Genomic DNA, 576,716 nt, shown 5'->3' on the forward strand with positions numbered 1-576,716 from the left:
CATTCCACTCCACTGCACTCCACTGCACTCCATTCCATTCCATTCAATCACTTTCCATTCACCTCTATTCCACTTCACTCCACTCCATTCAACTCCACTAGCCTCCCCTCCACTCCTCTCCAGTAAACTCCATTCCATTACATTCCACTGCATTCCACTCCATTCCATTCCATTAATTTCTTTCGACAGCATGTCGCTCATGGAGGCCGTAGTGCATTGGCACAATCTCAGCTCACCTTTCATTTCATCATTCCATTCCATTTAGTACTACCCCATTCCATTCCACTCCACTCCATTGCATTCCATTCCATTTCATTCCATTCCATTCCATTGCATTCCATTCCACTCCATTGCATTCCATTCCACTCCATTACACTCCACTCCATTCCACTCCACTCCACTCCTCTTGATCTCATTCCATCCCATTCTATTCCATTCCACTCCACTCGACTCCACTCCTCTCCACTCCTTTCCATTCTATTCAATACCATTCCCCTGCACTCCATTCCACTCCACTGCACTACAGGTCACTCCACTATATTCAATTCCATTCCAGTACATTCCATTCCTTTCCATTCCATTCCTTTTGTTCGACAGTGTCTCACAATATCTTACATGCAATAGTGCAGTGGCACAGACTCTGATCACATTTCATTTCACCATTTCATTCCATTACTTTCCATTCCATTACATTTCTTTCCACTGCATTCCATTATATTCCAATCAAATCCATTGCACTCTCCTCCACTCCACTCCACTGTAGTCCACTCCATTCTATTCCATTCCACTTCATGTCTTTCCATTACACTCCATTCCACTCTAATCCACTCCACTCCATTCCACTCCACTCCACTCCATTCCACTCCATTCCACTTCATTCCATTCTATGCCATTCTATTATATTCCTTTCTTCTCCTCTCCACCCCACTTCTCTCCATTCCACTGCACTCCACTAGACTCAATTCCATTCCATTCCCTTCCATTCCTTTCCTTTCCATTCCAGTCTACTCCACGACCCTCCATTATATTCCATTCTTTCTATTCCTCTCCATTCCATTCTATTCCTTTCTTTCAAAAGGATCTCACTCTGTTACCCAGGCTGGGATGCACTGGCACAATGGCAGCTCACATTTCATTTCACCATTACATTCCATTCCTTTCCATTCCATTCTCTGCATTCCATTGCATTCCAATCCAGTCCACTCCACTGCATTCCTTTCCATCCCATTCCATTCCACTCAATTCCACTCAAGTCCACTCCAGTTGTCTCCACTCAGCTCAATTCCAAGACACTCCACTGCACTCCACTCCATTCCATTCAATCCCATTCCACTCCACTACTCTCCATTCCACTCCACTCAATTCCATGCCATTCGAACCCATTCCCTTCCCCTCCATTCCACTCCATTCCACTCCACTCCATGGTACTCCACTCCAATCCATTCCATTCCAGTCCACTCCAATCATCTCCACTACACTGCAATCCAATACATTCCATTCCATTCCATTCCATTTCACTCCTTGCATTCGATTCCATTCCATTCCTTACAAATCCGTTCCATTCCATTCTCTTCTTTCAACAGGAACTCACTCTGTCGCCCAAACTGGAGAGCAGTGGCACAATCTCAGCTCTCATATCATTTTTACATTCCATTCTATTCCATTCCATTAAAGTCCATTCCACTCCACTCCAATCTAGTCCATTCCACCCTAAACCACTCTTATCCACTCCACTCCATTGTAATCCATCCCATTCAATTCCACTCCACTCCACTCCATTCTATTCCATTCAATCCAGTTCCATTCCACTTCATTCCACTCCACTCCACTCCTCTCCATTCCATTGCAATCCATTCCATTTCGTTCCATTCAAATCCTTTCCATTGCACTTCATTCCACTCCAATCCACTCCACTCCTCTCAACTTCACTCCACTCTACTTCACTCCACTCTACTCCACTCCATTCCGTTACATTCCCTTGCAATCCACTCCATTCCATTCCATTCCTTTCTTTCTACAGGATCTCACTCTGACACTCATGCTGGAGTGCAGAGGCACAATAATAGCTGACATTTAATTTCAGTATTCCATTCCATTCCTTTCCATTCCACTGCACTCCACCCCATTCCATTCCATTCCACTCTATTCCAGTCTAATCCACTCTACTCCAATCAACTCCATTCCATTACTTTTCGTTCCACTTCATTCTTCTCCACTCCCCTCCTTTCAAATGCACTCGAACTCAGTCCGTTAAATTCCATTCCATTCCATTCCACTCCACTCCACTCCATTCCATTCCACTTCGTTAGTCTTTGTTCCACTCTATTCCACTCCACTCCACTCCATTCCATTCCATTCCACTCCATTCTGCTCCTCTCCATTCCATTTCACTACACTCCATTCCACACCTCTACATTCCACTCCATCCGTTTCCATTCAAATCCACTACACTCCACTGCAGTCCACTCGACTCAATTCCATTCAATTCCATTCCACTCCACTCCATTCCATTCCTTTCTTTCGACAGGATCTCACTCTGTTACCCAGGCTGCAGTGTAGTGGCACAATCTCAGCTCACATTTCATTTCAAAATTCCATTGCATTCCATTCGATTCCATTCCACTCCATTCCACTCCACTCCACTCCATTCCACTCCACTCCTTTCTATTACACTCCATTCCATTCCACTCCACTCCACTCCATTCCATTCCACTCCAAGCCATTCCATTCCACTCCTTTCAACTCCACTCCATTACATTTCTCTCCACCCCACTGCACTCCACTACACTCCATCCCATTGCATTACATTCCATTCTATTCCATTCCATTTCACTCCATTCCACACTGCTCCACTGTACTCCATTCTATTCCATTCCATTCCGTTCCATTCCATTAAATTCCATTCCTCTCCATTCCATTCTATTCCTTTCTTTCAACAGGATCTGACTCTGTTACCCAGGCTGGAGTGCAGTGAAACAGTGTCAACTCACATTTCATTTCACCATGGGATTCCATTCCATTCCATTCCATCCCATTCCTTTCCACTCAGCTCCATTCCAGTCCACTCCACTCGACTCCACTCCACTCCATTCCATTCCACTCCATTCGGCTCCAGTCCCCTCCACTCGACTGCACCCCACTCCATTCCACCACACTCCACTGCAATGCGCTCCATTCCATTGCATTCCCTCCCATTCCTCTCCACTGCTCTCCACTCCACTCCACTCCATTCCATTCCATTGTATCCCATTCCATTCCCCTCCATTCCACCCCAATCCACTCCACTCGACTCCACTCCATTCCATTCCATTCCATTCCATAACATTCCGTTCTACACCATTTCAATCCATTCCCTTCTTTTGACAGGATCTCACTCTCTCACCCAGGCTGGAGTTCAGTGGCACAATCTCAGCTCACATTACACTACACCTTTCCATTCCATTCCCTTCCATTCTATTACATTCCATTCCATTGCAGTCCATTCCATTCCACTCCGCTAGACTCCATTCATTCCATTCCATTCCACTCCATGCCACCCCCCTCCACTCCATTCCATTCTGTTCCTTTAAACTCCATTCCATTCCACTCCATTCCACTCCTCTCCACTCCACTCCATCCCATTCTATTCCTTTCCGATCCACTCCATTCCACTCCACTCCACTGTACTCCACTCCATTCCATTCCATTCCTTTCCTCTCCACTCCACGCCACTCCATTCCGTTGCATTCCATCCCTTTCCATTCCACTCCATTCCACTCCATTCCATTCCAATCCACTGCACTCCACTCCTCTCCTCTCCATTCTTCTACACTCCACTCCATTACGTTCCACTCTGTCCCATTCTGTTCCATGCCACTCGACTCCATTCCACTCCACTCCACTCCAATCTACTACATTCCATTCCATTCCATTCCATTCCATTCCGTTCCATTCCATTCCATTCCACTCCGTTCCATTCCATTCCATTCCTTTCCATTTACTCCATTCCATTCAATTCTCTTCCTTCGACAGGAGCTCACTCTGTCACCCAAGCTGCAGTGCAGTGGCAAAATCTCAGCTAACATTTCATTTAACCATTCCATTCCATTCCATTCAGGTCCATACCACTCCACTCCACTCTACTCCATTCCACCCAAAACCACTCAAATCCACTCCACTCCTTCAGAATCCATAACATCCGAATCCACTCCACTCCTCTTCCCTCCACTCCACTCCACTCTATTCCATTCCATTCAATCCCATTCCTTTCCCCTCAATTCCACTCCATTCTATTCCTCTCCACTGCACTCCACTCCTCTCCACTCCACTGCTGTCCAGTCCACTCCAGTACATTCCTTTCTGTCCCATTCCATTCCACTAAATTCCACTCCAGTCCACTGTATACTATTCCATTCCATTCCTTCCATTCCATCCAATTTCACTCCCTTTCATTCAATTTCATTCCATTCCACTCCATTGCATTACATTCACTTCTTTCAACCGGAAATCACTCGTCACCCAACAGGAGTGCAGTGGCTCAATCTCAGCTCACTTTTCATTTCAGCTTTCCATTCCATTCCATTCCATTCCATTCCATTCCATTCATTCCATTCCATTCCATTCCTTTCCATTAATTCCATTCCATTCCATTAAAGTCCATTCCATTCCACTCTACTCTACTCAATTCCACCCAAAACCACTCTAATGCACTCCACTCCATTGGAATGCATCCCATCCAAATTCTCTCCACTCCTCTTACCTCCACTCCACTCCACTCCATTCCATTCCATTCAATTCAGTCCCATTGCATTCCACTTCATTCCACTCCACACCACTCCACTGCACTCCACACCACTCCACTCCACTCCATTCCATTTCATTCAATTTCAGTCCATTCCATTCAATTCCATTCCATTCAATCCCTTTTCATTCCACTTAATTCCACTGCACTCCACACCACTCCACTCCACTCCTCTCCATTCCACTCCATTCAACTCCATTCCACTCCATGCTATTCCATTCTTTTCCATTATACTCCATTACATTCCAATCCACTCCACGTCCCTCCACTCCATTCCATTCCATGCCACTCCATTTCACTCCCTTTAACTTCATTCCACTCCACTTCTCTCTACTTCACTGCAATCCACTCGACTCCATTCTATTCCATTCCATTCCAATCTTTCCATTCCATACTACTCCATTCCACTCTACTCCATGCAGTGCATTCCAATCTTTCCATTCCATACTACTCCATTCCACTCTACTCCATGCACTGCATTCCATTCCATTCCATTCCATTCCATTCCATTCCATTCCATTCCATTCCATTCCACTCCATTCCTTTCCTGTCCATTCCATTCTATTCCTTTCTTTCGAGAGGATCTCACTCTGTTACCCAGGCTGGAGTGCAGTGTCACTATCTCAGCTCTCCTTTCATTTCATCTTTGCATTCCATTCCATTCCATTCCATTCCACTCCACTCCACTCCATTCCTTTCCATCCCATTCCATTCCACTCTATTCCACTCCAGTCCACTCCACTCGACTCCACTCCACTCCACTCTAGGCAATTCCATTCCACTCCATTCCACCCCACTCCACTCCACTCGACTCCACTCCATTCCATTCCACCACACTTCACTGCACTCCACTCCATTAAATTCTATCCCATCCCATTCCCCTGCACTGCTCTACACTCTACTCCATTCCATACCATTCTATTGATTCCCATTCCATTCCCCTCCATTTCACTCCACTCCACTCCATTGCACTCCACTCCACTCCTTTCCCTTCAATTCCATTCCATTCCTCTCCACTCCTCTAGATTCTACTCCACTCCATTCCATACCATTCCATACCATTCCATTCCACTCCATTCCATTCCATTCCATTCATTTGAAAGGATCTCACTCTGTCACCCATCCTGGAGTTCAGGGGAACAATCTCAGCTCACATTTCATTTCACCATTCCATTCCATTACATTCCACTCCATTCCTTTACACTACACTCCATTCATTCCATTCCATTCTACTGCACTACACCCCACTCCAGTCCACTGCATTCAGTCCCTTTCCACTCCATTCCATTCCACTCTATTTCACTCCTCTCCATCCCACTCCACTCCATCCCATTCTACCCCTTTCCTTTCCACTCCATTCCACTCCACTCCACTCCAAAGCATTCCACTCCATTGCATTTCATTATATCCCATTCCATTCCACTCTACTCCATTCCACTCCATTCCATTCCATTCCATCCGATTCCACTCCACTCCATTCTACTCAATTCCATTCTTCTCCAATGCAGTCCACTCCTCTCGGCTCCACTCCTCTCCACTACACTCCGTTAAGTTCCATTCCATCCCATTCCATTCCACTCCGTTACAATCAATTCCACTCCACTCCACTCCAATCCACTGCATTCCCTTTCATTCCACTGCATTCTATTCAATTCCCTTCTTTCGACCGGAACTCACTCTTTCACCCAAGATGGAGTGCAGCAGAACAATCTCAGCTCACATTTCACTTCACCATTCCATTCCATCTCATTTCATTCCATTCCATTCCGTTCCATTCATGTCCATTCCACTCCACTCCACTCTACTCCATTCCAATCATAACAACTCTAATCCACTCCACTCCATTGGAATCCATCCCATCGAATTCCACTCCACTCCTTTCCCTCCACTCCACTCCACTCCATTCCATTCAATCCCATTCCATTCCACATCATTCCACTCTACTCCACTCCACTCTACTCCACTCCGTTTAATTCCATCCAATTGCAATCCATTCCATTCAATCCCTTTCCATTCAACTTAATTCGACTGCACTCCACTCTACTCCACTCCACTCCTTTCCATTCCATTGAATCCCAATTCATTCCACATCATTCCACTCTAATCCACTCCAATCCACTCCACTCAACTCCTCTCCACTCCACTCCATTCCATTCCATTGCTATCCATTCCATTCAATCCCATTCCATTCCACTTAATTTCATTCCACTCAACTCCACTCCTCTTCATTCCATACCATTTCATTCCATTGCAATCCAATTTCATTCCATTCCATTCATTTCTTTCAACAAGTTCTCACTCTGTCACCGAGACTGCAGTGCAGCGGCACAATAAGACCTGACATTTCATTTCACAATTCCTTTCAATTCCATTAAATTCCAGTCCATTCCATTCCACTCAACTCCACTTCATTCCATTCCCTTTCATTCCACTCCATTCCGATCCACTCCCCTCCACTCGACTGCACTCAATCCCATTCAATTCCTTTCCATTCCACACTATTCCACTCCACTCAAATTCACTCCACTCCACTTCACTCCATTACATTCCAATCCAATCCATTAGACTTCACTACCCTCCACTCCACCTGTCTCCACTACATTCCATCCTATTCCATTCTACTAAATTCAGCTCCTCTCCATTCCACTCCACTCCACTCTTTTCCATTCCACTCCATGCCATTCCATTCAAATCCACTCCAGTCCACTCAAGTCCATTCCATTCTATTCCATTCCACTCCGTCCCATTCTATTCCTTTCTTTCGACAGGATCTCACGCTGTCACCCAGGCTGGAGTGCAGTGGCACAATCTCAGCTCACATTTCATGTCACCATTGCATTCCATTCCATTCCATTCCACTCCATTCCATTCCATTCTATTCCATCCCACTCCTTTCCACTCCACTCGACTCAACTCCACTCCATTCCTATCCACTGTAGTCCATTCCATCCCACTCCATTCCACTCTACTCCACTCGACTCCACTCCACTGCATTCCACCACACTCCACTGTACTCCACTCCATTCCATCCCATCCTATCCCATTCCACTCCACTGCTCTGCACTCCACTCCACACCATATAATTCCATTCAATCCCATTCCATTCCCCTCCATTTCACTCCAATACTCTCCACTCCACTCCTATTTCCTGCACTAAACTCCACTCCATTCCATTCCATTCCACTCTACTCCATTCAACTCCACTTCACTCCATTCCATTCCATTCCATACCATTCCTTTCCTCATCATTCCAATCTATTCCTTTCTTTCTTCAGGATCTCACTCTATCACTGAGGCTGGAGTTCGGTGGCACAATCTCAGCTCACATTTCATGTCACCATTCCATTCCATTCCATTCCATTGCATTCCATTACATTACATACCAATGCATTCCGATCCACTCCACTCCACTCCACTGCGTTCCATTCCATTCCATTCCACTCCACTGCACTCCACTGCTCTCCACTCAACTCCAGGACATTCAATTCCTTCATATTCCATTCCACTCCATTCCACTCCCTTCCACTCCAGTCCACTACAAACCATTCCATTCCATTCCATTCCATTCCTGTCCATTCCACTTCATTCCATTCCATTCCATTCTATTCCATTTCATTCCCTTTAATTCCACTCTAGTCCTTTCCACTCCATCGCATTCCATTCACTTCTTTCGACCAGAGATCACTCTGTCACCCAAGCTATAGTGCAGTGTCTCAATCTCAGCGCACACTTCATTTCACCATTCCATTCCATTCCATTCCATTCCATTCTTTTCCATTCCATTCCATGAAAGTCCTTTCCACTCCACTCCACTCTACTGGATTCCACTCAAAACTACTCTAATCCACTGTACTCCATTAGAATACATTCCATTCTATTCCAATCCACTCCTTTTACCTCCACTCCACTCCAGTCCACACCATTCCACTCCATTAAACCCCATTCCATTACACTTCATTCCACTCCACACCACTCCACTCCACTCGACACCACTCCACTCCACTCCTTTCCATTTCATTTCATTGCAATCTATTCCATTCCATTCAATTCAAGCCCCTTTCATTCCACTTAAATCCACTCCACTCCACTCCACTCAATTCCACTCCAATCCACTCCATTCCTTTCCATTCCAATCCTTTCCTTTATGCTCCACTATATTCCAGTCCACTCCACGATCCCCACTCCATTCCATTCCTCTAAATGCCATGCCATTTCACTCCCTTTAACTCCATTCCACTCCACTTTTCTCCACTGCACTGCACTCCACTCCATTACACTATATTCCATTCCATTCCAGTCCAGTCCAGTCCATTCCACTACATTCTACTCTACTACACTGCACTGCATTGCATTCCATTCCATTCCATTCCTCTCCACTAAATTCTATTCCTTTCTTTTGACAGTATCGCACCCTGCTACCCATAGTGGAGTCCAGTGTCACTATCTCAGCTCACACTTCATTCCGCCATTGCAATCCATTCCATTCCATTCCATTCCATTCTGCTCAACTCCACTCCATTGTTTTCCATCCCATTCCAATCCACTCCATTCCACTCCACTCCACTCCACTCTATTCCACTCCATTCCATTCCACCACATTCTACTGCACTCCCCTCCATTTCATTCCATCCCAACCCATTCCATTCCAATGCTCTGCAATCCACTCCACTCCATAACATTTTATTCAATCCCATTCCATTCCCCATTCCACTCCACTCAACTCCTCTCAACTCCACTCCACTCCACTCCTTTCCCTTCAATTCTATTCCAATCCACTCCACTCTACTAGAATCTACTCCACTCCATTCCATTCCATTCCATACCATTCCATTCCATTCCATACCATACAATTCCATTCCATTCCATACCATTCCATTCCACTCTATTCCTATCTATCCCTTTCATTTGACAGGATCTCACTCTGTCACCCATGCTGGAGTTCAGGGGCACAATCTCAGGTCACATTTTATTTCACCATTCCATTCCATTCCATTCAATTCCACTCCACTCCACTACAGTCCATTCCATGCCACTCCACTTCACCCCACTCCTGTCCACTCCATTCAGTTCCTTTCCAATCTATTCCATTCCACTCCATTCCATTCCCCTACACTGCACTCCACTTCTTCCCATTCTATCCCTTTCAATTCCACTCCATTCAACTCCCCTCCACTCCACTACATTCCACTCCTTTCCTTTCCGTTATATGTCATTCCATTCCACTCTACTCCAATCCACTACATTCCATTCCACTCCACTACATTCCATTCCACTCCATTCAATTCCACTCCACTCCATTCCTCTAGATTCCATTCCACTACGATGTAGTCTGCTCCTCTCCACTGCACTCCTCTCCACTACACTCAGTTAAGTTCCATTCCATCCCACTCCATTCCACTCCATTCCAATCCGTTCCACTCCATTCCACTGCACTCCAATCCACTATATTCCATTCCATTAAATTCCACTCCACTCCACTCCCATCCACTACATTCCATTCGATTTCATTACATTTTTTCCATTCCATTCCATTCCATTCCAATCTCTTCCATATAATTCCCTTCTTTTGCCTGGAAGTCACTCTGTCACCCAAGCTGGAGTGCAGCGACACAATCTCAGCTCACATTTCACTTCACCTTTCCATTCCATTTCATTCCATTCCATTCCATTCCATTCAAATCAATTAGGTACCACTCCACTCTACTCCATTCCACTCAAAACAACTCTTATCCACACCACTCCATTGGAATCCATCCCATCAAATTCAAATCCACTCCTTTCCCTCCACCCCACTCCACTCCACTCCATTCCATTCCATTCCATTCCATTCCATTCCATTCCATTCCATTACATTCCACATCATTCCACTCTACTGCCCTCCACTCCACTCCACTCCATTTCATTCCATGACATTGCAATCTATTCAATTGAATCCCATTCCATTCCACTTAATTCCACTCCACTCCATTCTACTCCACTCCACGTCATTTCATTCCATTCAATCCCATTCCTTTCCACATCATTAAACTCTAATCCACTCCACTTCACTCCACTCCACTCCATTCCATTCCATTCCATTGCAATGCATTCCATTCAATCCCATTCCATTCCTCTTAATTCCACTCCACTCCACTTTACTCCACTCCACTCCTCTCCATTCCATTCCATTCCATACCATTGCAATCCACTCGATTTCATTCCATTCCTTTCTTTCAACAAGTTCTCACTTTGTGACCCAGTCTGGAGTGCAGTTGCACAATAACAGCTGAAATTTCATGTCACCATTCCTTTCCATTCCATTGCATTCCATTCCATTCCATTCCACTCCACTCCCCTCCATTCGACTCCACTGGATCCCATTACATTTGTTTCCATTCCACATTATTCCACTCCACTCAACTCCACTCTGCGCCACTCAACTCCATTCCATTACAATCTATTAGACTTCACTACCCTCCACTCCACTCGACTCCACTTCATTTCATCCTATTCCGTTCCACTCCATTCAGCTTCTCTCCACTCCACTCCACTCCTTTCTATTCCATTCCATCGCATTCCATTCAACTCCACTCCACTCCACTATATTCCATTCCATTCCATTCTATTCCATTCTATTCCATTTTATTCCATTCCATTCCATTTCATTCCACTCCTTTCCATTCCTTTCCTTTCTTTTGAAAGGATCTCACTCTGTCACCCAGGCTGGAGTGCAGTGGCATAATCTCAGCTCACATTTCACTTCAAATTTCCTTGTATTCCATTCCATTCAATTCCACTCCGTTACATTCCATTCCTTTCTTTCGACAGGATCTCACTCTGTCACCCAGGCTGGAGTGCAGTGGCACAATCTCTGCTCACACTTCATTTCAAAATTCCATTGCATTCCATTCCATTCCATTGCATTCTTTCCATTCCAGTGGATTATATTCCATTCCATTCCACTCCATTCCATTCCATTTCATTCTTTTGACAGGATCTCACAGTGTACCCAGGCTGGAGTTCTGTGGCACAATCTCAGCTCAAATTTCATTTCTCCATTCCATTCCATTCAATTTCATTCCATTTCATTCCATTCCATTCCAATCCATTCCATTCCTTTCCAGTCCATTCCATTCCATCTCTTTCTTTCGACAGGATCCCACTCTGTACCCAGGCTGGAGTTCAGTTGCACAATCTCAGCTTACATTACATTTCACCATTCTATTCCGTTGTATTCCATTCCATTCCATTTCACAGCATTTCATTCCATTACATTCCACTCCATTCCACTCCACTCCATTCCCTTCCATTATACTCCATTCCATTCCACTCCACTCCATTCCATTCCAGTACACGCCATTCCATTCCACTCCTTTCAACTCCATTCCACTCCACTTCTCTCTACTCCACTGCACACCTTTCCACTCCATTCGATTCCATTCCATTCCATTCGAATCCATTCGATTCCATTCCCCTCCATTCAGCTCCATTCCACTTCATTGCATTCCATTCCATTTCATTCCATTCCTCTTCCTTCCATTTATTCCTTTGTTTCAGCAGAATCTCACTCTCTTACCCATGCTGGAGTGCAGTGGCACAGTCTCAGCTCACATTTCATTACACCATTCCATTCCATTTCATTCCATTCCGCTCCACTCCACTCCACTCCATTCCTTTCCATCCCATTCTTTGCCACTCAATTCCACTCCAGTCGACTCCACTCGACTCCACCTAACTCCATTCCATTCCACTATAGGCCATTCCATTCCACTCCATTACACTCCACTCCACTGCATCGACTCCAATCCATTGCATTCCACCAATCTCCACTGCACTCCACTCCATTCCTTTCCATTCTATCCCATTCCACTCCACTTCTCTGCACTCCACTCCACTCCATACCATTCTATTCAATCAATTCCGTTACCCTCCATTTCTCTCCTCTCCACTCCACTCCACTGCACTCCACTACACTCCATTCCATTCCACTCCACTCCAATCGACTCCAATCCTCTACACTCCTTTCCATTCCATTCCATAACAAAGCATTCCACTCCATTCCAATCCATTCCTTTCTTTCGACAGGATATCACTTTCTCACCCAGGCTGCAGTTCAGTGGCACAATCTCAGATCACATTTCATTTCACCATTCCATTCCATTCCATTCCGTTCCATTCCCATCCACTCCACTCCGTTTCTCTCCATACCACTCCATTCCATCATATTCCATTCCACTCCTTTCCACCCCATTCCGTTCCACTCCACTGCACTCCACTCCTCTCTACTACACTATTCTCCTCTCCATTCCTTTACATTCTATTCCGTCCCATTCTATTCCACTCAATTCCACTACGTTCCACTCCACTCCACTCCAATCCACTCCAATCCACCACATTCCATTCCTTTCCATTCCATTCAATTTCACTCCTTTGCATTCCATTCCATTTCATTCCAATGCAATCCACTCCATTCCATTCCATTCCCTTCACTCGTCCTGAAGTCACTCTGTCACCCAACTGGAGTGCCATGGCAGAATATCAGCTGACATTTCATTTCACCTTTTCATTCCATTATATTCCATTCCATTCCATTCCAATCCATTCCATTCCATTGCATTCCATTCCACTCCATTCCATTCAAGTCCATTTCACTCCACTCCACTGTACTCCATTCCACCCAAAACCACTCTAATCCACTCCATTCCATTGGATTCCATCCCATCCAATTCCTCTCCCTCCTCTCCCCTCCAGTCCACTCCTCTTCCCTCCAATCTACTCTTCTTCCCTCCACTCTACTCCACTCCACTCCCATTCATTGCATTCCATTCAATCCCTTTCCATTCCACTTCATTCCTCTCCATTCCACTCCACTTCACTCCATTCCATTCCATTACATTGCAATCCATTCCATTCCAGTCCATTCAATCCCATTCCATTCCACTTCATTTCACTCCAATCCACTCCACTCCACTATATTCCATTCCATTCGGTTGCAATCCATTCCATTCCATTCCATTCCATTCCTTTCTTTTGACAGCATCTCACTCTGTCACTCAGGCTGGAGTGGAATGGCACTATAACTGCTGACATTTCATTTCACCACTCCATTCCATTCCACTCCATTCCATTATATTCCTTTCCTTTCAATTCCACTCCAATACACTCCATTCCATTCCATTCCATTCCATTCCTCTCCATTCCACACCACTGCACTCCACTCCACTCTATTCCACTCCATTTCATTCCACTCAATTCCAACCACCCCCGTCCACTCTACTCCACTTGATCCCATTCCATTCCATTCCATTCCAGTCCATTCATCTCCACTCAACTCCATTCCACTCTAATCCACTCCATTCCATTCCACTCACTTAGACTTCACTCCACTCTCCTCCACTCCACTCCACCCCATTCCATCCTATTCCATTCCACTCCATTCAACTCCTCACCACTCCACCCCACTCCACTCCTTTCCATTCCACTGCATCGGATTCCTTTAAACTCCACTCCACTCTACTCCACTCCACTCCATTCCATTCCATTCCATTGCACTCCATTCAATTACTTTCCTTTCTTTCGACAGGATCTCACTCTTTCACCCAGGCTGGAGTACAGTGGCACAGTCTCAGCTCACATATGTTTTCAAAATTCCATTGCATTGCACTCTATTTAATTCCAGTGCATTTCATTCCATTCCATTGCATTGAATTCCATTGCATTCCATTCCAACCAATTCCATTCCATTTCATTCCTGTTACAGGATCTCACTCTGTACCCAGACTTAAGTTCTGTGGCACAATCTCAGCTCACATTTCATTTCACCATTCCATTCCATTCCATTTCTTTCCATTCCAATCCACTCCGTTCCATTCCATTCTATTCCATTGCAATCCTTCCATTCCTTTCCATTCCATTCCATTCCTTTCCATTCCAGCTCATTCCATTCCATTTCTTTCTTTTGACAGGATCTCACTCTGTACCCAGGCTGCATTTCTGTGGCACAATCTCAGCTCATATTTCATTTCACCATTCCATTCCATTCCATTTGATTCCAATCCATTCCATTCTATTCCATTCCATTCCTTTCTATCGAGGTCTCCCTTTGTCACCCAGGCTGGAGGGCAGATGCAGAATCTCAGCTCATATTCCTTTTCACCATTCGTTTTCATTCCATTCCTTTCCATAACATTCCATTCCATTCCATTCCACTCCATTCCATCCCAATACCCTCCATTCCATTCCACTCCACCTTACTCCATTCCATTCCTCTCCATGCCATTCCATTCCAATCCTTTCAATTCCATTCCACTCCACTTCTCCCCAAACCACTGGACTCCACTCCACTCCATTCCAATCCTTTCAACTCCACGCTATTCCACTTCTCTCCAAACCACTGCAATCCACTCCACTCCATTCCATTCCATTCCATTCCATTCCAATCCATTCCTTGCCACTCCTCTCCACTCTATTCCACTTCACTCCATTCCATTCCTTTCCATTCCATTCCTCTCCATTCCATTGTATTCCTTTCTTTCTACAGGATCTCACTCTGTTACCCAGGCTGGAGTGCAGTGGCACAATGTCAGCTCACATTTCTTTTCACCATTGCTTTCCATTCCATTCCATTCCACTCTTCTTCACTCCACCCTATTCCTTTCCATTCCATTCCTTTCCACTCAATTCCACTCCAGTCAACTCCACTATACTCCACTCCACTCCATTCCATTCCTCTCCAGGCCATTTCATTCCACTCCATTCCACTCCACTCTACTCCACTCGACTCCAATCCACTCCATTCCACCACAATCCACTGCACTCCACTCCATTCATTTCCATCCCATCCTATTCCACTCCACTGCTCTCCACTCCTCTACACTCCATTCCATTCCATTCAATCCAATTCCATTCCCCTCCATTCCATTCCACTCCACTCCACTCTACTGATCTCCACTCCACTCCATTCATTTCCTTTCTATTCCATTCCACTCCACACCAATCGACTCCACTGCAAACGACTCCACTCCATTCCTTTCCATTCCATTCTATACCATTCCATTCCAATCCATTGCAATGCATTCCTTTCTTTCGACAGGATCTCTCTCTCTCTCACCCAGGCTGTAGTTTAGCGGCACAAAATCATCACACATTTCATTTCACCTTTCCATTCCATTCCATACCGTTCCATTCCATTCCATTCCATTCCACTCCACACCACTGCACTCCATTCCATTCCACTCCTCTTCACTCCACTCCTTTCCATTCCTTGCCACTCCATTACATTCCACTCCAATCCTCTCCTCTCCACTGCACTCCACTCCATTCCATTCCATTATATCCCATTCCATTCAACTCCCCTCCACTCCATTCCACTCCATTCCATTCCATCCCATTCCATTCTACTCTATTCCAATCCACTGCACTCCACTCCACCTCACTGCACTCTATTCCATTCCATTCCATTCCATTCGACTCCATTCCATTCCATAACATTCTTTTGACAGGGTCTCCCACAGTCACCCAGGCTGGAGTGCAGTGGCACAATCTCAGCTCGCATTTCATTTCACCATTCTATTTCATTCCATTCCATTACACTCCATTCCATTCCATTCCAGTCCACTCCACTAAATTCCATTCTATTCCACTCCATTCCACTCCACTCCACTGCACTCCACTCCAATCCACTCCACTCCACTCTATTCCATTCCATCCTATTGCAGTCCACTCCATTCCACTCCACTCCACCTCTTTCCATTCCAGTCCATCACTTTCCATTCCACTACATTCCAATCCAATCCAATCCACTCCACTCGACTGCACTATTTTCCATTCCATTCCATTCCATTCCACTCCATTCCATTCTATTCCTAACTTTCGACAAGGATCTCACTGTGTCGCATAGGCTGGAATGCAGTGGCACAATCTCAGTTCACATTACATTTCACCATTCCATTCCATTCCACTCCATTCCATTCCATATCTATCTTTTGACAGGATCTCACTGTGTCACATAGGCTGAAGTGCAGTTGAAGAATCTCAGTTCACATTACATTTCACCATTCCATTCCATTCCAGTCCGTTCCAGTCCATTCCACTCCATTTCACTCCACTCCACTCCCATCTACCCAATTCCATTCCATTCCACTCCACTCCAATCCACTCCAATACCCTCCATTCCATCCCATTCCATTCACTCCACTCCACTCCAAACCACTCCACTCATACCCACTCCATTGCATTTTATTTCATCCCATTCCATTCAACTCCATTCCTCTCCCCTCTATTCCACTCCAATCATCTCCACTCCACTCCAATCCACTCCACTCCATTCCATTCCATTCCATTCCATTCCATTCCTTTCTTTTGAGAGGATCTCACCCTGTCACCCAGGCTGGAGTGCAGTGGCAAAATATGAGCTCACATTTCATTTCACTATTCCATTCCATTCCATTCCATTCCACACCACTCCACTCCACTCCACTACATTCCACTCCATTCCACTCCACTTCCCTTCACTCCAGTCCACACCTCTTCATTCCACTCCATCACATTCCATTCCACCCCATTCCACTCCAATCCACTCCACTCCACTCCACTTCACTCTACTCCACTCCATTCCATTCCATTCCATACCTTTACATTCCATTCCTTTTCTCGAGGATCTCACTCTCTCACCCACGCTGGAGTGCAGCAACACAATGTCAGCTCACATTTCGTTTCACAATTCCATTCCATTCCATTCCATTCGAGTTCATTCTATCCCATTCCACTCCACTCCACTTCACTGAACTCCACTCCATGGAAATACATCCCATTCCATTTCAGTCCATTCTAGTGCACTCCAGTCCACTCCACACCACACCATTCCATTCCATTCCATCCCATTTCATTCCACTCCATTCCACTCCACTGCACTCCACTCCACTCCACTGCACTCCACTCCACTCCACTACACTCCAATCCATTCCATTGCATTCCATTCAACTCTACTCCATTCCATACCATTCGTTTGACAGTGTCTCACTCTCTCACCGAGGCTGGAATGCAGTGGCACAATCTCAGCTAACATTTCATTTCACCTTTCCATTCCATTCCATTCCATCCTACTCCACTCCACTCCACTCCGCTCCTTTCCATTCCATCCAATTCCATTCCACTGCATACCATTCCACTCCACTCCACTCCTTTCCATTCCCTTCCATCGCTTTCCATTCCATTACTTTCCACTCCAATCCAATCCACTCCACTCCACTGCAAAAATTCCGTTCCAATCCCTTCCACCCCACTCCATTGCATTCCATTCCCATCTTTCACCAAGATCTCACTGTGTCACATAGGCTGGAATGCTGTTGCACAATCTCAGTTCAAATTACATTTCATCTTTCAATTCCATTCCATTACATTCCATTCAATTTCACACCATTCCACTCCAATCCAATCTACTCCATAATATTCCACTCCACCTCACTCCACTCCACTTGACCCCAATACCCTAAATTCTATCCCATTCCATTCCTCTCCATTCACTCCACTCCAATACAATCCACTCCACTCGTCTCCACTACATTCCATTCCATTACATACCATTCCATTCAACTCCATTCCTTTCCACTCCATTCTACTCCACTCATCTCCACTCCACTCCACTCTGTTAAATTCCATTCCATTCCACCCCATTGCATTACATTCTTTCTTTTGACAGGATCTCACTCTTACACCCAGGTTGAATACAGTGGCACAATCTCAGCTCACGTTTCATTTAACCATTCCATTCCATTGCATTCCATTCCCTTACTTCCATTCCAATCCATTGAATTCCATTCCATTCCATTTCATTTCATTCCACTCCACTCCACTGCACTCCTTTCCACTTCACTCAACTACATTTCATTCCATTACACTCCATTTCACTCCACTCCACTCCACTCCGTTCCATTCCATCCCATTTCTTTCCACTCCATTCCACTCCACTCTAATCCACTCCACTCCACTCCATTTCTCTCCATTCCATTCTTCTCCATCCCATTCCGTTACACTTCATTATACTGTACTTCAATCCAATCCACTCCACTCCACTCCACTGCACTCCACTCCAATCCACTCCATTCCATTCCATTCCTTTCTTTTGACAGGATCTTACTCTGTCGCCCAGGCTGTAGTGCAATGGCAAAATCTCAGCACACGTTTCATTTCACCATTCCAATACATTCCATTCCATTCCTTTCCATTCCATAACACTCCATTCCCTTCCACTCCACTAAATTCCATTCCATTCCCTTACATTCCATTCCACTACACTTCCCTCCACTCCATTCTACTGAACTCCAATCCATTCCATTCCATTCCATTACACTCCATTCCATTCCATTCCATTCCATTCCATTCCATTCCATTCCATTCCATTCCATTCCATGCCACACCATTCCATTCCATTCCATTCCATCCCACAGCATTCCACTCCACTCCACTCACCTCCATTCCATTGCATTCCATCCCATTTGATTCCATTCAATTCTACTACACTCCTCTCCACTCCATTCCACTCAAATCCACTGCACTTCATTGCACTTCATTCCATTCCATTCCATTCCATTCCACTCCAGTAAACACCACACTCCACTCTTCTCCATTCCTTTCAATTCCATACCATTCCATTCCGTCAATTCCATTTCATTCCTTTCTTTCGAAAGGATCTCACTCTGTCTCCCAACAGGAGTACAGTGGACAATATCAGCTCACGTTTCATTTTACCATTCCATTCCCTTCCATTCCATAACATTCCATTCCATTCCAGTCCACTCTATTCCATTCCATTCCATTCCATACCATTACATTCTATTCCACTCCATTCCGCTCCACTCCACTCCATCTCATTCCACCCCATACAATTCCACTCCAATAGACTCCACTCCTGTCCACTCCACTATACTCCACTCCATCTGATTCCATCCCATTGCGTTCCACTCCTGTCCATTCCACTGGAATCCACTCCACCCCATTCCATTCCCTTCCATCCCATCTCTTTCCACTCCATTCCACTCCACTCCACTACACTCCACTACACTCCTCTCAGCTCCATTCGATTCCATTCCATTCCACTCCATTAAATTCCCTTCCTTGTTTTCGACAGGATCTCACTCTGAGAGCCAGGCTGCAGTGCAGTGGCACAATCTCAGCTCACATTTCATTTCACCATTCGATTCCATTGCATTCCATTCCATTTATTCCATTGTATTCCATTATATTCCATTCACTTCCTTTCCATTCAACTCCACTCCAATCCACTCCACTTCCCTGCATTCCATTCCATCCCATTCCATCCCACTCCATTCCACTCCACTCCACTCCACTCCGGTCCTCTGCACTCCATTCCAAGCTGTTGCATCCCATTCCACTCCTCTCCATTCCACTCCTCTCCATTCCACTAAACTCCACTCCACTTTACTCCACTCCACTCCACCCGACTCTAATGCAATCCACTGCATTCCTTTCCATTCCACTACATCCTTCCTTTTGACACGTTCTCACTCTGTCACACAGGATGGAGTGCAGTGGAAAAATCTCAGCTCACATTTCATTTCACCATTTCTATTCCATTCCATTCCATTACACTCTACTACACTCGACTCCTCTTCACTCCATTACATCCATTCCATCTCATTCCATTCCACTCCATTCCACTCTAATTCAGTCCACTCCACTCCTCTCCACTCAACTCCATTTCACTCCATTCCTTTCCATTCTACTCCACGGCACTCCACTCCTTCCACTCTACTCCATTCCATTATACTCCATTCCATTATACTCCATTCCATTCCATTCCTTTCTTTCTACAGGATCTCAATCTGTCACCCTGGCTGGAGTGCAGTGACACAATCTCAGGTCACCTTTCATTTCATCATTCCATCTGTCTCCATTCCATTTAATTCGATTCCATTGCATTCCACTGCATGCCATTCAATTCCATTCTACTCCCTTTCACTGCACTCCACTCCATTCCATTCCATTCAATTCCATTCCATTCCACTTCACTCCACTCCTCTCTAATCCATTCAATCCCATTCCGTCCCATTCCATTCCAATGCATTCCACCACACTTCACTCCACTATATTCCACTCCACTCCATTCCATTCCTTTACATCCCGTTCCCTTCTAGCCATTCCACTTCACTACACTCTACTCCACTCCAATCCAGTTCACTGTATTCCATACCATTCTTTTCCATTCCACTCCATTCCATTCCATTCCATTCTTTCGACAGGATATGATTATGTCCCGCGGACTGGAGTGCAGTGGCATAACCTCAGCTCACATATCATTTCACCATTCCATTCCATTCCATTACACTTAATTCCTTTCCATTCCACTGCACTTAATTCCTTTCCATTCCACTCTAATCCACTCCTTTCCATTCCATTCCATTTCACTTCATGGCACTCCGGGGTACTCAAATCTACTCCACTCCACTGGGTCCCATTCCATTCTATTCTATTCCACTCCATTCCAATCCACTCCACTCCACACGACTCCACTCCACACCACTCCACTCCACTCCATTCCACTCCATTCCATTCCATTCCAATCCATTTAATTCCAATCCATCCCACTCCACTCCACTCCATTCCATTCCATACCGTTTCACTCCATTGCACTCCACTCCACTCCACTTCACTCCAGTTCCCTCCATTCCGTTCCATTGCATTCCATTGCAATCCATTCCACTACACCTCACTGCTCTCAACTCGATCTCATTCCATCCCAATCCATTCCACTCCACTCCTCTCCACACCACTCAACTCCATTCCATTCTAGTCCGTCCCATTCCATTCCACTCCCTTCCACTCCGTTCCACTCCATTCTGCTACACTCAACTCCACTCCACTCCACTCCACTCCATTCCATTCCATTCCATTCCATTTAATTACACTTCATTCCATTCCATTCCTTTCTTTCGACAGGATCTCAAGCTGTATCTCAGGTAGGAGTGCAGTGGCACAATCTCAGCTCCACCTTTCCATTCCATTGCATTTCATTCCATTCATTTGTACTCCATTTCATTGCATTCCATTCCATTTATTTCCATTCCATTCCATTCCACTCTGCTCTACTCCACTCCACTCCATTCCATTCCACTCTACTCCACTGCACTCCACACTACTCCACTCCACTCCATTTGCTTCCATTCCATTCCTTTCCCTTCTATACCATTCTATTCCTTTCTTACAACAGGATCTTACTGTGTCACACAGGATGGAGTGCAGTGGCAAAAACTCATCTCACATTTCATTTCAAAATTCCTTTCCATTCCATTTCATTCCTTTTCATTCCGTTACATTCCATAGAAATGCATTCCATTCCATTCAACCCCATTCCACTCAACTCCAATCAATTCCATTCCATTTCATTCAATTACACTCAATTGCGCTCCACTCCACTCCACTGCACTGCACTCCGCATCAATCCATTCCATTCCTTTCTATTCTATTCCATCACACACCATTCTCCTCCACTCCACTTCACTCCACTCGACTCCTCTCCACTCCACTCCATGCGATTCCCTTCCATCTCATTCCATTCAACTCCACTCCACTAGACTCCACTGCACTCCTTTCCATTACATTCCATTCCATTACACTGAAATCTATTCCATACCTTTCTTTCAATTCCATCTCACTCTCTCACCCCGGCTGGAATCCAGTGGCACAATATAAGCTCACATTTCATTTCACCATTCCATTCCACTCCACTCCACTATACTCCACTCTTCTCCATACCATTCCACTCCATTCCATTTCATTCCTTTCTTTCGACAGGATCTCACTCTCTCTCCCAGGCAGGAAGGCAGTGGAACAATATCAGCTTGAGATTCATTTCACCAGTCCATTCCCTTCCTTTCCATTCCGTAACATTCCTTAACATTCCATTACAATACACCCCACTCTATTTCATTCCATTCCATTCCACTCCAGCCCACTCCTCTCTACTCCACTCAATCTCATTCCATCCCATTCCATTCCAATGCATTCCACTACACTTCACTCCACTCTTCTCCACTCCACTTCATTCCATTCCTTTACATCCCATTCTACTCTAGTCACTCCACTCTGCTACACACTACTCCACTCCAATCCACTCCACTCTATTCCATATCATTCCATTCCATTCCACTGCATTCCATTCCATTCCATTTTTTCGACAGCATCTGATTCTGTCCCTTTGGCTGCAGTGCAGTGGCGCAATCTCAGCTCACATTTCATTTCACCATTCCATTCCATTCCATACTATTTAATTCCATTCCATTCCACTCCACTCCTTTCCATTCCATTCCATTTCACTCCATTGGACTCCAGGCCACTTCAATCCACTCCATTACCCTCGATCCCATTCCTTGTCATTCCATACCACTCCATTCCACTCCACTCCAGTCCACACCACTCCACTCCAGTCCACACCACTCCACTACATTATATTCCATTCCATTCCATTCCATATTATTACATTCCATTAAACTACACTCCATTCCTTTCCAATCCATTCCATTTCACTGCATTGCACTCCACTCCACTCCACTCCATTCCACTGCCCTCCACTCCCCTCCATTACATTCCATTGCATTCCTTTGCACTCCAATGCATTCCACCTCACGACACTCCACTCGATCCCATTCCATCCCATCCCATTCCATTCCATTCCACTCCACTCCACAACACTCCACTCCATTCCATTCCATTCCATCCCATCCCATTCCACTCCATTCCACTCCGCTCAACTCCACTCCACTCCATTCCATTCCATTCCATTCCATTTCATTCAATTCCATTTCTTTCTTTCGACAGGTACTCACTCTGCATACGAGGCAGAAGTGCAGTGGTTCAATCTCAGCTCACACTTCATTTCACCTTTCCATTCCATTGCATTTCATTACATTCCTTTCTTTTCCATTGCATTCCATTCCATTCCATTTCTTTCCTTTCCATTCTACTACACTCTTCTCTACACCAGTCCACTCCACTCCATTCCATTCCACTCTACGCTATTCCATTGCACTCCATTCCACTCCACTCCACTCCATTCCATTCCACTCTATGCTACTCCACTCCACTCCACTCCACTCTATTCCCTTCCATTCCATTCCAACCCCTCTATTACATTCTATTCTTTCTTATGACAGGATCTCACTCTGTCACACAGGCTGCAGTGCAGTGGCACAAACTCAGCTCACATTTCATTTCACCATTATATTCCATTCCATTCCATTCCATAGCAATCCATTCCATTCCATTCAACTCCGTTCCACTCCACTCCACTCAATTCCATTCCATTTCATTCCATTACACTCCATTGCCTCCATTCCACTGCAATCCACTGTGCCACACTACCCTACACTCCATTCCTTTCCTTTCTATTCCATTCCATCTCACATCATTTCAGTCCTATCCACTCCACTCCACTCCAATCGACTCCACTCCTCTTCACTCCATTCCATTTGATTCCCTTCCATCCCATTCCATTCAACTCCACTGCACTAGACTCCACTGCACTCCATTCCATTCCATTCCATTCCATTCCTTCCCATTCAACTGAAATCTATTCCATACCTTTCTTTCAACTCCATCTCACTCTGTCACACCGGCTGGAATCCATTGGCACAACATCAGCTCACATTTCATTTCACCATTCCATTCCATTCCATTCCATTCCATTCCAATCCATTCTTCTCCATTCCATTCCATTCCACTCCATTCCATTTCATTCCTTTCTTTCGACAGGATCTCACTCTGTCTTCCAGGCAGGAGTGCAGTGGCACAATATCAGCTCACGTTTAATTTCACCATTCCATTCCATACCATTCCATTCCATTCCATTCCATTCCATAACATTCTATTCCATTCCACTCCACTCTATTTCGTTCCATTCCGTTCCATTCCAATCCAGTCCAGTCCACTCCACTCCACTCCATCTCATTCCATCCCATTCAATTCCACTCCAATCCACACCACTTCACTTGACTCGTCTCCACTCCACTATACTCCTCTCCAACCACTTCCATCCTATTCCGTTCCAGTCCAGTCCATTCCAATTGACTCCACTCCACTCCATTCCATTCCTTTCCATAACATACCATTCCATTCCACTCCACTCTATTTCGTTCCATTCCATTCCACTCCTCTCCACTCCACTCCACTCGACTCCATCTCATTCCATCCCATTCAATTCCCCTCCAATCCACACCACTTCACTCCACTCGTCTGCACTCCACGATACTCCACTCCATCCGCTTTCATTCCATTCCATTCCACTCCAGTCCTTTCTACTCGACTCCACTCCACTCCATTCTATCCCATTCCATTCCACTCCATTCCACTGCATTCCTCTCCACTCCACTCCTCTCAACTCGATTTGATTCCATTCTGTTCCATTCCAATACACTCCATTAAATTCCATTCCTTGATTTTGACAGGGTCTCACTCTGTGATCCCGGCTGCAGTGCAGTGGCACAATCTTAGCTCACATTTCATTTCATCATTCGATTCCATTGCATTCAATTCCACTTATTCCATTGTATTGTATTCCATTCCATTCCATTCACTTCCATTCCATTCCATTCCCTTCCATTCCATTCCACTCCACTCCACTTCACTTCATTCCATTCCGTCCCATTCCATTCCACTCCAATCCACTCCACTCCAATCTACTGCACTCCATTCCATTCCATCACATCCCATTCTACTCCTCTCCATTCCACTCCACTCCACTCCACAGTACACCACTCCACTTCACTCCACTTAACTGCACTCCACTGCATTCCTTTCCATTCCACTCCATTCCTTCCTTTCAACAAGTTCTCACTCTGTCACACGGATTGGAGTGCAGTGGGACAATCCCAGCTCATATTTCGTTTCCCCTTTCCTTTCCATTCCATTCCACTCCACTCCACTCCTCTTCACTCCATTACATCCATTCCATCTCATTCCATTCCACTGCATTCCACTCCACTCCAGTCCACTCCACTCCTCTCCACTTCACTCGATTCCACTCTATTCCATTCCATTCCACTCCACTGCACTCCACTCTACTCCATTACATTCCATCCTCTTCCATTCCACTCCATTCCATTCCATTCCTTGCTTTCGACAGGATCTCACTCTGTCACCCAGGTTGGAGTGCAGTGGCACAAAACCAGCTCACATTTCATTCCATCATTTCATTCCACTCCATTCTAGTTCATTCAATACCATTACACTCCACTCCATTCCATTCCACTCACTTACACTCCACTCCACTCCACTCCATTCCTTTAAATTCCATTCCATTCCACTCCACTCCACTACTCTCTACTCCACTCTATTCCATTCTATCCCATTCTATCCCATTCCATTACAATGCATTCCGTCACATTTCACTCGAATCCACTCCAATCTATTCGATTCCTTTACATCCCATTCCATTCTAGCCATTCCACTCCACTACATTCTACTCCACTCCAATCCACTCCACTCTATTCCATAACATTCCATTGCATTCCACTCCAGTTCCATTCCATTCTGTTCTTTCGACAGGATCTTATTCTGTCCCGTAGGCTGGAGTGCAGTGGCACAATAACAACTCACATTTCACTTCACCATTCCATTCCATTTAAATCCATTCCATTCCACTCCAACTCCACTCCTTTCCATTCCATTCCATTTCACTCCATTGAACACCAGCCCACTCCAATCCACTCCACTCCACTCGATCTCTTTCCATCCTATTCCATTCCACTACATTCCACTCCACTCCACTCCACTCCACACCACTCCACTATATATCATGAAATTCCATTCTATTTAATTTCAATCCATTCCACTCCACTCCACTCCATTCCATTCCATTCCATTCCATTTCACTCCATTGCACTCCCCTCCACTCCACTGTACTGCACTCCACTCCCTTCCATTCCATTCTGTTGCATTCCATTGCACTCCATTACACTCCACCTCACTCCACTCCACTCGATCCCATTCCATCCCATTCCATTCCATTCCTTTCCATTCCACTCCACACAGCACCTCTCCACTCCAATTCATTTCATTCATTCCCATTCCATCCCACTCCATTCCACTCCACTTCACTCCAATCTAATCCACTCCACTCCATTCCATTCCATTCCATGCAATTCCACTTCATTCCGTTCCATTCCTTTCTTTCGACAGGATCTCATGCTGTATACCTGGCAGGAATGCATTGGCACAATCTCAGCTCACATTTCATTTCACCTTTCCATTCCATTTCATTTCATTCCATTCCTTTCTTTCTGTTGCATTCCATTCCATTCCATTTCTTTCCATGCCATTCCACTCCACTGTGCTTTAGTCCATTCCACTCCACTCCATTCCATTCCACTCTATGCCATTCCATTCCACTCCATTCCCCTCTACTCTACTCCACACCACTCCACTCCATTCTCTTCCATTACATTCCATTCCATTCCACCCTATTCCATTCCATTCTTTTCTTACAACAGGATCCCCTCTGTCACACAGGCAGGAGTGCAGTGGCATAAACTCAGCTCAAATTTCATTTCACTATTCCATTCCATTCCATTCCATAGCAATCTATTCCATTCCATTCAACTCCATTCCACTCCACTCCACTCAATCCCATTCCATTCCATTACATTGCCCTCCATTGCCCTCCACTCCACTTCACTCCACTGCACTGCACTCCCCTACCTTCCATTCCATTCCTTGCTATTCCATTCCATCTAACACCATTTCACTCCACTCCACTGCACTCCTCTCCACTCCACTCCATTCGATTCTCTTCTATCACATTCCATTCAACTCCACTACGCTACACTCTACAGCCCTCCATTCCATGCCATGCCATTCCATTCCATTCCATTGCATTCCATTCCATTCAACTGGAATCCATTCAATTCTTTCTTTCAATAACATCTCACTCTGTTAACCCGGCTGGAATCCAGTGGCACAATATCACCTCGCATTTCATTTCACCATTCATTTCCATTCCATTAAATTCCACTCAACTCCAATCCTCTACACTCCACTCCTCTACACTCCACTCCACTCTGTTCCAAACCACGCCACTCCATTCCATTCCTTTCCATCCCATCTCATTGCACTTCACTCCTCTCCACTCTACTCGACTCCTTTCCATTCCATTAAATCTCATTCCATTCCACTCCATTGGACTCCACTCCACTCCATTCCATTGCATTTCAACCCATTCCATTCCACTCCTTTCCATTCCATTCCGTCCCATTCCATTCCATGTCACTCCACTCTACTGCACTCCACTCCATTCCATTCCACTGCATTCCACTCCACTCCACTCCAATCCGATCTATTCAGTACCATTCCATTCCTCTCCACTACACTACACTACACTCCTCTCGATCCCGTTCCATGTCATTCCATTCCACTCCATTTCAATCCACTCCAGTTCACTCTGCTAAATTCCATTGCATTTTATACCATTCAATTCCACTCCATTCCACTCCACTCCACTCAATTCATTCTACTCCATTGCATTGTATGTCATTTGATTCCACTCCACTCATCTCCACTCTACTTCACACCAATCTAATTCATTCCATTCCATTCAATCCCATTCCACTCCACTCCACTACACACCGCTGCATTCCACTCCTGTCCACTCCACTCTATTCCATTCCATTCCACTACATTCCATTCCATTACTTTCGTTCGACAGGATCTCACTCTGGCACCGAGGCTGGAGTGCAGTGACACAATCTCAACTCACATTTCATTTCATTGTTGCATTCCTTTCCATTCCATTCCATTCCATTCGACTCCACTCCACTCCATTCCATGCCAGTCCATTCCCTTTCAGTCCGTTCCATGCCACTCCCCTCCACTCTATTCCACCACATTCCATTCCACTCCACTCCATTCCATTCCATCCCATTCTGCTCCACTCCTTTCCTCTCGACTCCACTCCACTCAACTCCATTCCATTGCATTCAATTCCACTCCAATCCACTTCACTGCACTCCACTCCTCTTCATTCCACCCCATTCCATTCCATTCCATTTCATTCTTCTCCATTCCCTTCCATGCCTTTTTTTGACTGGATCTCACTGTGTCACCCAGGCTGGAGTGGAACAATCTCAGCTAGCATTTCATTTCATCACCCTAATCCCTTCCATTTCATTCCATTCCACTCCACTTCATTCCATTCACTTCCATTCCTCTCCATTCCACTTCATTCCACTACACTCCACTCTATTCTATTCCATTCCATTCCACTCCATTCAACTACGCTCCACTCCAATCGACTCCAGTCGACCCCATTCCATTCCTTTCCATTCCACTTCATTCCACTGCACTCCACTGAACACCACTCCACTCAATTCCATTCCATTCCATTCCTTTCCATTCCTCTCCATTCGAATCCACCCCACTCCACTACATTCCATTCCATTCCATTCTGTTCCATTCAGCTTCTTTTCATTACATTCCTTTCTTTCGACAGGATGTCACTCTCTCACCCCAATGGGAGTTCAGTGCCACTATCTCAGTTTACATTTTATTTCACCATTTCATTCCGTTGCATTGCATTGGAATTGGAGTGGAGTGGAGTGGAATGGACCTGGATGGGGTGAGATGGAGTAGAGTGGAGTGCAATGGAATGGTGTAATGAAATGTGAGCGGCTATTGTGCCACTACATTCCAGCCTGCATGACAGAGTGAGATCCGTTTGAAAGAAATGAATGAAATGGAATGGAGTAGAGTGGAATGGAATGGAATGGAGTGTAGTGGGGCGGAGTGGAGTGGAATGGAGTGGAAAGGAATGGGGTGGAATGAGATGGTGTGAAGAGGAGTGGAATGGAGGGGAATGAAAAGTAATGGAATGGTATAGAATGGAATGGAGTGGAGTGGAGTGCAGTGGAGTGCAGTGGAGTAGATTGGAGTGGAATGGAGTGGAAATGAATGGAATAGAATGGAGTGCCATATAATTAAATGGAATTGGATGGAATTAAATGGAATGCAATGGAATTTTGTAATGGAATGTGAGCTGGGATGTTGCCACTGCACTTCATCCTCGGTGACAGAGTGAGATCCTGTCGAAAGAAAGGAATGGCATGGAATGAAGTAGAATGGAATGGAATGGAGTGGAGTGGAGTGAACTGGAGTTGAGCTGAAGGGAGTGGAATGGAATAGGATGGAGTGCAGTGCAGTGGAGTGGAGTGGAATGGAAAGGAATGGAATGGAATGACATGGAGTGGAGTGCAGTGGAGTGGAGTCGAGAGTAGTGGAGTGGAGTGGAATGGATGGAAATGGAATTGGATGGAGTGGAATGGAGTGGAGTGGAGTGGAATGGAGTTGAGTGGAGCAGAATGGAATGTAGTGGAAAGCAATGGAATGGAATGGAATGGAATGGAATGGAATGGAATGGAATGGAATGAAATAGTGAAATGAAATGAGAGCTGAGATTGCACCACTTCACTCTAGCCTGGGTGACAGCATGAGATCCTTTTGAAAGAAAGGAATGAAACGGTATGTTTTGGAATGGAATGGAATGGAATGGAGTGGGATGGAGTGGAGTGGAGTGAGGTTTAACGGGGTTTAATGGAATGAGATTCAATGTGATGGAATGGAGTCAAGTGGAGTGGAGTGGACTGGAGTGGAAAGGAACAGGGTGGAATGGGATATAATTGAATGGAGTGGAAAGGAATGGAATGAAATGCAATGCCATGGAATGGAATAGAATGAAATGGAATGCAATGGAATGCAATGGAATTTTAAAATAAAATTTGAGCTGAGATTGTGCCACTGAACTCCAGCCTGGGTGATAAAGTGAGATCCTGTCGAAAGAAAGGAATGGAACGGAATGGAGTGGAATGGAATGGAATGGAATAGAATGGAGTGGAGTGGATTGGAGTGTATTGGAGTGGAGTTGAATGAAGTGGAATGGAATAGGATGGAGTGTAGTGTAGTGGAGTTGTGTGGAGAGTAGAGTAATAGAATGGAATGGAATGGAATGGAATGGAATGGAATGAAATGGAGTGGAATCCAGTGTACTGAAGTCGAGTGGAGTTGACTGGGATGGATTGGAATGGAACTGGATGGAATGGAATGGAGTGGAATGTACTTCAGCTGTGTGCAATGGACTGGAGTAGAATGGAGCTGAGTGGAATTGAATGGAATGGAATGGAATACAATGGAATGAAATGGAATGGAATGCAACGGAATGGGATGGTGAAATGAAATTTGAGCTGAGATTGTGCCACTGCACTGTAGCCTGGTTGACAGCATGAGATCCTGTGGAAAGAAAGGAACAGAATGATATGGTGTGGAATGGAATGGAATGGAATGGAATATCATGGAGTGGAGTACAGTGGAACGTGTGGAATGGATTTCAATGGAATGGGATGGAATGGGATGGAACAGAGTGGAGTGGAGTGGAAAGGAGTTTAATATAATGGAATTGGATGGGATCGAGTGGTGTGGAGTGGAGTTGAATGGAGTTGAATGGAATGATATGAAATGCATTTCAGTGGAGTGGAGTGGAGTGGAATGGAGTGCAGTGGAATGGAGTGGAATGGAATGGAATGGACTGGAGTGGATTGGCGTGGACTAGTGTGGAATGGAATGGAATTAAATGGAATTGAATAGAACGGAATAGTGAAATGAAATGTGAGCTGAGATTTGGCCACTGCACTCCTGCCTGGGTGACACAGTGACATCCTATCAAAAGAAAGGAATGGAATGGAATGGAGTGGAGTGGAATGGAATGGAATGGAATGGAATGGAATGGAATGGAATGGAGTGAAATGGAATGGAATGGAGTGGAACGGAATGGAGTGGAATGGAATGGAATGCAATGGAATAGAATGGAATGGAATGCAGTGGAGTCGAGAGGAGTGGAGTGGAGTGGAGTGGACAGTAGTGGAATGCAATGTGATTGAAAGGAATGGAATGGAGTGTAGTGGAGTGGAGTTGAGAGGAATGGAGTTGAATGGGATGGGATGGAATGAAATGGGGTGGGTGGAGTGGAGACGAGTGGAATGGAATGGATTATAGTGGAGTGGAGTACAGTGGAGTGGAAAGAAGTGGAATGGAATGGCATGGAGTGGAATGGAATGGAGTGCAGTGGAAAGGAGTGGAATGGACTGGAATGGAAAGTGATGAAATGGAATGGAATGGAGTGGAGTGCAGCTGAGGAGAGTGGAATGGAGTGGAATGGAATGGAATCGTGAAATGAAATGTGAGCTAAGATTGTGCCACTGCACTCCAGCCTGAGAACAGAGTGAGATCCTGTCGAAAGAAAGAAATTGAATGGAATGGAGTGCAATGGAATGGAGTGGATAGGAGTGGAGTGGTATGGAATGGAGTGGAATGGAATGGAATAAATTGGAATGGAGTGGAATGCAGTGTAGAGGATTGGAGTGTAGTGGAGTATAGTGGAGTCGTATGGAGTGAAATACAGTGGAAAGGAATAGAATGCAGTGTAATGCAAAGGAATGGAATGGAATGGTGAAATATAATGTGAGCTCAGATTGTGCCACTGCACTCCAGCCTTGGTGACAGATTGAGATCCTGTTGAAAGAAGGAATGGAATGAAATGGAGTGGAATGGAATGAAATGGATTGGAATGGAGTTTAGTGGAAAGGAGTGGAGTGGAGTGGATTGGAGTGGAATGGAGTCGACTGGAATGAAGTGGATTGGAATAGGATGGAATGCAGTGCAGTGGAGTGTAGTGGAGTTGAGTGAAGTGGAGTATAGTGGAATGGAGTTTTGTGGAGTGGAGTCAGTGGAATGGAATTTAATGGAAAGGAACGGATTGGAACTGTGAAATGAAATGTGAGCTGAGATTGTGCCACTGAAGTGCAGCCTGGGTGACAAAGTGAAATCCTGTTGAAGGAAAGGAATGGAATTGAATGGAAAAGAATGAAGTGGAATGAAGTGAAGTGGATTGGAATGGAGTGTAGTGGTGTGGCGTGGAATGGCCTGGACAGGAAGGAGGTGGAATGGGATGGAGTGGAATAGAGTGGAGTGGAGTGGAAAAGAATGGAATGCAATGGAATGTCATGGAATGGACTGAAATGGAATGGAATGAAATGGAAGGCAATGCAATCTAATGGAATTTTGAAATAAAATGTGAGCTGAGATTGTGCCACTGCACTCCAGCCTGGGTGACAGAGTGAGATCTTGTCGAAAGAAAGGAATAGAACGGAATTGAGTTGAATGGAATTGACTGGAAGGGACTGGAGTGGATTAATGTGGAGTAGAAAGGAGTTGAATGGATTTGGTTGGAGTGGAATGGAAAGATGTCGGGTGGAGTGGAGTGGAGTGGAGGTAAATGGAATGGAAAGGAATAGGATGGAATGGAGTTGAGTGGTGTCGAGTGGAGTGGAGTGGAATGGAATGGAATGGAGTGGAGTAGAGGTTTGTGGAGAGTAGCGGAGTCGAGTGGAGTGGAGTGGAGTGAAATGGTATGGAATGCAATGGAATTGGAATGTGAAATGAAATGTGAGCTGAGATTGTGTCACTTCACAAAAGCCTAGGTGACAGAATGAGATCGGGTATAAAGAAAGGAATGCAATGGAAACTAGCTGAGTGGAAAGGAATGGAATGGAATTGAATGGAAAGGAATCCAAAGATGACAACAAATGTGAGCTGAGATTGTGCCACTGCATTCCAGACTGGGTGTAAGAGTGAGATCCTGTCTAAAGAAAGGAAAGGAATGGAACGGAGAGGAAAGCAATGGAATGGAATGGAATGAAGTGGAGCAGAGCAGAATGGAGTGGAGTGGAGTAGAGTGGAATGGCGTGGAATGGAATGGGATAGAATGAAACGGAGTGGAGTGGAGTGGACTGGACTGGAATGCAATGGAATGGAATGGAATGGAATGAATTGGAATGCAGTGGAATGCAATGGAATGGAATGCAATGGAAAGTAATAGTGAGATGAAATGTGAGCTGAGATTCTGCCACTGGACTCCAGCCTGGTTGACAGAGTGAGATACTGTCGAAAGAAAGGAATGGAAGGGAAAGCAGTGGAATAGAATGGAATGGAACGGACTGGGGTGGAGTGCAGTGGAGTGGAGTGGAATGGAGTAGAACGGAATGTAGGGGAGTGGAGTGGAATCTAGTCGAATGGAATGGGATAGAATGGAATGGAGTGGAATGGAGTGGAGTGGAGAGAAGTTCAGTGGAGTTGAGGGCAGTGGAATGGAGTGGAATGAAATGGATAGGAATAGAATGGAATAGAATTATGAAATGAAATGTGATCTGAGATTGTGCCACTGCATTCCAGCCTGGGAACACAGTGAGATCCTGTCCAAATAAAGTACTTCAAAGGCATGCAGCAGATTCGAATGAAATGGAATGCATTGGAGTGGATCGGAATGGAATGGAGTGGATTTGAATGGAGTGGAGTGGAGTGGAATTTAGTGGAATGTAATGGGATGGAATGGAATGAAACGGAGAGGAATGGAGTGAAATGGAGTGGAATGGAATTGGATGGAATGGAATGAATTGGAGTGCAAAGGAGTGGAGCGGAATGGAGTGGAATGGAATGGAGTGGAATGGAGTGGAGTGGAGCACAGCAGAGTGGAATGGAATGGAATGGAATGGAAAGAATGGTGAAATGAAATGTTAGCTGAAATTGTGCCACTACAATACAGTGTGGGTGACAGAGTGTGATCCTTTCAAAGGAAAGGAATGGAATGGAGTGGAGTGGAATGGAATGAAATTAAATGGAATTGAATGGAATGGAAAGGAGTGGAGAGGAGAGGAATGGAGTGGAGTGGAATGGAGTGGAATAGAGTGGAATGGAATGGAATGGAATGGAATGGAATGGGATGGAGTGGAATGGAATGGAGTGGAATGGATTGGAGTAGAATGGAGTGTAATGGAATGGGACGGAAAAGAATGGAATGGACTGGAGTGGAGTAGATTGGAATAGAATGGGATGGAATAGAATGGAATGGAGTGGAGTGGAGTGGACTGGAGTGGAAAGGGATGGCATGGAATAGGATAGAATGAAATTGAGTGGAGTGGATTGGAGTAGATTCGAGTGCAGTGGAGTGGGAGGGAATGAAATGGAGTGGAATGCAAAGGGATGTAATGTCATGGAATGCAATGGAGTGGATTGGAGTGGAGTGGAGTGGAGTGGAATGGAGTGGAGTGAAGTGGAATGGAGTGGAATGGAGTGGAGTGGAATGGAGTGCAATGGAGCGTAATGTAATGGGATGGAATGGAAGAGAGTTTAGTGGAGGGAAATGGAAAGGAATGCAATGGAATGCAATGCAATGGAACACGATGGAATGAAATGGTGAAATGAAATGCGAGCTGAGATTATGCCACTGCACTCCAGCTTGGGTGACAGACTGAGATACTGTCGAATGAAAGGAATGGAATGGCAAGGAGTGGAAAGGAATGGAATGGAATGGAGTGGAAAGGAGTGGAGAGGAATGGAGTGGAATGAAATGGGATGGAGTGGTATGGAATCTAGTGGAGTAGACTGGAGTGGAATAGAGTTGAATAGAATAGGATAGAATGGAATGTAGTGTAGTGTAATTGGATGGAGAGGAATGGAATGGAGTGAAGTGGAACGGGGTAGAGATGAGTGGGATGGAGTGGAGTGGAATGGAGTGGAATACAATTGGATGGAATGGAATGGACTGGGGTGGAGTGGAGAAAAGTGGAGTGGAATGGGTTGGAATAGAATGGAAAGGAATGAAATGCAATGGAGTGGATAGGAGTAGAGTGCAATCGAATACAATTAAGGGTAGTGGAATGGAATGCAGTAGAGTGGAGTGCAATGTAATGTGATGGAATTGAAGGCAGTGGAGTGAAAAGGAGAGGAGTGGAATGGAGTGGAGTGGAGTTGAGGGGAGTTTAGTGGAGTGGAGTCGACGTGAATGGAATGGGATGGAACGGAAAGGAATAGAACGGAATGGTAGGAGAAATTTACTGTGAGCTGAGATTGTCCCACTGCACTTCAGCCACTCAGACAGAGTAAGATCCTGTTGGAACAAAGCAAAGGAACGGAATGGAGTGGAATGGAATGGAATGGAGTGGAGTGCAGTGGAGTTGAGTGGATTGGAGTGGAGTTGAGTGGATTGAAGTGGAGTGAAGTGGAGTGGAGTGGACTACAATTGCGTGGAATGGGAAGGGATGAAATGGAATGGCATAGAGAGGAGTGGAGTGGAGTGGAGTCGAATGGAGTGGAACAGAAAGGGTTGGAATGGGATGGAGTGGAGTGGAGTTGAGTGGAGTCGAGTGGAGTGGAATGGAGTGGTAGGGAATGGAATCTAATGCAATGGAGTAGAATGGGGTGGAGTGGGGTAGAATTGAAGCTGAGTGGCATGTAGTGCAGTCGACTGCAGTGGAATGGAGTGGAATGGAATGGGATGGAATGGAATGGATTTGACTGCAAGGGATGGAATTGGATGGAACGTAGTGGAGTAGAATGTGGTGGAGTGGAGTGGAATTGAATGAAGCTGAGTGGAGTGGAGTGGAATGGAATGGAATGGATTGGAGTGCAAGGAAGTGGAGTGGAATGGAGTGGAGTGGAGTGGAGTGGAAAGGAGTGGAATGGAATGGAGTGGAGTGGAGTGGAATGGAATGGAGCGGAATGGAGTGGAATGGAGTGGAATGGAATGGAGCAGAATGGAATGGGAAGGATTGGAATGGAATGGAGTGGACTGGAGTGGAGTGAAGTGGAGTGGAATGGCATGGTATGGAATGGAATGGATTGGAAAGAATGGTGAAATGAAATGTTTGCTGAAATTGTGCCACTGCACGCCAGCCTGGGTGACAGAGTGTGATCCTTTCAGAAGAAAGGAATGGAATGTAATGGAGTGGAATGGAAAGTAATGGAGTGGAATGGAATGGAATGGAGTGGAATGGAATGGAATGGAATGGAGTGGTGAGGAGAGGAGTGGACTGAAGTGAAGTGGAATAGATTGTACTAGAATGGGATTGAATGGAATGGAATGGGATGGAGTGGAATGGAGTGGAGCAGATTGGAATAGAAAGGAGTGGAATGGAATGTGATGGAATGGAATGGAATGGAATGGTGTGGAGTGGAGTGGAATGGAGTTGTTTAGAATAGGATAGAATTGAGTGGAATGGTGTGGCATGGAATTGGAAGGAATGCAATAGAGTGCAGGGGATTTGAGTGGAGTCTAGTGCAGTAGAGTGGAATGGACTGGAATGGAGTGTAACGGAAAGGGATGGAACAGAATGTAACGCAATGGAATGTTTTGGAGTGGAATGGAGTAGAGTGGAATTCAGTGGAATGCAATGGGATGGAATGTGATGGAATGTAATGGAATTTAGTGGAGTGGAATGGAGTGGAATGGAATGGAATGGAATGGAATGCAAGGAAAGGAATACGATGGAATGAAATGGTGAAATAAAATGTGAGCTGAGATTGTGCCACTGCAGTCCAGCCTGGGTGACAGAGTGAGATACTGTTGAATGAAAGGAATGGAATGGAATGAAAAGGAATGGAATGGAATGGAGAGGAATGGAATGGAATGGAGAGGAAAGTAGTGGAATGGAGTGGAATGAAATGGGATGGTGTGGAATGGAATCTAGTGGAGTGGATTGGAGTGGAATGGAGTTGTTTAGAATGGGATAGAATGGAATGTAGGGTAGTGGAATTGGATGGAGTCGAATGGAATGGACTAGACTGGAACAGGGTGGAGTGGAGTGGAATGGAGTGGAGTGGAATGGAGTGGAATACAATTGGATGGAATCTAATGGACTGAATTGGAGTGGAGTAGAGTGGAGTGGAATGGAGTAGAGAGGATTGAATTCGAATGGAGTGGAGTGGGGTGGAGTGGAGTCTAATATAATTGGATTGGAGTGGAATGAAGTGGAATGGAGTGCAATGTAATGGAATGGAATTGAAGGCAGTAGAGAGAAGTAGAGTGGAGTTGAATGGAGTGGAATAGAGTGGCGTGGAGGCGAGATTATTGTATGGGAGTGGACTGGAATGGAATGGAAAGGAATTTAAAGGAATAGAATGGAATGGTTGGAGAAATGAAATATGAGCTGAGATTGAGCCACTGCACTCCAGCCTAGCACACAGAGTGAGATCCTGCTGAAACAAAGGAATAGAAAGGATTGGAGTGGAATTGAATGGAATGGAACGGAACGGAGTGCAGTGGAGTGGAGTGGATTGGAGTGGATTGAAGTTGAGTGGAGTGGTGTGGAATGGAGTGGAATGGGAAGGCATGGAATGTAAAGGAATGGAGTGCAGTGGAGTGGAGTGGAGTCGAAAGGAGTTGCAAGGAATAGGATGGAATGGTAAGGAGTTGAGTGGTGTGGAGGGGAATGGAATGAAGTGGAGTGGAGTGGAGTGCAGTGGAGAGGGTTGGGATGGAATAGCGTGGAATAGAATGGAATGGTGACATGAAATGTGACCTGAGATTGTGCCACTGCCCACCAGCCTGGGTGACAGAGTGAGATCCTGTCAAAAGAAAGGAATGACAAGGAGTGAAGTAGAATGGAATGGAATAGAATGGAGTGGAGTGAAGTGGAGTGGAGTGGATTGGTGTGGAATGGAGCGGAAAGGAATGGGATGGAATTGAATCGAATGTAGTGTAGGGGTGTGGAGTGGAGTGTGGTGGACTGGAATGTAATGGAATGGAATGGAGTGGAATGAATTGAAATGCAGTGGAATACAATGGAATGGAATAGAATAGTCAGATGAAATGTGAGCTGAGATTCTGCAACTGCACTCCATCCTGGGTGACAGAGTGAGATCCTGTCGAAGGAAATGAATGCATTGGGATGGAGTGGAACGGAATGGAATAAAACGGACTGGACTGGAGTGGAGTGGAGTAGAATGGAGTGGTATGGAATGGGATGGAATGAAATTGAATGGAATGGAGTGGAAGGGTGTGGAGTGGAGTTGAGTGGACGGGAATGCAATGGAATGGAATGGAATGGAATGAATTGGAATGCAATGGAACACAATGGAATGGAATGCAATGGAGTAGAGTGGAGTGGAGTGGAGTGGAATAGAGTAGAATGGAGTGGAATCTAGTGGAATGTAGTGGGATGGAATGGGATGAAAAGGAGTGGAGTGGAATGGAGTAGAATGGAATGGGATGGAATGGAATGGATTGGACTGCAAGGGATTGGAGCAGAATGAAGTGGATTGGAATGGCGTGGAGTGTACTGGAGTGGAGTGGAATGGAGTGGAGTGGAGTGCAGGGGAGTGGAGTGGAATGGAATGGAATGGAAAGAATGATGACATGAAATATTAGCTGAAATTGTGTCACTGCAATCCAGTGTGGGTGATTAAGTGTGATCCTTCAAAAGAAAGGAAGGAGGGGAGGGGAATGGAAAGCAATGAAATGGAAAGGAATGGAATGGAATGGAATGGAAAGGAGTATACAGGAGAGGAGTGGATTGCAGTGGAATGGAGTGGAATAGAATGGGATGGAATGGAATGGAATGGGATGGAGAGGAATAGGATGGGAGGAATGGAATGGAGTGCTGTGGATTGGAGTAGAATGGAGCTGAATAGAACGGGATGGAAAAGAAAAGAATGGACTGCAGTGGAGTGGAGTGGAATGGAATGGGATTGAATGGATTGGAATGAAGTGGAGAGCAGTGGAGTGGAGTGGAATGGGGTGGCATGGAATTGGATGGAATGCAATTGAGTGGAGTGGATTGGAGTGGATTCGAGTGCAGTGGAGTGGAATGCAAAGGAATGGAAAGGGATGGAATGGAATGTAATACAGTGGAATGGAGTGGAGTGGAGTGGAATGGAGAGGAATGGAATGGGATGGAATGGAATGTAGTGGAGTGGAGTGCAGTGGAGTAGGCTAGAACGGAATGGAATGGAATGGGATGTAATGGAGTGGAATGGAGTGGAGTGGAGTGGAATGGAGTGGAAATGAAAGGGATGGAATGGAATAGAAAGGAGTGGAGTGGAGTGGAGTTTAGTGGAGTGGAGTGGAATGGAATGGCATGGAATTTAATGGAGTAGATTGGATTGGAGTGGAATGGAGTGGAGTGGAATGGAATGGAGTTGAATGGAATGGAATGGTGAAATTAAATGTGAACTGAGATTATTTCACTGCACTGCAGCCTGTGTGACAGAGTGAGATCCTGTCTAAAGAGGAATGGAATAGAATGGAGTGGAATGGAATTTAATGGAATGGATTGGAATGGAGTGGAGTAGAATGGAGTGGATGTGAGTGGAGTGCAGTGGAGTGGAATGGAGTGGAATGGAATGGGATGAAATGGAATAGAAGGGAGTGGAGAGCATTGGACTAGAGTGCAGTGGAATGGAGTAGAATATAATGGGATGGAATGGAGTGGAGTGGAGTGAAGTGGAGTTGAGGGGAATGGAATGGAATGTAGTATCATGGAAGGGAATTTAATGGTGAAAAGAAATCTGAGCTGAAATTGGGCCACTGCATTCCAGCCTGTGTGACAAAGTGAGATCCTTTCAAAGGAAGGTATAGAATGGAATGGGATTAAGTGGAGTGGAGTGGAATGGAGTGGAATGTAAAGGGATGGAATGGAACGGAATGGAGTGGAGTAGAGTGGAGTGGATTGGAGTGGAGTAGAGTGGAATGGTGTGGAGTTTAATTGTATGGAAATGAATGGAGTGAAGTGGACTGGAGTTGAGTGGAGTGAACTGGAGTGGAGTGGAGTGGACTGGAATGGAATGAATTGGAATGGAATGGAATGAAACGAAAAGGAATGGAATGGTGAAATGAAATGGAATGGAATGGTGAAATGAAATATGAGCTGTGATTTTGCCGCTGCACTCCAGCTTGGGTGACAGAGTGAGATCATGTCGAAAGAAAGGAATGGAATGGAATAGAATGGAATGGTGTGGAATGGAGTGGAGTGGAGTGAAGCATAGTAGAGTGAAATGGAGTGAATTTGAGGGAAATGCAGCGGAATGGGATGGGATGGATTGGAATAGAATGGAGTGGAGTTAAGTGGAGTGGAGTGGAGTGGAATGGAATGAAATGGAATCGGATGCAGTGGAGTGGACTACGGTGGAGTGGACGGAAATGGATTGGAATGTAATTGAATGGAATGGAGTTCAGTGGATTGAAGTAGAGTTCAGAAGAATGAAGTGGAGCAGAATGTAATCTAATGTAATGCAACTGAATGGAATGGAATGCAAAGGACGGGTGTAATGAAATGTGAGCTAAGATTGTTCCACTGCCCTCCATCCTTGGTGAGAGAGTGAGACCCTGTTGAAAGAAAGGAATGGAATGGAATAGATTGGAATGGAAGGGAATGGAGTGGAGTGCAGTGGAATGGAGTGGAATGGATAGGGATGGAATGGACTGGAATGGAGTGGAGTATAATGGAGTGGAGTGGATTAGAGTGGAATGGTGTGGAATTGAATTGGATGGAATGGAATGGAGTGGAGTGGAGTGGAATGGAGTGGGGTAAAGTGGAATGGAGTGGAGTTGAGTGGAGTGAAATGGAATGCAATGGATTGGAATGGAATAGAATGAAATGAAATGGAATGGAATGAATGGAATGGTGAAATGAAATGTGAACTCTGATTGTACCGCTGCACTCCAGCCTAGGTGACAGAGTAAGATCCTGTCAAAAGAAACGAATGGAATGGAATGGAGTGGAATGCTATGGAATGCAGTGGAGTGGAGTGGAGTGAAGTGTAGTGGAGTGAAATGGAGCAGAGTTGAGGGGAATTCAGTGGAATGGGATAGGATGAATTGGAATGGAATGGAGTGTAGTGGAGTGGAGTGGAATGGAATGAAATGGAAGGGTATAGAGTGGAGTGGACTGCACTGGAGTGGTGGGGAAAGGATTGGAATGGAATTGAATGGAATACAGTTGAGTGGATTGTAGTAGAGTTCAGAGGAGTGCAGTGGAGCAGAATGTAATGAAATGCAATGGACTGGAATGGAATGGAATGCAAAGCAATGGACAGGAGAAATGAAATATGAGCAAAGATTGTTCCACTGCACTCCAACCTCAATGACAGATGAGACCCTGTCGAAAGAAAGGAATGGAATGGGTTGGAATGGAAGGGAATGGAATGGGATGGAATGCAATGGAGTGGAATAGAGTGGAGTGGAGTGCAATGAAGTGGAATGGAGTGGAGTGGATTGCAATGGAGTGGAATGGAATGGGATGGAAAGGAGTGAAATAGAGTTGAGTGTAGTGGAGTGGAGTGCAGAGAAATAGAATGGAATGGAACGGAAAGTAATGGAGTGGAGTGGAATGGAGTTCAGTTGAATGGATTTGAGTGGAATGGAGTTGAGTGGAATTGAGTTGAATGGAATGGAATGCAATGGAGTGGAATGGAATGGTATGGAATGCAATGGAATCGACTGGAACGAAATGGTGTAATGAAATGTGAGCTGCGATTGTGCCACTGCACTCCATTCTGGGTGTTAGAGTGAGAACCTGTCGAAAGAAAGGAATGGAATTGAATGGAGTGGAATATAATGGAATGCAATGGAGTGGAGTGGTGTGGAGTGGTGTGGAGTGCAGTGGAATGGACTGGAATGGAATGGAATGGAAAGGAGTGGAGTAGACTGAGGTGGAGTGGAGATGATTGGAGTGGAGTGCAATGGAGTGCAATGGAATGCAATGGAATGGAATTGAGAGGAGTGGAGAAAGGTGGAGTGGAGTGGGGTGGAATGGATTGGAATGGAAAGAGATGGAGTGGAATTGAGTGGAGTGGAGTGGACTGAAACAGAGAGGGTGGAATGGAATGGAATGGAGTGGAGTGGAGAGGAAAGGAGTAGAACTTAATGGAATGCAATGGAGAGGAAAGGAATCCTATAGAATGCAATGGAATGGAATGGTGAAATGAAATGTGAGCGGGTGTTGTGCCACTCCACCCCATCTTGTGTGATAGAGTGAGAATCTATCGAAAGAAAGGAATGGAATTGAATAGAATGGAATGGAATGGAGTGGAGTTGTGTGGAGTGGTTTGGAGTGGAGTGGAATGGAGTGGAATGCAATGGGATGGAGCTGAGTGGAGTGGAGTGGAGTGGAATGGCATGGAATGCAATGGAATGGAATGGAATGGAGCGGTGTGGAATTGACAGGAGTGGAGTTTAATGGAATTAGGTGCAGTGGAGTGGAAGACAGTGGAGTTGAGTGGAATGGAGTGGAAAGGAAAGGGATGGAATTGAGTTGAGTGGTATGGTGTTTAGTGGAGAGAAGCGGTGTGGAATCGGGTGGAATGGAGTGGAATGGAATTGGATGGAAATGAATGGAGTGGTGTGGAATGGAATGGAGTGGAATGCACTGAAATGGAATTGAATCGAATGGAGTGAAAAGGAGTGGGTTGGAGTGGAGTGGAGTGGAATGGAATGGAATGCAATGGAATGGAACGGAATGGAATGGAATGGAATGGTGAAATGAAATGTGAGCTGGGATTGTGCCACTGCACAGTATCCTGGGTGACAGAGTGAGATCCTGTCGAAATAATGGAATGGCATTGGATGGTGTGGAAAGTAATGGAATGGAAGGGAAAAGAATGCAGAGGAGTGCACTAGAATGGAGTGGACTGGAGTAGAGTGGAGAGGAGTGGAGTGGAATGGAGTGGAATAGAATGGGATGCAATTGAACGGAATGGAGTGCAGTGGATTGGAGTGGAGTGGAGTGCTGTGGAGTGGAATGGATTGGAATGGAATGGGACGGAAAGCAATGGAATGAAGTGGAGTGACGTGAAAAAGAGTCGATTGTAATGGAACGGAATGCAATGGTATGGAATAGAGTGGAGCGGGGTTGATTGGAAAGGAAAGGAATGGAATGGAATGGAATGGAACGGAACGGAACGGAACGGAACGGAACGGAACGGAATGGAATGGAATGGAATGGAATGGAATGGAACACAGTGGAATGGAATGGTGAAAGGAAATGTAAGCTGAGATTGTGCCACTGCACTCCAGACTTGGTTACAGATAATTATCCTGTCGAAATCAGGAAATGAAACGGAATGGAGTGGAATGGAATAGAATGGAGTTCAATGGAGTGGAGTCGAGTGGATTGGAGTGGAATGTAGTGGAATGGAGTGGAAATGGATGGGATAGAATGGAATGGAGTTCAGTGGAGTCGAGTGGAGTGGAATGAAGTGGCACAGAATGGGAAGGAATGGGATGGAGTGGAGTGGAGTGAAGTGGAATGGAGACGAGTGGAGAATAGTGGAGTGGATTGGAGTGGAATTGAATGGGATGAAATGTGATGGAGTGGAGTGTCATGGAGTGTCATGGATTTGAATGGAGGGAAATGCAATGAAATGGAATTGAATGGAATGGAATAGAGTGGAGTGAAGTGGAGTGCAGTGGCATGGAATGGAATGGAAAGGAATGGAATGAAGTGGAATGGAATGGAAAGGAGTGGAATGGAATGGAAAGGAATGGAATGGAATGGAATGGAAAGGAATGGAATAGAGTGGATTGGAATGGAATGGAATGGAATGGAATGGAATGGAATGGAATGGTGAAATGAAACGTGGGCTGATATTGTGCCACTGTACACCAGCCTGGCTGGCAGAGTGAAATCCTGTTGAAAGGATCGAATTGAATGGAAGGCAGTGGAATGTTATGGAATAGAATGGAATGGAGAAGATTGGATCAGAGTTCAGAGGTGTGGAGTGGAATGGAGTGCAATGGAATGGGATGGAATGGAATAGAATACATTGGAGTGGAGTGGAGAGGAGTGGAATGGAATGGAATGGAATGAGAAGGAGTGGGATGGAGTGGAAGTGGATTGTAGTGGAGTACAGTGGAGTGGAATGCAGTGGAATGGAATGGAAAAGATTGAAGTTCAGTGGAGTGGAATGGAGTGAGATGGAATGTAATGCAGTGGAATGGAATGGAATGGAATGGAATAGAGCTGAGTGGAGTCGAGTTGAGTACAGTGGAATTAAATAGAATGGAATGGCATGGAATGGAATGAAATGGAATGGTGAAATGAAACTTGGGCTGATATTGTGCCACTGCACTCCAGCCTGGGTGACAGAGTGAGATCTTCTCGAAAGAAAGGAATGGAATGGAATAGACGGGAATGAAATGGAGTTGTATAGAATGCTGTGGCGTGGAATTGGAGTTAAGAGGAGTGGAGTAAAGTTGAATCGGTGGGATAGGATGGAAAGGAATGGAATGGAGTGGATTGGTGGGGAGTGGCGTGGAATTTAGTGGAGTGGAGAGTAATCGAATGATATGGAATGGAATGGAATGGAGTGGAATGGAGCGAATGGAACGGTGAAATGAAATGTGAGCTGGGATTTTGGGACAGCATTGCAGCTTGGGTGATAGAGAGAGATGTAGTCGAAAGAAAGGAATGGAATGGAATGGAGTGGAATGGATTGGAATATAATTGAATGGAGTGGGGAAGATTGGAGTATACTGGAGTGAAGTTGAGTGGAATGGAGTGGAATGGAATAGGATGGAATGGAATGGAGTGGAGTGGAGTGGAATGGAGTGGAATCGAATGGGATTCAATGCGATGGCATGGAGAGAACTGGAGTAGAGTGGAATGGAAAGGAATGGAGTGGAGTGGAGTGGAGTGGCACTGAATGGAATGTTATGCAATGGAGTTGAGGGGAGTGGAGTGGAATGGAATGCAATGGAATGGAATGGAATGCAATGGAATGGAATGGAATGCAATGGCATGGACTGGAATTGAATGCAATGCAATGGAACGGAATGCAATGGAATGGAATGCAATGCAATGGAATGGAATGCAATGGAATGGAATGCAATGGAATGGAATGGTGAAATGAAATGAGAGCTGAGATTGTGCCACTAAACTCCAGCCTGGGTGACAGCATGAGATCATGTCGAAAAAAGCAATGGAATGGATGGGGTGGAATGGAACGGAATGGAGTGGAGTGGAGCGGAGTTCAGTAGAATTGAGTGGATGGACTGGTTAGAATGGAATGGGATGGAATGGAATTCAATGGCGTGGAGTAGAGTTGAGTGGAGAGGAGTGGAGTGGAATGGAGTAGAATGGAACGGAGTGGATTGCAGTGGAGTGGAGTTGAGTGTAATGCAACGGAAAGGAGTGGAATGGAGTGGAGTGGAGAGCAGTGGAGTGGATTGGAGTGCAGTGGAATGGTTTTTAATGGAATGGAAAGGAATGGATTGTAGTGGAGTGTAGTGGGCAGAATGTATTGGAATGCAATGGAGTGGAGTGGAGTGCAGTGGAGTGGAATGGAATGGAATGGAATTCAATGGAATGGAATGGAGAAATGAAATGTGATCAGATATTGTGCTATTGCACTGCAGCCTGTGTGACACAGTGAGGTACTGTCGAAATAAAGGAGTGGAATGGAATGGAATGGAATGGAATGGAATAAAATGGAGTGAAGAATAGTGGAGTGGAGTGGAGTGGAATGAAGGGCAGTTGAATGGAGTGGACTGGGATGGGATGGAATGGACTGGAAAGAAGCAGAGTGGATTGGAGTGGAGTGGAATGGAGTGGAGTGTAATAGGATTGAATGAGATGGAGTGGAGAGGAGTGGAGTGGACTGGAATGGAGTGGAATGGAATGTGATGGAATGGAATGGAATTGTGTGGAGTGGCATGGAATGGAATGGAATGGAATGAAACGGAAAGCAATGAAATGGAGTGGTGTGGAATGGAATGTAATGGTGAAATGAAATGTGAGGTGAGATTGTGCCACTGCACTCCAGCCTGGGTGACAGAGTGGCCTCCTTTCATAAGAAATAAATGGAATGGATTGGAGTGGAATGGAATGGAGTGCAATGCAATGGAGTGGAGTAGATTAGGGTGCAGTGGAGTGGAAGGGAGAGGAGTGAAATGGAATGGAATGAAATGAAATAGAATGGAGTAGAATGCACTGGAGCTCAGTGGAGTGGAGTGGAGTCGAGTGGACGGGAATGGAGTTGAATGAGTGGAATGAAATTGGATGGAATGCAATGGAGTGGAGTGGAGAGGTGTGGATGGAATGAATGGAATAGAATGGAATGTAATGGAAAGCAATGGAATGGAATGGAATGGAATGCAACGGAATGGAATGGTGAAATGAAATGGGAGCTCAGTTTGTGCAACTGCACTCCTGCCTGGGTGACAGAGTGTGACCCTGTTGATGGAAAGAAATGGAATGGAATCGAGTGCTTTGGAAAGGAATTGAAACAAGTGGCGTAGAGTGGAGTAGATTGGAGTGGAGTCGAATAGACTGGAATGGAATGGAATGGAATTGAATAAAATGGAATGGAATGGAATGGAAAGGAATGGTTAAATGAAACGTGAGCTGAGATGTTGCCACTGCCGTCTAGCATGGGTGAGAGAGTGAGACCCTGTCAACAAAAAGGAATGGAATGGAATGGAATGGAATGGAATTGAGTGAAATAGAATGGAACTGAATGAAATTGAATGGAGTGGAGTGGAGTGGAGTGGATTCGAGTATAATGCAGTGGATTAGAGGGAAGTGGAATATAATGGAATGGAATGGAATTGAAAGTAATGGTATGCTGAAATGAAATGTAAGCTGAGATTTTGCCACTGCAGCGGAATGGAGTGGAGTGGAGTGGAGTGGAATAGAGTTGAATGGAATGCAATGGAATGGAATGGAATGGAATGTACTGGGGTGGAGTGGAGTGTAGTGGAGTTCAGTGAAATAGAATGGAATGGAATGGAGTCGAATGGAGTGGAGTGGATTGGAGAGGAATGAATGCAGTGGAATGGAATGGAATGGAATGGAATGAAATGAAATGGAGTGAAGGGGATTGGAATAAAGTGTAGTGGAATGTAGTCAAATGGAATGGAATGGAATGGAATGGAGTAGAGTGGAGAAGAGTAGATTCGTGTGGAGTGGAGTGGAAAGGAGTGGAATGGAATGGGATAGAATATAATGGTGTGCAGTGGAGTGCTGTGGAGTTGAGTGGAATGGAGTAGAATGGAATGGAATGGAATGGAATGGTGAAATGAAATTTGAGTTGTGATGGTGCCAATAAACTCCAGCGTGGTTTACAGAGTGAGATCCTCTCAAAATAAAGGAATGGAATTGAATGGAGTAGAATGGAATGGAGTGGAGTGTATTTGAGTGGAGTGGAGGAGAATGGAATGGAGAGGAATGCAATGGAAAGGAATTGAATACAATGGAATGGAAAAGAATTGATTGAGATGGAATGGAATGGAATGCAATGGAACAGAATGGAATGCAGTGGAATGGAATTGAATGGAACGGTTAAATGAAATGTGAGCTGAGATTGTGCCAGTGCACACCAGCCTGGGTGACAGAGTGAGATCCTGTCAAAAGAATGTAACGGAATGGTTTGTAGTGGAATGGAATGGAATGGAGTGGAGAGAAGTCGAGTGGAGTGGGGTGGAATGGGGTCGAATGAAATGATATAGAATGCAATGGAATGGCATGGAGTGCAGTGGAGATTAGTGGAGTGGAATGGAGTGGAATGGAATGTGTTGGAATGGGATGGGTTGAGTGGAGTGGAGTAGACGGGAGTGGAGTGGATTGGAGTGGAATGGCTTTGAGTGGAGTGGAGTGGATTTCAATGGGGTGGAATGGAATGTGATGGAGTGGAATGGAGTGGAGTGGAGTCGAGTGGAATGGATTGGAGTGGAGTGGAGTGGAGTGGAATGGAATGGAATAGAATGGAATTGAATGGCATGGAAAGGAATGGAAAGGAATGGAATGGAATGCAATGGAATGGAATGCAGTGGTGAAATGAAATTCAAGCTGACATTGTGCCACTTCCCTTCAGCCTTGGAGACTGCGTGAGAACCTGTGGAAAGAAAGGAATGGAATGAAATGAAGAGCAATGAAATGGAATGAAATGGTGAAATGAATAGTAAGCTGAGACTGTTCAACTGTAATCCATCCTGGGTGACAGTGTGATATCCTGTCGAAGGCAAGGAACGGAAGGGAAAGGAGTGCAATGAAATGGAGTGGAATGGAATGGAGTGGAGTGGAATGTGGTGGAGTGGAGTGGACTGGAGTGGAGTGGAGGAGAATGGAATTGAAGAGAATGGGATGGAGTGGAATGGAATGCAATGGTGTAGAGTGGAGTGGAGTGGACTGGAATGGAATAAAGTGGAATGAAATGGAATAAGGGAATTGAGTGGAGTGGTGTGGAGTGCAGTGGAGTGGATTGGAGTCGAATGGAAAGAAATGGAATGAAATGGAATGGAATGCAATGCAACGAAATGGAATACAATGGAATGCAATCGAATAGAATGGTGAAATGAAATGAGAGCTGAGATTGTGCCACTTCACTCCAGCCTGGAAGACACAGTGAGATCCTGTCGAAAGAAAGGAATGGAATGGAAGGGAGTGGAATGGAATGGAATGGAGTGGAGTGGAGTGGAGTGTAAAAAAATGCAGTGGAATGTAATGGAATGGAATATAACTGAGTAGATTGGAGTGGAGTAGAGTGCAGTGGTATGGAATGGAGTGGAATGGAATGGAATGGAATGGAATGGAATGGAATGGAATGGAATGGAATGGAATGGAGAGGAGAGGAGTGGAGTGGAGTGGAATGGAATGGAGTCGAGTGGACAGGTGTGGAATGGAGTGGAATGACATGGGGTGGAATGGAATGGAGTGGATTGGAGCGGAGTGTAGTGGAATGGAGTGTAGTGGAATGGAGTGGAATGGAATGGGATAGACTTCGATGGAGTGGAATGGAGTGGAGGAGAGTGGAATGGAGAGGAATGGACTGCACTGTGAAGGAATGGAATGGCTTGGAATTGAATGAGGTGGAGTGGAGTGGATTGGAGTGGAATTAAATGTAATGGAGAATAAAGGAATGGAATGCAAAGGAATGGTGAATTGAAATGTGTGCTGAGATTGTCCCTCTGCACTCCAGCATGGGTGACAGACTTATACCCTTTCAAAGGAAAGGAAATAAAGAGAATTGAATGGAATGCAATGGAATGGAATGCAAAGGAATAGAGTGGAGTGGAGGGGAATAGAATGGAATGGGATGGAGTGGAGTGGAGTGGAGTAGAAGGAAGAAGAAGGGAATGGGATGGAATGGAATGGAATGGAGTGGAGAGGAGGGGAGAGGTGGGGTTTGGAGTGGAATCGATTAGAATGGAATGGGATTGAATGGAATGGATTGAGTGGAGTGCAGTTGAGTCGAGTGTGGTGGAGAGGGATGGAGTGGAGTGGAGTGGAATGGAGTGGAGTGGAGTGGAGTGGAACGGAATTGAAAGGAATGGAATGGAATTGAATGGAATAGAATGGAATGGAATACAATGGAATAGAATGTAATGGAGTGCAATGGAATGGAATGGTGAAATGAAATGTGAACTGAGATTGTGCCACTGTACTCCATCCTGGCTGACAGAATAAGATCCTGTCAAAAAAAAAGGAATGGGATGTAATGGAGTGGAATGTAATGTAATGGAGTGGAATGGAATAGAATGGAATGGAATGGAATGGAATAGAATGGAATGGAATGGAATGGAATGGAATGGAATGGAATGGAACGGAATGGAGTGGAGTAGATTGGAGTGGAGTGGAATGGAATGGTGTAGAATGGAATGCAATGGAATGGAATGGAATAGAATACATTGTAATGGAAAGGAGTGGAGAGGAATGCACTGGAATTAAATCGAATGGAATGGAATGGAAAGGAATGGAATGGTGAAATGAAACTTGAGCTGATATTGTGCCACTGCACAACTAACTTGGTGACAGAGTGATATCTTGTCAAAAGAAAGGAAAGGAATGGAATAGAGGGGAATGGAATGGAATGGAATAGAAAGGAGTGGGGTGCAGTGGAGCAGAGAGGAGTGGAGTGGAGTGGAATGGAGGGGGATGGGATGCAAAGGAATGAATTGGAGTTGAGTGGAGTGGTGTGGAGTGGAGTGGAGTGGAAACGGATGGGATGGAATGGAATGGAGTGGAGTGGAGTGGAGTTTATTGGAGTTGAGTAGAATGCAATGGAAAGGAATGGAATGGAATGGAATGGAGTGGAATGGAATGGAATGGAGTGGAGAGGAGTGGAGTGGAGTGGTGGGCTTTGGAGTGGAATCGATTGGAATGGAATGGGATTGAATGGAATAGATTGCGGGGGAGTGGTGTTGAGTGGAGTGTGTTGGAGGGGTAAGGAGTGGAGTAAGTGGAACGGAACTGAAGGGAATTGAATGTAATTGAATGTAATATAATGGAATGGAATTCAATGGAATAGAATGGAATAGAGTGCAATGGAATGGAATGGTGAAATAAAATGTGAGCTGAGATTCTGCCACTGCACTCTATCCTGGGGGAAAGAATAAGATCCTGTCAAAAGAAAGGAATGGAATGGAATGGAGTGGAATGGAATGGAATGGAATGGAGGGGAGCAGAGTGGAGTGGAGTGAAGTGGAATGGTGTGGAATGGAATGCAATGGAATGGAATGGAATGGAATGGAATGGAATGCAATGGAACGGAGTGAAGTGGAATGGAATGCAATGGAATTAAATCGAATGGAATTGAATGGAAAGGAAAGGAAAGGTTAAAAATAGACTTGAGCTGATATTGTGACACTGCAACCTGCCTTGGTGAGAGAGTGATATCTTGTCGAAAGAAAGGAATGGAATGGAATAGAGGGGAATAGAATGGAATGCAATAAAATGGAGTGGAGTGCAAGTGGATCAGAGAGGAGTGGAGAGGAGTGGAATGGACGGGTATGGGATGCAAAAAAATGGGTTGGAGTTGATTAGAGTGCGGTGGAGTTGAGTGGAGTGGAATGGGATGGGGTGGAATGGAATGGAGTGGAGTGGAGTTTAGTGGAGTAGAGTAGAATGCAATGGAATGGAATTGAATGGAATGGAATGGAATGCAGTGGAACGGAATGGTTAAATGAAATGTGAGCTGAGATTGTGTCACTGCAGTGCAGCCTGGGTGATGGAGTGAGATCCTGTCGAAAGCAAGGAATGGAAAGTCATGGAGTTAAATGGATTCAAATACAATGGAATGGAGTGGAGAGGATTGGACTGGAGTGGAGTGGAATGGAGTGGAATGGAATGGATGAAAAGGAATGGAGTGTAGTGGAGTGGAGTGAAATTGAGTGGAATCGAATGGGATCCAATGGGATAGACTGGAGTGGAGTGGAGTGGAGTGTAATCAAATGGAATGGAATGGAATGGAATGGAGTGGAGTGGAATCAAATGGAATGTTCTGCAATGGAAAGGATTGGAATGGAATGGAATGGTGAAATGAAATTCATGGGTGACATAGAAAGACCCTGTCAAAAGAAAGGAATGGAATGAAATGGGCTGGAATGGAACGCAATGGAATGGATTGGAGTGGAGTGTATTGCAGTGGAGTGGAGTGGAGTGGATTGGAGTGGAGTGGAGTGGAATGGAGTGTAATGGATTGGGAAGGAGAGGAATGGAATGGAGAGGAGTGGAGTGGAGTAGGGTGGAATGGAATAGATTGGAATGGAATGGGATGGAATGGAACGGAGTTCAGTGGAGTGGAGTGGAATGGAGTGCAACGGAATGGAATAGAGTGGAGTGGAGTGGAGAGGCGTGCAGTGGAGTGGAATGGAAGGGAATGGAATGGAATGGAGTGGAGTGGAGAGGAGAGGAGTGCTGTGAAGTGGAGTGGAATGCAATGACATGGAATGAAATGGAAAGGAATGGAATGGAATGCAATTCTATGGAATGGTTAAATGGATTCTGCCACTGAACTCCAGACTTGGTGGAAGAGTGAGATCCTTTCAAAGGAAAGGAATAGAATACATTGGGGTGGAATGGAATGGAATAGAATGGAATGAAGTTGAGTGGAGTTGAGTGGAGTGGGATGGAGTCTAAGGGAATAGAGTGAATGGAATGGGATGTGATAGAATTGGATCGAGTGTAGATGAGTGGAGTGGATTGGAGTTTAGTGGAGTGGACTGAATGGAGTGGAATGCAACGGGATGGAATGTAGGGGACGGGAGTTGAGTGGAGTGGATTTGACTGGAATGGAATGGAGTAGATTGGAGAGGAGTGGAGTGTAGTGAAATGGAATGGAATGGAATGGTGAAATGAAATGTGGACTGAGATTGTGCGACTGCACTCTAGCCTATGTGACACAGTGAGATCCTGTAGAAAGTTAGTAATGTGATGGAGTGGAGAGAAATGGAAGAGAATGGAATGGAATGGAGTGCAATGGAGTGGAGTGGAGTGGATTGGAGTGGAATGGAGTAGAATGGAAAGGGATGCATTTGAATGGAAAGGAGTGGGGTTGAGGGGAGTACAATGCAGTGGAACGGAATTGGATGCAATGGAATGGTGAAATAAATGTGAGCTGAGATTGTGAAACTGCACTCCAGTCTGGATGACAGAGTGAAACCCTGTTGAAAGAAAGTTATGGAGTGGAATGGAGTCTAATGGAATGGACTGGAATAGAATGGAGTAGAGTGGAGTGGAGTGGAGTGGAGTGAAGTGGAATGGAGTTGAGTTTAGTGGATTGGAGTGGAATGGAATGGAATTTAAGGGAATGGAATGGAATGGAATGGTGTAATGAAATGTGAGCTGATATTGTGCCACTGTATTCCAGCCAGGGTGACAGAGTGAGATCCTGTTGAAAGAAATGAATACAATGCAATGGAGTGTATGGGAATGGAATGGAATGAGGTGGAGTGGAGTGGAGTGGAGTAGAATGAAGAGGAATGGAACGGGATGGAATGGAGAAGAGTGGAGTGGAGTTCAGTGGACGAGAATGGAATTGAATTAAGTGGAGTAGAGTGGAGTGTAATTGAATGGGATGAAATGAAATGGAATGGAATGGTGAGATGAAATATTAGCTGAGATTGTGTCACTGCACTCCAGACTGTGTGACAGAGTGAGATCCTGTCGAAAGAAAGGAATCCAATTGAATGGAGTGGAATGGAATACGATGGAATTGAATGGAGTGGAGTGTAGTCGAGTGGAGTGGAGTGGGGTGGAGTCGAGTGGAGTGGAATGGAGTGAAATGGAATCGGATGGAGTGGAGTGGATGGAATGGAGTGGAATGGAGTCGAAAGGAATGGGATGGAATCCAATGGATTGTACTGCAGGGGAGAGGAGAAGAATAGAGTGGAATGGAATGGAATGGAGTAGAGTGGAGTTGAGTTCAGTGGAGTGGAGTGGAATGGAATGGAGTGAAACGGAAAGGAGTGGAATGGAGAAATTAAATGTGAACAGACATTGTGCTACTGTGCTCCAGCCTGTGTGACAGAGTGAGATGTTCTGTGAAATGGAATGGAATGGAATGGAGTGGAGAGGAGTCGAGTGGATTGGAGAGGAGTGGAATGGAGTGAAATGGGATTGGATGGTATGGAATGGAATGAAGCAGAGTGGATTGGAGTGGAACGGAGTGGAATGCAATGGGATTGAATGAGATGGAGTGGAGTGGAGTGGAGTAGATTAGAATGGAGTGGAATGGAATGGAATGTAATGGAATGGGGTGGAGTGGAGTGGATTGGAGTGGAATTAAATGGAATGGAATGGAATGGAATTGAATGGTATTGAATGGAATGCAAAGGTGAAATGAAATGTGAGCTAAGATTTTGCCACAGCAATCCAGCCTTGGTGACGGAGTGACAACCTCTCAAAGGAAAGGAATGGAATGGAATGGAGTGGAGTGGAAAGGAATGCAGTGGAATGGAGTGGAGTGGAGTGGCGTGGGGTGGAGTGGAGTGGAGTGGAATGGAATTGAATGGAATGGAATTTAATGGAAAGAAGTGGAATGCAATGGATTGGAATGCAATGGGATGAAAGGAATGGAATGGAATGATGAAATGAAATGTGAGCTGAGATTTTGCAACTGCATTCCAGCCTTAATGACAGTGTGAGATCCTCTCGAAAGAAAGGAATGGAGTATAATGGGGTGGAATGGAATGGAATGGAAAGGAATGGAATGGAGTGGAGTGGATTGGAGTGGAATGGAGAGGAGTGGAATTGCATGGAGTGGAATGGAATGGAGTGTAGGGTAGTGTAGTGGATTGGAGTGGAATGGAATGGAATGGATTGCGATGGAATGGAATAGAATGGAATGGGATGCAATGGAATGGAATGCAATTGAATGCATGGAAGGGAATGGTGAAATAAAATTTCAGCTGAGATTGTGCCACTGCACTCCAGCCTGGGTGACCACCTGAGATCCAGTCAAAATAAGGGAAAGGAACGGATGGAGTGGAATGAAATGGAAAGGAATGGAATGGAGTGGAGTGGAGTAGAGTGGAGTGGAGTAGAATGGCTGGAATGGAAGGGGAATGAACGGAATGGAAGGGAGTGGAGTGGAGTTCAGCAGAGTGGATTGGAGTGGAATGCAGTGGAATGGAATTGGGTGGAATGGGATCGAGTGCAGTGGAGTGGGATTGAATGGAATTGAATGAAATGGAGTGGAATGAAGTGTAAGAGAGTGGAATGGAATGGAGTGGAGTGGAATGGAATTGAATAAAATGGAATGGAATGAAATGGAATGGATTTAAATGAAATTGAATGGTGAAATGTAATGTGAGTTGAAATTGTGCCACTGCTCTCCAACCTGGGTGACAGCGTGATATCCTATTGAAAGAAAGGGATGGTATGGAAAGGAGTGGAATGGAATGGGACGGAATGGAATGGAGTGCAGTGGAGTGGCGTACCATGGAGTGGAGTGGAATAGAGAGGAAATGAAAAGGATTGAATGGAATGGAGTTGAGTGGTATGTTGCAGAATGGAGAGGAGCAGTGTGAAACGGGGTGGAATGGAGTGTATGGAATTGGATGGAATGGAATGGAGTGGAGTGGAGTGGAGTGGAATGAAATAGAGTGGAATGCAATAAAATGGAATGGAATGGAAAGGAGTGAAAAGGAGTGGATTGGAGTGGAATGGAGTGGAATGGAGTGGAATGGAATGGAATGGAATGGAATGGAAATGAATGGTGAAATGAAATGTGAGCTGAGATTGTGCCACTGCACAGTATCATGGGTGACAAAGTGAGATCCTGTCTAAATAAAGGAATGACATGGAATAGCGTGGAATGGAATGGAATGGAAGGGAAAGGAATGCAGAAGAGTGAACTAGAGTGGAGCGGAGTAGAGTGTAGTGGAGTGTAGTGGAATGGAGTGGACTAGAATGGGATGCAATGCAATGGAATGGGGTGCAGTGGATTGGCGTGGTGTGCAGTGCAGTGGAGTGGAATGGAGTGGAATGGGATAGAACGGAATGGAATGGAATGAAGAAGAGTGGAGTGAAGTGAAATGGAGTGGATTGTAAAGGAATGGAATGGAATGGTATGGAATGGAGAGGAGTGGAGTCGATTGGAAAGGAATGGAATGGAATGGAACAGAGTGGAATGTAAGGGAATGGAATGGAATAGAATGGAATGGAATAGAATGGAATGGAACGGAAAGGAATGGAAAGGAATGGAGTGGACAGGAGTGGGGTCAAGTAGTGGAATAGAGTGGAATGGCTGGAATGGAAGTGGATTGAACGGAATGGAATGGAGTGGAGTGGAGTTGAGTGGAGTGGATTAGAGTGGGATGCAGTGGAATGGATTTGGATGGAAAGGGATCGAATGGAGTGGAGTGGGATGGAATGGAACTGAAGGGAATGGAGTGGAGAGGAGTGTAAGAGAGTGGAATGGAATGGAATGGAATGGAATGGAATGGAATGGAGTGGAGGGGAGTGGAATGGAATGCAATGGAATGAAATGGAATGGAATGAAATGAAATGGAATGGGGAAATGTAATGTGAGCTGAGATTGTGCCACTGCACTCCAGCCTGGGATGAAAGAGTGAGATCCTATTGAAAGAAAGGGATGGAATGGAATGGAGTGGAATAGAATGGGACGGAATGGAATGGAGTGCAGTGGAGTGGAGGACAGTTGTTGAGTGGAGTGGAATGTAGTGGAAATGAAAGGGGTGGAATGGAATGGAGTTCAGTGGCATGGTGTGGAATGGGGTGGAATGGAGTGGAATGGAATTCGATGGAAAGGAATAGAATGGAGTGGAGTGAAGTGGAATGTAATGGAGTGGAATGCAATAAAATGGAATGGAATCAAATGGAGTGAAAAGGAATGGAATGGTGAAAGAAAATGTGATCTGAGATTGTGCCACTGCACTCCAGACTTGGTCACAAACTAAGATTCTGTCAAAACCAGGGAATGGAATGAAATGGAGTGGAATGGAATGGAATGGAATGGAATGGAATGGAATGGAATGGAATGGAATGGAGTGCAATGGAGTGGAGTGCAATGGAGTGGAGTGGATGGAAGTGGAGTGGAATGGAACGGAGTGGAATGGAGTGGAATTGGATTGAATGAAATGGAATGGAGTACAGTGGAGTCGAGTGGAGTGGAATGAAGTGGGACAAAATGGGATGGAAAGGGATGGAGTGTAGTGTAGTGTATTGGAGACGAGTGGAGAAGAGTGGTGTAGATTGGAGTAGAATGGAATGGGATGAAATATGACGGAGTGGAGTGGCAAGGATTGTGGTGGAATTGAATGGAGTAGAATGGAATGGAATGGAATGGAATGGAATGGAATGGAATAGAATGGAATAGAGTGGAGTGAAGTGGAGTTGAGTGGAGTGGAATGGAATAGAATGGAATGGATTGGAATGAATAGAGTGGAGTGGAAAGGAATGGAATGTAACGGAATGGAATGGAATGGAGAAATGAAACGTGAGCTGATATTATGCCTCTGCACTCCAGCCTGGGTGACAGAGTGAGATCGTGTCAAAAGGAAGGAATTGAATGGAATGGAGTGGAATGTTATGGAATGGAATGGAATGAAGATTGGATTGGAGTGCAGTGGTGTGGAGTGGAATGGAGTACAATGGAATGCAATGGAATGCAAAGGAATGCAATGGAATGAAGTGGAGTGGAGTGGAATGGAGTGGGATGGAATGGGACGGAATGGGATGGAGTGGAGTGGAGTGGAGTGGAATGCAGTGGAATGGAAAGAAATGGATTGAAGTGCAGTGGAGTGGTCTGGAGTGGGGTGGATGGAATGGAATGGAATAGAATGGAATAGAATAGAATGGAATGGAATAGAATGGAATAGAATAGAATGGAATGGAATAGAGCTGAGTGGAGTGGAGTGGAGTAGAGTGGAATTAAATGGAATGGAATGACATGGAATAGAATGAAATGGAATGGAATGGAATGGTGAAATGAAAAGTGGGCTGATATTGTGCCACTGCACTCCAGCCTGGATGACAGAGTGAGATCTTCATGGAAGAAAGGAATGGAAAGGAATGGACAGGAATGGAATGGAACTGTATAGAAAGCTATGGCATGGAATTGGAGTGCAGTAAAGAGTAATCGAGGGCAATGTGATGGAAAGTAATGGAATAGATCGGTTTGGTGTGGAGTGGAGTAGAGTTTAGTGGAGTGAAAGGTAATTGAATGGTATGGAACGGAATGGAATGGAATTGAATGGAAGGAAGTGGAATGGTATGGTGAAGTGAAATGTGAGAAGAGATTTTGCAACTGCATTGCAGCCTGGGTGATAGAGAGAGTTGTTGTCGAAAGAAAGGAATGGAATGGAATGGAGTGGAATGGATTGGAATTTAATGGAATGAAGTGGAGAAGATTGGAGTATACTGCAGTGAAGTTGAGTGGAATGGAGTGGAATGGAATAGGATGCAATGGGATGGAATGGAATGGAAAGGAATGGAATGGAGTGGAGTGCAGTGGAGTGGAATAGAATGGGATTCATTGGGATGGCGTGGATTGGACTGGAGTAGAGTAGAATAGAGTGGAATGGAGTGGAGTGGTAATGAATGGAATGTTATGGAATGGAATGGAATGGAATGGAATGGAATTGAATGGAATAGTGAAATGAAATGTGTGCTGAGATTTTGATATTGCACTGCAGCCTGTGTGACAAAGTAAGATCCTGTCAGAAGAAAGGAATGGAATGGAATGGTGTGGAATGGAATGGAGTGGAATGGAGTGCAGAGGAGTGGAGTGCAGAGGAGTGGAGTGGAATGGAATGGAGTGAAATGGAATAGCATGAAGTGGAATGAAATTTAGAGGAGTGGAGTGGATGGGAGTGGAGTGGAATGGAATGGGATGGAACAGAGTGGAAAGGAGTGCAGTGCGGTGGAGTGGAATTGAATGAAATGGAATGGAGTGGAGTGGAATGGAATGGAGTGGAATGGAATCTAATTGAATGGAATGGAATTAAATGGAAAGGAATGGAATGGAGTGAAATGGAGTGGAATGCAATGGAACGGAATGGTTAAATGAAATGTGAGCTAAGATTGTGCCACTGCACTCCAGTCTGGGTGAAAGAGTGAGAACCTTTAGAAAGAAACGAATGGAATGCTGTGGGGTGGAAAGCAATGGAATGGAATATAATGGAATGGAATGGAATGGAATGGAATGGAATGGAATAGAATAGAATGGAGTGGAGTGGAGTTGTGAGTAGTGAAATGGAGTGGAGTGGATTGTTGTTCAACGGAATGGTATGTACTAGAATGGAATGGAATGGAGATGAGTGGAGTGGATTGGAGTGGAATGGAGTGGAGTGAAAGGAGAGGATTGGAATGGGATGGAAAGGAGGGGATTGGAGTGCAGTGGGGTGGGGTGGAGTATAAGGGAATGAAATCGGTAGATTGGAGTGGAGTGGAGTGGAGTGAAATGGAATGGTGAAAAGAAATGTGAACTGAGATTGTGCCACTGCATTCCAGCCTATGTGACACTGTAAGATACTGTCAAAAGATAAGAATGGAAAGGAAGGGAGTGGAAAGGAATGGAATGCAGTGCAGTGGAGTGGATTGGAGTGGAATGGAGTGGAATGGAATGGAAATGACCTAAGATTGTGCCATTGTACTCCAACTTGTCTGACAGAGTGAGTCCCTGTCAAAAGAAAGGAAAGCAATGTTATGGAGTGGAAGGGAAAAGAATGGAACTGAAAGGAGTGGAGTGAAGTCAAGTGGAGTGGAGTTAAGTGGGAAGGAATGGAATGGAATGGAATTGAATGGAGTGGAATACAGTGGTGTCGAGTGGAGGGGAGTGGAGTGAAATGAAGTGGAATTGAATGGAATGGAATGGAATGGAATGGAATGGAATGGAATGGAGTGGAGTGGAGTGGAGTGGAATGGAACTGAATGGAATGGAATGAAATGCTATGGAATGGAATTGAATGGAATGGAATTGTGAAATTAAATGTGAGCTGAGATTGTGCCACTGCACTCCAGCCTGGGTGACAGAGCGAGATCCTGTTGAAAGAAAGGAATGGAATGGAATGTGGTGGAATGGAATGTGGTGGAATGAAATGGAATGGAATGGACTGGAGTAGAGTGGTGTGGAATGGAATGGAGTGGAAGTGAATGGCATGGGGTGGCATGGAATCGAATGGAGTGGAGTGGAGTGGACTGGAATGGAATGGAATGGAGTGGAATGGAGTGGAGTGGAGTGGAATGGAAACGAATTAAATGGAACGGAATGGAATGTTAAAATGAAATGTGAACTGAGATTGTGCCACTGCACTCCTACCTGGGTGACAGAGTGAGATCCTGTAGAAAGAAAGGAATGGATTTCAATGGAGTGGAATGGAAAGTTATGGAATGGAATGGAGTGGAATGGAGTGGAGTGGTGAGGAGTAGAGTGGACTGGAGTGGAGTGGAATGGAAAGAGATGGAAAGGAATGCAATGGAGTGAAGAGGAGTGGAGTGTAGTGAAGTGGAGTGGAACCGAATGGAATGGAATGGAAAGGAATGGTGAAATGAAAGCTGAGCTGAGATTGTGCCACAGCACCCCAGCCAGGGTGCAGTCGAAAGAAAAGAATGGAACAAAATGGATTGCGATGGAATTGACTGGAAAGGTTTGCAGTGGAGTTCAGTAAAGTGGAGTTTAGCGGAGCAGAGTGGAGTGGACTGGAATGGAGTGGAATAGAATGAGATGGAATGGAATGAAGTGGAGTGGTGTGGAGTTGAGTGCAATGGAATGGAATGGAGTGGAATGGGGTGGAATGGAAAAGAATGGAGTTTAATGAAGTGCATTGCAAAGGAGTGGAATGGATTGGAGTCGAGTGGAGTGGAATGGCGAGAATGGAATGGGATGGAATGGAATGGAATAGAGTGGAGTTGAGTGGAGTGGAGGGGTGAGGAATGCGGTGGAATGGAAAGAGATGGAAAGGGATCGAGTGGACTGGAGTGGAATGGGTTTGAATGCAGTGGAATGCAATGTGATGGAATGGAATAGAGTGGAGTGGTGTGGAGTGGAGAGGACTGGAGTGCAATAGAGTGGAATGGAATGGGTGGAATGGAATTTAGTGGAGTGGACTGGAATTGAATGGAATGGAATGGAATGGAATTTAATGTAAGGGTGAAATGAAATTTGACCTGAGATTGTGCCACTGCAATCCAGCCTGTGTGACAAAGGGAGGTCCTGTCAAAAGGAAGGAAAGCAATGGAATGGGGTGGTATGTAATGGAATGGAATGGAAGGAAATGATGAAATGAAATGTGAGCTGAGATTTTCTAACTGCACTCCATCCTCCGTGACGGAGTGGGATCGTGTCAAAAGAAAGGAATGCAATGGAATGGCGTGGAATGGAATGGAATGGAACGGAATGGATTGCAGTGGAGTGCAGTAGACTGGAGTGGAGTAGAGTGGAGAGAAGTGGAGTGGAATGGATTGGAATGGAATGGGATGCAATGGAATGGAATGGAGTGCTGTGGATTGGAGAACAGTGGAGTGGAGTGGAATGGAGTGGAATGGAATGGGACGGAATGGAATGAAGGGAAGTGTAGCGGAGTGGTGTGGAGTGAAATCGTGTGGAATGGAATTGAATGGAAGGGAATGGAATAGAATGTAGTTGAGTGGATTGGAGTGGTGTGACATGAAAAGGAATGGAGCGGATTGGAATGGAATGTAATCGAATGGAATGCAATGGAATGGAATGGTGAAATTAAATGTGAGCAGAGTTTGGGCCTCTGCACTCCAGCCTGGATGACAGCATGAGATCCTGTTGAAAGAAAGGAATGGAAAGGATGGAGTGGAATGGAGTAGAAATGAGTGGAGTGGAGTGGAACTGAGTAGAGTTGAGTGGAGTGGAATGGCTAGAATGGAATTGGATGGAATGGAATGGAATGGAGTTGAGTGGATTAGAGTGGAGTGGAGTGGAGTGGATTGCAGTGGAATAGAATGGGATGGAATTGGATTGAATGGAGTGGAGTGGAGTAGTGTGGAGTGGAATGGAATCGAATTCAATGGAATGGAGTGGAGTGGATTGGATTGGAATGGAGTGTAAGGGAGTGGAAAGGAATTGAATGGAGCTGAGTGGAGTGGAATGGAATCGAATTAAATGGAATGTAATGAAATGGAATGGTGAAATTAAATGTGAGCTGCTATTGTGTCACTGCACCGCAGCATGGGTGACACAGTGAGATTCTGTCAAAGAAAGGAATGGAATTGTATGGAGTGGAATGGAATGGAATGGTGTGGAATGGATTGGAACGGAATGGAATGGAATGGAGGGGATTGGAGTGGAGAGGAGTGGAGTGGAGTGGAATGGAATGGGATGCAGTGGAATGGATTGGATTGGAGTGGTGTGGAGTGGCGTGTTTTGAAGTGGAGTGGAATGGAAAGGAATGGAGTGGAAGGGAGTGGAACTGAGTGGAGTGGAGAGGATTAGAGTGGACAGGAGTGGAGTGGAATGGAGTGGAATGGAAAGAGATGGAATGGGAGGGAATGGAGTGAAGAGGAGTAGACTGGAGTGGAGTGCATTGCAATGGAAAGCAATGGAATGTAATTGAAAGGAATGGTGAAATGAAATGTGAGCTGAGATTTTGACAATGCAATCCATCCTCAGAGACAGAGTGAGATCCTGTTGAAAGAAAGGAATGGAATGGAAAGGAGTGGAATGGAATGGAAAGGAAAGGAATGCAGTGGAGTACAGTAGAGTGGAGTGGAGTACAGTAGAGTGGAGTGGAGTGGAGTAGAGTGGAGGGAAGTAGAGTGGAATGGAGTGGAATGGAATGGGATGAAATGGAATGGAAGGGAGTGCGGTGGATTGGAGAGGAGTGTAGTGTAGTAGGACGGAGTGGAATGTAATGGAATAGAACGGAATGAGATGGAATACAATGGAGTGGAGTGGAGTGGAGTGGTGTGGAGCAAAAGCAATCGAATGAATTGGAATGGAATGGAATGGAACGGAATGCAATGGAATGCAATGGAATGGATTGGAAAGGAATTGAACAGAATGGAATGCAAAGGAATGGAACGGTGAAATGAAATGTAAGCTGAGTTTGTGCCACTGCACTACAGCCTGGGTAACAGCATGAGATCCTGTTGAAAAATAAGATTGGAATGGATGCAGTGGAATGGAATAGAACTGAGTGGAGTGGAGTGGAGTACAGTAGAGTTGAGTGGAGTGGAATGGCTAGAATGGAAATAGATGGAATGGAATGGATTGGAGTGGACTGGATAGATTGGAGTGGAGTGGAATGCAGTGGAATGGAATGGGATGGAAAGGGATCGAATGGAGTGTAGTGGAGTGGAGTTCAGTGGAATGGAATGGAATTGAATCGAAAGGAGTGGAGTGGAGTGGAGTAGAATGGAGTTGAATAGAGGGGAATGGAAAGGGGTGGAATGGGATGGAGTGGAGTGGAGTGGAATGGACTGGAGTGGAGTGGACTGGAGTGGGGTGGAGTGGAATGCAGTGGAATGGAATGGAATGGAATGTAGTGGAGTGGAGTTCAGTGGTATTAAATGGAATGGAATGGAATGGAAAGGAATGGTGAAATGAAACGTGAACTGATATTGTGCCACAGCACTCCAGCTTGGGTGACAGAATGAGGCCATGTCAAAAATAAGGAATGGAAAGGAATGGAGGGGAATGGAATGGAATGGAATAAAATGGAGCAAATAAATTGGATTGGAATGGAATAAAATGGAATAAAATGGAGAGGAGTGGAGTGTAATTGAGGAGGGATTGATGGAAAGGAATGGATTGAAGTGGATTGGAGTCGGGTGGAGTGGAGTGGAGTGCAGTGGAATGGGATGCATTGGAATGCCATGGAGTAGAGTGAAGCGGAGTGGTGTGGAGTGGAGCATAATGGAGTGGAGTGGAATGGAATGGAATAGAATGGAATGGAATGGGAAGGGATGGTGAATTGAAAAGTGAGCTGAGATTGAGACAATGCACTCCAACCTGGGTGACAGAGTGAGATCTGCTGAAAGAAGGGAAAGGAATGGAATGGAGTGGAAAGGAAAGGAACGGAATGGAATGCAGTGGAGTAGATTCGAGTGTAGTGGAGTCGAATGGAGCTGAAAGGAATGGGATGGAAGGTATTCGAATGGAATGGAGTGGAGTGGTGTGTAGTGGATTGGGGTAGATTGGAGAGGAATGGAGTGGAGTGGAATCCCATGGATTGGAGTGGGGCGGAGTGGAGTGCAATGGAATGGAATGGCATGGAAGGGAATGGAATGGAGTGAAGTGCAATAGAATGGAATGGAATGGATTGGAATGGAATGGAATGGATTCGTATTTAATGGAGTTGAGTGGAGGGGGAATAGTGGAGTGGAGTGTAATGGAAAGGAGTGGAAAGAAACGGGATGGACGGAAATGGAGTGAAGTGGCGTGGATTGTAGTGGAGTGGTTAGGCAAAGAGTGGAATAGAAATGGATGGAATGGAGTGGAGTGGACTGGAGTGAAGTGGAGTGGAATGGAATGGAATGGAATGGAATGGTGAAATGAAACGTGAACTGGGATTGTGCCACTTCACACCACGCTGGGTTACGTGACATCATGTCAAAAGAAAAGAAACGAAACGAATGAAGTGGAATGGAATGGCATGGAGTGGAGTGAAGTAGAGCACAATGGAGTGGAATCGAGTGCAAAGAAGGGTGTGGAATGGTATGGTGTGCAGTGGAATGGAGTGGATTGGAATGGAGTGGAATAGAGTGGAATGAAGTGGAATGAAATGGGATGAAATGGAGTGGCGTATAGTGGAGTGCAGTGGCATGGAGTCGAATGGAATAGAATAGAATGGAACGGAATGGAACGGAATGGAGTAGATTACAGTGGAGTGGAGTGCAGTGGAATAGAGTGGAACGGAATGGGATGGAAAGGAATGGAGTGGAGTGGAGTGGAGTGGAGTGGAGTGGAGTGGAATAAAATTTAAATGGAATGGAGGGGAGTGGAGTGGGGTGGATTGGAGTGGAATGGAGTGGAAGGGAATGGAATGGAATAGAATGGAATGGAATGGAATGGAGTAGGGTAGAGTCGAGTGGAGTGGTGTGAAGTGGAATGGAATCGGATGGATTTGAATGGAATGGAATGATGAAATGTATTGGAAGGGAATGGTGTGCAGTGGAGTGGAGTGGAAAGGAGGGAATGGATTGGAATGAAATGGGATTGAATGGAATGGATTTAAGTCGAGTGGACTGCAGTGGTGTGGATTGGAGACGACTGGAATGGAATGGAGTGGAGTGGAGTGGAGTGAATTGGACAGGAGTGGAATGGAATTGAATGGAATAGAATGGAGTGGAAAGGAACGAAATGGAATGGAATGGAGAGAAGTTTAGTGGAGTGGAGTGGAGTGTAGTGGAGTGGAAGGAGAGGAATGGAATGCAAAGGAAAGGTTAGAATGCAATGGAAAGGAATGGAATGCAAAGGAAAGGAATGGTAAAATGTATTGTGAGCTGAGATTATGTCAGTGCACTCCAACGTGAGCGACACATGGAGATCCAGGTGAAAGAAATAAATGGAATTGAATTTACTGGAATGGAATGGAATAGAATGGAGTGGAGTGGACTGGAGTGGAGTGGAATGGAATTGAATGGGATGGAATGGAATGGAGTGGAGTGGAGTGGAATGCAGTGGAATGGAATGGGATGGAATGGGATAGAATGGAGTGTAGTGGAATGTAATGGAATGGAAATGAATGGAATGGAGAGGAGTGGAGTTGAGTAGAGTGGAGTGGAGTGGAATGGAGTGGAATGGAAAGGGATGGAATGGGATGGAGTGGAGTGGAGTGGAATGGAGTGGTATGGAATGAAGTGGAATGGATTGGAGTGGAGTGGACTGGAGTGGGGTGGAGTGGAATGCAGTCCAATGGAATGGAATATAGTGGAGTGGAGATCAGTGGTATTAAATGGAATGGAATGCAATGGGATGGAATGCAATGGAATAGAATGCCATGATGAAATGAAACGTGAGATGATATTGTGCCACAGCACTCCAGCCTGGGTGACAGAGTGAGATCCAGTCGAAAGAAAGGAAAGAAAAGGAAAGGAGGAGACTGGAATGGAATGGTATAAAATGGAGTGGAGTGGATAGGAGAGGAGTGGAGTGGAATTGAGGGGGAATTGATGGAAAGGAAGGCATTAGAATGGATTGGAGTGGGGTGGAGTGGAGTCGAGTGCATTGGAAAGGGATGGGATGGAATGCAATGGAGTGGAGTGGAGTGGTGTGGAGTGGCGTTTAGTGGAGTGTAGTGGAATGGAATGGAATGGAATGGAGTGCAGTGGAATGGGATGGTGAAATGAAATGTGAGCTGAGACTGTGCCACTGCACTCCTGACTTGGTGACTAAGTGAGATTCTCTCGAAATAAAGCAATGGAGTGGAACGGAATGGAAAGGAGTGCAGTGGAATGGACAGCAGTGTAGTTGAGTGCAGTGGAGTGGAATAGCTTGGAATGGAAACAGATGGAATGCAATGGAATGAAGTTTAGTGGAGGGGAGTCGAGTGGAGAGGAATGGAATGGAATGGAATGGAATGCAATGGAATGGAAGGGTGAAATCAAAAGTGAGCTGAGATTGTGCAACTGCACTGCAGCCTTCGTGACAGAGTGAGATACTGTCGATAGAATGGAATGGAAGGGAGTGGAAAGGAATGGAAAGGAGTAGACTGGAGTGGAGTGGAGTGGAGTGGTGTGGAGTGCAATGGATGCTTGAATGAAATGTGAGATGAGATAGTGCTACTTTAGTCTGTCCTGTGGAGCACAGTGAGATTCTGTCAAAAGAAGGGAATGGAATGGAGTGGAATGAAATGGAATGGAATGGAAAAGAGTGGGATGAAATTGGATGCAAAGGAATAGAAAGGAATGCAGTGGAGTGGAGTGGTGTGGGGTGGAGTGGAATGGAATGGGATGGAATGGGATGGAGTGGATTTGGGTGTAGTTGGGTAAAATGGAATGGAATGGAGTAGAGGGGAGTTGTGTGGAATGGAGTGGAGTGGTGTGGAATGGAGGAGACTGGAGTGGAATGTAATATGATGGAAAGTAATGGAGTGGAGTGAAGTTGAGTGAACTGTATTGGAAGGGAAAGGAAGGGAGTGGAATGGAGTGGAATTGAATGGAGTGGAGTGGAGTGGAATGGAGTGCGATGGAATGGGATGGAGTGGAGTTGAAAGGAGTTGATTGGAGTGGAGTGGATTGGAATGGAATTGGATGGAATGGGTTGGAGTGGAGTGGATTGGAGTGGAATGGATTGGAGTTGCATGGAGTGGAGTGGAGTGGAATGGAGTGGAATGGAATGGAATGGAATGGAATGGATGGGAGAGGAGTGCAGTAGGGTGGAGGGGAATGGAATGGAATGGAATGGAATGGAATGGAATGGAATGGAATGGCATGGAATAGAATGGAATGGAATGGTGATATGGAATGCAAGCTGTTAATGTGCCACTGCAATCCAGCCTGGGTGACATAGTGAGATCCTGTCAAAAGAAAGGAATGGAATGGAATGGAAAAGAGTGGAATGGAATGGAATGGAATGCACTGGATTGGAGTGGAGTGGAATGGAGTGGAGATGAGTGGAAATGAATGGAACGGAATAGAATGCAACGGAATGGAATGTAATTGGATGGAATGGAATGGAATAGAGTGGAGTGGAGTGAAATGGAATGGTGTATAATGGAATGGAATGGAGTGGAGTGCACGGGAGAGGAGTGGAGTGGAGTGCGGTGGAATGGAATGGAATGGAATTTAGTGCATAAGAGTGTGTGCAATGGAATGGAATGAAATGAAATGGAAAGGAATGGTGAAATTAAATGTGAGCTGAGATTGCACCACTGCACTTCAGCCTGTGTGACAGAGTGAGATCCTGTTGAAAGAAAGGAATGCAATGGAATGGAGTGGAATGGAATAGAATGGAATTGAAAGGAGTGTAGTGTAGTCGAGTGGAGTGGAGTGGAGTCGAGTGGTGTGGAATGGAATGGAATGGTTTGGAATGGAATGGAATGGAATGCAGTGGATTGTAGAAGAGTGGAGTGGAATGGAGTGGAATGGAATGGGATGGAATGGAATGGAGTGGAGTGGAGTCAGTGGAGCAGAATGGAGTGGAATGGAATGGAATGGAATGGAATGGAGTGGAGGGGAGTGGAGTGGAGTGCAGTGGAGTGTAATGGAATGGAATGGTGAAATGAAATGTGAACAGAGATTGTGGAACTGCACTCAAGCTTGTGAGACAGAGTGAGAAGCTTTCAAAAGAAAGGACTGGAAAGGAATTGAATGGAAAGGAAAGGAGTGGAGAGGAGTGGAGTGGAGTGGAGTGGAGAGGAGTGGAAAGTAGTGTAATGGAATGGGATAGAATGGAATAGAATGAAACAGATAGGAGTGGAGTGGAGTTAAATGAAGTGGAATGCAATGGGATAGAATGAGATGGAGTGGAGTAAAGTGGATTTGAATTGAGTGGAATGGACTGGAATGCAATGGAATGGATTGGAGTGGAGTGGAGAGGAGTGGAGTGGAAATAAATGGAATGGAATGAAAAGGAATTCAATAGTGAAATGAAATGTGAGCTGAGATTGTGCTACCACACTCCATCCTGGGTTACAGAGTGACATCCTTTCGAAGGAAATTAATGCAATGCAGTGGAGTGGAATTGAACGGAAAGCAATGGAATGGAGTGGAGTGGAGTGGAATTGGGTGGAGAGGAGTAGAGTGGATCGGAGTGGAAGTTGTTGGAGTGGAATGGAATGGATGGGAGTGGAGTGGAGTGGTGAGGATAGGAATGCAAATGGATGGAAAGGAATAGAGTGGAGTTCTTTGGAATTGAACGGAAAGCAATGGAATGGAGTGGAGTGGAGTGGAATTGGGTGGAGAGGAGTAGAGTGGATCGGAGTGGAAGTTGTTGGAGTGGAATGGAATGGATGGGAGTGGAGTGGAGTGGTGAGGATAGGAATGCAAATGGATGGAAAGGAATAGAGTGGAGTTCTTTGGAGTGGAATGGACTGGAGTGGAATGGAGTGTAATGAAATGGGATGGAATGGAATGGAATGATGTGGAATACAGTGGAGTGCAATGGAATTGAATGGAATGGAATGGAAGAGAATGGAATGGAATGAAAGAGAATGGAATGAAATGGAAAGGAATGGAATGGAATGCAATGGAATGGAATGGAATGGAATGGAATGCTGAAATGAAATGTGACCTGAGATTGTATCACTGCACCCCAGCCTGTGTGGCAGAGTGAGATCCTGTTGAAAGAAAGGAAAGCAATAGAATGGAATGGAACGGAATAGAATGGAATTGAAAGGAGTGGAGTGGAGCTGAGTGCAGTGGAGTGGAGTGGGATTGAGTGGAGTGGAGGGGAATGGAATGGAATGGAATGATATGGTGTAGAATGGAATGGAATGGTGAAATGAAATGTGAGCAGAGATTATCCTACTGCACACCAGCCTGGGTGACAGAGCGAGATCCTGTAGAAAGAAAGGGATGTAATGGAATGGGGTGGAATGGAATGGAATGGGGTGGAATGGAATGGAATGGAATGGAATGGAATGGTGAAAAGACATGTCAGCTGTTAATGTGCCACTGCACCCCAGCTTGGTTGACAGAGTGGGATCCTGTAAAAAGTAAGAAATGAAATGGAATGGAATCTAAAGGAATGGAATGGAAAGAAATGCAGTGGATTGGAGCGGAGTGGAGTGCAGTGGATAGGAGTAAAGTGTTTTGTAATGGAGTGGAATGGAATGGGATGGAATGGAATGGAGGGGAGTGGAGTGGAGTTAAATGGAGTGTAATGGAATTGAATGGAAAGAAACGGAGTGGGATGGAGTGGAGAGGAGTGCAGGGGAGTGGAGTAGTATGGAATGGAATGGAATGGAATAAAATGCAATGGCACGTAATTGTTAAATGAAATATGAGCTGAAATGGTGGCACTCCACTCCAAACTGTGTGAAAAAGTGAGATCCTGATGCAAGAAACGAATGGAATGCAATGTTGGGCAAAGGAATGGAATGGGATTGAATGGAGGGCAGTGGAGTTGAGTGGAGTAGAATGAAGCGGAATGGAATGGAAAGGACTGGAATGGAATGGAGTAGAATGGAATGGAATGGAATTGTGAAATAAAGTGTGAGCTGATATGGTGCCAGTGCACTCCAGCCTGAGTGACAGAGTCAGATCCTGTCGAAAGAAAGGAATTGAATGCAATGGAGTGGAATGGAATGGAATGGAGTGGATTGGAGTGGATTGCAGTTCACTGGAGTGGAGTAGAGTGGACTGGAAGGAAGTGGAATGGAATGGAATGGAAGGGACTGTGGTGGAGTGGAGTGGAGTGGAGTTTGTTGAGTGAAATGGAATGGAATTTAATAGAATGGAATGGAATGGAAAGGAGAAATGAAATTGGAGCTGATATGGTGCCAGTGCACTCCACCCTGGGTGACAGAGTCAGATCCTATCAAGAGAAAGGAAAGTAATGCAATGGAGTGTATTGGAAAGGAAAGGAAGGGACTGGAATGGAGTGGAGTGCAGTGGGGTGGAGGTGAGTGGAATGGAATGGAATGAAATGGGATGTAATGGAATGGAATGGAGTGGAGTGGATTGGAATGGAGTGGAATGGAGGGGAATGGAATGGGATGGAATGGAGAGGAATGGAGTGGTGTAGAGTGGAGTGGAATGAAGGGGAATGGAATGGAATTTAATGGAATTTATTGGAGTGGAGTGGAGGGCAATGGAAAGGAATGAAATGAAATGGAATGGAATGGTGAAATGAAATGTGAGCTGAGATTGTGCCACTGCACTACAGCCTGTGTGATAGAGTGAGATCTTGTCGGAAGAAAGGAATACAATGGAATGGAGTGGAATAGAATAGAATGGAATTCAATGGAGTGGAGTGGAGTCGAGTGCAGTAGAGAGGAGTCGAGTGGAGTGTAAGGGAATGGAATCGAATGGGATGGAATTGAGTGGAAAGAAGTGAAGTGGAGTACAGTGGAGTGGAATGGAGTGGAAAGGATTGGGATGGAATGGAATGGAGTGGAGTAGAGTGCAATGGAGTTGAATGGAATGGAATGGAGTGGAAAGGAGTGGAGTAGAAAGGAGTAGAGCGGAATGGAATGAAATGGAGTGGAATGTAATGTAATGATATGGAGAGGAGAAGAGTGGAGTGGAGTGGAATGTAGTGCAATGGAGTGGAGAGAAGTGGAATGGAATAGAATGGAATGGAGTGAAGTAAGTTGGAGAGGAGTGGAATGAAGTGGAGTGGGGTGCATTGGAGTGGAATGGAATGGAGTGGAGTGGAGTGAGATGGAGTGGTATGTAATGGAATGGAATGGAATGGATTGGAGTGTAATGGAGTGGAGTGGAGTGGAAAGGAAATGATTGGACTGGAATGGAGTGGAATGCAATGGAATGGAATGGAATGGAATAGAATGGAACTAAATGAGGTGGAGCGTAGTCGAATGCAGTGGAGTGGAGTCGAGTGGAGTGTAAGGGAATGGAATCGAATGGGATGGAATGGAATGGAATGCAGTGAAGTGGAGTACAGTGGATTGGAATGGAGTGAAAAGGAATGGGATGGAATGGAATGGAGTGGAGTAGAGTGGAATACAGTTGAATGGAATGGAATGGAATGGAATGGAGTGGAATGCAGTGGAGTGGAATGGAGTAGAGCGGGATGGAATGAAATGGAGTGAAAAATAATGAAATGATATGCAAAGAAGAGGGAAGTGGAGTGGATTGCAGTGGAATGGAGTGGACAGAAGTGGAATGGAATGGAGTGAAGTGCATTGGAGAGGATTGGAATGGAATGCAGTGGAGTGCATTGGAGTGGAACAGAATGGAGTGGAGTGGAGTGGGGTGAGGTGGAGTGGTATGAAATGGAATGGAATGGAATGGTTTGGAGTGTAATGGAGGGGCGTGGAGTGGAAAGGAGAGCAACGGAATGCAGTGAAATGGAATGGAGTGGAGTGTTGTGGAGTAGAGTGGAATGTAATGGAGTAGAGTGACATGGAATGAAGTGGAGTAGATTGTAACGGAATGGAATGGAGTGGAGTGGAATGGAATGGAATGGAGTGAAGTGCAATGGAAAGGAGTGGAATGGAGTGGAGTGGAGTGAATTGGAGTGGAATGGAATGGAGTGGAGTGGAGAGGAGTGAGGTGGAGTGGTATGAAATGGAATGGAATGGATTGGAGTGTAATGGAGTGGAGTAGAGTGGAATGGAAAGAAATAGAGTTGAGTAAAATGGAACAGAGTGGAGTGGAGTGTTGTGGAGAAGAGTGAAATGTAATGTACTAGAGTGGAATGAAGTGGAGTGCAGTGGAGTGTAATGGAATGGAATGTAGTGGAGTGGAATGGAGTGAAATGGAATGTAGTGGAGTGGAATGGACTGAGTTGGAATGGAGGGGACTGGAGGCGAAGGGAGTGAAATTGAGTGAAGAGGTATGGAATGGAGTGGAATGCACTGGAATGGACTGGAATAGAGTGGAATGGAATGGAATAAAGTGGAGTGGAGTGGAATGGACTGGAGTGGAGTGAAAAGGACTAGAATGGATTGGAATGGAATGGAATGGAACGAAATGGAATGGATTGGAAAAGAATGGAATGGCATGGAATGGGTTGGAGTGGAGTGCAATGGAGTGGAGGGTATTGGAAAGGATTAGAATGGAATGGAATGGAGTGGATTGGAGTGGAATTGAGTGGAATAGATTGGAAGGGAATTGAGTGGAGAGGAATGGAATGGAATAGAGTGGAGTGGAGTGGATTTAAATGGAGAGTAGTGGAGTGGAAAGGAATGGAATGGAATGGTGTGGAATGAAATGCTATGGATTGGGATGGAATGGAATGGAATGTAGTGAAATGGAGTGGGACGGAATGGAGTGGAATTAAACGGATTGGAGTAGAGTGAAATGGAGTGAAGTGGAGTGGAATGGAGCGGATTTAAATGGAGAGTAGTGGAGTGGAAAGGAATGGAATGGAATGGTGTGGAATGAAATGCTATGGATTGGGATGGAATGGAATGGAATGTAGTGAAATGGAGTGGGATGGAATGGAGTGGAATTAAACGGATTGGAGTAGAGTGAAATGGAGTGGAGTGGAGTGGAATGGAGTGGAGTGGAATGGATTGGAATAGAAAAGACTGGAGTGTAGTGGAACGGAGTGGAATGAAATGGAGTGTAATTAAATGGAATGGAGTGGAGTGGAGTGGGGTGGAGAGGAATTTAATGAAGTGGAGTGGAATGGATTGGAATGGAATTGAGCGGAGTGCAGTGGATTGGAATGGAATGGCGTGGAGTGAAGTTTAGTTGAGTGGAGTGGAATGGAATGGAATGGAGTGGAGTGGAGTGGAATGGAGTCGAGTGGAGTGGAATGGAAAAGAGTGGAGTGAAACTGAGTGGAATGGAATGGAGTGCATAGGAGTAGAATGGAATGGAATGGAGTGGAAAGGAATGGAAAAGAATGGAGTGAGATGGAATGGAAAGGAGTGGAATGGATTGCAATGGAATGGAGTGGAGTGGAGTGGAATGGAATGGAATAGAGAGGAGTGGAATGGAGTGTTTTGGAACAGAGTGGAAAGGAGTGGTGTAGGCTGGATTGGAGTAGAGTGCAGTGGAATAGAATTGAATGGAATGGAGTGGAGTAGAGTGGAATGGAGTTGAGTGGAGTGGAATGGAGGGGAGTGCATTGGAATGAAGAGGAGTGGAATGGACTGAGTGGAGTGGAATGAAATTGAGTGTAATGGCATGCAATGTAATGGAATGGAATGGAGTGGATTGGAGTGGAGTAAAATGGAGTGGAGAGGAATGGAATGGAATGGAATGGCTTGGAGTGCAATGTAGTGGAGTGGCATGGAACGGAGATGAATGGAATGGAATGGAATGGAATGGAGTGGAATGGGGTGGACTGGAAAGGAATACAGTGGAATAAAATGGAATGGAGTGCAATGGAGTGGAATGGAGTGGAATGGAGTAGATTGCAGTGGAGTGGAGTGGATAGGAGTGGAAGGGAATGGAATTGAATGGAGTGGAGTGGAGTAGAATGGAGTGTAATGGATTGGAAGGGAATGGAGTGGAGTGAAATGCAACCGAATGGAATGAATGGAATAGAGTGGAGTTGAGAGGAATGGATTCAAATGTAATGGAGAGGAGTGTAGTGAAATCCAATGGAATGGAGTGGAATGGAATGGAATGGAATGGAGTGTACTGGAATGCTGTGAAGTGGAATTGAACGGATTGGTACGGAGAGGAGTGGAGTGAAATGGAGTGCAGTGGAGTGGAATGGAGTCAAATGGGATGGAACGTAATGGAATGCAATGACATGGAGTGGAGTGGAATGGATTGGAGGGGAATGGAGTGAAGTGGAGAACATTGGAGTTGAAGGGAATGGAGTGGAGTGTGGTGCAGTCCATTGGAATGAAATGAAGTGGAATGGAATGGGATGGAGTGGAATAGAGTGGAGTGGAGAGGAATAGAATGGAGAGGAAACGAAGGCAGTGCAGTGGAGTGGAGTGGAGTGGAGTTGAATGGAATGGATGCCAATGGAGTGGAATGAAGTGGAGTAGATTGGAATGGAGTGTAATGGAATGAAGTGGAATTAAATGGAATGGAGTGGAGTGGAATGGAGTAGAGTGAAATGGAATGGAGTTGAGTTGAATGGATTGGAATCATATGTAGTGGAGTGCAGTGGAATAGAAAGGAATGGAGTCGGTTGGAGTGGAGAGGACTGGAAGCATTGGAATGGAGTAGATGGAGTGGAGTGGAATGGAGTGGAATATAAGGGAATGGAATGGTGCAGAGTGGAATGGAATGGAGTAGAGGAGTGGTGTGGAGAGGAGTGGAATGCAACAGAATGGAGTGGAGTAGAATAAAATGGAAAGGAATGGAGTGAAATGGAATGGACTGGAGTGGATTACAGTGCAACGGAATGGAGTGGAGTGGAATAGAGTGTAAGGGAATGGAAGGAAGTGGAGTGGAGTGGAATGGAATGGAAGAGAGTGCAGTGCAATGGAATGGAAAGAAATGGATTGGAAATGTGTAGAGTGGAGGGGAGTGGAGTGCAGTGGAATGGAATATAATGGAAAGGAGTGGAATGGACTGGAATGGAGTGGAATGGAATGGAGTGGAGTGGAATGGAATGTAGGAGAATGCAATAGAATGTAACAGAATTGAGTGGAATGGAGTGGAATGGAGTGGAGTTTATTGGAGTGGAATGGAGTGGAGTGGATTGGAGTGCAATTGAATGGAGTGGAGTGGAGTGGAATGGAGTGGAATGGAGTCAAATGGAGTGTAATGGAGTAGACTGGAGACTAATGGAGTTGAATAGAATGGAATGAAAGAGGTGTGTGGAATGCAGTGGAATGAAAGGTAGTGGTTTAGAGTTGAGTGGAATGTAATGGAGTGGAATGCAATGGAGAGGAAAGGAATGGAAAGGAATGAAAGAGAATGAAGTGGAGTGAAAGCAGTGCAATGGGTTTGAATGGAGCGGAGTGAAATGGAGTGGAAGGGTATGGACTGGAGTGGAGTGGAGTGCAGAGGAATGGAATGGAATGGAACGGAGAGGAGTGGAGTGGAATGGAGTGGAGTGAAATCTTGTGGAGTGGAGTGGAATGGAATGGAATAGAGTAGCGTGGAATGGAGTGGAATGGAATGGAGTGGAATGGAGTGGAGTGGAGTGAGTGCAGTGCAGTGGAATGGAATGGAATGGAGTGGAGTGGAACGGAATGTAGTGGAGTGGAGTCGAGTGGAGCGGAATGGAGTTGAGTGGACTGGAATGGAGATTAGTTGATGGAAATGAGTGGCATGGAATGAAATGTAATGGAATGGAATGGAGTGGAATGGAATGGAGTGGAATGGAGTGGAGTGGAGTGGAGTAGAATGGAGTGGAGTTTAATGGAATGGAGTGGAATGGAATGGAAGGGAGTGGAGGGGAATGGAATGGAGTGCTATTGACTGGATTGGAGAAGAGTGGAGTGGAGTATAATGGAATACAGTGGAATGGAGTGGAATGAGGTGGAGTGGAATGCAGTGCCATGAAATGGAGGGGAGTGGAGTGAGGTGGAGTGGAGTTTAGTGGAATGTAGTGTAGTGGACTGGAATAGATTCGAATGGAATGGAATGGAGTAAAATATAATGGAATGGAATGGAATGGAGAGGAGTGCAATGGAGTGGAGTGGAGGGCACTGGAGAGAAATGCAGTGGAGTACGGTGGACAGAAGTGGATTGGAATGGAATTCAATGGAATGGGATGGAGTGGAATGGAGTGGAGTGGAGAGGAATGGAGAGGAATGGAATGGAATGGAATGGATTGGAATGGAATGGAATGGAATGGAATGGAATGGAATGGAATGGAATGGAATGGAATGGAAGGAACAGTGTGCAGTGCAGTGGAATGGAATGTAGTTGAGTTGAGTGGAGTGGAATGGATTGGAATGGAGTGGAGTGGAATGGAGTGGACTGGAATGGAGTGCAATGGAGTGGAATGAAGTGGCAAGGAAAGGACTGGAATGAAAAGACATGCAATTGAGTGGAGTGGAATGGAAAGGAATGGAATCGAATAGAGCAGAGAGGACTGGAGTGGATTGGAGTGAAGAGGAATGGAGTGGAGTGGAGAGGAATGGAATGGAGTGGAGAGGAATGCAATGGAATGGAGTGGAATGAAATGGAGAGGAATGAAATGGAATGGGGTGGAGTGGACTGGAATGCAATGGAGTGGTATGGAATTGAGAGGAGCGGTGTGGAATGGAATGGATTGGAGTGGAATGGAATGAGAACACAGTGGTATGGAGTGGAATGCAACAGCATTTAACGGAGGGGAGTGGGGTGGAGAGGAGTGGAGTTAAGTGGAATGGAGTGTGGCGGATTGGAATGGACTGGAATGGAATATAATGGAGTGGAATTGAAAGGAATGGAAGGGAATGGAATGGGGTGGAGTGGAATGGAATGGTGTGGAGTGGAGGGGAATGGAACGTAGTGGAGTGGAATGGAAAGCAGTGGAATGCAATGGAGTGAAGTAAATAGAATGGAATGTATGTGATTCGAGTGTAGTGGAATGGAGTGTAGTGTAGTGGAATGGAGTGGATTAGAGAAGAATTGAATGGAATGTAGTTGAGTGGAGTGCAATGGATTGGAGTGGAGAGGAATGAAGTTGAATGGAATGGAATGGAATGGAATAGAATAGACTGTAATGGAGTGGAGTTGAGTGGAATGGAATGGAGTGGAGTGGAATGGAATGGAATGTAGTGGAATGTAGAGGAATGGAATGGAGTGCAATGAATGGAATGGAGTAGCATGGAAAGGAGTGGAATGGAATGGAATGGAAGACAGCGGAGTGGAATAGAATGGAGTGGAATTGAGCAGAGTGGATTGTAGTGGAGTGGAGTGGAGAGGAATGGAGTGTATTGGAGTGGAATGGAAAGGTGTGGAGTGGAATGGAATAGAACGGAATGGGGTGGAATTTAATGGAGAGAAATGGAATAGAGTGGAGTTGGGGTGGAGTGGAATATTGTGTATTGGACTGGAATGGATTGGAATGGAATGGAGTGGAATGGAATTGAGTGGACTGCAGTAGACTGGAGTGGACTGGAGTGGAACGAATAGGAATGGAATGGAATTAAATGCAGTGGAGTGCAGTGGAGTGGCATAGAATGGAATGGATTCGAGTGGAATGGATTGGATTGGAATGTAGTGGAATGGAGAGGAATGCAGTGGACTGGAAAGGAGTGGATGGACTGGAATGGAGTGGACTGGAAAAGTATGGAGTGGAATGGAATGGAATGGAAAGGAATAGAATGGAATGGAGTGGAATGGAATGAATAGGAATGGTACGGAATGGAATGCAGTGGAGCAGATTTGTGTGGAATGGAGAGGAGTGGAGAGGAGTGCGTTGGAATGGAACACAATGGAATGGAGTGGAGCGGAGTGAAATGGAATCTAATGGAATGGAATGGACGGGAATTTATTGGAATGGAATGGAATGCAGTGGAGTGGAGTGGAATGGAGTGCAATGGAATGGAATGAAATGGAAGGAATGAAATGGATTGGAATGGAAAGGAATGCAGATGAGTGGAGTGGAGTGGAAAGGAATGGAATGGAGTGGAGTGGAATGGAATGGAGTACAATGAAGTGGAATGGAGTGGTGTGTACTGGATTTGGGAGGAGTGGAGTGGAGTGGAATGGAATGGAAAGGAATGACAACTGAGATTGTGCCACTGCATTCCAGACTGAGTGACAGAATGAGATACTATCGAAAGAAAGGAATGGAATGGAATGCAGTGATAAGTAATGGAGTGTAATGGAATGGAGAGGAGAGGAAATGACTGGAGTGGAGTGTTGTGCAGGGGAGGGGAATGGAACAGAGAGGACTGGAGTGGATTGGAGTAAAATGGAATGGAATGGAATGGAATGGAGTGTGGTTAAATGTAATGGAATGAGGTGGAATGGTGCGGAATAGAGATGAATGGAAAGGAATGGAGAGGAATGGTATGGAATGGAACGGAGTGGAATGGAATGGATTGGATTGGAGTCAAAAGGAATAGTAGAATGGACATGCATTTAGTTGAGTGTCATGGAATAGAATTAGGAATAGAGTGGAATAGATTGTAATAGAATGGAGTGGAGTGTATTGGAGTGGAGTGCAATGGAGTGGAGAGGAATGGAGTGGAGTGGAATGGAATGGCATGGAATGGTGTAGAGTGGAATGGAATTGAGTGGAGGAGAATGGAGTCGAATGGAGTGAAATGGAATTGAACGGAATGGAATGGAGTGGGTTGGAATGCCGTGGAGTGGAACAGAGTGGAGTGGAGTGCAGTGGAGAGCAAAGGAACGTGGTGGAGTGGAGTGGAGTGAAATGGAATAGAGTAGAGTGGAATGGAGTGGAATGGAATGGGGTGGAGTGGAAAGTAGTGTAATGGAATCGAATGGAGGGGAGTGGAATGGAGTGGAATGGAATGGAGTTGAATGAAGTGGAATGCAGTGGAATGGAGTGGAGTGGAATGTAATGCAGTGGAATGGAGTGGAGTGGAATGGAATGAAATGTAAAGGAGTAGAATGGAGGGGAATGTACTGGAATGGAGTGGAATGGAATGGAATGGATTGGAATGGAATGGAACGGAGTGGAATGGAATGGAATGGCATGAAACGGAGTGGAGTGGAATTGAATGGAGTGGAGTGGAGTGGAAAGGAGTGGAATTAAATGTAATTGAAGGGAATGAAGTGGAGTGGAGTGGAGTAGACTGAAATGGAATGGCATGGAGTGGAATGGAATGGAATGGAATGTAGATGAGAGGAATGGAGTGCAGTGGAGTGGAATGGAAAGGAATGGAATGGAATGGAGATGAGAGGAATGGAGTGCAGTGGAGTGGAATGGAAAGGAATGGAATGGATGGAGATGAGAGGAATGGAGTGCAGTGGAGTGGAAAGGAATGGAATGGAGTGGAGTGTAATGGAGTAGAGTGGAATGGAATGGCATGGAGTGGAATGGAAAGGAACGGAGATGAGAGGAATGGGGTTCAGTGGAGTGGAATGGAATGGAATGGAATGAAATGCAGATGAGAGGAATGGAGTGCAGTGTAGTGGAATGGAATGGAATGGAATGGATTGGAGTGGAATGTAGTGGAGTGCAACGGAGTAGAGTGGAGTGGGGTGGAACGGAATAGAGTGGAGTGGAGTGATGTGGAGTGGAATGAAATTGTATGTAATGAGGAGGAGGGGAGTGCAACGGAGTGGAGTGTAATGGTGTGAAGTGGAATGAAATGGAATGGAGTGCAGTGCAACGGAGTGGAGTGGAGTGGAACAGAGAGGAATTCAATGGAGTGGAATGGAATGGAGTGGAGATGAGAGGACAGGGGTGGAGTGGAATGGAATGCAGTGGAGTGGAATGGAATGGTGTGGAGTGGTGTGGAGTTCATGGAATGGAATGAAATTGAATGGAATGGAGTGGAATGGAGTAGAACAGCATGTATTAGAATGGAAGGTAATGCAGTTGAGTAGGTTGGAGTGCAGTGGAATGGAGTGAAAAGGACTGGAAAGTAGTGGAATGGAATGGAAAGGAATGGAATGTAATGGAACGTAATGGAATGAACTGGAATGGAGTGGAATAAAATGGAATGGTGGTGAAAGCAATGGAATGCAGTGGAATGGAAAGGAATGGCTTGGAATGGAGGCGAGTGGAGGGGAATGGATTGGATAGGAATGGAAGGCGTAGAATGGAACGGAATGGTGTGGACTGGAGAGGAATGGAATGTAACAGAGTGGAATGGAGTGGAATGGAGTTGAGAGGAATGGAGTGGAATGGAATGGAATTGAGTAGAATGGAATGGAATGGAATGGAGTGGAGTGGAGTGGAGTGGAATGGAATGGAGTGGAGTGGAGTGGAATGGAGTAGAGTGGAATGTAATGGAGTGGAGTGGAATGTAATGGATTGGAGTGGAATGGAATGGAGTGGAGTGGAGTGGAATGGAATGGAATGAAGTGGAATGGAATAGAGTGGAGAGGAGTGCAATTGCTTGGAATGGAATGGAGTGGAACGGAATGGAGTGGAGTATACTGGAGTAGAATGGAATAGAGTGGAGTAGAATAGATTGGAATGGAATGGAGAAGAGTGGAGTGCAGTGGAATGGAATGGAGTGGAGTGGAGTGGAGTGAAACAGAATGTAATGGAATGGGATGGAGTGGAATGTTGTAGAGTGGAGTGGAATACAGAGGAATAGAATGAACTGGAGTGGAACAGAGTGGAGTGCAGTGGAGTGGAGTATAATGTAATGGAGTAGAGTGGAATGGAGTGTAACGGAATGGAGCAGAGTGGAGTGGAGTGTAATGGAATGGAGTAGAGCAGAGTGGAATTGAGTGGATTGGAGTGGAATGGAATGGATTGGATTGGATTGGAGTTGAGTGGAGTGAAATGGAATTAAATGGAGTAGAGTGAATGGATTGTAATGGAATGTAGTGAAGTGGAAAGCAGTGGAGTGGAAAGGAGTACAGTGGAGTGAAATTGAATGGAGTGGAGTGGAGTGGAATACAGTGGAATGAAATGGAATGGAATTGAATGGGATGGAGTGGAACGGTGTAAAGTAGAGTGGAATGCAGAGGAATAGAATAGAGTGGAATGGAACGGACTGGATTGGAGTGGAGATTAATGGAATGGAGTAGAGTGGAATGGAGAGGAATGAAATGGAGTGGAGTGGAGTGGAGTGTAATGGAATGGAGTGGAGTTTAGTGGAATGGAGTGCACAGCAGTGGAATGGAATGAAATGGAGTGGAGTGGTTTGGAGTGGAGTGGAATGGAGTAGAGTGGAGTGCGGTGGAGTGGAATGCAATGGAGTGGAGTGGAGTGAAGTGGAGTAAGTGATGGGGAACTGAATGGAAAGGGATGGAGGGAAATGGAATGGAGTGGATTGGAATGTAGAAGTATAGAATGGAGTGGAATGGAATGGAGTGGAGTTGAGAGGAGTTGAGCAGAGTGGATTGGAATAGAATGCATTAGAGACGAACGGAGTGGAATTGAATATTGTGGCCTATAATAGAACTGAGTGGAGTGGAAGGGAATGGAGTGGAATGGAGTGGAGTGGAGTGGAAACAGTGGAGTGGACTGGAATGGAGTGAAATTGAATGGAATGGAATGCAATGGAATGGAATGGAATTTAATGGAATGTAACAAAAAGGAGTGCATAGGAGTGAAATGGACTGGAATGAGTGGAATGGAATGAAGTGGAATGAATTGGAGTGGATTGGAATGGAGTGGAATGCACAGGAATGGAGAGGAATGGAATGCAATGGAATGGAATGGAATAGAATGGAGTGGATAGGATTGGAATGAACTGGAATGGAGTGGAATTCAATGGAATACAGTGTAATAGAATGGAAGAGAGTTGAGTGGAATGAAGTGGATTGGAATGGAATGGGATGGAGGTAAGTGGAATGCAATGAAGTGGAATGGAGTTGAGTGGAGTGGACTGGAATGGAGTGGAGTGGAGTGGAATGTAGTGGATTGGAGCTGAATTGAGTTGAACGGAATGGAGTGGAGTGGAATGGAGTGTAGTGAAACGGAGTAGATTGGAATGGAATGGAATGGAGTGGAATGGAATGGAATGGAGTCGAGTGGAGTGGAATGGAGTGGATTATAGTGGAATGGAGTGCAGTGGAGTGGAATGGAATGGAATTTAAAGGACTGGAGTGGAATGGAGTGGGGTGGAATGGAGTGGAGTGGAGTGCTTTGGAGTGGAATGGAAAGGAGTGGAGTGCAGTGGAGTGGTGTAGAATGAAATGGAATGGAACGGATTGGAGGGTAATGGAGTGGTGTGGATTGGAATGGAGAGGAATGGAATATAGTGCAATGGAATGGAGTTTAGATTAGTGGTGTAGAGTGGAGTGTAATGGAATGCAGAACAGTGGAATGGATTGGAATGGAATGGTGTATAGTGGAGTGTAAGGGAATGGAATGGAGTGGAGTGGAGTGAAATGGAATGGATTGGAATGGAGGTTAACAGAGTGTAATGTGGTGAAGTGAAGTGGAATGGATTGGAGTACACCAGAATGGAGTGGAATGGAATCGAATGGAATAGAGTGGAGTGGAGTGGAATGGACTGGACTGGAATGGAATGGAATGGAATGGAGTGGAATGGAATGGAATGGTATGGAATGAGATGGAATGGATTGCAAAGGATTGGAATGGCAAGGAATGGAGTGGAGTGGATTGGAAGGAGAGGAAAGCAATGGAATTGAAAGGAATGGAGTGGAGTAGTGTCGAATGCAGTGGAGTGGAGTGGAATGGTGTTGAGTAGAATAGAATGGAATGGAGTGTAATGGAATGGAACGGAATGGAATGGCGTGGAGTGGAATGGAATGGAGTGGAGTGGAATGAATGGAATGGAATGGAATGTAGTGGAGTGGAACGGAGGAGAGTGAAGTGAAGTGGAGTGGAAGGGAGTGGAGTGGATTGTGGTGGAATGAAATAGAATGGAGTGGAATGAAATGCAATGGAATGGAATGGGCTGGAGTGGAATGCAGTTTAGTGGAATGGAGAGTAGTGGAATGGAGTGGAGTGGAGTGGCGTGAAATGGAATGGAATGGGATGGAGTGGAATGGAGTGGTGTGGGTTGGAAGGCTGAGGAATAGATTGGGGTGGAAAGGAATGGAGTGGAGTGGGGTGGAGTTTAGCAGGGTGGAGTGGAATAGAGTGCAATGGAATGCAGTGGAGTGGTGTGAAATGGAATGGAATGGGATGGAGTGGAATGGAGTGGTGTGGGTTGGAAGGCTGAGGAATAGATTGGGGTGGAAAGGAATGGAGTGGAGTGGGGTGGAGTTTAGCAGAGTGGAGTGGAATAGAGTGCAATGGAATGCAGTGGAGTGGTGTGGAGTGGAATGACATGGAATGGAGTGGGGTGGAATGGAGTGGAAGGGAACGAAGTGGAATGTAGTTGAAGGGAGAGTAATGGAGTAGAGTGCAGTGGAATGGAATGGAATGCAGTGGAATAGAATGGAATGGAATAGAATGGAATGAAATAGAATGGAGTCGATTGGACTGAAATGCACTGGAATGGAGTGGAATGGAATGGAATGCAGTGGAATGAAAAGGAATGGACAGGAATGGAATGGAATGGCATGGAATGGAGTGAAGTGGAGTGGAGTGGAAAGAATGGAATGGAATGAAATGGAATGGAGTGGAGTGGAGTTCAATGGAGTGTAAAGAATTGGAATGGAGAGGAGTGGAGTGGAATGGAATGAAATCGAGTGGAGTGGAGTGGAAAGCAATGGACAGGAGTGGAAAGGAGTGGAGTGGAGTGAAACGTAAGGGAATGGAGTGCAGTGTAATGGACGGGAAAGGAATGGAATGGAGAGGAATGGAATGGAGTGGAATTAAATTTAATGGAATGAAGTGGAGTGTACTGGAGTGGAATAGAATGGCATGGATTCATTTAGAATGACATGGAATGGAGTGGATTCGAATGGAAAGGAATGGAGTGGAATGGAATGGAGTGGAGTGAAAAGGGGTGCAATGGAATGGAGTGGTGTCGAGTGGAATGACAGGGAATGGAGAGGAGTGGAATGGTGTGGAATGCAATAGATTGGGGGGAGGGGAGTAAAGTGAAGTGGAATGGAATGTAGTGGAGGTTAATGGATTGGAACAGAATGGAACAGAGTGGAGTGGAATTGAATGGAGTGGAGTGGAATGGAATCTAATGGAATGTTGGGGAGTGGAGTGGAAAGGAGTGGAGTGGAGTGGAATGGAGTGGAATGCAGTGGAATGGAATGAAATGGTGTGGCGTGGAGTGGAATGTAGTGGAATGGAGTGGAATGGAGTTGAATGGAATGGAGTGGAGTGGAATGGATTGCTGTGGGACGGGGAAGAGTGGAATGGAATGAAATGGAGTGGAATGGCATGGAATGGAACGGAGTAGAGTGGAGTGGAATGAAGAGGGTTGGAGTGGAATTGAGTTGAGTGGAGTGGAACGGAAGGGAATGGAATGGAGAGGAGTGGAATGCAGTGAAGTGTAATGGAGTGGAATGGATCGCATTGGAGTGGAATGGAATGGATTGGAGTGGAGTGGAGTGGAGTGGAGTGGAGTGGAACGGAATGAAACGCATTGGAGTGTAATGGAGTGGAGTGGAATGAAGTGGAATGGAATGGAGTGGAGTGGAATGGAATGGATTGGAGTGGAATGGAAAGAAATGGAGTGGAATGGAATGGAGTGGAGTGGAATTCGATGCAATGGAATGGAGTGGAGTGGTGTCGAATGGAACGACATGGAATGGAGAGGAGTCGAATAGAGTGGAACGGAACAGAGTGGAATGGACTTGAGGGGAGTGGATTGGAGTAGAGTGCAGTGGAATGGAATGGAATGGAATGGAGTGCAGTGGAATGCAGTGGAGTGGAATGGAGTGGAATGGATCACATTGGGGTGGAATGGAATGCATTGGAGTGGAGTGGAGTGGAGTGGAATTTAATGAAATGCATTGAAGTGTAATGGAGTGGAGTGGAATGGAGAGGAATGGAATGGAGAGGAAAGGAATGGAAAGGAATTGAGTGGAATGGAATGGAATGGAGTGGAGTGGAATGGGATGCAATGGAATGGAGTGGAGTGGTGCTGAATGGAATGACATGGAATGGAGAGGAGTGGAATGGAGTGAAACAGAACATAGTGGAATGGACTTGAGGGGAGTGGATTGGAGTAGAGTGCAGTGGAAAGGAATGGAACGGAATGGAGTGTAGTGGAATGGAATGGAGTGGAGTGGAATGGAATGCGATGGAGTAAAGGGGAGTGGAGTGGAAAGTATTGGAGTGGAGTGGAATGGAGTGGAGTGTAGTGGAATGTAGTGGTGTGGAGCGGAATGAATTTGAATGGAATGGAATCGAATCGATTGGAGTGGAATGGAGTGCAGTGGAATGGAGTAGAGTGGAACGGAATAGAAAAGATTGGAATGGCAAGGAATGGAATGGAGTGGAGTGGAGTGAAATGGACTGGGTTGGGGTGGAAAGGAGTTGAGTGGAGTGGAGTGGAATGGAATGAAATGGAGGGGAATGGAGTGGAGTGGAATGAAGTGGAGTGGAATGCATTGGAATGGACGGGAATGAAATGGAATGGTATGGAATGCAATGAAAGGGAATGGATTAGAAAGGAATGGAATGGCATGAAATGGAGGGGAGTGGAATGAAATTGAGTTTAGTGGATTGCAAAGAGTGGAATGGAACATAATGGAAAGGAATGGAAAGGAGTGAAGTGGAGTGGAATGCAGTGGAGTGGAGTGGAATAGAGTTGAACAGAATGCAATGGAATGGAGTGGAGTGGAATGGGGTGGAATGGAAAAGAGTATACTGGAATGTGGAATGGAAAGTGAAATGGAATGGAATGGAAAGTGGAATGGAATGTGGAAAGGAACTTGGAAAGTAATCTGGAATGGAATGTGGAATGGAACGTGCAAAGGAATGAAAGGGAATGTGGAAAGGAATGTGGAATGGAATGTGGAATGGAAACGAATAGAATGTGCAGTGGAATGTGGAATGGAATGGAATGTGGAATGGAATGGAATGTGGAATGGAATGGAATGTGGAATGGAATGGAATGGAATGGGGAATGGAATGTGGAATGTAATGTGGAAAGGAACGGAATGGAATGTGGAATGGAATCTGGAATGGAATGTGTAATGGAATGTGTATTGGAATGGAATGTTGAAAGGAATAGAATGGAATGGAATGGAACACTGCATGGAATGTGGAATGAAATGTAATGGAATGTGGAATGGAATGTGGAATAGAATGGAATGGAATGGAATGGAATGTGGAATGAAACTTGCATTGGAACGTGGAATGGAACTTGGAATGTAATTAGGTACGGAACCTCGAATGGAAAGTGGAATAGATAGCGGAAAGGAATGCGGAATGGAATGTGAAAAGCAATGGAATGGAATGGAATGTGGAATGGAATGTGGAATGGAAAGAATGGAAAGTGGAATGGAATTTAGTGGAATGGAACGTGGAATGGAATGGAATGGAATGTAGAATGGAATGGAACGGAATTGAATGTGGAATGGAATGGATTGGAATGTGGAATGGCATTGAATGGAATGGAAAGTGGAATGGAATGGAATATGGAGAGGAATGGAATGGAATGGAATGGGACGCGGAAGGGAATGGAATTTGCAGTGGAATGGAATGTGGAATAGAATGGATTGGAATGTGGAATGGAATAGAATGTAAATTGGAATGGAATGGAATGGAAAGTGGAATGGAATTAAATGGAAAATAGAGTAGAATGGAATGGAAGGTGGAATGGAATGGACTGGAATGTGGAAAGTATCGTAGAATTGAATGGAATACAGTGTGGAATGGAAAGTGGAATGGAACGTGGAATAGAAAGTGAAACGGAATGGAATGGAAAGTGGAATGGAACGAGGAATGGAACGTGGAATGGAACATGGAATGGAACGTGAAATGGAAAGTGGAATAGAACATGGAATGGAATGAGGAATGTGGAATGGAGTGGAATGGAATGTGGAATGGAATTCAACGAAATGTGGAATAGAATGTAGAATGGAATGGAAAGCAAAGTGGAATAGAAAGTGTTATGGAGTGGAATGTGGAATGGAATGGAATTGAATGTGGAATGGAAGTGAACTTAATGTGGAATGGAATGTAGAATTGAATGGAAAGCATTCCGTAATAGAATGTGGAATGTAATTGAACGGAATGTGGAATGGAATGTAGAATGGATTGGAAAGCAAAGTGTAATAGAATGTGGAGTGGAATGAAATGTGGAATGGAAAGGAATGGAATGTGTAATGGAAGGTAAAGGAATGGATTTTGGAATGGAACTTGGAATGGAATGGAATGGAAACTGGAATGGAACTTGGAAAGGAATAGAATGGAATGTGGAATGGAATGGGGAAAGGAATGGAAGGGAACGTGGAATGTAACGTGGAATGGAATGGAATGTAACGTGGAATGGAATGAGTAATCAAATGGAATGGAAAGTAGAATGCAAAGTGGAATGAAATGAAATGGAACATCGAATGGAACGTGAAATGGAATGTGGAATGTGGAATGGAATTGAATATGGAAAGGAATGGAATGGAATGTGGTATCGAAAGGAATGGAATCTGGAATGGAATGTGGTACCGAATCGAATGGAATCTGGAGTGGAATTGAATGGCTTTTGGAATGGAATGGAATGGAAAGGAATGTGGAATGGAAAACGGAATGAAATGGAATGGAAAGTGGAATAGAAAAGAAAGGAATGTGGAAAAGAACGTTGAATGGAAAGGAATGGAAAGTGGAATGGAACATGGAATGGAATGTGGAATGGGACGTGAAATGGAAGGGAATGTGGAATGAAATGTGGAACGGAAGGTGGAATGGAATGGAATTGAACGTGGAATGGAAAGTGGATTGAAATGGAATGGAATGTGGAATGGAAAGAAAAGGAATGTGGAATGGAGTGGAATGCAATGTGGAATGGAATGGAATAGAACGTGGAATGGAAAGTGGAATGGCACGTGGAATGGAACGTGGAAGGGCACGTGGAATGGAACGTGGAATAGCACGTGGAATGGAATGTGGAGAGGAACGTGGAGTGGAACATAGAATGGAATGTGGAATGCAATGCAATGGAATGTGGATTGGAATGTGGAATGGAAAGCGGAATGGAACAGAATGGAATGCGGAATGGAATGTGAAATGGAATTGAAGAGAATGTCGAGTGGAATGGAATGGATTGTGGAATGGAATGGAATGGAATGGAAAGTGGAATGCAAAGCAGAATGAAATGGAATGGAATGTGTAATCGAGTGGAATTGATTGTGGAATGGAAAGTGGAATTGAAAGGAATGGAATGTGGAATCGAATGTGGAATGGAATGTGAAATATGACGTGGAATGGAATGCAATGTGGAATGGTATGGAATGGAATGTACAATTGAACGTGGAATGGAATGGAATGGAATGTGTAATGGTTAGTGTAATGGAATGAGGAATGGAAAGTGAAATGGAATTGAATTTGTAATGGAAGTTAAAGTGGAATGGAATGGAATGGAATGTGGCAAGGAATGGAAAGGAAGGTGGAATGCAATAGAATGGAATGGAATGTGAAATGGAATGGAATGTGGAATGGAATGGAATGTGGAATGGAATGGGATGGAATGTGGAATGGAATGGAGTGGAATGAAATGCGGAATGGAATGGAAAGGAAGTTGGAATGCAATGGAATGGAATTGAACGTGGAATTGAACGGAATGGAACGGAACGATGAATGCAATGGAATGGAATGAAATGTAGAATTGAAAGGAATTGAACAGGGAAAGGAATGTGGAATGGAAAGTGGAATGGAACGTGGAAGCGAATGGAATGGAATGTGGAATGGAATGGAACGGAATGAAATGTGGAATGGAATGGAAAGGAATGTGGAATAGATTGGAATTTAATGGAATGTGCAATGGAATGTGGAACGGAATGTGGAATGGAATGGAATCGAATGTGGAAGGCAATTGAAATTGGAATGGAATGGAATGAAATGTGGATTGGAATGGAATGGAATGGAATGTGGATTGGAATGGAATGGAATGGAATGTGAAATGAAAAATTGGAATGGAATGTCGAAAGGAATGAATAGGAATGTGGAATTTAAAGTGGAATGGAATGGAACATGGAATGGAATGTGTAATGGAAGGTGGAATGGCATGTGGAATGGAATATGGAATGAAATGTACCATGGAATGTGGAATGGAACGGAATTGAATGTGGAATGGAATGGAATGGAATGTGGAATGGAATGTGGAATGGAATGGAATGGAATAGAACGTGGAATGGAATGGAATAGAATGGAACGGAATGTGGATAGGAAAGGAATGGAATGTGGAAATGAATGGAATGGAACGTGGAATGAAATGTGGAATGGAACGGAATAGAATGTGGAATGGCATGTGCAATGGAATGTGGAATGGAATGTGCAATGGAATGTGGAATGGAATGTGCAATGGAATGTGGAATGGAATGGAATGGAATGTGGAATGAAATGTGGAATGGAGTGGAACAGAATGGAATGTGGAATGGAATGTGAAATTGAAAGGACTTTAATGTGTTATAGAATATTGAATGGTATGTGGAATGAAATGGAATGGAATGTGGAATGGAACGGAATGGAACAGAATATGGAATGGAATGGAATGGAATGTGGAATGCAATGTAATGGAATGGAACGGGGAATTGAATGGAATGTAATGGAATGTGGAATTGAATGGAATTGAACGGGGAATGGAATGTGGAATGGAAAGTGGTATGGAATGTGGAATGGAATGGAACGGAATGTGGAATGGAATGGAATGGTACATGTAATCGAATGTGGAATTGAACATGGGATAGAATGTGTAATCGAATGTGGAATTTAACATGGGATAGAATGTGGAATCAAATGTGGAATGGAACGGAATGGAATATGGAAAGTAATGTGGAATCGAGTGTGGAATGGAAAGTGGAATGAAATGGAATGGAATGTGGAATGGAACGCGGAATTGAATGGAATGGAATGTGGAATGGAATGGAATGAAATGTGGAATGGAACGAGGAATTGAATGTGGAATGTAATGTGCAATGGAATGGAAAGAAATGTGGAAATCAATGCAGATTTTAATGGAATGGAATATGGAATGGAATTTAATGGACATTGAAAAGGAACGTGAAATGGAAAGGATTGGAATGGAAGGTGGAATGGAATGGAATGGAATGAGGAATGGAATGGAATTTGGAATGGAATGTGGAATGGAATGAGGAAAGGAATGGTATGAAATATGGAATGGAATGTGGATTTGAATGGAATGGAAAGTGGAATGGAATAGAATGGACTGCGGAATGGAATGAGGAATGAAATGTGGAATGGAATGGAATGGAATGGAAAGGCATGTGGAATGGCATGTGAATTGGAATGCAGGGGATTGTGGAATAAAATGTGGTATGAAATGCAATGGAATGACAATCGAACGTGGAATGGAATGTGGAATAGAATGTGGAATGGACTGCGGACTAGAATGTGGAATGGAATGTGGAATGGAATGGAATGGAATGTGGAATGGAAAGTGAAATGGAATGCAATGGAATGTGGAATGTAATGTGGAATGAAATGCAATGGAATGAGAAGGGGATGTGGAATGGAATGTGGAATGGAATGTGGAATGGAATGTAATGGAATGTGGAATGGAATGTGGAATGGAATGAAATGGAATGTGGAATGGAAAGTGGAAAGGAATGTGGAATGGAATGTGGAATGGAATGGAATGTGGAATGAAATGTGGAATGGAATGTAAAATGGAATGGAATTGGATGTGGAATGAGATGTGGAATGGAATGTGTAATGAAATGGAATGGAATGTGGAAAGGAATAGAATGGAACGTTGAATGGGTTGTGGACTGGAATGGAATGGAATGTGGAATGGAATGCAGAATGGAATGTGAAATGGTATGTGGAATGGAACGCAAGGGAATGTGGAATGAAATGTGGAATGGAATGGAATGGAATGTGGAATAATATGTGGAATGCTTGGAATGGAATGTGGAAGGGAATGTGGAATGGAATGTGAAATGGAATGTGGAATGGAATGTGGAATGGAACACAATGGAATGTGGAATGGAATGTGGAATTGAATGTGGAATTTAATATGGAATGGAACGGAATGGAATGTGGAATGGAACGTGGAATTGAATGTGGAAAGCAACCTGGAATGTAATGGAATGGAACGTGCAATGGAACATGGAATGTAATGGAATGGAATGTGGAATGGAATGGAATGGAATGTGGAAAGGAAGGTGTAATGGAATTCAATGGAATGTGGAATGGAACAGAATGGAATGTGGAGTGTCACGTGGAATGGAATACGGAATGGAAAGGAATGGAAAGTGTATTGGAACGTGGAATGGAATGGAATGGAAAGGGGAGTATAATGTGGAAAGGACTGTGGAATGGAACGTTAAGTGGAACATGGAATGTATTGGAATGGAATGTGGAATGGAATACAAGGCAATGTGGAATGGAATGTGAAATGTAATGTAATGTAATGTGGAATGTAATGTGGAATGGAATGTGGAATGGAATGTGGAATGGAATGTGGAATGGAATGTTTAATGGAATCTGGAATGGAATGGAAAGGAATGGAGGGGAATGTGGAATGGAATGGAATGGAATTTGGAATGGAAAGTAGAAAGGAATGTGGAATGGAATGTGGAATGGAAAGGAAAGGAATGTGGAATGGAAAGTGAAATGTAATGGAATGGAATGTGGAGTGGAATGTGGAATGGAATGTGGAAAAGAATTTGGATTGGAATAGAATGGAATGTGGAATGGAATGTGGAATTGAATGTGGAATGGAAAGGAGAAAGGAATGGAATGGAATGTGGAAAGGAATGTGGAATGGAATGTGTAATGGAATGGAATGGAATGGAGTGGAATGTGGAATGGTATGGAATTGAATGGAATGGAATGTGGAATGTAGTGGAATGTGGAATGGAATGGAATGGAATGGCTTGGAATGTGGAATTCAATGTGGAAAGAATGTGCATCAGAATGTGGAATGGAACGAAATGGAATGTGGAGTAGAATGTGGATTGGAATGTGGAATTGTACGTGGAGTGGAATGTGCAATGGAATGTGGAATGGAACGTGGAATGCAAAGAAATTGAAAGTGGAGTGGATCTTGGAATTGAATGGAATGGAACGTGGAATGGAAAGTGAAATGGACTGTGGAATGGAACGTGAAATGGAAAGTTGAATGGATTGGAATGGAATGTGGAATGGAGTGTGGAATGGAATGTGGAATGGATTGCAAGACAATGTTGAATTGAATGTGGAATCAAATGGAATGGACTGTGGAATGGAATGTGAAATGGAATGTAATGGAATGTGGAATGGAAAGTTGAATGGTATGTAATGGAATGTGGAATGGAACGGAATGGAATGTGAAACGTAATGTGGAATGGAATGTGGAATACCAAGTGGAATGAAATGGAATGGAATTTCCAATGTAACATGGAATGGAACGTGGAATGGAATCGAATGCAACGTGGAATGTAATGGAATCCAAGGTGGAATGGAATGTGGAAAGGAACGTCCAATGGAAAGTGGAGTGGAAAGTGGAATGGAATCAAATGGATCGTGGAATGGAATGTGGTATGGGATGTGGAATGGAATTTAATGGAAAGTGGAATGGAATTTGGAATGTAATGCAATGGAATTTGGAATGGATTGGAATGGAATCAGGTATGGAATGTGGAATGGAATGTGGAATGAAATGTGGAATATAACGTGGAATGGAAAGTGGAATGGAACCTGGAATGGAATGGAATGTGGAATGGAATGGAATGTAATGAAATGTGAAATGCAATGGAATGAAATGTGGAATGTAAAGTGGAATGGAAAGAAACGGAACGTGGAAAGGAATATGGAATGAAACCACTAATGGAAAGTAGAATGGAACGTGGAATGGAATGGAATGAAACGTCTAATGGAAAATAGAATGGAAAGTGGAATGTAATGGATTGGAACGTGGAATGGAATGTGGAACGGAATGTGGCATTTAATGGAATGTAAATGGAACATGGAATGGAACGTTGAATGGAATGTGGAATAAAATGTTGAATGGAATGGAATGTAATGTGGTATGAAATGTGGAATGGAATGCAATGGAATGAGAATGGAATGTGGAATGGAATGGAATGGACCATTGAATGAAAAGTGAAATGGATTAGAATGGAATGTGGAATGGAGTGAGGAATGGAAAAATAATAGTAAGTAATGTGGAATGGAACAAAGAATGGATTGGAATGCAGCGTGGAATTGAATGTAGAATGGAACGAGGAATATAACGTCGAATGGAATGTGGAATGGAATGGAATGGAATGTGGAATGGAATGGAATGGAAAGTGTAATGGTATGTGGAATGGAATGAAATGGATCGTGGAATGGAATGTGGAATGGAATGTGGAATGGAACGGAATGGCATGTGGAATGGAACGGAAAGGAATGAGGAACGTAATTGAATGGAACGTGGAATTGAATGGAATTGAATGGAAAGGAACGTGGAATTCAATAGAATTGAAATGGGAATGGAATGTGTAATGGAATGTGCAATGGAATGGAATGGAATGTGGAATGAAACGGAATGGAATGTGGAATAGAACAGAATGGAAGTAATTGTCCAATGGAATGTGGAGTGGAATGTGGAATGGAATGGAATGGAATGGGACTTTGAAAGCAATGGAATGGAACATTGGGTGAATTGCAATGTGGAATGCAACGTGGAATGGGATGAAATGGTACGAGGAATGGAATGTGGAATGGAAAGTGGAATGGAATGTGGAATAGAATGGAATGCAATGTGCAATGGAATGTGGAATGGAATGTGGAATGGAATGGAATGGAATGTGGAAAGGAATTGAACTGGGAATGGAATGGAATGGAATGTGGATTGGAATGGAATGGTATGGAATGTGGAATGGTCTGGAATGATAAAGAAAGTGAAATGGAATTTGGAATGGAATGTGGAATGGAATGAAATAGAATGTGGAATGGAATAGAATGGAATGTGGAAAGGAATGTGGAATGGAATGGAACATTGGATGGAATGTGGATTGGAACGTGTAATGGAATATGGAATGGAATGTGGAATGGAATATGGAATGAAATGGAGTATGGAATGTGGAATGGAACAGAATTCAATGTGGAATTGAACGGAATGGAATATGGAATGGAACGGAATGGAATGTGGAATGAAATGACGAGTTGAATGTGGAATGAAACGTGGTATGGTATGTGGAAAGGAATGGAAGCAACGTGGAATGAAATGTGGAATTGAATGTGCAATGGAATGTGGAATGGAATGGAAAGGAATGTGGAAGGGAAGGTGGAGTTGAATGGAAAGGAATGTGGAATGAAATGCAATTGAATGTGCAATGGAATGTGTAATGGAATGGAATGGAATGTGGAATGGAAAGTGGAATGGAAAGAAATGGAATGTGGAGAGGAATTTGAAATGGAAACGACAGTAATGTGGAACTTAATGTGGAATGCTATGTGGAATGGAATAGAATGGAATGTGGAATGGAATGGAATGGAATGTGGAATATAATGGAATGGAATGGAATGGAATGGGAAAGGAATAGAATGGAATGTAGAATGCAATGGAATGGAATGAAATGAGGAATGGAATGGAATGGAATATGTAATGCAATGCAATACAATGAAATGAGGAATTGAAAGGAATGTAATGTGCAATGGAACGGAATGGAATGTGGAATGGAATGGAATAGAACATGGAATGGAATGTGGAGTGGAAAAAATGGAATGTGAAATGAAATGGAATGGAACATGGAAAAGCATGTGGAATTGAATGTGGAATGGAAAATGGAATGGAATGGAATGGAATATTGAATGGAATGGAATGGAAAGTAGGATAGAACGGAATGGGAAGGAATGGAATGCGGAATGGAATGGAATAGAATGTGCAATTCAGTGGAATGGAGTGAAATGTGGAATTGAATGGAATGGAAAGTGGAACGGAACGGATTGGAATGTGGAATGGGATGGAATGGAAAGTAAAATGGAATATAGAATGGAATGTGGAATGGCATGTGGAATGGAATGTGGAATGTAATGAAATTGAATGTTGAATGTAATGTAATGGAATATGGAATAGAATGGAATGGAATGGAATGTAGAATGGAAATGACTTGAATGCGGAATTGAATGCAATGGAATATGGAATGAAATGGAAAGGAATGTGGAATAGAATATGGAATGGCATGGAATGGGAAGCAAAGAGAAATGGAATGTAGAAAAGAACGAGGAATGAAAAGAGGAATGGAACGTGTAATGGAAAGGAAAGGAACGTGGAATAGATTGGAATGGAACGTGGAATGTAGTGTGGAATGGAATGTGGAATGGGACGTGGAACAGAATGGAATGGAACTTGGAATGGAATGTGGTGTGGAATGTGGAATGGAATGGATTGGAATGTGGAATGGAATGCAGAATGGAATGTGGAATGGAAAGGAATGGAATGCGGATTGGAATGCGGAATGGAACAAGGAATGGAACGTGGAAAGGGATGTTCAATGGAATATGGAATGGAAAGATGAATTGAATGGAATAGAACGTGGAATAGAACGTAGAAAGTAATGGAATGCAATGTGGAATGGAACGTAGAATGGAACGTGGAAATGAATGTGGAATGGAACGTGGAATGGAATGTGGAATGGAATCTGGAAGGGAATGTGGTGGGGAATGGAATGGAATGGAATGTGAAATGGAACGTGCAATGTATAGTGGAATTGAATGTGGAATGGATCGTGGAATGGAATGTGGAATGGAACATGGAATGAAATATTGAATGGAACGTGAAATTGAATGGAATGGAATGTTGAATGAAAAGTAGAATCGAATGGAATGTAATATGGAATGAAATGTGGAATGGAATGGAATGGGATGTGGAAAGGAATCTGGAAAGGAAAGTGGAATGGAATGGAATGGAATGTGGAATGGAACGTGGAATGTAATGGAATGGAATGTGGAATGGAACGTGGAATTGATACTGGAATGGAACGGGGAATGGAATGGATTGGAAAGTGGAATGGAACTTGGAAAGAATGGAATGGAACTTGGATTGGAATGTGGAATGGAAAGTGCAATGGAAAATGGAATGGAACGTGGAATGGAATGTATTGAAATGTGGAATGGAATGGGATGGAACTTTGAATGCAATATGGAATGGAATGTGGAATGGGACGTGGAATGGAAAGAGGAGTGAAATGGAATGGAATGTGGAATTGAATGTGGACTGGAACGGAATGGAATGTGGAATGGAATGGAATGGAATGCGGAATGTAAAGGAATGGAACCTGAAAAGGGTCGTGGAATGGAACATGGAATGCAGAGTGGAATGGAACGTGGAATGGAAAGTGGAGTGCAATGGAATGGAATGCGGAATGGAAAGGAATGGAATTGAATGGAGTGGAATGTGGAATGGAATTGAATAGAATGGAATGGAATGCAGAATGAGATGGAATGGAATGTGGAATGGTATGGAATGGAATGGAATGAGGAATGGAATGGAATGGAATGGAATGTGCAATTGAATGGAATGGAATGAGGAATGGAATGTATTGGAATGTGGAATGAAATGGAATGGAAATTGGAATGGAAAGTGTAATAGAATGTGGAATGGTTTGTGCAATGGAATGTAATGGAATGTGGAATAGAACGGAGTGGAATGGAATGTGGAATGGAATGTGGAAAGCAATGTGGAATGGAATGTAATGGAATGTGGAATGGAATGGAATGAAATTTGTAATGGAATGGAAGGGAAAGGAATGGAAAGTGCAATAAAATCTGGAACGGAATGTGAAATGGAATGTGGAATGGAATCAAAAGGAAAGTGGAATGTAATGGAATGGAACTTGGAATGGAATGGAATGGAACGTGGAATGGAAGGTGGAATGGAACATGGAATGGAAAGTGCAATGGAATGTGGAATGCAATGGAATGTAATGTGGTATGAAATGTGAAATGGAATGGAATGGAATGTGGAATAGAAAGTGGAATTCAATACAATGGAATGAGAATGGAATGTGGAATGGAATGGAATGGAATGTGGAATGCAATCAGGAATGGAATGGATTGGAATGTGGAATGGAATGTGGAATTGAATGTGGAATGGAATGGAATGAAATATGGAATGGAATGTGGAATTGAATGCGGAATGGAACGGAATGAAATATGGAATGGAATGTGGAATGAAACGTGGAATGGAAAGTGGATTGAATGGAATGGAACTCGGAAGAGAATTTGTAAAGGAAATTAAGGGAATGTGTAATGAAATGTGTAGTGTAATGGAAAGGAAGTGGAACGGAATGGAATGGAATGTAGAATGGAATGTCGAATGGAACGGAATGTAATGTGGATTGGAATGTGGAATGCAATGTGGAATGGAAAGATTAATGGAATGGAATGGAATGTGGAATGGAACATGGAATGAAATCGAACGGAATGTGGAATGGAAACTGGAATGGAATGTGGAATCAACGTGGAATGGAATGGAAGGGAATGTGGAATGGAGTGTTCAATGGAATGGAATGGAACGTGGAATGGACTGTGGCAGGGAATTTAAAAGAATGTGGAATGAAAAGTGGATTGGAAAGTAGAACGGACTGTGGAATGGAATGTGCAATAGAGCGGAAAAGAATGTGGAATGGAATGTGGAATGGAGTGAGGAATGGAACTTGGAATGGAATGCAATGGAATATGGAATGGAACGTGTAATGGAATGGAATGGAACGTTGAAAGGAACGTGGAATGGAATTGAATGGAAAGTAGAATGGTATGTGGAATGGAACTTGGAATGGAATGGAATGTAGAATGGAACGTGAAATGCAATGGAATTGAACGTGGAATATAACGTGGAATGGAACGTGGAATGGAATGTGGAATTGAACATGGGATAGAATGCGGAATCAAATGTGGAATGGAACGGAATGGGAAATGGAATGGAATGTGGAATTGAATGTGGAACGGAACGCGGAATGCAATAGAATGGAATGTGGAATGGAACGGAATGGAAAATGGAATGGAATGTGGAATTGAATGTGGAAAGGAACGCGGAATGCAATAGAAAGGAATGTGGAATGGAACGTGAAATTCAATGGAATGGAATGGAATGGAATGTCCAATGGAATGGAATGAAACGTGGAATGAAATGTGGAATGAAATATGGATTGGAATGGAATGGAATGTGCAATGGAATGGAATGGAATGCGGAATGGTATTTAGTGGACATTGGAATGGAACGTGGAATGGAATGGAATGGAATTTGGAATGGAATGTGGAATTGATAATGGAATGAAACGAGGAAAGTAATGTGAAAAGGAACGGGCAATGGAATGTGGAATGGAAAGTGGAATGGAATGGAATGGAAAGTGGAGTGGAACTTGGAAACAATGGAATGGAACTTGGATTGGAAGGTGGAAATGAATGTGGAATGGAAAGTGGAATGTAACGGGGAATGAAATGGAATGGAATGTGGAAAGGAATGGAATGCAACTTGGAATGCAATGTGGATTGGAATGTGGAATGCAAGGTGGAATTGAACGTGGAATGAAATGGAATGGAACGTGGAATGGAATGTGCAATGGAATGGAATGGAATGGAAAGGAATGTGGAATGGAAAGGAATGGATCATGGAATGGGACGTGGAATGGAACATAGAATGCAACGTGAATTGGAATGTGGAAAGGAAAGAGGAAAGAAAAGTGGAAAGGAACGTGTAATGGAATGGAAAGGAACGTGAAATAGATTGGAATGGGATGTGGAATGTAATGTGGAATGGAATGCGGAATGGGACGTGGAACGGAATGCAATGCAACTGGTAATGGAATGTGGTAGAATGTGCAATGGAATGGAATACAATGCGGAATGGAATGCACTGGAATGTGGAAGGGAATGGATTGGAATGTGGAATGGAAAGGAATGGAACGTGGAATGGAATGTGGAATGGTACGTGGAATGGATTGTTTAATGGGATGGAATGGAATGTGGAATAGAATAGAATGGTACGTAGAATGGAAAGTGGAATAGAACGTGGAACGGAACGTGGAATGGAATTTGCAGTGGAAAGGAATGTGGAATGGAATGGAATGGAAAGTGAAATAGAATGTCAAAAGGAATTTGAAATGGAAAGTGGAATGGAATGTGGAATGGAATGAAATGGAACGTGGAATAGAATGGAAGGAACGTGGAATGGAATGGAATGGAACGTGGAAGGGAATGTGGAATGGATCATGGACTGCAAAGAGGAATGGAATGTGGAATGGAACGTGGAATTGAACGTGGAATGGATCGTGGATTTGAATGTGGAATGGATCATGGAATGGAAAGAGGAATGGAATATGCAATGCAACGTGGAATTGAATGGAATGGAATGTTGTACGAAATATGGAAGGGAAAGGAATGTGGAATGGAATGCAATGGAATGAGAATGGAATGTGGAATGGAATGGAATAGTATGTGGAATGGAATGTGGAATGGAATGGAATGGAAAGTGGAATAGAATGTGGAATGGAACGGAATGGAATGCGGAACGGAATGAGGTATGGAACGTGGAATGAAATGTGGAATGGAACGTGGAATAGACTGGATTGGAACTTCGAAGAGAAAGTGGAATGGAATGGAAGGGAAAGTGGAATGAAATGTGGAGTGTAATGGAAAGGAATGTGGAAAGGAATGGAATGGAATGTGGAATGGAATGTGGAATGGAACGGAATATAATGTGGAATGTAATGTGGAATGGAAAGTGGAATGCAACGGAATGGTATGTGGAACGCAACCTGGAATGAAATATAATGGAAAGTGAAATGGAAAGTTGAATAGAATGAGGAAAGGAATGTGGAATGGAATGTGGAATGCAATGGAATGGACAGTGGAATGGAATGGAATGGAATTTGGAATGAAATGTGGAATCGAATGGAATGGAATTTGAAATGGAGTGGATTCGAATGTGCAATGGAATGTGGAATGGAATGAGGAATGGAATGGAAGGGAATGTGGAATGGAATGGAATGGTATGTGGAATGGAATGGAATGGAATGGAATGTGGAATGGAATGTGGAATGGAATGTGGAATGCAACGTGGAAGGGAATGTGGAATGAATTGTTGAATGGAATGGAATCTGGAATGAGATGGATTGGAATTTGGAACGGAATGTGGAATGGAAGGTGGAATGGAACGGAATGGAATGTGGAATGATATGTGGAATGGAATGGAATGGAATGTGGAATAGAAAGTGGAATGGAATGGAATGGAATGTGGAATGGATCGTGGAATGGAATGGGGTGGAATGGAATGGAATGTGGAATGGGATGGATTGGAATTTGGAATGGAATGTGGAATTGAACGTGGAATGGAACGTGGAATGGAATGTGGAATGGAAAGTGGAATGGAATGGAATGCAATGTGGAATGGATCGTCGAATGTAATGGAATTGAACGAGGAATGGAATCTGCAATGGAATGTGGAATGGAAAGTGGAATGCAATGGAACGGAATGTGGAATGGATCGTGGAATGGAATGGAATGGAATGGAAAGTGGAATGGAACGTGGAATGGAATGTGGAATGGAACATGGAAAGGAATGTGGAATGGAATGTGGAAAGGAACGTGGAATTGAATGGAAAGGAACGTGGAATTGAGTGGAAAGGAAAGTGGAATGGAACATGGAATGGAATGGAAAGGAACGTGGAATGCAACGTGGAATGGAAGGCAGAATGGAAAGTGGAATGGAATGGAATGGAATAGAATGGAATGTGGAAAGGAATGTGGAAAGGGATGTGGAATGGAACCTGGAATGGAATGGAATGCAATGGAATGTATTGTGGAAAGGATTGTGGAATGGAAAGTGGAATGGAATGTGGAATGTAATGGAAAGGAATGTGTAATGGGATAGAAGGGAATGTGGAGTGCAACGTGGAATGCAGTGGAATGGAACGTGGAATGGAATGTGCAATGGAATGTGGAATGGAACGTGGTAAAGAAAGGAATGGAAAGGGACTGGAACGTGGAATGGAATGGAATAGAATATGGAATGGAAAGTGCCATGGACAGTGGAATGGAAAATGAAATGTAAAGTGGAATGAATGGGAATGGAATATGGAATGGAATGTGGAATGGAGTGTGGAATGGAATGGAAGGCCATGTGGAATGGAAAGTGGAATGGAATTGACTGAAATGTGGAATGGATTGTGGAATGGAATTTAATGGAAGGTGTAATGGGATGTGGAATAGAATGAAATGGAATGTGGAATGGAAGGGAATGGTATGTGGAATGGGAAGTGGAATAGAAAGTAGAATGGAATGGAATGCAATGTCCAGTGGAACGAAGAATGGAACTTGGAATTGAAAGTTGAATGGAACGTGGAATGGAATGTGGAATGGAGCGTGGAAAGGAATGTGAGGGGAATGTGCAAAGGAATGGACTGGAATGTGGAATGGAATGGATTGGAATGGGGAATGGAATGTGGGATTGAATGTGGAATGGAATGGAATGGAATGTGGAATGGAACAGAATGCAGAATGGAATGGAATGGAAAGTGGAATTGGATGGAATCGAATGGAAAGTGGAATGGAATGGAATGGAATGCGGAATGGAATTGAATGTGGAATGCAATGTAATGTGGAATGGACTGGAATGGAATCTGGAAAGGAATGGAATGGAATATGAAAAGGAATGGAATTGAATATGAAAAGTAATGGAATGGAATGGAATGTGTAATGGAATGGAATGGAATGTGGAATGCAATGGAATGGAACGTGGAATGGAATGTGGAATAGAATGTGGAGTGGAATGGAATGGAGTGTGGAATGGAATGGAATGGAAAGAAATGGAATGGATTGGAATGTGGAATGGAATGTGGAATGAATTGTGGAATGGAATGGAATGGAATGTGGAATGGAATGTGGAAAGGAATGGAATGGAACGTGGAATAGTACGTCGATTGGAACACGGAATGGAACGTGGAAAGGAACGTGGAATGGAATGAAATGGAATGTTGTATGGAATGGAATGGAATGTGGAAAGGAATGGAATGGAAAATAGAATGTAACGAGGAATGGAATGGAATGGAACGTGGAATGGAAAGTGGAATGGAACCTCTAATGGAACGTAGAATGGAATGTGGAATGGAATGGAAAGGAACGTGGAGTGGAATGGAACGAAACATGTAATGGAAAGTAGTATGGAAAGTGGAACGGAATGTGGAATGGAACATGGAATGGGAAATAGAATTTAAGGAGGAATGGAAAGGAACGGAATGTGGAATGCAATGGAATGGAATATGGAATGGAGTGGAATGGAAAGTCGAATATAATTTGGAATGGAATGGAAAAGAACTCAGAATACAATGGAATGCAATGGAAAGTGGAATGGAACGGAATGTGGAATGGAATGTGGAAATGAATGTGGAATGAAACGTGGAATGGAACATGGAATGGAATGGAATGGAATGTTGAATGGAATGTGGAATGGTATGGAATGGAGAGTGGAATGGAATCTGCAGTGGAATGTTGAATGCAATGTTGAATGGAATGGAAGGTGGAATGGAATTTTGAATGGATGGAATGGAATGTGGAATGGAATGTGGACTGCAATGGAATTCAGTGTGGAATGGAATGGAATGGAATGTGGAATGGAATGTGGAAAGGAATGTGGATGGGAATGTGGAATGGTACGGAATGGAATGTGGAATGGAATGTGGAATGGAATGTTGAATGGAACGTGGAATGGAATGGAATTGAACGGAATAGATTGTAGAATGGAATGTGAAATTGAATGTTGAATGGAACGTGGAATGGAATGGAACGGAAAGTGGAATGGAAGGTGGAATGGAATGAATTTGAATTTGGAATGAAATGCGGAATGGAATGTACAATGGAAAGTGGAATGGAACGTGGAATGGAATGGAATGGAATGTGGAATGGAACGGAATGTAATGTGGAACGGGATGTGGAATGGAATGTGGAATGGAATGTGGAAAGGGAAGTGGAATGGAATGTGGAACGGAATGGAATGGAACGTGGAAAGGCAAGTGGAACGGAATGTGGAATGTAATGGAATGGAATTTGGAATGGAGTGGAATTCAATGTGGAATGGAAGGTGGAATGGAATGTGGAATGTAACGTGGAATGGAATGGAATGGAATGTGGAATGGAATGGAGTGGAATGTTTAATGGAATGGCATGGAATTTGCAATGGAACATGGAATGGAATGCAATGGAATGTGGAATAGAATGTGGAATGGAATGGAATGGAATCCGGAATGGAATGGAATGGAGTGGAATGGAATGGAATGCGAAATGGAGCGTGGAATGGAACGTGGAGTGGAATCTGGAACGGAATGGAAAAGAATGTGGAATGGATGGTAATGGAATGTGGAATGGAATGTGGATAGGAATGCAATGGAATGTAATATGGAATGCAACGTGGAATGGAACAAGGAATGGAACATCTAATGGAACGTGGAATGCAGCATGGAATGGATTGGAATGGAACATGAAATGGAATGTGGAAAGGAATGTGGAATGTGTTGGAATGTAAAGTGGAAGAGAATGTGGAATGGAATGAATGAGGAATAGAATGCGGAATGGAACAGAATGGAATGCGTAATAGAATGCGGAATGGAACGGAATGGAATGTGGAATGCAATGTGAAATGGAACGTGGAATGGAATGGAATCGAATGTCTAATGGAACGTGGAATGGAATGGAATGGAACTTGGAATGGAACATGGAATTGAAACAGAAATGGCATGTGGCAGGGAAAGTGGAATGACATTGGCAACGGAATGTGAAATGGAAAGTGAAATGGAACATGGAATGGAACGGAATCGAACGTTGAATGGAACGTGGAATGGAGTGGAATGGAACTTGGAATGGAATATGGAGTGGAAAGTGAAATGCCATGTGGCATGCAAAGTGGAATGGCATGGGCAATGGAAGGTAGTGTGGAAAGTGGAATGGAATGGAATGGAAAGTGGAATGGAATGTGGAATGGAACGGAATGGAATTGAATGGAAGGTAGAATGGAAGTTGGAATGGAATATGGAATATAACGTGGAACGGAAAGGAAGGGAATGTGGAATTGAACGGAGTGGAATATGGAATGGAATGGAATGGAATGTGGAATGGAATGGAATGGAATATGGAATAGAATGTGAAAAGGAGTGGAATGAAATCCGGAATGGAATGGAATGGAACGCAGAGTGGAACATGGAAGGGAAGGTAGAATAGAACGTGGAATCGAATGTGGAATGGAGATTCGAATGTAATGTGGAATGGAAAGGAATGGAATCTGGAATGGAATAGAATGGAATGTGGAAAGGAAAGGTGTGGAATGTGGAATTGAATGGAATGGAATGGAAAGTTGAATGGAATGGAATGGAATGGAATGTAGAACAGAACATGGAATGGAAAGTAGAATAGGATCATGGAATGGAATGTGGAATGGAACGTGGAATGGAAAATGGAATATAATGTGGAATGGAAAGGAATGGAAAATTAATGGAATGAAACGGATTTGAATGTGGAATAGAAAGAAATGGAACGTGGAGTAGAATGGAAAAGAATATCGAATATAATTCGGAAGGGAATGTAAAGGAATCCAGAATGGATTGGAATGGAATGGAGTGTAATGGAATGGAATGTGGAATGGAAAGTGGAATCAAACTTGGAATGGAATGCGGAATGGAAAGGAATGGAATATGGAATGGAAGAGAATGAAATTTGGAATGGAATGTGTAATGGAAAAGAATGTAATGGAATGGAATGGAATGTGGAATGGAATGGAACGGAATGTGGAATGGAATGTGGAATGGAATGGAATGTGGAAGGCAATTGAATTGCAAGTGGAATGGAAGCGAATGGAATGGAATGCAGAATGGTATGGAATGGAATGTGGAATGGAATGGAATTTAATGGAATAGAATGTGGAATTGAATGGAATGGAAAGTGGAATGGAATGGAATGGAAAGTGGAATGGAATGGAAAGTTATGTGGAATGGAATGGAAAGGAATGGAATGGAAGGTGGAACGGAATAAGAAATGGAATGTGGAATGGAAAGCAGAATTGAATGAAATGCAAGGTGGAAAGGAATGGAATGGAATGTGGAATGGGATGGAATGGAAAGTGGAATGGAATGGAAAGGAACGTGGAATGGAAAGTGGAATGGAACGGAATGGAATGGAACATGGAATGGAACGTGCATTGGAACGCAGAATGGAACGTGGAATGGAACCTGCAATGGAATTGAATGGAATGTTGAATGGAATGGTAATTAACGTGGAATGGAGTGGAATAGAATATGGAATGTAACGTGGAATGGAATGGAATGGAACGTGGAATGGAATGTGGAATGGAAACTCTAATGGAAAGTAGAATGGAACGTGGAATGGAATGGACAGGAACGTCCAATGGAAAGTAGAATGGAACGTGGAATGCAATGGAACAGATAATGGAATTGAATGGAATGGAACACAGAATGGAACGTGGAATGGTACGTGGAATGGAACGTGGAATAGAAAGTGAAATGTAATATGCAATGGAAAGGAACGGAATGTGGAAGGCAAAGGAATGGAATATGGAATGGAATGGAATAGAATGTCGAATATAATTGGAAAAGGAATGGAAAAGTAATCAGAATGCAATAGAATGGAATGGAATGGAATGGAATGGGATGGAATGGATTGGAATCAGGAAAAGAACTTGGAATGTAACGTGGAATGGAATGTGGAAAGGAATGGAATGGAATGTGGAATGGAATGGAATGGAATGTGGAATGGAATGGTTTGGAATGGAATGGAATGTGGAATGCAAGGGAATGGAAAATGGAATGGAAAGTGGAATGGAATGTGGAATGGAATGGAATGGAGTGGAATGGTATGAAATGTGGAATGGAATGGAAAGGAATGGAATGGAAAGGAATGGAATGTCATGTGAAATGGAATGGAATGGAATAGAATCGAATGTCTAATGAAATGAAATGGAATGGAATGCGTAACGGCATGGAATGGAATGCGGAAAGCAATGGAATGGAATGGAATGGAATGTGGAATTGAATGCAATGGAAAGTGGAATTGAATGGAATGGAATGCAATGCAATGGAATGGATGGTGGAATGGCATGTGAAATGCAATGAGGAATGGAAAGGGGAATAGAATGGAATAGAATATGGAATGGAAAAGAATGTGGAATGGATCGTGGAATGGAATGGAATGGAAGGTGGAATGCAAAGTGCAATGGAACGTGGAATGCAAAGTGGAATGGAACGTGGAATTTAACGTGGAATGGAACGTGGAATGGAACGTGGAATGGAATGGAATGGAATGTTTAATGGAATAGAATGGAATGTGGAATGGAATGGAATGGAATATGGAGTGTAATGTGGAATGGAATGGAATGGAATATGGAACGAAATGTGGAATGGAATGAAATGGAACGTGGAATGGAACGTGGAATGTTACATGGAATGGAACATATAATGGAATGTAGAATGGAAGGTGGAATGGAATGTGGAAGGCAATGTGGAATGGAATGGAATGGAATGGTATGCGGATTGCAAATGAATAGAATGGAATGGACTGTGGAATGGAATGGAATGGAAATTGGTATGGAATGGAATGGAATTTGGAATGGAATGTGGAATGGAATGGAATGTGGAATGGAATGGAATGAAATATGGAATGCAAGGGAATGTGGAATGGAATGGAATGGAATGAGAACTTCAATGGAATGGAAGGTGAACTTCAATGGAATGGAATGTGGAATGGAATGGAATGGAATGTAGAATGGAATGCGAAATGGAATGAGGAATGGAATGGAAAAATTTGTGGAATGGAATGGAATGTAATGAGGAAAGGAATGTGGAATGGAATGGAATGGAATGCGAAATGGAATGGAAAGCAAAGTGGAATGGAATCAAATGGAATGTGAAACAGAACGTGAAATGAAATGGAATGGAATGCGGAATGGAATGTTGAATGGAAAGGAATGGAATGTGGAATGGGATGGAATGCAATGTGGAATGGATTGCAATAAAATGTGGAAGTGGAACGGAATGGAACATTTAATGGAAAGTGGAGTGGAACGTGGAATGGAATGTAATGGAATGTGTAATAGAATGTGGAATGGAAAGTGGAATGGAATGGAATGCAACGTGGAATGGAGTGGAATGGAATCTGGAGTGGAATTGAATGGCTTGTGGAATGGAATGGAATGGAAAGGTATGTGGAATGGAAAGCGGAATGAAATGGAATGGAATGTGGAATAGAAGGGAATGGAATGTGGAATGGAACGTGCAATAGAATGAAATGGAAAGGACTGGAATGTAGAATGCAATGTGGAATGCAAAACAATGGAATGGAATGGATTCTGGAAAGGTAGGTGGAATAAAATGGAATGGAAAGTGGAATGGAATGTGGAATGGAATGGAATGGAAGGTGAATGGAACGGACTGGAACATGGAATGGAAAGTGGAATGGAATGTGCAATGGAATGGAATGTGGAATGGAATGGAATGGAATCTGGAAAGTAACGTGGAATGGAATGGAATGGAATGGAAAGGAATGGAATGGAATGGAAAGTGGAATGGAATGTGGAATGGAATGGAATGGAATATGGATTGGAATGTGGAATGGTACGGAATGGAATGGAATGTGGAATGGAATTTGGAAAGGAATGGAATGGAATGAAATAGAATTTGAAATGATATGTAGAAAGGAATGCAATGAAATGTGGAATGGAAAGGAATGGAATGGAATGTGCAATGGAACTTGGAATGGAATGGAAAGTGGAATGGATCGTGGAATGCTACGTGGATTGGAATGGAATGGAATGGGATGGAATGTGGAATGGGATGGAATGTGGAATGGAATGGAATGGAATGGAATGTGGAATGCAATGGAATGGAATGTGGAATGGTATATGAAATGTAATGGACTGAAATGGGGATTGGAACGTGGAATGGAACGTCAAATGGAAAGTGAAATGGACTGTGGAACGGAATGGAATGGAAAGTGGAATGGAACGTGTAATGGAACGTGGAATGTAAGGTGGAAAGGAACGGAATGCAATGTGGAATGGAATGGAATGGAATGTGGAAAGGAATATGGAATGGATTGGAATGTGGAATGTTTTGTGGAATGGAATGGAATGGAATGTGGAATGGAATGGGGGATGGAATGGAATGGAATGGAAAGTGGAATGGATAGTGGAATGGAATAGAATGGAATGGAATGGAATGGAATGTGTAATGGAATGAGGAATGGACAGGATTGGAATGTGGAATGGAGCGCAATGGAATGTGGAATGGAATTGAAAGGAATGTGGAATGCACTCTGGAATGGAATGGAATGGAAAGTGCAATGGAACGTGGAATGGAATGGAACGTGGAATGGAACGTGGAAAGGAATGGAATGGAATGCGGAATGGAATGCAATGGTATGTAGAGTGGAATGTAATGTAATCAAATGGAATTTGTAATGTAATGGAATGGAATGTGGAATGGAATGGAATGGAATGTGGAATTGAAAGTGGAATGGAATGGAATGGAATGTGGAATGGTATATGAAATGCAATGGAATGGAATGTGGAATGGCAATGAGGAATGGAAAGGAAGGGAACGTGGAAAGGATTGTGGAATGGAATGGAATGGAATGTGGAATGGAACGTGGAATGGAACGTGGAATAGAACCTGGAATGGAATGTGGAATGGAATGGAATGGAATGGAAAGGGATGTGGAATGCAACGGAATGGAATGTAATGGAACGTGGAATGGAATGGAATGGAAGGTGGAATGCAACGGAATGCAATGGAATGGAATGTGGAACGGAATGGAATGGAATGTTGAATGGAATGGGGAATGAAACGTGGAATGGAAAGGAACGGAATGGAATGTGGTTTGGAAGGCAATGGAATGGAATATGGAATAGAATGCAATGCAATGGAATATTGAATGGAATGGAATGGTATGGAATGTTTAATGGAATGGAATGGAATGTAGAATGGAATGGAATGGAATGTGGAATGGAACGTGGAATAGAATGGAATGGAACGTGGAATGGAATGAAATGGAATGTGAAATGGAACATGGAATGGAAATGAATGGAACATGGAATGGAATGGAATGCAATGTGAAATGGAGTGGAAAGGAAATTGGATTGGAATGGCACGGAACGTGGAAAGGAATGGAATGGAATGTGGAAAGTAATGGAATTGAATGTGGAATGCAATGGAATGGAATGTGGAATGGAATGGAATGGAATGGAATGTGGAATGGAATGGAATGGAATGGAATGTGGAATGGAATGAAGTGGAATGTGGAACCGAACGTGGAATGGAATGGAATGGAATATGGAAGGAATGGAATGGAATGTGGGATGGAATGTGGAATGGAATGAAAAGGAATGTGGAATGGAATATAATGGAATGTGGAATGGAATTTAGAATGGAATGGAATGGAATGCTGAATGGAATGGAATGGAATATTGAATGGAATGTGGAATGCAATGGATTGGAAAGTTGAATGGATTGTAATGGAATGTGGAATGGAATGTGGAATGGAATGGAATGGAAACTGGAATGGAATGTTGAAAGGGATGGAATGGAATGTGAAATGGAAAGTGGGATGGAATGGAATGGAATGCGGAATGGAATGTGTAATGGAATGGAATGTGGAATGGAATGGAATGGAATGGAATGTGGAATGGAATGGAGTGGAACATAGAAAGTAATGTGGAATGGAATGGAATGCAATGAGAAATGGAGTGGAAAGGAACTTGGATTGGAATGGCACGGAACGTGGAAAGGAATGGAATGGAATGTGGAAAGTAATGGAATTGAATGAGGAATGCAATGGAATGGAACGTGGAATGGAATGGAATGGAATGGAATGTGGAATGGAATGAGGTGGAATGTGGAACCGAACGTGGAATGGAATAGAATGGAATACGGAAGGAATGCAATGGAATGTGGGATGGAATGTGGAATGGAATGAAAAGGAATGTGGAATGGAATATAATGGAATGTGGAATGGAATTTAGAATGGAATGGAATGGAATGCTGAATGGAATGGAATGGAATATTAAATGGAATGTGGAATGCAATGAATTGGAAAGTTGAATGGATTGTAATGGAATGTGGAATGGAATGTGGAATGGAATGGAATGGAAACTGGAATGGAATGTTGAAAGGGATGGAATAGAATGTGAAATGGAATGTGGGATGGAATGGAATGAAATGCGGAATGGAAAGTGTAATGGAATGGAATGTGGAATGGAATGGAATGGAATGGAATGTGGAATGGAATGGAGTGGAATGTAGAAAGTAATGTGGAATGGAATGGAATGGAATGTGGATGGAGTGGAATGGAATGTGGGACTGAATGTGGAATGAAGTGAAATGGAATGCAGAATGGAAAGTAAAGGAATGTGGAATGGAATTTGGAATGGAATGGAATTGAATATTGAATTGAATGTGGAATGCAATGGATTGGAAAGTTGAATGGATTGCAATGGAATGTTTAATGGAATATGGAATGGAAAGTGGAATGGAATGTTGAATGGGATGGAATGCAATGTGGAATGGAATGGAATGTGGAATGGAATTGAATAGAATGGAAAGTGAAATGGAATGTAATGGAATGTGGAATGGAATTTGGAATGGAATCGAATGGAATTTTTAGTAGAATGGAATGAAATGTGGCATGGAATCGAATGGAATGTGGAATGGAAATGAATGGAATGGAATCTGGAATGCAATGGAATGCATTGGAATGGAATGTGGAATTGAATGGAATGGTATGTGGAATGGAAAGAATGGAATGGGGAATGGAATGGAATGGAATGGGGAATGGAATGTGTATTGGAATGGAATGGAAACTGTAATGGAATTAAACGGAATATGTAATGCAATGGAATGGAAGGAGGTTTGGAATGCGGAATGAAATGGAATGGACTGTGGAAAAGAATGCAGTGGAATGGAATGTGAAAAGGCAAGGAATGGAATGTGGAAAAAATGGAATGGACTGTGGAAGAGAATGGAATGCAATGGAATATGAAAAGGAATGGAATGGAATTTGTAATGGAATGTGATATGGAATGTGAAATGGAATGAAATGGGATTGAATGGAAGGTGGAATGGAATGGAATGGGAAATGCAATGGAATGGAATGTGGAGTGAAATGGAATGCAATGTTGAATGGAATGTGTAATGGAATGGATGGTGGAATGCAATGGAATGGAATGGAATGGAACGTTAAATGGAAAGTGGAATGGAAAGTGGAATGCAATGTGGAACGCAATGTGGAAGTAAAGATAAAGGAAAGTGGAATGGAAGGGAAGGTAATGTCGAATGGAACGGAATGGAATAGAATGGAAACTGGATTTTAATGGAATATAATGCAATGTAATGGAATGGAACGTGTAATGTAATGTGGAATGGAAAGTGGAATGGAATAGAATGGAATGTGGAATGGAGTGATATGGAATGGAATGGAATGACGAATGGAATCTGGAATGGAATGGAAAGTGGAATGGAATGGAATGGAATGTGGAATGGAATGAAATGGAATGTGGAACGCATTGTGGAGTGGAATGGAATTGAATGTGGAATGGAATGGAATGGAATGTGGAATGGAATGGAATGGAATGTGCTAAGAAATCTGGAATCGAATGGAATAAAATGTGGAATGGAATGTGGAATGGAATGGAATGAAATGTGGAATGGTATGGTATGGAATGTAGAATGGAATGGAATGTAACTTGGAATGGAATGGAATGGAACGTGGAATGGAATGCAATGGAATGGAACAGAAAGTGGAAAGAAATGGAATGGAATGTGGAAAGGATTGGAATAGAATGTGGTTTGGAATTGAATGGAGTGTGGAATGGAATGTGGAATGCAATGGAATGGAATGTGGAATGGAATGGAACGGAATGGAAATTGTAATGCAAATTGTAATGTCATATAATGGAAAGTGGAATGGAATGGAATGGAAGGTGGAATGGAATGAGGAAAAGAACGTGGAATGGAATGGAAGGAATCGTGGAATGGAAAGAGGAATGGTATGTGAATGAAACGGGGAATGGAAAGTTTTATGGAATTGAACGTGAAATGGAGTGGAATGGAATGTGGAATGCGATATTTAACGCAATGGAATGGAATGTTGAATGGAATGGAATGGAATGGGGAATGGAATGTGGAATGGAACGTGGAATGGAATAGAATAGAAGAGAATGGAATGTGGAATGTAATGTGTAATGGAACGTGCAATGGAATGGAATGGAATGTGGAATTGAACGTGGAATGGAATGGAAAGGAATTTGGAATGCAATGGAATGGAATGTGGAATGGAATGGAATGGAATGGAATCTGGAATGGAATGGAATGGAACGGAGCGGACTGTGGAATGCATTGGAATGTGGAATGGATTGAAATGGAATGTGGAGTGGAATGGAATGGGATGTGGAATGGAATGGAATGGAATGGAAAGGAAAGTGGAATGGAATTGAACATGGAATGGATTGGATGTGGAATATATTGGAATGAAATGTGGAATGGAATGGAATGGAACGTGGAATGGGATGGAATGGAATATGAAAAGAAATGTGGAATGGATTGGAATATTATGGAATGGAATGGGGAATGGAATGCAATGGAATATGGAAAGGAATGGAATGGAATGGAATGTGAAATGGAAATTGAAAGGAATGTGGAATGGAAAGCAAAGTAATGTGGAGTAGAATGGAATGGAATGTGGAATGGAATGCGGAATGGCATGTGGAATGGAATGGAATAGAACGTAGAAAGGAACATGGAATGGAACGTGGAATGGACCGTGGAATGGAACGTGGAATCGAACGGAATGGAACGTGGAATGGAATGGAACGTCTAATATAGTGGAACGTGGAATGCAATGGAATGGAACATGGAATGGAATGGAAAGTGGAATGAAATTGTACGTGGAATGCAGTGGAATGGAACGTGGAATGGAATGTGGAGTGGAATGGAATGGAATATGGGATGGAAAGGATTGGAATGTGGAAAGGAAAGTGCATTGAAATGGAATGGAAAATTGAATGGAATGAGGAATAGAACGTGGAATGGAATCGAATGGATCGTGGAATGGAACATGGAATGGAACGTAAATGGAATGTGGAATGGAACGTTGAATGGAATGGAACGTGAAATGGAGTGGAATGGAACTTGAAATGTGATATTTAATGCAATGGAATGGAATGTTGAATGGAATCTAATGGAATGGGGAATGGAATGTGGAATGGAACGTGGAATAGAATGGAATGGAATACAAAGGAATGTGGAATGTAATGTGTAATGTAACATGCAATGGAATGGAATGGAATGTGGAATTGAACGTGGAATGGAATGGAAAGGAATGTGGAATGTAATGGAATGGAAAGTGGAATGGAACAGAATTTAATGGAATGTGTATTGGAATGGAATGGAATCGAGAGGACTGTGGAATGCAAGGAATGTGTTACGGATTGAATGGAATGTGGAGCGGAATGGAATGGGATGTGGAATGGAATGGAATGGAATGGAAAGGAATGTGGAATTGAATTGAATGTGGAATGCATTGGAATGTGGAATGCATTGGAAAGGAAAGTGGAATAAATTGGAATGGAATGTGGAATGTAATGGAATAGAATGTGGAATGGAATTGAATGGAACATGAAAAGAAATGTGGAATGGAATGGAACGATACGGAAAGGAATGTGGAATGGAATGGACTGGACTCTGGAATGGAATGAAATGGAGTTGAATGCAGTGTCGAATGGAATGTACTGGAATGTGGAAAGCAATGGAAAGTAATGGAATGTGAAACGGAATGCATGGGAATGTGGAATGGAACTGAACGGAATTTAGAGTGGAATGGAATGGAATGGAATGTGCAATGCAATGTGGAATGTAATTGAATGGAATGTGGAATGGAATAGAATGGAATAAGCAATGCAATCTGCAATGGACTGGAATGAAATGTGGAGTGGAATGTGGAATGCAATGCAATGGAATGTGGAATTGGAAGAAATAGACTGGAATGTGGAATGGAAGGGAATGGAATGGAATGGAATTTAATGGAATGGAATGGAGTGTGGAATGGAATGGAATGCAACATGGAATAGAATGGAAAGGAATGTGGAATGGAATGTGGAATGCAATTTGGAATAGAATGGAATAGAATGTGGAATGGAATGTGGAATGGAATGTGGAATGGAAAGTGGAATGAAATGTAATGGAATTTGGAATGGAATGTGGAATGGAATGTGGAATGGAAGGTGGAACGGAATGTGGAATGAAGGTGGAATGGAATGGAACGGAATGTGGAATGAAATGTAACGCAATGTGGAATGAAATGGAATTGGATATGGAATGGAAAGTGGAATGCAATGTGGAATGGAATGGAACGGAATGTGGAATGGAATGTGGAATGGAATGGAATGGAATGTGGAATGCAATGGAACGGAATGTGGAATGGATTGTAGAATGGAATGGAATGGAATGTGGAATGAAATGGAATGCAATGTGGAATGGAATGGAATGGAATGTGGAATGGAAATGAAAGTGGAATGGAATGGAATGTAAAGTGGAATGCAATGGATTGGAAAGTGGAAAGGAATGGAATGTATTGTGGAATTGAATGGAAAGTAATGTGGAATGCATTGTGGAATGGAATGGAATGGAATGTGGAGAGGAACGTGGAATGAAACGGAATGAGGAATGGAATGGAATGGAATGGAACGGAATGTGGAATGGAATGGAATGCAATGTGGAATTGCATGGAATGGAAAGTGGGTTGGAATGTGGAATGGATTGGAATGGTTTGGAATGGAATGTGGAATGGAATAGAATGGAATGGAATTTGAAAAGGAAATAGAATTGAATGTTTAATGGAATGGAATGGAATGTGGAAAGGAATGGAGTGGAATGTGGAATGGAATGGAATGGAATGTGAAATGGAATGGAATTTAACGTGGAATGGAATAGAATGTGGAATGAAATGGAATGCAACGTGGAATGGAACGTGGAATGGAATGGAACGTGGAATGGAGTGGATTGGAACGTGGAATGGCATGTGGAATGCAATGAAATGCAATGTTGAATGGAATGGAATGGAATGTGAACTAGAATGTGGAATGGAAAGTGGAATGGAAAGGAATGGAATAGAACACAATGTGGAATGGAATGTGTAATGAACAGTGCAATGGAATGGAATGCAAAGTGGAATTGAAGGTGGAATTTAATTGAAAGGATTGTGGAATGGAGTGCAATGGAATCTGCAATGCAATCTGGAATAGAATGGAATGAAATATGGAATGGAATGTGGAATGGAATGGAATGGAATGTGGAATGGAAAGAATGGAATAGAAGATGTAATGGAAAGCAACGGAATGGAATGTGGAATGGAATGGAAAGGAATGGAAAGTGGAATGGAATGGAATGGAATGGAATGAAGTGTGAAATGGAATGGAATATGGAATGGAATGGAATGGAATGGAATGAGGAATGGAATGGTATGGAAAGTGGAATAGAATGGTATGGAATGTGGAATGGAATGGATTGGAATGGAATGTGGAATGGAATGAAAGTGAATGGAAAGGAATGTGGAATGGAATGGAATGGAATGTGAAATGCAATGTGGAATGCAATGTGGAATGGAATGGAATGTGAAATGCAATATGGAATGGAATCGAATGGAATATCAAATGTAATGGAATGCAATCTGCAAAGCTATGTGGAATGTAATGGAATGGAATGTGGATTGCAATGGAATGAAATGTGCAAAGGAACCTCGAATGGAATGGAAAAGGATGTGGAATGTAACGTAATGGAATGTGGAATGGAATGGAATGCAATATGGAGTGGAATGGAATGTGATTCAATATGGAATGGAATGGAATGCAATGCGGAATGGAAAGCAATGTAACAGAAAGTGGAATGGAATAGAATGCAAGGTGGAATGGAATGGAATGGAATGTGGAATGCCATGTGGAAGGGAATTGAATGGAATGTGGAATGGAATATGGAATGAAATGGAATGAGAAATGGACTGGAATGGATTGGAATGGAATGTGGAATGGAATGTGGAATGGAATGTGGAATGGAATGGAATGGAATGTGGAAAGGAATGGAACGCAATGTCGAATGAAATGGAATGGAAAATGTAATGGAATGTGGAAAGGAATGGAACGGAATGTGGAATGGAATGAGGAATGCAATGTAATGGAATGCAATATCGAATGGAATGAAATGGAATGTGGAATTTAATGGAAATTAATGGAATGTGAAACGGAATTGATGGGAATGTGGAATGGAATTGAATGGAATTTGGAATGGAATGGAATGGAATGGAATGTGGAATGCAATGTGGATTGAAATTCAATGTAATGTGGAATGGAATAGAATGGAATGAGCAATGCAATCTGCAATGGAATGGAATGAAATGTGGAATGGAATGTGGAATGGAATGGAATAGAATGTGGAATTGGAAGAAATAGAGTCGAATGTGGAATGGAATGTGGAATGGAATGGAATAGAATGTGGAATTGGAAGAAATAGAGTGGAATGTGGAATGGAAAGGAATGGAATGGAATGGAATTTAATGGAATGGAATGGAGTGTGGAATGGAATGGAATGCAATGTGGAATGGAATGGAAAGGAATGTGGAATCGAAAGTGGAATGCAATGTGGAATGGAATGGAATAGCATGTGGAATGGAATGTGGAATGGAATGGAATGGAATGTTGAATGGAATGTTGACTGCACAGTGGAATGGAATGGAATGGAATGTGAAATGCAATGTGCAATGGAATGGAATGGAATATCAAATGGAATTGAATGCAATCAGCAAAGCTATGTGGAATGGAATGGAATGGATTGTGGATTGCAATAGAATGAAATGTGCAGAAGACCCTCGAATGGAATGGAGTAGAATGTGGAATGTAATGTAATGGAATGTGGAATGGAATGGAATGCAATATGGAATGGAATGGAATGGAATTTGGAATGGAATGGAATGGAATGTGGAATGGAAAGGAATGGAACAGAAAGTGGGATGGAATAGAATGGAATGGAATGGAATGTGGTATGCAATGTGGAATGGAATTGAATGGAATGTGGAATGGAATGTGGAATGAAATGGAATGAGAAATGGAATGGAAAAGATTGGAATGGAATGTGGAATAGAATGGAATGGAATGGAATGTGAAATGGACTGGAAATGAATGTTGATTAGAAGGGAAAGGAATGTGGAACGGAAAGGAATGGAATTGGAAATGGAATGGAATGGAATGTGGAATGGAATGGAATGCAATGTGGAATGGATTACGAAATGGAATGGAATGGAACGTGCAACGGAATGTGAAATGGATGTTGGGATGGAACGTGGAAAGGAATGCAATGCAATGTGGAATGAAAAGGAACTCAAAGTGGAAGAGAATGGAATGGAATGTGCAAAGGAATTGAATGGAATGTGGAATGGAATGTGGAATGGAATGGAATCGAATTTGGAATGCAAATTGGAATGTAATGGAATGGAATATGGAATGGAATGTAGAATGGAATTCCACGGAATGTGGAATTTAATGGACTGGAATGGAATGTGGAATGGATTGTGGAATGGAGTGGAATGGAATGGAATGACATGTGGAAAGGAATGGAATGGAGCAGAATGTGGAATGGAATGGAATGCAGAATGGAATAGAAATGATTGTGGTATGGAAAGGAATGGATTGTGGAATGGAATGTGGGATACAATTGAAAGGAATATTTAATGGAATGGAATGGACTGTGGAATGGAACGTGGATTGAAATGGAATGGAATTTGGAATGGAATGTGGAATGGAAAGGAATGGAATATGGAATGGAATGGAATGGAATGTGGAATGGATTGGTATAGAACGTGGAATGGAACGTGGAATGGAATGTGAAATGGAATATGGAATGGAGAGTGGAATGGAATAGAATGCAAAGTTGAATGCAGAGTGGAATGGAATACAATGAAAGTGGAATGGAATGCGGTATGGAATGGAATGGAATGTGGAGTGGATTTGAACGGCTTTTTGAGTGGAAAGGAATGGAAAGGAATGTGGAAAGGAAAGCGGAATGAAATGGAATGGAATGTCGAATCGAATGGAATGTAATTTGGAGTGGAACGTGGAATGGAATGGAATGGAGTGTGGAATGAAACGTGGAATGGAGTGTGGAATAGGACGAGGAATGAAATGGAATGGAATGTGGAATGGAATATGGAATGGAAAGGAATAGAATGTGGAATAGAATGGAATGGAATGTGGAATAGAATGTAATAAATCGTGGAATGGAAAGTGGAATGGAACATGGAATGGAACGTGGAGTGGAACGTTTAATGGAACGTGGAATGGAATGGAATGGAATGTGCAATGGAATGAAGAATGGAATAGAATAGAATGGAATGGAAAGTGGAATGGAATAGAATGGAATTTGGAATGGAATGCGGAACGGAATGGAATGGAATATTGAATGGAATGGAAAAGAACGTAGATTGGAACGTGGAATGTAACGTGGAATGGAACGTGAAATGGAAAATGCAACGGAATACGCAATGGAACGGTACGGAATGTGGAATGGAAATTGGAATGTAAGGTGAAATGGAATGGAATTGAATGGAAAGGAATGTGGAACGGAATGTGGAATAGAATGGAATTGAATGGAATTTGAAATGGAATGGAATGGAAAGTGGAATGGAATGGAATGTGGAACGGAATGGAATGGAACGTGGAATTTAATGTGGAATGGAAAGGAATGGAATGTGGAATGGAATATGAAATGGAATGTAATGGATCGTCGAATGAAAGGTTGAATGGAACATGGAATGGAAGGTGGAATGGAACTTGGAAAGGAGTGCAATGCAACGTGGAATGAAATGGAATTGTAAGTGGAATGGAATGGAATGGAATGTGCAATGGAATTGAATGGAATGTGGAATGGAATGCGGAATGGAATGTGGAATGGAATTGAATGGAATGTGGAATGGAATGGAAAGGAATGTGTAATGGAATCGAATGAAATGTGGAATGGAATGTGGAATGAAATGGAATGGAATGTGGAATGGAATGTGGAATGGAAAGGAATGCAATGTGGAATTGAATGTGGAATGGAAAGGAATGGAAGGCGGAATGCAACGAAATGGAATGTGGAATGAGAAGGATTGGAAAATGGAATGGCAAGTGGAATTGATTGGAATGGTAAGTGGAATTTAATGTGGAATGCTTGGAATGCAATATGGAATGGAAAGGAATGGAATCAGAAAGGAATGTGGAATGGGATATAATTGAAAGTGGAATGGAATGTGGAAAGGTATGGAATAGAAAGTGTAAAGGAATGTGGAATGGAATGGAATGCAACGTGGAATGGAATGTGGAATTGCATGGAGTGGAATGTGAAATGGAATGCGAAATTCAATGGAATGGAATGTGGAATGGAATGGAATGGAATGTGTTAATGGAATAGAATGTAAAGTGGAAGCGAATGTGTAATTGAATGGAATGGAATGGAATGGAATACATAATGGAATTGAATGTGAAATGGAATGGAATGGAAAGTGGAATGGAATGTGGAATGGAATGGAATGGAATTTGAACTGCAATGGAATGGAATGTCAAAAGGAATGGAATGGAATGTGGTATGGTCTGTGGAATGGAACGTGGAAGGAAACGGAATGGAATGTGGAATAGAATGGAATGGAAATTTGAATGGAATGTGGAATGGAATGGAATGGAATGCAATGTGGGATGGAGTGGAATGGAATGAAATGGAATGTGGAATGGAATGGAATGTGAAATGGAACGTGGAATGGAATGGAATGGAACATGGAATGGAATGGAATCGAAGGTGAAATGGAATGGAATGGAACTTGGAATGGAATGGAACAGAACGTGGAATTGAATGGAATGGAATGTGGAATGTAATGGAATTGAAAGTGGAAATCAATGGAGTAGAGTGTGGAATGGAATGGAATGGAATGTAGAATGAAATGGAGTGGAATGCAGAATGGAATGTGAAATGAAATGGAATGGAATGTTGATGCAATCGAATGGAATGTGGAATTTAATGTGGAATGCAATGAAATGGAAAGTGGAATGAAATGCAATGGAATGTGCAACGGAATGTGGAACGGAAAAGAATGGAATGTGGAATGGAATGTGAATGCTTGGAATGGAATGTGGAATGGAATGGAATGGAATGTGGAATGGAATGTGGAATCAAATGTAATGGAAAGTGGAATGGAATGTTGATTGAGATGGAATGGAATGTGTATTGGAATGTGGAATGGAATGTAACAGAATGCAGAATGGAATGTGGAATGGAATGGTATGGAATGTGGAATGGAATGGAATGGAATGTGGAATGGAATGTGGAATGGAAGGCAATGGAATGGAATGTGGAATGGTTTCTGGAATGGAACGTGGATTTGAATGGAATGGAAGGTGGAATGGAATGAAATGGAAAGTTCAATGGAATGTGGAATGGACTGGAATGGAATGCAACGTGGAATGGAATGGAATGGAATGCAATGCAATGTGGAATGGAATGGAATGGAATGTAATGGAACGTGGATAGGAATAGAATGGAAAGTGGAATGGAATGGAGTGGAATGCCACATGGAAGGGAATGGAATTGAATGGAATGTGGAATGGAATTGAATCGAATGTGGAATGGAAGAGAATGGAATGGAAAGATAGGTGGAATGGAACGGAATGGAATATAGAATGGAATGTAGAAAAGAATGCAATGGTATGTGGAATGGAACGTGGAATGGAATGGAATGACACCTGGAATGGAATGGAACGGAATGTGAAATGAAATGAGGATTGGAACGTGGAATAGAATGGAATGGAATTTGGACTATAAAGGAATGGAATGTGGAATGGAATGGAATGGAATGGAATGTGGAATGGAAGGGAATGGAATGTGGATTGGAATGGAATGCAATGTGGAATGGAAAAGAATTTGGAATGGAATTGAATGGAAGGGAATGTGAAATGGAAGGGAATGGAATGCAATGTGGAATGGATTTGAATGTAATGTAATGGAATGTGGAATGGAATGGGATTCAATGTGGAATGGAATGTGGAATGGAAAGTGGAATGAAATAGAATGGAATGTGGAATAGAATGTGGAATTGATTTGAATGGAAATTGGAATGGAATGGAAAGGAATGTGGAATGGAATGGAATTTATTATGGAATGGAACTTGGAATGAAATGGAAAGGAATGTGGTGTAGAATGTGAAACGGAAAGGAAAGGAATGTGGAATGGAATATGGAATGGAATGTGGAATGGAAGGTGGAGTGGAATGGAACGGAACGGAATATGGAATGGAATGGAATGTATTGGAGTATGGAATGAAATGGAATTTCGAATGGAATGGAATGGAATGTAGAATGGAATGTGCAATGGAATGGAATGGAAAGTGAAGAGCAATGGAAAGGAATTTGGAATGGAATGGTATGGAATATGGAATGGAATATGGAATGGAATATGGAAGGGAATGTGCAATAGAATGGAAAGGACTGTGGAATGGAATGGAATGGAATGTGAAATGGAATGTGGAATTGATTTGAATGGAATGCCAAATGGAATGCACAGGAATGAGGAATGGAGAGTAATGGAATGTGGAATGGAACATGGAATGAAATAGAATGGAATGTGGAATGGTACATGTAATGGAACGCAATGGAACGTGGAATGGAATGGAAAGGAATGTGCAATGGATGGGAATAGAACGTGGAATAGAACGTGGAATGGAACATAAAGTGGAACATAAAATGGAGTGGAATGGGGAATGGAATGCGGAATGGAATGGAATAGAATGTGGAATGGAATGTGGAATGGAAAAGAATGGAATGTGGTATGGAATGTGGAATGGAATGGAATGGATCTGGAGTGGAATTGAATGGCTTCTGGAATGGAATGGAATGGAAAGGAATGTGGAATGGAAAGTGGAATGAAATGGAATGGAATGTGGAATGGAATGGAATGTAATGTGAAATGGAATGGAATGGAATGTGAAAAGCAACGAAACGTAATGAGGAATAGAATGTGGATTGGAATTGAATGGAATGTGGAATTGAATGGAAAAGAATGGAATGTGGAATTGAATGGAAAAGAATGGAATGTGGAATGGAATGGAATATAATGTGTAATTCAATGTGGAATGGAATGGAATGGAACGTGGAATGGAACGTGGAATGGAACTTGTAATGGAACGTCGAAAGTATCGTGGAATGGAAAGTGGAATGGAACATGGAATGGAATGTGGAATGGAATGAGGAATGAAATGCAATGGATAGTGGAATGGAATTTAATGGAATGTGGAATGAAAGGTTTAATGGAATGGAATAGAATGTGGAGTGGAATGCGGAATGGAATGGAAAGAAATGTGCAATGGAATGTGGAATGGTATTGAATCGAACCTGGAATGGAAATTGGAATGGTACGTGGAATGGAATGGTATGGAATGAATGGAATGTGGAATGGAATGCAATAGAATGGAATGTGGAATGCAATGGAATGGAATAGAATGTGGAATGGAAAGGAATGGAACTTGGTATTGAAAGTGGAACGGAATGGAAAGGAAAACGGAATGGTATATGAAATGAAATGGAATAAAATGTGGAATAGAACGTGGAATGGAACGTGGAAAGGAACGTGGAGTGGAACGTGGAATGAAACGTGGAATGGAATGGAATGGAAAGTGGAATGGAATGTGCAATGGAAAGTGAAATGGAATACAATGGAATGTGGAATGGAATGTGGAATGGAATGGAATGGAATGTGGAGTTGAAGTGAATGGTTTGTGGAATGGAATGGAATGGAAACGAATGTGGAATGGAAAGCAGAATGAAATGGAATGGAATGTGGAAACGATTGGAATGCAATGTGTCATGGAACGTGGATTGGAATGGAATAGAATGTGGAATGTAACGTGAAATGGAATGTGGAATGGGACGTGGAATGGAATGGAATGTGTAAAGGAATGGGGAACGGAATGTGGAATGGAATGCAATGGAATGTGGAATGGAAAGTGGAATGAAGTGGAATGGAATGTGGAATGCAAAGGAAAGGAATGTGGAATGGAACTTAATGGAAGGTGGAATGGAACTGAATGGAATGTGGAATGGAATGGAAAAGAACGTGGAATGGAACGTGGAATGGCACATGGAATGAAACGTGGAGTGGAAAGTGGAATGGAATGTGGAATGGAATGGAATGGAATGAAGAAGGGAATGTGGAATGGAAAGTGGAATGGAATAAAATGGAATGTGGAATGGAATGTGAAATTGAATGGAACAGAATGTGGAGTGGTATGTAATGTATTGTGGAATGGATTGGAATGGAATGGAAAATGGAATGGAAAACTGAATGAAATGGAAGGGAATGTGGAATCGAATGGAATGGATTGTGGAATGGAACATGGAAGGGAATGGAACGGAATGTGGAATGGAATGTGGAGTGGGATGTGGAATGGAATGGAAAGGAATGTGGAACAGAATGTGGAATGGAATGAGGAATGGAAAGTGAAATGGAATTGAATGTGGAATGGAATGTATAGTGGAAAGGGATGAAACGGAATGTAGAAAGGAATGGAATGCAATGTGGAATGGAATGGAATGTGGAATGGAATGGAATGTGGATGGAAAGGAATGTGGAATGGAATGGAATGTGGAATGGAATGGAATGGAATGTGGAATGGAAGGGAACGGATTGTGGAATGCCGAGGAATGGAATCTCGAATGGAGTGTGGAATGAATGGAAAGGAATGTGGAATTGAATGTGGAATGGGATGAGGAATGGAAAGTGGAATGGAACCTGGAATGAAACGTGGAATGGAATGTGGAATGGAATGCAGAATGGAATTTAATGGAATGTAATGGTGTATGAAATGGAATGGAATGGAAAGTGGATTACAATGGAATGGAATGTGAAATGGAATGCAATGAAATATGGAATTGAATGTGTAATGGAGAGTGGAATGGAATGTAATGGATTGAAATGGAATGTGTAAAGAATGGAATGGAATGTGGAAGGGAATGGAATGTGGAATGGTATGGAATATATAATTGAATGGAATGGAATGGGGAATGGAATGTGGAATGGAAGGGAATGGAATGTGGAATGGAAAGGAATGGAATCTGCAATGGAATGTGGAATGAATGGAAATGAATGAGGAAAGGAAGACAATGGAATGTGGATTGGAATGGAATGGAACGTGGAATGGATTCTGGAATGGAATGAGTAATGGAAAGTGGAATGGAACGTTGAATGGAACGTGGAAAGGATCGTGGAATGGAATGTGGAATGCATGGTGGAATGGAACGTGGAATGTAACGTGGACTGGAATGTGGAATCGAATGGAATGGAATGCAGAATGGAATGGAATGGACTGGTATGTGAAATGGAACGGAATGGAAAGTGGATTAGAAAGGAATGGAATGTGGAATGGAATGATATGAAATGTGGAGTAGAATGTGTAATAGACAGTGCAATGGAATGGAATGGAATGGAATGGAATCTGGAATGGAGTGGAATGGTATGTGGGATGGAATGTAGAATGGAATGTGGAATGGAATGTGGAATCAAATGGAATGGACTGTGGAATGGAATGGAATGGAATGCAAAGTGAAAAGGAATGGAATGGAATGTGGAACAGAATGGAATGGACTGTAGAATGGAATGGAATGTGAAAACGAATGGAATGGAATGTGGAAGAGAATGGAATGGACTGTAGAATGGATTGGAATTTAATGGAATGTGAAAAGGAATGGAAAGGAATGTGGAATGGAAAGTGGAATGGGATGTGGAATGCAATGTGGAATGGAATGAAATGGAATTTAATAGAAACAGGAAAGGAATGGAATGGAATGTGTAATGCAATGGAATGGAATGGAATGTGAAATGGAATGGAAAGGAATGTGAAATGGAGAAGAATGGAATGTGCAATGGAATGGAATGGAACGTGGAATGCAATGTGGAATTTAATTAAATGTAATGTGGAATGGAATGGAATGGAATGTGCAAATTAATCTGGAATAGAATGGAATGAAAAGTGGAATAGAATCTGGAATGGAATGGAATGGAAGGGGAATGGAATGGAACGGAATGTGGAATGGAATGTGTAATGAAATGGAATGTGGAATGGAAAGGAATGGAAGGGAATGGGATGTGAAATGGAATGGAATGGAATGTGGAATGGTAGGTTAAATGGAATGGAATGGAATGTGGAATGGAATCTGGAATGGAACAGAAAGTGGAATGGAATGGGGAAAGGAATGGAATGGAATGGAACATGGAATGGAAAGGAAGGGAAAAGAATGAAATGGAGTGAGAAATGGAATGGAATGGAATGTGGAATGGTAGGTTAAATGGAATGGAATGGAATGTGGAATGGAATCTGGAATGGAACAGAATGTGGAATGGAATGGGGAAAGGAATGGAATGGAATGGAACGTGGAATGGAATGGAAAGGAATGAAATGGAAAGTGGAATGGAATGGAAAGGAAAGGACTTCAGAATGGAACAGAACGGAATGGAATGTGGAATGGAATGGAAGGGAAAAGAATGAAATGGAGTGAGAAATGGAATAGAATGGAATGAGGAACGAAATGTAATGGAATGTGGAATGCAAAGGTATGGAATGGAATGTGGAATGGAATGGAATCAAAAATCATGGAAGGTGGAATGGAATGGAAGGGAATGTGGAATGGAATGTAGAACGGAATGGATTGGAATGGAATGTTGAATGTACTGCAATGGACTGCAATGAAAAGGAATGGAAGGTGGAATGGAATGGAAGGGAATGTGGAGTGCAATGTGGAATGCAATGGAATGGAATGTGGAATGGAATGGAATGGAATGGAATGTGGAAGGGAATGGAATGGACTGGAATGTGGAAAGATATGTAATGGAAAGGAATGCAGATGGGAATGGAATGGAATGGAAAGCAATGTAATGCAATTTGGAATGGAATGTAGAATGGAAAGTGCCATGGAATGGAAGGTATGGTGGAATGGAATAGACTGGAATGTGGAATGGAATGTGGACTGGAATCGAATGGAAAGTGCTATGGAATGTGGAATAGAATGGAATGGAATGTGGAATGTAATGAAATGGAATGTGGAATGGAATGGGGAATGGAATGGAATGTGGAGTGGAATGGAATGAGATGTGGAATGGAATGGATTGTAATGTGGAATGGAACCTGGAATGGAATGCGGATTTGAATTGAATGGAATGTGGATGGTATGTGGAATGGAACGGAACATAATGAAGAATGAAACGTGGAATGGAATGTGGAATGGAATGTGGAATGGAACGTGGTATGTTATGGAATGTGGAATGGAATGGAATGCAAGGTGGAATGGAATGGAAGGTGGAATGGAATGTAATGGGATATGGAATGGAATGGATTGTAATGTGGAATGGAAGGTCGAATGCAATGGAATGGAATGTGGAATGGAATGGAATTTGGAATGGAATGGAATGGAATTTGGAATGGAATGGAAAGGAATGGAAAGTGGAATGGAGAGGAATAGAATCTGGAATGGAATGGAAAGGAATGTGGAATGGAAAGGAATGGAATGGAATGTGGAAAGGAATGTGGAATGGAATGCGGAATGGAATGGAAAGGAAGGTGGAATGGAAAGGCATGGAATCTGGAATGGAATGGAATTGAATGTGGAATGGAATTTAATGGAATTTGGAATGGAAAGGAACGCAGTGTGGAATATAATGGAATGGAATTTGGAAAGGAACTCAATGGAAAGTGGAATGGAATGGAATGGAATGGATTGGAATATGGAATGCAATGGAATGGAATGGAATGTGGAATGGAATGCGAATTGGAATGTTGAATGCAATGTGGAACTGAATGGAATGGAATGTGGAATTGAATGAGGAATTGAATGCAATGTGATGTGGAACGGAATATAGAATGGAAAGGAATTTCATTTGGAATAGAATGTGGAGTGGAATTGAATGGAATGTGGAATGAAACGGAATGGAACGTGGAATGGAATGTGGAATGCAGTGGAATGGAATGTGGCATGGAATGGAATGGAATGGAATAGAACATGGAATAAAATGTAATGTGGAACAGAATAAGGAATGGAAAGAAATACAATGGAGTAAGGAATGTGGAATGGAATGTAATGGAAGGTGGAATGGAGGAATGGAATGGAATGTGAAATGGAGGAATGGAATGGAATGTGGAATGGAAAGGAATGGAATGCAGAACTGAATCGAATGGAATATGGAATGGAATGGAATGGCATGTGGAATGGAACTGAAATGAATGAGGAACGGAATTGAATTGAACGTGGAATTGAATGGAATTGAATGGAATGGAACGTGGAATTCAATGGAATTGAAATGGGAATGGAATGTGTAATGGAATGTACAATGGAATGGAATGGAATGTGGAATGAAACGGAATGGAATATGGAATAGAACAGAATGGAAATAATTGTGCAATGGAATGTGGAGTGGAAAGTGGAATGGAATGGAATGGAATGGGACATTGAAAGCAACGGAAGGGAATGTTTCATGAATTGCAATGTGGAATGGAACGTGGAATGGAATGAAATGGTACGAGGAATGGAATGTGGAATGGAAAGTGGAATGGAATGTGGAATAGAATGGAATGGAATGTGCAATTGAATGTGGAATGGAATGTGGAATGGAATGGAATGGAATGTGGAATGGAATGAAAGGCCATGTGGAATGGAAAGTGGAATAGAAAGTAGAATGGAATGGAATGCAATGTGCAGTGGAATGAGGAATGGAACTTCGAATGTAACGTGGAATGGAACGTGGAATGGAATGTGGAATGCAGCGTGGAAAGGAATGTGGAGGGGAATGTGCAATGGAGTGGATTGGAATGTGGAATGGAATGGATTGAAATGTGGAATGGAATGTGGAATTGAATGTGGAATGGAATGGAATGGACTGTGGAATGGAAAGTGGAATGGAATATGGAATGTAACGGAATGCGGAATGGAAAGGAATGGAAAGTGGAATTGGATGGAATCGAATGGAAAGTGGAATGGAATGGAATGGAAGGTGGAATGCCATTGAATGTGGAATGGAATGTAATGTGGAATGGAGTGGAATGGAATCTAGAAAGGAAAGGAATGGAATATGAAAAGGAATGGAATGGAATGGAATGTGTAATGGAATGGAATTTGGAATGCAATGGAATGGAATGTGGAATGGAATGTGGAATGGAATGGAAAGGAATGTGGAATGGAATGGTATGGAATGTGGAATAGAATGTGGAATGGAATGGAATGGAATGTGGAATGGAATGGAATGGAAAGAAATGGAATGGATTGGAATGTGGAGTGTAATGTGGAATGGAACATGGAATGGAATGGAATGGAAAGAGGAATGGAAAAGAATGTAATGGAATGGAATGCAGAATGGATTGTGGAATGGAATGTGGAGTGCAATGCAATGTGGAATGGAGTGGAAGGGAATGAGGAATGGAATGTGGAATTGAACGTGGAATGGAATGGAATGTGGAATGGAAGGGAATGGAATCTGGAATGGAATGTGGAATGGAAAGTGGAATGTAATGTAATGTGGAATGGAAGGGAATGGAATATGGAATGGAATGTAGTATCGTATGTAGAATGGAATGGAATGGAATGTGGAATGGAATCTGGAATGTAACGTGGAAAGTAATGTGGAGTGGAATGGAATGTGGAATGCAATGGAATGGAAAGGAATGGAATCTGAAACAGAATGTGGAATGGAATGTGGAAAGGAACGTGGAATGGAACGAAATGAAATGTGAAATAGAACAGGGAATGGAATCTGGAATGGAATGGAATGGAACATTGAAAGGAACGTGGAATGGAACGAGGAATGGAACCTGGAATGGAATGTGGAATGGAACAGAAAGTGGAATGGAATAGAATGGAATGTGGAATCGAATGTAATGGAATGTGGAATGGAATGTTGAATGGGATGGAATGGAAGGTGTAATGGAAAGTGGAATGTAATGGAATGTAATGTTGAATAGATTGTTGAATGGAATCAATGGAATCCAATGTGGAATGGAATGGAATGGAATTGAATGGAATTGAATGTGGAGTGGAATAGACTGGAATGTGGAAAGGAAAGTAATGGAATGTGGAATGGAATGGAATGGAATGTGGAATGGAATGGAATGGAATAGAATTGAATGTGGAAAGCAATGGAATGGAATATGGAATGGAATGTGGAAAAGAATGGAATGGTATGTGGAATGGAAGGTGGTATGGAATGGAATGCCACGACGAATGGAATGGAACGGAAAGTGTAATTGAATGAGGAATGGAACGTGGAAAAGAATGGAATTGAATGTAGAATAGAATGGAATGGAATGGAATGCAATGGGGTATGGGATGGGATGCAATGTGGAATGGAATGGAAAAGAATGTGGAATGGAAAATGGATTGGAATGGAATTTTATGCAGAAAGGAATGGAATGGAATGTGGAAAGGAATGTTGAATGGAATGGAATGGAATGTGAAATGGAACGGAATGGAATGGGGAATGGAAGGGAATGGAACTGAACGGAATGAGGAATGGAATTGAATGGAATGTGGAATTGAAGAGAATAGAATTCTACGTGGAATGGAACGAAATGTAATATGGAATGGAATGTGGAAAAGAAAGGAATGGTATGTGGAAAGGAACGTGGAATTGAATGGAATGACACGCGGAATGGAATGGATCGGAATGTGAAATGGAATGAGGAATGGAACGTGGAATAGAATGGAATGGAATGTGGAATGTAATGGAATGGAAAGTGGAATAAAATGGAATGGAATGTGGAATGGAATGGAATGGAATGCAATGTGGAATGGAAAGGAACGGAATGTGGAATGGAATCGAATGCAATCTGGAACGGAATGCAATGTGGAATGGAATAGAATGGAATGTAGTGGAATGTGGAATGGAATGGGATGCAATGTGGAATGGAATGGGAAGGAATATGGAATGGAATGTGGAATGGAATGGAATGGAATGTAGAAAGGAATGGAATGGAATGCAATGTGGAATGGAATGGCATGGAATGTGGAAAGGAATGGAATGGAACGTGCAATGGAAGGGAATGGAATCTGGAAAACAATGGAATGCAACGTGGAATGGAATGGAATGTGGAATGGAATCGAATGGAATGGAATATGAAATGGAATGCAATGGAATGTGGAATGCAATGTGGAATGGAATAGAATGGAATTTGGAATGGAACGGAATGGAATGTGGAATGGAATGGAAAGGAACTTGGAATTGAATGGAATGGAATGGAATGTGGCATGCAATGGAAAGAATTGGAATGGAATGTGGAACCGAATGGAATGGAATGTGGAATGGAATGGAATGGAATGTGGAGTGGAATGGAATGCAAAGTGGAATGGAATGGGGAATGGAATGTGGATTTGAATGGAATGGAATGTGGAATGGAATGGAATGCAATGTGGAACGGAATGAAACGGAATGGAATGTGGAATGCAAAGTCATGTAATGAAATGGAATGGAATGTGGAATTGAATGGAATGGAATGTGCAATGGAATTTGGAATGGAATGTGGAATGGAATGTGGAATGCAATGGAATGGACTGTGGAACAGAATGGAATGGAATGGAAAGGAATGTGAAAAGGAAAGGAATGTAATGTGGAATGCAATGGAATTGAATGGAAAGTGGTATGGAACGAAATGTAACGTACAATAGAACATGGAATGGATTGTACAATAGGAACGTGGAAAGGAATGTGGAATGCAAACAGGAATGGAAAGTGGATTATAATGTGGAATGGAAAGGAATGGAATGTGGAATGGAATGCAATGGAATTGAATGTGGAATAGAAAGGAATGGAATGTGGAATGGAATGGAAAGGAAAGTCGAATATAATTTGGAATGGAATGGAAAGGATTCCAGAATGGAATGGAACGGAATGGAGTGTAATGGAGTGGAAAGTGGAATGGAAAGTGGAATGGAATGTGGAATGGAATGGAATGGAATATGGAATGGAAGTGAATGGAATGTGGAATGGAATGTGTAGTGGAATAGAATGTAATGGAATGGAATGGAATGTGCAATGGAAGGGAATGGAATATGGAATGCAATGTGAAATGGAATGTTGAATGGAAATTGGAACGGAATGAAATGGAACATGGAATTTAATGGAATGGAACGTACATGGAATGGAGTGGAACGTGGAATGGAACGTGGAATGGATTATGGAATGGAAAGAGGAATGGAATGTGGAATGGAATATGGAATGGAATTGAATGGAATGTGGTGGGAAATGTGGAATGGAATGGAATGGAATGTGGAAAGGAAAGTGGAATGGAATGTGGAATGGAATGTGGAATGGAATTGAATGGAATGTGGTGAGAAATGTGGAATGGAATGGAATGGAATGTGGAAAGGAAAGTGTTACGGAATGTAATGGAAAGGAATGGAATGTGGAATGGAATGGAATCGAATGTGGAATGGAATGGAATGTGCAATAGAATGGAACGGAATGTGTAATGGAATTTAATGGAATGGAATGTGGAATTGAATGGAATGGAAAGTGGAATGGAATGAAATGGAATGGGGAACGGAACATAATGGAATTGAATGGACGGTGGAATGGAATGTGAAATGCAATGTGGAATGCAGTATAATGCAACGGAAAGGAATGTGAAATGGAATGTGGAATGGACAGTGGAATGGAATGAAATGCAACGTGGAATGGAATGTGGAATGGAATGGAATGGAACGTGGAATAGTACGTGGATTTGAACACGGAATGGAACATGGAAAAGAACTTGGAATGGAATGGAATGGAATGTTGAATGGAATGGAATAGAATGTGGAATGGAATGGAATGGAATGTGGAATGGAATGGAGAGGAACGTGGAATGGAATGGAATGGAATATGTAATGGAAAGTAGAATGGAAAGTGGAACGGAATGTGGAATGGAAGATGGAATGGGAAATAGAATTTAAGGTGGAATGGAAAGGAACGGAATGTGGAATGCAATGGAATGGAATATGGAATGGAGTTGAATGCAAAGTCGAATATAAATTGGAATGGAATGGAAAGGAACTCAGAATGCAATGGAATGGAATGGAAAGTGGAATGGAATGGAATGTGGAAATGAATGTGGAATGGAACGTGGAATGGAACATGGAATGGAATGGAACGGAATGTTGAATGGAATGTGGAATGGTATGGAATGGAGTGTGGAATGGAATCTGCAGTGGAATGTTGAATGCAATGTGGAATGGAATGGAAGGTAGAATGGAATTTTGAATGGATGGAATGGAATGTGGAATGGAATGTGGACTGCAATGGAATGCAGTGTGGAATGGAATGGAATGGAATGTGGAATGGAATGTGGAAAGGAATGTGGAAAGGAATGTGGAAGGGAATGTGGAATGGTACGGAATGGAATGTGGAATGGAATGTGGAATGGAATGTTGAATGGAACGTGGAATGGAATGGAATGGAATAGATGGTGGAATGGAATGTGGAATTGAATGTGGAATGGAACGTGGAATGGAATGGAATGGAAATTGGAATGGAAGGTGGAATTGAATGGAATGGAATTTGGAATGGAATGTGGAATGGAATGTATACTGGAAAGTGGAATGGAACGTGGAATGGAATGGAATGGAATGGAATGTGGAATGGAATGGAATGGAATGTGGAACGGGATGTGGAATGGAATGTGAAACGGAATGTGGAGTGGAATGTGGAACGGAATGTGGAATGGAATGTGGAATGGAATGTGGAATGAAATGGAATGGAAGGTGGAAAGGGAAGTGGAATGGAATGTGGAATGGAATGGAATGGAATTTGGAACGGAATGGAATTCAATGTGGAATGGAAGGTGGTATGGAATGTGGAATGTAACGTGGAATGGAATGGAATGGAATGTGGATGGAAAGGAGTGGAATGTTTAATGGAATGGCATGGAATTTGTAATGGAAGATGGAATGGAATGCAAAGGAATGTGGAATCTAATGTGGAATGGAAAGGAATGAAACTTCGAATGGAATGTAGAACGGAATGTGAAATCGAATGTGGAATGGAATGTGGAATGGAATGGAATGGATTGTGGAATGCTATGTGCAATGGAATGTGGAATGGAAAGGAGTGAAATGTGGAATGGAATGCGGAACATAAATGAGTGGAATGTGGAATGGAATGGAGTGGAATGCAGAATGGTATGGAGCTGATTGTGGAATGGAATGGAATAGAATGTAAAATGGAATGTGGAATGCAATGGAATGTAATCTGGAATGGAATGTGGAATGGAATGGAATGGAACGTAGAATGGAATGTGGAAAGGAACGTAGAAAGTAATGTGGAAGGGAACAAGGAATGTAATGTGGAATGTAATGTGGAAGAGAATGTGAAATGGAATGGGATGGAACGTGGAATGGAATGTGGAATGGAATGTGGAAAGTAATGTATAATGGAACGTGGAATGGAACGTGGAACTGAATGTGGAATGGAACGTGGTATGGAACGTGGAATGGAACATGAAATGGAATGTGGAAAGCAATTCAATAGAATTTTGAAAGAAATGGAATGGAATGTGGAATGGAATGGACAGGAATGTGGAACGGAAAGTGGAATGGAATGGAATGGAATGTGGAATGGAATTGAATGGATTGCAGAATGTATTGGAATGGAAAGGAACGGAATGTAATGTAGAATGGAATATGGAATGGAATGTGGAAAGGAATGAAGTGGAATGCGGAATGGAATGTGGAATGAAAGGAAGTGGAACGTTAAATGGAATGCGGAATGGAATATGCAATGGATTGGAAAGGAAGGTGGAATGGAATGTGGCATGCAAAGTGAAATGGAATGTGGAATGGAATGTGGAATGGAATGGAAAGGAATGTGGAAGGGAATGGAAAGGAATATGGAATGGATCGGAATGGAATGTGGAATGGAATGTGGAATTGAATGCCATAGAATTTGGAAATGAATGTGGAATGGAATGGAATGCAACATGGAATGGAATGGAATGCAATGTGGAAAGGAATGGCATGGAATGTGGAATGGAATGTGGAATGGAAAGGAATGGAATGTAGAATGGAATATGGAATGGAGAGGAATGGAATGTGGAATGGAATGTGGAATGGAATGGAATGTGGAAGGAATGGAATGTGTATTGGAATGGAATGGAAAGAATGGAATGGAATGGAATGTGGAATGGAGTGGAATGGAATGTAGAATGGAAAGTGGAATGGAATGAAATGGAATGTGAATTGGAAAGGCATGGAATATGCAATGGAAGGTGGATTGGAATGGAATGGAATCTGGAACACAATGTGAAATGGAAAGGAATGTGGAATGGAACGGAATGGATTTGAATGGAATGTGAAATTGAATGGAAAGGAATGTGGAATGGAAAATGGAATGGAATGGAATTTGGAATGGAATGGAATGGAATGTAGAATGGAATGGAATGGATTGTGCAATGGATTGGAATGGAATCGAATGTGGAATGGAAAGGAATGGAATTTGGAATGGAACATGGAATGGAATTGAATGGAATGTGGAATGGAATTGAATGTAATGTGGAATGGAATGTGGAATGGAATGGAATGTAATGTGGAATGGAATGTGGAATGGAATGCAAAGGAATGTGGATTGGAATGTGGAATGGAAAGGAATGGAACTTGGAATGGAATGTAGAACGGAATGTGAAATCGAATATGGAATGGAATGTGGAATGGAATGGAATGGACTGTGGAGTGGAATGTTGAATGGAATGTGGAATGGAATGGAATGGACTGTGGAGTGGAATGTTGAATGGAATGTGGAATGGAATGGAATAGAATGTGGAATGTAATGTAATGGAAGAGTGCAATGTGGAATGGAATTGAATGGAATGAGGAATGGAATGCGGAATGGAACGAGGAATGGAATGAAGTTGAATGTGGATTAAAATGTCTGAGAGAATGTGGAATGGAATGGATTGGAATGTGGACTGGAAAAGAATGGAGAGGAATGTGGAATGGAAAGGAATGGAATGTGGAATTGAAGGAAATGGAATGTGGAATGGAATGGAAAGTGGAATGTAAAGTGGAATCGAAAGTAGAATGGAATGTGGAATGGCATGATATGGCACGTGGAAGGGAATGGAATGGACTGTGGAATGGAATACAGCGTAATGTGGAATGGAATGGAGTGGAATGAATTGCAAATTGAAGTAGAATGGAAAGGAATTATGAATGTCATGGAATGGAATGGAATTTGCAATGGAACAGAATGGAACGTGGAATGGAACGTGGAATGCAATGTGGAAAAGAATGAAGTGGAATGTGGAATGGAATGTGGAATGAAATGGAATGGAATGTTAAATGGAATGTGGAATGTAATACGGAATGCAATGGAATTGAACGTGGAATGGAACGTGGAAAGGAACGTGGAATGGAACGTGGAATGTAATGTGTAATGCAATGTGGAATGGAACGTGAAATGGAATGGAATTGAATTTGGAATGGAATGTGGAATGGAATGCAATGCAACGTGGAATGGAATGGAATGCAATGTGGAATGCAATGCAATGGAATTTGGAATGGAATGGAATGGAAAGTGGAATGGAAAGGAATGGAAAGTGGAATGGAATGTGGAATGGAGTGGAATGGAAAGTGGAATGGAATGTGGAATGGATTGGAAAGTGGAATGGAAAGGAATGGAATTAACGGAATGTGAAATGGAATGGAATGGAATGTGGAATGGAATGTGGAATGGAATGGAATGGAATGGGGAATGGAAACTGGAATGGATTTGTATGTGGAATGGAATGGAAAGGAATGGAACGGAAAGTGGAATGGAATGAAACGGATGGCAGAATGTAATGCAATGGAATGCAATACGGAATGGAGAGGAATGTAATGTAACGGAACGGAATTGAATGGAATAGAGTGGATTGAAATATGGAATGGAATACAATGGAATATGGAATGGAATGCGGAATGGGATGGAATGGAAAGTGGAATGGAATGGAATGGAATTTGGAATGCATTGTGTAATGGAATGAAATGGAAAGTGGAATGGAATGGAATGGAAAGTGGAACGGAATGGAAAGAAGTGGAATGGAATGGAATGTGGAATGGAATGTGGAGTGGAATGGAATGTGGAATGGAATGGAATGGAAAGTGGAATGGAATGTAATGGAGTGGAATGTGAAATGGAATGGGATGGAATGTCGTATGGAATGTAGAATGGAATGTGGAATGCAATGTGCAATGTAATGTGGAATGCAATGGAATGCAAAGTGGAATGGAAAGGAATGGAATGTGGAATGGAATGGAAAGAAATGAGGAAAGGAATGGAATGGAAAGGAATGTGGAAACGAATGGAATGAAAGGAATGTGAAAATTAATGGAATGGAATGTGGAATGGAATTTATAACGGAATGTGGAATGCAATAGAATGGAATGTGAAATGCAATGGAATGAAATGTGGAATGGAATGTGGAATGGAAGGGAATGGAACGACGAATGGAATGTGGAATGGAATGCGGAATGGAATGTGGAATGGAAGGTGGAATGGAATGTGCAATGGAATGTGGAAGGGAATTGAGTGGAATGTGGAATGGAATGGAACGGAATGTGGAATGGAATCGAATGGAAGAGTGCAATGTGGAATGGCATGGAAATGAATTTGTAATGGAAAGTAGAATGGAATGTGGAATGGAATGAAGTGGAATGTTGAGTGGAATGGAATGGAAACGACTGGAATGGAATATGTAATGGAATTAAATGGAATGTGGAATGGAATGCAATTGAATGTGTAACGGAATGCAAAGGAATGGAATGTTGAATGGAATGGATAGGAATGGAATGTTGAATGGAATGTGGAATGGAAAGGAAGGGAACGTGGAATGGAATGTGGAATGGAATGGAAAGGATTGTGGTATGCAAAGGATTGGAATGTGGAAAAGGACGAAAAGGAATATGGAATGGAATGGAATGAAATGGAATGTGGAATGGAATGGAATAGTAAGTGGAATTTAACGTAGAATGGAGGGTGGAACGGAATGGAATGGGACATGGATGGGAAAGAAGAATGGAACGTGGAATGGAACGTGGAATGGAATGGAATGCAAAGTGGAATGGAAAGGAATGGAATATGGAACGGAATGCAATCGAATATGTAAAGGAATGTGGAAAGTAATGGAATGGAAGGTGGAATGGAACAGAATGGAATTTGGAATGGAATGTGGAATGGAATGGAATGGAATGTGGAATGGAATGGAATGGAATGTGGAATGGAATGTTGAATGGAAGGGAATGGAATGTGAAATGGAACAGAATGGAGTGTGGAATGGAATGGAATGGAAGAGTGCAATGTGGAATGGCATGGAAAGGAGAGTGGAATGGAAGGTGGAATGGAATATGGAATGGAACGAAGTGGAATGTGGAGTGGAATTTGGAATGGAATGTAGAATGGAATGGAGTGGAATGTGGAATGGAAAGAAATGGAGTGGAATGTGGAATGGAATGCGATGGAATCTGGAATGGATAGTGGAATGGAATGTGGAGTGGAATGTTGAATGGAATGGAGTGGCATGTGGAAAGGAATGGGATGGAATGTGGAATAGAATGTGGAATGGAATGTGGAAAGGAATGGAATGGAATGGATTGGAATGGAATGGAATTTGGAATGGAATGGGTAATGCAATGGGATGGAATGTGGAATGAAATGGAATGGTATGTGGAAAGGAATGTGGAATGGAATGGAATGGAATGTGGATGAAATGGAATGGTATGTGGAATGGAACGTGGAATGGAATGGAATATAACGTGGAGTAGAAAAAGTTATGGCACCTGAACTGGATACTGGAATTGAAAATGGAATGGAACGTGGAATGGCATGGAATGCAATGTCGCATGGAATGTAATGGCAAGTGGAATGGAAAAGAATTGAATGTGAAATGCAATGGAATGGAAAATGGAGTGTAAAGGAATGGAATGCGGAATGGAATGGAATGGAATTTGGAATGCAATGTGCAATGGAATGGAATGGAATGTGGAATGGAATGTGGAATGGAATGGAATAGGATGTTTAATGGAATGTGGAACGGAATGAGGAATGGAATGGAATGGAATGTAGAATGGAATGGAATGGAATGTGGAATGGAATGGAATGGAAGAGTGCAATGGGGAATGGCATGCAATGGAATGTGGAATGCAATGTGGAATGGAACGTAGTGGAATGTGGAGTGGAATGTGGAATGGAAGGTTGAATTGAATGGAGTGGAATGTGGAATGGAAAGGAATGGAGTGGAAAGTGTAATGGAATAGGATGGAATGTGGAATGGAATGCAGGATGGAAAGTGGAATGGAATGCAGAATGGAATATGGAATGGAATGAGGAATGGAATGGAATGGAATGTGGAATGGAATGGAATGGAAAGTGGAATGTAAAGGAATTTGGAACGGAATGGAAAGGAATGTGGAGTGGAAACGAATGGAAAATGGAATGGAAGATGGAATTGATTGGAATAGAAAGTGGAATGGAACGCGCAATGGAACCAAGAATGGAATCTGGAATGTGGAATGGCATTGAATGGTGTGTGTAATGGAAAGGAATGGAATGCGGAATGGAATGGAATGGAACGTGGAATGGAATGTGCAATGGAATGAATTGGAATGTGAAATGGAATGGAATGGAAGAGAACAAAGTGAAATGGCATAGAATGAAATATCAAAGGAATGTGGAATGGCATGTGGAATGGAATGAAGTGGAATGTGGACTGGAATGTGGAATAGAATGTCAAATGGAATGGAGTGGAATGTGGAATGGAATGGAATGCTGTGGAATGTGGAACGGAATGGGATGGAAAGTGAAATGGAATGTAGAATGGAACGTGGAATGTAATGTGCAATGGAATGGAATGGAATGTGGACTGGAATGTAAAGGATTGAAATGGAATGGAATGTGGAATGAAAAGTGGAATGAAATCGGATGGAATGCCTAATGGAACGGAGTGCTATGTGGAAAGGAATGTCAAATGGAACGGAATGGAGTGTGGAATGCAATGGAATGGAATGAGGAATGGAGTGGAATGGAATGTGGAATGGAATGTGGAATACAATGGAATGGAATGTGGAATGGAATGGAATGGAAGGCGGAATGGAATACAGAATGGAATGAAGTGGAATGTGGACTGGAATGTGGAACGGAATGTCAAATGGAACAGAGTGGAATGTGGAATGGAATGGAATGGAGTGGAATGAGGAATGGAATGGGATGGAATGTGGAATGGAATGTAGAATGGAATGTGCAATGGAATGTGGAATGGAATGGAATGGAATGTGGACTGGAATGGAATTGAATGTGGACTGGAATGGAATGGATTGGAATGGAATAGAATGTGGAATGGAAAGTGCAATGGAATGGGATGGAATGTGGAGTGGAATGGAATGGTAGGTGGAAATGAATGTGGAATGGAACGGAATGGAATGTGGAATGGAATGTAAGGGAATGTGGAATGGAGTGGAATGGAACGCGGAATGGAATGGAATGGAATGTGGAATGGAATGTGGAATGGAATGGAATGGAACATGGAATGGAACGTGGAATGAAACGTGGAAAGTAACGTGGAACGGAAAGTGGAATGGGACGTGTAATTGAATGTGGAATCGAATGTGGAATGCAATGGAATGTGGAATGGAATGTGGAATGCAACGGGGAATGGAAAGTGGAATGGAATGTCGAATGTAACATGGAAAGGAACGTGGAATGGAAATTGGAAAGGAACGTGGAATGAAACGTAAATTGGAATGGAATGAGACGTGGAGTGGAAAGCGGAATGGACCGTGGAGTGGAAAGTGGAATGGATCGTGGAGTGGAAAGTAGAAGGGATCGTGGAATTGAAGGAGGAACGGAATGAAATGCAATGAGGGAAGGAATGCAATGGAAGGTGGAATGGAATGGAATTGAATGTGCAGTGTAAAGGAATGGAATATGGAATGGAATGGAATGGAATGTGGAATGGAATGGAATGGAATTTGGACTGGAATGTGGAATGTAATGGAAAAGAATGTGGAATGGAATGTGGAATGGAATGTGGAATGGAAAGGAATGCAACGTGGAAGGGAATATGGAATGGAAAGTGGAATGGAATGAGAAATGGAATGGAATGGAATGGAATGTGGAATGGAATGGAATGGGATGTTTAATGGAATGGAATGGAGTGGAATGTGGAATGGAATGGAATGGAATGTGGAATGGAATGGAATGGAATGTTTAATGGAATGGAATGGAGTGGAATGTGGAATGGAATGGAATGGAATGTGGAATGCAATGTGCATTGGAATGTGGAATGGAATTGAGTAAAACGTGGAATTGAATGTGAAATGGAATGGAGTGCAAAGTGGAATTGGAAGGAGTGGAAGGTGGAATGGAATGGAATGGAAAGTGGTATGGAATGTGAAATGAAATGGAATGGAACGTGTAATGGAACATGGAATGCAACGTGGAAAGGAAAGTGGAATGGAACGTGGAATGCAATGCGGAATGGAATGTGGAATGGATTGTTGAATGGGATGTACATTGGAATGGAATGTGGAATGGTATGTGGAATGGAACGTGGAATGGAAAGTGGAAGGGAAAGTGGAATGGAAAGTGGAATGGAACATGGAATGGAATGGAATGGAACGTGGAGTGGAAAGTCTAATCGAACGTGGCCTGGAATGTTGATAGGAACGTGTAATGGAAGGTGGAACGGAACGTGGAATGGAACGTGGAATGGAATGGAATGCATAGATGAGTGGAATGCAAAGAAAGGTAGAATGGAATGTAAAGGAATGTGGAATGGAATGTAATGGAATGGAATGGAATCCGGAAAGTAATGGAATGGAATGTGGAATGGAATGAAATGGAATGCAAGGTGGAATGGAATGTGGAAAAGAGTGGAATGGAATGTGGAATGGAATGTGGAATTGATTGTGGAATGGATAGGAATGGAATGTGGAAAGGAATATGAAATGGAATGTGGAATCGAATGGAATGGAATATGGAATTTAATCTGGAATGCAATGGAATGGAACGTTAAAAGGAATGTTGAATGGAATGTTGAAAGTAATGGAATGGAAGGTGGAATGGAAAGTGGAATGGAACGTGGAATGGAACGTGGAATGGAATGTGTAATCAAATGTGGAAAGGAATGTGCAATGGAATGAAATGGAATGTTGATTGGAATGGACTGTGGAATAGAATGTGGAATGGAATGGAATTGAATTTGGAACGAATGTGGAATGGAATGTAGCATGGAATGTGGAATGGAATGTAATGGAATGTGGAATGTAATGGAATGGCATGTGGATTGCAATGGAACGGAATGTGGAATGGAATTCATTGGAAATTGGAATGGAAACGAATGGAATGTGGAATGGAATTGAAAGGAATGTGGAATGGAAAGTGTATTGGAATAGAAAGAATGTGGAATGGATTGGAATGGATTGCGGAATGGAATGGAATGGAATGGAATGGGGAATGGAATGGAATGGAAATGAATGGAATGCAAAGTGGATTGGAAAGCAATGGAATTTAGAATGGAATGGAATGGAATGGAATGGAATGGAATGGGAATGGAATGCAATGGAAAGGAATGGAATGTGGAATGGAATGAATTTGAATGTGGAATCAAATGTGGAATGGAATGGAATATGGAATGGAAAGTAATGGAAGGCGGAAATGAATGGAATGGAAAGTGAAATGTAACGTGGAATGGAACGGAATGGAAAGTGGAATGGAATGGATTGGAATTTGGAAAGGAATGTGGAATGGAAAGGAATGGAACATGTATTGGAAATTGGAATGGAATGCGCAATGGAATGGAATTGAATGTTGAATGGAATAGAACGGAATGTAGAGTGGAATGGGACGGATTGTGGAGTGGAATGGGATGGAATGTGGAGTGGAATGTTTAATGGAATGCAATGGAAAGGCATGGAATGGAATGTTAAACGGAATGGAATGCAATGTGGAATGGAATGGAATGGAATGAATGTGGAATGGAATGGAAAGTTATGTGGAATTGAATGTGGAATGCAATACAATGGAATGTGGAATGGAATGGAATGGAAAGCGGAATGGATTGGAAAGGAATGTGGAATAGAATGGAATTTAATATGGAATGCAACGTGGAATGGAATGGAGTGGAATGGAGTGGAAAGTGGAATGGAATGGAATGTGGAATTAAATGGAATGGAATGTGTAATGGAATGGAATGGAATGTGAAATGGAATGGAATGGAATGTGGAATGGAATGGATTGGAATGTGAAATGCAATATGGAATGAAATGTGGAATGCAATGGAATGGAAGGTGTAATAGAAAGGAATGGAATGGTATGGAATGGGAAATCGTGTGGAATGGAATGGAATGGAATGTGGAATGGAATCGAGTGGAATGCGGACAGGAATGGAATGAAATGGAATGTGCAATGGTATGTGGAATGGAATGGAATGAAACGTAATGTGGAATGGAACATAATGTGGAATGCAATTTGGAATGAAATGGAAGGGAATGTGGAATGCAATGTGGAATGGAGTGGAATTTGGAATGGAAAGGAATGCAGTGTGGAATGGAATTGAATGGAATGGAATGTGGAATGGAATGGAATTGAACATGGAATGGTATGGAATAGAATGTGGAATCGAATTGAATGGAATGGAACGTGGAATGGAATAGAATGTGGAGTGGAATTGAATGGAACCGAATGGAACGTGGAATGGAATGGAATATGGAATGGAATGGAATGGAATGTGGAATAGAATCCGGAATGGATGTTGGAATGGAATGTGGAATGGAATGTGGAAAGGAAAGGTATGGAATGTTATGGAAACTGAAATGTAATTTATTAGAATGTGGAATTAAATGGAAAGGAATGTGGAATGGAAAGGAATGGAATGAGTGTGGAATGGAATGGAATGTTATGTGGAATTGAAAGTGGAATGGAATGCAATGAAATGTGCAATGGAATGGAATGAAATGTCAAATGGAATGGAAAGGAATGCGGAACAGAATGGAATGGAATATCTAATGCAATGGAATGGAATGGTGTGTAACGTGAAATGGAATGGAATGAGGAATGGAAAGTGGAATGGATTGGAATGGAATATATAAGGTAGTGGAATGGAATGGAATATATAATCGAAAGGAACTGAAAGTGATGGAATGTGAAATGCAGTGGAATGGAATGTGGAATGGAATGGAACGTGGAATGGCATGGAATGGAATGGAACGTGGATTGGAGTGGAATGAAATTCAATGTGGAATTGAAAGGAAAGGAATGGAAAGGAATGCAATGGAATAGAATGCAATGGAATGTGGAATGGAATGGAATGGAATGTGTTTGGAATGGAATGTGGAATGGAATGGAATGTGGAATGAAACGGAATGTGGAATGGAATGGAATGTGGAATGGAATGGACTGCATTCAGGAATGGATTGGAATACAACGCAGAATGGAATTAAATGTAATGTGGAATGGAATGGAATGGAATGGAATATGAACTGGAAAGTAAGGGAATGGAATGTGGAATGGAATGGAATGGAATGGAATGAGGACTACAATGGAATGGAATGGAAAGTGCAATGGAATGTGTAATGGAATGGAATGTGGAATTGAAAGCGGAATGAAATGGAATGGAATGTGGAATGCAATCTGGAATGGAATGGAAAGCGGAATGGAAAGGATTGGAATGAGGAATGGAAATGAATGGAATGGAAAGTGGAATGCAATGGAATGGAACTGAAGGTAATGGACGTGGAAAGGAATGGAATAGAAAGTGGAATGGAGTGGAATGTAACGTAGAATGGAATGTGGAATGGAAAGTTGAATGGAATGAAGAACGGAAAGGAATGCAATGTGAAATGTAATGCAATGGAATGTGAAATGAAATGGAATGGAATGTGGAATGGAATGGAATGGAACGTGGAACGGAATGGATTAGATTGTGGAATGGAATGTGGAATGGAATGCGGAATGGAATGTGGAATAGAATGGAAAGGAATGTGGAATGGAAAGGAATGGAATGAGTGTGGAATGGAATGGAATGTTATGTGGAATTGAAAGTGGAATGGAATGCAATGAAATGTGCAATGGAATGGAATGAAATGTCAAATGGAATGGAAAGGAATGCGGAATTGAATGGAATGGAATATCTAATGCAACCTGGAATGCAATGGAATTGAATTCTGTGTAACGTGGAATGGAATGGAATGAGGAATGGAAAGTGGAATAGATTGGAATGGAATATATAAAGTAGTGGACTGGAATGGAATATATAATCGAAAGGAATTGAAAGTTATGGAATGTGAAATGCAGTGGAATGGAATGTGGAATGGAATGGAACGTGGAATGGCATGGAATGGAATGGAACGTGAAATGGAATGGAATGAAATTGAATGTGGAATTGAATGGAAAGGAATGGAAAGGAATACAACGGAATAGAATGCAATGGAATGTGGAATGGAATGGAATGTGTAATGGAATGGAATGTGTAATGGAATGGAATGTGGAATGGAACGGAATGTGGAATGGAATGGAATGTGGAATGGAATGGACTGCATTCAGGACTGGATTGGAATACAACGCAGAATGGAATTAAATGTAATGTGGAATGTAATGGAATGAAAAGGAATATGAACTGGAAAGTAATGGAATGGAATGTGGAATGGAATGGAATGGAATGTGGAATGGAATGGAATGGAATGGAATGAGGATTGCAATGGAATGGAATGGAAAATGCAATGGAATGTGTAATGGAATAGAGTGGAATGGAATATGGAATTGAAAGCGGAATGAAATGGACTGGAATGTGGAATGCAATCTGGAATGGAATGGAAAGTGGAATGGAAAGGATTGGATTGTGAAATGGAAATGAATGGAATGGAAAGTGGAATGCAATGGAATGGAACTGAAGGTAATGGACGTAGAAAGGAATGGAATAGAAAGTGGAATGGAGTGGAATGTAACGTAGAATGGAATGTGGAACGGAAAGTTGAATGGAATGTAGAACGGAAAGGAATGGAATGTGAAATGTAATGCAATGGAATGTGAATTGAAAAGGAATGGAATGTGGAATGGAATGGAATGGAACGTGGAACGGAATGGATTGGAATGTGGAATGGAATGTGGAATGGAATGCGGATTGGAATGTGGAATGGAATGGGATGGAAGGTGGAATGGAATTGAATGGAATGGAATGTGGAACGGAATGGATTGGAATGTGGAATGGAATGTGAAATGGAATGCGTAATGGAATGGAATGGCAGCTACAATGGAATGTGAAATGAAATGAAATGTGGAATGTAATGGAAAGGAATTTAATCTGGAAATGAATGCAATGGAACGGAATGTGGAATGCAAAGAAACGGAATGGAGTGCAATGGAATGGAATGGAATGGAATGGGGAAGGCATTGGAATGGTATGTGGAATGGAATGGAATGGAATGTGGAATGCATTCGAATGGTAGGTGGAATGGAATGGAATGTGGAATGGAATGCAATGGAATGGTTCGAATGTGGAAAGCAAAGTGGAATGGAATGGAATGTGGAATGGAATGGAATGGAATGGAATTCAATGGAATGCTTGGAATGTGGAAAGCAAAGTGGAATGGAAAGGAATGTGGAATGGAATGGAATGGAATGGAATGGAAATGAATGTGGAATGGAATGGAGTGGAATGGAATGTGGAATGGAATGTGGAATGGAATGGAATGTGCAACGCAATGGAGTGGTATTTGGAATGGAATGGAATGTGTAATGGAATGGACATCAAATTCGAATGGAATGGAATGAGGAATGTAATGGAATGGAATGTGGAATTGTATGGAATGGGGAATACAATGGAAAGGAATATGGAATATAATGGAAAGGAATGTGGAATTAAATACAATGGAAAGTGGAATGGAATGGAATATTGAATGGAATGTGGAAGGGAATGGAATGGAATGGAATGGAAAGTGGATTGCAATGGATTGGAATGTGGAATGGAATGTGAAATGGAATGGAATGGAATGCGGAAAGGAATGGAATGTATTGTGGAATGGAATATAATCGAATGTGCAATGGAATGTGTAATATAATGGAATGTGGAAAGGAATTGAAAATGGAATGGAAGAGAATGGAATGTGAAATAGAAAGTGGCATGGAAGGGAATGGAATGTGGAATGTAATGTGGAATGGAATGGATCGTCGAATGGAATGTGGAATGGAATGGAATGGAATGGATTGGATTGGAATGGAATGTAGAAGGGAATGGAAGGTAATGTTGAATGGAATTGAAAGGAATGTGGAATGGATTGTGTAATGGATCGGAATGGAATGTGGAATGGAATCAGAAATGGAATGTGGAATGGAATGTGAAATGGAATGTGGAATGGAATGTGGAATGGAATGTGGCAAGGAATGTGGAATGGAATTTAGAATGGAATGCGGAATTGAATGGAATGGATTATGGAAAGTAACGTGGGAAGGAATGTGGAATGAAAAGGAATGGAATGTGAAATGGAATGGAATGGAATGTGGAATGGAATGTCAAATGGATTGCAATGGAAGGGGGAATGGAATGTGGAATGGAATGGAATGGAATGTGGAATACAATCTGGATAGGAATGTGGAAAGGAGTGGAACGCATCATGAAATGGAAAGTAGAATGGAGTGTGGAAAGGAACATGGAATGGAACGGAGTGGAATGAGGAATTTAAAGTGGAATGGAATGTGGAATGGAATGAAATGGTGTGTGTAATGGAATGGAATGGAATGTGGAATAAAATGCTTTGGAATATAATGTGGAATGGGACATGGAATGCAATGGAAAGTAATGTGGAATGGAATGGAACGGAATCTGGAATGGAAAGGAATGGAATGTGGAATGGAATGGAACGTGGAATGTAATTGAATGTAATGCGGATTTGAATTGAATGGAATGTGGAATGGCATGGAATGCAATCTGTAATGGAATGGAATGTGGAATGGAATGGAATGAAATGTGGAATGGAATGGAATGTGGAATGGAATGGAAGGGAATGTGGAATGGAATGGAAGGGAATATGGAATGGAATGGAATGGAATGGAATGTGGAATGGAACGGAATGGAATGTGGAAATGAATGGAATGGAATGTGGAATGCAATGGAAATGAATGTGGAACGGTAAGTAGAATGGAACGTGGAATGGAATGGAATGGAATATGGAATGTAAAGGAATGGAATTTGGAATGGAATGAGGAAAGGAATGTGGTATGGAACGGAATGGATTCTGGAATGGAATGCAAAGAAATGTGAAAATGAGGAACGGAATGGAAAGGAAATTGGAATGGAAAGGAATGCGGAATGGAATGGGATGGGGAAGGGAATGTGGAATGGTAAGGCCTGGAATGGAATCTGGAATGTAATGGAATGCAATGTGTAATGAAATGGAATAGAATGTGGAATGGAATGTGGAATAGAATGGAATGGAATGAGGAATGGAAGGTGTAATGAAATGGAATGGAATGTGGAATGGAACGTGGAATGGAATGGAATGGAATGTGGAATGGAAATTGGAATTGAATGGAATGGAATGTGGAATGGAATGGTATGGAATGAGAAATGGAATGGAATGTAATGAAATGGAATGGAATGGAATGGAATGAAAAGGAATGTTTATTAGAATGAAATGGAATGTGGAACGGAATGGAATGAAATATACAATTGAATGAGGAATGGAATTGAATGTGGAATGGAAGGTAGAATGAAATGGAGAGGAAAGTGACATGGAATGGAATGCATTGTGGGATGGAATGGAATAGAATGGAATGGAAAGGAATATGGCATGGAATCAAATGGAATGTGGAATTGAATGGAATGGAATGGAATTGAATGTGGAATGGAATGGAAGGGAATATGGAATGGAATGTGGAATGGAATGTAAAGGAATGTGGAATGGAATGGAATGCAATGCAATGTGGAACGGAATGGAATGGAATGGAATGTGGAATGGAAGGGAAGCGAATATTGAATCGAATGTGGAATGGAACGGAAAGGAATGGGGAAAGCAACTGAATGGAATGGAGAGTGGAAAAGAATGGAATGGAATGGAATGCAATGGAATGGTGTGGAATGGAATGGAATGTTAAATGGAATGGAATGCAATGTGGAATGGATTGTGGAATGGTATGTGAAATGTAAAGGAATGGAAAGTGGAGTGCAATGGAATGTGGAATGGAATGAGGAATGGAATGGAATGGAATGTAGAATGGAACGTGGAATGGAATATGAAATGGAACGTGGAAAGGAACGTGGAATGGAACGTGGAATGGAAGGTGGAATGGAAAGTGGAACGGAATGTGGAGCGGAATAGAATAGAATTTTGAATGGAATGGAATGGAATGGAATGTAGAATGGAATGGAAAGGAATGTGGAAAGGACTCTGGAATGGAATGTGGAATGGAATGTGGAATGGAATTGAAAGGAATGAAATGTGGAATGGAAAGTGGAATGAAACGGAATGGAACGTGGAATGGAACAGAATGGAATGGAATGGAATATGGAAAGGAATGTGGAATGGAAAGGAATGGAATGTGGAATGGAACGTGGAATTTAATGGAATGTGGAACCGAACGTCGAATGCAATGGAATGGAATGTGAAATAGAATGGAATGGAATGAGGAATGGAATGGAATGGAATAGAATGGAATGGAATGTGGAATGGAACGGAATGGAATGTGGAATGGAAAGGAATCGAGTATGCAATGGAATGTGGAATGGAATGGAATGTGGAATGGAACATTGAATGAAATGGACAGGAAAGTGACAAGGAATGGAATGCATTATGGAATGGAATTTAATAGAATGGAATGGAAAGGTATGTGGAATGGGATGGAAAGGAATGTGGAATTGAATGGAATGGAATGTGGAATGGAATGGAATGCAATGCAATGTGGAACGGAATGGAATGGAATTGAATGGAATGTGGAATGGAATGGAAGGTAACATGGAATCGAATGTGGAATGGAATGCAATGGAATGTGGAATGGAATGGAATGGAATGGAGAGTGGAATAGAATGGAGTGGAATGGAATGCAATGGAATGGAGTGGAATGGAATGGAATGTGGAATGGAATGAAATGCAATGTGGAATGGATTGTGCAATGGAACGTGAAATGTAACGGTATGGAAAGTGGAATGGAATGGAATGGAAGGTGGAATGGAATGAGGAATGGAATGCAATGGACCATAGAATGGAACGGGGAATGGAATGGAAAATGGAACGTGTAAAGGAACGTGGAATGCAACGTGGAATGGAATGAGGACGGGAATGTTGAATGGAATGTGAAGTAGAATGGAATGCAATATGGAATGTAAAGGAATGGAATGCGGAATGGAATGGAAAGGAATTTGGAAAGGAATGTGGAATGGAATTTTCAAAGGAATGTAAAACAGAATCGAAAGGAATGTGGAATGGAAAGTGGATTGGAATGTGGAATGCAATGTAACGGAGAGGAAGGTGGAATGGAATGTGGATAGGAACGTGGAATGGAATGTGGAATGGAAAGGAATCGAATGTAGAATGGAATGGAATGGAACGTGGAATGGAATTAAATAGAATGGAATTTGGACAGCAATGGAATGGAATGGAATGGAATGAGGAAAGGAATGGAAAGGAAACTGGAATGGAATGTGGACTGGAAGGGAATGGAATGGAATTGAATGTGCAATGCAACCGAATGGAACAGAATGTGGAATGGAACGGAATGTGGAATGGAATAGAATGGAATGGAATGTGGAATGGAATGGGGTGGAATGTTGAATGGAATGGGATCGAATGTGGAATGAAATGGAACGGAATATGGAATGGAAATCAAAGGAATGGGGAATGGAATGTAGAATGGAATCTAATCGAATGTGGAATGGAATGTTGAATGGAATGTTGAATGGAAAGGAAAGGAATGTGAAATGGAAAGTGGAATGGAATGAGGAATGGAATGGAATGGAATCGAACGTGGAATGGAACGTGGATTGGAACTTCGAATGGAACGTGGCATGGAATGTGCAATGGAATGTCCAATGGAATGTGGAATGGAAAGTGGAAAGGAATGGAGCGGAATGTTGAATGGAATCGAATGGAAAGTGGAATGGAATGGAATGCAATGTTGAATGGAATGGAATGGAATGTGCAATGGAATAGAATGAAATGGAATGTGGCCTGTAATGGAATGGAATACGGATTGGAATGTAAAGGAATATGGAATGGAATGTAAAGGAATATGGAATGGAGTGTGGAATGGCATGGAATGGATTGTGGACTGGAATGTGGAATGGAATGGAATGCATTGTTGAACCTAATGTGGAATGGCATGTAATGGAATGTGGAAAGGGATGGAATGGAATAAGGAATGGAATGTGGAATGTAATGGATTGGAATATGGAACAGAAAGTATAATGGAATGTAATGGAATGTGGAATGGAATGGAGTTGAACGGAATGGAATGTGGAATGGAATATGGAATGTAATACAGTGTAACGTAATGTAGACTGGAATGGAATGGAATGGAATGTGAAATAAAATGTATAATGGAATAGAATGGAATGGAATGTGGAATGGAATGAGGAATGGATTGGAATGGAATGTGGAATGGAATGCAATGGAATGAGGAATGGAATGTGGAATGCAATGGAAACGAATGTAGAATTGAATGTAGAACGGAATGGAAATTGGAATGGAAAGGAATGGTAGGGAATGGGATTTAATGGAATGTGGAATGGAATGGAATGGATTGTTCAATTTAATGGAATGGAATGCGGAGTGGAATGCAATGGAATGCAATGTGGAATGGAATGTGGAATTGAACGTGGAATCCAATGGAATGGAATGTGGAATGCAATGTGTAAAGGAGTGCAATGGAACGTTGAATGGACTGTGGAGTGGAAGGTGAAAGGGAATGGAATGGAAGGTGGAATGGAACGTGGAATGCAATGTGGAATGGAATGTGGAATGGAATATTTAATGCAATGTGGAATGCAATGGAATGGAATGTGAAATGGAATGGAGTGGAAAGTGGAATGGAATGGAATGGAATGTGGAATGGAATGGAATGGAGTGTGGAATGGAATGTGGAATTGAATGGAATGGAGTGTGGAATGGAATGGAATGGAGGGTGGAATGGAATGGAATGTAATGTGGATTGGAATGGAATTTTGAATGGGATGTGTAATGGAATGTGGAATGGAATGTGGAATGCAAATGGAATGGAATGGAATGGAATGGAATGTGGAATGGAATGGAAAGTAATATAGAATGGAATTCAGAGGAATGGAATTCAGAGGAATGGAATGTGGAATGGAATGGAATGAAATGTGGAAAGGAAAGGAAAGGAATGTGGAATGGAATCTGGAAAGGAATGGAATGGAAAGGAATGTGGAATGGAATGGAATGGAATGGGGAATGGAATGGAAAGGACTGTGGAATCGAATGGAATGGAATGGAATGTGGAATGGAATGGAATGGAATGTGGATTGGAATGGAATGGAATGTGGAATGAAATGGAAAGGAATGTGGAATGGAAGGGAATGGAATGTGGAATGGAATGGAAAGGAATATGGAATGGAATGGAATGGAATGTGGAAAGGAATATGGAATGGAATGTGGAATGGAATGGAATGGAATGGAATGTGGAATGGAATGGAATGGAATGTGGATTGGAATGGAATGAAATGTGGAATGAAATGGAAAGGAATGTGGAATGGAAGGGAATGGAATGTGGATAGGAAAGGAATGGAATATGGAATGGAATGTGGAATGGAATGGAATGGATTGTGGAATGGAATAGAATGGAATTGAACGTGTACGTGAATAGAATTAATCGGAATGAAAAGTGGAATGTAGTGGAATGGCAAGTGGAAGAGAAAGTGGAAAGGAAAGGAATCAAATGTGGAATCGAATGTGTAATGGAATGGAATCGAATGTGGAATGGAATGTGGAATGGAATGTTGAATGGAATGTGGAATGGAATAAAATGGAAATTGGAATGGAATGTGGAATGGATTTGAATGGAATGTGCAAAGGAAAGTGGAGTGGAATGGAAAGCAATGTGGACTGGAATGTAGAATGGAATGGAATTCTGAATGGAAAGAAATATGGAATGGGATGGAATGGAGTGGAATGCGGAATGGAATGGAATGGAGTGAGGAATGAACTGGGAATGGAAAGTGGACTAGAACGTGGAATGGAAAGGAATGGAGTGAGGAATGGAATGTGGAATGTAAAGCAGACTAGAACGTGGAATGAAATGTGGAATGGAATGGAATGGAAGGGAATGTGGAATGGAAAGTGGAATGGAATGGAGGGTAATGAGAAGTGGAATGTGGAATGGAATGGAATGGAAAGGAATGGAATGTGGAATGGAATGCATAACGGAATGGAATAGAGTGTGGAATGGAAAGTGGAATGGAAAGTTGATAAGGACGTGGAATGGAATGTGGAATGGAATGGAGTGGAATGAGAAATGGAATATGGAATGCAAAGGAAAGTATAATGGAATGGAAAGGAATGGAATGGAATGTGGAATGGAATGTGAAATGGAATGTCATGAAATGTGGAAGGGAATATGGAATTGCATGGGATGCAATGTGGAATGGAATGTGGAATGTGGAATGCAATGGAATGGTGTGGAATGTGGAACGGAATGTGAAATGGAATTTGGAATGGAATGGAATGGAATGTGTAACGGAATGAGAAATGGAATGGAAGGGAATGTGGAATGTAATGGAAAGCAGTGTGGAATAGATTGGAATGGAATGTGGAATGCAATGGGATGGAATGTGGAGAGGAATGTGGAATGGAATGTGGAATTGAATGGAATTGAATAGAATGAGAAAGGGAATGGAATGGAAAGGAATATGGAACGGAGTGGAATTCAATGTGCAACGGATTGGAATGTAATGTGGAATGGATTGTAGAAGGTAATGTAATGTAACGTGGAATGGATTGTGGAATGAAAGGTGATGGAATGAGGAATGGCAAGGAATGGAATGCGGAGTGGAAAGTGGAATGGAATGGAATGCAACATGGGATGGAATAGAAAAGAATGTAGAATGGAATGGAATGGAATGTGGAATGGAATGGAATGCAATGGAATGTGGACTGGAATTTCAAGGAATGTGGAATAAAATTGAGTGAAATGGAATGGAATGAGGAATGGAATGTGGAATGGATTGTGGAATGGAATGTGGAATGGAATGGAATGGAGTTGAATGTGGAATGGAATTTAACGGAATGTGGAATGAAATTGAATGGAATGGAATGGAATGTGGAACGTAATGTGGAATGGAATGCAATGGAATGTGGAATGGAATGGAATCGAATCTGGAATGGAATGGAATTGAATGTAGAGTAGAATGGAATGCAAAACAATGTGGAATGTATTGTAATGCAATGTGGAATAAATAGAATGGAATTTGAAATGTATTGGAATGGAATGGAATGGGGAATGGAATGGAATTCAATGCGGAATGGAGTATAATGGAATGTGCAATGCAATGCAATGGAATGTGGAATGGAAGTTGCATTTGAATGGAAATGAATGGAATGGAATGTGCAATGGAATGGAAAGTGGAATGGAATGGAATGTGGAATGGAGTGGAATGGAATGTGGAATGGAATGGAATGGAAAGTGGAATGGAATGGGGAATACGAAGAGAATTGAACGGAATGTAATGTGGAATGGAACGTGGAATGGAAAGTGGAAAGTAACGAGGAATTTAACGTGGAATGCAAAGTGGAATGAAATGGAATGGAATGGAAAGGAATTTGGAATGAAAGGTAAAGGAATGTGGAATGGAATTTGGAATGGAATGGAATGCTATGGAATGTGGAATGGAATGGAGTGGAATGGAATGTGGAATGGAATGGAATGAAATGGAATGGAATGTGGAAGGGAAAGGAATGTGGAATGGAATGTAGAATGGAATGTGGAAGGGAAAGGAATGTGGAATGGAATGTGGAATGGAATGTGGAATGGAATGGAATGGAACGTGGAAATGAATGGAATGGAATGGGATGCGGAATGGAATGGAATGGAATGTGGAATGGACAGGAATGGAACGTGGAATGGAATGGAATGGAATGCAGTGGAATGTGGAAACGAATGGAATGGAATGTGGAATTTAATGGAATCGGATGTGAATGGAATGGAACAGAATGTGGAACTGTATGGATTAGAATGTGCAACGGAATGGAATGGAATGTGGAATGGAATGGAATGGAATAGAATTTGGACTGGACTAGAACGGAATGGAATGGAACGTGGAATATAATGTGGCATGGAAGGTGGAATGCAAAGTGGAATGGAACGTGCAATGGAACATGGAATGGAAAGTGGAATGGAATGAGGAATCGAAAAGAATTGAACATGGAATGGAAAGGAATGGAATGTGGAAAGGAAAGAGGAATGGAATGGAATGGAATGGAATGCAGAGTGTAATGGAATGGAACTTGGAATGGAATGGAATGGAATGTGGAATGGAACGGAATGGAAAGGGATGTGGAATGGAATTGATTGGAATGTGGAATGGAATGGAATGGAAAAGATTGGAATGGAATGGAACAGATTGGAATGTGGAATGGAATGGAATGTGGAATGGAATGGAATGGAATGTGGAATGGAATGTGGAGTGCAAAGTTGAAAGAAATTGAATGCAATGTGGAATGGAAAGGATTGGAATGTGGAATGGAATGCAATGGAATGTGCAATGAAATGGAAAGCAAAATGCAATGGAATGAAATGCAGAATGTGAAATGGAATGTGGAATGGAATGTGAAATGGAATGTGGAATGGAATGCGAAATGGAATGGGGAACGGAATGTGAAATGTGATGTGGAATGAAATGTGGAGTGGAATGAAATGGAGCGTGGAATGGAATGGAATGGAACTTGGAACTTAATGGAATGGAACTTGGAATGGAAAGTGGAATGGAACGGAAAAGAATGTGGAAAGGAATTGAAATAAATGTGGAATGGAATGGACTGGAATGTTGAATGGAATGGAATGGTAAGTGGAATGGAATGTGGAATGGAATGGAATGGAATTTGGAAAGGAATGGAATGAAATGGAATGTGGAATGGAATGTGGAATGGAATGCAAAGGAACATGGAACGGACGGCGGAATGAAACGTGTAATGCAAAATGCAATGGAATGTGGAACGGAAAGTGGAATGGATTGACTATCAAAATGGAATGGAGAGTGAAATTGAAGGCAATGGAATGCGGAATGGAATGTGGATTGTAATGTGCAATGGAATGGAATGGAATGTGGAACAGAATTGAATGGAATGTGAAATTGAATGGAATACAATGTGGAATGGAATGGAATGGAATGTGGAATGAAATGGAAAGGAAAGTGGAATTGAATGGAATGTATTGTGGTGTGCAATCTGTTATGGAATGGAAGGTGGAATGGAATGGAATGGAATTGAATTTGGAATGGAATGGAATGGAATTGAATGTGGAATGCAATGGAATCGAATGGAATGTGGAATGGAATTGAATGGAAAATGGAATGTAATATGGAATGGAATGAGACGCAATGCTGAATGGAAAGTGGAAGAAAATGGAATGGTATGTGGAATGGAATGGAATGAGGAATGGATTGGAATGGAATGGAATGTGGAATGGAATGGAACGGAATGTGGAATTGAATGGAATGGAATGTCGAATAGAATGGAATGGAATGTGGAATTGAATGGAATAGTGTGGAATGTGGAATGGAATGTAACGGAATGTGGAATTGAATGGAATGGAGAGGAATGTGGAATGGAATGGAACGGAATGTGGAATTCAACGTGAAATTCAATGTGGAATGAATGTGGAATGGAATGTCAGATGGAATGTGGAATGGATTTTAGAATGCAATGAAATGGAATATTGAATGGAAAGGAATGGAACGTGGAACGGAATGCAATGGAACATGGAATGAGACTTGGTATGGAATGGAATGGAAGGTGGAACGGAATGGAATGGAATGTGGAATGGAAACGAATGGAATATTGAATGGAATGTGCAATGGAATGCAATGTGGAATGGAATGTAGAATTGAATGGAATGAGGAATGGAATGGAAAGTGGAATGGAATGGAAAGGAATGAAATGGAATGGAATTTGAAATGGAATGGAAACGAATGTGGAATTCTAAGGGATGGAATGGAATGGAATGTGAAATGGAATGGAATGGAATATGGAATGGAATGTGTAATGGAATGGAATGTGGAATGGATTGTAATGTAATGGAATGTAATGTGGAACGTAATGGAACGTAATGGAATGGAATGTGGAATGGAATCTGGAATGATATGTGGAACTGAATGTAATGGAATGGAATGGAATGGGGAATGGAAAGGAATGGATTGTGGAATGGAATGGAATGGAGTGGAAAGTGGAATTTAATGGAATGTAATTTGATGGAATATGGAATGGAATGGAATGGAATGTGGAATGGAATGGAAAGGAATGTGGAATGGAATGTGGAATGGAATGCAGTGGAATGTGGAACGGAATGGAATGGAATGTGGAATGGAAACGAATGGAGTGGAATGTGGAATGGAATGGCATGAAATATGGAATGGAATGTGGAATGGAATGTACAGTGGAATGTGGAAAGGAATGGAGTGAAATGTGGAATGGAATGTGTAATGGAATGGAGTGGAATGTGGAATTGAATGGAGCGGAATGTGGAATGGAGTGGAATGGAATGTGGAATGGAAGGTGCAAAGGAATGTGGAATGGAAGGAGGAATGGAACTTGGAATGGAAAGTAGAAGGTAAGTTGGAATGGAACGTAGAATGGAATGAAATGCATTGTGGAATTGAATGCGATGGAAGGTGGAATGGAACGGAATGTAATGTGGAATGCAATGTAACGGAAAGAAATGGAATCTGAAATAGAATGGAATGGAATGTCGAATGGAATGGAATGGGATTGAAGGTGGAATGGAATATAGAATGGAGTCGAATGGAAAGTGGAATATAATGTGGAATAAAATGTGGAATGGAATGGAGTGGAATGTGAAATGGATTGTGGAATGGAGTGGAATGGAATGTGGAAAGGAATGTGAAATGGAATGTGGAATCGAATGGAATGTATTGTGGAAAGGAATCTGGAATGGATTGGAATGGAACGTTGAATGGAATGTTGAATGTAATGTGGAATGGACTGGAATGGAAGGTGGAATGGAAAGTGGAACGCAATGTGGAATGCAACGTGAAATGGAATGTGGAATGGAATGTGGAAAGGAATGTGGAATGGAATGCAGTGGAATGTAGATTGGAATGGATTGGATTGTGTAATGGTATGTGGAATGGAATGGAAATGAATTTGGAACGGAATGTGGAATGTAATGTGGAATGGAATGTGGAACGGTGTGTAATGGAACGTGGAATGGAATGGAATGGAATGTGTACTGGAATGAAATGGAATGTGGAATGGAATTCAATGGAAATTGTAATGGAATGGAATGGAATGTGGCATGGAATTGAAAGGAATGTGGCATGGAAAGTGGATTGGAATGGAACGGAATGTGGAATGGAAGGGAATTGATTGTGGAATGGATGGAATGGAATGGAATGTGGAATGCAATGTAAAGGAAATTAATGAAATGTAAAGTGGAATGGAATGCAGTGGAATTTGTAATTGAATGGAATGGAATGGAATGAGGAATGGAATGGAATGAAAAGGAATGGAATGGCTGGGAATGTGGAATGGAATGTGGAATGGAATGGATTGGAACGGAATGTGAAATGGAAAGTAATTGAATGCGGAATGGAATTGATTGGAATGTGTAATGGAACGTGGAATGGAATCGAATGGAATGTGGAATGGAATGGAAAGGATTGTGGAAGGGAATGGAATGGAATGGAATAGAATGGAATGGAATGTGGAATGGAATGGAATGTGAAATTGAATGGAATGCAATGTAATGTGGCCTGGAATGGAAGAGAATGGAATGGAATGTGGAATGGAATGTGGAATTGAATTGAATGGAATGCAAACTGGAATGGAATGAATTGGGATGTGCAATGGAATGTGGAATGGAATTGAATGGAAAGTAGAATGGAATGTGGAATGGAACATGGAATGGAACATGGAAGGGAACATGCAATGGAACTTGGAAAGCAATGTGGAGTGCAACGTGGAGTGGAACATGGAATGGAATGGAATGCAAGGTGGCAAGAAATGGGATGGAAAGTGGAATGGAATGGAATTGAATGTGGAATGGATTGCAAGGGGAAACGGAATGTAATGGAATGGAATGTGGAATGGAATGGAAAGGAATTTGGAATTGAATGTGGAATGTAATTGAATGTAATGTGGAATGGAATGGAATGTGACGTGGAATGGAATGTGGAATGCAATGTGGAATGGAATGAAGAATGGAATGGAATGGAATGCAGTGTGGAATGGAATGGAATGGAATGTGGAATGGAATGGATTGGAATGAAATGTGGAATGGCTAGAATGGAATGTGGAATGGAATGAGGATTGGGACGTGGAATGGAATGTGGAATGGAATGATGTGGAATATGGAATGGAATGTGGAATGGAATGGAGTGGAATGTGGAATGGAAAGTAATGGAATGAGGAATGGAATGTGGAATGGAATGATATGGAAAGTGGAATTGTAAGTGGAGTGGAATTAAATGGAATGTGGATTGGAATGGAATAGAAAGTGGAATGGAAAGTGGAATGGAATGTGTAATGGAACGTGGAATGGAATGAAATGGAAATTGGAATGGAATGGAATGGAATGTGGAATTGAATGCAATGGAATGTGGAATGGAATAGAAGGGAATGAAATGGAAATTAGAATGGAATGCAAAGGTATGTGGAATGGAATAAAAGGGAATGTGGAAAGGAATGGAATGGATTGCAATGTGGACTGGAACGGAATGGAATGTGTCATGGAATGTGGAATGGAATGTGGAAAGGAAAGAAGTGCAATGAAGAATGGAATCTGGAAAGGAATAGAGTGGAATGTGGAATGGTATGGAATGGAGAGGAAAGTGGAAACGGACACAATGGAATGTGGAACGGAATGTGGAATGGAATAGAATGGAACGTGGAATGGAATTGAATGGAACGAGGAATGGAACGTGGAATGGAATGTGGAATGGAATGGAATGGAATGTGGAATGGAATGGAGTGGAGTGGTATACGGAATGCAATGGAATGGGATGTGGAATGGAAAGAATGGAATGTGGAATGGAATGGAGTGGAATGTGGAATGCAATTGAATGGAATGAGGAATGGAAAGGAATAGAGTCTAATGTCAAATAGAAATGACTGGAATGAGGAATGGAACGTGGAATGGAATGTGGATTGGAATGGAGTGGAATGTGGAATGGAATGTGGAATGGAATGTGGTAAGGAAAGGAATCGAATGTGGAATGGAATGTGAAATGGAGTGGAATAAAATTTGGAATTGAACGTGGAATGGATCATGGAATGGAATGGAATGGAAGGTGGAGGGTAACATGGAATGGAACATGGAATGGAACGTGGAATTGAATGGAATGCAATGGGGAATTTAATGGAATGGAAGGTGGAATGGAATGGAATGGAATGTGGAATGGAATCAAATGGAACGGAATGGAATATGCTATTTAATGGAATGGAATGTGGAATGGAATTGAATGGAATGTGTTATTTAATAGAATGGAGTGTGGAATGGAATGGAATGTAATTGGGAATGGAATGTGGAATGTAAAGGAATGGAATGTGGAATGTAATGGAATGCAAAGTGGAATGGAATGGAATGGAATGTGGAATGGAAGGTTGAATGGAATGTGGAATGGAATGGAATGAAGAGGATTGTGGAGTGCAAAGTGGTATGGAATGTGGAATGGAATGGATTGGAATGTGGAATGGAATGGAATGGATTGGAATGTGGAATGGAATGGAAGGGAAAGTGGAATGCAATGTGGAATGGAATGAAATGGAATGTGGAATGCAATGTGGAATGGAATGGAATGGAAAGTAGAATGTAATGGAATGGAATGTGGAACGTAATTTAATGGAAAGTGGAATGTAATGGAAAGGAATGTGGAACGGAATGGAATGGAAAGTGGAATGTAATGGAATGCAATGTGGAACGGAATGGAATGGAAAGTGGAATGGAATGTGCAATCGAACGTGGAATGGAACGTGGAAAGGAATGGAATGGAACGTGGAAAGTAATGGAATGGAATGTGGAATGGTTTGCAATGGAATGTGGAATGGAATGGGAATTGATATAGTACATAATGGAATTTCGAAAGGAATTGAATGGACGGGAAAGTGGAATGTAGCGGAATGAAATGTGGAATGGAATGTGGAAAGGAATGAAGTGGAATATGGTATGGAATCTGGAATGCAATGGAGTGGAAAGTGGAATGATATGGAATGGAGAGGAATGTGGAAAGGAATGGAATGGAATGTGGAATGGAATGTGGAATGGAATGGAAGGGTATGTGGATAGGAATGTTGAATGGAATGGAATGGAACGTGGAATTGAACGTGGAATGGAATGGGGAATGGAATGTGGACTGAATTGAACGGAGTATGTAATGGAATGTTTAATGGAATGGAATGGAATGTGGAATGGAAAGGAATGGAATATGTAATGATATGGAATGGAATGGATTGTGGAATGGAATGTAGAATGGAATGTGGAATGCAATGTGGAATGGTATGGAATGTGGAATGGAATGTAGAATGGAATGGAATGGAATGGAATAAATTGTGGAATGGAATGGAAATGAAAGGAAGGCAATGTGTAATGGAATGAAATGGAATGTGGAAAGGAATGGAATGGAACGGAATAAGGAATGGAATGGAATGGAATGCGGAATGGACTGGAATGGAATGCAATTGAATGTGCAATGGAATGGAATGGAATGTGGATAGGAATCTGAAATTGCATTGAATGGAATGCGGATTGGAATATGGAATGGAAAGGAATCAAATTTTAATGGAATGTGGAATGGAATGTGGAATCGAATGGGGAAAGTAATGGAATGCAATGTTGAATGCAATGTATAATGGAATGTGGAATGGAATGCAGTGGAATGCGGAATGGAATGTGGAATGGAATGGAGTGGAGTGAGGAACGAAATGGAAATTAATGAGGAATGGAATGTGAAATAGAATGGAATGCAATTTTGAATGGAATGTAGAATGGAATGTAGTGGAATGTGAATTCAAATGGAGAGGAATGCGGAATGGAATGTGGAATGGAATGGAGTGGAGTGAGGAAGGGAATGGAATGGAATTTGGAATGGAATGTGGAATGGAATGTGAAATGGAATGGAATGGAGCGAGTAATACTATGGAATGGAATGTTTAATGCAATGGAATGAAACGCGAAATGGAACGTGGAATGGAATGGAATGGAAAGTGGAATGCAATGGACTGAAATGTGGAATGTAACGTCGAATGGAAAGGAGTGGAATGTGGAGTGGAATGGAAGGGAATGTGGAATGGAATGGAACGGAATGTGGAATGGAAGGGAATGTAGAATGGAAAGTAGAGGAATGAGGAATGGAATGTAGAATGGGGTGGAATGGAATGTGGAAAAGAATGGAGTGTAAGGTGGAATGGAATCTAATGGAATGTGGAATGGAATGGAATGGAACGCAATGTAGAAAGGAATGGAATGGAATGTGGAATGCAAGGTGGAATGGAATGGAAGGGAATGTGGAATGGAATGGAATGGAATGCGGATTGGAATGGGGTGGAATGTGGAATGGGAAGTGAAATGGAACGGAATGGGAGGTGGATTGGAATGAAATGGAATGTGGAATGGAATGAAGAGGAATGAGGAATGTAACGTGGAATGGAATGGAATCGAATGTGGAATGGAATGGAATGAAATGCGGAATGGAGTGGAATGTGGACTGGAATGGAAAGGAATGGAATGGAATGAGAAATGGAATGGAGTGGAATGTGAAATGGAATTGAAAGGAAAGTGCAAAGGAAAGGAATGGAATGTGGAGTGGAATGTGAAATGGAATGAGGAATTGAACTGAATGGAATGTGGAATTGAATGGAATGAAATGTAGAATGGAATATAGAATGGAATGGAATGGAATGTGGAATAGATTGAGGTATGGAATGGAATGGAATGTATAATGGAATATGGAATGGAATGGAATGTGGAATAGATTGAGGTATGGAAAGGAAAGGAATGTGGAATGGAATGGAATGGATTGTAGAATGGAATGGAATGGAATGGAATATGGAATGGAAAGGAATGGAAAGGAATGTGGAATGGAATGGAATGGAATGGAATGTGGAATGCAATTGAATGGAATATAATGGAATGGAATGTGGAATGCAATTGAATGGCATGGAATAATATGGAATTGAAGGGATTACGTAATGGAATGTGGAATGGAAAGGAAAGGAAAGGAAAGGAAAGTGTAATTGAATGGAATGTGGAATTGAATGGAATGAAATGTGGAGTGCAATGTGGAATGGAATGGAATGACATGTGAGAAGGAATGGAATGGAATGGATTTTGGAATGGAATGGAATGAAATGGGGAATGCAATGTGGAATTGAATGGAATGGAATGTGAAAAGGAATGGAATGGAATGCGGAATGTAACGGAATGGAAATTGAAAACGAATGGAAAGGAATGTGGAATACAATAGAATGGAACGTGGAAGGGAATGGAACGGAATCTGGAATGGAATGTAATGGAACGAGGAATGGAACATGGAATGGAATGGAATGGAAAGTGGAGTGGAATGGAATGGAAAGTGGAGTAGAATAGAATGGAATGTGAAATGCTATGGAATGGAATGTAGAATATAATGTGCAATTGAATGTGTAATGGAATTGAATGGAATGCGGAATGGAATGGAAAGGAATGTAGAATTGAATGTGGAATGGAATGCTGAATGGAATTCAACGAAAAGTGGAATGGAATGGAATGGAATGTAGAATGGAATGTGGAATGGAAAGGAATGGAATGTGGAATGGAATGTGGTATTGAATGGAATGGTATGTGGAATGGAGTGGAATGGAATGGAATGGAATGGAATTGAAGGGAATGAGGAATTGAATGTGGAATGGAATGGAAAGGATTGTGGAATGTAATGGAATGGAATGGAATGTGGAATCGAATAGAATGGAATGTGAAACGGAATGGAATGGAATGTGAAAAGGAATGGAATGGAATGTGGAGTGGAATGGAATAGAATGAGGAATGGAAAGTGGAAGAGAAAATGGAAAGGAAAGTGGAATGGAACGTTGAACTGAACGTGGAATGGAATGGGATGGAACGTGGAGTGGAAACTGGAATGCAAAATGGAATGGAACGTGGAATGGAATGGAACGGAAGGTGGAGTGGAAAGTGGAATTAAACGAGGAATGGAAGGTGGAATGGAACGTGGAATGGAAGGTGGAATGGAATGAAATGCAATAAGGAATGCAAAGCAAAGGAAGGTGGAATGGAATGGAATGGAATTGAATGTGAAATGGAATGGAATGGAATGGAATGGAATGTGGAATGGAGTGGAATGGAAGGTTGAATGGAACCTAATCGAATGTGGAATGGAATGGAATGTAATAGAATTCAGAATGGAAAGGAATGGAGAGTGGAATGGAATGGAACGGAATGGAAAGCGGATTGGAATGGAGTGGAATGTGGAATGGAAAGTGAAACGGAATGGAATGACATGTGGATTCGAACGAAATTGAATGCGGAAAGGAATGGAGTGGAATGTGGAATATAACGCGGAATTGAATGGAGTAGGATGAGGAATGGAATGGAATGAAATGCGGAATGGAGTGGAATGTGGACTGGAATGGAAAGGAATGGAATTGAATGTGAAAGGGGATGGAGTGGATAGTGGAATTGAATTGAATGAAATGTGCAAAGGAATTGAATGGATTGAAGAATGGAATGTGAAATGGAATGTGGAATGGGATTGAATGGAATGTGGAATGGGATTGAATGGAAAGTGGAATGGAATGGAATGGAATGTAGAATGGAATATGGAATGGAATGGAATGGAATGGAATGGAATGTGGAATGGAATGAGGTATGGAATGGAATGGAATGCAATGAATTGTAGAAAGGAATGGAATGGAATGGAATGGAATAGAATCTATTGGAATATGGAATGGAATGGAATGGAATGGAATGTGGAAAGGAATGGAATGGAATGGAACGTGGAATGCAATGGAATGGAATGGAATGGAATGGAACGTCGAATGCAATTGAATGGCATGGAATGTTATGTAATGGAAGGGAATACGAAATGGAATTTGGAATGGTATGGAAAGGAAAGTGCAATGGAATGGAATGGAATGGAATGCGGAATGGAATGGAATGAAACGTGGAATGCAATGGAATGGAATGTGAAAAGGAATGGAATGGAATGCGGAATGGAATGGAATGGAAAGTGAAAAGGAATGGAACGGAATGTGGAATGGAATGGAATGGAAAGTGGAATGGAATGGAATGGAATCTGGAATGGAATGGAATGAGGAATGGAACGTGGAATGGAATTGAATCACAGGTGGAATGGAATGGAATGGAACCTAGAATGGAATGTGGAATGGAAAGTTGAATGGAATTCAACGGAAAGTGGAATGGAATGTAGAATGGAATGTGGAATGGAATGGAATGGAATGTGGTATGGAATGTGGTATCGAATGGAATGGTATGTGGAAAGGAATGGAATGGAACGGAATGGAATGGAATTCAAGGGAATGAGGAATGGAATGTGGAATGGAATAGAAAGAATGTGAAATGGAATGGAATGGAATGGAATGTGGAATGGAATAGAATGGAATGTGGAATGGAATGGAATGGAATATGAAAAGTAATGGAATGTCAGGTGGAATGGAATGGAATAGAATGAGGAATGGAATGTGGAATGGAAAGTGGAAAGGAAAGTGGAATGGAACGTGGAAATGAAAGTAGAATGGAAAGGAATGGAACGTAAAGTGGAAACTGGAATGGAACATGGAATATAACGTGGAATGCAATGGAATGGAAGGTGGAGTGGAAAGTGGAATGGAAGGTGGAATGGTATTGAAAGGAATGTGGAATGGAATGGAATGGAATTTAGAATGGAATGTGGAAAGGAAAGGAATGGAATGTGGAAAGGAATATGATATGGAGTCGAGTGGAATGTGGATTGGAATGGAATGGATTGTACAATGGAATGGAATGGAATGGAATGGAATGGAGTATGGAATGTAATGTAATGGAATGGAAAGTGTAAAGCAATGGATTGGAATTGAAAGGAATGGAATGGAAGAGAAGGGAATGCGGAATTGAAAGTGGAATGTAATGGAAAGAAAGGTGGAAGGGAAATGAATGGAATGGAATGTGGAATGAAATGGAATGTGGAATGGAATGGAATGTGGAATGGAATGGAATGTGGAATGGAATGGAATGGAAAGTGGAATGGAATGAAATGGAATGTGAAAAGGAATGGAAAGGAATGTTAAATGGAATGGAATGGAATCTGAAAAGGAATGGAATGGAATGGAATGTGGAACGGAATATTATGGAATGTGGAATGGAAAGGAATAAAATGAGGAATGGAAGGTGGAATGGAATGGAATGGCATGTGGAACGGAATATGGAATGGAATGGAATGGAACGTGGAATGGATCATGGAATGGAACATGGAATGGAAAGTGGAATGGAATGTGGAATGGACCGTGGAATGGAATGTGGAATGGAATGGAATGGAATGTGGAAAGGAATGTGGAATGGAATGAAATGTGGAAGGAAACGTGGAATGGAATGGAATGGAATGTAAAGTAATGGAATGTGGAATGGAATTGAAGGGAACGTGGAATGGAATGTGGAAAGTAATGGAATGGAAAGGAATGGAATGGAAGGGAATTTCGAAAGGAATTTCAAATGGAATTTAATGGAATGTGGAATGGAATGGAATTGAATGGAATGTGGAATGGAATGAAATATGGAATGGAATAGAATGGAATGGAAATTAATGGAATGTGAAATGAAATGGAAGGGAATATGGAATGGAAGTTGGGATGGAACGTAATGGAATGGAAAGAAGTGGAACGTGGAATGGAATGGACGGGGTTTGGAATGGAATGTGGAATGGATTGGATTGTGGAAAGGAATGGAATGGAATGTGCAATGGAATTAAATGGAATTTGGAAAGGAATGGAACGGAATGTGGAATGGTACATAGAATAGATCACGGAATGGAACGTGGAATGGAACGTGGAAAGGATTGTGGAATGGAACGTGGAATAGAATGTGGAATGCAATGGAATGTATTGTGGAATGGAATGTGGAACGGAATGGAATGGGACATGGAATGGAACGTGGAAAGCAATGGAATGGATGGTGGAATGTTACGTGGAGTGTAATGCGGAATGGAATGTGGAAAGGAAGGGAATGCAATGTGGAATGGAATGGAATGTGGAATGGAACATGGAATGGAAAGTGGAATGCAACGTGGAAGGGAATGTGAAATGGAACGTGCAAAGGAAGGTAGAATGGAGTGTGGAATGGATTGTGGTATGGAATGGAATTGAAAGTGGAATTGAATATGCAATGCAATGGAATGTGGAATGGAATGGAACGGAATGTGAAATGGAATGGAATGGAATATGGAATGGAATGGAATGTAATGTGGAACGGAATGGATTTGAATGTGGAATGGAATGGAATGGAATGTAGAATACAATGGAAAGGATCGTGGAATGGAACGTGCAATGAAATTTGGAATGGAATGTAAAGGAACGTGGAATGGAACATGAAATGGAATACGGAATGGCATGGAATGGAATGGAATGGAATGGAATGTGGAATGGAATGCAATGGAATATAGAGTGGATTTGAATGGAATGTGGAATGGAATTTGGAATGGAATGGAATGGAATGGAACGTGGAATGGAATGCAATGTGGAATGCAATGGAATGCAATTTGGAATGGAATGGAATGGAAGGAGGAATGGAATAGAATGGATTGTGGAATGGAATGGAATGGAGGGTGGAAAGTAATGCGGAATGGTGTGCAATGTGGATTGGAATGGAATGGAATGTGGAATGGAAAGGAATGGAATGTGGAATGGAATGGAATGGAAAGTGGAATGGAATGGAATGGAACCTGGAATGGAAGGTGGACTGGATTGGAATGCATTGTTGATTGGAAATTGGAATGGAATGGAATGGAATAGAATATGGAATGGAATGGAATGGAATATAGAATGGAACTGAGTGGAATGCAAAACGGATTTTGGAATGGATTGCAACGGAATGTGGAATGGAATGTGAAATGGAACGGAATGGAATGGAATGCGGAATGGAATAGAATGGCATGTGGAGTGGAATGGAATGGAATACGGAATGGAATGGAATGGACTGTGGAATGGAATGGAATGGAAAGTGGAATGGAACGGAATGTAATTTGGAATGGAATGTGGAAAGTAATGTGGAATGGAATGGAATCTGGAATGAAATGGAATGGAATATGGAATGGATTGTGGATTGGAATGTGGAATGGAATGAATGCAATCTGGATTGGAATGTGGAACGGAATGGAAATGAATGTGGATTGGAGTGCGGAATGGAATGGTGTTGAATGCAATGTAGTATGGAATGGAATGGAATGTGGATTGAAATGGAACGGAATGCAGAATGGAAAGGAATGGAATGGAATTGAATGGAATGCAATATGTACAGGAATGAAATGGAATGCAACGTGGATTTGAATGGAATGGAATGTGAAATTGATTGGAATGGAATGTGGAATGGAATCGAATGGAACAGAATGGAATGGAAAGTCTTATGCAATGGAATGGTATATGAAATGGAATTGAATCGAATGGAATGTAGAATAAAAAGCCATGGAGAGTGGAATGAAATGTGGAATGGCATGGAATAGAATGTGGAGTGGTATGGAATGGAACTTGGAATGGAAAGTAAAATGGAATATGGAATGGAAGTTGAAATGAAACGGAATGGAATGCAAAATGTAATGGAATGGAACTTCGAATGCAATGGAATGGAACGTTGAATGGAATGAAATGGAACGTGGAATGGAATGGAATTGAATGTTATGTTATTAAATTGAATGAGAAATGGAAATGAATTTGCAATGGAATGGAATGGAATGTGGATTGGAATGATATGGAATGTGGACTCGAATTGAATGCCATCTGGAATGGAATGGAATGGGGAATGGAATGGAATGTAATGTGGAATAGAACAGAATATAATGTGGAGTGGAATGGAATGGAATCTGGAATGGAATGGAATGCAAATTAAAATGGAATGGAAAGGAATGTGGAAGCACATGGAATAGAAAGTGGAATGGAAAGGAAAGTGGAATGGAATGGAATGGAATGTGGAAAGGAATGGAATTGAATGTGAAATGGAAAGGAATGGAATGTGGAATGGAATGAGGAATGGAATGCAATGGAATGGGATGTGGACTGGAATTGAATGGAATGGAATAGAACGGAAAGTGGACAGGAATGCATAATGGAATGGAATGGAATGTGTAATTGAATGGAATGCAATCTGGAAAGGATTGGAATGTGGAATGGAATGGAATGGAATGTGGAATGGAACTGAATGGAATGTGGAATGGAATGTGGAATGGAATGGAATGGAATGTAGAATGAAATGGACTGGAATTGAATGGAATGTGAAATGAAATGTGGAATGGCATGGAATAGAATGCGGAATGGTCTCGAATGGAAAGTGGAATGGAATCAGGAATGGAATCGAATGGAATGTGCAATGGATAGGAATGGAATGTAATGGAATGGAATGGATTATGGAATGGAATAGAATGGAATGAGGAATTGAATGGTAAGGAATGGAATGTGGAATAGAATATGGGGTGGAATGTGAAATGGAACGGAATGGAATGTGGAATGGAATGGAATGGAATGTTCAATGAAATGGAATGGAATGGAATGTGGAACAGAATGGAATGGAATGTAATCTGGAATGGAACGTGGAATGGAATAGAATGGAACGTGAAATGGAATGTAGAATGGAATGGAATGGAATGAGGAATGCAATGTGGAATGGAATGAAATGCAATATGGAATAGAAGGGAATCGAACTTGGAATGGCACGGAATGCAACGAGGGATGGAATGGAATGTAAAATGGAGTGGAATGGAAAAGAATTGTATGGAATGGAATGGAAAGAGGAATAGAATTGAATGTGCAATGGAATGCAATGGAATGTGGATTGGAATGGAATGGAATGTGGAATAGAATGGAATAGAATGTGGAATGGAATGGAATGCAATCTGGAATGGAATCTGCAATGGAATGGAATTGAACATGGAATGGAATAGATTGGAAAGTGGCATGGAATGGAATGGAATGTGGAATGGATTTTGGAATGGAATGGAATGTGGAATGGAATGAAATGTGGAATGGAATGGAATGTGGAATGGAATGGAATGCAATCTGTAATGGAAATGAATGTGGAATGGAATGGAATGGAATTTGGAATGGAATGGAAGGGAAGGCGGAATGGAATAGAATGGAATGTGGAATGGAATGGAATGGAATGGAATGGAATGGAATGTGGAATGCAATGTCATGAAATGCGGAATGGAATGCAGTGGAATGTGGCATGGCACGGAATGGAGTGGAATGTGAAATGCAATGAGGAATGGAACGGAATAGAATGGAATGCAATGGAATGTGGAATGGATTGAACGGAATGTGAAACTCAATGGTATGGAATGTGGAATGGAATAGAGTGGAAAGTGGAATGGAATGGAATGTGGAATGGAATGTGGAATGGAATGGAATGGAATGTGAAAAGGAATGTGGAATGGAATGCAAGGGAAGGTAGAATGAAATGGAAATTTATGTGGAATGGTACATGGAATGGAATGGAATGGAACGTGGGCAGGGACGTAGAATGGAGTGGAATGGAACGTGGAATGGAACATGGAATGAAAGGTGGAATGGAACGTGAAATGGAAAGAGGAATGGAAAGAGTAATGTGGAATGGAATGTAATGGAATGTGGAATGGAATGGAATGGAATTTGGAATGTAATGGAATGGAATGAGGAATGTATTGGAATAGAATGTGGAAAGGAATGTGGAATGGAATGGAATGGAATGTGGATTAAATGGAATGCAATGTGTAAGTGAATGAAATGGAATATGAAATGGAAATCGGAAGGGAATGGAATGGAATGGAAGGGAATGTGAAATGGAATGTAAAGGAATGGAATTGAATGTGGAATTGAATGTCATGTAATGTTGAATGGAATTGAATGTGGAAGGGAATGTCATGTAATGTTGAATGGAATTGAATGGAATGTGCAATGGAATGGAATGGAATGAGGAATGCAATGTGGAATGGAATGGAATGGTATGTGGAATGGAATAGAATGGAATGGAATACGGAATGGAATGAAACTGACTGGAATGAGGAATGGAATGTGGAATGGAATGGAATGTGAACCGGAATGGAATGACAAGTGGAATGGAATGGAGTAGAATGTGGAATTGAATGGATTGCAACGTAGAATGGAAGGAAATTGAATGTGGAATGGATTGGAGTGTAAAGTTGAATGAAATGGAATGGAATGTGGAATGGAATGGAATGGAATGCGGAAAGGGATGGAATGGACAGGAATGTGGAATGGAATGAGGAATGGAAAGGAATCGAATGGAATGGAAAGGAAAGGAATGGAATGGAAAGTGGAATGGATGCAGTGGAATGGAATGGAACGTGGATTGGTATGGAATGGAACATGGAATGGAATGGAAAGCAACGTGGAATGGAATGGAATGAAATTTGGAATGGAATGGAAAACAAGCTGAAATTGAATGGAATGGGGAGGAATGTGGAATGGAATGGAATGCAATGTGGAATGGAATGCATTGGAATGTGTAATCGAATTGAATGGAGTGTAAAATGAAATGGAATGGAATTTGGAATGGAATGTGGATTGAAGTGGATTGGAATGTGGAAAGGAATATCGAATGGAATGTGGAATGGAATGTCGAATGGAATGGAATGGAATGGAACGTCGAGTGGAAAGGAATGGAATGGTATGGCATGGAATTGAATGAGGAATGGAATGGAATGTAGAATGGAATGGAAAGGAATGAGGAATGGAATGGAATGGAATGTGGGATGGAATGGAATGGAATGTGGAATGGAGGGGAATAGAATGCAGAATGGAATGGAATGGAATGTGGAATGAAAGGGAATCGAATGTGGAAGGGAATGAAATGGAATATGTAATGAAATGTGGAAGGGAATGGAATCGAATGGAAGGGAATGTGGAATGGAATGGAATGGAATGGAATGGAATTCAATGTGGAATGGAATGTCATGTAACATAGAATGGAATGGAATGGAATGTGGAATGGTATGCAATGTAATGTGGAAAGCAATGTGGAATGGAGAGGAATGGAATGGAATGGAAAGTGAAAAGGAATCTAATGAAGGAGTGCAAACAGGATTGGCATAGAATGGAATGTGCAATCGAATGAGGAATGGAATGGGGAAAGGAATGAAGTGGAATGTGGAATAGAATGTGCAATGGAATGTGGAATGGAACGGAGTGGAACGTGGAATGCAATAAAATGTAGTGCAATGTGGAATGGAATGGAATGGAATGTGGAATGGAATGTGTAATGGAATGGAATGGAATGGAAAGTGGAATGGAATGTGGAATGGAAAGTGGAATCGAACTTGGAATGGCATGGAATGGAACGTGGAAGGGAATGGAATGGAAACTGGAATGGAATGCAATGGAACGTGGAGTGGAATGGAATGGAAAGAAATGCAAGTTGAAATAGAATGGAAAGGAATTTTGAATGGAATGGAATGGAATGTGGAATAGAATGGAATGGAATGTGGAATGGAATGTGGAATGGAAGGTGGAAATGAATAAATTAGAATGTGAAATGGAACGTGGAACCAAATGGAATGGAACATTAAATGGAATGTGGAATGGAATATGGAATGGAAGGTGGAATGGAAGGTGGAATGGAAAGTGGAATGGAACGTAGAAAGGAATGGAATGGAATGTGCAATGTATCAGAATGGACTGGTATGTGGAATAGATACACATTCCACATTGAACGTGGAATGGAACGTGGAATGGAACGTGGAATGGAAAGTGAAATGAAACGTGGAATTGAATGGAATGCAACCTGGAATGGAATGGATTGCAATGTGGAATGGAGTGGAATGGCATTTGGAAAGGAATGGAAAGGAATGTGGACTGGAATGGAATGTGGAGTGGAATGGAATGGAATTGAATGTAATGTGAAATTGAATGGAATGGAATGTGGAATGAAGTGTGGAATGGAATGGAATGGAATGTGGATTGGAAAGGAATTGAATGGAATGGAATGTGAAATTGAATGGAATGGAATGTGGAATGAAATGAGGAATGGAATGGAATGGAATGTGGATTGGAAAGGAATGGAATGGAATGCAATGTGAAATGGAATAGAATGGAATGTGAAATGGAATGGAATGGAAGGGAACATGGAATGGAATGTGGAATGGAATTAAATGGAATGTGGAAAGGAATGGTATGGAATGTGGAAAGGAATGGAATGAAAAGTGGGATGGAATGTGGAATGTAATGTAATGGAACGTGGAATGAAACGTGGATTGGAATGTGGAATGTAATGTGGAATGAATAGAATGGAATATGGAAAGGAATGTGGAATGGAATGGAATGGAATATGGAATGGAATGGAATGGAGTGGAATGTGGAATTGAACGTAGAATGGAAAGTAGAATGCACTGTGGAATGGAATGGAATATAGAATGGAATGTAGAATGGAATGGAATGATGTGGGATGGAAAGTGGAAGGCAATGAAGAATGGAATGGAATGGAATGGAATGGAATTTGGAATGGAATGGAAAGTGCAATGGAATGGAATGTAAAGGAATGGAATGTGGAATAGAATGAAACTGAATGTGGAAAGTATAGGAATGGAATGGAAAGTGGAATGCAATGAAATGAAATGAAATGGAATGGAATGCAGAATGGAATGGAAAGGAATGTGAAATGGAATGCAATTCAATGTGAAATGTAATGGAATGGAATGTGGAATTGAATGTGAAATGGTATTGAATGGAACATGGAATGGAATGTTGAATGGAATGGAATGGAATTTGGATTGGATTGTGGAATGGAAAATGGAATGAAATGTGAAAAGGAATAGAATACAAAGTGGAATGGAATGTAGAATGGAATGTGCAATGGAATGCAATGCAATGTGGAATTGAATGTAATGGATTGTGTAATGGAAGAGAATGGAATGTGCAATGGAAGGTGGAATGGAATGGACTGGAATGTGGAATGGAATGGAATAGAAAGCGGAATGGAATAGAATGCTATTTGGACTGTAATGGAAACGAATGGAATGGAACGTGGAATGGAATGGAAGGTTGAATGGAATTGAATGGAATGTCTAATGGAATAGAATGGAACGTAGAATGGAATTTGGAATGGAATGTGGAATGGAATAGAATGGAATGTGGAAAGAAACGGAATGGAAGGTAGAATGGAATGGGTAATGAAATGGAATGGAAGGTGGAATGGAATGTGGTATGGAATGGAATGGAAAATGGAATGGAAAGGAATGGAATATGGAATGGAAAGGAATGGAATGGACTGTGGAATGGAATGGAATGGAATGTGGAATACAATGGATTGGAAGGGAATGGAATGGAATGGAAGGGAAGGAAATGCGGAATTTAATGTGGAATGGATTGGAAAAGAATGTGGAATGGATTGGAAAAGAATGTGGAATGGAATGGAAAGGAATGTAATGTTGAATGGAATGCAATGGATTGTGGAATGGAATGGAATGGAATGTGAAAAGGAATGGAAAGAAATATGGAATGGAATGGAATGTGAAAATAAATGGAAAGGAATGTGGAAAGGAATGGAATGGAATGTGCAATGGAATGTGGAATGGAATGGAGTGGAATGTGAAATGGAATGTGGAAAGGAATGGAGTGGAGTGTGGAATGGAACGGAATGGAATGCGGAATGGAATCGAATTGAAAGTGGAATGAAATGGAATGGAATGTGGAATGGATTGTGGAATGATATGGAATGGAATGTGGAATGGAATGTGGAATGGAATAGAATGGAACGTGGAATGGAATGAGGAATGGAATGAGGAATTGAACGTGGAATGGAATGCGGAATGGAATGTGGAATGGAATGAGGAATGCAATGGAATGGAATGTGGAATTGAATGGAATGGAGCAGAATGGGGAATAGATTGGAATTGAATGAGGAATGGAATGTGGAATGAAATGTGTTACGGAATCGTTTTAAAAGTGGTATGGAATGAGGAATGGAAGGAAGTTGAATGTGGAATGGAAAGTGCAATGGAATGCAATGGAACGTGGTATGCAATCGAATGGAATATGAATTGATATGGAATCGAATGGAATGTGGAATGCAATGGAATGGAAAGGAATGTGGAATGGAATGTAGAATGGAATGGAATGGAATGTGGAATATAATGGAATGGAATGAAATGTGTAACGGAAAGGAATGGAATGTGAAATGGTATGTGGAATTGAATAGAATGCAAGGTGAAAAGAATGGAATGGAATGTGGAATGGAATGGAATGGAATGTGAAAAGGAATGTGAAAGGGAATGGAATGAGGAATGGAATGGAATGGAAAGTGTAATGCAATGTGGAATGGAATGGAATGGAATGTGAAATGGAATGAAATGGAATGTGGAATGCAATTTGGAATGGAATGGAATGGAAAGGAATGGAATATGAAATGGTATGTGGAATTGAATAGAATGCAAGGTGAAAGGACTGGAATGGAATGTGGAATGGAATGGAATGGAATGTGAAAAGGAATGTGAAAGGGAATGGAATGAGGAATGGAATGGAATGGAAAGTGTAATGCAATGTGGAATGGAATGGAATGGAATGTGAAATGGAATGAAATGGAATGTGGAATGCAATTTGGAATGGAATGGAATGGAAAGGAATGGAATGTGGAATGGAATGTGGAATATGGAATGTGGAATGGAATGGAATGTAATGAAATGTGGAATGCAATGGAATGGAATGTGGAATGGTATGTGGAGTTGAATAGCATGGAATGTGAAAAGAATGGAATGGAATTTGGAATGGAATGAAATATAATGTGAAAAGAAATGTGAAAGGGAATGGAATATGGAATGGAATGGAATGGAATGTGGATAGCAATGTGGAATGGAATGGAATGGAATGTGAAATGGAATGGAATGGAATGGTGATTGCAATTTGGAATGGAATGGAATGGAAAGGAATGGAATGTGGAATGGAAAGCATGGGAAAGTGGAATCGAACGTGGAATAGAATGGAATGGAATGTGGAATAGAGACGAATGGAAAGTAGAATAAAATGGAATGTAATATGAAATCAAATGGAATGGAATGGAAGGTGGAATGGAATGGAACGGAATGGAATGTGGAAAGGAATGTAATGGAAAAGAATGGAATTGAATGGAATGTGCAGTAGAATGGAATGCAATGTGGAATGGAATTGAAAGGAAAGTGGAAAGGAATGTAATAGTATAGAGTGGAATGGAATGGAAAGTGGAATGGAATGGAATGCAATGTGGAATGGAATGTGGAATGGAATGGAATGGAAAGTGGAATGCAATGGAATGGAATGTGGATCGGAATATTGAATGGAATGGAGTGAAATGTGGAAAGCAAAGTGAAATGGAATGGAATGGAATGGAATGGAATATGGAATGGAATTAATGGAATGGAATGTGGAATGGAATGCGGAATGGAAAGGAGATGAATGAGAAAAGGAATGGAAGGGAATGGAATGGAATGTGGAATGGAATGGAATTGGATATGAAATGGAATGGAATGGAAGGTGGAATGGAATGGAATGGAGTGGAAAGTCGTATGGAAAGGAATGGAATGTGGAATGGAATATAGAATGGAATTTGGAAAGGAATGTGTAATGGAATGAAATGTGGAATGGATTTGAATGTAAAGGAACGGAATGGAATGACGAATTGAATGGAATGGAATGTGTAATGGAATGGAATGATATGTGGAATGGAATGGAATGGAATGCAATGTGGAATGGAAAGGAATTGAATGGAGTGGAATGTGGAATGGAATGGAATGGAAAGTGGACTGGAATGGAATGGAATGCAACGTGGAATGGAATAGAATTGAATGGAGTGGAATGTGGAATGGAACGCAATGGAATGTGGAATGTAATGGAAAGTAATGTGGACTGGAATGTAATGGAAGGGAATGTGCAATGGAAGTGAATGGAATGTGAAATGGAATTGAAGGGAATTTGGAATCGTATGGAATGGAATGTCGAATGGAATGCAAAGGAATGTGGAATGGATGTGGATTGGAAAGGAATGGAATGTGGAATGGAATGGAATGGATTGCAGAATGGAATGTGGAATGGATTGGAATGGATTGCAGAATGGAAAGAAACGGATTAGAATGTGGAATAGAATGGAATAGAATGTGTAATGAAATGGAATGGAATGGAATGGAATTTGAGATGAAATGAATGAAATGTGGAATGGAATGGAGTAGAATGTGGAACGGTATAGAAAGGAATCTGGAATGGAATTCTGAATGAAATGGAATGGAACGTGAAATGGAATGTGGAATTGAGTGGAATGGAAAATGGAATGCCATGTGCAATGGAATGTGGAATGGAATGGAATTGAATGTAGAATGGAAAGTGGAACGGAATGGAATGGAAAGCGGAATGAAATGTGGAATAGAATTAAATGGAAAGTGGAGTGGAACGTAGGATGGAATGTGGAATGGAATGTGGAATGGAATGGAAGGGATTATGGAATGGAATGTGCAATGGAATAGATTGGAAAGTGGAATGGAATTGAATGGAACGTGGAATGGTACGTGGAATGGAACGTGGAACGGAACGTGGAAAGGAATGTGGAATGGAATGTAGAATGGAATGAGGATTGCAATGGAATGGAATGTGGAATGGAATGGAATGGAATAGAGTGGAATGTGGAATGGATTGGAATGGAATAAGGAATGGAATGTGGAATGGAATGTGGAGTGATACAGAGTGGAGTGTGGAATGGAACAGTATGGAATGTGCAATGGAATGGATTGGTACCTGCAATGGAATGGAATGGAATGTGGAATGGTTTGTGGAATGATATGGAATGGAAGGTGGAATGGAATGTTTAATGGAATAGAATGGAATGTGGAAAGGAACGTGGAACGGAAAGAGGAATGGAACATGGAATGGAATGCGGAATTGAATGTGAAATGAAATGAGGAATGGAATGGAATGGAATGTGGAATGGAATGCAATGGATTGGAATGTGGAACGGATTGGAATGGAATGAGGAATGGAATGTGTAATTGAATGTGGAATGGAATGGAGAGGAATGTGGAATGGAATGTGGAATGGAATGGAATGGAATCTGGAATGGAATGGAATGGAATGCGGAATGGAATGTCTGATGGAATAGAATGGATAATGGAATGGAACGTGGAATGGAAGAGAATACAATGGAATGTGGAATGGAAATGAATGGAATGTGGAATGGAATTGTCTGGAATGGAATGGAATTTGAAACGGAATGGAATGGAATGCGGAATGGAATGGAATGTAATCTGGAATGGAATGTGGAATGGAATGTGGAAAGAAAGTGGACTGGAATGGAGTGGAAAGTGGAATGGAATGGAATTGAATGGAATTTGGAATTCAAGGTGGAATGGATTGGAAACAAATGTGGAACGGAATGTAGAATGGAGTGTGGAATGCAATGAAAAGGAATGTGTAATGGAACGTGAAATGGAACGTGGAATGGAACGTGGAATAGAACATGGAATGGAATGGAATGAGGCATGGAATGAAATGGAATGTAGAATGGAATGAAGTATAATGGAATGGAATGTGCAATGGATTTGAATGGAATGTGAAATGGAAAGTGGAATGGAATGGAATACAATGTGGCTTGGAATGGAATGGATTGTGGAAAGGAATGGAATGGATTGGAATGGAAAGTGAAATGAAATGGAACGGAATATGGAATGGAATTGAATGGAATGTGGAATACAATGGAAAGGAAAGTATAATGGAAAGTGGAATGGAAAGGAATGGAATGTGGAATGGAATGGAATGGAATATGGATCGGAATGGAATGGATTGTGGAATGTAATGGAATAAACGGATGGGAAATTTGAATGGAATGGAACGGAATGAAATGTGGAATGGAATGCAATGGAATGGAATGTGGAATGCAATGGAATGGAATGTTGAAAGGAATGGAATGGAATGTTGAAAGTAATGGAATGGTCTATGGAATTTAATGGAATGGAATGTGTAAAGGAATGTGGAATGGAATGGAATGTCGAATGGAATGGAATGGAATGTGGAATAGAAAGTCGAATGGAATGGAATGGAATGTGCAATGGAATGGAATGTGGAATGCAATGTAAAATGGAATGGAGTGGAATGAAATGGAATAGAATGTGAAATGGAATGGAACCTGGAATTGAATACGGAATGGAATTCAGAAAGTATGGAATGGAATGTGGAAAGGAATGTGAAATGGAATGGAATGGAATGTGGTATGGAACATTGAATGGAACATGGAAAGGAACGTGGAATGCAACGCGGAATGGAACGTATAATGGAACGTGGAATGGAACGTGGAATCGAATGTGGAATGGAATGGAATGGAATGCGGAATGGAATGTGGAATGGAACGTGGAATTGAACTTGGAATGGAAATTGGAATGGAAGGTGGAATGCAAAGTTGAATGGAAAATGGAATGGAAAGGACTGGAATGTGGAGTGGAACATGGAATGAAACGTGGAATGCAACGTGGAATGCAACGTAGAATGCAATGGAATGCAATGTGTAATGCAATGGAATCAAAGGTGGAATGGAATGGAATGGAACATGGAATGGAATGTGGAATGGAATGGAATGGAATTTGGAATGGACCGTGGAATGGAATGGAATGGATTCTGGAACGGAACGGAATGCAATGGAATGTGGAATGGAATGCAATGGAATGTGGAATGGAATTCAAAGGAATGGAAAGGAAATTGAAATGAAATATAATGTAAGGTGGAATGGAATGTAATGAAGTGAAAGGTGGAATGGAATGTATAATGGAATGAGGAATGCAATGGAATGTAATGTGGAATGGAATGGAATGGAGTGGAATGTGGAATGGATTGGAATGGAATGAGGAATGGAATGTGGAATGGAATGTGGAGTGGAATTGAGTGGAGTGTGGAATGGAACGGAATGGAATGTGCAATGGAATGGATTGGTACCTGGAATGGAGTGGAATGGAATGTGGAATGGTTTGTGGAATGATATGGAATGGAAGGTGGAATGGAATGTGGAATGGAATAGAATGGAATGTGTAAAGGAACGTGGAATGGAACGAGGAATGGAACACGGAATGGAATGCAGAATGGAATGTGAAATGGAATGAGGAATGGAATGGAATGTAGAATGGAGTGCAACGGAGTGGAATGTGGAACGGATTGGAATGGAATGAGGAATGGAATGTGGAATTGAATGTGGAATGGAATGGAGTGGAATGTGGAATGGAATGTGGAATGAAATGGAATGGAATCTGGAATGGAATGGAATGGAAAGCGGAATGGAATGTCTAATGGAATAGGAAGGATAATGGAATGGAACGTGGAATGGAATAAAATAGAATGGAATGTGGAATGGAATTGAATGGAATGTGGAATGGAATTGAATGGAATGGAAGGAATTTGAAACGGAATGGAATGGAATGCGGATTGGAATGGAATGGAATCTGGAATGCAATGTGGAATGGAATGTGGAAAGAATTTGGACTGGAATGGAGTGGAAAGTGGAATGGAATGGAATTGAATGGAATTTGGAATTGAAGGTGGAATGGATTGGAATGAACTGTGGAATGGGATGTAGAATGCAGTGTGGAATGCAATGGAAAGGAATATGTAATGGAACGTGAAATGGAACGTGGAATGGAACGTGGAATAGAACATGGAATGGAATGGAATGAGGCATGGAATTCAATGGAATGTAGAATGGAATGCAATGGAATGGAATGGAAAGCGCAATGGATTTGAATGGAATGTGAAATGGAATGTGCAATGGAATGGAATGGAATGTGGCTTGGAAATTAATGGACTGTAGACACGAATGGAATGGATTGGAATGGAATGTGAAATGGAATGGAACAGAATATGGAATGGAATAGAATGGAATGTGGAATGGAATGTGGAATGGAATGGAATGGTAAGAAGAATGGAATGTGGAATGGAAAGGAATGGAATGTGGAATGGAATGGAATGGAATATGGATGGGAATGGAAAGGATTGTGGAATGTAATGGAATAAATGGATGGGAAATTTAATTGGAATGGAATGGAATGAAATGTGGAATGGTATGCAATGGAATGGAATGTTTAATGGAATGGAATGGAATGTGAAAGTAATGGAATGGAGTATGGAATTTAATGGAATGGAATGTGGAAAGGAATGTGGAATAAAATGGAATGTCGAATGGAATGGAATGAAATATGGAATGGAATGTCGAATGGAATGGAATGGAATGAGAAATGGAACGGAATGTGGAGTGCAATGTAAAATGTTGTGGAGTGGAATGAAATGGAATAGAATGTGAAATGGAATGGATCCTGGAATGGAATGTGGAATGGAATTGGGAAACTATGGAATGGAATGTGGAATGGAATGTAAAATGGAATGGAATGGAATGTGGTATGGAACGTTGAATGGAACATGGAAAGGAACGAGGAATGCAATGCGGAATGGAACATATAATGGAACGTGGAATCAAATGGAATGGAATGCGGAATGGATACTGGAATGGAACGTGGAATTGATCTTGGAACGGAAATTGGAATGGACAGAGGAATGGAAAGTGGAATGGAAAATGGAATGGAAAGGAATGGAACGTGGAGGGGAACACGGAATGGAATGTGGAATGGAACGTGGAATGCAAAGTGGAATGGAATGGAATGCAATGTGGAATGCAATAGAATCAAAGGTGGAATGGAAGGGAATGGAACATGGAATGGAATGTGGAATGGAATGGAATGGAATGGAATTTGGAATGGACCGTGGTGGAATGGAATGTGGAATGGAATTCAAAGGAATGGAATGGAAATTGAAATGAAATATAATGTAAGGTGGAATGGAATGCAATGAAGTGGAAGGTGGAATGGAATGTAATGTGAAATGGAATGTGGAATGGAATGGAGGGGAATGTGGAATGGAATGTAACGAAGTGGATTGTGAAATGGAATGTGGAATGGAATGGAATGGAACATGAAATAGAATTGAATGGAATGTGGAAAGGAATGGAAAGAAATGGCAGATGGAATGGAATTGAATGGAATATGGAATGGAATGTGCAATGGAATGTGGAATGGAAAGGGTAATGGAATGTAGTGGAATGTGGAATTCTAATTAATCGATTGGAAAGTGGATTTGAATGTGGAATGGAATGGAATGGAATGTGCAATGGAATGGATATGACTGGAATGCGGAATGGAATGGAGTTGAATGTGGAATGGCATGGAACGCAGTGGATTGTGAAATGGAATGTGGAATGGAATGGAATGGAATATGGAATGGAATGGAATGGAATGTGAAAAGGAATGGAATGAAGTGGCAGATAGAATGGAATGGAATGGAATGTGGAATGGAATGTGCAATGGAATGTGGAATGGAAAGGGGAATGGAATGTAGTGGAATGTGGAATCAAATGGAATGGAATGTAGAATGCAATGGAATGGAATGCGGAATGCAATGGAGTGGAAAGTGGAATGGAATGTGGAATGTAATGCAGTGTTGTGTGGAATGGAAGGGAATGGAATCTGGAATGGCAAGGAGTGGAATGTGTACAGGAATGTGGACTGATATGGAATGGAATGAGGAATGGAATTTGGAATGGAATGGAATGGATTGTAGAATGGAACGTGGAATGGAAGGTGGAAAGGAATGTGGAACGGAATGGAATGGAATGTGGAATGGAATGGAATGGACTGTGGAATGGAATGGAAAAGAATGAGGAATATAATGAAAGGGAATGTGGAATGGAATGGAATGGGGTGGAATTTGTAATGGAATGGAATGGAATGTGAAATGGAATAGAGTGGAATGTGGAATATATTGGAATGTAGAGTGGAATGGAGAGGAATGTGGAATGTCGAATGGCACAGAATGGAATGTGGAATGGAATGCAACAGAACGCAGAATGGAATGAGGACTGCAACATTTAATGGAAAGTGGAAAGGAACGTGGAACAGAACGTGGAACGGAAGGTGGAATGGAAAGTGGAATGGAAACTGGAATGCAATGTGGAATGGAATGGAATGGAATGTGGAATGGAATGGAATGGAATGTGGAATGCAATGTGGAAAGGAATATAATGGAATGTGGAATTGAATGTGGAATGGAATGGAATGCAAAGTGGAATTGAATGGAATGGAATGGAACGGAATGGATGTGGAATGAAATGGAATGGATTGCAGAATCAAATAGAATAGAATGGAATGTGGAATGGAATGGAATGGAATGTGCAATAGAATGGAATTGAAAGGAATGGAATGGAATTTGAAATGGAATGAATGAAATGTGCAATGGAATTGAATGGAATGTGGAAAGGAATGCAACCGAATGGAATGTGGAATGAAATGGAATTGATTGCGGAATCGAATGGAATGGAATGGAATGTGGAATGGAATGGAATGGAACGTGCAATAGAATGGAATTGAAAGGAATGGAATGGAATTTGAAATTGAATGTATGAAATGTGCAATGGAATTGAATGGAATGTGGAATGGAAAGCAACGAGGTGGAATGTTTAAAAGAATGGAATGAAATGTGGATAGGAATGTGGATTGGAATGTGCAATGGAAAGTGGAATGGCATGAAATGTGGAAAGGAATGTGGATTGGAAGGTGCAATGGAAAGTGGAATGGAATTTCGTGGAATGTGGAATGGAATTTGACTCGGAATGGTGTGGAATGTGGAACGGAATGGAGTGGAATGTGGAATGGAATGCAATGGAATGTGGAATGGAATGTGGAAAGGAATGGAATGGAATGGAAGGGTATGTGGAACGGAATGTGAAATGGTAAGGAATGGAATGGAATAGAATGTGGAAAGGAAAGTGGAATGGAAAGTAATGGAACATGGAATGGAATGTAGAAAGGAATTGGTTGGAATTTAAGGGAATGTGGAATGGAGTGGAATGCGGAATGGAAAGTGGAATGGAATGGAGTGGAAGGTAAGGGAATGTGGAATGGAATGTGAAATGGAATGGATTGGAATAGAATGTGGAATCGAAGATGGAATGGAAAGGAATGGAACGTTGAAGGGAATGTGGTATGGAATAGAATGGAATGTGAAATGGAATGTGGAATGGAATGGAATGGAACGTGGAATGGAATGTGGAATGGAATGGAATTGAATGTGGAAAGGAATGGAAAGGAATAGAATGCGGAATGGAATGTGGAATGGAATGGAATGAAATGTCGAATGGAAAGTGGAATGGAAAGGACAGGAATGTTTAATGGAATGTGGAATGGAATGGAATGGAATGGAAGTTGGAAAGGAATGTGGAATGGAAAAAAGAATGGAATGGAATCCAACGGGGAATGGAAAAGAGTGGAATGGAATGTGGAATGGATAGAGGAATGGAATGGAATGCAACGTGGAATGGAGGGTGAAATGGAATGTGGAATGGAACGTTGAATGGAATGGAATGAAACGTGGAATGGAAATGGGATTGAAACGTGGAAAGGATAGTGGAAGGGAACGTGGAATGGAACATGGAATGTAAAGTGAAATGGAATTGAATGGAATGTGGAATGGAATGGAATGGAAAGGAAAGGAATGGAATGGAATGGTATCTGAAATGGAATGTGGAATGGAATGTGGAATGAAGCGTGGATAGAAATGATGTTGAAAGAGGAATGGAATGTGGATTGGAATGGAGTGGAAAGTGGAATGGTATGGAAAGGAGAGGAATGTGGAAAGGAATGGAAGAGAATTTGGAATGGAATGCAGAATGGAATGGAATGGAATATAATGTTGAATGGAAAGTGGAATGCAACGGAATTGAACCTTGAATGGATGGTTGAATGGAATTTGGAATGAATGTAATGGAATATGGAATGGAATGTGGAATGGAATGGAAAGGAATGAGGAATGTAGAATGGAATGTAGAATGGAATGTGGAATATAATATGGAATGGAATGGAAGGTGGAATGGAATGGAATGGAATGGAATGTGGAATGGAATGTGGAATGGAATGTGGAATGGAATGTGGAATGGAAAGCAATGGAATGGAATGGAATGTGGAATGGAATCAAATGTGGAAAGGAATGTGGAATCCAACAGAATGGAACGTGGAATGGATCGTGGAATGGACCGTGGAATGGAATGTGGAATGGAATGGAATAGAATCTAACGGAATGTAAAATGGAATGGAATGGAATGTGGAATGGAAGGTGGAATGGAACGTAGTGGAATGTGGAATGGAATGGAATGGAATGTGGAATGCAATGTGAAATGGAATGGAATGGAATATAATGCAAGGTGGAATGGGATGGAATGATATGTGGAATGATACATAGAATTGAATGAAATGGAATGTGAAATGGAATGGAATGGAATGGATTGTAATGTGGAATGGAATGGAAATGTATATGTATTGAAATGGAATGGAAGGTGGAATGGAATGGAATGGAGTGGAAAGTGGAATGGAATTGAATGGAATGTGGAATGGATGTAGAATGGAATGTGGAATGGAATGTGGAATGGAATGTGGAATGGAATGTTGAATGACATGGAATGGAATGTGGAATGTAATGGATTGGAAAGTGGAACGGAATGGAATGGATTGTGGAATGTAAAGGAATGGAATGTGGACTGGAATTTAATGGAATAGAATGTGGAATGGAATGGAAAGTAATGTAGAATGCAATTTGGAATGGAATGGAAAGGAATGTGGAATGGAATTTGGAATGGAATGGAAAGGAAAGTGGAATGGAAAATGGAATGGAATGGAATGGAATGTGGAACGGAATGGAATGGAATGTGAAACGGAATGGAATGGAATGTGGAATGGAATGGAATGGAATGTGGAATGGAATGTGGAAAGGAATTGAGTGGAAAGTGGAGTAGAAAGGAATGGAATGTGGAATGTAATGGAAGAGAGTCCAATGTGGAATGGAATGGAATGTTGTATGGAATGTGCAATGGAATGTGGAATGGAATGTGGAATGGAATGGAATTGAATTAGAAATGTAATGAGTTGATATGTGGAGTGGAATGGAATGGAATGGAAGGGAAACTGCAATGGAATGGTATGGAATGTGGAATGAAATTGAATCCAATTTGGAATGTAATGGAATGGAATGTGGAAAGGAATTGAGTGGAAAGTGCAGTAGAAAGGAATGGAATGTGGAATGCAATGGAAGAGAGTCGAATGTGGAATGGAATGGAATGTTGTATGGAATGTGCATTGGAATGTGGAATGGAATGTGGAATGGAATGGAATTGAATTAGAAATGTAATGATTTGCTATGTGGAGAGGAATGGAATAGAATGGAAGGGAAACTGCAATGGAATGGTATGGAATGTGGAATGAAATTGAATCCAATTTGGAATGTAATGGAATGGAAGGTGGAAAGGAATTGAAAGTAGTGTGGAATGGAAAGAGGAATGGAATGGAATGGAATGTGGAATGGAATGGAATTGTTTGCAGAATGGAATGGAATGGAATGGAATGTGGAAGGGAATGGAATAGAAACGAAAGAAATGGAATGTGGAATGGAATGCAATGGAATATGGAATGGAACGGAATTGAATTGAATGGAATGTGGAATATAATGGAATTGAAAGGGTTGGAATGGGGAATTGAATGGATGTGAATGTGGAATGGAATGTGGAATGGAATGCAATGGAAAGGAATGTGGAATGGAAAGAAATGGAAAGGAATGGAAAGTGGAATGGAAAGGAATGGAATGTGGAATGGAATGGAATGGAATGGAATATGGAATGAAATGATATGGAATGCAATGTGGAATGGAATGGTGTTGAAAGGAATGTGGAAAGGAATCTAATGCAATATAATGCAGTGAAATGGATTGGAATGGAATGTGGAATGGAATGGAATGGAATGCGTAATGGAATGGAATAGAAAGAAATGCAATGTGGAATGGAATGGAAGGCAATGTGGAAAGGAATGTGGAAAGGAATGGAATGGAATGTGGAATGGAATGGAATGGAATTTCGAATGGAATGGATGGGAATGCAATGTTCAATGGAATGGAAAGCAATTGAATGTGGAATGGAATGGCATATGGAATGGAATGAAATGAAATGGAAAGGAATGCAATGTGGAATGAAATGGACGGGAATGTGGAATGGAATGTGGAATGGAACGGAATTGAAAGGAATGGAGTGGAATATGGAATGGATTGGAATGGAATGGGAAAGAATGGAATATGGAATTGAATGGAAGGGAATTTGGAAGGGAATGTGGAATGGAATGGAATGGAATGGAGTGCAATGTGGAGTGTCATGGAATGGAATGTGGAATGGAATGTGGAATGGAATGCGGAATTGAATGAAGTGGAATGTGAAGTTGAATGGGGAATATAATGGGGAATGAAATAGAGTGGAATGTGGAATGGAATGGAATGGAGTGGAATGTGGAATGGAATGGAATGTGGAATGGAATGTGGAATGGTTTGGAAAGGAATGTGGAATGGAATGGAATGGAAAGTGGAATGGAATGTGGCATGGAATGGAATGGAAAGTGGAATGGAATGTGGAATGGAACTTGGAATGTAATGGACTGGAACGTGGAATGGAATGGAATGTGTAATGGAATGCAACGGAATGTGGGGTGGAATGGAATGGTATGAAATGGAAATTGGGAAGGAATGCAACGGAATGAAATTGAAATTGAAATGGAATGGAATGGAATGTGGAATGGAATGGAATGGAATGTGGAATGCAATGGAATGGAATGGAAGGTGGAAGGGATAGGAATGGAATGTGGAATGCAAATTGGAATGCAATGTGGAATGGCATGTGGAAAGGAATGAACTGGAATGTGGAATGGAATGAGGAATGGAATGGAGTGGAATGTGGTATGGAATGTGGAATGGAATGGAGTGGAATGTGGAATGGTATGGAATGCAGAGGAATGAGGAAAGGAATGGAATGGAATGCGGACTGGAATGTGGAATGGAATGGAATGGAATGCAGAAGGGAATGTGGAAAGGAATGGAATGCAATGTGGAATGCAACGTGGAATGTGGTGTGGAATGGAACGTGGAATAGAATGGAATAGATTGTTCAATGGAATGGAATGTAGCGGAATGTGGAATGGATGGAAGAATGGAATGTGGAATGCAATGTGGAATGGAATGGAATATGGAATGGAATGTGGATCGTAATGGAATATAATGGAATGCAATGTGGAATGGATTGTGGAATGGATTGGAATGGAATGGAATGGAATGTGGAATGGAATGGAATGGAACGGAATGGAATGTGGAATGGAATGGAATGGATTGGAATGTGGAATGGAAAGGAATGGAAAGGTTTGGAATGTGTAATGAATTGACACGGAAAGTGGAAAGAAATGGAATGCAATGGAATGTGGAATGGAATTGAATGGAGTGGAATGCAGAATGGAATGGAATGGAAAGCAGAATGGAATGAAATTGAATGTGGAATGGAATGGAATGGAGTGCGGAAAGGAATGGAATGAAATTCGGGATGGAATGCAATGACATGTATAATGGAATGGATTGTAAAGTGGAATGAGAGGTAAAATGGTATAAAATGGGATGTGGAATGCAATGCGGAATGGAATGGAATGGAATTTGGAATGGAATGTGGAATAGAATGTGGAATCGTATGTGGAAACGTATGGAATGGAATGTGGAATGGAAAGTAGAATGGAATCTGCAATGGAATGGAATACAATGTAGAATGGAATGGAATGGATTGTGCAATGGAATGCAATAGAATGTGGAAAGGAATGTGAAATGGAATGGACTAGAATGTGGAATGGAAAGTAATGGAATGTGGAATGGATTTGAATGGAGTTTGGACTGGAATGGAAAGGAATGGAATGGAATGTGGAATGGAATCGAATGTGGAGTGGAATCTGGTATGGAACGGAATGGAATGTGGAATGGAATGGAATGGAATGCAATATGGAATGGAATGGACTGGAATGGAATATGGAATGGAATGGAATGGAATGGAATGTGGAATGCAATGGATTGGAATGGAATGGAATGGAATGGAATGGAAGGGAATGCGGAATGGAAGGTGGAATGGATTGGAAAGAATGTGGAATGGAATGGAAAGGAATGGAATGTGGAATGGAATGCAATGGAATGTGGAATGGAATGTGCAAAGGAATGGAATGGAATGTGGAATGGTATGCAATGGAACGTGTAATGCACCATGGAATAGAACGTTTAATGGAAAGTGGAACGGAATGTGGAATGGGACATGGAATGGACCGTGGAATGGAATGTGGAATGGAATGGAATGGAATGTGGAATGGAATGGAATGGAATGTGGAATGGAATGGAATGGAAAGTGGAATGGAAAGGAAAGGAATGAGGAAAGCAATGGAATAGAGTGGAATGTGGAAAGGAATGTAGAATGGAATGTGGAATGGAATGTGGGAAGTAATGGAATGGAATTAGGAATGTAACGGGTTGGAATGTGGCCTGGAATGGAATGGAATGGAATGGAACGTGAAATGGAATGGAATGGAAAGTGGAATGAAATTTAATCTAATTTGGAATGGAATGGAATGGAATGTGGAATGGAATGGAAAAGAATGTGGAATAGAAAGTGGAATGGAATGCAATGGAATGTGGAGTGGAATGGAATTGATTGCGGAATGGAATCGAATGAAATGGAATGTGGAAGGGACTGGAATGGAAACGAATGGAATGGAAAGTGGAATGGAATGCAATGAAACGTGGAATTGAATGGAATGGAATGGAGTGGTGAATGGAATGCAATGGAAAGGAATGGAATGTGGAATGGAATGGATGTGAATGTGGAATGGAATTTGGAAAAGACTGGAACGTGAAATGGAATGGAATGGAATGTGGAATGTGAAATGTAATGTGGAAGGGAATGTGAAATGGAATGTGGAATGGAATGTGCAATAGAGTGTGGAATGGAATGGAATGGAATGTGGAATGGAATGGAAATAATTTGCAGTGGAATGGAATGAAATGTGGAATGGAATGTGAAATGCATTGGAATGGAATGTGGAATGGAATCGAAAGGAATTGTATGGAAAGCAGAATGGAATGGAATGGAATGTGGAATTGAATGTGGAATGGAATGGAATGGAATGTAAAATGCAACGTGGAATGGAATGCGGAATTAAATGGACTGGAAAGTGCAATAGAACATGGAATGGAACATGGAACGGAATGTGGAATGGAAGGGAATGAAATACGGAATGGAATGTGGAATGGAATGTGGAATGGAATGGAATGGAACGTGGTATGTACTGGAATGGAACGTGGAATGGAATGGAATGGAATGTTGAATCCAATGGAATGGAATGAGGTATGGAACGGAATGGAATATGGAATGGAATGGAATGGAATGCATTGGAATTTGGAGTGGAATAGAAAGCAATGTGGAGTGGAATGGAATGGAATGTGGAATTGAATGGAATTGGATGTGGAATGCAATGGAATGGAACGTAAAATGCAACGTGGAATGGAATGTGGAATTATATAGAAAGGAAAGTGCAATGGAACGTGGAATGGAACATGGAATGGAATGTGGAATGGAAGGGAATGAAATACGGAATGGAATGTGGAATGGAATGGAATGGAAGGTGGTATGTACTGGAATGGAACGTGGAATGGAATGGAATGGAATGTCGAATCGAATGGAATGGAATGAGGTATGGAATGGAATGAAATGTGGAACGGAATGGAATGGATTGGATTGGAATTTGGAGTGGAATGGAATGGAATGTGGAATGGAATGGAATGGAATGTGGAATTGAATGGAATTGAATGTGGAATGGAATGGAATGGAACGTAGAATGGCAGGTTTAAAGGAATGTGAAATGGAATGTGTAATGGAATGGAATGGAATGGAAAGTGGAATGGAATGGAATGGAATGATGAACGGCATGTGGAATGGAATGTGGAATGAAATGGAATGTGGAATGCAATGGAATGGAATGGAATGTGGAATGGAATGTGGAATGGAATGTGGAATGGAATGTGGAATGGAATGGACTATGGAATGGAATGTGGAATGGAATGTGGAGTGCAACGGAATGGAACGTAGAAAAGAATTTGGAATGGAAAGTGGAATGGAAAGTGGAACGGAATGGAATGCAGAAAGGAATGTGGAATGAAATGCAATGGACTGTGGAAAGCAATCTTGAATGGAATGGAATGGAATTTGGAAGGGAAAGTGGAAATGAATGTGGAATGGAATGTGGAATGGAATGGAATGGAATGAGGAAGGGAATGTGGAATGGAAGGTGGATTGCAATGTGGAATGAAATGGAATGGGATGTAGAATGGAATATTTAGTGGAATGGAATGGAATGTCTAATGAAATGTTCAATGGAATGGAATGGAATGTGGAATGCAAAGTGGAATAGAATGTGGAAATGAATGGAATGGAATTTTGAATCGAATGTGGAATGGAATTGAATGGAATGTGGAAGTGAATGTGGAATGGAATGTGGTATGTAATGTGGAATAGAATGTGGAATGGAATGGAATGGAATCTGGAATGGAATGTGGAATGGTATGGAACGGAATGTGGACTGGAATCTGGAGGGGCATGTGGAATAGAACGGAATGGAATGTGGAATGGAATGTGGAATGGAACGCTTTATGGAATGGAATGGAATATGGAATGCAATGTGCAATGGAATATGGAATGTATCGCAGAATGGAATGGAATGGAAAGTAGAATGGAACGTGGAATGCAATGGAAGGGAATTTGGAATGGAACGTGGAGTGGAATGGAATGGACAGAGGAATGGAATGTCGAAAGGTACGTGTAATGGAAAAGAATGGAATGTGGAATGGAACGGAATGTGGAATGGAATGGAAAGGAATGTGGAATGGAATGAAATGGAATGTGGAATTGAAAGGCATGGAACGTGGAATGGGACATGGAATAGAACATGGATTTCAACGTGGTATGGAACGTGGAATGGAATGTCGAATACAAGGGAATGGAAAATAGAACGGAATGGAATATAGAAAGGAATGGAATGGGATGTGGAATGGAAAGGAATGGATCGTAGAATGGAATATGGAATGGAATGGAATGGAATGTGGAATGAAATGTGGAATGGAATGGAATGGAATGTGGAATGGAATGGAATGGAATGTGGAATTGCATTGAATGGAATGTGGAATGGAATGGAATGGAAAGTGAAATAGGATGTGGAAAGATATGTGAAATGGAATGTAGAATGGAATGTGGAACTGAATGAAATGAAAAGTGGAAAGGAATGGAATGGAACATGGAATGGAATGGAAAGGAACTTGGAATGGAACGTGTAATGGATCATGGAAAGGAAAGTGGAATGGAATGTGGAATGGAATGTGGAATGGAATGGAATGGAATGTGGTATGAACCGTTGAATGGAATGGAATGGAATGTGGTAAGGAATGTGGAATGATAGGCAATGGAATGGGAATGGAATGTGGAATGGAATGGAATGGAAGGGGGAATGGAATGGAATGTAATGGAATTGAATGTGGAATGGAATGAAATGTGGAATGGAATGGAATGGAATGTGGAAAGGAATGTGGAATGGAATGGATTGGAATTTGGAATGGAATGTGGAATGGAAAGGATTGGAATGTGTAATGGAATGGAATGTAATGGAATGTGGAAAGGGATGGAATGTAATGGAATGGAATGTGGAATTGAATTTAATGCAAGGTGGAATGGATTGGATTGGAATGTGGAATGGAATTGAATGTAACATGGAATCGAATGTGGAACAGAATGAGGAATTGATTCTGTAATGGAATGGAAAGGAATGTGGAATTGAATGGAATGGAATGTGGAATGGAATGGAATGGAATGTGGAATGGAAAGGCATGGAATGGAATGTGGAATGGAAGACGGAATACAATGTGGAAAGGAACGTGGAATGGAATGGAATAGAATGCGAAATGGAATGGAAAGCAATGAGGAATGGAAAGGAATGGAACGTGGAATTGAACGTGGAATGGAAAGGGTAATTGAATGGAATGGAAGGTGGAAATGGAAATGGCAAGGGGCATGGAAAGTTGAATGACATGGGCAATGGAATGTGGAATGGAACGTGGAATATAATGGAATGGAAAGTGGAATCAAATGTGGAATGGAATGGAATGGAATTTGGAATCGAATTGAATGGAATGTGGAATGGAAGTTGGAATGGAATCTGGAATGTAACGTGGAACGCAAAAGAAGGGAATGTGGAATGGAATGGAGGGGAATATGGAGTGGAATGCAATGGAATGTGTAATGGAATGTGGAATGGAATGGAATGGAATGTGGAATAGAATGTGGAATGGAATGGAATGGAATCCAGGATGGAATGGAATGGAATGGAATTCAAAATGTAACGTGGAATGGAACGTGTAATGGAATGTGGAATGGAATGGAAAAGAATGTGGAATGGAAGGTAATAGAAAGTGGAATGGAATGTGGAATGGAATGGAATGCAATATGGAATGGAATGGAAAGGAATGTGGAATGGAATGTGGAATGGAATGGAATGGAGTGGAATGGAATGTGAAATTTTATGGAATGGAACAGAATGTGAAATTTTATGGAATGGAACGTGGAACGGAACATGGAATGGAAAGCGGAATGGACCATGGAATGGAATGGAATGGAATGCGGAGTGTAACGTGGAACGGAATGTGGAATGGAACGTTCAATGGAACGTGTAATGAAATGGAATGGAATCCAGAATGGAACGTGGGAGGGAACGTAGAACAGAACGAGGAATCGAATGTGCAACGGAACATGGAATGGAAAGTCGAAAGTAATGTGGAATAGAAAGGTATGGAATCCGGAATGGAATGGAAAGGAACGTGGAATGGAATGGAGTGGAATGTGGAATGGAAAGGAAAGTGGAATGGAATGGAATGGAATGTAAAATGGAATATTGAATGGAAAGTAGAATAGGAACGTGGAATGGAATGTGGAATGGAACGTGGAATGGACAGTGGAATATAATGTGGAATGGAAAGGAATGGAATGTTAATGGAATGAAATGGATTTGAATGTGGAATACAAAGGAATGGAATGTGGAATGGAATGGAAAAGAATGTCGAAAATAATTTGGAATGGAATGGAAAGGAATCCAGAATGGATTGAAATGGAATGGAATGGAGTGTAATGGAATGGAATGTGGAATGAAAAGTGGAATGGAACGTGGAATGGAATGTGGAATGGAACGTGGAATGGAACGCGTAATGGAATGGAATGGAACACAGAATGGAACGTGGCATGGAACGTACAATAGAACGTGGAATCGAACGTGGAATGGAAAATGGAATGGAAAGTGGAATGTAATGTGGAATGGAAAGGAATGGAATGGAATGCAATGTGGAACGGAATGGAATGGAACGTTGAATGGAATGGAATGGAATGGATAGTAAAATGGAATAGAATGGAAAGTAGAATGGATCATGGAATGGAATGTAGAATAGGAACATGGAATGGATTGTGGAATGCAACGTGGAAAGGAAAGTGGAATATAATGTGCAATAGAAAGGAATGGAATGTGGAATGGAATGGAAAGGAAAGTCGAATATAATTTGTAATGGAAAAGAAAGGAATCCAGAACAGATTGGAATGGAATGGAATGGAATGTAGTGTAATGGAATGGAAAGTGGAATGGAAAGTGGAATGGAATGTGGAATGGAATGGAATGGAATATGGAGTGGAAGGGAATGGAATATGGAATGGAATGTGGAATGGAATTGAATGTAATTGAATGGAACAGAATGTGGAATGGAAGGGAAAGGAATGTGGAATGGAATGTGGAATGAAATGTGGAATGGAATGGAATGGTATGGAACGTGGAATGGAATGGAATTGAATGAGGAATGGAATGGAATTTAATGGAAGGGAATGTGGAATGGAATGTGAAAGGGAATGTGGAATGGAAAGTGGAGTGGAATGAAATGGAACGTGCTATGGAATGGAATGCAACGTGGAATGGAATAAAATGGAACGTGGAATGGAACTTGGAATGGAACGTGGAAAGGAAGGTGGAATCTACTGGACTGGAATGTTGAAGGGAATGGAATGGAGTGTGAAATGGAATGGAATGGAAATTGGAATGGAACGTGGAATATAATGGTATGGAACGTCGAATGGAAAGTGGAATGGATTGTGGAATGCAAAGTGGAATGGAACGTGGAATGGAATGGAATGGAACGTGAAATGGAATGTGGAATGGATTGTGGAATGTAATGGAATGGAACGTCAAATGGAATGGAATGGAATGTGGAATGTAATGTGGTATGGGATGTGGAATGGAATGGAATGCAATGTGGAACAGAATGGAATAGAATGTGAAATGGAATGTGGAATACAATGTGGAATGAAATGTGGAATGGAATGTGGAATGAAACGGAAATGAAAGTGGAATGGAATGTGGAATGGAACGTGGAATGGAATGCAATGGAAAGTGGAATGGAAAGTGAAATGTAATGCAATGGAAAGTGGAATGGAACTTGGAATGGAATGGTATGGTATGTTGAATGGAACGTGGAATGGAACGTGGAATGGACCGTGGAATGGAACGTAGAATGGAATGGAATGGAATTTGGAAGGGAATGTGGAATTGAATGTGGAATGGAATGTGGAATGCAATGGAATGGTAGGTGGAATGGAATTTGGAATGGAATTGAATGCACTGCTTTGTGGCATAGAATGTGGAATTGAAGGTGGAATAGAAAGCGGAATGGATTGTGCAATGCAATGTAAAGGAATGTGGAATGGAATGTCGAATAGTGTGGATTCGAGTTTGGAATGGAATGTTGAATGGAATGTGTAATGGAATGGAATGTGTAATAGGAGGTGGAATGGCATGGAATGGAATGTTTAAATGGAGTGGAAAGGAATGTGTAATGGAATGTGGACAGCAATGGAATGCATAGTGGAATGGAAGGTAAGGGAATGTGGAATTGAATGTTTAATGGAATGTGGAATGAAATGAGGAGTGAAACATTTAATGGAACATGGAATGGAATGGAATGGAGCGTGGAATGGATTATGGAATGGAAGTTGGAATGGAGAGAGGAATGGAATTGAAAGGAACATGGAATGAATCTGGAATGCAATGGAATGGAATATGGAATGGAATGTGGAATGGAATGGAATTGAATGGAATGTAGAATGGAAAGTGAAATGGAATGGAATGGAATGTGGAATGGAATGTGGAATGGAAAGTGGAAAGGAATGTGGAATGGAACCTGGTATGGAATGGAATTTAACGTGTAATGGATTGGAATAAAATGTGCAATGGGAGGTGGAATGAAATGGAATGGAATGATGAAAGGAAAGTGCAATTTATCGTGGAAAGGAAAGGAATGGAACGTGGTATGGAATGTGGAATGGAACTTGGAATGGAACACGGAATGGAATGTGGAATGGAACGTGGAATGGAATGGAATGGAATGGGGAATGGAAAGTGGAATGGAATGTGGAATGGAGTGGAATGGAACGTGGAATGGAATGTGGAATGGAATGGAATGGAAAGTGGAATGGAACGGAATCGAATGTGGTATGCAATGTGGAATGGAATGGAATGGAATGTGGAATGGAATGTGATATTGGATGTGTAATGGAATGGAATGGAATGGAATATGGAATGGAATGTGGAATGGAAGGGAATGGAATGTGAATGGGAATTTGGAATACAATGTGGAATGAAATGCAGAATGGAAAGTGGAGTGTAATGGACTGGAATGTGGAATTTAATGTGGAATGCAATGGAACGCAATGTGGAATGGAATGTGGAATGGAATGGAATGGAATGTGTAATGGAATGTGGAATAGAATGTGGAATAGAATTTGGAATGGAATGGAATGGAATGTGGAATGGAATGTGGAATGCAATGCAATGAAATGTGGAAGGGAATGTGGAATGGAATGTGTAATGGAATGGGGAATGGAAAGGAATGGAATGTGGAGTGGAATGTAGAATGCAATGGAATGGAATGTAGAATGGAATGTGGAATAGAATGGAATGGAATATGGAATGTAATATGGAATGGAATGAAATGGAACATGGAATGGAACGTGTAACGGTACATGGAATGGAACCTCTATTGGAATGTAGAATGGAACGAGGAATGGAATGGAATGGAACGTCTAACGGAAAGTAGAATGGAACGTGGAATGGAATGGAATGGAACGTGGAGTGGAATGTGGAATGGAATGTGGAAGGGAATGGAATGGAACGTGGAATGGAATGGAAAGGAATGTGGTATGGACTGTGGAATGGAATGGAATGGAATGTGGAATCGAATGTGGAATGTAATGTGGAATGGAATGGAAAGGAATGTGGAATGGAATGTGGAATAGATTAGAATGGAATGTGGAAAGCAATGGAACGGAATGTGGAATGGAATGTGGAATGGAATGTGGAATAGAATGGAATGGAACGTGGAATGGAACGTGGAATGGAACATGGAATGGAACGTGAATGGAACATGGAATGGAATGTGGAATGGAATGTCGAATGGAATTTGTAATGGAACATGGAATGGAATGTTCAATGCAATGTGGAATGGAACGTGGAATAGAGTGTTGAATGGAATGTGGAATGGAACGTGAAATGGAATGGAAAGAAAAGTGTAATGGAACTTGAATGGAATGGAACTTGCAATGGAACGTGGAATGGAACGTGGAAAGGAATGTGGAATATACATTGGTATGGAATGCACAATTGAATGTGGACAGGAACGTGGAATGGAATGGAATGGAAAGTGGAATGGAACGTGGAATGGAATGGAATAGAACTTTGAATGGTATGTGGAATGCAATGTGGAATGGAACGTGGAATGAAACCTGGACAGGAACGGAATGCAATGTGGAATGGAATGTGGAAAGGAAAGTGGAATAGAATGTGGAATGGAATGTGGAATGCAATGGAATGGAATGTGGAATGGAATTTGGAAAGTAATGGAATGGAATGGAATGTGGAATGGGATTTGGGAATGGAATGGAATGTGGAAGGAATGTGAAATGGTGTGGAACGGAATGTGGAATGGAATGTGCCATGGTATGGACTGGAGTGTGGAATGGAATGTGGAATGGAATGTGGAAAGGAATGGAAGTTGGAATGGAATGTGGAATGGAATGGAAGGGAAAGTTTAAATGGAATGGAATGGAATTTGGAAAGGAATGTGGACTGCTAAGCAATGCAATGTTGAATGGAATGGAATGGAATGTGCAATGGAATGTTTAATGTAATGTGGAATGTAATATGGAGTGCAACGTGCAATGTAACGTGGAATGGAATGGAATGGATCGTGGAATGGAACTTGGAATGCAACGTGGAATGGAAGGTGGAATGGAACGTGGAATGAAACGGAATTGAACGTGGAATGGAATGAGAATGGAATGTGGAATGGAATGGAATGGAATATGTAATGGAATGGTTTGGAACGTGGAATGGAATGTGGAATGGAACGGAATGTAACGTGGAATATAATGTGGAATGGAATGCGGAATGGAATGTGGAATGGAATTCAATGGAATGTGGAATGGAATGGAATGGAATCAGGAATGGAGTGGAATGGAATGTGGAATGCAATGTGGAGTGGCACGTGTAATGGAACGCAGTGCAATGTGGAATGGAATTTGCAAAGGAACGTGAAATGGAATGCGGAATGGAAGGCAATGTGGAATGGAAAGCAATGGAATGTGGAATGAAATGGAATTGTATGTAGAATGGAATGGAATGGAAATTGAAAAGGAATGGAATGGAATGCAGTGTGGAATGGAATGGAATTTAATGCAGAATGGAACGGAATGGAAAGTGGCATGGAATGGAATGGAATGTGGAATGGAATATGTAATGGAATGGAATGGAATGGAATGGAATGGAATGGAATGTGGAATGGAATGCAATGGAATGTGGAATGGAATGTGGAATGGAACAGAATGCAATTGAATGTGGAATACAATAGAATGGAATGTGGAAAGAATGTGAAATGGAATGGAATGGAATGCGGAAGGAAATGTGGAATCATGTGGATCGTGGAATGGAATGTGAATGGAATGGAATGGAATTTGGAATGCAACGTGGAATGGAATGGAATGGAATGTGGAATGGAATAGAAAGGAATGTTGAATGGAATGTGGAATGGAATGTGGAATGGAATTGAAAGGAAAGTGGAATGGAAAGTGGAATCTAAGGTAATGAAATGACGTGTGGAATGGAATGGAAAGTGGAATGGAATGGAATGTGGAATGCAATGAAACGTGGAATAGAATGGAATGGAATATGGTATGGAATGGAATATAATGTGGAATGGAAAGGAATAGAATGGAATGGAATGCGAAATGGAATGTGGAATGGAATGTGAAATGGAATGGGGAATGGAATGTGGCATGGAATGAAATGGAACGTGCAATGGAATGGAGTGGAAAGTGGAAAGGAGTGGAATGGAACGTCAAATGCAACGTGGAATGGAAAGTGGAATGGAACATGGAATGGAATGTGAAATGGAACGGAATGTGCAATGGAATTGAACGCAATATGAAATGGAATGGAACGGAATGGAATGTGGAATGGAACGGAATTAAATGTGGTATGTAATGGAAGGGAATGTGGAACGGAATGTGGAATTGAATGGAATGAAACGGAATGGAATATGGAATGGAAGGGAATGGAATGTGGAATAGAATGGAACGGAATGTGGAATGGAATGGAATATGGAATGGAAGGGAATGCAATTGAATGTGGAAAGGAATAGAATGGAATGTGGAAAGGAATGTGGAATGGAAAGGAATGGAATGTGGAAAGAAATGTGGAATGGAGTGGATCGTGGAATGGAATCTGAATGGAATGGAATGGAATTTGGAATCCAATGTGGAATGGAAAGGAATGGAATGTGGAATGCAACGGAATGGAATGTGGAATGGAATGTGGAATGGAATGTGGAATGGAATTGAATGGAACGTGGAATGGAATGTGGAATTAAATGTAGTGGAATGTGGATTGGAATGGAATGGGAAGTGGAATGGAATGTAATGTGGAATGGAATGAAACGTGGAATAGAATGGAATGGAATATGGTTTAGAATGGACTATAATGTGGAATGGAAAGGAATGGAATGGAATGGAATGCGAAATGGAATGCGGAATGGAATGCAAAATGGAATGCAGAATGGAATGCGAAATGTAATGGGGAATGGAATGTGGAATGGAATGAAATGGAACGTGGAATGGAATGGAGTGGAAAGTGAAAAAGAGTATAATGGAGCGTCAGATGGAACGTGGAATGGAACGTGGAATGGAAAGTGGAAAGGAACATGGAAAGGAATGTGAAATGGAAAGGAATGGAATGGAATGGAATGTGGAAAGGAATGGGGTGTAATGCAATGTGGAATTGAATGGAATGGAATGGAATGAAATGTAAGGCAATACGGAATGGAATGTAACGGAATGCGGAATGGATTGGAATGGAATGAGGAATGGAATTTAATGGAATGTGGAATGGAATGGAATGGAACTTGGAATGGAATGAAATGGATCATGGAATGGAATGGAATGGAACCTGGAATGGAATGGATTGGAACATGGAATGGAATGGAATGGAATGTGAAACGTAATGGAAATGATTGCAATGTGGAATGGATTGGTGCGGAATGAAATGGAATGGAATGCGGAATGGAATGGAATGGAATGCGGACTGGAATGGAATGGAATGCGGAATGGAATGGAATGGTATGTGGAATGGAATGGAATGGAATGTGGAATGCAATGGAATGGAATGTGGAATGGAATGGAATGGAATGGAATGGAATGGAATGCGGAATGAAATGTGGAATGGAATGTGGAATGAAATGTGGAGTGGAACGGAATGGAATGGAATGGAATTTGGAATGAAACGGAATTTAAATGAAAGGTATATGGAATGGAATGGAATGTGGAATGGAATGGAATGCAACGCAGAATGGAATGGAATGGAATATGGAATGGAATGGAATGGAATGTGGAATGAAATGGAATGGAATGTGGAACGGATTGTGGAATGGAATGGAATGAGTATGGGAATGGAATGGAATGTGGAATGAAATAAAACAGAATGTGGAATGGAATTGAATGGAATAAGTAATGAAACGGATAGCAATGTAAAATGGAAAGGAATGAAATGTGGAATGGAATGTTGCCTGGGTTTGAAAGGAATGTGGAATGGAATGGAATGGAATGGAATGTGGAATGGAATGGAATGTGAAATGGAATGGAATGGAATGTGGAAAGGAATGTGGAATGGATTGGAATGTAATGTGGAATGTAATGTGGAATGGAATGGAATGCAGTGCAATGATTTGGAATGGAATGTGGAATGGAATGGAATGTAATGGGGAATAGAATGTGGAAGAGAATATGGAATGTAAAGTGGAATAGACTGTGGAATGTAATGGAACGGAATTTGGAATGGAATGTTAACGGGAATGTGGAATGAAATGGAACGGAATATGGAATGGAATGGAATGGAATGTGGAATAGAATGGAATGGAATATATAAAGCAGTGGAATGGAATGGAATGTGGAATGGAATGGAATGGAATGTGGAATTGAATGTGGAAAGGAGAGGAATGGAATTTGGAATGGAATCCAAAGGAATGTGGAATGTAATGGAAAGGAATGTGGGATGGAAAAGAATGGAATGTTGAATGGAAAGGAACGGAATGTGGAATACAATGAAATGGAAGGGAATGGGGAATAGAAAGGAATAGAATGTAACGTGGAATTTAATAAAATGGAATGGAATGTGTAATGGAATGTGGAATAGAATGTAATGGAATTTGGAATAGAAAGTGGAATGGAACGTGGAATGGAATATGGAATGGAATGGAATGGAATGTGGAATGGAATCGAATGAAATGTGGAATGGAATGGAACGTGGAATGGAATGGAATGTGGAATGTATTGTGGAAAGGAAATGAATGGAATGTGGAATGGAATGTAGAATGGAATGGAATGGAATGTGGAATGGAATGAGGAATAGAATGTGGAATGTAAAGTGGAATGGAAGGGAATGCAATGTGGCATGGAATCTGGAATTGAATGTGGAATAGAATGTTGAATGTAATGGAATGTAACGTGGAATGGAATGTGAAATGGAATATGTAATGGAATGGAATGGAATGTGGAATGGAATGAAATGGAAAGTGGAATGGAATGGAATGTGGAATGGAAAGGAATGGAATGGAATGTGGAATGGAATGGAATGGAATGGAATGTGAAATGTGAAGAGGATTGGAACTGAATGTGGAATGGAATGGAATGGAATTGTTTTGAATGTAATGCAATGTGGAATGTAATGGAATGGAATGTGGAATGGAATGGAATGGAATATTGAATGGAATGGAATGGAAAGGAAAATGAAGTGGCATGGAATGCAATGTGGAATGGAATGGAATGACTAATGGAATGCAATGGAATATGGAATGGAAAAGAAAGGAATGCTTAATGGAATGGAATGGAATGTGGAATGGAATGGAATGGAAAGTGGAATGGAATGGAATGAAATGTGGAATGGAATGGAAGGGAATGGAAGGTGGAATCGAAATGAATTGAATTGAATGGAAAGGAGTGTGGAAAGGAATGGAATGGAATGTGGAATGGAATGTGGAATGGAATGTTGAATGGAATGTGGAATGGAATGGAATGGAATTGTTTCGAATGGAGTGTGGAATGGAATTGAAGGAATGTGGATTGGAATGCTGAATGGAATGGAATGGAATGGAATGGAATCAAGTATTGAATCAAATTGAATGGAATGTGGAAAGCATTGGAAAGGAATGTGGAATGGAAACGAATGGAATGGAATGTGGAATTCAGTGGAATGCAATGTGCAATTGAATGTGGAATTGAATGGAATGGAATGTGGAATTTCATGGAATGGAATGTGGAATGGAATGGAATGGAATGTTGAATGGAATGCGGAATGAAACGGAATGGAATGTGGTATTGAATGTGGAATGGAATGGAATGGAATGGAATGGAGTATGGAATGGAATTGAATATAATGAGGAATGGGATGGAATGGAATGTGGAATGGAATGGAATGGAATGTGAAATGGAATGGAATGAAATGTGGAATGGAATGTGGAATGGAATTGAATGTAATTTGGAGTGGAATGGATTGGGATGTGTAATGGAATGTGGAATGGACTGGAATGGAAAGGAATGTGGAATGGAATGGAATGCAATTGAATGGATAGGAATGTGGAGTGGAATGGAATGGAAAGTGGAACGGAATGTTGAATGGAATGCGGAATGGAATGGAATGGAGTGGAATGTGGAATGGAAAGGAATGCAATGAGGAATGGAAAGGAATGGAATGCGGACTGGAATGGAATTTAATATGGAATGGAATGGAAAGGAAAGGAATGTGAAATAGAATGGAAAGGAATCATGAATGGAATGGAATGGAATGTGGTATTGAAAGGAATGGAATGTTGAATGGAATGTAGAATTGAGTGGACTGTATTGTGGACTGGAATGGAATAGAATGTGGACTGGAATGTGGAATGGAATGTGGAATGGAATGTGGAATAGTCTGTGTATGGGAAATTGGAATGGAATCGAATGGAATGTGGAATGGAATGTGGAATGGAAAGTTGAATGGAATGGAATGGAATGTGGAATGAAATGGAATGGAATGTGGAATCGAATGTGGAATAGTATGTGGAATGGAAAGTGGAATAGAAACGAATGGAATGTGGAATGGAATGTGGAATGGAATGCGGAATGGAATGGAATGTGGAATTGAATATGGAATGGTGTGGAATGGAAGGTGGAATGGAATCGAAAGGAATGTGTAATGTAATGGAATGGAATTTGGCATGGAAACGAATGGAATGTTGAATGGAATGGAATGGAATGTGAAATGAAATGATATCGAATTGAATGTGGAATACAGTGGAATGGAATGGAATGTGGAATGGAATCGAATGGAATGGAAATTGGAATGGGATTTGGAATGGAATGGAATGGAATGTGGTAGAGAAGGTGGAATGGAATTTAATGGAATTTTGGAATGGAATGTGGAATGGAATGGAATGGAACGTGGAATGGAATACTGAATGGAATGGAATGGAATGTGGATTGGAATGGAAAGTAAAATGGAACGTGGAATGGAATGCAATGGAAGCTGGAATGTAACGTGGAAAGGAATTGAATGGAATGTGCAATGGAATGTGGAATGGAATTGAAAGGAATGAGGAATGGAATGGAATGGAATATGGGATGGGTTCTGGAATGGAACGTGGAATAGAATGTGGAATGAAATGAAATGGAATGTGGAAAGGAATGTGAAATGGAATGTGGAACTGAATGGAATGGAATGTGGAAAGGAAGGGAATGGAATGTGGAGTGGAATGGAATGTGGAATGGAATGGAATGGAATGTGAGTGGAATGTGAAATGGAATGTGGAATTGAATGGAATGGAATGTGGAATGGAATGGAATGGAATATGGAATGGAAAGGAATGGAGTGCAATGTGAAATGGAACGGAATGGAATGTCGAATGGAAAAGAATGGAATGTGGAATGGAATTTCGAATGGAATGGAATGGAATGTGGAATGGAATGGAATGGAATGTGAAATGGAATGGAATGTGAAATGGTATGGAGTGGAAAGGAATGTTATGTGGAATGGAATTGAATGTAATGTGTACTGGAAAGGAATGGAAAGTGGAATGGAATGGAATGGAATGAGGAATGGAATGGAATGGAATATGGAATAGAATGAAATGGAATGGAATGGAATGGAATGGAATGTGGAATGGAATGGAATTGAATATGGAATAGAATGAAATGGAATGTGGAATGGAATGGAATGGAATGTGGAATGGAATGGAAAGGAATGTTGAATGGAACGTGTAATGGAATGTCGAATGGATTGCAATGGAATGCGAAATGGAATACAGAATGTAATGTGAAATGGAACGGGGAATGGAATGTGGAATGTAATGAAATGGAACGCGGAATGGAATGGAGTGGAAATGGGAAAGGAGTGGAATGGAACGTCAAATGGATCGTGGAATGGAACGTGGAATGGAACGTGGAATGCAAAGTGGAATGGAACATAGAATGGAATGGGGTGGAATGGAATGGGGTGGAATGCAATGTGGAATGGAATGGAATGAAATGTAAGGGAATACGGAATGGAATGTAACGGAATGTGGAATGGAGTGGAATGGAATGTGGAATGGAATTTAATGGAATGTGGAATGGAATGAATGGAACATGGAATGCAATCGAATGGAATGCGGAACGTAATGGAAATGATTGCAATGTGGAATGGAGTGGAACAGAATGGAATGGAATGGAATGCGGAATGGAATGGAATGGAATGCGGATTGGAATGGAATGGAATGCGGAATGGAATGGAATGGAATCCGGAATGGAATGGAATGGAATGTGGAATGGTATTGAAGGGAATTCAATGTGGAATGGAATGGTATGGAATGCGGAATGAAATGTTTAATGGAAGGTGGAATGAAATGTGGAGTGGAACGGAATGGAGTGGAATGGAAGTTGGAATGAAATGGAATGGAATTGAAAGGAATATGGAATGGAATGCAATGTGGAATGGAATGAAATGCAATGTAGAATGGAATGGAATGGAATGTGGAATGGAATGGAATGGAATGTGTAATGAAATGGAACGGAATGTGGAATGGATTGTGGAATGGAATGGAATGTGGATTGGAATGGAATGGAATGTGGAACGAAATGGAATAGAATGTGGAATGGAATGGAATGGAATAAGTAATGGAATGGTTGGGAATGTAAAACGGAATGGAATGAAATGTGGAATAGAATATTGGCTGGATTTGAAAGGAATGTGGAATGGAATGGAATTGTATGGAAGGGAATGTGGAATGGAATGGAATGGAATGTGGAATGGAATGTGGAATGGATTGGAATGGAATGTGGAATGGAATGTGGAATGGAATGGAATGGAATGTGGAATGGAATGTGGAATGGAATGTGGAATGGAATGTGTAATGGTATGTTTAATGGAATGAAATGGAATGTGGCATGGAATCTAGAATGGAATATGGCATACAATGTGGAATGGAATGTGAAATGTAATGCGGAATTAAATGGAATGGAATGTGGAATGAAAGGAATGGAGTGTGGAACATAATGGAATGGAATGGAATCTGCAATGGAATGGAATGGAATGTAGAATGGAATGTGGATTAGAATGTGGAATGGAAAGTGGAATAAAATGTGGAATTGAATGGAATGGAATTTTGGAATGGAATGTGAATTGGAATGTGGAATGGAATGGAATGGAATGTGGAATGGAATGGAATGGAATGTATAAAGGAATGGAATGGAATGGAATGTGGAATGGAATGGAATCGAATGTGGAATTGAATGTGGAATGGAGAGGAATGGAATTTGGAATGGATTTGAAAGGAATGTGGAATGTAATGGAAAGGAATGTGGGATGGAAAAGAATGGAATGTTGAATGGAGGGGAAAGGAATGTGGAATGCAATGAAATGGAAAGGAATATGGAATAGAAAGGAATAGAATTGAATGTGGAATTTAATCAAATGGAATGGAAGGTGGAATGGAATGTGGAATAGAATGGAATGGAATTTTGAATAGAAAGTGGAATGGAATTTAATGGAATGTGGAATGGAATGTGGAATGGAACGTGGAATGGAATGGAATGGAATGGAGTGTGGAATGGAATGGAATGGGATATAGAATTGAATGAAATGGAATGTGGAATGAAAAGGAATGGAAAGGAATATTCAATGGAATGTGGAATGGAATGTCGAATGGAATGGAATGGAATGCGAAATGGAATACAGAATGTAATGTGAAATGGAATGGGGAATGGAATGTGGAATAGAATGAAATGGAACGTGGAATGGAATGGAGTGGAAAGTGGAAAGGAGTGGAATGGAACATCAAATGGAACGTGGAAAGGAACATGGAATGGAAAGTGGAATGGAACATGGAATGGAATGTGAAATGGAAAGGAATGGAATGGAATGGTAGGTGGAATGGAATGGGGTGGAATGCAATATGGAATGGAATGGAATGGAATAGAATGGAATGAAATGTAAGGGAATACGGAAAGGAATGTAACGGAATGCGGAATGGAGGGGAATGGAATGTGGAATGTAATTTAATGGAATGTGGAATGGAACGGAATGGAACATGGAATGGAATGGAATGGAATGCGGAACGTAATGGAAATGATTGCAATGTGGAATGGAGTGGAACGGAATGGAATCCAATGGAATGCAGAATGGAATGGAATGGAATGCGGATTGGAATGGAATGGAATGCGGAATGGAATGGAATGGAATACGGAATGGAATGGAATGGAATGTGGAATGGAAGGGAAGGGAATGGAATGTGGAATGAAATGGAATGTAATGCGGAATGAAATGTTTAATGGAATGTGGAATGAAATGTGGAGTGGAAAGGAATGGAATGGATTGGAATTTGCAATGAAATGGAATGGAATTGAAAGGAATATGGAATGGAATGCAATGTGGAAGGGAACGGAATGCAATGGAGACTGGAATGGAATGGAATGTAGAATGGAATGAAATTTAAGGTGGAATGAAATGGAATGGAATGTGGAATGGATTGTGGAATGGAATGGAATGTGGATTTGAATGAAATAGAATGTGGAACGAAATGGAACAGAATGTAGAATGCAACGGAATGAAATGCAATGGAATGTAATATAATGGAGTGGACTGGAGTGGAGTGGAGTGTTGTGGAGTGGAGTGGAGTGGAGTGGAACGGAGTGGAATGGAATGGATTTGAATGGAATGGAATGGAATGGAATGCAATAGAATGTAATGGAATAGAATGCAATGAAACGGAAAGTTGTCTTGTAATGTGAGCTGCAATTGTGCCACTGCACTACAGCCTGGCTGACACAGTGATATCCATTGGAAAGAAAGTAATGGAATGCAATGGAGTGAAGCGGAATTGAACGGAATGGAGTAGAATGGAGTGGACTGGAGTGAAGTAGAGTGGAGTAGAGTGGAGTGGAATGGACTCGAATGGAATGAGATGGAGTGGAATGGAATTGTGGTGAGTTCAGTGGAGTGGAGTGAAATAGAATAGAATGCAATGGGATGGAATGGAACGCAATGGTATGATGAAAAGAAAGTTCAGCTGAGATGGTGCCAATCCACTCCATCCTTTGTGACAGTGTGAGATTCTGTTGAAAGAAAGGAATGGAATGGAATTGAGTGGAATGGAATGGAATGGAATGGAGTGGTGTGGAGTAGAGTGGAGTTCAGTGGAGTGGAGTGGAGTGGAATGGAATGGAATGGAGTGGTGTGGAGTAGAGTGGAGTTCAGTGGAGTGGAGTGGAGTGTAATGAAATGCAGTGGACAGAAGTAGAGTGGAATGGAGTGGGGTGGAATAGAGTGGAGTGAGTGAAATGCAGTGGAGTGGAATGGAAGGGAATTGAGTTGAGTGGAATTGAATGGAAAGGGCTGGAATGCTATGCAATGGGATGGAGTGGAGTGAAATGGAATGAAGAGGAGTGGGATGGAATGGAATGGAGTGGAATGGAATGGAGTGAAGTGGAATGGAATGGAATAGAGTTGAATGGAATGGAATGGAATAGAGTTTAATGGAATGGAAAGGAATGCAGTGGAATGGAATGGAATGGAATACAGTGGAATGGAATGCAGTGGAATGGAATGGAGCGAAGTAGAATTGAATGTAGTGGAGTGGAATGGAATGGAATGGAGTGGAATCGAGTGGAGTGCAGTGTTGTGGAGTGGAGTGGAGTGGAGCAGCATGGAATGGAATGGAATTAAGTGGAATGGAATGGAATAGAGTTGAATGGAATGGAATGGAATAGAGTTTAATGGAATGGAAAGGAATGCAGTGGAATGGAATGGAATGGAATACAGTGGAATGGAATGCAGTGGAATGGAATGGAGCGAAGTGGAATTGAATGTAGTGGAGTGGAATGGAATGGAATGGAGCGGAATCGAGTGGAGTGCAGTGTTGTGGAGTGGAGTGGAGTGGAGCAGCATGGAATGGAATGGAATTGAATGGAATAGAAAGGATAGAATGTAGTGGAAAGCAATGGAATGTTATTAAAGAGAATGCAGTGCAAATGGAAAGATGTCCTGTAATGTGAGCTGTGATTGTGCCACTGCACTCCAGCCTGGCTGACCCAGTGATATCCTGTGAAAAGGAACGATAGAAATGCCATGGAGTGAAATGTAATGGAATGGAAAGGAGTGGAGTGGAATGGAGTGGAATGGACTCTAGTGGAGTGGGATGCAGTGGAATGGAATGGTATGGAGTAGTGTGAAATAGAATGGAATGGAATGGAATGGGATGGGTTGGAATGCAATGGAATGATGAAAAGAAATGTGAGCTGACATTGTGCCACTGCACTCCAGCCTTCGTGACAGTGTGAGATCCTGCAGAAAGAAGGGAATGGAATGGAATGCAGTGGAGTGGAGTAGCGTGGAGTGGAGTGAAGTGGAATGGAATGGAATGGAGAGAAGTACAGTGGAATAGAGTGGAGTGGAAAGGAGTGGAATGGAGTGGAGTGGATTGGAATGGAATGAAGTGGAGTGTAATGGAATGGATAGGAGTGGAATGCTATGGAGTAGGATGGAGTGGAGAGCAATGGAATGAAGAGGAGTGGAATGGAATGGAATGGAATTAAATGGAGAGGAATGGAATGCAGTGGAGTAGAGTGGAATGGAATGGAGTGGAGTAGAGTGGAATAGAATGGTGTAGAGTGGAGTGGATTGGAATGGAGTGGAGTGGAGTGGAATGGAATGGAATGGGGTGGAATGGAGTGGAATGGAATGGAATTAAGTGGAATGGAATGGAATGGAATGGAATGGAATGGAATGAAAGGGAATGCAATGGAATGCAATGGAATAGCATGAAATGTAATGGAAAGTTGACGTGTAATGTGCGCTGAGATTGTGCCACCCCACTTCAGCCTGGGTGACACAGTGATATCATGTAGAAAGAAAGGAATGAAATGGAGTAGAGTGGATTGGAATATAGAGGAGTGGAAGAGAATGGAATGGAGTAGAATAGAATGGAGTGGATTGGAATATAGAGGAGTGGAAGAGAATGGAGTGGAGTAGAATAGAATGGAGTGGGTTGGAAAGGAATGGAATGGAGTGGAGTGAAATGGAATGGAATGGAGTAGAGTGTATTGGAATGGAGAGGAGTGGAAAGGAATGGAGTGGCATGGCGTGGAGTGGATTGGAATGGAGTCTAATGGAGTGGAGCATAGTGGAATGGAGAGGAATGGAATTTAATGCAGTGGAATGGAGTGGAATGTAATGGAGTGTAGTGGAATGGAATGGAGTGGAGTGGAGTTTATTGGAGTGGAATAGAGTGGAATATAATGGAGTGGAGAGGAATGCAGTGGAGTGGAGTGGAGTGGAGTGGAGTGGATTGGAATGGAATGGAGTGGAATGGAATGGAGTGGAATGGAGTGGAGTGTAGTAGATTGGAGTGGAGAGGAATGAAATGGAATGGAGTGGAATGCAGTGGAATGGAATGGATTGGAGTGGAATGGTATGGAATGAAATGGAGTGGAGTGGAATGGAATGGAGTGGAATGGACAGGAATGGAATGGAGTGGAATGGAATGGAGTGGAGTGGAATGGAATGGAGTGGAATGCAGTCGAATGGAATGGGATGGAGTTAAGTGGAGTGTAGAGGAGTGGATTGAAGTGGAGTGGAATGGAGTCGAATGGAATGGAGTGGAGTGAAATGGAATGGAGTGGAGTGTAATGGAGTGAAATAGAATGGAACAGAACTGAATGGAATGGAGTGCAATAGAATGATTAAAAGAAAGGTGAGCTGAGACTGTGTCACTGCATTCCAGCATTTGTGACAGACTGAGATTCTTTGGAAAGAAAGGAATGGAAGGGAATGGAGTGGAATGCAATGGAATGGAATAGACTGGAATGGAGTGGAGTTGTGTGCAATGGAATGGAGTGGAGCAGAATGTCGTGGAGTGGAATGGATTGGTGTGGAGTGGAATGGAGTTGACAGAAGTGTAATGAAATGGAGTGGCGTGGAATGGAATGTAGTGGAGTGTACTGGAATGGAGTTGAGTAGAATGGAATGGAGTGGAATGCAATGGAGTGGAGCGGAATGGAATGGAGAGGAGTGGAAAGGGATGGTATGGAATGGAGTGGAGTGCAATGGAATGGAGTGGAGTTGAATGGAATGGAGTGGAGTGGAATGGAATGGAATGAAATGATATGGAATGGAATGGAGTGGAGTGGAATGGCGTGGAGTTGAGTGGAATGGAATTGATTGGAGCAGAAAGGAATGGAGTGGAGTGGAATGGAATGGAGAGGCATGGAATGGGATGGAATGGAATGGAGTGGAGTGGAATGGCGTGGAGTTGAATGTAATGGTATTGAGTGAGCAGAAAGGAATGGACTGGAGTGGAATGGAATGGAGAGGCATGGAATGGGATGGAATGGAATGGAGTGGAGTGGCATGAAATCTAGAGGAGTGGAATGGAATGGAATGGAATGGAATTGAGTGGAATGGAATAGAGTGGAGTGGAATGGAGTATAGTGGTGTGGAGGGGAGTGGAATGGAGTGGAATGGAATCGGATGAAATAGAAGTAGTGGGTTGGAGTAGAGTGGAGTGGAATGGATTGGAATGGAATGGAAAGGAATGGAACAGAATGGAGCAGAACAGAACGGAGAAATATGTGCTGAGATTGTGCCAGTGCGCTACAGCCTTGTGACAGATGGAGATTGTGATGAAAGAAAGGAGTGAAATGGAATGGAATGGATTGGAGTGGAGCGTCGTGGAATTGAGTGGAATGGAATCGATTGGAATGACATGGAATGGAATGGAATGGAATGGAGTGGAATGTAATGGAAGGGTGTGGAGTTGAATGTCATGGAATGGAATGGAAAGCAATGGAGTGGAATGCAACGTAAATGAGTGGAGTGGAGTGGAGTGGAATGGATTGGATTGGAGTGGATTGGAGTGGAGTGGAGGGGAGTGGAATGGAGTGGAGTGTAATGGAATTGAATGCAGTGGATTGAAATGCAATGGAGTGGAATAGAGTGCAACTGATTGGAATGGAGTGTAATGGAATGGAGTGGAATGGAATCGAGTGGAGTGGATTGGAGCGAAGTGGAATGGAATGGAGTGGAGTGTAATGGAGTTGAGTGGAGTGGAATAGAGTGGAGTGGAGTAGAGTGGAATGGAGTGGAGTTCAATGGATTGGAGTGGAATGGAATGGAGTGGAGTGAAGTGCTGTGGAGTGTAGTGGAATGGAGTGGAGTTGAATGGAATTGAGTTGAGTGGAATATAATGGACAGGAGTGGAATGCTATGGAATGGGATGGAGTGGAGTGAAATGGAATGAAGAGGAGTGGAATGGAATTTAATGGAGTGGAATGGAATGGAGTGAAGTGGAATGCAATGGAATGGAGTGGAGTGAAGAGGAGTGCAGTGGAATGGAGAGGAGTGGAATGGAGTGAAGTGGAGTAGAGTGGAATGGAATGGAATGGGGTGGAATCGAGTGGGATGGAATGGAGTGGAGTGGAATCTAATGGAATGGAGTGGAGTGGAATGGAATGGATTGGAGTGGAACGGAATGGAATAGAGTGGAATTGAATGGAATGAAGTGGAATGGAATGGAGTGGAGTGGAATTGAATGGAATGGAGGGGAATAGAATGGACTGGAGTGGAATGGAGTGGAGTGGAATGGAGTGGAGTGGAGTGGAGTGGAATAGCGTGGAATAGAATGGAATTCATTGGAGTTGAAAGGAAAGGAAAGGAAAGGAATGGAAAGCTTTGGAATGTAATGGAATAGAATGCAGTGCAATGGAAAGTTGTCTTGTAATGTGAGCTGAGATTGTGCCACTGCACTAAAGCCTGGGTGACACAGTGATATCCTGTCGAAAGAAAGGAATGGAATGCAGTGGAGTGAAATGAAAAGGAATGGAATGGAGGGGAATGAAGTGGAGTCCAGTGGAGTGGAATGGAATCGAATGGAAATGGAAGGAGTGGAATGGAATGGTGTGGAGTGGTGTGTAGTGGTGTGAAATTGAATGGAATGGAATGGAATGGGATGGAATGGAATGCAATGGAATGATGAAAAGAAACGTGAGCTGAGATTGTGCAAATGCACTCCAGCCTTTGTGACAGTGTGAGATCCTGTGGAAAGAAAGGAATGGAACGGAATGGAGTTTAATTGAATGAAATAGAGTGGAGTGGAGTGGAGTGGAGTGGATTGGAATGGAATTGAGTCGAGTGGAATGGAATGGATAGCAGTGGAATCGTATGGAAAGGGATGGAGTGGAGTGCAATGGTATGAAGAGGAGTGGAATGAATTGGAGAGGAATGGAATGTAATGGAGTAGAATGGAACGGAATGGAGTAGAGTGGAGTGCAGTGGAGTGGAATGGAGTGGAATGGAATGGACTGGAGAGGAGTGGAGTGAAATGGAATATAATGAGGTGGAATGGAGTGGAATGGAATGGAGTGGAGTGGAATGTAATGGAATAGAGTGGAGTGGAATGGAAAGGAGTGGAAAGGAATGGAATGAAATGGAGTGGAATAGAATGGAATGGAATGCAGTGGAATGGAATGTAGTGAAGTGGAAATGAATGGACGGGAGTGGAATGGAATTGAATGGAGTGGAATTGAGTGGAGATGAGTGGAGTGGAGTGGAATGGAGTGGAGTTGACTAGAATGGAGAGGAGTGGAGTGCTGTGGAGTGGAGTGGAGTGAATTGGAGTGTAGTGCTGTCGAGTGGAGTGGAGTGGAATGGAGTGGAATGGAGCGGAGTGGAGTGGAATGGAGTGGGATGGAATGGAGTGGAGTGGAGTTCAATGGAATAGAGTGGAGTGGTGTGGAGTGAAATGGAGTCCATTGGAGTGTAGTGGAGTGGAGACTACTGAAGTGGAGTGGAGTGGAGTGGACTGAAATGGAATGGAATGCAATGGAATGAATAGGAGTAGATTGGAATGGAATGGAATGGAAGGGAATGGAATAATGAAATATAAGCTGAGATTCTGCTACTGCACTCCAGGCTGGGTGACAGAGTGAGATAATCTAGAAACAAAAGAATGTAATGGAATGCAATGGCATGTATTGGAATGGAGTGGACTGGAGTGGAGTGGAGTGAAGTGGAGTGAAGTGGAGTGAAGTGGAATGGAGTGGAATGGAATGGAGTGGAGTGGAATGGAAAGGAGTGGAATGAAGTGGACTGGAGTGGAATGGAGTGGAATGGAATGGAGTGGAGTGGAATGGAATGGAATGGTGTGGAGTGGAATGGAAAGGAGTGGTGTGGAATGGAATGAAAAGGAGTGGAATGGAATGCAGTGGAATGGAATGAAGTGGAGTGGAAATGAATGGACGGGAATGGAATGGAATCGAATGGAGTGGAATCGAGTGGAGAGGAGAGAAGTGGAGTGGAGTGGAATGGAGTGGAGTTGACTGGAATGGAGTGGAGTGGAGTGCAGTGGAGTGGAGTGGAGTGGAGTTGAATGGAGTGGAATGGAACGGAGTGGAGTGGAATGGAGTGGGATGGAATGGAGTGGAGTGGAGTGAAGTTGAATTGAATAGATTGGAGTGGTGTGGAGTGGAATGGAGTGCAGTGGAGTGAAGTGAACTGGAATGGAAAGTACTGAAGTGGAGTGGAGTGGAGTGGACTGTAATGGAATGGAATGGAATGAACTGGGGTGGAATGTGATGGAATAGTATGGAATGGAAGAGAATGGAATAATGAAATATGAGCTGAGATTGTGCTACTGTGCTCCAGGCTGGGTGACAGAGTGAGACAATCCAGAAAGAAAGGAATGCAACGGAATGCAGTGGCATGTATTGGAATGGAGTGGACTTGAGTGGAGTGGAATGAAGTGGAGTGGAGTGTAATGGAGAGGAATGGAATGGGATGGAATGGAATGGAATGAAGTGGAGTGGAGTGTAGTGGTGTGGTGTGCGGTGGATTGGATCGTATTGGAATGGAATGGAGTGGAATGGATAGAAGTGGAGTGCATTGGAGGGGTCAGGAGGGAAAGGAGTGGAATGGAATCGGATGTAATGGAATGTAATGGAGTGGAGCGGTACGAGGTGGAATGGAATGGTATTAAATGGAATGAAATGAAATGCAATGGAATTCAACAGAATGCAACGGAATAGCATGCAATGCAATGGAAAGTTGACGTGTAATGTGAGCTGAGATTGTGCCACTCCACTCCAGACTGGGTGACACAGTGATGTCGTGTGGAAAGAAAGGAATGAAATGGAGTGGAGTGGGTTGGAATCGAGAGGAGTGGAAGGGAATGGAGTGAAGCTGAATAGAATGGAGTGGATTGGAAAGGAATGGAATGGAGTGGAGTGGAATGGAAAGGAGTTCATTGGTATGGAGAGGAATGGAATAGAATGGAGTGGCTTGGCGTGGAGTGGATTGGAATGGAGTCGAATGGAGTGGAGCATAGTGGAGTGGAGTGGAATGGAATTTAATGGAGTGGAATGTAATGGAGTGGAGTGCAATGGAATGGAGTGGAGTGGAGTGTATTGGACTGGAGTAGAGAGGGATGGAATGGAGTGGAGTAGAACGGAGTGTAGTGGAGTGGATTGGAATGGAATGGAGTGGAATAGAAAGAAGTGGAATGGAGTGGAGTGGAGTGGATTGCAGTGGAGAGGAATGAAATGGAATGGAGTGGAATGCAGTGGAATGGAATGGAGTGGAGTGGAATGGAATGGAATGGAATGGATAGGAATGAAATGGAGTGGAATGGAATGGAGGTGAGTGGAATGGAATGGAGTGGAATGTATAGGGATGGAATGGAGTGGAGTGGAGTTGAGTGGATTGAAGTGGAGTGGAATGGAGTCGAATGGAGTGGGATGGAGTGGAATGGAATGGACTGGAGTGTAGTGGAGTGAAATAGAATGGAATGGAATTGGATGGAACAGATTGCAATGGAATGGTGAATAGAAAGGTGAGCTGAGACTGTGTCACTGAACTCCAGCATTTGTGAGAGAGTGAGATCCTTTGGAGAGAAAGGAATGGAATGGAATGGAGTTTAATGCAATGGAATGGAGGGGAATGGAATATAGTGGAGTGGAATGGAGTGGAGTTGAGTGCAATGGAATGGAGTGGAGCAGAATGTCGTGGAGTGGAAGGGATTGGTGTGGAGTGGAAAGGAGTTGACTGGAGTGGAATGGAATGCAGTGGCATGGAATGGAATGTAGTGGAGTGGACTGGAGTGGAATTGAGTAGAATGGAATGGAGTGGAGTGGAATGCAATGGAGTGGAGTGGAATGGAATGGAGAAGTGTGGAAAGGGATGGAATGGAATGGAGTGGAGTGGAATGCAATGGAGTGGAGTTGAATGGAATGGGGTGGAGTGGAGTGGAGTCGAATGGAGAGGAGTGGAGTGGAAAGGCATGGAGTGGAAGGAGATGGAGAAGAAAGGAACAGAGTGGAGTGGAATGGAGTGGAGTTGAGTGCAATGGAATTGAGTGAAGCAGAGTGGAATGGAGTGGAGTGGAATGGAATGGAAAGGCGTGGAATGGGAGGGAATGGAATGGAGTGGACTGGAATGAAATCTAGAGGAGTGGAATGGAGTGGAATGGAATGGAGTGGAATGGAATAGAGTGGAGTGGAATGGAGTGGAGTGGAGTGCAGTGGAGTTGAGGGGATTGGAATGGAGTGGAACAGAGTCGGATATAATGGAATGTAGTGGAGTGGAGCAGACTGGAGGGGAATGGACAGGAATGGAACAGAACGGAATGGAATAGAACAGAGCGGAACGGAACGGAGAAATGTGTGCTGAGATTGTGCCACTGAGCTACAGCCATGTGACAGACGCAGATCCTGTCGAAAGAAAGGAGTGAAATGGAATGGAATGGACTGGAGTGGAGTGGAGTGGAATTGAGTGGAATAGAACAGAATGGAAATGCATGGAATGGAATGAAATGGAGTGGAATTGAATGTAAGGGTGTGGAGTGGAATGCAATGGAATGGAGTGGAATGCAATGGAGTGGAATGCAGTGGAATCGAGTGGAGTGGAGTGGAGTGGAGTGGAATGGATTGTATTGGAGTGGATTGGAGTTGAGTGGAGTGGAGTAGAATGGAGTAGATTGGAATGGAATGGAGTGTAAAAGACTGCAATGGAGTGGAATGGAGTGTAATGGAATGGAGTGGAATGGAAAGGAGTGGAATGGAATGGAATGGAATGGAATAGATCACAGTGGAGTGGAATAGAGTGGAATGGATTGGAATGGAGTGGAATGGAATGGAGTGGAATGGAATTGAATGGAGTGGGTTGGAATGAAATGGAATGGAATAGAGTGCAATGGAATGGAATGGAGAGTAAATGAATGGAGTGGAGTGGAATGAAGTGGAATGGACAGGAGTGGAGAGTAATGGAGTGGAGTGGAGTGGAATGGAGTGGAGTAGAGTGGAATGGAGTGGAATGGAATGGAGTGGAGTAGAATGGAATGGAGCAGAGTGGAAAACAGAGGAGCTGAGTGGAATGGAATGGAATGGAATGGAGTGCAGTGGGATGGAGTAGAGTGGAGTGGAATGGAATGGAGAGGAGTGGAATGCTATGGAATGGGATGGAGTGGAGTGCAATGGAATGAAGAGGAGTTTAATGGAATGGAATGGAGTAGAGTGGAAAGGAATGGTATGGAGTGGAATGGAATGGAGTGGAGTGGAGTTGATTGGAGTGCAGTGGAGTGGAGTGGAATGGAATGGAGTGGAATGGAATGGAGTGGAATGGACTGGAATGGAATGGAGTGGAGTGGAGTGCAGTGGAATGAAGCAGAGTGGAACAGAATGGGGTGGATTGTAAAGTAATAGATTGGAGTGGAGTGGAATGGAATGGAGTGGAGTGGAATGGATTGGAATGGAGTGGAGTGTATTGGACTGAAGAGGAGTGGAATGGAATGCAGTGGCATGGCGTGGAGTGGATTGGAATGTAGTGAAACGGAGTGGAGTGGAGTGAAGTGATATGGAGTTTAATGTGAGTGGAATGGAGTGGAAGAGAATGAAGTGGAGTGGAATGCAATGGAGTGGAGGGGAATGTATTGGAGTAGGGTAGAATGGAATGGAATGGAATGCAATGGAATGCAATGGAATGGAATGCAAGGGAATAGAATGCAATGCAATGGAAAGTTTACATGTAATGTGAGCTGAGATTGTGTCACTGAACTCCAGCTTGGATGACAGTGATATCCTGTCGAAAGAAAGGAATGGAATGCAATGGAGTGAAATGGAATGGAATGTTATGCAATGGAGTGGAGGGGAGTGACGTAAAGTGGAGTGGAAAGGAATGGAGTGCAGGGGAATGGAGTGGAGTGGAATGCAATGGAATGGAGGGGAGTGAAGTGGAGCAGAGTGGAATGGAGTGGAGAGGAGTGTAATGGCATGTAATGTAATGGAATGGAGTTGAGTGCAGTGGAATGCAATGGAGTGGAGTACAACTGAATGTAAGGAGTGGAGTGAAGTGGAGTGGAATGGAATGGAGAGCAATGGGATGGAATGGAATCAGTGGAGTGAAGTGGAGTGGAGTGGAAAGGAGTGGAGTGGAGTGCATTAGAGTGGAGTGGAGTGGATTGGAATGGAGTCTAATGGAATAGAATGGTATGGAGTTGAGTGGAATCGGGTGGAATGGAGTGGAATGGAATGGCATGGAGTGGATTGGAGTGGAATGGAATGGCTAGGAGTGGAATGGAAGAGAATGGAATGGAATGGAGAGGAGCGATATGGAATTGAAAGGAATGGAGTGGAATGGATTGGAGTGGATAGGAATGGAATGGAGTTTAGTGGAGTGCAGTGTAATCGAGGTGAGCGGAAGGGAGGGGAGTGGAGGGGAATGGAATGGAGTGGAAAGGAGGCGAGCGAAATGGAGTGGAGTGGAGTGGATTTTAGGGAAATTGAATGGAATGGAATGCAATAGAGTGGTATGGAGTGGAGTGGAATAGAGTGGAGTCACGAGGAATGGAATGGAATGAAGTGGAATGGAGTAGAATGGAATAGAGTGGAGTGGAATGGAATGGATTGGAATGGAATGGAATGGAGTAGAGTGGAGTACAGTGGAACGGAATGGAGTTTAGTGGAATGGATACGAATGGAGTGGAATGGGATGGAATAGAGAATAATGGATTGGAGAGGAGTGGAACGGAATGGAATGGAGTGGAATGTAATGCAGTGGAGTGGAATGGCATGAAGCAGAGTAGAGTGGAGTGGAATGGAGTGGAATGGAGTGGAATGGAATGGAGTAGAATGGAGTGGAGTGGAATGGCGTGGAGTGGAGTCGAAAGGAATAGAATGGAGAGGAAAGGAGTGGAGTGGAATGAAGCGGAGTGGGATGGAATAGAATGGAATGAAATGGAGAGGAGTGGAATGGAATGGAATGAAATGGAGTGGAATGATGTGGAGTGGAAAGGAATGGAATGGAATGGAATGGAGTGGAGTGGATTGGAGTGGAGTGGATTCGAGTGGAGTGGAATGGAGTGTAGTGGTGTGGAGTGGAATGGAGTAGAGTTAAATGGAATGGAGTGGAGTGGAATGGAATGGAGTTGAATGGAATGAAACGGAGTGGAAACGAGTGCAGTGGAATGGATTGGAATGTAATGGTGTCGAGTGGAGTGGAGTGGAATGAAGTAGAGTGGAATGGAATGGAATGGTGTGGAGTGGAATGGAATGGAGAGGAAGGGAATGGAATGGAAGAGAAAGGAGTGGAGTGGAATGGAATGGAGATGAGTGGAATGAAATGGAGTGAAATGGAATGTAGTGGAATGGAATGTAGTGGACTGGAATGGAGTGGAGCAGAGTGGAGTTGAGTGGAATGGAATGAAGTGGAATGGAATGGAGGAGAATGGAGTGGAGTGGAGTGGAATGGAGTGGAGTGGAATACACTGGCGTGGAGTGGAATGGAAAGGAATGGAATGGGGTAGAATGGGGTGGAATGTAATGGACTGCATGGGAATGGAATGGAATGCAATGGAATGGGGTGAAGTAGAGTGGAGTGGAGAGGAGTGGAGTGGAATGGAGTGGAGTTGAGAGGAGTGGAGTGGATTGGAATGAAATGGGGTTGAATAGAATGGAGTGGAATGCAGTGGAGTGGAGTGGAGTGAAATGAAATGGAATGCAGTGAAATGCAGAACAATGGAAGGGAGTGGAGTGGAATGGAATGGGGTGTAATGGAATGGAACGGAGTGGAGTGGAATGTAATGTACTGGAGTGAAATGGAATGGATTGGTGTTTAAAGGAGTGGAGAGGGGTGGAATGGAATGCAGTGCAGTGGAGTGGAGTGGAATGGAGCGGAAGAGAATGGAGTGTAGTGGAATGGATTGGAGTGGATTGGAAGGAATTGGAGTGCAGTGGAATGGAACGGAGTGAAGTGGAACCTAACGGAGTGGAATGGAATGGTTTGGAATGGAGTGTAGTGGAATGGAAAGGAGTGGAATGGAATGGAGTGGAGTGGAAAAGAGTGGAGTGGAATGGAATGCAATGGAGTGGAGTGGAATGGTATGGAATGGAGTAGAATGGGGTGTAATGGAGTGGAGTGGAGTGGAATGAAATGGATCAGAATCGAATGGATTGGATTGGAATGGAGTGGAGTGGAGTGAAACGGAGTGAAGTGGAGTGGAGAGGAGTGGAACGGAGTGGAGTGGAGTGGAATGGAGTGGAGTGGAATGGAGTAGAGTGGAGTGGAATGGAGTGGAGCGGAGAGGAACGGAGTGGGATGGCTAAGAACGTAATTAAGTGGAGTGGAACATAATGGAGAGGAGTGGAATGGAATGGAAAGGAGTGGAATGGAATGGATGGGATGAAATGGAAGGCAATGGAAAGGAATGGAACGCAATGGAATGGAATGCAATGGAATGGAATGGAATGGAATGGAATGGAATGGAATGGAATAAAGAAATGTGAGCTGAAATTGTGCAACTGCGCTCCAGGCTGGGTGTCAGAGTGAGATACTCTCGAATGTAAGGAATGGAATGGAATGGAATGCAGTGGAATGAAATGGAATGGAATGGAATGGAGTGGACTGGAGTGAAGTAGAGTGAAGTGGAATGGAGTGGAATGCAGAGGAAAGAAATGGGATGGAATGGAATGGAATGTAGTGGAGTGGATTTGGGTGGAGTGGACTTCAGTGAAATGTTGCGGAATGGAATAGGATGGAGTGAAGTGGAGTGGTGTGGACTGGAGAGGAGTGTTATGGAGAAGAATGGAATTGGATGTAATGGAGTGTAGTGGAGTGGAGTGGAATGGAAAGGAACAGAACGAGACAGAAAGCCACGGAATGGGACGGAACAGAGAAATGTGTGCTGAGATTGTGCCACTAAGCTACAGATTGTATGACATAGGGTGATCCTGTCGAAAGAAAGAAGTGGAATGGAATGGATTGGAAAGTAGCAGAGTGGAATTGAGTGGAATGGAATGGAATGGAATGGAAGGGAATGGAGTGGATTGGAGGAGAGCAGATCAGAAAGGAATGGAATGTTATGTAACGGAATGGAATGTGAGATGAGATTTTGCCACTGTGCTACATACTTGGTGACAGAGTGAGATACTCTCGAAAAAAAGGAATGGAATGGAATGCATTGGAACGGAATGGAATATAATGGAGTGGAGTGTAGTGGAAGGGAGTGAAATGGAGTGGAATGGAGATGAATGGAATGGGATGGAATGTAATCGAATGAAGTGGAGTGGAGTGGGTTGGAGTGGAGTGGAATAGAATCGGATTTAATGGAGTGGAGTGGAGTGGAGAGGAACGGAGTGGATTGGAATGTAATGGAATACAATGGAATGGAATGCAATGGAATGCAATGGAACGGATAGAATGCAATGAAACGTTGTCATGTAATGTGAGCTGGAATTGGGCCACTGTACTCCAGCCCAGGTCTCAGAGTGATAACCTGTTGAAATAAAAGAATGGAATGCAATGGAATGAAATGGAATGGAATGGAATGCAATGGAATGGAGTGGAGTGGAATGGAGTCGAATGGATTGCGATGGAGTGGAATGGAATGCAGTGTAGTGGAGTGGAGTGGAGTGAAATAGAATGGAATGGAATGGGATGGAATGGTTGCAATAGAATGGTGAAAAGAAATGTGGGCTGAGTTTGTGCCACTGCAGTACGGCCTTTGTGACAGAGTGAGATCCTGTGGAAAGAAAGGAATGGAAAGGAATGGAGTGGAATGGAATTGAGTGGATTGGAGTGGAGGGCAATGGAATGGAATGGATTGGAATGGTGAAATGAAAATTGAGCTGATTGTGCCAATGCACACCAGGATGGGTGACAGAGAGAGATCCTGTCAAAAGAAAGGAATGCAATAGAAGGGAGTGGAATGGAATGAAATGGATTGGAGTGGAGTGGAGTGGAGTGCAAAGGAGTGGAGTTGAATGGAATGGAGGGGATTGGAATGGAATGGACTGCAGTGGAGTGGAACAGAGAGGATTGGAATGCAGTTGAGTGTAGTGGAGTGCAATGGAATGGAGTGGAGTGGAATGGAATGGAGTGCAGTGTAATTGAATGGAATGGGATGGAATGGAAAGGACTGGAGTGGACTGGAATGGAGTGGAGTTGAGGGAGTGGAATTGATTGGAGTGGAGTGGAGTGGAATGGAATAGAATGGAAGGGAATGGTGTGGAGTGGAGTGGAATGGAGTGGAATGGACTGGAAAGGAATTTAGTGGAATGGAATGGAATGGAGTGGAGAGGAATGGAATGGAGTGCAGTGGAATGGAGTGCAGTGGAATGGAGTGGAGTGGAGTGGAATTGAGTGGAGTGGAATGGAATGGAGTGGAATAGAATGGAATAGAGTGGAATGGAATGGAATAGTGTGGAGTGGAATGCAATGCAGTGGAATGGAATGGAATAAAGTGGAATGGAATGGAGTGGAGTGTAATGGAATGGAATGAATTGCAGTAGAGTGGAATGGAATGGAGTGGAGTGCGGTGGACGGGAATTCAGTGGAATGGAGTGGAATCAAATGGACTGGAGTGGAGAGGAATGGAGTGGAGAGGAGTGGAATGGAATGGAATTTAGTGGAATGTAATGGAATGGAGTGGAAAGGAGTGGAGTGGAATGGAATGGAGCAGTATGGAATTGATTGGAGTGGAGTGAAATGGAATTTAGTGGTGTGGTGCGGAGTGGAGTGCAGTGGAACAGAATGGAATGGAATGGAATGAAGAAATGTGTACTGAGATTGTGACACTTCTCTTGAGCCTGTGTGACAGAGGGAGATTCTGTCAAAAGAAAGGTGTTGAATGGAAGGGATAGGAATGGAATAGCATGCAATGGATTGGAGAGGAGTGGAGTGGAATTGAGTGGAATGGAGTGGAGCGAAGTGGAATGGAATGGAATGCAATGGAATGGAATGGAATGTTGAAATGAAAAGTGAGCTGAGATTGTGCCACTGCACACCAGGAGGGGTATCAGAGTGTGATCCTGTCAGAAAAAGGAAAGGAATGGAATGGAGTCAAAAGGAGTGAAATGGAGTGGAGTGGAGTAGAGTGGAGTGCAAAGGAGTGGAGTTGAAAAGAATAGACTGGAGTGCAATGGACTGGACTGGAGTGGAGTGGAAAGGAAAGGATGGAATGGAATCTAGTGGAGTGGATTAAAATGGAATTGAGTGGAGTGTAATGGAATGCAGTGGATTGGAATGGAATGGAATGGAATGGAATGGAATGGGATGAATGGAAAGGAGTGGCGTGTACAGGAATGGAGTGGAGTACAGGGGGTGGAATTGATTGGAGTGGAGTGGAGTGGATTGTAGTGGAGTGGAATGGAATGGAATGGAATGAAGTAGATTGGAGTGGATTGGAAAGGAGTGGAACGGTGGGCAATGGAATGGAGTGGAACGGAATGGAATGTTGTGGAGTGGAATGGAAAGGATTGGAGTGGAGTGAAGTTGAGTGGAATGGAATGGAGTGGAGTGGAATGGAATGGGTGTTGTGGAATTGAATGGAGTGGAGTGGAATGGAGTGGGTGGGGTAGAATAGAATTTACTGGAGTGGAATACAGTGGAATGAAATGGAATGGAGTGCAGTGGAATGGAATGGAGTGGAATGGAATGGAGTGTAGTGGAATGGAATGGAATTGCGGAAAGGAAATTAGAATGGAATGTGGATTGGAATGGAATGGAACATGGAATGGAACGTGGAATGCAACATATAATGGAAAGTGCAATGGAACTTGCAATGGAAAGTGGAATGGAACGAGTAATGGAATGGAATGGAATGTGGAATGGAATGTGGAAAGGAATGGACTGTAACGTGGAATGGAATGGTATGAAATGTGGAATGGAATGGAACGGAATGTGGAATGGAATATAATTGTATGAAATGTGGAATGGAATGGAATGGAATGTGGAAGGGAAAGTGGAATGGAGTATAATGGAATGTGGAATGGAATGTGGAATGGAATGTGGAAGGGAATGTGGAGTGAAATGGAAAGTGGAATGGACGGTGGAATGGAATCTATTGCAACGTGGAATTGAATGTGCAATGCTAAGGGATGGAATGTGGAAAGGAATGTGGAAGGCAATAGAATGAAATACGGATTGGAATGTGGAATCGAATGCAATGAAATGTGGAATGGAATGGGAAATGGAATGTGGAATGGAATGGAATTGAATGGAATGGAAAGTGGAATGCAATGTGGAATGGAATGGGATGCAATTTGGAATGGAACGGAATGGAATGCAATAGAATAGAATGGAATGTGTAATGGAATGAAATGGAATGTGGAATGGAATCTGGAATGGGATGGAATGGAATGTGGAATGGAATGGAATGGAATGTGTAATATAAAGTGGAATGCAGTGTTTGGAATGTGGAATGGAATGTGGAATGGAATGTGGAGTGAAATGGAAAGTGGAATGGACGGTGGAATGGAAACTATTGCAATGTGGAATTCAACGTGCAATGCTATGGGACGGAATGTGGAATGGAATGTGGAAAGCAATAGGTTGAAATATGGAGTGGAATGTGGAATTGAATGGAATGAAATGAGGAATGGAATGGGAAATGGAATGCAGAATGGAATGGAATTGAATGGAATGGAATGTGGAATGCAATGTGGAACGGAATGGGATGCAATTTGGAAAGGAACAGAACGGAATGGAACAGAATAGAATGGAATATGTAATGGAATGGGATGGAATGTGGAATGGAATCTGGAATGGGATGGAATGGAATGTGGAATGGAATGGAATGTGGAAAGGAATGGAATGGATTGGAAAGTGGATTGGAATGGAATGGAAAGGTATGGAATGTGGAAAGGAATGGAATGGAATGGAATGGAAGGGAATGTGGAATGGAATGGAATGGAATGGAATGGAATGGAATGTGGAATGGAATGGAATAGAATGGAATGGAACGGAACGGAACGGAAAGGAATGGAATGAAATGGAATGGAATGGAATGGAAGGGATTAGAATGGAATGGAATGGATTGGAATGGATTGGAATGTGCAATAGAATTGAATGGAATGTGGAATGGAAAGTGGAATGGAATGGGACGGAATGTGGAATGGAATCTGGAATGTAATAGAATATAATGGGGAATGGAATGTGGAATTTAATGTCTAATGTAATGCGGAATGGAATGTAGTGGAATATGTAATGGAATGGAATGGAATTGTATTGAATGTGGAATGGAATGCAATGAACATGGAATGGAATGCAATTCAATGTTGAATGGAATGGAATGGAATGTGGAATGGATTGGAATGGAATGGTATGGAATGTGGCATGGAATGGAATGGAAGTTGGAATGGAAAGTGGAATGGAATGGAATGGAAAGTGGAATGGAATGTGGAATGGAATGGAATGGAAAGTGGAATGGAATGTGGAATGGAATGTGGAATTGAATGGAATTGAATGGAATGTGGAATGTATTGGAATGGAATGTGCAATGGAATGAGCAATGGAATAGAATGGAACGTGAAATGTAACATGGAAGGGAATGTGGAATGCAACGTGGAATGGAACGGGCAATGGAACGTGGAATGGAAGATGGAATGGAGTGAGGAATGGAATGGAATGAAATGTGGAATAGAAAGTAATGGAATATGGAATGGAACGGAATGGAATGGAATGGAAAGGGGAATGGAATGGAATGGAACGTGGAATGGAAATGAATGGAATGTGGAATGGAAAGGAATGGAATGGTATGTGGAATGGAATTTAATGGAATGTGGAAAGGAAGGGAATGGAATGTGGAATGTTGAATGGAATGGAATCCAATGTGGAATGGTATGGAATGGAATGTGGAATGGAATGGAATGGAAAGGAATGTGCAATGTAATTTGGAGTGGAATGTGGAACGGAACTGAAAGTAATGATTAATGGAAAGGAATGGAATGTGGAATGGAATGCAATGGAATCTGAAATGAATTGGAACGTGAAATGGAATGGAATGGAACATGGAATGTGAAATGGAATGTGGAATGGAATGTGAAATGGAACGCGGAATGGAATGTGGAATGGAATGCGAAATGGAATGGGGAATGTTATGTGAAATGGAATGTGGAATGGAATGTGGAATGGAATGAAATTGAGAGTGGAATGGAATGGAATAGAATGTGGAATTTATTGGAATGGAATGTGGAATGGAATGGAATGGAATGTCAAAAGGAATGGAATTGAATGTGGAATGGAATGGAATGGAATGTTGAATGGAATGGAATTGAAAGTGGAATGGAATGTGGAATGGAATGCAAAGGAATGTCGAATGGAATGATATGGAATTTGGAATGGAATAGAATGGAATGGAATGTGGAATGGAATAGAATGGAATGGAATGTGGAATGGAATGGAATGTGCAATGGAATGTGGAATGGAATGGAATGGAACATGGAATGGAACACGGAATGAAACGTGTAATGGAAAAGGCAATGGAACGTGGAATTTGAGGCGGAATGTATTGCCTAATGGAATGGAATCGAATGTGAAATTAAATGGAATGGAATGCGGAATGGAATGTGGAAAGGAATGTGTAATATAATGGAATAGAAAGTGGAAATGAATGTAATGCAACGGAATGTGGAATGGAATGGAATGTGGAATGGAATGGAATGGAATGTGCAATAGAATGGAGTGGAATGGAATGTAATTTGGAACAGAATGGAATGGAATGTGGAATGAAATGGAATGAAATGGAATGGAATGTGGAATGAAATTCCACGGAATGTGGAATTGAATGGAATGGAAGGCGGAATAGAAAGGAATGGAAAGTGGAATGGAATGGAATGGAATGTGGAATGGATTTGAATAGAATGGTACTTAATGTGGCATGGAATGGAATGAAGTGAGCAATGGAATGGAATGGAATGTGGAATGGAATGAAATGGAATTGTATGGAATGAGGAATGGAATGGAATGGAAAGTGGAATGGAATGTGGAATGGAAAGTGGAATGGAATGGAATGGAATGTGGAAAGGAATGGAACGGTATGTGGAAGGCAAGGTGGGATGGAATGGAATGGAATGTGGAATGGAAAGTGGAAGGCAATGAAATGTGGAATGGAATGTGGAATGCAATGTGGAATGGAATGGATTGGAAAGTGGAATGGAACGTGGAATGGAATGGAATGGAATGTGGAATTGAATGGAGTTGGTTTGTATGGAATGTGGAATGGAATGGAACTGAAAGTGGAAGGGAATGTGGATTGGAATGTAATGCAATCTGGAATGGAACGGAATGGATTGGAATGGAATGGAATGTGAAATGGAATGTGGAATGGAATGTGAAATGGAATGAAGAATGGAATGTGGAATGGAATGTAGAATGGAATGTGGAATGGAATAAAATGGAACGTGGAAAGCAATGGAATGGAAGGTGGAATGGAATAAAACGGGAGGTGGAATGGAAAGTGGAATGGAACGTGGAATGGAATGTCCAATGGAAGGTGAAATGGAACCTGGAATGGAATGTGCAGTGGAATGCGGAATGCAACAAGGAATGGAATGGATTGGAACATGGAATGGATCGTGGAATGGAATGGACTGGAAAGTGTAACGGAATGTGGAATTGCTCGTGGAATGGAACGTGGAATGGAATGGAACGGAATTTAGAATTGAATGTGGAATGGAATGTGGAATGGAATGTGCGAAGGAATTGAACGGAATGTGGAACACAATGTGGGTTGGAATGGAGTGGAATGTGGAATGGAATGGAATGGAAAGTTGAATGGAATGTTGACAGGAATGCAATGGAATTTTGAATGGAATGTGGAATGGAATGGAATGTGGAATGTAAAGTGTAATCGAAAGTGGAATGGAATGGAATGGGACATGGAATGAAATGTGGAATGGAACGGAATGGTATGTAGAATGGAATGTGGAATGGAAAGTGGAATGTAAATTGGAATGGAATGGAATGGAATGGAGTGGAATGTGGAGTGCAATGTGGAATGGAATGTGGAATGGAGTGGAATGGAATGTGGAATGGAATGTGGAATGGAATGTGGAACGGAATGTAAAGTGGAATGGAATGTGGAATGGAATGGAACAGAATGTGGAATGTAACGGTATAGAATGAGGAATGGGATGGAATGGAATGTGGAATGGAACATGGAATGGAATGGAGTGGAATGTGGATTGGAATTGAATGCAATGTGGAATAGAATGGAATGGAATGGATTGTGAAATAGAATGTGTAACGGAATGAGGAAATGAATGTGGAATGGAATGAATTGGAATGTGGAATGGAGTGTAGGGGAACGAGGAATGGAATGCAATGGAACGTGGTTAGGAAGGTGGAATTGAATGTGGAAAGGAATGTGGAATGGAATCTAATGGAAAGTGAAAGGGAATGTGGAGTGGAATGGAATGGAATGTCGAATGCAAAGTGCAATGGAATGGAATGGAATGTGGAATGGAATGTGGAATGGAATGTGGAATGGAATGGAATAGAACATGGAAAGGAACGTGGAATGGAATGGAATGGAACGTGGAATGGAATGGAATGAAATGTGGAATGGAATGTGGAAAGGAACATGCAGTGCAATGTGGAATGGAATGTTGTACGGAGTGGAATTGAATGTGGGACCGAATGTGGAATGGAATGTGGAACGGAATGGAATGAAATGTGGAATAGAATGGAGTGGAATGGAAAGTGTAATGGAATGGAATGGAATGGAACGGAATTTGGAATGGAAAGGAAGGGAATGTGGAATATAATGGAATGGAAGGTGGAATGGAATTGAACGGTTTGTGGAATGGAATGTTGAAAGGAGTTGAATGGAATAGAATCAAATGAAATGGCATGAGAAATGGAATGTGGAATGGAATGTGAAATGGAATGTGGAGAAGAATGTGGAATGGAATGAAGTGGAACGTGGAATGGTATGGAATGGAACGTGAAATTGAATGGAATGGAATGTGGAATGAAACGTGGAATGGAACATGAAATGGAACATAGAATGGAACGTGGAAAGGAATGGAATGGAAAGTGGAATGGAATGGAATGGAATGTGGAATGGAAAGTGGAATTGAATGCAATGGAATGTGGAATGGAAAGTGGAATGGAATGGAATGGAATGTGGAAAGGAATGGAATGGAATATGGAACGCAATGTGGGATGGAATGGAATGGAATGTGGACAAGAATGTGGAATACAATGTAATGTGGAATGGTATATGAAATGAAATGTGGAATCGAATGAATTGGACTGTGGAATGGAATGTGGAGTGGAATGTAATCGAATGTGGAATGGAATGGAATTCCTTGGTGTGGAATGTGCAATGGAATGGAATTGAATGTAGAATGGAATGTGGAATGGAATGGAATGCAAAGTCAAATGGAACGTGCACTGGAACGTGGAAGGGAACGTGGAATGGAATATGGAATGGAATGTGGAATGTAATGGAAGGGAATGTGGATTGGAATGGAATGGATTGTGGTTTGGAATGAAATGGAATGGAATGGAATGTGAAATGGAAAGTAGAATGGAATGTGGAATTGAATGAAATGGAAAGTGGAATGGAATGGAACGGAACATGGAAAGGAATGAAATGGGACGTGGAACGGAATGTGGAATGGAACGTGGAATGGAATGTGTAATGCAATGCGGAATGGAACGTGGAATGGAATGGAATGCAACATGAAATGGATCCTGGAATTGAGTGGAATGGAAAACGTAATGTAATGTGGAATTTCTCATGGAATGGAACGTGGAATGGAACGTGTAATGGAACGTGCAATGGAAAGTAGAATGGAACGTGGAAAGGAATGACAAATGAAATGCAATGGAATGTGGAATTGAATGGAATTCAATGGAATGTGGAATGGAATGGAATTTAATGGAATGTGGAATGGATTGTAGAATGGAAAGTGGAATGGAATGCGAAATGGAAAGTACTGGAAAGTGGAATAGAATGGAACGGAATGCGTAATGGAATGGAATGCGAAATTGAATGGAATGGAATGTGGAATGGAAAGGAATGGAATATGGAATGGAATGGTACGGAATGTGCAATAGAATAGAATTGAATGAGGAATAGAATGAAATGGAACGTGGAATGGAATGGAATGGAATAGAATGTGTAGTGGAATGGAATGGAACAGAATGGGATATGGAATTGAATGGAATGGAATGGAAACTGGAATGGAATGTGGAATGGAATGGAATGGTATGGTTTGTGGAATAGAATGGAGTGGAATGTGGAATGGAATATGAAATCGAATGTGGAATGGTATGTGGAATGGAAAGTAATGGGACATGGAATGGATTGGATTGGAATGTGGAATGGAATGGAATGGAATTGAATGTGGACTGGAATGGAACGGAATGGAGCAGAATGTGTATTGGAATGGAAGGCAGTGTGAAATGGAATGTGGGATGAAAGGAAAGGAATGTGGAATGGAATGGAATGGAATCTGGAATGGAATGTGGAATGGAATAGAATGGAATGTGGAATGGAATGTGGAATAGAAAGTGGTATGCAATGTGGAATGGAATGGATTGAAATGTGGAATGGAATGTTGATTGGAATGGAATGGAATGTGGAATGGAAAGGAATGGATTACAGATGGAATGTGGGATGGAATGTGGAATGGAATGTGGAATATAATGGAATGGAACTTGGAATACAAGGTGGAATGGCATGTGAATTTGAATGCATTCGAATGTGGAATGGAATGTGCAATGGAATATAATGGAATCAGCGAGAAACGTGGAATGGAATATATAATGGAATGTGGATTGGACTGCGCAATGGAATGTGGCATGGAATAGGGAATGGAATGGAATTGAATGGAATGTGGAATGGAATGTAAATTGGAATGCAATGGAATGTGGAATGAAATATGGAATGAAATGCAACGGTATGAGAATGGAAAGTGGAATGGAATGTGGAACGGCATGGAATGGAATGAGGAACGGAATGTGGAATGGAATGGAATGGACTACAGATGGAAGGTGGAATGGAATGTGGAATGTAATGTGGAATATAATGGAATGGAACTTGGACTAGAAAGTGGAATGGCATGTGAATTAGAATGCATTGGAATGTGGAATAGAATGTGCAATGAAATAAAATGGAATGAGCTTGGAATGTGGAATGGAATATGGAATGGAATGTGGAGGGGACTGAGGAATGGAATGTGGCATGAAATGTGGAATGGAATGGAATTGAATGGAATGTGGAATGGAATGTGAATTGGAATAAAATGGAATGTGGAATGGAATATGGAATGAAATGCAATTGTATGAGAATGGAATGTGGAATGGAATGTGGAACGTGTTGGAATGGAATGAGGAATGGAATGTGGAATGGAAAGTGTAATGGAATGAAACGGAATGTGGAATGCAATGTGAAATGGAATATGGAATGGAATGGAATGGAATGCGGAAAGAAATATGAAATGGATTGTTTAATAGAATGGAATGGAATGTGAAATAGAATGGAATGGAACGGAATGTGGAATGGAATGGAATGGAAAGTGAAATAGAATGTGGAACGCAAAGTGAAATGGAATGTGGAATGGAATGTGGAACGGAAAGTAATGGAAGGTGGAATGGAATGGAAAGGAACCTGGAATGGAATGGAATGGAATGTGGAATGGAACTTGGAATGGAATATGGAATGGACATGGAACGGAAAGTGGAATGGAATGTGTAATGGAATATGGAATGCAATGGAATGGAATGTTGTATGAAATGTGAAATGGAATGGAATGGAATGTGGAATGGAATGTGGAATATAATGCCATAGAATGAGAATGGAATGTGGAATGGAATGAAATGGAATGTGGAATGGAATGTGCAATGGAATGGATTGGAAAGTGGAATGCAATGTGGAATGGAATGCGGAATGGAAAGCAATGGAATGTGGAATTCAATGTGGAATGGAATGTGGAATGAAACATGGAATGGAACGTGGAATTGAATGGAATGAAACTTGGAATAGACTGTGGCATGTAGTGGAATGGAATGTGGAATGAATTGTGGAGTGTAATCAAATGGAATGTGCAACAGAATGGAATGGAATCTGGAAAGGAATGTAGAATGGAAAGGAATATAATGTGGAATAGACTTTAATGGAATGTGGAATGGAAAGTGGAAAGGAATATGTAATGGATTGTGGAATGGAATGTGGAATGGAACGGAAAGGAAAGTGGAATGGAATGTGGAATGGAGTGTGGAATGGAACTTGAAAAGGAATGCAATGGAAAGCCGAATGGAACGAGGAATGGAATGGAATGGAACGTGGAATTGAACGTGGAATGGAAAGTGGAATGAAATGGAATGGAATGTGGAATGGAACATGGAATGGAACGTAGAAAAGAATGTGGAATTGAACGTTGCATGGAATGTGGAATGGCATGTAATGTGGAATGGAATTGAACGCAATGTGGAATGGAATGTGGACTGGAATGGAATACATTGTGGAATAGAATGTAGAATGGAATGCAATGGATTATGGAGCGTGGAATGGAATGTGAAATGGAATGTGGAATGGAAAGTGGAATGGAATGGAATGGAATGTGGAATGGAACATGGAATGCGATGTGTAATGAAATTTGTAACGGAATGGAAGGGAATGTGGAGTGGAAAGGAATGGAATGTCCAATGTAATTTGGATTGGAATAGAATGGAATGTAGAATGGAATGGAAAGTGAAATGGAACGTGGAATGGAATATGGAATGGTATATCCAATAGAAAGGAATGGAATGGAAGGTGGAATGGAATGAAATTGAATAGAATGGAATGTGGAATGGAATGGAATGGAGTGTAGAATGGAATGTGGAATGGAATTGGATGGAATGTAGAATGGAATGTGGAATGGAATGGGATGGAATGTGGGATGGAATATGGATGTAATGGAATGGAATGGAATGTGGAATGGAATGGAATGGAATGAAATGGAATTGAACGTGTGACGGATTGGAATGGAATGTGGAACAGAATGTAATGGAATGTGGAGTGTAATAGAATGTGGAATGGAATGGAATGGAATGTGGAATGGAATGTGGAATGGAATGGAATGGAGAGGAATGTGGAATGGAATGGAATGGAATGGAATGCAATGTGGAATGCCATGGATTGGAATGTGTAATGGAATGGAATGGATTGGAATGGAATGGAAAGCAATGTGGAATGGAATGAAATGGAATGGAATGTGCAATTGAATGGAATGGAATGTGGAATGGAATGGAATAGAATGTGGAATGGAATGGAATGGAATGTGAAATGGAATCGTATGTGGAATGGAATTGAATGGAATGGAATGTGGAATGGAATGGAATGTGGAATGGAACGTCGAATGGATTTAATGGAACGGAATTTGGAATGGAATGGAGCGGAATGTGGAATGGAATGGTATGTGGAATGGAAAAGAATGGAATGTGGAAAGGAATGGACTTAAATGTGGAAAAGAATGTAATGGAATTTGGAAAGAAATGGAATGTGGAATGGAATGAAATGGAACGTGGAATGGAAAGAATGGATTGTGTCCTGGAATGGAATGGAATGTGAAATGGAATGGAGTGGAATCTGGCATGGAATGGAAAGGACTGTGGAATTTAATGCAACGGAATGTGGAATGGAATTTGGAATTGAAGGTGGAATGGAATGGAATGGAATGTGAAATGTAGTGGAATGGAATGTGGAAAGGAATGGAATGGAATGTGGAATGGAATGGAATGGAATGTGGAATGGAATAGAATGCAATGTGGAATGGAATGGAATTGAATGAGGAATAGAATGGAATCTGGAATTGACTGGAATGGAAATTGGAATGGATAGGAATAGAATGAGGAATGGAACATGGAATGGAATGGAATGGAAGGTGGAATGGCATGTGGAATTGATTGGAATGGAAGGTGGAATGGATCGTGGAAAGGATCTTGCAATGGAAAGAGGAAAGGAACGTAGAATGTACAATCCAAATTACCATGAAATGGAATCTGTATTGGAATGGAATTGAATCGAATGGAATGTGGAAAGGAATGGAATGGAATGTTGAATGGAATTTCCAATGGAATGTGGAATGGAATGGAATGGAATGTGAAATGCAACGTGGAATGGAATGGAATTGAATTTTCAAAGGAATGTGTAATGGAATTGAATGCAACGTGGAATGGAATGAAATGCAACGTGGAATGGAATGGAAGGGAATGTGGACTGTAATGGAATGGAATTTGCAATGGAAGGTAATGGAAAATGGAATGGAATGGAATGGAATGGAATGTGGAAAGAAAAGCAATGGAATTTAGAATGGAATGTAATGGAGTGCAAAGTGGAATGGAATGGAATGGAATTTGGAATGGAAAGAATGTAATGTGGAATGGAAAGGAATGGAATGTGGAATGGAATGTGTAATGGAAAAGAATGGAATGGAATGGAATGTGGAATGGAATTGAATAGAGTGGAATGTTGAACGGAATGGAATGGAATGTGGAATGGAATGGAAAGGAATGGAATGTGGACTTTAATAAAATGGAATGTGTAATGGAATGCAGAATGGAATGTGGAATGGAATGCAGAATGGAATATACAATGGAATGTGGTATGGAATGTGGAATGGAATGGAATGGAATGCACAATGTAATGGAATGTAAAGTGGACTGGAATTGAATGGCATTTGGAATGGAACTCAATTGAATTTGGAATGGAATGGAGTGAAATGTTGAATGGAATGGAAAGAAATGTGGAATGGAAAGTGGAAAGGAATGGAAAGGAAAGTGGAATGGTATGTAAAGAATTGCGGAATGGAATTGAATGGAATGGAATGTGGAATGCAAAGTAGAATGGAATGGAATGCAAAATGCAATGGAATGGAACTGAATGTTTCATGAAATGGAATGAAAAGTGGAATGGAATGTGGAATGGAATGGAAAGGAATGTCGAATGGAATGTGGAATGGAATGGAATGGAATGTGCAATGGAATGGAATGGAATGTGGAATGGAATGGAATGGAATAGAATGTGGAATGGAATGTGGAATGGAAGGTTGAATGGAATGGAATGGAATGTGGAATGGAATGTGGAATGGAATGGAGTAGAAGGTGGAATGGAACGGCATGGAATGTGGAATTGAATGAGGAATGGAATGGAATGGAATGACTAATGGAATGGAATGGAATGTGGAATGGAATGGAATCGAATGTGGAATGGAATGCAACGTGGATTGGAATTTAATGGAATGTGAAATGGAGGAATGGAATGATTGGAAAGTGGAATGGAATGGAATGTAGAATGGAATGGAATGGAATGTGTAATGGAATGTGTAATGGAATGGAATTCAATTTGGAAGGGAATGGAATCGAATGTGGAATGGAATGCAAAGTGGATTGGAATTCAATGGAATGTGAAATGGAGGAATGGAATGAATGGAAAGTGGAATGGAATGGAATGTAGAATGGAATGGAATGGAATGTGTAATGGAATGTGTACTGGAATGGAATTCAATTTGGAAGGGAATGGAATGGAATGTGGAATGGAATGGAATGCAGTGTGGAATGGAATGGAATGGATTGTTGAATGGAATTAAATAGAATGGAATGTGGAATGGAATGTGTAATGGAATGTGGAATGAAATGGATTGGAATGTGGAATTTAATGTGGAACGTAATGGAATGGAATGTGTAATGGAATGTGGAAATGAATGGAATGGAATGTGCAATGGAATGGAATGGATTGTGGATTGGAATGGACAGGAATGCGAAATGGGGAAATAGATTGGAATGAAATCTGGAAAGGAAAGGAGTGGAATGTGTAATGGAATGGAATGAAATTGAATGTGGAATGGAATGTGGAATAGAATGGAATGGAACGTGGAATAGAAAGTGAAATGGAATGGAATGGAACGTCGAATGGAACATGTAATGGAATGGAATGGAATGTAGAATGGAATGGAATGGAATGGAATGAGGAATGAAATTGAATGGAATGGAATGGAATGGAATGATATGGAATGTGGAGTGGAATGGAATTGAAAGTGAAATGGAATGCAGAGGAATGTGGAATGGAATGGAATGGAATGTGGAATGTAATGTGGAATGGAATGGAATGGAATGGAATATGGAATGGAATGTGGAATGGAACGGAATTAAATGCAATGTTGAATGGAATGGAATGGAATTGAATGGAATGAAATGGAATATTCAATGGAATGGAATGGAATGTGGAATGGAACGTGTAATGTAGTGGAATGGAATGTGGAATGGAATGGAATGTGGAATCGAAGGCAATGTAATGGAATGGAAGGTGGAATGAAATGGAATGGAATGTGCAATGGAATGGAATGGAGTGGAACGGAATACAACATGGAATGGAAAGTAGAATGGAACAGAATCGAACTTGTAATGGTACGGAATGGAATGGAGAGATATATGGAATGTAAAGTGGAATGGAAGGGAATGGAATGGAATGTGGAAGGGAATGGAATGTAATGTGGAATGGAGTGGAATGGAAGGGAAAGTGGAATGGAATGGAAAGTGGAATAGAATGGAATTGAATGTGGAATGTAAAGTGGAATGAAATGGAAAGGAAACTGGAATGGAATGGAATGCATTGTAGAACACAATAGAATAGAATAGAATGGAAAACAATGTGGAAACTAATTGAATGGAATGTGGAACGGAATGGAATGGAATGCAATGTGAACTGGAATGTGGAATGGAATGTGAAATGCAACGGAATGGAAAGTGGAATGGAAAGGAATGAGGAATGGAATGTGAAATGGAAGGTGGAAAGGAATGTGCAATGGAACGTGGAACGGAAAATGCAATGGAATGTGGAATTTATGTGGAGTGGAATGGAATGCAATGTGGAATTAAATGGAATGGAATGTGGAATGGAATGGAATGGAATATGGAATGGAATGTGGAATGGAATGGAATAGAATGTGGAATGGAATGAAATGAAATGGAATGTTGAGTGGAATGGAATGGAATGGAATGTGGAATGCAACGTGGAATGTAATGGAGTGGAATGGAATGTGGAATGGAGTGGAATGGAATGTGGAATGGAATGTAATTTCATGTGGAATGGAAGGGAATGGAATAGAATGAAATGTGGAATGGAACATGGAATGGAAAGGAAAGGAAGTTGGAATGGAATGTAGAATGGAACATGGAATGGAACGGAATGGAACTTGGAATGGACTGGAAGAGAAAATGAAATAAAATGAAATGTAATGGAACGTGGAAAGGAATTGGATGCAACGTGGAAAGGAATGGAATGTGGAATGGAATGAAATGGAATGGAAAGTGGAATGGAATGCAATGGAATGGAATGAAATGGAATGTGGAATGGAATGGAATTGAATGTGGAATGGAAATTGGAATGGAATGAAAAGGAATGTGGAATGGAATGGAATGGAATGGAATGTGGAATGGAATGGAATTGAATGTGGAATGGAAGGGAATGGAATGGAAATGAATTTGGAATGGAATGTGAAATAGAATGGAATGGAATGCAAAGTGGAATGGAATGGAATGGAATGAAATGGAATGTGGAATGGAATGGAATTGAATGGAATGGAATGCAATGTGGAATGGAATGGAATGGAATGGATTGTGGAATATAATGAAATGGAAGGGAATCGAATGTGGAATAGAATGTGGAATGGAATGGAATGGAATGCAATGGAATGTGGAATGGAAAGTGGAATGGAATGGAATGGAATGTGAAATGGAATGGAATTGAATGTGGAATGGAAATCAATGAAAAGTGGAATGGAAAGTGGAATGGAATGGAAAGGAATGTCGAATGGAATATGGAATGGAATTGAATGGAATGTATAACGCAATGGAATAGAATGGAATATTAAATGTAATGGAATGGAATGGAATGTGGAATGGAATGTGGAATGGAAAGTGGAATGGAGTGGAATGGAATGGAATGAGGAATGGAATGTGAAATGGAACGTGGAAAGGAATGTGCAATTGAACGTGGAATGGAATGGAATGGAATGTGAAATGGAGGAATGGAAAAGATTGGAAAGTGGAATGGAACGGAAAGTGCAATATAATCAAATGGAATGTGTAGTGAAAAGTGGAATGGAAAGGAATGCAATGTGGATTGGAATGGATTGGAACATGGATTGGAATGGAATGCAAAGAGGAATGGAATGGAGTTCAATGTGGAATGAAAAGGAATGGAATCTGGAATGGAATGGAATAGAATGGAATGCGGAAGGGAATGTGTAGTGGAATGTGTAATGGAAAGTGGAGTGGAATGGAATGGAATAAGAAATGGATTGTGGAAAGGAATGTAACGGAATGTGCAATGTAATGAAATGGAGTGTGGAATGGAATGTAATTGAACGCAAAATTGAGGAATGGAATGGAATGCAAAGTGGAATGGAAAAGAATGAGTAATGGAATGGGATGTGGAATGCAATGTGGAATGATGAGGAATGGAATGCAATCCGGAATGGAATTGAATGGAATGTGTAATGGAATGGAATGGAATGTGGAACGGAATGTGGAACGGAATGTGGAATAGAAAGGAATGGAATGAAGAATGGAACGTGGAATGGAATGGAATGGAATGTGGAATGGAACATGGCACGGAAGGGAATGGAATGTGAAATGGAAAGTGGAATGGAATGGAATGGACTGTTGAATGAAATGGAATGGAATGAGGAATGGAATGAGGAATGGAATGGAATGGAATGGCATGGAATGGATTGGAATCGAATGGGATGGAATCTGGATTAGAATGGAAAGGAATGTGGAAGGCAATCGAATGGAATATGTAATGTAATGTGGAATAGAATGGAATGTGGAATGGAAAGTGGAAAGAAATGGATAGGAAAGTGGCATGTAATGGAATGCATTGTGGAATGGAATGGAATAGAATGGAATGGAAAGGAATGTGGCATGGAATCAAATTGAATGTGTAATGGAATAGAATGAAACGGAATGTGGATTGGAATGGAATTGAATGTGGAATGGAATGGAAGGGAATATTGAATGGAATGTGGAATGGAATGGAATGGAATGTGGAACGCAATGGAATGAGGAATGGAATGGAATTGAAAGGCATGGAATGGAATGCAATGGAATGTGGAGTTGAATGGAATGGTATGTGGAATGGAATGGAATGGTATGTGCAATGGAATGTGAAATGAAATGGAATGTGGAATGGAATGTGGAATGAAATGGAAAGGAATGTGGCATGGAATGGAATGCATTGTGGAAAGGAGTGGAATAGAATGGAATGGAAAGGAATGTCGAATGGAATCGAATGGAATGTGGAATGGAATGGAATACATTGCAATGTGGAATGGAATGGGCTGGGATGGAATTGAACGAGGAATGCAATGGAAGGGAATATAGAATGGAATGTGGAATGGAATGGAATGGAATAAAAAGTGGAATAGAATAGAATAGAACGGAATGCCATGGAATGGAGTGGACTGCAATGGAATGTGGAAAGAAATGGAATGCTATGTTGAATGGAATGTGAAATGGAATGTGAAATGGAATGAAATGGAAAGTGGAATGGAATGGAATGTGGAATGGAACGTGGAATCGAAAGTGAAATGGAACGTGGAAAGTAACGTGGAATGGAACATGGGATGCAACGTGGAATGGAATGTGGAATGGAATGAGGAATGGAATGGAATGGAACTTTGTGGAATGGAACATGGAATGGAACGTGGAATGGAATGTGAAATGGAACGTGTAAAGGAAAGTGGAATGGAACATGGAATGGATTGCGGAATGGAATGTGAAGTAGAATGGAATGGAATGTGGAATGGAATGGAATGGAATCTACAATGGAATGGAATAGAATGTGGAAAAGAATGTGAATTGGAATGTGGAATGGAATGTGAAATGGAATGCAATGGAATGTGGAATGAAATGTGGAATGGACCGGAATTTAACGGAATGTGGAATGGAATGGAATGTTGAATGGAATAGAATGGAATGGAATGTGGAATGGAACGTTGAATGGAATGGAATGGTATGTGGAATGGAATGGAATGAAATGTGGAATGGAAGGGAATGGAATGGAATGAAATGTGGAATGGAATTGAATGGAGGTTGAAATGGAGGAATGGAATGGAATGTTCAGTGCAATGTAAAGGAATGTGGAATGCAATGGAATGTAATGTGGAAAGGAAAGTGGATTGGATAGAAAGTGGATAGAATGTGGAATCAAATGGAATGGAATATGGAATGGAATGTGGAATAGTATGGAATTCAATGTGGAATGGGACATGGAATGGAACGGAATGGGACGTGGAATGGAAGGTAGAATGGAACGGAATGGAACTTGGAATGGAATGGAATGCAATGTGGAATGGAATGTGGAATGGAATGTGGAATGGAATGAAATGGAATGTGGAATGGAATGGAATGTAATGTGAAATGGATGAATGAAAAATAAGGGAAAGTGGAATGGAAAGGAATGTGGAATGGAATGGAATGGAATCTGTAATGGAATGCGGAACGGAATGGAATGCAATATGGAATGGAATGGAATGAGGAATGCAATGGAATGCAAATTGGAAACGAAAGGAATGGAATGAGGAATGAAATGGAATAGAATGGAATGTGGAATTCAATGTATAACGGAATGTGTAATGGAACGTGGAATGGAATGGAAAGGAATCTGGAATGGAAAGTGGAATGAAGTGGAATTGAATGTGGAATGGAATGGCATGGAAAGTGGAAAGGAATGTGGAAAGGAATGGAAAGGAATGTGGAATGGGATGGAATGGAAAGGAAGTAAATGGAACATCTAATGGAATGGAATGTGAAGTGGAATATAATGGAATTAGGAATGGAATGTAATTGAATGCGTAAAGGAACGTGGAATGGAAGGGAATGGAATATGGAATGCAATGCAATGGAATGTGGAATTTAATGTGAAATTGAATGAAATGGAAAGTGGAATGGCACGTAATGGAATGTGGTGGGGAATGGAATGGAATGTGGAAAGGAAAGTGCAATGGAATGGATTGGAATGTGGAATGGAATGCAATGGAATGTGGCATGGAAAGTTGAATGGAATGTAGAATGGAATGTAACAGAATGTGGAATGCAATGTTGAATGGAATGGAATGGAATGGAATCTGGAATGGAATGGAGTGGAATGTGGAGTGGAATGTGGTATTGAAAGGAATGGAAGGTAGCATGGAAAATGCAATGGAATGGAATGGATTGTGGAATGGAATGTTGAATGGAAAGTGGATTGCCATTTGGAATGGAATGGAATGGAATGTGGAATGGAATGGAATAGAATTTGGAAAAGAATGGAACGGAAAGGAATGGAATTAAATGGAACATGGAATGAGGAATGCAATGTAATGGAATGTGAAATGAAATGAAATGGAATGTGGAATGGAATGTGGAATGAAATGGAATGGAATGTTGAATGAAATAGAATCGAATGTGGAATGGTATGTGGAATGGAATGGAAATGGAATGGACTTAAATGTGGAATGGAATTTAATGGAAAGTGGAATGGAATGGAATATAGAAAGGAATGTGGAATGGAATGGAATGCAATGTGGAATGGAATGGAATAGTATGTGGAATGAAATGTGGAATGGAACGGAGTGAAAAGTGGAATGGAATGTGAAATGGAATGGAAAGCAACGTGGAATGGAATGGAATGGAATGTGGAATCGCATGGAACATAATTTGGAATGGAATGGAAAGTGGAAAGGAATGCAATGAAATGGAATGGAATGGAAAATGGAATGCAATGTAACGTGGAATGGAATGGCATGCAACGTGGAATGGAATGGAATGAAACATGGAATGGAATATATTGGAAAGTCGAATACAATGGAATGGAACATGGAATGGAATGGAATGAAACATGGAATGCATTGGAATAGTCTGGAATGTGGAATGCAATTGAATTTAAGGTGGAATGTAATAGAGTTGAACGCGGAATGGAATGGAATGGAACGTGGAATGGAATGGATTGTGGAATGGAAGGGAATGGCATGTGGAATGGAATGGAATGGAATGGAATGTGGAATGGAATGAAATGGAATGTTGAAGGAAATGGAATGCCATGGAATGTGTAATGGAATGTGGAATGGAATGGAATGTGGAATGCAATGGACTGTAATATGGATGGAATGGAATGGAATGTGGATTGGAATATAATGTGGAATGGAATGGAATGGAATGTGGAATGGAATGGAATGGAATGTGGAATGGAATGGAATGGAATGTGAAAATGAATGTGCAATGGAATGTGAAATGGAAAGTGAAATGGAATGCGGAATGGAATGAAATGGAACCTGGAATGGAATGGAATAGAATGTGGAATGGAATGGAATGGTACATGGAACGGAAGATGGAATGTAACTTGGAATGCAATGGAATGGAATGTGGAATGGAATCAAATGGAATATGGAATGGAATGGAATTGAATGGAATGGAATGTGGAATGGAATGTGGAATGGAATGTGAAATGAAATGTGGAATGGAACGTTATGGAATGTGGAATGGTATCTGGAATGGAATGTGGAATGGAATGGAATGGAACATGAAATGGAATGACGAATGCAACCTGGAATGGAATGCAATGGAAAATGGAATGGAACATTGAATGTAACGTGGAATGGAACGTGGTATGGAATGGAATGGAACGTGGAATGGAATGAGGAATGGAATGTGGAATGGAATGGAATGGAATGTCGAATGGAATATGCAATAGAACGGAATGCAATGTGGAATGAAATGTTGAATGGAACGTGGAATGGAACGTGGAATGGGATCGAATGGAAAGTGGAATGAAATGTGGAAAGGAATGGGAAATGGAAAGTGGAATCGAATGTGGAAAGGAATGTGGAATGTAATGGAATCGACTGTGGAATGGAGTGGAATTGAACGTGGAATGTAACATGGAAAGGAAAGTGGAATGGAATTGAATGGAATGTTGAATGGAATGGAATGTGGAATGGAATGGAATGGAATGTCGAATGGACTGTGGAATGGAATGAGGATTGGAATAGAATGGAATGTGGTATGGAATTTGGAATGGAATATGGAATAGAATGTGGAATGCAATTGAATAGAATGTGTAATGGGACGTGAAAAAAATGTTTAATGGAATTGAAAGGAATATGGAATTGAATGGAATGGAATGTGGAATCGAATGTGGAATGGAATCTAATTGAATGTGGAATAGAATGGAATGGAAAGCTAAGGAATGTGGAATGGAATTGAATGCAATGTGAATGAAATGTGTAATGGAAAGGAATGGAACATGGAATGGAACGTGGCATGGAACATGGAATGGAATGAGTAATGGAATGGAAAGGAATGTGTAATGGAAGTGAATGGAATGTTGAATGGAATGTGGAACGGAATGTGGAATGGAATGTGGAATGGAATGGTTTTGAATGTGGAATGGAATTGAATGGTACGTGGAATGGAATGGAATGGAATGTGGAATGGAATGGAATGGAATGTGGAATGGAATGGAATGGTACGTGGAATGGAATGGAATCTGGAATGGGAAAGACTGGAATGTGGAATGGAATGTGGAATGGAATGTGGAATGGAATGTGGAGTAGAATGGAATGGAACGAGGAATGGAATGGAATGGAAAGTTGAAAGAAAGTGAATGGAATGTGGAAAGGAATGGAATGGAATGGAATGTGGAATGGAGTGGAATGGAATCTGAAACGGAATGTAGAATGGAATGGGATGGAATTTGCAATGCAATATTTAATAGAATGGAATGAAATACCGAATGGAATGTGCAATGGAATGGGCTGGAATGTGGAATGGAATGTGGAAGGGAATGGAATGGAAGGTGGAATGAATATGAATGGAATGGCATAGATTGTTGAATGGAATTGAACGGCATGTGGAATGGAATGTGGAATGGAAAGTGGAATGAAACGGAAAGGAATGTGAAATGTAATGTTGAATGAAATGGAATGGAATGTAGAATGGAATGAAATGGAATGGAATGCAACACGGAATGGAACGGAATGTAATATGGAATGGAATAGATTGCCATGGAATATGGAATGGAATGGAATGGAATGCAAAGTGGAATGGAATGGAATGGTATTGAATGGAATGGAATGTGTAATTGAATGGAAAGTTGACTGGAATGGAAGGGAATCGAATGTGAAAAGGAAAGGAAAGGGATGCCGAATAGAATGTGGAATGGAATGTGGAATGGAATGGAATGTGTAATGGAATGTTATGTATTGTGTATTGGAATGGAATGGAATGTGGAATGGGAAGGAATGGTATGTGGAATGGAATAGAATGGAATGAGGAATGGAATGTGGAAAGGAATGGAATGGAATTGAATAGAATGGAATGTGGAATGGAATGTGGAAAGGAATGGAATGGAATGTGGAATGGAATGAGAAATGGAATAGAATACAATGTGGAAAGGAATGTGGAATGTATTGGAAAGATATGTGGAATGGAATGTGTAATGTCATGGATTGGAATGTGCAATGGAATGTGGAATGGAATGCAGAATGGAATGTGGAATGGAATGGAATGGAATGTGGAATGGAATGTGGAATGGAATGGAATGGAATGTGGAATGGAATGAGTAATGGAAAGGAATGGAATGTGAAATGGAATGGATTGGAATGTGGAATGGATTGTGGGATGGAATGGAATGGAATGGAATGCAAAGTGGAATGGAATGGAATGGAATTGAATGGAATGGAAAGTGTAATTGAATGGAAAGTTGACTGGAATGGAAGGGAATCGAATGTGAAAAGGAAAGGAAAGGGATGCCGAATAGAATGTGGAATGGAATGTGGAATGGAATGGAATGTGTAATGGAATGTTATGTATTGTGTATTGGAATGGAATGGAATGCGGAATGGGAAGGAATGGTATGCGGAATGGAATGGAATGAAATGTGGAATGGAATGTGGAAAGGAATGGAATGGAATTGAATAGAATGGAATGTGGAATGGAATGTGGAAAGGAACGGAGTGGAATGTGGAATGGAATGAGAAATGGAATAGAATACAATGTGTAAAGGAAGGTGGAATGTATTGGAAATATATGTGGAATGGAATGTGGAATGTCATGGATTGGAATGTGCAATGGAATGTGGAATGGAATGTAGAATGGAATGTGGAATGGAATGGAATGGAATGTGGAATGGAATGAGTAATGGAAAGGAATGGAATGTGAAATGGAATGGATTGGAATGTGGAATGGATTGTGGGATGGAATGGAATGGAATGGAATGTGGAATGGAATTGAATGGAATGTGGAATGCAGTGAAATGGTATGGAATGGAATGTAGAATGGAATGGAATGGAATGGAATGTGAAATGGAATGGAATGGAATGTGGAAGGGTATATGGAAAACAATGGGATGAAATGTGGAATGGAATGTGGAATGTCGAATGGAATGGAATGGAAGGGAATGTGGAATGGAATGTGGATTGGAATTTGGAATGGAATGCGGAATGAAATGGAATGGAATGTGGAATGGAATAGAAAGTAATGTAGAATGGAACGTGGAATGGAATGTGGAATGGAATGTGGAATGGAATGGATTGGAATGTGGAATGGAATGAGAAATGGAATAGAATGGAATGTGGAATGGAAAGTGGAATGGAAATCATTATAATGTGGAATGGAATGAGGAATGGAGTGAAATGGAATGTGGAATGGAATGTAATGGAATGTGGAATGTAATGTGGAATGGATTTGAAATGAAGGGAATTGAAAGAGGATTGGAAAAGAATGGAACATGGATAGGAATGGAACAGAATGTGGAACGGAATGGAATGTGGAATGGAATGTGGAATAGAATGGAATGGAAAGTGGAATGAAACTGAATGGAATAGAATAGATTGTGGAACGTAATTGAATGGAATTTGGAATGGAATGTGGAATGGAAAGTGGAATGAAACGGAATGGAATGTGGAATGTAATGTTGAATAGAATGGAATGTGCAATGGAATGGAACGGTGTGTGGAATGGAGTGGAATGGAATGGAATGGAATATGGAAAGGAATGGAATGGAATATGGAATGGAATGGAATGGAATATGGAATGGAAGGGAATGAAATGGAATGGAATATGGAATGGAATGGAATGGAATGCAATGCGGAATGTAACGGAATGGAATTGAATGGAATGGAATGTGGAATGGAATGGAAAGTGGAATGGAATGGAATGGAATGTGGAGTGGGAAGTGAAATGGAATGGATTGGAATGTGGAATGCAATGAGGAATGGAATGTGGAATGGAATGTGGAATGGAATGGAATCTGGAATGGAATGAGAAATGGAAAGGAAGAGAATGTGGAATCGAATGTGGATTGGAATGGATTGGAATGTGGAATTGAATGCGGAATGGAATGGAATGGAATGTGGAATGGAATGGAATGGAATGTGGAATGGAAAGGAATGGAATGTGGAAAGGAATATGGAATGGAATGGGATGCAATGTGGAATTCAATGTGAAATGTGGAATGCAATGGAAGGGAATGGAAAGTGGAATGGAATGGAAAGTGATGTGTAATGGAATGAGAAATAGAATGGAATGGAATGTGGAATGGAATGTGGAATGGAATGGATTGGAATGTGGAATGGAATGTGGAATGGAATGGATTGGAATGTGGAATGGAAAGTGGAATGGAATGGAATGGAATGGAATGTGGAATGTTGTGCAATGAAATGTGGAATTCAATGGAATGTGGAATAGAATGGAATGGGATGAAATGTGGAATGGAATGGAATGGAATGTGTAGTGGAATGGAATGGAATGGAATGGAATGTCTATCGAAGGGGAATGGAATGTGGAAAGCAATGTAACGGAATGTGGAATGGAATGGAATGTTTTAGGGAAAGTGAAATGGAAATTGGAATGGAATGGAATGCAATTTGGAATGAAATGGAATGGAATGTGTAATAGAATGGATTGGAATGTGGAATGGAATGGAATGGAATTTGGAATGGAATGGAATGGAAAGTGGAATGCAACCGAATGGAATGTATTGGAATGTGTAATAGAATTGAATGCAATGAGGAATGGAATGTGGAAGGTAAAGTGGAAAAGAATTGAATGCAATGTGGAATGGAATGTGGAATGGAATGGAATGGAATGTGTAATGGAATGAGAAATGGAATCAGAAATGAAATGAAAAGGAATGTAATGTGGAATGGGTTGTTGAATGGAAAGGAATGGAACATCGAAGGAATGTGGAGTGGAGTGGAATGGAATGTGGAATGGAATGGAATGGAAAGTGGAATGGAATTGAATGGAATGTGGAATGTAATATGGAATTTAATGTAATGGAATGCAGAATGGAATGGAATGGAATGCGGAATGGAAAGGAATGGAATGGAACGGAAAGTGGAATGGAATGGAATGGAATGTAGAATGGAATGGAATGGAATATGGAATGGAATGTAGAATGGAATGGAATGGAATGTGGAATGGAATGTGGAATGGAATGGAATGAAATGCGGAATGGAATGTGGAATGGAATGGAATGGAATGTGTAATGGAAAGGAATGGACTGTGGAATGGATCTGAATGGAACGTGTAATGTAATGGAGTGGAATGTGGAATGCAATGGAATAGAAAGGAATGGAATGTGGAATGGAATATGGAATGGAAAGTGCAATGGAACGAAATGGAATGTGGAATGTAATGGGATGGAATGTGGAATGGAATGTGGAATGGATTGCAGTTGAATGGAAAATGGAATGGAAAGTGCAATGGAGTGGAAGGGAATGTGGAATGGAATGGAATGGAACATGAAATGGCATTGAATGGAATGGAAAGGAAAGTGGAATGGAATGGAATGGAATGTGGAATGGAATAGAATTTGTATTTCAATTGAATGGAATTTAGAATGGAAAGGAATGGAATATGGAATGGAATGGAAGGGAATGTGGAATGGAATGGAATGAAATGTGGAATGCAAAGGGATGCAATGTGGAATTGAATGTGGAATGGAATGGAATTGAATGGAATGTGGAACGGAATGTAATTAATGGAATATGGAATGGAATGTAATCGAATGTGGAACGGAATGGAATGGAATGTGTAATGGATTGTAGAAAGTAATGGAATGTAATGTGCAATGGAATTTGGAATTCAATGGAATGGAATGCGGAATGGAATCGAATGGAATGTGGAGTGTAATGTGGAATGGAACGGTATGGAACGTGGAAGGGAATTGAAAGGAATGTGGAATGGAATGGAATGGAATGGAATGTGGAATGCAATGGAATGGAATGGAATCGAATGATGATTGGAATTTAAAGGAATGTGGAATGAAATTGAATTCAATGGAATGGTATGTGGAATGGAAAGTGGAATGGAATGCAATGGAATGTGGAATGGATTTTGGAATGGAATGTGGAATGGAATGGAATGGAATGTGGAATGCAATGGAATGGAATGAATTGCGGAATGGAATTTAAAGGAATGTGGAATGAAATTGAATTGAAGGGAATGGAATGTGGAATGGAATGTGGAATGGAATGTGGAATGGAATGGAATGGAATGTGTAATGGATTTTGGAATGGAATGGAATGGAATGTGGAATGGAATGTGGAATGGAATGCTTGGAATGTCAAATGGTATGTAATGGAATGTGGAATGGAATGGAAAGAATGTGCAATGGAATGGAATGGAATTGAATGGAATTCGGAGTGGAATGGAACAGAATTTGGAATGGAATGGAATGGAATACGGAATGGAATGGAATGGAATGGAATGGAATGGAATGTGGAAAGGAATAGAATAGATAGGAATATAATGGAAGGTGGAATGGAATGGAATGTGAAAAGGAATGGAATAGAATGGAATGTGAAATAGAATAGAAGGGAATGTCGAATGGAATGGAATGGAATGTGGAAAGGAATAGAATGTGTAATGTAATCGAATTGCACGTGAAACGGAATGGAATGGAATGCGGAATGGAAAGGAATGGAATACTGAATGGAAAGGGATGGAATTTGGAAAGGAATTTGGAATGGAATGGAATGCAATGTGGAATGGAATGTGGAATGTAATTTAACGGAAGGTGGAATTTAACGTGTAACGGAATGGTGTGTAATGGAATGTGGAATGGTAGGGAATGGAATGTGGAATTGAATGTGGATGGGAATGTGGAATTTAATGTGTAGTGGAATGTGGAATGGAATGGACCAGAAAGTGGAATGGAAAGCAATGGATTTGTATGGAATGTGGAATGGAATGTAATTGAATGTGGAATGGAATGTGGAATGGTATGTGGAAAATAATGTGGAATGCAGTGGAATGGAATGTGGAATGGATTGGAAAAGAATGGAATGGAATGCGGAATGGAACGTAATGGAGTGTGGAATGGAATGTGAAATGGAATGGAATGGAACATGGAATGGAACGTGCCATGCAACGTGGAATGGAACGTGGTATGGAACGCACAATGGAACGTGGATTGGAAAGTGGAGTGGAATGAGGAATGGAATGGAATGGAATGTGGAATGGAATGGAATGGAAAGTGGAAAGTAATGCAATGGAAGGGAATGTGGAATGGAATGTGGAATGGAACTGAATGGAATGTAGATTGGAACTGGATGGAATGTGGAAAGGAATGGAGTGGAACGTTGAATGGACTGGAACCTGAAATGGAATGGATTGCAATGTGGTATGTGAAATGGAATGTGAAATGTAATGTTGAAGGAAATGTGAAATGGAATATGGAATGGATTGTGGAATTTAATGTGGAAGAGAATGTGAAATGGAATGAAGTGAAACGTGGAATGGAATGAAATAGAACGTGGAATGGAATGGAATGGAACGTGAAATTAACGTGGAATGGAATGGAAAGGAATGTGGAATGGAATGGAATGGAAAGTGGAATGGATTGGAATGGAATGTGGAATGCAATGGAATGGAATGTGAAAAGAAATGTGGAATGGAATGTGCAATGGAGTGTGGAATGTAATGTGGAATGGAACGTCGAATGGAATGGAATTGAACACGTAGTGGAATGTGGAATGGAATGAAATGGAATATGCAATGGAATGTGGACTGGAATGTGGAATTTAATGGAATGCAAAGTTGAATGTAATGGAATGGAAGGTGGAATGGGATGGAATGGAATATGGAATATAACTTGGAATAGAACGTCCAATGGAAAAGAATGGAACGTATAATGGGATGTGGAATGAAACGGAATGAAATGTGGAATGGAATGTGTCATGAAACGTGGAATGGAATGGAATGGAATGTAGAATTGAATGTGGAATGGAATGTAATGAAATGTGGAACGGAATGTGGAATGGAGTTTAAAGGAATGTGGAATGGAATTTTGAATGGAAGGTGAAATGGAATGTGGAATGGAATGTGGAATGGGGTGTGTAATGGAATGTGGAACGGAACGGAATGTAGTGTGGAATGGAATGTGGAATGGATTCTGGAATGGAATGTGCAAAGGAAAAGAATTTATTGTGTAATGGAATGTGGAATGGAATGTGGAATGAAATGGAATGGATTGTGGAATGGAATGGAATGGAATGGTATGGAATCTGGCATGGATTGTGGATTAGAATGGAATGACTTGGTAAGGAATATGGAACGGAATGAATGGGAATGTGGAATTGAGCGTGGAAAGGAACGGGGAGTGGAACATGGAATGTAACGTGGAATGGAAGGCAGAATAGATTGGAATGGAACGTGGAATGAAATGTGGAATGGAATGGAATGGTAAGTGTAATGGAATGTGAGATGGAATGGAATGGAATGAGGAATGGAATATGGAATGGAAAGTGGAATAGAATGTGGAATGGTAAGTGGAATGGAATGTGGAATGTAATTGAATGGAATGTGGAATGGAATGGAATAGAATGTGGAATAGAATGGAATGGAATGGAATGTGGAATAGAATGGAATGGAATGGAATGTGGAATTGAATGGAATGGAATGGAATGGAATGCGGAATGGAATGGAATGGAATGTGAAATTGACTTGAATGTAATATTAATTTCAATGAAATGGAATGTGAAATGGAATGGAATGGGGAATGGTATGGAATGGAATGCCGAATGGAATGGAATAGAACGTGGAATGGAATGTGGAATGGAATATGCAATGTAATGGAATGGAATGTGGAATTAAATGGTATGAATGTCGAATGGAATGGAATGGAATGGAATGTGCAATGTAATGGAACGGAATGTGGAATGGAGTGGAATGGAATGTGGAAAGGAAAGGAATGAAATGTGGATCAGTATGGAACGTGGAATGGAATAGAGAGAATGTGGATTGGAATGGAATGGAATATGTAATGGAATGGAATGCAATGGAATGGAAAGTGAAATGGAATGTTTAAAGGAAGGTGGAACGGAAGGTTGAATGGAAAGCCGAATGCAATGAAATGTAAAGTGGAATGGAAAGGAATGGTTGGTGCAATTGAATGGAATGGAACTTGTAATGGAAGGTGGAATGGAACGTGGAATGAAACGCGGAATGGAATGTGGAATTGAGTGGAGTGGAATGTGGAATGGAATGTGGAATGGAATGGAATGGAATTTGGAATGGAATGAGGAATGAAATGGAATGGAATGTCGTTGGAACGTGGAATGGAATATGGAATGGATTGTGGAATAAAATGTGGAATGCAATGTGTAATGGAACGGAATGGAATGTAGAATGGAATGTGGAAGGGAATGAGGAATGGAACTTGGAATAGAATGTGAAATGTAATGTGGAATGGAAAGTGGAATAGAAGGTGGAATGGAATGGAATGGAACATGGAATGGAATGTGTAATGGGAAGGAATGGAATGTGGAATGGAATGTGCAAAGGAACGTGGAATGGAATGGAATGAAATGTCGAACGGAATGTGGAGTGGAAAGGAATGGAATGTGGAATGGAATGCAATGGCAAGTGTAATGGAATGTTGAGTGCAATGTGGAATTGAATGTGGATTGGAATGGAATGGATTGTGGAATATAATGCGGAATGGAAAGGAATGCACTGTAGAATGTAATGAGGAACGGAATGTGGAATGGAAAGTGGAATGAAATGGAATGGAATGCGGAATGGAACGTGGAATGGAATGCAGTGCAACGTGGAATGGAACGTAGAATGCATCATGGAAGGGAACGTGGAATTGAATGAAATGTGGAATGGAATGGAATGGAAAGTGGATTGGAATGTGAGACGGAATGTGGAATGGAATGCTGAATGTATTGTGGAATGGAATGGAATGGTATAGAAAATGGAATGGAATAGAATGGAATGTGGAATGGAATGTGGAAAAGAACGTGGAATGGAACGTGGAATGTAATGGAATGGAAAGTGGAATGGAATGTGTAATGGAATGGAATGGTACGTGCAATGAAATGTGGGATAGAATGGAATGGAATGGTATGTGCAATGAAATGTGGGATAGAATGGAATGGAATGTGGAATGGAATGTCACGTGGAATGTGGAATGGTATGTTGAATGGAAAGTGGAATGGAATGGAATGGAATGTGGAATGGAATGGAATGGAAAGTGAAATGGAATGTAGAATGGAATGTGGAACAGAATGTAGAATGGAAAGTAGAACGGAACGTCGAATGGAATGGAATGGATCGAGTAATGCAATGTGGAAAGGAATGAAATGGAATGTGCAAAGGTATGTGTAATGGAATGTGGAACGCAATGGAATGGAATGTGGAATGTAATGTAGAATGGAATGGAATGGAAAATCTAATGGAACACGGAATGGAACATCAAATGGAATGGAATGAAACGTGTAATGGAATGTGTAATGGAATGGAATGGAATTTGGAATGCAATGTGCAATTGAATGTGGAATGTAATGGAAAGGAAAGTGGAATGTGGAATAGAATGTGGAATGGAATGGAATGGAATGAGGAATGGAATGTGGAATGGATTGGAATGGAATGTGGAACCGAGTTTTGAAAGCAAGGTGGAGTGGAATGTGGAATGCAATGGAATGGAATGTGGAATGGAAAGGAATTGAATGAGGAATGGAATGTTTAATGGAATCTGCAATGGAATGGAATGGATTGTGGAATGGAATGGAATGGAATGATATGGAATAAGTCTGGATTGTGGATTGGAATGGAATGGAATGTTATGGAATATGGAATGGAATGGAATGGAATGTGGAATGGAACGTGGAAAGGAACGGGGAAGGGAACGTGCAATGGAATATTGAATGCAAGGTGGAATGGAATGGAATAGAAGGTGGAATGCAAAGTGGAATGGAAAGGAATGGAAAGTGTAAAGGAATGTGGAATGGAATGGAATGGAATGTGAAACGGAATGGGGAAAGGAAAGTGTGAAGAGAATTTGAAATGGTAATTGTAATGGAATGTGGAATGTAATTGAATGGAATGTGGAATGGATTGGAATGGAATGTGGAATAGAATCAAATGGAATTGAAAGTGGAATAGAATGGAATGGAATGGAATGGAATGCGGAATGGGATGGAATGGAATGTAGAATGGAATGTGGTATGGAATGGAATGGAATGTGGAATGGAATGTGAAATGGAATGTGGAATGGAACGTGGAAAGGAATGGTAAATGGAATATGGAATGGAACGGAAGGCAATGTGGAATGGAATGTGGAATGGAATGGAATGGAAGGTGGAATGAAATGGAATGGAATGAGGAATGGAATGTGAAATGGAATATGATATGGAATGTGGAATGGAATGGAATGGGATATGAAAGGAATGTGGAAAGCAGTGTGGTATCGAATGCAATGGAATGGAATGTGGAATGGAAATGAATGTGGAATGGAATGTGGAATAGAATGGAATGGAATGTGGAATGGAATGTGGAATGGAATGGAATGTGGAACGGAATGGAATGGAAGGTGGAATGGAATGGAATGGAATGTGGAATAGAATGTGGAGTGGAATACAATGGAAAGTGGAATGGAATGGAAAGGAATGTTTAATGCAATGGAATGCAATGTGGAATGGAATGAAATGGAATGTGGAATGGAATGGTATGGAATATGGAATGGAATGTGGAATGAAATGGAATGTGAATTGGAGTTTGAAATTGACGGAATGGAATGTGAAATGGAAAGGAATGGAATGTGGAAAGTAATGTGGAATGGAATGGAATCAAATGTGGAATGGAATGTGGAATAGAATGGAATGGAATGTGGAATGGAATAGAACAGAAGGTGGAATGGAATATGGAATGGAATGTGGAATGGAATGGAATGGAATGTTGACTGGATTGGAATGGAATGTGGAATGGAATAGAATGGAATGTGCAATGAAATGGAATGGAATGGAACGCAGAATTGAATGCAACTGAAAGGGGAAACGAATGTGGAATGGAAAGTGGAATGGAAGGTGGAATGGAATGGAATGGAATGTGAAATGGAATGGAATGGAAAGTGGAATGGGATGTGGAATGGAATGTTTAATGGAATGGAACGAAATGTGGAATGGAATGTTGATTGGAATGGAATGGAATTTGGAATGGAATGGAATGGACTGCGGAATGGAATGTGGAATGGGATCTAGAATGGAAAGTGGAATGGAATGGTATGGAATGGAATGTGGAATGGCATGTGAATTGGAATTCAATGGAAAGTGGAATGGAAAGTGCAAAGAAATGCAATGGATTAAGAATGGAATGTGGATGTGAATGTGCAATGCAATTGGGAATGGACTGCGGAATGGAACGTGGAATGGAATGTGGAATGGAATGTGGAATGCAATGTAATGGAATGGAATGTGAATTGGAATGTAATTGTGTGGAATGGAATGTGGAATGAAATGCAATGGAATGAGAATGGAATGTGGAATGTAATGGAATGGAACGTGGAATGGAATGTGGAATGGAAAGTGGAATGGAATGGAATGGAATGTGGAGTGGAACGTAATATGATGTGAAGTGTTCTGTGGAATGCAATGTGGAAGGGAAAGTGGAATGGAATGGAATGGAATGTGGAATAGAATGTGGAATGGAACATGGAATGGAAAGTGGAATGGGATTTTCAATGGAATATGGAATGGAAAGATGAATGGAATGGAATGGAATGTGGAATTGAACGTTGAAAGGAATGGAATGGAATGTGGAATGGAACGTAGAATAGAACGCAGAAAGGAATGTGGAATGGAACGTGGAATGGAATGTGGAATGGAATGTGGAAGGGAATGTGGAATAGAATGGAATGGAATGGAGTGGAAAGTGGAATGGAGCGTGCATTGTATCGTGGAATTGAATTTGGAATGGATCATGGAATGGAATATGGAATGGAATTAAATGGAATGTGGAATGAAATGTAAGGGAATGTGCAATGAAATTGAAAGGAATGGAATGGAATGTGGAATGGGATGTGGAATTGAATGTGGAATGGAATGTGGAATGGATTGTGGAAAGGAATGGAATGGAATGCGAAATGGAATGTGGAGTGGAATGGAATGGAATGTGGAATGGAATGTGGAATGGTATGAAATTGAATGTGGAAAGCAATGTGGAATGGAATGTGGAATGGAACGGAATGTAATGTGGAATGGACTGTGAAATGGAATGCGGAAATGTAAGTGGAGTGGAATGCAATGGAACGTGGAATGCAATGTGAAATCGAATGTGGAATGGAACGTGGAATAGAATGGAATGGAACGTGAACTGGAATGGAATGGAATGTGGAATGGAATGTGTAATGGAATGTGAGGGAATGTGGACTGTAATGGAAAGGAATGCTATAGAATGTGGAATGGAATGGTATGGAATGTGGAATGGAATGAAATGGAGTGTGGAATGGAATGGAATGGAATGTGGAATGGAACGGGGAATGGAATGGAATGGAATTCGGAATGGAATGTTGAATGGAATTGAACGGAACGTGGAATAGAATGGAATGGAATGTGGAATGGAATGCAATGGAATGTGTAAAGGAATTTAGTGGTATGAAATGGAATTTGAAATGGAATGGAATGGAATGTGGAACGGAATGGAATGAAATGTGGAATAGAATGTGGACAGATATGGAATGGAACGAGGAATGAAACGGAACGCAATGGAACGTGGAATGGAATATGGAACGGAATGTGGAATGTAATATGGAATGGAATGTGAAATGGAATGTTGAATAGAATTTGAAATAGAATTGAATGGAATGCAATGTGGAATGGAATTTGGAATGGAATGGAACGGGATGTGGAATGCACTGGAATGTGGAATGGAATGCAACATGGAATGGAATGACATGGAATATGGATTAGAACAGAATGGAATGTGGAATGGAATGGAATGGAATAGAATGCGAAATGGAATGTGGAATGGAATGTGAAATGGAATGTGGAAGGGAACGTGGAATGTAAAGAAATGGAACGTGGAATGGAATGGAATGAAACGTGGATTGGAATTTGGAATGGAATGTGGATTGGAATGGGATGGAATGTGGAATGCAATGGTATGGAATGTATAATGGAATGGAGTGGAATGGAATGGAAAGAGAAATGCAATGGAGTGCATGTGGAATGGAATTCAATGGAACTTGGAATGGAATGGAATAGAATGCGTAATGGAATGGAAAGCAATGTTGAATGGAAATTGGTGTGGAATGGAATGGAATATTGAATGCAATCGAATGGATTGCAGAATTGAATGGAATTAAATGTGGAAAGGAATGGAATGGAATTTAATGTGGAAAAGAATGGAATGGAAAGTGGAATGGAATGAAATGGAATGTGGAATGGAAAAGAATGGAATGTGGAAAGCAACGGAATTGAAACGAATGGAATGTGGCATGGAATGGATGGGAATGTGGAATGGAATGTGGAATTGAAAGGAATGAGGAATGGAAAGGAATAGAAAGAGGAATGGAATGCAATGAAAGACGGAATGGAATGGAATGGAAAGGAATGTGGAAAGGAAAGGAATGGAATGTGGAAAGGAATGCAATGAAAGTCGGAGTTGAATGGAATGGAATGCATTGTGGAATGGAATGGAATGGAATGCAATGGAAAGAGGAAAGGAATGGAATGTGGAAAAGAATTTAATGGAATGTGGAATGGAATGGAATGGAATGTGAAATGGTATGGAATGCAATAAGGAATGGAATGGAATTGAAAGGAGTGGAATGTGGAATGGAATGGAAAGGTAAGTTGAATGTAATCTGGAATGTAACGGAATGGAAAGGAATGGAATGAGGAATGGAATGGAAGGGAATTTGGACTGTAATGTGGAATGGAATGGAATGTAATGTGGAATGGAATGGAATGGAATTTCCAAAGGTATAGAATGGAATTGAATGTGGAATGCAATGCAATGGAATGGAATGTGGAGTGGAATATAATACAATGGAAAATTTGATGCAATGTGGAATGGATTGGAACGGATTGGAACGGAATGTGGAACGGAATGGATTTTTAAATGGAAATAGAATGGAATGTTTAATGGAATGGAAGGCAATGTGGAATGGAATGGAAAGGAATTTGGAATGGAATGGAATGCAATGTGGAATGCAAGGTGGAATGAAATGGAATGGAATGTGGAATGTAATGGAATGGAATGGAATTGAATGTGGAATGCAATCGAATGGAAAGGAATGGAGTGTTTATTGGAATGGAATTGAAAGTGGAATGGATTGTGGAATGGGACATGGAATGGAATTTAATGGAATCGAATGGAATTTTGAATGCAATGGAATGGAATGGAATGGAATGTGGAAAGGAATGGAATATAATGGAATGTTGAATGGAATGGAATGTGGAAAGGAATGTGGAATGGAACGTGGAATGGAATGGAATGGAATGTAATGTGGAATGTACTGTGGAACAGGACGTGGAATGGAAAGGAATGTAATGCGATCGAAAGTGCAATGGAATGGAATGGAAAGGAATGTGGAATGGAATGGAATGAAATGGAATGGAATGTGGAAAGGAATGTGTAATGAAATTGAATTGAATGAGGAATGGAATGTGGAACCGAATGAAATGAAATGTGTAATGGAATGTAATGGATCGTGGAATGGAATGTGGAAAGGAATGTGGAATGAAAGGGAATGGAATGTGGAATGGAATGAGGAATGGCACGTGTAATGGAATGGAATAGACGTGGAATGGTACATGGAATGGAACGTGGAGTGGAACGTGGAATAGAACGCAGAATCGAATGGAATCTAACGTGTAATGGTATGGAATGTGGAATGGAATGGAATGGAACGTGGAATGGAAGGGAATGGAATGTGGAATGGAATGTAGAATGGAACGGAATGGAAAGTGGAATGGAAGGGAACGTGGAATAGAGTGGAATGGAACGTGGAATTGAATGTGGAATGGATGGAATGGAATGTGGAATGGAATGGAGTGGAATGTGGAATGGAATGTGGAATGGAATGGAATGTAACGTGGAATGGAATGAGGAATGGAAAACGAAATGGAATGGATTGGAACGTGGAATGGAACGTGTAATGGAATCTGAATGGAAGGTGGAATGTAACGTGTGACGGAATGGAACGTGGAATGTATTGGAATGGATCGTGGAATGCCATGTGGAATGCAATGGAATGGAATGTGGAATGGAATGTGGAATGGAATGAGGAATGGAATGGAATGGAATAGAACTTAATGTGGAATGGAATGGAATGTTGAAGGGAATGGAATGGAATGGAAAGGATTGTGGAATGGAATGCAATCTGGAATCGATTGGAATGGAATGTGCAATGGAATGGAATGGGATCTGGAATGTAATGGAATGGAAAGGAAAGTGGAAAGGAATGAAATATGGAATGGATTGGAAGGGAATATGGAATGGATTCGAATTGAATATGGAATGTAATGGAATTGAATGTGGAATGGAATGGAATGTGTAAAGGAATGCAATGAAATAAATAAATAAATGTGGAATGGAATGGAACGTTAGGGAATGGAATGTGGAATGGAATGGAATGGAATGTGGAATGGCATGGAATGGAATGTGGAATGTAATGTAATGGACTGGAACGTGAAATTCAATTGAATGGAATAGAATGGAAGGTGGAATAGAATGGAATGGAAGGTGGAACATAATGGAATCGAATGTGAAATGGAATGTGGAATGGAATGGAATGGAATGTGGAATTGAATGGAATGGAATGTAGAATGGAATGTGGAATGGAATGCAGTGGAATTGAATGGAATGTGGAATGGAAACGAATGTGGAATGGAATGGAATGTAGCGTGGTATGTAAAGTAATGGAATGTGGAATGCAATATGGAATGGTATGGAAAGGAATATGGAATGGAATGGAATGGAAGGTGAAATGCAATGTGTTAAGGAATGGAATGGAATATGTAAAGGAACGTGAAGGGAATGGAATGTAATGTGGAATGGCATGAAATGGAAAGGAATGTGGAACGGAACAGAATGAAATGGAACGGAATGTGGAATTGAATGGAATCGAATGGAATATGGAACGAAATGAAATGGAATGTGGAATGGTATGGAATGGAATGTGGAAAGCAATGTATTGGAATGTGGAACGCAATGTGGAATGGAATGTGGAATGGAATGTGGAATGGAATGGAATGGAATGGAACAGAATGTAGAATGGAGAGGAATGGAATTGAATATGAAATGGAAATAGAATGGATTGTTTAATGGAATGGAATGGAAATTGGAAAGGAATGGAATGGAATGTGGAATGGAATGGAATGCGGAATGGAATTTGGAATGGAATGTGGAATGGAAAGAATGTAATTTGGAATGGATTGGAATGGAAAGTGCAATGGAATGGAATGGAATAGAAATTAATGTGGAATGGAATGGAATGTTGAAGGGAATGGAATTGAATGGATTGTGAAATGGAATGTGGAATGGAATGTGGAATGGATTTGAATGAAATAGAACGTAATGTGGTATGGAATGGAATGGAATAGAATCTAGAATGAAATGGAATGGAATAGAACAGATTGTGGAATGGAATGGAATGTGGTATGGATTGGAGTGGAATGGTTTGGAATGGAATGCAATGGGATGTAGAATGGAATGGAAATGAATATGGAATGGAATGGAATACAGAATGGATTTGAATGGAATATGGAATGAAATGCGATGGAATGCGGAATGGAATGGAATCTCTAGAGGAATGCAATGAAATACGTTAAGAAATGTGGAACGGAATGGAATGTGTAGTGGAATGGAATGGAATGTGGAAAGGAATGGAATGTAAACTGAAATGGAAATAGAATGGAATGTGGAATGGAATGAAATGGAATGTGTAATGAATTGGAATGGAATGTGGAATGTAATGCGGAATGGCATGGAATGGAATGTGGAATGGAAGGCAATGGAATGTGGAATGTAATGGAATGGAATGGAATGTGAAATGCAACTGAATGGAATGGAAATGAAGGTGGAATAGAACGGAATGGAAGGTGGAATATAATGGAATCGAGTGTGGAAATGAATGTGGAATGGAATGGAATGGAATGTGGAATGGATCGAATGGAACGTAGAATGGAATGTGGAATGGAATGTTGAATGGAATGCAGTGGAATTGAATGGAATGTGGAATGGAATGGAACGGAATGTGGAATGCAATGGAATTGAATTGAGTGTGTAATGGAATGGAAAGGAATGTGGAATTGAAAGGAATTCAACGCAGAATGTCATGTCATGGAATGTGGAATGCAATAGAATTGAATGGAGTGTGAACTGGAATGGAAAGCAATGTGGATATGTATGGAATGCAACGTAGAATGTAATGGAATGGAATGTGGAATGCAATGTGGAATGGTATGGAAAGGAATGTGGGATGGAATGGAATGGAATGTGCAATGCAATGTGGAAAGGAATAGAATGGAATGTGGAACGGAATGTGGAAGGGAATGGAATGGAATGTGGAATGCACTGAAATGTAATGGAATGTGGAATGTAATGGAATGGAATGGAACAGAAAGTGGGATGGAATGGAATGGAATGGAAGGTGGAATGAAATGAAATGGAATGTGAAATGAATTGGAATGGAATGTGGAAAGCAATGAATTGGAATGTGGTACTCAATGTGGATTGGAATGGAATGGAATGTGGAATGGAATGTGGAATAGACTGGAATGTGGAATGGAATGGCATGGAATGGAATGTGGAATGGAGAGGAATGGAATTTAATATGAAATGGAAATAGAAAGGAATGTTTAATGGAATGGAATGGAATGTGGAATGGAATGGAAGGAAGAATTGAATGTGGAATGGAATGTGGAATGTAAAGGAATGGAATTTGGAATGGATTGGAATGGAATGTGGAATGGAATGTGGAATGGAATGGAAGCGAATGTGAAATGGAATGGACTGGAATGTGAAATGGAACGGAATGGAAAGTGCGATGGAATGCAGAATGGAATGGAATGGAAAGGAGTGGAACGTGGAATGCAATGGATTGTAATGGAATGTCAAACGGAAATAGAATGGAATGTTTAATGGAATGTGGAATGGAATGGAATGGAATGTGGAATGGAATGGAATGGAATGTGGAATGGAAATTGGAATGGAATGTGATTGGAATGAAATGGAATGTGGAATGGAATGGAATGGAATGGAATGCGGAATGCAATGAAATTGAATGGAATGGAATTGAGAAAGGAATGGAATGGATTGTGCAATTGAAGGTGGAATGGAATGGAATGGAATGGAATGAGGAATGGAAAGTGGAATGCAAAGTGGACAGGAAAAGAGTGGAATGGAATGTCAAATGGAATACAATGGAATGGAATGTGGAATAGAATGGAATATAATGGAATATGGAATTCAATGGACTGGAATGGACTGTGGAATGGAATGTGGAATGAAATTGAATGGAATGTTAAATGGAACGTGGAATGGAATGGAATGGAACGTGGAAGGGAAAGGAATGGAATGTGAAATGAAAAGTGGATTAGAATGTTCAGGAACATGAAAGGGAATGAAATGGAACGTGGAATGGATAAGAACGGAACGTGGAATGGAATGGAATGGAATGTGGAATGGGATGGAATTGAAACTGGAACGCAATGGAATGGAATGTGCAATGCAATGTAATGGCACAGAATCTGGAATGGAATGCGGAATGAAATGGCATGGAATGTGCAATGCAATGTGGAAAGGAATGGAATGCATTGTGGAATAGAAGGTGTCAGAGAAGGGAATGGAAAGTGGAATGCAATGAAATGCAATGGAATGTGGAATGGAATCGAGTGGAATGGAACGGAATGTGGAATGGAGTGCAATGGAATTGAATGTGGAATTGATTAGAATGGAATGTGGAATGCAACGGAATGGAATGTGGAATGGAATGGAAGGGAATGGAGTGGAATAGACAATGGAACGGAATGTAATGGAATGTGAAACGAAAATAAAATGGAATATTTAGTAGAATGGAATTAAATGTTTACTAGAAAGGAATGGAATGTAATGTTTATTAGAATGTAAGGGAATGTGGAATGGAATGCAATGGAACTTTGTATTGAATGCGGAATGGAATGGAATGGAATGTGGAATGGAAAGGAATGTGGAGTGTTATGGAAGGGAATGGAGGAGAATGTGGAATGCAATGGAATGGAATGGAATGGAATGTGGAATGGAATGCAATGGAATGTGGAATGGAATGAAATGGAATGGAATGTGGGAAGGAATACAAAGAATGCAAAGTGGAATAGAATGGAATGTAATGGCATATGGAACGGAATGGAATGTGGAAAGGAATGTGGAAAGCAATAGAATGGAAAGTGGAATGGAACATGGAATGGAATGTAATGCAAAGTCGAATGGAATGGAATGGAAGGTGAAATTGAATGTGGATTGTAATGCAATGGAACGTGGAATGGAATGGAATGGAACAGGAAATGGAATGGAATGGAACTTGGAATGGAATGGAAGGGAATGTGGAACGTAAGGGAATTGAAACTGGAATGCAATTGAATGGAATGTGGAATGGAATAGAACGGCATGGAACGTGCAATGGAATGTGGATTGGAATGGCATGGAATGTGGAATGGAATGGAATCTAATGTGGAATGGAAGGGAATGGGATATGGAATGGAATGTGGAATGGAATGGTATGGAATGTGGAATGGAAGGGAATGGAATGTGGAATGGAATGGAACGGAGTGTGGTATGGAACGCGGAATGGAATGGAACGGAAGGAAATGGAATGTAGAATGGAATGTGGAATGGAATGGAATGAAATGCGGAATGGAATGTGGAATGGAATGGAATGGAATGGAATGTGGAATGGAATGGAACGGATTTTAATGATATGGGGAATGGAATGGAACGGAATGTGGTATGCAATGCAATGGAAAGTGGAATGGAATGCTTTGGAATATGGAATATATTGTGGAATGGAATGGAATGAAATGTGGAATGCAATGTGGAATGGAATGGAATGCGATGGAAAGGAATGTGTAATGGATTGTGGAACGGAATGGAAAGGAATGTGGAATGGTAAATGAAATGGAATGGATTGGAATGGAATGGAATGTGGAATGGAATGGAATGTGGATAATAATGGAAAGGAATGTGGAATGGAATGGAATGGAAAGTGGAATGGAATGGAATGGAATGTAGAATAGAAAGGAATACAATGTGGAATGGAATGCGCAAAGGATTGGAATGGAATGTGGAATGTAATGTGGAATTGAACGGAATGGTATGTGCGGAATGTGAAATGCAACGTGTAATGGATAGGAAACGTATGTGGAATGGAACGTGTAATGGAATGTGGAATGGAAAGTGGAATGAAATGGAATGTGGAATGGAATGTGAAATGGAACGTTGAATGGAATGGAATGTGTAATGGAACGTTGAATGGAATGGAATGTGTAATGGATTTTTGAATGGAATGTGGAATGCAATGTTGAATGGAATGGAAAGGAATGTGGAATGGAACGTGGAATGGAATGGAATAGAACGTGGAATGGAATGGAATGCAATGTGTAATGGAATGGGGAATGGAATGTAATGGAATGAAAAGGAACGTGGAATGGAATGGAATGGAATGTGGAATGGAATGGAATGTGGAATCGAATTTAATGGAATTGAATGGAATGGAATGTGGAATGGAATGGAATGCAGTGTGCATTGGAAACGAATGGAATGTGGAATGAAATGTGCAATGGAATTGAATGCAATGTGGAATGGAATGTGCAATGGAATAAAATGGAATGTGGAATGGAATGTAGAATGAAATGGAATGCAGAGTGGAATGGAATGTGGAATGGAAAGGAATGGAAAGCGGAATGGAATGTGGAATGGAACGTGGAATGGAATGGAACGGAAAGTGGAATATATTGCAGTGAATTGGAATGTGGATTGCATTGCAATAGAATGTGGAATGGTATGGAATGGAATGGAATGGAATGGAATGGAAAGGAATGGAATGGAATTTGGAATGGAACGGAATAGAATTTGAAATGAATTGGAATGGAATGTGGAATGGAATGTGGAATGGAACTGAATGGAAAGTGGAATGGAATGGAATGGAATGCAATGTGGAATGGAATGGAATGGAAAGTGGAATGGAATGGAATGTTATGTAGTATGGAACAGAATGGAATGGAATGGAACATGGAATAGAATGTTGAACGGAAAGGAATGGAACTTGGAACGGAATGTGTAATGGAATGGAATGGAAAGTGGAATGGAACGTGGAAAGTATGGAATGGAACGTGGAATAGAATGTGTAATGGAATGGAATGGAATGTGGAATGGTACGTAGAATATAATGTAGAATCAAACGTGGAATGGAAAGTGGAATGGTATGTGGAATGTGGAATGGAATGCAATGGAATGTGTTACTCAATGGAATGGAATGTGGAATCGAAAGTGGAATGGAATGGAATGCAATGTGGAAACGAATGTGAAGTGAAATTGAGTGGAATGTGGAATGAAATCGAATTGAATGTGGAATGGAATTTGGAATGGAATGTTTAATGCAATGGAATGCAATGCAATTTGTAATGGAATGGAATGGAATGGAATGGAAAGGAAAGTAGAATGGAATGGAATGCTATGTGGAAAGCAATGTGGAAGGGAGTGGAATGGAAAGTGGAACAGAAAGTGGAATGGAACATTGAATGGAATGTTATGCAATGTGAAATGGAATGTGGAATGAATTGGAATAAAATGTGGAATGGAATGGAATGGAATGTGGAATAGAATGGAATGAAACTGAATGTACTATGGAATGGAATGGAATGCAATGTGGAATGGAATGTGGAGCGAAATGGAATGGAAAGTGAAATGGAAGGTGGAATGCCATGGAATGGAATGTGGAATGGAATGTGGAATGGAATGGAAAGGAATGTGGAATGCAATATGGAATGGAATGGAATGTGGAATGGAAAGTGTAATGGAATGCAGAGGAATGTGGAAAGGAATGTGGAATGCAGTGGAACATTGAATGGAATGTGGAATGGAATGTGTAAAGAAATGTAATGGAAGGTGGAATGGAATGTGGAAAGGAACGGGCAATGGAACGTGGAATGGAAAGTGGAATGGAATGTAGAATCAAACGTGGAATAAAAGGAGGAACGCAATGTGAAAATTGGAATGGAATGGAATGGAATGTGGTATGTAAAGGAATGGAATGTGAAATAGAATGTGGAATGGAATGGAATGCACTGTGGAAAAGAATGTGGAATGGAATTGAATGGAATATGGAAAGAAATCGAATTTAAAGTGGAATGGAAATTGGAATGGAATACGGAATGGAATGGAACGGAAAGTGAAATGGAATGTGGAATGAAATGGAATAAATTGTGGAATGGAATGGAATGGAATGGAATGTGGATTGAAGTTGAATGGAATGTGGAATGGAATGGAATGCAATGTGGAATGGAACAGAATAGTATGTGGAATGGAAAGTGGAATGGATAGGAAGGTAGCATAGAATGTGGAATGGAATGTAATGGAATGTGGAATGAAATGCAGAATGGAAAACAAAGGAATGTGGAATGTAACGTGGAAAGGAATGAAATGGAACGTGGAATGAAATGGAAAGTGGAATGAAACGGAACGTGGAATGGAATGGAATGGAATATGGAATGGAAAGTGGAATGGAAGGTGGCATGAAACATGGAATGGAACTTGGAATGGCATGGAATGGAACGTGGAATTGAATGGAATAGAACGTGGAGTGGAAAGGAATGGAACGTGGAATGGAAGGGAATGAAATGCAGAATGGAATGGAATGCAATGGAATGTGGACTGGAATGGAATGGAAAGTATTGGAATGTGGATTGGAGAGGAATGGAATCTAGATTGGAATGTGGAATGGAATGGAATCAAATGTGGAATGGAATTTTGAATGGAATGGAATGGAAAATGGACTGGAATATGCAATGGCATGGAACGGAATGTGGAATGAAATGGAATGGAACGTGGAATGGAAAGTAGAGTGGAATAGAATGGAATGTGGAATGGAATGGAATGTAACGCAGAATAGAATGGAAGCGAACGTGGAATGGAATGGAATGCAATGCAGAATGCAGTGGAAGGGAATGCAATGAAAGGGAACGTGGAATGGACAGGAATGGAATGTGGAATGGAATGTGGATCGTTGAATGGAATGGAATGCTACGTGGAATGGAATGTGGAATGTAATGGAATGGAATGGAACGTGGAATGGAATGGAATGCAGTGTCGAACAGAATGGAGTGTAAAGGAATGTGGAATGGAATGGAATGGCTTGTGGAATGGAATAGAATGGAATGTTTTATGGAATGCAATGTAAAGTGGAATGGAATGGAATATGGAATGGAATGGAAAGGATTGTGGAGTGGAAAGGAATGGAAAATGGAATGGAATGTGGAATGGATTGGAATGGGCAGAGGAATGGAACATAGAATGGAACCAGGAAAGGAATCTGGAATGTGGAATATCATGGAATGCTGTGTGTAATGGAAAGGAATGGAATGTGGAATGGAATGGAATGGAATATGCAAAAGAATGGAATGGAATGTGGAATGGAATGGGATGGAATGGAATGTGGAATGGAATGGAATGGAATGTGGAATGGAATGGAATGGAATGCAAAAGGGAATGGAATGGAAGGGAATGTGGAATGGAATGCAATGGAATGGAATGCAATGTGGAATGGAATGTGGAATGGAATGGAATGTGACGTGGAATGGAAGGTAGAATGGAATGGAATGGAATGTGGAATAGAATTTGGAATGGAATGGAATTGAATGTGGTGTATAATGGAATGTAATTTGGAATGGAATGGAACGGAAATTGGAATGGAATGGAATGGAACGTGGAATGGAATGGAATTCAATCGTATTCAATGCAATGGAATGAGGAATGTTATGGAATGTGGAATGGGATTTGGAATGGAATGGAATGGAATGTGGAATGGAATGGAAAGGAATGTGGAAAGGAATGGAATGCAATCTGGATTGGAAATGAAATGTGGAATGGAATGTGCAATGGAAAGGAACAGAATGAGGAAGGGAATGGAATGGAGTGTGGAAAGGCATGGAATGGAATGGGGAATGGATTGCGGAATGTAATGGAATCGAATGTAGAATGGAAAGAGGAAGGGAATGGAATGGAATGTTGTATGGAATGAAATGGAATCGAATGGAATGTGGAAGGAAATGGAATGTAATGTTCAATGAAACGTGGAATGGCATGGAATAGAATGTGGAATGTTATGGAATGGAATATGGAAAGGAATGGAATGGAATGTGGAATGGAATCGATAGGAATGTGGAATAGAATGGAATGGAAAAGAATGTGGAATGGAATGGAATGTGGAATGGAACGGAATGTAATGGAATGTGGATTGGAATGCGAAATGGAATGGGAATGGAATGGAATGGAATGTGGAATGGAATGGAATTGAATGGAATGTGGAGTGCAATGGAATGGAATGGAATGTGGACTGGAATGGAATGGAATGGAATGGATTGTGGAATGGTATATGGAAAGGAATGGAATGGAAATGGGAATGGAATGTAGAAAGGAATGTGGAATGGAGTGTGGAATGGAATGGGATGGAATGTGGAATGGAATGGAATGCAACTTATAATAGAATGGAATGGAACGTGGAATGGAATGGAATGGAATGTGGAATGGAATCGAATTTAATGGCATGGATTGTAATGGAAGGAGGAGTGGAATAGAATGTGCAATGGAATGGAATGGAATGTGGACTGGAAAGGAATGGAATATGGAATCAAATGGAAGGCCATCTGGAATGGAGTGGAATGTGCAATGGAATGGATTGTAAACTGGAATGGAATGGAATCGATTGCAAACACGTATGCGATAGAATGAAATGGAAAGTTGAAAGGAATGGAAAGGAAAGTGGAATGTAATGTGGTATGGAATGCAAAGGAATGGAAAGTGGAATGGAATGTGGAATGCAATGGAATGGAAAGTGGAATGGAATGTGGAATGGAATGGAATGTGGAATGAAATGTGGAATGGAAGGGAATGGAATGTGGAATGGTATGGAATGGAAGGTGGAATGGAATGGAATGGAATGTAGAATGGTGTGGAAAGTATAATGGAATGGAATGGAATAAGGAATGAAATCTGGAATCGAATGGGAAGGAATGTTGAATGAAATTTGGAATGGAATGGAATGGACGGTGGAATGGAATGGAATGGAACCGAATGGAATGTGGAATGTAATGGGATTTAATGTGGAATGAAATGGGGAATGGCATGGAATAGAATGTGGAATGGTTTGGAATGGAATGTGGAAGGGAATGGAACAGAATATGGAATGGAACCAAATGCAAAGAGGAATGGAATCTAATGGAATGGAAGGTGGAATGGAATGGAATGGAATGCGGAATGGAATGGAATCGAATGGAATGTGGAATGAAATGGAAAGGAATGTGAATGAAACGTGGAATGGCATGGAATAGAAAGTGGAATGGTATGGAATGGATTGTGGAATGGAATGGAATGGAATGTGGAATGCAATCGGATGGAATGTAGAATGGAATGGAATAGAATGGAATGTGTAAAGGAATGGAATGGAATGCGGAATGGAATGGAAAGGAATGGAATGTGGAATGGAATGCAATGGAATGGAAAGGAAAGTGGAATTGAAAGTGGAATGCAATGGTATGGGAAGTGGAATGGAATATAGAATCGAATGGAAAGGAATGTGGAATGGAATGTGGAGTGGAAGGGAAGTGAATGTGGAATGGAATGGAATGGAACTTGGAATGGAATAAAATTGAACGTTGAATGGAATGGAAAGCAAACTGGAATGGTATGGAATGTGGAATGGAACGTGGTATGGAAAAGAATGGAATGAGGGATGGAATGGAATGTGGAATGGAATTTAGAATGGAATTTGGAATAGAATGGAATGTGGATTTGAAAGGAATGAAATCTGGATTGGAATGGAATGTAGAACGGAAAAGAATGGAATGTGGAATGGAATGGATTGTGTAATGGAATGCAATGGAACGTGGAATGGAATACAATGGAATGTTGAATGGAATTTAATGGAATGTGCACTGCAATGGAATGGAATATTCAATGGAATGGAATGGATTGTGGACTGGAATGGATAGGAATGGAATGGAATGTGAAATGGAATGGAATGGAATGTGGAAGGAAATGTGGAATGGCATGGAATGGAATGGAATGTGGAATGAAATGTAATGGAAAGTGGAATGAAATTGCAGTGAATATGGAATTGAATAAAAGGTAATGTGGAACGGAATGGAATGGAATGTAATGTGGAATGGAATGGAATGGCATGGATTGAGGACTGGAATGCAATGGAATGGAATGGAATGGAATGTGGAATGGATTGTGGAAAGGAATGGAATGGAATGTGGAATGGAATGTGGAATGGAATGGAATGGAATCTAGAATGCAATGTGGCATGGAATGGAAAGGAATGGAATGTAGTGTTGAGTGGAATGGAATGGAAAGTGGAATGGAATGGAATGGAATGTCTAATGGAATGGAATGGGATATGGAATGGAATGGAATGTGGAAAGGAATGTGTAATGGAATGGAATGGAACGTGTAATGGAATGTGGAATGGAAAGGAATGGAACGGGGAATGGAAAGTGGAATGGGATGGAAGGGAATGTGGAATGGAATGTGATGTGGAATGGAATGGAATGTGAAATGGAATTTAATGGATTGTTGAATGGAATGTGGATTGGAATGGAATGGAATATGGAATGGAATGTGAAATGGAATGTGGAATGGAATGTGAAACGGAATGTGGAATGGAATGTGGAATGGAATGTGGAACGGAATGTGCACTGGAATGGAATGGAATGTGGAAATGAATGTGGAATGGAATGTGGGATTGAATGGAATGGAATATGAAATGGAATGGAATGGAATGGGGTGCAATATGGAATGGAATGGAATATAGAATGGAATGTGAAATGGAATGGAATGGAAAGTGGAATGGAATGTGGAATGGAATGGAATGGAATGTGGAATAGAATGTGGAAAGGAATGCGGAAAGGAGCAGAATGGATCGTGGAATGGAATGTGGAATCTACTGTGGAAAGGAACGTGGAAAGGAAAATAAAGGAAAGAGGAATCTAACGTGCAATGGAATGAAATGGAATGTGTAATGGAATGGAATGGAATGTGGAATAGAATGGAATCGAATATAATGTGGAATGGAATGTGGAATGGAATGGAAAGGAATGTGGAATGGAATGGAAAGGAATATGGAATGGAATGGAATGGAATCTGGAATGAAAAGGAATGGAATGTGGAATGGAATGGAACGTGGAATGTAGTTGAATGAAATTTGGATTTTAATGGAATGTAATGTGGAGTGGAATGTAATGGAATGGAAAGGATTCCAAAATAGAATGTGGAATGGAATGTGAAATGCAATGTGAAACGGAACGTGGACTGGATTTAAATGGAACTCAGAATGGAATGCAATGGAACGTGGAGTGGAATGCAATGGAACTTGGAATGGAATGTGGAATGGAAACTGCAATGGAAGGCGGAATGGAATTGAATGGAATGTGGAATGCAATGGAATGGTTCATGGAATGGAACGTGGAATGGAACGTTAATGGAGCGTGTGATGGTATGTGGAATGGAATTTGGAATAGAACGGAATGGAATGTGGAAAGGAATGGAATGGAAGGTGCAATGTAAAGGAATGGAATGTGTAATGGAAAAGAATGCAATGTGGATTGAAATGGAATAGTATGGAATGTGGAATGGAATGGAATGGAATGGAATGGAACGTGGAATGGAATGGTATGGAATGTGGAATGGAATGGAATGGAATGTTGAATGGAGTGGAATGGAATGGAAGGAATGTGCAATGGAATGCAATGCAATGGAAGGGAATGTGGAATGGAATGCAATGGAATGTGGAATGGAACGTGGCATGGAACATGGAATGGAACACGGTATGGAACGTGCAATGGAACGTGGAATGGGAATTGGAATGGAATGAGGAATGGAATTGTATGTCATGTGGAATGGAAAGGAATGGAATATGGAATGGAACGTGGAAAGGAATGGAATGGAAGGTAATGGAATGTGGAATGTAATGGAATGGAACGTGGAGTGGAATGGAAAGGCATGTGCAATGGAATAGAATGGAATGGAATGAGGAATGCAAGGGAATGGAATGTGGAATGGAAAGTGTAATGGAATGGAATGGAATGGAATTGAATGCGGAATGGAATGGAATGGAAAGTGGAATGGAATGGAATGGAATGGAATACGGAATGGAATGTAGAATGGAATCGAATGGAATGTAGAATGGAATGGAATGGAATGGAATGGGGAAAGGAATTCAGTGGAATGTGGAATGGAATGGAACCTGAAATGAAATGGAATGGAAAGTGGAATATGAAATGGATTGTGGAATGGAATGTGGAATGGAATGAAGTGGAACGTGGAATGCAATGAAATGGAACATGGAATGGAATGGAATGGAACGTGAAATGGAATGTGGAATGGAATGAAATGGAACGTGGAATGGAATGGAATGGAGTGTGGAATAGAATGGAATAGTACATGGAATGGAACATGGAATGTAATGTGGAAGGAATTCAATGGAATATGGAATGGAATGGAATGGAATATGGAATGAAATGGAAAGGAATGTGGAATGGAAAGTAATTGAATGTGGAATGTAATTTGGAATGGAATGTGGAATGGAATGGAATGGAATGGAACATGAAATGGAATGGAATGTGGAATGGAATGGAATGGAATATGGAATGGAATGGAATGGAGTGGAACATGGAAGAGAATGGAATGTAACGTAGAATGGAAAGGAATTCAGAATGGAATGGAATGGAATCTGGAATTCAATGGAATGTATCATGGAATGGAACGTGGAATCGAACGTGGAATGGAACATGGAAGGTAATTGAATGGAACGGTGAATGGAACGTGGAATGGAATGGAATGGAATTGGGAAAGGAATGGAATTCAATGTGCATTGGAATGGAAAGAAATGTGGAATGCGATTTCGAATGGAATGGAATGGAATGGAATGGAATGTGGAATGGAATGGAATCTGGAATGTAATTGAAAGAAATCTGGATTGGAATGGATTGGAATGTGGAGTGGAATGGAATGGAATGGAAATGATTGAGAAATGGAATGTGGAATGGAATGTGAAATGGAATGTGAAATGGAACGTGGAATGGATTGAAATGGAACGTGCAATGGAATGTGCAGTGTAATGCAATGGAAATTGGAATGGAACGTGGAATGGAATGTGGAATGGAATGTGCAATGGAACGTGGAATGGAATGGAATGGAATGTGGAATGGAATATGGAATGGAATGGAATGGAATGTGAAATGGAAGCAATGGAACGTGCAAATGAATGTGGAATGGAAAGTGTAATGCAATATGGAATGCAACAGAATGGATTGTGGAATGGAATGGAATGGAATGTGAAATGGATTGTTGAAAAGAATGTGGAATGGAATGTGGAATGGAATGTAGAAAGAATAGAATGGAAAGTGTATTGGAATGTGCAATGGAAAGTGGAATGGAACGAGGAATGAAACGTCGAAAGGAATGGAATGGAATCTGGTATGTAATGGAACGTAATGTGGAATGGAATGTGGAATGGAATGGAATGGAATGGAATGTGGATGGAACGTGGAATGGATTCTGGAATGGAATGTGGAATAGAATGTAATGGAATGGAATTTAATGTGGAATGGAATGTGGAAAGGAATGTGGAATGGAACGGAAAGGAATGTGGAATTGAAGGTGGAATGGAATGTGGAATGGAACGTTTAATGGAAAGTAATGGAATGTGGAATGGAATTTGAAATGGTATGGAATACAACGTGGAATGGAACGTGGAAGGGAAATTGGAATGGAACGTCGAATGGAATGTGGAATGGAACGTGGAAAGGAATGTGCAACGGAATGTGGAATGGAAACTGGAATGGATTGGAATGGAACGTGGAATGGAACGTGTAACGGAATTGAATGCAACGTAGAATGGAATGTGGAATTGAGTATGGAATGGAATTGAATGGAATGTGGAATGAAATGGAAAGAAACGTGGAATGGAAAGTGGAACGACATGGAATGCAACATGGAATGGAATGTGCAATAGAATGTGGAATGGAATGGAAAAGAATGGAATGTGGAATTAAATGGAAAGAAACGTGGAATGGAAAGTGGAACGAAATGGAATGCAACATGGAATGGAATGTGCAACAGAATGTGGAATGGAATGGAATGTGGAATGGAATGGAATGAAACGTGGAATGGAACATGGAATGTAACGAGGAATGGAACGTGGAATGGAAAGTGCAATGGAGTGTAGAATGGAATGGAATGGAATGTGCAATGGAATGGAATGTATCGTGGAATTTAACGTGTAATGGAACGTGGAATGGGATGTGGAATGGAATGGAAAGGAATGTGGAATGGAATGGAACGGAACGTGCAATGTAAAGGAATGGAATGTGTAATGGAAATGAAAGGAATGTGGAATGCAATGGAATACTATGGAAACTGAAATGGATTGGAATGCAATGGAATGGAATGTGGAATCGAATGGGATGGAATGTGGAATGGAAAAGAATGGAATGTGGAACGGAATGCCATGCAACATGGAATAGAACATGGAATGGAATGTGGAATGGAAGTTGGAATGGAATGGAATGGAAAGTGTAATGTAATGGAACGGAATATGGAATAGAATGGAATGGAATGGAAAGCGAAATGCAATGGAATGGAAACGAATGTGGAATTGAATGGAATAGAATGTGGTATGAAAAGTAATAGTATATGGATTGGAATGGAATGCAATGGAACGTGGAACAGTATGTGGAATGGCATGTGCAATGGAATGTAGAATGTAATTGAATGGAGTGTTCAATGGAATGGAATGGAATGTGGAATAAATGGAATGGAATTGAATGGAATGCGGAACGGAATTGAATAGATTGTGGATTGGAATGGAATGGAATGTTATGGAATGTGGAATGGAATGGAATGGAATCTGGAATGGAATGGAAGGGAATTTGGAATGGAATGTGGAATGGAATGGAATGGAATCTGGAATGGAATGGAATGGAATGGTATGGAATGTGGAAATGAATGGAATGGAATGTGGAATGGAATGTGGAATGGAATGGAATGAGGAATGGAATGAAATCAGAAGGTATGGAATGTGAAATGGAATGGAATGGAATGCGGAGTGGGATGTGGAATGGAATGGAATGGAACGTGGAATGGATCGTGGAATGGAATGGACTGGAAAGTGTAACGGAATGTGGAATTGGTCGTGGAATGGAATGTGGAATGGAATGGAATGGAATGTGGAATTGAATGTGGAATGGAATGGAATTGAATGTGGAATGGAAAGTGCAAAGGAATCGAATGGAATGTGGAACGGAATGTGGGTTGGAATGGAGTGGAATATGGAATGGAATGGAATGGAAAGTGGAATAGAATGTTGAAAATAATGCAATGGAATTTTGAATGGAAAGTGGAATGGAATGGAATGTGGAATGTAATGTGTAATCGAAAGTGGAATGGAGTGGAATGGGACGTGGAATGTAATGTGGAATGTAACGGAATGGTATGTAGAATGGAATGTGGAATGGAAAGTGGAATGTAAATTGGAATGGAATGGAATGGTATTGAGTGGAATGTGGAGTGCAATGTGGAATGGAATGTGGCATGGAATGGAATGCAATGTGGAATGGAATGTGGAATGTAATGTGGAACGGAATGTAAAGTGGAATGGAATGTGGAATGGAATGGAAAGAAATGTGGAATGTAACGGAATAGAATGAGGAATGGGATGGAATGGAATGTGGAATGGAACGTGGAATGGAATGGAGTGGAATGTGTATTGGAATTGAATGCAATGCGGAATGGAATGGAATGGAATGGAATGTGAAATGGAGTGTGTGACGGAATGCGGAAACGAATGTGGAATGGAATGAATTGGAAAGTGTAATGGAGTGTAGTGGAACGAGGAATGGAATGCAATGGAACGTGGTTAGGAAGGTGGAATTGAATGTGGAATAGAATGTGGAATGGAATCTAATGGAAAGTGAAATGGAATGTGGAGTGTAATGGAATGGAATGTCGAATGGAAAGTGCAATGGAATGGAATGGAATGTGGAATGGAATGTGGAATGAAATGGAATAGAACTTGAATGGAACGTGGAATGGAATGGAATGAAACGTGGAATGGAATGTGGAATGGAATGTGGAGTGCAATGTGGAATGGAATATTGTACGGAGTGGAATTGTATGTGGGATGGAATGTGGAATGGAATGGAATGGAATGTGGAACGGAATGGAATGAAATGCGGAATAGAATGGAATGGAATGGAATGTGGAATGGAATGGAATGGAATGGACCGGAAATTGGAATGGAATGGAAGGGAATGTGGAATATAATGGAATGGAATGTGGAATGTCATTGAACGGTATGTGGAATGGAAAGTTGAATGGAGTTGAATGGAATAGAATGAAATGAAATGGCATGAGAAATGGAATGTGGAATGGAATGTGAATTGGAATGTGGAGAAGAATGTGGAATGGAATGAAGCGGAACGTGGAATGGTATGGAATGGAACGTGAAATTGTATGGAATGGAATGTGGAATGAAACATGGAATGGAACGCGGAACGGAACGTAGAATGGAACGTGGAAAGGAATGGAAAGGAAAGTGGAATGGAATGGAATGGAATGTGGAATGGAAAGTGGAATTGAATGCAATGGAATGTGGAATGGAAGGTGGAAATGAATGGAATGGAATGTGGAAAGGAATGGAATGGAATATGGAATGCAATGTGGGATGCAATGGAATGAAATGTGGAAAGGAGTGTGGAATACAATGTAATGTGGAATGGAATGTGAAATGCAATGTGGAATCGAAAGGATTGGAACGTGGAATGGAATGTGGAATGGAATGTAATCGAATGTTGAATGGAATGGAAACCGTTTGTGTGGAATGTACAATGGAATGGAATTGAATGTGGAATGGAATTTGGAATGGAATGGAAAGGAACATCAAATGGAACGTGGAATGGAACGTGGAAGGGAACGTGGAATGGAACATGGAATGGAATGTGGAATGTAAAGGAATGGAATGTGGATTGGAATGAAATGGAATGTGGTTCGGAAAGGAATGGAATGTGAAATGGAATGTAGAATGGAATGTGGAATTGAATGAAATGGAAAGTGGAATGGAATGGAATGGAACGTGGAAAGGAATGAAATGGGATGTGGAACAGAATCTGGAATGGAACGTGGAATGGAATGTGTAATGCAATGCGGAATGGAATGTGGAATGGAATGGAATGCCACAAGAAATGGATCCTCGAATGGAGTGTAATGGAAAGTGTAATTTAATGGGGAATTTCTCGTGGAATGGAACGTGGAATGGAACATGTAATGGAATGTGCAATGGAAAGTAGAATGGAACGTGGAATGGAATGACAAATGAAATGGAATGGAACGTGGAATGGAATGGAATTCAATGGAATGTGGAATGGAGTGGAATTTAATGGAATGTGGAATGGAATGTGGAATGGAATGCGAATGGAATGTACTGGAAAGTGGAACAGAATGGAATGGAACTCGGAATGGAATGGAATGTGGAATTGAATGGAATGGAATGTGGAATTGAATGGAATGGAATGTGGAATGGAAAGGAATGGAATATGGAGTGGAATGGAATGGAATGTGCAATAGAATAGAATTGAATGAGGAATGGAATGAAATGGAACGTGTAATGGAATGGAATGGAGTAGAATGCGGAGTGGAATGGAATGGAATAGAATGGGATATGGAATGGAATGGAATGGAATGGAAAGTGGAATGGAATGTGGAATGGAATGGAATGGTATGGTGTGTGGAATAGAATAGAATGGAATGTGGAATGCAATATGGAATCGAATGTGGAATGGTATGTGGAATGGAATGTAATGGAACGTGGGATGGATTGGATTGGAATGTGGAATGGAATGGAATGGAATTGAATGTGGACTGGAATGGAAGGGAATGGAACAGAATGTGGATTGGAATGGAATGCAGTGTGAAATGGAATGTGGGATGAAATGGAAAGGAATGTGGAATGGAATGGAATGGAATGTGGAATGGAATGGAATGGAATGCGAATGGAATGGAAGGGAATGTGGAATGGAATTGAATGGATTGTGGAATGGAATGTGGAATGGAATGTAATTTAATGTGGAATGGAATGTGGAATGGAAGGTGGAATATTATGGAATGGAATGTGGAATGGAATGCGGAATAGAATGTGGAATGGAAGGGAATGGAAAGGAGTGGAATAGACTGCAATGGAATGGAATGGAATGGAGTGGAGGGCATGGAATGGAATGCAGTGGAAGGGAGTGGAATGAAGTGGATTGTAACGGAATGGAATGGGGCTCTATGGAAAGGAGAGGAGTGGAGTGGAATGGAATGCAGTGTAGTGGAATGGAATGGAGTGTAATGGACTGGAATGGAATCAAATGGAGAGGAGTGGAGTGCAATGGAATGCAGTGGAGTGGAAAGGAATGGAATGGAATGCAGTGGAGTTGAAAGGAATTGAATGGAGGGGAGTGGAGTGGAATTGAATGGAGTGGAGTGGAATGGAAATGAGTGGAGTGGAATGGAATGGAGTGGAGTGGAGTGGAACGGAATGGAATGGAATGAAGTGAAGTGGAGTGGAATGGAGTCGAGTGGAATGGAATGTTGTGGAATTGGGTGGAGTGTAGTGGATTAGAATGGAATGGAATGGAATGGAATGAAGAAATGTGTGCTTCGATTTTGACACTGCTTTTCAGCCTTTGTGACAGAGGAAGATCCTGTTGAAAGAAAGGAGTCGAATGGAAGGGATTAAAATGGAATGGCATGGAATGGATGAGTGCGGAGTGGATTGGAATTGAGTGGAGTGGAGTGGTTTGCAGTGGAATGGAATCGAATAGAATGGACTGGAATGGAATGGTGAAATGAAATGTAAGCTGATATTGTGCCACTGCACACCAGGGTTGGTTACAGAGTGAGATCCTGTCCAAAGAAAGGAATGGAACGCAATGGAGTGGAATGGAATGAAATGGAAAGCAGTGGAGTGGAGTGCAAAGGAGTGGAGTTGCATGGTTTGGACTGCAGTGGAATGAAATGGACTGGAGTGGAGTGGAATGGAAAGGTGTAGAATTGAGTGGAGTGAAGTGGAGTTGAATGGAATGGAGGGTAGTGGAGTGGAATGGAGTGGAGTGGAATGGAATGGAATGGAATGGAGTGGAGTGGAGTGGAATGGAATTGAGTGGAGTAGAGTGGAATGGAGTGGAGTGGAGTGGAATGGAAAGGAGTGCAGTAGAAGGGAATGGAGTGGAAAGTAATGGAGTGGAGAGGAATGGAATGGAATGGAGTGGAATGGAATTCAATTGATTGGAACGGAATGGAATGGAGTGGAGTGAAATAGAATGGAATGGAATGGGATGAAATGGATTGCAATGGAATGGTGAAAAGAAATGTAGGATGAGATTGTGCCACTGCACTGCTGCATTTGTGCCAGAATGAGATCCTGTGCAAAGAAAGGAATGGAATGGGGTGGAATGGAATGGAAAGGATTGGAGTGGAGTGGAGGGTAGTGGAGTGGAGTGGGAAGGAAGGGAGTAGAGTAGAATGGAATAGAGCCGACTGGATTGGAATGGAATGGAGTAGAGTGAAATGGGGAAGACTGGAATGGATTGGAATGGAATGGAATTGAGTGGGGTGGAATGGAATTGAGCGGAGTGGAATGGAATGGAGTGTAGTGGAATGGAATTAAGAGGAGTGGAGTGAAATGCAGGGGAGTGGAATGGAATGGATTGAAGTGGATTGGAGTGGATTGGACTGAAGTGGAATGGAGTGGAGTGGGCTGGAGTGGAGTGGAGTGGAATGGAATGGAGTCGACTGGAATGGAATGGAGTGGAATGGACTGGAATGGAATGGAGTGGAGTGGAGGGAATGGAATGGAGTGCAGTGGAAAGAAATGGAATGAAGTGGAGTGGAATGGAATGGAATGGAGCTTTATGGAAAGGAGTGGAATGGAGTGGAATGGAATGGAGCATAGTGAAATGGAATGGAGTGCAGTGGAGTGGACTAGAATGAAATGGAGTGGAATTGAGTGGAGTGAAGCGGAATTGAGTGGAGTGGAGAGGAGTGAAGTTGAATGGAATGGAATGCAATGGAATGAAGAAATATTTGCTGATATTGTGCCACTTCTTTACAGCCTGTGTGACAGAGGGAGATGATGTAGAAAGAATGGAGTGGAATGGAAGGGATTTGGAATGGAATGGCATGGAATGGATTTGGGTGGAAAGGAATTCAGTGGATTGGAGTGGAGTGCAGTGTAATGGAATGGAATGGAATGGTATGGTGAAATGGAATGTGAACTGAGATCGTGCCAATGCACACCAGCATGGATGACAGAGTGAGACCATGTCTAAAGAAAGGAATGTAATGGAATGGAGTGGAATGGATGGAAATGGAGTGGAATGGAGTGCAGTGGCGTGCAAAGAAGTGGAGTTGAATGGAATGGGGTGGAGTGGAATGGAATGGACTGCAGTGCAGTGGAATGGAATGGACTGCAGTGCAGTGGAATGGAACGGAATGGAATGGAGTGGAGTAGAATGGAGTCGAGTGTAGTGGAACGGAATGGAATGAAGAGGAGTGGAGTGGAATGCAGTGGAGTGGAATGGAATGGAGTTACGCAGAGTGGAGTGGATTGGACAGGAGTGGTATGTAGTGGAGTGGAGAGGAGTGGAGTGCAATGGAATGGAATGGAGTGGAATGAAATGGAGTGGAGTGGAATGGAAAGCAATACAATGGAGTAGAGTGGAATGGAATTGAGTGGAGTGGAGTGGAGTGGAATGGAGTGGAGTGGAGTGCCATGGAGTGGAGTGGAGTGGAAAGGAACAGAGTGGAATGGAATGGATTAGAATGCAGTAGATTGGAGTGGAGAGGAATGGAATGAAATAGAATGGAGTGGAATGGAATGGAGTGGAGTGGAATGGAGTGGAGTGGAGTGGACTGCAATGGAATGGAATGGAGTGGAGTGGACTGGAATGTAGTGGAGTGGAATGGAATGGAGTTAAGTGGAGAGGAGTGTGTTGGACTGGAGCGGTATGTAGTGGAGTGGATTGGACTGGAGTGGGTAGAGTGCAATGCAATGGAATGGAGTGTAATGGAGTGTTGAGGAATGGAGTGCAGTTGAGTGAACTGGAATTGAGTGGAGTGAAATGGTATGGAATGGAGTGGAATAGAGTGGAGTGGAGTGGAGTAGAGTGGAGTGCAAAGGAGTGGCGTGGAATGCAATGGAGTGGAGTGGAATGGAGTGGAGTGGAGTGGAATGGAGAGGAGTGCAATGGAATGGAGTGGAATGGACTGGAGTGGAATGGAATGGAGTGCAGAGGAATTGAGTGGAATGGAGAGGAATTGAATGGATTGGTGAGTAATGGAATGGAGTGGAGTGGAATGGAGTGGAGTGGAGTGGAATGGAATGGAATGGAGTGGAGAGGAGTGGAATGGAGTGGAGTGGAGAAGAGTGCAGTGGATTGCAATGGAATGGAGTGTAGTCGAATGGAATGGAGTGGAGAGGAATGGAATGGAGTGGAGTGGAATGGAGTGTAGTGGATTGGAAATGAATGGAATTGAATGGAGCAGAATGCAATGGAATAAAATGTAGTGGAATGGAGCGGAGTGGAGTGGAATGGAGTGGAATGGGGTGTAGGGGAGTGGAATGGAATGGAATGGAGTGGAATGCAATGCAGTGGAGTGGAGTGGAGTGGAGATGAGTGGAGTGGAATAAAATGGAATGGATTCGAATGGAGTGGCATGGAACAGAGTGGAGTGGAATGGAATGGAGTGGAGTGGAGTAGAGGGGAATGGAGTGAAGTGGAATGGAGTGGAATGGGTTGTAGGGGAGTGGAATGAAGTGGAGTGGAATTGAATGGAATGGAGTGGAATGAAATGGAGTGGAGTGGAGTGCAGTGGAGATGAGTGGAGTGGAATAAAATGGAATGGATTCTTATGGAGTGGAATGGAATGGAGTGTAGTGGAATGGAATGGAGTGGAGTGGAGTAGAGGGGAATGGACTGAAGTGGAATGGAGTGGAATGGGGTGTAGTGGAATGGAATGGAATGAAGTGGAGTGGAATGGAATGGAATGGAGTGGAATGCAATGGAGTGGAGTGGAGTGGAGATGAGTGGAGTGGAATAAAATGGAATGGATTCGAATGGAGTGGAATGGAATAGAGTGGAGTGGAATGGAATGGAGTGGAGTGGAGTAGACAGGAATGGAGTGAAGTGGAATGGAGTGGAATGCAGTGGAGTGGAATGGAATGGAATGGAGGGAAGAGGAATTTAATGGAATGGAATGGAGTAGAATGGAATGGAATGGAATTGACTGGATTGAAGTACACTGGAGTGGATTGGAGTGGAGTGGAGTTTAATGGAGTGGAATGGAGCGGAGTGGAAAGGAATGGAATAGAGTGAAGTGAAGTGTAATGGGATGGAATGGAATGGTATGGTTTGTAGTGTGGTGGAGTGGAAAGGAATGGAGTGGAGTGGAATGGAATAGAGTGGAATGGAGTGCAATGGAGTTCAGTGGAATGGACTGGAGTGGAGTGGAGTGGAGTGGAATGGAGTGGAGTGAAGTGGAAGGAAATGGAATGGAGTCGAATTGAAAGAAGAAATGTGTGCTGAGATTGTGCTACCGCGCTTACACCTGTGTGACAGAATGAGATCCTGTAGAAAGAAAAGAGTGGAATGGAAGAGATTGGAATGGAATGGAATGGAACAGATTGGAGAGGAGTGGAGTGGAATTGAATGGAGTGGAGAGGAGTGCAGTGGAATGAAATGGAATGGAATGATGAAATGAAATGTGAGCTGAGATTGTGCCACTGCACACCAGGATGGGTGACAGAGAGGGATCCTGTCAAAAGAAAGGAATGGAATGGAATGGAGTGGCATGGAATGGAATGGAGTGACATGGAATGAAATAGAGTGGAGTACGGTGGAGTGGAAAGGAGTGGAGTGGAATTGAATTTAGAGGAGTGAGAAGGAATGGACTGGAATGTAGTGGAATGTAATGGAGTGGAATGGAGCGGAGTGGAGTGTAGTGGAATGAAATGGAGTGCAGTGGAATGCAATGGAGTGGAGTGGAATTTAATGGAATGCAATGCAATGGAAAAGAGTGGAGTGGATTGGAATGGAGTGGAGAAGAGGGAGTGAAATAGAATGAAGTGGAGTGGAGTGGAATGGAATGGAATGGAGTGGGACGGAGTGGAGTGGAGTGGACTGGAATGGAATGGAAAAGAGTGGAATGGAATGGAGTGGAATGGAATGAAATGGAGTGGAGTGGAATGGAATGGAGTGGAATGGAATGAAATGGAGTGGAGTGGAATGGAATGTAGTTTAGTGGCATGGAGTGGAGTTGAGTGTAATGGAATTGAGTAGTGAGGCATGGAGTGGAGTGGAATGGAGTGGAGTGGAGTGGAATGGAGTGGAGTGGAGTGGAGTGGAGTGGAGTGGAATGAAGTGGAAAGCATCTGAATGGAGTGGAATAATGAAATGTGAGCTTTAATTGTGCCACTGCAATCCAGGCTGGGTGACAGAGTGAGACAGTTTAGAAAGAAAGGTTTGGAATGGAATGCAGTGTAATGCAATGAAACAGAGTGGACTGGAGTGGAGTTGAGTGAAGTGCAGTGGAGTGGAATGAAGAGGAATGGAATGCTATGGAATTGGATGGCCTGAAATGGAATGAAGTGGAGTGGAGTAGGGCGGAGTGGCATGCAGTGTAATGGAGCAGAATGGAATGGGATAGAGTGGAATGGAGTGGAGTGGAGTGCAGTGGAGTGGAGAGGAGTTGAATGTAGATAAACGGAATCGGATGTTATGGAATGAAGTGAGTGGAGTGGAGTGGAGTGGAATGCAGAGGAACAGAATGGAATGGAAAAGAATTGAACGGAATGGACCGAAACAAAATGGAGAAATCTGCGTTGGGATTTTGCCACTGAGCTACACCCTGTGTGATAGAAGGAGATCCTGTCGAAAGAAACTAGTGGAGGGGAATGGAATGGATTGTAGTGGAATGAAGTGGAATTCAGTGGAATGAAATGTAATGGAAATGAATGGAATGGAGCAAATGGAGCAGAGTGGAGTGGAGTGGAATGGAACGGAATGGAATGTGAGATGAGATTGTGCCACTGCACTCCAGGCTGGGTGACAGAGTGAGATAGTCTCGAAAGAAAGGAATGGAACAGAATGCAGTGAAATGGAACGCATTGGAGTGGAGTGGAGTGGATTGGAATGGAATGGAGTGGAGTGGAATGGAGTGGAGTGGAATGGAATGGAGTGGATTGGAATGGAATGCATTGGAATGGAATGGAATGAAGTGGAATGGAGTGGAATGGAATGCATTGGAATGGAATGGAATGAAGTGGAATGGAGTGGAATGGAATAGCCTGGAGTGGAGTGGAGTGGAATGGAATTTAGTGGAATGGAGTGGAGTGGAGTGGAATGGATTAGATTGGATTGGAATGGATTGGATTGGATTGGAATGGAAAGGAGTGGAGTGGAATGGAGTGGAGTGAAATGGAATGGAGTGGAGTGGAATGGAGTGGAGTGAAATGGAATGGAGTGAAGTGGAATGGAATGGAATGGAGATGAATGGAATGGAGTGGAGTGGAATGGAATGGAGTGGAGTGGAGTGGAGTGCAATGAAATGGATTGGAATGGAGAGGACTGGAGTGTCATGGAGTGGAGTGGAGTGGACTTGAGTGGAGTTGAGTGGAGTGGAACGAAATGGAATGGAATGGAAGGAAGAAATTTGTGCTGAGATTGTTCCCCTGCGCTTCAGCCTGTGTGACAGAGGGAGATCTTGTCAAAGAAAGGAGTGTAATGGGAGAGACTGGAAAGGTACGGGATGGAATGGATTGGAGTGGAGTAGAGTGGAATTGAGTGGAATGGAGAGGAGTGCAGTGGAATGGAATGAAATGGAATGGTGAAATGAAATGTTAGCTGAGATTGTATAACTCTACACCAGCATGGGTGACAGAGTGAGATCCTGTCAAAAGAAAGTAATGGAACGGAATGGAGTGGAATGGAATGAAATGGAGTGGAATGTACTGAAGAGGAATGGAGGGGAGTGGAATGGAGTGGATTGGAATGGAAAGGAATGGAGTGGCATGGAATGGAAAGGAGTGGAGTGGAATGGAATGGAGTGGAGTGGTATACAGTGGAGTGGAAACGACTGGAATGGAGTGGAATGAAATGGAGTGGAGTGGAATTGAATGGAGTGGAGTGGAATGGTATGGAAAGGAGTGGAATGGAGTGGGGTGGATTGGAGTTGAGTGGTGAGCAGTGGAAAGCAGTGGAGCAGAACAGAACGCAGTGGAGTGGCATGGAGTGGAGTGGAATGGAAAGGAGTGGAGTGGAATGGAGTGGAGAAGAATAAAGGGAAGTTGAGTGGAATGGGATGGGGTCAAGAGGAATGGTGTGGAATGGAGTGGAATTGAGTGGAGTGGAATAGAGTGGATTGGAAAGGAGTGGAGTGAAATGGAATGGAGTGGAGTGGAATGGAGTGGAGTGGAACGGATTGGAGTGGAATGGAATGGAGTGGAGTGGATTGGAATGCAGTAGAATGGAATGGAGTGGATTGGAATGGAATGGAGTGGAGTGTAATGAAGTGGAGTGGAGTGGAGTGGAAGTGGAGTGGAGTGGAATGGAATATGACGGAATGGAATGGAATGGAGTGGAGTGGAATGGAGTGGAATCGAGTGGAATGGAATATAATGGAGTGGAATGGAATAGAATAGAGTGGAATGGAGTTGAGTGGAGTGCAGTGGAATGGAGCTGTATGGAATGGAGTGGAGTAGAATGGAATGGATTGTAGTGGAATGGAGTGGAGTGGAACAAAGTGGATTGGAGTGGAATGGAGTGGAGTAGAATGGAATGGATTGTAGTGGAATGCAGTGGAGGGGAACAGAGTGGATTGGAGTGGAATAGAGTGGAGTGGAATGGAATGGATTGGAGTGGAATGGAATGGAGTGGAGGGGCATGGAATGGAGTTGAGGGTAATGTAATGGAGTGGAGTGGAATGCTATGGAATGGAGGGGAATGGAGTGGAGTGGAGTGGAATGGAATGGAGTTGAATAAAATGTAGTGAAATTTATTGGAATGGAATGGAGTGGAGTGGAATGGAATGGATTGGAGTGGAATGGAGTGGGGTGCAGTGGAATTGAGTGGAATCGAATGGACTGGATTGGAATGGAGTGGAGAGGAATGGAATGGAATAGAATGGAGTGGAATGGAGTATAGTGGAATGGAAAGGAATGGAACAGAATGGAACAGAGTGGAGTGCAGTGGAGAGGAGTGGATTGGAATGGAGTGGAGTAGATTGGAGTGGAAGGATTGGAGTGGAATGGAATGGATTTAAGTGGAATGGAGTGGAGTGGAATGCAGTCTAATGGAGTGGAGTTGAGTGGAATGGAGTGGAGTGGAGTGGAAAGGAGTGGACAGCAGTGAAATGGATTGGAGTGGAAGGCAGTGTAATTGAATGGAACAGAGTGGTGTGAAATGGAATGGAGTGGAGTGGAAAGGAATGTAGCAGAGTGGAATGGAATGGACAGGAGTGGAATGGAGTGGAGTGGAGTGGAATGGAATGGATTGGAATGGAATGGAATAGAGTGGATACAAATGGAATGGAGTGGAGGGGAATGGAAAGGAGTGGAGGGTAATGGAGTGGAGCGTAGTGGAATTAAGTGTAATGGAATGGAGTGCAGTGGAACGGATTGGATTGGAGTGGAACGGAATAGAATATAGTGGAAAGGAGTGGAGTGAAGTGGAGTGGAATGGAATGGAGTGGAGTGGAATGGTAGGGAATGGAGTGGAATGGAGAGGAGTGGAGTGCAGTGGAATGGAGGGGAAGGGAATGGAGTGAAGTGTTTTGGAATGGAGTGGAGCGGAGTGGAATGGAATGCAGTGGATTGGAATGGAGTGGAGTGCAGTGGAATTGAGTGGAATTGAATGGAGTGGATTGGAATGGAATGAAGTTGAGTGGAACGGAATAGAATGGAGTAGAATGGAGTGAAGTGAAGTGGAGTTGAATGGAGTGGAGTGCAATGGAATAGAATGGAGTGGAATGGAGTGGAGTGGAATTGAATGGAGTGGAGTGGAGTTGAGTGGAGTGGAGTGGAGGGGAATGGAGTGGAGTGAAGTCGAGTGGAATGCAGTGGAGTGGAATGGAAGAGAATGGAGTGGAATGTAGTGGAGTGGAATGGAATTGAATGGAATGGAATGGAGTGGAGTGGAGGGCAGAGGAGTGAAATGGAGTGGAGTGTGGTGGAGTGGAGTGGACTGGAATGGAATGGAGTGGAGTGTAATGAAGAAGAGCGGAGTGGAATTGACTGGAATCGAATGGAGTGGAGTGGAGTGGAATGGAATAGAATAGAGTGGAATGGAGTGGAGTGGAGTGGAATGGAGTGGAGAAGAATGAAGTGAAGTTGAGTGGAATGGGATGGGGTCAAGAGGAATGGTGTGCAATGGAGTGGAATTGAGTGGAGTGGAGTAGAGTGGACTGGAAAGGAGTGGAGTGGAATGGAATGGAGTGGAATGGAGTGGTGTGGAACGGATTGGAGTGGAATTGAATGGAGTGGAGTGGAATGTAATGCAGTAGAATGGAATGGAGTGGATTGGAATGGAATGGAGTGGAGTGTAATGAAGTGGAGTGGAGTGGAATGGAAGTGGAGTGGAGTGGAATGGAATGGATTGGAATGGAATGGAGTGTAGTGGAATGGAGTGGAGTGTAGTGGAATGTAAGGGAGTGTAGTGGAATGGAGTGGAGTGGAAAGGAGTGGAGTGGAGTGCAGAGGAATGGAATGGAGTGGAGTGGAAAGGAAAATGATGGAATGGAATGAAATGGAATGGAGTGGAGTGGAATGGAGTGGAGAAGAGTGGAATTGGGTGGAATCGAATGGAGTGGAGTGGAATGGAGTGGATTCGAGTGGAATGGAACAGAATGGAGTGGAATGGAGTTGAGTGGAGTGCAGTGGAATGGAACTGTATGGAATGGAGTGGAGTAGAATGGAATGGATTGTAGTGGAATGGAGTGAAGTGGAACAGAGTAGATTGGAGTGGAATGGAGTGGAGTGGAATGGAATGGAGTGGAGTGGAATGGGATGGAATGGAGGGGCATGGAATGGAGTTGAGTGTAATGTAATGGAGTGGAGTGGAATGCTATGAAATGGAGGGCAATGGAGTGGAGTGCAGTGGAATGGAATGGAGTTGAATAAAATGTAGTGAAATTTATTAGAATGGAATGTAGTGGAGTGGAATGGAATGGAGTGCAGTGGAATGGAGTGGAGTGCAGTGGAATTGAGTGGCATCGAATGGACTGGATTGGAATGGAGTGGAGTGGAATGGAATGGAATGGAATCGAGTGGAATGGACTGTAGTGGAATGGAAAGGAATGGAATAGAACGGAACAGAGTGGAGTGCAGTGGAGAGGAGTGGATTGGAGTGGAATGGATCGGAGTGGAAAGGAATGGAGTTAAGTGGAATGGAGTGGAGTGGAGTGCAGTCTAATGGAGTGTAGTTGAGTGGAATGTAATGGAGTGAAGTGGAAAGGAGTGGACAGCAGTGAAATGGATTGGAGTGGAGTGCAGTGTAATGGAAAGGAGTGGAATGGAATGGAACAGAGTGGTGTGGAATGGAAGGGAGTGGAGTGGAAAGGAATGGAGTGGAGTGGAATGGAATGGACAGGAGTTGAATGGAGTGGAGTGGAATGGAATGGATTGGAATGGAATGGAATTAGAGTGGAGAGAATTGGAATGTAGTGGAGGGGAATGGAAAGGAGTGGAGGGGAATGGAGTGGAGCGTAGTGGAATGGACTGGAGCCTAGTGGAATGGAGTGGAGCATAGTGGAATTAAGTGTAATGGAATGGAGTGCAGTGGAATGGATTGTAGTGGAGTGGAACTGAATAGAATATAGTGGAAAGGAGTGGAGTGAAGTGGAGTGGAATGGAATGGAGTGGAGTGGAATGATAGGGAATGGAGTGGAATGGAGGGGAGTGGAGTGGAGTGCAGTGCAATGGAGGGGAAGGGAATGGAGTGAAGTGTTTTGGAATGGAGTGGAGTGGAGTGGAATGGAATGAAGTGGAGTGGTATGGAGTGGAGTGCAGTGGAATTGAGTGGAATTGAATGGAGTGGTTTGGAATGGAATGAAGTGGAGTGGTATGGAGTGGAGTGCAGTGGAATTGAGTGGAATTGAATGGAGTGGTTTGGAATGGAATGAAGTGGAGTGGAACGGAATAGAACGGAGTGGAATGGAGTGAAGTGAAGTGGACTTGAATGCAGTGGAGTGCAATGGAATAGTATGTAGTGGAATGGAGTGGAGTGGAATTGAATGGAGTGGAGTGGAGTTGAGTGGAGTGGAGTGGAGTAGAGGGGAATGGAGTGGAGTGAAGTGGATTGGAATGGAGTGGAGAGGAATGGAAGAGAATGGAGTGGAATGTAGTGGAGTGGAATGGAATTGAATGGAATGGAATGGAGTGGAGTGGAGGGCAGAAGAGTGGAATGGATTGGAGTGTGGTGGAGTGGAGTGGGCCGGAATGGAATGGAGTGGAGTGTAATGAAGAGTAGCGGAGTGGAACTGACTGGAATTGAATGGAGTGGAGTGGAGTGGAATGAAATAGAATAGAGTGGAATGGAGTTGAGTGGAGTGGAATGGAGTGGAGAAGAATAAAGGGAAGTTGAGTGGAATGGGACGGGGTCAAGAGGAATGGTTTGCAATGGAGTGGAATTGAGTGGAGTGGAGTAGAGTGGACTGGAAAGGAGTGGAGTGAAATGCAATGGAATGGAGTGGGATGGAGTGGAGTGGAACGGATTGGAGTGGAATGGAATGGAGTGGAGTGGAATGGAATGCAGTAGAATGGAATGGAGTGGATTGGAATGGAATGGAGTGGAGTGTAATGAAGTGGAGTGGAGTGGAATGGAAGTGGAGTGGAGTGGAATGGAATTGGAGTGGAGTGGAGTGGAATGGAATGGAATGGAGTGGAGTGGAATGGAGTGGAGTGGAATGGAGTGGAGTGGAGTGGAATGGAAGGGAGTGTAGTGGAATGGAGTGCAGTGGAAAGGAGTGGAGTGGAGTGGAGTGCAGAGGAATGGAATGGAGTGGAGTGGAATGGAAAATGATGGAATGGAATGGAAGGAATGGAGTGGAGTGGAATGGAGTGGAGCAGAGTGGAATTGGGTGGAATCGTATGGAGTGGAGTGGAATGGAGTGGATTCGAGTGGAATGGAATAGAATGGAGTGGAATGGAGTAGAATGGAGTGGAATGGAGTTGAGTGGAGTGCAGTGGAATGGAACTGTATGGAATGGAGTTGAGTAGAAAGGAATGGATTGTAGTGGAATGGAGTGGAGTGGAACAGAGTGGATTGGAGTGGAATGGAGTGGAGTGGAATGGAATGGAGTGGAGTGGAATGGAATGGAGTGGAGGGGCATGGAATGGAGTTGAGTGTAATGTAATGGAGTGGAGTGGAATGCTATGGAATGGAGGTGAATGGAGTGGAGTGGAGTGGAATGGAATGGAGTTGAATAAAATGTAGTGAAATTTATTGGAATGGAATGGAGTGGAGTGGAATGGAATGGAGTGCTGTGGAATGGAGTGGAGTTCAGTGGAATTGAGTGGAATCGAATGGACTGGATTGGAATGGAGTGGAGAGGAAAGGAATGGAATAGAATGGAGTGGAATGGAGTGTAGTGGAATGGAAAGGAATGGAATAGAATGGAACAGAGTGGAGTGCGGTGGAGAGGAGTACATTGGAGTGGAATGGATTGGAGTGGAATGGAATGGAGTTAAGTGGAATGGAGTGGACTGGAGTGGAGAGGATTGGTATGAATTGGAGTGTGGTGGCATGGGGTGGAGTGGAATGGAATGAAGAAGAGTGGAATGGAATTGAGTAGATTGGAGTGGAATGGAGTGGAGTTGAATGGAGTGGAGTGGAATGGAATGGAATTGAATGGAGTGGAATGGAGTGGAATGGAGCGGAGTGGAATGGAATGGACAGGAGTGGAATGGAGTGGAGTGGAGTTGAATTGACTGGAATGGAACGGAGTGGAGTCGGATGGAGTGGAGTGGAGTGGAATGGAAGAGAATGGAGTGGAATGGAGTGGAGTGGAGTGAAGTGGAATGGAGTGGAGTGGAGTGGTATGGAGTGGAGTGGAGTGGAATGGAATGGATTGGTGTGGAATAGAATGGAATGGAGTGGAATACAACGAAGTGCAGAAAATTTGAGTGGAGTGGAACGGAATAAAATGAAATGGAGTGGAATGGAGTGGAATGTTATGGAATAGAGTGGAATGAATTGTAGTGGAGCAGAATAGAGTGGAGTGGAGGAGAATGGAGTCGAGTGAAGTGCAGTGGAATGGAGTGTAGAGGAATGGAATTGAATGGAGTGGAAAGGAGTGGAGTGGAATGAAATGGAATGGAATGGAGCAGAGTGGAGTGGAGTGGAGTGGAGTGGTGCCACATGGAATGGAGTGGAGTGGAGTGTAATGGAATGGAGTGGAGTGTAATGGAATGGATTGGATTGGAATGGAGCGAAATGGAATGGAGTGGAAGGGAGTGGAGTGGAGGGAAATGGAGTAGAGTTGAGTGGAATGGAATGGGGTGGAGTGAAAAGGAATGTACAGGAGGGGAATGGAGTGGAGTGGAATGTAATGGAGTGGAATGGAATGGAGTGGAGTGCAATGGAATGCAGTGGAGAGGAATGGAGTGGAGTGGAGTGGAATTGAGTGTAATGGAATGGAGTTGAGTGGAATGGAGTGGAGTGGAGTGCAATGAAATGAAATGGAGTGGAATGGAATGGAGTGGAATGGAGTGGAATGGAGTGGATTGGAAAGGGTTGGAATTTAATGGAATGGAGTGGAGTGGAGTAGAGTGGAGTGGGAAGTAATGGACTGGAATGTAGTGGAATAGTAGAGTGAAGTAGAGTGGAGTCGAGAATATTGGTGCAAAAATTTGCAAAACGCCTAGCAAACTGAATTAAACAATACATAAATAGGTAATTCATAATGACCAAGTGGGATTTATTCCAGGGATGCAAGGATAGTTCAACATGCAAATCAATGAATGTGATAGATCCCATAAAGAGAATGAAGGGGCCAGGAACAGTGGTTCACACCTGTAATCCCAGCAATTTGTGAAGCCGAGGAGGGTGGATCACCTGAGGTCAGGAGTTTGAAACCAGTCTAGCCAACATGGCGAAGCTACGTCTCTACTAAAAATACAAAAATTAGCCAGGCATGGTGGTGAGCACCTGTAATCCCAGCTACTCAGGAAGCTGAAGAAGGAGAATCACTTGAACCTGGGAGGCAGAGGTTGCATTGAGCTGAGATCATGCCATTACACTCCAGCCTGGGTGACAGAGGGAGACTACATCTCAAAAAAAAAAAAAAAAAAAAAAAAAAAAAAAAAAAAAAAAAAAAAAAAAAAAACAAGGACAAAATCCATATAATCTTTTCAATTATGCTAAAAGATTAAAAGATTTTGATAAAATTTAATATTCTTTAATAATAAAAATCCCTTTGAAAACTGGGTATGGAATGAACATATCTCAACATAATAAAGTCATATATGACAGACCCACAGCTAGTATCACACTAAGTGGGGAAAAACTAAAAGCCTTTTCTCTAAAATCTGGAAGAGGACAAGAATGTCCACTTTTACCACTGTTATTCAACATAATGCTGAAAGTACTATCTGGAGCAATCAGACAGGAGAAAGCAATAAAACGCATCCCAATTGGAAAAGAAGTCAAATTACATTTTTTTGCCAATGTTATAATGTTATATTGGAAAAGGCATAAATACTCCTCTGATAGGGTTTGAATGTGTGTTCCCTCCCGAATCTCATATTTAAATGTAATTCTCAATGTTGGAGATGGGCCTGTTGAAAGGTGATTTAACCATTGGGGTAGATAACTATAAATGGCTTAGCACCATCACATTTGGTGCTATCCTCATGGTTTTAGTTCCCATAAAATCTGGTTATTTAAAACTGTGTAACAACTCACCCCTCTGTTTTTTGCTTCTGCTTTTTGCCCTGTGATGTGCAAGATTCTGCTTCAACTTCTGCCATGACTGTAAACTTCCAGAGACCTCCCCAGAAGCATATACCAGTACTATGTTTTCTCTACAGCCTGTAGAATCATAAGCCACTTAAACCTACTTTGTAAAAAATTAATTATCCAGTCCCACTCTCATAGTGTTGCAAAAATAGCTTAATACAGAAATTGACACCAAGGAATGGAAAGTAGTTATAAGAATACCCCACAATGTGGAATCAGCTTTGTAATTGGGTAAACAGGCAGAAGTTGGAAGAATTTGTGGGATTCAGAAAACAGAAAAATGAGGGAAAGTTGAGATTTTCTTAGAGACTGGTTGAATGTCTGTGACCAAAATGCTGATAGTGATCTGGACACTGAAGGCTGGGCTGAGAAGGTCTCAGATGAAAACTAGAAACTTATTGGGACTGAAACAAAGGTCATGTATGTTGTCTTAGCAAAGTGGTTGGCTGAATTTCTGTCATGCACTAGGGATATACAAAAGTTTGAATTTGAAATTGATGATTTAGGGTTTCTGTTGGAAAAATGTCTAAGCAGCAAAGCATTTGCGATGTGACCTGGCTGCCTCTAACAACCTATGCTCACAGGTTCTAGCAAAAAAATAAAAATAAAATAAATAGTAACTTATACTTACAAAAGAAGCATAATGTAAAAGCTTGAAAATTTTGCAGCCTAGTCATGTGGCTGAAATATAAAAAGCTTTTATAAGAGAGGAACTCAAGCAGCATATGGGTCAACCACTTGTTAGAGATATTTGTATAATCTAAAAAAAAAGCAAGTGTTGATAGCCAAGACAATGGGAAAGAGGAATTGAAGGCATTTTAGAAATCTGAAAGGCAGCAAACCATCACAGGCCCTGAGGCCTAAAAGAAGAGAATAGTTTCTTGGATCAGGTCTAGGACCTGCTGCCTTGGGTAGCTTTGGAACAAGGCTCACTGTATCCTTGCCACTGCTTCAGCTCCAGGTGTAGCTCATATTGACACAGTTAAAACTCCAGTCACTGCTTCAGAGGGTGCAAGCCATAACCTTGGTAGCGTCCATGTGGGGTTAGGCCTGTGGGTTTACCAAATGCGAGTAGTTGAGGCTTGGGTGTCTCCACCTTTATTTCAAAGGATGTATGAAAAAGACAGGGTGTGCAGGCAGAAGCATGTTGCAGGTGTGGAGCCCTCATGGGGATCCTCTACTAAATCAAAGGAGAAAAGAAATGTGCAGTGACAGTCCCCAGGAAGGCTCCCCACTGGGTCATGGCCTAGTAGATCTGTGAGGAGAGGATCACTGTCCTCCAGACCTCAGACCCCAGAATGGTAGATCTAGCTACAGCCTGCACCTTGCACCTTGAAAAGCCAGAGGCATAGTATGCCAGCCCATGAGAGCAGCTGTGGGGGCTGAACCATGCAAAGTCACAAGGTAGAACCTTCCCAAGTCATTAGCATGCCCTGGAAATGGGACACAGAGTCAAAAATAATTACTTTGGAGCCTTACAATTCAATAACTGTCCTTCTGGGTTTCAGACTTTCATAGATCCTGTGACCGCTTTCTTTTGGCTGATTTCTTCCTTTTAGAATAGGAATATTTACCCAATGTCTCTGCCTCATTTGTATCTTGGAAGAACCTAATTTGTTTCTTTATGTTACAGGCTTATAGGAGGAAGAAATTAGCTTTGTCTTAGATGAGACTTTTGACTTTTGAGTTAAGGCTGAAATTAGTTAAGACTTTGGGGATTATTGGGAAGTCATGACTGTATTTTGACATATGAGAAGGATTTGAGATTTGGAACATCCAAGGGCAAAATGATACAGTTTGGATGTGTATTCCCACCAAAATCTTATATTGAAATATAATCCTCAATGTTGGAAGTGGGCCTAGAGGGGAGGTGATTGAATCGTGAGGGCAAGATTTCCACGGACAGTTTGGCATCATTTCCTTTGGTGCCGTTCCCACAATAGTAAGTTTTTATCACAGTTGGTTATCTATTAGTGTGTGTAACACTTCCCCCCTGCCCTCGCACTTACCATGTGACTTGCAAGCACTGGATTTATTTTTCACCTTGTCAGTTGTCAGAGGCTTCCCCAGAAGCAGAAGCCAGTGCTATGCTTTCTGTACAGCCTGTAGAAACATGAACCAATTAAACCTATTTTCTTTATAAATTAACCAGTCACTGATTACTTTTTATAGCAATATGAGAATGGCCTAATACATCCACCAAAATCTATTAGAGGTAATAACTTGAGTAAATTTGCAGAATACGAAATCAACACATACAAATCAGTAGGGTTTCTATATGCCAACAGTCAACAAACTGAAAAAGAATTAAAAAATGTAATACTATTTGCAGTAGCCACAAATAAAACAAAATATGTGGGAATTTACTAAAGAAATAAAAGTTCTCAACAATTAAAACTGTAAAACACTGATAAAAGAAATGAAAAAGGACCCAAAAATTGGAAAGATATTTTTATTTTCACAGATGGGAAGAATCAGTATTTTTTAAAAAATGTCCGTACTATCCATAGCAATCTATACATTTCATGCCATCTCTATCAAAATAACAGGCCAGGGGCAGTGGTTCATGCCTGTAATCCCAGCACTTTGGGAGGCCGAAGTTGGTGGATCATGAGGTCAGGAGTTCAAGACCAGCCTGGCCAACTTGGTGAAACCCCACCTCTACTAATAATACAAAAAATTAGCCAGGTATGGTGGCGGGTGCCTGTAATCCCAGCTATTCAGGAGGCTGAGGCAAAGAATTGCTTGGACCAAGGAGTTGGAGGTTGCACTGTGCCCAGATCACATCACTGTACTCCAGTCTAGGTGACAGAGCAAGACGCCACCAAAAAAAAAAAAAAAAAAAAAAAAGAAGAAGACATTCCTCACAGATATAGAAAAAAAATTCTGAAATTTATATGGAAACAACACAAAACACCATAATTGTCAAAGCTATGCTGAGTATATAAAACAAAACTGTAGGAATTTCATTACCTGGTTTTAAATTATACTACTAAGTTGTAGTAATTAAAACAACATGACACTAGCATAAAAACAGACATAAAGACAGATGGAACGAAATAGAGACCTGAGAAACAAACTCATACAGCTAAATTAATTTTCAACAAAAGTGCCAAGAACATACAACAAAAAATAAGACAGTGTTTGTAATAAATATGTCTGGTAAAACTGGCATTCTGTGTGAGGGACAAACATTCAATTGCTCATAGCAGTGTTCTGGAATCCTATGTGAGGGACAAACATTCAGACCACAGCAGGAGTGTTCTGGAATCCCCTGTGAGGAACAAACATTCAGACCCTCGTAGCAGTGTTCTGGAATCTTATGTGACAAACGTTTGGAACCCAGCAGCAGTGTTCTGGAATCCTATGCGAGGGACAAACATTCAGACCCTCATAGCAGTGTTCTGGAATCCTATGGGAGGGGCAGCTAAATTAAATTTCAACAAAAGTGCCAAGAATATACAATAAAAAATGAGACAGCTTTTGTAATAAATAGGGCTGGGAAAACTGGCAAGCCATAGGCAGAAGAATAAAACTAGAACCCTATTTCTTGCCACTTACAAAAATCAAATTAAAATGAATTAAAGACTTAAACCTAACGCCTCAAACCATCAAACTTTTACAAGAAAACATTGGGGAAACTCTTTAGGGCATTTGTTTGGGCAAAAATTCCTTAAATAATGCCCCAGAAGCACAGACAACTAAAACAAACATGGACAAATCGGATTACAGAAACTCAGAAAGCCTTTTTAAAGCGAAAGAAACAGGAAACAAAGTGAAGAGAAAATCCACAGAATGGGAGAAAATATTTGTAAATTATCCATCTGAAAAGCAATTAACAGCTACATGATATGGTTAGGATTTGTGTCCCCACCCAAATCTCATATTGAATTGTAACCCCCAGATGTTGAGGGAGAGGTTGGTAGGCCATTGGATCATGGGGGTGGTTTCCCCCATGCTGTTCTTCTGATAATGAGTGATTTCTCAGGAAATCTGATGGTTTTATAAGGGACTCTTCCCCTTTTGCTTCACATACATGCTGTCTCTCCTGCTGTCATGTAAGAGGTGCCTGCTTCCCCATCTGCCATTATTGGAAGTTTCCTGAGTACTCCCCGGCCATGTGGAACTGTGAGTCAATTAAACCCATTTCCTTTATAAATTACCCAGTCTTGCCAGGTGCCATGGCTCATGCCTGTAATCTCACCAATTTGGGAGGCTGAGGAGGGTGGATCACGAGGTCAGGAGTTCAAGACCAGCCTGGCAAAGATGGTGAAACCCTGTCTCCACTAAAAATACAAAAATTAGCCAGGCATGGTGGCAGGTGCCAGTAATCCCAGCTATTCAGGAGCTGAGGCAGAGAATTGCTTGAATCAGAAGGTGGAGGTTGCAGTGAGCCGAGATTGCACCACTGCACTTCAGTCTCGGCAACAGATCAAGACTACATCTCAGTAAATAAATAGATAACACAGTCTCAGGTATTTTTTATAGCAGTGCAGGAACAGACTAATACACTACAATATATTGAGTTCAAAAAATTCCATAGAAAAAATAATAACCCAAATAAAGAGTGGACAAAAAATTTAAATAGACATTTATGAAAAGAAGACATACAAATGTGAAACAGGCAAATGAAAACGTGCTCCAGATTACTGATCATCATGGAAATGCAAATCAAACCCAAAATGAGATATCATTTCACCCCAGTTAAGGTGGCTTTTATCCAGAAGTCAGTCAAAAACAAATGCTGGTGAGTATGTCGAGTGAAGGAACCCTTGTACACTGCTGTTGGGAGCACATTTAAGGACAGTTTGGATGTTCCCGATATAACTAAAACTAGAGCTACTATATGGTCCAGCTATCCCACTGCTCATTATATGCCTACAAGAAAAAAAATTAGTAAATCAAAGACCTATTGGCACTCTCATGTTTGTTACAGCAAGGTTTATAATAGCCAAGATTTGGAAGGAACCTAAATGTCCATCAACAGATGACTGGATAGAGAAAATGTGGTACATATACACAATGGAGTACTATTCAGCTGTAAGAAATAATGAGAGCCTTCCATTTGCAATAACATAAATGGAACTGAAAGTCTTTATGTTAAGTGAAATGTCAGACACAGAAAGACAAATGTCACATGTTCTCACTAGTTATGGGTGCTAAAATTCAAAACAATTGGTGTCATAGAGGTAGAGAATATAAGGATGGTTACCAGAGGCTGGGAAGGGCAGGGAGGGAACAAGGGGATAGTGGGGATGCTAAATGGGTAAAAAAACAATTGTTAGAAAGAATGAATAAGACAGCATTTGATAGCACAACACGGTGATTATAGTAAAAAATAATTTAATTCCACATTTAAAAAGACTAAAAGAGTATAATTGGATTGTTTATAACACAAGCTATAAATGCTTGAGGGGACAGATACCCCGTTTTTTATTGTGTATTACTCATTGCATGACTGCATCAAAGAGTGTCATGTACCCCCATGAATATATACACCAACTATGTACCCACAAATATAAATTAAAAATTGAAATTGAAATTAAAATTAAAACAAAAGGGAGGAGAGTATAATGAGGTATGTGTGATCCATGGCTTGAACTAGCTTTTCAGGTTAACTTTGGAAAATCCTTATCCAAGAAGAGAGGTCCATTTAATCAACAGGGGATTAGAAATTTATTTTTAGTTTATAAATGGAAAAAAGAAGGATTTTAAATCCTGAGCCATAGTTCTCAGTCAATCAATCATTGCAGGGAACTCTGTTCTTTACTCTGCAGATAAACACTAGTTTTCTTTTCCATGGAATAACATCGCATTTCAAAATGTGGGGAAACATCTTGCAACTAAGAGGTGTGGCCTTACTAAATTTGATTTGGTTTCCATTGTAATTAATTTAATCACATGTGTTCTAGAGTTTGTCCTCAGTCTTCCCCTAGTATAGGCCCATGATCTGTTGAATTTGCTCAGCTCCCTGCTCAACAGCAGGAAATCAGAATTATTTAAAAACCTAATTGTGGCTGGGAGTGGTGGCTCTCGCCTGTAATCCCAGCTATTTGGGATGCCAAGGTGGGCAGATCGCTTGTTGTCAGGGGTTTGAGACCAGCCTGGCCAAAAGAGGAAAACCCCATCTCTACTAAAGATACAAATATTAGCTGGATGTGATGATTCATGCCTGTAATCCCAGCTACTTGGGAGGCTGAGGCAGAAGAATTGCTTGAACCAGGGAGGCACAGGTTTCAGTGAGCCAAGATAGTGCACTGCATTGCAGCCTTGGCAACAGAGCAAGACTCTGTCTCAAAATAATAATAATAATAATAATAATAATAATAATAATAATAATAAGTAACAATAAAAATCTCATTTTGTTTCAAACAAAATTTCTTCTGAATATCAACTGTATCAAATTGCATATTAACTGTAATCATTTTGTTTATTTGATATCCAATCTTGAGAAATCTTTGAGGAGTAATTTCACTCTTTTCTGCCATTTTGGTAAACATACGAAATGCCATTAAACAAAATGCACAAAATTCCTGAGAAATACATTTTCTCCTTGAGGAGTAGACTTGCTGTGTTAGAGGAACTCATGGTTACCTAGCTTCTAGTTTAATAAACATGACTAGAATATTCTATCTTAATATGAGTAGCTAGGTACTCACAGGGCATCTAGAAGATTAATGTTCATGGTCTGAAAATAGTCACATTTTTTAACTGGCCACAAATTACAATTGCAGAATATTTGTGGTCATACAAGACATCTTCCACCAAGCCTGAAAAATGTATAAATGTCCTAGGAGTGCAGCATTTTTTGTAAGGATATTATTAATGAGCTAGCTTAGGTCAATGGGTTAATGGTTATTATTAAAACGAATAGCCACGACTTTAGTGACTACATCTGCACCTTCCAAGTTTAATTATAACTCTTTATCTTTATAGTTACTTATAAGTAGAGACACTAACAAAAGACAATGCATTCCTGCTCTTGTTTTCTGAGGATGTCCAACTCTGTAATGGAGTAATTTCTAATAAACTTACTTCTTTCACTGTGCTCTCTAACTCACCTCAAATTTTTTCCTGCAGAAGATCTAGGAATCCTACTTTGTGGTCTGTATCAGGACCCTCTTTTCCAGCAACATCTTACAGCAGCACCATGAATGGACAACAAGACAAGACCCCCACTCCAAGGAAAACAATCCACACAGAATCAATCAGCTGACACCTGGCAAGTGGGCTGTCTTTTAGAGTCGTGAAGCCATTCTGGTGGGCAAGAATGATTATCCAGTATTATCCTACTCAGATTAGAGGCCAAGCCCACAGGGTTAGAGGCCCTGGGGTATATTGAGAAGAATGGATTTGGCTAAACAAGATGTTTGCCACTTTCTCTTTTTGGACTGTCCACCTTGTGCTTTCAGTCCCTCAACTGAGTGCTCTACATCTTGTCACCTTTCTGCTCATCGCCTCTGTTTTGCAGTAGCCTGGAGGCTGCCCCAGGACAGAGACCCCAAACAGTTTAGCTTTTACTTTCCTCAGCGATTCTCTGACTCTGAACTGACTGCTTGTTTAATTTGCCACTTGTCCAAGTAACACTGAAAAAAAGAATTTTCTTGGAACCTAGAATTTTTTTACTATAATTATCAGAAAAGATCAGCAGTAACCTCGCCATCGTGATTGAAGTTGAAATGTGGTATTTAAGAGCTCTACATGATAAGATCAGATATGCCCGTTTAGTGACAGCCTCTTTTATGACAAACCTTTGCAAACAATTACCCTCAAGATGGAGAACATGAGACTTTTTCTTAACAGTTTTCTCTCATTTCTTAACCATTTCTCTCATCTTTGATGAGCTGGTATAGGGCAGCTGGACCCTGCTTTCTTAACACAGCAGGTCACTTTTTCCTGAGAGAGTTTTGTCAGATTTGTCGTAGCAGTGTGAAAATGGACTAATACCATCAGAGTGAACAGGCAACCTACAAAATGGGAGAAAATTTTCACAACCTAGTCAACTGAAAAATGGCTAATATCCAGAATCTACAATGAACTCAAACAAATTTACAAGAAAAAAAAAAAACAACCCCACCAAAAACTGGGCAAAGGATATGAACAGACACTTCTCAAAAGAAGACATTTATGCAGCCAAAAGACACATGAAAAAATTCTCATCATCACAGGCCATCAGAGAAATGCATATCAAAACCACAATGAGATACCATCTCACACCAGTTAGAATGGAGATCATTAAAAAGTCAGGAGACAACAGGTGCTGGAGAGGATGTGGAGAAATAGGAACACTTTTACACTGTTGGTGGGACTGGAAACTAGTTCAACCCTTGTGGAAGTCAGTGTGGCGATTCCTCAGGGATCTAGAACTAGAAATACCATTTGACCCAGCCATCCCATTACTGGGTATATACCCAAAGGACTATAAGTCATGCTGCTTTAAAGACACATGCACACGTGTGTTTATTGTGGCACTATTCACAATAGCAAAGACTTAGAACCAACCCAAATGTCCAACAATGATAGACTGGATTAAGAAAATGTGGCACATATACACCATGGAATACTATGCAGCCATAAAAAGTGATGAGTTCATGTCCTTTGTAGGGACATGGATGAAACTGGAAATCATCATTCTCAGTAAACTATCGCAAGGACAAAAAACCAAACACCGCATGTTCTCACTCATAGCTGGGAATTGAACAATGAGAACACATGGACACAGAAAGGGGAACATCACACTCTGGGGACTGTTGTGGGGTGGGGCTGGGGGGAGGGACAGCATTAGGAGATATACCTAATGCTAAATGGCGAGTTAATGGGTGCAGCACACCAGCATGGCACATGTATACGGATGTAACTAACCTGTACATTGTGCACATGTTCTCTAAAACATAAAGTATATATATATAAAAAAGAAAATGGACTAATACATTACAATATACAAGTTACTTCCTTCCTATTTCCCCTGTTTGATCTGACTCCTATTTTGCAGCTTCATTTGTTTTATAGAAGAGAAAATAAGAGGGAGGAAATACATTATATACAGGCTTCTCTGATGCCTGGTCAGGATAAAAAATTAAAATGGGCTTCTATATGTTTGATGGAGGAAAAGACAAAACAGGGATGGCACATAATTGATTACCCTTTTAATGCTAGTTACTCTTAATATTAGGCTTTTCTTAGCTGGGACTGAACTCCCCCTGCCAGTCCGAGCACACCATAAGAACACAATCAGATTCCTTCCAGTTCTAGTGAGGTGTGCAACATATTATTAATTTCTTCTAGTTTTCCAGGGTTATGTAGTGCCCGCTCATCATCTTCTCCCTGCCCTTCGAGTCCTGTCTTACGTACATACCCCACTCTTGAAACACCTGAGCTTCACCAGAACAACATGTAGTGGGGCCTCTTATCAGCTGGCAAAGTTGAATATTTGCCCTCTCTGGGAAGTGACAGATGATAATAGAGACACTATATTGAAGGAGTGGCCTGTCCCTCCACACCTGTGAGCGTTTCTCATCAGGTAGAACTAGAGGCTTGTGAAAAGAGACGCAGAGACAAAGTATAGGGAAAAAGTGGGCCCAGGGGACAAGAGCTCAGCATACGGAGGACCAGCGCCGACACCAGTCTGTGAGCTTCCTTAGTATTTATTGATCATTATCGGTCATTTCTCGGAGAGGGGGATGTAGCAGGACAATAGGGTAACAGTGGAGAGAGGGCCAGCAGGAAAACATGTGAACAAATGTCTCTGCAACATAAACAAGGTAAAGAAAAAAGTGCTGTGCTTTTGATGTGTATATACATAAATATCTCAATTACTTAAAGAGCAGTATTGCCTCCAGCATGTCTCACCTCCAGCCCTAAGGCAGTTTTCTCCTACCTCAGTAGATGGAATATACAATCGGGTTTTACACTGAGACATTCCATTGCCCAGGGACGAGCAGGAGACAGATGGTTTTGTCTTACCTCAACTGCAAAGAGGCTTTCCTCTTTTACTAATCCTCCTCAGCACAGACCGTTTACAGGTGTCGGGCTGGTGGATGGTCAGGTCCTTCCCTTCCCATGAGGCCATATTTCAGACTATCACATGGGAAGAAACCTTGGACAATACCTGGCTTTCCTAGGCAGTTGTCCCAGTGGCCTTCCACAGTGTTTTGCATCCCTGGGTACTTGAGAATAGGGAGTGCTGATGACTTTTAACAAGCATGCTGCCTTCAAGTATTTGTTTAACAAAGCACATCCTTCATATCCCTAAATCCATTAAACCTAAAGTCGACACAGCACATGTTTCTGTGACACAGGGTTGAGGCTAGGGTTACAGATTAACAGCATCTTAAGGCAGAAGAATTTTTCTTAGTACAGAACAAAATGGAGTGTCTTATATCTACTTCTTTCTACATAGACATAGTAACAGTCTGATCTCTCTTTCTTTTCCCCATACTATATAGGTAAATGTACACTTTTCTATATCTGAATTAGCCATATGCAAGGAAAAACTAAAAGAGTTTTCAGAGGTTCCGGGAAAATTCATAGACAAATTTAAAAGGCTAACCTTGACGTATGATCTGACCAGGCAGGATTTGCATATATTTATGTTCGCCTGCTGCATGGTAGAAAAGCAGTGCATTATGGGAGTGGCTAGAGCACATGCTAATAGGGTGGCAACCTGCAACCAGGGGCATGACACCTATCAAGTAGGAGGCACAGCAGTGCCTGACTAGGACCCAAAAGAACTAGAATCTAGAAAAAACAAATGAATTAGGAAGAAAGTAGGATATAGAGAGAAAAAATTATGATTGACTCCGTGAAGGAATAAAAAAAAGTGTGATACAGCTTTTTAATTTTTATAAAGTCTGGAAAATTACTCAGGGAAAAGATGAAAACCTAGCCTTATTACAAGGGTGGATAATTTAGACCTTGAGGAAATACACTAACACTGACCCTGACTCCAAAAAGGGACAGGCATTTCTAGGAGTTTAATTTATAGCACGGTCTCCTTCTTATATCTGCAGGAAGCTGCCAAAAGCAGCCTTAGGTTTCCTGACTCCCATGGATCAGATTTTAGACTTGGATTTTGAAGTTTTCCATCACAGGAATTGAGCAGAGAAAACATAAAATAAAGCAAATCTTCCAAGAGGCCCAGCTTCTAGCTGCAGCCTTGTGCTCTCCACCATTTCAGAGGCCGCCCCTTAACCCCTGGCCTTCACAGAGGAAGTGAGAAAGTGAAAATCGCAGTCTGTGCCTCTGGGCCACTGCGCCTTGGGTATAAATCTGTGTGCCTTCTGTAGGAAGGTAAGCCTCTGCCGAAGGAAATGCACTGTGCTTCCAAGGGAGCCATCATCAGAGCCCAGCAGACACAAAGGTGGCGGGGCCTGATACTTCCTACCTCCACTCCCATTGGACTACTAGCTATCGAGAGATGGAGGAGCCTCAGATGACTCTTGAAATAGCAGGTAGGAGTATTAACTTCGTATTAGGTGTGGGAGCAGATTACTCTGTACTGATTTAATTCAATGGTTTCCTGTCTTCTCATGATGGACAAGCCCCAAAACACTCCTTTTTGTATCTTCTAAGTTGTCCTCCAGAGCCTCTAGGTTTCTTGCCTGCCTTTTTAGTACTGTCTGATTGCCTGACCTCTTACTGGGGAGAGGTTTATTGACTGAGGAGACCAAGTCATGGTCACCTTCACAGATCATAAAGCATAGAAACTGTTACTTTTGTTCCTGACCCATCAGGGGAAAAAAGAAGTTAAGAATGAGCTGTCACATTTACCACCTGAGGTGTTGTCTTAAGTAAATCTTGAGGATTGGGCCACACAGGCTCTGGGAAACGCACTAAACACCTCCCCCATTGAAATCCAACTTCAGCCTAGTACTCCTCGACCTCAGAAGAGACAATATATTTTAAGGCAAGAAGCATGAGGGGAAATTCAACCCCTTATTGCCAAATTCTTGCCATAAGAGTTATGAAGCCCATGAGAGTCTCCTTATAATACTCGCATGTTACCAGATAAAAAGCCTAATGGCAAGTACATATTTGTCAGAACCCTTAGAGCATTAAGAAATGCAGTTGTCTCCATACACCTCATTGTACCCAATACTTACCATGTCCCAGGGGATGAAAGCTGGTTTACATTCTTAAATCTGAAAGATGCACTTTTCTGGATCTCAATGCATCTAGATTCATAATATGTTTGCCTTTGAATGGACAGATCCAGATATGCACTCAGCCACAAAACTAACCTGGACAGTCATCTCTGAAGGGTTCTGGGATAGCTCCCACTTATTTGAAAATACTCTAGCTAAGGACTTAACAAATCTATAATTGGAAAGGGACACAATTATTCAGTATGTAGGTGACTTGCTCATTGCTAACCCAAATAAAGAAGACTCATAATAATAATGTTAAGTTGGTAAATTTCCTGGGAACTTGCAGATATAGGGCATCACCACACAGAGCTCAGATTTTGACTGAAAGACTTAAATATTTGGAATCTGTTTTAACCTCTGGAACTGATCAACCTCCCTAGAAGATAAAAAAGTTATTTTAGTCACCCAACAGTCCCTGTCCAAAAAATGACTGTGGGCTTTTTTAAGAGATGGCTGGGTACTGTTGCTTATGGGTGCCCAGATTTGGGCATGTAGCCAAGTCTTTATATGATACACTAATGGAAAGAATTAGAGCTCCTAGAATGTAATGAGAACTGCAAGCAAAACTTCAATACTCTCAAGGAGAAATTGGGCTCTGCTGCAGCCATGGGAGTCCCCAAGTTGGATGAACCATTTTTTCTTTATGTGACCAAAAAGCAAGGCATAGGCCTTGGGTAATCTTGTCCCAAAACTGGGGGACATTCCAAGGCCAGCAGCCTAATTTTCTAAGCAGATTGACCAGGTGGCCTCAGGGTGGCCTTGATGTCTTAGAGCTATTTCCCCTACCACTTTTCTAGCAGGCAAAGCTAATAAACTAACATTAGAACAGCACCTACAGGTTTTTGACCCCACACCAAGAGAAGGTGGTCCTAGAAGCTAAAGTGCAGCAGTGAATAATAAGAGAACATTTATGAAAGTATCAGGGCTTATTGCTAGACACTCCAGACATAACCCTTAAAGCCTGCCAAACCATAAACCCAGCTACTTATCTGCCAGAGTCCACAGGTGATTCTAGCCTTTCTGGCATACAGGTTGTATTAGTCTGTTCTCATGCTGCTAATAAAGACATATCTGAGGCTGGGTAATTTATAAAGAAAAGAGGTTTAATTGACTTACAGTTCCACATGGTCAGGGAAGCCTCACACTCATGGCAGAAGGCAAATGAGGAGCAAAGTCACATCTCTTACATGGCAGCAGGCAAAAGAGCTTGTGTAGGGAAACTCCCCTTTATAAACCCATCAGCTGTAATCCCAGCACTTTGGGAGGCCAAGGCAGTGGATGACCTGAGGTGAGGAGATCGAGGTCAGCCTGGCCAACATGGTGAAACCCCGTCTATACTAAAAGTACAAAAATTAGACAGGCATGGTGGTAGGCGCCTATAATCCCAGCTACTCGGGAGGCTGAGACAGGAGAATCGCTTGAACCCAGGAGTCAGAAGTTGCAGTGAGCCAAGGTCATGATAATGCACTCCAGCCTGAGCAACAGAGCAAGAATATGTCTCAAAAATAAATTAATAAATAAACCATCAGATATCATGAGGCTTCTTCACTGTCACGAGAACAGCATGGGAAAGACTCATCTCCCGATTTGATTGCCTCCCACTGGGTCCCTCCCACGAAATATAGGAATTATGGGAGCTACAATTCAAGATAAGATTTGACTGGGGACACAGACAAAGCATGTCACAGGTTATGAAACAAATTTATTCTAGCAGGCCAGACTTTAGAAGGATGAGCCCCTTGACCATCCCAAGGAAGATTGGTTAACAGATGTAAGTTGTTTTATGCATCAGGAAAACAAGAAGGGTAAGTATGCTATTAGTAGTAGGCACAAGTCTTGCTGGCCTCGACCTCAGCTCAAAAAGCTGACTTAATTGAACTTACTCAGCCCCTGCAATTGGGAAAGGATTTAAAAGTTAACATTTACACTGATTCCAAGTATGACTTTTTAGTGCTTCATGCTTATGCTGTAATTTGGAATGTGTAGGGACCCCTGACCCCCAAGGGCTTTTCCATACAACATCATTCAAATTTTGAGCTTGTTAGAATGCTGCTTTGCTGCCAAAAAGTGACTATAATTAATTGCAGAGGACATCAAAAGAGAGACTGACCATGTAAAAGGAAATGCCCTTGTAGATGCCACAGCCAAGGTCCCTGCACTGAAAGGCCAATGAAGCTTATGGGCGTGCTGGACAGCATAAATAGAACTGGGCCAGAACACTCTGAAGAAGAACAAAAATGGGCCAGGGTTTGCATTTCAGTCCAGGGCCCCTCTGGCTGGCTGAATGATGGTAATAAATTACTAATGCCAACTACCAATCATAGGAATATAATTCAGCACTTTCATTATTCTTTTCACCCTAGAAGGGATTCTTGGTTTCTGTTAATGTCTCATTTGTTTATAGGGGTAAATCTTTTCAAGACACCAAAAGAGGTGGCTCAGCCCTGTGGGCTCTTTGCCTGACATGACACAAATGGCCAGCAATTTTCTCCTTCTCCGGGTAAACCTGTCCAAAATTGAGGACCCTATCCAGGTGAGAACTGGCAACTCTAATTTACTCAGATACCTTTCTGCAGGAGATTCAAATATTTGCTAATTCTTACCGATATCTTCACTGGTTAGATCGAGGTATTCCCCACCCCATCTGAAAAATCTTTACCAGAAGAAATATCTCCTCAGTTTGGGTAATCTAAAAGCCTGCAAAGTGGCCATGGCCCGTCTTTCACAGCAGGTGTATCCCAACACCTATCCTCAGCTTTAAGAATCCAATATTACCTTCACACTGTGTGCAGACTGCAGTCCTCTGGAAAGGTGAAAGGGCTAATCCTACTCTAAAGAAGACTGTAGCTAAATCAGACGCCTGACTATCTCTAACACCCATAGCTTACTGTGGGTTTGAATTGTTCCAAAGTAAAACTTATAATTAAATCCTGTTGCGTTAACATTCGGAAGACCTTTCCTAAGCACAGATCTCCTAATAGATGAAAAGACTCATCAATTGCAACAATATGTTATCAATCTAGGACAGGTGCAAAGGCACTCTGTGAATATGGAAACAAGAGTCTTCCCCTCCCACATGGGAGGAAAATTCAGTTTCAGCTCAGCTAGGGATTTAGTCTTACTAAAGATGTGGGAGGAAGTTCTCCAGCTGACCAGCTTTCCCCAACGTGGAAAGGACCACAGCAAGGACACCTGTTTTCCAACAGACGTTCAACGGCAAGGGATTCACAGGTGGGTACACCTGTGTGGAAGTAAAGCTGTTGCTTATTCTGGGAGCCGAATCCGAGGCTGAGGGAGGTGGGCACGGGGCGATTTCAGCGTCGGTGGAGGGCAGGCTGGGTAGCTATGCGTCTGCTTCTCCTTCTCGCGTTTCTCCTGCCGCTGTAATCACGCCTTGGCCATGAAGGAAATCGTGCTCGTGCAGGCCAGGCAGTACGGGAACCAGATCGGCGCCAAGGTAGTATTTGATTCCATAAAAATTAAAATTTTGTATGAGAGAAAAATGCCTCAAAGTCAAAAGTCAAAAGACTGGGGAAATAGATCTGCAACATACATGACAGACAAAAAGCTAATTTGGGATAGATAGATAGATAGATAGATAGATAGATGTAAATATCCGTTTTTAACACCATTTTAAAAAATATCGTCCTTTCCCAATTGAACAGTGTTAACGCCCTTGTTAAAAATCATGACCATATTTTTTGGTTCTTTATTTCTATTGCATTGGTCTTTGCGTCTGTCTCTATGCTGGTACAGCATTGTTTTGCATACTGAAGTTTGAAACCAGGAGGTGTTAGTCCTCTAACTTTGTTAGTTTTTAAGATTGATTTGGGTGCTTGGGGTTTTTTGAGATTTCTTCGAATTTTAGAATAGGTTTTTCTATTTTTGCAAATATTGGAATTTTTGTAGTGATTTTATTGAATCCGTAGAAGACTATAGATAACAATGGCACCTTGACAAGATTTTGTCTTCCAGTCCATAAGCACATGATGTCTTTTCATTTATTTGTGTCATCTTTAATACTTTCATGCCATGTTTATAGTTTTTGCTCTACAGGTTTTTCATTTCCTTGGTTAAGTGGGTTCGTAAGTATTTTATTATTTTGATGCTATCATACATGACCCTGTTGTCTTGATTTCTTCTTCAGACAGTTTATTGTTATTGTAGAAATACAACGATTTTTGTGTATTATTTTGTTTCATGCAGGTTTGATGAATTTTATTTATTGCATCTGACAGTTTATTTCACAGAAACTAAAATATTTTTATAAAGTATTTTTATAAAGTATTTTGAGTATTTTTATAAATATAAAAATATTTTATAAAATATTTTTATATAAGGTTATGTCATCTGCAAACAAATAATTTTACTTTTTAAAAAATTGGAATATCTTTAATCCTTTTACTCACCTTATTGTTTTAACTAACCAGAACCTTCAGTACTATATTAAATAGAAGTAGTAAAAGCAAGCATCCTTGTTTTTGCTCTTAGGGTAAAAGCTTTCAGTCTTTCACCATGTTTGCTGTGTTTTTTTGTTTTGTTTTGTTTTTTTGTATAGTATTATGTTAAGGTGTTTACTTTCTTTTTATAGTTTACTAACTATATTTTATCATGAATGTGGGTTAAATTTGGACAAATGTTTTTTCTTCTTTGATTAATATGATCACATGACGGTTTTTTCCTTCTTTATGTTAATGTGATTTTATGCTGATTTTCATGTGTTGGAACATACTTTTATTTCAGGAGTCAATTATACTCATTCATAGTGTATAATCCTTTTAAAGTACTGCTAAGTTTGAGTTGCTGGTATTTTGTTGAGGATTTTTGCATCAGTATTTATAAGGGATTTTTTTTTGTAGTTTTCTTATGGTGCCTTTGTCTGGCTTGGTGTCAGGGTAATACTGGACTCATAGAACAAGTTAGAAAAAATTACCGCCTCTTCAAAGTTTTGAAAAAGTTTGAGAAAAAGTGGTTTTAATTCTGCTTTAAACATTGGCTAGAATTCAACACTGAAGCCATCTGGTCCTGGCTTTTCTTTGTTGCTGGGTTTTTGATTACTGATGCAATCTTCCTGCTGAATCTCCTTGCTGAATAGGTTTATCCAACTTTTCTGATTCAGTCTTAGTAGGTTTTTTCTTTCTAGGAATTTGTTCATTTTATTTAGGCTATTCAATTTTTTAGTGTATACTTCCTTATGTTACTCTCCCACATCCCTTTTTTACTCCAAAAATTTGTTAGTAATGTACCCATTTTATTTTTGAGTTTAGTAATTTGAATATTCACTTTTTTTCTTAGTCAATATAAATAAAATTTTGTCAGTTTTGATCTTTTTCAGGGAACACACTAGGCTTTGTTTATTTTTGATATTGTTTTTCTATTCTCTATTTCAGTTATTTCCACTGCTATCTTTATCATTTTTTCAATTTTGCTAGTTTTTGTTGTCCCTCTTTAGTAGTCCCTCTTTTTCCCTCTGTTTTTATTTCCTTAGGAGTAAAGTTGTTGATTCGGTATCTAATTTTTTATAATCACTTATAGCTATAAATTTTTCCCTTATGGTACTGTTTTTGATGTATCTCTAAACTTTTGGTATTTCATGTTTCTAATTTGTCTCTACATATTTTCTATTTTCTCTTGTGATTTCTTCTTTTATACATCTTTGAGTGTTTCATACCTGTATTTTTAGACATAAAATATATAACCTACAAAATTTTCTTGATTTGTTAGTTTTATTTGTTGTAAGTTTTTATTTCAGAATTAAATGTATGTATCAACATTTATTATGTTCTCATAAACTTTGTAATACCTGGAGATTTCTGGTACACATATGTAAGTCTCTACATGAGTATTATTTTGAAGCATTTAACCTTCTGTTTTAATATTTCAAAAATCTAAATGAAACTGAGATTTTGGTTTCTGAGATGAAATCACTGTAGGTGACTGAGAAACGCTTAAAAATTAGCCAAAACTTAAAATTAAGTTAAAGTTTACCTTCAATATTCAACCTGAATAAGTCACCCTGTATTGCTGGTAATAAAAAATAAATCTTTAATGGTATAAAAGGAAGCTTCAGAGAATGTTTCTCTTTCCTCAGTTGACATATAAATTAAAAGATGTAAAAAATTTTTATGGCCTTATGCATTTTTTACTTTAGAATTCCAATTTTTTCTGGTTAAATTTTTTCCAAACAGATTCCTGTGTATTTGAAAGACAAATAATTTTTTAGTTGAAATGCTTAACTAGTTAAATAAGGCCATGAAAGTTTCTTGAACTTGTGGGAATCTGTGAGAAAATCTGACATTATGTTCTATTCTCTTGGAAGGTAGGAATATCGTTTGACTTCTGCTTTGCTGACAATAAATGTCCTAAGCAAGACTTCCTGGGGCAATGACCTCACACATGGAAAACGCTGGAGCCCGTCTGTTTCCAATCTGCTTTTTTCCAAAAATTAGGGAAGTTTAGTTTTTCCTTTGATACTCTCTGTTACTGCCAATCCCAATGCCAGGGCTTTCCTGCTTCTACAAGTGACAATGAGAAATATAGGCCTGAAGAAAGATGAGCTGATGGAATTCCCAGCTTATTACCTCTCCTTGGGGGCCTTATCTCACGTACATGGATTCAACTCATAGACTCAGCTGGGTGAGGATCTATTATTCAGCTACATTAGAAGTGACTGCTTAAGACTCAGGTGTATGGTGAAATGAGGCAGAAATTTCTCAATGGAGTGTTAGGAGAATTTTATCCTCATAATTACCTTCTTACTGTCACTAAATCATAGCTAAAATGAGGAAATTATTCAAGAAGAAATAGAAATGTAATCTTATGAGGACATAAATTTAGAGATTTGTGGAGAGCTCTTCATAATTTCATGGTGTTCTCTTTGAGCTGAGATTATAGCTGACTTTAAATTATAATATATTAGCTGTTCTAGACTTTATGCATTTCTGTAAAGTTTTCTTTGTTGTACTTTAAGTTCTGTGATAAATGGGTAGAGCATGAAGGTTTGTTACGTAGTTATACACATACGGTGGTGGTTTGCTGCACCCATCAACCCGTCATCTACATAGGTATTTCTCCTAACGCTATTCCTCCCCTAGCCTCCCACCCCATGACAGGCCCCAGTGTGTGGTGTTCCCCTCCCTGTGTCCATGTGTCCTCATTGTTCAACTCCCACTTATGAGTAGGAACATGCAGTGTTTGGTTTTCTTTTCTTTTTTCTTTTTCTTTCTCTCTCTTTTTTTTTTGGACAAAATTTCACTCTTGCTGTCCAGGTTGGAGTGTAATGGCGTGATCTCGGCTCAACACAACCTCTGCCTCCTGGGTTCAAGCGATTCTCCTGCCTCAGCCTCCCAAGTAGCTATGATTGCAGGTATGTGCCAACATTCCTGGCTAATTGTTTGTATTTTTAGTAGAGACGGGGTTTCTCCATGTTGGTCAGGCTGATCTCAAACTCCCCACCTCAGCCTCCCAACGTTCTGAGACTACAGGCATGAGTCACTGCTCCTAGCCTGGTTTTCTTTTCTTGTGTCAGTTTGCTGAGAATGATGATTTCCAGCTTCATCCATGTCCCTGGAAAGGACATAAATGCATAGTATTCCATGGTGTATATGTGCCACATTCTCTTTATCCAGTTTATCATTAATGGGCATTTGTGTTGGTTCCAAGACTTTGCTATTGTGAACAGTGCTGAAATAAACATGCAGTGCTGAAATAAACATACAGTGCATGTGTGTTTATAGTATAATAATTTATAATGCTTTGGGTATATACCCTATAATGGGATTGCTGGGTCAAATGGTATTTCTGGTTCTATATCTTTGAGGAATTTTCATACTGTCTTCCACAATGCCTGAACTAATTTACACTCCTACCAACAGTGTAAAAGCATGCCTATTTCTCCACAGCCCCATCAGCATCTGCTGTTTCCTGATTTTTTAATAATCGCCATTCTAACTGGCGTGAGATCGTATCTCATTGTGGTTTTGATTTGCATTCATCTAACAACCAGTGATGATGAGCTTTTCTTCATGTTTGTTGGCCACGTAAATATCTTCTTTTGAGAAGTGTCTGCTCGTTTCCTGTCCACTTTTTGATTGTGCTGTTTTTTTCTTGTAAATTTGTTTAAGTTCTTTGTAGATTATGGATATTAGCCCTCTGTCAGACAGATAGATTGCAAAAATTTTCTCCCAATCTGTAGGTTGTCTGTTCACTCTGATGATAGTTTATTTTGCTGTGCAAAAGCTCTTTAGTTTAGTCTGATCCCATTTGTCAATTTGGGCTTTTGTTGCCATTGCTTTTGGTGTTTTAGTCACAAAGTCTTTGCCCATGCCTATGTCCTGAATGGTATTGCCTAGGTTTTCTTCAACGGTTTTTATGGTTTTAGGTCTTATGTTTAAGTCTTTATTCCATCTTGAGTTATTTTTTGTATAAGGTTTAAGGAAGATGTCCAGTTTCAGTTTTTGCATATGGCTAGCCAGTTTTCCCAACATGATTTATTAAATAAGGAATCATTTCCCCATTGCTTGTGTTTGTCAAGTTTGTCAAAGATCAGATGGTTGTATGTGTGTGGTCTTATTTTAGAGTTCTCTGTTATGTTTCATTGGTTGTTTTTGTACCTGTACCATGCTGTTTTGGTTACTGTAGCATTATATCATAGTTAGAAGTTTTGTAGTATGATGCCTCCAGCTTTGTTCTTTTTGCTTAGAATTGCCTTGGCTATTTGGGCTCTTTTAAGGTTCACGAGAATTTTAAAATACTTTCTTCTAATTCTGTGAAGAATGTCATTGGTAGTTTAATGGGAATAACATTGAATTCTTTTATAAATTACTTTGGGCAGTATGGACATTTTCAGGAATGAATTCTTCCCTATCCATGAGCATGGAGTGCTTCTCCATTTGTCTGTGTCCTATCTGATTTCTCTGAGCAGTGGTTTGTATTCCTCCTTGAAGAGGTTCTTCACTTCTCTTGTTAGCTGTATTCCTATGTATTTTGTTCTCTTTGTAGCAATTGTGAATGAAGTTCATTCACGATTTGGCTCTCCACTTGCCTGTTGTTTGTGTATAGGAATACTAGCAAATTTTGCACACTGATTTTGTATCCTGAGATTCTGTTGACGTGGTTTATCAGCTTAAGAAGCTCTTGGGCTGAGATGATGGGGTTTTCTAGATACAGGATTATGTCATCTGCAAACAAAGATAATTTGACTTCACCTCTTCCTATTTAAATATCTTTATTTCTTTTTTCTACCTGATTGCCCTGGCCAGAAATTCCAGTACTACGTTGAATAGGAGCGGTGAGAGAGGCCATCCTTTTGTTGTGCCAGTTTTCAAGGGGAATGCTTCCAGCTTTTTCTCACTCAGTATGATATTGGCTGTGGGTTTGTCATATACAGCTCATATTATTTTGAGGTGTGATCTTTCAATACCTAGTTTATTGAGAGTTTTTAACATGAAGGGATGTTGGATTTTATTGAAGGCCTTTTCTGCATCTATTGAGATAATCGTGTTGTTTTTGTGTTTAGTTCTGTTTATGTGACGAATTACATTTATAGATTTGCCTGTGTTGAACCAACCTTGTATCCCAGGGATGAAGCCATCTTGATCGTGGTGGGTCAAGGCACCCTTATCAGTCTTAAGTTCAGCCTTTTTACATAATCCCATAATTCTTGAAGGTTTTGTTGTTCTTTCTTTTTTATTCTTCTTTCTCTATTCTTCTCTTCCTGTCTTATATCAGACAGATAGTTTTGAAGCTCTGAGATTCTTTCCTCCACTTGGCCTATTCGGTGAGTGATAGTTGTGGTTGTGTTGTGAAGTTCTCATGTTGTGTTTTTCAGCTCCATCATGTCAGTTATGTTCCTCTCTAAACTGAATATTCTGGTTATCAGCTACTGTGTTCTTTTATGATTTTTAGCTTCTTGCATTGTTAGAACGTGCTCCTTCAGCTCAGAGAAGTTTGTTATTGCCCACCTCCTAAAGCCTAGTTTTGTCAATTCAGCCATCTCAGCCTCGGGTCAGTTCTATGCCTTTGCTTGGGAGTTGTTGTTGTCAATTAGAGGAGAAGAGGCACTCTGCCTTTTTGAGTTTTCAGCGTTTTGGTGTTGATACTTTCTCATCTTTGTGGGCTTATCTACCTTTGACGTTGCTGACATTTGAACGGAGTTTTTCATGGGGTCTTTTTGTTGATGTTGTTGTTGTTGCTTTCTGTTTGTTTTTAACAGTCAGACCACTCTTCCCTAGGGCTAGGGCTGCTGTGGTTTTTGGGGGTCCACTCTAGACCCTAGTCCCATCAGTCTCTCCTGCACCTGGAGGTCTCACCAGTGAAGGCTGCAAAACAGCAAAGATGGCAACCTGATCCTTCCTCTGGGAGCACAAGTCCAAGAGGGTACAGACTTGATGCCAGCTGGAACGCTCCTGTAGGAGATGTCTGGAGACCCCTGTTGGGAGGTCTCACCGAGTCAGGAGGAACAGGATCAGGGACTGCTTAAAGAAGCAGTCTGGCTGCCCTTTGGCAGAGCAGTTGTGTTGTTCTGACCCCCAGGAGTCTTCAGAGCCAGCAGGCTGGAAAGTTTCAGTTGGCTGAACTGGGGAGACAGTAGCTACTTCTCTCCCTGGGGACTTCATCCCAGGGAGAAATCAGAGTTCTGTCCACAGAACTCTGGATGGAGTTGCTAAAATTTTGATGGGGAGGCCCTGCCCAGTGAGGAAGGATGGATTTCAGTTTCTCTTAAAGAAGCAGCCTGGCCATGATCAGTCACAACAGCTGTACTGTGTTATAGGGGACTCCTCCTGATCCCTGGTGCCAGCAGGCTAGAGCAGCCAACTCAAACCACAGATAGAGTGGCTGCCCCTCCCCCTGGGAACTCGATCCACCTCCAGCTTTCTCCAGCCTGCTGTCACTGGCCAGCTGGAATTCCAAGCCAATGGGTCTTGTGAGGTGCTGTGGGAGTGGGGCCTCAGAATGACGTCACTTGGCTCCCTGTATTCTGCCCCCTTCCTAAGGGAATGCACAGATGTATCTCCCGGTTTGCTGGAATTCTCACGGCAGAGTATGCAAAATTCCTGGGTTTCTATGCATGCTGCAGTAAGCCAGCAAGCACTGTGCTGAGACTCCACACAGCTCTGTGCTTCAAACCTGAGGCTGTGGTTGCTGAGCTCATGAAGGTACCTCCTGATTTGCAGGTTGAAAAGATCCATCAGAGAAGCATGGTTTCCCGGGCAGGGTCGCAAATTCACTCATAGCCTCCCTTGTCTGCATGTGGGGACTTGGCTAGCTCCGTGCCACACCTGGGTGGGTCACTGACCCACTTGCTTTTCCTGACTCTCTGTGGGTCGAGCTGTCTGCCTAGTCAGTCCCAATGCAGGAACCTGAATACATCCATTGAAGGTGCAGAATTCACTCGCAGTTTTCATTGCTCTCTGTGAGAGCCACGGGCCACAGCTGCTTCTAATCGGCCAGTGTGGCCCCATCTAAAGTATGATTTCTTGATACATGAGATGTTTTAAATACCTAACAATAATGATATTTATCACAAACATATTTTGTCTCAACGTGATATACAAATTGCTTATAAATCAGTTCTTTTTTTGGTTACCACAAAGCTATCTGGAAATGTAACGTCTGCCATTTATAAAATTTTTGTAGAGTTAATAGAACTTTACTTGAAGGGAGGCTGGCAATATGCATCATGACTTCAAGCACTGCCAGTGAAGTTGTGGAGTTTGAAGTGTTACTGACGTCTTGTTACTGGGATTATAATTTAGTACAAACTATATCAATTGTGATTAAACAATATATACCAAAATTATAAATGAAAATACTCTTTGATTCAGCAATTTCATTTTCAGAAATTTACCCTACAGACATACTCATGATGCCTGGAATTATGTATGAATGGGAGGAAATATTATACCATCTTTTTAATTAAAAAAAGTCTAGAAATCACCTTAATGTTTATCAATCACATTAATGATTATCATCTTACCGTTTATTGAAATTATCATTATTCATATGATAGAACACTATGCAGCTAATTAAATAAATAAATTTTAAAAGGATGCTCAAAAATGATGTCCAAAATATGTTACAAAGTAAAAAACCTGGGTGCAGAGCCAATTGTCTGATATGCCTCCATTCCTATAAAATCAGTGTATAAAAATGCATAGAGTATATCTATTAACTGGTAACTCTTACGAAATTCAAAGTTAATGCAAGCAAGGCCTTTCTTTTTTAATGCTAAAACTCCAAGGAACTGCACAACATTTGAGGATTTCCAACACATGCCAATCTACCTTTGAACGTACAGATTTTAGGAAATGAAGCTCTTGGAAAATCAAGCATTAATATTCATAGCTATAGTTGTTTGGGTCATAACTAGAATGATCCATTCTTTGAAAGTCTGTAAAATTTGCTCATACAACCATCTGGGCCTAGTCCTTCCTTTGTGAAAGATTTTATTTTACTAGAGGTTTTATGTCATTCATGTTATAGTACTTCTTAGGTTTTCTATTTTTTCTTGATTCTTGAGTCAATTTTGGTACCACTTAGTACCCCACAGGGTGCTTGGGCTCAGAAGACATCAGTCAAAGAAAGAGAGAAGAAAGGAAGGCAGGATGGAGGGAGGGAGGAATGAAGGAAGGGGACAAAGAAGGAAAGAGAGAAGAAAGGAAAGAATGAGAGAAGGAAGGATGGAGGGAGAGAAAGTTGGAGAGAGAGAGAAAGAGAGAAGGAGATGAGAGAGAGAAAGAAGGAAAGAGGGAGAGAAAGAGGGAAAGAGAAAGAAGGAAGGAAACAAGGAAGCAGGGAGGGAGAGAAAGAATAAGGTAGAGGAAGGAAGGAAGAAATGAAGGAAGGAGGGAGGGATGGAAAGGAGAGAGAGGGAGGGAAAGAAAGAGAGAAAGGTGAAAGGTAGGGATGAGAAGAGAAGAGGAGCCAGCCACAGGCTACATGCTGTTTGTTCACTCTTTTAGTTTACCCAGGCAGTTCTGCCTTTTAAATATTCCACCTTCTGCCATGAGTTACAATTTTCAATATTCATTCCTCAGAACATTCAAAGGTTTATGTGTGCCCTGCCATGATGGTGCATGGCTTCAGCCCCCAAACACAACTCTCAGCTGAAATATTCATGACTGGTCACTCCCATATACTCATCAATCCCCCATGTATGGTCTGCATGTGTCCCCCAGAGCTCAAGTGTTGGAAACTTAATCCTCTATGTGACAGTGTTGAGAGGTGGGGCCTAATTTGAGTGATTGGGTTATGAGATTCTGCCCCCATGCATGGATTAATGTCACTGTCCCAGGAATAGGCTAGTTATCTTGGGGGTGGGTTAGTTATCTTAGGAGTGGGCTTGTATTAAAAGAAAGTTCAGCCCCTTTTGCTCTCTTTCTTTCTCAAAGTCTTGCTCTGCTGCCTTCAGCCATGAGATAACACAGCAAGAAGTCCCTCACCAGATGCAGACCCCTAATCCTTGGACTTCCTAGCTTCCAGAACTCTAAGAAATACATTTCCTTTATTTATAGATTCCCTAGTCTTTGGTATTCTGTTATAGCAGCACAAAATGGGTTAAGATGTCCCATTACATGGAGAGTGCTGATCCACAGGGTTGAGATCATTGACTTAGAAATTGGAGTCTTATACAACATCCCTACGGGAGTTGGCCTCCATATTCCCTAACTTCCAGGAATCTCAAATGGTGATCTCAGACCAAAATATAGCCCAACTATTTTGCATTTGGCAATATTGCCCACTTTTCCACTTTATCTTGGCAGCTTTGATGTGTTCACTTCTATGATCCCTAAAAGGATATGAATCCAAGATCCTGCTAAGTTGCAATCCAAGGACAGGAGAACCTAGACAAGAGTCTCATCACCTGGGTGATCAGTGCAGAGATATGTCACAAAGCCCCAGTAGACAAAGCCTAGACAAGTGTTACATTACCTAGGTGACAGGCAAACAACAACGGCAACTAGTTTTCATCCCCACTTCAGTCTTTGAGGTTAGACAGACCTGGATTCAAATCCAAGCTCCACCCCTCGCTGTGTGACCTTGCTCATGCTGCTAAACTTTCTGAGACTTGACTCTTCATTTGTGAAATGAGGATGAAGCCCCTTCTTTCAGGGGCTGTGCCAAGGATGAGATGAGTCATGCATTGGTCAGGACAGGTGATGCAGTGTGACAAAAAAGTCCCCAAACCTCAGTGGCTTCAACAGCAAAGTTGAATTCTTTTCTTTTCTTTTCTTTTTTTTTCAGGGCATGGGGTGCAGTGGATGGAGTGTCACTCTGTGGCCTAGGCTGGAATGCAGTGGTGCAATTTCAGCTCACTGCAACCTCCGCCTCCTGAGTTCAAGAGATTCTCCTGCCTCAGCCTCCTGAGTAGCTTGGACTACAGGCGCCTGCCACCACGCCTGGCTAATTTTTTGTATTTTTAATACAGACTGGATTTCACCGTATTTGTCAGGATGGTGTTGATTACCTGACTTCATGATCTGCCTGCCTCAGTCTCCCAAAGTGCTGGGATTACAGGCGTGAGCTACCGCACCCAGCCTTGACTTCTCAATTGATTTCACATCCATCACGGGTCAACAAGAGGCCTCTAGTGGTCGTAGTCATTCAGAAACTTAAAAAGATAGACCCTTATCCCAGAAGATGCTCCCACAGTTCCAGAAACAGAATAAAGAAAACACAATCAGCCATGAGCCACTTCTTAAATCCCCTGCCCGGAAGGGATACACATTTCTTCTGTCACACCTGTTGCCGAAAATGTCTCAGGTGGCCGGGCACAGTGGCTCACATCTGTAATCTCAGCATTTTGGTTGGCAGAGGTGGGCAGATCACCTGAGGTCAGGAGTTCAAGACCAGTCTGACCAACATGGATAAACCCTATCTCTATTAATAATACGAAAATTTTCCAGTCGTGGTGGCGAGTGCCTGTTAGCCCCAGCTACTCTGGAAGCTGAGGCAAAAGAATCACTTGAACCCGGGAGGTGGAGATTGCGATGAGCCGAGACCAGGTCACTGCACCCCAGCCTGAGTGACAGAGTAAGACTTCATCTAAAAAAAAAAAAAAAAAAAGTCTCAGGGTATGTCTGAACTAGGAGGGTAGAAAAAATAGTCATTTTTGTTGCCACAAACCATTGAAACAATGATGCAGATTGTTGATGTAAAATTACAGTTAGTTCTTTCCCACTCCTTTTCAGCTTCTCTTCGTTGCTATGAGCCAGCATCTCCAGTGTCAGTTTTCAGTCTGTTGCCTCCCAGCTCCTAGTGCACCTTTCAATACGTGCACTGTGATAAACTGGGAAATACTGTTCAATATACCCTCTGGAAGTGAACATTCTGCAGGCATCTAGGTAGAGGATGGAGAGACTGCAGGGGGCACGAGCTCTCTGCCTGGGCCTTGATCATGTTCAAACCCCAACCACAGACCTAGGCCTGGTCCCTCAGCCACCTTGTAGCCTTGGATTGCAGCATCTTGACATGGAAACCAAAACGTAGCAGGGCCCATGTGGTCTGAAAGTTCCTGAAAAGTTTCCCAGAACCCCTCTTGTACCCCTTGTACAAACTGAACACAGTGACCTGTATTCTAGAGGGTCTGCACAGAGCTGCCATTCCTTCTGCCAGACCCTGTGGGACTCAAGCATTCTGAAGACTTCCTGCCCTACAAAGGCAGCCAGACTCCCGCCATGCATCCCTGCACCAACGGCTTACGGCCAGCTCCCTCCCCTGCACTCCAGTGGCTCATGGCCAGCTCCCTCACCTGCCCCAACAGCTCACGGCCTGCTCCCTCCCCTGCACACCAGCGGCTCATGGCCGTCTCCCTCCCCTGCATTCCAGTGGCTCACATCCGGCTCCCTCACCTGCACTCCAGTGGGTGGCCTAGTGCTTGTGCAAAAGCTGCTGACGAGCTCCAGCCTGCCCAAATCCACAAACGTCTCTTATGTGGTGGCTGAACCACATTTTATGACATCCGAACACCTTTCAAATCTGTGCTTCCTTGGGTACCTCCCTCTGCCCTAGGGCACCAGGAAGAATTGTTTTATGTCTTACAGTGACTCTTTTATCATAGTTGCAATCCTTTATACTACACTTCCCCGTTAGACCCACTATGTGGTTTCTATCTCTTGATGGGACCCAGGCTGCTACACAACTTAACCTATGCACATTGCACTTCATTAGTTCTTCACCATTGGCCCAAGATCATGCTCCACCACCCCTCTCTGCCCCCTGGCTTTCTTTCCTTAAGTGAAACCCCTAAACGCCCTCTTTGGGCCCAAAGCTTACCTGCTCTTCCTTCCCTATATTCTTGGCCAGACATAAAAATCTGATGCTCCAGCTAATGTAGAAATGGGGAGAAGGCAGGGGAATCATTTCTCTTCCCTTAGGTAAGTACTGAGGGTTATGTTATTCCATTGTGTGAGGAATAAAAAAATGAGGCATAGAGAGCTGCCATGATTTGCCTGGACCAAGGAAGTTGTCCTGGCAGAAGTGGAACAAAGGTTTAGGTGTCCCAAATGTCAGTCCAGCTCCTATGCCTTCAGAACGTGCCATGGTGGGAGACACTGTGGGACCCCACTCATGCTGAGCACTCAGGGGTACCCAGATGCTGTGAGTGGGGACGTGACAGGCTGAGTTGACTCTGTCCAGTCCTCCTACACCAAATAAGGATGGAAACCCTCACATAATAGAAGTGAAGAGAGGGAACGAAGCCAGGAACTATTAAGAGGCTGATGCCTGGAAGGCCTGGGCAGAAGGACAGGGAGCAGAACAGAGGCCGTAGATGGGGACAAGGGGAAGGAAGTGGCCTCAGTGGCCAAATGGCACCTTCCATCTAGTATTCGTGAACTACAATCATTCTGCCCTATGGTTCAACGAGTCCTGGAGAAAATGTGTTTTCTGCAGTCTGGGGAGGTGAGAATAAAACAATTCAGCCTTAAGAAGTTGAAAGCCCAGGAAATCATAGCACGTGGAGATGGGATTCATACTTAAACTTCCTGCCCTTGACTTCTGGTTTGGCCACGTGACTCACTTTTGCCAATGGATGTGGTAAAGTGATAGTCTGCCCATTCTCAGCCTGTGAAGTAAGATAAGAGACCTTCACATTTCCCTTTGTTCTTTGCACTCCTGCCATTGTTATGAGAAGAAGGCACCCTGGCAGGCCCCAAACCCAGGAGGATCAGAGACACTTGGAGTAGATCCAGCTCAGCCACCACAGTTTGAGCTGAAACCTCCCAAGCAACCCATGCTCAGGAGTGAGAAATGGTGGCCTATGGTCGTAGGCCTCTGAAGTGTGGGGTTACTTGTTACCAAGCAAGAGTTAACTGATAGAGATTTCTACCTCACATCCCTACGAATCAAAGAACAAAGGAAATAAAACAGAATGTGAGAAACAGATTTCCAATTTTTAGAAGAAAACAGAGGACAGATTTTCTGAAACTAAGCAAAGAAAAACTTTTTTTAATATGACACAAAACACAGACACCATAAAAGAAATTACTGATAAATTCAATCTTATTAAATGTAGAAGCTTTGATCTGACAAAAAAAAGGCAATGAATAAAGTTAAAAGACAAAGACAGTGCATGATATGGTTTGGCTGTGTGTCCCCACCCAAATCTCATCTAGAGTTGTCCTCCCATAATTCTCCTGTGCCATGGGAGGGACCTGGTGGGAGATAATTGAAATCATGTGGGCGGTTCCACCATACTGTTTTCCTGGTAGTGAATAAGTCTCACGAGATCTGACGGTTTTATCAGGGGGTTCCACTTCTGCATCGTCCTCATTTTTCTCTGGCCACTGCCATGTAAGAAGTGCCTTTCACCTCCCTTTATGATTCTGAGGCCTCTTCAGTCATGTGGAACTGCAAGTCCAGTTAAACTTCTTTTTCTTCCCAGTCTGTGGTATGTCTTTATCGGCAGTGTGAAAATGGACTAATACAGTGCACCACTAGGGAAAACATATTTGTAAGGTATTTGGCCAAAAAATCATTGATATCCAGATCATTAAAATCAAAATTGGCCAGAAGTGGTGGCTAATGCCTGTAATCCCAGCACTTTGGGAAGCTGAGATGGGTGGATCACCTGAGGTCGGGAGTTCGAGACCAGTCTGACCAACATGGAGAAACCCTGTCTCTACTAAAAATACAAAATTAGCCGGACGTCGTGGCACTTACCTGTAATCCCATCTACTCAGGAGGCTTAGGCAGGAGAATCGCTTGAACCCAGGAGGCAGAAGTTGTGGTGAGCTGCGATCATGCCATTGCACTCCCACGTAGTCATCAAGTGCAAAACTCCATCTAAAAAAAAAAAAAATAAAACACTTACAAGTCAGCAAGGAGAAACCAAAGACCCAACAGACATATGGGCCAGGAGCTATTCACAGAGGAGGAGACCCGAAGGGCTGGGAAACACAAGGCACGCATTCAGCTGCACAGCAATATCTAGGAACAATATCAGAAAGTGTGAAAACAAATATTGATGAAGATGAATGAAGACGGATGTGGGCACTGCTGGCGAGGGGCATAGTGAGGTCTCCAGCCCCAAGGTCATCTGGCTGTTCTTCCTAGGAAGGAAGGGCTGACAACAGACCTGTCCCAAGACCCCAAGCCTCACCAGGCTATGAGCAGGCCTTGGACCAGAACATCAGCATCACCTTGGGGTGGGGGTTGAAGGGGGCGTTGCGCATCCTCTGCTCACCAGAAATGCAGGATTCTAGATTCATCTGGAAGATATTGTTCAAGGAAAAAGCAACTTTCAGGAGAGTATGTACAGACTGATATTTGTATAAAATTGCAAAAAACAGACCAAAGAGCACTATCCATTCTTCATGGACTGGCACACTAGGTATTAATCATGGATGGGAAGACACATATTGACTTCAGAATGGTGGAGAGGGAGGCGGTAGCTGGACTGGAAAAGGGATATATAACTCGAGTGTCAGCGTGAACATTATGGCTGAATCCGTAGTTTTCTTCCCTTAAACTCCAGAGCAAATGCATCCAAAAGCTACCACGTTTGAATTTTAACTGGGAGGTACATGAAAGTTTGATGTCATTATCCCCTACATAGTCCTGTGTGTTTGTAATATTGGGCCATATTTTTTAAACACTTGACACAGCATGAAAGGAAGCTTGCCTACATGGTAACAATGGTTATCTTTAGGTAGCAGAATTCAAGACTGCTTCTTTTTCTTTTTTTCCTGCTTGTATATTATCTCTATTTCCCTGTGTGAGGATTTAAGACTGTTGTGTTGAAAAGGCTAGTATTCTAACTCCATGCATCATAAGCATAAACCGTGCCCTGGCTGGCAGGACGGGGTAGAGGGAGCATGTCTGTTCACCGGGCCAGCCCTAGGCAACTCTGCAGAGAAAGACACAGGCACTTCCCCTCTGCAGCCAAAGAGTTAAGAAGGCTTGATGTGAAATGAATCATTCCAGAGGAGCTAAATCCCGGCCTTATCTAATTCTGTATCCTGAGGCTGACTAATTTAAACTCAAAAATAAAATAAACATCATCTTTAAATAGGGATTAAATACTCAGGAGGACCCTAGTTGAACAAACTGACATACATTTTATGGTATGTATTCAGGGGGCGCGGGGTGGGGCGAGGGGTGTCTGTGGGGATGCTCTCTGAGCTAAGGTGAGAAAATCAACAGTGCTCCTGGATTCCGGAGTGCATTCACCTTTAGCTTCTTTTCTGGATACCCGCAGAAAACCAAAGAGCCTCCCTGTGGCAGGATCTTCACACAGGAAGTGGGCTTGTGCCATGTGTCCCTGAGGGAGAAGGGATTAGTGGAGGGAGTAGGTGAAGAGTTTGGAGGAAATCCCTGATGTTCTTAGAAAACAGTAGGAAAGAGATTCACATGCCTGGGCATTGTTCCCAAATAGGAGACAAGAGCATGAACTAAAAACAGAGACTCCCGGCTCCCTCCATGTTCCCTGAGTTCAGAAGGGAACCCAGGGAGGTGAGGCAAGGAAAACATTGAGGGGCTGACATGTGCCTGGAGGGACACACGAACCTGAGTCAGGCATGAGAGTGGGCAGCTGGTGGATTCTTCCAAGCCTGCATCACAAAGCCATACGGACGTCCCAAGAACAAGCCATGTCTGCAGAGGCCTCTACTGCATCCCTGACTCGTGGGCACTATGTCACGGAACAGAATTACATCATGTGGGAGACCATGGGCCGTGTGGTTGTCATAATGGAGCTGGACCCAGAAGGCCCCAGACCCAGGTACAGCTATGTCTCTGCTATAGTCAATGTTTTTGTGCCCCTAAAATCCGTGTGTTGAAACCTAACCCCTGATAGGTTAGGTTTGAATTAGGAGGAGGCAAAGACTTTAGGAAGTGATTTCATCATGAAAGCAAAGACCCCATGAATGGGATAAGTGGCCTTGTAAATGGGAGCCAAGGGAGCTTGTTCTCCCCTTCCACCATGTGAGGACACAGCTAGGAGTTGCCTTCTATAAGGAACAGGCCCTCAACAGACACTACCTTGACCTTCCACTTGCCAGCATCCAGACCTATAAGACATAAATTTCTGTTGCTTATAAGCCCCCTAGGATAAGGTATTTTGTTACGGTAGCCCAAATGGAATAAGACAGCCTCTGACCATCTTGAGCAACTCACTTATCTGCTGAACTCTCCACAGATTTAACTGTGATGAAATCCCTTCAACAGATGTATATTGAACACCTACTGTGTATAAGGACACACTGTTATTGGATAGGGTATAAAGCAAGTCACAGTTCCCCAGAGGTAAGCCCTGAAATAGCTGAAGAGAAAACCCAAGTTGCTGTGGCCAATGGGGGAAGGGGTGCGTGTCAGAGAAAAAGAGAACATGCTAGAGTCCATGTCTGCAGCAATATTGGAACGTCTAATGGATGGTTACCAAAGTGGTGACTTCTCATCTTCTTACAAAATCTCATAGTTGTCCCTGTGTAAAGTCTTCCCAGAAGTGCAGGGCAGTTGAGAATATACAGATAAGAAAAGAGAAGAGGACAGACAGAACACATTGTTGGCATCAGCAGCCACAGGCTTCTTGCAGAAAGGAAAGAATTTCTCCTGGATCCCTGGGTAGCAGATAAACGTACTGAAATACATTTGTTGGCTATTTGATACACGGACTTTGAACATTTGCAGACCGAGAGACTGAGAATCTTCTCCAACCAGATGGTGTGGGGCGTGGAAGTACAGAAAGGGATCAAATGAGGAGGAAAACAGAGCAATGAGAAGGGAGCTCTCAGCATGACCAACACAGAGACCTGGGTCTCTGCTACCAACAATACAAGCTAATGTATAATGATTGCAGGTCTACAAACAGCAGGCTTTCCATATCACATGTGACAAGCTCTGATGACAAACCTGTGTGACAGGTATTGTTGTCAGAGGCAGAGAGTTACTAAATAATCACACGCAACTGGTGGAATGCCGGAGAGTTTCGTTTTAATTGTTCATCTTCCTGTTTGCTTTCTATTTGTCCCATCTGTAGTTTCTTCTCCTTTTCTTCTTTCTCTGACTTCTTTTGAATTTGTTGAGTATTTTTATTTCATTTAATCTTCTTTTTTGGCCTTTTACATCTAACTATTTTTGCTTCATTTGGTTTTGAGTTTGAATCATTGCTCTATGGTTTATGGTATATCATATGGTTTGGATCTGTGTCCCTACCCAAATCTCATGTGGAAATGTAATCCCCAATGCCAAACGTGGGGCCTGGAGGAATGTGATTGGATCATGGAGCCAGTTTCTCATGGTTTAACACCATCCCCGCTTGGTACCACACAGCGAGTGAGTTCTCACAAGATCTGCTTGTTTAATAGTGTGTGGCAAATCCCCCTCTCTCTCTTCCACCTGCTCCAGTCACATAAGATGCGCCTGCTTCCCCTTTGCCTTCTGTCATGATTGTAAGCTCCCTGAGGCCTCCCCAGAAGCCGAGCGGATGACAGAATCACGTTTCCTGTGCAGCCTGCAGAAATGTGAGCCAATTAAACCTCTTTTCATCATAAATTCCCCAGTCTCAGACATTTTTTTTTTTTGAGACGTAGTCTCACTCTGTCTCCCAGGCTGCAGTGCAGTGGTGTGATCTCGACTCACTGCAACCTCCGCCTCCCTGGTTCAAGTGATTCTGCTGCCTCAGCCTCCCAAGTAGCTTAGCTGGGACTACAGGCATATGCCACCAAGCCCACCTAATTTTTTTTTGTACTTTTAGTAGAGACAGGGTTTCACCATATTGGACAGGATGGTCTCAATCTCTTGAACTCATAATATACCCGCCTCAGCCTCCCAAAGTGCTGGGATTACAGGCGTAAGCCACCATGTCCAGCCCCAGTCTCAGACATTTCTTTTTTTAAATTTATTTATTATTATTTTTAAATTATTATTATTATACTTTAAGTTTTAGGGTACATGTGCACAACGTGCAAGTTTGTTACATATGAATATATGTGTCATGTTGGTGTGCTGCACCCATTAACTCGTCATTTAGTATTAGGTATGTCTCCTAATACTATCACTACCCCCTCCCCCCAACCCACAACAGTCTCTGGTGTGTGATGTCCCCTTTCCCGTGTCCATGTGTTCTCATTGTTCAATTCCCACCCATGAGTGAGAACAGGAGGAGTTTCGTTTTTTGTCCTTGTGGTAGTTTGCTGAGAATGATGGTTTCCAGCTTCATCCATGTCCCTACAAAGGACATGAACTCATCATTTTTTATGGCTGCGTACTATTCCATGGTGTATACGTGCCACATTTTCTGAATCCAGTCTATCATTGTTGGGCAGTTGTGTTGACTCCAAGTCTTTGCTATTGTGAATAGTGCCGCAATAAACATACGTGTGCATGTGTCTTTATAGCAGCATGATTTATAATTCTTTGGGTATATACCCAGTAATGGGATGGCTGGGTCAAATGATATTTCTAGAAGAATCGCCACAGTGACTTCCACAATGTTTGAGCTAGTTTACAGTCCCAACAACAGTGTAAAAGTGTTCCTATTTCTCTGCATCCTCTCCAGCACCTGTTGTTTCCTGACTTTTTAATGATCCCCATTCTAACTGGTGTGAGATGGTATCTCATTGTGGTTTTGATTTGCATTTCTCTGATGGCCAGTGATGATATTGTGGTTTTGATTCACATTTCTCTGATGGCCAGTGATGATGAGCATTTTTTCATGTGTTTTTTGGCTGCATAAATGTCTTACATTGAGAAGTGTCAGACATTTCTTTATAACAGTACAAGAACAGACTAATACAGTATATGTATTTAAATTAGCATTGGCTGCCATCAACATTATACCACTTCACATAGAAGATAAGAACCTTAAAACAGTGTCTGTTCATTTCCCTCCTTTTGGGTTTTGTGTTATTGTTTTCATGCATTTTACTTCTATAAGTGCTGTAAACTCACATTAATTTGTATCATTTTTTGCCTTAGACCGTCAATTATCTTTTAAAAATGCTTTTTAATGTTGTATTTTTGCTCACAAATTTGCCATCTCTGGTGCTCTACATTCTTTTGTGTGAGGAGCGCTTCTGCCTGACCGCCATCCCGTATAGGAAGTGAGGAACGTCTCTGCCCGGCCGCCCATCGTCTGGGATGTGAGGAGGGCCTCTGCCTGGCCGCCCCGTCTTGGAGGTGAGGAGTGCCTCTACCCGGCCGCCACCCCGTCTGGGAGGAAGTGAGGAGCACCTCTGCCCGACTGCCCCGTCTGGGAGATGAGGAGCACCTCTGCCCGGCCGCCCCGTCTGGGAAGTGAGGAGCACCTCTGTCCGGCCGCCCCGTATGGGAGGTGAGGAGTGACTCTGCCTGGCTGCCACCCCGTCTGGGAGGAAGTGAGGAGCGTCTCTGCTCAGCTGCCCATCGTCTGGGATGTGAGGAGCGCCTCTGCCTGGCTGCCCCATCTGGGAAGCGAGGAACGCCTCTGCCCGGCCGCCCCATCTGGGAGGTGAGGAGTGCCTCTGCCCGGCTGCCACCCCATCTGGGAGGAAGTGAGGAGCACCTCTGCCCGGCCGCCCTGTCTGGGTGGTGAGGAGCGCCTCTGCCTGGCCACCACCCCGTCTGGGAGGAAGTGAGGAGGGCCTCTGCCCGGCCGCCCCGTATGGGAGGTGAGGAGTGACTCTGCCCAGCTGTGACCCCGTCGGGGAGGAAGTGAGGAGCGCCTCTGCCCGGCTGCCCCATCTGGGAGGTGAGGAGCGCCTCTGCCTGGCCGCCACCCCGTCTGGGAGGAAGTGAGGAGCGCCTCTGCCCGGCTGCCCCGTCTGGGAGGTGAGGAGTGACTCTGCCCGGCTGTGACCCCGTCGGGGAGGAAGTGAGGAGCGCCTCTGCCCGGCTGCCCCATCTGGGAGGTGAGGAGTGCCTCTGCCTGGCCGCCACCCCGTCTGGGAGGAAGTGAGGAGCGCCTCTGCCCGGCTGCCCCGTCTGGGAGGTGAGGAGTGCCTCTGCCTGGCTGCCACCCCGTCTGGGAGGAAGTGAGGAGCGTCTCTGCTCAGCTGCCCATCGTCTGGGATATGAGGAGCGCCTCTGCCCGGCTGCCCCGTCTGGGAAGCGAGGAACGCCTCTGCCCGGCCGCCCCGTCTGGGAGGTGAGAAGTGCCTCTGCCCGGCTGCCACCCCATCTGGGAGGAAGTGAGGAGCACCTATGCCCGGCCGCCCCGTCTGGGAGGTGAGGAGAGCCTCTGCCAGGCCGCCACCCCGTCTGTGAGGAAGTGAGGAGCGCCTCTGCCCGGCTGCCCCATCTGGGAAGAGAGGAGCACCTCTGCCCGGCTGCCACCCCATATGGGAAGTGAGGAGCACCTCTGCCTGGCCACCCTGTCTGGGAGGTGAGGAGTGCCTCTGCCCGGCCACTCCATCTGGGAGGTGAGGAGTGCCTCTGTCCGGCCGCCACCCCGTCTGGGAGGAAGTGAGGTGCACCTCTGCCCGGCTGCCCCGTCTGGGAGATGAGGAGTGCCTCTGCCCGGCCGCCCCATCTGGGAGGTGAGGAGTGCCTCTGTCTGGCCGCCACCCCGTCTGGGAGGAAGTAAGGAGGGCCTCTGCCTGGCTGCCCCATCTGGGAAGGGAGGAGGGCCTCTGCCCGGCCGCCACCCCATATGGGAAGTGAGGAGCGCCTCTGCCTGGCCACCCTGTCTGGGAGGTGAGTAGCACCTCTGCCCAGCCACCCCGTCTGGGAGGTGAGGAGTGCCTCTGCCCGGCCGCCACCTCGTCTGGGAGGAAGTGAGGAGCACCTCTGCCCGGCTGCCCCTTCTGGGAGATGAGGAGCACCTCTGCCCGGCCGCCCCATCTGGGAGGTGAGGAGTGCCTCTGCCTGGCCGCCACCCCATCTGGAAGGAAGTGAGGAGCACTCTGCCCGGCTGCCCCATCTGGGAAGTGAGGAGCGCCTCTGCCCAGCCACCCCGTCTGGGAAGAGAAGAGTGCCTCTGCCTGGCCGCCACCCCGTCTGGGAGGAAGTGAGGAGCTCCTCTGCCGGGCTGCCCCATCTGGGAAGTGAGGAGCACCTCTGCCCAGCCGCCACACCGTCTGGGAAGTGAGGAGCGCCTCTGCCTGGCCACCCCGTCTGGGAGGTGAGGAGCGCCTCTGCCCGGCCGCCCAGTGTGGGAAGTGAGGAGCACCTCTGCCCGGCCGTCCCGTCTGGGAGGTGAGGAGCGCCTCTGCCTGGCTGCCACCCCGGCTGGGAGGAAGTGAGGAGCGTCTCTGCCCAGCCGCCCCGTCTGGGAAGTGAGGAGCGCTTCTGCCCGGCCGCCCTATCTGGGAGGTGAGGAGCACCTGTTTCCGGCCGCCCTGTCTGGGAGGTGTACCCAACAGCTCCGAAGAGACAGCGACCATCGGGAGTGGGCCATGAGGACGATGACGGTTTTGTTGAAAAGAAGGGGGGGAAGTGTGGGGAAAGGAAGGAGAGATCAGATTGTTGTTGTGTCTGTGTAGAAAGAGGTGGGCATAGGAGACTCCATTTTGTTCTGACTAGGAGAAGTTCTTCTGCCTTGGGATGCTGTTGATCTATGGCCTTGCCTCCAGCCCCGTGCTCTCTGAAACATGTGCTGTGTCAACTCAGGTTTAAATGGATTAAGGGTGGTGCAAGATGTGCTTTGTTAAACAGATGCTTGAAGGCAGCATGCTCTTTAAGAGTCATCACCACTCCCTAATCTCAAGTACCCAGAGACACAAACACTGCAGAAGGCCGCAGGGTCCTCTGCCTAGGAAAACCAGAGACCTTTGTTCATGTGTTTATCTCCTGACCTTCTCTCCACTATTATCCTATGACCCTGCCATATCCCCCTCTCGGAGAAACACCCAAGAATGATCAATAAATACTAAAAAAAAAAAAAAAAAATGCTTTTTAATGTTGTATTTTTGCTCACACATTTGCCATCTCTGGTGCTCTACATTCTTTTGTGTACATCTGGACTTCCATCTGGTTTCACTTTCCCTCTGCCTGAAGGATTTCCTTTAATATTCCTTGTAGTGAGGACTTGCCGGTAATATATTCCTCAAGTTTTCAATATCTGAAAGTCTTTATTGCACTATCATCTTTGAAAGATATTTTTGCTGGGTGTAGAATTCTAGACTGAAAATCGTTTCATCCTTAAGTATTTTATAGAAGTCACTCTTACTATCTTCTGGTTTGCTTTGTTTCTTTTTTTTTTTTTTTTGAGACAGGGTCTTGCTCTGTCACCCAGGCTGCAGCACAGTGGCATGATTTCAGCTCACTGAAACCTTTACTTCCTGGGTTCAAGAAATCCTCTCGCCCCAGCCTCCCAAGTAGCTGGGACTACAGGCTTGTGCCACCACACTCAGCTAATTTTTGCATTTTATGTAGAGGCCAGGTTTTGCCATATTGCCCAGGCTGGTCTAGAACTCCTGGGCTCAAGTGAACCTCCTGCCTTAGCCTCCCAAAGTGCTGGGATAGCAGGCATGTGCCATCACATCCGGCCTTGCGTTGTTTCTAACCAGATGTCTGCCATCTTTTTTTTGAGACAGAATCTTGCTCTGTTGCCCAGGCTGGAGTGCAATGGCACCATCTCAGCTCACTGCAATCTCCGCCTCCCGGGGTCAAGCGATTCTCCCTGCCTCATCCTCCTGAGTAGCTGGGGTTACAGATGCGTGTCACCATGCCCTGCTAATTTTTGTGTTTTTAGTAGAGACAGGGTTTTGCCATGTTGCCCATGCTGGTCTTGAACTCCTGGGCTCAACTGATCATCCTGCCTCAGCCTCCCAATGTGCTGGGATTACAGGTGTGAGCCACCACGCTCAGCCCATTTTCATCTTTGTTCCTCTCTGTATAATGTCCTTTTCCCTTTGGTAACTTTTCAGATTTTCTCTTTGTCACTGGTTTGGGGCAATTGGATTATGACGTGCTTCCGTGTGTCATCCTTATGTCTCTTGTGCTAAGGGTTCCTTGGTTCTTAGATCTCTGGGATTACAGTTTTTCTCAAATTTAAATTTTTTCAGCCACAGTTTTTTGAAATATTTTTTCTTCTACTCCTCCCCACCTTCTTCAGGAACTCCAATTACACTTATATTAGTCCTGTTGGTGCTGATTTTCAGTTCAATTTTTTCCATTATTTTCTCCATGTTCCATTTTTGATAGTTTCTACTGCTACATCTTCCAGTTGACTAATCCTCTTTTGTATAACATCTATTCTATTTTAAATGCCATTTATTATATTTTTCATCTCAGACATTGTATTTTTCATCTCTAAAAGTTCAAGCTGGGTTTTCCATGTCTCTACTTCCATGTTCTAGCTTCCCTTTACTTTCTTCTTGTGGAATGTTATCATTACAATAACTGTTTTAATATCATTGCTTACTAATTCCATCTTATTTGCCATTTCTGCATCTGTTGATGAAGTTTTCTTCTCATTATTGAGACATTTCCTTTTTATTCACAGCCTGGTAATTTTCAGCTGGATGGCAGACAACATGAAATATATCTTATTGTGTGTTGGATATTGTTGGGTTCCTATAATATTATTGAGCTATGTTCTAGGATGCAGTTAAATTATCTGGAAAGATTTTGGTTCTTTGAGGGTTTTCTTTGAGGTCTTGTTAATTAGGATCTTAGCAGCCTCGGCCTAGATCTAATCTTCCGCAATGCTGAGGCAATTCTTTTCTGAGTGTTCCATCCAATCATCTGGAAAGGATAAGATTTGTCCACTGTTGCTGGTGGGAACACCAAATATGCCTAGTTCTGTGGGAGGTTCAAGCATTGTTCTTTCTGTTTCCTTCAGGTATTTTTTCCCCCAGACTTGTAGTTTACACACATACATGTGCTGATCAGTATTTAACTGAAGACTGGAGAGTTTTTGTTTTGTGACTTTGTCCTTTTCATGCCCTGAATACTCTGCCTTGCAGAGTTTATCTGAGCTTCTTTGGTCTCCCCGGACTCCAGCTTCATCTACTCAACTCAGGACAATCACCAGGCTCAGCCTGGGTTCTCCATCCCTGAGCTGTGGCCTAGAAATGGTCTCCACTCCCTGATTCCTTTCTGTTCACTGCACCTGGGCAGCCAAGAGTCACGAGAAACTCTAGGCCATGTGGCAGAATGACCACTACCCCACTTCACCACACTGTACTCTCTCCATCCAGTGCTAGCTGCAGCCACGCTGTCTCACAGTCCAGAATGCTAGCCAGAGACCAAGCTTTCTGCAGTGCCTTGGCTGGGGCCCACAGATAAGGATGGCCAAGCAGTGCTCCCAGAAACCAGCAGATACCATCAATCAGTTTTACATCCGACAGGCACTGAGAATCTCTGGACACAAGAAGTGTCCTCTGTTGCCAGAGCTGAACTCTCAAGTGAAGACTCCAGGAGGCCCTGAAATGTGGGCAGGCTCCCATCATTGTCTATCAGTGGCCACAAGGACAAACACTCTTTCCATGGCTGGTGAGATGTCCAGCACACTTGGGATGCTGGAAAGCCCCTTTTCAACTTTATGCATTAGCTGGTCTCTCCATTTACCACAGGCCAGGCAGTGCACATTATGGGGTCACCACTGGGTGCTGGTATGAGAATGCCACTTGGCATATGAGCTAGGATTGAGAGCCCACTGCTCTCTTCCCCTGCCAGGCAGTGGTCTGTTACCATCTCTGGCTTCTGTCCCCTTACCAGCCTCCTCTGCTACAATTGCATTTCTGGCAGGCAGTGAATCAGGAAAGCACTGGCAGTTGAGAACCATGTGGAGAACCACTACTGGCCAAGCATTCCAAACCTGAGAGCAGAACAGGAGTACAGCAGTGCTGAGGTGAACTTGACAGAAATCTTTGAGACCATGAAGGCAGCCAACACTTCGAACTTACCACAACCTGCCTCTCCCATAGATTTATTGTAGACCAACTCAACCATCTCCATGTCAACAAGAAATGGTCCTCACTCTAAGCCATCACCCTTGGATTTAGGTCACGGGACTGTCCTGTCTTTAGTATGGAAATGAAAAGCTTTAATTTCCACAAAAATGTAAGGTTTTGGGCTACAGCCTTATTAAAACAAAGAAATATGAACATAGTGGTCTACAGATGGAATATCTGGGGCTCTAAACAAACTGCTACTTGAAAGTATAATCACTGTCTTTTTGTCTGTTTCTTTAGCGTGGTAGGAAAATATCAGAAATTTCTTTGGTCATAGGGAATATAAACCATAGTTTGAACAAAAGCAGCAATAAAGCTACAAACTATTTTATGGTGTATTTACTTAAGTATAAGATAGCTGATTGGGGCTTTATCAAGTAATGTTAGTTTGCTTAGTTTTCATTAAGTTTGTTAAACTTCAACTGTGAATAAATATATGGCTGATTCATATTGTAATTAAACTGCACATTGACATAAACTGTACATTAAAAGTTGCTGCACATTGTCATCCAAAATAATACTTAGGTAAAACCAAAAATACTATAAACCAATGTCAAGGGACCTACCCTAAAATAAAAATACAGTTAACATGTAATTGCAAAACCAGAATGGAAGAAATATTTACCCAAAAAATCTTGTTTGGAACATTGATATAACACTAGAAAATAATTTTTGTAAATAACTACAATGTTCAACTGTGACTGTGCATCTGTGAAGACCAGGCATTTTGAATCATTGCCCTGTAGTGTGTGGCAGTACAATCTTACAGAAATACACTACAATAATTAATGAAATTCTCTAATGGGAAGATTTAAGTGAATAAGTATTTACACTATAAATATTTGTAATATTGCTGCTATTATTTCACAAAATAAAAAAGCTGTATTACAGCCTTTAAAAGCAAATAATAGCCTTACATTTCTAAATAAAGAAAAAAGATAAATTTTATGAAATATGGTTAAAAGTAATTGATAAAATAAAAATTGTGGCACAAATTATATTATAGTTTGGACAGAGGTTTAAAATAGTGGACGAAAATTTTAACGAGCCCTTTTTGCCTGCACTAAACTTAATCTTTTGGGGGAACATTATAATATATATAGGGTTCCTACTGGCTATCTAATTTACTTTTCACACAATGTATAAATCCTAGCCTATTGGTCTTAATATTTGAACCTAAAATGACACACAAACATACAAGAGAACAAAATAAGGAAGAAATGTATGGAGACAGTGACATTATCAAGGTGGTGGAATAGGGGGTCTTTACTTTTGTATTCCCTTGCAGCAATAAAAACTAGTCAGCCATCCATCAACCAATGTAACTTTATGAGAGATCCAGGCACAGTGGCTCATAACAGTAATCTCCTCCATTTAAGAGCCTGAGGCAGGAGGACTGTCAGGCCAGGAGTTCAAGAACAGCCAGGGCAATATAGTGAGCTTTGGGATACAGGGCCTTATGAAACCTTGCTAAAACCCAAGATCGAAAATCGTCATTTTGAGAAGGCAGGCCCTTTGGGTAATAAGGGGTGATGTTATCCAAAGCAATCTGTAAGTTAACTCAAATCCCCATCAAAATCCCTGTCCCAATTTTTATATTAATAGAAAATGTAAGCCTACAATGTAGGCTGAATCGCCAAACCAATCATGAGGAATAAGAAAAAAGCTGGGGACATCATACTCGTGACTCACACAAAACAGTTCAAAAGTCACTGTTTGTAGATAAACTGGGGAAACCCTGCTAGGTACTCAGTGGAAGCCACACTCAACCACACATCTGCTATTAGTCCCAGCATATAGCGGAACCTGCCCTAGTGCCTGCTCCACAGAACAAAGCCCTGAAAACAATCCAGGCTGCCGAAAAACATGACAGAACTCACAACCATACGTGCTCCTGGCAACAAGCCCACTAAAGGTAAAATTCACTCCAGATTCGGCAGCGACCTTGTGATGCAGCTAGAAGCCTTTTTACTGCAAACCCAGTAAAGATCTCATCAGCCTTGAGACCCAAAAGATGAAGATCTTTACCTACTAAAACCAGTTTATAAAAATGAAAAGAGGTGGCTGGGCACGGTGGCCCAAACCTGTAATCCCAGCATTTTGGGAGGCCGAGGTCAGGTGTTCAAGACCAGCCTGGACAAGATAGTGAAACACTGTCCCTACTAAAAATACAAAAATTAGCCGGGTATGGTTGTTGGCGCCTGTAATCCCAGCTACTCGGGATGCTGAGGCAGAGAATTGCTTGAACCCAGGAGGTGAAGGTTGCAGTGAGCCAAGATCGTGCCACAGCACTCCGGTCTGGGTGACAAAGCGAGACTCCATCTCAAAAACAAAACAACAACAACAAAAAAAAATGAAAAGAGGTGTTTGCTCCTTCAAATTCACAAACACCAATGCAAGTCTATATTATGCCCATTCTAACGGTTCTATTTTAACATAGAACTGGAAGTCCTACATAGAATAATTAAGTCCTACGTCAAAAACTTAAGCAAGAGAAGCTAAAAGATCCATATTGAAAATAAGAAATAACGTCACTGTTTGTAGATGACATAATATTTTATATAAAAAACATAAATAATACATTTAAATAGTGCATTTAATTCATCTATATATAAATAGTGCATCTAATAAATGCACTCAGTAAAGAAGCAGAATATACAATTAACATACAAATATCAGTTTTGTTTCTGTATGCTAGCAACAAACCAATAAAAAAGAAAAATATCTCATTTACAATAGCAACAAACTAATAGATTTCTTAGCAATAAATTCAACCAATGTGGTGAAAGGTCTTTACAATAAAAAATAAAATGTATTGATGAAAAAATTTTAAAAAATACAAATAAATGTAAATATATTATATGTTTATGGATTAGAAGAATATTGTCTGAAAGCCATATTATCCAAAGCAATCTGTATATTAATCCAACTTCCTATCAAAATTCCTGTGCCACTTTTTGCAGTAATAGAAAATAAATTCTGCAATGTATATAAAACTATAAGAAATATTGAAAGGCAAAAGCAATCATGAGGAATAAAACGAAATCTGGGGACATTATACTTTATTATTTAAAACTACATTTCAAGACTACAGTAAACATAATAGAATGGTATGTTTATAGGAACCCACACAAAAACCAATGGAACAGAATGCAGAGCCCAGAAGTAAATCTATGCATCTAAAGTTAATCTTTGATAAGGGCACTATGAATACACAATACAAAAAGTGTAGCCTTTTCAATACTTAGTGCTGGGAAAACTGGATACTCACAAGCACAATAATAAAACTTGATCATATTTCTTATGCCAGACACAAAAATTGACTTAAGACAAATTTAATACATAAATTCTTAAAAGAAAATATTTAAAAAAGCATATGAAAAGCCTTCATGATACTGGCCTTGGCAATTTTTTTTAAATATAATATCAAAAGTATAGCAATAAAACCAGACATAAAGTTGTAGTGTATTAAACTATTGTGCACAGCAAAAATTAAGAAAACATTTAAGATGGGATAAAATATTTGCAAATCATATATGATAAAAGGATAGTATTCAAAATATAGCAGAAACTCATACAAATAAGAAGCTAAACAATAATAATTATAATACCCAACTAAAAATAGGCAAAAGACTAAACATTATTTTTTAATATTATTATACTTTAACTTTTAGGGTACATATGCACAATGTGCAAGTTTGTTACATATGTATACATGTGCCATGTTGTTGTGCTGCACCCATTAACTCGTCATTTAGCATTAGGTATATCTCCTAATGCTATCCCTCCCCCCTGCCCCCACCCCACAACAGTCCCCGGTGTGTGATGTTCCCCTTCCTGTGTCTATGTGTTCTCATTGTTCAATTCCCATCTATGAGTGAGAACATGTGGTGTTTGGTTTTTTGTCCTTGAGATAGTTTGCTGAGAATGATGGTTTCCAGCTTCATCCATGTCCCTACAAAGGACATGAACTCATCATTTTTCATGGCTGCATAGTACTCCATGGGGTATATGTGCCACATTTCCTTAATCCAGTCTATCGTTGTTGGACATTTGGGTTGGTTCCAAGTCTTTGCTATTGTGAATAGAGCCACAGTAAACATATGTGTGCATCTGTCTTTATAGCAGCATGATTTAGAATCCTTTGAGTATATACCCAGTAATGGGATGGCTGGGTCATATGGTATTTCTAGTTCTAGATCCCTGAGGAAATGCCACACCGACTTCCACAATAGTTGAACTAGTTTACAGTCCCACCAACAGTGTAAAAGTGTTCCTATTTCTCCACATCCTCTCCAGTACCTGTTGTTTCCAGACTTTTTAATGATCGCCATTTTAACCGGTGTGAGATGGTATCTCATTGTGGTTTTGATTTACATTTCTCTGACGGCCAATGATGATGACCATTTTTTCATCTGTTTTTTGGCTGCATAAATGTCTTCTTTTGAGAAGTGTCTGTTCATATCCTTTGCCCACTTTTTGATGGGGTTGTTCGCTTTTTTGTTGTAAATCTGTTTGAGTTCATTGTAGAATGTGGATATTAGCCCTTTGTCAGATGTGTAGATTGCAAAAATTTTCTCCCTTTCTGTAGGTTGCCTGTTCACTCTGATGGTGGTTTCTTTTGCTGTGCAGAAGCTCTTTGGTTTAATTAGATCCCATTTGCCAATTTTGGCCTCTGTTTCCATTGCTTTTGGTGTTTTAGACATGAGGTCCTTGCCCATGCCTATGTCCTGAATGGTATTGGCTAGGTTTTCTTCTAGTGTTATTATGGTTTTAGGTCTAACATGTAAGTCTTTAATCCATCTTGAATTAATTTTTGCATAAGGTGTAAAGAAGTGACCCAGTTTCAGCTTTCTACATATGTCTAGCTAGTTTTCCCAGCACCATTTATTAAATAGGGAATCCTTTCCCCATTGCTTGTTTTTCTCAGGTTTATCAAAGATCAGATAGTTGTAGAACTGCAGCATTATTTGTGGGGGCTATATTCTGTTCCATTGGTCTATATCTCTGTTTTCGTACCAGTACCATGCTGTTTTGGTGACTGTAGCCTTGTAGTATAGTTTGAAGTCAGGTAGCGTGATGCCTGCAGCTTTGTTCTTTTGGCTTAGGATTGACTTGGTGATGCGGGCTCTTTTTTGGTTCCATATGAACTTTAAAGTAGTTTTTTCAATTCTTGAAGAAAGTCATTGGTAGCTTGATGGGGATGGCATTGAATCTATAAATTACCTTGGGCAGTATGCCAATTTTCACAATATTTATTCTTCCTGCCCATGAGCATGGAATGTTCTTCCATTTGTTTGTATCCTATTTTATTTCATGGAGCAGTGGTTTTTAGTTCTCCTTGAAGAGGTCCTTCCCATCTCTTGTAAGTTGGATTCCTAGGTATTTTATTCTCTTTGAAGCAATTGTGAATGGGAGTTCACTCATGATTTGGCTCTCTGTTTGTCTGTTATTGGTGTATCAGAATGCTTGTGATTTTTGCACATCGATTTTGTATCCTGAGACTTTGCTGAAGTTGCTTATCAGCTTAAGGAGGTTTTGGGCTGAGATGATGGGGTTTTCTGGATATACAGTCATGTCATCGCAAAGAGCGACAGTGTGACTTCCTCTTTTCCTAATTGAATGCATTTTATTCCCTTCTTCTGCCTAATTGCCCTGGCCAGAACATCCAACACTATGTTGAACAGGAGTGGTGAGAGAGGGCATCCCTGTCTTGTGTCAGTTTTCAAAGGGAATGCTTCCAGTTTTTGTCCACTCAGTATGATATTGGCTGTGGGTTTGTCATAGATAGCTCTTATTATTTTGAGATTCGTCCCATCAATACCTAATTTATTAAGAGTTTTTAGCATGAAATGTTGAATTTTTTCAAAGATCTCTTCTGCATCTATTGAGTTAATCATGTGGTTTTTGTCTTTCGTTCTGTTTATATGCTAGATTATGTTTATTGATTTTCGTATGTTGAACCAGCTGTGTATCCCCAAGGATGAAGCCCACTTGATCATGGTGGGTAAGCTTTTTGATGTGCTGCTGGATTCGGTTTTCCAGTATTTTATTGAGAATTTTTGCATCAATGTTCATCAAGGATATTGGTCTAAAATTCTCTTTTTTGGTTGTGTCTCTGTCCGGCTTTGGTATCAGGATGATGCTGGCCTCATAAAATGAGTTAGGGAGGATTTCCTCTTTTTCTATTAATTGGAATAGTTTCAGAAGGAATGGTACCAGCTCCTCCTTGTACCTCTGGTAGAATTCGGCTGTGAAACCATCTGGTCCTGGACTTTTTTTGGTTGGTAAGCTATTAATTATTGCCTCAACTTCAGAACCTATTATTGGTCTATTCAGAGATTCAACTTCTTCCTGGTTTAGTCTTGGGACGTTGTATGTGTCAAGGAATTTATCCATTTCTTCTACATTTTCTAGTTTATCTATATAGAGGTGTTTATAGTATTCTCTGATGGCAGTTTGTATTTCTGTGGGATCCGTGGTGATATCCCCTTTGTCATTTTTTTTTTTTTGCGTCTATTTGATTCTTCTGTCTTTTCTTCTTTATTAGTCTTGCTAGTGGTCTATCAATTTTGTTGATCTTTTCACAAAACCCAGCTCCTGGATTCATTGATTTTTTGAAGTGTTTTTTGTGTCTCTATTTCCTTCAGTACTGCTCTGATTTTAGTTATTTCTTGCCTTCTACCGGCTTCTGAATGTGCTTGCTCTTGCTTCTCTAGTTCTTTTAATTGGGATGTTAGGGTGTCAATTTCGGATCTTTCCTGCTTTCTCTTGTGGGCATTTAGTGCTATAAATTTCCCTCTACACACTGCTTTGAATGTGTCCCAGTGATTCCGGTATGTTGTGTCTTTGTTCTAGTTGGTGTCAAAGAACATCTTTATTTCTGCCTTCATTTCGTTATGTACCCAGTAGTCATTCAGGAGCAGGTTGTTCAGTTTCCATGTAGTTGAGCAGTTTTGAGTGAGTTTCTTCATCCTGAGTTCTAGTTTAATTGCACTGTGGTCTGAGAGACAGTTTGTTATGATTTCTTTTCATTTACATTTGCTGAGGAGTGCTTTACTTCCAAGTATGTGGTCAATTTTGGAATATGTGTGGTGTGGTGCTGGAAATAATGTATATTCTATTGATTTGGGGTGGCGAGTTCTGTAGTTGCCTATTAGGTCCGCTTGGTGCAGAGCTGAGTTTAATTCCTGGGTATCATTGTTAACTTTCTGTCTCGTTGATCTGTCTAATGTTGACAATGCAGTGTTAAACTCTCCCATTATTTCTGTGTGGGAGTGTAAGTCTCTTTGTAGGTCACTAAGGACTTGCTTTATGAATCTTGGTGCTCCTGTATTGGGTGCATATATTTTAGGATAATTAGCTCTTCTTGTTGAATTGATCCCTTTACCATTATGTAATGGCCTTCTTTGTCTCTTTTGATCTTTGTTGGTTTAAAGTCTGTTTTATCAGAGACTAGGATTGCAACCCCTGCCTTTTTTTTTTCCATTTGTTTGGTAGATCTTCCTCCATCCCTTTATTTTGAACCTATGTGTGTCTCTGCACGTGAGATGGGTTTCCTGAATACAGCACACTGATGGGTCTTCACTGTTTTCCAATTTGCCAGTCTGCGCCTTTTAATTCGGGCATTTAGCCCATTTACATTTAAGGTTAGTATTTTTAAGTGTGAATTTGATCCTAACATTATGGTGTTAGCTGGTTATTTTGCTCGTTAGTTGATGCAGTTTCTTCCTAGCCTTGATGGTCTTTACAATTTGGCAAGTTTTTGCAGTGACTGTTACCGGTTGTTCCTTTCCATGTTTAGTGCTTCCTTCAGGAACTCCTTTAGGGCATTTCTGGTGATGACAAAATCTCTCAGCATTTGCTTGTCTGTAAAGGATTTTATTTCTCCTTCACTTAATGAAGCTTAGTTTGGCTGGATATGACATTCTGTGTCCAAATTCTTTTCTTTAAGAATGTTGAATATTGGCCTCCATTCTCTTCTTCCTTGTAGAGTTTCTGCTAAGAGATCTGCTGTTAGTCGGATGGGTTTCCCTTTGTGGGTAACCTGACCTTTCTCTCTGGCAGCCCTTAACATTTTTTCTTTCATTTCAACTTTGGTGAATCTGACAATGTTGTGTCTTAGAGTTGCTCTTCTCGAGGAGTATCTTTGTGGTGTTCTCTGTATTTCCTGAAATTGAAAGTTGGCCTGCCTTGCTTGATTTGGGAAGTTCTCCCTGATAATATCTTGCTGATTGTTTTGCAACTTGGTTTAATTCTCCCGTCACTTTCAGGTCAACCAATTAGACGTAGATTTGGTCTTTACACATAGTCCCGTATTTCTTAGAGGCTTTGTTCGTTTCTTTTTATTCTTTTTTCTCTAAACATCTCTTCAGACTTCATTCCATTCATTTCATCTTCCAACACTGATACCATTTCTTCCAGTTGATCGCATTGGTTACTGAGGCTTGTTTATTCATCACGTAGTTCTGGTGTCATGGTTTTCAGCTCCATCAGGTCCTTTAAGGACTTCTCTGCATTGATTATTCTAGTTATCCATTTGTCTAATTATTTTCAGGTTTTTAACTTCTTTGCCTTTGGTTTGAACTTCCTCCTTTAGCTTGGAGTAGTTTGTTCTTCTGAAGTCTTCCTCTCTCAACTCATCAAAGTCATTCTCTATCTAGCTTCGTTCCATTGCTGGTGAAGAGCTGTGTTCCTTTGGAGGAGGAGAGGTGCTATGATTTTTAGAGTTTCCGGTTTTTCTGCTTTGTTTTTCCCCATCTTTGTGGTTTTATCTACCTTTGGTCTTTGATGATGGTGATGTACAGGTGGGTTTTTGGGGTGGATGTCCTTTCTGTTTGTTAGTTTTCCTTCTAACAGTCAGGACCCTCAGCTGCAGGTCTGTTGGAGTTTGCTAGACGTCCACTCCAGATCCTGTTTGCCTGGATATCGGCAGTGGTGTTTGCAGAACAGCGGATATTGTTGAACCAAAAATGCTGTTGCCTGATCGTTCCTCTGGAAGTTTTGTCTCAGAGGAGTACCCAGCCTTGTGAGGTGTCAGTCCAACCCTACTGGAGGGTGCCTCCTAGTTAGGCTACTTGGGGTTCAGAGGCCCACTTGAGGAGGCAGTCTTCCCATTCTCAGATCTCCAGGTGCATGCTGGGAGAACCACTACTCTCTTCAAAGCTGTGGGACAGGGACATTTATATCTGTAGAGGTTACTGCTGTCTTTTGTTTGTCTGTGCCCTGCCTCCAGAGGGGTAGCCTAAAGAGGCAGGCTGACCTCCTTGAGCTGTGATGGGCTCCACTGAGTTCGAGCTTCCCAGCCACTTTGTTTACATACTGAAGCCTGAGCAATGGTGGGCGCACCTCCCCCAGCCTCACTGCCACCTTGCAGTTTGATCTCAGACTGCTGTGCTAGCAATGAGCGAGGTTCCGTGGGCATAAGAACCACTGAGCCAGGTGCAGGATATAATCTCCTGGTGTGGTGTTTGTGAAGCCCATTGGAAAAGCGCAGTATTAGGGTGGGAGTGACCAGATTTTCCAGGTGCCATCTGTCACCCCTTTCTTTTACTAGGAAAGGGAATTCCCTGACCCCTTGCAGTTCCCCAGTGAGGCGATGCCTCACCCTGCTTTGGCTTATGCTTGGTGCGCTGTAAGCACAGTCTGGTACCCACTGACAGGCACTCCCCAGTGAGATGAGCCTGGTACCTTAGTTGGAAATGCAGAAATCACCCATCTTTTGTGTCACTCAAGCTGGGATTTGTAGACTGGAGCTATTCCTATTCGGCCATCTTGGCTCCAACGACCAAGACTAGATATTTTTTACAAACATATTAAATATCCAACAGGTGTGTAGAAAGATGCTAAACATTACCCTTCATGAGAAAATTGCAAATGAAAAGATACCACTTTACAGCAGTTGGAATGGCTAATATCAAAAAAAAGAGATATGACAAGTGTTAACAAGGATGTGACAAAATATTTCTGTACAGTCTTAATGAGTTGTAAACTGGAAGAGTCATTATAAAAATTAGTATGCAGGGTATTTAAAAAAATTGAACTATCGTACAATCCCGAAATTCCACTTCTGTCTATAAACAAAATAAAATCAGCATCTCAAAAATAATCTGCACCCCTGTATTCAATGCAGCATTATTCACAACTGTCAAGAGTACCTTTTTAAAAAAATGACTTATCTGTAGATGCTGAATGGATAAGGAAAATGTGGTAAAATAGACAACTGAATATTATTCACCCATATAAAAGAATGAAATTCTGCTATTTCAACAACATGAATGGACCTGGATACATTATGCTATGCAAAATAAGCTGGGCACAGAAAAACAAACACTGTATGTTCTCACTTACATTGAGAATTTAAAAAGCCTGAACTCACAGAAGCAGAGAGTACAATGGTAACGACCAGGCCTGGAGGTAGAAAAAATGATAAGGTGTTCAAAGAGTACAAACTCTCAGTTATAAGATAAATAAGTTTTGGGGTTCTAATGTACAGCTTTAAATTGTAGTTAATAACAGTGTTTTGTATGCTTAAAATTTGCTACAACAATAGGAGACCTCAAATGCTCTCACTACAAAATCATAACCATGTGAGGTGATATGAATGTTCATCAACTTAATTGTATTAACCATTTTACAATATATATCAAATTATTATAATGTAGACAATGCATAATTATGTAATTTTTATTGGTCAAAAAATCAATGTTATGTACACATGCATATATACACATAAGTGTGTATATACACATATATAAAACATATAGATATATATCAATTACATATGTTGTTATATATATTCTTGTGTGTGTGTATATATATATACACACATACATATCAATGACAAAATCCTAGTAAGCTTCAAACTAAACAAGAGAAAATTATAAAATGATAACTATTAAAAAATCAGGAAACAAATGGGTATTTAATACATGCTCAGCAATATTCTAAGTTACTCAATGGCAAAGTACATGTTTTAAATGTAGAAAGTAGACACATTAAACCATATTAGAGTTTAGGAATTATGGCACAGAGTGTTTACAGCTTTAGCGTCAATACATACCAAAAACTTAAAATTTTGAAGTAAAATAACATTAGGTTTTATTATATGGCGTAGAGGCTTAGTGTTCTGATAAAATTATTGAGTATAAATTTCTGTAGAATCACATTTGAAACCTTCACAGGATATGGAATTATAAAGCAGAAAACATACGACATCTGGATGTGGTGTTTCTGCGATTGCTAAACCAAATCCCAATATCTCCACTGCTCTCACACATTTTAGACAAGACTCAAAATGGAAATTAGAAAATGTTTAACATAGAGTTCCTTAAAAATCACAGACGTTCCCATGTCCTCAAAAGCAATAAAAGAGCAAGCAGCCAGGTCCTCCAGTCCCTTGCAAGCCATGCAAAGGGTTTGATTTTCTTTGTAACTTAGATGAATGATCGTTGAAGGTGAAGTCCAGTCCTAGAAAACTGAAGAGCATGGGGCAGAAGTTGTCTGTCTCTAATAAAAGCAGGAGAAAGAAACCAGGGCTTCTCAGAAAAGATTTCCATTGGAGTATAGCTTCGCAAACCACACTTTAAGATCTGGCTTTCTCCTTGACCTTTGGACATCTCATCTGTGTCATCTGCCTTATTCACTCCCACCTCTTTGGATGTTTGGCTACTATCTCCTGTCTCCTCACACTCTGGGGCTTTTTCTTTTTCTCAATGTAGGTGATCAGGTTTAGCTTAGAGAACAGCCAAGGACTCTGTATTAGAAAAAGTAATATGACTTATCCTGTGATTTTCCAATTACTACTTAGTAGTGTGTTCAGTGGAAAAAAAAATAACATTATAAAAGAGTCTAAAAATGTAATAACAAATACTATTTCCTCACAGAAACGTTATGATATTTAAAAACTTTTCTAAATTTGTGAGTCCTTATCTCCACGACCCAGTGCTGCTGAATCAAAACTTGGTGGTGGTTGGCTGGGCATGGTGACTCACACCGCTGATCCCAGCACTTTGAGAGGCCAAGGCAGGCATATCACTTAAGCCCAGGAGTTTGAGGCCAGCCTGGGCAACATGGCGAGACCTAGTCTGCGGGTTGAGGGTGGTGAGGAGGGGGAAAGTTGATGGTAATGAGAGGTGGTAATGTGATTATAAGGTGTGGGCAATCATATTTTGTACCTCTAAATTTGTGGAGTTACCACTAACCTAAAATTAAGGATACATATCAGCTGAAGAAAGAAAAACATTTATGTCAAGATGAAACCTCCTCGTGGGGGTCCGCAGCTGCAATACTGCCAGGCATCAGCATTCCACCTCTTCTGCCTGGCTGCAGCCCCACCAGGAGCCCGGCTCCAGCTGGGGCTCTGTGGCAGGTACTAGACCCCAAAGGCGCAGGCAAGGGTTTCCTGCCCTCCGGGTTGTCTTCCCACTCCCCAGACCCCAGGCAATTCAATTCATTCATCAAGTGCCACTGCAACTGTCCAAGCTGGGGCAGCAGGTCCCACAGTCACCAGCCAAGACCTCCACTCCAGAACACGTGGGCTGCTTTCCCCGGGGGAAGGACATTGTTTTTCCCAGCCACAAATAAATCCGTCCCTGTGCACCCTGTTTCCTATTGCCACTGACTTCGTGTAAACTCAAGTCCTGAGGACGCAAGAGAGACCCAGGCCTGGCCCCGTGGACACGCTTGGTGCCACAGCTTCCACCTGATGGACGGGTGCACTCTACAAATCTCAGGGACCACCACACCTAGGAGACAGAAGGACCCTATGAAACGCACCCCAAAAGCAACCAACCAATCCAAGAAAAAAAAAAAAAAACAAGTCTCAGAGCTCCGTTGGTTTTCCCACTTGGGCGGTCCTGACCCCCTGTTCTAGCCTGGCCCAAGCACCCTCCACCTCACCCCAGCATGCTCAAAGTTGCCCTGTCTACCTGAGCAGAGCCTCCTTCTCCAAGGTTCTGTGTCTCTTGCTCTACAACTCCCTCGCCGTCTCCCTTTCTCTATTTCCCCCTCCACCTCTCGCTCTTCTGTCACCTTCTGTCTCTCTCCTCCTCCACCTTTCTCTCTCTCCCTACATTTCTATCTCTCCATCCCAGTCTCCCTAGCTCTCTTTCAAGCTGTGTCTGTGTCTTTGCCTGTATGTCCTTGTGTGTGTGTCCGTGTGTGTGCTTGTGTGCCTGTGTGCGTGCACCCGTGTGTATCTGTGTGTGTGTTGGGGTGGGTTTGCTCGTGGTGTTGGTGTGGTGTGTCTGGATGTCCGTCAGCCCCTCTTTCCCGGGATCAGGCTGCCAGGACTCTAGTGCCAGGGTGGGGCAAATCAGGGCCTTCCTTTCCCGTTGGCCATGGGCGGGTACTCGTCGTGACAAGCGACGATGGTGTGGGCGTTGTGAGAAAAATGGCTGGGCAGGCTGTTAGCCCCTGGGCAGCCCTGGCGGATCTGGGTGTGTGGGGCAAGAGAGGGCCTTGCAGGAGGTTCAGCGAGGGATCCAAAACAATTTTTCTGCGGTAAGGCAGAGGACTGGAGGGGATCCCAGAACTGTGGGTCCCGGGCCCTGACGCCTCCAAGCACACCCTGTTCTGAGCCGGTGCAATGTGTTGGAAGCTCGGGAGCTCGTGAGCCGAAGGAAGGCCTGGAGTGTCAGCAAAAGGGAGACCTCCTGGTGGGCCTGGAGCCAGGGCAGGGGACTGAGGCATCACAGCCTGATGATGCATTCCTGTTTCCTGCAACATGGGGAGTCTCCAAAATGGCCTGTTTGGAAACTGCAAAGGAGAGCGAAGACACAATGCCACTTTTCCACGCTTCGCTGGAGGTTTCTGTGTCCCCACAGAGCTCGGGAAACAAACAGTCCACATGGTCTCGCTTTCGGGGGCCAGAGACCAGTGAGCAACAGGCCACCTTGCAGAGGGCAAAGGAACGTGGAATCTGGAATCATGGTTCACTCGGCTTGAGTGTGACTCCTGTGTGGTTGGGAGTATCTGCCTCGTGCTCTGTTGCAGGCTTAGCATGAGGATATGCCATCTGTGAACCATGTGGATGAAAAACAGACAACCGTTCGAGTCTCGGCTCTGCTCTTTGGGGAATTCGCTCATTCCTTGGAAGGTAGAATTCGTCTGAATCGCTCCCAGATGAAGTAACCCAGGGTGACAATCCCGAGGGCCGTTGGCCTACACGGCCTTTGGCCGAGCACTCAGCCTGCACTGGGCACCCAACATTTTCCCAGAGTTCGAGGTCCTGCTGGTCCTGGAGGCAGAAGACAGCTTTTCTCTTTGCCTTCCTTTCTCTGTTTCTTGCTCCTTTTCTCCCTCTCTCCACCCTTCCCTGTATTCTTCCATCTCTCCCTCTCTCCTCCCTCTGTTCTTCTCTCTTTCCCTCTCTCCCTCCATCCATACCTCCATTTATCCCTCCTTCCCTCCCTCCATTCTTCTCTTTTTCTTTCCCTCCCTCTCTCCATCACTTCCAATGTCCCTCCGTTCATCCGTCCTTTCCTCCCTCTGTCACTCCCTCTCACTTTGTCTCCGTTCCTTTCCCCATCTCTGACTGGCTTCCCTCCTGCCTAGAAAGAGCAGAACCACAGTTTGTGAGAGATCTCGGGGTCTACATTTAGTTGTCAGGCACTCCACGTGATGCCAGGGAGTATGGCAGGGAATGGGTGTGCAAGTGATGGTGGAGTGGGGAGGCAGTGGATTTGAGCTGCAGAAAAGAGAGCAGGCCTGGCCACTGCCCCGGCCGGTGTTTCCCGGGGTGGAGGTCTCTGCCTACACCACTGAAGAATGCGGGGGCCGGGGTGGGGAGTACAAGGCGTAGGGGTGCTGGGGAAGGTATGAGAGCCCTGCCTGGGCTGGTCCCAAACCCTAGCCGGCTGCCCACGGACCCGTGCATGGACAGTAGACGGCCCATCTCTGAGTACCTGTGCTGGCTCTGAACTCCCTGAGATGCTCAGAAAAGAATGACAGCCCTCCTTTCTGTGGAGTCTCTTGCTGGACCTGGACTCAGGAATCCTAGACAGGGAAGACACAGGTCTCCATACCGAACCAGAGGTTCACCGTGAAAGAAGGGCCACCCCCTGTCCCCATCCTTTCCCAACCATGCGTCCTAAAGCTCCTCCAACTGAGCCCAGTGTTCTCCCTGGCTGAGGAGTGGTTCCAGAAATGTGGGCTCTTCCACGTCCTTCAACTCCCCCAGTGGCTCCGTTGCTAGGAAAGGATGTGCCTTTTGCTGAAATTCTGGGGTCGACAGGAGTTCACATAGCAGGGTGGATGCGAATGTAGATGAACACTCCAGCTCCTGGAGTGGTTGGGAGGGTGTCTGGATGGCTTACATCTGCTTCTGACACGCAGAGGCCTCCATGGGCGCGAGCTGCGGCGGTAGATGTGCCTCGGCTTCACGTCCCCACGTGCCCTGGTGACTTGGAGATCCTGGCCCCAGCCCCAGTATGGACTCATGTGGGACGTGTGCGGTGCAAGCACACCTTGCTCCTGTGACTCACCTGAGTGGCTCAAGTTGTCCCACTGAGGAGGTACCCAGAAGGCCGCCTTGCTGTGGGTCCTGGTCCCCCTGCCATCTGTTTGACTCAGCGTGAGCGGCCCATGCTGTCCCATTGAGCACAAACCCAGAAGGCCACCGTAGTGTGGATCCTGGTCCCCCTGCCACCTGTGTGGGTGCTGAGGTCACCCAGGTGTCTGAGGGTGGGTCAGCGCCACTTCCGAAGGAGCCAGGACAGCAAACCCAAAATCCCCATGTTCCATGGCAGGTTGGGAGATTCCTTCGGCCTGGGAAGCCTCGCTGGGCTGCAGCAGAGGGGTGACCCTTGCTGCCTGGCTAACGAAAGCCCCTTGTACAATACGCCCTGGTGGGGGTGAAGGCGACCAAGGAGGGAGGGTGGCATCCTTGTGGGCCGCATTGCACAGGCCATCTGCGTGCGTGGGTTCCATGCCACCCTGGCCTGGATGCCTGAACCTTCGATTCTTACACGAAATCTGAATCCTGGACTCTAAAAGGCAGGTCTCTCTGGCCAGTTCAGGTAAGGGTTCCACTCAAAGCACGCTGGCAGGGCATCTTTTTCATTCAGGTTACAAATGAGTCCCTTTGCCGTCCTCGTCCTCAGGCTTCCGTTGGGAAGGGGCTGTCAGAAGGTGTCTGGAGAGCCATCGCAGGGGAACCTGGCCAGAATTTCACGGAGAGACAAGGGCAGAGAGTGGCTGGCAGTGCCCATGCACCTCAGTTGGCCTTTGTGCTGCACGCAGTTCCAGTCAGGAGTCCGACCCCGCCAGTGGCACTTATAAAGACCCACCAGCTTCACCCCTTCACGAATATACATGAGTACCCAAGGGACCTGGATAACCCGCCCTCTGAAGTCGGAGACCACAGACACAGGGCCATGTGTGGTAGGTGAAGGTGGGGCTAGATCGGCCAGGAAAGGGGGGCTTCCGGGGCTGGCTCTCTGAGTTCTCCAGAATTCTACGGAAACTGGAAGTTTCTCCCTGGGCTCACACACGATTTCAGGGAGAAACCACCTTGGAAGGGTGGAGTGTAGAACTGAACATCCATGATAGTCTTGAGTTTTCCATGCCCTCTCCGTGAAGGCGGCAATGCCTGTGGGTGTCGCTGTTGCCGTGATAGTCTCACTCACGCAGGTGTGTGGATCGCATTCATTTTCTTTTTTTTTAATTTTATTTTTTTATTTCTGCCTCTTAAAGTCAATAATAAAGTCACAAGTGTAAAATGAATGCATTTAAAAACATAAAAATACATTTCCATGACAAGAAGTATGCAATGATCATGAAAATCTACTGTACACTTTGCCAAAATCAAAGAATGAAAGACAATACAGAAAACCCAATCTTCAAATGTATCCTTAACAAAAACTCTCTCCTGCATAGTAAAAGCATCATCTAAACAGCAGTTCCAACCGAGAAAAAAAAAAACAGCAGGATAGATTGGACAGACAACTTTCCCCAGGTTTTCCAGATAAAAACATGTGGTCACCAGGAATTCAAGGTAACTTCAAAAGCCACATTTAATTCAGAATAAAATGAACAATTCTGACAGATGACAACAGTATGATACTGATTTTTTTCTTTCCTAGATACAAATCATATGGGGCATTTCTTAGCAGTTTAGTAATCATCTAAGAATAACTGTAGAAATAACCCCAATTCCACCATCCTGGCCACTGGTATAAAACAAATAACCTTCCATTGATACTGCCTTTCACATAACTAAAATATCCTCACTTACTTGGAACAACTTCATGCTTACACATGATCACAAACACTTGTTTTCAGATGCTGTGGAATTATTGGGGCTGAGATTTTTGAAACAATGTCTTAATATTAGCAGAGAGATAATAATCCTTTCACTATACTTTGATTGGGCTTCCTTAACCAAATCTGAGCAACTACTGTAATAATAATCCTGGTGGTAATCCATGATACTCTCAAATTTTTGCCTTTAAGAAATATATAATCCATGTAACTCTAGCAAATATGTTACATTGCACACTTCCTTAATAAGGAATGGCTGTTTTCAGGCCTTATTAGGAAAACAAACAAGCAAACAAAGGCAATTACTACCTGTTTTTTATCACTGATAAGCTACAATAAAGCTCAAATATGGACAGTTTAATTGTGTGATATTAAGTAAAAAATGAAAACCATTATAGTTTTACCAAAGAAACATAAAAAATATGGGAAGAAGTCAAATGAGCATGGCATGAGTCCCTAAGATTACACTATGATTCTGAACAGGATTTTCCAAACAAAAGGTATCTAGATACAATTTCTGTGAATATTTCTTGTACTAGAAAGATCCAAAGCAAGGGTAGGCTCAGCCCTACCTTGTCAAGGATAAATATTCAGGTAAACTAGAAGTTCCATCTGCTAAAGTGCATCCGCTGACCAGGTCTACCATGGCCCTGCTACTTACAGACATCTAAGAAAGTGGTCTCAGTCATGCTCATTCACTTGTTCTGTGGCCTATCAAGAGTCACACATAACGATGATTTTGCTTTTTTAAAAAAACCAAATACTTTATACGGTGAACTGTAGAAAAAACAATTCTAAATATAATTTAAAAATTCTAGAGAGTGGGCACAGCCAAGATAGCCAAATAGGAACAGCTGCAGTCTACAGCTCCCAGCGTGACTGACCCAGAAGACGGGTGATTTCTGAATTTCCATCTGAGGTACTGGGTTCATCTCACTAGGGAGTGCCAGACAGTGGGTGCAGGAGAGTGAGTGCAGCGCACCGTGTGCAAGCCTAAGCAGGGCTAGGCATTGCCTCACTCGGGAAGTGCAAGGGGTCAGGGAGTTCCCTTTCCTAGTCAAAGAAAGGAGTGACAGATGGACCTGGAAAATCGGGTCACTCCCACCCTTATACTTCACTTTTCCAACGGGCTTAAAAAACAGCACACCAGGAGATTATATCCCTCACTTGGCTCAGAGGGTCCTACACCCACGGAGTCTCACTGATTGCTAGCACAGCAGTCTGAGATCAAACTGCAAGGCGGCATCGAGGCTGGGGGAGGGGCACCGCCATTGTCCAGGCTTGCATAGGTAAACAAAGCAGCCGGGAACTTCGTACTGGGTGGAGCCCACCACAGCTCAAGGAGGCCTGCATGCCTCTATAGGCTCCACCTATGGGGGCAGGGCACAGACAAACAAAAAGACAGCAGTAACCTCTGCAGACTTAAATGTCCCTGTCTGACAGTTTTGAAGAGAGCAATGGTTCTCCCAGCACGCAGCTGGAGACCTGAGAATGGCCAGACTGTCTCCTTAAGTGGGTTCCTGACCCCTGAACTCCAAGCAGCCTAAGTGGGAGGCACACCCCAGTAGGGGCAGACTGATACCTCACACGGCCGGGTACTCCTCTGAGTCAAAACTTCCAGAGGAACGACCAGACAGCAGCATTCATGGTTCATGAAAATCTGCTCTTCTGCAGCCACTGCTGCTGTTACAAAGGCAAACAGCGTCTGGAGTGGACCTCTGGCAAACTCCAACAGACCTGCAGCTGAGGGTCCTGTCTGTTAGAAGGAAACTAACAAACAGAAAGTACATCCACACCAAAAACCCATCTGTACATCACCATCATCAAAGACCAAAAGGAGATAAAACCACAAAGATGGGGAAAAAACAGAGCAGAAAAACTGGAAACTCTGAAAAGCAGAGTGCCTCTCCTCCTCCAAAGGAATGCAGTTCCTCATCAACAATGGAGCAAAGCTGGAGGGAGAATGATTTTGACGAGTTGAGAGAAGTCTTCAGATGATCAAACTACTCCGAGCTACAGGAGGAAATTCAAACCAAAGGCAAAGAAGTTAAAAAACTTTGAAAAAAAATTAGACGAATGTATAACTAGAATAAACAATACAGAGAAGTGCTTAAAGGAGCTGATGGAGCTGAAATCCAAGGCTTGAGAACTACGTGAAGAGTGCAGAAGTCCCAGGAGCCAATGCAATCAACTGGAAGAAACAGTATCAGTGATGGAAGATGAAATGACTGAAATGAAGTGAGAAGGGAAGTTTAGAGAAAAAAGAATAAAAAGAAACGAACAAACCCTCCAAGAAATACGGGACTATGTGGAAAGACCAAAGCTACGTCTGATTGGTGTACCTGAAAGTGACGGGGAGAATGGAACCAAGTTGGAAAACACTCTGCAGGATATTATCCAAGAGAACTTCCCCAATCTAGCAAGGCAGGCCAACATTCAGATTCAGGAAATACAGAGAACACCACAAAGAAACCCCTCGAGAAGAGCAACTCCAAGACACATAATTGTCAGATTCACCAAAGTTGAAATGAGGGAAAAAATGTTAAGGGCAGCCAGAGAGAAAGGTCGGGTTATGCACAAAGGGTAGTCCATCAGACTAACAGTGGATCTCTCAGCAGAAACTCTACAAGCCAGAAGAGAGTGCGGGCCAATATTCAACATTCTTAAAGAAAAGAATTTGGACCCAGAATTTCATATCCAGCCAAACTAAGCTTCATAAGTGAAGGAGAAACAAAATACTTTACAGACAAGTAAATGCTGAGAGATTTTGTCACCACCAGACCTGCCCTAAAAGAGATCTTGAAGGAAGCACTAAACATGGAAAGGAACAACTGGTACCAGCAACTGCAAAATCATGCCAAATTGTAGAGATCATTAAGGCTAGGAAGAAACTGCATCAACTAACGAGCAAAATAACCAGCTAACATCATAATGACTGGATCAAATTCACACATAACAATACTAAATTTTAATATAAACGGACTAACTTCTCCAATTGAAAGACACAGACTGGCAAATTGGATAAAGAGTGAAGACCCATCAGTGTGCTGTATTCAGGAAACCCATCTCATGTGCAGAGACACAGATAAGCTCAAAATAAAAGGATGGAGGAAGATCTACCAAGCAAATGGAAAACAAGAAAAGGCAGGGGTTGCAATCTTAGTCTCTGATAAAACAGACTTTAAACCAACAAAGATCAAAAGAGACAAAGAAGGCCATTACATAATGGTAAAGGGATCAATTCAACAAGAAGAGCTAAGTATCCTAAATATATATGCACCCAATACAGGAGCACCCAGATTCATAAAGCAAGTCCTGAGTGACCTACAAAGAGACTTAGACTCCCACACAATAATAATGGGAGACTTTAACACCCCGCTCTCAACATTAGACAGATCAACGAGACAGAAAGTTAACAAGGATACCCAGGAATTGAACTCAGCTCTGCACCAAGTGGACCTAATAGACATCTACAAAACTCTCCACTCTAAATCAACAGAGTATACATTTTTTTCAGCACCAAACCTATTCGAAAATTGACCAAATAGTTGGAAGTAAAGCTCTCCTCAGCAAATGTAAAATAACAGAAATCGTAACAAACTGTGTCTCAGACCACAGTGCAATCAAACTAGAACTCAGGATGAAGAAAGTCACTCAGAACTGCTCAACTACATGGAAACTGAACAACCTGCTCCTGAATGACTACTGGGTACATAACGAAATGAAGGCAGAAATAAAGATGTTCTTTGAAACCAATGACAACAAAGACACAACATACCAGAATCTCTGGGACACATTTAAAGCAGTGTAGAGGGAAATTTATAGCACTAAATGCCCATAGGAGGAAGCAGAAAACATCCAAAATTGACACCCTAACATTAGAATTAAAAGAGCTAGAAAGCAAGAGCAAACACATTCAAAAGTTAGCAGAAGGCAAGAAATAACTAAAATCAGAGCAGTACTGAAGGAAATAGAGACACAAAAAACCCTTCAAAAAATTAATGAATCCAGGAGCTGGTTTTTTGAAAGGACCAAGAAAATTGATAGACCGCTAGCAAGACTAATAAAGAAAAAAAGAGAGAAGAATCAAATAGATGCAATAAAAAATGATAAAGGGGATACAATCTCCAATCCCACAGAAATACAAACTACCATCAGGGAATAATACAAACACCTCTATGCAAATAAACTAGAAAATCTAGAAGAAATGGATAAATTCCTCGACACATACACCCTCCCAAGACTAAACCAGGAAGAAGTTGAATCTCTGAATAGACAAATAACAGGCTCTGAAATTGAGGCAATAATCAATAGCTTACCAACCAAAAAAAGTCCAGGACCAGATGGATTCACATCCGAATTCTACCAGAGGTACAAGGAGGAACTGGCACCATTCCTTCTGAAACTATTCCAATCAATAGAAAAAGATGGAATCCTCCCTAAATCATTTTATGAGGCCAGTGTCATCCTGATACCAAAGCTGGGCAGAGACACAACAAAAAAAGAGAATTTTAGACCAATATCCTTGATGAACATTGATGCAAAAATCCTAAATAAAATACTGGCAAACCAGATAAAGCAGCACATCAAAAAGCTTATCCACCATGATCAAGTGGGCTTCATCCCTGGGATGCAAGGCTGGTTCAATATACACAAATCAATAAACATAATCCAGCATATAAACACAATGAAAGACAAAAACCACATGATTATCTCAATAGATACAGAAGAGTCCTTTGACAAAATTCAACAACCCTCCATGCTAAAAATTCTCAATAAATTAGGTATTGATGGGACGTATCTCATAATAATAAGAGCTATCTAAGACAAACCCACAGCCAATATCATACTGAATGGGCAAAACCTGGAAGCATTCTCTTTGAAAACTGACAAAGACAGGGATGCCCTCTCTCACCACTCCTATTCAACATAGAGTTGGAAGTTCTGACCAGGGCAATTAGGCAGGAGAAGGAAATAAATGGTATTCAATTAGGAAAAGAGGAAGTCAAATTGTCCCTGTTTGCTGGTGACACAATTGTATATCTAGAAAACCCCATTTTCTCAGCCCAAAATCTCCTTAAGCTGATAAGAAATTTCTGCAAAGTCTCAGGATACAAAATCAATGTACAAAAATCACAAGCATTCTTATACACAAATAACAGACTAACAGAGCCAAATCATGAGTGAATTCCCATTCACAATTGCTTCAAAGAGAATAAAATATCTAGGAATCCAACTTACAAGGGATATGAAAGACCTCTTCAAGGAGAACTACAAACCACTGCTCATTGAATTAAAAGAGGATAGAACCAAATGGAAGAACATTCCAAGCTCATGGGTAGGAAGAAACAATATCGTGAAAATTGCCATTCTGCCCAAGGTAATTTATAGATTCGATGTCATCCCCATCAAGCTACCAATGACTTTCTTCACAGAATTGGAAAAACTACTTTAAAGTTCATATGGAACCAAAAAAGAGCCCTCATCGCCAAGTCAATCCTAAGCCAAAAGAGCAACCCTGGAGGCATCACGCTACCTGACTTCAAGCTATACTACAGGGCTACAGTAACCAAAACAGCATGGTACTGGTATCAAAACAGAGTCATATATCAGTGGAACAGAACAGAGCCCTCAGAAATAATGCCACATATATACAGCTCTCTGATCTTTGACAAACCTGAGAAAAACAAGCAATGGGGAAAGGATTCCCTATTTAAAAAATGATTCAGGGAAAGCTGGCTAGCCATATGTAGAAAGCTGAAACTGGATCTCTTCCTTACACCTTATTCAAAAAATAATTCAATATGGATTAAAGACTTAAACATTAGACCTAAAACCATAAAACCCCAGAAGAAAACCTAGGCATTACCATTCAGGACACAGGCATGGGCAAGGACTTCATGTCTAAAACACCAAAAGCAATGGCAACAAAAGGCAAAATTGACAAATGGGACCTAATTAAACTACAGAGCTTCTGTACAGCAAAATAAACTACCATCAGAGTGAGCAGACAACCTACAAAATGGGAGAAAATTTTCGCAACCTACTCATCTGACAAAGGGCTAATATCCAGAATCTACTATGAACTCAAACAAATTTAAAGAAAAAAGCAAACAACCCCATCAAAAAGTGGACGAAGGACATGGACAGACACTTCTGAAAAGAAGACATTTATGCAGCGAAAAAACACATGAAAAAATGCTCACCATCACAGGCCATCAGAGAAATGCAAATCAAAACCACAATGAGATACCATCTCACACCAGTTAGAATGGCGATCATTAAATGTCAGGAAACAACAGGTGCTGGAGAGGATGTGGAGAAATAGGAAAACTTTTCCACTGTTGGTGGAATTGTAAACTAGTTCAAACATTGTGGAAGTCGGTGTGGAGATTCCTCAAGGATCTATAACTAGAAATACCGTTTGACCCAGCCATCCCATTACTGGGTATATACCCAAAGGACTATAAATCATGCTGCTATAAAGACACATGCACAAGTATGTTTATTGCGGCACTGTTCACAATAGCAAGGACTTGGAACCAACCCAAATGTCCAACATTGGATTAAGATAACGTGGCACATACACACCATGGAATACTATGCAGCCATAAAAAATGATGAGTTCATGTCCTTTTTAGGGACTTGGATGAAATTGGAAATCATCATTCTCAGTAAACTATCCCAAGGACAGAAAACCAAACACTGCATGTTCTCACTCATAGGTGGGAATTGAACAATGTGAACACACGGACACAGGAAGGTGAACATCACACTCTGGGGAATGTCGTCGGGTGGGCGGAGGGTGGAGGGATAACTTTAGAAGATATACCTAGTGCTAAATGTCGAGTGCTAAATGGGTGCAGCACACCAGCATGACACATGTATACATATGTAACTAACCTGCACATTTTGCACATGTACCCTAAAACTTAAAGTATAATAATAATAAAATTATTCTAGAGAGTTAAGATAACCTCATTTTTTAAAATACTGAAAATGTAAAGGGTCCATATAAAAAGATGTTTTAAGTACATACTTCCTATTTTAATAATTCACTTGCTTTGCTCTTAAAATCTCTATGAGAGAAATCCATATTTTACTCATGTCTTTTGGAAAGAGATTCAAAAGCAAAAGTAGCTGTGCTGTGAAATTTCATAAAATTTCTGGGATTTTTACAAGCTAAATTATTCAGTATTTTGTATTGTTATTACACTCATATATTGCCCAGAATATAAATACAGCAACCCAGCAACAGTAATTACAACAAAATTAAGCTAAATAGGTCTACAATCATTTGATTTCCTTATTAGATAAATGAAGTTTTCATAGAGGAAATGCAAATTCAGATCAGGTTACATAAGTTTAACTATTATTTAAACCTTATATAAAATTAAATCTAACCCTCACAAGTGCAAATCTGTAAGGAATCACTGTCAGGAATCTACAGGACTTGGCTCGTATTTACATTCGACCCACACTTAGAAATTTCATAAATGATGAGATGCAGGCCAAGGGGATTCCTCAAAGGGCTCCACCCAAAAGGAAAGGAAAGAGAGTTAAACAGAGAATTACCACTTACGTATTTGTGGGTAATCAGCTTATTCCTCAGCCTCTAGACAGTGAGGAGGATGAAAAAATGGAAGAAGATAGCAAAGAAGAGGAAGAAAAAGATCACAGTGAAGCGATGAAGCCAGAGGAATAACCTCAAAATTTACTGAGAGAAACAATCATGAAATTGCCCCTCCCTGAATCTTCAAAAGCTTACTTGACATATTTTAGAGACAAATAACTTAGATCAAAAAGAAAGAATGCCTACTGATAATTCCTTTAGTCCTGAAAATGTAGCATTTGTGAGGAGTTAAAAGAATTATTTCTTTCATCAGAGCAAATTATAGTGGAAAAAATATCACTTGTTACTCTCAGTAACTTAAAGTATGTATTGAGTGAATAAAAGAATCCCTTTTATAAAATCTATTTTTCTTTAAATCTTGGAAAACTGTTGTTTTAGCTCAAAGTGATTTTAAAGTGGAATGCAACAGTGGTCAAGACTTGTGTACCATAAATTCTTTTCTGATTCCTTACGAATCTCGTTCATTTTCATGTAGAAAATGAGAGCGAAACTACAAAGAAACGCCCGGTGCATCACGGCCTGGCGATGGTTTCCTGTTTCCTAAGACATGGGGAGTCTCCACTATGACCTGTTTCCAAAGAGGAAAGTGGAAAGGAGAGCGAAAACACGATGCTGCTTTTCCACTATTCTCTGGAGGTTTCTGTGATCCCACAGAGCTCGGGAAACAAAGAGTCAAAATGGTCACGCTTTCAGGGGCTAGAGACACATGAGCAACAGGCCCCCTTGCAGAAGACAAACGAAAGTTGGACCCAAAACCATGTTTCAGTCGGCCTGAGGGTGACTCCTGTGTGGGCGGGACTATCCACCTCGCGCTCCTTTGCAGGATCAACGTGGTGCTATCTCATCTGTGAACCATGTGGATGAAAAATGAACAATCACCCGAGTCTTGGCTCATTGCTCTCTGGGTAATTCGCTTATTCCTTTGGAGACGAAATTCGTCTGAATTGCTCCCAGATGAAGTAACCCAGGCTGGCGATCCAGAGGGCCGGTGAGAGCCCCGCAGGCTGACGCGGCTGTGGGCCGAGCACTTAGCCTGCCCTGGGCACCCAACATTTTCCCGGAGTGCAAGATCCTGCTGGTCCTGGAGGAAGAAGACCGCTTTTCTCTCTGCCTTCCCCTCTTTGTTTCTTGCTCCCACCCTCCCTCCCTCTTTCCCTCCGTGCCTCCCTCAGTTCCTCCCTTCCTCCCTCCCTCCCTCCTTCCCTCTCTCCTTCCTATCCAACCAAACCTTCCAAGGTCCCTGGGTCCATCCGTTCTTTTCTCCCTCCATCGCTCCCTCCCTCTCTGTCTCCCTTCCTCTCCCCATCTCTGCCTGAGTTCCCTCCCGCGTATAAAGGGCAGCACCCCGGTTTGCGCGGGGTCTCGGGTCTGCATTTAGCTGTCAGGCACTCCACGGTGATTCCGAGGAAGCTGGCTGGGCAAGGGTAGGCGAGTGACGGTGGGGCGGGGAGACAGAGGTGGCGAGACGCGGAACGAAGAGTAGGCTTGGCACCTGCCCAGGCCAGTGTTTCCCGGGATGGAGGTCTCCGCCCGCCCCACTGAAAGACGCGGCGGGGGCGCAAGAGGGAAGGGATGAGAGCTCCGCCTGAGCTGGTTAGAAAACCTAGGCTGCTGCCTGCTAACCCGCGCATGAGCAGTAGACACTCCATCTTCCGGTGCCTGGAGGGGCCCTGGGATCCCCGGGATGCTCAGGAAAGAATGACAGCCTTCCTCTGAGTGGAGTCTCTCATGGGACCTGGAACTCAGCGATCCTAGGCAGGTCAGCTGGAAGGGAAGACACGCCTCTCCATACCGAGTCAGAGGTTCACCGCGAAAGAGAGGCTGCCGCCCTGCCCCCACCCCGCCCCGACCCCACATCCTAAAGCTTCTCCAGCAGAGCCCGGTGTTCTTCCTGGCTGAGGAGTAGTTCCAGAGGAGCGGTTTCTTCCACTTCCTTCAGCTTCCCCAGTGGCGCCGGATCTAGGAAAGTTTGTGCCTTTTGCTGAAACTCTGGGGTTGACAGGAGCTCGTCTAACTGGCTGGAGGTGAGTGTAGACTAGTGCCCCGTCTCATGGAGCAGTTGAGAGATGCCTGGATGCCTTGCATCTGTGCTTGATCGGGAGGCCTCTGGGGTCGCTAGCTTCGGAGGTGGAGGTGCCCCGTCTTTGGTTTCCACACTGCCCTGGCGACCTGGGGCTCCAGACCCACCGCGGACTCCGGTGGGACGTGGGTGGTGCAAACACACCTTGCCCCTGTGACTCAGCTTGAGAGGGCCCAAGCTGTCCCACTGAGCATGCGCCCAGCAGGCCGCCATGCTGCAGATCCTCGTCCTCCTGGCATTTTTTGGGGTGCGGAGGCCACCGAGGTGTCTGAGGGTGGGACAGTCCTACTTCCAGAGGAGCCAGGGCAGTGAACACAAAAATTCCCACGTGCAATGGCAGGTTGAGAGATTCCTTCTGACTGCACAGCCTGGTTGGGCTGGAGCTGGGTGATGGTCCTTGCTCCCTGGCTCACGAAAGCCCCCTGTGGGAGAGCCCCAGGCAAGCAGGGCGTGTGTGGTGCAGAAAGCCCTGTTCCCTACGCAGAGATGTGGGTGAACTCGATTGAGGAGGGAGGAGGATGACACCCACTGGGGGTGTTAATTAGTAACCACAGTGGCCTCAAAGAGCTCAAACGGAAGGAAGAATTGCACGTCTCTCACTTTAAATAAAGAGCTAGAAATGATTAAGCTTACTAAAGATGTAAAATTTTCATCGCTAGAGAGACGTCAACACTTGGCTTCAAAACTTCAAAGGATGTGCTGACTGTCTTTGAGGACCACTGCAGTTGGTGACTTTAAGTTACAGCCAATGCTCATTGACCACTCAGAAAATCTCAGGGCTCTTAAGAATTACTCAAAACCTATTCTTTCTGTGCTCCAGAAATGGAACATCACAGTCTGAGTGACAACACAACTGTTAACAGTATGGTTTACTGTATATTTTAATCCCACTATTGAGACCTACTGCTCAGAAAAAAAAAAATAAATAAATAAACGAGTCCTTTAAAGGGATTGCTGCTTGGCCTGGTGCAGTGGCTCACACCTATAATCCCTGCACTTTGGGAGGCCAAGGTGGTTGGATCGCCTGAGGTCAGAAGTTGGAGACTAGCCTGGCGAAGATTATGAAACTCCATGTCTAATAAAAATACAAAAAAATTAGCCAGGCATGGTGGTGGTAGTTGTAATTTCAGCTACTTGGGAGGCTGACACAGAAGAATGGCTTGGACCCTGGAGGCGGAAGTTGCAGTGAGCCAAGACCACGCCACTGCCCTCCATCCTGGGCAACAAGAGGGAAACTATATAAAGGAGAAAAAAAATAAAAAGGAAAGAAAAGAAAAAAGGAAATAAGATTGCCGCTTATTAATAATTCTCCTAGCTACCCAGAAGCTTAGATAGAGATGTACTTGGAAATTAATGTTATGTTCATGGCTGCTAATACAATATCTATCCATCAGCCTGTGGATCAAAGAGTGGTTTTGACTTTCAAGTGTTTTTATTAAATAATAAATGCATTTTGTAAAGGTATAGCTGTCATAGATAGCAATTTCTTTGATGAGTCTGGATAAACTGAATTGAAAACCTTTTGGAAAGGTTTCACCATTAATCCCTTCATGATATTTCAAACTCGTCCCATGAATCACAAATGTCCTTAATAGCAAATGCCATTAAGAACATTTGTGTTTGATGGGAGGAGGTTGAAATATCAACATTAACAGGAGTTTGGAAGAAGTTGATTCCAGCCATCATGGATGACTTTGAGGGCTCAGGATGTCAGTGGAGGAAGTCCCTACAGATGTGGTAGAAATCGCACGACAATCAGAATTAGAATTAGGGCCTTAAGATGAGATTAAATTGCTGTAAACTCATGATGAAACTTGAACAAGTTGGGAGTTGCTTCTCATGGATGAGCAAAGAAAATATTTTCTTGAGATGGAATCTACTCCAGGTGGAGATGCTATGAACATTGTTGAAATAACAAAAAAGGATTTAGAATATTCCATAAACCTAGTGAATAAAGCAGCAGCAGGGTTTGAGAGGGTTTACTCCAATTTTGAAGGAAGTTCTACTGTGGATATAATGTTATCAAACAGCATCACATGCTACAGGGAAATCTTTTGTGAAAGGAACAAACTTCATTGTTTTAAGAAATTGACACAGGTACCCAAACTTCAGCAGCCCCCATACTGATCAGTCAGCAGCCATCAACATGGAGGCAAGACCCTCACTGTAGAGAAAAGAAAGAGAGATCAGACTGTTACTGTGTCTATATAGAAAGAAAAGACATAAGAGACTCCATTTTGAAAAAGACTTGTACTTTAAACAATTGCTTTGGTGAGATGTTGTTAATTTGTAGCTTTGCCCCAGCCGCTTTGCCCCAGCCACTTTGCCCCAGCCACTCAGACCCAACCTGGAGCTCACAAAAACATGTGTTGTTTGAAATCAAGGTTTAAGGGATCTAGGGCTGTACAGGACGTGCCTTGTTAACAAAATGTTTGCAAGCAGTATACTTGGTAAAAGTCATCGCCATTCTCTAATCTTAATAAACGAGGGGCAAAATGCACTGCAGAAAGCCACAGGGACCTCTGCCCTTGAAAGTGGGATATTGTCCAAGGTTTCTCCTCATGTGAAATTCTGAAATATGGCCTCATGGGATGAGAAAGACGTGACTGTCCCCCAGTCCGACACCAGTTAAGGGTCTGTACTGAGGTGGATTAGTAAAACAGGAAAGCCTCTTGCAGTTGAGATAGAGGAAGGCCACTGTCTCCTGCCTGCCCCTGGGAACTGAATGTCTCAGTATAAAACCCGATTGTACATTTGTTCAATTCTAAGATAGGAGAAAATCCGCCCTATGATGGGAGGGCAGACATGTTTGCAGTAGTGCTGCTTTGTTATTCTTTACTCCACTAAGATATTTGGGTGGAGAGAAACATAAATCTGGCTTACATGCACATCCAGTCATAGTACCTTCCCTTGAACTTAATTGACATAGATTATTTTGCTCACACGTTTTTTGCTGACCTTCTCCTTATTATCACCCTGCTCTCTTACTACATTCCTTTTTGCTGAAATAATGAAAATAATAAGCAATAAAAACTTCTCCTTATTATCACCCTGCTCTCCTACTACATTCCTTTTTGCTGAAATAATTAAAATAATAAGCAATAAAAACTTCTCCTTATTATCACCCTGCTCTCCTACTACATTCCTTTATGCTCAAATAATGAAAATATTAAGCAATAAAAACTGAGGAAACTCAGAGGCCGGTGCCTGTGCAGGTCCTTGGTAAGCTGAGTGCTGGTCTCCTGGGCCTACTATTGCTTCTCTATACTTTGTCTCTGTGTATTAATTATTTTCTCAGTCTCTCGTCCCACTTGACTAGAAATACCCACAAGTGTAGAGGAGCAGGTCACCCCTTCACTCACCAGCAAAAAGATTATGACTTGGTAAGGTTCAGATATTCATTAGTATTTTTCAGCAATGAGGTATTTTAAGTTAAGGTATGTACATGGATTTTTAGACATAATGTGATTATTAATTAATTAATAATTATTAAATACTCATTAGACTACAACACAGTTTAAGCATAACTTTTATAAGTCCTGGGAAACAAAATGTTTATGTGACTAATTTGATTGTAACATTTGCCTTATTGTGGTTGTCTGGAACCAAACCTACACCATCTCTGAGTATTCTTGAAAGTTTTTGCTTGTTCTTTGTTTTGAGAAGGGGTTTTGCTCTGTCACCCATGCCAGAGTGCAGTGGCATGATCATAGCTCACTGCAGCCTCAAACTGCTGGGTGAAGTGATTGTTCTACCACAGCCTCCTGAGTAGCTGGGACTACAGGCATGCTGCACTATCCTTGGATATTTTTTTTTTTTTTTTGAGACGGAGTCTCGCTCTTTAGCCCATTCCAGAGTGTGGTGGCTCTATCTCGGCTCACTGCAAGCTGCGCTTCCCGTGTTCATACCATTCTCCTGCCTCAGCCTCCCGAGTAGCTGGGACTACAGGCGCCCACACCAGGCCCAGCTAATTTTCTGTATTTTTAGTAGAGATGAGCTTTCACCGTGTTAGCCAGGATGGTCTCGATCTCCTGACCTCGTGATCCACCTGACTCAGCGTCCCAAAGTGCTGGGATGACAGGAATGAGCCACCGCGCCCGGCCTTTCTTTTCTTTCTAGTGGCACAAGCCCCATGGAGTGTGGTGCGTCTGATCTACGATGCTTTTGAACAGTGTAGAAAGTGTTGCTGTCTGTAATTAATTTTTTCCTACATGTATGGCCGCGATCGATCACAAGATCAATAAGCCCTTCTCCTTATTCTACTTCCCTTTCTAGCAATGGAGAACTTTGATTGGATTTTTCCTGCCTACAGGCAGGAATGAGTCTGCTGTTTTCTTTTTTAAACCCGAGGGGACTGAGCCTGAGGGCCTGGAGCGCGGCCACCCTCCCCCAACCCCCAACTGGTGATTGTGGTGGTGGTGGTGGTAGTTTTGTGTTCCAGCTTCTGTTCTGTTGTTGTTGTTGTTGCTGATGCTGCTGCTGGTGCTGTCGTCGTTGTTTTGGTATTTTACAGACTTAGGGGGTGTACCTGCTTGTTTGTTAGATCAGCATACTACTGCCTCCAGATGTAGAAGTGGACCTCCAGTGTATCCGATACCCACGTGGCGAACATTGTCTCTGACGGGCGATTTATTCATCCCTCGTCCCCCTGTTGTCCTCCTTTTGGAGTGTCTGTTATTTCCATCTTGATGACCGTGTGTGTACCCACTCTTTACCTCCCACTTTTAAGCAGAAGGCAGTTCACTGGGTACATACTTGCTTCCAGCTCTATCCATGTTGAGGGAAAAGACGTGAAATCACTCTTTTTTGTGCCTACACCATTAGAGAATTTTAACTTTCTTGGTGATTGTTTTTCTTTTTTCTTTTCTTTTCTTTCCTCCTCCTCCCCCTTTTTTTTCATTTTTTTCAGCTAGGCTCTCCTACTTGTGTTGCTCAGTTGATCAGGTTGGTCTCCTGGCCTTGACACTTCTCCCGTCACATCCACCGCCTGGTTGTTGAAATGAGCATCTCTTGTAAAATGGAAAAGACAAAAAAATAAAGAGAAAGACAAAAAGTATGGGGTGAACGTTTCTGTTGCCGCCTCCCAGGGTGTACCTTGGACCCGATAGGAGGGAGGGAGCTTGCCTGGGTGGGTTTTCTGTGCTAAATCCTCCCGGGGGCCTCCTTCCCTCTACCCCTTGTCCCTGTTTCTCCCCCAGCCAAGGCTCCCACCGCCGCTGTGGGATTTTCCGTGGGAGAGGTATGGGAGAGGACTGATGCACCTTCCAGATCTATATCCTGCCAGACGTCTCTGGCTCAGCGTCCCCCACCGGCTGCCTGCCACCTTCCAGTGAACTCTGAGGCTGATGCCCCACCCCCCTTCATGTCCTACCACCCTCCCCAGCTGGCCGTTGCCTGGTGACCCAAAGGGAACTGCGATGACGCTTTCTTTTTTCTTTTTTTAAAATTTTATTATTATTATACTTTAAGTTTTAGGGTACATGTGTACAACGTACAGGTTTGTTACATATGTATACGTGTGCCATGTTGTTGTGCTGCACCTATTAACTCGTCATTTAGAATTAGGTATATCTCCTAATGCTATCCTTCCCCCCTTCCCCCACCTCACAACAGTCCCCAGTGTGTGATGTTCCCCTTCCTGTGTCCATGTGTTCTCACTGTTCAATTTCCACCTATGAGTGAGAACATGAGGTGTTTGGTTTTTTTGTCCTTGCGATAGTTTGCTGAGAATGATGGTTTCCAGTTTCATCCATGTCCCTACAAAGGACATTAACTCATCATTTTTTATGGCTGCATAGTATTCCATGGTGTGGAATCCTCCAGTGAAGACTTCCACCAGATGCCCCGGGTGGGCCGGATGGGATGAGACTGGACCACCCCAGACCATGCTGTTCTTGGGGGTATGTTGACATACAGGGTGGACTGGCAGCCCCAGCATTGTAAAGGGTGTCCAGGTATGGAAATGTCACATAGGATATCCTCTGTCCCGTCAGCCTGCCTTCAGCTTCCTCAGGCGTGAAAACAACTTCCCATCAGTACCTCTTTTCTTTCCTTTCTCCACCATGCACATGAGATGCATGAGAGGGAGAAACAGCTCAATAGATACTGCTGACCTTCATTTGTGGAATATTCAGTCATCTACACACAGACAGGTGAATAGACAGGTACCCAAATCAAACACCATTTCCGCGTTCTCATGGTGGGATTGGTCTCTCTCTCTTTCTCACACACACACACAATTTCCACATCTAGTTCACAAACCACACTAATTTAACCTTTTCACAGTATGCAGTCTGAGTAAAACCCACCCCACCCTCCACCCGGCTGTTGACAAAACTCCTTCTCTACAATTTATAAAAAAGATCATCTGGGCCGGGCACAGTGGCTCACGCCTGTCATTCCAGCACTTTGGGAGGCCAAGGTGGGTTGATCACTTGAGGCCAGGAATTGAAGACTAGGCTGGCCAACATAGTGAAACCCCATCTCTATGAAAAATACAACAATTACCAGTTCTGGTGGCATAGGCTTGTATTCACAACTATTCAGGAGACTGAGGCAGGCGAGTTGCTTGAATTAGGGAGGCCAAGGTTGCAGTGAGCTGAGATCATGCCATGGCAATTATTGAGACAGAGCGATACTCTGTCTCAATAATAATTATAATATTATTATAAGATTAGTTTTGCGTGGTAATACCTGCCTGTTGTCGCAGCTACTCGGGAGGCTGAGATAAGGAGAAGAACATTTGAGGCCCCACAGGTCGAGGCTTCAGTCAGCTGTATCCTGGGCAGTCACCAATCAAGGAGATATGCCCCTCCCCGTTTTCTTTTCTTTTGTTTTTCTTCTCTTTTCTTCTCTATTCTCCTCCCTCCCTCCCTCCCTCCCTTTCTTTCTTTCTTTCTTTCTTTCTTTCTTTCTTTCTTTCTTTCCTTCTTTCTTTCTTTCTTTCTTCCTTCCTTCCTTCTTTCCTTCCTTTCCTGCCTGACTGCCTTCCAGCCTTTCTTCTTTCCTCCCTTCCTCCCTTCCTTCTTTCCTCCTGCCTCAGCCTCCCAAAGTGCTGGGATTACTGGCGTGAGGCACCATGCCTGCTTGTCCTAAAGAGACACCCTTTGAAAGTAAGACACAGACAGCGCCTTCCAGTGATCTGATTGATTGATTGACAGATTTAGAGGCAGCATCTCACTCTGTCACCCTGGCAGTGGTTCCATCATAACTCACTCACTGCAGCGTGGACGCTCCTGGACTCAAGTGATCCTTCCACCTCAGCCTCCAGAGTAGAGTACCTGGGACCACAGGCATGCACCACTGTGCCCAGATAATTTTTATTTATTTATTTTTTTTTTCCCAAGACAGAGTTTCTCTCTGGTTGCCCAGACTGGAGTTCAATGGCGTGATCTTGGCCCACCACAACCTCTGCCTCCTGGGTTCAAGCGATTCCCCTGCGTCAGCAACCCCAGCAGTTGGGACTGCAGGCATGTGCCACCACGTCTGGCTGATTTGGTATTTTTAGTGCAGACGGGGCTTCTCCATGTTGATCAGGCTGGTCTTGAACTCCTGACCTCAGGTGATCCGCCTTCCCCGGCCTCCTGAAGTGCTGGGATGGCAGGCATGAGCCACCGAGCCTGGCCTTCATTTTTCAATGTTTTTCCACAGATAGGGTCTCATCACTTTGTTGCAACCCTTCTGACCCATTGCCTCAAAGTGCTGGCGTGACAGGCGTGAGCCACTGCGCCTGGACTACGGGGAATGATTCACGACCACGACCACTGTACTGATTCTTTCTTTCTTTTTTCTTTCTTTCTTTCTTTCTTTCTTTCTTTCTTTCTTTCTTTCTTTCTTTCTTTCTTTCTTTCTTTCTTTCTTTCTTCTCTCTTTCTTTCTTTCTTTCTTTCATTGATTTTTTTATTATTGATTGATTGATTGATTGATTTTGAGATGGAGTCTCGCTCTGGGCGAGGTGAGGCGAGGCGAGGTTCAATGCTTTGGAAGCCGCAGCACCGCCTTCTGAAGCCCCATTCAAATGCACAAAGCCCTATTCCCTTCCTGGACTTGGAGCTGATGCCTTCCATTGCCTTGTGTTTCTCTCCATTCAGAAGCTTTTACAGGCACAACCCCACCCAAAGGCTGGCTACGGCTGAGGATTACGGGATGTGGTGGGGCTGGAAACTCTTTCCCCCATTGTTGCAAGCTCAGCCAAGATATCCCCCGACCCCCATCGCTTGCTCACCCTTTGAGATCCCCTCCTTCCACCACCTTGGAGACTGACATCTTACTTTAATTTCTGTCTTTCTTTCTTTCCTGCGTTTGAGGAGTGTGTGCAGGAATGAGGGTGTGTAGGGGGAGGGGGCGTGGGGTGGGGACCGAGGGGAACGTCCTAAGGGTCGATTTAGTGTCATGCCTCTTTCACCGCCACCACCGAAGGTGAAAGAAACAATCAGTTAAATACCGCGTGTTCTCATCGATAAGGGGGAACTTATAGATGAGAGTTCTGCGTGGGCAGAACGAGGGAAACGAGAGACGCGGGAGCCTACTTGAGGGAGGAGGGGTGGAAGGAGAGACAGCTTCAGGAGAAACCAAAACAAAACGAAACATGAAAACTGTCGAGTACTGCGCTCAGTGTCTGGGTGATGAAATCATCTGCACACTGAACCTCCCATCAGAAGTTTACCTATGTAACAATCTTGCACATGTATGTTTGAACAAGAAATGAAAGTTAGAGGAGAAAGAGAGAGAGAGGGAGAGAAGGAAGGAGAGAGAGAGAGAAGTGAAACGAAACACCACATCCTTGACCTGAGTCAGGGGGTTTCCTGCCTTTTGGGGGAACATTCAGCACCAATGTAGTATTTGGGCCTGTTCTTTCTTTTTTTCTTCATTTCTTTTTTTTGGACTGAGTCTCTCTCGCTCTGTCACACAGGCTGCGGTGCAGTGGCGCTCTCTTGGCTCACTGAAACCTCTGCTTTCTGGCTTCCAGTGATTCTTCTTCGGTAGCTGGGATTACAGACACGCACCATGACAGATGGCTTATTTTTCTATTTTTAGTGGAGATGGGTTTTCTCCATGTTGGCCGCGTTGGTTTTGAACTCCTGACCTGAAGTGATTTGCCCTCCTGGGCCTCCCAAAGTGCCGGGACGACAGGCCTGAGTCACAGGGATTTCAGCCTTTAAAAGCGCCGGCCCTGCCAACTTTCGCTTCGGCCCTTACACTCAGAATGACGTGTCCTCTCTGCCATAGGTTGACTCTTTGAGTCCCCTATGCCATTGCACTCCAGCCTGGGCAGCAAGAGCGAAACTCCGTCCCCCCACCTTCCCGTGCAAAAAATAAATAAATAAATAAGTAAATAAATAAATAAATAAAATATCTACACATGATCTATAAGTGCGTGTTCCCATGAGTGATTTCTAATTAATGGCACTGTACACTGAAAGCAGTGGCTCACGTCTGTCATCCCAGCACTTTGGGAGGCCGAGGTGTGTGGGTCATGAGGTCAGGAGTCCAACACCAGCCTAGCCAACATGGTGAAACCCGGTCTCTACTGAAAATACGAAACTGAGTCGGGCGCGCTGGGGCAGGCACCCGTAATCCCAGCTACTCGGGAGGTTGAGGCAGGAGAATCACTTGAACCTGGCAGGCGGAGGTTGCAGTGACCCGGGATGGCGCCACTGCACTACAGCCTGGACGACAGAGTGAGATTCAGTCTCTAAATAAATAAATAGAAAGAAAGAAAAGAAAAGAAAGAAAAGAAAAGAGAAGAGAAGAAAAGAAAAAAAGAAAAGAAAAGAAAGAGAAAATGAAAGAAAAGGCACTATATCGCTGCTCGGCTAGGACCTTCTCTCTTTCTGTGTTTCTCTCTGTCTCTCTCTGTCTGTCTTTTTCTTTCTCTATCTGTCTCTTTCTCTGTCTGTCTCTTTCTTTCTCTCTATCTCTGTCTCTCTCTCTCTGCCTGTCTCACTGTGTCTGTCTTCTGTCTAACTCTCTTTCTCTGGCTGTCTATCTCTCTCTGTCTCCCTCCCTGTCTGTTTCTCTCTCTCTCTGTCTTTCTCTTTCTGTCTGTTTCTCTGTCTCTGTCTGTCTCTGTTTCTCTCTGTCTCTCTCTGTCTCTGTTTTTCTCTGTCTGTCTCTCTCTTTCTTATTCTGAGTCTCTCTGTCTGTCTCTCTCACTCTCTCTCTCTGTGCCTATCTTTTCTTACTGTCTTTCTCTACCCGTCTGTCTCTCTCTCTGTCTGTCCCTCTTCCTCCCTTTCTGTCTCTCTCCCTCTCTCTCTCACTCTCTGCCTGGCTGTCTCTCTTTCTTTCTGTTTCTGTCTCTCTGTCTCATCTCTGTCAGTCTCTCTTTCTGTCTGTCTCTGTCTGTCTCTCTCTGCCTGTTTCTCTCACTGTGTCTGTCTTCTGTCTTGCTCTCTTTCTCTGCCTGTCTGTCTCTCTCTCTGCCTGCGTTTCTGTTCTCTCTCACTCTGTCTCTCTTTCTGTCTGTTTCTCTCTGTCTGTCTCTGTCTGTCTCTTTCTCTGTCTGTCTGTCTCTCTCTCTCTTTTTTTTTTTCACATGGAGTCTCACTGTGTTGCCAAGGCTAGAGTGCAGTGGCACCATCTCGGCTCACTGCAAACTCCACCACCCAGGTTCACGCCATTCTCCTGACTCCCGATTAACTGGGACTATAGGCGCCCGCCACCAAGCCCGACTAATTTTTTGTATTTTTAGTAAAGACGGGATTTCACCGAGTTAGCCAGTATGGTCTCGATCTCCTGACCTCGTGATCCACCCGCCTCAGCCTCCCAAAGTGCTGGGATGACAGGAATGAGCCACCGCGCCCGGCCTGTCTCTCTCTTTCTTTCTTTCCTCTCTCTCTCTGTGTGCCTATATTCTTTCTTACTCTCTTCTCTGCCTGTCGGTCTCTCTCTCTCTGTCTGTCTCTCTCCCTCCCTGTTTGTTTCTCTCTCTTTGTCTCTCTCACTCTCGCTCTCTCTGTCTCTCTCTCTTGCTGTTTCTCTCTGTCCGTCTCTGTCTGTGTCTTTCTCTGTCTGTCTCTCTCTTTCTTTCTCTCTGTCTCTGTCTCTCTCTCCCTCTGCCTGTCTCTCTCACTGTGTCTCTCTTCTGTCTTACTCTCTTTCTCTGCCTGCCTGTCTCTCTCTCCCCCTCTCTTTCTGTTTCTCTCTATATATCTCTCGCTCTCTCCATCTCTCTCTGTCTGTTTCTCTCTGTCTCTGTCTTTCTCTGTCTGTCTCTGTCTCTCTCCTTCCCTGTCTGTCTGTTTCTGTCTCTTTCTCTATCTCTGTCTCTCTCTTTCTGTTTCTCTCTGTCCATCTCTGTCTTTCTCTGTCTGTCTCTCTCTTTCTCTCTGTCTCTTTCTCTCTCTCTCTGCCTGTCTCTCTCACTGTGTCTGTCTTCTATCTTACTCTCTTTCTCTGCCTGTCTGTCTGTCTGTCTCTCCCTCCCTTTCTCTCTCTCTCTGTCTCTCTCTTTCTGTTTCTCTCTGTCTGTCTCTGTGTGTCTGTCTGTTTCTCTCTTTCTCTGTCTCTCTCTCTCTGTTTCCTCTCTGTCTGTCTCTGTCTGTGTGTCTGTCTCTCTCTGTCTCTCTCCCTCCCTAACTGTCTGTTTCTCTCTGTCTCTGTCTCTGTCTCTCTCTCTTTCTGTCTGTTTCTCTCTGTCTCTCTCTGTCCATCTCTGTCTTTCTATGTCTGTCTCTTTCTCTGTCAGTCTGTCAGATCCCCCATGACGGAGAGGGCCCTGCCCCTTCCACGAAAATCAGAAGGGCCTGCTTAGAGAGGCCGAGAGGAATCCAGACAGACAGGGCTTGCTACGCTTCACCACTCGGTGTATGATTTTGGGAAGTCGAGGCCGGGTCCCCACTTGGATGGAAGGGACATTTTCAGACTTTTCTCTCTGTCACGTATGGCGCCCCTACTTCTCGTATTTCCCTGATAAGCTCCTTGACTCAAAAATACATGGTTAAGGCCGGGTGTGGTGGCTCACGTCTATCATCCCAGAACTTCCAGAGGCCGAGGCAGGGGATCACGTGAGGTTGGGAGTTTGAGACCAGCCTTGCCACCATGGTAAAACCCCGTCTCTACCAGAAATACTAAACTGAGTCGGGCACGGTGGGGTATGCGCCTGTAATGCCAGCTACTTGGGAGGCTGAGGTGGGAGAATCACTTGAACCTGGGAGGCGGAGACTGCAGTGAGCCGAGATCGCGCCACTGCACTGCAGCCCGGGCTGTAGAGTGAGTAGGACTCTGTCTCTAAACAAATAAATAAATAAATAAATGAATAAATGCATTATTTTCCATGCTGACTGACACTTGCAGGCATCGGTTGTCTTCGGGCATCATCTAGCGGCCACTGTTATTGAAAGTTTAGGTGACATGGAGGGAGGTCTTGCTTACTTCACTGAGCCTGGACAACGGGTTTCTCTCTCTCCCTTCTGGAGGTCCCTCCCTCTCTCCCTGGTTGACTAGGGAACCTCCGCCCTGGCGGGGGCCCTATTTTTCTTTGATCAGAGCTTTAGTTTTCTTTGTGTGTTGGTTCTTTCATGCACATAGACTCTTCTACTTGGGTTTTAAGAGGGGTCACTTTAATTTTCAAGTCGCCCCCTGGCTCCCCCCACTACCCACGTCCCTTTACCTTCATTTAGTGAGTCAGTTAGGCGGGTTCCCCCCAAAACCCCCACCCCCCGCCTCCCAACACCCTGCTTGGAAACCTTCCAGAGCCACCCTGGTGTGCTTCTGTCTTCTCTCCCCTTCTCCCACACCTTACCGGCGATCTCATTCTTGCCAGGCTGACATTTGCAATGGTGGGCATCAGGCCTCACTCAGTGGCCACCATTTTTGAAGATTGGGGTGGCAATGTCCCACTTCCCTGGAGGCAGCTCGGGCCGATGGCATAGCCCTTGACCTGCATGGGCAAGCGGGCGGGTCTGCTGTTGTGGGGTTTTTTTCCCCCACTTCCCTCCTCAGGCCTCCCTCCCTAGGAAAGCTTCACCCTGGCTGGGTCTCCGTCACCTTTTATCATGATGTTTTAGTTTCTCCGCCCTCCAGCCAGTATAGTTACACAATGGGAATAGCGTCACAGCTCTAGTCTGGGCGTTCTTTGTATTTGCCCATAATAGAAACGTTTTCTGAAAACTAATACTTTGCTCACTTAAGATTTCCTGGGACGGTGCCTTGGCCCGTGTTTGTTGTTTTGTTTTGTTCGTGTTTTTCCTTTTTTGTATGTATTTCTTTTCAGGTGAAGTAGAAATCCCCAATTTTCAGGAAGACGTATCTTTTCCCCAAGACATGTTAGCTGCTGTTTTCTCCTGTTGTTAACTAGCGCTTTTGTGAATCTCTCAACGTGTAGTGAGAACCGGTTGATGTTTACTTCAGAACATCTTATTTTCTTGAAATCCATAAGCCAATGCTGCTGCTGCTCTTGCTGCTGCTGCTGCTGCTGTTCTTGTTGCTGTTGTTGTTGTTTTCAAAGCACACCCCGGTCACCCTTTACGGAATCAAAAGCGTTATAAAATATGTGTAATTATTTCCTGACCACGCCATTCCTCCTCCTCTCTCTGTCTCTCTGTCTCTCTTTCTCTGTCTCTCTCTCTCTGCCTGTCTGTCTATTTTTCTCTCTCTCTCTTTGCCTGTCTCTCTCACTGTGTCTGTCTTCTGTCTTACTCCCTTTTTTTGCCTTTCTGTCTCTCTCTCTCTGCCTGTCTGTCTGTCTCTCTCTCTCCCTGTCTGTCTGTTTCTCTCTGTCCGTCTCTGTCTTTATGTCTGTCTCTCTCTTTCTTTCTCTCTGTCTCTCTGTCTCTGTGTGTCTCTCTCTCTGTCTGTCTCTCTCACAGTGTCTGTCTTCTTTCTTTCTTTCTCTGCCTGCCTCTCTCTCTCTTTCTCTCTCTCTGTCTCTCTCTGTCCATCTCATCTTTCTCTGTCTGTCTCTTTGTCTCTCTGTCTGTATCTCTCTTTCTTTCTTTTTCTCCCTGTCTCTGTCTATCTCTCTCTGTCTCTCTCACTGTGTCTGTCTTCTGTCTTATTCTCTTTCTCTGGCTGTCTGTCAGTGTCTCTCTCTCTCTCTCCCTATCTGTCTGTCTCTCTCTCTCCCTGTCTGTCTGTTATTTCTCTCTCTTTGCCTGTCTGTCTCTCTGTCTCTGTCTCTCTGTCTCTCTCTCTCTCTGTGTCTGTCTTCTGTCTTACTGTCTTTCTCTTCCTGTCTGTCTTTCTCTCCTTGTCTGTTTCTCTCCATCTCTGTCTCTGTCTGTCTCTCTCTCTGTCTGTTTCTGTCTCTCCCTTTGTCTGTCTCTTTCTCTCTCTGTCTCTTTCCCTCTCTGTCTCTTTCCCTCTGTCTGTCTGTCTCTTTCTTTCTCTCTGTCTCTCCAACTGTCTCTGTCTGTGTGTGTGTGTGTGTCTGCTTTCTGTCTTACTCTCTTTCTCTGCCTGTCTGTCTGCCTGTCAGTCTGTTTCTCTCTCTGTCTATCTCTCTCTCTTTCTGCCTCTGTCTCTCTTTCAGTTTCTCTCTGTCTCTTTCCATCTGTGTCTTTCTCTGTGTCTTTATCTCTCTGTCTCTCTCTGTCTTTCTCTCTTTGTGTATCTTTGTGTCTCTCTGTCTGTCTCTCTGTCTCTGTCTCTGTGTCTCTCTCTCTCTCTCTTGCTCACTCACTCTCTGGCTCTATCTCCCGCCCTCTCTTTCTTGGAAAAATAAGTTCAAGTACATCTAATCTAATCCATTACCACGGCCTGAATTCTTAACTTTAGACATCCCAGATTTGATCTCCCTACAAAATGCTGTACAGAACTGGAGAGTTGATTTCTGGACTTGGATACCTCATAGATACTACATATTAATAAAGATCCAACCCTAAAATCTGGGGTTGCATCTAGCTCGACTGTCTCAAAAAATCATACTTCTGTTCACCTAGGATGCTGGGAGGGTTTTCTCAATGTGCATCTGTTCATGTCCTTCATGACCTATGACCAAGCCCTGTCCGTTCTGTCTGAAATATGTATCTGCAAACACTTCTCTCCATTTCCACAACTACCCATGGCCCATTTTGGAACCACTGGCTCTTTGAAAAAAAATCCCTGAAGTGGCTTTGGCTTTTTGGCTAGGAGTCCTAAACCTGCTGAAAACTTTCCTGCCCAGGATTCTGTGTGAACAAAAGTGCTTCTGCTGGGAGCTGGGATCCTCGGTACCATGCTTGCTAGCACTGAATGAGTCTCTGGAAGGACGCATGGGACTCCACAAAGCTGACCTGTCCCACCGAGGTCAAATGGATACCTCTGCAATGGCCCGAGACCTCCAACTTACATCACTGTCACCAACCGTTACCTTCAGCATCCTTGTGAGCCTGCCCAAGGCCCCGACTCCGGGGAGACTCTTGGGAACCCGGCCTTCCTCGGCTAAAATCCAAAGGGATGGTGACATCCACCCACAAGGTCCCCATTGAACTGCAAAGATGTGGAGCGTAGGTCAGAGAGGGGACCAGGAGGGGAGACGTCCTGACAGGCAAAGAGTTCTCTAGGCTCTGGCCACCCCACTCACGTCCCATGTACTGGGCACCCATGGGACACCACCACTTTATCCCCTCCTCTGTCCACAGCCGCCCCAACCCCACCCCACAACCCAAGCACACACACTGGAGGTTACAAAACCACACGGCCTGAATAGAGCCTGACGGAGTGAGAGCTCATTTCACGAAGTGGGGGGGTGGGTTGGGGTGGGGTGGGGTGGGGTTTGGGGGTCTGTAGAGAGCCCGATTCTCCCTCGTGGGTGGCTACAGGATACAAATGAATATCGCTTCTTGGGCAGAGGGGCTTCTTTAGGCCGTCACGTTTGCAAGACTGTCTCTCAAACCCTTCCTTGAGGCCACAAAATAGATTCCACTCCACCCATCAATGTTTCCCCGGGTGCTGAATGTATCCTGTCAAGAGACCTGAGCCTGACACTTTGAGTTAAACAACTTTATTGGCTTTCTGTGTTTGTTTGCTTCTGAGAGGGAGTCTTGCTCTGTCCCCCCATGGCTGGAGTACAGTGGCATGATCTCAGCTCACTGCAACCTCTGTCTCCCGGGTTAGAGTGATTCTCCTGCCTCAGCACCACCACACCTGGCTCATTTTTTTATTTTTAGTAGACACAGGATTTGACCCTGTTTCATTGGTTTTACTGGAGATTCTAGATTTGAGTCACACCTCATTGTGTGCCATATATAATGACTTCTTTTTTTTTTTTAAGCACAATATATCTGCTTTATTTAAGTGGCTTTGTATATCGTTATAATTGTGTTATAGATGAAGAAAAGGTATTAAACATGGCGCTAATGATAGTAAAAGTGAAAAGAAAAGAAAGGCTATCTATTTTGTAGATAGAATAAAGTTGCTCAGTATTTAGAGTTACCTAAATAAGTCAGCATTTAAACTCCTCCTACTAAAAGCATGCCAGTCTGAATAATCCTCCTTGAAACACAATTTTTGATATGGGTAATGTTTTTAAGTATGTGACTCCTGCAGAATAGCTGGACAGACAATACACATTTAAAAAAGAACAGCACAAGGATCCACCAGACTTGGGAAAAAATCAAAAACAACACAAGCCTTATGAAGAACTGAGTTCTTAAAATATTATGGAGAACATAGCTATTGGAAGAGATGGCAATATTGGCAAGTTGATTGTTACATTGGTCAGCAATAGCTAGCACTATTTTTTTGACAATCTTTCAGGCACTGCAACTACTACTGCAAAATGATATATAGTCCATTAAAAAACATAATCACAAATCAAAAAATATTTTAGTAATATAATGCTTCAGATTTAGAAGCAAATCAAGTGTTAAAATTCAACTGCTGTAATAACTAACCCCAAAGATAATCGTATCTGACAAAAAAGCTTTCACAGAGTCACTACTTCAGAATTATACTTTCTCTTGATATTTATTTTATTTTATTTTATTTTATTTTTATTTTATTTTTTTCTTTATATGGCGTCTCACTCTGTCGCCCAGGCTGGAGTGCAATGGCATAATCTTGGCTCACTGCAACCTCCACTTCCCAGGTTTAAGTGATTATCCTTCCTCAGCCTCCTGAGTAGTTGGGACTACAGGCGCCTGACTCCATGCCCAGCTAATTTTTATACTTTTAATATAGGTGGGGTTTCACCATATGGTCTCAATCTCTTGACGTTGTGATCTGCCTGCCTTTGCCTCCCAAAGTGCTGGGATGACAGGCATGAGCCACCATGCCTGGCATTCTCTTGATATTTAAACTTTTAAGTCAGTCCAGAGAAATACGATAAATGTCAACAGTAAGTATGGTGTTGAGGCAGAAGTAGGACCAAACTTTTTCATATGTTATTCAGTTGGTAACAATATGACCTGGGTAGTAATTTCCTATGTTTCTACTTATACACAAATACAAAAAAGTAAAACAGAGATACTGCTAAATAAAGGATACATTGTTCTTAATAGTAACTTAATAAACTGGAACATTGTCAAAAAGCACCTAGTGAACTTTTTCAGTGTTTTTTTCTATTATCCAATAAGTGAATTAGGCTATTCCTTTCCAATTTCCCAAGCACTTTTTGTCCCAATCACCATTTCTGTGTTCGAAGAAAAAGTAGCAAGTCAAGTAACAAAACTAAACAAGCAAAAAAACAAAACACAACTACAGTATCTGCAAAAGTTTTGTAGAAGACTGAAACTGTTGAGCATAAGCATCTCGTATTCTATTATCATTAGTTAACTGAAGAGTTTGTTAAAGACATACATTTCATAAAAATGTTAGTTTGAAGTTATTGACCAGTATGTACCATTCCTAAGTATTAGTAACCAAATTCATGACAATAAAGAGCTATCTAACAAGAAAAATTAGTGACTACAAGCACCATCATCAAGACTTTGTCTTTACAATTCATTACCACTTACCATGCATTGTAATGTCTAGGATTGACTCTGATAGCATTTCAAAAACAAGCTAACGCTTTGTCCAATTCTTCAGTTAAGAAAAACTCTCGCCCTAATAAAGTACAGGCATAAGCATAATTTGGATCCACTTGGATAGCTCTCTGGAAGAATTTAATTGCAATATCATGTTCCCGTTGCAGACTGAAAGAGTTCCCAGCAGCACACCAGGCCTCTGGAGAATTTTTATCCATGTCTGTTAAGTCTTTTGACAGAAATGAAAGAGCGACATCTTTTTGAAGATGCCAAAGTGTTGTAGAGTAGATTTCCATGCCTTCGAATCTATAATTCTCAATCCTGCTAACCTCTGAGAATATTCTTTCGGCTTGCATGTACTCTGAAAGTTCAAAATAGGACCTTCCAATTTGGCACATTACCCAACCAGTATTGTAGTGGTGAGAAGGTAGATGGCTCAAAATATTTATAGCTTCTTTGCAGTGGTATGAATATAAAGCTAAATAACCTTTCCCCATTTCATGAAGAAGGCTCATCAAGCCTTCTGCTGCTGCTTTTTGTAGATTAAAAGCCTGAATCTGAGGTGTGATTGTGGATATTTCCTCTTCTGAATTGATGGAAGAGTCCAATTTTGTAATTTCCAGGTTTTCATTTATAGTAGATTGAGTTATTCCTCCTTTATTAGTTTTACTTTTTGTTTTTCTCTTTGGGATTTTAGGTGGAAACTTCATTTTTAATTTCTTCCTATTCTCCTTGGTTGTGGAACTGTCACTAGTAAAGAGTCATGAACTTCTTCGATGCAGTGCATTTGGGGGAGATGTCATAGTGAGGCTCATTACCTGAGGTGTTGTAGTTATTTATGGACCAGAACTTTCTGTTAGTGAAAGAATTGGAGTTACCTCTCGGCTATTTCCACTCTGCGAGAAGACAGACTTTGCTCCAGTTTGGCCAATTCTGGCAACAGATTTTTTGAAGGGGCTCCGGTGGATGGCACATCAATTACAGAAGGTGTATTAGTGTAGTTTTGTAAATAAGATCCATCTCCAGGACTTGGGGTTTCTAATGGCAAAATCCCAAAACTTGGGGTAAATGGACTAAGAGCTGCTGGTCCTATTAATAAACTTCGACCAGTTTTTGTTTTATTTTGAACCTGTTTAGATAACATGGAAGTTCCTGTTCCCAGTGGGACAGTTTCAGGTGAAATTACAGCTGAATCAATAAAAGACACTGGGGAATCTGTATTCAAGGAGTACTTTGAATTGAAAGATTCTAAACTGACTCTGTTTAATTCAGTTGTGTCCTGGGGTGTTTCCATAAGAATGGTCTCAGGCTGTCTGTGACATAAACTGTGATTAGGTACTTGTGTTGTGCAAGAGTTGGGCAGACAGTTGCTAAAGTTCTGTAAAGATGTGAATTTAAATGTTTGGCCAGGATCTGGCTTTTCACCTATTTCACGTAACGATTCAAAGGGATACCAGAGGAAATGATTTAAACTAAGTCTCTTTTGGTAACATTCTTATTCTTTAGCAAGCCGATCTGTCTTGCAATATACACGTCCTGACAATGGAAGGGGAAAGCAAACTGAATCACCAAACTCAGTAACAATATCATCATGGCTTTTCTGCTTATTAGACACTCCACCAGATAAGATTTGTTCCCAGTCTCCAAGCTTACTGAGATCAACACAACATTTTGCAAGCAGGTATTTGCATTGCGGTGTAGGACAACTATGTCTTTTCAAGAGTCTATATGCTTTATAGGCCTTTCCTGGGAGGTAAGAACAGGTCGCCATTAAAATCAAAGCTTCTTCTGAGTGTACTTCTGCATAAAGGCTTTCTGTGAGGAAAACCCCATCTCGGTAAGCATAGTGGTTTAGTGCTTGCCATATAGCAGCCTGGACGGGTTCCTGCAGCACTGTCATCCTTGAGGCAAAGGCCCAATTTCTGCAGTGCCTCAGGAAACCCTCACACCACCCACACCCCTCCCCCCTATAGCAGCTCCGGCCCTGCCAGCCTAGGCTCATTTAAATTCACCAGTTACCGGGGGATGGGGGTGGCCGAGCCAGAATGACTTCTTTATCCTGCTGACTCTGGAAAGCCTGGCCTCTTGTGATCCATTCCAAAGCGAAAGTCACCTCATGTTTGGGAAACAGATCCACTCCCAAGTTCAGTGGAGGGTTGAGGCATGTAGGACGAAGGACTCTCTTCCATCTGATTTGGTCTGCACAGCAGGGCCTAGGGCTGGAGTCCTCTCTGTGAGGACCGCTGACTCCCTCTACCTTGGGTTCCATTGGCCCCACCCTGGGACATGGGCCTTGGCAGATTCTGGCCCTTCCTGGCCCTTAAGTTGCTGTCAGAAACCCCATCTCGTGTTCGGATGCCCTGAATAACTGTGGCTCGAGCCTCTCTGGAAACATTGGAAATCTCTCCTCTACACATGGTCACCTAAAACCCCAGGAGCTTGGGACACACATCTGCTATCACCTCACTGCTTTCGGGAGAGAATGCTGAGAGTCTCTTGCCAACTCTCTCTTGACTTGAGTTCTTCATGGGTGTGTGGTTAAGACGTAGTGAGACCAGATGTATTAACTCAGGCCGGGTGCTGGTGGCTCACGCCTTTAACCCCAACACTTTGGGAGGCCGAGGCTGTAGGATCCCTTGAGGAATAGCCTAACCCTGGGGAGGTTGAGGCTGCAGTGTGTGAGCCATAATGGTGTAATTTGGATCCAGCAGTTTTCTAAACAGTCATTTTGTAGAATCTGCAAAGAGATATTTCTGAGCCCATTGAGGCCTATGGTTAAAAGGGAAATATTTTCAAATAAAAAGAAAACAGAAGCTTACTGAGAAACTTCTTTTTGATGTGTGTATTCATCTCACAGTGTTGAAACTTTTTTTTATTGAGCAGTTTGGAAAGTCTTTTTGTAAAATCTGCAAATGGATATTTCTTAGCCATTTGAGACCTAAGGTGAAAAAGAGATATCTTCACATAGAAACTAGACAGAAGCATTCTGAGAAAGTTCTTTGTGATGTGTGCATTCATCTCACAGAGTTGAACCTTTCTTTGGTTTGAGCAGTTTGGAAACAGTCTTTTTTTTAAATATGCAAATGGATATTTGTGAGCCCTTCACAGCCTATGATGAAACAGGAAATACCTTGACATAAAAACTAGACAGAATCTTTCTGAGAAAATGCTTTGCAATGTGTGCTTTCATCTCACAGAGTTGAACTTTTCTTTTGATTGAGCAGTTTAAAAACAGTCTTTTTGTAGAATCCACAAACGGATATTTGCAGAGCTTTTAGGCTTATGGTGAAAACGGAAATATTTTCACAAAAACACTAAAAAGAAGCTTTCTGAGAATCTTCTTTGTGATGCCTGGATTCATATCACAGAGCAGAACCTTTCTTTTGATTGAGCAGATTGGAAACAGTATTTTTGTACAATCTGCAAATGGATATTTCTGAGCCCTTTGATGCCTGTAGTGAAAAAGAATTATCTTCACATAAAAAGTAGACAGAATCATTCCAAGAAACTTCTTCCTGATGTGTGCATTCATCTCACAGAGTTGAACCTTTCTTTTCATGGAGCAGTTTGGAAACAGTCTTTTTGTAGTATCTGCAGAGGGATATTTGTGAATGGTGTAAGGACTATGGTGAAAAAGGAAATATCTTCACATAAAAACTAGACAGAAGCATTCTGAGAAACTTCTTTTTTATGTGTGCATTCATCTCACACAGATGAATCTTTCTTTTCATTGAGCAGTATGGAAAGAGTCTTTTGGTTCAACCTGCAAAGGGATATTTATGAGCAGTTTGAGGCCTATGGTGAAAAAGTAATAACTTCACATAGAAACAAGACAGAAGCATTCTGAGAAACTAATTTTTATGTGTGCATTCATCTCACAGAATTGAACCTTTCCTTTGATGAAGCAGTTCGGAAAGAGTTTTTTGTAGAATCTGAAAAGGGATAGTTGTGATACCTTTGAGGCCTAAGGTGAAATAGGAAATATCTTCACATAAAAACTAGACAGAAACTTTCTGAGAAACTTCTTTGTGACGTGGGCTTTCATCTCAAAGATTTGAACCTTTATTTTGATTGAGAAGTTTGGAAAGACTCTTTTTCTAGTATCGGCAGAAGGCTGTTAATGAGCAGACTGAGGCCTATAGTGAAAAAGGAAATGGCTTCTCAAAAAATCCAGACGCATTATGAGAGACTTCTATGTAATGTGTGCATTCATCTCACCAAGTTAAATCTTTCTTTTGATTGAGCTGTTTGGAAACACTCTTTTTTGTAGCATCTGCAAGGGTATACTTCTGAGCCCTTTGAGGCCTATTTTGAAATATGAAATATCTTCACATATAAACTAGAGAGAAGGTTTCTAAGAAACTTCTTTGTGATGTTTGCTTTCACCTCACAGAGTTGAACCTTTCTTTTGATTGAGCAGATTGGAAACACTCTTTTTGTAGAATCTGCAAGTGGATATTTGGAGTGCTTTGAGGTCCATGGTGAAAAAGGAAATATCTTCACAAAAAACTAAACAGAAGTTTTCTAAGAAACTTCTTTGGGATGTGTGCTTTCACCCCATACATTTGAACCGTTCTTTTGATTGCTATGGTGAAAAAGGTAACTTCTTCACATAAAACTATACAAAAGCATTCTGAGAATCTTCTTTGTGATGTGTGCTTTCATCTCACAGGGTTTAAACATTATTTTCATTCTGCAGTTTAGAAACAGTCTTTTTGTAGAATCCGCAAAGGGATGTTTGTGAGCAGTTTGAGGCCTATGGTGAAAAAGGAAATACCTTCACATAAAAACCAGACAGAAGCTTTTTGAGAAACTTCTTGGTGATGTTTGCATTCATCTCCCAGAGTTGAATCTTCCTTTTCATTGAGCTGTTTAGAAACAGTCTTTTTGCACAATCTGTGAAGGGATATTTCTGAGTGGTTTGAGGCCTATGGTGAAAAAGAAATATCTTCACATAAAAATCAGACAGAAGCATTCCGGGAAACTTCTCTGTGATGCGTGCATTCATCCCACAGATTTGAAACTTTCATTTCATTCCGTAGTTCGGAAAACTAGACAGAAGATTTTTGAGAAATTTCTTTGTGATGCTTGTGAACCTTCTTTTTGATTGAGCAGTTTGGAAACAGTCGTTTTGTAGAATCTGCAAAGGGATATTTCTGAGCCCTTTGAGTCCTATAGTGAAATAGAAAATGTCTTCACATAATAACTAGACAGAAGCATTCTGAGAAACTTCTTTGCGATGTGTGCTTTCATTTCACAGAGTTGAATGTTTCCTTTGATTGAGCAGTTTGGAAACACTCTTTTTGTAGAATCGGTAAATGGATGTTTGGAGCACTTTGAGGCATAAGGTGAAAAAGGAAGTATCTGGGAAACTGAAGACATGAAGATGGCCGAATAGGAACAGCTCCGGTCTACAGCTCCCAGCGCGAGCGACGCAGAAGACGGGTGATTTCTGCATTTCCATCTGAGGTACCGTGATCATCTCACTAGGGAGTGCCAGACAGTGGGCGCAGGTCAGTCAGTGAGCGCACCGTGCACCAGCCGAAGCAGGGGCGAGGCATTGCCTCACTCGGGAAGCGCAAGGGGTCAGGGAGTTCCCCTTCCAGGGGTGACAGACGGCACCTGGAAAATCGGGCCACTCCCACCCGAATACTGTGCTTTTCCGAAGGGCTTAGGAAACGGTGCCCCAGGAGAGTATAGCCCGCACCTGGCTCAGAGGGTCCTATGCCCATGGAGTCTCGCTGATTGCTAGCACAGCAGTCTGAGATCAAACAGCAAGTCGGCAGCGAGGCTGGGGGAGGGGCGCCCGCCATTGCCCGGGCTCGCTTAGGTAAACAAAGCAGCCTGGAAGCTTGAACTGGGTGGAGCCCACCACAGCTCAAGGAGGCCTGCCTGCCTCTGTAGGCTCCACCTCTGGGGGCAGGACACAGACAAACAAAAAGACAGCAGTAACCCCTGCAGACTTAAATGTCCCTGTCTGACAGCTGTGAGGAGAGCAGTGGTTCTCCCAGCACGCAGCTGGAGATCTGAGAACGGGCTGACTGCCTCCTCAAGTGGGTCCCTGACCCCTGACCCCCGAGCAGCCTAACTGGGAGGCACCCCCCAGCAGGGGCAGACTGACACCTCACACGGCCGGCCAGGTACTCCAACAGACCTGCAGCTGAGGGTTCTGTCTGTTAGAAGGAAAACTAACAGAAAGGACATCCACACCAAAAACCCATCTGTACATCACCATCATCAAAGACCAAAAGTAGATAAAACCACAAAGATGGGGAAAAAACAGAGCAGAAAAACTGGAAACTCTAAAAACCAGAGTACCTCTCCTCCTCCAAAGGAACGCAGTTCCTCACCAGCAACGGAACAAAGCTGGACGGAGAATGACTTTGACGAGGTGAGAGAAGAAGGCTTCAGACGATCAAATTACTCTGAGCTACGGGAGGATATTCAAACCAAAGGCAAAGAAGTTGAAAACTTTGAAAAAAATTTAGAAGAATGTATAACTAGAATAACCAATACAGAGAAGTGCTTAAAGGAGCTGATGGAGCTGAAAACCAAGGCTCGAGAACTACGTGAAGAATGCAGAAGCCTCAGGAGCCGATGCGATCAAATGGAAGAAAGGGTATCAGCCCTGGAAGATGAAATGAATGAAATGAAGCGAGAAGGGAAGTTTAGAGAAAAAAGAATAAAAAGAAACGAGCAAAGCCTCCAAGAAATGTGGGACTATGTGAAAAGACCAAATCTACGTCTGATTGGTGTACCTGAAAGTGACGGGGAGAATGGAAACAAGTTGGAAAACACTCTGCAGGATATTATCCAGGAGAACTTCCCCAATCTAGCAAGGCAGGCCAACATTCAGATTCAGGAAATACAGAGAACGCCACAAAGATACTCCTCGAGAAGAGCAACTCCAAGACACATAATTGTCAGATTCACCAAAGTTGAAATGAAGGAAAAAATGTTAAGGGCAGCCAGAGAGAAAGGTCGGGTTACCATCAAAGGGAAGCCCATCAGACTAACAGCGGATCTCTCGGCAGAAACCCTACAAGCCAGAAGAGAGTGGGGGCCAATATTCAACGTTCTTAAAGAAAAGAATTTTCAACCCAGAATTTCATATCCTGCCAAACTAAGCTTCATAAGTGAAGGAGAAATAAAATACTTTACAGACAAGCAAATGCTGAGAGATTTTGTCACCACCAGGCCGGCCCTAAAAGAGCTCCTGAAGGAAGCGCTAAACATGGAAAGGCACAACTGGTACCAGCCACTGCAAAATCATACCGAAATGTAAAGAACATCGAGACTAGGAAGAGACTGCATCAACTAACGAGCAAAATATCCAGCTAACATCATAATGACAGGATCAAATTCACACATAACAATATTAACTTTAAATGTAAATGGACTAAATGCTCCAATTAAAAGACACAGACTGGCAAACTGGATAAAGACTCAAGACCCATCAGTGTGCTGTATTCAGGAAACCCATCTCACGTGCAGAGACACACATAGGCTCAAAATAAAAGGATGGAGGAAGATCTACCAAGCAAATGGAAAACAAAAAAAGGCAGGGGTTGCAATCCTAGTCTCTGATAAAACAGACTTTAAACCAACAAAGATCAAAAGAGACAAAGAAGGCCATTACATAATGGTAAAGGGATTAATTCAACAAGAAGAGCTAACTATCCTAAATATATATGCACCCAATACAGGAGCACCCAGATTCATAAAGCAAGTCCTGAGTGACCTACAAAGAGACTTAGACTCCCACACATTAATAATGGGAGACTTTAACACCCCACTATCAACATTAGACAGATCAACGAGACAGAAAGTCAACAAGGATACCCAGGAATTGAACTCAGCTCTGCACCAAGCGGACCTAATAGACATCTACAGAACTCTCCACCCCAAATCAACAGACTATACATTTTTTTCAGCACCACACCACACCTATTCCAAAATTGACCATATACTTGGAAGTAAAGCTCTCCTCAATAAACGTAAAGAACAGAAATTTTAACAAACTGTCTCTCAGATCACAGTGCAATCAAGCTAGAACTCAGGATTAAGAATCTCACTCAAAACCACTCAACTACGTGGAAACTGAACAACCTGCTCCTGAATGACTACTGGGTACATAACGAAATGAAGGCAGAAATAAAGATGTTCTTTGAAACCAATGAGAACCAAGACACAACATACCAGAATCTCTGGGATGCATTCAAAGCAGTGTGTAGAGGGAAATTTATAGCACTAAATGCCCACAAGAGAAAGCAGGAAAGATCCAAAATTGACACCCTAACATCACAATTAAAAGAACTAGAAAAGCAAGAGCAAACACATTCAAAAGCTAGCAGAAGGCAAGAAATAACTAAAATCAGAGCAGAACTGAAGGAAATAGAGACACAAAAAACCCTTCAAAAAATAAATGAATCCAGGAGCTGGTTTTTTGAAAGGATCAACAAAATTGATAGACCGCTAGCAAGATTAATAAAGAAAAAAAGAGAGAAGAATCAAATAGATGCAATAAAAAATGATAAAGGGGATATCACCACCGATCCCACAGAAATACAAACTACCGTCAGAGAATATTACAAACACCTCTATGCAAATAAACTAGAAAATCTAGAAGAAATGGATAAATTCCTCGACACATACACCCTCCCAAGACTAAACCAGGAAGAAGTTGAATCTCTGAATAGACCAATAACAGGAGCTGAAATTGTGGCAATAATCAATAGCTTACCAACCAAAAAAAGTCCAGGTCCAGATGGATTCACAGCCGAATTCTACCAGAGGTACAAGGAGGAACTGGTACCATTCCTTCTGAAACTATTCCAATCAATAGAAAAAGAGGGAATCCTCCCTAACTCATTTTATGAGGCCAGCATCATCCTGATACCAAAGCCTGGCAGAGACACAACAAAAAAAGAGAATTTTAGACCAATATCCTTGATGAACATTGATGCAAAAATCCTCAATAAAATACTGGCAAACAGAATCCAGCAGCACATCAAAAAGCTTATCCACCATGATCAAGTGGGCTTCATCCCTGGGATGCAAGGCTGGTTCAATATACGCAAATCAATAAATGTAATCCAGCATATAAACAGAACGAAAGACAAAAACCACATGATTATCTCAATAGATGCAGAAAAGGCCTTTGACAAAATTCAACAACCCTTCATGCTAAAAACTCTCAATAAATTAGGAATTGATGGGACGTATCTCAAAATAATAAGAGCTATTTATGACAAACCCACAGCCAATATCATACTGAATGGGCAAAAACTGGAAGCATTCCCTTTGAAAACTGGCACAAGACAGGGATGCCCTCTCTCACCACTTCTATTCAACATAGTTTTGGAAGTTCTGGCCAGGGCAATTAGGCAGGAGAAGGAAATCAAAGGTATTCAATTAGGAAAGAGGAAATCAAATTGTCCCTGTTTGCAGATGACATGATAGTATATCTAGAAAACCCCATTGTCTCAGCCCAAAATCTCCTTAAGCTGATAAGCAACTTCAGCAAAGTCTCAGGATACAAAATCAACGTGCAAAAATCACAAGCATTCTTATACATCAATAACAGACAAACAGAGAGCCAAATCATGAGTGAACTCCCATTCACAATTGCTTCAAAGAGAATAAAATACCTAGGAATCCAACTTACAAGGGATGTGAAAGACCTCTTGAAGGAGAACTACAAACCACTGCTCAAGGAAATAAAAGAGGATACAAACAAATGGAAGAACATTCCATGCTCATGGGTAGGAAGAATCAATATCATGAAAATGGCCATCCTTCCCAAGGTAATTTACAGATTCAATGCCATCCCCATCAAGCTACCAATGACTTTCTTCTCAGAATTGGGAAAAACTACTTTAAAGTTCATATGGAACCAAAAAAGAGCCCGCATCGCCAAGTCAATCCTAAGCCAAAAGAACAAAGCTGGAGGCATCACACTACCTGACTTCAAACTATACTACAAGGCTACAGTAACCAAAACAGCATGGTACTGGTACCAAAACAGAGATATAGATCAATGGAACAGAACAGAGCCGTCAGAAATAATGCCACATATCTACAAGTATCTGATCTTTGACAAACCTGACAAAAACAAGAAATGGGGAAAGGATTCCCTATTTAATAAATAGTGCTGGGAAAACTGGCTAGCCATATGTAGAAAGCTGAAACTGGATCCCTTCCTTACACCTTATACAAAAATCAATTCAAGATGGATTAAAGACTTAAATGTTAGACCTAAAACCATAAAAACCCTAGAAGAAAACCTAGGCATTACCATTCAGGACATAGGCATGGGCAAGGACTTCATGTCTAAAACACCAAAAGCAATGGCAACAAAAGCCAAAATTGACAAATGGGATCTAATTAAACTCAAGAGCTTCTGCACAGCAAAAGAAACCACCATCAGAGTGAATAGGCAACCTACAAAATGGGAGAAAATTTTCGCAACCTACTCATCTGACAAAGGGCTAATATCCAGAATCTACAATGAACTCCAACAAATTTACAAGAAAAAAACAAACAACCCCATCAAAAAGTGGGCGAAGGACATGAACAGACACTTCTCAAAAGAAGACATTTATGCAGCCAAAAAACACATGAAAAAATGCTCACCATCACTGGCCATCAGAGAAATGCAAATCAAAACCACAATGAGATACCATCTCACACCAGTTAGAATGGCAATCATTAAAAAGTCAGGAAACAACAGGTGCTGGAGAGGATGTGGAGAAATAGGAACACTTTTACACTGTTGGTGGGACTGTAAACTAGTTCAACCCTTGTGGAAGTCAGTGTGGCGATTCCTCAGGGATCTAGAACTAGAAATTCCATTCGACCCAGCCATCCCATTACTGGGTATATACCCAAAGGACTATAAATCATGCTGCTATAAAGACACATGCACACGTATGTTTATTGCGGCATTATTCACAATAGCAAAGACTTGGAACCAACCCAAATGTCCAACAATGATAGACTGGATTAAGAAAATGTGGCACATATACACCATGGAATACTATGCAGCCATAAAAAATGATGAGTTCACGTCCTTTGTAGGGACATGGATGAAATTGGAAATCATCATTCTCAGTAAACTATCGCAAGAACAAAAAACCAAACACCGCATATTCTCACTCATAGGTGGGAATTGAACAATGAGAACACATGGACACAGGAAGAGGAACATCACACTCTGGGGACTGTTGTGGGGTGGGGGGAGGGGGGAGGGATAGCATTGGGAGATATACCTAATGCTAGATGACGAGTTGGTGGGTGCAGCGCAACAGCATGGCACATGTATACATATGTAACTTACCTGCACATTGCGCACATGTACCATAAAACCTAAAGTATAATAATAATAATAATATTAAAAGAAAAAAATAAATAAAAATAAAATGAAAAAAAAAAAAGAAACTGAAGACATTATAATTTTACTGATTTCAAGTCCAGTTTGAAGCTGTAATATTTAAAAAAAAGTTATAACATTGATTTGTAACATGCAAAAACATTGTAATGAGATACCAGGTCTAAGTTTATAAATATAAAAATGCTTTTTGAAGAAGAAAAGAAAAGAAAATCCAAGATACTATTTTTGTACGTGTGAAGGTCACTAAGTCTATTGGTAATTACAATAATTTTCTGTTTATAAAAGAATAAATTATTTAATATACATACAGAAATCAAACTGAAAACAATCTATCCTAGGAGTTCCTTCAACTGAGAATATATGTATTTGTCAGAATTTCAAAAGATTAAAAGACCTCTTGGTAATACATCCATGTATCATACTGGCTGACTGAGAATTTCATTATTATAACAAAAAGACAATTTAGGAAGCAGAAATTAGAATCTAGAACATAGGCTTCAGTTAATGAAAATAAAAATATAATAAAACAAAAAAAAAAAATAAAAAAAAAAAAAGGAAGTACCTGTACCTAAAAACTAGAGAGCAACTTTCTGAGAAACTTCTTTGTGATGCGTGCTTTCATCTCACAGATTTGAACATTTCTTTTCATTGAGCAGTTTGGGAACAAGTCATTGTATAGAATCTGCAAATGTATATTTGTGAGCTGTTTGATGCCTATGCTGAAAAACTAAATATTCACTTAAAAACCAGACAGAAGCTTTTAGAGATAACTTTTTGTGATGTTTGAATTCATATCAAAGAGTTGAACCTTTCTGTTCCTTGAAGAGTTTGGAAACATTCTTTTTGTGCAATCTGCAAAGGAGTATTTCTGAGTGGTTTCAGGCCTGTTGTGAAAAAGAAATATCTTCACATAAAAACTAGACAGAAGCATTCTGAGAAACTTCTTTTTTATCTGTGCATTCACCTCACAGAGTTGATCCTTTCTTTTCATTGAGCAGTTTGGAAACAGTCTTCTTGTAGTATCTGCAAAGGGATATTTGTGATCCCCTTTAGGCCTATGGAGAAATAGGAAATATCTTCACATAAATATTAGACAGAATCTTTGTGAGAAACTTCTTTGTGATGTGTGCTTTCATCCTACACAGTTGAACCTTTCTTTTGATTGATCACTTTGGAAACAGTCTTTTTGAACAGTCTACAAATGGATATTTGGAGAGCTTTGAGGCCTAAGGTCAAAAAGGAAATATATTCACATAAAAACTAGACAGAAGCATTCTGAGCAACTTCTTTGTGATGTGAGCTTTCATTTCAGAGAGTTGAATCTTTCTTTTGTTTGAGCAGTTTGGAAATAATCTTTTTGTAAAATCTGCAAAGGGATATTTCTGAGCCATTTGAGGTCTATGGTGAAAACGAAATATCTGTACATAAAAAGTAGACAGAAGCATTCTGAAAAACTGCTTTGTGATGTGTCCATTCATGTCACAGAGTTGAACCTTTCTTTTGATTGAGCAGTTTGGAAACAGTCGTTTTGTAGAATCTGCAAAGAGATATTTGTGAGCTCTTTATGGCCTGTGATGAAATACGAAATATCTCCACATAAAAACTAGACAGAAGATTTCTGAGAAACTTCTTTGTGATATGTGCTTTCTTCTCACAGTACTGAACCTTTCTTTTGATTGAGCAGTTTGGAAAGTCTTTTTGTAGAATCTGCTAATGGATATTTGGAGCTATTTGAGGCCCATGGTGAAAAAGGAAGAATCTTCACATAAAAATTAGACAGAAGATTTCTGAGAAACTTCTTTGTGATGTGTGAATTCATGTCACAGAATTCAACCTTTCTTTCGATTGAGGAGTTTGGAAACAGTCTTTTGTAGAAGCTGCAAAGGGAAATTTCTTAGCGTTTCGTGGCTTATTGTGAAAAAGAAATATCTTCACATAAAAACTAGACAGAAGCTTTCTGAGAAACTTCTTTGTGATGTGCCCATTCATCTCACAGAGTTAAACCTTTCTTTTGATTTAGCAGTTTGGAACATGTATTTTCTTAGAATCTGAAAATGGATATTTGTGAGCCCCTTATGGCCTATGTTGAAATATGAAATATCTTCACATAAAAACTAGATAGAAGCTTTCTGAGAAACTTCTTTGTGATGTGCACTTTCCTCTCACAGAGTTGAACCTTTCTTTTTATGGGGCGGTTTGGAAACAGTCTTTTTGTAGAATCTGCAAATGGACATTTGTAGCGTTTTGAGGCCTATAGTGGAAAAGGAAATATCTTCACATAAAAACTAGACAGTAGCTTTTTGAGAAAACTATTTGTGACATTTCCATTCATCTCTAATAGTTGACCATTTCTTTTCATTGAGCAGTTTGGAAACAGTCTTTTTGTACAAACTACAAAGGGATATTTCAGAGTGGTTTGAGGCCAATGGTGAAAAATAAATATCTTCACATGAAAACTAGACAGAAGCATTTTGAGAAACTTATTTGTGATGTGTGCATTCATCTCACAAATTTGAACGTTTCTTTTAATTTAGCAATTTGGAGAAAGTCTCTTGGAAGTATAAGCGGAGTTATATTTGTGAGCAGTTTAAAGCCTATTGTGCAAAAGGAAATACCTTCATATAAAAAGTAAACAGAAGCTTTTTGAGAAACTTCTTTGTGATGTGTGCTTTCGTCTCACAAAGTTTCACCTTTCTTTTGATTGAGAAGTTTGGAAACATTCTTTTTGTAGAATCTGCAAATGGATATTTGGAACAATTTGAGTCCTGTGGTGAAAAAGGGAATATGTTCACATAAAAACTAGAAAGAAGAATTCTGAGAAACTTCTTTGTGATGAGTCCATTCATCTCACAGAGTTGAAACTTTCTTTGATGGATCAGTTTGGAAACAGTCTTTTTGTAGTATCTGCAGAGGGATATTTTTGAGCGATTTAAAGACTATAGTGAAAAAGGAATTATCTTCACATAATAACTAGACAGAAGCATTTTGGGAAACTTCTTTGTGATGTGAGATTCAGCTCACAATGTTGAAGGTTTCTTTTGATTTAGCAATTTGGAGAAAGTCTCTTGGAAGTATAAGCGGAGTTATATTTGTGAGCAGTTTAAGGCCTATGGTGCCAAAGGAAATACCTTCATATAAAAAGTAGACAGAAGCTTTCTGAGAAACTTCTTTGTGATGTGTGTTTTCATCCCACAGAGTTGTGCCTATCTTTTGATTGAGCAGTTTGGAAATATTCTCTTTGTAGGACCTGCAAGTGGATATTTGGAGCAATTTGAGTCCTACAGTGAAAAAGGAAATATGTTCACATGAAAACTAGACAGAAGAATTCTGAGAAACTTCTTTGTGATGAGTCCATTCATCTCACAGAGTTGAAACTTTCTTTGATGGACCAGTTTGGAAACAGTCTTTTTGTAGTATCTGCAGAGGGATATTTTTGAGCGGTTTAAAGACTATGGTGAAAAAGGAAATATCTTCACATAATAACTAGACAGAAGTATTCTGAGAAACTTCTTTGTGATGTGTGCATTCATCTCACAGAGTTGAACCTTTCTTTTGATTGAGCACTTTGGAAACAGTCTTTTTGTAGAACCTTCAAAGGAATATTTGTGAGCCCTTTATGGCCTCAGGTGAAGTGGAAATATCTTCACATACAAAGTAGAGAAAAGCTGTCTGAGTAACTTCTTTGTTATGTGTGCGTTCACCTCAGAGAGTTAAAAATTTATTTTGATTGTTCAGTTTGGAAACAGTCTTTTTGTAGAATCTGCAAATGGATATTTGGATCACTTTGAGGCCTATGTTGAGAAAGGAAATATCTTCACATAAAAACAAGACAGAAGATTTCTGAGAAACTTCTTTGTTATATGTGCATTCATCTCACAGGGTTGAATCTTTCTTTTGATTGAGCAGTTTGGAAACAGTCTTTTTGTAGAATCTACAAAGGGATATTTCTGAACGGTTTTATGCCTATGGTGAAAAAGAAATATCTTCACATAAAAACTAGACAGAAGCATTATGAGAAATTAATTTATTATTTGTGCATTCGTCTCACAGAGATGAAACTTTCTTTTCATGGAGCAGTTCAAAAACTGTCCTTTTATAGAGTCTGCAAAGGGATATTTGTAAGCCCTTTGAGGCTTATATTGAAATAGAAAATATCTTCACAAAACAAGTAGACAGAAGCATTATGGGAAACTTCTTTGTGATGTGTGCTTTCATCTCTCAGATTTGAATCTCTCTTTTCATTGAACAGTTTGGAAACTCTCTTTTTGTAGATTCTGCAAAAGGATATTTGGAGGGCTTTCAGGCCTATGGTGAAAAAGGAAACATTTTCACTTAAAACCAAACAGAAGCTTTCTGAAAAACTTCTTTGTGATGTGCGTATTCATGTCACAGAGTTGGACCTTTCTTTTCATTGAGCAGTTTGGAAACCATCTTTTGATACAATCTGCAAAGGGATATTTCTGAGTGGTTTGAGGTCTATGGTGAAAAATAAATATCTTAGCATAAAAACTACACAGAGGCATTCTGAGAAACCTCTTTTTCATGTGTGCATTCATCTCCCAGAGTTGAATATTTCTTTTCATTGAGAAGTTAAGAAACAGTCTTTCTGTAGAATCTGCGAAAGGATATATGTGAGCCCATTGAGGGCCATGGTGAAATAGGAAATATCTTCACAGAAAAACTAGACAGAAGTATCCTGAGAAACTACTTTGTGATGTTTGCATTCATCTCACAGAATTGAAATTTTCTTTTGATTGATCCGTTTGGAAACAGTCTTTTTGAAGAATCTGCAAATGGATATTTGGAGCACTTTGTGGCTTGTGGTGAAAAACTAAATATCTTCACATAAAATCTAGTGAGAAACTTTCTGAAGAACGTCTTTGTGATGTGTGCTTTTATCCCACAGAGTTGAACTTTCTTTTCATTGAGCAGTTTGGAAGCAGTATTTTTGTATTATATGCAGAGGGATATTTGGGAGCGGTTTAAGGCCTATGGTGAAAAAGTAAATATCTTCACATAAAAACTAGACAGAAGCATTCTGAGAAAGTTCTTTGTGATGTGTACATTCATCACACAGAGTTGAAAATTTCTTTTGATTGAGAAGTTTGGAAACAGTCTTTATGTCCAATCTGCAAAGGGATATTTCTTAGGCGTTTGAGGCCTATGATGAAAAAGAAATATCTTCACATAAAAACTAGACAGAAGATTTCTGAGAAACTGCTTTGTGATGCGTCCATTAATCTGATACAGTTGAAATTTTCTTTTGATGGAGCAGTTTGGAAAGAGTCTTTTTGTAGATTCTGTAAAGGGATATTTGTTATCCCTTTATGGCCTAAGGTGAAATAGGAAATATCTTCCCATGAAAACTAGACAGAAGCTTTTTGAGAAACTTATTTGTGATGTGTGATTTCGCCTCACAGAGTTGAAAATTTCCTTTGTTAGAGCAGTTTGGAAAGAGGCCTTTTGTAGGATCTGCAAAGAGATATTTTTGAGCCCACTGAAGCGTATGGTGAAAAAGGAAATATCTTCACATTAAAACTAGAAAGAAACCATCTGAGAAACTTGTTTGTGATGTGCACTTTCATTTCACATGTTGAACGTTTCCTTTGATTGAGCAGTTTGGAAAGAGTCTCTTTGGACAATCTGCAAAGGCATATTTCTAAGCCCATTGAGGCCTATGTTGATATATGAAATATCTTCACATAAAAACTAGACAGAAGTTTTCAGAGAAACTTCTTTTTGATGAGTGCTTTCATCTTGCAGAGTTGAACCTTTCTTTTGATTGAAAAGTTTGGAAACAGTCTTTTTGTAGTATCTGCAGAGGGATATGTGTGAGCAGTTTAATGCCTATGATGAAAAAGGAAATATCTTCACATAAAAACTAGAGAGAAGCATTCTGAGAAACTACTTTGTGATGTTTGCATTCATCTCACGGAGTTTAATCTTTCTTTTGATTGAGCAGTTTGGAAACACTCTTTTTGTAGAATCTGCAAATGGATATTTGGAGTGCTTTGAGATCTATGGTGGAAAAGGAAATATCTTCAAATAAAAACTAAACAGAAGCATTCTGAGAAACGTCTTTGTGATGTGTGCATTTATCTCAGTGTTGAACCTTTGTTTTGACTGAGCAGTTTGGAAACTGTCTTTTTGTACAATCTGCAACGGGATATTTCTGAGTGGTTTGAGGCCTACGGTGAAAAAGAAATGTCTTCACATAATAACTAAACAGATGAACTCTGAGAAACTCCTTTGTAATGTGTCCATTCCTTGCACAGAGTTGAATCTTTCTTTTCATTGATCAGTTCGGAAACCATCTTACTGTAGAATCTGCAAAGGTATATTTGTCAGCCCTTTGAGGCCTAAGGTGAAATAGGAAATATCTTCACATAAAAACAGACAGAACATTCTGAGAAACTTCCTTATGATGTGTGCTTTCTTCTCACAGAGTAGAAGCTTTCTTTTTATTGAGCAGATTGGAAACAGTCTTTTTGTAGTGTCTGCAGTGGCATATATCAGAACGTTTTGAGGCCTATGGAGATAAAGAAATATCTTCACATAAAAAATAGACAGAAGCATTCTGAGAAACTTATTTCTGAAGTGTGTATTAATCTCACAGAGTAGAACCTTATGAATGCACAATTCAGAAACAGTCTTTTTGTACTATCTGCAGAGGGATATTTGTGTGCGGTTTGCAGCCTATGGTGGAAAAGTAAATATCTTCACAGAAAACTAGACAGAAGCATTCTGAGAAACTTCCTTATGACGTGTGCTTTCTTCTCACAGAGTAGAAGCTTTCTTTTGATTGATCAGTTTGTAAGCAGTCTTTTTGTAGAATGTGCAAAGGGATTTTTTGAGCCCTTTGAGGCCTATGGTGAAATAGGAAGTATCCTCATATGAAAACTAGACAGAAACTTTTTGAGAAACTTCTTTGTGATTTTTTCCATTCATCTGATAGAGTTGAACCTTACTATTCATAGAGCAGTTTGGAAACGGTGTTTTTGTGGAATCTGCAAAGGGATAGTTTTGAGCCCTTTGAGGACTATGGTGAAATAGGGAATATCTTCACATAAAAACTATACAGAAGCATTCTGAGAAAGTTTTTTGTGATGTGTGCATTTATCCCAAAGAGCTTAAACTTTCTTTTGATTGAGCAATTGGAAACAGTATTTTTTTGGAATCTGCAAAGGTATATTTGTGAGCCCTTTGAGGCCTACGGTGGAATAGGAAATATCTTCACATAAAAACTAGACAGAAGTTTTATGCAAAACAACATTGTGATGTGTGCTTTCATCTCACAGAGTTGAACTTTTCTTTCGATTGAGCAGTTGGGAAACAGTCTGTTTGTAGAATCTGCAAAGGGATATTTTGTTCCTATTTTTTATTTTATATTTATTTTTATTTTATTATTATTATAATTTAAGTTTTAGGGTACACGCACACAATGTGCAGGTTAGCTACATATGTATACATGTGCCATGCTAAGGTGTTGCACCCATTAACTTGTCATTTAGCATTAGGTATAGCTCCTAATGCTATCCCTCATCCCTCCCCACATCCCACAACAGTCCCCAGAGTGTGATGTTCCCCCTTTTGTGTCTATGTGTTCTCATTGTTCAATTCCCACCTATGAGTGAGAATATGTGGTGTTTGGTTTTTTGTTCTTGCGATAGTTTACTGAGAAAGACGATTTCCAATTTCATCCATGTCCCTACAAAAACATGAACTCATCATTTTTTATGGCTGCATAGCTTCAAGGAGAATAAAATACCTAGGAATCCAACTTACATGGGACGTGAAGGACCTCTTCAAGGAGAAATACAAACCACTGCTCAATGAAATAAAAAAGGATATGAAGAAATGTAAGAACATTCCTTGCTTATGGGTAGGAAGAATCAATATCATGAAAATGGCAATACTGCCCAAGGTAATTTATAGATTCAACGCCATCCCCATCAAGCTACCAATGACTTTCTTCACAGAATTGTAAAGGGATATTTGAGAGCACTTTGAGGCCTACGGTGAAACAGGAAATATCTTCATATAAAAACTAGACAGAGGCTTTCTGAGAAACTCCTTTGTGGTGTGTTCTTTCATTTCAGAGAGTTGAACCATTCTTTGGATTGAGCAGTTTTGGAAACAGTCTTTTCGTATAATATGCAAATGGATATTTCGTGGGATTTGAGGCCTATGGTGAAAAAGAAAATATCTTCACATGAAAACTAGACAGACGCTTTCTGAGAAACTTTTTTGTGATGTTTGCATTCACCTCACAGAGTTGAAACTTTCTTTTCATTAAGTAGTTAGGAAATCGTGTTTTTGTTCAATATGCAAAGGGATATTTCTGAGTGGTTTGAGCCCTATGGTGAAAAAGAAATATCTTCACATGAAACCTAGATAGAAGCATTCTGAGAAACGTATTTGTGATGTGTTCATTTATATCACAGTGTTGAAACTTTCTTTAGACAGAGGAGCTTGGAAAAAGTCTTTTTATGAAATCTGCAAAGAGATATTTGCGAGCACTTTGAGACCTACGGTGAAATAGGAAATATCTTCACATAAAAACTAGACAGAAGCATTCTCATAAACTTCTTTGTGATGTTTGTGCTCATCTCATGGACTTAAAACTTTCTTTTGACTGAGAAGTTTGGAAACAGTCTTTTTTTAGAATATGCATAGGGACATTTGTGAACCCATTGAGGCTTATGGTGAAATAGGAAATATCTTCACATAAAAACTAGATAGAAGCTTTCTGAGAAACTTCTTTGGGATGTGTGCTTTCCTCTCACAGAGTTGAACCTTTCTTTTGATTGAGCAGTTGGGAAACTGTTTTTTGTAGAATCCAGAAAGGGATATTTGTGAGCCCTTTGAGGTTTATGGTGAAACAGGAAATATCTTCAAATAAAAACTAGACAGAAGCTTTCTGAGAAACTTCTTTGTGATGTGTGCATTCATCTCACGCAGTTGAACTTTCCTTTGATTTAGCAGTTTAGAAGCAGTATTTTTGTAGAATCTGCAAGTGGATATTTGCAGTGCTTTGAGACCTATGGTGAAAAAGAACTATCTTCCCATAAAAATTAGATAAAAGATTTCTAAGAAAATTCTTTGGATGTGTGCATTGATATCACAGAGTTGAACATTTGTTTTGATTTTGAGCAGTTTGGAAACAGTCTATTCATAGAATATGCAAATGGATATTTGTAGCACTTTGAGGCAAGTGGTGAAAAAATTCCTCTCACAGAGTTTAACCTTTCTTTTGATTGAGCAGTTTTGAAACAGTCTTTTTGTAGAATCTGCAAGGGGTAATTCTGAGCACTTTGAGGCCTATTCTGAAAAAGGAAATATCTACACATAAAATTAGACAGAAGCTTTCTAAGAAATTTTTGTGATGTGTGCTTTCATATCACAGAGTTGAGCCTTTCTTTTGATTGAGCAGTTTGGAAACAATCTTTTTGTGGAATCTGCAAATGGATATTTGGAAGGATTTGAGGCCTATGGAGAAAAAGGAAATATCTTCACATGAAAACAAGACAGAAACATTCTGAGAAACTTCTAGGGATGTGTGCTTTCGTCTCACACAGTTGAAGGTTTCTTTTCATTGAGCAGTTTGCAAACAGTCTTTTTGTAGAATCTGCAAAGGAATATTTGTGAGCAGTTTGAGGCCTATGGTGAAAAAGGTAATATCTTCACATAAAAACTAGACCAAGGCATTCTGAGAAACTTCTTTGTAATGTTTTCATTCACGTCACAGAATTGAAGTTTCGTTTCATTAAGCAGTTTGGTAACAGTCTCTTAGTGCGATCTGCAAAGGGATATTTCTGAGTGGTTTGAAGCCTATGATGAAAAAGAAATATCTTCACATAAAAACCAGACAGAAGCATTCTGAGAGTCTCCTTTGTGATGTGTGCATTCATCTTACAGATTTAAACATTTCTTTTGATTGAGGAGTTTGGAAAAAGTCTTTCTGTATAATCTGCAAAGGGATGTTTGTGAGCCCTTTGAGGCCTATGGTGAAAAAGGGAACTATCATCACATAAAAACTAGACACATATTTCTGAGAAACTTCTTTGTGATGTGCACTTTCATCTCATGGAGTTGAACCTTTCTTTTGATTGAGCAGTTTGTAAAAAGTCTTTTAGTAGAATGTGCAATTGGATATTTGGAGCGCTTTGAGGCCTATGGTGAACAAGGAAATATCTTCACATAAAAACTAGACAGAATCCTTCTGAGAACCTTGTTTGTGATGTGTGCATTCATCACACAGAGCTGAATGTTTCTTTTGATTGAGCAGTTTGTAAACCGTCTTTTTAAAGATTCTGCCAAAGGATATTTGTGAGCCCTTTCAGGCTTATGGTGAAAAAGGAAATATCCACTAATAAAATCTGGACAGAATCTTTCTGTGACACTTCTTTGTGATGTGCACATTCAACTCACAGAGTTGAACCATTATTTTCATTGAGCAGTTTGGAAACAGTCTTCTTGTAGAATCTTCAAAGGGATATTTTTAAGTGATTTATGACTTAAAGTGAAAAAGGGAATATCAACAAATAAAATCTAGACAGAAGGTTACTGAGACACTTTTTTGTGATGTGAGCATTCATCTCACAGAGTTGAAACTTTCTTTTGATTGAGCAGTTTGTAAATTGTCTTTCTGTAGAATCTGCAAGGGGATATTTTTAAGCAGTTTATGGCTTATGGTGAAAAAGGAAATATCCACAGATAAAATCTAGACAGAAGATTTCTGAGACACTTTTTTTTTGATGTGAGCATTCATATCACAGTGTTGAAACTTTCTTTTGATTGAGCAGTTTTTAAAGTGTCTTTTTGGAAAATCTGCAAAGGGATATTTGTGAGCCGTTTGAGGCCTAAGGTGAGAAAGTAAATATATTCAGGTAAAAACTGGACAGAATCTTTCTGAGAAACTTCTTTGTGATGTCAGCATGCATCTCACAGTTTGGAACTGATCTTTTGATTGAGCAGTTAGGAAACAGTCTTTTTGTAAAATCTGCAAAGGGACATTTGTGAAAGCTTTGAGGCTAATGGTGAAAAAGGAAATATATTCACATAAAAACTAGACAGAAGCTTTCTGAGAAACCTCTATTTGATGTGTGCATTCATCTCAAGAGTTGAACCTTTCTTTTAATTGAGCTGTTTGGAAAGAGTCTTTTGTAGATCTATAAATGGATATTTGAGAGCGGTTTGAGCCCTATGGTGAGAAGGGAAATGTCTACAAATACATACTAGAAAGAATCTTCCTGAGAAACTTCTTTGTGATGTCTGCATTCATCTCACGGAGTTGAACCTTTCTTTTGATTTAGCAGTTTGGAAACAGTCTTTTTGTAGAATCTTCAAAATGATATTTGTGAACGATTAGAGGCTTATGTTGAAAAAGGAAATATCTTCACATAAAAAATAGACAGAAACTTTCTGAAAAGCTTTTTTGTGATGTGTGCATTCATCTCACAGATTTCAACATTGATGTTGATTGAGCAGTTTGGAAACGTCTTTTTGTAGATTCTGCAAAGGGATATTTGTGAGCAGTTTGAGGCTTATGGTGAAAAAGGAAATATCTACAAATAAAATCTACACAGAAACTTTCTGAGAAACTTCTTTGTCATGTGTGCATTCATTTCACAGAGTTGAACTTTTCTTTTGATTGAGCAGTTTGGAAACAATCTTTTTGGAGCATCTCCAAAGGGATATTTGTGAGTGTCTTAAGGCATATGGTGAGAAAGTAAATATATTGACATAAAAACTTGACAGAATATTTCTGAGAAACTTCTTTGTGATGTGTGCCTTCGTGTCACAGAGTTGAACCATTCTCTTGATTGAGCAGTTTGGAAACAGTCTTTTTGTAGAATCTGCAAAGGGATATTTGTGAGTGATAGGAGGCCTATGGTGACAAAGGAAATATCTTCACATAAAAACCAGACAGAAGATTTCTGAGAAACCTCTTTGTGATATGTGCATTCATCTCTCAGAGTTGAAACTTTCTTTTCATTGAGCAGTTTGGAAACACACTTTTTGTAGAATCTGAAAACTGATATTTCTGAAGGCTTTGAAGCTGATGGTGAAAAAGGAAATATCATCCCATAACAACTAGACAGAAGCTTTCTGAGAAACTTCTTTGTGATGTGTGCATTTACCTCACAGATATGAACCTGCCTTTTGATTGAAAAGTTTGGAAACCATCTTCTTGTAGAATCTGCAAAGAGACATTTGAGACAGGTTTGAGGTCTATGGTGAAAAAGGAAATATCTTCACATAAAAGCTAGATAGAAGCTTTCTGAGAAACTTTTTTGTGATGTTTGCATTCTTCTCACCGAGTTGAACCTTCTTTTAATAGAACAGTTTGGAAACAATCTTTTTGTAGAATCTGCAAGTGGATATTTTGAGCACTTTGGGGCCTATTGTGGAAAAGGAAATATCTTCATATAAAAACTAGAGAGAAGCTTTCTGAGAAACTTCTTTGTGATGTGTGCATTTACCTCACAGATATGAACCTGCCTTTCAATTGAGAAGTTTGGAAACCATCTTTTTGTAGAATCTGCAAAGAGACATTTGAGAGAGGTTTGAGGTCTATAGTGAAAAAGGAAATATCTTCACATAAAAGCTAGATAGAAGCTTTCTGAAAAACTTTTTTGTGATGTTTGCCTTCTTCTCACCGAGTTGAACCTTCTTTTGATAGAACAGTATGGAAACAATCTTTTTGTAGAATCTGCAAGTGGATATTTGGAGCACTTTGGGGCCTATGGTGGAAAAGGAAATATCTTCAGATAAAAACTAGAGAGAAGCTTTCTGAGAAACTTCTTTGTGATGTGTGCATTCAATTCACAGAGTTGAACGTTTCTTTTGATTGAGCAATTTGGAAACAGTCTATTTGTAGCATCTGCAAAGTGATATTTGTGAACACGTTAATGCTTACAGTGAAAAAGGAAATATCTTCAAATAAAAAATAGACAGAAGGTTTCTGATAAACTTCTTGGTGATATATGCATTCATCAAACAGAGTTTTACCTTTCTTTTGATTGAGCAGTTTGTAAACAGTCTTTTTGAAGTATCTGCAAAAGTATATTTGTGGGCAGTTTGAGGCCCATGGTGAGAAAAGAAATATATTCACAGAAAAGTTGACAGAAGCTTTCTGACAAACTTCTTTGAGATGTGTGCATTTGTCTCACAGAGTTGAACCCTTCTTTTGATTGAGAAGTTTTGAATCAATCTTTTTGTAGTATATGCAAAGGGATATTTGCGATCCATTTTTGGCCTACAGTGAAAAAGGAAATGCCTTCACATAAAAACTAGACAAAAGCATTCTAAGAAACTTCTTTGTAACGTGTGCATTCATCTCAGAGTGGAACCTGTCTTCTGATTGAGCAGTTTAGAAGCATGTTTTTGAATAATCTGCAGAGGTATATATGTAGGAGGTTTGACATCTATGGTGAAAAATGAAATGTCTTCACATAAAAACTAGACAGAATCTTTCTGACAATCTACTTTGTGATGTGTGTGTTCATCACACAGAGTTGAAATTTTCTTTTGATTGAGCAGTTTGTAAACAGTCTTTTTGTAGATTCTGCCAAAGGATTTTTGTGAGCCCTTTCAGGCTTATTGTGAAAAAGGAAATATCCACTAATAAAATCTGGACAGAATCTTTCTGTGAAACTTCTTTGTGATGGGTGCATTCATCTCATGGGTTTGAACCTTTCTTTTGATTGAGCATTTTGGAAACAGTCTTTTGGTACAATCTGCAAAGTGATATTTCTGGGCACTTTGAGCTATATGGTGAAAAAGGAAATATATGCACATGAAAACTAAACAGAATCTTCCTGAGAAACTTCTTTGGTGTGTATGCATTCATCTCACGGATTTGAAGCTTCCTTTTGATTCAGAATTTTGGGAGCAGTCTTTTTATAGAATCTGCATAGGGATATTTGTGAAAATGTTGGGGCATACAGTGAAAATGGTAATGTATTCACAAAAAACCTATAGAGAAGCATTCAGAGAAACTTCTTTGTGATGTGTGCATTCATCTCACAGAGCTGAATCTGTCTTTTGATTGAGCTGTTTGGAAACGTCTCTTTGGAGAATCTGCAAAAATATATTTGTGAGCAGTTTGAGGCTTAAGGTGTAAAAGGAAATATCCACAAATAAAAGTTAGAAAGAAGCTTTCTGTGAAACTTCTTTGTGCTGTGTGCATTCATCTCAGAGGGTTGAACCTTTGTTTTGATTCATCAGTTTGCGAGCTTTTTGTATAATCTGCAAAGTGGTATTTGTGAACAATTTGAGGTTTATGGTGAAAAAAGAAACATCCTCACAAAAAAACTAGATAGAAATTTTCTGAGAAACTTCTTTGTGATGTGTGCATTCATCTCACAGAGTTGAAGCTTGCTTTTGATTGATCCATTTAGAAGCATTCTTTTGTAGAATCCGCATAGTGATATTTGTGAACTCTTTGAGGCCTATGATAAAAAAGGAATTATCTTCATGCAAAAACTAGACAGCAGCATTCTGAGAAACTTCGTCATGTTGTGTGCTTTCATCTCACCGAGTTGAACTTTTCTTTTTATTGAGCAATTTGAAAACAGTCTTTATGTAGAATCTGCATAGGGACATTTGTGAGTGATTTGAGGCCTATGGTGAAAAAGGAAATACCTTCACATAAAAACTAGACAGAAGCATTCTGAGAAACTTCTTTGGGATGTGTGCATTCAGCTCACAGTGTTGAACCCCTATTTAGATTGAGCAGGTTGGAAACAGTGTTTCTATAGAATCTGCAAAGGGATATCTGTGAGCCCTTTGAGGCCTATGGTGAAAAAGTAAATAGCCACAAATAATACCTAGACAGAAGCTTTCTGAGAAACTTCTTTGTGATGTGTGCATTCATCTCACAGAGTTGAATCTTCCATTTGATTGAGTAGTTTGGAAACAGTCTTTTTGTAGAATCTGCATAGGGATATTTGTGAGCCCATTGAGGCCTATGTTGAGAAAGGAATTATCTTCACATGAAAACTAGACAGAAGCATTTTGAGAAACTTCTTTGTGATGTGTGTGTTTATCTCACAGAGTTGAACCTCTCTTTTGATTGCGTAGTTTGGAAACAGTCTTTTTTAGAAACTGCAAGGAATATTTTTGAGCAATTTGAAACCTATGGTGAAAAAGGAATTATCTACAAATAAAATCTAAACAGAAGCTTTCTGAGAAACTTCTTTGTGATGTGTGCATTCATCTCACATAGGTGACCTTTTGTTTTGATTGAGAAGTTTTTAAATAGTCTTTTTGTACAATCTGCAAAGAGATGTCTGTGAATGCTTTCAGGCTTATGGTGGAAAAGGAAATATCTTCACCTAAACCTATAAAAAAGCTTTCTGAGAAACTTCTTTAGGATGTGTTTATTCATCTCCCAGAGTTGAACAATTGTTTTGATTCACCAGTTCAAAAACAGTATTTTTGCAGAATCTGTAAGGAGACATTTTTGAGCTCTTTGAGGCCTACAGTGTAAAAGGAAATATCTTTACATAAAAACTATACAGAAGCTTTCAAAGAAACTTCTCTGAGATGTGTGCATTCATCTCATAGAGTTGAACCTTTGTTTTGATTGAGCAGTTTTGGAAGAGTCTTTTTGTATAATCTGTAAAGGGATATTTGAAGGCGTTTTGAGGCATATGGTGAAAAAGGAAATACCTTCACATAAAAAGTAGACAGAAGCAATCTGAGAAACTTCCTTGTGATGTGTGCATTCATCTCACAGAGTTGAAACTTTCTTTTGACTTATCAGGTTGGAAACAGTCTTTTTGTAGAATCTGCAGAGGGATATTTATGAGTGGTTTGAGGTCTGCAGTGAAAAAGGAAATATTTTCACATAAAACCTAGAGAGAAGCATTCTGAGAAACTTCTTCATGATGAGCACATTCGTCTCAGAGAGTTGAACCATTGTTTTCATTGGGCAGTTTGGAAACCGTCTTTTTGTAGAATCTGCAAAGTGATATGTTTCAGTGGTTTGAGTCCGATGGTGAAAACGGAAATATCGAAAAATGAAACGTAGACAGCAGCTTTCTGAAAAACTTCTTTGTGATGCGTGCATTCCTCTCACAGGGTTGAAATTTTCTTTTGATTGAGCAGTTTGGAAACAGTCTTTTCATAGAACCTGCAAAGTGATATTTGTGAAGGCTTTGAGGCTTATGGTGAAAAAGGAAATATCTTCATATAAAAACTAGACTCATGTTTTCTGGGAAACTTCTTTGTGATGGGTGTATGCATCTCAAAGAGTTGAATCTTTCTTTTGATTGAGCAGTTTGGAAACAGTCTTTTTGGAGAATCTGCAAAGGGATGTTTTTGAGTGGTTTGAGGCATGTGGTGAAAAAGGAAATATCTTCATATAAAAACTAGACAGAAGTATTCTGAGAAACCACTTTGTGATGTGTGCATTCATCTCACAGGGTTGAATTTTCTTTCATTGAGTAGTTTGGAAGCAGTCTTTTTGTAGAATATGCAAAGGGATATTTGTGAGCTTTTTGAGGCCTGTTGTGAAAAAGAAAATATCCACAAATAAAATCTAGACAGAAGCCTTCTGAGAAAATTCTTAGTGGTGTGTGCATTCAACACACAGAATTGAACCTTTCTTTTGATTGAGCTGTTTGGAAACAGTCCTTTTGTAGAATCTACAAAGGGTTATTTATGAGCAGTTTGAGGCCTATGGTGAAAAAAGGAGTATTGACAAACAAGAACTAGATAGAAACTTTCTGAGAAACTTCTCTGTGTGTATTCATCTCACAGAGTAGAAAGCTTTCTTTGATTGAGCAGTTTGGAAACAATCTTTTTGTAGAATCTGCAAAGGGACGTATGTAGGTGATTTCAGGTCTATGGTGAAAATGGAAATATCTTCACATAAAAACTAGACAGAAGCTTTCTGAGAAAATTCTTTGTGATGTGCTCATTCATTTCACAGATCTGAAGTGTTCTTTTCATTGACTAGTTTCGATAGAGTCTTTTTGTAGAACCTGCTTTGTGATATTTGTGAGCTCTTTGAAGCCTATGGTGAAAAAAGAAATATCTTCACACAAAAACTAGACAGAAGCTTTCTGAGATACTTCGTTGTGATGTGTGTATTCATCCCGAAGAGTTGAAACTGTCTTTGGATTGAGCAGTTTTGAAACAGTCCTTTTGTAGAATGTACAAAGGGATATTTGGGATCCCTTTTTGGCCTATGGTGAAAAAGGAAATGTCTACACATAAAAACTAGACAGAAGCATTCTATGAAACTTCTTTTTGATGTGTGCTTTCTTCTCACAGCTTTGAACCTTTGTTTAGATAGAGCAGGTTGGAAAATGTTTTTGTAGAATCTGCAAAGTGATAATTTTAATGCTTTGAGACTTATGGTGAAAAAGGAAATACCTTCAAATAAAAACTGGACAGAAGCTTTCTGAGAAACTTCTTTGTGATGTGTGCATTCATCTCAAAGAGTTGAAGCTTTATTTTGGTTGAGCAGTTTGGGAACAGTCTTTTTGTAAATTCTGTAAAGGGACACTTGTGAGCAATTTGAGGCCTATATTGAAAAAGGAAACATCATCAAATAAAAACTAGACAGAAGCTTTCTGAGAAACTTCTTTGTGATGTGTGCATTCACCTCACGAGCTGAACCTTTCTTTTGATTGAATAGTTTGGAAACAGTCTTTTTGTAGAATCTGCAAAGGGTTATTTATGAGTGGTTGGAGGCCTATGGTGAAAAAGGGAGTATCAACAAATAAAAAGTAGACAGAAAGTTTCTGAGAAACTTCTCTGTGATGTGTGCATTCATCTCACAGAGTGGAAACTTTCTTTGAGCCGTTTGGAAACAGTCTTTTTGTAGAATCTGCAAATGGATATATATAGGCAGTTTGAGGTCTATGGTGAAAACGGAAACATCTTCACATAAAAACTAACTGCTCAATGGGAGGAAACTTTTACTTCTGCGTGATGAATGCACATGTCAGAAAGGAGTTACTCAGAAAATTTCTTTATACTTTTTATGTGAAGATATTTCCTTTTTCACCATATGCCTCAACGTGCTACCAGATATCCCTTTGCAAATACTATGAAAAGAATGTTTCCAAACTGCTCAATAAACAGAATGTTTCAACACTGTGAGACGAATGTGCACATCACAAAGAAATTTCTCAGAAAACCTCTTTCTCATTTTTATGTGAAGATATTCCGTTTTTGAACATAGTGCTCAATGAACTCCCAAATATACCTTTGAAGAATCTACAAAAAGACTTTCCAAACTGCTCAATCAAAAGAAAGTTTCAACTCTGTTAGATGAATGCACACATCAGAAAGTAGTTTCTCAGCAAGCTTCTCACTAGTTTTTATGTGAAGATAGTCCCTTTTTCAACGTGGGCCTCAAAGCACTCAAAAATATCCCTTTGTAGATTCTAGAATAACAGAGTTTACAAACTGCTCAATGAAAAGAAATGTTTACCTCTGTAAGATGAATACACATATCTTAAAGCAGGTTCTCAGAATGCTTCCTTCTAGTTTTTATGTGAAGATATTTCTTTTTTCACCATAGGCTTCAATGCGCTCCTAAATATCCCTTTGCAGCTTGTACAAAAAGACTATTTTCAAACTGCTCAATCTGAAGAATGTTTCAACTCTGTGAAATGAATGCACACATCATGAAGAAGTTTCTCAGAAACTTTCTTTATAGTTTTTCTGTGAAGATATTTCCTTTTTCACCATAGGCCTCACCTCAAAGCCCTCACAAATGTCCCTTTGCAGATTCTACAAAAAGACTGTTTCCAAGCCGCTCAATAAAAAGAATTATTGAACACTGTGAGATGAATGCACATATCTCAAAGAAGTTTCTCAGAAACCTTCAGTCTAGTTTTTATGTGAATATATTTCCTTTTTCACCATAGGCCTCAAAGCACTCCAAATATCCATTTGCAGATTCTACAAAAAGGCTGTTTCCAGACTGCTCAACCAAAACAAAGGTTTAACTCTGTGTGATGAATGCACACATCACAAGGAAGTTTCTCAGAATGCTTCTGTCTAGATTTTAAGTGAAGATACTTGCTTTTTCACCATTGGCCTCAAAGTACTCACAAATATCCCTTTACAGATTCTATAAAAATACTTTTACCAAATTGCTCAATCAAAAGAAAGGTTCAACTCTGTGAGATGTATGCACACCACAAAGAGGTTTCTCAGAAAGCTTCTCTCTAGTTTTTATGTGAAGATATTTCCTTTTTCACCATAGGCCTCAAAGTGTTCACAAATATCCCTTTGCAGATTCCACAAAAAGACTCTTCACACACTACTCAATCAAACGAATGTTTCAACTCTGTGAGATGAATGCTCACATCACCAGAATGTTTCTCAGAAAGCTACTGTGTAGTTTTTATGTGAAGATATTTCGTTTTTCACCATATGCTTCAAAGGGCTCATAAATATCCCTTTGGAGATTTTACAAGAAAAGAGTTTCAAATCTTCTCAATGAAAAGAAACAGAAACATCTGGGAGATGAGTGCACATATCACAAAGCAGTTTCTCAGAAACATTCTGCCTAGTTTTCATGTGAAGGTATTTCCTTTTTCACCACTGGATGCAAAGTGCTCAAAATTGTTCCTTTGCAGATTTTACAAAAAGTCTGTTTCCGCACTGCTCATCAAAAGAAAGTTTCAACTCTGTGAGATGAATGCACATGTCAAAAAGAAGTTTCTCAGAAAGCTTCTATTAGGTTTTTATGTGAATGTTTCCTTTTTAACCATAGGCCTCAATTCCTTCACAAATATCTCTTTGCAGATTCTGCAAAAAGACTGTTTCCAAATTGCTCAATAAAAATAATTATTGAATTTTGTGAGATGAATGCACACACCTCAAAGAAGTTTCTCAGAAACCTTCAGTCTAGTTTTTATGTGAATATATTTCCTTTTTCACCATAAGACTCAAAGTGCTCCAAATAGCCTTTTGCAGGTTCTACAAAAAGACTGTCTCCAAACGGCTCAAAGAAAAGAAAGTTTCAAATCTGTGAGATGAATGCACACATCACTAAGAAGTTTCACAGGAGGCTTCTGTCTAATTTTTATATGAAGACATTTCCTTTTTCACCATAGGCCTCCATCTGCTCACAAATATCCCTAGCAGATTTTACAAGAACAGAATTTCCAGACTGATGAAAGAAAACAAATGTTTTCCTCTATGAGATGAATGCACACATCACAAAACTCTTTCTCAGAAACCTTCTTTATACTTTTAATGTGATGATATTTCTGTTTTCTCCCTAGGACTTAAAGCACTCAAAAACATCCTTTTGCAAATTCTACAAAAAGATTGTTTCCAAACTGCTCAATCAAAAAAATAGTTCAACTCCATGAGATGAATGCATACATCACAAAGAATTTTATCAGAAACCTTCTTTATAGTTTTTATGTGAAGGTATTTCCTTTTTCACCATAAGCCTCAAAGTGCTCAGCAATATCCCTTTGCAGATTCTGCAAAAAGAAGTCTTCCCAGCTGCTCAAGCAAATAAATGTTTGAACTCTGTGAGATGGATGCACACATTACAAAGATGTTTCTCATAAATCTTCTGACCATTGTTTATGTGAAGATATTTCCTTTTTCACCATAGCACTCAAAGTCCTGAAAAATATCCCTTGCAGATTCTACAAAAAGGCAGTTTCCAGACTGCTCAATCAAAATAATGGTTGAACTCTGTGAGATGATTGCACACATCACAAAGAAGTCACTAAGAAAGCTTCTGTCTAGTTTTTATGTGAAGATATTTTTTTTCACCATAGGCCTCAAAGCACTCACAAATATCCCTTTGCAGATTCTACAAGAACAGAGTTTCCAGACTAATCAGAGAAAATAAACATTTACCTCTGTGAGATCAATGCACACATCACAAAGCTGTTTCTAAGAAACCTTCTTTATACCTTTTATATGAATGCATTTCCTTTCTTACCATTGGCCTAAAAATGCTCATAAATATCCCTTTGCAGATTCCACAAACAGATAGTTTCCATACCGCTCAATCAAAAGTAAGTTTCATCTTTGTGAGATGAATTCCCACATCACAAAGACTTTTCTCAGAAAGCCTCTCTCTAATTTTTATGTGAAGATATTTCTTTTTTCACCATAGGCCTCAAAGGATTCATAAATATCCCTTTGCAGACTCTACAAGAACAGTTTCCAGACTGACCAGAGAAAAGAAAAGTTTACCTCTGTGAGATGAATGCTTACATCACAAAGCTGTTTCTGAGAAACCTTGTTTATACTTTTTATGTGAATATGTTTCCTTTTACACCATAGGCCTCAAAGCACTCATAAATATCCCTTTGCAGATTCTACAAAAAGACTGTTTTCAAATTGTTCAATCAAAAGAATGGTTGAGCTCTATGAGATGAATGCACACATCACAAAGAAGTTTCTTGGGAAGCTTCTGTCTAGTTTTTATGTGAAGATATTTCCTATTTCATCATAAGCCTCAAAGCTCTCAAAAATATGACTTTACAGATTCTACAAAAATACTGCATCCAAATTGCTCAATCCAATGAAAGGTTCAAATCTGTGAGATGAATGCACACATCACAAGGAGGTTTCTTAGAAAGCCTCTCTCTAATCTTTATTTGAACATATTTCTTTTTTCACCAGAGGCCTCAAAGGACTCATAAATATCCCTTTGCCAACTCTACAAGAACAGTTTCCAGACTGACCAGAGAAAAGAAAAATTTACCTCGTGAGATGAATGCTTACATCACAAAGTTGTTTCTGAAAAACCTTGTTTATACTTTTTATGTGAATATATTTCCTTTTTCAACATAGGCCTCAAAGCACTCATAAATATCCCTTTGCAGATTCTACAAAAAGACTGTTTCCAAACTGTTCAATCAAAAGAATGATTGAGCTCTATGAGATGAATGCACACATCACAGAGAAGTTTCTTGGAAAGCTTCTGTCTAGTTTTTATGTGAAGATATTTCCTATTTCATCATAAACCTCAAAGCTCTCAGAAATATGCCTTTACAGATTCCGCAAAAATACTGTATCCAAATTGCTCAATCCAATGAAAGTTTCAAATCTGTGAGATGAATGCACACATCACAAGGAGGCTTCTCAGAAAGCTTCTCTCTAGTTTTCATGTGAAAATATTTCCTTTTTCACCATAGGCATCAAAGCATCACAAATATCCCTTTGCAGATTCTACCAAAATACTGTTTACAAACTGCTCAATCAAAAGGATGTTTCAATTCTGTGAGATGAATTCTCGCATCTCCAAGATGTTTCACAGAAAGCTTCTGTCCAGTTTTTACATGAAGATAATTCCTTTTTCACCGTAGGCCTCAAAGCACTGACAAATATCCCTTTGCAGATTTTACAAGAACAGAATTTCCAATCTGCTCAATGAATAGAAATGGTTAACTCTGTGGGATGAAATCACACATCACAAAGCAGTTTCTCTGAAATATTCTGTCTAGTATTTATGTAAAGATAATTCCTTTTTCAACATAGGACACAAAGTGCTAACTAATAACCATTTGGAAATTCTACAAAATACTGTTTCCAAACTGTTCATCAGAAGAAAGATTCACCTCTCTGGGATGAATACATATATCAAAAAGATGTTTCTCAGAAAGCTTCTATCTTGTTTTTATGTGAGTGTGTTTCCTTTTTCACCATGGGCCTCAAAGTGCTCAAAAGTATCCCTTTTCAGATCCTAAAAAAAGACTGTTTCCAAACTGCTGAGTCAAAGGAATGGTTCAACTCTGTGAGATGAATGCACACATCACAAAGAGGTTATTCACAAACCTTCTTTATAATTTTTATGTGAAGATATTTCCTTTTAACCATAGACCTCAAAGCGCTCACAAATATACCTTTGCAGATTCTACAAACAGACGGTTTCCCAACTGCTCAATCAAAAGAATTGTTGAAATCTGTGAGATGAATGCATACATCACAAGGCAGTTTCTCAGAATTCTTTAGTCTAGTTTTTATGTGGACATATTTTCTCTTTCACCATAGGCCTCAAAGTGCTCAGAATTATCCCTTTACAGATTCCACAAAAAGATGTTTCCAAACTGCTCAATCAAAAGAAAGTTTCAATTCTGTGAGATGAATGCACACATCACTAAGAAGTTTCTCAGTAGTCTTCTGTCGAGTTTTTATGTGAAGACAATTCCTTTTTCACCATAAGGCTCTATGCACTCACAAATATCTCTTAGCTGATTCTAAAAAAAGAGAGTTTCCCAACTGATCAAAGAAAAGAATCATTTACCTCTGTGAGATGAACGAAGACATCACAAAACAGTTTCTCAGAAACCTTCTTTATAGTTTTCTTTGAAGATTCTTCTTTTTCTGCATAGGCCTCAAAGTGCTCAAAAATATCCATTTGCAGAATGTGTAAAAATACCATTTCCAAACTGCTCAATCAAAAGAGAGGTTCAACTCTGTGAGATGAATGCACATATCTCAAAGAAGTATCTGAGAAGCTTTCGTTTTACTTTGTATGTGAAGATATTTCCTTTGTCAACATAGGCCTCAAAGAGCTCAAAAATACCCCTTTTCAGATTGTACAAGAACAGATTTTCCAGACTGAACAGAGAAAATAAACCCTTACTTCTGTGAGATGAATGCACACATCACAAGGCTGTTTTTAGGAAACCTGCTTTACAGTTCTTATGTGAAGATATGTCCTTTTCTACCATAGGCCTCACAGCACTCCAAATATCCACTTGCAGATACCACAAAAAGAGTGTTTCAAAAATGTTCAATCAAAGGAAAGGTTCAACTCTGTGAGATGAATGCAAACAACAGAAAGAAGTTTCTCAGAATCCTTCTTTCTAATTTCTATGTTAAGGTATTTCCTTTTCCACCATAGGCATCAAAGTGCTCTAAATATCCACATGCAGATACTACAAAAAGTCTGTTCCCAAAATGCTCAATCAAAAGTGTGGTTTAACTCTGTGAGATGAATACACACATCACTAATAAGTTTCTCAGAATGCTACTGTCTAGTTTTTATATGAAGATATTTCCTTTTTCAAAAAAGGCCTCTAATAACAACAAATATCCACTTACAGATTCAACAAAAAGAGTATTTCAAAACTGGTCAATGAAAAGAAAGTTTGAACTCGGTGAGATGAATGCACACATCACAAAGCAGTTTCTCAGAATGCTTCTGTCGAGTTTTTATGTGAAGATATTTCCTTTTCCACTGGAATCTGGAAAGCGCTCGAAATATCCAATTTCAGATACCACAAAAAGAGTGTTTCAAAACTGCTAAATCAAAAGAAATGTTCAAATCTGTGAGGGAAATGCACACGTCACAAAGAAGTTTCTCAGAATGCTTTTGTCCAATTTTTATGTGAAAATATTTCCTTTTCCGGCCACAGGCCTTAAAGCACTCCAAATATCGATTTGCAGATACTACAAAATGACTATTTCCAAACTGCTCAAACAAAACAGTTGTTCAAGTCTCTGAGTTGAATGAACACAACAGAAAGAAGTTTCTCAGAATGCTTCTGTCTAGTTTTTATGTGAAGATATTTCCTTTTCCATCGTAGGCCACCAATCACTCCAAATATCCACTTGCAGATTCTACAAAAAGAATGTTTCAAAACTGCTTAATCAAAAGAAAGGTTCAACTCTGTGAGATGAATGCAAATATCACAAAGAAGTTTCTCAGAATGCTTCTGTCTAATTTTTATGTTAAGGTACTTCCTTTTCCACCATAGGCCTCAAAGCGCTCCAAATGTCCACCTGCAGATTCTACAAAAAGAGTGTTTCAAAACTACTCAATCAAAAGGATGCTTCAAGTCTGTGAGCAAAATGTATCCATCACAATGAAGTTTCTCAGAATGCTTCTGTCTTGTTTTTATGTGAAGATATTTCCTTTTGAACGTAGGCCTCAAAGCGCTGCAAAATCCAATGGCAGATTCTACAAAAAGAGTGTTTCAAAATTGCTGAATCAAAAGAAACGTTCAACTTGGTGAGAAGAATGCACCCATCAAAAAGAAGGTTCTCAAAATGTTTCTGTCTAATTTTTATGTGAAGATATTTCCTTTTCCAGAAGAGGCTGCAAAGCTCTCCAAATATCCACGTGAAGATTCTACAGAAAGATTGTTTCAAAACAGTTCAATGAAAAGAAAGGTCCAACTCTGTGGGATGAATGCACACATCTCACAGATGTTTCTGAGAATGCTTCAGTCTAGTTTTTGTGTGAAGATATTTCCTTTTCCACCATTGGCCACAAAGCGCTCCAAATATCCACATGCAGATACTACAAAAAGATTGTTTCCAAACTGCTCAATCAAAAGAGTCTTTCAACTCCCCCAGATGAATGCACACATCCCTAAGAAGTTTCTCAGAATGCTTCTGTCTAGTTTTTATGTGAAGATATTTCCTTTTCAAATGTAGTCCTCTAAGCGTTGCAAACATACATTTGTAGATGCTACAAAAAGGAAGTTTCCAACTGCTCAATCAAAAGATAGGTTCAACTCTGTGAGTTGAATGGACACATCTCAAAGAGGTTTCTCAGAATGCTTCTCTCTAGTTTTTATGTAAAGATATTTCCTTTTCCACCAGAGGCCACAAAGCACTCCAAATATCCATTTGCCAATTCTGCAAAAAACTGTTTCCAAACTGCTCAATCAAAAGTAAGTTTCAGCTCTGTAAGAAGAAGGCACACATCACAAAGAAATTTCTCAGAAAGTTTCTGTCTATTTTTTATGTGAAATTATTTTCGGTTTCCCTAGAGGCCACAAAGGGCTCCAAAATATCCCTTTGCAGATTCTAGAAAATGACTTATTCGAAACTTTTCAAAATAAAGAAAGATTCAGCTCTGTGAGATGAATGCGCACATCACAAAGAAGTTTATCTGAATGCTTCTGTCTAGTTTTTACGTGAAGATATTTCCTTTTCAACTATAGGTACAAAGCACTCCAACTATCCACTTGCAGATTCTATAAAAAGAGTGTTTTGAAACTTCCCAATCAAAAGAAAGTTTCAACTCTCTGAGATGAACACACACAACACAAGGAGGTTTCTCAGAACGTTTCTGTCTAGTTTTTATGTGAAGATATTTCCTATTGTCCCAGAGGCTTCAATAGGTTAATAAATGTCCCTTTGCAGATTGTACAAAACGACTGTTTCCAAACTGCTCCATTAAAAGAAAGGTTTACTTCTGTGATATGAATGCACACATCACAAAGAAGTTTCTCAGAATGCTTCTGTCTAGTTTTAATGTGAAGATATTTCCCTTTCTACTGTAGTCTGCAAAGCCCTCCAAATATCCACTTGCAAATTCTACAAAAGGAATGTTTCCAAACTGCTCAATCAAAAGAAAGATTCAACTCTGTGAGATGAACACACGAGTCACAAGAAGTTACTCAGAATGCTTCTGTCTAGTTTTTACATGAAGTTATTTCTTTTCCTCAATAGGCTACAAAGCGCTCCAAATATACACGTGCAGATTCTATAAAAAGAGGGCTTCCAAACTGCTCAATCAAAAAAAAAGGTTGAACTCGGTGAGATTAATGCAAAAATCACAGAGAAGTTTCTCAGAATGCTTCTGTCTAGGTTTTAGGTGAAGATATATCCTTTCCTCTATAGTTCCCAAACACTACAGATATCCACTTGTAGATACTACAAGAAGAGTGTTTCAAAACTACTCAATCAAAAGAAAGGTTCAACACTGTGAAATGAATGCACACATAAAAAAGAAGTTCCTCAGAATGCTTCTGTCAAGTTTTTATGTGAATATATTTCCTTTTTCAATGTATGCCTCAAAGAATTCCAAATATCCATTTGCAGATAGTACAGAAAGACAGTTTCCAAACTGCTCAATCAAAAGAAAGGTTCAACTCTGCGAGATGAGTGCACACATCAGAAGGCAGTTTCTCAGAATGTTTCTGTCTAGTTCTTATCTGAAGATATTTACTATTTCCCCAGAGGCTTCAGTGGTCTGACAAATATCCCTCTACAGAGTCTACAAAACGACTGTTTCCAAACTGCTCAATCAATACAAAGGTTCAAGTCTGTTAAATGAATGCACACTTCAAAAAGAAGTTTCTCAGAATGCTTCTGTCTATTTTTTATGTGAAGATATTTCTTTTTCACCATAGGTCTCAAAGCGCTCCAAATATCCACTTGCAGATTCTACGAAAAGACTGATTTCAAAGTGCCCAATCAAAAGAAAGTTTCAACACTGTGAGATTAAAGCACACATCAGAAATAATTTTCTCAGAAATTTTCTGTTTAGTTTTCATGTGAAGATATTTCCTATTACCCCATAGGCCTCAAAGGGCTCAAAAATACCCCTTCGCAGATTCTACAAAACAACTGGTTCCAAACAGTTCAATCAAAAGAAAGTTCAACTCTGTGAGATGAATTCACACATCACAAAGAAGTTTCTTAGAATGCTTCTGTCTAGTTTCTATGTGAAGATATCACCTTTTCGACTGTAGGTCACAAAGCGCTCAAAATATCCACTTGCAGATTCTACAAAAAGAGTTTTTCAAAGCTGCTCAATCAAAAGAAAGGGTCAACTCTGTGAGATGAATGCACACATCACAAAGAAGTTTCTCAGAATGCTTATTTCTAGTTTTTATGTGAAGATATTTCCTTTTCCACTGTAAGAAGCAAAGGGCTCCAAATACCCACTTACAGATTCTACAAAAACAGTATGTCCAAACTGCTCAATTGACAGTAAGGTTCAACTCTGAGATATGAATGCACACATCTCAAAGTAGTTTCTCAGAAAGCTTCTGTCTAGTTTTTATGTAAAGATATATTCCTTTTCACCACAGGTGGCAAAGCACTCAAAATATCCACTTGCAGAATCTACAAAAAGAGTGTTTCAAAACTGCTCTGTCAAAAGAAAGCTTCAACTATGTTTGTAGAATGCAGACATCAAAAAGAAGTTTCTCAGAATGCTTCTGTGTAGTTTTTATGGGAAAATATTTCCTTTTCCACCATAGGCCTCAAAGCGCTCTAAATATCCCCTTGCAGGTTTTACAAAAAGAGTGTTGCAAAACTGCTCAATAAAAAGAAACGTTCAACTCTGTGAGATGACTGCACACATCACAAAGAAGTTTCTCAGAATGCTTCTTTCTAGTTTTTATGTGAATATATTTCTTTTCCACCATAAGCCGCAAAGCGCTCCAAATATCCACTTGCACATTCTACAAAAAGAGTGCTTCAAAACTGATCAATCAAAAAATAAATTCAACTCTGTGAGATGAATGCACACATCACAAAGAAGTTTGTCAGAATTCTTCTGTCTCCTTTTTATGTGAAGATATTACCTTTTCCAACATAGGTCTCAAAATACTCCAAATATCCAATTGCAGTTTCTAGAAAAACAGTGTTTCACAACTGCTCAATCAAAAGAAAGGTTCAACACTGTGAGGTGAATTCACACATCACAAAGAAGTTTCTCAGAGTGCTTCTGTGTACTTCGGATGTGAAGATATGTCTTTTCCACCATAGGCCTCAAAGCGCTCCAAGGATTCCCTTGCAGATTGTACAAAAAGAGTGTTTCAACAATGGTCAATTAAAAGAAAGATTCAACTCTGTGAGATGAATGCAAACATCACAAAGAAGTTTCTCAGAATGCTCCTGCTTAGTTTTTATGTGAAGATATTTCCTTTTCCACAATAGGCCCCAAGGCTCACCAAACATCCCCTTACAGATCCTACAAAAGGACTGTTTCAAAACTGCTCAATCAAAAGAAGGGTTCAGCTCTGTGAGATGAATGCACACATCAAAAAGAAGTTTCTCAGAATGGTTCTGTCAAGTTTTTATATGAAGATACTTCCTTTTCCACCATAGGCCTCAGAGCGCTCCAAATATCCATCTGCAGATTCTACAAGAAGAGTGCTTCAAAACTGCTTAATCAAAAGATAGTTTCAACCCTGTGAGTTAAATACACACATCACAAATAAGTTTCTCAGAATGCTTCTTTCTGGTATTTATGTGAAGATATGTCGTTTTCCACTATAGGCCTCAATCTCCTCCAAATATCCGTTGGCAGATACTACAAAAAGAGTGTTTCAAAACTCCTCAATCAAAAGAAATGTTAAACTCTGTGAATTGAATGCACACATCAAAAGGGTGTTTTTCAGAATGCTTCTGTTTAGTTTTTCTGAAGATATTTCCTTTTCCACCATAGGCCCCAAAGACCTGCAAACATCCACAGGCAGATTCTGCAAAAGAGTATTTCAAAACTGCTCAATCAAAAGAAAGTTTTAACTCTGTGAGTTGAATACACTCATCACAAATAAGTTTCTCAGAATGCTTCTGTCTAGTATTTATGTGAAGATATGTCCTTTTCCACCGTATGCCTGAATCCACACCAAATATCCATTTGAAGATGCTACAAAAAGAGTGTTTCAAAACTGATCAATCAAAGGAAAGGTTCCATTCTGTGAGTTGAATAAACACATCACAAAGAAGTTTCTCAGATTATTTCTGAGTAGTTTTTATGTGAAGATATTTCCTTTTCCATCATAGACCCCAAAGTGCGCCAAACATCCAAAGGCAGATTCAACAAAAAGAGTGTTTCAAAACTGTTCTACCAAAAGAAATCTTCAACTCTGTGAGATGAACACACACATCAGTAAGAAGTTTCTCAAAATGCTTCTGTCTAATTTTTATATGAAGATATATCCTTTTCCACCATTGACCTCAAGGTGCTCCAAATATCCACTTGCAGATTCTACAAATAGAGTGTTTAAAAACTGCTCAGTCAAAAGGAAGGTTAAATTCTGTGAGATGAACGCGCACATCACAAACAAATTTCTTAGAATACTTCTGTCTAGTTTTTATGTGAAGATAATTCCTTTTCCTCCATGGGCCTGAAACGCTCCAAATATCCAATTGCAGAATCTACAAAAAGAGTGTTTTAAAACTGCTCAATCAAAAGAAAGGTTCAACACTGTGAGATCAATGCACACATCACAAATAAGTTTATCAGAATGCTTCTGTCTTGTTTTTATGTGAAGGTATTTCCTTTTCCACTGAAGGACTCAAAGCTATCCATATATGCACTTGCAGATTCTACAAAAAGAGTGTTTCAAAACTGCTCAATCAAAAGAAAGTTTCAACTCTGTGAGATGAATGTATACATCACAAAGAACTTTCTCAGAATGCTTTTGTCTAGTTTTTACGTGAAGATATTTCCTTTTGCAACATAGGCCTCAAAGTTCTCCAATCACCACTTGCAGATTCTACAAAAAGAGTGCTTCAAAACTGCTTAATTAATAGAAAGGTTCAACTGTGTGAGATGAATGCACACATCACAAAGTAGTTTCTCTGATGCTCCTGTCAAGTTTTTATGTGAAGATATTTCCTTTTCCAGTAAATGTTGCATATCATGCAAAATATCCACTTTCACATTAAAAAAAAACTGTGTTTTTAAACTACACAATCAAAATAAAGGTTCAACCTTGTGGGTTGAATGCACACATCACAAAGAACTTTCTCAGAAAGCTTCAGTCTAGTTTTCACGTGAAGACATTTCCTTTTCCACCATAGACCTCAAAGCGCTCCAAATATCCACTTGCAGATTGTAGAAAAAGAGTGTTTCGACACTGCTCAATTGAAAAAAAGATTCAACACAGAGAGATGAATGCAAATATAACAAAGAAGTTTCTCAGAATTCTCATGTTTAGTTTTTATGGGAAGATATTACCTTTTTCACCATAGGCCCTAAGGCGCTCCAAACATCCACTTGTGGATTGTACAAAAGGACTGTTTCAAAACTGCTCAATCAAAAGAAAGTTTCAACTCTGTAAGATGAATGCACACATCCCAAAAAAGTTTCTCAGAATGCTTCTGTCAAGTTTTTACGTGAAAATATTTCCTTTTCCACCATAGGCCTCAATCCACTCCAAATATCCATTTGCAGATACTACAAAAAGACTGTTTCAAAACTGCTCAATCAAAAGAAAGTTTCAACTCTGTGAGTTGAATGCGAACAGCACAAAGAAGTTTCTCAGATTACTACTGTGTAGTTTTTATTTGAAGATATTTCCTTTTCCACCATAGGCCCCAATGCGCTCCAAACATCCACCTGCAGATTCTACAAAAAGAGTGTTTCAAAACTGCTCTATCAGAAGAAAGGTTCAACTCTGTGAGATGAACACAAACATCACAAAGATGTTTCTCAGAATGCTTCTGTCTAATTTTTATGTGAAGATATTTCCTTTTCCACCAAAGGGCTCAAAGTGCTCCAAATATCCACTTGCAGATTCTTAAAAAATAGTGTTTCAAAACTGCTCAATAAATAGAAATTGTCAACTCTTTGGGATGAATGCACAAAAGAAAAAGAAGTTTCCCAGACTGCTTCTGTCTGACCTTTATATGAAGATATTTCCTTTTTCAGCATTGAACTCAGAGATCTTCAAATATCCACCTGCAGATTCTTCAAATAGATTGTTAAAAAACTGCTCAATCAAAAGAAAGGTTCGACTCTGTGAGATGAAGGCAAATATCAGATAGATGTTTGTCCGCATGCTTTTGTCTAGTTTTTATGTGAAGATATTTCCTTTTCCAACATAGGTCTGAAAGCTCTCCAAATATCCACTTGCAGATTGTACAAAAAGAATGTTTCAAAAATGCTGAATAAAAAGAAATTTTCAAGTTGGTGAGATGAATGCACACATCAAAAAGAAGTTTCTCAGAATGCTTCTGTCCAGTTTTTATGTGAAGATATTTCTTTTTCCACCTTAGGCCGCAAAGTGCTCCTCATATGCACTTGCAGAGTCTACAAATAATGTGTTTCAAAACTGCTCAAACAAAAGAAACTCTGGTTTCAAACTCACAGAGTTGAAACCAGACATCACAAAGTAGTTTCTCAGAATGCTTCTGTCTTGTTTTTATGAGAAGATTTTTCCTTTTCCACAATAGTCCATAAAGTGTTCCAAATATCCACTTGCAGATTCTACAAAAGGAGTGATTCAAAACTGCTCAATCAAAAGAAAGATTCAACTCTGAGAGATGAATGCACACATAGCAAAGTAGTTTCTCAGAATGATTCTGTCTAGTTTATTGGGAAGATATTTTCTTTTCCACCATAGGCCCCAAAGGGCTCCAAATATCCACTTTCAGATTGCACAAAAAGTGTGTTTCAAAACTGCTCATTCAAAACAAAGTTTGAACTCTGTGAGATGAATGCACACATCACAAAGAAGCTACTCAGAGTGCTTCTGTCTAGCTTCTATGTGACAGTATTTCCTTTTCCACCATAGGCCCAAAATCACTCAAAATATCTGCTTGCATGTACTACGAAAAGAGTGTTTCAAAACTGCTCAAACAAAAGAAAGGTTCAACTCTGTGAGATGAATGTACACATCACAAAAAAGTTTCTGAGAATGATTCTGTCTGGTTTTTACTTGAAGGTGTTCCCTTTTCCACCAGAGGCCTCAAAGGGCTCCAAATATCCAATTGCAGATTCTACACAAAGATAGTTTAACAACTGTTCAATCAAAAGAAAAGATCAACTCTCTGAGATGAATGCACACATCACAAAGAAATTTGTCAGAATACTTCTCTCTAATTTTTATGTGAAGATATTTCCTTCTCCACCATAGGCCTCAAAGCGCTCCAAATATCCACTTGCAGATTCAACAAAAAGAGTGTTTGAAAACTTCTCAATCAAAAGAGAGGTTGAAATCTGTGAGATGAATGCACACATCACAAAGAAGTTTCACAGAGTTCTTCTGTCTACCTTTTATTTGAAGAAATTTCCTTTTCCAACATAGGCCACAAAACGCTCCAAATATACAGTTGCAGACTCTAAAGAGAGAGTGTTTCAAGCTCCTCAATCTAAAGAAAGGTTCAACTCTGTGAGTTGAATGCACTCATCGAAAGATATTTCTTATAATGATTCTGTGTCATTTTTAAGTGAAGATATTTCCTTTTCTACCATAGGCCTCAAAGCACTCCAAATATCCACTTTCAGATTCTACAAAAAGAGTGTTTCAAAACTGCCCAAACAAAAGAAAGGTTCAACACTGTAAGATGAATGCACACATCACAAAGGAGTATCTCAGAATGCTTCTGTGTAGTTTTTATGTGAAGACATTTCCTTTTCCACCATAAGACTCAAAGAACGCTGAATCTCCAACTGCAGATTCTACAAATAGAGTGTTTAAAAGCTGCTCAATCAAAAGAAAGTTTGAACTCTGCGAGATGAAAGTGCACATCATGGAGAAGTTTCTCAGATTCTTCTGTGAAGTTTTTATGTGAAGATATTTCTTTTCCACCATAGGCCTCAAAGCGCTCCAAATATCCACTTACAGATTCCACAAAAAGAGTGTTTCAAAACTGTTCAATGAAAAGAGAGATTCAATTCTGTGAGATGAATGCACACATCACAAAGAGGTTTTTCAGAATCCTTCTGCCTAGTTTTTATGTGAAGATAGTTCCTTTTCCACAATAGTCTATAAAGCGCTCCAAATACACATTTGCAGATTCTGCAAAAAGAGTTTTTCAAAACCGCTCAATCAAAAGAAAGGTTCACCTCTGTGAGATGAATGCACTCATCACAAAGAAGTTTCTTAGAAAGCTTCTGTGTAGTTTTTATGTGAAGATATTTCATTTTCCACCATTGGCCCCAAAGCGCTCCAAATATCCCCAGCAGATTCTATAAAGAGTGTTTCAAAACTGCTCAGTCAAAAGAAATCTTCAACTCTGTGAGGTGAACACACACATCACAGAGCAGATTCTCAGAATGTTTCTAATTTTTATGTGAAGATATTTCCTTTTCCACCATAGGTCTCAATGCCCTCAAAATATCCACTTGCAAATTCTACAAAAAGAGTATTTCAAACTGCTCAATCAAAAGAAAGGCTCAACTCCATGAGATGAATGAACACATCACAAAGAAGTTTCTCAGAATGCTTCTGTCTAGTTTTTATGTGAAGATATTTCCTTTTCCACCATAGGGCTCAGACCACTCCAATTATCAACTTGCAGATTCTACAAAAAGAGTGTTTCAAAACTGCTCAATCAAAAGAATGGTTTAAATCTGTGAGATGAATGCACACATCACCAAGAAGTTTCTCAGAATGCTTCTGTCTAATTATCATGTGAAGATATTTCCCTTTCCACTAGAAGCCACAAAGAACCCCAAATATCCACTTGCAGGTTCTACAAAAAGAGTGTTTCAAATCTGCTCAATCAAAATAAAGGTTCAGTCCGGTGAGATGAATGCACCCATCACAAAATTGTGTCTCAGATTGCTTCTGTCTGGTGTTTATGTGAAGATATTTCTTTTGCACCTTAGGCCCCTATCTACTTGCAGATTCTACAAAAAGAGTGTTTCAAAACTGCTGTATCTAAAGCAGTGTTCAACGTTGTGAGATGAATGCACACATCACAAAGAAATTTCTCAGAATGCCTCTGCCTTGTTTCTAAGTGAAGATGTTTCCTTTTCCATCGTAGGCCTCAAAGCGATCAAAATATCCACTTGCAGACTCTCCAAAAAGAGTGTTTGAAAACTGCTCTATCAAAAGAAAGTTTCAATTCTGTGAGATGAAGGCACACATCACAATGAACTTTCTCAGAATGCTTCTGTTTAGCTTTTAAATGAAGATATTTCCTTTTCCACCATAGACCTCAAAGCACTTGAAATATCCACTTGCAGATTCTACAAAGGAGTGTTTCAAAACTATTGAATCAAAAGAAGGTTTCAACTCTGTGAGATGAATGCACACTTCACAAAGAGGTTTCACAGAATGCTTCTGTCTAGTTTTTATGTGAAGATATTTCCTTTTCCACCATAGGCCGCAAAGCACTCCAAGAATCCAGTTTCAGAAACCACCAAAAGATTGTCTCCACACTGCTCAATCAAAAGAACGGTTCAACTGTGTCAGTTGAATACACACATCACAAGGACATTTCTCAGAATGCTTCTGTCTTGTTTTTATGTGAGGATATTTCCTTTTCCACCATAGACCTCAAAGCCCTCCAAGTATCCACCTGCAGATTCTATAAAAGAGTGTTTCAATACTGCTTAAACAAAAGAAAAGTTCAACTTTATGAGATGAATGTATACATTAAAACCAGCTTCTCAGAAAGCCTCTGTCAAGTTTTTATATGAAGGTATTTCCCTTTCCACTGTAGGCCTCAATTCGCTCCAAATATCCACTTGCAGATTCTACAGAAAGTGTGCTTCAAAACTGCTCAATCAAAAGAAAGTTTCAACTCTGTGAGTTGAATTTGCACATCAGAAAGAAGTTTCTCAGATTACTTCTGTGTAGTTTTTATGTGAAGATGTTTCCTTTTCCACCATAGGCCCCAATGCGCTCCAAACATCCACGTGCAGATTTTACAAAAAGAGTGTTTCAAAACTGCTCAATCAAAAAAAAAGATTCAACTCTGTGAGATGAACACAAACTTCACAAAGAAATTTCTCAGAATGCTTCTGTCTAATTTTATGTGAAGATATTTCCTTTTCCACCAAAGGGCTCAAAGAGCTCCAAATATCCACTTGCAGTATCTATGAAAAAGGATTTCAAAACTTCTCAATCAAAAGAAAGTTTCATCTCTGTGAATTGAATGCACACATCACAAAGAAGTTTCTCAGAATTCTTCTGTCTAGTTTTTATGTGAAGATATTTCAATTTCCCCTATAGGCCTCAAAGCACTGCAAATAACCATTTGCATATACTACAAAAATACTGTTTCTAAACTGCTAAATCAAAAGAAAGGTTCAACCCTGTGAGTGGAATGCACACATCACGAAGAAGTTTCTCAGATTTCTTCTGTCTAGTTTTTATGTGAAGATATTTCTTTTTCTACCATAGGTTTCAAAGCTCTCCAAGTATCCAATTGCGGATTCTACAAAAAGAGTGTTTCAAAAGTCCTCAAACCAAAGAAATGTTGAATTCTTTGAGAGGAATGCAGACATCACATGGTATTTTCTCAGAATGCTTCTGTCTAGTGTTTATGTGATGTTATTTCCTTTTCCACCATGGGCCTCAAAGTGCTCCAAATAACCTCTTGCGGATTTGACCAAAAGAGTGTTTCAAAACTGCTCTGTCAAAAGAAAAGTTTACCTCTGTGAGATGAATGCTCACATCACAGAGAAGTTTCTCAGAATGCCTCTATCTAGTTTTTATTTGAAGATATTTCCTTTCCCATCATAGGCCTCAAAGCTCTCCAAATATCCATTTGCAGATAGTACAAAAGACTGTTTCCAATTTGTGCAATCAAAGGAAATGTTCAACTCTGTGAGTTGAATGCACACATCACAACGAAGTTTCTCAGAATGCTTCTGTCTAGTTTTTATGTGAAGATATTTCCTTTTCCACTATAGGCTTCAAAGCGCTCCAAATATCAAATTGCAGATAGTACCAAAAGACTGTTTCCAAACTGCTCAATCAAAAGAAATATTCAACTCTGTGACATGAATGCACACATCACAAAGAAGTTTTTCAGAATGCTTGTGTCTAGTTTTTAAGTGAAGATATTTCCTTTTCCATCCTAGGCCTCAATGAGCTCCAAATATCCACTGGCAGATTCCACAAAAAGAGTGCTTCAAAACTGCTGAATCAAAAGAAAGTTTCAACTTCGTGAGATGAATGCACATATCACAAAGAAGTTACTCTGAATGCTTCTGTGTAGCTTTTATGTGAAGATATTTCCTTTTCCACTATAGGTCACAAACCTGTCCAAATATCCACTTGTAGATTCTACAAAAACAGTGTCTAAACTGCTCAATAAAAAGAAAGTTTCAAATCTTTGAGATGAATGCACACATCACAAAGAAGTTTATCTGAATCCTTCTGTCTAGTTTTATGTGAAGATATTTCCTTTTAAACTGTAGGCCTCAAAGCACTCCAAATATCCATTTGCAGATACTACAAAAAGACTGTTTTCAAACTGCTCAATAAAAGGAAAGGTTCGACTCTGTGAGCTGAATGCTCACATCAGAAAGAAGTTTCTCTGAATGCTTCTGTGTAGTTTTAATGTGAAGATGTTTCCTTTTCCACTATAGGCTGCAAAGCACTCCAAATAGCCACTTGCAGATTCTAGAAGAGTATATCAAAACTGCTCAATCAAATGAAAGGTTCAACTCTGTGTGTTGAATGCACACATCATGAAGAAGTTTCTCAGAATGCTTTTGTCTAGTTTTTATGCGAAGATATTTCCTTTTCCACCATAGGCCACATAGTGCTCCAAATATCCAATTGCAGATACTGCAAAAGGAGTTGTTCAAAACTGTTCAATCAAAAGAAAGTTTCAACTGTGTGAGATGAATGCAAACATCACAAGGAAGTTTCTCAGAAGGTTTCTGTCTAGTTTTTATGTGAAGATATTTCCTTCTCCACCATAGGCCTCAAAGCGCTCCAAAGATCAAGTTGCAGATACTACAAAAAGAGTGCTTCAAAACTGCTCAATCAAAAGAAAAGTTCAACACTGTGATTTGAATGCACACATCAAAAAGTAGTTTCTATGGTTTTAGGTCTATCATTTAAGTCTTTAATCCATCTTGAATTAATTTTTGTATAAGGTGTAAGGAAGGGATCCATTTTCAGCTTTCTACATGTGGCTACCCAGTTTTCCCAGCACCATTTATTAAGTAGGCAATCCTTTCAGCTTTGCTTCTTTTTCTCAGGTTTGTCAATGATTAGATATTTGTAGACATGCAGTGTTATTTCTTAGGACTCTGTTCTGTTCCATTGATCTATATCTCTGTTTTAGTACCAATACCATGCTGTTTTGGTTACTGTAACCTTGTAGTATAGTTTGAAGTCAGGTAGCATGATGCCTCCAGCTTTGTTCTTTTGGCTTAGGATTGACTTGGTGATGCAGGATCTTTTTTGATTCCATGTGAACTTTAAAGTAGATTTTTCCAATTCTGTGGAGAAAGTCATTGGTAGCTTGATGGGGATGGCATTGAATCTATAAATTTCCTTGGGCAATATGGCCATTTTCATGATATGGATTCTTCCTACCCAAGAGCATGGAATGATATTCCATTTGTTTGTATCCACTTTTATTTCATTAAGCAGTGGTTTGTAGTTCTCCTTGAAGAGTTCCTTCACGTCCCTTTTAAGTTGGATTCCTGGGTATTTTGTTCTGTTTTAAGCAATTGTGAATGGGAGTTCACTCATGATTTGGCTCTCTGTTTGTCTGTTATAGGTGTATAAGAATGCTTGTGATTTCTGTACATTGATTTTGTATCCTGAGACTTTGCTGAATTTGCTTATCAGCTTAAGGAGATTTTGGGCTGTGACAATGGGGTTTTCTAGATATACTATCATGTCATCTGCAAACAGGGTAATTTGACTTCCTCTTTTCCTAATTGAATGCCATTGATTTCCTTCTCCTGCCTAATTGCCCTGGCCAGAACTTCCAACACAATGTTGAATAGGAGTGGTGAGAGAGGGCATCCATGTCTTGTGCCAGTATTCAAAGAGAATGCTTCCAGTTTTTGCCCATTCAGTATGATATTGGCTGTGAGTTTGTCATGGATAGCTCTTATTATTTTGAGATACGTCCCATCAATACCTAATTTATTGAAAGTTTTTAGCATGAAGCGTTGTTGAATTTTGTCAAAGGACTTTTCTGCATTTATTGAGATAATCATGTGGTTTTTGTCTTTGGTTCTGTTTATATGCTGAATTACATTTATTGATTTGTGTAAATTGAACAAGCTTTGCCTCCCAGGGATGAAGCCCACTTGATCATGTTGGATAAGCTTTTTGATGTGCTGCTGGATTCTGTTTGCCAGTATTTTATTAAGGATTTCTGCATCAATGTTCATCAAGGATATTGGTCTAAAATTCTCTTTTTTTGTTCTGTCTCTGCCAAGCTTTGGTATTAGGATGATGCTGGCCTCATAAAATGAGTTAGGGAGGATTTCCTCTTTTTCTATTGAATGGAATAGTTTCAGAAGGAATGGTACCAGTTCCTCCTTGTACCTCTGGTAGAATTCGGCTATGAATCCAAACCATAAAAACCCTAGATGATAACGTAGGCATTGCCATTCAGGATATAGGTATGGGCAGGGACTTCATGTCTAAAACACCAAAAGCAATGGCAACAAAAGTCAAAATTGACAAATGGGATCTAACTAAACTAAATAGCTTCTACAGAGCAAAAGAAACTACCATCACAGTGAACTGGCAACCTACAAAATGGGAGATAATTTTCACAACATGCTCATCTGAGAAAGGGCTAATATCCAGAATCTACAATGAACTAAAGCAAATTTACAAGATAAAAAGAAACAACCCCATCAAAAAGTGGTCAAAGGACATGAACAGACACTTCTCAAAAGAAGACATTTACGCAGCCAAAAAACGTGAAAAACTGCTCACCATCACTGGCCATCCAAGAAATGCAAATCAAAACCACAATGAGATACCATCTCACACCAGTTAGAATGGCATGCATTAAAAGGTCAGGAAACAACAGGTGCTGGAGAGGATGTGGAGAAATGGGAACACTTTTACACTGTTGGTGGGACTGTAAACGAATTCAACCGTTGTGGAAGTCAGTGTGGCTATTCCTCAGGGATCTAGAACTAGAAATTCCATTTGACCCAGCCATCCCATTACTGGGTATATATGCAAACGAATATAAATCATGCTGCTATAAAGACACATGCACACATATATGTTTATTGTGGAACTATTCACAATAGCAAAGACTTGTTACCAACCGAAATGTCCAACAGTAATAGACTGCATTAAGAAAATGTGGCATATATACACCATGGAATACTATGTAGCCATAAAAAATGACGAGTTCATGTCCTTTGCAGGGACATGGATGAAATTGGAAATCATAATTCTCAGTAAACTACTGAAAGGACAAAAAACCAAACACCGCATGTTCTCACTTATAGGTGGGAATTGAACAATGAGAACACAAGGACACAGGAAGGGGAACATCACACTCTGGGGACTGCTGTACGGTGGGAGGAGGGTGGAGGGATAGCATTAGGAGATATACGTAATGCTGAATGAGGACTTAATGCGGGCAGCACACCAGCATGGCACATGTATACATATGTAAATAATCTGCACATTGTGCACATCTACCATAAATCTTAAAGTACAATAAAAAAAAAGAAGTTTCTCAGAGTGCATCTGTCTACTTTTTATGTGAAAACATTTCCTATTCCACGCAAGGCCTCAAAGCACTCCAAATATCCACATGCAGATCCTAGAAAAAGAGTGTTTAAAAACTGCTCAATCAAAAGAAAAGTTCAAATCTGCGAGATGAATGCACACATCACAAAGAAGTTTCTCAGAATGCTTCTGTCTAATTTTTATGTGAAGATATCTCCTTTTCCACTATAGGCCTCAAAGCGCTCCAAATATCCATTTGCAGATACTACAAAAAGATTGTTTCCAAACTGCTGAATGAAAAGAAATGCTCAACTCTGTGAATTGAATGCACATATAACAAAGAAGTTTCTCAGAATGCTTCTGTCTAGTTTTTATGTGAAGATATTTTCTAGCCCAACAAAGATCTCAAAGCATTCAAAATATCCACTTGAAGATTCTACAAAAGGAGTGTTTCAAAACTGCTCATTCAAAAGAAAGGTTCAACTCTGGAACATGTATGCACACATCACAAAGAAGTTTCTCCAAATGGTTCTGTCTAGTTTTTATGTGAAGATACTTCCTTTTCCACCATAGGCCGCAATATGCTCTGAATATCCACTTGCAGTTTCCACAAAAAAAGTGTTTCCATACTGCTCAATCAAAAGAAAATTTAAACTCCACAAGATTAAGGCACACATCACAAAGAAGTTTTTCAGAAAGCTTCTGTGTAGTTTTTATGTGAAGATATTTCCTTTTCCACAATAGGCCTCAAAGCACTTCAAATGTCCACTTGCGGATTCTACAAAAAATTTTTCAAAACTACTCAATCAAAAGAACGGTTCAATTCTGTGGGATGAATAAATAAATCACAAAGAAGTTTCTCTGAATGCTTCTGTGTAATTTTTATGTGAAGATATTTCCCTTTCCACCATAGGCCTCAAAGCGCTCAAAATATCCACTTGGAAGTTCTACAAAAACAGTGTTTCAAAACTGCTGAATCAAATGAAAGTTACAACTCTGTGAGATGAATGCACACAACACAAGACGTTTCTCAGAATGATTTTGTGTAGTTTTTATTTGAAGACACATCCTTTTCCACAGTATACCTCAAAGCGCTCCAAATATCCACTTGGGGATTCTACAAAAAGAGCGTTTAAAAACTGCTCCACAAAAAGAAAGTTTCAACTCGGTGAGATGAATGCACACATCAAAAAGAAGTTTCTCAGAAAGCTTCTGTGTAGTTTTTATGTGAAAATATTTCCTTTTCCACCATAGGCTTCAAATGGCTCCAAATATCCACTTGTAGATTCTGCAAAAAAGGAGTTTCAAAACTGCACTATCAAAAGTTAGTTTCAACGCTTTGAGTTGAGTGCTCACATTACAAAGAAGATTCTCAGAATTCTTGCGTGTAGTTTTTTGTGAAGATATTTCGTTTTCCACAATAGGCCTCAAAGTGCTCCAAATATTGACTCACAGATTCTACAAAAAGAGTGTTTCAAAGCTGCTCAATCAAAAGAAAATTTCCACTCTGTGAGATGAATGCACACATCACAAAGGAATTTCTTGTAATGCTTCTGTGTAGTTTTCATGTGAAGATATTTCCTCTTCCACAATGGGCCTCAAAGAGCTCCAAATATCCACTTCTGGATTCTCCAAAATAATGTTTCAAAACTGCTCAATCAAATGAAAGGCTGAACTCCGTGAGATGAATGCCCACATCACAAAGATGTTTTTCCGAATGTTTCTGTAGAGTTTTCATTGGAAGATATTTCCTTTTCCACCATAGGCTGCAAAGGGTTCCAAATATCCACTTGCAGATTCTACAAAAAGAGAGTTTCAAAACTGCTCTGTCAAAAGATATGTTCAACTCTGTGAGTTGAATGCACACATCTCAAAGCTGTTTCTCAGTATGCTTCTTTGTAGTTATTCTGTGAAGATATTTCCTTATCCACCATAAGCCTCAAAGTGCACCAAATATCCACTTGCAGATTCTACAGAAAGAGTGTTTCAAAACTGCTCCATCAAAAGAAAAGTTAAACTCTGTGAGATGAATGCACACATCAGAAAGATGTCTCTCAGAATGCTTCTGTGTAGTTTTATGTGAATATATTTCCTTTTCCACAACAGGTATTTAAGCATTCCAAATATTCACTTGCAGATTCTACAAAAAGTGTTTATAAACTGCCCAATCAAAAGAAAAATTCAACTCTTGGAGATGAATGCACATATAAAAAGGAATTTCTCAGAATGCTTCTGTGTTGCTTTTATGTAAAGAAATTTCCTTTTCCACCATAGGCCTCTAAGTGCTCCAAATATCCACTTGCAGATTCTACAAAAAGAGTGTTTCAAAACTGCTTAATCAAAAGAAAAGTTCAACTCTGTGAAATGAATGCACACATCACAAGGAAGTTACTCAGAATGCTTCTTTGTAGTTTTTATGTGAAGATATTTATTGTTCCACAATATTCCTCAAAGAGCTTCAAATATCCACTTGCAGTAACTAAAAAAGAGTGTTTCCAAACTGCTCCATCAAAAGAAAAGATCAACTCTGTGAGAAGAATACACACATCACAAAGAAGTTTCTCAGAATGCTTCTGTGTAGTTTTTATGTGAAGATATTTCCGTTTCCACCATAGGCCTCAAAGTGCTCCAAATATCTACTTGCAGATTATACAAAAACAGTGTTTCTAAACTGATCAATCAAAAGAAAACTTCAACTCTGTGGATGAATGCACACCTCACAAGGAAGTTTCTCAGAATGCTTCTGTGTAGTTTTTATGTGAAGATATTTCCTTTTCCACAGTAGACCTCGAAGCACTTCAAATATCCACTTGCAGATTCTATAAAAAGGATGTTTCAAAACTGCTCAATCAAAACAAAGTTTCAACTCTGTGAGATGAATGCACACATCACAAAGAATTTTCTCAGAATGGCTCTGTGTAGTTTTTATTTGAAGATATTTCCTTTTCCACAATAGAACTCAAAGAACTCCAAATATCCTATTGCAGATACTACATAAAGAGGGTTTCCAAATTCCCCAATCAAAGGAAACGTTCAACTCTGTGAGATGAATGCTGATATCATGAAGAAGTTTCTCAGAATACTTCTGTGTAGTTTTTATGTGAAGATATTATCTTTTCCCATTAGGCCTCAAGCTGCTCCAAATATCCTCTTGCAGATTCTACAAAAAGAGTGTTTCAAAACTTCTCAATCAAAAGAAATGTTCAACCCTGTTAGATGAAGGCACACATCACAAAGAAGTTTCTCAGAATTCTTCTGTGTAATTTTAATGTGAATATATTTCCTTTTCCCTATAGGCCTCAAATCGCTCCAAATATCCACTTGCACACTCTACATAAAGAGTGTTTCCAAAATGGTCAATCAAAAGGAAGGTTTAACTCTATGAGATGAACGCACACATCACAAAGAAGTTTCTCAGAATGCTTCTGTGTATTTTTTATGGAAGATAATTCCCTTCCAAAATAGGCCACAAGGGCTCTAGTTATCCACTTGCAGATTCTACAAAAAGAGAGATTCAAAGCTGCTCAATCAAAAGAAAGTTTCAATTCTGTGTGATGAAGGCACACATCACAACAAGTTTCTCAGAATGCTTCTGTGTAGTTTTTATGAGTAGATAATTCCTTTTCTACAATAGGCTTCAAAGCACACCAAATATCCACTTGCAAACTCTACAAAAAGCTTGTTTCAAAACTGCTCAATCAAAAGAAAGCTTTAACTCTGTGAGTCGAATGCACACATCACAAAGAAGTTTCTGAGAATGCTTCCATGTAGCTTTTATGGGAAGATATTTCCTTTTCCACTGTAGGCCTCAAATTGCTTAAAATATCCCCTTCCAGATTCTATAAAAGGAGTACTTCAAAACTGCTCAATCAAAAGAAAATTTCAACTCTCTGAGATGAATGTACACATCACAAAGGAGTTTCTCAGAATGCTTCTGTGTGGTTTTTATGTGAAGATATTTCAATTTCCAAAATAGTCCGCATAGTGCTCCAAATATCCTGTTGCAGATTCTACAAAAAGAGAGATTCAAAACTGCTTAATAAGAAGATAGGTTCAACAATGTGAGTTGATTGCACACAACACAAAGAAGTTTCTCAGAATCATTCTGTGTAGTTTCTATGTGAAGATATTTCCTTTTAGACAATAGGCATCAAAGTGCTCCAAATATCCACTTGCACATTCTACAAAAAGAGTGTTTCCAAACTGCTGAATCAAAAGAAAGGTTCAACTCTGTGAGATGAATGCACACATTGCAAAGAAGTTTCTCAGAATGCTTCTGTGTAGTATTTATTTAAAGATATTTCCTTTTCCACAATAGGCCTCAAAGAGCTCCAAATATCTACTTGCAGATTCTGTAAAATAGTGTTTCCAAACTGCTTAATCAAAAGAAAGGTTCCACTCAGTGAGATGAATGCACACATAACAAAGAAGTTTCTCAGAATGCTTCTGTGTAGTTTTTATAGGAAGATATTTCCTTTTCGGCAATAGGCCTCAAAGGGCTGCAAATATCCACTGGCAGATCCTACAAAAAGAGTGTTTGAAAACTGCCCATCAAAAGGAAATTTGAACTCTGTGAGATGAAGGCATAGATCACAAATGTGTTTCTCAGAATGCTTCTGTGTAGTTTTTATATGAAGATATTTCCTTTTTCACCATAGGTCACAAAGGGCTCCAAATATCCTCTTGAAGATTATACAAAAAACAGAGTTTCAAAACTGTTCTTTCAAAAGATTGGTTCAACTCCATCAATTGAATGCGCTCATCACAAAGAAGTTCCTCAGAATGCTTCCGTGTAGCTTTTGTGTGAAGGTATTTCCTTTTCCACCATAGGCCTCAAAGTGCTCCAAATATCCACATGCATATTCTCCAAAAAGAGTGTTTCCAAACTGCTCAATCAAAAGAAAGTTTCAATTCTGTGAGATTAGTGCACACATTGAAAAGAATCTCAGAATGCTTCTGTACAGTTTTTATGTGAAAATATTTCCTTTTCCACAACAGGCCACAAAGCGCTCCAAAAATTCACTTGCCGATTCTGCAAGAAGGGTGTTTCAAAACTGCTCAATCAAAAGAAAGATTGAACTCTGTGAGATGAATACACACATCATAAAGTAGTTTCTGAGAATGCTTCTGTGTAGTTTTTATGTGAAGATATTTCCTTTTCCACCATAGGCCACAGAGCGCTCCAAATATCCAATTACAGATTCTACAAAAAGAGAGTTTCAAATCTGCTCTATGAAAAGATAGGTTCAACCCTGTGAGTTGAATTTACACATCACAAAGAAGTTTCTCAGTATGCTTCTGTGTAGTTTTTTGGTGAACTTATTTCCTTTTCCACAATAGGCTAGAAAGGGCTCTAAATATTCCCTTGCAGTTCTTCAAAAAGAGAGTTTCAAAACTGCTCTATCAAAAGATAGGTTCAACTCTGAGAGTTAAATGCACTCATCAAAAAGAAGTTTCTCAGAATGCTTCTGTGTAGTTTTTATATGAAGATATTTCCTTTTCCATAATAGGCCTCCAAGCCCACCAAATATACACGTGAAAGTTTTCCAAAAATATTGTTTCAAAACAGCTCAATTAAAAAAGATCAACACTGTGAGATTAATGCACACATCGTGAAGAAGTTTCTGAGAATGCTTCTGTATCGCTTTTAAGTAAAGATATTACCTTTTCAACCATAATCCTCAAAGCGCTTCAAATATCCACTTGCAGATTCTATAAAAATAGTGTTTCCAAACTGCTTATTCAAAAGAAAGGTTCAACTCTGTGATATGAATGCACACGCCACAAAGAAGTTTCTCAGAATGCTTCTGTGTATTTTCTTTGTGAAAATATTTCCTTTTCTAAAATAGGCTGCAAAGGACTCCAAATATCCACCTGCAGCTTCTACAAAAAGAGAGATTCAAAACAGCTGAATCAAAAGGTAGGTTCAACTCCGTGATATGAATGCATACATCACGAAAGTGTTTCTAAGCGTGCTTCTGTGTAGTGTTTATGTGAATATATTTCTTTTTTCATCATAGGCCACAAAGCGTTCCAAATATGCACTTGTAGATTCTACAACAAGAGGGTTTCAAAGCTGCTAAATCAAAAGAAAGGTTCAACTCTGTGAGATGAATGGACTCATCACAAAGAAGTTTCTCAGAATGCTTCTGTGTAGTTTTTATGTGAAGATATTTCCTTTTCCACAATAGGTCTAAAAGCACTCTAAATATGCACATGCACATTCTACAAAAAGAATGTTTCAAAACTGCTGAGTCAAAAGAAAGGTTCAACTCGTTGAGATGAATGCACACATCACAAAGATTTTTCTCAGAATGCTTCTGTGTAGTTTTTATGTGAAGGTATTTCCCTTTCCAAAATAGGCTGCAAAGGACACCAAATATCTACTTACAGATTCTACAAAAAGAGTGATTCAAAACTGCTCAAACAAAAGATAGTTTCAACCCTTTGAGTTGAATGCAAACATCACAAAGAAGTTTCTGAGAATGCTACTGTGTAGCTTTTATGTGAAGACATTTCCGTTTCCACTATAGGACTCAAAGCGCTTCAAATATCCACTTGCAGATTCTACAGAAAGAGTGTTTCCAAACTGCTCAATCAAAAGAAAGGTTCAACTCTGTAAGGTGAATGCACACATCACAAAGAAGTTTCTCAGAATGCTTCTGTGTAGTTTTTATGTAAAGATATTTCCTTTTCCACAATAGGCCACAAAGGGCTCCAAATATCCACATGCAGATTCTACAAAAAGACGGTTTCAAAACTGCTCAATCAGAAGAAAGTTTCAAAAAGAAGTTTCTCAGAATATTTCTGTGTTGTTTTTATTTAAAGATATTTCCTTTTCCACCATAGGCTGCAAAGGGCTTCAAATATCCACATACAGATCCTGCAAAAAGAGAGATTCAAAACTGCTCTATCAAAAGATAGGTTCAACTCTATGAGTTGAATGCAAATATACCAAAGAAGTTTCTCAGAATGCTTCTGTGTAGTTTTTATATGAAGATATTTGCTTTTCCACAGTAGTCCTCAAAGGGCTCAAAATATCCACATGTAGATTCTGCAAAAAGAGAGATTCAAAACAGCTCAATCAAAAGATAGGATCAACTCTGTGAGATGAATGCACACATCACAAAGAAGTTTCTCAGAATGTTTCTGTGTAGTTCTTCTTTGAAGGTATTTCCTTTTCCACCATAGGTCAAAAGGGGCTCCAAATATCCACATGCGCATTCTGCAAAAAGAGAGATTCAAAACTGCTCAATAAAAAGATAGGTTCAGCTCTGTGAGTTGAATGCACACATCACAAAGAAGTTTCTCAGAATACTTCTGTGTAGTTTCTATGTGAACGTATTTGATTTTCCACATTAGGCATCACAGCACTCCAAATATCCACTTGCAGATTCTACAAAAAGAGAGATTCAAAACTGCTCAATGAGAAGATAAGTTCAACTCTGAGAGTTGAATGCACACTTCACAAAAAGTTTCTCAGAATGCTTCAGTGTAGTTTTTACGTGAAGATATTTCCTTTTCCACAATAGGCCTCAAAGCTCTCCAAACATCCACTTGCAGATTCTGAAAAAAGAGAGATTCAATACTGCTCAACTGCTCAATCAAAAGATAGGTTCAACTCTGTGAGTTCAGTGCACACATCCCAAAGTAGTTTCTCAGAATGCTTCTGTGTAGATTTTATGAGAACATATTTGATTTTCCTCAGTAGGCTTCACAGCACTCCAAATATCCACTTGCAGAGTCTACAAAAAGAGAGATTCAAAACAGCAAAATCAAAAGATAGGTTCAACTCTGTGACTTGAATGTATACATCACGAAGATGTTGCTGAGAATGCTTCTGGGTAGTTTTTATCTGAAGATATGTCCTTTTACACCATAGGGTGCAAAGGGCTCCAAATATCCACTTGCAGATTGGATAAAGAGTGTTTCAAAACTGCTCAATGAAAAGATAAGTTCAACTCTGTGAGTTGAATGTAGACATCAAAGGAGATTCTCATAATGATTCTGTATAGTTTTTGTGAGAACATATTTAATTTTCCACAGTCGGCCCCACAGCACTCCAAATATCCACTTGCAGATTCTAAAAAAGAGAGATTCTAAACTGCTCAATCAAAAGATAGGTTCAACCCTTTGAGTTGAATGCACACATCACAAAGAAGTTTCTCAGAATGCTTCTGTGTAGTAGTTAGGTGAACATATTTGATTTTCCACAGTAGATCTCACAGCGCTCCAAATATCCACTAGCAGATACTACAAAAAGAGAGATTAAAGACTGCTCCATCAAAAGATAGGTTCAACACAGTGAGTCGAATGCATACATCACGAAGAAGTTTCTGAGAATGCTCTTGTGTAGTTTTTATTTGAAGATATTTCCTTTTCCACCATAGGCCGCAAAGGGCTCCAAATATCCACTTGCAGATTCTCCAAAAAGAGAGATTCAAAACCACTCATTCAAAAGATAGCTTCAACTCTGTTAGTTGAAAGCATACATCACAAAGAAGTTTCTCCTAATGCTTCTGTGTAGTTTTTATTTGAAAATATTTCCTTTTCCACCATAGGGCATAAAGGGCTCCATATATCCAATTGCAGATTCTACAAAAAGAGAAATCCAAAACTGCTCAATGAGAAGACAATTTCAATTCCGTGAGTTGAATGCACACGTCACAAAGAAGTTTCTCAGAATCTTTCTGTGTAGTTTTTGTGTGAAGATATTTCCTTTTCCACAATAGGCCTCAAAGCTCTCCAAGCATCCAATTGAAGTTTCTGAAAATGAGAGATTCAAAACTGCTCAATCAAAAGATAGGTTCAACTCTGTGAGTTGAATGCATACATCACAAAAATTTCTCTGAATGCTTCTGTGTAGTTTTTATATGAAGATATTTCTTTTTCCACAATAGGGGGTAAGGGTTCCAAATATCCACTTGCAGACTCTACAAAAAGGGAGATTCTAAACTGCTCAAAGAAAAGATAGGTTCAACTCTGTGAGTTGAATGCGCACATCACAGAGAAGTTTCTCAGAATGCATCTGAGTAGTTTTTTTATGAAACTATTTTTTTAAATAGGCCTCAAATGACCCCAATTATCCACTTACAGATTCTACAAAAAGAGTGTTTTGAAACTAGTCAATCAAAAGAAAGATTCAACTCTGTTGGATGAATGCACAGATCACAAAGAAGTTTCTCAGAATCCTTCAGTGTAGTTTTTGTGATGATATATCCTTTTCCACAATAGGCCTCAAAAAGCTCCAAATATAAATTTGCAGATTCTAAAAAAAACAGAGTTTCAAAACTGCTCCATCAAAAGTAACGTTCAACTCTGTGAGATGAATGAACACATCACAAAGAAGTTTCTCAGAATGCTTCTGTGTATTTTTAATCTGAAGATATTTGCTCTTCCACGGTAGGCCTCAAAGTGTTGCAAATATTCACTTGCAGATTCTACAAAAAGAGATATTCAAAACTGCCCAATCATAAGATAGGTTCAACCCTGTGAGATGAATACACATCACAAAGAAGTTTCTCAGAATGCTTCTGAGTAGTTTTTATTTGAAGATATGTCCTTTTCCACAATAGGCCTCAAAGGGCTCCAATTATTCACTTTCAGATTCTACAACAAGAGTGTTTCAAAACTGCTCAATCATAAAATAAGTTCAAACTTGTGAGATGAATGCACACATCCAAATAAGTTTCTCAAAATGCTTCTGTGTAGTTTTTATGTGATGATATTTCCTTTTCAACAATAGGCCACAAAGGGCTCCAAATAAGCACATGCAGATTCTCCCAAAAGACTGTTTCAAAATTGCTCAATCAAAAGAAAGTTTCAACACTGTGAGATGAATCCACACATCAAAAAGAAGTTCTCAGAATGTTTCTGGGTTGTTTTTATTTGAAGATATTTCCTTTTCCACCGTAGGCTGCAAAGGGCTCCAAATATGCACATGCAGTTCCTGCAAAAAGAGAGATTCAAAACTGCACAATCAAAAGATCAGTTCAACACTATGAGTTGAATACACACATCATGAAGAAGTTTCTTGGAATGCTTTTGTGTAGTTTTTATGTGAAGATATTTGCTTTTCCACAGTAGGCCTCAAAGGGCTCAAAATATCCACCTGTATATTCCGCAAAAAGAGAGATTCAAAGCAGCTCAATCAAAACATAGGTTCAACTCTGTAAGATGAATGCACACATTGCAAAGAAGTTTCTCAAAATGTTTCTGTGTAGTTCTTATTTGAAGATATTTCCTTTTCCACCATAGGCCAAAAGGGGCTCCAAATATCCATTTCATATTCTGCAAAAAGAGAGATTCAAAACTGCTCAATCAAAAGATAGATTCAGCTCTGAGTTGAATGCACACATCACAATGAAGTTTCTCAGAACGCTCCTGTGTAGTTTTTATGTGAACATATTTGATTTTCCACATTAGGCCTGACAACGCTCCAAATATCCACCTGCAGATTCTACAAAAAGAGAGATTCAAAACTGCTCAATCAAAAGATGGATTCAACTCTGTGAGTTGAATGCACACATCATGGAGATGTTTGTGGGAAAGGTTCTGTGTAGTTTTTATTTGAAGATATTTCCTTTTCCACCACAGGACAAAAAGCACTTCAAATATCCACTTGCAGATTCTAGAAAAAGAAAGTTTCAAAACTGCTCAATCATAAGATAGGTTCAACCCTGTAAGATGAATGAATGCATCCTAAAGGAGTTTCTGAGAATGCTTCTGTGTAGTTTTTATCGGAAGACATTTGCTTTTCCACGGTAGGCCTCACAGCGCTCCAAATATCCAATTGTAAATTCTTTAAAAAGAGTGTTTCAAAACTGCTCAATCTTAAGATAAGTTCAACCCTGTGAGATGACTACACACATCACAAATAAGTTTCTCAGAATGTTTCTGTGTAGTTTTTATTTGAAGATATTTCCGTTTCCACCATAGGCCGCAAAGTGTTCCAAATATCCACTTACAGATTCTGCAAAAAGAGAGATTCAATACTACCCAATCAAAGGATAGGTTCAACCCTGTGACATGAATGCACACATCACAAAGAAGTTTCTGAGACTTATTCTGTGTAGTTTTAGGTGAAGATATTTGCTTTTCCACAGTAGGCCACAAAGGGCTCCAAATATCCACCTGCAAATTCTGCAAAAAGAGAGATTCAAAACAGCTCAATCAAAAGACAGATTCAACCCTGTGAGTTGAATGCACCCACCACAAAGAAGTTTCTGAGAATGCTTCTGTGTAGTTTTTACTTGAAGATATTTCCTTTTCCACCATAGGGTGCAAAGTGCTCCAAATACCCACTTGCAGATTCTACAAAAGAGATATTCAAAACTGCTCAATGAGAAGATAAGTTCAACTCTGTGAGTTGAATTCACACTTCACAAAGAAATTTCTACGAATGCTTCTGTCTAATTTTTAGGTGAAGATATTTCCCTTTCCAAAATAGGCCTCAAAGGGCTCCAAATATCCACTTGCAGATTCTACAAAAAGAGTATTTCCAAGCTGCTCAATGCAAAGAAAGTTTCAAACCTGTGAGATGAATGCACACATCACAAAGAAGTTTCTCAGAATTTTTCCTGTAGTTTTAATTGGAAGATATTTCCTTTTCCACCATAGGCTGCAAAGGGTGCCAAATATCCACTTGCAGATTCTGCAAAAAGAGAGATTCAAAATTGCTCAATTAAAAGATAGGGTCAACACTGTGAGTTCAATGCACACCTCACAAATAAGTTTCTCAGAATGCTTCTGTGAAGTTTTAATTTGAAGACATTCCCTTTTCCACAATAGGCCTCCGAGATCTCTGAACATCCACTTGTAATTTCTACAAAAAGAGAGATTTAAAACTGCTCAATCAAAAGACTGGTTCATCTCTGTGTGTTCAATGCACACATCACAAAGAAGTTTGTCAGAATGCCTCTGTGTAGTTTTTATGTGAACATATTTGATTTTCCAGTTAGCCTCACAGTGCTCCAAATATCCACTTGCAGATTCTACAAAAAGATAGACTCAAAACTGCTCAATCAAAAGAGATTCAACACTCTTTGTTGAATGCACACATAATGAAGAAGTTTTGAGAATGCTTCTGTTAATTTTGTTATTTGAAGATAATTTCTTTTCCACCATGGGCAAAAAGCACACAAAATACCACTTGCAGGTTCTATAAAAAGTGTGAACTGAAGATAGCCGAATAGGAAAAGCTCCAGTCTATAGCGCCCAGAGTGAGCTATGCAAAAGACAGGTGATTTCTGCATTTCCATCTGAGGTACCAGGTTCATCTCACTAGGGAGTTCCAGACAGTGGGCGCAGGTCAGTGGATGCGCACACCGTGCGTGAATTGAAGAAGGGCGAGGCATTGCCTCACTCGGGAAGCACAAGGGGTCAGGGAGTTCCCATTCCTACTCAAAGAAAGGGATGACAGACATCACTTGGAAAATCGGGTCACTCCGACACGAATACTGTGCATTTCTGTAGGGCTAAAAACACGGTGCACCAGGAGATTGTATCCCGCACCTGGCTCATAGGGTGCTACGCCCGTGGAGTCTCACTGATTGTTAGCACAGCAGTCTGAGTTCAAACAGCAAAGTGGCAGCGAGGCTGGGGGAGGGGAGCCCGCCATTGCCCAGGCTTGCTTAGGTAAACAAAGCAGCTGAGAAGTTCGAACTGGGTGGAGCCCACCACAGCTCAAGGAGGCCTGCCTGTCTCTGTAGGCTCCACCTCTGGGGGCAGGGCACAGACAAACAAAAGGACAGCAGTAACATCTGCAGACTTAAATGTCCCTGTCTGACAGCTCTGAAGAGGGCAGTGGTTCTCCCAGCACACAGCTGGACATCTGAGAATGGGTAGACTGCCTCCTGAAGTGGGTCCCTGACCACTGACCCCCGAGCAGCCTAAGTGGGAGGCACTCCCCAGTAGGGGCAGACTGACACCTCACACGGCTGGCCGGGTACTCCAACAGACCTGCAGCTGAGGGTCCTGTCAGTTAGTAGGAAAACTAACAAACTGAAAGGATATTCACACCAAAAACCCATCTGTACATCACCATCATCGAAGACCGAAAGTAGATAAAACCACAAAGATGGGGAAAAGCAGAGCAGAAACACTGGAAATTCTAAAAAGCAGTGCACATCTCCTCCTCCAAAGGAACGCAGTTCCTCACCAGCAACGGATCAAAGCTGGATGGAGAATGACCTTGGTGAGCTGAGAGAAGAAGGCTTCAGACTATCAAATTACTCTGAGCTATGGGAGGATATTCAAACCAAAGGCAAAGAAGTTGAAAACTTGGAAAAAAATTTAGTAGAATGTATAACTAGAATAACCAATACAGAGAAGTGCTTAAAGGTGCTGACGGAACTGAAAACCAAGGCTTGAGAACTATGTGAAGAATGCAGAAGCCTCAGGAGCCGATGTGATCAAATGGAAGAAAGGATATCAGTGATGGAAAATGAAATTAATGAAATGAAGCGAGAAGGGAAGTCTAGAGAAAAAACAATAAAAAGAAACGAACAAAGCCTCCAAGAAATATGGGACTATGGGAAAAGACCTAATCTATGTCTGACTGGAGTACCTGAAAGAGATGGAAAGAATGGAACCAAGTTGGAAAACACTCTGCAGGATATTATCCAGGAGAACGTCCCCAATCTAGCAAGACAGGCCAACATTCAGATTCAGGAAATACAGAGAATGCCACAAAGATACTGCTCGAGAAGTGCAACTCCAAGACACATAACTGTCAGATTCACCGATGTTGAAATGAAGGGAAAAATGTTAAGGGCAGCCAGAGAGAAAGGTCCGGTTATGCACAAAGGGAAGCCCATCAGACTAACAGTGGATCTCTCAGCAGAAACTCTATAAGCCAGAAGAGAGTGGGGGCCAATATTCAACATTCTTAAAGAAAAGAATTTTCAACCCAGAATTTAATATCCAGCCAAACTAAGCTTCATAAGTGAAGGAGAAATAAAATACTTTACAGACAAGCAAATGCTGAGAGATTTTGTCACCACCAGGCCTGTCCTAAAAGAGCTCCTGAAGGAAGCACTAAACATGGAAGGGCACAACCAGTACCAGCCGCTGCAAAATCATGCCAAAATGTAAAGACCGTCAAGACTAGGAAGAGACTGCATCAACTATCACGCAAAATAACCAGCTAATATCATAATGACAGGATCAAATTCATACATAACAATATTAACTTTAAATGTAAATGGACTAAATGCTCCAATTAAAAGACACAGACTGGCAAATTGGATAAAGAGTCAAGACCCATCAGTGTGCTGTATTCAGGAAACCCATCTCACGTGCAGAGACACATATAGGCTCAAAATAAAAGGATGCAGGAAGATCTACCAAGCAAATGGAAAACAAAAAAAGGCAGGGGTTGCAATCCTAGTCTCTGATAAAACAGACTTTAAACCAACGAAGATCAAAAGAGACAAAGAAGACCATTACATAATGGTAAAGGGATCAATTCAACAAGAAGAGCTAACTATCCTAAATATATATGCACCCAATACAGGAGCACCCAGAATCATAAAGCAAGTCCTGAGTGACCTACAAAGAGACTTAGGCTCCCACACATTAATAAAGGGAGACTTTAACACTCCACTGTCAACGTTAGACAGATCAACGAGACAGAAAGTCAACAAGGACACCCAGGAATTGAACTCAGCTCTGCACCAAGCGGACCTAATAGACATCTACATAACTCTCCACCCCAAATTAACAGAATATACATTTTTTTTCAGCACCACACCACACTTATTCCAAAATTGACCACATAGTTGGAAGTAAAGCTCTCCTCAGTAAATGTAAAAGAACAGAAATTATAACAAAGTATCTCTCAGATCACAGTGCAATCAAGCTAGAACTCAGGATTAAGAATCTCACTCAAAACCGCTCAACTACATGGAAACTGAACAACCTGCTCCTGAATGACTACTGGATACATAACGAAATGAAGGCAGAAATAAAGATGTTCTTTGAAACCAACGAGAACCAAGACAAAACATACCAGAATCTCTGGGATGCATTCAAAGCAGTGTGTAGAGGGAAATTTATAGCACTAAATGTCCACAAGAGAAAGCAGGAAAGATCAAAAATTGACAGCCTAACATCATAGTTAAAAGAACTAGAAAAGCGAGAGCAAACACATTCAAAAGCTAGCGGAAGGCAAGAAATAACTAAAATCAGAGCAGAACTGAAGGTAATAGAGACACAAAAAACTCTTCAAAAAATTAATGAATCCAGGAGCTGGTTTCTTGAAAGGATCAACAAAATTGATAGACTGCTAGCAAGATTAATAAAGAAAAAAAGAGAGAAGAATCAAATAGATGCAATAAAAAATGATAAAGGGGATATCACCACCGATCCCACAGAAATACAAACTACCATCAGAGAATACTACAAACACCTCTACGCAAATAAACTATAAAATCTTGAAGAAATGGATAAGTTCCATGACAGATACATTCTCCCAAGACTAAACCATGAAGAAGTTGAATCTCAGAATAGACCAATAACAGGAGCTGAAATTGTGGCAATAATCAATAGCTTACCAACCAAAAAAAGTCCAGGACCAGATGGATTCACAGCCAATTTCTACCAGAGGTACAAGTAGGAGCTGGTACTATTCATTCTGAAACTATTCCAATCACTAGTAAAAGAGGGAATCCTCCCTAACTCATTGTATGAGACAAGCATCATCCTGATATCAAAGCCGGGCAGAGACAAAACCAAAAAAGATAATTTTAGACCAATACCCTTGAGAAACATTGATGCAAAAATCCTCAATAAAATACTGGCAAACAGAATCCAGCAGCACATCAAAAAGCTTATCCACCATGATCAAGTGGGCTTCATCCCTGGGATGCAAGGCTGGTTCAATATACGCAAATCAATAAATATAATCCAGCATATAAACAGAACCAAAGACAAAAACCACATGATTATCTCAATAGATGCAGAAAATGCCTTTGACAAAATTCAACAACCCTTCATGCTAAAAACTCTCAATAAATTAGGCATTGTTGGCGTGTATCTCAAATAATAAGAGCTATCTATGACAAACCCACAGCCAATATCATACTGAATGGGCAAAAACTGGAAGCATTCTCTTTCAAAACTGACACAAGACAGGGATGCCCTCTCTCACCACTCCTATTCAACATAGTGTTGGAAATTCTGGCCAGGGCAATTAGGCAGGAGAAGGAAATAAAGGGTATTCAATTAGGAAAAGAGGAAGTCAAATTGTCCCTGTTTGCAGACGACATGATTGTATATCTAGAAAACCCCATTGTCTCAGCCCAAAATCTCCTTAAGCTGATAAGCAACTTCAGCAAAGTCTGAGGATACAAAATCAGTGTACAAAAATCACAAGCATTCTTACACACCAGCAACAGACAAACAGAGAGCCAAATCATGAGTGAACTCCCATTCACAATTGCTTCAAAGGGAATAAAATACCTAGGAATCCATCTTACAAGGGATGTGAAGGACCTCTTCAAAGAGAACTACAAACCAGTACTCAAGGAAATAAAAGAGGATACAAACAAATGGAAGAACATTCCATGCTCATGGGTGAGAAGAATCAATATCGTGAAAATGGCCATACTGCCTAAGGCAATTTACAGATTCAATGCCATTCCCATCAAGCTACCAATGACTTTCTTCACAGAATTGGAAAAAACTACTTCAAAGTTCATATGGAACCAAAAAAGAGCCACATCGCCAAGTCAATCCTAAGCCAAAAGAACAAAGCTGGAGGCATCACACTACCTGACTTCAAACTATACTACAAGTCTACAGTAACCAAAACAGCATGGTACTGTTACCAAAACAGAGATATAGATCAATGGAACAGAACAGAGCCCTCAGAAATAATGTCACATATCTACAACTATCTGATCTTTGACAAACCTGAGAAAAACAAGCATTGGGGAAAGGATTCCCTATTTAATAAATGGTGCTGGGAAAGTGGCTAGCCATATGTAGAAAGCTGAAACTGGATCCCTTCCTTACACTTTATACAAAAATCAATTCAAGATAGATTAAAGACTTAAACGTTAGACATAAAACCATAAAAACCCTAGAAGGAAACCTAGGCATTACCAATCAGGACATAAGCATGGGCAAAGTTTTCATATCTAAAACACCAAAAGCAATGGCAACAAAAGCCAAAATTGAGAAACTGGATCTAATTAAACTAAGGAGCTTCTGCACAGCAAAAGAAACTACCATCAGAGTGAACAGGCAACCTACAAAATGGGAGAAAATTTTCGCAACCTACTCATCTGACAAAGGGCTAATATCAAGAATCTACAATGAACTCCAACAAATTTACAAGAAAAAAACAAACAACCCCATCAAAATGTGGGTGAAGGACATGAACAGACACTTCTCAAAAGAAGACCTTTATGCAGCCAAAAAACACATGAAAAAATGCTCATCATCACTGGCCATCAGAGAAATGCAAATCAAAACCACAATGAGATACCATCTCACACCAGTTAGAATGGCAATCATTAAAAAGTCAGGAGACAACAGGTGCTGGAGAGGATGTGGAGAAATAGGAACAATTTTACACAGCTGGTGGGACTCTAAACTAGTTCAACCATTGTGGAAGTCAGTGTGGCAATTCCTCAGGGATCTAGAACTAGAAATTCCATTTGACCCAGCCATCCCATTACTGGGTATATACCCAAAGGACTATATATCATGCTGCTATAAAGACACATGCACACGTAATCAACCCAAATGTCCAACAATGATAGACTGGATTAAGAAAATGTGGCACATATACACCATGGAATACTATACAGCCATATAAAATGATGAGTTCATGTCCTTTGTAGGAACATGGATGAAATTGGAAATCATCATTCTCAGTAAACTATCGCAAGAACCAAAAACCAAACACTGCATATTCTCACTCATAGGTGGGAATTGAACAATGAGAACACATGGATACAGGAAGGGGATCATCACACTCTGGGGACTGTTGTGGGGTGGGGGGAGGGGAGAGGGACAGCATTGGGAGATATACCTAATGCTAGGTGAGGAGTTAGTGGGTGCAGCACACCAGCATGGCACATGTATACATATTTAACTAACCTGCACATTGTGAACATGTACACTAGAATCTAAAGTATAATAATAATAGATTAATTAATTTTAAAAAGTGTGAACTGCTGAATCATAAGATAGCTTCAAACTTGTGAGATGAATGCACACATCACAAAGAAGTTTCTCACAATGTTTCTGTGTAGTTTTTTTTTTTGAAGATATTTCCTTTTCCACCGTAGGCCACAAAGGTCTCCCAATATCCACTTGCAGATTCTGCAAAAAGAGAGACTCAAAACTGCTCAATCAAAGGATAAGTTCAACACTGTGAGTTGAATTCATACATCCCAAAGAAGTTTCTCAGAATTCTTCTGTGTAATTTTTTTGCGAATGTATTTGGTTTTCCACAGTAGGCCTCAAAGGGCTCCAAATATCCACCTGCAGATTCTACAAAAAGAGAGATTCAAAACTGCTCAATCACAAGATAGGTTCAACCCTTTGAGTTGAATGCATACATCACAAAGAAGTTTCTCTGAATGCTTCTATGTTGCTTTTATTGGAAGATGTATTTTTTCTATCCACTTGCAGATTCTACAAAAAGGGAGATTCAAATCAGCTCAATGAGAAGATAAGTTCAACACTGTGTTTTGAATTCACACCTCACAAAGAAGTTTCTCAGAATACTCCTGTTTAGTATTTAAGTGAAGATATTTCCTTTTCCACAATAGGCCTCGAAGCTCTCCAAACATCCACTTGCTGATTCTGCAAAAAGAGATTGAAAACGGTTCAATGAAATGGTAGGTTCAATTCAGTGAGTTTAATGCAAACATCACAAAGGAGTTTTTCAGAATGCTTCTGTGTACTTTTTCTGTGAACATATTTGATTTTCCTCAGAAGGCCTCACAGCACTCCAAATATTCACTTGTAGATTCTACAAAAAGAGAGATTCAAAACAACTTAATCAAAAATTAGGTTCAACTCTGTGAGTTGAACGCACACATCAGGAAGAAGTTTCTGAGAATGCTTCTGTGTAGGTTTTATTTAAAGATATTTCCTTTTCCACCACAGAGTGCAAAGGGCTCCAAATATCCACTTGCAGATTCTACAAAAAGAGAGATTCTAAACTGCTCAATCAAATGATATTTTCAACTCTGTGAGTTGAATGCAAACATCACAAAAACTTTCTCAGAAGGCTTCTAAGTAGTTTTTATGTGAAGATATTGCCTTTTCCACAATAGGCCTCAAAGGGCTGCAATTATCTACTTGCAGATTCTACAAAAAGGATGTTTCAATACTGCTCAATCAAAAGAAACTTTCAACTCTGTGAGATGAATGTATACATCACAAAGTAATTTCTCAGAATGCATCTATCTGGTTTTTATGGGAAGATATTTCCTTTTCCACAACAGGCCTCAAAAAGCTGCAAATATCCACTTGCAGTTTCTACAACAAGAGAGTTTCAAAACTGCTTAATCAAAAGAAAAGTTCAGCTCTGTGAGATGAATGCACACATCACAGAGAAGTTTCTCAGAATGATTCTGTGTAGTTTTTATCTGAAGATATTTGCTTTTCCACAGTAGGCCTCAAAGTGTTCCAAATATCCACTTGCAGATTATACAAAAAGATTGTTTCAAAACTGCTCAATCAGAAGATAGGTTCAACCCTGTGAGATGATGGCACACATCCCAAAGAAGTTTCTCAGAATGTTTCTGTGTAGTTTGTGTTTGAAGATATTTCCTTTTCAACCACAGGCCGCAATGGGCTCCAAATATCCACTTGCAGATTCTGCAAAAAGACAGATTCAAAACTGTTCAATCAAAAGATAAGTTGAACCCTATGTGGTGAATGCACACATGCCAAAGAAATTTCTCAGAATTCTTCTGTGTAGTTTTTATGTGAAGATATTTGGTTTTCCCCAGTAGGCCTCAAAGGGCTCCAAATATCCACCTGCAGATTCTGCAAAAAGAGTTTCTAAACTGCTCAATCAAAAGAAAGGTTCAACTCTGTGAGTTGAATGCATACATCAGAAAGAAGTTTCTCAGAATGCCTTTGTCTACTTTTTATGTGAAGATATTTCCTTTTCCACAATAGGTCAAAAAGGGCTCCAATTATCCACTTGCAGATTCTACAAAAAGAGTGTATCAAAACTGCTCAATCAAAAGAAAAGTTCAACTCTGAGATGAATGCACACATCACAAAGGAGTTTCTCAGAGTGCTTCTGTGTAGTTTTTATCTGAAGATACTGGCTTTTCCATGGTAGGCCTCAAAGCGCTCCAAATATCCGCTTGCAGATACTACAAAAAGAGTGTTTGAAAACTGATCAATCATAAGATATGTTCAACCCTGTGAGATGAATGCACATATCAGGAAGTAGTTTCTCAGAATGTTTCTGTGTAGTTTTTATTTGAAGATATTTCCTTTTCCACCATTGGCTGCAAAGGGCTCCAAATATCTACTTGCAGATTCTGCAAAAAGAGAGATTCAAAACTGATCCATGAAAGAAAGTTTCAAATCTGGGAGTTGAATGCACCCATCTCAAAATAGTTTCTCAGAATGCTTCTGTGTAGTATTCATGTGAAGATGTTTGCTTTTCCACCATTGACCTCAAAGTGCTCCAAATATCCACCTGCAAATTCTGCAAAAAGAGAGATTCAAAACTCATCAATCAAAAGATAAGTTCACTACTGTGAGATGAATGCATACATCACAAAGAAGTTTCTCAGAATACTTCTGTGTCGTTTTTATTTGAAGATATTACCTTTTCCACCATAGGGTGCAAAGGGCTCCAAATATCCACTTGTAGGTTCTACAAAAAGAGAGATTCGAAACTGCTCAATGAGAAAATAAGTTCAACTCTGTGAGCTGAATGCACACAACACAAAGAGCTTTCTCAGAATGCTGCTGTATGGTTTTTATGTGAAGATATAGCTTTTTCCGCAATAGGCCTCATAGCTCTCCAAACATCCAGTTGCAGATTCTGCAAAAAGAGAGATTCAAAACTGCTCAATCAAAAGAAAGTTTCAACTCTGTGAGTTGAATGGACACATCACAAACAGGTTTCTCAGAATGCTTCTGTGTAGTTTTTATGTGAGCATACTTGATTTTCTACAGTAGGCCTCACAACACTCCAAATATCCACTTGCAGATTCTACAAAAAGAGAGATTCAAAACTGCTCAATCAAAACATAGGTTCAACTCTGTGAGTTAAATCTACACATCACAAAGAAGTTTCTCAGAATGCTTCTGAGTAGTTTTTATATGAAGATATTTCCTTTTCTGCAATAGGCTTCAAAGGTCTCCAATTATCCACTTGCAGATTCTACAAAAACAGTGTTTCAAAACTGCTAAATCAAAATAAAGGTTCAACTCTGTGAAACGAAAGCACACATCACAAGAAAGTTTCTCTGTATGCTTCTATGTAGCTTTTATTTGAAGATATTTCCTTTTCCAACATAGGGCGCAAAGGTCTCCAAATATCCACTTGCATATTCCACAAAAAGAGAGACTCAAAACTGCTCAATGAGAAGATAAGTTTAACTCTGTGAGTTGAATGGACAGACACCTCACAAAGGAGTTTCTCAGAATGCTTCCATGTAGTTTTTTTGTGAAGATATTTCCTTTTACATAATAGGCCTCAAAGATCCCCAAACATCCACTTGCAGATTCTGCAAAAGGAGAGATTCAAAACTGCTCAATCAAACGATAGGTTCAACACTTTGAGATGAATGAACACATCAGAAAAAGTTTCCCAGAATGCTTCTGTGTAGTTTTTCTGTGAACATGTTTGATTTTCCAAATCAGGCCTCACAACGCTCCAAATATCCACTTGCAGATTCTACAAATAAAGCGATTTGAAACTGCTCAATGTGAAGATAAGTTCAACTCTGTGAGTTGAATGCACACCTCACAAAGAAGTTTCTTAGAATGCTTCTTTTTAGTTTGTATGTGAAGATATTTCCTTTTCAACAATTGGCCTCAAAGCTCTCCATACATCCAATTGCAGATTCTGCAAAAAGAGAGATTCAAAACTGCTCAATCAAAAGATAGGTTCGACTCTGCGAGTTGAATGCACACATCACCAAGAAGTTTCTCAGAATGCTTCTGTGTAATTTTTATGTGAACATATTTGATTTTCCCTAGAAGCCCTCACAGCATTCCAAATATCCACTTGCAGACTCCACAAAAAGAATGTTCCAAAACTGCTCAATCATAAGATAGGTTCAACCTTGCGAGATGAATACACATCACAAAGAAGTTTCTCAGAATGCTTCTGAGTAGTTTTTATTTGAAGAAATTTCCTTTTCCACCATAGGCCACAAAGGGCTCCAAATATCCACATGCAGATCCTGCAAAAAGAGAGATTCAAAACTGCTCAATCAAAAGATAAGTTCAACTCTGTGAGTTGAGTGCTCACATCCCAAAGAAGTTTCTCAGAATGCTTCTATGTAGTTTTTATGTGAAGATATTTCCATTTCCACAATAGGCCTCAAAGCTCTCCAAACATCCACTTGTAGATTTTGCAAAAAGAGAGATTCAAAACATCATTCAAAAGAGAGGTTCAAATATGTGAACTGAATGCACACATCACAGAGAAGTTTCTCAGAATGCTTCTGTGTAGTTTTTAGCTGAAGATATTTGCCTTTCCATGGTAGGCCTGAAAGCGATCCAAATATCCACTTGCAGATTCCACAAAAAGAGTGTTTCAAAACTGCTCAATCATGAAATAGGTTCAATCTTGTGAGATGAATGCACACATCACAAATAAGTTTCTCTGACTGCTTCTGTGTAGTTTTTATGTGAAGATATTTCCTTTTCCACAATAGGCCTCAAAGGGCTCCAAATATCCACTTGCAGATTCTAAAAAAAGAGTGATTCAAAACTGCTCAATCAAAAGATATGTTGAACTCTGTCAGTTGAATGCATACATCACAAATAAGTTTCTCAGAACGCTTCTGAGTAGTTTTTATGGTAAGATATTTCCTTTTCCACAATAGGACTCAAAGGGCTCCAATTATCCACTTGCAAATACTAGAAAAAGAGTGTTTACAAAGGCTCAATAAAAAGAAAGTTTCAACTCTCTGAGATGAATGCACACATCAATGAGAAGTTTCTCAGAATGCTTCTGTGTAGTTTTTATGTGAAATATTTCCTTTTCCACAATAGTCATCGATAGGCTCCAAATATCCACTTGCAGATTTTACTAAAACAGTGTTTCAAAACTGCTCAATCAAAAGAAAGTTTCAATTCTGTGAAATGAATGCACGCATCACAAAGAGTTTTCCAGAATGCTTCTGTGTAGTTTTTATCTGAAGATATTTGCTTTTCCACGGTAAGCCTCAAAGCATTCCGAATATGAACTTGCAGATTTTACAAAAAGATTGTTTCAAAACTGCTCAATCGTAAGATAGGTTCAGCCCTGTGAGATGAATGCACACATCACAAAGAAGTTTCTGAGACTATCTCTGTGTAGTTTTTGTTTGAAGATATTTCCTTTTCCACCATAGGCTGCAAAGGGCTCCAAATATCCACTAACAGATTCTGCAAAAGGAGAGATCAAAAACTGCTCAATCAAAGCATAGATTCAACTCTGTGATTTGAATGCACACAGTCTAAAGAAGATTCTCAGAATGTTTCTGGTTAGTTTTAATTTGAAAATATTTGTTTTTCCACAGTAAAGCTCAAAGGGCTCAAATTATCCACTTGCAGATTCTACAAAAAGAGTGTTTCAAAACTGCTCAATCAAAATAAATTCTCAACTCTGTGAGAAGAGTGCACACATCACAAATAAGTTTCTCAGAATGCTTCTGTGTAGTTTTTATGTGAAGATATTTCCTTTTCCATAATAGGCCTCAAAGCTCTGCAAACATCCACTTGCAGATTCTTCAGATTCTTCAAAAAGAGAGATTCAAAACTGCTCAATCAAAAGATGGTTCAATCTTGTGAGTTGAATGCAGATATCACAAAGAAGTTTATCAGAATGCTTCTGTGACTTTTCTATGTGAACCTATTTGATTTTCCACCGTAAGCCTCACAGAGGTCCAAATATCCACTTGCAGTTTCTACAATAAGAGAGATTCAAAACTGGTCAATCAAAAGGTAGGTTCAACTCTGTGAGTTGAATTCACACATCAAGAAAAAGTTTCTGAAAATGCTTCTGTGTACTTTTTATTTGAAGATATTTCCTTTCCCACCATAGGGCACACAGGAATCCAAATACGCACTTGCAGATTCTACAAAAAGTGAGATTCAAAACCGTTCAATCAAAAGATAGGTTCAACTCTGTGAGTTGAATGCACACATCATGAAAAAGTTTCTGGGTTTATTTGAAGATATTTCCTATTCCACCATAGGGCACAAAGGGCTCCAATTATCCACTTGTAGATTCTACAAAAAGAGTGTTTCAAAACAGCTGAATCAAAAGGAATGTTCAACTCTGTGAGATGAATGTACATATCACAAATAAGTTTCTCTGACTGCTTCTGTGTAGTTTTTATGTGAAGATATTTCCTTTTCCACAATAGACCTCAAAGGGCTCCAAATATCCCCTTGCAGATTCTACAAAAATAGTGTTTCAAAACTCCTCAATCAAAAGAAAAGTTCAACTTTGTGAGATGAATGCACACATCACAAAGAAGTTTCTCAGAATGCTTCTGTGTAGTTTTTATCTGAAGATATTTGCTTTTCCAAGGTAGGCCTGAAAGTGCACCAAATATCCACTTGCAGATTCTGTAAAAGGAGTGTTTCAAAACTCCTCAATCATAAGATAGGTTGAACCCTATCAGATGAATGCACACATCACAAAGAAGGTTCTCTGAATGTTTCTGTGTAGTTTTTAATTGAAGATATTTTCTTTTCCACCATGGGACCCAATGGACTCCAAATATCCTCTTCCAGATTCCGCAAATAGAGAGATTCAAAACTGCTCAATCAAAAGATAGGTTCAACTATGTGAGTTGAATGCACACTTCCCAAAGTAGTTTCTCAGAATGCTTCTGTGTAGTTTTTATGTGAAGAGATTTACTTTTCTACTGTAGGCCTCAAAAGGCTCTAAATATCCACCTGCATATTCCGCAAAAGGAGAGACTCAAAACTGCTCTATCAAAAGATAGGTTCAACTCTGAGAGTTGATTGCATACATCACAAAGAAGTTTCTCTAAATAGTACTGTGTAGTTTTTATTTGAAGATTTTTCCTTTTCCACTATGGGGCGCCAAGGTCTCCAAAAATCCACTTGCCAATTCTACAAAAAGAGAGATTCAAAACTGCTCAATGAAAAAATGGGTTCAACCCTGTTAGTTGAATGCCTACATAACAAAGAACTTTCTCTGAATTCTTCTGTGTAGTTTTTATTTGAACATATTTCCTTTTCCACCATAGGTCACAATGGGCTCCAAATATCCACATGCAGATTCTACAAAAAGAGAGATGCAAAACTGCTCAATTAGAAGATAAGTTCAACTCTGTGAGTTGAATGCACACCTCACAAAGAAGTTTCTCAGAATGCTTCTGTGTAGTTTTTATGTAAAGATATTTCCTTTTCCACCACAATCCTCAAAGCTCTCGAAACATCCACTTGCAGATTCTACAAAAAGAGACATTCAAAACTGCTCCATCAAAAGATATTTTCAACTCTGTGAGTTGAATGCACACATGACACAGACGTTTCTCAGAGTGCTTCTGTGTAATTTTTATCTGAAGATATTTGCTTTTCCACAGTTGGCCTCAAAGCCCTCCAAATATTCATTTGCAGATTCCACAAAAAGAGTGTTTCAAAGCTGCTCAATCATCAGATAGGTGCAACCCTGTGAGATGAATGCACACATCACAAAGAACTTTCTCAGATTGTCTCTGTGTAGTTTTTATATGAAGATATTTCCTTTTCCACCATAGGGCGCATAGGGCTCCAAATATCCACTTGCCAATTCTGCAAAAAGGGAGATTCAAAACTGCTCAATCAAAGGAAACGTTCAACTCTGTGAGTTGAATGCATACATCCCAAAGAAGTTTCTCAGAAGGCTTCAGTATAGTTTTTATGTGAAGATATTTTCTTTTCCACAGTAGACCTCAAAGAGCACCAAACATCTACCTGCTGATTCTGCAAATAGAGAGATTCACAACTGCTCAATCAAAAGATAGGTTCAACACTGTGGGTTGAATGCATACCTCACAAAGAAGTTTCTCTGAATGCTTCTGTGTAGTTTTTATTTGAAGATATTTGCTTTTCCAGCACAGGGCTCAAAGAGCTCAATATATTCACTTGCAGATTTTACAACAAGATAGATTCAAAACTGCTCAATGAGAAGATAAGTTCAACTCTGTGAATTGAATGCACACCTCACAAAGAAGTTTCTCAGAATTATTCTGTGTAGTTTTCATGTGAAGATATTTCCTTTTCCACAACAGGCCCCGGAGCTCTCCAAACATCCACTTGCAGATTCTGCAAAAAGAGAAATTCAAAGCTGCTCAATCAAAACGTAGTTTCAACTCTTTGAGTTGAATGCACACATCACAAAGAAGTTTCTCAGAATGCATGTGTGTAGTTTTTATGTGAGCATATTTGATTTCCCAAAGTAGACCTCACAGCACTCCAAATATGCACTTGCAGATTCTACAAAAAGAGAGATTCAAAACTGCTCAATCAAAAGATAGGTTCAACTATGTGTGTTGAATGCACCCATCCCACAGAAGTTTCCCAGAATCCTTCTGTGTAGTTTTTTTGTGAAGATTTTATTTCCACAGTACACCTCAAAGGACTCCAATTATCCATTTGCAGAATCTACAAAAAAAGTGAATCAAAACTGCTCTAACAAAAGTAAGGTTCAACTATGTGAGATGACTGCACACATCACAAAGAAGTTTCTCAGAATGCTTCTGTGTAGTTTTTATGTGAATATATTTACTTTTCCACAATAGGCCTCAAAGGGCACAAAGTATCCACTTGCAGATTCTGCAAAAAGAGAGATTCAAAACTACTCTATCAAAAGATAGTTTCAACACTGCGAGTTGAATGCACACATCCCAAAGAATTTCTCAAAATGTTTCTCTGTAGTTCTTATGTGAAGATATTTGCTTTTCCACAGTAGGCCTCAAAGGGCTCCAAATAGCCACCTGCAGATTATGCAAAAAGACAGATTCAAAGCTGCTCAATGAGAAGATAACTTCAACAGTGTGAGTTGTATGCACACCTCACAAAGAAGTTTCTCAGAATGCTTCTGTGTAGTTTTTATGTGAAGATATTTCCTTTTCCACAATAGTCCTCAAAGCCCTCCAAACATCCACCTGCAGATTGTGCAAAAAGAGAGTTTCAAAACTGCTCAATCAAAAGATAGGTTCAAGTCTGTGAGTTGAATGCTTACATCACAAAGAAGTTTCTCTGCATGCTTCTGTGTAACGTTTATTTGAAGATATTTCCTTTTCCACCATAGGGTCCAAAGGGCTCCAAATATCCACGTGCAGATTCTACAAAAAAAGAGATTCTAAAATTCTCAATCAAAAGATAGATTCAACTCTGTGAGTTAAATGCACACATCACAAAGAAGTTTCTTAGAATGCTTCTGAGTAGTTTTTATCTGAAGATATTTCCTTTTCCACAATAGGCCTCATAGGGCTCAAATTATCCACTTGCAGATTCTAGAAATAGATTGTTTGAAAACTGCTCAATCAAAACAAAGTTTCAACTCAGTGAGATGAATGCACACATCACAAAGTGGTTTTTCAGAATGCTTCTGTGTCGTTTTTATCTGAAGATATTTGGTTTTCCACGGTAGGCCTCAAAGGCTCCAAATATTCACTTGCAGATTCTACAAAAAGAGTGTTTCAAAACTTCTCAATGATAAGATCAGTTCAACCCTGTGAGATGAGTGCACTCCTCAAAAAGATTCTCAGAATGTTTCTGTGCAGTTTTTATTTGAAGATATATCCATTTCCACCATAGGCCGCAAAGGGCTCCAAATATCCTCTTGCAGATTCTGCAAAAGAGAGATTCAAAACTGCTCAATCAAAGGAAAGGTTCAACTCTGTGAATTGATTGTACACATCCCAAAGAAGTTTTTCTGAATGCTTCTGTGTAGTTTTTATGAGAAGTTATTTGCTTTTCCACAATAGGCCTCAAATGTCTCCAAATATCCACCTGCAGATTCTGCAAAAAGAGTGATTCAAAATGGCTAAATCAAAAGACCGGTTCAGCTCTATGAGTTAAATGCATACATCACAAGGAAGTTTCTCTGAATGATTTTCTGTACTTTTTATTTGAAGATATTTCCTTTTCCACCATACGGCACAAAGGGCTCCAAATATCCACTTGCAGATTCTCCAAAAAGATTCAAAACTGCTCAATGGGAAGATAAGATCAACTGTGTGATTTGAATGTACACCTTGCAAAGAAGTTTCTCAGAATGTTTCTGTGTAGTTTTTATGTGAATATATTTCCTTTTCCACAAAGCCTCAAAGCTCTCCAAACATCCAATTGCAGATTCTCCAAAAAGAGAGATTCAATACTTCTCAATCAAAAGATTGGTTCAACTCTGTGAGTTGAATACACACATCATAAAGAAGTTTCTCAGAATTCTTCTGTGTGGTTTTCTTGGAAAGTATTTTATTTTCCACAGTAGGAGTCACAGCGCTCCAAATATCCTCTTGCAGATTCTATGAACAGAGAAATCCAAACTGCTCAATAGAAAGGTAGGTACAACTCATTGAGTTGAATGCACACATCACGAAAAGTTTCTTAGAATGCTTCTGAGTAGTTTTCATTTGAAGATATTTCCTTTTCCACAACAGGTCGCAAAGGGCTCCAAATATCCACTTGTAGATCCTTCAAAAAGAGAGATTCAAAACTGCTCAATGAGAAAATAAGTGCAACTCTGTGAATTGAATGCACACATTGCAAAGAAGTTTCTGAGAATGCTTCTGTGTAGTTTTTATTTGAAGTTATTTCCTTTTCCGTCACAGGGTACAAAGTGCTCTAAATATCCACTTGCAGATTCTACAGAAAGAGAGATTCTAAACTGCTCCATCAAAAGATAGATTCAACTCTGTGAGTTGAATGCAAACATCACAAAGAAGTTTCTCAAAATGCTTCTGAGTAGTTTTTATGTGAAGATATTTCCTATTCCACAGCAGGCCTCAAAGGGCTTCAATTATCCACTTGCAGATTCTACGAAAAGAGTGTGTCAAAACTGCTCAATCAAAAGAAAGTTTCAATTCTGTGAGATGAATGCACACATCACAAACAAGTTTCTCAGAATGCTTCTTTGCAGTGTTCATGTGAAGAGATTCCCTTTTCTGCCATAGGCAACAAAGGACTGCAAATATTCACTTGCAGCTTCTACAAAAAGAGTGTTCCAAAACTGCTCAATCCAAAGAAAGTTTCAACTCTGTGAGATGAATGCACGCATCCCAAGAAGTTTCTCAGAATTCTTCTGTGTAGTTTTTGTCTGAAGAAATTTTTTTTCCATGGTGGGCCTCATAGCGCTCTAAATATCCACTTGCAGACTGTACAAAAAGACTGTTTCAAAACTGCTCAAGCATCAGTTAGCTTCAACCCTGTAAGATGAATGCACATATCACAATGAAGTTTCTCCGAAAGTTTCTGTGTAGTTTTTATTTGAAGATATTTCCTCTTCCACCATAGGCCACAGAGGGCTAAAAATATCCACTTGCAGATTCTGGAAGAGACAGATTAAAAGCTGCTCCATCTAAAGATGGGTTCAACTCTGGGAGTTGAATGCATGCATCACAAAGAAATTTCTCAGAATCATTCTGTGTAGTTTTTATGTGAAGATATTTGCTTTTCCACTATAAGCCTCAAAGGGCTCCAAATATCCACCTGCAGATTCTGCAAAAAGAAATATTCAAAACTACTCAATCAAAAGACAGGTTCAACACTGTGAGCTGAATGCACACATCACAAACTAGTTTCTCTGATTGTTTCTATGTAGTTTTTATTTGAAGATATTTCCTTTTCCACCATATTATGCAAAGGACTCCAAATATCCACTTGCAGATTCTACAAAATGAGAGATTCAAAACTTCCCAATGAGAAGATAAGTTCAACTCTATGAGTTGAAAGCACAGCTCACAAAGAAGTTTACAGAATGCTTCTGGGTAGTATTTATGTGAAGATATTTCCTTTTCCACAGTAAGATTCAGAGCTCTCAAACACCCACTTGCAGATTCTGCAAAAAGGGAGATTCAAAACTGCTCAATAAAAACATAGGCTCAATTATTTGAGTTGAATGCACACATCCCAAAGAAGTTTCTCAGAATACTTCTGTGTTGTTTTTATGTGAAGATATTTCCTTTTCCATCATAGAGGTCAAAGAGCACCAAATATCCACTTGCAGTTTCTACAAAAAGAGTGTTTCAAAACTGCTCCATTAAAAGAAAGTTACAATTCTGTGAGTTGAATGTGCACATCACAAAGCAGTTTCTGAGAATTCTTCTGACCAGATTTTATGTGAAGATAATTCCCTTTCCACTGAAGGCCTCAAAGTGATTCAAAAGTCCACTTGCATATTCTACAAAAGGAGTGTTTCAAAACTGCTCAATGAAAAGTTATGTTCAACTCTTTGAGTTGAAAGCACACATCACAAAGAATTTTCTGAGAATGCTTCTGTTTAGTTTTATGTGAAGATAATCTCATATCTAATGAAGGCCTCAAAGCGGTCCAAATATCCACTTGCAGATCCTACAAAAAGAGTGTTTCACAACTTCTCTATGAATAGGTATATTCAACTTTGTGAGTTGAATGCAAACATGACAAATAAGTTTCAGAGAATGCTTCTGTCTAGTTTTTATAAGAAGATATTACCTTTTCCACCACAGCCCTCAAAGCACTACAAATGTACATGTGCAGATTCTACAAAAAGAGTGTTTAAAAAGTGCTCTATCAAAAGAAATGTTCAACTCTCTGAGTTGAATGCACACATCACAAAGTAGTTTCTAACAATGCTTCTGTCTAGTTTTTATTCCAAAATATTTCCGTTTCCAATGAGGGCTTCAAAGGACTTCAAATTTCCACTTGCAGATTCTACAAAAACAGAATTTCAAAACTACTCTATGAAAAGTTATGTTCAACTCTGTGAGTTGAACGCAAACAACAGAAATAAGTTTCTGAGAATGCTTCTGTCTAGTTTTTATGTGAAGATATTTCCTTTTCAACCGAAGGCCTGAAAGTGCTCTAAATGTCAACTTGGAGATTCTACAAAAAGTTTATTTCAAAACTGCTCTATCAAAAGAAAGGTTCAACTCTGTGAGTTTACTGCAATCAAAACAAAGAAGTTTCTGAGAATGCTTCTGTCTAGTTTATATGTGAAGATATTCCCGTTTCCAACAAAGGCTTCAAAGCAACCCATGTAACCAATTGCAGATTTTACAAAAAGAGTGTTTCAAAACTGCTCTATCAAAAGGAAGGTTCAACTATGTGAGTTGAATGCACACATTACAAAGAAGTTTCTGAGAATGCCTCTTTCTAGTTTTAATGTGAAGATATTTCCTTTTCCACTGAAGGCCTCAAAGCACTCCAAATGTCTACTTGAAGATTCTACAAAAAGAGAGTTTCAAAACTGCTCTACTAAAAGGAAGGTTCAATTCCATGAGTTGAATGCACCCATCACAAGGAAGTTTCTGATAATGCTTCTGTCTAAATTTTATGTGAAGATACTTCCTTTTCCACCATAGGCCCCAAAGCGCTCCAAATATCCACTTGCAGACTCTGCAAAAAACTGTATCAAAACTGCTCCACGTAAGGGAATTTTCAATTCTGTGAGCTGAATGCGCACATCCCAAAGAAGTTTGTGAGAATGCTTCTGTCTAGTTTTTATTTGAAGATATTCCCGTTTCCAAAAGAGGCTTCAAAGCGCTCAAAATATTCAATTGCAGATTCTACAAAAAGAATGTTTCAAAACTGCTCTATGAAGACGAAGGTTCAACTCTGTGAGTTGCATGCACAAATCACAAAGAAGTTTCTGAGAATGCTTCTGTCTAGTTTTTATGTGAAGATATTCCCGATTCCAACGAAGGCCACCAAGCATTCCAAATATCCACTTGCAGATTCTACAAACAACTGTTTCAAAACAGCTTTATGTAAGGGAATGTTCAATTCTGTGAGTTGTATGTGCATATCACAAAGAAGTTTCTGAGAATATTTCTGTCTAGTTTTTATGTGAAGATATACCCATTTCCAATGAAGGCTTCAAAGCACTCCTAATATCCACTTGCAAATACTACAAAAATTCTGTGTCAAAACTGCACTACCAAAAGGAGGTTTCAACTCTTTGAGTGGAATGGACACCTCACATAGAAGTTTCTGAGAATGCTTCTGTCTGCTTTTTATGTGAAGTTCTACCCATTTCCAATGAAGGTATGAAAAAGGTCCAAATATCCACGTGCAAATTCTAAAAGAAGAGTGTTTCAAAACTGCTCTATCTAAAGGAAGGTTCAACACTCTGAGCTCAATGCAGATATCACAAAGAAGTTTCTGAGAAAGCTTCTGTCTAGTTTTTATTTGAAGATAATACAGTTTCCAATGAATACCTCAAAATGGTCCAAATATCCACTTGGAGATACTACAAAAAGAGTGTTTCAAAACTCCTCTATCAAAAGCAAGGTTCAACACTGTGAGTTCAAAACACACATCACAGAGAAGTTTCTGAGAATGCTACTGTCTAGTTTTTCTTTGAAGATATTCCCGTTTGCAACAAAGTCCTCAGAGTGGTCAAAATATCTACTTGCAGATACTACAAAAAGAGTGTATCAAAACTGCTCTATGAACATATATGTTCAACTCTGTGAGTTGAATGCAAACATCACAAAGTAGTTTCTGAGAATTCTTCTGTATAGTTTTTATATGAAGATATATCCTTTTCCATGGAAGGCCTCAAAGAGCTACAAACGTCCACTTGCAGATTCTACAAAAAGAGGGTTTCAAAACTGCTCTATCAAAGGGAAGGTTCAACTCTGCGAGTTGAATGTGCATATCACAAAGAAATTTCAGAGAATGCTTCTGTGTAGTTTTTACATGAAGATATTCCCCTTTCCAATGAAGGCCTCAAAACGGTGCAAATATCCACTTGCACATCCTACAAAAAGAGTGTTTCAAAACTGCTCTATCAAAAGGAAAGTCGAACTCCGTTAGTTGAATTTACACATCACAAAGAAGTTTCTGAGAATGATTCTGTCTAGTTTTTATGTGAGGATATTCCCAATGATGGCTTCAAAGCAGTCCAAATATCCACTTGCAGATTTTACAAAAAGAGTTTTTCAAAAGGCTCTATCAAATGGAAGGTTCAACTCTGTAAGTTGAATGCACACATCACAAAGAAGTTTCTGAAAATGCTTCTGTCTAGTTTTTATTTGAAGATATTCCCATTTACAACGAAGGGTCTCAAAGTGGTCCAAATATCCACTTGCAGGTTCCAAAAAGAGTGTTTCAAAACTGCTTTATCAAAAGGAAAGTTCAATTCTGTCAGTTGAATGCACACATCACAAAGAAGTTTCTGAGAATGCTTCTGTCTAGTTTTTATGCGAAGATATTCCCATTTCCAACGAAGGCCTCAAAAGGGTCCAAATATCCACTTGCAGTTTCTTCTAAAAGGGTGTTTCACGCCTGCTCTATGAAGAGGTATGTTCAACGCTGTGAGTTGTATGCAAACATCAAAATGAAGTTTCTGAGAATGCTTCTGCCTAGTTTTTATTTCAAGATATTTCCTTATGCACCAAAGCCCTCAAAGGGCTACAAATGTCCACTTGCAGAATCTACAAACGAGTGTTTCAAAACTGCTCTATCAAAAGGAAGGTTCAACTTTGTGAGTTGAATGCACACATCCCAAAGAAGTTTCTGAGAATGCTTCTGTCTAGTTTTTAGATGAAGATAATCCCGTTTCCAATGAAGACCACAAATCCGGTCCAAATATCCACTTGCAGGTTCTTCAAAAAGCGTATTTCACAACTGCTCTATGAAAACGTATGTTCAACTCTGTGAGTTGAATTCACAAATGACAAAGGAGTTTCTGAGAATGTTTCTGTTTAGATTTTATGTGAAGATATTCCCGTTTCCAACGGGGGCCTCAAATCCGTTCAAATATACCCTTGCAGTTCCTTCAAGAAGAGTGTTTCACAAATGCTCTATGCAAAGGAATGTTCAACTCTGTCAGTTTAATGCACACATTACAAAGAAGTTTCTGAGAATGCTGCTATCTAGTTTTTATTTGATGATATTTCCTTTCCCACCATAGCTCTCAAAATGCTATAAATGTCCACGTGCAGATACAGAAAAAAAAGTGTTTCAAAACTGCTCTATCAAAAGAAAGGTTCAACTCTGTGGGTTGAATGTACACATCACACAGTAGTTTCTGAGAACGCTTCTCTCTAGTTTTTACTTGAAGATATTCCCGTTTTCAATGAAGTCTTCAAAGTGCTACAAATATCCACTTTGAGATTTTACAAACAGAGTGTTTAAAAACTGCTCTATCAAAATGAAGGTTCATCTCTGTGATTTGAATGCACACATCACAAAGAAGTTTCTGAGAATGCTTCTGTCTAGTTTTTATATGAAGATATTTTATTTTCCACAGAAGTCCTCACAGCGCTCCAAATGTCTACTTGCAGATTCTACAAAAAAAGGGTTTCAAAACTGCCCTATCAAAAGAAAAGTTCAACTCTGTGAGTAGAATGAACACACAACAAGGAAGTTTCCCAGAATCATTCTGTCTAATTTTTAAGTGAAAATTTTCCCGTTTCTAATTAAGGCCTCAAAACGGTGCAAATATCCACCTGCAGGTTCTACAAAGAGTGTTTCAAAACTGCTGTATCAAAAGGAATGTTCAAGTCTGCGAGTTGAATGCACACATCACAAAGAAGTTTCCGAGAATGCTTCTGTCTAGTTTTCATGTGAAGATATTCCTGTTTCCAATGAAGGCAACAAATCAGTCCGAGTATCCACTTGCAGATTCTTCAAAAAGACCGTTTCGCAACTGCTCTAAGAAAAGGTATGTTCAACTCTGTGTGTTGAATGCAAACATCACCAAGTAGTTTCTGAGAATTCTTCTGTCTAGTTTTTATTTGAAGATATTTCCATTTCCACCATAACCCTCAAAGCGCAACAAAGGTCCACTTGCAGATTCTACAAAAAGAGTGTTCCAAAACTGCTCTCTCAAAAGAAAGGTTCAACTGTGTGAGTTGAATGGATACATCACAAAGCAGATTCTGAGAAGGCTTCTGACTAGTTTTATTTGGAGATATTCCCGTTTCCAATGAAGGCTTTAACGCACTCCAAATATCCACTTGCAGATATTAACAAAATAATGTTTCAAAACTGCCCCATGAAAAGAAAGTTTCAACTCTGTGAGTTGAATGCACACATCACAAAGTAGTTTCTGAGAATGCTTATGTCTATTTTTTATTTGAAGATATTCTGATTTCCAACGAAGTCATCAAAGCACTGTAAATACTCACTTGCACATTCTACAAAAGGGGTTTTCAAAACTGCTGTATCAAAAGGAAGGTTCAACACTGTCAGTTGAATGCACACATCACAAAGATGTTTCTGAGAATGCCTCTCTCTAGTTTTTATGTGAAGAAACTCCCTTTTCCAACGAAGGCCTCAAAGCGATCCAAATATCCACTTGCAGATCCTACAAAAAGAGTGTTTCAAAACTGCTCTAGGAAAAGTTGTGTTCAACTCTCTGAGTTGAATGCACACATCACAAAGAATTTTCTGATAATGTTTCTGTCTATTTTTATGTGAAGATATTCTCGTTTCCAACCTAGACCTCAAATGAGTACAAATATCCACTTGCAGGTTCTTCAAAAAGAGTGTTTCACAACTGTTCTATGAAAAGGTATCTTCAACTCTGTGAGTTGAACACAAATATCACAAAGAAGTTTCTGAGAATGCTTCTGTCTAGTTTATATTTGTACATATTTCCCTTTCCACCACAGCCCTCAAATCACTACAAATGTCCACTTGCAGATTCTGCATAAAGAGTGTTTCAAAACTGCTCTATCAAAAGAAGGTTCAAATCTGTGATTTGAATGCACACATCACAAAGAAGTTTCTGATAATGCCTCTGTCTGGTTTTATGTGAAGATATATCCTATTCTATCAAAGGCCTTAAAGCAGTCAAAATATCCAGTTGCAGATTCTACAAAAAGAGTGTTTCAAAACTGCTCTATCAAAAGGAAGGTTCAACTCTGTGAGTTGAATGCACACATCACAAAGACAGAATGCTTCTGTCTAGTTTTTATGTGAAGATATTCCCGTTTCCAACAAAGTTCTCAAAATGGTACAAATATCCCCTTGCAGATTCTACAAAAATATTGATTCAAAACTGCTCTGTGAAAAGTTTTGTTCAAACCTGTGAGTTGAATGCACATATCAAAAAGACGTTTCTGAGAATGCTTCTGTCTAATTTTTATGTGAAGATATTCCCGTTTCCAAAACAGGCCTCTAAGTGGTCTCAATATCCACTTACAGATTCTACAAAAAGAGTGTCTCAAAACTGCTCTATGAAAAGTTATGTTCAACTCTGTTAGTCGAATGTACACATCACAAAGAAGTTTCTGAGAATGCTTCTGTCTAGTTTTTATGTGAAGATATTCCCGTTTCCAACAAAGGCCTCAAAGAGGTCCGAATATCCACTTACAGATTCTACAAAAAGAGTGTTTCAAAACTTCTCTATGAAACGTTATGTTCAACACTGTGAGTTGAATGCACACATCACAAAGATGTTTCTGAGAATGCTTCTGTCTGGTTTTCATGTGAAGATATTCCCGCTTCCAATGAAGGACTCAAATTGGTCCAAATATCCACCTGCAGGTTCTTCAAAAAGAGTGTTTCATAACTGCTCTATGGAAAGGTATGTTCAACTCTGTGAGTTGAATGCCCACATCACAAAAAAGTTTCTGTGAATGATTCTGTCTAGTTTTTTTAAAATATATTTCCATTTAGAACATAGCACTCAAAGCACTAGAAACGTCCATTTGCAGATTCTACAAAAAAAGTATTTCAAAACTGCTCTATCAAAGGAAAGGTTCAACTCTGTGAGTGGAATGCACACCTCACAAAGAAGTTTCTGAGAATACCTCTGTCTAGCTTTTGTGTGAAGTTATTTTCTTTTCTATCATAGGCTTCACAGCACTTCAAATATCCACTTGCAGATTGTACAACAACAGTGTTAGAAAACTGCTCCATCGAAAGAAAGGTTCAACTCTGTGAGTTTAATGCCCACATCACAAAGTAGTTTCTAAGAATGCTTCTGTCTAGTATTTTTGTGAAGATATTCCCGTTTCCAACAAAAGCCTCAAAGCGGTCAAAATATCCAGTTGCAGATTCTACAAAAAGAGTTTTCAAAACTACTCTATCATAGAATGGTTCAACTTTGTGAGTTCAATGCACACGTCACAAACAAGTTTCTGAGAAAGCTTCTGTCTAGCTTTTATGTGAAGTTATTCGTGTTTCCAATAAAGGCCTCACAACAGTCCATATATCCCCATGCAGATCCTACAAAAAGAGTGTTTCAAAACTGCTGTATCAAAAAGAATGTTCAACTATGTGAGTTGAATGCACACATCAGAAAGAAGTTTCTGAGAATCCTTCTGTCTAGTTTTTATATGAAGATATTCCCGTTTCCAATGAAGGCCTCAAATCGGTCCAAATAGCCACTTGCAGTTTCTTCAAAAACAGTGTTTCACAACTGCTCTATGAAAAGGTGTGTTCACCACGGTGAGTTGAATGCAAACATCAAAAAGAAGTTTCTGAAAATGCTTCTGTCTAGTTTTAATTTTAATATATTCCTTTTTCCACTATAGCCCTCAAAGTGCTACAAATGTCCTCTTTGGGATTCTACAAAAAGAGTGTTTCAAAGCTGCTCTATTAACAAAAAATTTCAGCTCTGTGAGTTGAATGCACACATCACAAAATTGTTTCTAAGAATGCTTCTGTCTAGATTTTATTTGAAAATATTCCGGTTTCCAATGAATGCTTCAAAGCACTCCAAATATACACTTGCAGATTCTACAAACGGAGTGTTTCAAAATTGCTCTATCAAAAGGAAGGTTCAACCCTGTCAGGTGAATGCACACATCACAAAGAAGTTTCTGAGAATGTTTTGTCTAGTTTTTATGTGAAGATATATCCTTTTCTACCATAGGCTTCATGGTGCTGAAAATATCCACTTATAGATTCTACAAAAAGCGTGTTAGAAAACTGCTCTATCAAAAGGAAGGTTCAAATCTGTGAGTTGAATGCACACATCACAAAGAAGTTTCTGAGAGTGCTTCTGTCTACTTTTTATGTGAAGATATTTCCTTTTCCACCGAAGGCCTCAAAACGCTCCAAATGTAAACTTGCAGATTCTACAAAAAAAGTTTTTCAAAACTGCCCTATCAAAAGGAAGGTTCAACTCTGTGTGTTGAAGGCGCACATCACAGAGAAGTTTCGGAGAATGTTTCTGTCTAGTTTTCAAGTGAAGACATTTCCTTTTCCACCGAAAGCCTCAAGGCGCTCCAATTGTTTACTTGCACATTCCACAAAAAAAAGGTTTCAAAACTGCTCTAACAAAAGTAAGGTTAAACTTCGTAAGTTGAATGCACACAGCACAAAGAAGTTTCTGAGAATGCTTCTGTCTAGTTTTTATGTGAAGATAATCCCGTTTGCAATGAAGGCCTCAAATCGGTTCAAATATCCCCTTGCAGATTCTACAAAAAGAGTATCTCAAAACTGCTCTACGAAAAGTTATGTTGATCTTTTGAGTTGAATGCACACATCACAAAGAAGTTTCTGAGAATGTGTCTGTCTAGTTTTTATGTGAAGATATTCCTATTTCCAATGAAGACCTCAAAGTGGTCTAAATATCCACATGCATATTCTACAAAAAGAGGGTTTCAAAACTGCTCTATGAAAAGTTATGTTCAACTCAGTTAGTTGAATGCACGCATCACAAAGTACATTCTGAGAATGCTTCTTTCTAGTTTTTATTTGAAGGTATTTACTTTTCCAACATACCCTCAAAGTCCAAGAAATGTCCTCTTTCAGATTCTACAAAAATAGTGTCTCAAAACTGCTCTATAAAAAGGAATGTTCATCTCTGTGAGTTGAATGCACACATCACAAAGAAGTTTCTGAAAATGCTTCTGTCTAGTTTTTATGTGAAGGTATTACAGTTTCCAATGAAGGACTCACAGCGTTCAAATTATCTGTTTGCAGGATCTTCAAAAAGAGTGTTTCAAAACAGCTGTATGAAAAGGTATTTTCAACTCTGTGAGTTAAATGCTATCATCACAAATTAGTTTTTGAGAATGCTTCTAACTAGTTTTTATTTGAAGATATTTTCTTTTCCAACATAGCCCTCAAAACGCTAGAAATGTCCACTAGCAGATTCTACAAAACGAGTGTTTCAAAACTTTTCTATTAAAAGAAGGTTCAACTCTGTGAGATAAATGCACTCATCAAAAAGTGGTTTCTGAGAGTGCTTCTGTCTAGTTTTTATTTGAAGATATTTCCGTTTCCAACGAAGGCTTCAAAGTGCTCCAAATATCCACTTGCAGATTCTATAAAAAGAGTATTTCAAAACTGCTCCATCAAAAGGAAGGTTCAACTCTGTGAGTTGAGTGCACACGTCACAAAGAAGTTTCTGAGGATGCTACTGTCTAGTTGTCATGTGAAGATATTCCAGTTGCCACCAAAGGCCTCCCAGCGGTCCAAATATTCACTTGGAGATTCTACAAAAAGAGTGCTCTGAAACTGCTCTATGAAAAGTTATATTCACCTCTGTGAGTTGAATGCACACATCACAAATAAGTCTCTGAGAATGCTTCTGCCTGGTTTTTATACGAAGATATTTCCAATTTCAACATAGCTCTCAAAGTGCTAGAAATGTCCATTTGCAGATTCTACAAATAGATTGTTTCAAAAGTGCTCTCTCAAAGAAGAGGTTCAACTCTGTTAGTGGAATGCACACATCATAAGGAAGTTTCTGAGAATGTTGCTGTCCAATTTTTATGTGAAGACATTTTCTTTTCTACCGTAGGCTTCATGGCACTCCAAATATCCACTTGCAGATTCTACAAAAAGCGTGTTAGAAAACTGCTCTATAAAAAGGAAGGGTCAAATCTGTGAGTTGAACGCACACATCACAAAGTAGTTTCTGAGAATGCTTCACTCTAGTTTCTGTGTGAAATTATTCCCGTTTCCAGCAAAAGCCTCAAAGCGGTCCAAATATCCACTTGCAGATTCTACAAAAAGATTTTTCAAAACTGCTCTATCAAACAAAAGGTTCAATTTTGTGAGTTGAATGCACACATCACAAAGAAGTTTCTGAGAATGCTTCTGTCTAGTCTTTATGTGCAGATATTCCCGTTCCAATGAAAGCCTCAAAACAGTCGAAATATACCCTTGCAGATTTTACAAAAAGAGTTTTTCAAAACTGCTCTATCAACAGGATGTTTCAACTCTGTGAGTTGAATGCACACATCACAAAGAAGTTTCTGAAAATACTTTGTCTAGTTTTTATTTGAAGATATTTCCTTTTCCAACTTAGCCTTCAATGAGCTACAAATATCCACTTGCAGATTCTACAAAAGGAGTGTTTCAAAACTGCTCTATCAAAAGAAAAGTTCAGCTCTGTAAGTTCAATGCACACATCACAAAGTAGTTTCTGAGAATGCTTCTGTCTAGTTTTAATTTGAAGGTATTCACTTTTCCAACAAAGGCTTCTAAGCGCTCCAAATATCCACTTGCAAATTCCACCAAAAGAGTGTTCCAAAACTGCTCTATCAAAATGAAGATTCAACTCTGTGAGATGAATGCACACATAACAAAGAAGTTTTGGAGAATTCTTCTGTCTGGATTTTATGTGAAGATATTTCTTTCCCACCGAAGGCCCCAAAGCACTCAAAATGTCAACTTGCAGATTCTACAAATAACGGTTTCAAAACAGCTCTATCAAAAGTAATGTTAACTCTGTGAGTTGAATGCACACATAACAAAGATGTTTCTGAGAATGCTTCTTTCTAGTTTTTCTTTGAAAATATTTCCTTTTCCACGGAAGGCCTCATAGTGCTCCAAACGTCCAATTGCAGATTATACAAAAAAATTGTTCAAAACTGCTGTATCAAAAGTAAGGTTCAGTTATGTGAGTTGAATTCACACATCACAAAGAAGTTTCTGAGAATGCTCCAACCTTGTTTTTATGTGAAGATATTTCCATTTCCAGTGAAGGCCACAAAACGGTCAAAATATCCCCTTGCACATACTACAAAAAGAGTGTTTCAAAACTACTCTATGAAAAGTTAAGTTCAACTCTGTGAGTTCAATGCACACAAGACAAAGATGTTTCTGAGATTACTTCTGTCTAGTTTTTATTTGAAGATATTTCCTTTTCCATCATAACCCTCAAAGCGCTACAAATGTGCGCTTGCAGATTCTACAAAAACAGTGTTTCAAAACTGCTCCATTAAAGGAAAGGTTCAACTCTGTGAGTTGAGTGCACACATCACATAGTAGTTTCTGAGAATACTTCTACCTAGTTTTTATATGAAGATATTCTCATTTCCAAGGAAGGCTTCAAATCGCTCCAAATATCCACTTGCAGATTCTGCAAAAGAGTGTTTCAAAACTGCTCTATCAAAAGGAAGGTTCAACTCTATGAGTTGAATCCACACATCACAAAGACGTTTCTGAGAATGCTTATGTCTAGTTTTATGTTAAGATATTTCCGTTTCCATTGAAAGCTTCGAAGCACTCCAAATGTCCACTTGCAGATTCTAAAAAAAAGGTGTTTCAAAACTGCTCTATCAAAACAAAGGTTCAACTTTGTGAGTTGAATGCACATATCACAAAGACGTTTCTGAGAATACTTCTGTCTAATTTTTATGTGAAGGTGTTCCCTTTTCCAATGAAGGCATCAAAGCAGTCCAAATATCCACTTGCAGAAAATACAAAAATAGTCTTTCAAAACTGCTCTATGAAAAGCTATGTTAAAGTCTGAGTTTAATACACACATCACAAAGACGTTTCTGAGAATACTTCTGTCTAGTTTTTCTGTGAAGATATTTCCTTTTCTACCAAAGGCCTCAAAGCGCTCCAAATATCAATATGCAGATAGTACAAAAAGAGTGTTTGAAAACTGCTCTATCAAAAGTAATGCTCAACTCTGTTAGTTGAATGCACATATCACAAAGTAGTAGCTGAGAATGCTTTGTGCAGTTTTCATTTGAAGATATTCCTGATTCCAATGAAGCCTTCAATGTGCTGAAAATCTGCACTTGCAGATTTTACAAAAATAGCGCTTCAAAACTGCTCTATCAAAGGGAAGGTTCAACACTCTGGCTTTAATGCACACATCCAAAGAAATTTCTGAGAATATTTCTGTCTAGTTTTTATTTGAAGATATTCCCGTTTCCAATGAAGGCCTCAAAGCAGTCGAAATATCCACTTGCAGGTTCTACAAAAAGAGTGTTTCAAAACTGCTCCATCAAAAGGAAGGTTCAACTCTGTGAGTTGAATGCAAACGTCACAAAGTAGTTTCTGAGAATGCTTCTGTCTAGTTTTTATGTGAAGATATTCCAGTTTCCAACAAAGATCTCCCAGCAGTCCAAATATTCACTTGGAGATTTTACAAAAAAAGTGTTCCAAAACTGCTTAATGAAAAGTTATGTTCACCTCTTTGAGTTGAATGGACACATCACAAATAAGTTTCTGAGAATGCTTCTGTCAAGTTTTTGTTTGAAGATATTTCCATTTACAAAATAGCTCTCAAAGAGCTAGAAATGTACATCTGCAGATTCTACAAAAAGAGTGATTCAAAACTGCTCTCTCAAAGGAGATGTTCAACTCTGTGAGTGGAATTCCCACATCATAAAGAAGTTTCTGGGAATGCTTCTGCCTAGTTTTTATGTGAAGATATTTTCTTGTCTACCATGGGCTTCATGGTGCTGAAAATATCCACTTATAGATTCTACAAAAAGTGTGTTAGAAAACTGCTCTATCAAAAGGAAGGTTCAAATCTGTGAGTTGAATGCACACATCACAAAGAAGTTTCTGAGAATGCTTCTGTCTAGTTTTTAGGTGAAATTATACCCGTTTCCAGTGAAAGCCTCAAAGCGGTCCAAACATCCACTTGCAGATTCTACAAAAAGAGTTTTCAAAGCTGCTCTATGAATAGAAAGGTTCAACTCTGTGTGTTGAATGCACACATCACAAAGAAGTTTCTGAGAATGCTCCTGTCTAGTTTTTATGTATAGGTATTCTCGTTTACAATGAAGACCTCAAATCGGTCCAAATATCCACTTGCAGTTTCTTCAAAAACAATATTTCCAACTGCTCTATGAAACGGTGTGTTCAACTCGGTGAGTTGAATGCAAACATCACAAAGAAGTTTCTGAAAATGCTTCTTTCTGGTTTTAATTTGAATATATTTCCTTTTACACCAAAGCCCTAAAAGTGCTAAAAATGTCCTCATTCAAATTCTACAAAAAGAGTGTTCCAAAGCTGCTTTATTAAAACGCAAGTTCAACTCTGAGAGTTGAATGCACACATCACAACGTTGTTTCTGAGAATGCTTCTGTCTAATTTTTATTTGAAGTTATTCCTATTTCCAATGAAGGCTTCAAAGCACTCCAAATATTCATTTGCAGATTCTACAAAAACAGTGTTTCAAAAGTGCTCTATCAAAATGTAGGTTCAATACTCTCAGGTGAATGCACATGTCACAGAGAAGTTTCAGAGAATGCTTCTGTTTAGTTTTTATGTAAAGATATTTCCATCTCTACAATAGGCCTAAAAGTGCTCCAAATATCCACTCGCAGAGTCTACAAAACGAGTGTTTCAAAACTGCTCTATCAAAAGGAAGGTTCAAATCTGTGCATTAACTGCACACATCACAAAGAAGTTTCTGACAATGTTTCTGTCTAGTTTTTATGTTTAGATATTCCAGTTTCCAAAGAAGCCCCTAAGTTTCCAAAGAAGTCCTAAGTTTCCAAAGAAGTCCTAATATGCCCTTGCAGATTCTACAAAAAGAGCATTTTAAAACTGCTCCATGAAAAATTATGTTCCCCTCTGTGAGCTGAATGCACACATCACAATGTTGTTTCTGAGAATGCTTCTGTCTAGTTTTTAAGTGAAGATATTCCTGTTTCCAATGAAGGGGTCAAAGCTGTCCAAATATCCAGTTGCAGATTCTACAAATAGAGTGTTACAAAACTGCTCTATGAAAATTTATGTTCAACTCTGTGAGTTGAAGGCACACATCAAAAAATTTCTGAGAATGCTTCTGTCTAGTTTTTATGTGAAGATATTTCCTTTTCTAAAAATGGCCACAAAACGCTCAAAATGTACACTTGCAGAATCTATTAAAAAGTATCCCAAAACTGCTCTATCAACAGAAAGGTTCAACTCTTCACACATCCCAAAGTAGTTTTTTGCATGGACACATCCCAAAGAAGTTTTTGAGAATGCTTCTGTCTAATTTTTATGTGAAGATATTTCCTTTTCTACCATAGGTCACAAAGAGCTCCAAATATCCACCTGCAGACTCTACAAAAAGAGTGTTTCAAAACTGCTCTATCAAAAGGAAGGCTGAACTCTGTGAGTTGAATGCACACATCACAAAGTAGTTTCTGAGAATGCTTCTGTTTAGTTTCTATTTGAAGATATACCCGTTTTCAACGAAGACACCAAAACGGTCTAAATATCCCCTTTCAAATTGTACAAAAAGAGAGTTTCAAAACTGCTCTATCAAAAGGAAGGTTTAACTCTGTGAGTTGAATGCCAAAGAAATTCTGAGAATGCTTCTGTCTAGTTTTTTTGTGAAGATAATTCATTTTTCACTGAAGGCCTCAAAGCACTCCAAATGTCTTTTTGCGTATTCTACAAAAAAAGTGTTTCAAAACTTGTCTATCAAAAGGAAGGTTCAATTCTGTGAGTTGAATGCACACATCACAAATAAGTTTCTGAGAATGCTTCTTTGTAGTTTTTATGTGAACATATTCCCGTTTCCAACGAAGGCCTCAAAGCACTCTGAATATCCACTTACAGATTCTACAAAAAGATTGTTTCAAAACTGCTCAATGAAAAGTTACGTTGAACTCTGTGAGTTCAATGCACACATCACAAAGAAGTTTCTGAGAATTCTTCTGTCTAGTTTTCTTGTGAAGATATTTCCTTTACTACCATATGCCTCAAAGCACTCCAAATATCCATCTGCAGATTCTACAAAAAGAGTATTTCAAAACTGCTCTATCAAAAGAAAGGTTTAACTCTGTGATTTGAATGCACATATCAGAAAGTAGTTTTTGAGAATGCTTCTGTCCAGTTTTAAATTGATGATATTCTCGTTCCCAATGAAGGCTTCAAAGATCTCCAAATATCTAATTGCAAATTCCTAAAAAAGAGTGTTTCAAAACTGCTACGTGAAAAGGAAGTTTTAACTCTGTGATTTGAATGCATGCATCACAAAGTGCTTTCTGAGAATGCTTGTTTCTAGTTTTTATTTGAAGGTATTCCCATTTCCAAAAAGGCTTCAAAGTACGCCAAATATCCACTTGCAGATTCTACAGAAAGTGTGTTTCAAAACTGCTCTCTGAAAATAAAGGTTCAACTCTGTGATTTGAATGCACACATCACAAAGAAGTTTCTGAGAATGCTTCTGTCTGGTGGTCATTTGAAGATATTCCCATTTCCAACAAAGTCTTAAAGCACTCCAAATATCCACTTGCAGATTCTACAAAAAGAGTGTTTTAAAACTGCTCTGTGAAAAGTTATGTTCAACCCTCTGAGTTGAATGCCCACATCACAAAATGTTTCTGAAAATGCTTCTGTCTAGTTTTTATGTGAAGATATTCCCGTTTCCAATGAAGGCCTCAAAACGGTCTAAATAACCACTTGCAGGTTCTTCAAAAGGAGTGTTTCACAACTGCACTAGGAAAACGTATGTTCAACTCTGCGAGTTGAATGCAAACATCACATAGAAGTTTCTGAGAAAGCTTCTGTCTAGTTTTCATTTCAAGATATTTCCTTTTCCACCATAGACCTCAGAGCACTTCAAATGTCCTCTTTCAGATTCTACAAAGAGTATTTCAAAACTGCTCTATCAAAGGAAAGGTTCAACTCTCTGAGTTGAATGGAAACATCACACAGTTTTTTCTGAGAAGGCTTCTGTTTGTTTTTTATTTCAAAATATTCCCTTTTCCAATGAAGGCTCAAGCGCTCCAAATATCCACTTCCAGATTCTACAAAAAGAGTGCTTCAAAACTGCTCTATGAAAAGTTATGTTCAGCACCCTGAGTTGAACGTACACATCATGAAGTAATTTCGGAGAATGCTTCTGTCTAGTTTTTATGTTAAGATATTCGTGTTTCCAAGGAATGCCTCAAATCGGTACAAACATCCACTTACAGTTTCTACAAAAAGAGTGTTTGACAACTGCTCTATGAAAAGGAAAGTTCAACTCTGTGAGTTGAATGCACACATCACAAAGAAATTTCTCAGAATGCCTCTGTCTAGTTTTTATTTGAAGATAATTCCTTTTCCACGCCAGTCCTCTAAAAGCTATAAATGTCCACTTGCAGATTCTACAAAAGTAGTGTTACAAAACTGCTCTATCAAAGAAAATGTTTAACTCTGTGTGTTGAATGCACATATCACAAACTAATTTCTAAGAATGCTTCTGTCTAGTTTTTATTTGAAGATATTCCCACTTCCAACGAAGTATTCAAAGCACTCTAAATGTCCACGTGCAGATTCTACAAAAAATGTGTTTCAAAACTGTTACATCAAAAAAAAGGTTCAACTCTGTGAGTTGAATGCACACATCACAAAGAAGTATCTGACAATGCTTCTGTTTAGTTTTTATATGAAGATATTCCTGTTTCCAAAGAAGGCCTCAAAACGGTCCAAGTATCCCCTTGCAGATTGTACAAAAAGAGTGTTTCAAAACTGCTCAATCAAAAGTTATGCTAAACTCCGCGAGTTGAATGCACACATCAAAAAGACGTTTCTGAGAATGCTTCTGTCTAGTTTTTATGTGAAGATATTCCCATTTCCAATGAAGGCCTCTAAGCAGTCCAAATATCCACTTGCAGGTTCTTCAAATAGAATGATTCACAACTTCTCTATGAAAAGGTATGTTCAACTCTATGAGTTGGATGCACACATCACAAAGTAGATTCTGAGAATGCTACTGTCTAGTTTTTAGTTGAAGGTATTCCCGTCTCCAACAAAAGCTTCAAAACGCTCCAATTATCCACTTGCAGATCCTACAAAAAGAGTGTTTCAAATCTGCTCTATCAAAAGGAAGGTTTAACTCTGTGAGTTGAATGCACACATCACAAAGAAGTTCCTGAGAATGCATCTCTCTATATTTTATGTGAAGATATTTCCTTTTCTAATGTAGGCCTCAAAGCACTCCAAATATCCACTAGCAGATTCTACAAAAAGTGAGATTCAAAATTGCTCTATCAAAAGAAATGCTCAATTTGGTGAGTTGAAAGCACACATTACAACGTAGTTTCTGAGAATGCTTCTGTCTAGTTTTTATTTGAAGATATTACCGTTTCCAACGAAGGCTTCAAACCGCTCCAAATAATCACTTGCAGATTCTACAAAAAGAGTGTTTCAAAACTGCTCTATAAAAAGGAAGGTTATACCATGTCAGTTGAATGCACACATCACAAAGAAGTTTCTGAGAAAGCTTCTGTGTAGTTTTTATATGAAGATGTTTCCTTTTCTACCTTAGGCCTCAAAGCACTCCAAATATCCACTTGCAAATTCTACAAAAAGAGAGTTTCAAAACTGCTAAATGAAAGTGAACGTTCAACCCCCTGATGTGAATGCAGGCATCATAAATAAATTTCTGAGAATGCTACTCTGTAGTTTTTATGTAAAGATATTTCCTTTTCCACCTAAGGCGTCAATGCACTCAAAATGTCCACTTGAAGATTCTACAAAAAGAGTGATTCAAAACTGCTCTATGAAACGATAGGTTCAACTCAGTGAGTTTAATGCACACATCACAAAGAAGTTTCTGAGAATGCTTCTGTCTAGTTTTTATGTGAGGATATTTCCTTTTCTATCATAGGACTCAAAGTGCTCTAAGAATCCACTTGCAGATTCTACCAAAATGTGTTTTGATACTGCTCTATCAAAAATAAGATTCAACTCTGTGAGTTGAATGCACACATCAGGAAGAAGTTTCTGAGAGCCCTTCTGTCCAGTTTTTATGTGAAGATATTTCTTTTTCCAGGAAAGGCCTCAAAGCCTGCTGAATATCCACCTGCAGATTTTACAAAAACAGTGTTTCAAAACTACCCTATCTAAAGGAAATTTCAACTCTGTAAGTTGAATGCACACATCACAAATAAGTTTCTGAGAACACTTCTATCTAGTTTTTATGTGAAGATATTTCTTTTCTAGCATAGGCCACATAGCTCTCCAAATATCCACTTGCAGATTCTACAAAAACAGTGTTTCAAAACTGCTCTATCAAAAGGAAGGTTCAACTCTGTGAGTTGAATGCACACATCACAAACCAGTTTCTGAGAATGCTTCTGTCTAGTTTTTATGTGAGGATATTTCCTTTTCCAGCATAGGACTCAAAGCCCTCCAAATATCCACTTGCAGATTCTACAATAACAGTGTTTCAAAACAGCTCTATCTAAAGGAAGGTTCAACTCTGTCAGTTGAACGCCCACAACACAAAGAAGTTTCTGTGACTGCTTCAGTCTAGTTTTTATGTGAAGATATTTCCTTTTCCACTGAAGGCCTCAAAGTGATCAAAGGTACACTTGCAGATTCTTCAAAAAATGGTTTCAAAGCTGCTCTATGAAAAGTTATGTTCAACTCTGTGAGCTGAATGCACATATCACAAAGAAGTTTCTGAGAATACTTCTGTTTAATTTTCTTTGAAGATATTTCATTTTCCACCATAGCCCACGAAGCGCTACAAATATCCATTTGCAGATTTGACAACAAGAGTGTATCAAAACTGATCTATGAAAGGTAACGTTCAGTTATGTAAATTGAATGAACACATAAAAAAGCAGTTTTTGAGAATGGTTCTGTCTTGTTTTTAGTGGAAGATATTCCCGTTTCCAATGAAGGTTTCAAAGTGCTGCAAATGTCCAATTGCAGATTCCACAAAAAGAAAGTTTCAAAGCTGCTCTATCAAAAGGAAGATTCAACTCTGTGAGTTCAATGCACACATCACAAAGAAGTTTCTAAGAATGCTATTGTCTAGTTTTTATGTGGAGATATTTCCTTTTCCACCAAATGTCTCTAAGCGCAGCAAACATTCACTAGCAGATTCTACACAAAAAGTGTTTCAAAACTGCTCTATAAAATGGAAGGTTCAATTCTGTGAGTTGAATGTGCACAACACAAGGAGGTTTCTGAGAATGCTTCTGTCTAGTTCTTATGTGAAGATATTCCCCTTTCCAACAAAGGCCTCAAAACGGTCCAAATATCCCCTTGCAGATTCTACAAAAAGAGTGTTTCAATCTGCTCTATCAAAAGTAAGGTTGAACTCTGTGAATTGAATGCACACACCACAAATAAGTTTCTGAGAATGTGTCTCTCTAGTTTTTATGTGCAGATATTCCTGTCTCCAATGAAGGCCTCAAAAGAGTGCAAATATCCACTTGCAGATTCTACAAAAAGAGTGTTTCAAAACTGCTTTATGAAAACCTATGTTTAACTCTGTGAGTTTAATGCACACATCACAAAGAAGTTTCTGAGAATGCTTTTGGGGAATTTTTAGATGAAGATATTTCCATTTCCAATGAAAGCCTCAAATCGGTCCAAATATCCATTTGCAGGTTCTTCAAAAACAGTGTTTCACAAATGTTCTATGAAAAGTTATATTCAACCCTGTGAGTTGAAGGCACACATCTCAACGAAGTTTCTGAGAATGTTTCTGTCTAGTTTTTATGTGAAGTTATTTCTTTTACTAACATAGGCCTCAAAGCACTCCAAATATCCACTTGTAGATTCTACAAAAACATTGTTTCAAAACCGCTCTATCAAAAGGAAAGCTCAACTCTGTAAGTTGAATGTACAAACCACAAAGGGCTTTCTGAGAATGCTTCTGTCTAGTTTTTATTTGAAGATATTCACGATACCAAAGAAGGCGTCAAACCGCTCCAAATGTCCACTTGCAGATAGTATAAAAAGAGTGTTTCAAAACTGCTGTATCAAAAGGAATGTTCAACTCTGTGAGTTGAATGCACACATCAAAAGGTAGTTTCAAAGAATGCTTCTGTCTAATTTTTATATGAAGATATTTCTTTTTCCACTGAAGTCCTCAAAACACTCTGAATGTCCACTGGCAGATTCTACAAAAAATTGTTTCAAAACGGCTCTATCAAAAGGAAGGTTCAAATCTGTGAGTTGAATGACGTCCTCAGAAAGAAGTTTCTGAGAATATTTCTGTCCAATTTTTATGTGCAGATATTCCCGTTTTCAACAAAGGGCTCAAATTGGTTCAAATATCCCCTTGCAGATTCTACAAAAAGAGTGTTTAAAAACTGCTCTATCAAACGGAAGTTTCAACTCTGTGAGTTGAATGCACATATCGCAAAGAAGTTTCTCAGAATGCTTCTGTCCAGTTTTTATGTGAAGATATACACGTTTCCAATGAAGTCCTCAAATTGGCCCAAATATCCACTTGCAGGTTCTTCAAAAAGTGTGTTTCACAACTGCTCTATGAAAAGGTATTCTCAATTCTGTGAGTTGAATGCACACATCACAAAGGAGTTTGTGAGAATGTTTCTGCTTAGATTTTTATGAAGATATTCCCCTTTCCAATGAAGGAATGCAACCGGTCCAAATATCACTTTGGAGATTCTACAAAAGCAGTGTCTCAAAACTGCTTTATCAAAAGGAAGGTTCAACTCTGTGAGTTGAATGCACACGTCACAAAGACATTTCTGAGAATGCTTCTGTCTAGTATTTGTGTGAAGATATTCCCGTTTCCAATGAGGGCCTCAAATTGGCCCAAATATCCATTTTCAGGTTCTTCAAAAAGCGTGTTTCACAACTGCTCCACGAAAAGGTATTCTCAACTCTGTGAGTTGAATGCACACATCACAAAGGAGTTTGTGAGAATGTTTCTGCTTAGATTTTTGTGAAGATATTCCCCTTTCCAATGAAGGAACGCAATCGGTCCAAATATCGCTTTGCAGATTCTACAAAAAGAGTGTCTCAAAACTGCTGTATCAAAAGGCAGGTTCAACTCTGTGAGTTGAATGCACACATCACAAAGACATTTCTAAGAATGCTTCTGTCTAGTTTTTATGTGAAGATATTCCCGTTTCCAATGAGGGCCTCAAATTGGTCCAAGTATACAGTTGCAGGTTCTCCAAAAATAGTGTTTCACAACTGCTCTATGAAGAGGAATGTTCAACTCTGTGAGTTCAATGCAAAAATCACAAAGTAGTTTCTTAGAATATTTCTGTCTAGTTTTAATTTGAAGATATTTCCTATCCCACCATAGCCCTCAAAGCGCTACAATTGTCCACATGCAGATTCTGTAAAAAGAGTTTTTCGAAACTGCTCTATCAAAAGAAAGGTTCAACTCTGTGAGTTGAATGCACACATCACAAAGTAGTTTATGAGAATGCTTCTGTCTATTTTTTATTTGAAGATATTCCGGATTCCAATGAAGGAACTATAGCATTCAAAATATCCACTTGCAGATTCTACAAAAAGGCGGTTTCAAAACTGCTCTATCAAAAGAAAGGTAAAACTCTGTGAGTAGAATGCACATTTCACAAAGCAGTTTCTGAGAATGCCTCCCTCAATTTTTTATGTGAAGAAATTCTCGTTACCAAAAATGGTCTCAAATCGGTCCACATATCCCCTTGCGGACTCTACAAAAAGGGTGTTTCAAAACTGCTCTATGAAAAGGTATGTTCAACCCTGTGAGCAGAATGCACACATCACAAATAAGTTTCTGAGAATGCTTCTGTCTAGTTTTTATGTGAAGATATTTCCTTTTCCACAGAAGGCTTCAAAGTGCTCCAAATGTCCACTTGCAGATTCTACAAACGAAGTGTTTTGAAACTGCTCTATCAAAAGGAATGTTAAAATCTGTGAGTTGAATGCACACATCACAAAGAAGTTTCTGAGAATGCTTCTGTCTACTTTTTATGTGAATGTATATGCGTTTCAAATGAAGACCTAAAAATGGTGCAAACATCATCCTGCAGTTTATACAAAAAGAGTGTTTCATAACTGCTCTATCAAAAGGAAAGTTTAACTCTGGGAGAAGAATGCACACATCACAATGCAGTTTTTGAGAATGCTTCTGTCTAGTTTATATTTGAAGATATTCCCGTTTCCAAGGAAGGATTCAAAGTGCTCCAAATATCCACTTGCAGATTCTACAAAAAGAGATTTTCAAGCCTGCTTTATCAAAAGGAAGTTTCAGCTCAGTAAATTGAATGCACACATCACAAAGAAGTTTCTGAGAATGCTTCTGTCTAGTGTTTATGTGAAGATATTTCCTGTTCCACTGAACGCCTCAAAGTGCCCCAAATCTCCACTTGCAGATTCTACAAAAAGAGTGTTTCAATGCTGCTCTATTAAAAATTATGTTGAACTCTGTGAGTTAAATGCACACATAACAAAGAAGTTTTTGATAATGCTTCTGTCTACCTTTTATTTGGCTATTTCATATTCCACCAATTTCCTAAAAGTGCTCCAATTGTCCACTTGCAGATTCTACAAAAAGAGTGTTTCAAAACTGCTCTATGAAAAGTTATGTTAAAATCTATGAGTTGAATGCACACATCACAAAGCAGTTTCTGAGAATGCTTCTGTCTAGTTTTTATGTGAAGATCTACTCGTTTCCAAGGAAGACCTCAAATAGGTCTAAATATCCCCTTGCAGAATCTATGAAAAGAGTTTTTCAAAACTGCTGTATCTAAAGGAAGGTTCAACACTGTGAGTTGAATGCACACATCACAAAGAAGTTTCTGAGAACGCTTCTGTCTTGTTTTTATTTGAACACATTTCCTTTTCCACCATAATCCTCGAAACACTCTGAATATCCACTTGTAAATTCCACAAAAAGATTGCTTAAAACTGTTCTATCAAAATGAAGGCTGTACACTGTGAGTTGAATGCACACATCACAAAGTAGTTTCCGAAAATGAATCTGTCTAGTTTTTATTTGAAAATACTCACGATTCCAAATAATGCTTCAAAGCACTCCAAATATCCACTTGCAGATTCTACAAAAAGAGTTCTTTAAAAGTGCTCTATCAGAAGGAAGGTTCAACTCTGTGAGTAGAATGCACACATCAAGAAGAAGTTCCTGAGAATGCTGTTGTGTAGTTTTTAAGTGAAGTTATTTCCTTTTCTACCACAGGCCTCAAAGCACTCCAAATATCCACTTGCAGATTATACAAAAAGAGTGTTTCAAAACTGTTCTATCAAAAGGAAGGTTCAACTCTGTGAGTTGAATGCATACATCAAAAAGAAGTTTCTGAGAATGCTTCTGTCTAGTTTTTATGAGAAGATATTTCCTTTTCTTCCGTAGGCCTCAAAGCACTCCAAATATCCACTTGCAGATTCTAGAAAAAGAGTGTTCCAAAACTGCTCTATGAAACATTGTGTTCAATTCTGTGAGTGGAATGCACACATCTCAAAGATGTTTCTCAGAATGCTTCTGTCTAGTTTTTATGTGAAGATATACCCGTTTCCAAAGAAGGCCTCAATTCGGTCCAAATATCCACTTGCATGTTCTTAGAAAGCATGTTTCACAATTGCTCTATGAAAAGATTTGTTCACCTCTGTGAGTTCAATGCAAACATCACAAAGAAGTTTCTGAGAATGCTTTGTCTAGTTTTTATGTGAATATATTTCCTTTTCTACCATACGCCTCAAAGCACTGCAAATATCCACTTGCAGATTCTACAAAAAGAGTGTTTCAAAACTGCTCTATCAAAAGGAAGGCTCAACTCCGTGAGTTGAATGCACACACCAAAAATTAGTTTCTGAAAATTCTTCTATCTAGATTTTATTTCAAGATATACCCGTTTCCAATGAAAGCTTCAAAGCGCTCCACATATCCACTTGCAGATTGTACAAAAAGAGTGTTTCAAAACTGCTCGATGAATCGTTATGTTCAACTCTGTGAGTTGAATGCACACATCACAAAGAAGTTTCTTAGGATACTTCTGTCTAGTTTTTATATGAAGATATTTCCTTTTAAACTGAAGGACACAAAGCACTCTAAATGTCCTCTTGCAGATTCTGCAAAAAAAGTTTTTCAAAACTGTTCTATGAAAAGAAAGATTCAACTCGGTGAGTTGAATGTTCACATAACAAAATAGTTTCTGAGAATGCTTCTGTGTACTTTTATGTGAAGATATTCCTGTTTCTGATGAAGGCCTCAAAACGGTCCAAATATCCCATTGCAGATTCTAGGAAAAGAGTGTTTCAAAAGTGTTCTATCAAGAGGAAGGTTCAACTCTGTGAGTTGAAAGCACACATCACAAAGAAGTCTCTGAGAATGCTTCTGTCTAATTTTTATGTGAAGATATTCCCGTTTCCAACAAAGGCCTCAAAGCGTACCAAATTTCCACTTGCAGATTCTACAAAAAGAGTGTTTCAAAACTGCTCTATGAAAAGGAAGATTCACCTCTGTGAGTTGAATGCACACATCACAAAATCGTTTCTCAGAATGCTTCTGTCTAGTTTTTATGTGAAGCTATTCCGGATTCCAGTGAAGACCTCAAATTGCTCTATCCCCTTGCAGAATCTACAAAAACAGTGTCTCAAAACTCCTCTATCAAAAGGAAGGATCAACTCTGTCAGTTGAATGCACACATCAGAAAAAATTTATGAGAATTCTTCTTTCTTGTTTTTATGTGCAGGTACTCCCGTTGCCAAAGAAGGCCACAAAGCGTTCCCAGTATTCACTTGCAGATTCCATAAAAAGACAGTTTCAAAACTGCTCTATGAAAAGATATGTACAATTCTATGAGTTGAACGCACACATCACAAAGAAGTTTCTGAGTATGCTTCTGTGTAGTTTTTATTTGATGATATTTCCTTTTCCACCATAGCCCAAAATCGCTAAAAGTGTCCATTTGCAGATTCTAAAAAAGAGTGTTTCAAAAATGCTCTTTAAAAAGATAGTTCAACTCCTTGAGCTGAATGCACACATCACAAAGAAGTTTCTGAGAATGCTTCTGTCTACTTTTTATGTGAAGAAATTCCCGTTTCAAACGAAGGCCTCAAATCGTTCCAAAATTCCACTTGCAGAAGCTAGAAAAAGAGTGTTTCAAAACAGCTCTATGAAAAGTTATGTTCAACTCTGTGAGTTGAATTCAAACATCACAAAGAAGTTTATGAGAATGCATCTGTCTAGTTATTATGTGAAGACATTTCCTTTTGTACCATAGGCCACAATGTGCTCCAAATATCCACCCGTAGATACTACAAAAAGAGTGTTTCAAAACTGTTCTATCAAAAGGAAGGCTCAACTCTGTGAGTTGAATGCACACATCACAAAGTAGTTTCTGAGAATGCTTCTGTCTAGTTTTCATTTGAAGATATTCCCGTTCCCAATGAAGGCTTCAAAGCGCTCCAAATATCCACTTGCAGATTCTACAAAAAGAGTGTTTCAAAACTGCTGTATCAAAAGGAAAGTTCAACACTGTTAGTTGAATGCACACATCACAAAGGAGTTTCTGAGATTGTTTCTGACTAGTTTTTAAGTGAAGATATTTCCTTTCCTACCATAGGCCTCCAAGTGCTCCAAATATCCAATTTCAGATAATAGAAAAGAGTGATTCAAAACTGGTCTATCAAAACAAAGTTTCAACTCTGTGATTTGAATGCACACATCACAAAGATGTTTCTGAGAATGTCTTTGTCTAGTTTTTCAGTGAAGACAGTTCCTTTTCTACCATAGACCTCAAAACGGTCCAAATGTCCCCTTACAGATTGTAGAAAAAGAGTGCTTCAAAACTGCTCTATCAAAGGGAAGGTTTAATTCTGCGAGTTGGATGCACACATCTTCAAGAATTTTCTGAGAATGCTTCTGTCTAGTTTTTATGTGAAGAAATTCCGTTTCAAACGAAAGCCTCAAATCGGTGAAATATACCCTTGCAGATTCTACAAAAAGAGTGTTTTAAAACTGCTCTATCAAAAGGAATGTTGAACTCTGTGAGATGAATGCACAGATCAGAAAGTAGTTTCTGAGAATGCTTCTGTCTATTTTTTATGTGCAGATATTCCTGTTTCCAATGAAGGCCTAAAAGCGTTCCAATTATCCACTTGCAGATTCTAAAAAAAGAGGGTTTCAAAACTGTTCTATGAAAAGTTATGTTCAACTCTGTGAGTTGAATGCACACGTCACAAAGGAGTTTCTGAGAATGCTTCTCTCTAGTTTTTATGTGAAGATATTTCCTTTTCCACTGAAGGCCGGAAATCTCTCCAAATGTCCACTTGCACATTCCAAAAAAAAAAAAAAAAAAGGTTTCAAAGCTACTCTAGCAAAAGGAAGGTTCAACTGTTTAAGTTGAATGCACACATCAAAAAGTAGCTGCTGACAATGCTTCTGTCTAGTTTTTATGTGGAGATATTCCTGTTTCCAACGAAGGCCTCAAATTGGTCTAAATATCCCCTTGCAGATTCTACGAAAATAGTGTTTCAAAACTGCTCTATGAAAAGTTATGTTCAATCCTGTGAGTTGAATGCACACATAACAAAGAAGTTTCTGGGAATGCTTCTGTCTAATTTTTATGGGAAAATATTCCCGTTTCCAATGAATGAATCAAACCGTCCAAATATCCACTTGCAGATTCTACAGAAAGAGTGTTTCAAAACTGTCCTATGAAAACTTATGTTCTACTCTGTGAGTTGAATGCACACATCACAAAGAAGTTTCTGAGAAAGTTTCTGTCTAGTTTTTATGTGAAGATTTTCCCGATTACAACGAAGGCCTCAAATTGGTAAAATTATCCACTTGCAGGATTTCAAAAAGAGTGTTTCACAACTACTCAATGACAAGACATGTTCAACTCTGTGAGTTGAATGCACACATCACAAAGAAGTTTCTGAGAAAGTTTCTGTCTAGTTTTTATGTGAAGATTTTCCCGATTACAACGAAGGCCTCAAATTGGTAAAATTATCCACTTGCAGGATTTCAAAAAGAGTGTTTCACAACTACTCAATGACAAGACATGTTCAACTCTGTGAGGTGAATGCAAATATCACAAAGAAGTTTCTGTGAATGCTTCCGTCTAGTATTTATTTGAAGATATTTCAATTTCCACCATAGCCCTCAAAGCGATACAAATGTCCATTTGCAGATTCTACAAAAAGAGTGTTTCAAAGCTGCTCTACCAAAGGAAATGTTCATCTCTGTGAGTTGAATGCACACATCACAAAGTAGTTTCTGAGAATGCTTCTGATTTTATTTGAACACATTCCCGTTTCCAATGAAGGCTTCAAAGCTCTCCAAGTATCCAATTGCAGATACTACAAAAAGAGTGTTTCAAAACTGCTCAATCAAAAGAAAGATTCAACTCTTGGAGTTGAATGCACACAACACAGAGAAGTTTCTGATAATGCTTCTGTCTAGTATTTATGTGAAGAGATTTCCTATTCCAATGAAGTCCTCTAAGCACTCCAATTGTCTACTTCCAGATTCTACAAAAAATGTGTTTCAAAACTGCTCTATGAAAAGGATGGTTCAACTCTGTGAGTTGAATGCACAGATCACAGAGAAGTTTCTGAGATTGCTTCTGTCTAGTTTTATGTGAAGATGTTGCCTTTTCCACCAAAGACCTCAAAGCACTCCAAATGTCCACTTGCAAATTCCATAAAAAAAAGGTTTCAAACTGCTCTATCAAAAGAAAATTTCAACTCTGTGAGCTGAATGCACATCACAAAGAAGTTTCTGACAGTGCTCAGGTCTTGTTTTTATCTGAAGATATTCCCGTTTGCAAAGAAAGCCTCCAATCGGTCCAAATATCCCCTTTCGGATTCTACAAAAAGAGTGTTTCAAAACTGCTCTGTGAAAAGCTATGTTCAACTCTGTTAGTCGAATGCACACATCACAAAGTAGTTTCTGAGAACGCTTCTGTCTAGATTTCATGTGAAGATATTCCCGTTTCCAATGAAGGCTTCACACTGTCCAAATATGCTCTCACAGATTCTACAAAAAGAGTGTTTCAAAACTGCCCTATGAATAGTTATGTTCAACTCCATCAGTTGAATGCACACATCACAAAGTAGTTTCTGAGAATACTTCTGTCTAATTTATATGTGAAGATGTTCCCGTTTTCAATGAAGGCCTCAAATCATTCCAAATATCCACTTGCAGGTACTTCAAAAAGTATGTTTAACAACTGCACTAAGAAAATGTATGTTCAACTCTTGAGTTGAATGCAAACATTCCAAAGTTGTTTCTGAGAATTTTTCTGTGTAGTTTTTGGTTGAAGATATTTCCTTTTCCACGATAGCCCTCAAGGTGCTACAAACGTCCTCTTTCAGATTCTACAAAAAAGGGAGTTTCTAAACTGCTCTATCAAAGGAAAGGTTCAACTCTGTGAGTTGAACGGCCATATCACAAAGTTGTTTCTGAGAGTGCTTCAGTCTAGTTTTTATTTGAAGATATTCCCATTTCAAACAAAGGCTTCAAAGCCCTCTAAATATCCGCTTGCAGATTCTACAAAAAACTGTTTCAAAACTACTCTATCAAAAGGAAGATTCAACCCAGTGAGTTGAATTCACACTTCACAAAGAAGTTTCTGAGAAAGCTTTTGTCTAGTTTTCATGTGAAGATATTTCCTTTTCCACCGGAGGACTCAAAGTGCTCCAAATGTCCACTTTCAGATACCACAAAAAATCTGTATCTAAACGGCTCTATCAAAAGGAAGGTTCAACTCTGTAAGTTGAATGCACACAAAAGAAAGAACTTTCTGAGAATGCTCAGTCTAGTTTTTATGTGAAGATATTTCCTTTTCCACTGAAGGCCTCAAAGTGCTCCAATTGTCCACATTCACATTCCACAAAAAAAGGTTTCAAAACTGCTCTATCAAAATGAAGGTTTAACTCTTTGAGTTGAATGCACACATCACAAAGAAGTTTCTGACAATGCTTTTGTCTAGTTTTTTTTGTGACGATATTCAAGTTGCCAACGAAGGCCTCAAATCGGTCCAAATATCCCCTTACAGATTCTACGAAAAGACTGTTTCAAAACTGCTCTATGAAAAGTTAAGTTCAAATCTGTGAGTTGAATGCACCCATCACAAAGAAGTTTCTGAGAATGCTTCTGTGTAGTTTTTACGGGAAGATAATTCCGTTTCTAATGAAGCCCTGAAACAGTCCAAATATCCAAGTGCAGATAATACAAAAAGAGTGTTTCAAAACTGCTCCATGAAAACTTATGTTCTGCTCCGTGAATTGAAAGCATACATCACAAAGAAATTACTGATAACGCTTCTGTCCAGTTTTTATGTGAAGATATTCCTGTTTTTAATGAAGGCCCCAAATGGGTCCAAATATCCACTTGCAGGTTCTTCAAAAAGACTGTTTCACTACTGCTCTATCAAAAGGAATGTTCAAATCTGTGAGCTGAATGCAAACATCTCAAAGAAGTTTCTGAGAATGCTTCTGTCTGGTTTTTATTGGAAGATATTTCCTTTTCCACCACAGCCCTCAAAGTCCTACAAATTGTCCTCTTTCAGATTCTACAAAAAGAGTGTTTCAAAACTGCTCTATGAAAAGAAAGGTACAACTCTGTGAGTTGAATGCATACATCACCAAAAAGTTTCTAAGAATGCTTCAGTCAAGTATTTATGTGAAGATATTTCCCTTTCCACCGAAGGCCTCAAAGCTCTCAAACTGTCCAATTGCAGATTCTACACAAAATGTTTCAAAACTGCTCTATCAAAAGGAAGTTTCAAATCTGTCAGTTGAAGTCACACATGAAAAAGAAGTTTCTGAGAATGCTTCTGTCTAGTTTTTATGTGAGGATATTCCCGTTTCCAATGAAGGCGTCAAAGAGGTCTAAATATCCACTTGCAGATTCCACAGAAAGAGTGTTTCAAAACTGCTCTATGAAAAGTTACGTTGACCTCTGTGAGGGGAATCCACACATCTGAAAGAAGCTTTTGAGAATGCTTCTGTCTAGTTTTTCTGTGAAGATATTCCTGTTTCCAATGAAGCCCTCAAATCTGTCCAAATAACCACTTGCAGTTTCTTAAAAAAGAGTGTTTCACTACTGCTCTATGAAAAGATATGTTCAACTGTGTGCGTTGCATGAAAACATCACAAAGAAGTTTCTGAGAATTATTCTGTCTAGTTTTTATATGAAGATATTTCTTTTTACACCAGATCCCTCAAAGAGCTGCAAATGTCCACTTACAGATTCTACAAAAAGAGCGTTTCAAAGTACTCTATCATAAGAAGGGTTGAACTCTGTGAGTTGAATATACATATCACAAAGTAGTTTCAGAGAATGCTTCTATCTTGTTTTTATTTGAAGATATTCCCGTTTCCAATGAAGGATTCAAAGAGCTCCAAATATCCACTTGCAGATTCTGCAAAAAGAGTGTTTCAAAACTGCTCTATCAAAAGGAAGACTCAAATCATTGAGTTGAACACACACATCACAGAGATGTTTCTGATAATGTTTCTGTCTAGTTTGTATGTGAAGATATTTCCTTTTCCACCAAAGGCCTTAAAGCGCTCCAAATGTCCTCTTGCAGAATCTACAGAAAGTGGGTTTCAAAACTGATATAGCAAAAGAAAGGTTCGACTCTGTGAGTTGAGTGCACATATCACAAAGAAATTTCTAAGAATGCTTCTGTCCAGCTTTTATGCGAAGATATTCCAGTTTCCAAAGAAGGCCTCAAATATGTCCAAATATTCCCTTGCAGATCCTACAAAAACATTGTTTCAAAACTGCTCTATCAAAAGAAAAGTTCAACTCTGTGAATTGAATGAACACATCCAAAGACGTTTATGAGAATGCTTCTGTCTAGTTTTTACGTGAAGATATTCCATTTCCAACAAAGGCCTGAAATCATTTCAAATTTCCACTTGCAGGTAACTCAAAAATAGTGTTTCACAACTCCTCTATTAAAAGGTATGTTCAACTCTGTCTGTTGAATGCAAACATCACAAGGATATTTCTGAGAATGCTTCTGTCTAGTTTTTATTTGAAGATATTTCATTTTCCAACATAGCCCACAAAGTACTACAAATGTCCATTGCAAATCCTAGAAAAACAGTGTTTTATATCTGCTCTATCAAAAGGAAGGTTCAACTCTGGAGTTGAATGTGCACATCACAAAGAAGTTTCTGAGAATGCTTCAGTCTTGTTTTTATTTTAAGATATTCCCTTTTCCAATGAAGGATTCAAAGTGCTCCAAATATCCACTTGCAGATTTTACAAAAAGAGTGTTTCAAAACTGCTGATCAACAGGAAAGTTCAACTCAGTGAATTGAATGCACACATCACAAACCAGTTTCTGAAAATGCTTCTGTCTAGTTTTTATGTGAAGACATTTCCTTTTCCTCAGAAGGCCTCAAAGTGCTCCCAATGTCCACTTGCATATTCTACAAAAAGAGTATTTCAAAATTGCTCTACCAAAAGGAAGGTTCAACTCGGTGAGTTGATTGCACACATCACAAAGAAGTTTCTGAGAAGGCTTCTGTCTAGTTTTCAGTGAAGATAAAACCGTTTCCAACGAATGCCTCAAATCATTCCAAATATCCTCTTACAGATTCTACAAAAAGAGTGTTTCAAAACTAATCTATCAAAAAGAAGCTTCAACTCTGTGAGTTGAATGCACACATAATAAAGATGTTTCTGACAATGCTTCTATCTAGTTTTTATTTGATCATATTTACTTTTGGAGCACTGGCCTCAAAGCACTCCAAATATTCACCTGCAGATCCTATAAAAAGAGTGTTTCAAAACTGCTCTATCAAAAAAAGTTCAAATTTGTTAGTTGAATCTACTCATCAAAAAGAAGTTTCTTAGAATGTGTCTGTCTAGTTTTTAGGTGAAGATACTTACTTTTAGAGCATTGGCCTCAAAGCGCTCCAAATATTCACTTGTAGATTCTACAAAAATAGTGTTTCAAAACTGCTCTACCAAAAGGAAGGCTCAACTCTATGAATTCAATGCAGACATCAAAAAGAAGTTTCTGAGAATTCTTCTGTCTAATTTTGAAGTGAAGATATTTCCTTTTCCAGCATAGGCCTCAAAGCGCTCCAAATATCCACTTGCAGATTCTAGAAAAAGAGTGTTTCACAACTGCTCTAGCAAAAGAAATGTTCAGCACTGTGAATTGAATGCACTCATCACAAAGAAGTTTCTGAGAATGCTTCTCTATTGTTTTTATGTGAGGATATTCCCTTTTCCAGCTTAGGCCTCAAAGTGCTCTAAGTATTCACATGCAAATACTACAAAAAGAGTGTTTCAAAGCTGCTGTATCAAAAGGACGGTCTAACTCTATATGTTGAATGCACACGTCACAAATAAATTATTGAGAATGTTTGTATCTTGTTTTTATGTGAAGATATTTCCTTTTCCAGCATAGTCTTCAAAGCACTCCATATATACACGTGCAGATCCTCTAAAAACAGTGTTTCCAAACTGCTCTATCAAAAGAAAAGTTCAACTCTGGGAGTTGAATGCACCCATCACAAAGAAGTTTGAGAAAACGCTTCTCTCTAGTTTTTAAGTGAAGATATTTCCTTTTCCAGCATAGGCCTCAAAGCGCTGCAAATGACCAGTTGAAAATTCTACCAAAAAGGTTTTTCAAAACTTCTCTATAAAAGAGAAGGTACAAGTCTGTGAGTTGAAAACACACACCAAATATTAGTTTCTGAGAAGGCTTCCGTCTAGTTACTATATGAAGATATTTACTTTTCCACCAGAGGCACAATCGCTCCAAATATCCACTTGCAGATTCTACAAAAAGAGTGTTTCAAAACTGCTCTATCAAAAGGAAGGTTCAACTCTATGACTTGAATGTAGACATCACAAAGAAGTCTCTGAGAATGCTTCTGTCTAGTTTTTATATGAAGATTTTTCCTTTTCCAGCATGGGCCTATAAGCGTTCCCAATATTGACTTGGAGATTCTGCTAAAAGATTGTTTCAAAACTGCTGTATCAAAAGGAAGATTCAACTCTGCATGTTGAATGCACACAGAACAAAGAAGTTTGTGAGAATGCTGCTGTCTAGTTTTTATGTGAATATAATTCCTTTTCCAGCATTGGCCTCAAAACACTCCAAATATCCACTTGCAGATTCTACAAAAAGAGTGTTTCAAAACTGCTCTATAAAAGCAAAGGTTTAACTTTGTTAGTTGAATGCACACACCAAAAAGAAGTTTCTTAGAATGCTTCGGTCTAGTTTTTAGGTGAAGGTATTCCGTTTTCCAGCATAGGCCTCAAAGCGCTCCAAATATTCACCTGCAGATTCTACAAAAATAGTGCTTCTAAAGTGCTCTATCAAAAGGAAGGTTTAACTCTGTGAATTGAATGGAGTCATCACAAAGAAATTTCTCAGAATGCTTCTGTATAGTTTTTAAGTGAAGATATTTCCTTTTCCAGCGTAGGCCTCGAAGTGCTCCAAATATCCACCTGCAGATTCTAGAAAAAGAGTGTTTCAAAACTGCTCTAGCAAAAGGAATGTTCAGCACTGTGAACTGAATGCACACATCACAAAGAAGTTTCTGAGAATGCTTCTCTATTGTTTTTATGTGAGGATATTCCCTTTTCCAGCTTAGGCCTCAAAGCGCTCCAAATATCCACTTGCAGATTCTGCAAAAAGAGTGTTTCAAAACTGCTGTATCAATAGGGTGGTTCAGCTCTGTGAGTTGAACGTGTATATCACAAAGAAGTTTCTGAAAATGCAGCTGTGTAGTTGTTATGTGAAGATATTTCCTTTTCCAGCTTAGGCCTCATAGTGCTCTAAGTATTCACATGCAACTTCTTAAAAAAGAATGGTTCAAAGCTGCTGTATCAAAAGGACGGTTTAACTCTGTAAGTTGAATGCACATGTCAGAAAGAAATTTTGAGAATCCTTCTGTCTTGTTTTTATGTGAAGATATTTCCTTTTCCAGCATAGTCCTCAAAGCTCTCTATATATACACTTGCAGATCCTCCAAAATCAGTGTTTCAAAACTGCTCTATCAAAAGAAAAGTTCAACTCTGGGAGTTGAATGCACACAAAACAAAGAAGTTTGTGAAAATATTTCTCTCTTGTTTTTATGTGAAGATATTTCCTTTTCCAGCATAGGCTTCAAAGCGCTGTAAATAATCAATTGAAAATTCTACAAAAAAGGTGTTTCAAAACTGCTCTACAAAACAGAAGGTACAAGTCTGTGAGTTGAAAGCACACACCACAAATTAGTTTCTGAGACCGCTTCCGTCTACTTTCTGTATGAAGATATTTCCTTTTTCACCAGAGGCCGCCATCGCTCCAAATATCCACTTGCAGATTTTACAAAAAGAGTGTTTGAAAACTGCTCTATCAAAAGGTAGATTCAACTCTATGAATTGACTGCACATATCACAAAGAAGTTTCTGAGAATGCTTCTGTCTAGTTTTTTATGTGAAGATGTTTCCTTTTACAGCATAGGCCTTAAAGAGCTTCAAATATTTATTTGCCGATTCTACAAAAAGAGGGTTTCAAAACTGCTCTATCAAAAGGAAGGCTCAACTCTGTGAGCTGAATGCACACATCAAAAAGAAGTTATTCACAATGCTTCTCTCTACTTTTTATGGGAAGTTATTTCCTTTTCCAGCATAGGTCTCAAAGCGCTCCACGTATATACTTGCAAATTCTGCAAAACAAGTGTTTCAAAACTGCTCTATCAAAAGGAAGTTTCAACTAGATGAGTTGAATGCACGCATCACAAAGAAGTTTCTGAGAATGCGTCTATCTAGTTTTTGTGTGAAGATATTTCCTTTTCCAGGTTTGGCCCCAAATTGCTCCAAATATCCACTTGCAGATTCTAAAAAAAGAGTGTTTCAAAACTGCTCTATCAAATGAAGTTTCAACTCTATAACTTGAATGTAGACATCACAGAGAAGTTTCTGAGAATGCTTCTGTCTAGTTTTTATATGAAGCTGTTCCCTTTTCCAGAATAAGCCTCTAAGTGCTCAAAATATTGACTTGGAGATTCTGAAAAATGATTATTTCAAAACTGCTCTATCAAAAAGAAGGTTCAACTCTGTGTGTTGAATGCGCACAGAACAAAGAAGTTTGTGAGAATGCTGCTGTCTAGTTTTTATGTGAATATAATTCCTTTTCCAGCATTGGCCACAAAGCGATCCAAATATTGACTTACAGATTCTACAAAAAGAGTGTTTCAAAACTATTCTATCAAAAGGAAGGTTCAACTCTGTGAATTGAATGCACACATCCCATGGATTTTTCTGATAATGCTTCTGTCTAGTTTTTAGTTGAAGATATTTCCTTTTTCAGCATTGGCCTCAAAGCACTCAAAATAACCACTTGCAGATTCTGCAAAAAGAGTGCTTCAAACCCGCTCTATCAAAAGGATGTTTCAGCTCTGTGAACTGAATGCACACATCACAAAGAAGTTTATGAGAATGCTTCTGTCTAGTTCCTATGTGAAGATATTTCCATTTCCAGCATAGACCTTAAAGGGCTTCAAATATCCACTTGCAGATACTACAAAAAGAGCGTTTCAAAGCTGCTCTATCAAAAGGAAGGTTCAACTCTGCGAGTTGAATGCAAACGTCACAAAGAAGTTTCTGATAATGTTTCTCTCTACTTTTTATGGGAGATATTTATTTTGCCAGCATAGGCCTCAAAGTGCCCCAGATATCCACTTGCAGATTTTACAAAAAGACTATTTCAAAACTGCTCTATCAAAAAGAATGTTCAACTCTGTTAGTTGAATGCACACATCAAAAAGAAGTTTCTGAGAATGCTTCTCTCTAGTTTTTATGTGAAGATATTCCCTTTTCCAGCTTAGAACTCAAAGCGCTCCAAATATCCCGTTGCAGATTCCACAAAATGAGTGTTTCAAAACTGCTCTATCAATAAAAGTGTTCAACTCCGTGAATTGAATGCATATATCACAAAAAAGTTTCTGAGAATGCTACTATCTACTTTTTATGTGAAGATATTTCCTTTTCCAGCTTAGACCTTAAACTGCTCGCAATATTCACATGGAGATTCTACAAAAAGAGTGTTTCAAACTGCTCTATCAAAAGGAAGGTTCAACTCAGTGTGTTGAAAGCACACATAACAAAGAAGTTCGTGAGAATGCTTCTGCCTAGGTTTTGTGAAGATATTTCCTTTTTTCAGCATTGACCTCAAAGAGCTCCATATATGCACTTGCAGATTCTCCAAAAATAGTGTTTCAAAACTGCTCTATCAAAAAGAAAGTTCAGCTCTGTGAGTTGAATGCACACATCTCAAGGATGTTTCTGAAAACGCTTCTCTCTAATTTTTTTGTGAAGATATTTCCTTTTCCATCACTGGCATCTAAGGGATCCAAGTATCCACTTGGATAATGTACAAAAAGAGTGTTCCAAAACTGCTCTATCAAAAGGATTGTTCAACTCGGTGAATTGAAGCCACATATCACAAAGAAGTTTCTGAGAATGCTTCTGTATAATTTTTATGTGAAGATATTTCCTTTTCCAGCATATGCCTTAAAGCGCTGCAAATAACCACTTGCAATTTCTACAAAAAGAGTCTTTCTAAACTGTTCTGTCAAAAGGAAGGTACAAATCCGGAAGTTGAAAGCATGCATCACAAATTAGTTTCTGAGAAAACTTCTGTTTAGTTTTTAAATGAACATATTTCCTTTTCCCCCAGAATCTGTAATTACTCCAAATATCCACGTGCATATTCGAAAAAAAAAAGTGTTTCAAAACTGCTCTATCAAAAGGAAGGTTCAACTCTGTGAGCTGAAGGCACACATCACAAAGAAGTTTCTGAGAACGCTTCTGTCTAGTTTTTAGATGAAGATATTTCCTTTTCAAGCATTGTCCTTAAAGGACTCCAAATGTCCACTTGCAAATTCTATAAAAAGAGTGTTTGAAAACTGTGCTATCAAAAGGAAGGTTCAACTCTATGAGTTGAATTCAGACATCACAAAGAAGTTTCTGAGAATGCTTCTGTCTAGTTTTTATGTGAAGATATTTCCTTTTCCACCACAGGCCTCAAGGCCTTGAAAATATCCTCTTGCAGATTCTACAAAAAGAGTGTTTCAAAACTGCTCTATCAAAAGGAAGGTTCAACTCTGTGTGTTGAAAGCACACACACATCACAAATAAGTTTCTGAGAATGCTTCTCTCTAGTTTCTATGTGAAGATATTTCCTTTTCCAAGCACAGGCCTCATAGCGTTCCAAATATCCACTTGCAGATACTTCAAAAATAGTATTTCAAAACTGGTCTATCAAAAGGAAATTTCATCCCTGTGATTTGAATGCACACACCACAAAGAAGTTTCTGAGTATACTTCTGTCTAGTTCTTATGGAAAAATATTTCCTTTTACAGCATAGGCCTCAAGATGTCCCTAGTATCCAGTAGCAGATTCTAAAAAAAGAGTGCTTCCAAACTGCACTATCAAAAGGAAGGTTCAACTTTGTGAGTTGAATGCACACATCACAAAGAAGTTTCTGAGAATGCTTCTCTCTTGTTTTTATGTGAAGATATTGCCTTTTCCAGCTTAGGATTCAAAGCACTCCAACTATCCACTTGCAGATACTACAAAAAGAGTGTTTCAAAACTTCACTATACAAAGGATTATTCAACTTTGAGAGTTGAATGCATACATCACAAAGAAGATTCTGAAACCACTTCTCTTTAGTTTTTATGTGAAGATATTTCCTTTTCCAGCATAGGCATCAAAGAGATCCAAATATCCACTGCAGAATCTAAAAAAGAGTGTCTCAAAACTGCTCTATCAAAAGGAATGTTCAACTCTGTGAGCTGAAGGCACAGATCACAAAGAAGTTTCTGAGAATGCTTCTCTCTAGTTTTTATGTGAAGATATTTCTTTTTCCTGCAGAGGCCTCAAAGTGCTGAAAACAACCAACTGCAAATTCTACAAAAAGAGTCTTTCAAAATAACTCTATCAAAAGGAAGGTACAAGTCTGTGATTTGAAAGCACACATCACTAATTAGTTTCTGAGAACGCTTCTGTCTAGATTTAATATGAAGATATTTCTTTTTCCCCCAGAGGCAACAGTCACTCCAAATATCCACTTGTAGATTCTACAAAAAGAGTGTTTCAAAACTGCTCTATCAGAAAGTAGGTTCAACTCTGTGAATTTAATACACACATCACAAAGAAGTTTCTGATAATGTTTCTGTATAGTTTTTATGTGAAGATATTTCGTTTTCCAGCATAGGCCTTCAATGGCTTCAAATATCCAGTTGCAGATTATGCAAAAAGAGTGTTTCAAAACTGTTCTATCCAAAGGAAGGTACAACTTTGTGAGTTGAATGCACGCAGCAAAATGAAGTTTCTGAGAATACATCTCTCTACTTTTTATGAGAAGATATATCCTTTTCCAGCATAGGACTCAAACTGCTCCAAATATCCTCTTGCAGATTCTGCAAAAACAGTGTTTCAAAACTGCTCTATCAAAAGGAGGTTTCAAAAGTGAAAGCTGATTGCACATATCACAAAGAAGAATTTTCTGAGAATGCTTCTCTCTACTTTTTATAGGCAGATATTTCCTTTTCCAGCATAGTCTATTCACTCCAAATATGCACTTCCAGATTCTATAAAAAGAGTGTTTCAAAACTGCTCTATCAAAAGGAAGGTCCATCTCAGTGAGTTGAATGCACACATCACAAGGTACTTTCTGAGGATGCTTCTGTCTACTTTTTATTTGAAGATATTCCCGTTTCCAGTGAATGCATCATAGTGCTCCAAATATCCACTTGCAGATTCTAGAAAAAGAGTGTTTCAAAACTGCTCTATCAAAAGGAAGGTTCAACTCTGTGTGCTGAATGAACACATTGCCAAGAAGTTTCTGAGAATGCTTCTGTCTAGTTTTTATGTAAAGATATTTCCTTTTCCACCGAAGGCCTCAAAGCGCCCGAAATGTCCACTTACAGATTCTACAAAAAGTGTTTCAAAACTGCTCTATCAAAAGGAAAGTTCAAGTTTGTGAGTTGAATGGAAATATCACAAAGAAGTTTCTCAGAATTCTTCTTTCTAGTTTTTATTTGAAGTTATTTCATTTTCCATCACAGCCCTCAAAGCTCTACAAATGTCCACTTGCAGATTCTAAAAGCAGAGTGTTTCAAATTTGTTCTATCAAAAGAAATGGTCTACTCTTTGAGTTGCATGCACACATCACAAAGTAGTTTCTGAGAATGCTTCTGTCTTGTTTTTATTTGAAGATATTGTCATTTCCAATGAAGGATTTGAAGCGCTCAAAACATGCACTTGCTGATTCTACAAAAAGAGTGTTTCAAAACTGCTCTATCAAAAGGAAGGTTCATCTCAGTGAGTTGAATGCACACATCAGAAGGTACTTTCTGAGGATGCTTCTGTCTACTTTTTATTTGAAGATATTTTTTCCAGCAAATGCTTCATAGTGCTCGAAATATCCACTTGTAGATTCTACAAAAAGAGTGTTTCAAAACTGCTCCATCAAAAGGAAGGTTCAAATCTGTGTGTTGAATGCACACATCTCCAAGAAGTTTCTGAGAATGCTTCTGTGTAGTTTTTATGTGAAGATATTTCCTTTTCCACCGAAGGCCTCCTATCACCCCAAATGTCCACTTGCAGATTCTACAAAAAAGGTGTTTCAAAAGTGCTCTATCAAAAGAAAGGTTCAAGTCTGCGAGTTGAATGCAAATATCACAAAGAAGTTTCTCAGAATGCTTCTGTTTAGTTTTTATTTGAAGTTATTTCATTTTCCACTACAGTCCTCAAAGCTCTACAAATGTCCACTTGCAGATTCTAAAAGCAGAGTGTTTCAAATTTGTTCTATCAAAAGAAATGTTCTACTCTTTGAGTTGCATGCATACATCACAAAGTAGTTTCTGGGAATGCTTCTGTCTTGTTTTTATTTGAAGATATTTTCATTTCCAGTGAAGGCTTTGAAGCGCTCAAAATATACACTTGCTGATTCTACAAAAAGAGTGATTCAAAACTGGACTATCAAAAGGAAGGTTCAACTCAGTGAGTTGAGTGGACACATCAAAAAGAAGTTATGAGAATGCTTCTGTCTAGTTTTTATGTGAAGATATTTCCTTTTGTACCATTACTCTCAAAGCGCTCCAAATAACCACCTGCAGTTTCTACAAAAAGAGTGTTTCAAAACTGCTCTATCAAAAGGAAGGCTCAACTCTGTGAGTTGAATGCACTCATCATGAAGAAGCTTCTGAGAATGCTTCTGTCTAGTTTCTATTTGAAGATATACACGTTTCCAAAGAAGTCCCAAAACTGTCCAAATATCCCATTGCAAATTGTACAAAAAGAGAGTTTCAAATCTGCTCTATAAAAGGGAAGCTTCAAATCTGAGAGTTGGATGCACACATCTCAAAGAAATTTCTGAGAAAGTTTCTGTACAGTTTTTATGTGAAGATATTCCCGTTTCCAACAAAGGCCTCAAATTGGTCTAAATATCCCCTTGCAGATTCTACAAAAAGAGTGTTTCAAAACTGCTCTATCAAAAGGAAGGTTCAACCTTGTGAGTTGAATGCTCACATCAGAAAGAAGTTTCTGAGAATGCTTCTGTCTAGTTTTTATGAGAAGATATTTCCTTTTCCACTGAAGGCCTCAAAGCGCCTAAAATGTCCTCTTGCAGGTTCTAAAAAAGAGTTGTTTCAAAACTGCTGTATGAAAAGGAATGTTCAAGTCTGTGAGTTGAATGCACACATCAAAAGGAATTTCTGAGAATGCTTCAGTCCAGTTTTTATGTGAAGATATTCCCGTTTCCAACAAAGACCTCAAAGCGCTACAAATACCCCCTTGCAGATTCTACAAAAAGAGTGGTTCGAAACTGCTCTATCAAAAGGAAGTTTCAACTCTGCGAGTAGAATGCACACATCACAAAGTAGTTTCTGACAATGCTTCTGTGCAGTTTTTATGTGAAGATATTCCCGTTTCCAGTGAACACCTCTACACGGTCCAAATATCCCCTTGCAGATTATACAAAAAGAGGGTTTCAAAACTGCTCTATCAAAAGGAAGGTTCAACTCCGTGAGTTGAATGCACACATCACAAAGTAATTTCTGAGAATGCTTCTGTGTAGTTTTTATGTGAAGATATTCCCGTTTCCAAAGATGGTGTCAATTCGGTCTAAATATCCACTTGCACGTTCTTCAAAAAGAGTGTTTCGGAGCTGCTCTGTGAAAAGGTATGTTCAACTCTGTGAGTTGAATGCAAACATCACAAAGAAGTTTCTGAGAATGCTTCTGTCTAGATTTATTTTGAAGATATTTCCTTTCCAACATAGCCCTCAAAGCACTACAAATGTCCACTTGCAGATTCCACAAAAAGAGTGTTTCAAAACTACTCTCTCAAAAGAAAGGTTCATCTCTGTGAGTTGAATACACACATCACACAGTAGTTTCTGAGAATTGTTCTGTCTAGCTTTTATTTGAAGATATTCCCTTCTCCAACTAAAGCTTCAAAGTGCTTCAAATATCCAATTGCAGATTTCACAAAAAGAGTGTTCCAAAACTGCTATATCAAGAGGAAAGTTGAACTCTGTGAGTTGAATGCACACATCACATAGAAGTTTCTGTCTAGTTTTTATGTGAAGATATTTCCTTTTCCAGTGTAGGCCTCAAAGCACTCCAAATGTTCTCTTGTAGATTCTACAAAAAAGGTGTTTCAAAACTGGTCTATCAGAAGGAAGCTTCAAATCTGTGAGTTCAATTCACACATCACAAAGAATTTTCTGAGAATGCTTCTGTCCAGTTTTTGTGTGAAGATATTCCCATTTCCAACAAAGGCCTCAAAATGCTCCAAATATCCCCTTGCAGGTTCTACAAAAAGAGTGCTCAAAACTACTCTATTAAAAGGAAGGTTCAATTATGCGAGTAGAATGCACACATCACAAATTAGTTTCTGAGAATACTTCCGTCTAATTTTTATTCGAAATTATTCCCATTACTAATGAAGGCCTCAAAGCAGTCCATATATCCAGTTGCAGATTCTACAAAAAGAGTGTTTCAAAACTCTTCAATCAGAAGAAAGGTTCAACACTGTGAGTTAAACGCCCACATCACAATGAAGTTTCTAAGAATGCTTCTGTCTAGTTTTTATGTGAAGACATTCCCGTTTACCATGAAGGCCTCAAATAGGTCAAATATCCAATGGCAGATTGTACAAAAAGAGTGTTTCAATACTGCTCTACCAAAAGGATGGTTCAACTCTTTGAGCTAAATGCACACATCACAAAGAAGTTTCTGAGAATGCTTCTGTCAAGTTTTTATGTGAAGATATTCCCTTTTCCAATGAAAGCCTCAAATTGGTCCACTTCTCCCCTTGCAGATTCTACAAAAAGAGTGTTTCAAAACTGCTGTATGAAAAGTTGTGTTCAATTATGTGAGTTGAATGCGCACATCACAAAGATGTTTCTGAGAATGCTTCTGTCTAGTTTCTATGTGAAGATATTCCCTTTTCCAGCACAGGCCTCAAATCGCTCCAAATATCCAATTGCAGATTGTACAGAAAGGGTGTTTCAAAACATCTCTATCAAAAGGAAGGTGCAACTCTGTGAGTTGAATGCATTCATCACAAAGAAGTTTCTGAGAATGCTTCTGTCCAGTTTTTATGTGAAGATATTTCCTTTTTCAGCAAAAGGCCTCAAAGTGCTCCAAATATCTACTTGCAGATTCTACAAAAAGAGTGTTTCAAAACTGCTCTATCAAAAATAAAGTTCAACTCTGTGAGCTGAATGAACTCATCACAAAGACGTTTCTGAGAATGCTTCTGTCTACTTTTAATGTGAAGGTATTGCCTTTTTCACCATTGGCCTCAATGCCATCCTAATATCCACTTGCAGACTCCACAAAAAGAGTGTTTCAAAGCTGTCCTATCAAAAGGAAGGTTCAACACTGTGGGTTGAATGCACCCATCACAAAGTAGTTTCTGATAATGCTTCTGTCTAGTTTTTATGTGATGAGATTTCCTTTTCCAGCATAGGTCTGAAAGCGCTCCAAATATCCACTTGTAGATTCTCCAAAAGGGGTTTTTTAAAACTGTCCGATCAAAAGGGAAAGTTGAAATCAGTGAGTTGAATGCACTCTTCACAAAAAGTTTCTGAGAATGCTTCTGTCTAGTATTTTTGTGAAGATATTTCCTATTCCAGCATAGGCCTCAAAACCCTCCAAATATCCACTTGCAGATTCTACTAAGAGAGTGCTTCAAATCTGTTCTATCAAAAGGAAGGTTCAACACCGTGAGTTGAATGCACTCATCACAAAGAAGTTTCTGAGAACGTTTCTGTCTTGTTTGTATGTGAAGATATTTCTATTTCCATCATAGGCCTCAAATCGCTCCAAATATCCAATTGCAGATTGCACAGAAAGGGTGTTTCAAAACAGCTCTATCAAAAGAAATGTTCGACTCTGTAAGTAGAATGCAGACATCACAAAGAACTTTCTGAGAATGCTTCTGTCTACTTATCATGTGAAGATATTTCGTTTTCAAGCATAGGCCTCAAATCCCTCTAAATATCCACTTGAAGATTCTACAAAAAGAGTGTTTCAAAACTATTCTATCAAAAGGAAGTTTCAATCCTGTGAGTTCAATTTATGAAGCACACAGAAGTTTCTGAGAATGCTTCTGTCTTGGTTTTTAAGTGAAGATATTCCCTTTTCCAGGATTGGCCTCACATCGCTCCAAATATCCACTTGCAGATTCTACAAAAAGCGTGTTTCAAAACTGCTCTATCAAAAGGAAGGTTCAACACTGTGAGTTGAATGCACACATCACAAACAAGTTTCTGAGAATGCTTCTGTCTTGGTTTTATGTGAAGATATTTCGTTTTCCTGCATAGGCCTCAAAGCGCTCCACATATACCCTTGCAAATACTACAAAAAGAATGTTTCAAAACTGCTCTATCAAAAGGAAGGTTCACGTCTGTGAGTTGAATGCACACAAAAGAAAGACGTTTCTGAGAATGCTTCAATCTATTATTTATGTGAAGATATTTCCTTTTCCAGCTTAGGTCTCAAAGCATTCAATCTATCCACTTGCAGAATCTACTAAAAGTGTTTTTCAAAACTGCTGATTCAAAAGCAAGGTTCAACTGTCTGAGTTGAATGCGCACATCCAAAGAAGTTTCTGAGAATACTTCTGTCTAGTTTTTATGTGAAGATATTTTCTTTTATAGCATAGGCCTCATAGCGCTCCAAATATCCACCATCAGATCCTACCAAAAGAGTTTTTCAAAACTGCTCTATCAAAAGGAAAGTTCAACTCTGTGAGTTGCATGCACTCATCACAAAGATGTTTCTCAGAATTCTTCTGTATAACTTTTATGGGAAGACATTTCGTTTTCCAGCATAGGTCTCATAGTGCTCCAAATATCCACTTGCAGATTCTACAAAAAGAGTGTTTCAAAACTTTTCTATCAAAAGAAAATTTCAACTGAGGTAGTTCAATGCACTCATCACAGAGAAGTTTATGAGAATGCTTCTGTCTAGTTTTTATGTGAAGATATTTCCTTTTCCATTTTAGGCCTCAAAGCACTCCAAATATCCACTTGCAGATTCTACAAAAAGAGTGGTTCAAAACCGTTCTATCAAAAGGAAGGTTCAACTCTGTGAGTTGAATGCACTCATCAAAAAGAAGTTTCCGATAGAGCTTCTGTCTTGTTTTTATGTGAAGATATTTCCTATTCCAGCATAGGCTTGAAAGTGCTCCAAATATCGACTTGCAGATTCTACAAAAAGAGTGTTTCAAATCTGCTCTATCAAAAGGCATGTTCAAGCCTGTAAGTTGAATGCACACATCTCAAAGAAGTGTCTGACAATGCTTCAATCTCGTTTTTATGTGAAGTTGTTTCCTTTTCCAGCAAAAGCCTCAAAGCACTCCAAATAATAACTTGGAGATTCTACAAAAAGAACGATTCAAAAGTGTTCTATCAAAAGGAAGGTTCAATTCTGTGAGTTGAATGTGCACATCACAAAGAAGTTTCTCAGAATGCTTTTGTCTAGTCTTTATGTGAAGATACTTCCTTTTGCAGCATAGGCCTCAAAACGCTGCAAATATCCACGTGCATATTCTATAAAAAGAGTGTTTCAAAATTGTTGTATGAAAAGAAAAGTACAACTCTGTAAGTTGAATGCACTCATCACAGAGAAGATTCTGAAAATGTTTCTGTCTAGTTTTTATGTGAAGATATTTCCTTTTCAATCATAAGCCTCAAAGTGCTCCAAATATCCACTTGAGGATTCTAAAAAAAGAGTGTTTCAAACTTCCTCTATCAAAAAGATGGTTCAAGTCTGTCAGTTGAATTCAGTCATCACAAAGAAGTTTCTTAGAATGCTTCCATCGAGTTTTTATGTGAAGATATTTTCTTTTCTGTCATAGGCCTCAAAGCGCTCCAAATATCCACGTGTAGATTCTACAAACAGAGTGTTTCAAAACTGATGCATCAAAAGGAAAGTTCATATCTGTGAGTTGAATGCATAAAGCAGAGGGAAGTTTCTGAGAATGCTTCTCTCTAGTTTTTATGTGAAGTTATTTCCTTTTCCAGCATAGGCCTAAAAGTGCTCCAAATATCCACTTGCAGATTCCATAAAAATGGTGTTTCAAAACTGCTATATCAAATGGAAAGTTCAACTGTGTTTGTTGAATGCATTCATCACATAGAAGTTTCTGAGAATGTTTCTGTCTAGTTTTTATGTCATGATATTTCCTTTTCCAGCATAGGCCTCAAACCACTCCTAATATCCACATGCAGATACTAGAAAAAGGGTGTTTTGAAACTGCTCTATCAAAAGTAAGGTTCAACTCTGTGAGTTGAATGCACACATCACAAAGAAGTTTCTTAGAATGCTTCTATTTAGTTTTTATGTGAAGATATTTCCTTTTCCAGCATAGTCCTCAAAACATTCCAAATATCCACTTGCAGATTCTACAAAAAGTGTGTTTCAAAACTGCTGTTTCAACACGAAGTTTCAACTCTGTGAGTTGAATGTGCACATCACAAAGAAGTTTCTGAGAATGCTTCTGTCTATTTTTTATGTGAAGATATTTCCTTTTCTTGCATAGGCCTCATAGCACTCACAATATCCACTTTCAGATTCTGCCAAAAGAGTGTTTCAAAACTGCTCTATTAAAAGAAAGTTCAAGTCTGTTAGTTAAATGCATTCATCATAAAGATGTTTCTGTGAATTCTTACATCTAGTTTTTTGTGACCATATTTCCTTTTCCAGCTTAGGTCTCAAAGCGCTCAAAATATCCACTTGCAGATCCTACAAAAAGAGTGTTTCAAAACTGTTCTATCAAAAGAAAGGTTCAACTCAGGAAGTTCAATGCACTCAACACAGAGAAGTTTCTGAGAATACTGCTGTCTAGTTTTTATGTGAAGATATTTCGTTTTCCAGAATAGGCCTCAAAGCGCTCCAAATATCCACTTGCAGATTCTACAAAAAGAGTGTTTCAAAACTGCTCTATCAAAAGGAACGCTCACCTCTGTGAATTGAATGTGCTCATCACAAAGAAGTTTCTGAGGATTCTTCTGTCTAGTTTTTATGAGAAGATATTTCCGCTTCCAGCATAGGCCTCAAAGTGCTCCAAATATCCACTTGCAGATTCCACAAAAAGCGGGTTTCAAAACTGCTCTATCAAAAGGAAGGCTCAAATCAGTGAGTTGAATGCGCTCATCACAAAGAAGTTTCTGAGAATGCTACTGTCTAGTTTTAATGTGAAGATATTTCCTTTTCCAGCATAGGCCTCAAAGTGCTCCAAATATCCACTTGCAGATTATTGAAACAGAGTGTTTCAACACTGTCCTATCAAAAGGTGGGTTCAACTCTGAGAGTTGAATGGACTCATCACATTGAAGTTTCTCAGAATCCTTCTTTTCAGTTTTTATGTGAAGATGTTTCCATTTCCAGCATAGGCCTCAAAGAGCTCTAAGTATCCACTTGCAGATTTTACAGAAAGGGTGTTTCAAAACTGCTCTATGAAAAATAATTTTAAAGTCTGTGAGTTGAATGCACTCATCACAAAGAAGTTACTCATAATGCTTCTGTTTAGTTTTTATTTGAAGATATTTAATTTTCCAGTATAGGCCTCCAAGCGCTCCAAATATCCACTAGCTGATACTACAAAAAGGGTGTTTCAAAACTGCTCTATCAAAAGTATGATTCACCTCTGTGAGTTGAATGCACATATAACAAAGAAGTTTCTGAAATGCTTCTGTTTGGTTTTCATGAGAAAATAATTCCTTTTCCATCATAGGCCTCAAACCGCTCCAAATATCCACATGCAGATTCTACAAAAAGTGTGTTTGAAAACTGTTCTCTCAAAAGGAAGGCTCAACTCTGTGGGTTGAAAGCACTCATCATGGAGAAATTTCTGAGAATTCATCTGTCTATTTTTTATGAGAAGATATTTACTTTTCGAGCATAGGCCTCAAAGCATTCCAAATATCCACTTGCAGATTCTACTAAAAGTGTGTTTCAAAACTGCTGTTTCAAAAGGAAGGTTCAACTCTGTGAGTTGAATGTGCACATCCCAAAGAAGTTTCTGACGATGCTTCTGTCTAGTTTTTATGTGAAGATATTCAATTTTCTAGCATAAGCCTGATAGCACTCCAAATATCCACTTTCAGACTCTACCAAAAGAATTTTTCAAAACTGCTCTATCAAAAGGAAAGTTCAAGTCTGTGAGTTGAATGCACTCAACACAAAGATATTTCTGAAAATTCTTCTGTCTAGTTTTTATGTGAAGATATTTCCTTTTGCAGCATAGGCTTCAAAGGGCTCTGAATATCCACTTGTAGATTCTACAAAAAGAGTGTTTCAAAACTGTTCAATAAAAGGAAAGTTTCATCTCAGGGTGATCAGTGCACTCATCACAGAGAAGTTTCTGAGAATACTTCTGTCTAGTTTTTATGTGAAGATATTTCCTTTTCCATCATAGGCCTCAAAACACTCCTAATATCCACTTGCAGATTCTACAAAAAGAGTGTTTCAAAACTGTTCTATGAAAAGGAAGGTTCAACTCTGTGAGTTGAATGCACTCATAAAAAAGAAATTTTCGTGAATGCTTCTGTCTTGTTTTTATGTGAAGATATTTCCTTTTCCAGCATAGGCCTCATAGCGCCCCAAATATCCACTTGCAGATCCGACAAAAAAGAGTATTTCAAAACTTCTCTGTCAAAAGGAAGGCTTAACTCTGTGAGGTGAATGCGCTTATCACAAAGAAGTTTCTGAGAATGCTTCTGTCTAATTTTTGTGTGAAGATGTTTCCTTTTCCAGCATAGGCCTCAAAGCACTCCAAATATACACTTGTAGATTCTACAGAAAGAATGTTTCACAACTGCTCTATTTAAAGGCAGTCTCACCTCTGTGAGATGAATGTGCTCATCACAAAGAAGTTTCTGAGAATGCTACTGTCTAGTTTTTATATAAAGATATAACCCTTTCCAGGATAGGCCTCAAATCGCTCCAAATATCCAACTGCAGATTCTACAAAAAGAGTGTTTCAAAACTGTTCTTTCAAAAGGAAGGTTCAACTCTGAGATTTGAATGCACTCATCACATAGAAGTTTATCAGAATGCTTCTGTCTAATTTTTATGTGAAGATATTTCCTTTTCCATCATAGGCATCAAAGCACTCCAAATATCAACTTGCAGATTTTGTAAAAGGGGTGTTTCAAAACTGCTCTTAAAAAGCAAAGTTAAACTCTGTGAGTTCAGTGCACTCATCACAAAGAAGTTTCTGAGAATGCTTCTGTCTAGTTTTTATGTGAAGGTATTTACTTTTCCAGTATAGGCCTTAAAGCACTGCAAATATCCACTTGCAGAGCCTACAAAAAGGGTGTTTGAAAACTGCTCTATCAAAAGTACGGTTCAACTCTGTGAGTTGAATGCACACATCACAAAGAAGTTTGTGAGGATGTTTCTGTTTCATTTTTATGTGAAGTTATTTCCTTTTACCACATAAGCCTCAAAGCGCTCCAAATATACACTTGCATATTCTGTAAAAACAGTGATGCAAAACTGTTCTATCAATAGGAAGGTCCAACTCTGAGAGTTTAATGCCCACATCATAAAGAAGTTTCTGAGAATGCTTCTGTTTAGTTTTTCTGTGAAGACATTTCCTTTTCCAGCATAGGCCTCAAAGCATTCCAAATATACACTTGCAGATTCTACTAAAAGTGTGTTTCAAAACTGTTGTTTCAAAAGGAAGTTTCAACTCTGTGAGTTGAATGCGCCCATCACAAACAAGTTTCTGAGAACGCTTCTGTCTAGTTTTTATGTGAAGATATTTCCTTTTCCAGCAAATGCCTCATAGCACTCCAAATATCCACTTTCAGATTCCACTAAAAGAGTATTTCAAACTGCTCTATCAAAAGGAAAGTTCAATTCTGTGAGTTGAATGCACTCATCACAAAGATGTTTTTGAGAATTCTTCTATCTAGTTTTTATGTGAAGATATTTCCTTTTCCATGGTAGGCCTCAAAGCACTCCAAAAATCCAATTGCAGATTCTACAAAAAGAGTGTTTCAAAACTGCCCTATCATAAGAAAGTTTCAACTCAGTGAGTTCAACGCAATCATCACAAAGAAGTTTCTGAGAATGCTTCTCTCTGGTTTTTATGTGAAGATATTTCCTTTTCCAGCATAGGCTTCAAAGGCCTACAAATATCCACTTGCAGTTTCTACAAAAAGGGTGTTTCAAAACTGCTCCGTCAAAAGGAAGGGTCGATTCTGTGAGATGAATGCTCACATTACAAAGAAGTTTCTGAGAATGCTTCAATCTAGTTTTTATGTGAAGTTGTTTCCTTTTCCAGGATAGACCTCAAAGCACTCAAAATATCCATCTGTAGATTCTACAAAAAGAGTGTTTCAAACCTGAGCTATCAAAGGGAAGGTTCACCTCTTTGATTTGAATGCATAAAGCACGGGGAAGTTTCTCAGAATGCTTCTGTCAAGTTCTTATGTGAAGATATTCCTTTTTCCAGTGTAGGCCTCAAAGCACTCCAAATATCCACCTGCAGATTTTACAAAAAGTGTGCTTCAAAACTGCTTTATCAAAACGAAGGTTCAAATCCGTGAGTTGAATGCACTCATCACTAAGAAGTTTCTGAGAATGCTTCAGTCTGGTTTTTATGTGAAGATATTTTCTTTTCCAGCTTAGGCCTCAAAGCACTCAAAATATCCACTTGCAGATTCTGAAAAAAGGGTGTTTTAAAACTGCTCCATCAAAAATACTGTTCAACTCTGTGAATTGAATGCACACATCACAAAGAATTTTCTGAGAATGCTTTTGTTTAGTTTTTATGTGAAGGTATTTCCTTTTCCAGCATAGGCCTCAATGAGCTCCAAATATTCACTTGCAGATTCTACAAAAAGGGTGTTTCAAAACTGCTCTATCAAAAGGAAGGTTCAACCCTTTGACTTCAATGCATTCATCACAGAGAAGTTTCTGAGCATGGTTCTGTCTAGTTTCTATGTGAAGATATTTTCTTTTCCATCATAGGCCTCAAAGCTCTCCAAATATCCAATTGCAGATTCTACAAAAAGAGTGTTTCAAAACAGTTCTATGAAAAGGAAGGTTCAACTGTGTTAGCTGAATGTACTCATCACAAAGAATTTTCTCAGTATACTTCTCCCTAGTTTTAATGTGAAGATATTTCCTTTTCCAGCAGAGGCCTCAAAGCGCTACAAATATCCACTTGCCGATTCTACAAAAAGGTTGGTTCAAAACTGTTCTATCAAAAGTCATGTTCAATTCTGTGCGTTGAGTGCACACATCACAAAGAAGTTCCTGAGAATGCATCTGTTTAGTTTTTATGTGAAGATATTTCCGTTTCCATAAAAGGCCTCAAAGCGCTCCAAATATCCACTTGCATATTCTACTAAATGTGTGTTTCAAACTGCTGTTTCAAAAGGAAGGTTCAACACTGTGAGTTGAATGCACACATCACAAAGAAGTTTCTGAGAATGACTCTGTCCAGTTTTTATGTGAAGATATTTCCTTTTCCAACAAAGGCCTCATAGCGCTCTAAATATCCACTTTCAGATTCTACCAAAAGAGCGTTTCAAAACTGCTCTATCAGATAGAAGGTTCAAGTCTGTGAGTTGAATGCACTCATCACAAAAAAGTTTCTGAGAATGCTTCTGCTTATGTTTTGTGGGAAGATATTTCCTTATCCAGCACAGGCCTCAAAGTGCTCCAAATAATCTCTTGCAGATTCTTCCAAGAGAGTGTTTCAAAACTGATCTATCAAAACGAATGTTGAACTCTGTGAGTTGAATGCAATCATCAGAGAGAAGTGTCTGAGAATGTTTTGGACTAGTTTTTATGTGAAGATATTCCTTTTTCCAGCATAGGCCTCAAATCACTCCAAATCTTCACTTGCAGATTCTACAAAAAGAGTGTTTCAAAACTGCTCTATCAGAAACAAAGTTCAAGTCTGTGAGTTGAATGCACTCCTCACAAAATTGTTTCTGAGAATTCTTCTGTCTAGTATTTATGTGAAGATATTTCCTTTTCCAGCATAGACCTCAAAGAACTAAAATATCCCCTTGCAGGTTCTACAAAAAGAGTGTTTCAAAACTGTTCTATCAAACGGAAGGTTCAACTCTGTGAGTTGAATGCAAACTTCCCAAAGAAGTTTTTGAAAATGTTTCTATCTAGTTTTTAGGTGAAGATATTTCCTTTTTCATCATAGGCCTCAAATCCCTCCAAATATCCACTTGCAGATACTACAAAAAGAGTATTTCAAAACTGCTCTATCAAAAGGAAGGTCCAATTATGTGAGTTGAATGCATAAAGCACAGGGAAGTTTCTGAGAATGCTTCTGTCTAGTTTTTATGTGAAGATATTCATTTTTTGCAGCATAGGCCTCAAATCACTCCAAATATCCACTTGCAGATTCTACAAAAAGAGTGTTTTTAACTGTTCCATCAAAATGAAAGTTCAACTCTGTGGGTTGAATGCAGTCATCACAAAGACATTTCTGAGAATGCTTCTATCTAATTTTTATGTGAAGATTTTCACTTTTTTGCAGCATAGGCCTCAAATCGCTCCAAATATCCACTTGCAGATACTACAAAAAGGGTGTTTCAAAACTGTTCTATCAAAAGGAAGGTTCAACTCTTTGAATTGAAAGCACACATCACAAAGAAATTTCTGAGAATTCTTCTGTCACTTTTTTTGTGAAGATATTCCCTTTTCCAGCATAGGCCTCAAAGTGCTCCACATATCCACTTGCAGATTATACAAAAAGAGTGCTTCAAAACTGCTCTTTCAAAAGGAAGGTTCAAGTCCGTGAGGTGAATGCAGTCATCACAAAATGTTTCTGATAATGGTTCTGCTTAGTTTTTATGGGAAGATATTTCCTTTTCCAGCACAGGCCTCAAAGCACTCCAAATAATCTCTTGTAGACTCTACAAGGAGAGTGCTTCAAAACTGTTCTATGAAAAGGTATGTTGAACTCTGTGAGTTGAATGCAATCATCACAGAGAAGTGTCTGAGAATGCTTCCGTCTAGTTTATTATTAATATTATTATTATTATCGTTATTATTATTATTATTATACTTTAGGCTCTATGGTACCTTTGCGCAACGTGCAGGTAAGTTACATATGTATACATGTGCCATGCTGGTGCGCTGCACCCACCAACTCGTCATCTAGCATTAGGTATATCTCCCAATGCTATCTCCCCCCTCCCCCCACCCCACAACAGTCCCTGAAGTGTGATGTTCCCCTTCCTGTGTCCATGTGTTATCATTGTTCAATTCCCACCTATGAGTGAGAATATGCGGTGTTTGGTTTTTTGTTCTTGCAATAGTTTACTGAGAATGATGACTTCCAATTTCATCCATGTCCCTACAAAGGACATGAACTCATCATTTTTTATAGCTGCATAGAATTCCATGGTATATATGTGCCACATTTTCTTAATCCAGTCTATCATTGTTGGACATTTGGGTTGGTTCCAAGTCTTTGCTATTGTGAATAATGCTGCAATAAACATACGTGTGCATGTGTCTTTATAGCAGCATGATTTATAGTCCTTTGGGTATATACCCAGTAATGGGATGGCTGGGTCAAATGGAATTTCTAGTTCTAGATCCCTGAGGAATCGCCACACTGACTTCCACAAGGGTTGAACTAGTTTACAGTCCCACCAATAGTGTAAAAGTGTTCCTATTTCTCCACATCCTCTCCAGCACCTGTTGTTTCCTGACTTTTGAATGATTGCCATTGTAACTGGTGTGAGATGGTATCTCATTGTGGTTTTGATTTGCATTTATCCGATGGCCAGTGATGGTGAGCATTTTTTCATGTGTTTTTTGGCTGCATAAATGTCTTCTTTTGAGAAGCGTCTGTTCATGTCCTTCACGCACTTTTTGATGGGGTTGTTTGTTTTTTTCTTGTAAATTTGTTGGAGTTCATTGTAGATTCTGGATATTAGCCCTTTGTCAGATGAGTAGGTTGCGAAAATTTTCTCCCATTTTGTAGGTTGCCTGTTCACTCTGATTGTAGTTTCCTTTGCTGTGCAGAAGCTCTCTAGTTTAACTAGATCCTATTTGTCAATTTTGGCTTTTGTTGCCATTGCTTTTGGTGTTTTAGACATGAAGTCGTTGCCCATACCTATGTCCTGAATGGTAATGCCTAGGTTTTCTTCTAGGATTTTTACGGTATTAGGTCTAACATTTAAGTCTTTAATCCATCTTGAATTGATTTTTGTATAAGGTGTAAGGAAGGAATCCAGTTTCAGCTTTCTACATATGGCTAGCCAGTTTTCCCAGCACCATTTATTAAATAGGGAATCCTTTCCCCATTTGTTGTTTTTCTCATGTTTCAAAACTGCACTCTCAAAAGGAATGTTCTGCTCTGTTAGATGAATCCACGCATCACAAAGAAGTTTCAGAGAATGCTTCTGTCTAGTTTTTATCTGAAGATATTTCCTTTTCCTAATTAGGCCTCAAAGCACACCAAATATCCACTTGCGGATCTACAAAAAGTGTGTTTCAAAACTTCTCTGTCAAAAGAAGATCCAAGTCTGTGAGTACAATGCACTCATCATAGAGATGTTTCTGAGAATGCTTCTGTATAGTTTTTATGTGATGATATTTCCTTTTCCAGTGTAGGCCTCATAGCGCTCCAAATATCCACTTGCAGATTCTACAAAAAGAGTGTGTCAAAACTGCTCTATCAAAAGGAAGGTTTAAGTTTGTGAGTTGAATTCACTCATCAATAAGAACTTTGTGAGAATGCTTCTGCTTAGTTTTTATGAGAACATATTTCCATTTCCAGCATAGGCCTCAAAGCGCACCAAGTATCCACTTTCAGATTCTATAAAGAGAGTGTTTCAAAACCGTTCTATCAAAAGGAAGGTTCACCTCTGTGAATTGAATGCACTCATCACAGAGAAGTTTCTGGGAATGCTTCTGTCTAGTTTTTATGTGAAGATATTTCCTTTTCCAGCATTGGCGTCAAAACACTCCAAATATCCACTTGCAGATTCTACAAAAAGAGTGTTACAAAACTGTTCTATCAAAAGGAAGTTTCAACTCTGTGAGTTCAATGCACTCATCACAAAGAAGTTTCTGAGAATGCTTCTGTTTAGCTTTTAGGTGAAGATATTTCCTTTTCCAGCATAGACCTCAAAATGCTCCAAATATCCACTTGCAGATTCTACAAAAAGACTGTTTCAAAACTGTTCTATCAAAAGGAAAGTTCAACTCGGTGAGTTAAATGCACTCATCACGAGGAAATTTCTGAGAATGCTTTTGTCTAATTTTTCTGTGAGGATATTTCCTTTTCCATCGTAGGCCTCAAAGCGCTCCAAATATGCACTTGCAGTTTCTACTAAAAGAGTGTTTCAAAACTGCTCTTTCAAAAAGAAGGTTCAAGAGTGTGAGTTGAATGCACAAAGTGCAGGGAAGTTTCTCAGAATGCTTCTGTCTAGTTTTTATATGAAGATATTCCTTTTCCCAGCATAGGCCACAAATCGCTCAAAATGTCCACATGCAGATTCTCTAAAAAGTGTGTTTCAAAACTGCTCTATCAAAAAGAAGGTTCTACTCTTTGAGTTGAAATCATAAAACACAGAGAAGTTTCTGAGAATTCTTCTGTCTAGTTTTTATGTGTAGATATTCCCTTTTCCAGCACTGACCACAAAGATTCAAAAATATCCACGTGCAGATTCTAAAAAAAGCGTGTTTCATAACTGCTCTTTCAAAAGGAAGGTTCAACTCTGTGAGTTGAATACACACATCACAAAGAAGTTTCTGAGAATGCTTCTGTCTTGTTTTTATATGAAGGTATTTCCTTTTCCAACATAGGCCTCAAAGCACTCCAAATATCCACTTGCAGGTACTACGAAAACAGTGTTTCAAAACTGCTCAATCAAAAGGAAGGTTTAAGTCTGCGTATTGAATTCCTAAAGCACACAGAAGTTTCTGAGTATGCTTCTGTCCAGTTTTTATGTGAAGATATTCCCTATTCCAGCCTAGGCCTCAAAGTGCTAAAATTATCCACCTGCAGATTCTACAAAATGGTGTTTCAAAACTGCTTTATCAAAAGGAAGTTTCAAGTCTGTGAGTTGAAGACACACATCACAAAGATGTTTTTCAGAATGCTTCAATATAGTTTTTATGTGAAGTTATTTCTTACTGCAGCATAGGCCTCAAGTGCTCCAAATATCCACTTGCAGATTCCACAAAAAGATTGTTTCCAAACTGTTCTATCAAAAGGAAGTTTCAACCCTGTGAGTTGGATGCACTCATCACAAAGTAGTTTCTCAGAATGCTTCTGTCTAGTTTTCAGGTGAAGATATTTCCTTTTCCAGCATAGGCCTCAAAGCCCTCCAAACATCCACTTGCAGATTCTACAAAAAGTGTGTTTCAAAACTAGTCTATCAAAAGGAAGGTTCAAATCTGTTGGTTGAATGCACTGATCCCACAGAAGTTTCTGAAAATGTTTCTGTCTAGTTTTTAGTTGAAGATATTTCCTTTTTCATCATAGGCCTCAAATCGCTCCAAATATCCAATTGCAGATTCTACAAAAAGAGTGCTTCAAAACTGCTCTATCTAAAGGAAGGTTCAAGACTGTGAGTTGAATGCATAAAGCACAGGGAAGTCTCTGAGAATGCTTCTGTCTAGTTCTTATGTTCAGATATTCCCTTTTTGCAGCATAGGCCTCAAATCGCTCCAAATATCCACTTGCAAATTTTACAAACAGAGTGTTTCAAAACTGTTCTATCAAAAGGAAAGTTAAACCCTGTGAGTTGAATGCACTCATCACAAAGAAATTTCTGAGAATGCTTCTGTCTAGTTTTTATGTGAAGATATTTCCTTTTCCAGCATAGACCTCAAAATGCTCCAAATATCCACTTGCAGATTCTACAAAAAGACTGTTTCAAAACTGTTCTATCAAAAGGAAAGTTCAACTCGGTGAATTAAATGTACACATCACAAAGAAATTTCTGAGAATGCTTTTGTCTAATTTTTCTGTGAGGATATTTTCTTTTCCATCATAGGCCTCAAAGCACTCCAAATATGTACTTGCAGTTTCTACAAAAAGAGTGTTTCAAATCTGCTCTTTCAAAAAGAAGGTTCAAGAGTGTGAGTTGAATGCAAAAAGTGCAGGGAAGTTTCTCAGAATGCTTCTGTCTAGTTTTTATATGAAGATATTCCTTTTTCCAGCATAGGCCTCAATGAGCTCCAAATAATCTCTTATAGATTCTTCAAAGAAAGTGTTTCATAAATGACTCATCACAGAGAAGTTTCTGAGAATGCTTCCGTCAAGGTATTATGTGAAGATATTTCTTTTTCCAGCATAGGTCCCAATGCGCTCCAAATATCCACTTGCAGATCCTAAAAAAAGAGTGTTTCAAAAGTGTTCTAACAGAGGAAAGTTTCAACTCTGTGAGCTGAATGCATTCACCCCAAAGAAGTTTCGGAGAATGCTTTTGTCTTATTTTTATGTGAGGATATTTCCTTTTCCAGCATAGGCCTCAAAGCGCTCCAAATATCCACTTGCAGTTTCTACAAAAAGAGTGTTTAAAATCTGCTCTTTGAAAAGGAAGTTTCAAGTCTGTGAGCTGACTGCATAAAGCAAAGGGAAGTTTCTGAGAATGCTTCTATCTAGTTTTTATGTGAAGATATTCCCTTTTTCACCATAGGCCTCAAATCGCTGTAAATATCCACTTGCAGAGTCTACAAAAAGGGTGTTTCAAAACTGCTGTACTAAAAAGAAGGTTCAAGCCTGTGAATTGAATGCATAAGGCACAATGAAGTCTCTGAGAATGCTTCTGTCTAGTTCTTATGTTCAGATATTCCCTTTTTGCAGCATAGGCCTCAAATCGCTCCAAATATCCACTTGCAAATTCTACAAACAGAGTGTTTCCTAACTGTTCTATCAAAAGGAAAGTTCAACCCTGTGAGTTGAACGCACTCATCACAAAGAAATTTCTGAGAATGCTTCTGTCTAATTTTTATGTGAAGATATTACCTTTTCCAGCATAGGCCTCAAATTGCTCCAAGTACCCACTTGTAGATTCTATAAAAAGAGTGTTTCAAAACTGCTCTTTCAAAAGGAATGTTCAAGTCTCAGAGTTGAATGCACTCATCACAAAAATGTTTCTGAGAATGATTCTGCTTAGTTTTTATGGGAAGATATTCCCTTTTCCATCGTAGGCCTCAATGTGCTCCAAATAATCTATAATAGATTCTACAAAGAGAGTGATTCAAAACTGTTCTACCAAAAGAAAGGTTGAACTCAGTGAGCTGAATTCACTCATCACAGAGAAGTGTCTGAGGATGCTTCTGTGTAATTTTTATGTGAAGTTATTTCCTTTTCCAGCATAGGTCTCAAAGCACTCCAAATATCCAATTGCAGATTCTACAAAAAGAGTGTTTCAAAACTGCTCTATCAAAAGGAACGTTCAAGTCTCTGAGTTGAATGCACTCATCACAAAAATGTTTCTGAGAATGATTCTGCTTAGTTTTTATGGGAAGATATTCCCTTTTCCATCATAGGCCTAAATGAGCTCCAAATAATCTATTGTAGATTCTAGAAAGAGAGTGATTCAAAACTGTTCTACCAAGAGGAAGGTTGAACTCTCTGAGTTGAATGCACTCATCACAGAGAAGTGTCTGAGAATGCTTCTGTCTAATTTTTATGTGAAGATATTTCCTTTTCCAGCATAGGTCTCAAAGCACTCCAAAAATCCACTTGCAGATTCTACAAAAAGAGTGTTTCAAAACTGTTCTATCAAAAGGAAAGTTCAACTCTGTAAGCTGAATGTATTCATCACAAAGAAGTTTCAGAGAATGCTTTTGTCTAGTTTTTATGTGAGGATATATCCTTTTCCAGCATAGGCCTCAAAGCACTCCAAATATCCACTTGCAATTTCTACAAAAAGAGTTTTTCAAATCTGCTCTTTCAAAAGGAAGGTTCAAGTCTGTGAGTTGAATGCATAAAGCACACTGAAGTTTCTGAGAATGCTTCCTTCTAGTTTTTATGTGAAGATATTCTCTTTTACACTACAGGCCTGAAATCACTCCAAATATCCTCTTGCAGATTCTACAAAAAGGGGTTTCAAAACTGCTCTATCAAAAGGAAGTTTCTAGTCTTTTAGATGAATGCACGCATCACAAAGAAGTTTCAAAGAATGCTTCTGTCTAGTTTTTATGTGAAGATATTTCCTTTTCCAGATTAGGCCTCAAAGCACACCAAATATCCATTTGCACATTCTACAAAAGGAGTGTTTCAAAACTGCTCTATCAAAAAGAAAGTTCAAGTCTGTGAGTACAATGCGCTCATCATAGAGATGTTTCTGAGAATGCTTCTGTATAGTTTTTATGTGATGATATTTCCTTTTACAGCGTAGGCCTCATAGCGCTCCAAATATCCACTTGCAGATTTTACAAAAAGAGTGTGTCAAAACTGCTATATAAAAAGGAAAGTTTAAGTCTGTGAGTTGAATGCACTCATCACTAAGAACTCTGTGAGTATGCTTCTGCTTAGTTTTTACGAGAACATATTTCCATTTCCAGCATAGGCCTCAAAGCGCACCAAGTATCCACTTTCAGATTCTACAAAGAGAGTGTCACAAAACAGTTCTTAAAAAAAGGAAGTTTCAACTCTGTGGGTTGAATGCACTCATCACAAAGAAGTTTCAGAGAATGCTTCTGTCTAGTTTTTAGGTGAAGATATTCCCTTTTTCATCATAGGCCTCAAATCGCTCCAAATATCCACTTGCAGATTCTTCAAAAAGAGTGTTTCAAAACTGCTCTATCAAAAGGAAGGTTCTACTCTGTTAGTTTAATGCACACATCACAAAGAAAATACGGAGAATACTTCTGTCCAGTTTTTATGTGAAGATATTTCCTTTTCCATCTTAGCCCTCAAATCGCACCAAATATACACTTTCATATTTTACAAAAAGACTGTTTCAAAACTGTTCTATCAAAAGGAAATTTAAAGTCTGTGAGTACAATACACTCATCACAAAGAAGTTTCTGAGCATGCTTCTGTCTAGTATTTATATGAAGAAATTTCCTTTTCGAGCATAGGCCTCAAAGCATTCCAAATATCCACTTGCAGATTCTACAAAAGAGTGTTTCAAAACTGCGCTATCAAAAGGAAGGTTCAACTCTGTGAGTTGAAATCATAAAACACAGAGAAGTTTCTGAGAATGCTTCTGTTTAGTTTTTATGTATACATATTTCCTTTTCCAGCATTGGCCTCAAAGCGCCAAAAATGTCCACCTGCAGATCTTACAAAAAGGGTGTTTCATAACTGCTCTTTGAAAAGCAGGGTTCAAATTTGTGAGTTGAATGCACACATCACAAAGAAGTTTCTGAGAATACTTCTGTCTAGTTTTTATGTGAGGTATTTCCTTTTCCTGCATAGGCCTCTAAGCGCTCTAAATATCCACTTCCCGATTCTACAAAAAGTGTTTTTCCAAACTGTTCTATCAAAAGGAAGGTTCAAGTCTGTGAGTTGAATTCATAAAGCACAGGGAAGTTTCTGAGAATGCTTCTGTCCAGTTTTTATGTGAAGATATACCCTTTTCCAGGCTAGGCCTCAAAGTGCTAAAACTATCCACTTGCAGATTCTACAATATGGTGTTTCAAAACTGCTTTATCAAAAGAAAGTTTCAATTCTGTGTGTTGAAGGCACACATCACAAAGATGTTTTTGAGAATGCTTCAATATAGTTTTTATGTGAAATTATTTCTTACTCCAGCATAGGCCTCAAGCAATCCAAATATCCACTTGCAGATTCTATAAGAAGATTGTGTCAGAATTGTTCTATCAAAAGGAACTTTCAACCCTGTGAGTTGAATGCACTCATCACAAAGAAGTTTCTGAGAATGCTTCTGTCTAGTTTTTAGGTGAAGATATTTTCTTTCCAGCATAGGCCTCAAAGCCCTCCAAACATCCACTTGCAGATTCTACAAAAAGTGTGTTTCAAAACTAGTCTATCAAAAGGAAGGTTCAAATCTGTTGGTTGAATGCACTGATCCCACAGAAGTTTCTGAAAATGTTTCTGTCTAGTTTTTAGTTGAAGATATTTCCTTTTTCATCATAGGCCTCAAATCGCTCCAAATATCCAATTGCAGATTCTACAAAAAGAGTGCTTCAAAACTGCTCTATCTAAAGGAAGGTTCAAGACTGTGAGTTGAATGCATAAAGCACAGGGAAGTCTCTGAGAATGCTTCTGTCTTGTTCTAAAGTTAAGATATTCCCTTTATGCAGCACAGGCCACAAATCTCTCCAAATATCCACTTGCAAATTCTACAAACAGAGTGTTTCAAAACTGTTCTATCAAAAGGCAAGTTCAAACCTGTGAGTTGAATGCACTCATCACCAAGAAATTTCTGGGAATGCTTCCATCTAATTTTTATGTGAAGATATTTTCTTTTCCAGCATAGGCCTCAAATTGCTCCAAATATCCACTTGCAGATTCTACAAAAAAAGTGTTTCAAAACTGTTCTATCAAAAGGATGGTTCAACTCTTTGGGTTGAATGCACTCATCCCAAAGTAATTTCTGAGAATGCTTCTGTCTAGTTTTTATATGAAGATATTTCCTTTTCCATCTTTGACCTCAAAGCGCTCGAAATACCCACTTGCAGAATCTACAAAAAGAGTGTTTCAAAACTGCTCTATCAAAAGGAATGTTCAAGTCTGTGAGTTGAATGCACTCATCACAAAAAAATATCTCAGAATGATTCTGCTTATTTTTTTATGGGAAGAAACTCCCTTTTCCAGCATAGGCCTCAATGTGCTCCAAATGATCCCTTGTAGATTATACAAAGAGAGTGTTTCATAACTGTTCCACAAAAAGGAAGGCTGAACTCTGTGAGTTGAATGCACTCATCACAGAGAAGTGTCTGACAATGCTTCCGTCTAGTTTTTATGTGAAGATATTTCCTTGTCCAGCATAGGCCTCAAAGCGCTCCAAATATCCACTTGAAGATTCTTCAAAAAGAGTGTTTCAAAACTGCTCTATCAAAAGGAAGGTTCAAGTCTGTGAGTCGAATGCACTGATCACAAAAAAGTATCTCAGAATGATTCTGCTTTTTTTTTTATCGGAAGATACTTCCTTTTCCAGCATAGGCCCCAATGCGCTCCAAATGATCCCTTGTAGATTCTACAAAGAGAGTGTTTCATAACTGTTCTACAAAAAGGAAGGTTGAACTCTGTGAGTTGAATGCACTCATCACAGAGAAGTGTCTGACAATGCTTCCGTCTAGCTTTTATGTGAAGATATTTCCTTTTCCAGCATAGGCCTCAAAGCGCTCCAGATATCCAATTGCAGATTCTACAAAAAGAGTGTTTCAAACCTGTTCCATCAAAAGGAAAGTTCAACTCTGTGAGCTGAATGCATTCATCATAACAAGTTTCAGAGGATTTTTTTTCTAGTTTTTATGTGAGGATATTTCCTTTTCCAGCATAGGCCTCAAAGCGCTCCAAATATCCACTTGCAGTTTCTACAAAAACAGTGTTTCAAATCGGCTCTTTCAGAAGAAAGTTTCAAGTCTGTAAGTTGAATGCATAAAGCACAGAGAAGTTTGTGAGAATGCTTCTATCTAGTTTTTATGTGAAGATATCCCCTTTTTCAGCATAGGCCTCAAATCTCTCCAAATATCCACTTGCAGATTATACAAAAAGGGTGTTTCAAAACTGCACTATCAAAAGGAAGGTTCTACTCTGTTATTTGAATGCACACATCACAAAGAGGTTTTGGAGAATGTTTCTGTCTAGTTTTTACGTGAAGATATTTCCTTTTGCTGCTTAGGCCTCAAAGCACACAAAATATCCACCTGTAGATTCTACAAAAAGAGTGTTTCAAAACTGCTCTTTCAAAAGGAAAGTTAAAGTCTGTGAGTGGAATGCACTCATCACAAAGAAGTTTCTGAGAATGCTTCTGTCTAGTTTTTATGGGAAGATATTTCCTTTTCCAGTGTTGGCCCCCTAACACTCCAAATATCCACTTGCACATTCTAGAAAAAGAGTGTTTCAAAACTGCTCTACCAAAAGGAAGGTTCAACTCGGTGAGTTGAATGCACACATCAGAAAAAGTTTCTGAGAATGCTTCTGTCTAGTTTTTATGTGAAGATAATTCCTTTTCCAGCATAGGCCTCAAAGCACTACAAATAAACATTTGCAGAATATCCAAAAAGAGTGTTTCAAAACTGTTCTATCAAAAGGAAGGTTCAACTCAGTGAGTAGAATGCACTCATCACAAAGAAGTTTCTGAGAATGCTTCAGTCTACTTTTTATGGGAAGAAATTTCCTTTTCCCACATAGGCCTCAAAGCGCTCAAATACCCACGTGCAGATTCTACAAAAAGAGTGTTCCAAACTGCTCTTTCAAAGGATTTTTCAACTCTGTGAGTAGAATGCACTCATCACAAAGAAGTTTCTGAGAATGCTTCGGTCTAGTTTTTATGGGATGATATGTCCTTTTCCAATGTAGGCCTCAAAGCGCTTCAAATAAATACTTGCAGATTCTTCAAAAAGAGTGTTTCCAAACTGTTCTATCAAAAGAAAGGTTCAACTCTGTGAGTAGAATGCAACAGAATGGAATGGATTGGAATCTCCAATAAACTCTACACTATTTTTGTAGAATCTGCAAGTGTTTATTTAGAGCTCTTTGAGACCTATGTTGGTAAAGGAGTGTTTCAAAACTGCGCTTTCAAAAGGAAGGTTCCTCTCTGTGACTTGAATGCATAAAGCACAGGGAAGTTTCTGAGAATGCCTCCGTCTAGTTTTTATGTGAAGTTATTTCCTTTTCCAGTGTTGGCCTCTTAACACTCCATATATCAACTTGCAGATCCTACAGAAAGAGTGTTTCAAAACAGCTATATAAAAAGGAAGCTTCAACTCTGTCAGTTGAATGCGCACATCACAAAGAAGTTTATGAGAATGCTTCTGTCTAGTTTTCAGGTGAAGATATTTCATTTCCCAGTAAAGGCATCAAAATGCTCAAAATATCCACTTGCAGATTCTACAAAAGGACTGTTTTCAAAACTGCTATTTCAAAAGGAAAGTTAAAGTCTGTGAGTTGAATGCACTCATCACAAAGAAGTTTCTGAGAATGCTTCTGTCTAGTTTTTAGGGGAAGATATTTCGTTTTCCAGCATACGCCTCAAATCGCTCCAAACATCCACTAGCAAGTAATACAAAAAGAGTGTTTCAAAACTGCGCTTTCAAAAGGAAGGTTCCACTCTATGTCTTGAACTCATAAACCACAGGGAAGTTTCTGAGAATGCTTCCGTCTAGTTTTTATGTGAAGATATTTCCTTTCCCATTGTTGGCCTCTTAGCACTCCAAATATCCACTTGCAGATTCTACTGAAAGAGTGTTTCAAAACAGCTATATCAAAAGGAAGCTTCAACTCTGTGAGTTGAATGCGCACATCACAAAAAAGTTTCTGAGAATGCTTCTATCTAGTTTTTAGGTGAAGATGTTTCCTTTTCCAGCATAGGCTTCAAAGCGCTCCAAATATCCACTTGCAGACTCCAGAAAAAGAGTGTTTGAAAACTTTTCTATCAAAAAGAAGGTTCAACTATGTGAGTAGAATGCACACATCACAAAGAAGTTTCTGAGAATGGTTCTGTCTAGTTTTCATCTGAATGTGTTTCCATTTCCACTAGATGCCACAATCGCACTAAATATACACTTGCAGTTTCCACAACAAGAGTATTGCAAAGCTGCTCTACGAAAAGGAAGGTTCAACTCCGTCAGTTCAATCCCCAAATGACAAAGAAGTTTCTGAGAATCCTTCTGTCTAAGGTTTATGTGGAGATATTTCTTTTTGCAGCATAGTTCTCAAATCGCTCCAAATATCCACTTGCAGATTTTACAAAAAGGCTGTTTCCAAACTACTCTATCAAAAGGCAGCTTCAACCCTGTGAGTTGAATGCACACAGCACAAAGAAGTTTCTCAGAATACTTCTGTCTAGTTTTTATGGGAAGATATTTCGTTTTCCAGCATAGGCCTCAAATCGCTCCAAACATCCCCTACCAAATTCTACAAAAGGAGTGTTTCAAAACTGCGCTTTCAAAAGGAAGCTTCCTCTCTGTGACTTGAATGCATAAAGCACAGGGAAGTTTCTGAGAATGCTTCCGTCTAGTTTTTATGTGAAGATGCCTCCTTTTCCAGTGTTGGCTTCTAAACACTCCAATTAATCACTTGAAGATTCTACTAAAAGAGTGTTTCAAAACAGCTATATCAAAAGGAAGCTTCAACTCTGTGAGTTGAATGTGCACATTACAGGCATGTTTCTGAGAATGCTTCTATCTGGTTTTTATGTGAAGATATTTCCTTTACCAGCATAGGCCTCAAAGTGTTCCAAATGTTGACTTGCAGATTCTACGAAAAGTGATTTTCAAAACTTTTCTATCAAAAGGAAGGTTCAGCTATGCGGGTTGAATGCAGGAAGCACAGGGAAGTTTCTGAGAATGCTTCTGTCTAGTTTTTATGTGAAGATATTTCCTTTTCCAGTGTTCGCCTCTTAGCACTCCAAATATCCACTTGCAGATGCTACTAAAACAGTGTTTCAAAACTGTTCTATCAAAAGGAACGTTCAACTCTGTGAGTTGAATGCACTCATCATGAAGAAGTTTCTGAGAATGCTTCTGCCTAGTTTTTATGTGATGATATTTCCTTTTCCAGCATTGCCATAAAAACCCTTCAAATATCCACTTACAGATGTTACTAAAAGAGTGTGTCAAAACTGCTCTATCAAAAGGAAATTTCAAGTGTGTGAGTTGAGTGCACTCATCACACAAAAGTTTCTGAGAATGCTTCTGTCTCGTTTTTATGTGAAGATATTTCATTTTCCATCATAGGCCTCAAAGCGCTCCAAATAAACACTTGCAGATTCTACAAAACGAGTGTTTCAAAACTGTTCTATCAAAAGTAAGGTTCAAGTCTCTGAGTTGAATGCACTCATCCACAGAAGTTCCTGAGAATGCTTCTGTCTAGGGATCCTGTGAAGATATTTCCTTTTGCAGCGTACGCCCCAAATAGCTAAAAATATCCACTTGCAGATTTTACAAAAAGGCTGTTTCCAAACTGCTCTATCAAAAGGCAGGTTCAACTCGGTGAGTTGAATGCATACATCACAAAGTAGTTTCTGAGAATGCTTCTGTGTAGTTTTCAGGTGAAGATATTTCATTTCCCAGCAAAGGCCTCAAAACGCTGAAAATATCCACTTGCAGATTCTACAAAAAGAGTGTTTCAAAACTGCTCTTTCAAAATGAAGGTTCAAGTCTGTGAGGTGAATGCACTCATCACAAAGAAGTTTCTGAGAATGCTTCTGTCTAGTTTTTATGGGAAGATATTTCGTTTTCCAGCATAGGCCTCAAAACGCTCCAAATATCCACTTGCAGATTCTACAAAAAGAGTGTTTCAAAACTGCTCTATCAAAAGGAAATTTCAAGTGTGTGAGTTGAATGCACTCATCACACAGAAGCTTCTGAGAATACTTCTCTCTCGTTTTTATGTGAAGATATTTCCTTTTCCAGCATAGGCCTCAAAGCGCTCCAAATATCCCCTTGCAGATTCTACGAAAAGAGTTTTTCAAAACTGTTCTATCAAAGGAAGTTTCAACTATGTGAGTTGAATGCAGAAAGCACAGGGAAGTCTCTGCGAATGTTTCTGTCTAGTTTTTATGTGAAGATATTTCCTTTTCCAACATAGGCCTCAAAGCCCTCCAAATAAACAGTTGCAGATCCTACAAAAGGAGTGTTTAAAAACTGTTCTATCATAAGTAACGTTCAACTCTGTGAGTTGAATGCACTCTTCACGAAGAAGTTTCTAAGAATGCTTCTGTCTAGTTTTTATGTGTTGATATTTCGTTTTCCAACATTGACATAAATACCCTCAAAATATCAACATTCAGATGCTACTAAAAGAGTGCCTCAAAACTGCTCTATCAAAAGGAAGGTTCAACTCTGTGAGATGAATGCATGCATCACACAGAAGTCTCTGAGAATGCTTCTGTCTCGTTTTTATGTGAAGACATGTCCTTTTCCATCATAGGCCTCAAAGCGCTCCAAATAAATACTTGCAGATTCTTCAAAAAGAGTGTTTCAAAACTGGTGTATCAAAACTAACCTTCAAGTCCATGAGTTGAATGCACTCATCACACAGAAGTTTCTGAGAATGCTTCTGTGTAGGGTTTATGTGGAGATATTTCTTTTTGCAGCATAGGTCTCAAATCGCTCCAAATATCCAATTGCAGATTTTTCAAAAAGCCTGTTTCGAAACTACTCTATCAAAAGTAAGGTTCAACTCTGTGAGTTAAAGTCTGTGAGTTGAATTTACACAGCACAAAGAAGTTTCTGAGAATGCTTCTGTCTAGTTTTTATGGGAAGATAATTGGTTTTCCAGCATTGGCCTCATATCGCTCCAAACATCCACCAGCGCATTCTACAAAAAGAGTGTTTCAAAACTGCGCTTTCAAAAGGAAGGTTCCTCTCTGGGACTTGAATGCATACAGCACAGGGAAGTTTCTGAGAATGCTTCCGTCTAGTTTTTATGTCAAGATATTTCCCTTTCCAGCATAGGTTTCAAAGCCCTCCAAATGTCCACTTGCAGAATCCACGAAAAGAGTGTTTCAAAACTGATCTATCAAAAGGAAGGTTCAACTCTGTGAGTAGAATGCACACATCACAAAGAAGTTTCTGAGAATGCTTCTATCTAGTTTTTATGTGAAGATATTTCCTTTCCAAGCATAGGCCTCAAAGCGTTCCAAATGTCGACTTGCAGATTCTACGAAAAGAGTTTTTCAAAACTGTTCTATCAAAAGGAAGGTTCAGCTCTGTGAGTTGAATGCAGAAACCACAGGGAAGTCTCTGAGAATGTTTCTGTCTAATTTTATGTGAAGATATTTCCTTTTCCAACATAGGCGTCAAAGTGCTCCAACTAAACAGTTGCAGATCCTACAAAAGGAGTGTTTCAAACTGTTCTATCGAAAGGAACGTTCAACTCTGTGAGTTGAATGTACTCATCACCAAGAAGTTTCTGAGAATGCTTCTGCCTAGTTTTTATGTGATGATATTTTGTTTTCCAGCCTTGGCATAAAAGCCCTCCAAATATCGACTTACAGATGCTACTAAAAGAGTGTTTCAAAACTGCTCTATCAAAAGAAAAGTTCAAGTGTGTGAGTTGAATGCACTCATCCAGAGAAGGTTCTGAGAATGCTTCTGTCTCGTTTTTATGGGAAGATATTTCCTTTTCCATCATAGGCCTCAAAGCGCTCCAAATAAACACTTGCAAATCCTACAAAAGGAGTGTTTCAAAACTATTCTATCAAAAGGAAGGTTCAAATCCGTAAGTTGAATGCACTCATCACACAGTAGTTCCTGAGAATGCTTCTATCTAGGGTTTCTGTGAAGATATTTCCTTTTGCAGCATAGGCCTCAAGTCGCTCCAAATATCCACTTGCAGATTTTACAAAACGCTGTTTCCAAACTGCCCTATCAAAAGGCAGGTTCAACTCTGTGAGTTGAATGCACACATCACAAAGAAGATTCTGAGAATGCTTCTGTGCAGTTTTCAGGTGAAGATATTTCATTTCCCAGCAAAGACCTCAAAACGCTCAAAATATCCACTTGCAGATTCTACAAAAAGAGTGTTTCAAAATTGCTCTTTCAAAATGAAGGTTCATGTGTGTGAGTTGAATGCGCTCATCCAAGGAAGTTTCTGAGAATGCTTCTCTCTAGTTTTTATGGGAAGATATTTCGTTTTCCAGCATAGGCCTCAAATCGCTCCAAACACACACTAGCAAATTCTACAAAAAGAGTGTTTCCAAATTGCACTTTCAAAAGGAAGGTTCCTCTCTGTGACTTGAATGCATAAAGCACAGAGAAGTTTCTGAGAAAGCTTCCATCTAGTATTTATGTGAAGATATTTCGTTTTCCATTGTTGGCCTCTTAGCCCTCCAAATATCCACTTGCATATTCTACTGAAAGAGTGTTTCAAAACAGCTATATCAAAAGGAAGCTTGAACTCTCTGAGTTAAATGCGCATATCACAAAGAAGTTTCTGAGAATGCTTCTGTCTAGTTTTTATGTGGAGATGTTTCCTTTTCCAGCAGAGGCTACAAATCGCTCCAAATATCCACTTGCAGACTCCACAAAAAGAGTGTTTCAAAACTGATCTATCAAGAGGAAGGTTCAACACTGTGAGTAGGATGCGCATATCACAAAGAAATTTCTGAGACTGCGTCTGTGTAGTTTTCAGGTGAAGATATTTCATTTCCCAAAAAAGGCCTCAAAACGCTCAAAATATCCACTTGCAGATTCTACAAAAAGAGTGTTTTCAAAACTAGTCTTTCAAAAGAATAGTTAAAGTCTGTGAGCCGAATGCACACAGCACAAAGAACTTTCTAAGAACGGTTCTATCTAGTTTTCATCTGAATGTATTTCCTTTTCCACTAGATGCCGCAATCGCATAAAATATCCACTTGCAGTTTCCACACTAAGAGTGTTGCACAACTGCTCTATGAAAAGGAAGTTTCAACTCTGTGAGTTCAATCCCCAAATGACAAAGAAGTTTCTGAGAATGCTTCTGTCTAGGGTTTATGTGGAGATATTTCTTTTTGCAGCATAGTTCTCAAATCGCTCCAAATATCCAATTGCAGATTTTACAAAAAGGCTGTCTCCAAACTACTCTATCAAAAGGCAGGTTCAACTCTGTGAGTTGAATGCACACAGCACAAAGAAGTTTCTGAGAATGCTTCTGTCTAGTTTTTAGGGAAAGATATTTCGTTTTCCAGCATAGGCCTCAAATCTCTCCAAACATCCACTAGCAAATTCTACAAAAAGAGTGTTTCAAAACATCGCTTTCAAAAGGAAGGTTCCTCCCTGTGACTTGAATGCATAACGCACAGGGAAGTTTCTGAGAATGCTTCCCTCTAGTTTTTATGTGAAGATATTTCCTTTTCTAGTGTTGGCCTCTTAACACTCCAAATATCCACTTGAAGATTCTACTAAAAGAGTGTTTCAAAACAATTATATCAACTCTGTGAGTTGAATGCGCACATCACAAAGAAGTTTCTGAGAATGCTTCTATCTTGTTTTTATGTGAAGATATTTCCTTTTCCAGGATAGGCCTCAAAGCTTTCCAAATGTCGACTTGCAGATTCTACGAAAAGAGATTTTCAAAACTGTTCTATCAAAAGGAAGGTTCAACTATGTGGGTTGAATGCAGAAAGCACAGGGAAGTTTCTGTGAATGCTTCTGTCTAGTTTTTATGTGAGGATATTTCCTTTTCCAGTGTTGGCCTCCTAGCACTCCAAATATCCACTTGCAGAATCTACTGAAACAGTGTTTCAAAACAGCTATATCAAAAGGAAGCTTCAACTCTGTGAGTTGAATGTGCACATCACAAAGAAGTTTCTGAAAATGCTTCTGTCTAGTTCTTAGGTGAAGATGTTTCCTTTTCCTTCATAGGCTTCAAAGCACTCCAAATATCCACTTGCAGACTCCACAAAAAGAGTGTTTCAAAACTGTTCTAACAAAAGGAACGTTCAACTCTGTGAGTAGAATGCACACATCACAAAGAAGTTTCTGAGAACGATTCTATCTAGTTTTCATCTGAATGTATTTCCTTTTCCACTAGATGCCACAATCACACCAAATATCCACATGCAGTTTCCGCAACAAGAGTGTTGCAGAACTGCTCTATGAAAAGGAAGGTTCAACTCTGTGAGTTCAATCCCCAAATGACAAAGGAGATTCTGAGAATGCTTCTGTCTAGGGTTTATGTGGAGATAATTCTTTTTGCAGCATAGGTCTCAAATCGCTCCAAATATCCATTTGCAGATTTTACAAAATGGCTGTCTCCAAACTACTCTATCAAAAGGCAGGTTCAACCCTCTGAGTTGAATGCACACAGCACAAAGGATTTTCTGAGAATGCCTCTGTCTAGATTTTAGGGGAAGATATTTCGTTTTCCAACATAGGCCTCAAATCTCTCCAAATATCCACTAGCAAATTCTACAAAAAGAGTGTTTCAAAACTGCACTTTCAAAAGGAAGGTTCCTCTCTGTGACTTGAATGCATAACGCACAGGGAAGTTTCTGAGAATGCTTCCGTCTAGTTTTTATGTGAAGATATTTCCTTTTCCAATGTTGGCCCCTTAACACTCCAAATATCCACTTGAAGATTCTACTAAAAGAGTGTTTCAAAACAGCTATGTCAAAAGGAAGCTTCAGCTCTGTGAGTTGAATCCGCACATCACAAAGGAGTTTCTGAGAATGCTTCTATCTAATTTTTATGTGAAGATATTTCCTTTTTCAGCATAGGCCTCGAAGCGTTCCAAATGTTGACTTGCAGATTCTACGAAAAGAGATTTTCAAAACTGTTCTATCAAAAAGAAGTTCAACTATGTGGGTTGAATGCAGAAAGCACAGGGAAGTCTCTGAGAATGCTTCTGTCTAGTTTTTATGTGAAGATATTTCCTTTTCCAACATAGGCCTCAAAGCACTCCTAATAAACAGTTGCAGATCCTACAAAAGGAGTGCTTCAAAACTGTTCTATCAAAAGGAACGTTCAACTCTGTGAGTTGAATGCACTCATCACGAAGAAGTTTCTGAGAATGCTTCTGCCTAGTTTTTCTGTGATGATATTTCGTTTTCCAGCATTGGCATAAAAGCCCTCCAAATATCGACTTACAGATGCTACTAAAAGGGTGTTTCAAAACTGCTCCATCAAAAGGAAAGTTCAAGTGTGGGAGTTGAATGCACTCATCACACAGAAGTTTCTGAGAATGTTTTTGTCTCGTTTTTATGTGAAGATATTTCCTTTTCCAGTGTTGGCCTCTTAGCACTCCCAATATCCACTTGCAGATCCTACTGAAAGAGTGTTTCAAAACAGCTATATCAAAAGGAAGCTTCAACTCTGTGAGTTGAATGCGCACATCACAAAGAAGTTTCTGAGGATGCTTCTATCTAGTTTTTATGTGAAGATGTTTCCCTGTCCAGCATAGGCTACAAAGCCCTCCAAATATCCTCTTGCAGACTCCACAAAAAGAGGGTTTCAAAACTGTTCTATCAAAAGGAAGGTTCAACTCCATGAGTAGAATGCACACATCACAAAGAAGTTTCTGAGAATGGTTCTATCTAGTTTTCATCTGAATGTATTTCCTTTTTCACTAGATGAAGCAATCGCACCAAATATCCACTTGCAGTTCCCACAACAAGAGTATTGCAGAACTGCTCTATGAAAAGGAGAGTTCAACTCTGTGAGTTCAATCCGCAAATGACAAAGAAGTTTCTCAGAATGCTTCTGTCTAGGGTTTAGTTGGAGACATTTCTTTTTGCAGCATAGGTCTCTAATGGCTCCAAATATCCACTTGCAGATTTTACATAAAGGCTGTTTCCAAGCTTCTCTCTCAAAAGGCAGTTTCAACTCTGTAAGTTGAATGTACACAGCACAAAGAAGTTTCTGAGAATGCTTCTGTCTAATTTTTATGGGAAGATATTTCGTTTTCCAGCATAGGCCTCAAATCGCTCCAAACATCCCCTAGCAAATTGTACAAAAAGTGTTTCAAATCTGTGCTTTCAAAAGGAAGTTTCCTCTCTGTGACTTGAATGCAAAAAGCACAGGGAAGCTTCTGAGAATGCTTCCGTCTAGTTTTTATGTGAAGATATTTCCTTTTCCAGCGTTGGCCTCATATCACTCCAAATATCCACTTGCAGATCCTACTAAAAGAGTGTTTCAAAACAGTTATATCAAAAGGAAGCTTCAGCTCTGTGAGTTGAATGTGCACGTCGCAAAGAAGTTTCTGGGAATGCTTCTATCCAGCTTTTATGTGAAGATATTTCCTTTTCCAGCTTAGGACTCAAAGCATTCCAAATGTCAACTTGCAGATTCTATGAAAAGAGTTTTTCAAAACTGTTCTATCAAAAGGAAGGTTCAGCTATGTGAGCTGAATGCAGGAAGCACAGGGAAGTTTCTGAGAATGCTTCTCTCTAGTTTTTATGCGAAGATATTTCCTTTTCCAACATAGGCCTCAAAGCGCTCCAAATAAACAGTTGCAGATCTTACAAAAGGAGTGTTTCAAAACTCTTCTATCAAAAGGAAGGTGCAACTCTGTGAGTTGAATGCGCTCATCATGAAGAAGTTTCTGAGAATGCTTCTGCCTAGTTTTTGTGATGATATTTCGTTTTCCAGCATTGGCATAAAAGCCCTTCAAATATCCATTTACAGATGCTACTAAAAGAGTGTTTCAAAACTGCTCTATCAAAAGGAAAGTTCAAGTGTGTGAGTTGAATGCAGTCATCACCCAGAAGTTTCTGAGAATGCTTCTGTCACGTTTTAATGTGAAGATATTTCCTTTTCCATCATAGGCCTCAAAGCGCTCCATATAAACACTTGCAGATTCTACAAAAGGAGTGTTTCAAAACTGTTCTATCAAAAGGAAGGTTCAAGTCCGTGAGTTGAATGCACTCATCATACAGATGTTCCTGAGAATGCTTTTGTCTAGGGTTTCTGTGAAGATATTTCCTTTTGCAGCATAGGCCTCATATCGCTCCAATATCCACTTGCAGATTTTACAAAAAGGCTGTTTCCAAACTGCTCTATCAAAAGGCAGGTTCAACTCTGTGAGTTGAATGCACACATCACAAAGAAGTTTCTGAGAATGCTTCTGTGTAATTTTCACGTGAAGATATTTCATATCCCAGCAAAGGTCTCAAAACACTCCAAATATCCACTTGCAGATTCTACAAAAAGAGTGTTTCAAAACTGCTTTTTCAAAATGAAGGTTCAAGTCTGCGAGTTGAATGCACACAGCACAAAGAAGTTTCTGAGAATGCTTCTGTCTAGTTTTTATGGGAAGATATTTCGTTTTCCAGCATAGGCCTCAAATCACTCCGAACATCCTCTAGCAAATTCTACAAAAAGAGTGTTTCAAAACTGCGCTTTCAAAGGGAAGGATCCGCTCTGTGACTTGAATTCACAAAGCACAGGGAAGTTTCTGAGAATGCTTCCTTCTAGTTTTTATGTGAAGATATTTCCTTTTCCAGTGTTGGCCCCTTAGCACTCCAAATATCCACTTGAAGATTCTACTAAAAGAGTGTTTCAAAACAGCTATATCAAAAGGAAGCTTCAACTCTGTGAGTTCAATCAGTACATCACAGAGAAGTTTCTGAGAATGCTTCTATCTAGTTTTTATGTGAAGATATTTCCCTTTCCAGCATAGGCTTCAAAGCCCTCCAAATGTCCACTTGAGAATCCACGAAAAGAGTGTTTCAAAACTGATCTATCAAAAGGAAGGTTCAACTCTGTGAGTAGAATGCACACATCACAAAGAAGTTTCTGAGAATGCTTCTATCTAGTTTTTATGTGAAGATATTTCCTTTTCCAGCATAGGCCTCAAAGCGTTCCAAATGTCGACTTGCAGATTCTACGAAAAGAGTTTTTCAAAACTGTTCTATCAAAAGGAAGGTTCAACTCTGTGAGTTGAATGCAGAAACCACAGGGAAGTCTCTGAGAATGCTCCTGTCTAATTTTATGTGAAGATATTTCCTTTTCCAACATAGGCGTCAAAGTGCTCCAAATAAACAGTTGCAGATCCTACAAAAGGAGTGTTTCAAACTGTTCTATCGAAAGGAACGTTCAACTCTGTGAGTTGAATGCACTCATCATGAAGAAGTTTCTGAGAATGCTTCTGCCTAGTTTTTATGTGAAGATATTTCCTTTTCCAGTGTTGGCCTCTTAGCACTCCAAATATCCACTTGAAGATTCTACTAAAAGAGTGTTTCAAAACAGCTATATCAAAAGGAAGCTTCAACTCTGTGAGTTCAATCGGTACATCACAGAGAAGTTTCTGAGAATGCTTCTATCTAGTTTTTATGTGAAGATATTTCCCTTTCCAGCACAGGCTTCAAAGCCCTCCAAATGTCCACTTGCAGAATCCACGAAAAGAGTGTTTCAAAACTGATCTATCAAAAGGAAGGTTCAACTCTGTGAGTAGAATGCACACATCACAAAGAAGTTTCTGAGAATGTTTCTATCTAGTTTTCATCTGAATGTGTTTCCTTTTCCACTAGATGCCGCAATCGCACCAAATATCCACTTGCAGTTTCGACAACAAGAGTATTGCAGAGCTGGTCTATGAAAAGAAAGAGTCAACTCTGTGAATTCAATCCCCAAATGACAAAGAAGTTTCTGAGAATGTTTCTGTCTAGGTTTTATTTGGAGACATTTCTTTTTGCAGCATAGGTCTCAAATCGCTCCAAATATCCACTTGCAGATTTTACAAAAAGGCTGTTTCCAAACTGCTCTATCAAAAGGCAGGTTCAACTCTGTGCATTGAATGCACACATCACAAAGAAGTTTCTGAGAATGTTTCTGTGTAGTTTTCAGGTGAAGATATTTCATTTCCCAGCAAAGGCCTCAAAACGCTCAAAATGTCCACTTGCAGATTCTACAAAAAGATTGTTTCAAAACTGCTCTTTCAAAATGAAGGTTCAAGTCTGTGAGTTGAATGCACTCATCACTAAGAAGGTTCTGAGAATGCTTCTGTCTAGTTTTTATAGGAAGATATTTCGTTTTCCAGCATAGGCCTCAAATCGCTCCAAACATCCACTAGCAAATTCTACAAAAAGAGTGTTTCAAAACTGCGCTTACAAAAGGAAGGTTCCTGTCTGTGACTTGAATGCATAAAGCACAGGGAAGTTTCTGAGAATGCTTCCGTCTACTTTTTATGTGAAGATATTTCCTTTTCCAGTGTTGGCCTCTTAGCACTCCAAATATCCACTTGCAGATTCTACTGAAAGAGTGTTTCAAAACAGCTATATCAAAAGGAAGCTTCAACTCTCTGAGTAGAATGCACACATCACAAAGAAGTTTCTGGGAACGGTTCTATCTAGTTTTCATCTGAATGTATTTGCTTTTCCACTAGATGCAGCAATCGCACCAAATATCCACTTGCAGTTTCCACAACAAGAGTGTTGCAGAACTGCTCTATGAAAAGGAAGGTTCAACTCTGTGAGTTCGATCCCCAAATGACAAATGAGTTTCTGAGAATGCTTCTGTCTAGGGTTTATGTGGAGATATTTCTTTGTGCAGCATAGGTCTCAAATCGCTCCAAATATCCGCTGGCAGATTTTATAAAAAGGCTGTCTCCAAACTACTCTATCAAAAGGCAGGTTCAACTCCGTGAGTTGAATGCACACAGCACAGAGAAGTTTCTGAGAATGTTTCTGTCTAGTTTTTATGTTAAGATATTTCGTTTTCCAGCATAGGCCTCAAATCGCTCCAAACATCCACTAGCAAATTCTACAAAAAGAGTGTTTCACAACTGCGCTTTCATAAGGAAGGTTCCTCTCTGTGTCTTGAATGCATAAAGCACAGGGAAGTTTCTCAGAATGCTTCCATCTAGTTTTTATGTGACGATATTTCCTTTTCCAGTGTTGGCGTCTTAACACTCCAAATATCCACTTGAAGATTCTACTAAAAGAGTGTTTCAAAACAGCTATATCAAAAAGAATTTTCAACTCTGTGAGTTGAATGTGCACATCACAAAGAAGTTTCTGGGAATGCTTCTATCTAGTTTTTATGTGAATATATTTCCTTTTCCAGTATAGGCCTCGAAGCGTTCCAAATGTCGACTTGCAGATTCTACGAAAAGTGATTTTCAAAACTGTTTTATCAAAAGGAAGGTTCAATTATGTTCATTGAATGTAGAAAGCACAGGGAAGTTTCTGAGAATGCTTCTTTCTAGTTTTTATGTGAAAATATTTCCTTTTCCAACATAGGCATCAAATCGCTCCAAATAAACAGTTGCAGATCGTACAAAAGGAGTGTTTCAAAAACTGTTCTATCAAAAGGAACGTTCAATTCTGTGAGTTGAATGCACTCATTACGAAGAAGTTTCTGAGAATGCTTCTGCCTCGTTTTTATGTGATGATATTTCGTTTTCCATCATTGGCATAAAAACCCTCCAAACATCCACTTACAGATGCTACTAAAAGAGTGTTTCAAAACTGCTCTATCAAAAGGAAAGTTCAAGTGTGTGAGTTGAATGCACTCATCACACATAAGTTTCTGAGAATGCTTCTGTCTCGTTTTTATGTGAAGATATTTCCTTTTCCATCATAGGCCTCAAAGCGCTCCAAATAAACACCTGCAGATTCTACAAATGGAGTGTTTCAAAACTGCTCTATCAAAAGGAAGGTTCAAGTCCGTGAGTTGAATGCAGACATCACACAGAAGTTCCTGAGAATGCTTCTTTCTAGGGTTTCTGTGAAGATATTTCCTTTTGCAGCATAGGCCACAAGTCGCTCCAATTATCCACTTCCAGATTTTACAAAAAGGCTGTTTCCAAACTGCTCTATCAAAATGCAGGTTCAAATCTGTGAGTTGAATGCACACATCACAAAGAAGTTTCTCAGAATGCTTCTGTGTAGTTTTCAGGTGAAGATATTTCATTTCCCAGCAAAGGCCTCAAAACGCTGAAAATATCCACTTACAGATTCTACAAAAAGAGTATTTTAAAACTGCTCTTTCAAATTGGAGGTTCAAGTCTGTGAGTTGATTGCACTCACCACAAAGAAGTTTCTGAGAATGCTTCTGTCTAGTTTTTATGGGAAGATATTTCGTTTTCCAGCATAGGCCTCAAATCGCTCCAAACATCCACTAGCAAATTCTACAAAAAGAGGGTTTCAAAACTGCACTTTCAAAAGGAAGGTTCCTCTCTGTGACATGAATGCATAAAGCACAGGGAGTTACTGAGAATGCTTCCATCTAATTTTTATGTGAAGATATTTCCTTTTCCAGTGTTGGCCTCTTAACACTCCAAATATCCACTTGCAGATTCTACTGAAAGAGTTTTTCAAAACAGCTGTATCAAAAGGAAGCTACAACTCTGTGAGTTGAATGCGCACATCACAAAGAAATTTCTGAGAATGCTTCTGTCTTGTTTTCAGGTGAAGATATTTCATTTCCCAGCAAAGGCCTCAAAACGCTCAAAATATCCACTTGCAGATTCTACAAAACGAGAGTTTGCAAAACTGCTCTTTCAAAACGAATGTTAAAGTCTCTGAGTTGAATGCACTCATCACAAAGAAGTTTCTGAGAATGCTTCTATCTAGTTTTTATGTGAAGATGTTTCTTTTTTCATCATAGGCCTCAAAGTGCTCCAAATATCCACTAGCAAACTCCACAAAAAGAGTGTTTCAAAACTATTCTATCAAAAGGAAAGTTCAACTCTGTGAGTAGAATGCACACATCACAAAAAAGTTTCTCAGAACGGTTCTATCTACATTTATCTGAATGTATTTACTTCTCCACTAGAAGACGCAATCACAGCAAATATCCACTTGCAGTTTCTATAACAAGAGTGTTGCAGAACTGCTCCATGAAAAGAAAGGGTCAACTCTGGGAGTTCAATCTCCAAATGACAAAGAAGTTTCTGAGAATGCTTCTGTCTAGAAAATATCTTCAAAAAAAATTCTTTGGGATGAGTGTATTCCACATTCCATTCCATTCCATTCCATTCCGTTCCATTCCATTCCATTCCATTCTATTCCATTCCATTCCACATTCCATTCCAACCCATTCAAGTCCACATTCCATTCCATTCCCCATACCATTCCACATTCCATTCCACATTACATTCCACGTTGCATTCCACATTCCACTCCATTCTATTCCACTTTCCATTCCACATTCCATTCCACAATCCGTTCCACAATCCAGTCCTTTCCATTACACTTTCCATTCCACTTTCCATTCCACATTCCATTCCATATTCCATTCCATTCCATTCCATATACCATTACACATTCCGTTCCACATTCCTTTCCATTCTATTCCATATTCCATTCGACATTCCATTCCATTCCATTCCAAATTTCATACCACATCCCATTCCTTTCTATTCTAAATTCCATTCTACATTCCTTTCCAATTTTCATTCCATGTTACATTCCACGTTCCATTCCACATTCCATTCCATTACATTCAACGTTCCATTCCATTCCATTCCACGTTCCATTTCATTCCTTTCCACATTCCATTCCACAATTCATTTCACATTCCGTTCCACGTTCTATTTCGCTTTCCATTAAATTACAATCCATTCCATTACACATTCCGTTCCATTCCATTCCACATTCCATTCCATTCCTTTCCACATTCCATTCCACATTCCATTCCATTCCATTCTATTAGACATCCCATTCCATTCCATTACACAATCCATTCCACATTCCTTTCCACGTTCCATTCCATTCGATTCCACATTCCAATCCATTTCATTCCACATTCCATCCCATTCAATTCCACGTTCCATTCCGTTACATTCCATTCAATTCCACATTCCATTCCATTCCATTCCATTCCATTTCATTCCACATTCTATTCCGTTGCAATTCACATTCCATTCCATTCCATTCCACATTACAATCCATTCAACTCCATTCCACATTCCATTCCATTTCATTTCACATTCCATTCCGTTCCATTCCACATTCCATTCCACGTTCCATTCCACGTCGCATTCCATGTTCCATTCTAGGTCCCATTCCACGTTCCATTCCTTTCCATTCCACATTCACTTCCACGTTCCATTCCACATTCCATTCCACATTGCATTCCTAGTTCCATTCCTTTCCATTCCGCATTCCATTCCACGTTCCATTACATTACATTCCATGTTCCATTCCACGTTCCATTCCAACTTCCATTCCTTTCCATTCCACATTCCATTCTATTCCATTCCACATTCCATTCCGTTCCATTCCACTTTCCATTCCACGTTACACTCCACCTTGCATTCCATGTTCCATTCCACTTCGCATTCCACATTCCATTCCTTTTCATTGCACATTCCATTCCATTCCATTCCACATTTCATTACTTTCTGTTGAACATTCCATTAGATGTTCCTTTCCATTCCATTCTACGTTCCATTCCACGTTCCATTTCACATTCCATTCCACATTACATTCCAAGTTCCATTCCATTCCTTTCCACATTCCATTCCATTGCATTACACGTTCAATTCCACGTTCCATTCCACATTTCATTCCACGTTCCAATCCACGTTTCATTCCATTATTTCCAAATTCCATTCCACTTTCCATTCTATTCCATTCCCTGTTCCATTTCACATTCCATTGCCCATTCCATTCCACATTCCATTCCTCGTTCCAATCCATTTTCGATTCGATGTTCCATTCCAAATTCCATTCCATTCCATTCCATGTTCCATTATGCATTCCGTTCCACTCCATTCCATTCCGCTTTCCTTTCCAGATTCCCTTCCTCGTTCCATTACATTACATTCCAATTTCCAATCCACATTCCATTCCACTTTCCTTTCCACATTCCATTCCACATTCCATTCCACATTACTTTCGTTCCATTCCACATTCCATTCCGCTTTCCATTCCACGTTCCATTCCACGTTCCATTCGGCTTGCTTTTTTTTCCCATCCACCTTCCATTCCACATTCCATTCCATTCCATTCCACTTTCCTTTCCAAATTCCATTCCCCTTCCATTCCACATTAGTTCGGTTTCATTCCACTTTCCATGCCACATTCCATTCCACATTACATTCCAAATTCAATTCAACATTCCATTCCACATTCCATTCCATTCCATTCCACATTCCATTCCACAATCCATTCCATTACATTCCACATTCCATTCCACATTCCATTCCATTCCATTCCAGAATCCATTCCAATCCATTCCACATTCAATTCCATGTTCCATTCCATTCCATTTCATGTTACATTCCACGTTCCATTCCACATAGCATTCCACGATCCATTCCATATTCCATTCCTTTCCATTCGACATTTCACACCATTCCATTCCATACCGTTCCTCAGTCCATTCCATTCCATTCCACGCTCCACTCCACATTCCATTCCACATTACATTCCGTTCCATTCCACTTTACATTGCGTTTCATTCCACATTCCTTTCTACATTCCAATCCATTCCATTCCACATTACATTCCATTCCATTCCACATTCCATTCCATTGCATTCCATTCCATTCTACATTCCATTCCACATTCCATTCCATTACACACTCGATTCCACATTCCGTTTCACATTCCATTCCACATTCCAATCCATTCCACATTCCATTTAACATTCCATTCCATTTAATTCCACATTCCATTCCACTCCATTCCTCCTTCTATTCCACGTTCCATTCCACGTTCCATTCCACGTTGCATTCCACATTCCGTTCCCTTCCATTGCACTTTCAATTTCACACTCCATTCCATATTCCATTCCACCTTACATTGCATTCCATTCCACATTCCATTGCACATTTCATTCCACATTCCATTCCATTCCATTCAACATTCCCTTCAACATTCCTTTCCACATTCCATTCCATTTCACATTCTATACCACTCCATTAAACATTACATTTCACATTCCATTCCATTCCATTCCAATTTCCATTCCACTTTCCATTCCACATTCTATTCCACGTAACATTCTGTTCCATTCCACATTCCATTCCACATTCCATTCTATTCTATTCCACTTTCAATTCCACATTCCATTCCACATTCCATTCCATTCCCCATTCCATTACATTCCAGTCCACATTCCATTCCACATTCCATTCCATTCCCTATTCCGTTGCATTCCAGTCCACAATCCATTCCATATTCCATTCGATTCCATTACATATTCCATTCCGCATTCCATTCCATTCCATTCCACATTCAATTCAACATTCCATTCCATTCCATTCCACGTTCCTTTCCACGTTTCCTTCCACGTTCCATTCTACAATCCATTACACGTCCCATTCCATTCCATTCCACGTTCCATTCCATTCCATTCCACGTTCCATTTCATTCCATTTCACATTCCATTCTGCATTCCATTTTACGTTCCATTCCACATTTCATTCCACATTCCATTCCATTCCATTCTATTCCACATTCCAATCCATTAAATTCCACATTCCATTCCACATTCCATTCCATATTCCATTCTGTGTTCCAATCCATTCCATTCCACATACAATTCCATTTCGTCCCATTCCACATGGCATTCCATTCCATTCCACATTCCATTCCGTTCCGTCCCTTTCCATTCCACATTCCACTGCATTAAATGCCATTCGAAATTCCATTCCACTCCACACCTCATTCCATTCCTTTCCATTCCACATTCCACTCCATTCCGTTCAATATTCCTTTAAATTCCATTCCATTCCACATTTCATACCATTCCATTCCACGTTCCATTCCTTTCCATTCCACATTCCATTACATTCCAGTCCACATTCCATTCCATTCCATTACACATTCCATTCCTCGCTCCATTCCCTACCAATCCACATTCCATTCCATTCCATTCCACGTTCCATTCCGCATTCCTTTTCACGTTCCATTCCACTTTTTATTTCTCGTTCCATTCCATTCCATTCCACATTCCATTTCACATTCAATTCCTTTCCATTCCACATTCCATAGAATTCCATTCCATTCTTTTCCACATTCCATTACATTCCATTCCACAATCTATTCCAACTTCCAATCCATTCCATTCCACATTGCATTGCACATTCCATTCCACATTCCATTGCATCCCACTTTCCATTCCACATTCCATTCCATTCCATCCCACATTGCCTTCCACACTCCATTCCATTCCTTTCCACATTCCGTTCCATTCCATTCCTCTTTGCATTCCGCATTCCAATGCATTCTTTCCAATTTCCATTCAACATTCCATTACATTCCATTCCACATTCCATTACATTCTTTCCACTTTCCATTCTACATTCCATTCCACGTTCCATTCCACTTTCCATTACACATTCCATTCCAAATTCCATTACATTCCATTCCACTTTCCATACCATTCCATTCCATTCCATTCCATGTTCCCTTGCACATTCCATTCCACATTCCATTCCATTCCATTCCACGTTCCATTCCACATTCCATTTCACTTTCTATTACACAATGTACTCTATTCCATTCCACATTCCATTCTATTCTATTCCACTTTCTATTCCACGTTCCATTCAACATTCCTTTCCCTTCCTTTCCACATTCCATTCGACATAGCATTCCATTCCATTCCACATTCCATTGCATTGCATTCCACATTACTTTCCACTTTCCATTCACTTCCATTCCACATTCCATTCCGTTCCATTCCATGTTTCCTTCCACATTCCATTCTGCATTCCATTCCACATTCCATTCCTTTGCATTTCACATTCCATTCCAAATTCCATTCCACATTCCATTCCACATTCCATTCCATTCCATTCCACATTCCATTACATATTGCCTTGCGTTCCATTCCATATTCCATTTCTTTCCACTCCGCATTTCATTCCCCATTCCATTCCATTCCATAAAATGTTCCATTGCACATCCATTCCACATTCCATTCCATTCCATTCCACATTAATTTGCACGTTCAATTCCACGTTCCATTCCACATTCCATTCCAAATTCCATTCCACATTCCATTCCACTCCACAATACATTCCACTTCCATTCCACATTACTTTCCCCTTTCCATTCCGCGTTCCATTCTATTCCATTCCACGTTGCATTCCATTTCAATCCACGTTCCATTCCATTCCTTTCCCCGTTTCATTACACTCCATTCCACATTCCAGTCCACTTTCCATTCCACATTCCTTTTCACATTCCTGTCCACATTCCACTTCACTTTCCATTCCATTCAAATTTCCGTTCCATTCCAATCCACATTCCGTTCCATTCCATTCCACTACACATTCCATTCCACATTGCATTCCACAATCCATTCCATTCCACATTCCATTCCACATTCCATTCTGTTCCATTCTATTCCAGATTCCATTCCACTCCATTCCACATTCCTTTCTATTCCATTCAACATTCCATTCCACATTCCATTCCAAGTTCCATTGCATTCCACATTCCATTCCATTCCATTCCATTCAATTCCACATTTCATTCCATTGCATTGTATTCCACTTTCCACTCCATTAGATTCCGCATTCCATTCCATTCCATTCCATTCCATTCTATTAAACATTCCATTCCATTCCATTCCACATTCCATTCCATTCCATTCCACATTCCATTCCACAATCCATTTCACTTTCCATTCCAATCCATTCCGCATTCCATTCCATTCCATTCCGCATTCCATTCCATTCCATTCCATTCTATTCCACATTCCATTCCATTCCATTACACATTCCATTCCATTCCATTACACATTGCATTCCACTTTCCATTCCACATTCTATTCCACGTTCCATTCCATTCTATTCCACGTTCCATTCCATTCCATTCCACATTCCATTCCATTCCATTCCAAGTTCCAGTCCATTCCGTTCCACATTCCTTTCCACATTACATTCCACTCCATTCAACATTCCATTGTATTCCATTCCACATTCCATTCCACATACCATTGTACATTGCATTCCACATTCCTTTCCACGTTCCATTCCATTGTATTCCACATTCTATTCCATTGCATTCCACATTTCATTCCATTCAGTTCTATATTTCTTTCCATTCCATTGCAATCCACATTCCATTTCATTCCATTCCACATTCCATTCCTTTACATTCCATTAAATTCCACATTCCATTCCATACAATTCCACTTTCCATTCCATTCCATTCCATATTCCATTCCACATTCCATTCCACATTCCATTCCAACTTCCATTCCATTTCATTCCACATCCCATTCCTGTCCATTCCACATTCCAGTTCACCTTGTATTCCATTCTATTCCACATTCAATTCCATTCCATTCCACATTGCATTCCATTCAATTACACATTACAATCCATTTATTTGCCTTCCACATTTCATCCTTTTCCATTCCATTCTATTCCAAATTCCATTACATTCCAAGACACATTCCATTCCAATCCATTCAACTTTCCATTCCACTCCATTCCATTCCACATTCCATTTCTCATTCCATTCCATTGCATTCCACATTCCATTAAATTGCATTCCAGTTTCCACTCCACATTCCATTCCTTTCCATTCCACTTTCCATTCCACGTTCCATTCCACATTCCATTCCACGTTCCACTCCACGTTCCAATCCAGTCCATTCCACGTTCCATTCCATATTCCTTTCTATTCCATTCCACATTCCATACCATTTGATTCCACGTTCCATTCACATTCCTTTACAAATTCCATTCCATTCCATTCCACATTCTATTCCACATTCCATTCCATTCCATTCCACATTACATTCCACTTTCCAATCCATTCCATTAAAGATTCCATTCCACATTCCATTACATTCCATTCCATAACGTTCCACGTTTCGTTCCACGTTCCATTCCATTCCATTCCACGTTGCATTCCATTCCATGCCACGTTCCATTTCATTCCATTCCACCTTCCATTTTTTTCCATTTCACATTCCATTCCACATTCCGTTCCATTCCATTCCATTGCATTCCACATCCCATTACATTCCAATCCACATTCCATTCCATTCCATTATACGATCCATTCCATTCCACTTTCCATTCCATTCCATTCCACATTCCATTCTAACTTCCATTCCAGTCCTTTATATTCCACATATCATTCCATTCCATTCCACATTCCATTAAATTACATTCCACATTCCTTTACACATTCCATCCCACGTTCCTTTCCATTCCATTACACGTTCCATTCCACATTCCATTCCATATTCCATTCCATTCCATTATACGTTCCTTTCCACGTTCAATCCCACTCCATTCCACCTTCCATTCCATTCCATTCCACGTTCCATTCCATATTCCATTCCATTCCACATTCCCTTCCATTCCATTTTACTTTCCATTCCACGTTCAATCCCTCTCCATTACTGGATCCATTTCATTCCGTTCCAGGTTCCATTCCACATTCCATTTCACGTGCCATTCCACCTTCCATTTCATTCCATTCCATACCATTCCACATTACATTCCATTCCATTCTACTTCCCACTACATTCAATTCCACATTCCAATCCATTCTATTACATTCCATTCCATATTCCAATCCATTCCAATTCATTCCCTTTCACATTCCATTCCATTCCGTTACATTACATTCCACATCCTATTCCATACCATTCCGCATTCCATTCCATGACATTCCATTCCACATTCCATTCTATTCCATTCCATTCTATTCCACATTCCATAAAATACCATTCCATTCCACATTCCATTCCAGATTCCATTCCCTTCCATTCCACATTCCATTCCATTCCATTCCACATTCCATTCCACATTCCATTCCTCATTCCATTCCATTCTATTCCACTTTCGAATCCATTCCATTCCAGATCCCATTCCACATTCCATTACAATCCATTCCACATTCCATTCCATTCCATTCCACTTTACTACCCACGTTCCATTCCACGTTCCATACCATTAAAATCCACGTTGCATTCCATTCCATGCCACGTTCCATTTCACTCCATTCCACCTTCCATTTTATTCCATTTCAAATTCCATTCCACATTCCATTTCACAATCCATTCCATTCCATTAAATTGCATTCCACATCCCATTCCATTCCAATCCACATTCCATTCCATTCCATTCCACGATCTATTCCATTCCACTTTCCATTCCATTCCACATTCCATTCCACATTCCATTCCTCATTCCATTCCCCGCTCCAATCCACATTCCATTTCACATTCCATTCCACTTTCCACTCCAAGTTCCATTCGACATTCCATTCCATTCCATTCCACTTTCCAATCCACATTCCACTCCACATTCCATTCCACATTCCATTCCGTTCCATTACACTTTCCATTCGACATTCCATTCCATTGCATTCCACTTTCCATTCCACATAACATTCCACATTCCATTCCACGTTCCATTCCACATTCCATTCTACATCACATTCCATTCCATTCCACATTCCATTCCATTCCACATTCCATTCCATTACATTCCACATTCCATTCCACATTGCATTCATTTCCAGTCCACCTCCCATTCCACATTCCATTCCATTCATTACACATTCCATTCCACATTTCACTCCACATCCCATTCCATTCCATTCCACATTCCATTCCGTTCCATTCCACGTTGTATTCCAGTTTGCAGTCCACATTCCATTCCATATTCCCTTCCATGTTCCATTCCATTCCTTTCCACGTTCCATTCCACTTTCCATTCCATTTCATTCTACATTACATTCCTCATTCCATCGCCCATTCCATTACACCTTCCATTCCACCTTGCGTTCTACGTTCCATTCCACGTTCCATTCCATTACGTTCCACGTTCCATTCCACATTCCATTCCACATTCCATTCCACATTCCATTCCCTTCCATTCCACATTCCATTCCACAATCCATTCCACTATCCATTCCACAATCTTTTTCTCGTTCCACATCACGTTCCATTTCATGTTCCATTCCACGTTCCATTCCTTTCAATTCCACGTTCCATACCACAATGACTCCCATTCCATTCCACTTTCTTTGCAAATTCCATTCCACATTCTATTAAACATTGCATATTCCACCATTCCACATTCAATGCCACATTCCGTTCCACATTCCATTCCATTCCATTCCACATTCCACTCCACATTCCATTCCATTCCATTCCACGTTCCTTTCAACGTTTCATTCCACATTCCATTCCAGATTCCATTCCATGTTCCAATGCATTCCATTCCACTTCCCATTCCACTTTCCATTCCATTCCATTCTGCGTTCCATTCCACATTCCATTCCATTCCATTCCACGCTACATTCCATTCTGTTGCACGTTCCATTCCACATTCCATCCCGCATTCCATTCCAAGTTCCATCCCACGTTCTGTTCCATATCATTCCATATTCCATTCCATATTCCATTCCATATTCCATTCCATTCCATTCCTCTTTCCATTCCACATTCCATTCCACATTTCATTCCACATTCCTTTCTGTTTCATTCAACTTTCCATTCCACATTCCATTCCACATTCCATTGCACATTCCAGTACATTCCATTCTACATTCCAATCGACATGTCTTTGAAAATTCCATTCCACATTCCATTACTTTCCTTTCCACATTCCATTCCACAGTGCATTACTTTCCATTCAAGATACCATTCCACATTCGATTCCACTCCATTTAAATATTCCATTCCATTCCATTCCACATTCCATTCCACATTCCATTCTGCAATCCATTCCATTCCATTCCAAGTTCCATTCCACAATACTCCCATTCTATTCTTTTCCATTCCACATTCAATTCCACATCCATTCCACGTTCCATTCCATTGCACTCCACGTTCCATTCCACAATCCATTCCTGATTTGATTCCACATTCCATTCCATTCCATTCCTCATTCCATTCCACATTGCATTCCATTCCAGTAAAAATTCCTTTCCATATTCCATTCAATTCCATTCCACATTCCATTCCATTCCATTCCACGTTGCATTCCCCATTCCATTCCACATTCCATTCCACATTCCATTTCATTTTCCACTCCATTCAATCCCACGTTCCATTCCGCTTTCCATTCCATTCTATGCCACGTTACATTTCACATTACATTACTCACTCTATTACACGTTCCATTCCATTCCGTTCCTCGTTCCATTCCACATTAAATTCCACATTGCATACCATTCCATTTAACATTCCATGCCACATTTCATTCCCTTCCAATCCACATTCCATTCACCATTCCTTTCTTTTCCATTACACCTTCCATGCCATTCCATTCCACGTTCCATTCCACTTTCCATTCCATTTCATTCTACATTCCATTTCACGTCCAATTCCATTCCATTCCACATTCCATTCCATTTCATTCCACCTTCCATAACATTCCACTCCATTCCAGATTCCATTCCACATTTCATTCCACATTCCCTTCCTCATTCCATTCAATTTTATTCCACATTCCATTAAACTTTCCATTCCATCACATTCCATTCCATTCCTCATTCCAATACACATTCTATTCCACATTCCATTCCACATTCTATTCCATTCCATTCCTTTCCACATTCCTTTCCACCTTCCATTCCATTCCTTTCCACATTCCATATCATTCCATTCCACATTCCATTCCACATTCCTTTCCACATTCCATTCCATTGCTTTCCACATTGCATTCCATTCCATTCGACATTGCCTTCCACATTCCATTCCATTCCTTTCCACATTCCATTCCACATTCCATTCCACATTCCTTTCCACATTCCATTCCATTGCCTTCCACATTGCATTCCATTCCTTCCACATTGCCTTCCACATTCCATTCCATTCCTTTCCACATTCCATTCCACGTTCCATTCCACATTGCCTTCCACATTCCATTCCATTCCTTTCCACATTTCATTCCACGTTCCATTCCACCTTCCAGTCCACATTCCATTCCTCGTTCCATTCCATTCCGTTCCACGTTCCATTCCACATTCCATTCCATTCCATTACACATTCCATTTCATTCCTTTCCACATTCCATTCAATTCCATTCCTCTTTCCATTCCATGTTATATTCCAGATTCCATTCCACGTGCCATTCCACGTTTCATTCCATTCCATTCAACGTTCCATTCAAATTTCCATTCCATTCCATTCCACGTTCCAATCCACAATCTGTTGTACATTCCATTCCAAGTTCCATTCCACATTCCATTCCACGTTCCATTCCATGTTCCATTCAACGTTCCATTCCATGTTCCATTACATTCAAGTTCCATTCCACATTCTATTCCATTCCATTCCACGTTCCATTGCACATTCCAATCCACATTCCATTCTACTTTCCGTTTCACATTTCATTGCACATTCCATTCCATGTTCCATTCCAAATTCCATTCCACGTTACATTCCACATTCCATTCCATGTTCCATTGCATTCAGTTCCACGTTAGATTCCACATTCCATTCCACTCTCATTCCACGTTGCATTCCACATTCCATTCCACATTCCATAACACATTCCATTCCACATTCTGTTCCATTCCTTTCCATTCTACATTCCATTCCACATTCCATTCCATTCCATTCCACATTCCATTCCTCATTGCATTCCATTCCATTCCACATTCAATTCCATTTCATTCCACATTCCATTTCATTCTATTCCACATTCCATTCCATTCCATTCCACATTCCATTCCCTTTCATTCCGCCTTCCATTCCATTCCATTCCTTTGCCCATTCCATTCCACATTCAATTCCACATTCCTTTCAACTTTGCATTAAGCATTCCTTTCCACACTCCATTGCACATTGCTTTCCATTCCATTCCACATTCCATTTCCCTTTACATTCCATTCTATTCCACATACCATTAAACATTCCATTCCACATTGCAATGCACATTCCATTCCATTCCATTCCATTCCACATTACACATTCCATTCCACGTTCAATTCCAGGTTCCTTTCCTAATTCCATTGCAAGTTCCTTTCCACATTCCATTCCATTCCATACCACATTCCTTTCCATTCCATTCCATTCCATTACACATTCCATTACTCCTTCCATTCCATTTAATTCCATTCCACATTCCATTCCACATTCTATTGCATTCCATTCCAATTTCCATTCCACATTACATTCCATTGAATTCCACATTCCTTTCCATTCCATTCCACACTCCGTTCTACATTCGATAAAATTCCCTTCCACATTACATTCCATTCCACCTTCCATTCCAATCCATTCCGCATTCCATTCCAAGTTCCATTCCATTCCATTCCACTTTCCATTCCATTCAGTTCCATATCCCTTTCCATTCCATTCCATTCCATTGACATCCACATTTCATTCCACGTTCCACTCCATTCCATTCCACATTCTATTCCACATTCCATTCCACATTGCATTCCATTCCATTCCACATTACATTCCATTTCATTCCACATTCCATTCCATTCCATTCCACATTCGATTCCACATTCCATTCCATTCCACATTCGATTCCTCATTCCACGCCATTCCATTTCCCATTCTATTCAAATCCATTCCACATTCTCTTCCATTCCATTCCTCATTCTATTCCATTCAATTCCACATTCCATTCCATTGAATTCCACATTAAACATTCCATTGCACGTTCAAATCCAGGTTCCATTTCTAATTCCATTGCAAGTTCCTTTCCACATTCCATTCCATTCCCTTCCACGTTCCATTCCATTCCATTCCATTCCACTACACTTTCCATTACACATTCCATTCCATTCCATTCCATTCCACATTCCATTTCACATTCCATTCCATTCCATTCCAATTTCCATTCCACATTACATTCCATTGAATTCCACATTCCATTCCATTCCATTACACACTCCATTACACATTCCATTCCATTCCATTACACACTCCATTCCACATTCCATTCCATTCCCTTCCAAATTAAATTCCATTCCATTCGAAATTCCATTCCATTTCACATTTTATTCCAGTCCATTCCAAATTCCATTCCATTCCAAATTCCATTACACATTAAATTCCACATTTCTTTCCTCATTCCTTTCCATTCCTTTCCACATTCCATTCTTCATTCCATTCTACTGCACATTCCTTTCAAATCCATTCCAGATTCCATTGCATTTCATTACACATTCCGTTACAATCTAGATTCCATTTCATTCCACTCCATTCCGCACTCCATTCCCTTCCACTTTTCATTCCATTCCATTTCACTTTCCATTCCATTAAATTCCATTTCACATTTCATTCCACTTTACATTCCATCTTCCATTCCACTTTCTATTCCACATTGCATTCCATTGCATTCTACATTCCATTACATTCAATTCCACTTTCCATTCCTCATTACATTCCATATTCTTTCTGCATTCCATTACACATTCCATTCCATTCCGTTCCACATTCCATTACATTCCATTCCACATTCCATTCCTTTCCATTCCACTCCACATTCCACTTTCCATTCTACTTTGCAATGCATCGCATTCCACGTTCCATTGCACATTCCATTCTACATTCCATTCCATTCCCTCCCAAATTCCATTCCATTCTTTTCCACATATCTTTCCACTTTCCATTCCACGTTCCATTCGACGTTCCTTTCCTCGTTCCATTCCATTCCAGGTTTCTTTCCATTCCACGTCTCTTTCCATTCCACATTCCACTGCATTCCATTCCTTTCCACATTCCATTCCACATTCCATTCCATTGCATTGCATCTCACATTCCATTCCATTTGATTCCACATTCCGTTCCTTTCCACATTCCATACCACATTCCATTCGATTCCATTCCACATTCCATTCCATTCCATTCCATTCCACATTCCATTCCACATTCTATTCCACATTCCATTTCACTTTCCATTCCACATTCCATTCCATACCATTCCACATTCCATTCCACATTCCTTTAAATTCTATTCCACATTCCATTCCACATTGCGTCTCTTACATTTCATAATCCATTCTACATTCCATTCCATTCCATTCCACATTCCATTCCATGCAATTCCATTCCATTCCATTCCACATTCCATTCCTTTACATTGAATTCCACATTCCATTCCATTCCATATCACATTCCATTCCATTCCATTCCATTCAACATTCCATTCCACATTCCAAAGCATTCCATTCACCCTTCCATTCCATTCCATTCCACATTCCAGTCCACATTCCCTTCCACATTCCATTCCATTACATTCCACATTCCAATCCATTCCATTTGATTCCACATTCCATTCCTTTCCATTCCATTACATTCCGCATTCCATTCCTTTGCATTCCACTTTCCGTTCTATTCCACATTCCATTCCATACTCAATTGCATTCCATTCCATTCCATTAAGTTCCACATTCCATTCCACATTCCATTCAATTCCACATTCCATTCCATTCGTTTCCACATTCCATTCCATTCCATATTCCTTTGCATCCCATCCCCTTTCTTTACACTTTCAATTCCCTACGATTCCATTCCACATTGCATTCCATTCCGTTTCCCATTTCATTCCTTTCCATTCCACTCCAGATTCCATTGCATCCCATTCCACCTTCCATTCCATTCCATTCCACATTCCATTCCATTCGCGATTCCGTTCCACATTTCATTCCACATCACATTCCATTCCATTCCAAATTCCATTCCATTCCACATTCCATTCCATTCCATCCCATTCCACATTCCATTCCATTCCATTCTACATTCCATTCCATTCCTCTCCACATTCCCTTCAATTTCACTCCATATTGTATTGCACAATCGTTTCCAAATTCCATTCCAAATGCAATACCACAGTCCATTCCTTTTCATGCCAATCCATTCCATTCCATTCCATTCCATTCCACATTCATTTCCACATTCCATTCCACATTCCATTGCATTCCTTTCCATTCATTTCCATTCCATTACATATTCCATTCCATTACCCTTTCCATTCCATTCCATTCCATATTCCAATCCTTTCCATTCCACATTAAATTCCATTCCATTCCATTCCATTCCACATTCCATTCCACTCCATTCCACGTTCCATTCCACATTCCCTTCCACATTGCATTCCATTCCTTTCCACATTCCATTCCATTCAATTCCACTCCAGAATCCATTCCATTCCATTCCATTCCAGATTCCATTCCAATCCATTCCACATTCCTTTCAATTGCCTTCCACAAACCATTCCACTTTCAATTCCAATACATTCCACATTCCATTCCATGTTCCATTCCATTTCATTACACCTTACATTCCATTCCATTCCACATTCCATTCCATTCCATTTCAATTTCCATTCCATTCTATTCCATTCCATTACTCATTCCGTTCCACATTTCATTCCGTTCCATTCCACATTGCATTCCTTTCCATTCCACAATTCTTTCCAGATCCTATTCCATTCCATCTCTCATTTAATTCCACTTTCCATTCCATTCAATTAAAGATTCCATTCCACATTCCATTCCATTCCGTTCCATTGAATTCCACATTCCATTCCAATTTACATTCCATTCCATGCCACATTCCATTCCATTCCATTGCAATCCAGTCCACATTCAATTCCATTCTGCATTCCATTCCATTCCATTCCATTCTACATTCCTTTCCATTCCATTCCACAATCCCTTCAATTTCATTCCACATTCCATTCCATTCCATTCCACAATCCCTTCCATTTCATTCCACATTACATTCCATTGCATTCCACATTCCCCCACATTCCATTTCGTATTCCATTCCTTTCCACATTCCATTGCATTGCATTCCACATTTCATTCCACATTGCATTGCATACCATTCCACTTTCCCTTCCATTCCAATCATTTCCAGTCCATCTTCCATTCCATTACATTCCATTCCAGATTCTTTTCTGTTGCATTGCAGTTTCCATTCCATTACATTCAATATTCCATTGCATTGCATTCCTGCTTCCATTGCATTCGAATCCACATTCCATTCCTTTCCGTTCCACATTTATTTCCACTTTCTATTCAATTCCTTTCCACTTTCCATTAGACATTCCATGACATTCCGTTTGGCAATCCATTCTATTCCATTCCACTTTCCATTCCATTCTACTCCACATTCCATTCCACATTCCATTCCTTTCCATTCCACATTCCATTCCATTCCACATTGCATTTCATTCCATTCCACACTCCATTCCCTTCAATTCCACATTGTATTCCATATTCCATTCCATTCCATTTCCCATTGCATTCCACATTCACTTCCATTCCACATCCCATTACAGTTTCCATTGCATTCCATTCCATTCCACATTCCATTCCATTGCCTTCCACATACCATTCCATTCCATTCCATTCCACATTCCATTCCCTTCCATTCCACATTCCACACCACATTCCATTCATTTCCATTCCACATTCCATTCCATTCCATTACACATTCCATTCCACATTCTATTCTATTCCATTCCACTTTCCATTCCACATTCCATTCTATTTCACTTAATTCCACATTCCATTCCACTTAGCCTTCCACTTTCCATTCCATTCCACGTTCGATTCTACCTTCCATTCCATTCCGTTCCACATTCCTTTCCATTCCATTCCAATTTTCTTTCCAATACTCATTCCATTGCATGCCATTCCATTCCACCTTCCATTCCATTCCATTCCACATTCCATTCCATTCCATTCCACATTCCATTTCATTACATGTTGCATTCAATTCCACATTCCATTCCATTGCATTCCATTCAACATTCCATTCCATTCCATTCCACTTTCCATTCCATTCCACTACACGTTCCAGTCCATTCCATTCCACGTTCGATTCCACATTTCACTCCACTGCATTCCACATTCCATTCCTTTCCATTCCACTTTGCATTCCACATTCCATTCCACTGCATTCTGCATTCCATTCCAATTTCCATTCCATTCATTTCCACATTTGATTCCACTTTCCATTCCACATTCCATTCCAGTTTCCATTCCATTCCTTTCCACATTCCATTCCATTCCATTCCATTCCACCTTCCATTCCATTCCATTTCTCAAACCATTCCATTTCATTCCACATTCCATTCCATTCAATTCAACATTGCTTCCCATTCCATTCCACATCCCATTCCATTCCATGCCATTCCACATATCATTCCACTTTCCAATCAATTCTATTTCACATTCCATTCCATTCCAATCCATTCCAGTCCACATTCCATTCCATTCCATTCCATTCCACATTCGTTTCCATTGCAATGCACATTCCATTCCATTCCCTTCCACGTTCCCTTTCCTTCAATTACAATTCCATTCCACATTCTATTCCATTCCATTCCACATTCTATTCCATTCAACATCCCATTACGCGTTCCATTCCATTCCACATTCCATTCCATTCCTTTCCACATTCCTTTCCATTTAATTCCATTCCATTCCACAATCCATTCCATTCCATTCCATTCCATTCCATTCCACATTCCATTCCATTCCGTCCCTCATTCCTTCCCACATTCCATTCCATTGCATTCCACATTCCATGCCATTTCATTCCACTGCCAGTTGCATTCCACGTTCAATTCCGTTCCATTCGAGGTTCAATTCCACCTTCCATTCTCTTCTGTTCCTCATTCCATTTCATTCCATTCCACTATCCTTTCCATTTCACATTCCATTCCAAGCCATTCCACATTCTATTCCATTCCATTCCACATTTCATTCCCTTCCATTCCATGTTCAGTTCCATTCCTTTCTACATTCCATTTCATTCCAAATTCCATTTATTTACATATTCCGTTTCATTCCATTCCATTCCACATTCGATTCCATTCCATTCCACATTCCGTTCCACATTCCATTCCATTGCATTTAACATTACATTCCACTCTCCATTCCATTCAATTCCACATTCCATTCCACATTCCATTCCATTCAATTACATTCGACATTCCATTCCACTTTCCATTCCTTTCCATTCCACTTTCCATTCCATTCCACTGCATTCCAGTCCCCAATCCTTTACATTCCATTCCATTCCACATTCCATTCCACTCCATTCCATATTCCATTCCACATTCCATTCAAATCCATTCCACATTCCCTTACACTCCATTCCCCAATCTTTACCATTCCTTTCCACATTCCATTACATTCCATTCCACATTCCACATTCCATTCCACGTTCAATTCCAGGTACCATTACTAATTCCATTGCAAGTTCCTTTCCAAATTCCATTCCATTCCATTCCACGTTCGATTCCATTCCCTTACATTCCGTTATTCATTCCATTCCATTCCATTCCTTTCCAATCCATTCCACATTCCATCCCACATTCCATTCCATTCCATTCCAATTTCCTTTCCACATTACATTCCATTCCATTCCACATTCCATTCCATTACATTCCACGTTCCATTTCATTCTATTCCATTCCATTCCTCATTCAATTTCACATATCATTCCATTCCACATTTCATTTCTTTCCATTTCACATTGCTTTCCACATCCTATTCCATTCCATTTTTCATTTAATTCCACTTTCCTTTCCATTCAATTGCAGATTCGATTCCACATTCCATTCCATTCCATTTCATTGCATTCCACATTCCATTCCACTGTACATGCCATTCCATTCCACATTCCATTCCATTCCATTGCATTCTAGTCCACATTCCATTCCATTCCATCACATTCCACATTCCATTCCATTCCATCACATTCCATATTCCATTACATTCCATTCCACAATCCCTTCCATTTCATCCCACATTCCATTCCATTCCATTCCACATTCCATTCCATTTCATTCCAAAATCCCTTCCGTTTCACTCCATATTCCATTCCATTCCATTGCAATCCACATTCCCCCACATTCCTTTCCATATTCCATTCCTTTCCACATTCCATTCCATGCCATTCCACATTTCATTCCACATTCCATTGCTTACCATTCCACATTCCATTCCTTTCCAATCCATTCCAGTCCACGTTCCATTCCATTCCATTCCACTTTTCATTCCCTTCAATTCCATGTTCAGTTCCATTCCATTCCACATTCCATTTCATTCCAAATTCCCTTCCTTTCCTTATTCCATTCCATTCCATTCCACATTCGATTCCATTCCATTCCACATTCCATTTCCCATTCCATTCCACTTTCCATTCCATTCAATTCCACATTCCATTCCACATTCCATTCCACTCCATTCGACATTCAATTCCACTTTCCTTTCCTTTCCATTCCACTTTCCATTCCATTCCATTTCATTCCAGTCCCCAATCCATTCCAAACCATTCGATATTCCCTTCCATTCCATTCATCATTCTATTCCATTCCATTCCACATTCCATTCCATTCGATTCCACATTACACTTTCCATTCCACGTTGAATTCCAGGTTACATTCCTAATACCATTGCAAGTTCCTTTCCTCATTCCATTCCATTCCTTTCCACGTTCAATTCCATTCCATTCCATTACATTACATACTCCATTCCATTCCATTTCATTCCATTCCATTCCATTCCATTCCATTCCATTCCATTCCATTCCATTCCATTCCGCATTCCATTCCACTTTCCATTCCATTCAATTCCAATTTCCATTCCACATTCCATTCCATGGAATTTCACTTTCCATTCCACATTCCATTACATTCTCTTCCATACTCCATTCCATTCCACCTTCCATTCCAATCCATTCCACCTTCCATGCCAAGTTCCATTCCATTCCATTCCTCTTTCCATTCCATTCAATTCCATATCCCATTCTATTCCATTCCATTCAATTGCCGTCCACATTCCATTCCATGTTCCATTCCATTCCATTTCACATTTCATTCCTGTCCATTCCTCGTTCCATTCCATTCCATTCCACATTCCATTCCATTACATTCCACAATCCATTCCATCCGATTCCACATTCCGTTACATTCCATTACAAATTCCATTACACATTCCATTACATTCCCTTCCACATTCCATTCCACATTCCATTCCACATTGCTTTCCATTCCATTCCATTCCAGTCCACATTCCATTCAATTCCATTCCATTACATGTTGCATTCCATTCAATTCCACATTCAATTCCATTCCATTCCACATTCTTTCCATTGCACTTTCCATTCCATTCCATTCCATATTCCACTCCTTTCCATTCCATTCCACATTCCACGTTCCATTCCATTCCACATTCAATTCCATTCCATTCCATTCCGTTCCACTTTCCAATCATTCCATTCCATTCCACATACCATTCCAAGCCTTCCACATTCCTTTCCACATTCCATTCCACTACATTCCACATTCCATTCCATTCCACATTCCATTCCACAGTCCATTCCATTCCTTTCCACATTTCTTTCCATTCCAGTCCACATTACAGATTCCATTCCACGCACCATTCCACTTTCCATTCCACGTTCCATTCCACTTTGCATTTCACGTTCTATTCCATTCCATTCCAAGCTCGATTCCACTTTCCATTCCATTTCATTCCACATTCCATTCCACGTTCCATTGCATTCCATTCCACATTCCATTCCATTCCATTAAACTTTCCATTCCTTTCCATTCCACCTTCCATTCCACGTTCCATTCAATTCCGTTACACATTCATTTCCACATTCCATTCCACATTCCATTCCATCAGATTCCATTCCACATTCCAGTACATTCCATTCCAAATTCCATTCCATATTCCATTCCATTCCATTCCGTTAAACATTCCATTCTATTCCATTCCATTCCACATTCCTTTCTATTGCAATGAACTTTCCAATCCATTCCCTTCCACATTCCATTCTCCTGAATTCCACATTCCATTCCACATTCTATTCCATTCCATTCCATATTCCATTCCAGATTCTATTGCATTCCACATCCCATTACGCATTCCATTCCATTCCATTCCATTTCATTCCATTCCACATTCCATTCCATTCCATTCCACATTCCATTCCAATCCCTTCCACATTCCATTCCAATCCCTTCCACATTCCTTTCAATTCCATTCCATTCCATTCCACATTCCCTTCCACATTCCATTCCATTGCATTCTACATTCCATGCCATTTCATTACATTCCCAATTGAATTCCACATTCAATTCCATTCCATTACATGTTTTATTCCACCCCCCATTCCTCTCCGTGCCACATTCGTTTCCATTCCATTCCACTATCCTTTCATTTCCTCCTTCCATTCCATGCCATTACACATTCCATTTCATTCCAATCCACATTCCATTCCCTTCCATTCCACGTTGAGTTCCATTCCATTCCACATTCCATTTTATTCCAAGTTCCATTCTTTTCCACATTCCACTCCATTCCATTCCATTCCACTTTCGAGTCTATTCCATTAGACATTTCATTCGACTCCGTTTAACATTCCATTCCACATTCCATTCCATTCCGTTCGACATTCCATTCCACTTTCCCTTCCTTTCCATTCCACATTCCATTCCATTCCACTGAATTCCAGTCCCCAATCCATTCCATTCCATTCCATTCCACATTGCATTCCATTCCATTCCACATTCCATTCCATTCCCTTCGACATTCCATTCCAAATTCCATTCCAATACATTCCAAATTTCCTTCCATTCCATTCCACATTCTATTCCATTCCATTCCACATTCCATTCCATTCCATTCCTCATTACTCTTTCCATTCCACGTTCAATTCCAGGTTCCATTCCTAATTCCAGTGCAAGTTGCTTTCCACATTCCATTCCATTCCATATACCGTTCCAAATTCTAATCCATTCCACATCCCATTAGGCATTCCATTCCATTTCATTCCATTCCATTCCACATTCCATTCCATTTTCCATTCCATTCAATTTCAATTTCCATTCCACATTCCATTCCATTAAATTCCACATTCCATTCCATTCCATTCCACATTTCATTACATTCCCTTCCACATTCCATTCCCTTCCACCTTCCATTCCAATCAATTCCACCTTCCATTCCAAGTTCCATTCCATTCCATTCCACATTCCGTTCCATTAAATTCCATATCCCATTCCACTCCATTCCATTCCATTGCGATGCACTTTACATTCCACATTCCATTCCATTCCATTCCACATTCCATTCCAATCCATTCCACCTTCCACTCCTTTTCGTTCCTTTCCATTCCTCCCACTTTCCATTCCACATTCCATTCCATTCCAATCCACATTCCATTCCATTCCCTTCCACATTCCATTCTATTCCTTTACAAATTCCATTCCACTTTCCATTGCATTCCATTCCAAATTCCATTCCACATTCCATTCCATTCCATTCCCCATTCCATTCCATTCCTTTCCACATTCCATTCCATTCCATTCCATTACAAATTCCATTCCATTCCATTACAAATTCCATTCCACATTCCATTCCATTCCATTCCACATTCCATTCCACATTCCATTCCATTCCATTCCACATTCCATTACACTTTGCTTTCCATTCCATTCAATTCCACTCCACATTCCATTCCATTCCATTCCATTCTGCATTCCATTCCATTCCATTCCACATTCCATTCTATTCCATTCCACATTCTTTTCCATTCCATTTTTCATTCCATTCCTTTCCACATTAAACTCATTTCCATTCCATTCCACATTCCATTCCGTTCCACATTACACATTCCACATTCCATTCCATTCCACATTCTGTTCCACATTGCATTCCATTCCGTTCCACATTCCAATCATTCCATTCCTTTCCACAAACGATTCCAAGGCTTTCCTCATTCCATTCCATTCCATTGCACATTCCATTCCATTCCATTCCCTTCCTCATTCCTTTCCACATTTCATTGCATTCCATTCCACATTCCCTTCTATTCCACGTTCCATTCTAAATTCCATTACATTCTTTTCCACATTTCATTCCATTTGAGTCCACATTATGGATTCCATTCCACATTCCACTCCATTATACTTTCCATTCCACATTCCTTTCCACATTCATTCCGCATGCCTTTTCCTTTTATTCCACTTTCCATTACATTCCGTTACTCATTCCATTCCACTTTCCATTCCACGTTCCAATGCACGTCCTTATAGACCTTCCATTCCACGTTCCCTTCCACGTTCCATTCCATTCCATTCCACATTCCATACCGTTTCATTCCATTCCATTCCACATTCCATAATATTCCTTTCCAATCCATTCCACATGTCATCACATTCCATTCCACATTCCATTCAATTCCATTCCACATACCATTCCATTCCATTCGACCTTCCATTCCACATTCCATTTCATTCCATTTAACGTTCCATTCCATTCTATTCCAAGTTCCATTTCAATCCATTCCACAAATCATTCCACATTACATTTAAGATTACATTCCACATTCCATTTCACATTCCATTCCACATTCCATTCCACATTCCATTCACGATCCATTCCATTCCATTCCACATTCCATTGCATTCAATTCCACATTCCATTGCATGCCATTACATATTGCAATCTATTCCATTCAATTCCACTTTCCATTCCATTCAGGTCCACATTCAATTCCATTTTATTCCTCATTACATTACATTCCGTTCCCTTCCATTCCATATTCCAATTCATTCCATTCCACGTTGCATTCCATTCAATTCCACTTTACATTCAATTCCGTTCCACATTTCATTCCTTATTCCATTCCACGTTCCATTCCACATTCCAGTCCCTACCATTCTACACTCCATTGCATTCCATTCCACGTTCCATTCCATTCCATTCCACGTTCCATTAAATTCCATTCCACTTTCCATTCCACATTACATTTCGCATTCCATTTCCTTTCATTCCACATTCCAATGCATTCCATTATTCATTCCATTACATATTCCTTTCCACGTTCCATTGCACGTTCCATTCTACTTTCCATTCCACGTTATATTCCACGTTCCATTCCATTCCATTCCACATTCTATTTCACTTTCCATTCCATTCCTTTCCACATTTCATACGTTCCTTTACATTCCATTCCGCATTCCATTCCATTCCATTGCACGTTCCATTCCTTTCCATTCCACGTTCCATTTCATACCATAACACAATCCATTCCACATTTCATTTCACATTCCATTCCACATTCCATTTTACATTCCATTCCACATTCCATTCCACATTCCATTTTACAATGAATTCCACATTCCATTCCTCATTCCACATTCGATTCCATTCCATTACACATTCCTTTTCATTACATTCCACATTCCATTCCATTCCATTCCCCATTCCATTCAATTCAATTGTACATTCCATTCCACATTCCTGTCCATTCCATTCCACTCCTTTCCACATTTCATTCCATTCCATTCCTTATTCCACTCCACTCAATTCCATTCAATTTCACATTACTTTCCAAATTCCATTCCCTTTCATTCCACTTTCCATTCCATTCCATTTCTCATTCCATTCCATTCCATTCCATGTCACATTCCATTCCATTGCATTCTGCATTCCATTCCACATTAAATTTGACATTGCTTTCCACACTCCATTCCACATTGCATTATTCTTTCCTTTCCACATTCCATTCCCTACCTTTCCACATTCCATTCCACATTAAATTAGACATGCCATTCCACATTCCATTCCACATTGCATTCCACATTCCATTGCACTTTCCATTGCACTACATTCCACGTTCCATTCCACGTTCCTTTCCACCTTCCATCACAATCCATTCAACATTCCATTCCACATTCCATTCTATTCCATTCTACATTCCATTCCACGTTGCTTTCCATCCCATTTCAAGTTCCATCCAACATTCCATTTCATTCCATTCAGATTACTCTCCACATTCCATTCCACATTCCTTTCCGTTCCATTGCATTCCATATTCCATTCCATTCCAGGTTCCAATCCATTCCATTACACTTTCCGTTCCATTCCATTCCACATTCCAATCCATTCCACATTCCATTCCTCATTCCATTCCATTCAATTCCACATTTTTTCCAATCCGTTTCACATTCCATTGAATTCCATTCCATTCCACATTACATTCCATTCCAGTCCACTGTCTACTGCATTCAATTCCATTGTATTCCATTGCATTCTACTTTCCATTCCACTGCATTCCACATTCCGTTCCACATTCCACTCCATTCTATTCCACAATCCAACCCACATTCCATTCCATTCCATTCCACATTCCATTCCACATTCAATTCCATTCCTCTTTCCATTCCACATTGCATTCCACATTCCACTCAATTCCATTCCACATCCCATTCCATCCCATTCCATTCAGTTTCATTCCACTTTCCATTGAATTGCATTCCACATTCCACTCCAGTCCATTCGACATTTAATTCCATTCCATTCCAATTTCCTTTCCAAATTCCTTTCCAATAGCTTCTACATTCCGTTCCACATTGCATTCCATTCCGTTCCACATTCCTTTCCATTCCGTTCCACATTTCAATACATTCCATTCCATTGCACATTCCATTCCATTCCATTACTTTCCACATTCCATTCCACATTTCAACCCATTTCATTCCAAATTCCATTCCACATTCCATTCCTCTTAATTCCTCTGTCCATTCCACATTCTATTGTATTCCACATTCCATTACATTCCGTTCCACATTCCATTCCATTTCCTTCAATATTCCATTCCACTCGATTTCATTCCATTCTATTCCAGATTCCAATCCATATTCCATGCCATTCCTTTCCACATTCCATTCCACATTCCATTCCATTCCATTCCACATCTGTTCCATTCAATTCCATTGCATTCCACATTCAATTCCATTCAATTCCATTCCACTCCACATTCCATTCCATTCCATTCCATTCCACATTCCATTCTAAATTGCATCACATTCCATTCCATATTCCATTCCACATTCCATTCCATTCCATTCCACATTCCATTACATTTCTTTCCATTCCAAATTTCATTCCATTCCATTCCATTCCACATTCCATTCCTTACCATTCCACATTCAATTGCATTCCGTTACACACTCCATTCCGTTACTTTACACATTCCATTCCCTTTCTTTACACATTCAATTCCTTTCCGCATTCCATTCCACATTCCTTTCCACATACCACTCCATTCCATTTCACATTCCATTCCACTTTCCATTCACTTCCACAATCCACCCCATTCCATTCCATTCCACTCCATTCCATTGCACATTCCATTCCATTCCATTCCACATTCCATTGCAATCCATTCCACATTCCATTCCATGTTCCATTCCATTCCATTACACTTTCCATTCCATTCGATTCAATTTCATTCTACATTCCTTTCATTCCATTCCACATTCCATTCCATTCCATTCTGCATTCAATTACATTCCCTTAGGCATTCCATTGCATTCCACATTGCATTCAATTCCATTCCACATTCCATTTCTCATTCCATTTCGCATTCCAGCCCATTCCGTTCCACAATCAACTCCACATTTCATTCCATTCCATTCCACATTCCATTTCATTCCATTCCACATTCCATTCCACATTCCATTCCACGCCATTCCACATTCCATTCCATTCCACATTCCATTTCACATTCTATTCCATTCCATTCCACCTTCCGTTCCACATTCCATTCCATTCCTCTCCACTTTCCATTCCACATTCCATTTCACATTCCATTACATTCCATTCTACATTCAGTTCCTTTCCATTCCACATTCCATTCCTTTCCATTTCATTCCACCTTTCATCCCATTCCATTCCACATTCCACTCCACATTCCATACCATTCCATTCCTCATTCCATTGCATTGCATTCCATATTCCATTCCATTCCATTCTATTCCATTCCACATTCCATTCCATTACAATCCATTCCAATTCACATTCCATTCCATTCTATTCCACTTTCCCTTCCATTCCATATTCCATTCCATTCCATTCCGCATTCCATTCCATTCCATTCAATTCCATTCCATTACATATTCTATTTCTTTCCATTGAATTCCACATTCCATTAAATACCATTCCACTTTCCATTCCATTCCATTCCATTCCATATTCAATTCAACATTCCATTCCTTTCCAATTTCATTTACATTGCATTCCATGCCATTCCTCATTCCATTCCATTCCATTTCTCATTCCAATCCGTTTCATTCCACATACAACTCCACATCCTATTCCATATTCCATTCTACTTTCCATTCCATTCCGTTCCGCAATCAATTACATTCCATTCAAGAATCCATTCCACATTCCATTCCATTCCATTCAACCTTCCATTCCACATTCCATTCCATTCCATTCCATTCCACATTCCGTTCCATTCCTTTGCATTACAGTCCACATTCTACTCCATTCCATTCCATTCCACATTCCATTCCATTCCATTCCATGTACATTTCCAATCAATTCCACATTCCATTCCATTCCATTACACATTCCATTCCATTCCATTGCACATTCCGATCCATTCCACTCCACATTCCATTCTGTTCCATTGAATTCCACATTCCATTCCATTCCATTCCGTTCCATATTCCATTCTATTCCATTCCCTTCCACATTTCCTTCCACATTCCAATCCATTCCATTGCACAATCCATTCCACCTTCCATTCCAATCCGTTCCACGTTCCAGTCCACGTTCCATTCCATTCCATTCCACATTCCATTCCATTCTATTCAATTCCATTCCACAAACCATTTCATTCAATTACATTCCATGATCAATTCCACTCCACATTCCTTTTCGACATTCCATTCCATTGCATTCCACATTCCATTCCACCTTCCATTCCATTCCTTTCCACTTTCCATACCATTGCATTCCAAATCCCTTTCCACCTTCCATTCGATTCCATTCCACATTTCAGTCCACGGGCCTTTCCACATTCCATTTCACGTTCCATTCCACATTCCATTCCATTCGATTCCACAATACTTTGCACATTCCATTCCACGTTCCTTTCTACATTCCATTCAACATTCCATTACGCATTCCATTGCATTCCTCTCCACATTCCATTCCATTACATATTCCTTTCCATGTTCCATTCCATTCTATTCCACATTCCATTCCACATTGCATCCCATTCCATTCCATATTCCATTCCACATTCCATTCCATTCCATTCCACAATCCATTTAATTTCCTTCCACATTCCTTTCCATTACATTCTGCATTCCATTCCACATTGCATCACATTCCATTCGATATTCTATCACATTCCATTCCATATTCCATTCCACATTGCATTCCATTCCATTCCACATCCTATTACACGCCATTCCATTCCATTCCATTCCGCCTTCCATTATGTTCAATTGAATTCCACATTCCATTCCATTTCATTCCACATTCCATTCCATTTAACATTGCATTCCACATTCAAAAGATTCAATTCCTCATTCCATTCCCCATTCCGTTCAATTCCATTATAAATCACATTCGACATTACATTACATTCCATTACATTCCACATTCCATTCCATTAAATTCAATTCCATTCCATGTTCCATTCCAATACATTCCATTCCAAGTTACATTATATTCCAGGTTTCATTCCAAGTTCCATTCCACATTCCACTCCAAATTCCATTCCATTCCATTCCACATTCCATTCCACGTTACTTTCCATTCATTTCCACATTCCATTCAGCATTCCATTCCATTCCATTCCACCTTCCATTGCACATTCTATTCCATTCCACATTCCATTCCACATTAGATTCCATTCCATTCCACATTCCATTCCATTACGTTCCACTTTCCATTCCGCCTTCCATTCCATTCCAGATTCCATTCCATTCCTTTCCATATTCCATTCCATTCCATTCACATTTCATTCCATTCCATTCCATTCCACAATCCATTCCATTCCATTCGAAATTCCATTCCATTGCACTCCGCATTCCATTCCACATTACCCTGCATTCCATTCCATTCCATATTCCATTCCACATTCTTTTCCATTCCACATTCCATTCCATTTCATTCCACATTGTATTCAATTCCATTCCACACTACATTCCATTCCATTCCACGTTCCATTGCATTTTCCATTCTATTACATTCCACGTTCCGTTACTTGTTCCATTCCATGTTCCATTCCATGATTCTTTCCATTTAATTCCACATTCAATTGCATTCCGTTCCCCATTCTATTCCATTCCATTCCACATTCCTTTCTGTTGCAATCCACCTTCCATTCCATTCCATTCCACTCCATTCCATATTACATTCCACATTGCATTCAATTCCACTGGACTTTCCATTCCATTCCACATTCCATTTCACACTCCATTCCATTCCATTCCACATTCCATTCCTTTCCATTCCACATTCCATTCCAATCCATTCCACTTTGCTTTACAATTCATTCCGCATTGCATTCCATTCAACATTCCTTTCCATTCCCTTCCATTCCATTCCATGGTCCATTCCATTCCATTCCATTCCATTCCACATTCCATTCCTTTCCATTCCACATTCCATGCAATATTCCATTCCATTCCATTTCACATTTCATTCCACATTCCATTCGATTGCATTCCTTATTCCATTCCATTCCATTCCATTCTATTCCTTTCCATAATACTTTCAATTTTCTTCCGCTTTCCATTACATTCTATTGCGCATTCCATTCCATTCAATTCCATTGCATTACATTCCATTCCTGATTGCATTCCATTCCATTCTATTCCACTTTCAATTCTTTTCCATTACACATTTCATTCCGTTTGATTCCATTTCACATTCCATTCCACATTCCATTCCAATCCATTCCACAATTCATTAAACATTCCATTCAATTTCATTCAACATTCCATTCCATGCCATTAAGCATTCCATTCCATACCATTCAATTCTTTTCCATTGCATTCCACATTCCATTCCATTCCATTACACGTTCCATTCCATTCCATTCCACATTCCATTCCATTCCATTCCACATTCCATTCCATTCCATTCCACATGGCATTCCGTTCTATTTCATTCCATTCCATTCCACATTCCATTAAATTCCATTCCACATTCCATTCCGTTCCATTCCGCATTCCATTCATTTCCATTCCGCATTCCATTCCTTTTCATTCCACATTCCGTTACATTCCATTCCTCATTCCATTCCATTCCATTCCTCATTCCATTCCATTCCATTCCTCATTCCATTCCATTCCATTCCATTCCAATCCATTCCACATTGAATTCCCTTAAATTTCATTCCACATTCCATTCCATTCCATACCACTTTCCATTAATTTCCATTCCTTTCTACTTCACATTCCATTCCACATTCCATTCCAATCTATTCCACAATCCATTAGACATTGCTTTCAATTCCATTCCAATCCATTCCACAAACCATGCCACATTCCATTATATTCCATTCCACATACCATTCCATTTCATTCCAGTCCATTCCATTCCACATTCCACTCCAATTCATTTCTTATTCCATTTCACATTCCATTCCAATCCATTCCACATTCCATTCCATTCCATTCCACATTCCATTCCATTCCATTCCATTCCATTTCAAATTCCGTTCCACATTCCATTCCAATGTATTCCACAGTCCATCCCACATTTCATTCCATTCCCTTCCAATCCATTCCACAATCCATTCCACATTCCATTCCATTCCATTCCTATTTCTATTCCATTCCGTTCCATTGCATTTCAAATTACATTCCATTCCATTCCACATTCCATTCCATTCCACATTAAATTGCATTCCATACTATCCCATTCCTAATTCCATTGTAAATTCCATCCCATTCCACTCCACATTTCATTCCATTCCATTCCACATTCCATTCCTTTGCATTCCATTCTACGTTCCGTTCACCGTTCCATACCTCACTCCACTTCACTCCATTCCGGGTTTCATTCCACGTTCCTTTCCACATTCCATTCCACGATCCTTGCATTGAATTCCACATTCCATTCCATTCCGTTCCACATTGTATTCCATTCCATTCCGCATTCCATTTGATTCCATTCCATTCCATATTCCTTTCCATTCCATTGCACATTCCATTGAATTCAATTCCCCCTTCCATTCCATTCCCCCTTCCATTCCATTCCTTTCCAATCCATTCCGTACTCCATTCCACATTCCATTCTATTACACTCCATATTCCAATCCGTTACACAATCCATTCCACATTCCATTCCATTCGATTCCACATTCCATTCCATTCCATTCCACATTCCTTTGCAATCCCTTCCACATTGCATTCCATTCCCTTCCACATTCCATTACATTCCACATTCCTTTGCATTCCATTCCATTCCATTCCATTCCTCATTTCATTCCATTCCACATTCCTTTGCATTCCATTCCATTCCATTCCAATTTCCATTCCATTCCATTCCACATTCAATTCCACATTCCATTCCATTCCATTCCACATTCCATTCAACTTTTCATTCCATTCCATTAAACACTTCATTCAACATTTCATTCCATTTCATTCCACATTAAATTCCAATCCATTCAATTCCACATTCCATTCGATTCCATTCTGCCTTCCATTTCATTCCATCCCACATACCATTGTAATCCAATCCACATTCCATTCCATTCCATTGCACATTCCATTCAAATCCATTCCACAATCCGTTCAACATTCCACTCAATTCCATTCCATATTCCATTCCATTGCATTCCACATTCCGTTCTATTCCATTCCAAATTCTATAACACATTGGATTCCAATCTTGTCCACCTTCCATTACACTTTCCATTCTATTCCAATCCACATTCCATTCCATTCCATTCCACATTCCATTCCATTCCATTCCACATTCCATTCCATTCCATTCCACATTTCATACGATTCCAAACCAAACTGCACTCCATTCCACATTCTCTTCCACCTTCCATTCCAGTCCATTCCACATTCCATTCCATTCCATTCCACTTTGCATTCCATTCCATTACGTTCCATTCGAAATTTCATTCCACATTCCATTCTAATCCAGTCCATATTCCATTCCATTCGACTCCACATTCCATTCCTTTATATTAAATTCCATTCGAATCCTTTCCATTCCATTCCGTGTTCTGTTAAATAATCCATTCCATTCCATTCCACATTCCATTACTTTCCATTCCACATTGCATTCCATTCCATTCCACATTGCTTTCCATTCCATTCCACATTGCATTCCATTCCATTACTTTCAACAGTACATTCCATTCCATTCCTCAGTCAATTCCATTCCATTCTACATTCCATTCCATTCCGTTCCATTCCACATTCCATTCCATTCGATTCCACATTCCATTCCACATTCCATTCCACATTCCATTCCATTCCATTCAACATTCCATTCCATTCCATTCCACATTGAGATCCATTCAATTCCACAGTGCATTCCATTCCATTCCTTTAAGCATTCCATTCCATTCCACATTCCATTCCACATTCCATTCCATTCCATTGTACATTCCATTCCACGATCCATTACATTTCACATTCCATTCCACATTCCATTCCATTCCACATTCCATTCCACATTTCATAAAATTCCATTCCACACTCCATTCCACGTTCCATTCCACGTTCCATAACTTTCCATTCCACCTTCCATTTCTCATTCCATTCCACATTCAATTAAACATTGCATTCCATTCCATTCCATTCCACGTTCCATTCTACATTCCATTCCACATTCCTTTCCATTCCATTCCAAATTTCATTCCATGTTACATTCCATTCCATTGCACTTTCCATTCCACCATCCATTCCACATTCCATTCCACATTACATACCATTCCATTGCACTTTGCAGTCCACGTTCTATTCCGCAATCCTTTACACATTCCATTGGGATCCGTTTCACTTTCCATTACACATTCCATTCCATATTCCTTTCCATGTTACTTTCCATTCCATTCCACATTGCATTCCACTTTCCATTACATTCCACTCTACATTCCATTCCATTCCATTCCACGATCCACTTCATGCCATTCCACGTTCCATTCCACAATCCATTTACCATTCCATTCCACTCCATTCCATTCCACATTCCATTCCGTTCCATTACACATTCTATTCAATTCCATTCCACATTCCATTCCGCATTCCATTCCATTCCATTCCATTCCATTCCACATTCCATTCTCCATTCCATGTCATTACATTGCACATTCCATTTCACATTGCATTCCATTCCTTTACAGATTCCATTCAATATTCCATTTCACTTTCCATTCCATTCCATTCCACGTTCCATTCCACTTGCCTTTACACATTCCATTACATTAAATTCCACGTTGCATTCCACCTTCCATTCCACATTCCATTCCACATTCCATTACAAGTTGCATTCCATTCCGTTCCATGTTGCATTCCAGGATCCATTTCTTTACATTCCACTTTCCATTCAAGCTTCCATTCCGCATTCCATTCCATTCCACATTCCATTCCGCTTTCCACTGCATTCCATTCCACATTCCATTCCACATTTCTTTCCATTCCATTCCACTTTCCATTCCATTGCATTCATATTCCATTCCATTCCATTAGAAATTCCATTCCATTCCATTACATTCACATTCCATTCCATTCCATTCCACATTCCATTCTATATTCCAGTCCACATTCCATTCCATTCCATGCCACATTTATTTCCATTCAATTCCAGATTCCATTCCATTCCAGTCCACATTCTGTTTCATTTCTTTCCATTCCTGTCCACATTCCATTCAATCCCATTACATTCCACTTTCCATTGCATTCCATTCCACATTCCATTCCATTCCATTCCATATACCATTCCAGAATCCATTCCATATTCCATTCCACATTTCATTCCATTCCATTCCATAATCCGTTCCATTCCATTGCTAATTCCATTCCACAGTCCATTCCATTCCTTTCCATTCAATATTCCATTCCGTTCGATTCAATTCTAGTCCAAATTATATTCCATTTCATTCCATTGCACATTCCATTCCATTCCTTTCCATTCCACATTCAATACCTTTCAATTCCACAGTGCGTTCCATTTCATTCCGCATTCCATACCATTCCATTCCAGTTTCCATTCCATTCCTTTCCAAATTCAATTCTACTCAATTCTACATTCCATTCAGTTAAATTCCACATTCCATTCCACATTCCATTACATTCCATTCCACATTCTGTTACATAATCCATTCCAAATTCCATGCCACATTCCATTCCAATCCATTCCACATTCCATTCCACATTCCATTGCATTCCATTCCAGATCCATACTATTCCATTCAACTTTCCATTCCACATTACTTTCAATTATATTCCACATTCCATTCCACATTCCATTCCATTCCATTCCACATTCCATTCCACGTACCATTCGACATTCCATTCCATTCCATTCGACATTCCATTCCATTCCATTCCACAATCCATTCCACATCCATTCCATTCCATTCCACCTTCCATTGTGCTTTGCATTGCATTCCATATTCCATTCCACATTTCATTCCACATTCCTTTACATTCCACTCCACATTCCATTCCACATTTCATTACACATTCGTTTCCATTCCACTCCATATTCCTTTCCATTCCATTCATATTCCATTGCATTCCATTTCAAATTCCATTCCATTCCATTCCACATTCCATTCCCTTCCATTCACATTCCATTCCATTCTATTCCATTCCACATTCCATTCCATTCTTTTCCACATTCCATTCCATATTCCTGTCCATATTCCATTCCATTCCATTCCACATTTATTTCCATTCCATTCCACATTTGATTCCATTCCAATTCACATTTTCTTTCATTCCATTTCATTCCTGTCCACATTCTATTCAATTCCATTACAATCCGCATTCCTTGGCATTCCATTCCACATTCCATTCAATTCCATTCCAAATACTATCCCAGAATCCATTCCATATTCCATTCCACATTTCATTCCATTCCATTCCATTCCACATTCCATTCCACAGTCCATTCCAGTTTCAATTCCATTACATTCCATCTTCCATTCCAATCCAAATTCTATTCCATTCCATTCCATTCCAAATTCCATTCCATTCCATTTCGCATTTATTTCCATTCAATTCCACATTCTGTTCCATTCCATTCCGCATTCCATTAAAGTCAATTCCACTTTCCATTCCATTCCTTTCAACAATCAATTCCATTCAATTCCCCTTTCAATTCCATTCCATTCTACGTTCCATTCCACATTCCTTTCTGCATTCCGTACCATTCCATTCCACTTGCCATTCCATTCCGCATTCCATGGCATTCCATTCCGTTCCACAGTCCATTGCACATTCTATTCCATTCCATTCCACATTCCATTCCATTCCACACCCATTCCATTCCATTCCATTCCATATTATATTACAAATTCCACTTCATTCCATTCCACTTTCCATTCTAGTTTCCATTCCACATTCCATTCAATGCCATTCCACATTCCTTTCCATTCCATTAAATTGTATTCCACATTCGATTCCATTCCATTCCACATTTCATTCCTTTCCATTCCACTTTCCTTTCCATTCCATTCCACGTTCGGGTTCATTCCATTCCACATTTCATTCCAATACCTTCAACATTCCACTGCACATTCCATTCCATTCCGTACCACATTCCATTCCGTTCCATTGAATTCCGCATTCCATTCCATTCCATTCCACATTCCCTTCCTCATTACACTGCATTCCATTCCATTCCACATTCCATTCCATTCTATTCTGTTCCACGTTCCATTCTATTCCACTTTCCATTCCACATTCCAAATCATATTCCATTCCATTACACGTTCCATTCCCCATTCCACACCATATTCCATTCCATTCCATTCCACATTCCATTCCATTCCATTCCAAGTTCCATAGCATTCCATTGCACATTCCATGCCATATTCCATTCCGTTGAATTCCACCTTCCTTTACACATCTCATTCCAAATTCTATTCCACTATTCATTCCACATTTCTTTCCACTTTCCATTCCATTCCATTCCACATTCCATTCCACAATCCATTCCATTCCATTCCACCTTCCATTCAACATTCCATTGAATTCCACATTCCATTTGGCATTAAATTACATTCCATTCCACATTCCATTCCACATTACATTCCATCACATTCCACATTGCATTCCATTACGTTCACATTCCATTCCATTCCATTCCAAATTCAATTCCATTCCATTCCACATCCATTCCATTCCATTCACATTCCATTCCATTCCATTACACTTTCTATTCAATTCCATTACATTCCGCATTCCATTGCGTTCCATTCCACATTCCATTCCTTTCCATTCCATAATCCATTCGTTTCCATTCCACATTCCATTCCACATTCCATTCCACATTCCATTCCATTCCATTCCATTCCACATTCCGTTCCATTCCATTCCATACCACTCCACATCCCATTCCATTCCATTCCACAGCCCATTCCATTCCTTTCCACATTCCATTCCACTCAATTCCACATTCCATTCCATTCCATTCCACATTCAATTCCATTCCAACCCATTCCACATTCGTTTCCATTTCATTTTACCTTCCATTCTGTGTTCCATTCCATTCCATTCCACTTTCCATTCCACGTTATATTCCACATTCCATTCCACTTTCCATTCCATTCCATTCCACTTTCCATTACACGTTCCATTGCACATTCAATTCCTCATTAAATTGCGTTCCATTCCACATTCCCTTCCACATTCCATTCCATATTCCTTTGCACATTCCTTTACTTTCGATACCACATTCCATTCCTCATTCCATTCCATTCCATTCCACATTCCATTCCACACTCCATTCCACGTTCCATTCCACATTCCATTTCGCATTCCATTCCATTCCACGCTCCATTCCTTTCCATTCCTCATTCCTTTCCATTCCTCTCCACATTCTTTTCCACATTCCATTCCATATTCCATTCCATTCCGTTCCACATTTGATTCCACTTTGTATTCCTCTCCATTCCACATTGCATTTCATTCCATTCCACTTTCCTTTCTTCATTGTTTTCCACGTTCCATTCCATGTTCCATTCCTCGTTCTATTCCATTTCATTCAACTTTCCATTCCATTCCACTTTCCATTCCATTCCATTCCAAATTCAATTCCAGTTTCCATTTCACATTCCATTCCACTTTCCATTTCACATTTCATTCCTTTCCATTCCCCATTCCATTCCATTCCATTTCGCATTCCATTCCACATTCCTTTCCATCATTTCCGCTTTCCATTCCACATTCCATTACACGTCCCATTCCATTCCATTCCACGTTGCAATCCACTTTCCATTCCATGTCCCATTACATTGAATTGCACTTTCAATTGTACATTCAATTCCATTCCATATCACGTTCCATCTACATTCCATTCTATATTTTTTTCCGTTCCATCCCACATTCCTTCCCACTCTCCATTCAATTCCATTCCACATTCCATTCAGGATTCCATTTCACTTTCTAATCCACATTCAATTACACTTTCCTTGCCATTCCATTCCACTTTCCATTCCACAATCCATTCCATTCCATTCCATAGTCCTTTCCACAATCCATTCCTCTTTCCATTCCACTTTCCTTTCGACATTCCATTTCACATTCCATTCCAAATTCGAATTCCCTTTCCATTCCATTCTATTCCATTCCATTACACATTCCATTCCATTCCAATCCACATTCCATTCCGTTCCATTCCATGTACCATTCCGATTCACATTACATTCTGTTCCATTCCACATTCCATTCCAATCCATTCCACATTAAATTCCACATTCCAGTCCTCATTCCCTTCCATTCCATTTTATCCCACATTACATTTCATTCCATTCCACATTCCATTCTATTCCATTCCACATTCCATCCCAAATTCCATTCCACATTCCATTTTACGTTCCATTCGATTCCATTCCTCTTTCCATTCCATTCCATTCCATATTCCATTCCATTCAATTTCTCATTCCTTTCCATTTCATTGCTTTCCACATTCCGTTCCTTTCCATTCCGTATTCCATAATATTGCATTCCATTCTATTCCACATTCCTTTCCATTCCAGTTTGTTCCACATTCCGTTCCATTATATTCCATTCAATTACATTCCATTATTTTACATTCAATTACATTCCATTATATTCCATTCAATTACATTCCACATTCCATTACATATTCCATTCCACATTTTATTCCATGTTCCATTCCATTGCATTCCACTTTCTATTCCATTCCAATGCATATTCCATTCCATTCCATTCAATTCGTCATTCCATTCCATTCCATTGCATTCCACATTCCATTCCATTCCATTCCATATTCCATTCCATTCTATTTCACATTCCATTCCATTCCATTCAACATTCCATTCCATTCCACATTCTATTCCACGTTCCTGTCCATTCCATTCCACATTCCATTCAACTCCATTCCACATTCCATTCCATTCCATTCCACATTCCATCCAATTACATTCCACCTTCCATTCCATTCCATTCCACATTCCATTACACATTCCTTTGCATTCCATTCCATATTCCATTCCACATT

General features: G+C 40.6%; 1 pseudogene; it reads right to left on the bottom strand.

The window, feature by feature from the left end:
- Nucleotides 1-379,560: 379,560 nt before the first annotated feature.
- LOC129025677 (cell division cycle protein 27 homolog) lies at nt 379,561-380,508 on the bottom strand (annotated as a pseudogene).
- Between the last annotated feature and the right edge of the window lie 196,208 nt (nt 380,509-576,716).

Source organism: Pongo pygmaeus, chromosome Y, assembly GCF_028885625.2.
Source record: "Pongo pygmaeus isolate AG05252 chromosome Y, NHGRI_mPonPyg2-v2.0_pri, whole genome shotgun sequence".
NCBI classification, from domain to species: domain Eukaryota; kingdom Metazoa; phylum Chordata; class Mammalia; order Primates; family Hominidae; genus Pongo; species Pongo pygmaeus.